Source organism: Delphinapterus leucas, chromosome 2 (genome assembly GCF_059928025.1).
Source record: "Delphinapterus leucas isolate spDelLeu-1000000601 "Yukka" chromosome 2, BTC_Dleu_Yukka2, whole genome shotgun sequence".
NCBI classification, from domain to species: Eukaryota; Metazoa; Chordata; class Mammalia; order Artiodactyla; family Monodontidae; genus Delphinapterus; species Delphinapterus leucas.
Window position 1 is genome coordinate 90027097 of NC_143130.1, and position 576716 is coordinate 90603812.

At 39.5% G+C, this 576716-nt stretch overlaps 6 protein-coding genes and 1 long non-coding RNA gene across 13 annotated transcripts in view; 3 read left to right on the plus strand and 4 right to left on the minus strand.

The window, feature by feature from the left end:
• Nucleotides 1–1130: 1130 nt before the first annotated feature.
• Nucleotides 1131–254330, plus strand: FBN1 (fibrillin 1). Its single transcript, XM_022587160.3, has 66 exons — nucleotides 1131–1306; nucleotides 1936–2280; nucleotides 36433–36515; nucleotides 38549–38647; nucleotides 48244–48339; nucleotides 52164–52259; nucleotides 114920–115117; nucleotides 118496–118621; nucleotides 126991–127116; nucleotides 132607–132765; nucleotides 136812–136991; nucleotides 137626–137766; nucleotides 139479–139598; nucleotides 142614–142739; nucleotides 144370–144492; nucleotides 147710–147832; nucleotides 148922–149074; nucleotides 152682–152735; nucleotides 154328–154453; nucleotides 156836–156961; nucleotides 157526–157645; nucleotides 157868–158005; nucleotides 158846–158896; nucleotides 160538–160663; nucleotides 162665–162892; nucleotides 164593–164718; nucleotides 164838–164966; nucleotides 165785–165910; nucleotides 166014–166139; nucleotides 167305–167427; nucleotides 168712–168837; nucleotides 170828–170953; nucleotides 178901–179023; nucleotides 179175–179297; nucleotides 180751–180876; nucleotides 182665–182787; nucleotides 184535–184657; nucleotides 184955–185119; nucleotides 187422–187490; nucleotides 187576–187701; nucleotides 188926–189048; nucleotides 189704–189862; nucleotides 192645–192716; nucleotides 196190–196315; nucleotides 199182–199304; nucleotides 203000–203125; nucleotides 205081–205197; nucleotides 206016–206144; nucleotides 206738–206857; nucleotides 209463–209588; nucleotides 213607–213756; nucleotides 214102–214167; nucleotides 214447–214563; nucleotides 216302–216421; nucleotides 218381–218503; nucleotides 219827–219958; nucleotides 221875–222000; nucleotides 222561–222767; nucleotides 224596–224721; nucleotides 224982–225104; nucleotides 235519–235635; nucleotides 235904–236032; nucleotides 236802–236921; nucleotides 248332–248563; nucleotides 251109–251283; nucleotides 253035–254330. The coding sequence occupies exons 2-66, from the start codon at nucleotides 2117–2119 to the stop codon at nucleotides 253422–253424; spliced, it is 8616 nt and encodes a 2871-aa protein (XP_022442868.1). The 5' UTR covers nucleotides 1131–1306; nucleotides 1936–2116; the 3' UTR covers nucleotides 253425–254330.
• Nucleotides 254331–359133: 104803 nt separating this feature from the next.
• Nucleotides 359134–370749, minus strand: DUT (deoxyuridine triphosphatase). Of its 2 annotated transcripts, none has more exons than XM_022587172.3 (7): nucleotides 370628–370749; nucleotides 369483–369621; nucleotides 367411–367502; nucleotides 365716–365760; nucleotides 360389–360463; nucleotides 360160–360230; nucleotides 359134–359259 (listed from the first exon to the last, which is right to left on the minus strand). In XM_022587172.3, the coding sequence occupies exons 1-7, from the start codon at nucleotides 370704–370706 to the stop codon at nucleotides 359203–359205; spliced, it is 558 nt and encodes a 185-aa protein (XP_022442880.1). In that variant the 5' UTR covers nucleotides 370707–370749; the 3' UTR covers nucleotides 359134–359202. The 2 variants fall into 2 exon arrangements, with proteins under 2 accessions (XP_022442880.1, XP_022442879.1); XM_022587171.3 differs by lacking the exon at nucleotides 370628–370749 and adding an exon at nucleotides 370255–370621.
• LOC149750203 (uncharacterized) lies at nucleotides 369735–519647 on the plus strand. 3 transcript variants are annotated; one of them, XR_016392107.1, is made up of 10 exons: nucleotides 369735–370369; nucleotides 388475–388563; nucleotides 389556–389634; nucleotides 451798–451962; nucleotides 462863–463013; nucleotides 468338–468453; nucleotides 474641–474703; nucleotides 477670–490672; nucleotides 490887–491019; nucleotides 514176–519647. It is a non-coding gene; the product is annotated as an uncharacterized LOC149750203 (long non-coding RNA). The 3 variants fall into 3 exon arrangements; XR_016392108.1 differs by lacking the exons at nucleotides 462863–463013; nucleotides 468338–468453; nucleotides 474641–474703; ... (1 more) ...; nucleotides 490887–491019; nucleotides 514176–519647 and adding an exon at nucleotides 454327–455730 and having other exon boundaries at nucleotides 369797–370369; XR_016392106.1 differs by lacking the exons at nucleotides 462863–463013; nucleotides 468338–468453; nucleotides 474641–474703; ... (1 more) ...; nucleotides 490887–491019; nucleotides 514176–519647 and adding an exon at nucleotides 454683–455724 and having other exon boundaries at nucleotides 369807–370369.
• On the minus strand, nucleotides 397797–488877 carry SLC12A1 (solute carrier family 12 member 1). 2 transcript variants are annotated; one of them, XM_089907266.1, is made up of 27 exons: nucleotides 488315–488877; nucleotides 477608–477739; nucleotides 477377–477452; nucleotides 472005–472100; nucleotides 471383–471478; nucleotides 469470–469609; nucleotides 468315–468425; nucleotides 466342–466453; nucleotides 464015–464142; nucleotides 450609–450693; nucleotides 447162–447313; nucleotides 445879–445986; nucleotides 445436–445559; nucleotides 443556–443657; nucleotides 441441–441596; nucleotides 437896–437995; nucleotides 437007–437118; nucleotides 428863–429003; nucleotides 426262–426368; nucleotides 422181–422263; nucleotides 412166–412309; nucleotides 408556–408687; nucleotides 408210–408321; nucleotides 406400–406486; nucleotides 400489–400624; nucleotides 399058–399125; nucleotides 397797–398031 (listed from the first exon to the last, which is right to left on the minus strand). In XM_089907266.1, exons 1-27 carry the CDS (start codon nucleotides 488732–488734, stop codon nucleotides 397896–397898), a joined length of 3396 nt encoding a protein of 1131 aa, XP_089763392.1. In that variant the 5' UTR covers nucleotides 488735–488877; the 3' UTR covers nucleotides 397797–397895. The 2 variants fall into 2 exon arrangements, with proteins under 2 accessions (XP_089763392.1, XP_089763393.1); XM_089907267.1 differs by lacking the exons at nucleotides 471383–471478; nucleotides 472005–472100 and adding an exon at nucleotides 472637–472732.
• CTXN2 (cortexin 2) lies at nucleotides 494403–496006 on the minus strand. The gene has a single exon (XM_089907265.1). It carries the CDS (start codon nucleotides 495069–495071, stop codon nucleotides 494826–494828), a length of 246 nt encoding a protein of 81 aa, XP_089763391.1. The 5' UTR covers nucleotides 495072–496006; the 3' UTR covers nucleotides 494403–494825.
• Nucleotides 519648–519895: 248 nt separating the features above from the next.
• The window catches only part of MYEF2 (myelin expression factor 2), a 74958-nt gene continuing 18137 nt past the window's right edge, over nucleotides 519896–576716 (plus strand). The window contains exons 1-17 of one of the 3 annotated variants that reach the window (XM_022587162.3): nucleotides 519897–520157; nucleotides 525273–525481; nucleotides 526718–526770; nucleotides 527991–527998; nucleotides 528102–528195; nucleotides 532209–532400; nucleotides 533099–533252; nucleotides 533791–533840; nucleotides 533960–534023; nucleotides 538994–539095; nucleotides 540616–540666; nucleotides 540962–541030; nucleotides 541325–541423; nucleotides 541728–541799; nucleotides 543554–543762; nucleotides 543842–543893; nucleotides 551205–559437. In XM_022587162.3, the coding sequence (XP_022442870.1) occupies nucleotides 519997–520157; nucleotides 525273–525481; nucleotides 526718–526770; nucleotides 527991–527998; nucleotides 528102–528195; nucleotides 532209–532400; nucleotides 533099–533252; nucleotides 533791–533840; nucleotides 533960–534023; nucleotides 538994–539095; nucleotides 540616–540666; nucleotides 540962–541030; nucleotides 541325–541423; nucleotides 541728–541799; nucleotides 543554–543762; nucleotides 543842–543893; nucleotides 551205–551368 (1803 nt within the window). In that variant the 5' untranslated portion in view covers nucleotides 519897–519996 and the 3' untranslated portion in view covers nucleotides 551369–559437. Of the gene's footprint in view, nucleotides 520158–525272; nucleotides 525482–526717; nucleotides 526771–526811; nucleotides 528196–532208; nucleotides 532401–533098; nucleotides 533253–533790; nucleotides 533841–533959; nucleotides 534024–538993; nucleotides 539096–540615; nucleotides 540667–540961; nucleotides 541031–541324; nucleotides 541424–541727; nucleotides 541800–543553; nucleotides 543763–543841; nucleotides 543894–551204; nucleotides 559438–560497; nucleotides 560769–562263; nucleotides 562444–569982; nucleotides 570233–576716 lie in introns of those variants that run through there. The other 2 variants (XM_022587165.2, XR_016392105.1) reach the window with 2 other exon arrangements.
• On the minus strand, nucleotides 551214–570588 carry SLC24A5 (solute carrier family 24 member 5). Its single transcript, XM_022587176.3, has 9 exons — nucleotides 570321–570588; nucleotides 569453–569632; nucleotides 559716–559799; nucleotides 559524–559627; nucleotides 559078–559178; nucleotides 557093–557376; nucleotides 554780–554986; nucleotides 552747–552848; nucleotides 551214–552256 (listed from the first exon to the last, which is right to left on the minus strand). The coding sequence occupies exons 1-9, from the start codon at nucleotides 570439–570441 to the stop codon at nucleotides 551934–551936; spliced, it is 1506 nt and encodes a 501-aa protein (XP_022442884.1). The 5' UTR covers nucleotides 570442–570588; the 3' UTR covers nucleotides 551214–551933.

Here is a 576716-nt window from a genome sequence, read left to right on the forward strand (position 1 = left end):
CCAACACCGTTATAGGGTGCAGGCAACACGGGGCCTTATCTATATAAGGATACCATAAATACTATATTCTTCCAAGTCACTGTGCCCTGCTTGTCCTGGAGAGGCAGCCGTGTGTGTGTGTGTGTGTGTGTGTGTGTGTGTGTGTGTGTGTGTGTGTGAGAGAGAGAGAGAGAGAGAGAGAGAGAGAGAGAGGGAGAGGGAGAGGGAGAGGGAGAGGGGGAGGGGGAGGGAGAGGGAGAGGGAGAGGGGGAGGGGGAGGGAGAGGGAGAGGGAGAGAGAGAATATGAATGTTTGGGGAGGTGAAATAGGGTCTAGGGTCTAGGGTCGTCCAGGAGAAGCCCAATCTTAGCTGTGGGCTGGGGAAAAGGACCGCCCCTTCACTGCCTCCATCCCAAACGCCAGGTTCCAATATTCACAGGCCTCTGGGTCGGAATCCCACTCAGACTCTTGGAGCATCTTGGGTTCAGCCTGGGTGACTTGAACCAAGGCTCAGAACCGCGCCTCGAGCGGGCTCTCGACGCCGGTGGCAGCGGCGGAGCCCCCTCCCCCGTTCGCACAGCAGCCCCGGCCGCCGCTGCGCCCCCGCCGCGCCCTGCCCCGGCCTCCGGGCCTCGGGCCTCCGGCCTCCGCTCTGTGCCCAGCCCGAGAGACGCAGTGAGGCGGCGCCGGGGAGACGCGGGCAACCGGGACGCGTCTCCTCTCTCGCCGGGGCCGCTGGGGACTCCGAGCCGCCGTCTCCAGCGCGCGTTCTAGGTACAGGTGGCACAGCCTTCCGCGCCCGCAGGGCTTCCCAGATCGCGGGGGAGGCTAATCTCGGGTCTAGACCTCCCAGCCGCACTGCGGGTGAAACCGCTACTCGACTTCTTCCCTCAACTCCTCACCCTAAAACGCGAAATCCCAGGCCGGGCAGGACCCGATCACCTCTGCCTCCTCCCACTGCGCTAATCCTGCGAGCGAGGGAGGCCCCCGCGCCGAGGCGGTGGCTGGCAAAGGGGAGTGGAAAGGAAGGATGGATGGGGCCGAGGGGTGGGGTGGTGATGAGGGGGATGTAGGAGGGGGTGTCATTTTCTTTTTCCTTTCTTTTTTTAAAAAAAGTATTTCTCTCGCGAGAAACCGCTGCGCAGACGATACTTGAAGAGGTGGGGAAAGGAGGGGGCCGCGGGAGCCGCGGCAGAGACTGTGGGTGCCGCAGGCGGACAGGCGACCACAGCTGGGACAGCTGCGGACAGAGCGGGGCAAGGGCTGCCGCGGCCAGGACCGAGGAACAGCTGCCGCCGCCTCGGGAGCCGGAGCCGCCACTTCTCCAGTGGGTGCAGCTGGGGTCCCGACTGGGGTCGGGCGGCCACCGCGGCTGGAGCTTCAGCCACGGAGGCTTTTGCGTTTGCGCCGCGCTGAGGGCAGGGACAGGGACTGGGGTGAGGGGCTGTCCCGGAACGTCCAGAGCTGGCGCTGGCCCTCCCCTGCCTGACAGCTTCCTGGCCCGGGGCTCCCGGTGCCGGGCTCGGCGTCAGATGCTCGGGGGGCGGTGGCAGTGCCCGGAGCCGGCCGGGGACGGCGCGGCGGGCTTCCAGCCCCGCGGCTTGGCGGAGAGGACAGGCTGGGGAGCTGGGGTGTCAGAGCGCGCATCGCGCGCAATTCGTGCTAGTAAAAAATAAACCCAGCGAGCTTGCCCCAGGGTTTAGAACTGCTCGGGACATGGGTACTTTGCGGCGCTTTTTTCAGGCGGCGCCCGGGAGGCCGAGGGGCTGGCTGGAGCCGCTGCCGCCGGGGGCCTGGGCTTTTCAGCCAGCTGTGGACCAAACGGTCTTCACTTACCCAAAGTAACTGCGCCACGCGCAGGCGGCGCGCGGGTTGGGCTCGGGAATGGGGACCCCGAGGCTTCAGCATCCCGAAGCCCTGAATGTCTCCCCCGCTTCGGCGATTTGTCTGTTGCAGCTAGCAGGGGCCGCCCGAAGTGGGAGCAGCGCCTGGAGAAGGCGGGAGGAGCCCGGCCCAGGGGACGGGCGGCGGGAGAGCGGGACCCCGGCGGCGCGGCGCGCTCCAGGGCGCAGCGGCGGCCCCGGACCGAGCCCGGGGCGCGGCGAGAGGCGGCGGGAGCCGGCGGCCGCTCGACATCATGCGGCGAGGGGGGCTGCTGGAGGTCGCCCTGGGATTTACCGTGCTCTTAGCTTCCTACACGAGCCATGGGGCGGACGCCAATTTGGAGGCTGGGAACGTGAAGGAAACCAGAGCCAGCCGGGCCAAGAGAAGAGGCGGTGGAGGACACGACGCGCTTAAAGGGTAATGGAACGGGCCAGCTCCTTTGGTGTGGGTGTCCCCTCCCTCTTCTCCCGAGTATCAAGATCCAGAGGAACTGACAGGGTCGATTCTCGACAGTAGAAGGATCCTTGACAAGACCTCCTGGGGGCACCTTAGAGATGCAAGCGTTATCCAGTTCTCGCCGCGTTTGTGGCTAAACCACCTTGCCTCTACGCTTTAAGGATTTCTGCCCCAGAGGAGAGGTCATGGCTAAAAGGAATCTTGGGCCATTGTCGAGGCTGATTTTGGGAGGCGAGAAGGGTTCTTTGAGGAAGAAGGGGAGGAGCTGCGACTGAGAAGAGGAGCAGCCCATCCTTTCTCTTCATACCAATTCCGGTTGTGTTTAGGGAAAGTACTTGCCTTGTGGGCATCTTTGTAGATGCTCTGTTTGTAAGGGAGCAAGGAAAGAAAGGGATTTCAGGGACAGACAGTCAGAGAAGACAAATAGTTAATGGTTGGTTCTCCTCTAAGTTATGCTTATTAAAATTAGGGACTGAATTTTCCTTTCAGATGTCTACACTGGAAGCAGAGCAGGGCAAGTGTTTCTGAGAAGTTGTTTTGCGGTTGTTAGAAGCTCTTTATTTCATCCGGGCAGTAATGCTGCTGTGGCTGGCCTTGAAGGAGTGTTTTTAACCTGTCGTGTGTGTTACTCAGATGCAACTGAGCATTTCACCACCTTCTTATGCCCCTAGTACAGAAAATGTTTTAGCAGAAAATATTTAAATCAGGCAGGTTGACTCTATAAGGATTGCCAGTTCCCTGAATTGAAGAAGAGTGGGAGTACACTTCCCTTAAAATTGTTCAAATTGAAAATGAAGTATCTCGTTCTGAGAGTGTTTAAGTTCAAGCCTCCGGAGAAGCAGCAGGATGGATTATAAATGATCCATTTTGTCTCCTTGGAGGATCCTGTAATGAGCCTAGACAGTAAATACACAGAGCTTTCTATGACGTTCTTATGATTCTCATTGCTGCTCTTTTTTGAGTAGCGGTGTAGTTTGATTATATGACCCTGAGTGACCAAGTGATGGTGTCCACTTGCATATGTGGCTGGACATTTCATGTATTCTTTTTTGTTATGGGCTGGTTTTATTATATATATGTAGTGAAATTTGTGTTTGTATGGCCCAGGTATGGGAAGGAAAAAGTACAGTAAACTGAACGGACCAGTTTTTGAGTCCAGCTCTAGATCTGGGACGACATGGTTTTCAGAGCCAAGCACTTAGGCCGTGGTGGAATATGCATGATTTTCTGACCCTAGGAAATAGTTATGATTAACTTAGTTCCATCTTGGCCTTTGTGGAAAATAAATCACAGATTCCAACAGTTCTGGAAAGGAAATTTGCTTATCATGTTAAGCCTGATACTGATCAGGCAGCAGACATGTCTTGCCCTGTGTGCACGGCCCATGGCCAGTGCAGTAGATGGACTGAAACTGATTTTCACCCTTTCTCAAAAGGACCTGATTTAGCCTAGCATTTTAACTTCAAAAAATATATTTCTGCCATATATATTAGCTTAACAGCTAAGCCTGATGGCATTGCTCCCATAGAGAGAGAGGAAGTAGGGGTTTAATTCTGTGGATGAAGGTCTGCAGGGAGACATTAGGCCTAGCCAGACATTTGTCTCGTCTCTATGTGCTATCACCAACCAGCGTGTTTCCTCGGGAGGCCCTAACTCAATGTGAAAACAGAAACTAAGCCTTACTTTGTTGCTTAGCAGGCTGTCCCATGCTTTTACTCACACCAGCACTTAGTTCTTCTGGGTTTTACATTTTTTTAAGATTATAAAGAAACACTTCTCTGTGTTATAGTATTTGGTCACTAACGTGGACGTTACCTTATTGCAGACTCTTCACAAAGCCTTCCCCCAAACATGGTATTAATAGATCAGTAATTATGAGTGTTCCTAATTCTCATGTTATCTATGAGATTTTGCATACATATGAAAAGTTTAACAAATAATTATAATTAACCTTTATAGCATAACAATATATATTAATATGCTATAATAATGAACCTTTATAATATAAAGGTTTTTATTTTTATAGTTCTTATGTTATCTAAAATGTTATATGTATATATGTATTATATACATATACTTGGGGTAAAAAATAAAAATTTAAAAGGATATACAATTAAAAATATTTAATTGTAAATACCTCTCAGATACCATTGTCTTATGTATTTTTCTAGAAATAGTATAATACATATCCAAATATATATATATATAATATATATGTATATATACACACACAGATAGATATGTGTGTGTATCCTTTTTAATGCATAGAATATACCATACATACTGTTCGAACCTTGCTTACTTTTATATATCTTTAGTGCATCCATCGATCAACTCATAGGGATCTACTTCGTGCATTCTCTTGGCGTATAGAATCCCATAATGTGGCTGGAACATTTCCCTAATGATGGCTCTTTAGATTATATGAAATTTTTTGCTGTTACCAACATTCTTCTACTTGCATGTTTGTGTACATGTGAATATTTATATGTAATATAAATTAATAAAGGAAAATAGAATTGCTGGATCAAAGGTTTACCCATAAGTTTTAAACAAATGCCAATTTTGACCTTAAATCTGAGTAGCATTTGAGATGTATTCTCTCTGCTTATTGCTATTACAGTCTCACATGAATAAGTCTTTTAACCACACCATGCTGTATAAATCATCAGGAAGAGCAGTTGTGTGTTCCATTTTTCCAGTTATTGCTTAAAACTTCTATTTTTGCGAGTTAAAATATTACCAGCTTCAGAACTAACCTCTCTGACTACAGTAAAACCTGTTTACCATTTTGATGCACAGTTTATGAAGTGAAAGTGATTTGTAATCCCTAAGTCCGCCTGATGCCCAGTTGGTGGCAGCAACTTTCAGCACCTCACTAATATTTCCTCTAGGTAAAAGGTGCTTTAAACTCATCAGTGTCTTCCATGCACTGATCTGGGCTCTCCTACAAATTACTGCCTTCTTCTCTTTCTCTGATGTGACAGGTGACCACAGAATTTGTCTGGGTATTCTTCTTTGGATATGTATTCCTTTCCTGTCAGCTCCTTTGCGTCCCAGACAGGGACCTGCGTGGTTTTTCCCTCTTTGGGTGTGTAGTCCTAGCCTGTCTTTCTCTCCTCCCATCCTGTTGCAGGTGTTCTTTTTTTTTTTCCCTTCTCACTGGGCAGCAGAAGTTGTTCCACAGTGGAAATTTAAGCATCCTCAAGTTTCTTCCCAGCTTTCGCTGTGTTTTCTTAGAGTAAATCGCCAATTTCTGTTTTTACAGGAAATCCTTCTTTTAATGGAATGAGTGTGGTCCCCAGTCACTCTGAAAAAATTACATTTCTCTGTGTTTTGAAATGAGACTTTTGCAAGTTTCAAAAACGTTTTCAAGTAATGAATGTATAGTAGTTTTTGTTTGCCTGGGCACTGCTTAACATGTGTGAAATGACTTTATGAGAAATAATAAAATCCTAGCTTGTTTGAATTTTAGTTCAGAAGAATTTTTCTCAGCTAAATTCTTAACTTCTGTGATTAGGCAAAAAGTGTGGGAGACAATCTAATTTAAAAAAAACACATAACTCTACTTGAATAGCAGTACTTATGCACCATTTATTTATGTTTGCCTTATTGCTTTAGCTCCCAAATAAGGAAATATTACAGTTTCCCATCAAAGGGAAAAATTCTTTAGAGTGAAACCTCCTTTTCCCAAATCTCTGATAAGATGGACTGAGAACTTCTATGCTTATTGCCTGGCTTATAAGTGTATGAGACTGGTTGTATTTCACACAATTTGTCCCCTTGTGCATGATTCCTTTTGGTCTTTGTTTATTTGTTTATTTTTTTCCAGGGGTCTTGTTACCAGAAAAATATACATGGAACAGTTCATACACAGGATAGATTATGTGATGACAAACTCAGAGGGATTAATTACACAGACGTCTGTTATTAAAATAAAGACCTTTAGCAGGGCACACAGAAAAAGTTCTGTAGACTTCATAAAGTCCATTTTACTTTATAAAGAAGACTTTAAGACTTCATCTGAAGTCAGATAGGCTAATAATTAAATATGGGGAAAAACTCCTGCAGTGGTATGGTTTGTCATTTCATTTACTAAATAGATTAAGCTAAAATATTGCGACAGCATTAAAAAAAGATATTCTTAAATAAAAGGTTTCAGCAATTCCACATTTTAAACAAGAAGATGGAGACAAAATATTATTTATGGGATTTATTTTGTAACATTTAAGACATAGAGATTATTTATAAAAATGCATAAGTTGTTGGTATCACAAATTAATTTAAACATATTGATACATCAAGTTATAGTGAAATGAGGTTAGGGATGATGGAAACGGCAGCACAGACATCCCTACAAGCTTATTTGGAATTTTTTAAAAAAATAGTGAAACATTCCTCCGTCTTCTTGTATAGCAGGTACTTTAAAAGATTATAGTATTATGCTACTGACTCTAATCAGGCCAAATGCTGGACAAATTATTAGGATACTCACACATAATTTGTTTGTTTTTTCCTGCAATAAACCAAACACTAAGCCTAACCAATTTCTGAATTTTAGCCTTAATTTTCAAGGTGAAAATAAGATTTAAAAACTGTTTTCTTGAAAGAGAAATAAACTGTATTAACAATTTCTTTGTGTCTAGAAACTAACCCAACAAATAGGCCTTTTCTAGAAACTTAGAATTTTGTTCCATGAAATTTTTAAAGAAAACTGAAATCAGTAACGTATCAGGCCTGAGTTATATGGCAGGCATATGTTCAAGTTTGTTAAGCTTGATTTTCCCATTAGATTGTAAAATCATCAAAAGCAAGAATCCTGTCCTAAGCATTTTAACACTAACTTGTGGAAGCTGGGATTCAAAGAATTCATTAATTCAAGAAGCCTTGATTGAATGCTACCTTGCTTTGTGGAATGCCAGAGACATAGCACCCACAGCCTGGAGAGGCTTAATATTTGGTAGGAGAATCAGATGCATTACAAAAATCAGGAAGCAGCAGAAAGGTAGGAAAGGGCATGGGGTATAGGAGTAAGTAAAAAATAAATAATAATAACATTCGTAGCAGTGGTAGGTGACGATTAGATGACATTTAGGTACCAGGCACTTGTCTTAGTGTTTTACATGTTATAGCTCATTCTGTGCTCATAACATCTCTATAGGGTGAGTCCTTTTATTACCTTCCCTTTACAGCTGTGAGAGCTGAGATATGCAAAGGTTAAGTTTTAAAGACAAATTCTTAATATTAAATTTTCTTTCTCCATTAATTTTAGTTATGGTTTTGGTTTTCATTCCTCTGGACAAAAATGCAGTACTAAGACTTTGGTAAAATTCCACTTAAAATTCCTAATATTCCTTCATGCTAGTTCACAAATCCCAGGTATAGTTAATAATGTAGTAATATAATATTTTGTCAAACAAGAAACTTTGATATTTCTGCAAAGACACTAATAAAACACAGAAGGACTTACAGAATGTCTGAGCTGTGGGGTCTTTGGGTAGCACGTGTATTTTTGTATTATACCTTGAACTTCTATTGAGTGTGGTAGGTAACCATCACAGGCACCCTCCGTCTGCATTGCCCATGGTTCCGAGCTGGAGACATTCCTCATTATGTCATTCAGAATCTCTTGCTCTCATGTTCCACGTGAGGAACTTCTTTCAGAATAGAGTTGCAAGAGGTGTTTCTCTTTCCAGGGGAAACTGGTATGTGTCTTAAGTTCTCATCAATATGATGAACTATTTAATTCTTTCTGTATCATTTTTCACCTTGGTTGTATCCTGTGGGAAAGAATAGCAAGCTCTGGTATATCACTCACTATTGCACTGTACATATATTATTCATTTAATACACAGCTCCTTTATGAGGAACATTTTACCTACTTGCCCATTTAACAGATGAGGAAACTGAGGGATGCAGTTTTTCAGTAATTTTAGTTATTCCTCCAGGGACATAAACTAGTAAGAGATAGAGTTGAGGAATCTGGCTTCCTAGTGAGTGCTCTTAACCAATATATTTTAATGATTCTCAATTACAATAAATCCTATATGTGGTAACTTTCTTTCTTGCACATTCCTGATACCTTCATTTCGCCAGCATGTTCTACCATTGCTGTGGAGAAAGACTCAATGTTTATCGAAGGCAGATGCAGTCCTATGACTAGGGACGCATCATTGTGGGAATGGGATTTTTCAGAAAAGACTTCACAGTGAAAGTCTGTCAGGGGTTAGCAAACCGTGGACCAGACTGCCTGTTTTGTAAGTAAAATTGTATTGAAACAAAGCCATGCCCATTTGTTTATGCTTTATCTATGTCTGCTTTCACACAAAGTGGCAGAGTGAGAGTAGTTGTGACAGACAGTAGGGCACCGCAAAACTGAATTATTTGCTGCTTGGCCCTTTACAGAAAAGGTTTGCTAATCTCTGGTCTATGTGATAAATAAGTGACTATTTAGTAGTACTGAGAACTTCCCGAAGGCTCAGTTTTTGTCTGTTTTATCACTAGGTATACCTAGGAACTGGGCACATGGTAAGAATTCAGTAGACAATTTTTGAATGTCTGACCAATTTGATTGATTGACTGGGTAAGGTAAATTATATATATATTAGAGCTTGGAGGAAGCATAGGAGAGAAATAAGGAAAAATTTGAGTGAAAAAGGCATGAAACAAAAAGGATATAAGATATTTGGGATTGAGGGACATTGAGTATGATGGGCAGGGTTTGCACTGCATGGCTTTGGGGGGCACGATTCATAGTGTAGCCTATGCAAGTAGTGCCCCCTGAAGGTGTGCAGCATGCAACCGTGTGTGTCTGTCCATAGGTTGGGGTGGGAGAGGGACTAAAGGACACATGATGCTACTATCTGATTGTTGTGAAAGCTGAGGATGGTGAGCTAGTAAAGGATTCTAAGATGGGAACATGATCCGATCTCTGCCACTCTGGCCAAAGTGTCAAAGGAATATGGTTTAGTGAGTAGGGAGACTAGAGGCAGGGAGATTTGCGAGGCTAATATAGGAGTCGAGTCATGGTGAGAGTGGGTGATGGCCAGAGCAACAGCAGTGGAGGGGGTGAAGAGGAGGCTCGAGTGGCAGCATGAGCAGTACTTGACCACTTGGTTGTGAGAGGCAAAGGCGAGGAGGCACCTGGGTACTCCCACGTCCATCTACATTGAAACTTATTTTATGTAAAAGCATTATAGCATCATTAATGAGAAACTGAAGAGAGACAAAGTCATTCCTAGTCCCTCTACTACAAGGAAACAAGCTATTTTTGTTTGAGTGTTTTGGTTATCTTATTTCTATGTAACAAATTACCCCAAATTTAGTGGCTTAAAGCAACAATAATTTTATTATTTCTTATGATTCTGGAGGGCAGGAATTTGGACAGGACACAGTGGGGAACCTTGTCTCTGCTTTCCACAATGTCTGTTGGGTCCAGAATGAGTAAGATGGACTTGTGTTTCTGTTTCTTGTCCACTTGTGTTTCTTGTTCTGTTTCTTGTTCTGTGATCATGGACTGGCACCTGCAGCCCTGTTTACTTTGGTGTGGTTGATCCAAATGGATGGACAGAGGAAGGGACTAAAGGAAGCAAAGAGCCACTTGTCTGGCTCTGCTGGGGGCCTTACAGGTTTTAAAGCTATCTCCTATGTGATCTCCTGCCTAGGCCTGCCCCTGGGGATGGGGCCACTGAGTGTGTTTTTGCAAATGGGGAAACTGAGCCCCAGGTGCAGCTACCAGGCCTTGTTCAGGGTAAGTGTCTGTTAGGGCTGGATCTTGAACAATAGCCTCTTCATCTCTGGTCACATGTTTTAACCCCATCTGTTGTCCACAGACTGAGTTGAATGGCTAAGAGCTGGCTGGAAGGGCTTAAGTGGGTTCACATGTTATCAGGGTTGGCTGGGTTTCTTGGTTCTCCTGCATATAGTCTCAGATTGTCTCCCTTTCCATATGGACCATCCAGCAGCATAGCCAGACTTTTTACAAGGCAGCTCAGGATACCAAGAAAACAAAAGTGGAAACTACCAGACTTTCTTCAGACAGCCTGGTCCGAAATTCCATGCAAGTCACAGACCTTGCTCAGGTTCAAGGGCATGGACTAATGAGCTCTGCCTCTTGATGCAGGTGAGGAGTAGCCTATGTCTGCAGGGAGGGGAGGAATTTGGGGCAGCCTCTTTGGAGATCAGCTACCACAGTGAGGCAGCGGGTGTTTGAGAAGGATAATAAGATGTTTCAATTCTAACTTGATCGAGTCTGATTGACTTAGTTTCCCATTGAAGAGGCTTCATTGTATTTTGCTTACTGCAACCTCAGAATGCAAAACGCTACATGAATAATGTATCTCTGTGATCTTTTAGATTAATGTTAGGGGCATTGTCCTTAGTTTGCATTTAAAGAACTCACAAACCCCAGGAATAAAATCATAGTTCCTAAAAAACTGGCAAATTTTGTTTTTCCAAATAAAAGAATTATAAAACTCCTAACTTTCCGCCCATTTCCTTTAGCCTCTAAGAAACTCAGGGACAAATTTAATGCACAGTCACTTAATTTTATTAATTTAGGTATCTGATATGTTTTACATTCCTTCTACGTGGGATTTTACTTTCAATTTCTATTAATAGCCCCATTTCTATATATCTGTTGGTATAATATACCTCAGAAACATTTTTTTTCTGGAATCAGGGATTATAATTAGTAAATAAAGATAGATGTGCAATTGTCAATAGAACTGGTATTGTAGTGAGCTGAACAAGATTATTTTTTGCGTAAATGGAGTAGCCACATTGTTAATAGAATAAAATTGGATTAGGAATACAGTCGTTTGGATTGTAGATCCAAAGCTCTATTATATCAAATCCTAGTTTTAAGTTCTTGTGACTTACCACTTTCTCAAGTGGCTTTTTTTTTGTTGAAGTTATCACTGAGTCTATTTATTCAGCCTCCTCAGAGCGGAAGGGAGAGAGGAAAATTCACTATCTCCACCATTCCCAGCCAAAGATGTATTCCAGACGGCAAGCAGGCTCAGAGTGGGGGAACTGTGCCGTTAGACAAGTGATTTGGTTCAGTGTTTTGAAGGGTTGTGAATTCCTAGACCATCAGTCATACTTACATTCAAATATAAGTATCCAAACACATCTAAGTCCAAATATAGTACAACCATTCTATGTTGTTGGTGTTGGGAGGCAAGATTTATGTCGGCTCTATGGACGCATTATGTCTGCTGTTAAGTTCATGGTTTTGAACTGAAGTGTAGTAAAATCTCTGTTAATAAAGAGATGTATTCCAGAGACAGGCTTATGTTTTGTTTTGTTTTGTTTTGTTTTTCTGTTTCTTCTCCTTTTCCTTCGTCCTCTTCCTCTTTTTCTTCTTCTTTCTCGTTGCCATTTTCCCCTCCTTTTTCTTTTCCGTCATTGTCATCTCATCTTCTTTTTCTTCTTCTTCTTTAACTTCCTAAGCTGAGCTACAAATAAAATAGGGATAATAAGAATATCAAATAAGGGTTAAACATTAAGAAAAAGAAATTCTAAATAAAATGTTCATTTTTACTTGGGGGTCTTGGGGTGTTCAAAAAGGAAACCAGAGGTAAGGTTTTTGTTAGGGGAGGGAAGGAGAAAGATTGAGGGAGGCAGGAGGAGAGAGTTTGGAGAAAGTTCTAGAGTGGAGTCCCATCAGCCAGTGGACCTGGGCTGGACAGAGAAGATGCTGGTGTCTGATAGATACTGATGAAAACCACCTCATTCCTGGCCACATTGGTACCAGGCTCTTCAGGAGACCAGGGGCTTATGGAGGAGAGGCAGGACATGAAAGAAAGATGCTTGGATGTCAGAAAAGATTCCTGTAAAAACATTTAGAGGAATATAATGGAAAAGCAGGTTAATCCATCATTTATTATGAACCTGTGTATATGGTGCCATGTTGTTGGGTGCATCCCCTCTCCTCATGGATAATGGTTTTTTGCCTACCATTTCCCCTGTCCATTTGGTGCCAATTTATGAGATCGTGTAGTCAGACCCTCATAGGTTGGTGCCTTTGATGAGTAACTTTTAAAGACGCTTCTTGTTTGTAGATGTTGTTTTTTCATGACTCCAATCTACCTCCATAGTCAGGCCATCCATCTTTATAAAAATATTACAAAATGGTTATAGTGGCAAAGACTTTAGAAATTTATAGATGCTGAAACTGAGGCCCAGAGAAAGTTCGTTACAAAGTGCTCAGGGTTCTTATTTTCTTCTCGACTTCATAGGTGTGGGAGCTGAGCCACACGGTGGCAAAGGCAGATTTAAGTAGAAGTGTGTTATTGGGTAGGAGGTCATGCCTCCTAGTTGTCTTCTTCCCCTAGAAAGGGTGACTGATATCTGCAAGTCCTCAACTGTGCTGCAAATAAGCAAACTCCCTACATCATGTGGGCATGAACATTTTTCTTCTTGTTTATCTGGCCTTAGGCCGTGTGATCAGTCTCTCAGTGGGCAACCCTGATGGCAGGCTGCGCACTGGAGTTTTAGCTCCACAGTTCTACCTTGCTGTCAGTGGAAGCCTCCAGATTAGGTGGGGTTGAGTGGGATGGGGCTTTTTAAGGGAGGTGATTGCTAGGGAGGGGGGTAGGGAGGGGGTGGGAGAAAGAGAAGTGGGAGTCTTCTCTGGGAGTCTTATGGGTAACTCCCTCCATCCCCACACTCACACTAATAATTAGCAATTAAAGCATCAGATGTCCTAGGATGAACCATGGCAGTTCTAGGTCTGTAAGCTCAGACTCTTTATCTTATAAGTTGCTGACTCAGCTGTCTGCACTACCAATTTATAAATTTAGATTCCAAGCAAGAAGCATGCCAGTGAAGAAAAAAAATCTTAAATTCTTGTCTTCTGTATCATCTATCCCACCAATTTTATAGAACACTTGCCTACTTCAAGTGACAACTATTTATTGAACATCAGCTATGTTTGAATTGGACCTAATGCTGAATTCTCAGAATGAACACCCTGTCTCAAGCCTGTTGATATTATTATCTTCTTCCACGGATTCTAGGCAGAACTACATGTGGACTGTCTTTCTCTCCCTTTACTGATGGGGTTAATGTCTGAGCTGATGTGAACAAGTGCCTTTCAGGGAAGGACTTGATATACAACCTTCAAGTCAACACCTAGTTTTTAGTCTTTCATGGACTGCTGCTGCTTCACACCCCAGAGTTTAGGCCACTGACCTCAAGTTTGCAAATTTTATATCCCATTACCACCCTGTGAGCTCTGTATCCCCCAGGGCCACATAGTTGATGTTTTAGCTGGAATCTGAGAAAGTGTCTGCACATTTCCTGAAGAGTTGGCTAGGAGTGATTTGGCAGTTCAGTCATAAAAACCCAGAGCTAGTGGCTGGGGTATATGTTATAATTACCTCACACTGTTTCCTATTTGAGCCTGGTTGTGGGTAGCTGGGTAGAGTGGTATTGCTTGTGGGATTATATTTGAAAGGACCAAGGAGTCATTTTCAGTGAACACTAATAACCATTGGCTGTGTTTTCAGGGAGGCTTGGAAGTGTGGATACAGAAATGCCTGGGGTCAAATCCTGGCTCCACCACCTACTAGGAAGGAATCTCAGACAAGTGCCTTGACCTGTCTGAGCCTCAGTTTCCTCAGCTGTAAAATGAGATTATAATACTCACCCCTCTGAGTTGTCCCAAGATTTAATGAGATAATACATTTCAAGTTCCTGGTACAGGGCCTGATGCATTTATCTAAAGTTAGATGATCATTAATATCTGGATACCACAGTCTCCACTTTCTCATCTTGGAGCTAATTACTTTCAGAAGCATAGGAAGCGAACTTGAACTTCAAAAATTTTAAAATTATAATCTTAATGGAAACTTCCTTTGTCTGTGGAGATCTGGTTATACATACCTAAAGGCGACGTATGGATAAGGTTTTTATTTTTTCAATTTCCCCTTCCCCCAAATTATTCCTTATTAATATTGCCCCCCCCACTGCCCCGCCAATGCTCTCAAAGAAGTTTGCATTTTTTTACTGGCAGATTTGGCAAACGGTCTTGTCTCCTTCCTGTTGAACACTTTTTTTTCAAGAACCTTTGTGAAAGGAATTTAGATTTTAGGAAATGGAAGCACTGGCCTGAAAACCACTTTCTTTGGCAGTATTGCAAAGAGATGCCCTGAGAGTTGGGACTGTTTTGTGGTCACATGGTTGGCCGTTTTGGAAATGTGCTTTAATTGCCTTATCAGAGTAAAGATTTGGTTATGATTGGGTAGACAAGATGACGACTGGTAATTCCAAGTCATACTACCTTTCAGCTTATGATCTCAGAGGTAAAGAGAGAAACCCTTTCCCAGCGTTCACACATCAGATCTCACTGAGAACTCTGGCACTGCTCCTGTCACGTGCCCATCACTGTGACCAAAGAAATTGGGCACTTGGGCTGTCCAGGACTGAGGGATGTGGAATGGGTTCCTCTTAGGAAAGAGGAATTCAGGTAGCAAAAAAGAGGAAGGATGCTGAGTGGGAAACATAACACATCTGCCTCTGGACCAAGAAAGCTCCCTTTTCCACAGACCCAGTACTCCATCTCACTCCGTCATTGCTGTTCTCTCTAGGCGCCTTGTGGACAGGCCTTGCTTGTGTGATTTGGGGCCAGGCTGACTCAGATTAGCCGCCCCTGAGAAGAGCCACGGCCTTCACTTTCCAACTGAGCATTCCCTTCCTTTGGCTTCATGCCTTGTAGCAACGTAATGCTCAGTCAGTACAAAGGGATTCTTATTTGTTGTTTTTCTTCTGTGCCCTATTTCTTTTGAGAAATTGAAGATCTTTTTAGTTTTTTCATTTTCTTTTAATGATTCCCATTTTGATTTTAATGAGAGTTGGCTTTGAAGAGATCTTAAACTATTGAACATCTGGGAAAGTGGACCAAAACATACATATCTTAATTTAGACAAAGCTTTGATAGAATTCCTATACCCTGCACCCTTATACACCAACCTCTGTTTAACTGATTGGCAATAAACTCTAAGAAGTTGCGGTTGCTTCATATTTATTCACAGCCTATAAAAATAAGACTGCTTTAAATAAGGAATAGTTTAAACAGATAATAGTTATTTTTCTGCTTGTCATTAAACATGTTCAAATTACCTAATATCTCTCATTCCCTTGGGGTAAATCACACAACCACCAATACCATCGAAGTTTATAAAAAAGCAAAAATATAGATACAAACAAACAAACAAATACCAGGCACTTTCTCTACTCTGCCAACTTCCCAGGAAATAAATAAACCTCAAATAACAAAGTAAGCTTTCCTTTTTAAACTTTTGAAAACCTTTTAAGAATTTTACAAGAATATGCACGCCAGGTTTTCCTACTTCTTCCTCTTCTTTTTTTTTTTTTTGTCAGCAATTCTGACTTATTATATTGTTGAACATTTGGCAGAATTCTAGACAACATGTCTAATTTGACCTTGGATTGACCCAACTGCTCATATGCATTTGGGCCCCTCCTTGAAAATAAGTTGACACATTGTCACACATCGAAGAATCAGAAAACATAACAGGCTTCCTTGCTAAATTATTTCCTCCTTTTGTTTCCTATTTCCCATGACTATAAGAATTCTTGCATTTGTGAACATGTCAGCCCTTTTATGGACCGGATACAAATCAGTACCTTTCCCCTCAAACTCTTTTATTAACTGATAGATGTATGTTTGTCATAAAGAAAGATACGGTGTCCTTATGAAAATGAATCATGTCAGAAAGCAGTTCAATGCCCAAGGGAACCCATTTCCTGGGCTGATATGCTTAACTATTTGCACAAGGGTGATTAAGTCATTTGTTCTTGGATTCCTCGTCTAATGAACATTAACCTTATTTGAGTAGCCGCATATGTGAGATTCACAGAAGCATTTTGGTTAGTTCTTGCCACTTGCTTAAGATGGTAAACATGGTGGGATTGGACTGTTATTATATCTAAATGGGTATCCCCATCCTGCTCAAGAATGTTGAGTTGCATAGCAGATAGAAACGGTTGTTATATGAATGAAAAAAAAAAAAAAGCAGAAGTGTGGTGTCATGATATGTAGGAGAGTATGGCTATAGGATGAACTAGGCCAGATGCTGCTGCAAAGTTGTTGTTTTCTAACTTTTTAATATGGAAAATTTCAAATATATACAAAACTAGAGAGAGTACTACAATGAAGCTCCAACTTCAGCAGTTATCAGTGAATGGTCAATCTTATTTTACCTACTTCTCTTCCCTGCCACAGATTATTTTAAAGTAAATCCCTGAAAAATAATTTAATTAGCAAACATTTCATTATGCATCTGTAAATGGCAAGGACTCTTTAAGAAACAAATATAATGATAACTAATAAGAACCTGCTGTATAAAAAAGTAAATAAAATAAAATTCAAAAAAAAGAAAAAAACAATACTATCACATTTAAAATTAGCATTACTTTAAAAAATATCAAATATCTAGTGAGTATTTGATAATATTATTTTGATATTTGCTAATATATAAATTTGATTAGTATTATCAGATTTCTCTGATTAGGTTATAAATTTTATTTTTTTATAGTTCATTCAAATCAGGATCCAAATTAAGTCCATATTTTGTAATTGGTTGATAAATCTCCTAAACATTTTAAAATATATAGATTGTCCCTCTGTCATTTTTTTCCTTATAATTTATTTATTGAAGAAATTGGTTCATGCTGTATATCACTTCTATGCGGAATGTAAAAAAGCTGAACTTAGAAACAAAGAGTAGAGTGGTGGTTTCCAGGGTCTGGAGGGTGGGGGAAATGGGGAGAGATTGGTCAGAGGGTTACAAACTTATAGTTATAAGATGAAAAAGCTTTGAGCATCTAAGGTGCAGCATGTTGAGTATAGCTAGCAATATTGTATTAAATACTTGGAAGTTTCTAAGAGAGGAGATCTTAAATGGTCTCACCACACACACACTAGTAATTATGTAACCAAGTGCAGGTGTTAGCTAATGCTTTGGTGGTAATCATTTTGCAATATATAAATGTATCAAATTGTCATGTTGTATACTTTAAACTTATACAATATTATGTGTCAATTATATCTAATAAAGCTGGGGAAAAAAATAAAAAGAAATTGGTTCATGACCTGAAGAGCAGTGTTACTTAAAATGCCAGTCCATTAGATGCTTGTTTTCAGTCTGCGATGAGATGAGGAGCATGTGCCAGAAGATAAATGCAGTATGTCACTAAGCAACACTATTTAGCTGAGCTGATATTTTTTCATAGCAAGACTTTCTAGATGAAGGAAGCAGTGAGATGACTTACATTCAAGCTTAAGCTCCTTATCTCTTTATAGATTAGTAATATATAGTGTGTGGACCGGCACTGGCCAGTCCTTGGACCATACTTGGGGTACACAGCTGCAGGGTTTCTTACAGTCTATTGATAACTGCTTCCCAGTGGTGGTGGTGCTTATTGTGTTCCTCTGTTCCCTGTATTTGCTGTGACTTGCTAGCCAGAGCTAGAAGCTTGATTCAATTCAGGATCAACTTTTTGGCAAGAAGACTTTATAAGTGGTGTTTGTACTTCCGTTCGGAGGCATATCATGTCTGCTAGTCTCTCTTTTTGTGACGTTAGCAGCCATTGAGGATCATTGTCGAGGTCCATTAATTTATTAGGGTAGCAGAATGGGAATATTTGAATTCTGTCATTTCTTATTGGTTTATTAGTACTGGAAAGTTTTACATCTAGTTTTAAACTTATGCTCGATGCCTCACAGCCAGCAATGTCTGCAATGCTGTCAGACATGCTTTTTCTGCACGTGTCTAAACTGACCCATGACTTTGACAGTTGTGGAAGGATTATTCAATATCTAATGCTAGGCATAGCAATTATGAGGTGTAACACTGGGGAAAATTTACACAGAAGGAGTCAGGCACTTGAGAGGGCGGACAAGGAAGGATATAATTCTGCAAGGGTTCATTCCTCTCCTGTCAGCCCATGACCTTTTGTGCGAGTCAAGACGGAGACACTCAATGCATTGAGTAGGAGTTTCAGGCAAGGGGTTATAAAAAGTTGGTGAGATTTTGGACAATGAGTGAAAAGAAGATGTTTGCAGATATTTTAACATTCAGAAGGGAATGTTTGTACCCTCATTTCAGCATTGTTTTCTCAGGGAAGCTCTTTTTATTTAAGAAATAGGAGCTTTTAACTATACTTATTGTGGTAATCATTTTATAATATATGTAAGTCAGATAATTATACTATATACTTTAAGCTTATGCAGTGCCGTATGTCAATTATATCTCAATAAAACTGGAAAAAACAATCAAAAAGAGATAGGAACTAATAAGCTTTAGTGATTCAAATGAAAGATTCTGAAAAACACTGGTATATCCAGATCCCCTTGGGAAAGGTATAAAGGGATTAGAGCTGCTCCAGTAGCTTCACTCTGAGTGTTTGTGGGGGATAGTGTGTGTGTGTGTGTGTGTGTGTGTGTGTGCGCGCGCATGTGCGCGCACACGTGCGCGTGCTTGCACTAGCATACAAGCTGCACTTCCTGTGTGTTTCATGTCAGTGAAAGATGTATGCCATTCTTTGGGGCCTCACATATTTCTACTACCTGGTGTCAAACTCCCTGGGAAACTGATTTTAAAACAGAAGCTTTGTCTTTGGGAGCTGCTATAGAGAAGACCTGGAAACCTTTTAGCTATGTTAGGAGGTAGAATGGGATGGATGTGCCAGCAGCAGCTCCTTCTCAGAGGTTGTCACTATGTGCAAGTGTTGGCTAGTATTTAGCACCCACTCTGCTTGATGATGAAACACCAATACTGTCACACCTTCTCCAGAGCCCAAAAGGTATTGAGAAGACACTGCTGGCATCACTCAGGCTGAGAGGGATATCTTTTAGATTGGATTTCAGGGAGGAGCTGTGCTGGTGTTTGGGATGAGAGTTGCCACTTTCTCCATGTAATGGACAGCGTGCCAGCAGCCTCTGAATTAAGTCATAGAGATGTGAATCTGGAGAGTTTTTTAGAACATCACCTGGGTCACCCTGGCCTTTGTGCCGCTTATTGTCTTCCTAAGCCAGGTCAGATAGTGCCTGCATGACCTGATGGTTTTGCTTGAAGCTACTTTTCAAAAGACAAGATGTAGCTGTGTTCAAGTGTATACACAGAACACGTTCCAGTAGCAGCTATGAGTAAGTGTTGAATTATCCACATTTTGAATCTCTACATTGCTCCCCATCCACAACTCCCCCAAACACTGAACATGTTAAGAGCTGAGAGAGATTTTTTACCAGAGGGAACAGGGCAGGATATTCACCAGGTAGAAACTTTCAGAAACAGAAGTACCAGTCTGTAGGAGTGAATTAACCTAAAAATGTATTCCTGGGCTTCCCTGGTGGCGCAGTGGTTGAGAGTCCGCCTGCCGATGCAGGGGACACGGGTTCGTGCCCCGGTCCGGGAAGATCCCACATGCCGCGGAGTGGCTGGGCCCATGAGCCATGACTGCTGGGCCTGCGTGTCCAGGACCTGTGCTCCGCAACAGGAGAGGCCACAACAGTGAGAGGCCACAACAGTGAGGGGCCCGTGTACCGCAAAAAAAAAAAATGTATTCCTTTTACCATTGCTTTCCTTTTCCAATATACTTTGTGAGATCTGCTTAAAATTTTTGTTTTTGCAGACTTAAGAAAAGAAAACCAGAGCACAAAAAATTATGCACAAATGAGTTTATATAAAGGAACACATTCTCTTTGGGGTATTTATGGAAACATCTTTTCCAATCTCTAAAAATCTTTAGTACTAGCCTTGGAATGTTTTATTAATAAATTCTTTTGGTTTTTAATTAGTGATTTATGACATGTTTCCATTGTGTAGCCTTTGAATAATTACTTCACTTCCCTGACTTTCAGGTTCCTCATCTGAAAATGAGCACAGCAATGCACATTCTTGATAGGATTTTGGGGAAGAGTCACACAATCATTTTGTAAATTATAAAGCTCTCTAAACATTGCTAATTATTATTTTTATTCCACATGGTGATTTCATATGGACTAGATAAATTCCTGATTGAGTCAGATTCCCTCAAATTTAAATTAGACTGTTTTTATTAAAATTGTTCCAATATCCAAAAGTTTAAAAATAAATGCTTACAGCCTTACCTCAATTGAAAAGCTTAAAAAAAAAATACTTCGTCAAGTTCTTAATTCCTAATATTGTGAATTGTTAATTTCTATGAAATAATCTCAACTATGGCATGCCATTAACTAGCTTCCTCTGCCTTTTTAGAAACTTAAACTCTATCAATGATTTATTTTCCTTTTTTTTGTTGTTCCTTAGCAACAATGTTGCCTCTGTTCTGATGACAAGGTTTCCTAGAGAAATGTTTTTAAAAGACCCATTGCCGGTTGACACTTGTGAAGTAAGAGTTTGAGATACAAGATCTCCAAAGCTTTTGAAGCTGTAAAATATTTCTAAATGATCCATCAGAAGCATGGAAAAATTTTACTGTCATACCCCATGAATTCCATTTATGTGTGTCTTTTGTTATGTATTTGATTTTTCATTTTAATTTTTTAAACTTAAAAACGTGGATGAAATGACATTGATTTCTTATTAGAAATTATCTTTTTCATCCCTTTATTTTATTTAATTTCTTATAAACATATTTATCTTTTTGTTAAATGAAATCCTCACCACTCTGACAGAATTCTCTCTAACTTAGGTTGTCTTAATTGGAAGTACATTTGAAATCCTAAACCTTCATTTACCATTTAAGATGCAGGTATTGTGTGAGGTGCTGGGCTTGTAAAGATAAATCTGAACTTTCTGTCTTTAAAGAGCTCACATTCTAAAAGAGAGGGTAATTACTCAGTTCCAGGGGATCTGAAAAGCTCACATAACTTGAATACAAGAGTGAAGCCACTAAATACAGTTCAAAACTGACCTGCTCCCTTGCTTCATTTGGAAGCTACTCTTTTTGGAAATGGCTCATTGAACCCTTTGGTCTGTGAACTAGTCCTGGGTCCTGATTTTATATCATAGTTCCTGGTGAGGTAGGATCTTCTGGTTTGTAAAATAATTCAGGTACGTTGAAGATTAGAATATCCAATTACTCCCCGTTTCTTAAGTTCCTGACTTATAGACTTAGGGCTATCCCATATTGGCCCTAATGGGCTCCTGCTGGGGGTGGGGGATGGCACTGGGCCTGGGGCTGGGAAGGCTTCCATTCTGGCTGTCCTCTAAGGACTGTGTGGAGTGGCCTGAGTTGAAGGTGGTTGATTCTCACAGCTCACCGGGCAGCTTGCTGTAGCTGCAGGGACCATGGGTTTGAGTGGCCAATTTTTCCTCTGGTTGCCTGCCGTGGAATGTGTTTTCCCATAAAAACAGCATTTTAAGTCTGTGGTCAGGTTCCCAGACCAGCCTACAATAGCCTATTTAGCTGATAATGTAGCTGAGAGGCTGCTATTTGGCTAGACTGGGGACCAAACCACCACCTATTAACATTGTTTCTATTGGAAAAGCCATTCCAAGTTCTAAATACCAGTATAGAAGTGACATTTTGGAGCCCTACCTGTTTGTCAGTTGGGAGCTGCCAGTACTTGGAACTGGAGAGTTGAATCACCCTGCACTCCCGACTCCTGAAGGATGCCATTCTTTTGCCTAAGCCTGACCCCGTTGGCCCGTTTTCCTGTCTCTTACTGGCGCTGCCAGTACATTCAGAAGATACTATCTCCCTGGACAGAGCTCTTGGTCTGAGAACTTCTGGGAAGTGGTGAGAGTCATGGTTTCAATTCCCTTTTTCTTCTGTGGGTGGTAAAGAGGTGGAAAGGGACCAGTTGGAACTTGGGAGCAGTGAATTCCATAGACACCATCCTGGGCCTGCCTGTTCTGGATCACCTGCTTACTTTACTTGTTTGTATTTCAATCATCTCTAGAATTTTGCCCACCCTTTACAAAAGTACAGTATAGCTTTGACTTGAGTAAATGGAGCAAATATCCCAGTCTAAGACAATATCGTTGCTAGTCTTGAACTCATAGGTAAATCCAAGGGATTGCAGAGTTCTGGGAAGCAGTTCTTTAGAGGCATCATGTGTTTATGTGATACCACTGGTTAAATCCTCGTAGAGGCTGGAGAGATGCAATTTTGAGACACACTTTTTTTTTTTTTTTTGTCTGTCTTGAGGAAATCCCTCCTCATCCTTATAGAATCAAATAGTAAAGTTTCAACTTCATAAACAAATAACACCTCTCCCCATGTTTAGATGGGAGTCCCTTTTGTACACCCAACTGGGGGTATGATGCCAGAGGGCCAGACAAAGATCCCTTGCTTTAGAGAGAAGTAGGTCTAGTGCAAGTTTACTACGACAGCAAGTTAGTCAAACCATTGCCTTTAGAAGCTTACGAGGCCGCACAGGTTATTTAGTAGTCTGTGCAGACTTTTGTGTTCTCAGTATTGTGCAATCCACAGTACCAGAGGCGGAAAGTGCCCCACGTATCAGTGGAATTAGGACTTGCTTCACACATCCATGTGCTTCTGGTCTTCATGGTTCAATCTCTAGTTTCCTGTTCCAGTGCACCCTGTGGCTTTAAATTCTTCCTTTTTTATTTCAAAGAAAAGCACACACATGCACATGCTCCAGTCACCTACAAAAGATTCCAACCGGATTTAAGTTGGCCGCCACTCCAAAATGACCTCCCGAATTTGGGGAACTGCCTTGGCAGCTCTCTGTTTCCTTAGCTAAGAAAGGCTGAGGGTGTGTGTGTGTGTGTGTGTGTGTGTGTGTGTGTGTGTGTGTGTCCTCGATATGGTGACCTAAATTCTTTGGCTCTTAAGTTCTTGAGCTGTTTCTTCTGATCAACACAAAATTCCCACAAAAAACACAACTTAGGGTATACAGCAAATGAAACTGTGGAGGCCACACCCTCTCTGTGCTGTCCGGGGCTGAGTTACCCTGATCACCGTGGGAAAAGCCTCCGTTCAAGCAGCACATCTGGAGGAACGTCTCAAGGCTGCCTGGTGAGCTTTGTGATGGTTGTCTTTTGGAATTGGCCACACATCACATTCTGGCTCCATCGATGACTTTGATCAGTCACAACAACCTGCCCTAAGAAAATACACTTAAAACTTTTGTTGAGTTGAGTTGCCTTTGGGATTTTTGATTTTCTTTTGCTAAATAAATAAGTAGAATCAGATATTTATATATGAGTGTTTTCTCTACATTGGTTTTGTATTTTCTCGAAGGAAATATATTGATCCCTGAGTTATAAACATTGATAACTTCACTGTTTAGAATAAATTAATGATCAGAATATCAGCAAAATAATCAAGGCATGAAACCATTATGCATTACTGTTTAACTGTCTATAACCTTTCAAATAAGCAGGAAATATTCTTCCCTTAAATAGGTTCACTTATAACAAATAGTTCTATTAGTTCTCCATGTTGGTGGCATTTACAGATGGCCTATTTATGACACCAAAGTTCATCTTTGTTAATTGTGCTTTGTACTTACTAAGGCATTTAGTCAGTGTTATCTTGTGTGCTTCTAAATGGACTCCAAGATATTCTAGGCCTAACAAGCATGGTTTCTCTGCTTCAAAAACTGTTAGCCTGGGATCAGAGGGGCTGGGGGCAGGTTTCACAGATGAGACTCTAGACATAAAATTATTCAAAGTATATAATTGTAATATAGCATGTGTAGGTTTATGAGAAGTGTGTCTGGAATTGTGTTGGTAGGTTGAAACATGGTGGGATTAATCAGGGAGGAGGGATTAACACTCTGCGGGGGGAGGGGGAATGGAATTATACATTAAAAGGGAAAGATAGAAGAGCTAGTATAAAGATGGAAGAAGAGTTTAGATTTCGTGTGTGTGTGTTGGAGGAGGGGGCTTGTGCCTGACAGGCCACTGAGTCGGTGAAGAGAAGAAGCAGGGCAGGAGAGTGGAAGTTGATGGTGATGAGAGTGGGCAGGTAAGACAGGCCTACCTGGTGGGGATCTGAAGCCAATAGTGAGATGTTTAACATTTTACAGAGAGTAAAGATCCATCTCTGGATCGGAGGAGAACAGAATTAAGCATGGTGAACATGAAAACATGCTTAGCTCCATTGTCCTAACGGAGAAGAGAGGAACTAGGAAGCCAGGAAAAGCAGAATGTAGTGTTAGTCCAACAGTGAAACACCAGGATTTGGACAAGGGATTTGCTTACGGAGGTAGAGAATTTAAGAGTAGTTTCAGCAGTGGGATGAAATAAAACTAGTGACCCCTCTTAGCGACTGGGAAACATCAAGTTATAATTCAGAGAGTCCCCTTCCATGCTTACCCTGGATGATGAGGCTAAGCACCCTTGTTCTGGGCTCCGTTAGCTCCCCAGGCAGACCTTGTTGTCAGTGTTTTACCTGTCATATTGACAGGCTTTGCGTACGGGTCCATCTTCTTTCGAGAGCAAAGACTATGTCTTAGTCAGTTTTGGGGGAATGTAACAGTTTGTTTATAATTGCATAGTAAAAATATTATTGTTATTTTACTTTTTAATAAACTTTTAATTTTAGAACAGTTTTAGATTTACAGAAAAATCACGAGGATAATACGCAGAGTTCCCATATATCCTGGACACAAATTCCTCTGCTGTTAGCCTCTTATACTAGTTTGATACATTTATTACAGTTAATGAACCAATACTGATATATTTTTGTTAACTAAAGTCCATTCTTTATTCAGCTTAACTGATTTTTTAACTGAATGTCCTTTTTTATGTTCAGGATACCACATTACATTTAGTTATCATATCTTCTTAGGCTATGACAGTTTCTCAGACTTACCCTATTTGTGATGACCTTGACAGTTTTGAGGACTGTCGGTCAGGAATTTTGTAGATTATCCCTTAATTGGGATTCTTTTGGAAGGAAGTCACTATGCACAGCTCACACTTAAGGCGTAGGGAGTTATGCATCACCTTGTTGAAGGCAGAGTATCTACATAAATGATTTGGAATTTGCCAGCACAAGAGATTTCTCTCTTTTCTACCATTTATTTATTTATTCAATTATCTATTTATCAGTCTGGACTCATGGACATTTATTTTATACTTTGGATTATAATCCAATACTACTTTTGTTATTTTGTTACTTAAATGGTTCTAGCTTTGGCCACTGGGAGCTCTTGATTTGGCTCCTGTATCCCTGACATGTCCCCATCATGGTGGGTATTTGTTTCTTTGTTTGGCACTTTCTTACTTTCTTTACTTTCTGTCGCTACAAGATGCTCCACGCTCACCTTGTACATTTCTTGCCCAGTCCTGGAGTCAGCCATGTTTCCCAGGAGCCCTGGTTCCTTTTATTGGAGAATGGTATTAGAAACCAAGTGTTAGGTCTGGGTGTTAGGTATACTCGTCTTAGTCACTTTTATTTATCTAACACACTGCCTAACACATAATAGATTCTCACTAAATAGATTCTCACTAAATATTGTTGAGCGGCTTTGTGTTGGTGGACAAGATGATGATTCATGTGCCCTGTTGTGTGCTCAGCAGTGAACTTACTGACTACACAGGAAGATAAGTTATGTGATTTTGGATACCTTGAGTTTGAGGTAGTCACAGAACATTTGATTCTAGATGTCCTGATAGTAGGAAGTGAAGAGAGAAAGAGAGGGGGAGGAAGAAAGGGAAGGAAGGAGGAAAGAGAAGAGGAGGGAGGGAGGGAAGGAAGTCTTGAGAAACAGACAGACATGGACTTTGGAGGAAAGGATGATGGAGTCACCAATCTACCAGAGACGGGAGAGAGCAAGAAGGGGATAAAGCTCCTGCAAACCACAATACGAATGGTTCTTCTTCTTGTTCCTTTGGAGATCATTTTAATTAAGAAACACTGCATGAGGTAGGTTAGAGAGGTTGGCCGGCTGGCTTGAGTCTTCAAAGGAGAAAACCAGGATTGTCTGTGTCCCAGCCAGTGTTGACTCAGACAATCCAGAAATGAGTCCCTGGGTCTGGAGAGCCTGGCTGAAGCTTGAGGAGGCCCTGGAAGCTGTCTTCACTACCGGGGTTTGAAGTTTCACTACTTGACTTGTTGTGAGTGGCAGATGGGCTGGAACAGTCACATGTGATGTTCAGATCACTGCTGGGAGATGTGACCTCTGCCTTTGGCTGTGAAGAGGGCCAGAATACAGGAAATAAAATAAGGGGGTAGTGTTTGCAAAGTTTATTGAAGCAGTGGATCCCTTTATCAGATAGCACTCATGGTTTTTCTTTTTACCTTGATAAAACTTGTCAAAGAACTAATAAAATAACGATGTGTGGTTCACAGTATATGTAGCTCATTTGTGTTTTTTCATTATGTATCTCATTTTTGACAGTGAAAGTTATGATTATTTTTAAACTCTGAAACTGTGGGATATTAGGATGTTTACCTTGAGACATGTTACATGGGCATTTGGGCACCCATCATTATGTGGGAGGCATATGCTTTTTGATACCCCTCCACGCTTATACTCAAGAGGGCTAAATCGTAACTTTTCTGCCTAAAGGTCAAAAAAGCAGGCAACTCACAGAGCAGGGTCCATCTCATTAACCTTTACCTAATGCTTGTTATTCTCCTTGCCCAAGGTTTTATCACTTCACAAGCTGAGAAACTCATGCATATGAAATAAGAGCCCCTTGAATTTGTCTTTATTACCCTGGTCGTGTTTGAAAAGGAGTTTGCACTTGGGATAGGAAGCAGAAAGGCTCCCTTGCTGAAAGACAGGCCAGACTCGCAGAAGTGGGTTGGCTAAGGAATGTGGACACACTGCAGACATCTTGCACTGAGGCTAATTCTTGCAATGATGTGGTCATACGTGGTAGAGCCCAGCTGTTTGCTCCATTGAGAGGGGCTTTAGCTAGCCCACACAATCTCTGAGTGCTGTGTCTGAACTGGATCCAAATATCCAGCCTGCTGAGGCTCACCCAGCCCCCAGAGTGATTGGAGTTGGCTTATTACAGAGCACAACATTCAAAGCAACTGGTAAGAAAAGTTACAGACAAAGACTTAGTAATTGAAAAAAATGTGACGTATAGCAGTAAAGTGGAATCTAAACATATTTTCTCCCTCCCCCCATAAACTATTAAGATACAGGTAAAAACCGTTTATGCTTAATCTTTGGTCCGTTGATGGACATTTTGTGATTTTTGTTATCCATGCCACCAGGAATGCTACTGGGTGAATATCATCATCTCCCCTAAATACATCTTTGCCTTAACGTAGGGATTAAGACAGTGTACTCTAGAATAAGACTTCCTGAGTTCAAACTCCATTCTCTACTTCCAAGCTATGGGACCTTGGCTAATTTGTTAAACCTTACTTTTAAAACGGTAATAGTAAGGTTTAGCTCAAAGAGTTTCTATGAAGATGAAATAACGTATCTTTAGCACTTACTATATCTTTTCCCTTTGAATTTTACCTTTAATTTGTAGAATGCCACTGCCACTTGCATGGAGCTTTATCTCTGACTTTTTTTTGGTGGTGGGTTGGTAGGTATGGCGGATGAAGTGAAAAGGAAGAAGAAGAGGTATGATTGCTACACTTTGATTTACACAAAAAAGTAACTCCATTAATGATTTGTCTTCTTTGTTAATGATTTTCATGCTGAAACCTTAGAGTAAAATCTTTTAGAATGGAAATCATCCAACTCGTCTACTTTAGACTTTACATAGCTTAGAACTTTCCAACTTAAATAAGACATTCATTTATTTCTAGAATTAAAGGTGTTTTTTTCTGTGTGTAAGTAGAACAAATGCTACCCAGCTTGTTTGAACATGTTCTGTTAGTTTGCAGTTCTCAAAACCAAAGTCAGCAGAGGAGAAATCTTACATCTTTCTAATACTTTGCATTAAGCCACAAGACGTAGTAGTATTTAGTGTTGTTGAAGAATGAATGGAAACGAGATTAAAGCAATTGTCATTTGACGATGTTGGTTGAAATTAAATAATATATTAGGCTTTCCCTGGTGGCGCAGTGGTCAAGAATCCACCTGCCAGTGCAGGGGACTCGGGTTCGAGCCCTGGTCTGGGAAGATCCCACATGCCTCAGAGCAACTAAGCCCTTGCGCCACAACTACTGAGCCTGCACTCTAGAGCCTGCGAGCCACAACTACGGAAGCCTGTGTGCCAGAAGCCCGTGCTCCGCAACAGGAGAAGCCACCTCAAAGAGAACTCCGTGCACCGCAGTGAAGAGTAGCCCCCGCTCACCGCAACTGGAGAAAACCCTCACACAGCAACGAAGACCCAACGCAGCCGAAAATAAAATTAATTAATTTAAAAAATATATATATATTACTTATTAAAAAGGGAATAGTTATTAAACTCAAAAAAGTCAGAGCATGCAAACAAAATAAATCATAATTCAACATTATATAGAATTTTAAGAAATTCAGTGAAATGAAAATGTGATAACTAATGAAAGGGAGCTGTGAATGCCTCATTCTAATGAAGCAGAAAGCACCTGTTTATGAGATAAGAAGTTCATACTTTTAAAGTAAAATTGTTGCTTTAAATAAAAGATGATGATTCATTCAATGAATGAATCCAGAATCTACTGTGTATCAGGAGACAGAGATGTAAAAATAAAATGCCTGCTCCCAAAGCACTAAAAATCTACAGGAAACTTAACTAAAAATTACAGTGTACTATGAAAAGTGATGATAGAGGGTGTTTTAGAAACTCAGAAGAGGAGCTCCCAAAGGTGAAGGTAAGATTGGAAAATCTTCCTAGAAAAGAAGGTGCGAGGATTAGGAAACAAGATGGCGGAGTAGAAGGACGTGCTCTCTCTCTTGTGAGAACACCAGAATCACAACTAGCTGCTGGACAATCATCGACAGGAAGACACTGGAACTCACCAAAAAGATACCCCACATCCAAAGACAAAGGAGAAGCCGCAATGAGACGGTAGGAGGGCTGCAATCACAGTAAAAGCAAATCCCATAACTGCTGGGTGGGTGACTCACAGACTGGAGAACACTTATACCACAGAAGTCCACCCACTGGAGTGAAGGTTCTGAGCCCCACATCAGGTCTGGCAGGTCTGGCAATGGGAGGAGGAATTCCTAGAGAATCAGACTTTGAAGGCTAGTGGGATTTGATTGCAGGACTTTGACAGGACTGGGGGAAACAGAGACTCCAATCTTGGAGGGCACACACAAGGTAGTGTGCGCTTCGGGACCCGGGGGAGGGAGCAGTGACCCCAGGGGAAACTGAACCAGACCTACCTACTAGTGTTGGAGGATCTCCTGCAGAGGCGGGCGGTGGCTGTGGCTCACCCTGGGGACAAGGACACTGGCAGCAGAAGTTCAGGGAAGTATTCCTTGGCGTGAGCCCTCCCAGAGTCCACCATTAGCCCCACCAAAGAGCCCAGGTAGGCTCCAGTGTTGGGTTGCCTCAGGCCAAACAACCAACAGGGAGGGAACCCAGCCCCACCCATCAGCAGTCAAGCAGATTAAAGTTTTACTGAGCTCTGCTCACCAGAGCAACAGTCAGCTGTACCCACCACCAGTCCCTCCCATCAGGAAACTTGCACAAGCCTCTTAGATGGCCTCATCCACCAGAGGGCAGACAACAGAAGCAAGAAAAACTACAGTCCTACAGCCTGTGGAACAAAAACCACATTCACAGAAAGATAGACAAAAGGCAGAGGGCTATGTACCAGATGAAGGAACAAGATAAAACCCCAGAAAAACAACTAAATGAAGTGGAGATAGGCAACCTTCCAGAAAAAGAATTCAGAATAATGATAGTGAAGATGATCCAGGACCTTGGAAAAAGAATGGAGGCAAAGATCGAGAAAACGCAAGAACAGAGACCTAGAAGAATTAAAGAACAAACAAACAGAGATGAACAATACAATAACTGAAGTGAAAACTACACTAGAAGGAATCAATAGCAGAATAACTGAGGCAGAAAAATGGATAAGTGACCTGGAAGACAGAATGGTGGAATTCACTGCTGTGGAACAGACTAAAGGAAAAGGAATGAAAAGAAATGAAGACAGCCCAAGAGACCTCTGGGACAACATTAAACGCAACAACATGTGCATTATAGGGGTCCCAGAAGGAGAAGAGAGAGAGAAAGGACCCAAGAAAATATTTGAAGAGATTATAGTCAAAAACTTCCCTAACATGGGAAAGGAAATAGCCACCAAAGTCCAGGAAGTGCAGAGAGTCCCATACAGGATACACCCAAGGAGAAACACGCCGAGACACAGTAATCAAACTGGCAAAAATTAAAGACAAAGAAAAATTATTGAAAGAAGTAAGGGAAAAACGACAAATAACATACAAGGGAACTCCCATAAGGTTAACAGCTGATTTCTCAGCAGAAACTCTACAAGCCAGAAGGGAGTGGCACGATATACTTAAAATGATGAAAGGGAAGAACCTACAACCAAGATTACTCTACCTGGCAAGGATCTCATTCATATTCGATGGAGAAATCAAAAGCTTTACAGACAAGCAAAAGCTAAGAGAATTCAGAACAACCAAATCAGCTCTACAACAAATGCTAAAGGAACTTCTCTAAGTGGGAAACACAAGAGAAGAAAAGGACCTACAAAAATAAACCCAAAACAATTAAGAAAATGGTCATTGGAACATACATATCGATAATTACCTTAAACATGAATGGATTAAATGCTCCAACCAAAAGACACAGGCTTGCAGAGTGGATACAAACACAAGACCCATCTATATGCTGTCTACAAGAGACCCACATCAGACCTAGGGACACATATACACTGAAAGTGAGGTGATGGAAAAAGATACTCCATGAAAATGGAAATCAAAGCAAAGCTTTAGTAGCAATACTGATATCAGATAAAATAGACTTTAAAATAAAGAATTTTACAAGAGACAAGGAAGGACACTACATAATGATCAAGGGATCAATCCAAGAAGAAGATATAACAATTATAAATATATATGTACCCAACAGAGGAGCACCTCAATACATAAGGCAAAAAAATTGCAGAGGAAGGAACACTCCCAAAATCATTCTATGAGGCCACCATCACCCTGATACCAAAACCAGACAAAGATACTACAAAAAAAGAAACAGACAAATATCACTGATGAATATAGCTGCAAAAATCCTCAACAAAATACTAGCAAACAGAATCCAACAACACATTAAAAGGATCATACACCATGATCAAGTGGGATTTATCCCAGGGATGCAAGGATTCTTCAATATACGTTAATCAATCAATGTGATAAACCATATTAACAGATTGAAGAATAAAAACCATATGATCATCCCAACAGATGCAGAAAAAGCTTTTTACAAAATTCAACACTCATTTATGATAAAAACTCTCCAGAAAGCATAGAGGGAACCTACCTCAACATAATAAAGGCCATATATGACAAACCCACAGCAAACATCATTCTCAATGGTGAAAAACTGAAAGCATTTCCTCTAAGATCAGGAACGAGACAAGGATGTCCACTCTCACCACTATTATTCAACATAGTTTTGGAAGTCCTAGCTACAGCAATCAGAGAAGAAAAAGAAATAAAGGGAATGCAAATTGGAAAAGAAGTAAAACTGTCACTGTTTGCAGGTGACATGATACTATACATAGAGAATCCTAAAGATGACACCAAAAAACTACTAGAGCTAATCTATGAATTTGGTAAAGTTGCAGGATACAAAATTAATGCACAGAAATCTCTTGCATTCCTATACACTAATGATGAAAAATCTGAAAGAGAAATTAAGGAAACACTCCTACTTACCATTGCAACAAAAAGAATAAAATACCTAGGAATAAACCTACCTAGGGAGACAAAAGACCTCTATGCAGAAAACTATAAGCCATTGATGAAAGAAATTAAAGATGATACCAACAGATGGAGAGATATACCATGTTCTTCGATTGGAGGAATCAAGAATGTGAAAATGACGGTACTACCCAAAGCAACGTACAGATTCAACGCAATCCCTATCACATTACCAATGGCATTTTTTACGGAACTAAAACAGAAAATCTTAAAATTTGTATGGAGACACAAAAGACCCTGAATAGCCAAAGTAGTCTTGAGGGAAAAAAACGGAGCTGGAGGAATCAGACTCCCTGACTTCAGACTGTACTACAAAACTACAGTAATCAAGACAATATGGTACTGGCACAAAAACAGAAACATAGATCAATGGAACAAGATAGAAAGCCCAGAGATAAACCCACGGACCTATAGTGAACTAATCTATGACAAAGGAGGCAAGGATATACAATGGAGAAAAGACAGTCTCTTCAATAAGTGGTGCTGGGAACACTGGACAGCTACATGTAAAAGAATGAAATTAGAACACTCCCTAACACCATACACAAAAATAAACTCAAGATGGATTCGAGACCTAAATGTAAGACCAGACACTATAAAACTCTTAGAGGAAAACATAGGAAGAACGCTCTTTGACATAAATCACAACAAGATCCTTTTTGATCCACCTCCTAGAGTAATGGAAATAAAAACAAAAATAAACAAATGGGACCTAATGAAACTTCAGAGCTCTTGCACAGCAAAGGAAACCATAAACAAGATGAAAAGACAACACTCAGAATGGGAGAAAATATTTACAAACAAATCAATGGACAAAGGATTAATCTGCAAAATATATAAACAGCTCATGGAGCTCAGTATTAGAAAAACAAACAACCCTGTCCAAAATTGGGCAGAAGACCTAAATAGACATTTCTCCAAAGAAGAGATACAGATGGCCAAGAAGCACATGAAAAGCTGCTCAACATCACTAATTATTAGAGAAATGCAAATCAAAACTACAATGAGGTATCGCCTCACACCAGTCCGAATGGGCATCATCAGAAAATCTGTAAAACAACAAATGCTGGAGAGGGTGTGGAGAAAAGGGAACCATCTTGCACTGTTGATGGGAATGTAAATTGATACAGCCACTATGGAGCACAGTATGGAGGTTCCATTAAAAACTAAAAATAGAATTAGCATATTACCCAGCAATCCAACTACTTCGCATATACCCAGAGAAAACCATAATTCAAAAAGACACATCCACCCGAATGTTCATTGCAGTACTATTTACAATAGCTAGGACATGGAAGCAACCTAAATGCTATCGACAGACGAATGGATAAAGAAGATGTACATATATACAATGGAATATTACTCAGCCATAAAAAAGAATGAAATCTGGTAATCTGTAGAGACGTGGATGGATCTAGAGACTGTCATACAGAGTGAAGTTAAGTCAGAAAGAGAAAAACGAATATCATATATTAACACATACATGTGGAACCTAGAAGAATGGTACAGATGAACCGGTTTGCAGGGCAGAAATTGAGACACAGATGTAGGGAACAAACGTATGGACACCAAGGGGGGAAAACCGCGGTGGGGTGGGGATGGTGGTGTGCTGCATTGGGCGATTGGGATTGACATGTATACACTGATGTGTATAAAACTGATGACTAATAAGGATCTCCCGTATAAAAAAAACCGGTAAAATAAAATTAAAGAAAAAAAATAAATAAAGGATGATGATCAAAGTATAACAGCACATATTTAAGAAATTAACAGTTATAGATGAGCATTAATTGAGAAAGCAAAAGAACTCTCTACTTCCCCAGATCCTCATCTCTTAAGGCAACCAGTTTTAACCATCTCTGTTTTTAGTTCTTCTCACATTTATCCCCATGACACCATGTTCTGTGTTTGTGCTTCTATGTCTAGATTTAAATAGTACCTATTGGCTTCTTGCCATGAAAGATGGGGACATAGCTCACTTAGATCTATACCTTTTACTCTCTCTTCTCCTTCTAATTTTTAAAATAATTATAGAATGACTTTTAGCCATTCTATAATCATTTCGTACTTATAAACATTATATATCTAAACCTCTATTTCTTGGATCAATTGCTTTATTTCTCTCCACACCTTTCCTTCCAACTCGTTTCTTGATTTATGATACATAAAGGTTTAAAATATTTACATTTTGTTTTGTAACCATTGTAAATTGTAACATCTTTCATGTTTTGTCTGTAGGTTGATTCTAAAGGTTGAGGAAACAATAAAGCATGTCTATATTATTGTGATTTTTCATGTACCTTGGAAAATCTTTTGAATATCTTGCTTTGCAGGACTGTTAGGACTGATCCTGGACTCTTTTTCTTAGCTTTTTTACCCTGCTGTATGTGTTGTTACTCCATAAATACACTCCTTGTCAGACAATATATCCTGATTTTTGTCTGAAAAACATAGTTACTCCAACAGCAGACACCCTACAAAGGCTTAGGGATCCTCTGAAGTTATTCCAGGGTTTGATTTGGGGTTGGACTGAATCCAGTGGAGTTGTTGTAATGGGCTGTTGGTGGGGAAGGTTTGAGGTGGTTGACTTTGGCCTGGATTGTCATTTTAGATTGAGGGAACTTTTATGAAGCTTGGGTGTCCTCCTGCCCCAGCCTTCTACCCTATCTTTTCCTCTCACTCCCCTTTCTAAGATTCTGAGTTGCCCTAGGAAGTTCTGGGCACTCTGAACTGAAGCTTGGGGCACTGCTTTGTCACAGGAGGGAAAAAGAATTGAGAGCCTTTGGCTTAGAATTCCTAATAAAGTCTTTCTCTCTTCCTTAATCTCTTATGGTTCCTTTGGCTGAGTAGCTAATTTAGGTCAGAAGATGATTCCACGATGCTGCTGTGTGGTTTCATTGTCCTTTTCATATGTAAGCTTTTCATGTTCATTATTTCATCTGATACACACACACACACACACACACACACACACACACACACAATGTGGACAAGGCAGACATTTCATTATCCCAGTTGTAGAGAAATAAAATAAGGCTCAGAGAGGTCCTAACGTCATGCACATATTAAGCCTCTATCCAATCATTTTCTGTCTAGCCTTGGAGAAGCCTTGGGCTGTTGGGTATGGATTTGGGGCCCTCTCCCTGGCTTCTCCATCCTTCTTCCTATTTCTTTTTCTGACCTCAGCATCAGTTGGTCTGAAGTGTACATTTTTCCCTGCAGAGTATTCCAGGTTCTCTGGGGCTGTAAAGAGAGTACAGGACAGGGCAAAGACTTTACCTCACTTCCCAATCCTGCATTTGGTTAAAGTAGTGAGTTCAGAGGAAATGCAGGAGGGTTCTGTGCATATACAGGTATGCATTTTAGCTCTGCAGTTGTTCTTAAAGGCTTATACTTATGGGACTACAGTATTTATACCAGCAAGCCTTGGAATAGCTCCTAGTTTGTGAAATTGATTGCAAAACCTTTGACCTGCCTTATCAGCCCCTGAACTCGAGGAACTGGCATCAAGGTTTAGGCCCTCAGACGTGGCAAAATGAAATGAATGAATGGTTTCTTTTGGGTCTCTGTGTGTTATACCCTCTGCCTTTAGTTTCCAGTGTAAAATTTGTTAGATCTTTACCCAGTTGCTCCCTTAAATTGTTAAATAGGATCATTTGGATCCTGAATGTATCATGAATGGAGGCTTTGCTCCAAGACACGTGATGAACTGTAAGCAGGGAAGCCAGAGTGACATTGGCTTTATTTTCCTGTAACTGCTGGTATCAACTATGTTTCCAAATTTTGGCTAAAGAAATATTTACATGTTTTGGCTTTTTTTTTTTTTTCTGACTAATGTCAGAGTGTACATTCCTGTAATTCTGGTGAAAGGAAGAATGTGGTCACATTTTACAGGGTAGCTGGGCCATAGGAAAAAATATACACAACTTCAATGAATAGAAATATAAAACCTTACATTCAGTAGATTTTATGATGACTTTTCTTAACTAGATTGGTACATTTATTGTTTAAACTAGTCTCATATGGCTCCATAACTTTTTATACCTGTGCATTGTGATAGAAAGCGCTGCATTTTTTTTCCTGTGGTTTTTATTTTCCTGATGTGCTGTATGCATAGGTGATATTAAGCATATCCGTATTGGTATCATTGTGTTAAAATGTCCCAAACTACTAAGCCAGCATTGAGTCCCATGAGTTTACTTTTCTTGTCTGCAAAGGTTCATACTGTTCTAATAACTCAGGAATTTTTTCCTTTTATTTGGTCATATATTCTTTTTTTTAAAAAAAAGTATGCAGTTCTCGTGATTGAATTTTTTTTGTTTTTGTTTCAGACCTAATGTCTGTGGATCACGTTATAATGCTTACTGTTGCCCTGGATGGAAGACCTTACCTGGTGGAAATCAGTGTATTGTCCGTAAGTAAATAGTCTGTCATTTTTCATGTTCTTGTTTTGTTGTTTTGGTTGCATGGTGATTCTTTGTATTCAGTCTTTTGTGACTGCATACCATTAATATGTCTATAGCAGAGCCTTCCAGCTCTAAGATTTTCCTACTTTCTCTGAATCCAGCTTGGGAAATATATTAACTTGGTCAAACCACTGTTATACTTTAACTCAATGACTTCCTTTAGAATGTTTCTGAGATAGAGGGAATAGAGCCACAGGGATACTTTGATCAAGGTTTCATGTCATGGCATACCTTGTGCCTGGCTGCATAGACTATGTAATCACTTTGATGGGGTTTTGAAAAACAGTTTATCATTGCTGCTTTCCTTACTGTAATTTCTAACTGTGTTGGCCACCCACAAGCCCACCCAAACCTTGTATGTTGAATTTCGGTGATCGAGGCTAAAAGCAGACCTAACTCTTAGACAAAGGGGAGAGAAAGCAGATAGAGCATCATATGAGGATGAGTGAAAAGACTAGGGGAAGAACTCAGATGGTACCAGAGATTCCTCTACCGACTCTGCTTCTGTGGCAAAGCCCCAGATTCTCATCATACCCCACAAATGTTGAGCGACAAATTACATGCAAGACAAGGTGCTATTTAATGGCGATACTAAGTCAAGTTAGTTATGGCATCTGTCCTCCATGAACTTTTACAGTTATCATACCTGTGAAATAATTTTTGTTTTTAGAAAACTCCATTTGTATAATGGGAAATTTAGAACTGAAAGGACACTTAAGGAATTACTTCACCCCCCCTTCTTTTTGGCCAAGAGTGGTCTGTGGAGAAGAAGAGATTATTTCAAACAGCATTCTCTTGGTGACCTGAAAAAGTTAATCCCTTTCTCAATTCTTGATTTTAACTGAAAGCAATTTATTCATTTGGCACATTGTGGTTTACTTCAAGATCAAAACTGACTCACTAAGAGAGGGATATAATGGTATTTGGAGTTTTCTAAATGAACTTGACAACAAAACTCTTTCCCTAGTGTTCTATAGAATCTCTGAGAAATGCTGACTTCAGGTATTAAGTAAATGTTTGTAGGATCCTTTGACAGCTTATTTCTTAATAGTTTTCAACCTCCATCCTAGGCTCTTCTGATGTTTCAATGCACTGTCTATCAAGGGTATTATTTTTGGCCTTGTACATTTCATTTGCCCTTGCAAGTTTGTTCAGGAGTTTGAAGGAAAGGATCAAGCCTTATGAGTATAAAAAGTAGTGACCAAATCTTGGTCTTCTGTTAAATATAAATCATTTACCATTTGAACTTATTCTTTAGTCCAATAGCAGAGCATTTGGTACAAGTATGATATTAGTCTCTGGGTGGCATGAAAATGTTAATAATTCTCTAAAAGATGAATGGCTTCCTGACTGTAGGATCAGTACTACCGAAGTGGATTCACACGTCTTCTCTCAGACTTTGGATGTAATTCACAACAGGACTAAATGTAGGATACAAGTTGCTCCATAGATCATATGTTCTCGACTGGCAGGGTCTTATCTAGGGAAGTAGTCTTAGCAGGGCACAGTACTTTTATAAAAATTAGTAAACTTTAAGCATTTATAATAAAATAGGCTCCCAAGAATACTGCTACAATTTTTATATTATTACATCTTAAAGTTAGCATAAAAACAATGTGTGTGTGTGTGTACACACACACACACACACACACACACACACACACAGGATTTTTGTTTATTTTATTTTCCCTTTATAGGATATCTTGGGTTTTTGACAGATTGAGAGCTGTGGAATAAGCAAAGAGAGGATGGAGAACCACTGATACGGATAAGGGAGTTGCCGAATCTTATAGCCAGAGTTTATTTAGTCCAACAGATTTGTTTTATAAATGAATAAATCTGAAGCCTAAGGTCACATAGGTCATGATGACAAAGTTAACAAGGAACCTGATAGGCCGGGTTTCCTCACTGGAGGATTGGGGCCCTGTAAATCACCATGCTCTGAAGCCATGTGCTAACAGACCTCTGGTTTTGTTCACAGCCATTTGCCGGCATTCCTGTGGGGATGGATTTTGTTCTAGGCCAAATATGTGCACTTGCCCATCTGGTCAGATAGCTCCTTCCTGTGGTTCCAGATCCAGTGAGTATAACATGTCATTATATATAATATTATTTTATGTGGTTATGCCCTATTTTCTCCTAAATTTGCTTTTGGCTTTTCTCTTGCCTGCAATACATTTTTTTTCACTAGAACATCTGCCTTCTCTGTTCTGCCCAAAATACTTGGAATGGCTTTCCTCAATCTGGGCTCTCATTTCCCTTCACTTTTTATAGGGAAATTACCTATGGGAAATAGTTACTATGAGTAATATAAAGATTATGGTTTCCTTCTGTGTAGGTAGCACCTTATTCATTTTTGTATCTCCAGTGTAAACACCATAAAAGATGCTCAATGAAATGATTGTTTAATGAACATTTTTTTGGCTCAAGAAAACTAAGCATTCTTCCTTGTGGTACTGAAATATGAATGTGATTAAACACTTTTTACAACTTGAGACCACTGCTTTTGCAAGAAGAAAATGGAAGGAGTCATCATGGCAGTTTATTGGGGATGATTTATCATGAAGCACAAACATATTTTCCCTTTCAGAATTTTACCACTTTGTTCATTCTGTTTATTATTCAGAGACTTTGCTTGCTTGTTCTGTTGGTTTTTGTTTTGAAATGCAGGGTGCTCAGCAGTGAGTTAGGGCTTGGGAAGGAGGTGAGTCATTGGTTGTTTAAAAAGTTGAAGTTCATGTCTCTATAAATAGCCCCTCAACACCTTGACCATCACCAAGGCAAAAACTTAGGTTCCTTTTCCATTTCCCATTTCTGATGGGAAAATACACTCCTCTTACAGTGTGTTCTGGTTTTGACAAGGTTTTAAGGAGAGTATTGTGGAATAAGCGCATTCTCTTTCATCGATTGCAAGTAGAGACTTCCGCGGGGTCAAGATACATTACCTGTTAAGAGTCCTCACATTTAACCGTGGCTCTCATGAACCAATTAACAGGACGGGGCAAGTAGTGCAGGGTAGCAGACCCTCTTGGTGCCCACTCACATCCCTTGGCATTCATAGGTGACACAAGTGACTCTGCCTGGGAGCTCTGTAACATTTTTCTGGCCACAGAGCATGTAGGACAAGCTGGAAGGCTGAGGGGATTAATTAGAAGCACCTTTTAACCAATGACAAACGGAGAGTGTTGGATAAGTGCCCATGCTTCCTTGCCTCTCCTTTTGCAGAACTGCGAAGTGTGTTATGCACTGTCTTCTGAAGTTCCCTAGTGGGATTGAGCCCTAGTTGCTCACAGTAGGAATAGGCTTGATAATGTACTTCATAGGCTTTCTTTCACTTTCCCAGTCTCTTACCAGTGTTTCCTGAAATTACTTCTAAAATAAACTACTCACATTTGAATTATTGTCTCAGAATTTGCTTCTGGTGGAAACCAAACAGAGATAGTCTAGCACTAAATACAGACAGCTGTAGGTTGGGATAGAAACTCCCCCTTGGGCTGGGACTCATTTACTTATTGCAATGGGTGTAGCATGTTCTTACTTGATCTCAGCTTGGTTTTCAATGTGTGTCCTCCAAGCAAGGGTAGGTTAGTTCTACATATCAGGAGCACTTGAGCTGGAGGAATATCAAGAGGTAGAGAGCTCAGCTGGCAGTACTTTGGGGAACATGTCGGATGTCTCCATCTCCATCAGGATGACCTCCAGGCTGCCTCTGAGGAGTGAGAGCCTCAGGGTGGGGAAGGAGTCTACATATCAAGTTGGGAATAGAACCATCTCTCAGATTGGTTCTTGAACCAGCCAACAACACTGCTCTCCACTGGGGGAAGAAAATATTGCCAGATGGCAAAACCGGGTATCCAGCTGGAAAGGTCTTCAATGATAGTGTGAGCTGCTAATGATTTAATCAAGTAAAAATCATGAGATGTGGAGAAAGGATGTTAACAAGATCAGAGGGAAAAGCTGTGGTCCTAGTAGACTTTAAGCTAGCAGTGACGTGGGAGGAATATAGTGGTATGGTCTTGTGGGCCAGGTTAGGGTAGAGGCTGAAGTTCAAGACCTGTGGGTGGTGCTCTCTGAGATGGTTTGGGTTCATCTACGGTACTTGGACATTGGACAAAGCCCCCAAGTAGCTGGTGGATGAGAGTGGTGTGAGAGGGAAGATATGGTTTCATCAGGGTTTTTGAGGCATTTGGAGCCTTTAAAATCGTTGGCTTGGACTCTACCTGAACTAATAATGTCCAGACAGCTTGCACAACTAAAGATGGCAGAGTGTTTTAAATGAAGGGTAGCTGGGGATGTTCAGAATTCATTTCTGATCTTTTTAAGAGATGTTCTAGGGAACAGCTCTGCCGTCCTATAGAACTTCCTGCCCGTGGTGTGGTAGACAAATTTGGATAGAACCCTTTGCTAACTGCCCTGCTAACAGAAGAATAATCCAACTCAGTGAAATGTTTGCATTCACTACCTGTGGTTCTGTTAAGAGGGAGTCAATATCATTTTATCAGTATTTCCTATAAGAAACTTTATATTTGTTATGTGATGGAGTCAAGGAGGTCTGGGCAAGTTGTAGGACCTCTGAGGCCATAGCCTTCTCATTTGAAAATATAAAGAATGAAAGGAGGGTTTTTCTTTCAGGTTATTTTCAACTTGTGTCCTGTGACTTGTAAAATAGGAAATGATCTCTTAGTGGCCTGAATGAGAGATTGCATTTCCAGAAAGTCCAAATTGCCAGCCAGCAATTCCTTTGGACACCCGGAAGTCGTGGCTTCCCTTAACCTATCAGGAGTCTTGCTGCCAGTCATTGAGGCACCAGGGCAAAAAGAGGATTGGCTAGACAGGGTCGGAGCGAGTTTTCTAGACTTTAACTCCAGGTCTATTAGGACTGCTCTCTACTCTCTCAGTCTCTGAGGCCAGAGATAGATCCTGAGCAACCCTAATTCTCATAAAGACCTGTCATGGGTGATCCATGAATTCACTCAAACTCTCCTTAAATATATAGAAACATACAATAGATTATCTTCTTAAATAATATACAGTATGTTGTTATAAAAGGTGCTCCCTAAATTTCACATTTTAGACTTTGGAGATCAATTTTATGCTCATCCTGTTTTATTTTTTATGTTCTTAAAAAGGATTTAAAAATTAAACTTGTTATTTTGAGATAATTGTAGATTCACATTCAATCGTAAGAAGTGCTGTGTAGAGATCCTGGGTACCTTCTATCCAGTTGTCCCCATGTTAACATCTTGTGAGACTATCGTGCAATATCACAGCCAGGATATTGACACGGATACAGTCTAGATACAGAACATTACCATCACCACCAGATCCTTCATGTTACTCTCATATTCATTTCCTCCTACTTCTCCTTAATCCTGACCACCACTAACCTGTTGTCTATTTCTATAATTTTGTCATTTCAAGAATGTTGTATAAATGGAATCACACAGTACGTAACCTTTCAGGACTGGCTTTTTTCACTCAGCATAATCCTCTGGAAATTCATCCTATTGTTGTTGTTGTATATATCAGCAGTTTGTTCCCTTTTATTGCTGAGTAGTATTACACACTATGGATGTAACACAGTTTGTTTAGCCACTCACCCATTGAAAGACATATGAGCTCTTTCTAGTTTTTTCGATTTTCAAACAAAGCTGCTATGAACATTTATGTACAGGTCTTTGTGTGAACGTAAGTCTTTATTTCTCTGGGATAAACGTCCAGAACCGCAATTGCTGGGTTGTACTGTAGTTGCATATTTAGCTTTTCTAGAAACTGCAGCTGTTTTTGGAGTGGCTGTACCATTTTACATTCTCACCAGCAATACATGCATGACCCAGTTTCTCTGCATTTTTACCAGCTTTTGGGGTTGCCACTGTTTTAAATTTTAGCTATTCTGATAGATATATAGTAATTACATCATTGTAGTTTTAATTTGCATTTTTCTACTGGCTTATGATGTTTAACATCTTTTCCTGTGTTTATTTGTCACCTGTATATATCTTCTTTTTGTTGTTGTTTTGAATTTTATTTTATTTTTTTATACAGCAGGCTCTTATTAGTTATCTATTTTATACATACTAGTGTATACATGTCAATCCCAATCTCCCAGTTCATCCCACCACCACCCCCCTCCTGCCACTTTCCCCCCTTGGTGTCCATACGTTTGTTCTCTACATCTGTGTCTCTATTTCTGCCCTGCAAACCAGTTCATCTGTACCATTTTTTCACCTGTATATATCTTCTTAAGTGAAATGTCTCTTCACATCTTTTGCCTAATTGGATTCTTAACTATTTTACTGTTTATATAATTTAAATACTAGCTCTTTGTCAGATATGTGATTTGCAAACATTTTCTCCCACTCTGTAGCTTGCCTTCTCATCTTCTAACAGAGCAAAACTTTTAAAATTTAAGTCCAATTTATCAATTTTTCCTTTAATGGAAAAAAATCACGCTTTTGGTTTCAAGTCCAGGAACTCTTTGCCTAGCCCTAGATCCTGAACATTTTCTCCATTTTTTTCTAAAAGTTATAGAGTTTTACATTTACATCTGTGATCCATGTTGAGGTACTTTTTTTATGAGGTGTGAGGTTGAGGTCTAGGTGTAGTTGATACCTGTGGATGTCTAATTGCTCCAACACCATTTATTTCTGAAAAGGCTATCCTTTGTCCATTGAATTACTTCTGCATTTTTGTCAAAAATCAGTTGGGCATATTTGTGTAGATCTACTTCTGGGTTCTCTGTTCTATTCCATTGATCCATTTGTCTGTCCCTTCTCCTATACAATACAGTCTTGATTACTGCAGCTATGTGGTAAGTTTTGAAAATTGAGTAGACTAATTTCCTCCCACTTTATTCTTCTTTTCAAAAATTGTGATTCTAGTTCCTTTGCCTTTCCATATAAATTTTAGACTCATCTTGTCTGTACCTACAAAAAAAATCTTTCTAGGATTTGGATAGGAATTGCTTTAAACCTGTGTGTCAGTTTGGTGAGTATTGGCATCTTTACAATTTGGAACCCCTTTTAGTTGGATAAAATTTTATCATTTTTAATTCACTTCAGTTTAGTTAGAATTTGGGGTGCTGCTACTCCCAACATGAATCCAAGCTCTAAGTGTGTAAGAAGGCCAGGGGAACAATTGTAGAGCAGTGTGTTAGTGAGTTTGAGTGAGTGTGCTGCAACCACATGCTGAAAGTGTGAGAACGCTCAAAGGATGGGAAGGTGGTACTGTAGCTAGTCTGGAAGAAGTGACCTTGGAAAGATTTTTCAGGGTGGTGTGGGATTTCTATGAACAGGAAGAAGAGGAATGAGCTCTTTGCTTTCTAGTTAGCCCTCTATGGAAGTGCCTTTATCACTGCTATCATATAACTTGTCTTTCTCTGGACCATTTGCAGCTCTGCTAGGTTTTTTGTTTTGTTTTGAGACACTTTAGTGAAGTTGCTCTTCTAAGGCACCATAGATTATTTATGCACTTAAGGAAAATGTCATTCCTGTTATCTCTCCCAGTGAAAATTATTTCTGTCCTGCAGTGACTCTGGTTGCCCCTATGGACTGTTGTCTCAGGTGTCAAGTACAGAAGTTAGTCTAGCTGTTTAATTTGCCTTGTACTTTTCCTAGTGCCTACATTAAAATCACATGTTGCCATACAGATACTTATTTGCAAATTGTTCCCAGTGTTCTTTCTTCCCCTTGTGTCTGCCAAGATAATGGAAGTTTTTAGAATCAGTCCCAAGCTAATGCATCCCAAAGAAAATCATTACCTGAGAGGTATTTAGACCCAAGTGCCAGCCCTGCATCTCTCTTGTTCCAGTAGCGTGTTTACGTCACTCTCTTTTGGTTGGTTATTTTAAGAATTAACTTGTGCCGGGCTATAATCTAAAGAAAGTTTCTTCTACTCTTTCTGATACCTGGCAAATGGAGGGCATTCAGTAAATATTTGTTGAATGATTGAAATGACTGACTGACATCTTCTGGAATGAACATAAAATTTGTTTGGGACTCTATGTGGATACAGGTTAATGGCAACATTTTCTGTTACTTCTAGGATGTTGAGCCTTCTCGAAACCCTTTGAGGCTGTCTGCCCATCTTGGAGGGGAAGTTCTTCTCTGGGCCAGCTGCACGTGGTAGCATAGACCTGTACACTGACACTTAAACTCCCCTAGTATTTTCAGTTTCTGGTAAAATCTTAACACAGATTGAGTTTAGGAATATATTCTAACTTGAGTTATTTAGAGCATCATATGGGTTCAAGTGAAGCCCTTATTTTTTCAGTTGGCTTTTTCTAGCGACATAGAACATGGTCTCCTAATTGCCAGACATCTGGAATTCTTTGTCACATCAGAGTAAATTTAGAATATGCATCAATGGCAGGACTCAATCAACAATAAAACCAGTGTGTATATATATACTCTCTAAACTGTTTCTGCTGTGTAGTGAAGCTACAGATCTAGTTCCTTTATTTCCCCACAGAAATCCTGAGTGATCACTCCCACCTTTAAGGAAATACTCTTTCCCCTGCAGATCTAAGACTCACAAAGAATGTGAATTTGGTAAACATGATCGTGGCAAAGCAGGAGATTAAGATGCTGTTATCTGCCGATGAGCTTTCCACCTCTGGCCCAAGGAGACATGGTACATTGGTTTATTTCGACCACTGGACTAACCATGCCTTACTGTTTCACAAGTCTGACCAAGTGCTTTTATTTTCTAAAGGAGAAAGAATAGTTTATGCTGGAAAAAGTTCACCTGAAAGACAGTGTAGGAAAAAGCGTAACAGCATATCAGGGAGGTTTTTATGATATTACATTTAAATGTAAGCTTACCATTCTTCCCAGAAAGAAGAATTCATTCTCTTTTTCAATTTGAACAAGTAATGTAAAGTCACTATTTAAACTACTGTTAGCTTTTTTATCTCAAAGTAGCTAAATGGCTTTGTTGCTCATGTGGGAATGGAAATTAGCTCTTGGCCTGAACCACTTTAATTGAAATCAGTTTGTGGGTTGAGTTCCTATGCTGCTTGACAGATGACATCATTTCCTGTGCTTTTCCCAACCCTCACTGTTTTGCTAAGATAGGATGAAGCTAAGTTTAACTTCAGATTTTAAAGCAACTGTACACCTTTTCCTGACCTACTTAGAATATTATCCAAATTTTTCATCAAATCATTTCTTTTGTATACTTGTAAATAGTTTTTTAGTTAAGAAAGCATTTTGGCTGAGAGGTTTTAATAGAAACCATAGGAGCCTAAAATAACTGTTTTAATCAGTTTTCTGGGTTGGTTGATTTTTTTTTTTTACATCTTTATTGGAGTATAATTGCTCTACAATGGTGTGTTAGTTTCTGCTTTATAACAAAGGAGTTATTTCTGCTTTTATATGTGGGGAAACAAAGATAAATATATATATATATATATATATTTTTTGTTTTTGTTTTTGCGGTACGTGGGCCTCTCACTGTTGTGGCCTCTCCCGTTGCGGAGCACAGGCTCTGGACGCACAGGCTCAGCGGCCATGGCTCACAGGCCCAGCCGCTTCGTGGCACATGGGATCTTCCCGGACCGGGGCACGAACCTGTGTCCCCTGTATCGGCAGGTGGACTCTCAACCACTGCGCCACCAGGGAAGCCCTGTGATAAAAATATTTTTAATAGCAACCTATTGAGTGCTGTGTAAGTGCTTAGGCAACTACACAGTCTCAGTGTTTGAGCATAGCTTTTGGTGTCATTATCATGGAGCATGAATTAAGGAAACAGAAATTAATTTAGCAAAGTTTTATACAGCACCTGTATACAGGCAAGGGATGCTCTGAGCACTTATGGGGATATAATTAATAATCATGATTCTTCCCACTCCCCACTCTCATGATGCCTTTAGACAAATGTGCTGGGGATAGGAGAAATAACTTAAAAAAAAAAAGTTTGATTATATAACATATATTTCCAGAGAGAATTATTAAGTACTCTGGAGTCAGAACAAAGAGGGCTAGTATCTAGTGGGGGAGGGAGGAGAGAACAGAAATCAGAAAAGATCAAAGGAAAGAACAGACGTTTGCAGTGGGTCTAGGAGATAGGTAGGATTTCAGTACTTGGTGAGAATTGTGTGTGTGTTATATGTTAGGGGTTGGGGCAAAGGGACAAAGTGGCAGTTTAAAGAGGAGATTCGTGAAGAGACTAGCACAAAGTACCAGGCATTTGGTACGGCACTCAGAAATATTTGTTGAGTGAGTGACTGACTGATAAAGTGCATTGGGGACTGAGTCACAGAATGTATTAGGAGTAGGCAAAGCAGCCCTGATAGGCTCACGGGAGGGCTTTGCATGTGAGATGGAGGGGTTCTTAATAGAGCGGACGTAGGGAGTCTTGGATGGTGTTTCAGGAAGTATGTGACATGTTCTCGAAAAGGTGCCTCACTTTCAACCTGGCACCTTCCTTCTCCCTGTTGTCATGCTGAGATTTGTGTAGCACTTGACGCAAATGGCCCTTTCTCCTGAAGTCAGCAGCCTCTTTGGGATTCTGAACTGAGCATCCTACCAAGGGGTGCTGAAGAAGGTGGCTGCTGGGAGGAGTCTCCTCTCTGCTCTTGGGAGAAGATGTGGACCCTGTGCTCCAAGAAGGCTTTGCATAAGAGCCAGCATAAGCAGCTGATTTCTGCTCTTACACAGAAGAAGGACTTTTCGTCCCCTGATGTGAAATTGTTGAGCCTTTTTCTCTAGGGATTTACTCCCCCAGCTTGGAGGACAGGGAGGAGTGAGCCAAATTTCCATGCCCAATCCTGGCCTCCTCGTATAGGGATGTGTCAACAATGATTAATTCGATCAAGCCTTTCGTCTTCTCCAAGTAAGGTAGTTGACTGTTTCTAGAGGACTAAGGAGCAGCCTGGGATTTTGAGAGTGCCTGAATTACTGAAGCAGAGGCAGCAGAGCCCTGAAGGTGCCGGAGCCCACACCACGCTGTCATTCTCTCTCCGAGGCGTCTTTCACTCCAGCTCCTTCTAGCGCCTCATCGTCTCAGTCTAAGTCAGCCCGCCTGCCCGTGGTCTTCCTGCTCTGGGTGCTGAAGCTCTCACACTTCTGTAGGTGACAGTGTGATAAAGAGTGGGTTTCAAATACTGTGGGTCTTAGTTGGTTTAACGTTACAGTTTAAACCAGCAGCTCTTTCTGAGCCGAGTCCAGCTGTCTCCGTTATCAAGCAGTCTTGTTATTAAATGCCGTTGTAGGTATTTTTTTCCCTTCTTTTTGCTGCCTCCAAATTTTCTTTTACCAATATTTCTTGGAATTTGTCACCCTGAATGTTTTCCTGCCCACCTACCTGGGACTCCGCATCTTTTAACAAGAAAATTATTGCCGTAGTAATCTTGTCTCGTCTGGTCCCTCAAGGCACTATTTTCTTGTTGGTGTAAATTACAGAAATGACATTGAGTGATAAGTTCTGCTAAATTAGAGAAGTCATTGAGCATTATTAAAGTAATTATCGAAGAAACAATTACGTTGCATTGTAAATGATTTTATGCACACAAAATGACATGTTTAGCATTGTCAATTAGGTTATTTCTGCATAAATATATGAATCTTGATAAACCATTTTATTTTCTCTTCACTGCAGATCAACTCGTGTGAACTGTTGCTATCTATGTGCTTAAATTGCAAAAATAAATCAGTCTTTTTTCTTTTCCTTTTCAAGTCCAACACTGTAACATTCGCTGCATGAATGGAGGTAGCTGCAGTGATGATCACTGTCTGTGCCAGAAAGGATACATAGGGACTCACTGTGGACAACGTAAGTAAACCATAGTTATAAATATTCTAGATGTTAATCTATAGAGGCAAAGAGAATACAGAGATAAGTGCTGGTGGATTTTCTTTGATTTCCTGGGACATGGCATTTTTAGAGATGTGCAGTGACTCTTACAGATGAACAGATCACTTACCCAACACACATAGTACCAAATTTCTGACTGGAACCTTGGAAATGGGTGGTTTGATTCATTTTTCTTTCATTTACCTCCACTACCCTGCTTACCTCATCTCTGATTTACACACCCAAGAATTCTTGTTCACTCCAGATGTATGCCTTCCATTTGATTGCTCAACATCTCCACCATCTCTTGGATTTTCAATAAGCATCTCCAATAAAGTATTTCAAAACGCAACTTCATCTTTCTCCCCAAACATGTTCTTTTCTCTTGACTATTGATGTCTGTATCTCTCTAGTTTCCCAATCTAGATTCTGCTCTTACAGTATTTATCACACTGCTGGCCAGTGTGTTTGTTCATTCATGAACACTGTTGATTGTGTGTCTACTCTGTATCAGCCCCTGTGCTTTGCAGAGATGAAAATTCCTCTGAAAGAGCTCACTTTTTATTACACTAAGAAGAATATATATACCGTGCAGAAAATTTAGAAAAGTTTAAAAATATAAAAAATAAAGTTTTCTACAATCCTGCCATTCCAGATATTACCTTTTAGTCTTTTAATGCATATTTGGTACGTGAGATCCATTGTATGCATAATTTTTCATATAACTTTTTTACTTAATATTTTATTAGAAGTATATTTCATTTCTTGAACATTTAAAAATACATTTTAATAGTTGCATAATACTCCATTATATATAGGTTTTACTGTTTATTTAGTGAATTGTTAATGATCAGCATTTATTCATGTTGTTTCCAATTTTTGCCATTGTATATGTATTTGCTATGATGAATAATGGTATTATAAGTAAATCAAAGTTTATGTAATACCCTCCTGACTGTCTATACACTGCACTATAGTAAGAATGACGATTGAGTCTTTGGCAGCCCACAGCAGTAGCATGGAGGGAGGAGAGGTAGGACAGCCTCCCCAGTGTGGGAGACCCTTGAGCTGAGTCTTAAGGGGTGGGTAGGAGTTCCCTTGTCAGATGATGGAAGGTGGGCCTTTTAGGCAGCCGGCACAGCATAAGCCAAAGCAGCAGAACATGACGTACATAGCATGGGAGGTCAGGCTTTGGCGTTGCTAGGACTTAAGTGCTGAGGGAGGTGATGGGAAGGAAGCTAAGGTCAGAATGGAAGTCATGGGCTATTGGAGTGCCTTTACGCATACCGTTTTTTCACTCAAAGTAGAGCCAGGGAAGGGGAGTGAGAAGACAACGACCAACAACATTCATCTGTTGAGTATTTACTCTGTTTACTATATGCTAGGCACATGTTCAAACTCTTTACACGTATTAACTCATAACTCATAACAACAGCCCTTTGAGGTAGAGGCCTTTTTTACCCTCTACGAAATGAAAAACCTGGGGCAGTAACTTGTCTAAGGCTGTACAGGGAGTAATCAGCAGAGTTGGGATTTGAACCCAAGCAGTCTAACTTCACAGCCCATGCATTTAATGCTATGAAATACTGGCCTATACACTTCACGTACAGTGGTTTACAATGAGAAAGACCACTGTGGCCAGAGTAGAGGGGAAGAAACAGAAGCAGGAAGAATAGTACTAAGGCTATGGCTAGAGAGATGGTGGGATGGGGATGGATTCAAAGGCATTTTCAGAAAGGGAATCAGAAGGAGCTGCTGTGCATCTTCTGTTTCCTTTGATGCTTCCAGAGGGAGTAGAGCCCAAAGCCCAGTGCACGACAGGCACTCAGGTAACACCAGTAGAATTAGAAGACCTTTCCTAGACTTCAGTTTCCTAATCTGTAAAATGGAAGAGTTGGCTTAGGCAATCTCAAAATTTCTTTTCTGCTTAAACCTCTTCATTCTCTCCTAACTGTAAATTAAGAAGCAAATTAGAACAATGAATATACATAAACTTCTCTAATTTTGTGATGATCAATGGACTACTGCTATAATTTTTGGCTATAAGGGGTTGTCTTAGTTCAAGTGCACTGATCCCAGTGGATGCTGAGACAGAATTAGATGCACAAGAGATTTATTGGGGAAAAAGCCTATGAAGAATCAAAGGGGGGCTTCCCTGGTGGCGCAGTGGTTGAGAGTCTGCCTGCTGATGCAGGGGACACAGGTTCGTGCCCCGGTCCGGGAAGATCCCACATGCCGCGGAGCGGCTAGGCCCGTGAGCCATGGCCGCTGAGGCTGTGCATCCGGAGCCTGTGCTCTGCAACGGGAGAGGCCACAACAGTGAGACGCCCGCGTACCACAAAAAAAAAAAGAATCAAAGGGAAAGAAAGCAGGAGTCAGGACAGAGGACCTTCAGACCATGATGCAGGTCACACCCCTGGGCAAGGAGAGAGGGAAGGAAACGCTATCACGATTTAGTCTGGAGCCTCAGACTATAGTGCAACTTCATGAAAGCCTTGGTCAGGCTGATAGGGAGCCTAGAATAAAGATTGCCCCTCAGAATAGTTTCATGATGGGCAGAAATGTCCAGTCTCCACCATGCTTAGTCATTGGGTGGTAGGAGCCAGGAGAGTGTGCCCTTGGCATGAACATAGTAGCGGATCTGAAGGTGTAGCAGCTTCAGGCTGTCGGCCAACTAAGCTCCACACTGTAGGTTTTCTTGGAGGGAGATCTGAATGGCTCAACTCCATGACTGCCACAGGGGTACAGGAAAAATGTGTGGGAAATATATGAAGGAGGAATTAATTTAAATGGAGGTGTTAGGGAAGCCTCATGGAGGAGTGAGGTTTGAGCTGGGCTTTGAAGAGTGGGAGGGACTGGCAAATTTGGCAGGGGCAGCCTACCACCTGTGGATTAAGATGCCTAGAAAGAGGCCATGCATAAGTGAGTTGCAGGAAGTTGTACGGAGAAGAGTTGTTCAGGGCATGAGCTGTCAGATCTTATTTTAATGCCTTTCTTTTTTTCTTTTTTTTGCGGTACACGGGCCTCTCACTGTTGTGGCCTCTCCCGTTGTGGAGCACAGGCTCCGGACGCATAGGCTCAGCAGCCATGGCTCACGGGCCTAGCCGCTCCACGGCATGTGGGATCTTCCCGGACCGGGGCACGAACCCATGTCCCCTGTATCGGCAGGCGGACTCTCAAGCACTGTGCCACCAGGGAAGCCCTTAATGCCTTTCTTGACAAGTAAAAAGTCCCTCCCTCAAGGATCTCTGGACTTATCTTACCAATATTTTCCAGAGATTCTCTTATAACATTCAATTGGGTCTTTATTATGGTGCATAAATTACTGAATGTCAGTATTCATGTTTTGTCATTGGCAATTAATAGAGTGATTTAACATGCTGCATTTCTGTAAGGATGAAAGTAGAGAGGCCAATGTTCCCTCATGAGAACCCTCTGGAAATTAAACATAAATCATAAGAAGAGAGTCAGGTTGCCAAAATGCAGTTCTTATCAATCAGGGGTATCTCTTATAAACCACCATTTTAGGTGCGGAACTGAAAGCATTGCTCACATGCTTCCCAGGATGAAACTGTCAGCATTAACACAGGTACATACTCACCTATTCCAGGTAGTTTTACCTGAGTTGACTGAGGAACATCCGGGGAACTGGAACTGTACAGTAACTGTTTAAAACAAATACCAGGGTGATTATTTAGTGTTTTTATTGTTGTCCTTTCAGGGGACAGTAAATGTTACTTTATTAGCATCTACTATCAGGTGAAGCCCGTCAGCCTCTCAGCTCCTGTCTCCTTATTTTACAGCTGTCTGTGAAAGTGGCTGTCTCAACGGAGGCAGGTGCGTGGCCCCAAATCGATGTGCATGCACTTACGGCTTTACTGGACCCCAGTGTGAAAGAGGTAATTTTTTTTAATGTATCGGTGTAAAGATGTTCTAGTGGCTAAAGCTATGATTGATGTCAACATGCATTGGGTTCTTGCGGCTGCTTCGTAAATTTTGCTGAGCTTTGAGGGGGTTTCTGAATTGTCACTGGGAAGGTTCCTAGGATGACAAGACAATGGCCCTAAGTCTATGCGTGTTATTCAGTAATTCTTGCCAGTGGACTGCGGGACTCAGTAGTGAGCCTATGCATAAGTACCAGTTGGCATCAAGATAAAAAGAGGAAAATTTTCCATAGAGTAAGGATTGAGCTCATTATTATCCTAGTAAATTAGGGAGGTGGCTCCAAATCAAACATCTGTATGGCAAGGGGAAAAATCCAGAATGAGACAAAAATTGCACCTAAAGGTCTATTAGGACCTATTGGCTGTAGTGGTATACAAGCTCGGCATTTAAAGTTCACTAGAAATACTGATTGCTGAGAAACAGTGCTTTCACACCTGTAGTTTATTCAGAACTCACTGCTGCCCACTGACATGTGTATAATCATTATCACTTTTCCGTCTGAGAAGATCAAGGCTCGGGGAGGTCAGGGGAGCTGCCTAAGGCCACACACATAATAAGCAGCTTTAATTTGAATGTGGGTTTTCAGTTTTCAAGTCTAATGTATACTGCTGCTCTTAATTAAAAGAGATTTCTACCTGATTTGCCTATGCATACAAATAGGATATTGAGATATATGTAAATGTGCAGTATTCTTAAATACCCACCGCCCTGACCTTTGCTTTGTTGATCATCTTGTCTTTACATTCATAGCCATGTTTTCATCGTTCCTAGTTTTATAGTGAAGATTTTATCGTGAAGATTTAGGAGGTTCCTTTCATACAAAACTGCAAAAATTCTCATGAAAAATACCCACTGAAAAATATTCATGAACTTTTTAAACTTCAGTCGTCACCTTTATCCAAAGTTGTATAGAGATCATTTTATTCTAAGATGGAAAGTAAAGATTCAGTAGCAAGTGTTGAATATATGTTATTTAAAAGCAAAGAGCACAGAGTGGTATGTGAGAAATTGTCTTCTGTTTGTAGTTTTATGAGTTCGTCTAAATTCAGTTCTTTGCTGATAAAGCAACAATAACTATTTTAGCAAGTAACTCTATTATTACTGGATAGATTATATTGTATCTCTGTTCACAAGGCCACTGCATGGTATGGATATGTGACGCATCATGGACTCTTGGCCGTTACATTGTACTTGGCATCATTTTGGAGTCCCTCTTTAAAACTGTTTCTCTTTACAACTTGATGTATTTTTATCGACTTGGAGCTAATATATATCTAATGGTCTCAAGAGTAATAAAGACAACTGTTTTGATTAGGTAGTATCATTCTGTGGCCTTATTATTTACTCAGTGATGATGATATAGGATTTAAATTGTTGAGATTAAAGTTGTTAACATGTAACTTGAACAGTGTGAAAATAATTCTGGAAGTGATAATAGTGGGCTTAATTTGTTTTAGAAAAATCACTAATAGAATGAAGTTATAGAGCATTTTACCTCTAAGAATCTGGTTAATAATTTGCTGCAAAGAATATTGATACCCATAGTTACAAATACTGATAAAACAGTCTAAAATAAAGAGGGCATGATATTTAACCATTCCACACTTATTTCTTCAAAGACTTGATCTTTGACCAAGATTAAGAAATGATGTGAATGGGTTAAGTTACTAAACTGCTAATCAAAACTGGCATATTACTTAGGGATTTCTCCAAATTTTGGAGTGTCTTTAACTGCTTTCCTCCGTGGTAAGGGTATCCTAAAATTTGCACTTAGGTGTAAATATATTTTGGCCCCATAGAATCTTCACAATAGTGATTATCTAAATAAAATTAATCCCTAAATGGCAGGTTTTCAGGCATTTGTGGTTGTGGAGAGTCGGGAGGAAGCAGGCTCTCTTTAATCATTGCCCTTTGCCTCTTCTACCTGGGAATACAGAACCAAACCTTCAGTGGGAGAACGGAAACATGAGTGTGATTTCTCTCACCACACGGGAGAGGGGAGGCTCTTTGATTCCAGGATTGTATTTCCATTTTTAGTCTTCACTGTTTTCTGCTCTTGTGGAAGTCATCTGCTTACCTCTTTAAAGAATTAGAGGCAAGATATCCTATTACTCAGACGAATGCTTGTGATTTCAAGAGTGATTAATAAAAATATAGAACTGAGTCAGGACAAATCCATCCTGAAGCATAGGGAAGTATTCAGTGTCACTTCTGATGGTGGGTTAGTATACTTACTAAGTTGTTCAACTATGTAGGCCAGTTGCATTATGTTTTAAACGGAATGTGACTTTTTATTTATTTATTTTTTTAAATAAATTTATTTATTTATTTTTGGCTGCGTTGGGTCTTCGTTGCTGCGTGCGGGCTTTCTCTAGTTGCGGCGAGCGGGGGCTACTCTTCGTTGCGGTACGCAGGCTTCTCGTTGAGGTGGCTTCTCTGGTTGTGGAGCGCGGGCTTTAGGCACGTGGGCTTCAGTAGTTGTGGCTCACAGGCTCAGTAGTTGTGGCACGCAGGCTCAGTGGTTGCTCCGCAGCATGTGGGATCTTCCCGGACCAGGGATTGAACCCATGTCCCCTGCATTGGCAGGTAGATTCTTAACCACTGCGCCACCACGGAAGCCCTGGCTTTTTATTTTTAAAAATGAACTTCCAGGAAGTCTTTACTAATTTTCTTTCCTTCTTCTAGGAGGCTGAGCCCAGGGCCTCTTCTGCATTCTCTCTGAGCACTCTCTCCACATATCTTTTGATAGCACCTACCACATTGTATTGAAATAGCAGGTTTCCATGTGCATCTCCCCCATTAGAGTGTAAGCTCCTCACCAGCAACTGTGGTTCCATCATCTTTTAAACTCCTAAGCCAAGCTTAATGCGTGATGCACAGCGTATGGCCAATAAATGTTGGACTGAATTTATTTTGAAGCACCGGAAAATCTTGAGATATGATTATCAGATGACGAAAAAGTATCTCCTGGAAGTAACTGCTGCTTACCTACTTGTGGACAATTCTGGATATTTCTCATTGTTTCATTTTAAACAGAGCTTGCAGTGTTGAGTCCTAATTGAATTTGGCCCCATCTTTCAGGGCCACATGACTGGCATTTTTCATTTGGCAAGGATGCAGAAAAGAAGGTATGTTTTGACCTAAGCCAGGTGACAATAAACAAACAAACAAACAACCTCCTATCACGATGTAAGACACATGGAAGGGGACATTTCAAATGTGTTACAAGTACCTCTCAGGATAATCATCTTTGTCCCTGAGAGGTCTTGCAACTATATGTCTGCAGCTACATCAGAGAGCCAGTACAAGTGTAGACTATCCTTTGGGGGGTGATACTGGCAGGATTTGGATCACTTTAAGCTAGTAAGTGAATCTTAATAACCCATGAACATAGTGTTTTGGTTTGTGATGGAGACAAGCAGTGGATCCATGGTTGAATTACGAATCATAACTTTCATTCAACAAATGCAGTCAGACTATGAAGCAAATTTGTCTCGCTTGTAGCTTTTAGCCAGTAAAATATGTTTTAAAAAAATTTTTTGGCTAGTCAGCCTCATTGGGCAGGTGACAATGGTACTATTGCCTGCTATGTTCAGAGGAAGAAAAGAAGAGGCCTGTGACTTGTTTGGCCTGTAATGTTTACTTTTTAAAAACTGAATGTGAGTACCTTTAGTTATAGTCTCTAGCTTGCCACAATCCCTACTACTCCCTATTGTCTTACATCCTGCTCCCTTTATTCATTAAGCTTACTTTTTAGCCCCTGTGGGCACTTGAGTTTGCCACCTCCTGCTACATTCTGTATCAAAGATTGCATCTCTTTGTGTTTTGTTTCACATGCCAAGTTTCTTTCATTGTTCTTCCTCTTATATTTTTTTTTCCTGTAAATTTACATTTATGGTTTTCCTGATTGCCCCCTCCCCCTCACTTTTGCCTTCTCTCTGCTTGGGTCTTGAGCAACCAGTAAAACTTATCACTGCCTAAGCTCAGTGGTATGGTATTTTCGCATTTGTTATTAGAATATTGAAATGAGGTCAGTGCCTGCTTTGGCAATGATAACATAAGCTAGTTGGGTATTGCCATAGTTACTGCCAACGAGACTATTGGAAGCACACTTTCTCTTGCCATCTTGCCTCAGAATGCAGACTATTTAAAATCTTGTTAAATGCTCTTATATTAAACACAGTGAATCATGTGAGTGGATGAGACTTCTCAAGGTAATGAAAAAAGAGAGAAGAATGATGGAGATAGACCTGAACTTGGAGACGGGGTGGGGTTACTGATGAACAGGCCTGAGGAAGAAGAGAACAAAAGATAGACACTGAGAAAACATGGAGAGAGGCAAGAGAACTAGGGGAGCACTGAGCCAAAGAAACTAAAAGCAAGAAGGACTTCAAGAAATAGCTTGGCAGTTGTTAGACTCTTCAAGGATCAAGAAAGAATGAGAATAACAAAAGGCCCTTTGATGTGATAACAGGTGACATGGACTGGGTACTTAGAGGGGGCCAGACAGTATGCGGAACACTTGACTTTGGTGATTTGCAACAACCTTATGAGAAAAGTCCTTTAATGAGTCCCATTTTATAGAGGAGCGAACAGAGGCAAAGAGAGGTCAAAGAGCTTGCCCAAGGTCAGATAGCTTGTAAGTGGTACAATCAACAACTGAACCCAGCCGGTCTGGCTCATAAGCCTGTGTACATGACCACTGTGCCATACTTGGGTTTCACTCGGAAAGAGGTCATTAGTAACTATAGAAAATTTTCTGAGAAATTATAAGAAGAAATCTAGAACTAAGAGTTTTAGAGTGAAAGTTATGGAGTGGGGGGAAAAATCCTTTCAAGAAATTTGGCAAGGTAGGTAGTTTTCCTCTCTGGAGGAAGAGTTGAGCTAAGTTGCTTTTAAATCATTTTAAAAGCCAAGAGAAAGGAGTCTTGAGTATTTCTTGGGTGTATGTAATGCAGGGTTTGGGGATATTTCTCTGTTTGATTGATTCTGATATTTTAAATATAATAATCCATTCTTGGAGAGAGGATGATTCCTGTCTGTCTGCAGTACATATAAATTGACTCCAAATGACTGAACCAACATTCTAAAATGTAGCCATAGAAAATGAATATTGTCGTTTAGTGCAGTTACCATGGAAGGTTATATAGTTTTCCTACAATATTACAACTCTTCGAGCCATATTTGGAAACTCTTTTTTGTAATTACCTTTACAGTCAGCAATTCATTCAAATGAGCATGTGACCATTTTTTTCCCTTTATGGGAGTCATTTGGGTTTTTAGAAACAGCCTAAAATAGTGTTGGTTCTAGTGACGACAGTCAATAATCAAACACATTAGTCGTTTGGGGTCGAAAATTGACTTAGATTAAAAAGCAGTGAAAAGAATTGTCTTGCATGGTTCTTAAAACACATGGAATTAGATTAATATTTTAACGTCAAACTTTATGTGAGCCAGAGTATGAAGCCTTTTGGAAGCATAAGTGCTAATAACAAGAAGTTTTCTATCATTACTCCATCTGGAGGTCTTCATTATGTACCGTCTGAATGTAAGCATGGACACGAATTCTTCAAAATCCTGAATCATTTGTTCAATGTTAAATTCCTACCCAAGTCTAAACTGTGAAGACAATACTTGGATTTCTCCCAAATCAAGAAAGTCTGTTGGCTGTTCTGCTGGCTATTATAAAAAGTATAGGGGAAAGCATTACTGAACTGATAGCTTTAAGAAAAAGGAACAATGGGGGGCAAATATGGAGTAGAATAAAAATCAAAGAACAGCAATAATTCATAGTCCATCAGAGAAGCATGACAATGATGAACTAAGCCTGGTCATCATACTTGCCCTCTTAAGGGATTCCAGTATTAATGGAGCTGGAAAAGGCATTTAGTTTTTTGTTTTTCTCCAGCAATTGAAGAATAGAACAGAGGACAGGTAGGTTGGTTGTAATTCTCCTTCATTCTCTTATGTGCAGTTGATATATGAGCAACTCTGTTATCTTCATAACTTAGCTTCCCTGATGATTCACGAATGATGGTTTTGCACAGGGATCTTTTTTTAATGATTTCATAGAAGAGAGTTCAAAAAGCTATCCTGAAAGCAGTTGATAAGCATTTATTTTGTAGAGCCAAAAAAGCAGTGTCTGCATTGTGTCTAATGAATGGAAAAGACTAACATATAATGATCCAAATATATAAATAACCAGGTGGTGCATTTCAGATACATTTGCCTCATTAAAAGAAAGTAGAATCATGGCCTGCTCTCAAAGGGCTGTTTAGAAAGCTTCATGGAATCAAGTGCTGATTTTCTTGTGCTTTTTTCCTTGCCGTTTTTCTGGAAGGTGTTAATGAAATGTTTGGAAATAAATTTTACAGCGCTGCATTTATGATGCTAATTTAACATAATTTTATACTTTAGGCAGCTATTATTAAAGTTCCCAGAGTAAATGCCGTAGGCTAACTCCCATTCTCACAGTGTCTTTGGAAGGCAGCGCTCTGAGAACTATGCTTATTTTCTTTTTTTTTTTTTTTTTTTGGTATGCGGGCCTCTCACTGCTGTGGCCTCTCCCGTTGCGGAGCACAGGCTCTGAACCCACGGGCTCACGGGCCCAGCCGCACCACGGCATGTGGGATCCCCCCGGACCGGGGCACAAACCCGTGTCCCCTGCATTAGCAGGCGGACTCTCAGCCACTGCGCCACCAGGGAAGCCCAATGCTTATTTTCTTTTCTCTAAAAAGGTAACAAGTAATAAACTGTTGTTTCTAAAAAAATGTTGAAGCCCTCTGTGAGCCTAGCTTTTGGTATTTAGTCTAAATGGAAAGTAAATACTAATGTGTAGATAGCAGAGGCAGAATGCCTTAAGTGTTACTATGCATCTAAAGTGGTATTGCAACATTTCTCAGTTGGTGGATCATTGAGTAAACTTGATTTTCCTAAAATAGTTCGAGGAAATACATCTGTTGATATAGTCGTTCAGTTTCTGTGGTTGAGGAGCTGTGTGCAAGCAGGGAACGTATGCTACCATACCATGCACACCAGCAGGACTGGTGGGATGCAATCATAAAGCAGTTTAATTTTTGTCTCACACTCACTGTCTCTCTCAGTCCACTCAGTGGGCTACTTTTTCCGCTGCTGGGGGATGAAATTTTCTAGTCCTTTTCAGACTTTCTCCCCTGCGGGTCTCTCACATGAGCAAAGGCATCTATAGTTGACTTACAATGTTGTGTTAATTTCTTCTGTACAGCAAAGTGACTCAGTTGTGTGTATATATATATATATATATATATATACACACACACACTTTTTTTTTTTTTTTTTTGGGGTACGCGGGCCTCTCACTGTGTGGCCTGTCCCGTTGTGGAACACAGGCTCCGGATGCGCAGGCTCAGCGGCCATGGCTCACGGGCCCAGCCGCTCCGTGACATGTGGGATCTTCCCGGACCGGGGCACGAACCCGTGTCCCCTGCATCGGCAGGCGGACTCTCAACCACTGCGCCACCAGGGAAGCCCTATACACTTTTTCATATTCTTTTCCATTATGGTTTGTCACAGGATATTGACTATAGTTCCCTGTGCTATACAGTAGGACCTTGTTGTTTATCCATCCTACATGTAACAGTTTGCATCTACTAATCCCAAACTCCCATTCCTTCCCTCTCCTCCCCTCCCTCCCACAAGTCTGTTCTCTATATCTGTGAGTCTGTTTTTGTTTCATAAATATGTTGATTTGTATCGTATTTCAGATTCCACATATGGCATCTATGTTCCTATTGGTTGCTTACATTTCCTTCCTCAACCCGGGGTGACCCCTGGTACCTCCAGCCATCTGAGGCCTCTGCTGCTCTCGGAGCCCTCTGAGAAAGGATCTAAGCTCACTCCACATCCGCTTTCTCCTGCAGTGGCCCACAACTAGTTAGCAGGAAACACTCATACATTTTTTTTGGCCACAATAAATGGCCAGAGTGCAAACCAACTTTGACGTGGTAACAGCCTCTCCCATGAACCATGTCTGAGCATCTGGCCAGCCAGTTTCCAAGCGTGAGACCCTCTGCAGTCCACAGCGTCCTCCAACCTGTTGTGGATACATAACACACATCGTGCAGTCTGAGCATTCTCCTTGAAGCCCCTTTCATGACTTGTCATCACAATGTGGTCTTCCACCGGTTTCCTACAGAGAGCTCGTGACATTTCAGCCCTCTCCCAAGTAACTCCCGTCCCATCTCTTATTACCTCGGATGTTTTGATATTCTTGATATGCATGAGTGTTTAAGAGCCCTGTGACCAGATCGTCATCACATCCTTCGCAAATTCTGCATCATAGTGTCACACTTGACTTAGAATATGGCGTCTGTTGTCTTGTGCTCCAGTTCAAGTATCCATTTTAACATCCTCTAATATTATCAAAGTGAATAATTGAAAAAGCTATTAAATTTGGTGTTAAATTTGGTATCATGGTTTAATCTTCAGGGACAGTGTTTTAACTTTATTGGGTTTTTTTCTTTTCTTTTTGCTCTTATGAACTTTAAAAAAAGATGAAACTAGTTTTTATCAGTAGCCACATGTAATATTTGGACCACTTTTCCATTTTTGGATACTCAGAACACTAGAGCAGCACTGACTAATAGAAATATAATGTGAGCCACATATGTAATTTTAACTTTTCTAGTAGCCACATGAAAAAGTAAAGGGAAACAGGTAAAATTAATTTTAATAATATATCTTATTTAACCCAGTATATCCAAAAGTTTTATTTTAATAGGTACCCAATATTAAAAAATTACTGAGATATTTTGCATTCTTTTTTCCGTACTAAGTCTTTGAACTCTAATGCCTGTATTATGCCACATCTCAATTTAGGCCAGCTAATGGCCACATGTGGCTAGTGGCTACCATATTGGATAGCACAGTTCTAGAGCTTTGTGTCTAGTCACATCATCACTCACCTAAGGTCTCTATCAGGTCTCTTCCTGCTGCTGTTTATTTCACTTTTAAGAAAGCAGCATCTTAGAGAATCATAAGCCTATGTTGATATGTAAAAGTAAACCAGTTTTAAAAAAACCACAGAGCTAGGGACCTCAGATTAGAGTCTAATTTCTCGGGATATTTGTCTAAGTGGAGTTTTGTTCAAATATAAGTGATAAATGAAATCTCTTGTAGTCATGTCAATTAGATATAACAACTGTAGCAAATATTTCATAAAGGCTCAGCCCTAAGCTAGGCACTAAGATGGAATCAGAAGGGAGTATATAATTCTTGTCATCAGGGACTTAAAATTATTTTTTGGAAATATAGAAATACATCTTTGATTTCAGAGTTTAAAAAGCAGGGCCAAGATTTATTTAGTTAGGCAGAGTAGATGAGGGAAAGTGCTACAGATGAAGGGAAGAGACAGTACAAATATGCAGAGGCTGGAATTGACCAGGGGAAAAGGGAGGAAACAGTCACCCTTAGGAAGTCCCTGCTATGCCAGACTCTCAGTGTTTGGAGACCTCCTAGGAGAGAAGAGGAGGGGGGCATGATGTCAACTTGCTTAACTCCAAAGAAGGAAAGGCCTATTTCAAGTCTCTCTGTGGTGCCCTTCTATTCTACTAAACTGTGCTTCTGCACAATTTCTATATGAGGCATGGTACTGGGATTTAAAAAAATTCTCCTTTGTATATATAACTTAGTGGGTGGACTGGTCTATTTCTGAAACTGTTTTAGCTTAATCCTATGGATAGGAGTCTGGAGACCCTACCAGTTTTATATGCTCAGTTGAGAGTCCTATGCTTAGTGTTTACGTTCCTTAGCAGTTATAGCCTCTAGAGAACCTGTGCTGCTTTTGGTTTATAAATGTATATTAAACAAATATATGGGACTTTGTGGTCCAGATGATGTGCCAAAGTACTTTTTGCAGAACAGTAGTCCCATGGGGGTTCCGTGAAATGAAGTTTCCATGGTCAGAAGGATTTTGGAAACTATATACCATGTCCTCTTCTTGAAGAGGCACTGGATGTGTTAGCATATTAGCTCTTGGGAGTCCTGTAAGAAGGTAACTCTTTTTACATAGTTTAACCCACACTTTCAAATCTATTAATTTTAGAATTAATTAATTTAATTTATAAATTAAATGTAATCCCTGGGGTTTGGTTCTTAAATATTCTAAAGTATGATGTTGAATAGATAAGATGTGGTATATCAATACAATGGAATATTACTCAGCCATAAAAGAATGAAATTATGCCATTTGCAACAACAGCGATGGACCTAGAGAGTATCATGCTCAGTGAAATAAGTCACACAGAGAAAGACAAATACTCTATGTTATCACTTATATGTGAAATCTAAAAAATAAAGTAAATAAATGTGTATAACAAAACAGAAACAGGCTCACAGATATAGAGAACAAATGAGTGGTTATCACTGGGGAGAGGGAAGGGGGTGAGGGATGAGATAGGGGTGTGGGATTAAGAGGTACAAACTACTATGTATAAAAGAGTTAAGCAACAAGGATATATATCGTACAGCACGGGGGAATATAACTGTTATTTTATAATAGCTTTAAATGGAGTATAATCTATAAAAGTATTGAATCACTATGTTGTACACCTGAAACTAATATAATATTGTAAATCAACTATACTTCAGTTTAAAAAAATACAGTATGACTTAGGCAAAGTGAACTCTTCCATTAAATAGTGATAAGTTCCTGGTTCTAAAAGGTTTGATGCGGTTGGCATGCATACCATCTGGTTCTTTGCAGTCCTTGGGAGTACTACTTACCAGAACTAGCAGTGTCAGATATTCTTGTAGCTAGAGCTTCCTTTTATAGATTGGTTAACTTCTCTTCTTTCAAAGTCAAGATTAAGATGTATTCCTTCCCCAATCCTTTCCTGACCATAGGGAGCTCCACCACCAACCCCATCTATGTCGTTGCAACTTGACTGACATCACCACCTCTGTCTGCCTGGACCCCATTCACTTTTCTATTTGATAGTTAATGCATATATTAAACTTTTGGTATTTGTCATACACTTTAAGCTAAATCAGCCACATTAGTATTTTTACTTCTCTAATTAATTCTTGTTTTTCTTGCATTTTATTACATTTTTAAATAATTGGGTGATCTAGTCCTTATCTTTGGGGTTATATACTGATGGGTTTCAGTGTTGTTCACTAAGAGGAGAGGAATGAGTGTATTCATCTTGTCAAAAAACTTTTTTCCGTGACATTGATTTTTGTGTTGAAATACTTACATCAGCATAAAAATATCTAGAATCCTATTTCATGGCTTTTAAGAAGGCTCATAAGCAAGTTAAAAATATTTTCTTCACTAAATGAAACACAAATGATATTAACTTAAAATATAGAAATATGTATATACAGAAAGATGAATATATGTGAATATTTTATATATATTCAGTATTTTCTTTAAAAGTTAAATTCAGCCTATTAGACCCCACAATTTGGGAATTACAAAATTTGCTAATCTAGTTCTAGTTTGGGAGCTAATAATATGCTGATTTATATATAGTCTTCCAGCCAGGCTATGATCCTTCCCATAGACCAAAGAACAAAAACTGTATCTGATACTTCTTGCTACCTCATTGAGTACCAAGCCCAGTACTATGAAGAGAGTAGGTGTTAATTTACTTAATTTAACTGTGGGATCTCAAGGTTGATGAGAGAGAGTATTTAAATGTGAAATATACTTTAATACAATTTTATATCTGCTTAATACAACATTTTAAAAGAAGTACTCTGAAAACAGTACCTACAAATACATCTGTATCCTATGGGAATATTAGTATAGCTATTGATAATTGAAGTATGTGGGAAGTGAATTCTGTGGGACACATGAAAGGAAATGTTTTCCAACTTTCCTACCATATTCCCTCTGCAGCAATTCCTTTCCTCTGAACTGTTTCAGAAGAGCTTTATAAGTAAACAAGAGGTTGGAATATTTATTTCCTCTGGAAATAAAGAACGTTCTAAAGGTGCACTTCATAAAATAGGCCCATTTCTATCTCTCTCCCTGGAGAGCCCTTATCCTCCTGCCTGCCTTAGGAGACATTGTTGACTTTCACTGTTGGACACTCAACTAGGTGAAAAGAGAAGACTTGCTGGTTTGGGGGCAGATTTTACCTACATTGAAAATGTTCTTTTAAATATGTATTAGCTCTTAAGGATCATTTCTTTCCTAACATCCCAATGGAAAAGCTTATATTCTGTTAGGGATTCTGGTGAAGTAGGCTTTAAATGAAAACTAGTGAACTTTAAAAGACAAAGGCAAAGCCATGACCCTCCAGAAACAAATTTTGATTCATTCTCTGTATAATGGTTTGTAAGCTTCACTTGTAGAGTGGGGAATATTTTAGAACTTTCTTGTTGCTCTGAGAAACATAAAAGAGCAGAGGCATACATCCATCTTAATCATATAAAGCTGGCTTTGGAAAGCAGTGTGTAACAGAAGTTAGAATTGCCCTCTTTGAGGAAAACAACCTTTAAATACTGTAGAATAGTCTCTAATTTAAAAAAAATAGCATTATGTGGAATTGGATAGAGTATCTCTTTTCACACCTTATTTAGTATTTACTTCTTTCTACATTTTTCCACAGTGCCAAACAGAGCGAGCTATCACAAAACCAAACAGAAGGTGATGACTCTGAGAAGTCATTGCAGCCCTTTACTGAGTCAGCCTGAAGTGTGCACAGGCCTCCTCTGTTCTCATGTCTCCTGAATTGTTATTCTTTTTTTTTTTTTTTTCCTGAATGAGAAGAAATGATAGGGAAATTGTTTTCAAAACTAAATTTTATTCCAAAGGAGTCCTCATTCCAACTTGTCAATATCACATGACAATAATTTTTAATGTCTTTAAGATACCTAATTAGGAGACATTGTGCTTTATAAATTACCCCACCATTCCTGGAAAACTGGTTAAGAACTCAGAGTCTGAAGAAAATCCTGCCATTTCTTGGCTGTGAAGTCTTGTCTCTCAGCCACGGTTTCCTAATCTGTATCATGGGAATAATAATAGTACCTATCTCATGAGATTGTTAGGAAGATTAAATGAGATAATATACAAAGTACTTAGCATGGGGCCTGGCACATACTTAATACATGTTTAATAGGTATTTGCTATTAACATTCTCATTCTCATGAAAGTGAGAGTAATCTTTGTTGAAAATGTTGTTTTAGAAAAGGTACCATGAAACTTTCAGCTGCTACTACAGTTAACCTAAATGTAGAGGCCCCAATGTAACTATGTTTTCCACTTAGAAGTTTTGTTTTCTTGCTGGAACAGCATGTTTTTTGGATCTTCTATACAGGTGAAGCCCAACATTCTTATTTTGATATCATATCAACCATATGCTTTTTGTTGTAGCAAAGGCTAAGACCCCAATTGTTGCAGTTGTAGCAAAGGCTAAGACCCCAATAGTGCAAATATTAACAAAGGGAGGTGAAAGCGAAGGGGTGAGTGACAACCATTTCCATGAAATGTAATGGTGACTGCAGCCCTGAAAAACATCAGTTTTCACAACAAGGGTTACTAAAGGGTTACTAAAAGATTTTGCTTACTTATATGCACAGATACAGAAGGAGAATGAACTTGTCTCTTTGTAAAAGGCCAGCCGTGAAATATAAGAGATACTTAGCTATTTTAGAAACGTGGCGTTGTAAAGTCAGTGAGAGGTAATAGAAAATTATCCATCACCAAATAAACTGAACACCCATGTAAAGTATATATTCAGCTGTCTAGGTGGATATGAGCACTTGAGTCTATAAATATGGCATAGTCAGTTTAAGTGTGTGGCGAGGTGCTTTTACTTGTAGAACCCACATGCCATTCTTCTTTAGTTGCAGACGACTAAAAGTGTTAGTCCCAGAGGACTAAAGCTGGAAAAGCCAAAACACTGGGATATTTTAAACCTATAAATTTCAAACCTCACTCATTAGAGTTCAGTTTTGTCAAATGTATCCATAAAAAGATATGATAGTAATCTAAAAAGAAAATGTTCTAAGAAGAAGAGATGTGAGTTTATTCATCATGTAGCAATTATATCCCAGGCACTATGCTAATGGCTGGAGATGTATAATAGTACATGAAACACACTTACCCCCCGTCCTCTGGAGTTACATTCAGGTGGAGGAAGCAGAGATTAAACAAACACAGAAGCACCTAAGTATCAGTGTGGTGAAGGCCATGCAGGAATATAGAGGGGATGAGAGCAGAGAATAGTGACGCGTATGGACTGGTTGTCAGGGAGGCCTCTCTGAAGGATGAGAAGTCTCCAGCCATGTGCAGAGTGAAGGGAAGCTTTCTAGATAGAAGGAAGAATATATGTAAAGGTCCTAAGATGGCAAACATCTGTGTGTTTGAGGAGGTGAAAGAAAGCTTTATGGACAGAGTCCAGACAGTGAGAGTGAATGATGGGAGATGAGAGGGGAACGTTGTAGGGGAGCACCTCACACAGCACATTAAGACAAGTGCAGTGGTGCTGTGACACCGTGCTCAGGAATAATAAGAGCACTGTAGACTTTTCTACAGACACTAGAAGCCTGATGTTCAGGTTGTCCACGAGAATCTGCCCTAAAGAGCCCCCCAGTACTGACTCAGGGCCGGGAGAGTTCTTGTAGATTTCCTATGCCTTTCAAGACAGGGATCTTGAGTTTTGTGTTACTTGTATTGCTTTTCCTATTATCCTTGTGCTTTTATAGAGACTCTGACCCCTAGCTTTCCCCCAGGGAAGTAATTAAACTGGAACTCAGATGCCCTTAAAATACATAAAACAAGTACATCATGAAAACGGCTTGTTCAGGCATCAAGTATTTTGAGATAATGCATGCTTTTGAGTGGACGCATGCAGACTTGTCCCCAGGGTATGCCTTTGGATGTCATAATAGCGATTCTGGTATCAATAAATCATTCACTATTTGGACAAGTCATGGCCACCACCGCAGTCACTAGATACATTTGTAATGGTTTCTGTGAACAATAACAACAACCACCTAGCAACATACTGTTTTGGTCATGTCATTTTTATATGACTTGTGGGCTTTGGATGGATAAACTGTGTCTAATATATCTTGAAAATTGAACAGCAAATATTGGTGGAGGCCCACTGTACACAATACATGAAATCATGCTGCATGGTGTGTGACTTTATATAAGAATAACATGTGGGTGGTTTTTGCTAGCTTTTTTAGTACTTTTCTGTTCCATGAGGGAAGGGCTGTATCTATCTTGTTTACCATTTTATCTCTAATTTTGGTCACCTAGTAGCTTGATAAGTATTTGTTGAATAGATGAATGGATAAGTGAATAGTTTTTAGGAAAAGTTTATTTCTTGAATTCCTTAGAACTCAACTTAAGAAATGAGTGATCTAACATCTCTGCTTTTAATGGATGGTTTTCGCCTTGCCATTTTTAAGCCATGAGGAGTGTCAAATATAGCCAAGTGAATTCTGCAAAGAGTTAATATTTCAGAGAAGCCAAAGTTAGGTGATCCCTTCCATCTACGCTGTGCTTTATAGATGTACATACAACCTCATTTCGTCCTTGGAGCAATCTTGCAAGACTGTTCATGTTGTACAGTAAAGGAAACACATTGTGTCTCGTCTAAGGCAGGTGTGTAGGAATGAGAGCTCTGTTTTCTAACTCAGCCCATACTGTGTGCATCCATATTCTCCAACAAATATTTGCCTGGCTCTTAGACCTACAATAATCTCTAGGATTGCTTTTAGCTATCATTAATTATCTTTTTATCTTAGCTCTATCTTTCTTCTTTCCTCTCCATTTCATGCACCTCTTTGGTTTTTATTTTATTTTATTATTTTATTTTATTGAGGTATAGTTGACTTACAATATTATATTAGTTTCAGGTGTACAGCATAGTGATATGAAATTTTTATAGACTATATTTCATTTATAGTTAATGTAAAATATTGGCTATATTCCCTGTGCTCTACAGTATATCCTTGTAGCTTATTTGTTTTATACATAGTAGTTTGTACCTCTTAATCCCCTATCCCTATCTTGCCCGTTCCCCCTTCCCTCTCCCTACTGGTAACCACTTGTTTGTTCTCTATATCTGTGAGTCTGTTTCTGTTTTTTATATTCCTGAGTTTGTTTTATTTTTTAGATTCCACATATAAGTGATAACATAGAGTATTTGTCTTTCTCTGTCTGATATATTTTACTAAGCATAATCCCCTCCAGGTCCATCCATATCGTTGCAAATGGCAAAATTTCATTCTTTTTTATGGCTGAGTAGTATTCCATTGTGTGTGTGTGTGTGTGTGTGTGTGTGTGTGTGTGTGTGTGTATCACATCTTCTTTATCCATTCATCTGTCGATAGACATTTAAATTGCTTCCATATCTTGGCTATTGTACAAATTGCTACTATGAACATTGGGGTGCATGTATCTTTTTGAATTAGTGTTTTCATTTTCTTTGGATATATACCCAAGAGTGGAATTGCTGGATCATATGGTAGTTCTATTTTTAGTTTTTTGAGCAATCTTCATACTGTTTTCCACAGTGGCTACACCAATTTACATTCCTACCAACAGTGTACAAAGGTTTCCTGTTCTTCACATTCTCACCAGCATTTGTTATTTGTGGTCTTTTTGATGGTAGCCATTCTGACAGGTGTTAGGTCATATCTCATTGTGGTTTTGATTTGCATTTCTCTTTCAATTAGCGATGTTGAGCATCTTTTCATGTGCCTGTTGGCCTTATGTATGTCTTCTTTGGAAAAATGTCTATTCACGTCTTCTACCCATTTTTAAATCTGGTTGTTTGTTTTCTGGATATTGAGTTGTATGAACAGTTTATATAATTTGGATATTAACTCCTTATTGGTTGTATCATTTGCAAGTATTTTCTCCCATTTGGTAGGCTTGGTTTTTTTTTCATTTTGTCATTGGTTTCCTTTGCTGTACAAAAGCTTTTAAGTTTAATTAGGTCCCATTTGTTTATTTCTGCTTTTGTTTCCTGGTCTTAGTAGACAGAGCCAAAAAAATACTGCACGATTTATGTCAAAGAATGTTCTGCCTGTGTTTTCTTCTAGGAGTTTTAGGGTTTACAGTCTTACATTTAGGTCTTTAATCCATTTTGAGTTAATTTTTGTATATGGTGTGAGAAAATGTTCTAATTTCATTCTTTTACATATAGCTGTCCAGTTTTCCCAGCACCACTCATTGAAGAGACAGTAGTTTTTCCGTTGTATATTCTTTCTTCCTTTGCTGTAGATTAATTGACCATAAGTGCATGGGTTTATTTCTGGGCTCTCTATTCTGTTCCATTGATCTTTGTGTCTGTTTTTGTGTCAGTACTGTGCTGTTTTGATTGCTGTAGCTTTATAGTACAGTCTGAAGTCAGGGCACATGATACCTCCAGCTTTGTTCTTTATTCTCAAGATTATTTTTGCTATTTAAGGTCTTTTGTCACACACCTCTTTGGGTTGCTGATACTTGGTTATTTCCATTCTCTCAGTCTCTAGACGAAGTTTTAAAATAATTTTAGGTGACTAGGCAAGTCTCTTGGATTGAATTGGTTGGGAAGAGCTTGGTTTTAATGTAAGTAGATGTTGTATGATGAAAACACTTTTCCCTAGGCAAAAGACGAATATAGTGATGGATGTGGGAGTTTAGCTGAAATTGAACTGTGAATAGAATAAGAGAATGTAGTCCCAGTGGAACCTGAATACACACAGGCATGGAGAGTCTAGCTGTGTGAATGAATGTACTGCTGCTGTGTCACTCTGCTCTGGTATAATTTCCATAAGCATGAAGTTAGACCAGCTATATTGGAGTCTGTGTTCAGTGAAGGGCTTGGTTTCTTTTTATGATGAGTTTGTTTACTTGATGCACATGCCAGGAGGTTTGCAGTTTTGTTCTTCTAAAAATGACTGGGAATTTAGAGTAGCAGAATAGTCTCATCTAGAGCACGAGTTCCACGAGAACAGGGATTTTTGCCTGTTTTGTCACAGCACCTAGAATAATGCCTAATGCATAGTTGATGCTCAGTAAGTACTGAATAAAAGAATAGACCTGACATACACCCAGCCTGTCACTTTTAGCAACAGGACTGGGTTCAGAGTGGACCAAATAATTTATGTGTGACTATAATGATGTGTTTGACTATAATGATGTATGAGCTAACTCTGCCTCACTTACTCAAAGACAGTCAGCTCAGGCCGAGTTGGAGTTGGTGTTTGATTCTTGTCTGCCCCTCTGTACCAGTGCATGCAGTTCTATTCACTGTTTCAATGGGTAGCTTCCTACCCCTCTGACTTACTCTACTTGATTATGAAGTTATAATTAGCTTTAATTTAACCCTGTAGGACAGAATAGTAACTATAGCTAATCTGTGGCTGAAAATAGGGGGATATGAATGAAAAGAATTAAAATTAATTGCTTTGGGTAGCCTGAAGTGACAAGGATTAATATGCTATGAATTTTCTTCTCCTGAGAAACATGTGGTCACAAGGATGTCCTTCTTTCAGAGGACATTCAAATTTGGGTGTGTGGCTTTTGGTATAGTCTAGCACCACTGGAATGGTTGAAGTAGATTTTGTTTCTTTTTTTCCCATGCCCTTACCATGGTTGCTCAAAAAGACGCAATCTAATCTCTTGACCGTAAAGTTATCTGTCATCTATAAGCTGAGCACTATCTTGCCAAGTCCCATTGAAAAGCCAACTTATGAAGTGTACTTGGGGCAGTATATAATACTATGTGAAGCATCTCAGAAAGCCTAAAAAGGTAATATCAGAGGGGATATAATGTGGAATTTCCAAGGAGAGGCTGAGAGAGAGAGACCGATTGATGGATTGATTGATTGATCTCCAAAGGGCAGGGAATATATTTCATATTTCGTAGTGCTAGGAAACTGAAGATTTTTAACAGATGCTTTTTAGTTGCCCCAAGAAATACAAATGTCACATTTGTTAGATTTTCAGGAACTAATGGTCCAAAAGACCCTGTGTTTTCTTTTAGCCATGGTGTGTGCATAGTGGCCGTATGTTCTTTGATAGTGTCACAGTCTGGGTAGGTACGAAGATCTGTCAGCTGAAAAGCAACTGGGAAAACTGGAGAGGAAGAAAAAGAAAATTAAAATAAGATGTTGGATTGAGAAATAAGAAGGGCAGATATTTCAGGCTTTCTTTTTTAACTTCAGTAACAGCAAAAAAAAAAAAAAAGAAGCACAAATGTTTTCATCTATCCCTTCACTTTCAACATTTACATTTTGTAGCTATCCACTGACTCCTATTTCTTCTTTAAACTCTAATTATACAATATTAAATGTACTTCAGAAACTTCTTCACTAAGTAAGTATAAAATGTTAACATGAGGTTATGCTATCACAGCAAGTATTCTCATCCAAAATATTTCAAACTACAGGCAAGGCCAATTACTGTCTTGAGAAACAAGGAAGAACTTGTTCCTTTATCCATCACAAATTTATTCTTAGACTCATTGTTTGGGCTCTTTTCCCGTGTTATCTTTCATTAATTTGTTCCATCTTAAGATAACATTCGTATTAATATAGGATTAACTGATTTTGGAATAAATAAGTTGTTTAATGGACTCCCTTTCTAACTTCAGGAAGTTAATACTAATGATAACTCTATTAGTCCTAATGGTTGCTAAAAAGGATATGCGCCCTACCACATTTAGGGGAATTTGGACAAATCAAATCTAAGTATGCCTGGGTTTGATTAAATATGGAAGAGGTATTTGCACTTCCTAGGACATGGCGCCTGAAAGTCCCTGATTTATAACTTAATTTTTCTTTCCTTAACACTTTGTGAAGGGATAGGACATAGAATGCTCTTTTCTTACGTAGTTCTTCTCTGGATCAATGTGGACTGAGGTGAGACTTATAGATTAGTTCAAAGAACTTGACCTCAAAGTGAGAAGATTGCCCCAAGTTTTCTCCTCATTGTTCTTCAGAGTCCTGAGCTATTCCAAACATCCATAGGTTTCAGAAGGTTAGCTTCTGGGAAGTTGAGACTTTATATATATAAAGTTGGTACGCAGTATGCGGGTCTCTCACTGTTGTGGCCTCTCCCGTTGTGGAGCACAGGCTCCGGACGCGCAGGCTCAGCGGCCATGGCTTACGGGCCCAGCCGCTCCGCGGCATGTGGGATCCTCCCAGACCAGGGCACGAACCCGTGTCCCCTGCATCGGCAGGCGGACTCTCAACCACTGCACCACCAGGGAAGCCCGAGACTTTATAGAAGATAAAAAATGAAAGTAACAATTCTCTTTCTTCCCTGCTTTTTTGAGAGGGTGGTAGAGATATATGTTCAACTGTATGTAGTTGAAACCACATTGCAAAAAGAAAAAAGAAGGGCCATTATCAAAACTAAGCCACAGACATACCGGTACTCATGTAACTATTTTGTTTCATACTTGAAATTAGTCCTAAATTCAATTAGAACATTTTTAAGAATTGATTTTTGCCAGGGAATTATCCATTACAAGCACATAAAGAATAACTTCTTATCATTCTCTACGATAATTGCTACATTCAGACATTTATCATGTCATCCCATAAGATGTTTCATTGCTCCTGGTAGCATCTCTGGTCCTCACATTGCATTTGCACTGCCTGCCCTCCTTTCAAAGCTGTATTCACCACTTGGGTATATGGTCACTGAAAGTGTCTACAAGCTTCACCAAGTTGGAGATGTGTTTTTCAGGCTGACATTTTTTACTTAAAAATTAATCACAGGATGCACTTTGGAGAGCACAGGTCTAGAAATGGAACATTAACAGAGGATAGTCAAACCACAAACATGTCTAGTCAGTCAAGTTCACAGTGTTGCCACACAGACTGAAAAAATAACATTATCGGCAGCAAAAGTATTGTCTTGTCTATAACATTCAGTCACTATCCCTGCAAACATACTTTTTGAACATACATGTGGAGGGAGGTACCCTGTGCTTCTTACCGTGGAGATTTGAATCCTCTTCCTTATTTTTCTCTTTAAATGAATGAGCTAAAAATGAATCTGAACCATTTGCCAACTTTACTTTTTTCTTCTCAAATATTTGAACAAAAATACATATTCAAACCTTCAACTTCTTCTTGTGGACAGCCTATTCCAAGATTGTTTGTTGGTATAAAAAGCAACATTATTTTAGCAACAACTAAGTAATAACAGCTTAATTTCTTTTTGAATTGAATTGTTAAGCTGCACAAAGCAATCATTTTTTTGTGCCAACTGAAGATTGCTTTTACAACAAAATATATATTGTAAATATGCTAATCTTAATTTGTATGCCATCTCAGACCTTATGGGAAGGGGTTGCAAATAGGATGATCATGTTGTATTAGCTAGCTCACTTCCTAACTTTCACTAATTAATTCATGCATTATGGAGAATCACCAACACACGAAATAGAAAAGTAAAAATGACACTGTTGAGTAATCACAAGCTGTTGACTATAGAATCTTCAGGGAAGGAGGGGCAGTGAGCATTCTTTGGACAACTTAATTCCAGAATGAACAGGCTTTGTTTATATAAGAGGCTCATTTGTCTGTTTCCTGATTGCATTCTTATTGTGCAAATGCCAGAGTGTATTACAATGGATAAAATGGGGAAAAAATAAAGTATAATTTAAGTGGGCCAGGAAAGAGTGGTAGTAGATGTTTGAATGTTCCCTTGGAGTTAATCAGTGGTTCATAAACCTGAAATACTTTATCTCGAGAACTGAGTTTCTGACTCAAGATACATAGGAGAAAATATTAGTTGGCTTGAGAAAGGAAGAACCTTGGTTCACATAAATTTATGCACAGATTCCTTTATCATGGGAGAATTGTAATTAGGGATCGAGAATCTTGAGAACATGATTGTGACCTAGTTATTCCTGTACTGCAAGTGCTCATGGGAGGTACTGGCTAGACCTGCAAATAATGAATTAAGAGATTCCAGCTGGGATATGATGAAAGCATTTTTGGGAATCTCTGTATCTTGGCTGGACCACATGGGTTATAACTTGGAGAGGCCTAAACTAGTAGTAGTATATGACAGATTTATAGCCCAATTGATGCTGGGCATCAGAAAAAAAGGCTGAGGTTAAAAAAAAATGACTGGAGAATTATGAGCTTTAAAAGAATTGCCATTGGAAGGGAGGCTGAAGAAGGAAAGCATGAATTCCTTATATGAAGGGAAATAAAAATAATAAAGATTGATGGTGAGACATTGAATGGGAAGCATAGTAGTTTGTTTTTCACAGCATCCCTCTCCTCTAAGACACCTTATCCACCTCTGTGCTTCGTAGTTCTCCCTGCCACGTCTTCCACCTAACACACTGTATAGCTTATTGATGATCTAGCTCTTCCACTACATTATTAAACTTTCTGAGGACAGGGGTTACGTTTTTGACCACCACCCTCAGCTACTTTTCTGTATCCTCACTGCCAGAGTAGTGTTTGACACATAGTTGGCTCTCAATGAAAGTTTGCTGAATGAATGAAAGAATGATCCAGAAATTCATTTTAGTCTTTCTTCTTGATCACTTCCTCCCTCCCTCCTGCCCTTCCTTCCTCTAGCAAGTACTTACCAGGATATACCAGGCCACAAAGTCCAATAAAATAAGATTCCTGTACTCCTGGAGCTTGCAGTCCGTTGGGCCAAATCTAATCATGTAAATGAGGGAGTCCAGGGCAGGGTGATAGTGCTGGGATAGACATGTGCACAGGAGCCATGGGAATCTAGAAACAAAAGCATTTAAATCAGACTGAGAGGTCAAGGAAGATTTTTCTTGGAGGAATGGAGAATTAAGGGTTTATGGAACCTAGAAGGATTTGTATGAGCTGATGAAGAAAAAGACCTGGCCTGGAAGAACAAAACAGCATTATCAGGGAAACTGTAGGTAGCTCATTGTGAATGGAGAGATGCCAGAGCAAATGGAGTTTGTAGATAAGCAAAATGGAGAGTAATTTAAAAATCATTGACTTTACAAGGTGTTTCAGTGTTTTCATTGGGTGAGTCAAATATACTAAGACTCCATAATGCCTTAGACAAATAGGCAAGACTGCTCACTCTGATCATCCAGCCTTTTCACTTCCCAGCTCCCTAGTTGCTGATTCCCAGCTTGATATCCTAGGCTAAGGTTTAAGCAGAGCTCTAAAGCAGGGCTGCCATTTCCCTGCCACCACATTATTTGCAATGTGGAGACGTTCGTTTTAGCTTATGGTAATTGATTGCAAGGCTATAGAGGCTATGTTAGGAGAGTCCTTTCAGCCTAATTTTGTCGTCTGTGACTGTGGGCAGGGGTTATCTCTGAGAGAATACTCTTGCCTTCCATGTTATTTGCACATGAACTGTTTCCAATCTGTAATCTGCAAATGTTCTCTTCCGGACCCTGTGTTTATGTTTAGCCGGTAGGAATGCCCAGCTGTTGGGTAGAGTGGTAGTTCTGTGTTAATTGGATCTAATATAACCTCCAAGTTTTAGTATGATTATCTTTTTATATGATGGATTTGTCATCCATATTTGTTCATTTAAATTGATATTTAAAATTAAATGGGAAAAGAGTTTGAAAAAGAATAGAGACATATATGTATAACTGAATCACTTTGCTGAACATCTGTCACTAACACAACATTGTTAACTGTACTCCAATATGAAATAAAAATTAAAAAAAAATAAAATAGCATCCCATCTCCAACCAAAAAAATTAAATTAAAGGAACAAAGCAACAGTGATTTTCATAAAATTGGGTGCTGTTTTGTGTCTTGAGTTTCCAAACGGGAGACTCCTAGCTGTCCTGATCTCATGTCATCTGCAAGCCACTGCATACTCTTGACCTTTCCCGTGTTTTTGATCATTTTAACAGTTCTTGGATTATTTTCTAGCTCATTACATTTATATTTTTCTTTTTTTATAATGATAAGAAGAATGGGAGGTGTTTAGGGTGTGGATGTATCTGTACATGATGCCTGCACAAAGTAGATGCTTAGTACGTATTTGTTGAATGGGATGATATGAGATATTTTAAAAACATACACCTCATTCATCTGCACCATTTTTCTAGATTCCATACATATGCATTAATATACAATATTTGTTTTTCTGTTTCTGACTTACTTCACTCTGTATGACAGCAAAAACTAACACAACATTGCAAAGCAATTATACTCCAATTTAAAAAAAAAATGTGGTGCCTATAATTCCATTTATTTTTAGAAAAATTCCCCAAACCAAATCCTAGAGTCTTAACGCCTATCATGTAGATAGTGCCTGAGCCCTACAGGTTTATAATGGCTAAGCAAAGCAAAAACAAAACAAACAAACAGAAAACATACACTTGAGCATTAGCAGCTTCCCATTGTCTTTAGGAGAAAGTCCAGACTCCTTTGCAAGAGCCACCAGACCATTTGCAGTCTGAAACTTATAAACCTTTCTGTTCTTGTCTCTTGTTTTCACAACCAACAATTCACATTCTGCAATACATGTTCACAGCTCCATGCTTTTACCCATCTGTCTGGCAAATTCTTACTGACCTGCCAGATGTGAAAGCTTCTTCCCCCTTAGCCCTACTGCGGAAGAATGACTTCTTCACTATTTCTAAAACATCTTGTATGTACGTCCATGATAATGTTAGCCCATCTCATCATTTCACTTTATGTACCTATCTCCTCATCTAGGTTGTACACCCAAGACAGAGGTTCTGTCTTATTTACCTTTGTGTGTTAGGGTCTGATATTGTGCTTCTGACCAGAGCTAGGACTCAGCAACGTGTTTTGAATGAATAAATGAAGTGACTAGGCCAGTGCCAGGGCCTGAAGATCACCCAGTCTTATGGCCCCTGCTCTACGTCATAAGGACAGGAGCCCTAAACTCAGGACAAGCAGACAGGATGAGCAGGCCAAAGATGCCAGGGCATCTGCAGGGAGGAGTGACCATGGCCAGCTTCTAGAAATCCATGGGGACCTGGCCTGTCTGCCCAGCTGGCCCTCTTCAGAGAAGAGTCCTTGAATGGTGCCGCCCTTGGTTTCTTGCCAACAAAGTCTGTCCCGAGAGATCAGGCTCAGTCCAAGGCCTGAAGTCTCATTTGCAGCGTTTCTTTAGTTGTTTGCCAGGCATCTGGTTAAAGGAAATATGACAGGCTTCAAGGGACTGATGAGAATCCGAGGTCTCCTTGCCGGGCCACAAATTGTAATTGAGAGCCATGTTTTAGGAGCGTAATAGAGATTATTCTCCTTAGAACTATGATTTTATGTTTGCTGAAGCTTATTTAATACCCAACTGCCCATCCAGTTAGCTTTGTAAAAGCTTACTATTTTATAATAATAGGCATTGTGCTTTATATTTTTATTATATAATAAGCCACATTGTTTAATTCATGATTTATTAGATTCTGTTAGGGTATAATGAGTAATGGTGGTGTTTAGTACAGCAATGTGATTAGATGTCATTCATTGTGCCATGTGAGATAAATGTGCTTCATCACACGAGCTACAGATATGCCAGTTCCAACGTATAATTTGAATTTTGTGTTGTGTATTCTGGGCCATTATTGTCACGTAATTCAGACTATGTAGATATAAATATATGTGCAAAAATACAAACTTTCAAAAATTATTTGAGACAATTCCAAAAGATAGATCTCAAAGAAAGATTTCTTTCCTAATTGAAATGCTTTATTACCTTCCTATTTTCAGATAATGTTCAAACTCCTAAGCTTGGCAAACAAGACCTCTTATGATCTGGTCCTTGCCTACCTCCCCAGCTCCTCCTCCAGGGCTCCCTGCCAGCAGGTACCTTTCATTTGTCTGAGGAACCACACCCACTTCTTCTTTTTGTTCTGCTGTTTCACACTTACAGGTTTTTCCCAGCACTGGTTGGCTTTGTCTACTTTCAATGCCCTTTGCCTATTGTTTTAAAATTTTTTTTGAAACATAGAAAAATACAGAGAATAATAGGACAGCTGTATGTAAACTTTCCACCTGGGATTAACAGATGTTAGCATTTTATGTATTTGCCTCTATGTGAAATAAACAAACCGTAACATATCAAAGAAAGCTGGTGTCTTTCCCTTTTTTTTTCCTTCCTAGTTCCTTTGCCTTTTTCTCTCCTGAGGCAACTATTTCTTTTTACAGAAATCATATTATCATTTCATGAACGTGGTAGCTGTAGCAGTGAGAACCTTTCATTTATAATGTTCAGAGTTTTTTCTTGAAGCCCTTTTAAAATTTCAGCTTTTTACTTTAAAAATATCCTGATATCAAAGTAATACATGTTTACAATAGACAATGTGAAAAGTATTTTTAAAAAGTCAGAAAAGTGCAAAGCAGTTGGAAGAAATGCTCACAGGCTCCTGGACAACTACTATTAATATTTAATATGTTCATTTGAGACAATTTGGAAAAGGGGCAAAAACTACCTAACATACTACTATAATCACAGTTAATATTTCCTTGCCTTTATTTACTTTTAGTTTTTACTTATCTTTACATAGTCATTTACTTTGCAATCAGGACATAAATGTAGTTTGTATTATATGTTTATCCACACATACACGTTTAAAAATATTACATAACCCCTTGTTCCCATTTTGTTGCACATTTGGGCTGTACCTTTCATTTTTATTTTTTCCTGTTATATCACCATATATGTGTAACATCTTTGTACATAGAGCTTTTTCTATATTCACAATAAAGTGAAATTATCGGGGCATGACTATGGGCACCTTAAAGCTCTTGATACATACTGCCGGTGTGGCTATATGTGCTTCTGAGTCTTGGTTTCCTCTTTGTTACCAACATATGAATTTTTTAAGTAATCAAAAGAAAATAAATCTTTGCTCATTCCTGTTAATAGCCATCATCTCTTTATAGAATTAAGTTCTTAAATCTTTATCTTATTAACTTCAAATATTTTTTCAAGATGTTTTTGTTTTTATTGGTATATAGATATTTTTGTTAATGTTACATATGCATCTTTTCCTTATGATTTCATCTATGGCTTTTGAGATTTAAAGAGTTCTCCTGCCTCCAAAGATTTGACAATTATTTTGATTTATTTTCTTTCAGATTTTTTTTTTGCGGTTTGATTTTTAAATATATTTGATGCTTTAGTCCAGTTTGAATTTGTTGTGGTCTTGAGACAGTACTAAAGTACCATTGTCTTGCCACACCTAGTTTAAACCAGTGATGTATATGGTGGTGGGTAGATCAATTCCAGGATTTATCTTACATTTCTTTGTACCTGACTCGTATACGAAGTGTTATTTAAATCAGACGGATGGATGTTACTAAAATGTTGGGCTAACCTAGGACCTCCCATACTCATGACGCCCCTCTGTGGCTCAGTGGGAATCTGACATTTGTCCCTGAAGGGTGTATTGCTGTTGTTTTCTGGTTGTCCTCCAGCTAATTCACGCTGGTCTTTGGCCTTTCTCTTGGAATTATGATCTCTGCCTTCCAGCAGACAATTCACACTCAGCATTAGTCAACAAACCCATTTTCCTTAGGCTCTGGAAGGTCTAAAACACAGGGTCATTCATCTGCAGGCAGGATGCCTTCCAATCACCTTTCCTCTGGGACCTGCTTACCCATCTCCTGCGGCCTGGCCAGCAGAGGCCAGTTCGCCTGGCTTGGCCAGCACATCCAGGCCAGCTCTCCCTCCTTAGCTGGCTGAAAACCTTTTTTTCCTAGCTCCCCTGCTCCAGAATAAACAAAAATTCTGTTTATAGCAACAACATTGTTTTTCTGTTTTAAAGGAATGAGTATGGGGCAAGTGATTCAATAACTGATCAAGAATTGACTTTAAAATAAGCAAGACTTTGTAGTTAAAACAGCTTTTAGAACTACCCAGTTTAAATGTAGTGAGCTCCCTTTCACCCAAAGCATTCAACAGAGATGGGAAAACATTTTAAGAAATGGTGTACAGGGGAGTCATTTCATGAGGATAACCTCTTCACTCTAAGGTTCTAATGTTATATGAACCTCTCACTTCCTACCTCCTTTGTTTTTCTCAAAGTTGTTCCAACATTTATAGTAGCAGAGGTCCCAAACAAATTTTTAACTTCTAGGGTCAGTTTGGAAAAAATGAATTCTAAAAAATATAGGAAAAATACGATTGGAAAATGGGTTAGTTATCTGCCCCAAGTAGTTAGAAATACAAAGCTTACTCATCCAATGAGTGAAACACACAAAACAAAAAGAGTAGTAAGTCTTTGTAGCTAAGATAGAACTAGGACGTCTAACTTCAGACTTGTAGGGTTTAGTGTATGGCTCTATCAGTTGACAATATGTGCATCTTTTAGGTAAATATAAGAATTGATGAGCCAATTGATTTTTTAAGACAGATTTATGGAAGTTTAATTTGTATACCATAAAATTGGCCCATTCTTAGTGTACAATTCAATACTTTTCAGTAATTTTAGAGTTTTGCACCATTGCCATAATCCAGTTTTCAAACCCCCCAAAAGATCCCTTTTGCCTATTTGCAAACAGTCCCTGCCCCCAGCCCCAGCCCAGCAACCACTAAGCTACTTTGTGTCTCTATAGATTTGCCTTTTCTGGACCTTCCATACAAATGGAATCTTATAATATATAGTCTTGTATCTGGCTTCTTTATTTTGCATAACATTGTAGTATGTGTAATATGTATCAGTAGTTTGTTCCTTTTTATTGCTGAATAATATTCCATTGTATGAATATATCACATTTTGTTCATCCATTCACCAATTGATAGACATTTGGATTGTTCCAGTTTGGGGCTAATACCCTGCTGTGAACATTCATGTACAAATCTTGGCGATATGTATTAATTTCTCCTGGGTAGATACCTAGGTATGGAATTGCTGAATTATATGCTAAATTTATGTTTAACTTTTTAAGAAACTGCCAAATTGTTTTCCAAGGTAGTTGTACCGTTTTGCACTCCCCTTAGCAATGTGAGGATTCTAGTTTCTCCATATCCTCACCACCACTTGTCTGTCATTCACATTGTAGCCATTCTAGGGGGTGTGAAATGGTGTCTCATGGTTTTAATTTATATTTTCCTCATGACTGAGGATGTTGAGCATCTTTTCACTTGCTTTTCAATATACCTTATTTGGTAAAATGCCTATTCAGATCTTTTGCCACTTTTAAAATTGGGTTATTTTTCGTCTTATTGAGTTATAAGAGTGCCTTATGGTTTTTGATGCCAGTTCTTTATCAGATATTGCAAATATTTTCTCCCAGTTTGTTACCTGTCTTTATTTTTTAATGGTGTCTTTTGAAGTATAAAAGCTTTTGACTTTGACTATGTCCAGTTTATGTCTTTTTTTTAATGAATTATGCTTTTTGGAATCGTACCTAAGAACTCCTTGCCTAACGCAAGGTCTTATAAATTTCTCTTTTATGTTTTCTTCTAGGAGTTGTATAGTTTTAGATTTTGTATATGATCCATTTTGAATTAATTTTTGTCAAGGGGGTGAAGTAAGGGTCATTTTTCTTTTTTTGCATGTGGATATCCATATTTTTTGGTACAATTTGTTGAAAAAAAACTCTTGTTGAATTTCCTGGACAATTTTATTGAAATTAACTGGTCATGATTGGAAGGGTTTATTTCTGGCCTCTCTATGCTGTTCCATATATCTCTATCTCTCCCCCTACTCCAGTACCATAGTCTATTGATTACTGTAGCTTTATAGTAAGTTTTGAAGTCTTCCAGCTTCTTTTACAAATTGTTTTGGCTATTCTGGGTCCTTTGTATTTCCATATACATTTTAGCTTCAGCTTGTCAATTTCTTCAAAAAATCCCACTGGGACTTCAATAGTTGCATTGAATCTACAGGTCAGCCCGTTGGGGAATGTTATATCAACAATATGGAGTTTTCCATTCCATGGACATGGAATGTCTCTCCAGTTACTTAGTTTCTTCAGTTTTCTCAGAAATGTTTTGTAGTTTTCAGTGTGCAGATTTTACACTTATGTTGTTAAATTTATTCTTATAAATTTTACTCTTTTTGATGTACTTGTGAATGGAATTGCTTTTTTTTTTTTTATATATATTTTTTATTGTGTTTATTCAACTCCCTCTCTTTTTGCGGTACGCGGGCCTCTCACTGTTGTGGCCTCTCCCGTTGTGGAGCACAGGCTCTGGACGCGCAGGCTCAGCGGCCATGGCTCACGGACCCAGCCGCCCTGCGGCATGTGGGATCTTCCCGGACCCCTGCATCGGCAGGCGGACTCTCAACCACTGCGCCACCAGGGAAGCCCCCTGGAATTGCTTTTTAAGTTTCATTTTCAGAGTGTTCATTTGTTAGTATATAGAAATACAATTGCTCTTTATATACTGATATTATATTCTATGACCTTTTTGAACTTTTTTATTAGTTATAGTCATTTTTTTTGTAGATTCCTTAGGATTTCCTATGTACAAGATTGTGTTGTCTGTGAATAAAGATAGTTTTCTTTCTTTCTTTCCAAAGTGTATGCTTTTAATTTCTCTTCTTTGCGTTATTGCACTGGCTAGAACCCCCGATACAATGTTCAAGAGAAGAGGCAAGAGCAGACATCCTTGCCTTGTTTCTAATCGTTTCTTTTTTTTAACATCTTTACTGGAGTATAATTGCTTTACAATGGTGTGTTATTTTCTGCTTTATAACAAAGTGAATCAGTTATACATATACATATGTTCCCATAACTCTTCCCTCTTGCATCTCCCTCCCTCCCACCCTCCCTATCCCTCCCTTCTAGGTGGTCACAAACCACCGAGCTGATCTCCCTTTGCTATGCAGCTGCTTCCCACTAGCTATCTATTTTATGTTTGGTAGTGTATATATGTCCATGCCCTCTCTCACTTTGTCCCAGCTTACCCTTCCCCCTCCCCATATCCTCAAGTCCATTCTCTAGTAGGTCTGTGCCTTTATTCCCATCTTACCCCTAGGTTCTTCATGACCTTTTTTTTTTTTTTCTTAGATTCCATATATATGTGTTAGCATACAGTATTTTTCTCTTTCTGACTTACTTCACTCTGTATAACAGACTCTAGGTCCATCCACCTCACTACAAATAACTCAATTTCGTTTCTTTTTATGGCTGAGTAATATTCCATTGTATATATGTGCCACATCTTCTTTATCCATTCATCCGATGATGGACACTTAGGTTACTTCCATGTCCTGGCTATTGTAAATAGAGCTGCAATGAACATTTTGGTACATGACTCTTTTTGAATTATGGTTTTCTCTGTGTATATGCCCAGTAGTGGGTTTGCTGGGTCATATGGTAGTTCTATTTTTAGTTTTTTAAGGAACCTCCATACTGTTCTCCATAGTGGCTGTACCAATTCACATTCCCACCAGCAGTGCAAGAGTGTTCCCTTTTCTCCACACCCTCTCCAGCATTTATTGTTTCTAGATTTTTTGATGATGGCCATTCTGACTGGTGTGAGATGATATCTCATTGTAGTTTTGATTTGCATTTCTCTAATGATTAGTGATGTTGAGCATGCTTTCATGTGTTTGTTGGCAGTCTGTATATCTTCTTTGGAGAAATGTCTATTTAGGTCTTCTGCCCATTTTTGTGTTGGGTTGTTTGTTTTTTTGTTATTGAGCTGCATGAGCTTGTTTCTAATCTTGGAAAGAAAGTATTTATTATTTCACTATTATTTTTGATGTTGGCTGTAGGTTGAGGAAGTTCATTTATACTTATATTTATATTTTGTTGAGAGTTTTATCATGAATGGGTGTAGAATTTTGTCACATGCTTTTCCTGAATTTATTGAGATGATCATGTGGTTTTTGTCCTTCATTTTACTAGTATGGGGTACTATATTTGTTGATTTTCAGATGTTAAGCCAACTTTGCATTCCTGGGATAAATCCTACTTGGTCATGGTGGATAATCTTTTTTCTAGATGTTGGATTCAGTTTTCTAGTATTGTGTTGAAGGTTTTTGTGTCTCTGTTCATAAGGGATGTTGGTCTGTAGTGTTCTTGTGATTTTTTTGTCTGGCTCTGGTATCAGGTTAATACTGGTTCATGGAATAAGTTGAGAAGAGAGCCAGTTGATTTTTTTTTTTCAATTAGTAGAGAGGAGGGAAGGATGTTGTAGAACAGTGTTTCTTTATGGTGAAATTCCATTTAAAACTCATTTTTAATCAATTGTAAACAATAAATCAGTAGAAAAATTATACAAAAACATACAAATACAAGCTTCATTTATAAAATAGATTCACTTATATAAAATTACTCTGTCAAATTAATACAAAAGTTTCTAGAGGCTTATTACTCTTTTAAAAATTGTGATACAGTTGGCATAATATTATATTAGTTTCAGGTGTACAACATAATGATTGGTGTCTGTATATACTGTGAGATGATCACCATAATAAGTCTAGTTAACGTCCCTCCCTAAACACAGTTCCAACTTTTTTTTTCTTGTGATGAGAACTTTTAAAATTTACTCTCTTAGTAGCTTTTGAAAGGCTTATCACTCTTAGTCTCTGTACTTACCTCATCAGAGACTGGATACAAACAGTCCTCACAGATCTTCATGAGAACCGACTTTGAGTAGTGCTGGTGTAGACTCATGCTTCTCAACCTTTAGGGTGCGTAGAAGTCACCTGGGGATTCTGTTCAAATGGATTTTGATATAGTAAGTCTGGGGAGCTTCCCTGGTGGCGCAGTGGTTGAGAGTCCGCCTGCCGATGCAGGGGATGCCGGTTCGTGCCCCGGTCCGGGAAGATCCCACATGCCGCGGAGCGGCTGGGCCCGTGAGCCATGGCCGCTGAGCCTGCGCGTCTGGAGCCTGTGCTCCGCAACGGGAGAGGCCACAACAGTGAGAGGCCCGCGTACCGCAAAAAAAAAAAAACCTCTGGGACGGGGACTGAGGTTCTGCATTTCCGTCAAGCTCCTGGGTAATGCTGATGATGCTGGTCCACAGACCATACTTTGAGCACTAAGACTATGAAATATAATGCAGATAATAAAATAAATGTGATATTTTTTATAACCCTGTCATAAATTGCTTTGGGACATATTTTGGTTTTTCAAAGATTGTTGGGTTGTTGCTCAACAGTCACGATTGTCTAGATACCAGTTGTTTTTCTTGGCCTCCAACCTTCCTGGGCCTCCAACTGCTCATCCGTAAACAGAGGGCGCTGGACTAGGAGATCTCTGAAGTCTCTTCCAGATCTCACAGTCTGTGATTTTAAGCATCCGTGTCAAAGGAGAATTACGGCTGCATCTGCATTTTCTTTTTATATAAACCTAAGAAAACAAGAACCCATAGTCTGTGTTACAACAGTTCTTAACAAGATGTTAAAAATGAACAATAAACACGCTTTACTAAATTTTGGATGATACAGAAAGATTAATATCAATGTTCAAGGATTTTTCCATGTTGAAGTCTTAAAAAAGTGGGTGGGCGTCTTGTTTAAACTTATAGTTGGAAATCTAATTAAAAAATAATTGACTTGCCTAAACTGTGGAGAGACAAGTAAAATAGGTGTTTATATTATGAAATTCAAGTTGACACAAAATAGCTGAAAGGCTTTCATTTCAGCCAAGTTGAAATGATCTCATTTTCCTTTATATTTCATTTTATTTACTGAGATACTTAAAACGTTTTCCCCCGTTACTTAAAACGTTTTCCCCCGTTGCTTCAAAGCAAATGAAAAGGGTGGTAAATCAGTGGTAGAAATGTGTTGTCGAAACCTCCAGGGGCCATATCCTCAGTCTTCAGTGTATATTAGCGTGATTCTGCTATTCTTACTACAGATGATTACCGCACACCCTGCAATGCAGGGTGGAGGCCGTTGGTTAGCCTCCAAAGAAAGTGACTAATAATTGACCTAATGTACAGAGCACATGAATAACATATTCTCTGGGTAAGAAAAAATATGGTTTACAGGGTGTGTGAGAGTTCATATCCCTCTTTTCAGTTCTTCCAGAAGATTTAAGATAGTCAGCTGCTTTATTAAATCTTTAATTCTTCAGTCTCAAATTCAGATCATGCATTCGATGCCACTATGCAATTCAAGACCAGACTCCTGCTTCCAGGATTTTCTTAAATGAATTGTTTAGAATTTTTGAAGAGAAGTAGTATCAGTTTTGTTACATTTACATTTGCAGTGGCCTCACACAGTAAAACAACTTTATTTTAGTTTTATATATCGTTAAGCAATTGTTTCCCTTGGTGAAGAGATTTGAAGTCTCCAAAATATATATGAGTTTTAATTTGCTGAGGAGATTAGTGGAAAGTTAGAATTGTCTTCTTCTTTCTTCATTTAACGCGTTGAACATCACTTGAATCATACACTTACTGTATTTCTGTTATTCTTGGCTCTTCTGCAAGATATTTGGTGGATTTCCTTTTATTCATTTAGTAATAATAGGGTCAGCTCGGCAGACCTTTTATTTTTAATTGACTAGCTCTTTATTATGTTATGTGCTAAGATACATCCATTAATGTTAGGAGGACATGGATCAAAACATTTTACAGTGGTTCTTTCTGGGTGAGATTACAGTTGAACGTTATGTTCCGTTTTGTAATTTTTTTGTATTTTTTGAATATTCTATAAAGGCCATATTTTTTTTAAATTAGAACAACCACAACTATAAAAATTAACAAAATCTAGGAATTTCTAACTTTATTTCTGTAGTAAGAGAACTTTCCATGTATGTATTTAACATATATGATACACCTACTATATGCCAGGCATTTTGGTGGGTCTGGGGTGATTAAGACAGGTTAGACTCAGCTGTTATCCTGGATGAGCTCAGCCTCTAGTGATCATCTCACCAAAGTATGGTCGGTGGGGACCAATAAATGGTACCCCCAATGAATTATTATTACCTGTGAACTGATAATTTCATGCCTCTGCCATGGGGGCTTAAAGAGGATTAACTGAGATTGTGTATGAAAAGTGCTTGGTCTAATAGTGGACACATAGGAAACTTTGTTCGTTATTATTGCGCTTTGAACATTCATGGTGATGGGGAGTCATTACCTCCAGAGGCAGCCCAATCTAGGCCTGGCCAGCTCTGGGAGAGAGTGAGACCATATTCCTCAGGTGATTTAGGTCTCTGAGGCACCTCCCTCATTCCTGCGGTTGCTCTTGCACACGGCATCACTTTAAATACCACTCCTAGCACTCTGGGCTATTACCTTAGTTACTCCTAAGCCAAGTTGCAGTCGGGATTTTTCTGAGAATGCATCCCTATTTGCATCAGGAGGGATAGCGATGCATCCCTGTTTGTATTAGGAGGGATAGTGATGCTGTAGATTGATGAGGGCCACCTGGGGTTTTGGCCTTGTAATTAACTAAATTGGTTTTATGTTATTAACAGAAAATAAGCATTTGAGAAGGCAAAGATATAACAAGGAGAAAATATGTGCTGGGTCATCTAAAGCAGTTCAGATGAAGACACTGAGTCCAGGAACTTCAATTCAATTCCCTCCAGAACGTCTTTTCTCTGACCTCACAGCAAAGCACACGTAAAACCCCACTGGCTTTATATCACAGAAATGCTTCCCTGTCCCAGCAGATGATTCTAATACATGCGCTTTATTGATCTGGTTGCTGGGGGCACTGTCCAACAAATAATCCTATACAATCAAAAGCCTTCTTGGGGGATCATTTCATAGTCAGGGTGATGTTGGTGTCTGTGTGAGGACGAGGACAATGGGTGAGCAAAGGTCAGCTAATCACAGGCTTATTGTTGTACAGTTAAGCTGCCACAGCGTCACTCTCGAGCTTTCCGAATGCCTGCCTCCCATACCAAGCATTACAGCCTTCCCCTAAAATGTCCAGACCACCCACTGTAACAATATAGTATATAAAAGGATCCAGATGCTCGGAAAGAGAACGGGTGAAGTGCAGAGCACGCGTGATACCTTCTCATTTGTCCTTCTCGATTTTGAGCACGGTTTTTACATAGCTGGCTCACTAGAGAGGTCAGACTTCATCTCCAAGTCTCCTTTCCAGAGTGTTTAAAATGTATACCAGGATTAAATTTACCACCAAAAATATGCATTTTAAGACTGTACTTGATTCAAGGGTCTCCTTGCCTTTCCAACTTTGCACGTCTCTTCACTATTCCCTAGAGGACAGAGGAGAAACAGATTGTGGGATGTGCACACACACTGAGCTCTAAAGATAGGTTGGACATGCAGAGTGGAGAGTATGCGTACGAGAGTGATAACCATGAGAAAAGAGTACCAGATATGTGTGGGGTATCCATTTGCAAAATGGGAGAAGAGAACTGGCTAAATACAGATGACTTACTATAGTTTAATGCCTAATTGCTTGCAAGTTTTAAAAATGCTTCATTTTATACACGTTTTGGGAATGAGTGTATATTTGGAACTTAGGCCACTTGGCAGCTTTGCAGTGGTTCGACTTGTGGTCTATGGCTTTGCAATAGTTTGTTCAAAGTAGATTTAATGGATGTGACCCCTCCCAAACACTCCATTCGGGACAGGTGATTATAAGAAGGAATCTTTTCCTATGAGAATCATTAATTAATTTACTTATACTAACCCCTGTATTTTATCTCATCATCCAAATGTTTCCCCAGTCCCTGTTTATCATGTTACTATATTAAAAATTCTTTTTACCTAAAATGATATCTCACCCTCTAGAGAGTCAGCATCAGGAAAGTAGGAGCTGGCTGCCTGTTTTCTGCTATGTCTTCAGTGCCTAAAACGGTGCCTGGCATACAGTAGATTTTCAGTACGTATTGATGATAAAACTTGGTCCTTCAAGGAACACCAGCCAGGATTATGAGGAAAACATCATCTTGGTTCGTTTGTTCACTTATTTGTTCTTTCATTCATTCCTCAAGCATTTATTGAGGACTTGGTATTTGCCAAGGACTGTAGTGCCAGTTACTAGGTAAATCTTGCTCTAAAGGAACTTATAAATAGATACAAACACATCTAACTATAATGCAGTACAGCCTCTTCATTAAAGAAAGGACAGAGTAATGAACACTGGGTTTAAAATGTTTCATTAAAAGTTTTAGTCTTTCAAAATATTTATTAAAACAACAACAGAATTTTCCCTTCTAACTTAAGGGCTGTGGTCAAAGAGATTATGAGCAAAGGGTTTGTGTGGGCTGCTCTCTTTGCCTGATTTAGCCTGGGGGCCCACACTTGTAGGGAAGGTGCTTTCCCCATACCATGGGCAGAGCTTTTCTGCCTGTTTGCAAGTCAGCATGTCAGTGTTTGAGTGGTGATCCACCAGTGGTCCATCACTAAGTGCTATCTCTAAAAATAGCAGAGCTTTATCCTCGAAAATGAAAATGCTTTGGTTTTAAAAATATGTTTCTGTTTCTAATGAATCCAAGGCTTGGATTTGTTTAAAGGCATGCATATTTCCCTTTGCTGATGGCAGAAAACAAAACTTTCATGCCCATGCATGAAGGGCTGTTCCATTTACAGTCTCCTGACATTGACTCAATTCCCCATTTGTAATACACAACCTGGCCACCATTTGGCAAAAAAAAAAAAAAAAAAAAGTTTATGAAAGCAAAGAAAAACCATAAGTTACTATGTTGTTTTAGAATATGTAAAGTTTCTCTGAAGTAGACACATCATAGTAACCCATGGTCTCTTTGGAGCCTACTGTGCATCAAAGTTGTCGAAGATGTCACAGCTTCACAGCATGGACCTCCAGAGAGGAACCTTACAACCATCTGGCCAATCTCTGCCTTTTTTAGAGGATGCTATGAAGATCCAGTGAACTGAAGTTACTAACCAGGGATCACAGAGCTAATTGATGGGAGTCCCGACTCGAATCCGTTCTCCTAACTTCCAGCCTGATGTCTCCTAAAATGTGGTCTGTCGACCACTTGCATCCTAATTGCCAAGGCTGCTCAGTAAAAATGTGATTCCTATTCCTCACAAGAATCAGAACTGTTGGGAGTCCAGTCTAGAAATTTGCATTTTAATAAGCCCCTCAGTTTTTCTTATGTACATATTACTCTAGTCTGAGAGGTAAAGCCCCTAGTTGAGAGAGAGATTATTTTTCCATCCATAGTGTAACAGTAGGAAATTTTTCATTTGAAGCTTGTTGATTCATTGGCTTAACTGGAAATTGTTGATAAAGTCTGAAAAGATAAGTGTGATTCTTTAAAAGTTTGAACTGAGTCTAATGAAGCTTGAGTTGGCATTTAATATATTCACATCTGCTTGTGTTTTCATAAATACCTTTATGGATGAATATTGAGGGCACTAATAAAGTGGTTACCTGTTTGGTGAGAGGAACTGGGAAGAGGGTAAATGAGGGGGGAAGAGATTTTTCAGTGAATACTTTCTATGCTTCTTGAGTTTTGAACCCTGTGAGTGTATTGCCCATGTTGAATTTTAGAATCATATAAAGGTTTAAAGTGTTGACATTCACTATAGGACCTTAGCAGGTGATTGCTCTGCCTCTGCCCAGGCTACATGAACACATGCTCTGGAATCTAGATCTCTCCGTAGCAGAAGGCAATGAACATTTCCGAAGGTCAAGGCCAGGAAGGGAAAGATTGCCAATTCAGTTAGTTTTAAGGAAATCAGTAATTGGCTTGAAAAGATAAGTCACTGTGATTGTGCACATACACCCATGATCTTAAAGCCCTCCCTGACAGACCACTCATCACTGGGAATTCAGGTGACCTTGGGCAAATCACTCAACCCTCTTGAGACGTAGTTTTCTAGTCTGTAATAATAATGATGAAAGCTCACTCCTTTTCAATTTGCCATTATTTTATTTAACCTTCACAATAACCCTGAGGGGGCGAATAGTATGGTACCATCTCTATTGTTCAGATGAGGAAGTTATGGCCCAGAGAGCTTAGTCTGTTTAGGAAGGGTCACATAGGTGTGGGGTGTCTAACTTCCACAACCAGATTCTTTCCACTGTGACATGAAGTGGCATGGATTGGACAATTTCCAAGGCTCCTTCCAGAATTAAAGTCCTTGAGTGTATGAGCTATGCAGCGCTCAGTCAACTTTTGTTAGTCTTTGGAGAAGTCCAAAAGAAATTGAAGCCACGGGTCCTTAATTTTAGGAGCTCGCATTGTAATTATAGTATCAGAACATGCGTATATGAAGAAGACCAAGGAGAATGTACAAGTTCAGTACATTCCAAATGCACATTATAAATATACTAGAAGTTCTTGTATTGCATAGCACAAACCATGCACCTAACTACCAAGAGGGTGGGGAATTCCAATTCCCAGAGAATAACATTCTCCTCCATAAATAATAATAGGGACTCTCTTTGAGCACCCACTGGGGTAAGCACTTGTTATGCATTATCTCACTTAAAGCTCACCACACCCCTCTGAGAAAAATACTATCCCGCTTTTATAGATAAGGAAACAGAAGCTTAGAGATCAAGTGATTTGAATAATTGTATTGTAGGTGGTGGAGCCAGGTTACTAACCAGAATCCAATACTGGTTTTCGATGTGTGAGCTTCACCACAGGCCTGTTTTGTCTTCATGTTTAAGAATGCATAGGATGGTTTTAGATAAGGGTGTGTTGTCAAGAAAATTTAACCAATCCCTGCCAACACCAAGGGCAAGTTTGGTTTCAATTTAAGTCACCTTTACTGTGTTCATTAGTAAAAGATGGGCCTATGAATTCTGCATTCGTGCCTCAAAACTGTTTATTCTATCAGCCTGGCTTCTCCTGTGTTACCTCATTTTGTAATCCGTTACCTCATTTTGCCTCCCTCATATATGAAGTAGAAACAGACAAACTCCCCCTTGCAGATAACTGATGACTGACAGCAAATGATGGGCGCACTCAACAATTTGCCAGGCTTTGTCTCTGTGAAAAAAGGGTTTTGCAGATAAAGTACTTTTAGTCTTTCTCTTCAGTATAATTTGTTCATTGCTCTTCTGCTACCAGATAGGAAAACTTTGCTCTATCACCCTCATCTTTTTATATGCCACCATCTCTTTCAATCTTTTCCCCACTGCCAGAGTGAATCCATTCTGCAATTGAATGCTGCGGAAACCTCTCGACAGTTCAAAGTCTTAGCGTTTACCCAGTCATTCTGGGAATTGAGGACAGTTTACATTGTTTCCTTAGTTCACATGGACACAGGCAAGGTTCATAGCTTGCCTGGGTTGGCAGACAGTTTTTGAGGATTGTAAAAACTGTGCTTTGCTCGGGTCCCTGGCTCCTTGACGAGGTCTGCCTGCCTATCCTTGGTCTGTGTCCTCGGCAGGCCTTTTGCTTGAGTCAGACACCTCTAATGAGAGAGTTCTTGGGTTTCAGTCTGGGGGAACCCAGCCTCCACCCACCAGACTTCCTGGAGAGCTCTCTGCCGATGCTGGAAGTGCCTGGAGCCTTGAGGATTGGATCGAGCTGCCTTTCGAAGGGGTCTCAAAATTCCTTAGACATAATATATTTGTGGCTACAATTTGTTAAGAAAGGAACCAGGCTGTTCTAGCCAATAAATTGTCGAAGGAACACATACCTAAGATAGAGAAAATGGTTTGCAGTGCACAGTCCTCTTACTCCCTTTTCTGGTGTTCTGCATTCAATATTTCCAGTAACTTTAAGTAAAGCTTATTTCTAAGCAGACCCCTGGTTTCTGCTCTGCATTTACCAAAGCCCTTGGGGCATATGTTGAGTGAGGGCAGGGCTTTTTATTCACCTGCTTCTTAGTCTGAATAATAGCACTTCTTGTTCCCCGTGTGAATTCTAAGGGCTCTAAAACAGCTTTCTTTGTGGAAAATCAGGTAAGCAGGGCTCCACTATAAGGATGTGTATATGACTGTGTATGCAGTGCTCCATAGCTCCCTGAGTAAGCTCTAACAACAAAGTTGGAGCTATATAGCCCCTATAGCTACTCTTACATGACTTCAGAGATCACGTGGCTTTATAAAAATTAGCTATCAGAAAAACAGACCCAGCCGTATCACCCCAAAGAGGCTTTGCTTCTTTGAAAACACATTTGAGGGCTTCCCTGGTGGCGCAGTGGTTGAGAATCTGCCTGCCAATGCAGGGGACACGGGTTCGAGCCCTGGTCTGGGAAGATCCCACATGCCACGGAGCAGCTGGGCCCGTGAGCCACAACTACTGAGCCTGCGCGTCTGGAGCCTGTGTTCCACAACAAGGGAGGCCACGATAGTGAGAGGCCCGCGTACCGCGATGAAGAGTGGCCCCCGCTTGCCGCAACTAGAGAAAGCCCTCGCACAGAAACGAAGACCCAACACAGCCAAAAAATAAATAAATTAATTACTTTAAAAAAAAAAAAAAGAAAACACATTTGATGTCCATTCCCACTTAATTTTCTCTCTGAATCTGAGCTCTCTGCTTTTCATTTATCTCTGTTTTTGTATCAGTACATACTGTAGCCAGATATTTTATATGATTTTTTGGGCCTTTTCATAATTCTGCCGAACTTCATATGTGTAGAATTTCCAAAGCTAGTTGTCAGTGTGCCAAAATGGCCTTTACTTTAGCAAAATAACTTCCTGCTTTGCTTGACTGGGCTATACGATGACTTAGATAATTTATGCTTCTCTTTACCACACTTTAGGGAGTACCTGCTTAGAAAGAGTTTTATATCCTGGCTTGGAATAGCTCTAATAATTTAAACCCTCCCTTCTGAAATTACCAAGATATCAAAAAACTAAGCCTCATGGTAATAATGTTGAAATGTTGTTCAAAATGATACCCAAGTATTTATAATTCTTTATATCGTGAACTATACTACTTAAATAAACTGGGGGAAGGTATTCTGGGATGGGGAATAGTTGAAGGAAACAAATGTATATGCCTAGAAATTTATAAAATTTGTTATAGGATCAAAGATTGAGCAGTTTAGATGGAGTAAAGAGAATTCAAGTAGGGAGATGGAAAATGGGGTTGGGTGGTAGCTTGGCTTGACTAAGAGGACGTGGGGTGTGAATTGTTATTTATGACCAGCCTGTGTGGGTTGTTCTTTTACAGGAAAACATATTTGAGTGGAGAATAAAGCCACTCTAACTTGTGACTTAGCCACCAAAGGGAAGCCTAGTTATTCAGACCTCAAAGCCTTAATCCCAGCAAATTCATCTCCTGGTGGTACCTTAATTATATTTTAGGCATAGTGTTTAAGGTGAGTGTTAAGTTTATTATTTATTTATTTATTTATTTATTTATTTATTTATGTGAAGTGTAGTTGATTTACAATGTTGTGTTAAGTGAGAACCTTGCAAATGCAAACGTATCAAGTGATGGCCAACGTCATAGGTCCCCTCCGCAAACAGCTAAGTATGCTCAGAGCAGCCCCAGTGGAGGAAAGATGCCATAGAGAAAAACCCCATAGTTGCCTAGTACCTTTCCTGAAACCTTCACCTCATCCCTTTCTTTTCCCTTCCCCAACCTGGACGCATCTTGCCTAGCCTTCTCAATGAATACTTGGCTTGAACTTAGTTCACTCAACTTTGTCGCTGACACACCCGTCGTACTGATGGAATCCTGGCTTAAATGGAGCTTGCTCAGCTGTGCTTTAGACAAACCCTTCTGGCTGACCTGGTTTAAACCTGGCTTTCTTGACGCCATCTCTGGCATGTTGCAAGGTTAAAAAGGACTCTGCTGCCCCTTCCATCACTCCCCTGGAGGGGAAACCAATTGCCACTTGGAACCGGAGTTTATCAGGCTCACATCCAGAGTAGTAACATGATTTAGTGAGAATAGTACTGGACTAGGAGGCAGGAAACAAGTTCTAGTGCTGGCTCTGCTTTTCAATAGCCATGTGATCTTGGGCAAGTCATTTCTCTGCCCTCATCGGTTTTTTCATCTGTAATGAAAAGTTAGGACCTTTTTGATCCTAGAAGCCAGGGATTCACATAACGTTAACAAACTCTTGAATAAATGGAGATTTTGATTCTAAGTGCTCATCTTTCCACCTGCCACACTGCTTCTTTCCACAAAGCACAGACTCTTTCTGTTGCAGCTTTGTAGTGTGCACTCAACAGTCCTCTTAGTCTTGAGCTGGGGAACCTTAGATCCCTTCCTACACCGATACAGTCTGCCACAAAGAAGGGCATCCTAAAAATCTGTGAGTTGGGGCAGGTGGTTCTGCTTATTAACGTATCTTTAAGAAGCTTTTTCTTAAGTTAAATCACTGTGTTATCAGCCCCTTTCTGGGTGATGATTTCAAAAGTATTACTAATAAAAACTATGTATTTGGGACCCTTCTAGGTATTTGATGTATAATATTTCACCTAAACCTTAACAACCATATAAGGAGCTGTCCTTATCTCCACTTGTTGCATGATGAAGGAATTGAGTGGCACAGTGGACATGGCTGGAATTCGAATCAGACTCCCTGTGTGGACAGCCACTATCTTCGCTGTGAGATGTACCTGCCGCTGACATAAAAAGTACCACCTGGCATTTTGTGCAAGAAATTGCAGGGAGACTCTGTTGTTAAGGTCTCAAAGAAAATGATTGTTAACTGCATTTCAGATGCTTGGAATTTATGCTGTGCCAAGCACTTTTCCACTTAATTTTAAATCCATGGGTATTTCAAGGGGAATTTAACCCATATGTTTCTGATTCACTTGTACTTAACTCATCAGAGAGGATTGTTTTGTAAAACCTTGCCTCTTCTTATGAGCACTTTCAAGCTCATACTTGGCTGGCATTGGCTGGATTTAGAATCTGCCATGGATGAAGCTTGATTTTAAATCTTTCTTTCCAACCCCTATTTCATGGTGGTTTTATTCCGTGAGTAGATGGAAATTGAAGGTGAGTCATAAAGACTCTTCCAAAACTGTGCCAAGATTCCACTGATACAGAAAGAGAGCCACTAACCTTTGAGGTTTGTTGTACTCACCTAAAACCTTACCCCCATTAAGCTGTTAACCTATGCATGGTTATAATCTGTGAGGGTAAAAATTAAATTCATAGATGTCGCATTTTCTCCTGAAATGATGTAGAGCAAAATTGTCTTTGAGAGATAAGGTATTTGTGGTGATTAGGTACATTACTACCTTTAAAAAACCCTTTCGCTTAAATCCTCTATTTGGGAGAGACTTGAGTTATACAGCTGGTGGAAAGATTCTTTCAGAGACCACCATTAGAAATTTAGCAGGCAAAAACTTGTTTATTATCTTACCGTGTAGATGAGCTGGGTACATTCAGTTCTGATAACCTGCTGAGTTGGAGAATTAATTAACTTCACATGAGCTCATCTAAGGAATGTGTATAATTGCTAGTAGTTGTGCATGACCCAAAGGAAAGCAAGAACAATTTTTGTATCCGGTTAACAGCTTGGTTCAACAAACATATATTTTAAGCATCTTCTGTTCCTGGCATTTGGGGATAGAGGATGAGAAGTCAGAGACACACGAGAGACTATCCCTCCTCCTAGGGAATTTACCATTCAGTAGGCTATACCTGTATGCTTCTATCTATGCCACAAGGCCAAATGGTGTGAATGCCAAATAGGCAGTGTAAAGGCAAGGCACCAGGAGAGCTCAGAAGATGAAGATGTTCATTTCGATTGAAACAGGGATTGTGTGTGTTCCTTGGGCTTCTCCCCAAATGAAATGTTTAAGTTTAGGCTTGAAAGATGAGAAGGCTTTTGAAGGGGGGAAGGGCATTCTGGGATGAGACAACCAGACATGTTCTTGGATAATACAGACCATGCCAAATAGTTTTCCCAGGTCTCTGTGCTGTGTGTAGATGTGGGGTGGGGTGAGTCTGCACAGGTGGATCAGAGCTCTGAAGCTCAAGCTGGGTTAACAGGTATTGTGTACATTCCTCAGTAACGAGTAGCTGGGATCAGCCTGACAGCCTTTAACTGGGCACAGATTCTCAGTGCTGGGAACCTTTAGCCTTGGGTCAAGGAGAACAAGGAAGGAAACAAGACACAAAGGAACAGTGTGTGAAATTTACATAGATATGGACATACATAACATATATATATGAAATTAATGCACATTATACATGGTCTTATGTTTGAATAGCGCACAAATGAGGGTCAGTTCTATCTGATGCAGAAGAAACCTATCTAAAGATGCATCTTATGTGAAAAAGAAACCAATCAAATGAGGCATCACAGTATCATTGTCATAGAATAAAAAGAGCTAATACTATACAAGATTAATTATTTTACATCCTTTATCTCATATTATTCTTACAAGCACGCTGGCTATTGTTATCCTTATTTATAATTAAGAAAAGTGAAGATGAGAGAGTAAATAATTTGCCCAGGGTCACATAGCTGTATTAGTCACTTATACCTTAGTTTGCAGATACAATGTGTATGTGGCTTAACCTTCTCTCTTTCTCATACTTTTTCAATGTAACATATGACACATTTAAAAATAATATGTCATATATATGTTAGCAGTTAGCACCCAACATAAGCAGTCGGACAATGCCAATACCTAGTTGAGCTTCCCCATCCCATTGATGGCTTCATTCCACAGAGATAACTACCTCTGTTATCAATTTTAATGCATATATTTTTCAACTGACACCAAAATTGCTTCTGTGCTATCCTGGTTTAAGGTGAAAATGTTAATAAAAACAAAATTGGAATAATTTGCATTTCATGCAAACACCTCAACACCACCCTGAGGGTTTAAATATAACTCAAGATTTAAGAGTATGGGAAGTGGGATACAGACACTGATACAAACACTGCTTTAATCTCAAGGGTTGTGATTTAATCCTGGGGTACATGAAGACAAAAAAAAAAAATGAGACCTAAGAGGAGGTATGAAGTAACAGACAGGGCCTGATCTAAGATATGAGAGATCGAAGTTCTAATTCCAAATGACATCAATTTATTTTATGACATTGAAAAATTACTTCACCTCTCTGAGTTTTAATTTACCCTTGTATAAATTATATTATCTCTTTGAGAAAGGCAAAGTGGTATAGTGAGAAAAGCACAGATTTTAGAATCAGAAATACCAAAATTAGGATTTTCATTCTGCCACTTAACATTTGTATAGCCTTGGGCAATTTTCTTTACTCTGAGCCTCAGTTTCCTCTTCTATAAAATGGGGCAGGAATCTCTTTCAGAGACTTGTGAGAATTGGGTGAGACCGCATGTAAAAGTAGCCAGCACAATGCTCTTTAAATGTTTGATTTCTTTTCCTTCTTCTATGAGTTTCTTTCCAATTCTAAAATGAGAGGTTCCAGTACTCATCTTATACATAAATTTTTGAAGCACACAAGCTCATAATTATGGAATTTCCTGTGTTAAAGGGCTAAGCATTTCTCTCAAATCAGACTTGTCATTAGGAAGTTTTCCAAGGTCTGGATAAATCTTTTCAAATTAACAACCGGGATTAAGAACAAACAAACAAACAAACAGACAAAAACCAGTTCTACTCACAAAGGAATGAGGGGAGGGGAGTGGAAAAGAAAGTGTGATAAAAGTTTATGTACCACCCTTTCCCTTCCCCTACTCTGAGACAAAACAACAGATTATGAAGCTAAGAATTCGTTTTTATTGGTTGTATAGGCCATCTGTGTCTGCGTAAAGTATTAGCACTGTTACCCTATTTCAAGGCTAGTTCCCCGTGTTAATACAAAGGCAATAACTACCTTCCAGCCTCTCTGGACCCACAAACCTCCTCGGCATTTACATAGTTCCTTGCTTTCTGTTCAGTACATTCTTATTGACATATAGTTTGAAATTGCCACTGTTTGGGAATAGCTCCAGAATTCCATTCGTTCCAGATGTCCACTGTATTTGTTTATGATTGTTATGGTAACAAATTGAATACATATATCAATTGGGAACCTGGGGGAGGGGATAGTGGTCTTTATTTCCAGTTAAGGGATGTATATGGGGGACATCACTTTAAAAATACCTCAACTGTTAGGAAAATAGGATAGAGAATCATGGTCTATTCAAACAGAGGTATCAGTGAGCTTATATAAAAAAAATGGAATGTATTTTACCAATGAGAGTTGCCAGTAACTCTTGTGATGGTGATGATACATATGACCATTTCTCTGTTGATTAATTTAAAATGTGTGTACATCAGAGAGCAGAGTATTAAGGTGGGTTAGCAGAGGCTACTCATGTCCCAACGCTAGACACTATATCCAGTTCCCAGGAAGGAAAATTAAGTTGATTTTTAGAATATGAGCTCATGAAGGAATAATATCTGGAATTCTCTTTTGAATTTGGGTGAAATTTATTTACACACTTGACCTGCTTTGCTTAGTCGTTTTTGCTCTCAATCTTTAAAATACGTGCTACATAAAAATTCGAGGAATGCAATATCTTATTCTTGGATCATTCGCTTATATATATGTTGAATGACAACAAAATTTATGTACTTGGTGTCTCAGTTAGAAATGAGTTTGTATGAAGTAATAGAAAACCTAACCAAGGTGGCTTAAACAAATTAGGGGTTAATTTTTCTTATGTCACAAATGGATTTGGAGGTATCAAAAATGTCATCAAAGGCTCTTTTTTTCTCTCTGCTTTACCACCCTTAGTGCATGGACTTTTGTCCTCATGATTGCAAGCTGGCTGATGGACTTAAGGCATCACATCTTTCTAAAAGGGTGAAAAGGATAAGGGACAAGGGGGCAGTCCAGATGAGTGTGTCTCATTTTATCAGAGAATGAAAAGCTTTCTTTGACACTCCACCCTGTAGGTCTCCTCTTGCATCTTCTTGACCAGACCTGGGCACGTGTCCACTACTAGCTGGAAGGTGGCTAAGGAGAAAGCGATTGTGGATGGGGCTGGATCAGCTGTCCACTTGTGCCTTTTAACATGCACAGGGCAGGGCTTCACGAATCCAGGCTTGGACCTGATCTGCACGTCAGCCTTTCCTTTTGCTCTATTTTGCAAATCCCAGCAATTGTTCAAGAGAGGGGGCCAAGCAAGAGAGTAGAGATGACTTAAAACAAATCTATCAGCTCTTCAAAACAGAAACAGATTAAAAGGTATATGTCCTGTCATTTGTGCATCAGCGGCATTATTTTTTTTTTTTTGGCTGTACGTGGGCCTCTCACTGAGGCTCCGGACGCGCAGGCTCAGTGGCCATGGCTCACGGGCCCAGCCGCTCCGTGGCATGTGGGATCTTCCCAGATCGGGGCACGAACCTGTGTCCCCTGCATCGGCAGGCGGACTCGCAACCACTGCGCCACAAGGGAAGCCCTCATTATCTGTTTTTAAGAGTAGCTGAAGAGATCAGCAGTCTACAGACTGCTGCTCCACACACATGTTCCGTGTGGGAGAAAGGGAAAAGTAGAAGAACTAGGACCTCTGGTAGGTATTTTGTGTACATGGTTTGATTTATTACTCATGCAACCCCAGGCGGTAGAAGAAACTGATCTAAAGGCTGACTATCTATTGATAATTTGAGACTTAGGGTACAAATCAAATATGATAGATTCAGGGAATCACACGTAGCAAATTATAGCTTGGGCAAAGGGGATGAAAGTGTAAATGATTATGGATTCGGAATAACTTGGAAGATATGGAATTTTCCATATTTATCCATTTAAAAGTACTCGCCTGCTTGTTACGTACCCAGAAACTAGTCTAGGCCCTGCGGATGCAAAGTTTAACGAGATAAAATACTTGTCCTTAAGGCTCACAGTCTGATAAGAGGTAGTTATATAAGTCAGCAATTACTATGGAGTTTAATTAGTGCCACAGAGGGAGGAAGAGGAAAGTGGTCAGGGAAGACTTCCAGAAGGGCAGTTAGCTGGAAAAATAGGGGAGGCAGGGCATTCCAGGCAGAGGGAACAGCATTTGCAAAGGCATGTGTATTGGAAACAGCACCATGCGTTGAGGAACTACATTTCGCTCAGTGTCACTAGAGAGGGACTGCACATAGGGGAGTGGCAAGAGACAAAACTGGGTAGGGACCGTTTTGCAAAGCACCTTAGGTTCCAACTTCAGTTAAGTTCACTCCTGTAGGTTAGAAGAAAAGGGGATCTAGAGCAAGGCAGTGACAGCTGGGCTACAGAGGAGGGGCAAATTCAGAAGCTGTTGGGATGGTAAAGTCTGCAGGGTTTGTGGGGATGGTTGAGTACGGGGTACGAGGGCTTCTGTGACACCCCCACCCCCAGGTTTGTGGACTGGGTGATCTGGGCTATGATGACACCCTTCACCAAAATAACAGGTATAGGAGGAGCAAGTCTGGTAGAAGAATGAGTTCCTGTCAGACACATCTTTTTACTCAACACTCTGCTCTTCTTGGGTGATGGAAACAATCTTCCCTCCCCAACCTGGTTGCTGCCGTCCTGACTCAGGCCAGCTGAAAGGCCACCAGGGCATCTGAATGGTCCATGGCTCAGCCACTTGAAGTCCATCAGACAGGTGGAGTGTCTGACTCAAGATCCACAGGAAATTAGTTGCTGAGCTGAGACTGAAAGGCAGGCCTCCTGACTGTTGAGGCTTACTGCCTTTTCAGTTCTACCCCCGTGTTGTAGTCTGCCTAAACAGGTGAGATAAAATCACTCTTGCGCTGCTGGTGGGAATGTGAATTGGTACAGCCACTATGGAGAACAGTATGGAGGTTCCTTAAAAAACTACGAATAGAACTACCATATGACCCAGCAATCCCACTACTGGGCATATACCCTGAGAAAACCATATTTCAGAAAGAGTCATGTACCAAAATGTTCATTGCAGCTCTATTTACAATAGCCCGGAGATGGAAACAACCTAAGTGTCCATCATCGGATGAATGGATAAAGAAGATGTGGCACATATATACAATGGAATATTACTCGGCCATAAAAAGAAACGAAACTGAGCTATTTGTGATGAGGTGGATAGACCTAGAGTCTGTCATACAGAGTGAAGTAAGTCAGAAAGAGAAAGACAAATACCGTATGCTAACACATATATATGGAATTTAAGAAAAAAAAATGTCATGAAGACCCTAGGGGTAAGACAGGAATAAAGACACTGACCTACTAGAGAATGGACTTGAGGATATGGGGAGGGGCAAGGGTGAGCCGTGACAAAGCGAGAGAGAGACATGGACATATATACACTACCAAACAAACGTAAGGTAGATAGCTAGTGGGAAGCAGCCGCATAGCACAGGGAGATCAGCTCCGTGCTTTGTGACCGCCTGGAGGGGTGGGAGGGAGACACAAGAGGGAAGAGATATGGGAACATATGTATATGTATAGCTGATTCACTTTGTTATAAAGCAGAAACTAACACATCATTGTAAAGCAATTATACCCCAATAAAGATGTAAAAAAAAATCATCAACAGTTGCCTGCTGCCGTTTGGGGATAGTCAGCTAGAGCTTCGTGTGTTACGAGGAGTTAGCTACCGATTTATGTATGTCTGTGATAATTTTCCTGCAAGTTTATCTGTTTCTCTGTGGCCCCCTCTTGAGTTACAACTGAGATAAGAGGACAGCTTGCTGAAGTGGTTTTGGTTTGGGCTTGTGTTGGGAGGGGTTTTGTATTTTCACTTTTCTTTGAGAATGTAAAGTTATATATTTTATAAAACTCAGATAAATCTGGACAAGTTATCAAAGTAGTGGCACACTCTTATGAATGCCTTTTTATTAAATAGTGCAGAGGCTTATTACCTTTTTTGATACTTTTAAGAATCTGATGAAAAAGGTACAAATGCACACACTGTGTTGGGTGAAGTCGGTTGGTGAAGCAACAAAACTAGCTTACGATGCAGAAAGGGAGATTTGTTATGAGGAACCAGGGTGTCCCAGGAACTCAAGGGCAGTGGTGCAGCAGGGCTTTTTTGAGGGCTGGGAGCAGGGGCCAAATCCTCTCTCACTTCTCCCTGGTGCCACGTGGTCTCTGTCCTTGGTCCTCCCTGCAGACCTGGTCCCTACTCCATGTAAATGGTCTGCTGTGTGCTGCTTCCAGTACATACTGGCCCACAGCTCTCGAGTAGCATCACCTGAGGTTCCAGCCACTGTAAAGATTAAGACCAGCGCTCTTCCATCCCATTTCCAAATTTCTGGAAGAGAACATATGATTGGCCTACTTGGACCTGGCACTCAGATACCAGGTTCACTTTGCCATGTCTCCAGGTCTACCATGTTGCTACGTGTGATTTACATCCAACTTCAGGGCACCTTTGGGTCTCCTGAGTCCCAAGTGTGATCTTCAAGTTAAGAACCCCAGACTAAGGAAATTCGAATGCTAACAGCCCAGCAGCACTACGTTTTAGCTGTAAAACTATTGTCGGAAGTGGAACATGCATTGGAGTAGAAGGTATTTGCACAGGCATAGAGCTTAAGAGCACTTGCTGTGTGCAGGAGTTGTGAATTTTGAATATCAGTAGTTAAATCCCAGGATGGTGAATATGATGTAGATTGAATTATAACACTCTCCAAGGTCGTGGATATTATATCCCTAACTTTTACCCTGAAAGGTTTGGAAATTCAATTTTAATTATTGTTAACATGCTTCGTAAATATCCAGGGGAATACAATATAGACCTGTTCATACATCCAGAGAGCCAAATTCTGGCTCAAGTTGTTTTTTCTTCCACAGTTGGAGAAAATTGTGGTGTTCGGCTTGCCTCTTGGGGCATGTTAAACCACTTTTAATGCTGTCTCTTATTATTTTCTAACCATATGCACTTTCCACACGTATCTAGCTAACAGCCTGAGATGAAACCCCAGTGTCTGGCCAAGCTGATGTAAATCTTTAGTAAGTGGTAAGAGAGCAGAGTAACACAGTGCCTCTTTAATGTTCAGACAGGACACGATTGAGTAGTTGTAGACTTCGCAGTCTCGGGCACAACTTTAGATTTTTGTACCAGTTCTATAGAGTGGAAATTTCTGAGCCATACAGCATTCTCCCACTGGCTGCACTAGGCAAAACTTAGCTACAACTAGATTGGCCTATCTGCCTATATATTATAGTATTAATATTCAGCTCTTCAGATCATGAACCTGGGATGTCTGGGACATAATTATTATAATACTTCCAAAGAGCATGATGCATATTTGTAGAATTGCTATCCTGTGCTGTAAAAACAGTTATCATGTACAAACATATAAATGTCCCAGAACATCAAAACTTGTACGTTACCAGTGAAGCTGCCAAGGGGCCACCATGATCGTCCAGTTAGTGACACATTCTCAGTCCGTGGGATAGATCTTAAAAATGGATGACTGTAAAGTAACAGCAAAAATGCAGTTCTGAGGCTCTAATGCTTTTAAGTCTTTGGTCTCTGCCATATTTTGATATCTGAGCACTCACAGATTTTCGTCAGGAATCTCCTTTTGTTGGTTAATTAAACCTACTGATTGGGTTTTGGTACTGCGGCCCCGTCCATCCTCTCAGCTTCGGTGCCTGTCTTCTACACGGTTCACTCACGTGTTCTGAGTAATGCTTGTTCTTTCTTCCAACTTGTCTGTCTTCAGCTGAGTTCAGCGCCAGACCCCGGGCTGGAAACAGTCTCAGGAATTTTTCATTCATCAGACATTTTCTTCCAAAGAAAAATTCTGAGAATAGGAGGGTCACCTTGAGAACTACTTGATAGTATTGTATATTAGCATAGTTCAGTGCTGTGTGTGTGTGTGTGTGTGTGTGTGTGAGTGTAGGGGTGCGAGAGGGAGAGAAGCAACCTATGTATCACATACCCATAAGCAAATGAACATTTGGTAAAAAGCCAATTTAGAAATAACACTTCCCAACCAGTATATCTAAACTATCTCACTGTCGTTTATCTGTCTTGGTATTACAGAAAGCCCATATTTATATGAGGCACTTCTCAGTTGTGGTTAAGTGGCTGAACTTTTGTCCTTGCTTTAAGTTTTTCACCAGATCTCTGAGAATTGATAATATCACTGGAATGTGGTATGTATCTGTTTCCTGTAGAATGAACTTAGGGCTGGCAGCTAGAATGCTAGTGGTCTTGGATTCCCTTGCCCTGTCATTTCATAGAAGCAGCAGTGAAGTTCCCCTGGAGGAAATCCCACCCACCACGCCAGGATTCCGTCACATATTGTTGGTCTGAGCCGTGTGTACTTTACACTCAGGTTTCTGTGAGACTTGGCCAAACGTGTTCAAAGTATGAATTTCAACCATAAAATTTATATATATAACTATCTGAATGTGATACGACTAAATGCTTGCTCACAAAGAGGAAGAAAAGGATGAGAAATTTCACGAAAAAGCTAAAATACACAGACCAAGACATAATTTCATTATACATAGGTTTTGTTTTGATAGCATTAAGATTGACAGAGAATACAGTTTTATGCAGAGCCAGCCTCATCGATTCAAATCACCTGTCCTTCACTGGGGACTTGATTGTGAAAATGTGAAGAACTTTTATACTAGTTATTGGTAGTTAGAGCCTAGTCTTCCCTCAGATTCTCCATTTCAGTAAGTGACTGGCCGTATATCCAGCTACTGAAGCCAGAAACCCAGGAAACATCCTTGTCTTTTCAGTTTCCCTCACCCTTCACATCCAATCCATCTTTCAGTTCTGTTGGTCCTGCCCCCGCCTCTCCCCCGCCACCCCCGCGGGGTGACTAAAGGACATCCCCCACCTGTTGGCTTCTCTCCATTTCTACACCACCACCTTCCTTTAGCCACTACTACGTTTCTTCTCATTTCCACTCTTGAACCTTCTAATCAGAGTTCTTTAAAACTAACACATTGTGTTTTCAGTGGCTTCCTGTTGAGTTTAGAGCCAAATCCAAACTCCTTACCGTGGCCTAGACTGTGCTGTGTAATCCAGTCCCTGCCTAATGTTCCGGTTTCACCGTGTGCCCCTTTCCCCTTCCTCTCTCAGCTCTGTGCACAGCGGCCTTCTCTCATTTCTAGAGAAGCCAGGCTACCTCCCAGCTGTCTCTGAAACCTGGAAAGCGCTTACTCTCATTTTCACAGCTTGTCTGCTCTCAGCCTTTAGGCCTCAGTTTAAATGTCACCTCCTCCAAGAAGTCTTCCCTGATAACCTTACCAAGTCAGGTATCCGCAATTGCTTTTTATCATGGCAGCATGCTTATTTCATTTGTAGACTAAATCACAACCTGAAATCTATAATTCTTTTTAATGTATTTACCTGTATTTGTTGACTTCCTCCCCCAAGCAGGTTTTAAACTCCATGTGGTCAGGGACTTTATCCCATGCTGCCAACTGATACAGCACAATTAATATTTGTTGAATGAATAAAGGATCCCTGATTACATGTTACAGTTGTAAAGTTTACTCATTGAACCTGATCATTGAACTCAGAATGTCTGATTTTATTTTATGCAGTGGGATATTTTTTTTTATGGTGGTGAAATACAGATACATAAAGTTTGCTCTTTTAGCCATTTTTAGGTGTGTGGTTCAGCGGCATTTTAAGTACATTCACACTGTGTGTAGCCATCACCACCATCCATCTCCAGAACGTTTTCATCTTCCCAAAGTGAAACTCTGAACCCATTAAACAATAACTCCTCACTCTTACCTCCTCCAGCCCCTGGCAACCACCATTCTACTTTTTCTCTATGAATTTGACTATTCTCGGTACTTAATATAAATGGAACTTGCAGTGGAATATTTCTAATCAATTTGTTTTTATTATCCCTGTACTAACATAGGCCTTTACCTTCCAAATATGAAAATCTCATTTATCATAAAAATCTTCCAATTTTAATGATAAAACATTCCATTAGGTTACTTCGGAAATTTAATTCATTGTTCGTAGAACTTATATTTGGAACTTAAGCAGTATTACAGGGCACTTTTGAGATATATGAGTTGATCTAAGAAGATGTTGGTCCTGGAAATTTTTATATTGAATATCATTGATCATAGGGCCCTTTACTCTTATGTTGTTAATCTTGCTTTTGGATGGTGGAGAATGTTTTGTACTTCGTGGCTTTGAAGAAAATATAAAAGAACAAATAAATCAAATTGTTATATAATACTATTGTTTTTGTCTTGCTGTTCACTAGCTGATGCTCTGTGGTGAAACTGCAGTTTGGTTTAATGTGGCACTCATACAAGCCATTTTAAAAGCGAATAAATCAGAGCCAGCTGGTTCTTTCAAGTTGAATTTGCAGACCATTAAAAATGAAGATACTCTCTGTGATTTTATTATCTTGATGGTAAATATATCGCCTAAACCAGAATGTGACTTTTATCCACCCCCTAACTATTTTGTTTTTTTCTAGTAAAAGTAGTTTAGAGATAACTCTGGGGGAAAATGGCAATCAGCAATGACTTGTAGGATGTACAGTGAGGGGATGAATAATGTCAGGTAAGTGATTATTTGGAAATGAGATATTCTCTTCCCTGAGCAAGATTGCTTACTGTTTTCTTCATCATGGAGCAGAATAAAATGTGGTAATAATTTTCTGTAGTTGAATTGCTGACACACAAAATCGGGTCCGCAGAACTATGGCTTGGATTTTGGTGAATTGCTTAGTCTGTGTCTATTAGTCTATTAGATTAAATGCTATACAAAAAATCACCTTGTTTCTGCAGTTTTTTAAAAAAATTAATTAATTAATTTATCGATTGATTGATTTTTGGCTGCATTTTGTCTTTGTTGCCACGCACAGGCTTTCTCTAGTTACAGTGAGCGGGGGCCACTCTTCGTTGCAGTGTGTGGGCTTCTCATTGCGGTGGCTTCTCTTGTGGAGCACGGGCTCTAGGCGCGCGGGCTTTAGTAGTTGTGGCACGTAGGCTCTAGAGTGTAGGCTCAGTAGTTGTGGCTCATGGGCTTAGCTGCCCTGTGGCACGTGGGATCTTCCCCGACCAGGGCTAGAACCCATGTCCCCTGCATTGGCAGGTGGATTCCTAACTACCGCGCCACCAGGGAAGTCCCTGTTTCTGCAGTTTTGAATGATATTTATATTAAAGTTTGTATGGCAGTACTTTTAACTTATGAATTAAAGAAGTTGAAAGACAGAGGAAAACATTAACACAGAAATAGTGTTGTGCTTATTCCTATGCTTTATTTCTAAAGTGCTTTAAAATAATTAGTTACATACAATTAAGCTGTACCACAGATACAGTTGCTTAAAGTAAACATTTTGCATAGTGTAGTTTAGAAAAATTTGCCAAAAGGTCATATTCTTTAAATAACATTGTGTAGACCATGTTTAACAGGCAGTCTTGCATGCAGTATTTCATAGAAACATATGGATTGGAAATTAGATTCAAAATTTATTGTGTCATTTAAAAAAAAAAACAGCTTGAATGAAATAGGAGATGCACTATTGCATAGTACAAGTAGCCCTGAAAGGAATTCCCATCCCTCCCCAAGAACTTTTACTACGAAAAATTTCAAACCTACATTAAAGTTGAAATAATAATATAAAGTATACCCACATACCTTCTACCTATGCTAAATATTTAACATTTTCCCACTTTTATACACATAATGCTCTGTATGTATATATGTGTATATATATATTTGTGTATAATATACTAATATATGTATATATTATATGTCTAGTTATCTACATGTTATATATTATATATAATTTATATTTAATTTGTATATATTTAATATACATTATATATTTTATATATATTTATGGTCTGTTTCGCTAAATGATTTGAAAATTAACTTGAATACATCATGGCACTTCACCTCTAAACAATAAGGCTATCTCGTATATAACTGTAATACCATGATCATGTCTAAGAGAACAATAATTCCACAATATCGTCTAATATCCAGCCCATATAAAATTTCCCCAGTTGTCTCTTTTTGAAACAGTGTCCAACTGAGTTTTGGTTATTATATCTTTTTAATCTAAAATAATAACTCTACCTTCTTTTCCTGTGTGTGAGGGGTCATTTACTTTTGGAAAAGTTCAGGCCAGTTGCCTTTGAAAATCACACAGGCTGAGTTTTCTGATTGCTTCCTTGTGGTGTTATTTATCTTGTTCTTCTATCCCTGTATGCCCTCTTGACTGGAAGCTTGGTCAAGAAGCTTGATATAAGTTTTGACTATTTTTGGCCTAAACTTCTTAGATAATGTTTAGTACTGTGTATTTCATCATATCAGTGGCTGTGTGGAAAGATTTCAGCGTGGTCTGCAGTAGTGCAATTCTGTAGGAAATTAAGAGTTAACTTTTGGTGTTACTGATGGTAAGTTTGATCAATGTCTTTGGATTCTGCTTGGAGAATCCCCCTGGAATTTTACTCAAGTACCAGCTCCCACACTGGACAGGGAAGCTGGAAGTGGGAGATCATGGTAGTGGAGTGATGTCATGTATGTAAATGTGCTTTGTGACACTGGGAAGGGAGAGCTTGGAAATGTGAATTCCGTTGACTATTAGGACAGTGGAGTAGTTGGTGTTTAACCTTCTTAAATTTTGATTCGTTGTTTGGTTTAGTGAGCTTGTGGTCAAAATAATAAAGAATATGATAAAGTGCCTCATAGTCAATCAACCCTATGGAAATGAATACTACTTTGTTGTGATTAGAATGGCTATCCTGGTTGAAAGATACTGAGTTATGTTGAGTGGCAATGATCCCAGCTTATGGGCTGTCTCACATTTCTAAGGTTAGACTTTCAGGTGAGCATTCAGCTATCTTGCAAACACTTTGCAAACTCACTTTGGGGGCTTTTACGAAATATGGATGCCCAGCCACCATGCCACATCTACTGAATCACATTCCAAGAGGGAGGCATATGGGAGGACGGGGGTGAGACCCAGGCATCAGTATTTTGCACAACATCCCTAGGTGATTTGGTTATGTCTTAAGGGTAAGAATGATTGGAGTAAGAAGAAACAGCAGCAATTATGAGACTGATTACGATCATGGAACTTCTTTGCTTTCATTTTGCTCAGACCAAAAGTTCTCTGACCTCCTTCCTTCAAAAGGTTGTATTGAAATTCCACACGTTAGGAGCTTAATGTGTCCCAGGCTAAACTACCTGGAAGGAAGAAGCATGCTGTGACCCTCTCTATCATGGATAAGTTGATATCTCATTGTTTTGTTTGTAATTTTTATGAAAAGATGGATTTAAAATAATTGGAGCCTAATGCCCAAAATTATATCCTTGTGCCTTCCCTGCAGTTTGTGGTTTAGTGACTGGGTAGGAGTGACAAGAATTCATTGTACTACAGTTCTTTTTCTGTGAATGATGCATTTGCTTCAGGGGGAAGTCTGATTGCAAATGAAAGTGAAGTAACGCCACAGGTCACAGCATTCTGAGCTGCAGGGCTGGGAAGGAGCTGAGGATTATAGGCTGCAGATATACATTGGTTAGATCCCAAGCCTTGAGGCCAAATCTGTTGGGACTGGGGAACAATCCTTGAGCCTAACCACTCATAATGGGAACATGTAGATGCAGAATTTCCCATGAACCAGCCACACTAGAGTAAGCCAGTTAAAAACAATTAAAATTGCATTTTAATGTTAGAAAGTCTTGGCCTATTGCCCTTGTTCATGGAGGTCTTATAAGGAAGTGATTGTAGAGCAACTTGTGAACAAAAAGTGTTTTTAATACGATATTTTATTTGCATGAGGAATAATGATTTACGTTGAGGGAATGAGTCAGATATTATCCAAGCATTGAATTAAGCACATTCCCTGTCTAGAGCTGGGACTGTCTGAAAAAGAGTATGTAAATTTAGCCTAGTATCACGTAAGTGCTATGGGAATAATTGTAAATAATTGGATTATTAGTAAGGAATTGGGAGTGTGGGCAGATTTTTTCTGTGGTTGGAGTATTGGACTAAAAACAGCATAACTTTGGCAATCTAAATGAAGCACAGGACAAAAAGCACATGCTGCCAAATCGGAATGACATTTGAAAACCACGTTAAAACAGCATTTACCTTCCAAAACATTTTTAGATCCAATTCTGTTTCATCCAGATTATGCCTCTCCCTCTGCAATCAGCCATTTTCGTTGAAAATTTGACTCTACAAATCCACTTATGTCCACTTCCTAAGCTGCATGATCAAATGAGCTGGTTCTTCTCTTTGTCTGTAGTGATAAGGATCTAGTGTGGAAATGTGTTAAGTCCATAGATTCTGTTACACATACTCAAACTATTTGCCAGATATTTAGTGTATGTAGTAAAGATGGATCCCTATGGGCTCCAGAGATGCCTAATGAATATTGTCAGAATTAACAAGTGCTGTTTCTATTCCATGTGTTTCATATTGAAATGAGGGCAAAAAGTTGTTGACCCTGGAAAAGTCTTAAGGGTTATTTTTTCTTCTGATGCAAACCTTCCGATGAGGAATTCATGTCTGAAGTCATGAACCAGTGTTAGATAGGACTGACTCAGATTTTCCTAGTGTTTTCTAGTGGACCTTGATTTTGCTGGTATCACTCACAAAACGCTGTATTTGCATGTACCTGGAATCTTTGCAATCCTCGTATGTAAGATAATTCCATGGAGTATCTTGGCAAAATGAAGAGGAAGAACAAATCCAAGCAGTGTTGAAAGCTGCAAACTAAAATTCATGTTCCATTATGTTTTTTAAAGATTGAAAAATGGCATACCAACAAGAGTCTATTTGATTAAAGTATTTGCATTTGTCTCAGTAAGTCAAGAGGAAAATAGGAAATAAACCTAAATTTCCTTCCTCGTTACCTAACATGGAAGGTTTTATTTATTTTTTGAATGAAAGATTATGTTGCTGTGATCTTTCTAGTCTCAAATATAAGATATATATAGTCATAAAAATCTTGATGGCTGTTGCATGAGATTAAATGATTGAATAATTTATGATATAACTTGATGGAAAATTATGCAGCAATTAAAGCCGTGTGTTAGAATAGTATTTACATGGGAAAATGCTTTCGGCAATGTTAAGTAAAAAAAACAGCAGGATTCAAAATTGAATATTTGATATAATTCCCATTTAGTGATAAAAAATAAAGCACACATGTAAAATTATGTAGGGTAATATAACTGATATGTTATCAGACTTTCTTTAAGTGCAATTACATGTGATTTTTATTTTCTTATTTATATGGTACTGCCTTTTCCTAATTGTCTGAAATAGCTATTTTCCAATCAGAGAGAGGGGTGGGATAGGGAGGGTGGGAGGGAGACGCAAGAGGGAGGAGATATGGGGATATATGTATAGGTATAGCTGATTCACTTTGTTTTAAAGCAGAAACTGACACACCATTGTAAAGCAATTATACTCCGATAAAGATGTTAAAAAAATTATAATATGAAAGAAACCATCTATGAGAGAAGTATTTAATAAATGCCCCTTGGTACTATTTGGAAGAACTGAGCCAAAGAAAGAATGATGGCTACATCATTTGACTTTGTTCAGGCAGTTACTGTGTTTAGGAGCGACTTGGTTGCACACCACCATGGTGCTGAGTGACTTTTTCTTTATTGACAGACTGAAATGAGGGCAGAGATTTTACTCAACAGCTCAAGCATTTAATTTTTGTATTCTTGTTTGAATACAGTAACTATGGAAGACGATAGCAGATTTTGAATAGATCTGGCATATTATGAAGAATATTAAAATACACTTAGAATTTGATAATATAAAAGTAAAATGCAATCAGCGTAAAAAAAAATGCAGAAACAAAGTAAAAAGACAATAATAAACTAAAGAAGTATCAGGAGATAGGGCTGGAAAATTGGGCCAGAGAATGTGGCGACACCAGGAGAACAAAGGTCTAGGGTTGGTTTTCTGGAAAGATAATGCTGTTTGTGTTTCTGTACCGGTTACACAATTTTTGGCCTATTTACATATTCTGTACTAGTATTTACTTAATATTTTTCTTTTTTTTGCGGTGCACGGGCCTCTCACTGTTGTGGCCTCTCCCGTTGCGGAGCACAGGCTCCGGACGCGCAGGCTCAGCGGCCATGGCTCACGGGCCCAGCCGCTCCAAGGCATGTGGGATCTTCCCGGACCGGGGCATGAACCCGTGTCCCCTGCATCGGCAGGAGGACTCTCAACCACTGTGCCACCAGGGAAGCCCTATTTTTCTTTAAATTGAATTAAAAGGTTTTTTTAATTCATTCTCATCATAGCAAACATATCTATGAAATTATGAGTCTGGCAGGTTTGTACTTTTTAATAATAATTCAAATTGAAATTAATACATGACTATTAAAAGAAGACAATCTAAGGTCGTCTTGCATCCCATCATAGCACACTTTGGTAAGCACTGACATGGAGAGAGGGAGATGTGGAGATGAGGCCTTCACGTTTGGACCATTGTGTCCATCTCTCAAGTGCTGCCGTAATTTGGGCCTAATCCTCTTGCTGTGCTTGACTGGGTGAAGCTTTGTCTTTGGAATTTCTTGGAAGGCTCATCTTCCAGCACAGGCATTAGGGCAGTGCCATTGACCACAGGTGGCTGACTCATTCCAGCAAGGAAGAAGGGAGAGTGAGGAAGAACATTTAGTGATGGGGAGCAGATGGGATCATAATTGCAACAGAGAGACAGGAGGAGGGGATAGTGGGACACAAGCTGGGAAGAGTCAGCTATTGCCCAAATGTTGTCATGGTTCAGCCTGTTCACTCTTGTGGGTACTGTGATAAAGAGTTGTCCTTAGCGAATTGCATATCATGACTCATGAGGTACTTGGAGAAAGAAAGAAGAACATCAAAATGAAAGTATAGCCCGGTGGTTTCATTAGCACACCCAGTGATTTTCGTAAACCTGTAGAATTCAGTGGTGAAAGGAACTTACCGGGGTCATTTAGTCCATCCCTAGACTCATAGGAAGCACTCTATCTGTGCACTTCCAGAAATGACACGAGGAAGCATGCGATGCTGGTGGTGGATAGGAGCCCACGAGTCTTGCCAGGGCCCAGCCTCCCTTATCAGCCAAGGAGGCCGCTGTAGAACAGAAAGGGTTATTATGGCCCAGATTTCTCCCACGGGGAGGCTGGGGACAGCTTGGCTTTGGTCCTCACTACATCTTAATCTTTCTTGTTTTCTGGCTGCCGAATCCAGATTGACTTTCTCCCTTTACAAAAAAAAAAAAAGGAGACAGATTTTGTACTGGTGAGACTACTTGGAAATGGAACTTCTCCGGTGGTCTTAGCTTATCCCTGTTTGCTTTAAGATGATCCTTTTGCCCAAGGGATACAGTGATTTCAGATCAGTGCCCTTACTCTTTAAATACCTGATGTCTTTTGCATATCTAACTTTTCTGCTTGTTGTTTTTTGTTTTGAATGGGGTTTGTTTGTTTTTGGTTTGCTTGGTTTGTTGTATTTGAAATAAGGTGGACCCAATCCAAAAGAAACAAGTAACCATTTCCCTTTTTCAAGAAACTGCAGAGAAGAAGGTGCCATGACTTGCCTCGTTGCAAGTTTTGAAATTCTTTGCTTTCTCCAACCTAAATAATAGTAGACTGTAAACTCTATGAGGGCAGGGATTTGGGATCTTTGAATCACTGAAGCACCTATATCAAGCATAGGGGCTGATTCATAATCGTCACTGATACAGTTTCTTAAGTGAATGAATGTGTAAATAATATTATGATGTCATGTTTGGATAGCATGTCACGGTTGTAAAGTATTTTCCATTAGCTCATCTGATCCTGACAACAGTATCTTCAAAGTGGATAGGAACTAGTGTTTTTATCCTCATTTCGTCGGTGAGGTAAATGGGGCTCAGAGGCGGAAGGGTCTGCCCAAGGCTTCACACGGAGTCAGTGATGTGCGGTTCTATTCGTGAAGACCGTTGTGCAACTTGGAGTCCAAGAAGACAGGCCCAGCTGCTCTTCTGCATGATAGTTCCTGCTTTTCTGGACTCTCATGGAATTCTCCTTCTTTATTTTCAGATTACAGGACAGGCCCGTGTTTTACTGTGATCAGCAACCAGATGTGCCAGGGACAGCTCAGCGGGATTGTCTGTACAAAAACACTCTGCTGTGCCACGGTGGGCCGCGCCTGGGGCCACCCCTGTGAGATGTGCCCAGCCCAGCCCCACCCCTGTCGGCGCGGCTTCATTCCAAATATCCGCACAGGAGCTTGTCAAGGTAAACCCCGGGCCGTTGGAGTTATTAATGGATTCATCTTATTCGCTCTGGAGAGCCATTCTCCAGTGAAGTTGGAGAGAATGGAAAAGCAGTGTCAGAGGCATAGCTTCACGATTTCGCTGACGGCATGATATCCAACTTAGGCATTAGGAGCGTGGCTCCAGAGACAGCAGCTGGTCCCCCTGGATTTTTCCTTGCCAGTGGTTTCCCCCTCCGTCCCCAAACGTGTTTCCCAGGGGTGGTATGATTCTGTTTAGAGCAATGCTCTATGTTATAGCAATGCTGTGTACAAACACAAAGCAAAATTTGTGAATAAGGTAGTTTGTTTTTCTTAATTTTTTCCCCCTTCATTTGAAATTGCTGGAGTTCCTCTGTCCCATAGATTGTACTTAGTTGACCTGAGGAAAATTGTTCCTCTCTCCATTTTACATGCTACATTATGGAGTTTTTTCTGTTTTTTTTTTTTTACAAGTCAGAAATAAATTAGGATTTGTTTCACAGTTTTAAATATCCCCAGATGTTGCCTGCTTGCTTCTTCTCCTGCCTCCCATGGAAGCCCTTACTCTGTTTTTGGCTTTTACTCCTGTCCTTCCAGCTGTACAAATTCTTTTATTGTCTGGATGTCTGGCAGGAAATAGGAGGAAGTGAACAGAGGCAGCTCCACACTAAACTGATGGGACTGAAAACTCCCAGGCTGTATCTGTTTCCTTTAGACATCTTCAGTGCTTTTTTAGCAAGTTGCAGTGTTTAGAGAAAATTCAAGGTATGCTTTTCTGAGGCAAATAGATACTAGTTCGATTTTGTTCTGTATGTTAATTCTAAGGATAATATGCAATAAAGCAGAACTTGAGCTTAATCACCCAGTTCTGTGGATCTCCATTAAATTATACTTCAATAAATTTCATATCTGATAAACACTGGTTGATCCTGGTCCCTGGCTTCTATGTACAACATGCAGCTCTTTTGTATGCCCTTGAACGTGTCTTTCTGAATGTTAGGAGCAGCAAGAAGTCACTTTGAAATCCTAGAATTACAAAAGGGTAAACGGTACAATTTCATAAAATAAAGAGTAAGTTTTGTCCCCCGTTTTCTTTGGTGCCTTCTTATTTTTCTCATCCTTGGAAAGTCTCAAGGAGTTTTGAAAAAATTCTTAGCCATGGTGTTTTGAAGTCAGCTAATACCCATGAACTCACAGAGAGTGACCAGAAAGACAGATTTTGGGTACTCCACTGCTGCCCATGAGTCCTAGTCAGAGGCTGAGATGCTGAGAGAATTCAGGGGAAGAGATGAAGAGGGAGAGAGGGAAGAGCTCCTTCTCTTTAGCTTTGATATTCATTTCATACAACCTGGACTTTTCCAGCATTTTCTTCCTGTTCCTTCCTGACTCTTCAACATCCAATGGAAAAAAGAGTTTTTTTATAAGAAGAAAATTTGTGAAAACCCATGGAATCAAAGTGGCAGTTATATTGCCACTGTGAGAATGAAATTCTTCATGTTTGGTTGGTTTTTTTCAGAGAAGGTCTGTTATCAGCTTGGGGTGCTCTCTCCTTGCTGGTGTTTTCAGTCTTTCGGCCACATGTGAGGGGCTGTGAGCAATGGGTTCAAAAAGGAACTTAGTCTGTCTTCAGCCTTGGAATGTATGACCAGTGGAGAAGTGCCCTCGTGTATATTTCCTGTTGGCCAAAAATCATGATCAAGACTGTCTAGTTTTGCTTCTATGTCCAATTGTAATTTCAAATAACATTTTAATAAACATATTCAACATAGCAAGAATGGAAAATTCTGGTGTAAGACAAAATAGAGATCAGCTGTAAAACATAATCTAATTATACTCACATATTATCGTTCATCTGTGAGCCGGGACATTTTATGTAAAACAGTAAGTGATACTTTTGTACCAAAGTATCAAAAGTGATACTTTTTGTTGTTAAATTAGTACCCCTTTTCCTGCATGGCAACTTGTTTCAAAAACACAGATTATTAGAGATTTTACAGTTGGCAATTGCTCTCTCACTTCACACAATGAAGAGTAAAACTAAAGGGTACGATTTCTAAAAACTACCCAGAGGAAGAAAAGTTAGACTGCCTCCCTGGGGTTTCTTATTAAACCAGAATTTTGTGTGTTATGGATGAAGAGATGGAGAGAATACATGTACTTTTATAAACATCTTTCTAATGAGCCTGGAATGTTTACTTTTGTTCCTGGAAGGTTAATATTTGGGGTTCCATGTAGGACCATAGTTATTTCCTAGGTGCTGGGGATTCAGCAGTGAACAAAACAGACGAAGAACCTGCTCCCTGGAATCTTGTATTGAAAACATTTGATTTATAGAACAAAGCAAAGCAAACAGATATTTATTAGGTCAGCTAGTGATTGGTCCTATGGGGCAAAATGAGCAGAGTAAAGAAGGGTGGGGGGCGAGGGGGGCGTTGCTATTAGACTGGCATTGGGAGGGTCCCCTGCTGCAGTGGAGCAGAGATCTGATGGGTAGGACAGCATGAACCATGAGCTCTACAAAGAGTAGTCCAGGCAGGGGGCCATCACTGCAAAACCCTGAGGCAGGAGCGACCTTGTTGTATTTGAGGAATGGCAAGGAAGCTATTGTGGATGGAGAGGAGTGAGAGAGGGCGGAGGATAGGAGATGAGTTCAGAGAGTAGAGGGGTCAGGTAGACTCCTCTAGGACTTAGCATGGCCTTAAGTGTTAAGCTGAGCTGGAACAGGATCCGACTTACCTTTAAAAATCTTCCCTCTGGCGGCTGCTCTGCTCTCACTTCTTGGCCTAATTTCCTGTGTTGTTTAATTTTTATTGTGCAAGACAATTCTCCAGAATCTATGGTGAACATTTTCCATCTCATTTGTGTAAAAGCATTAGCTGTCTCGTGTAGTCTGAGTGATCTCATTCAAATAAATTCTGTTTGAACTGAATCACTCCATACAACTCTTCAAGACAGTGTTATTATAGAAATGTGTTACGTTTTGATTGTAAGCATTTCTTGAATACCTCTAGTTATTACTGTCAGTCATTTTATCATAGTAACCTTGTACTTTGCAGCATGCATAATAAAACTCACAAAAGTTAGTACCAACATTCTCCTCTGCATGAGGGAAGATGGAAGGTAGGAAAATAAAGAATACTTGTGACTTCCAATAGAACACTATTGACCAAGTTATGTTACTCAGTTTATTTCGCATAATGTAATTGTGAGAAACGGTGTCTCTCATCATGTTCCAAATATTGTGATGGACAAATAGCTCATTGATATAAATGTGATAATATAATTGTGGGCAAACTATCATGTTTTCTTCTGCAATGAATTTCATATTAATCTCTCCTCCCCCACCCCCTGCCCCATCCCTTGCTTCTGAAATCTAACAGATGTGGATGAATGCCAGGCCATCCCTGGGCTCTGTCAAGGAGGAAATTGCATTAATACTGTTGGGTCTTTTGAGTGCAAATGCCCTGCTGGACACAAATTTAATGAAGTGTCACAAAAATGTGAAGGTAAGAAATATCATGCTTTGCAGTTAAGGGTGGAGGGGCGGGCAAAACCCAAATCAGTGACAAGCTTTTTTGCAAATTGTTCCTAAATCCTTCTGTCTTTGTCATTCCTGTGAATGTGTACGTATAATATCCTTACCGGGAATAATATGCCTTTCTGCTATTGAACCAGAAAAAGCCTGCAGCTTTTTCCATTTTTATAGACCCAAAATAAGAGATCCATCTGAATCAAATTAAATATTAAAACATGAAATATTTTTGAACCAATATTTGGGTTAAGATGTTCAAGATACGTGTTTTTGTATAGTTCTAGAGACACGAATTTAAATTTGATCATTACATATCATTCAGAATGACATATCTTCTGTTGTTTTTCTAGTCAAAATGTATGTTTGATTTTTTTTTTCCTTTGGAGAGATCTATTAACCCTTATATTTATGCTCCTAGTACAAGCTTAGGATTTCCTTTTCTGCCTATCAAATGGAAACCTTTTAATGTTAATCAAACAGAAAAATAACTTGAGGTAAATTTATATATTTGCATTTAGTTTATAGATTGAGCTTCTAAAAATGTGTGTACAGAGAATGTGTTCATATTCACCACTTCTGCTATTTGCCAAAAAGAGCCCTGGCTTCCAAGTGTAATAAATATTGGTTTCATGAGAGGGAAACATCCAGGAAGTAACTAGGCAGCATTGAATTCTTTTCTTTAGTGAGTTCATGTACCTTATATGTGTAATGTCTGAAAATAATGTAACAGCATTCTTAAGGCAACATCCCTCATCAAGCTTAGCAGAGAAAACTTTTTCCTTCATTCTCAACTCATTGTCTTTGGGGTGATATAAGATTTCATTTAGATGCAAGAACTTTTGTTGAAAGCAGTTGCTGTTGTATCTATATTCCTAAACCCTAGCACTGAGGAATACTTCACTCTAAGTTATTTGTCAGGAATTGGATCATTAATCTTCTTTGTTGATCTCCAGGGTATATCATACATGCAAAAGGCAGCTTTAAATCTGAATTACATTTAAGAAGTTTAACATCTACTTGCCCTGAAACTGAATAACTGTGTTAAAATTATCTTTGTGGGTTAGAGTTGTTTTTAAGTTATTAATCATCCTATAATTTATAATGATATGTTCTTGAACATGTTATAAACAGTTGAGGTAGCTGTGAAAAATACTTAAGTTCTTTCTAAGGATGTAGGGCTTCTTAAGTTTCAATGAACAATAAAATTGACTCTCTATAGGCCAGTGTAATTTAGAAGTTATACTGTGGATTAAGTTAGAAGTAGAGAATGTTGATACTGTAAGGGCAAAGAACTTACCTGGTTTCACCCTTTTACGTTATATATTAAGGAACTGTCTTGGGTGTGTTAAGCGCCCTGACCGAGGTCATCAGACAGTGCTAAAATTTACTTCTTTTTTTTAAATTAATTTTTATTGGAGTATAGTTGATTTACAATATTGTGTTAGTTTATGCTGTACAGCAAAGTGAATCAGTTATACATATACATATATCCACTCTTTTAGATTCTTTTCCCGTATAGGTCATTACAGAGTATTGAGTGGAGTTCCCTGTGCTATACAGTAGGTCCCCATTAGTTATCTATCTTATATATAGTAGTACGTATATGTCAATCCCAATCTCCCAATTTATCCCTCCCCCCTTCCCCCTTGGTAACCATATTTGTTTTCTTTATCTGTGACTCTATTTCCGTTTTGTAAATAAGGTCATTTGTATCCTTTTTTTAGGTTCCACCTGTAAGCAATATCATACGACATAAAATTTACTTCTTTTGATTCACACTCTGGTGCTTGTTGTACCATATTATATTGGCTGCTTTCCTGGATGCAAGCCATTACCTCTACTTTAATAACTCTATTTCCTAATATTTTGAAATATTTAAAATATTATGGTATAGATTTCCAGGTATTATCATACATATCTTTTATGACATTAATAAGCTCTTAAGGTTTATTGCATCAACAATGGGTCATTTTGAGGCTTTCTCAGCTTACTATATTCAGTTTTAAGAGATGTAGTCAGCTTCAAGATTTAGGGCAATATACTTCCTATGGCTTGTCCAGTCTGTGTTGTGTTTTCTGGAATTATGATAGCTTCTAGTTTCAACTAGAGGTGTTTTCCTGTGACACTTTCTTTCACTCAGACCAGTCAATTAATAGCAGTCAGGATTTCTCACCTTCTCTCGTTGTGGACTAGATAGAAGATGCACAGAATTAATGCTCGGACTGAAAGAAAAGTGATTCAAAACCCTTTTATTAGTGCTAAGAAACCTATTATAGTAGTATGACCAATGGACCAGAAATTCAGGCTGAAAATTACTTAATCCTTTTCCACAATTTTTTTTTTTTTCCGGCTACATATTGAAGTCAGTAGCAAGATAAAAACAGAATACTTTTGGCTAGACCTTTTTTTTTTTCTCTTTCCCATCTTCTGTTATATTAAATTCAGATGATGGGTTTTTCCCCTTCCCTTTAATTTTTCTATGCAAAATTGATATTGGAAGAGAATGTCTTGTTAGTACTGCATTTATTCTGGCCTGGAGACTGGTTTGGGCATTGTTGCCCTGCCTTACTCTGGTAGGAAAGCAGTCGGAAAGTCCCCTGAGAATGCTTGGTGAGTGGGTCCCCTCCTTCGACTTCCTGGCCCGTCTCCAGTTCCACCACCGCACCATGGGAATGGCATGACTTTGGGCCTGGGGTGATCTCCAGGCGGTCAATAGAAGGAATTCCAGAAAATCTGACCCCCACCACAGAGAAGATCAAGAGCCCATATATGCCCTAGGAAGATGGTCAGGCCACGGTGGGGTTCTGTGCCCTTGGGAAAGTGGTTCTGGCACCCTTGCCATTACTTTGAGTGGCTTTATTTTTTCTTATTTATTTTTTTTTTTGCGGTACGCGGGCCTCTCACTGCCGTGGCCTCTCCCGTTGCGGAGCACAGGCTCCGGACGCGCAGGCTCAGTGGCCATGGCTCAGGAGCCCAGCCGCTCCGCGGCACGTGGGATCCTCCCGGACCGGGGCACGAACCCGTGTCCCCTGCATCGGCAGGCGGACTCTCAACCACTGCGCCACCAGGGAAGCCTGAGTGGCTTTATTTTTAACTTGAAATAGACTATTTTATTTTGTTTGGTGATTTACAATTGTTTTGAAATTTTTATTAGAGTATAGTTGCTTTACAGTGTTGTGTTAGTTTCTGCTGTACAGCAAAGTGAATCAGCTATACGTATACATATATCCCCTCTTTTTTAGATTTCCTTCTCATTTAGGTCACCACAGAGCCTTGAGTACAGTTCCCTGTGCTATACAGTAGGTTCTTATTAGTTGTCTATTTTATACATAGCAGTGTATATATGTCAATCCCAATCTCCCAGTTCATTGAATGGCTTTTTAAATGTATCTTCCTCTTGACTTGGAGAGGAAGGAACTGGGTAGCTGGAAGCCCAGAATAATTTTTAAAAATTCAATCAAAAATTGGTTTCAGCCAATTTACAAGATGCTTACCTTCTCGCCGTCAGTGATGGTGAAAGCAGCTTTGTGTGAGATCTTCCTTTTGCAGAATTCTCCCTTACTTCTTAAAATGTCCCCCTTTTCCCAAAACTTTTTGAAAATATCATGTACCTAGTTTTATATCAACACATGCAATTTAGGTACCTTTGAAATGTAAATTAGCGAGCTGAAGCGATTAAATAAAAATTATTAAATTTTCATAAATTTAAGAAGAAAAAGATTGAGATTTATAGTTGTGACTTGAGAAAAAGGGAAGCAGAGTTCATGCCCGCCTTCGTTGTTGATTTTCCCAGTGACTCTGGAGTGTGCCCCCTGGAAGAACACACGAGCCTTTTCTTTTTGGAAACCAAGTCCATATTTGCATAGGTTACTGTGGAAGGAAATTAACAAATAAAACGTGTAATTAAAGGATTAAGTTTTATTTCTGGAAGAAGTCCCTTGGATTCCTAATTAACCACTAATATTTTGGGATTTAGATTAACACCAGCCCAGCCTTTGGCAATTACAATACTGTGTGATGCAAAGGACTTTTTAAAAATGTAACTCTTAAATCTAATCTCTCCCTCCTATGTAAGCCAAAAAACTTTAAGGCTTCCCTTTTCTAAAATAATGGCCTATTTATCTGATGGCTACTTGCTATCAGGGACGCTTATCCTGCCAGACACCAAGGAGAATTCCTGGGGCTACTTAACCCATTGCTATCTTGGGGCTCCATCCTCTGCAGGTTTGGTGCAGGCCCTGATTCACTGTTCAAGGTCACCGGCTCCTATCCAACTGCTGAACAGAATCTCTGTGGTATAGGCACAAGAGCCCTGGGAATCAGGTAGACCTGGGCTGAATCCTGGCAATGTCCCTCATCCTCTGTGTGATCTTGGATAAGTCAGTTACCAGCTCTGAGTTACATCAACTTTCAGATGAGGAGATTGAACACGATTGTATCTGGGAGTTCTTTCCAGTTCTGCAATCAGGCCTCCAACTCCACATTTCTCACTGTTTCTCAGTCGGGATGGGACAGCTGGGGCTACATGAATAAGAAACCATGCAAACTGGCATGCGTGGTGTGACTATAAATTGTTAATAAGGCTGATTTTTTTTCAACCTGACTTGAAGTATCAGCTTGTTTGTTTTTTAGTCACATATTTTACATTGGATTTCAGGTGTCTAATAAAGCAATAATAATAGTCTCACAGGCTCGGTGGCATTTATAATTATTAGTATCACATATTGCTTTTTAACAGCTGCCACAATTTTTAGTTGATTTTTTTCTCACTTTGTTAGCGATCTAGACAGTCAGTTTAACTGGTTTCCCCCGTCTCTCAGTCATGTCAACATCCATGATCTTGGATGGAGCTCCTGGAGAGCTGGGTGTCCCAGGGATGCCTGTCCCAGAACTGGGACCCAGCTCTATCCCATCGGCCCTCCACAGTCCTTCCTCCCCTCCTGCTAGAGGAGCCCCAGGTTAGGGAAGAGGCCAAGGGATGGGAAGAATGCCTGGAGAGAGCAGATGAGACAGAGGGACAAGAAGGAAGAAGAAGAACAAAGGACAGGGCAGCAAATCAGGAGGGAAGGGACCTACCATTTGTGTATCTGCTTAGGTCCACAGCAAGAAGCCAGTGAGGCCATGGGCATAGCTACTTCCAGCAGCTCTGTCCTGCCCCAAGGAAACAGGGGGAAGTGTTCAGAGCACAAAAGTAGCTCTTCCCAGCCAAGTTCTACTCCCCACCAGGCTCCTCAAACGGATTTACTTTGACAGTGGCATTTGATACAGACTGACTTACAGAAACGCTGAGAAATCCACTGATCTCAAATTCTCTCCTGTGTAGGATCCCTGACATTCTATTAAAAGGTGACAAACACAGTGTGCTAAGAGCCTGGAAAAATAATAGATTAGTATGAATGTGTTTCAGAGTGTAAGTGATTTTGTGATTGAAATGCTTTATTCCAGACTTTTATTGTCAGGGACTCCCACCATGGCCTGCTCGTGCAATCAGAACTCACTTCCCTTGCTAGGAAGTGATGGGACTGAGAAGCAGGGTGGTTCAGGAAACTAGAAAGGCCCTAGACATGGAAAGGGAAAGGGTGTGTCACTGAGGAGACAACATTGAAGGGGCCATTTAATAAGTTCCTTCAAATTGAACAATTTGGCCTGGTGCTTTTAGCTTTATCTGTGTGACAAGTAGGGACGTACACTCTACGTTGTGTTTCCTGACCTGCTGACCTTTGAAGGTGTGCACCCTAAGTGGAAACCCTGCCCCTTCCTCCTGCCCAGCCTGTGGTAGTTGAAGACTTGGATTTAACATCACTTTATACACGAACCTCTTTGCTCTTGTTTCAGGTTTTACATGTGCCAGTTTTCTGAAGGCCTCAGTGGAATGCAAGAGCTGTGCCTAGGCACCAGAATTATAGAAATCAGGTTCTATGATCGTAGCTACAGTGTGAGGGTTAGATGAGTTGACACCCATAAAGCATTTAGACAATGCCTGGCACTCAGTACATATTAATTCTTCTTCTTCTCCTTATCCTCAGTAAAGGGTCCAAATCTAACGTAGCCAGCATGTGAAAGAAGATGTTTCCTCCACCCTGCCCAAGTTAATCCTTGTTTTTATTTTTATTTTTTTTAAATTAATTATTTTTGGCTGTGTTGGGTCTTTGTTGTTATGTGCGGGATTTCTCTAGTTGCGGCGAGCAGGGGCTACTCTTTGTGGTGGTGTGCGTGCTTCTCATTGTGGTGGCTTCTCTTGTTGCGGAGCACGGGCTCTATGTGCACAGTTGTGGCTCGCAGGCTTAGTTGCTCCGTGGCATGTGGGATCCTCCTGGACCAGGGCACCAACTCCGTGTCCCCTGCATTGGCAGGCGGATTCTTAACCACTGCGCCACCAGGGAAGTCCCAGATTCTTGTTTTTAAATAACTTTTTTTTCTGATATATGCTGTCACTTAAATAACCTCTTTGGATATTGATGTCTACTAAGTGTCCTTAAAAAGGATGACAGCAGTCATTTATACAAACAAGTAGAAAAATGTTTCTTTCAGTAGACTCTATCTGCTCACATGATTTTTGATAGGCATCATGTGACTTAGACATCAATTTTTAGGGACATTTTGAGAAAGGTACATTTGTGTTAATACCTTTGTGTTATGGTTATAACCTCCTCTCTTGTTAGATGAGGTTGTCAGGTCCTCTAGGCTCTTTGATATACTTGTTTGGCTTTTTGTTGGTTTTAGGTAGTAGTGTGGCTGGTAAATACAGAAGGATCGATGTTAAAGAACTGCCTTAAAATGAGCCTTGAGAGTATGGTTAGATTAAGTTCTAGACCCTGAGGCTCTCTCCTTAGCTGTTTCTCTGCCTGACTTTCACTGACTCCACAGTGACGTTTATATCTGTCGGAGTAGAATATGCACCTTTCCCTTATACAAATTCACAAGGACGATCTGTCTGGGTTAGCACTGACCCTAACATAAGCTGTGACATATTGCTTGGTTTAGCCTCTAGCCTAGCCTAGAAGAATGGGGGTTTTGCTTTTAAAAAGGTTAAACTGCATAGAAACAGTGTCACTGCTGCCTTTTTGACTAACAGGGTGAACTTGAGTCAGAAGACACTTGAACTCTATTTTGGTCCACTTAGAACTCTATTTTGTTTTACCAGTGAAGAGCAGTACTTTAACTAGAGAAGAAAAGTTCTTATTTTTAAACTACCCACACTGGCAGTCTGGCCATTGCAATGGTTCCAGGAGGCTTGGGTCAGACTGTCCCTCTCCCTAGGTCAGTGCAGAAAGCCCCACTTGTCTTAGGGAAGAGGCCACGTAGATACCTTGGGCCCTGAGTTCACTTTTAACCTAAGCAGGACATTCTCAGTTTCTTCTCTCCCCACACTGGTGCCACATCTGTCGACAACTGCCAGTGTCTGATTGTGGCTCTTGAAAAGCTCTCCTTGAAGGAAATGGTCTGAGTTGTCTAAGTGACTTTGACTTCTTCCTTAAGGAGACCCAGTGGCCTCAGACCCTGAGGGCTAACCACAACTCTGACCTCAGCCGACCCCACAGGGAATTGGGGAATTGGAGTGGTTTTCAGAGTTGTACCCTTTGGGGCGAGATGACCAGACCATTGTCCTTCCTCCACAAACCGTCGGTGGATGTGGGCGCCTGGGAAGGTTGTAACCCCGGGTGAGGTTGCTCAGGCTGCTCAAGGGGTCCCTGAAGGAGCTGAGAGCTGGAGGCCATCTCCTGACAGCACTCCCAGATCTGGGACAGCAAGTCATTTCCTGACAGAGGATTCGGATGAAGCATCTCAGCGTCCACCACAATTCACTCTCTGAACCCAGAGAAAACCATTGTAGTGGCAGTTTGGGAGCCCCTGAGAATACCAAGTTAGCCACGTCTTGGTCAGCAGTCAGACCACATGGTCTCCTCTGTAGGATTTCAGTATCTGTGGAAAATCAGATCAAAAACAAATGCAGGAGGTGATGCAGAATATACAGTGGATAGAAAGGGAGCTTAACTGAATGTGCAGAACACGAAGAGAAAAGGGAAAACAAAATTTTAAACAAAATATTTGGAATATTAGCATGCTGTAGGGACTTGAAACAACAGTACAGTTTTAGATTTTAAAGGCAGAATTTCTTTCATTTTGCTCTAATCTTTCAAATTTGGTAAATTCCTTGGGTAAACCTGTCTTGAGAGAAGAAACACCCATTCTTTGAATTAACTATTTTATAGGCAGCTTTTATTCTCTAAAGATTGCTGTTTCTGGGAACATGATTTGATGAGTGTTACCTCTGAATTCTTGTAATGATGAACGGTTTTATACTGTGTTCTACAAATACTGAAACTATTCTTTTCATTCCAGATATTGATGAATGCAGCACTATTCCTGGAATCTGTGACGGGGGCGAATGTACAAACACAGTCAGCAGTTACTTTTGCAAATGTCCCCCCGGTTTTTACACCTCTCCCGATGGTACCAGATGCATAGGTAGGTGTAATTATAAACATCATGCACAGTTTATGTAAATCAGTTCCATAATAGACATCATTCTAAGGGAGACAAAATTTGTTAAGGGAGACATATAATTTCTCACTTGAGGTAAAATGTGCTTTTATGGAAGTCTGTTAAATAGTTGACCACCCTCTTGAAGAACAGAGGTAACTGTGGTCTTGTTTTGGGATTTTTGCCTCCCATAAAGAGATGATCCAGGAGACCCTACAGATAAACTCAGTCTAAAATTAACTTTGCAGTTATGTGACCGTCAGACCTTGAAGCCATCTTTGACTCTTCTCTCTCTTTACCCCCACCTTCAGTCATTTCCCAGGACCTATGTTAATTTAGATCTGAAATTTTGCAATAATCTTTTAATTGCTCTCCCTGCTTCCTGGCTTCCCTACATTCCGTCTTGTCAGATTTATCTTCCTAAAATGGTGCTTTGATTAAATAACTCTCTTGCTCAAAAACCTCTGGTAGTTTTCCATTAGGATTTGGAAATTAGTGGTTTTCAGTCTATATCCCATGGAATCTTCAGGTGCTGCAAAGCCCTCTAGGGATGCTAGGGTTGGAGAGGGGGACAGGGCAAACGGGGAGGCTGAGTGGAAAGGGTTCCTGCCTTCCCCTCCCACTTCATACACACATGCCAGGCAATTTTGCTTTTATCTGGGTGGGTGTTAGGCTTGCATCTGGGTGGGTGTTAGGCTATCCATATTTTGCTATTACAAAATATCAATTAAATAAATGGTTCTGTTGTTCAAAGATATAGATCTGACAATAGCTGGATTTAATGGTTGCTAAGAGTTCCTTCAAAGTCCAGTGTTCTAGAATAAAGTTCAAGTTCAAAAATGGACAGCCCGATAGAGAAGGAGCTTCACTCTGTGACCCCTCCCAACCTTGCTGACTTAGCACAGTCACTGCTTCTCACCCCCGAACAGGCCATTCACAGCAATTGCTTCATTCACGTTGCACCACTCAGAACACGTTCCCCAGTGCAAGCCTCCTTTCACACTCTTACTCAGGTTCTCTATCTTTGAAGGTGTCCCAGATCAGCTTACCTGAAAGCAGTTTCCCCCCCGAACCTAAGGATATCTTATTAGAAATGGTTTTGTAGGGAAATTCTGTGTTTCTGTATGTTTTTATCTCCCTAATTAAGTTGTAATTCTCCTTAGAGAACAATAACTGCTAGCCTTATATTCCTGGTGGTTCTCAGCACAATTCCTTGCATGTAGTAGGCACTCAGTAAGCATGTGTTGACTATCAAAATAACTAATCCCTTATTAATAGGGCCAAGCTGAGGAGCCTATGGCAGAAGGCCTCAGAGGAAAGTGAAGGCTATCTTTTGATGTTTGTTTCTGGCCCATAGTTTCAAAGACATGCCAGCTTCACATCCTCACCACAGGCCATGAATTTCAGACCAAAACAGAATTGCACTTGAAATTCTGAATTCCTTTTTAGTTAGTCACACGTAATAAAAGCTGAGGGCAGTCTCTCCGTTGACATTTGAATAAGTACAACTCATGAGGGAAACGTATCTGGACTTTTCCTTAGAAGCAATGGTCGGTGGCGCCCGGATTGCCTGATTTTCCAGAATCTATCCATAGATCTTGGAACTGCAGTGAAAGGATGGCAAGTGCAGTTCATGTAGCTCCTTTTTCTCCCCAAACTGTCCCAATTAACACATGACCTCCAGTGGATACGCCTAGCAGAAGTCCTTTCCTGGCCAGATAATAGGTAGATTTTTTTTTAACCTTCAAAGAGAGCCCCAAACAGCATCAAAATGATTAATCCTTTTAACACATTTACATATCAGAAAGTTGACATTTTTAAAGTTCTTTCCTTTTTACCTAATATACCCACGCTAACTTTTTACAAAAGAAGGGAACTAAGATTCCTGGGTCACCTCCTCGGTGTGAGGTAGTTTATGGAAATTATCTGACTTAAGGTTCAAAACAGTACTGTAGATGGGAAGAAGCTGAGGTTTGGGAAGTTTAGATAAATAATTTGCTCCAGCTGTTTAAGCAGTTAATAAGTGAGGGAGCTGGGATTCCAACTTGGGCTGAGTCTACAGTCCGGACTCTGCCCATTGCTTCCTCCCAGTGACCGTCGGATGCAGTAAACGTTTGCTTGCCATACCCCTAGGCAAGCACTGTTCCTCCTTCCTTGGAACTTTATGAGACCCATAATTAGCAACTTACATAAAGTGATCCCAATGACATTTCTGCCTTCCCTACTGCCTGCCATGGTAAACCACAGAGACCCCCAAAATTATCCCCAGTGGCAAGAAAATATGTATAGTCTCCAACTTTTAAACAAATCCAAGGTTTGTTGGCAAGTTGGTTATTTGGAATTAGTGAATCTAACCAATGGGAAACCCCGCGTGTAGATAGTGGTATGTGGTATCTTCCTTATACATCTCTTTTAACCATGATATTCAAACTGTTACCTTCTGTTACCGCATTCTGCGACTCTCAGATCTCACCAGTTCTAACACTGCCTTTGTCGTGTAAGCGCTGGTAGAATTATGCACTTTATTTTTGGTTTTGTGATCTTCGTTTGGCACTTTATAATACTTTGTGTAAGGCTGTCTTTTCATATTAGTGTGTTCTGTCTCATCAATTCCCAGGACTCTTAGAGATGTCTGGTACCTAGATTGGGCCTCACAGCTCCTAGCTGCTGGTTGGCCCCAACAATGTTAGTGATTGGTTAGGGGAGACCTGCTGACAGGCTAGGATGACCTGCAAACACCTATTGATATTTAATCCATCATATATTTGTTTTGATGTGATGTGATTTCTGGGTCCTGAGAGTAAGGCCAAGTGATTCAGAAGTGGAGAAAGGAAGAAAGTTTCTTACTCCTTTTCTGCCAGATGTCTTGGTCAGGGCAGATTTAAAATAGATGAAGGTGTCTAAGGTTTCTCCAACCTTCATTTACCTCCTCTAAGTCTTACCATGCTTCTCCCTCAGCTCCCATAGATCTTCAGATTACTTTAAAGCCACCCCTTACCCTCTATGCAAAGCGATCCAGCACCAGATGATTTCCTTTCCACTCCCTTTGGCACTACCGTCTGATGACATGGAAGACTTCAGGCTGGCATGACCAAGGGTCAATTCCCCTGAATGGTTCCTGCTTTTCACAACTCTTCCCACTGGTTTTCTTTACAATTATAAGTTGTGTAAATGTGTGTATTCTTAACAAAAGCTCTCCTGCAAAAAAAAAAAAAAATTGTAAAATGATTATTGTATATGCAGGTGCCATTTATAAATCAGGAACTGCCAGCAGCCCAGATGTGGCTGGTGATTCTTCCAGTCCCACCACTCACCATTTTGTTCCAGCGTCTCCGACCCATTGATTTATCATATAAGTCAGCCAGCTGGGCAGTAAAATAATATCATCGATAATTTGCAAAATAATAGATATAAGCCCATTAGGAGCTTGCTGTTGGCAGCTGTGGGTCCCAGTTTTGCTCTGAAAGATGGCCCACACTGAAAATTGTACATACAAATTTTGGTCAAGTGTTTATACTGGGTTTTGACCACCAAATTCATTTGAAGCTGGGATATAAGCCAGTTTTGAACATCTCTTCCCATTCTGTTTTTTTTTTTTTTGTGGTACGTGGGCCTCTCACTGATGTGGCCTCTCCCGCTGCAGAGCACAGGCTCCGGACGCGCAGGCCCAGCAGCCATGGCTCACGGGCCCAGCCGCTCCGCGGCATGTGGGATCCTCCCGGACCGGGGCACGAACCCGTGTCCCCTGCATCGGCAGGCGGACTCTCAACCACTGCGCCACCAGGGAAGCCCCCTCTTCCCATTCTTAACGGCCTTTGGTTTCCATGCCCCAATATTAATCTTGGGGTATATGAAGTATTAGTGTCTTTAAGGCAAAGCAAATTAGGAAGCAGGAAGTTCTGTTTCTCCCCCTTGTGCACAGGGGAGGTGCCACCCATGTCTCCACAGAGCATTCTTTGTCTGCACTCCCCTCTCCAGCCATTTACCCTGGACCAGGCTGGAGTAAAACTTGTTCTGCCTCTTTGCTGAGGCTATTAGTCTGACCAGAGGTGCAGGAACTGGGACCACAGAAAATTTCTGGAAAGCACACTTACACTTGCTAGTGGTTTAAAGTACTTTTTAGAAATAATCTCGTATCCTTTAAAGCTGACCCATAATTTTCTTTTATGGTTTGTCTAGGTTTGATGTAGCCATCTTCACTCGACATTAACAATTTAAATGTTTCTCAGTCAGCCTTGGTTTTTTCATTTTATTAATTTATTGCAACCTTCAAGATTTTAAGGCTTTGTGTTTTTGAGAATGATGTAGATGAAAACAATGATAGGGATGACCCTCTCTGATCAAATGTTGGTTAATATGCAGACTTACAGGAAACATGAGGACAGATTTTTGACTACAAACAAATTCTTCACCTTACAAAAGGGTATCCCAGTTATATTCCTTCAAATGACAAGCATATTCAAAATACTAGTTTCAAAACTTATTTTATAGGAACTGTACAGAAATACATTTTACTTAAAGAGAGATACACCCGTAACATATGATAGTTAGATCAAGGGGTTCTGCACTTGGCTACCTACCTCCTCTATTCCACCGCATGACCTCAAAGGCTCATGAAACAGTTAGCTTTCTCCTTTGTCATGGGCTCTTTTCTGGTAACCCAGAGGTGTACTTCAGTGTGTCAATGTTGTCACGTCAGTCAGACATGATGTAACCCAATAAAAGTGATATATAGAAATGTCTTCCCCTGTTGCTTTGAGAAGATACCGTTCTGCCACGAAAACAAAGTTCCTTCAAGAAGTATTGTATCCTATAGCACTAAGAACTTGCAATCATGTACATTTTGAACTTGTAAATAATTAGTGCCTTATCAAATCTGTTGGGGCCCCAGGACAAAAGGAAACCTCGATTAACGAGCAGTGGATCTGACTGCAAAATGGCTCGTTCCTTTAAAAAAAAAAAAAAATCTCACACGTCTGACTCACGGTTTCAGACTGAAAAATAAGAAAGGTCTTTTAGAGATGTAACCTGCGGTGCAGACTTCATGTTGTTTTAAAATAGATTTATATCAGTATTTGCCTAAAGTGGCTCAAATTAAGTCGTTTGAAACCAAGGACAACACAGTCTCCCTTCAGTATAGAGACATGTCTCTATACCTAATTAACCGTCACTGCCAGTGATTTTCTTCTTCTCTCTTTTCCTATGACCCATATGGTTGTAATCATTTGTTCCCACCTTGCGGATGGAATGTGGGACTTGGGCCAAGTGTACCAGCTCACAGGGGCAAAAGGTGTGAGATGGAGGGATCTCTGACTGAGGGCTGTTCCCAAGTGGCACTCACAGTTTACCTTCTAGGGCTGAGTGTCAGCTCATCCTGCCCGAGCCCCACTGGGAAATGTGGAGGTGCTGGGGCAAAAGAGAGTCGTTTTACGTTTGATCTCAGTGATGTGTATGGGGGTTTCTTTGTCCTCTCAGATGTTCGCCCAGGATACTGTTACACGGCTCTGGCAAACGGGCGCTGTTCTAACCAGCTGCCGCAGTCTATCACCAAGATGCAGTGCTGCTGTGACGTCGGCCGGTGCTGGTCTCCGGGGGTCACTGTCGCCCCCGAAATGTGTCCCATCAGAGCAACGGGTAAGAGCCCTTCCATTTATCCACAGAGTATCTCTGCTCAACCCCTGCGAGCCCAGGGGCAATGTACGTGCTGCAGATTTAGTGGAAACCGGGGTAAGTGAATAACATTCCAGAAAACAAAAGAGATGGCCTTCAGGGAAATTTCCCCAGGTAATGAACAGGGGAAATACAGAGGTCCATACAAATGACACTGTTCGCAGGTACTGTATCTTACTTAGCTTGCGTATTAACACTGGGTAGCAACCTGACCAGTCAGAAGAGCTGGTTCCTTCCCAGTCTCCTGTATTTCTTTTGTATCCTCAAAAGCTCAGCAGAATAAAACTCAACTCCCTCAGAGCCTTTCAGGTGAGTTATTCGGGATACACATTTCCTCCTTCCCTAACGTTTGACACTCTCCTCTTCTTGGCTGCCAAGTCCTGTTGATGTTTTTTTCTTTTCAATTTCTCTTTTCTGTCATATTCATTTCCACATAAAGCTCATTTTCTCTCATCTGCACTATTGCAGTAGCCTCCTAACTGGTCTTTGTGAAATCCACAGCTGCCATGTAACATTTCCCAAAGCCTAACTCATCTGAAATTCAGTTTTAAAAAATTGTGTCTGGGGAAAAAGTAGAGAAAGGTGTCCAGAAATTTTTTCGCAGGATGAACTCAGGCAATATCCAGTGGTCCAAGTCACTCCATTTCTTGAAAATAAAATTTTACTACTTAGCAGGGCATTTAGAGTCCCCAAATCTGATTCCCGTTCATCTTTTAATTCTTATTCTTTATAGTAGCTTTATTTTCTAATTAAATGATGCAATCCAGCTTTCCTTGAACCCAGTCTGAGCACTTCTAAACTCAAATATTCTTTTTTCTCCAAACTTCTCCCCAGTTCAGGCCCTTACTCCCTACTCCCCACCCCTGCTACCTCTGCCTGTTATACACCCTCTTGTTGGTTGAGATTCCTCTCAGATATGACCTAATCCCTGCACATCCCAAGACCACCACTGCTGAAAATGCTCAGTGCTCTAGGTTTGTACTGTTGCTGTGATACAGATCCCATCTGCTCAGGTCTGTGCCTGTGTGTGTTCATATATAGCTTTTTTACTAGTTAATAAATCTCATTAGGGGGTTTCAGTCATCGTTATAATGCCTTAGTCCTTCTAATTTTTTAACGCTTCTCTGGTACTTGGCGAGAACTTGCTGATGGGAGGCATTCACGTAGAGTGTACAACTTGCTAGGTGACGTCTTTCCCACCAGTTCTAAGTAAAAATTGGGGTAATAACTTCTTCTCAATCTGGTTCCTGAAAAGTATGTTTAAATCAGGAAATTTTAGGGGAGAAAATCAGGATGCGGATGGATGAATGTAGAGCTAATGAAATACTTCAGAGTGTGCTACTCACAGAATATGAATGCCCCATTATCATGGGTTATAGACCTGCTCACAGATGTTATTTTTAAATTTCTATTTATTACTGAGAATTACGTGTGTGGACTAAAGAAGCAAGAAAATCGTTCAATAAATTTTAACATATAACAGGTCATATATTTTGCCATATATTTTGACTGTCTCTGGCCTAAAAATATAAGGCACCCTTCTTAGTTCACTAGGGGGACCATTTAGTAGGTCACTGTTTAGAAGCACATGACTTTCTGCTAAGACCTACTGCTTGGATACCAGAAGAATCACTTTTTAAATGTATATGTTAACTTAGGAATCAGCAGCATTGATGTGGATTCTTTCCTATGTTGAGACCTTGAATAGAAGAGGGAGGACTAGAGTAGGCTTAGTTGCTGAAGACCTACTTTGGGGCTCATGGAGCAGAAGGCCCGGTCCCCCTATGTAACTTTGCAGGGAGCTGCTCTCCCAAAGGGTACCACTGAAAGATGCACAACCCTGAGACAGGCCCAGAGCAGAGCAGATGGATAGAGCAAACTAATTTGCAGGTAGGTGTGTTTGTTTGTTCAAATGTTCCAGTACCAGTACTACAGAGCTCTGGGTTCTTAACTTATGGAGAGTGATGACGTAGGAAGAATTATTTCAGATTGGTCAGCTTTTCACTTTAAAAAAAAATCAGTGTCATCTCTGGGTTAAATGGAGATAGGAAAGTTGGACATCAGTTGAACAAAGTCAGCCCCAGGTTGCTGATTCTGAATGTAAAGGGGCTCAACGGAAAGTTATTAAGCCGAAGAAAGTAGGAAAAAGCACAGAACCCAGCCTGATACACTTTCATGGAGAGGTTGAGATGAATTTAATGGCATGCTTAAAATACCCACCTAGTTAGCAGAAATGCTGATAAGCTATCCAACTTCTTTTATAGAAATCCTAAAAGACTAAAAAAAAAAAAGGTTGATTGGTGCTTGGAAGCTAATAAGTACAATTGCCATTCAATTAAATCCAACATAGTTAATAAATTCCTCTTCTGTGCAGTTTTCCGGGTGAGGCTGAGAGTGGGATTTCGTCATGGGTTAGACACGATCCTTGACTTCAGAGACTGCACAGTCTTAGTGGTAGAGAGTTGGTAGAAAGCAGGTAGCCAGGAAATGTTGGGTATGGCACGTCCAGGTGATAATTCTATAAGGAAGATCACTGTGGTTTGACAACAGGGATTGTAGCATCCTGATTCAGGGAAGCAGAAACAATATATAAATCCTTTCCAAATACAGTCAAGTACTACAGAACCTTTGTGGGTTGAAATTCCAGATAAACAATGCAGTAGTAGAATTCTCTGAAAACATAAACTTAACCTGAGTTGGAAATGTCAAGTATGATTGAAAAAGTTTTAGTAATGGACCAGAAAAAAACAACAAGGTACGTGGTAGCTAGGTATGTTTAGCCAAATGTAAATGGACAGAAGGTCCCATGAGGTTGAAATATGAATACATTTCAGTACGACATATCACTGTGTCATAGAATAAGTCAGATTCTAGTCCACAAGGAAAATAAAATACTAGCCTAATTTCTATTAATGGATGAAGCTAGTATAGAAAGTACCTATGGGAGAATCCCTGTGTGACAGAGGTAATAAAATAATCAACATTCTGGAAAGAGGGAAAAAAGAAATTTTTAAAATTATATAGTTTACTTATAGAAGGGAACTGTGACAAAATATGGCTATTTGTAGGAAACATGAAAATGAGTGGCTTTAAATGATGCCTATCTACTGATAACTCCAAAACTTAGCAACAGCCCTGACTTCTTCTCTAGGCTTCAAACTCTCTTTTAAAACTGCTTTGTGACATCTCCATGTGGATGTCTGATATCTCAAAATTCATATGCTCAACGTATAGCTTTTACCCACCAAACCTGCTCACATCACAGTTTTTCCCATCTCAGCAAACGGCACCAATGTCTACCCTGTTGCTCAACTGGAAAACCAGAAGTCATTCTTGATTTCCTATTCCCTCAGCTCTGACATTTACTCCTTCCCCAAACACAGCCCATTCATCTCTAAAATAATCTTCAAATGTGTTTACTTCTGTCCAGTTCCATCACTGGCTCCCTTGTCCAGCCATCTTTGTCTTGCCCTTGGTCTTCTGCAGCAGTCTTACCTCCCTCCAGTACAGTCTCCAAATGCCAGTGAGAATGATCTTCTGAAAATGTTCATCTGATCATGTCCCACCCCTGCAGAAGACTACCAGTGACTTCCCAAGGCATATAAAATAAAATCCAAGCACTAAAAAGTGTGCTCTTTAGTGTCCTGTGGGATCCACAGGTGGGAAGACTGGGTGGAGATCATGGCATTTTATTCTATTCTTCCTTGAGGTGAATTTTGACATAGGTAAAGACTTCCTAGGTTTTAGGAGGGACATGTGGTACACACTCTGGGGAGTTTGTTTCCAGTTTTGAATTATTGTTCCAGTCTGGTTGCTGCTGTAGGTTTTAGGAATGCTGACTGAGGAAAAAAAGCCAAGTCAGTTGGCTTTTTTCCTTTTCTCCAATTGACCTACGTGGTTTGATGATCAGTTGTATTCAAAATTTCTTTACAAAGTAAGGATGACTTCCATGGGCCTATGGCATATGCTACCCCTCAGCTGTTGTGTTGTGTTTTTTTTTTTTTTTCCAGAGGATTTCAACAAGCTGTGCTCTGTCCCTATCGTAATTCCCGAGAGGCCAGGATATCCTTCCCCACCCCTTGGCCCCATTCCTCCAATTCACCCTGTTCCTCCTGGCTTTCCTCCTGGACCTCAAATTACAGTCCCTCGACCACCAGTGGAATATCCATATCCATCTCGGGAACCACCAAGTAAGAGCTCAAAAGTCATCTAATTACGTTTCTTGCATTAATCAGGTTAACTTTTTTGTTGTTGTTTATGCTGTTTAAGTCATTAAGTAAGTTTAACCAATCCTTAAAGATTTCATTTACAGAGTGTAGTATATAACTTTCTCAACTGGCCTATTGCATAAAGGAAAACGGGCAGTTTCATATTCTCCAGAGATTAATGTCCTTTTGCTATTGATGTTGTGGGAGAAATTTAAATCTGATTCACAGGATGAATTCATAGAGGAGGCATTAGATTACTCTTTGGGTTATATATCATGCAAAGCAGTTTTGCAAATAGTTAAATGCCAGTAACTCACTGCCTTTGTTGCTTCCCTGCGCTCGAGGCCTGAGAGTGAGGCGGAGGGAGCGGTGGAGAGAAGCAGGCAGAGGAGCAGGCTACAGCGAGGCCGCGGTACCTGGCAGCGTGCGCCACGGTGCACAGGTGCTCTCTGTAGGCGAGAATGGAAACATGCTCTGTTGACGCCAGGCGACCTTTGCCCAGAGTGTCCTCCTTCCTTTATGATTCAGCATCTTGCCCATTATTACTGGATTCAGTGCTGGTGGAAGATGCCCTAGTTAGACATAATTTTAATGGGGTTTCGTGTTATTCCTTCAGGGGTGTTGCCAGTCAACGTCACTGATTACTGCCAGCTGTTTCGCTATCTCTGTCAAAATGGACGCTGCATCCCAACTCCTGGGAGCTACCGGTGTGAGTGCAACAAAGGATTCCAGCTGGACCTCCGTGGGGAGTGCATTGGTACGTGATAGACCACTAGCTTGGCACCAAGAGGCTACTGCAGTGCTGTTTCATGACTGTATAGGTTTTCTATGGCTGCTATAACAAATTGTCTCAAACTTAGTGGCTTAAAACAACACAGATTTATTATCTTATATTTCTATAGGTTAAAAGTCCGACACAGGTCTTTCTGGGCTAAAATCAAGGTGTCGGCAGGGCTGCGTTCCTCTCCGAGGCTCTTGGAGAGAATCCATTTCTTTGCCTTTTCCGGCATCTAGAAGCCGTGTGTATTCCTTGGCTGAGGGCCTGTTTCTTCATCTTCAAAGCCAGCAGTGTAGCATCTTCAAATCTCTAACTCTCTGGTTCTCTCTTTGCATTCCTTCTAACACATTTAAGGATCTTTGTGATTACATTGGGCCCATCTGTATATAATCCAGGAGGGATGGATTCCACTGATTAGCAACTTAATTGCCCTTGCCATGTAGCATGTTCACAGGTTCTGGTGGTTAGGACATGAACATATTGGGGGAGGGGCATTATTATGCCTACTGTAGTGACTTTTAACTTTCATTGTAAAACACATTCAAGGCATTGCTGGTAACTCTAACTTAAGCCATCCTATCGAAGCCTGACCATTAAAATAAAGCATTAGAAATATCCCCAACTTATGAAACTTTGCATGGTTTACTAATTTGAGTGGATAACTTACCAACAATCTCTAGTTAGCAAGGAACTAAAGCAAGGAACTTTAAGTTGTTGATAAGGCAGCTAAGCTAGTGAAGGAAGGAAATGTAACACGAGGATAATTTGTTGGATTGGATAAGAACACCCAGTTGCCATCTAATTTTTTAAAAATAAACTGCTCTCTTAGGTCTATTATAAATCCCAATTCCAGTTATGAATCAGGCAGAAATAAGTAGTTCTTGGTTTCTCATGCTATATAGTTTCCTGGTGATATGAAAGCCCCTTCAAGTAGCTTGTTAAGAGAGAGTCCTTCAATCCTGAGAAGTCATCCAGAGCTGGGTAGGAAAGGCAAAGGGAACGTCTAGCTCAGGGTTGTGAGATCAGACTTGCATCTGCCACAAGAAGCATGTGACTTCGGACAAGTGGGTTATCTTCCATAAGCTTTAGCCTCTTCATCTTCACAAACAGAGGAATAAAAACCAGTTTACCTGTAAGTAAACTGATAGCTCTAAATGAGTGTAAAACTAGTGGGAGCCTGTCTAGGGGCGGGGTGGAGGTGGTAGCAGCCTTGATGGTGGGTGAGAATTGCCCTTTAAACAACAACAGCTTCATGGTTTGTTGTAATATTCATAGCGGAACTGAGAAAGGAATGCTTAGATATGGTTAGGTCTTCTTTTCATTGAAAAATTGAGCTTCAAGAGACACTCAGAATTCTGTCCAGAAGCCGCTTCTGAAATATTAGTCTGTTTGATTCCCTTACGTCAGACCCAAGGAAGAGAAAATGTTTATTGGCTTGGAGCATTGAGTTGCTGCGTATTTGGCATTTTTCTCTGAAAAATGACACAGGAGAATAATACATTCTAACTGCTCAACGAGTTAAAGTGGCCGGTGACACGGTTATTGTAGCGGAAAGAAAAAAGATCTTTGCATTACGCTATCTGTTTCTTAAAAGGGAAGTGTTTTAGTGAGTAAAGGAAACCAGTAAAATGGTCTTGGAGTACGAGTGACTGCGGTCTAGTGTCTTTACTGAAATATACTGTGTTTTGCAGATGTTGACGAATGTGAGAAAAACCCTTGCGCTGGTGGCGAGTGTATTAATACCCAGGGCTCCTACACCTGTCAGTGCCGACCTGGCTATCAGAGCACACTCACCCGGACAGAATGCCGAGGTACGTGTGGTCCTAGCTTGGCACGTCGGACATGTATGCTAAGTAAGGAGTTAGCTCTGAAGGAATTCCGTGGAGTCTGAATAACCCTTGTCGGGAGAGGCTAATATGCTCCCATTGCTTTTTTGCACTTAATTCCAGAAATTGTTACTCTGAAGGATAACATCATAAAATCTGGCAAACATTCAAGTTATTTTAAAAGATGTTTCTGTGCCTGTGGGAATATCTTCTTTTCACCTCCTTTTTTTTTTTTTTTTTTTTTTGCCTCATCACGATATCGTCTTAACTTTTAATCTGAGAGCTAGGGAATGGGGTTGTCGACAACTTTGTTGACACAGAAACTGAGAAAGGTTTCAGGTGAAATTTTACGCAATTAATTGCTTCATGGAAAGGCCTGAAGGATAAGAAGTGCCTGTAAGTTCTTGCTGCTTATTTCGTGTAGTCAGCGGCAGCATCACCTGGGAGCCAGTTGGAAATGCAGCATCTCAGGTCCCACTTGAGACCTGCTGAATCAAAATCAGCATTTTAACAAGATCTTCCAGGGACCCTTACGCATGTTAAAGTTTGAGAAGCACTGCTGTAAAGTTTCCTCACAAAAATTTCCCTTCAGATTTGTTTATTAATTGACTTATTAAGCCACCCAATATACCTCTTATTGGATGACTTTGATGTACTGAGTTTCTGAGATAGAAAGAATTAAGATATGTGCCCCACCTCAGGGCACTCAAATATCTATATCTCTGTAAGTTGGGCACAGAATGATCTGTTATAATTGATCAGTAAAGCCAGATAAAAGCAACAGAACTCTGTTGAAATTAAATACAAGGGAAGATAAGGGAGGTTTGTATCACTTTAAAAATTTGTCAGCCATTAATGAGTTAATTTTATTTGCCTCTTTTAGCAAAAGTTCTTCATATTAGTTGAAGGCATACAGATGTTTTTATTTTTTATTAGTGACTGTTTTCAAAATCTTTGAATTTGGTTCTGACTTAGGGATTTCTTGCCATCAGTGTATTTTAGTACACCGCTTATAAATGGCAATTTTGAGCAGAAAAACCTGGAGCACCGCGTTTCAATCTGTTAATATTTCTATTAATGGCCTACTTACTGAATTACAAATATAGTTTGAATTTTTAACTGAGTTTAGAACCTTCTTTATAACTATTGTTTAAAATAATCAGCACGTACAAACAGTATACGAGGCATTTTGCAATCGTGGAAGATAAACCGAAACCAGTGTTTCAGAAGACAGCACTACTAAATAAGCAAATAGAAGACATTCTTGAGAGTACTCAGCTGCGGCAGGGGCCAATCAGTGTAGGTGCATGTTATTGTCATCACTCTGAGACTTAGTTTATTAGCGACTGAAGGTTACCTAAAAGCCTCAAGCACTGTCTTCTTTAAGAGCTAGTGCGAAGCTTAGCCCAAGCACAAGAAGTTGATAACGTGATCACATTTGTGGGTAGATGAACGTCGCCACAGAATGGTCGGAAAGGCTGTATACTTAGCTGAGAAGGACACGAGGAACTGAACAGAGGGGACAGAAGAAACATACAGAAACACGGTAGAGACGTTGAATGGCAAGCTTTTCATTTATTTTTGTAAGGCAGCAGGAGCCCGAATGGCATTTTCAAATTAGTGAGGAGAGAAAAAGCTGAACTCTTTATCCTGTTGATTTTATCCTTGGGCCTCCATAGATTATAGAATCCTAAAAAAAAAAAAAAGTAGATTATAAAATCTTAAAAAAAAAAAGTCTGCTGAAGAATATGCGGCTTTTACTATTTTTTGGAGTGTGGAGCAGGTCAGATTTTAGTAAGGATTAAGAAATAAATGAGAGAGAAAAAGATTGTAGGTTGTTGGCACAAAGATCAGACAGAAGAAAAGCCCAGACTGCTTCAGCTAGTCCAATGACTCGTGTGGAAACCACTGCTGGATCTGCCCAGAAAGAAAGTGCGTCTGAGGGTCAACCACAAGACACCGTGCAGACACAGGGTAGACAGAATAACCAGTATGCCATGAATGCACATTCTTGTCGTCCAAAAGATGTTTAGGGCTCTTATACCCAGGCACATGGCCTCAACTCTGCATGGGTAGGTCTGCTCCCATCCAACTCTGCTCAGTGCCCTGGCCTCTATCTCTTGGGGAATAAGCCCTGGCAAAGGTTGTACGCTCTGTAGACAAGGTGGTTTGTGTTCATCCTTTTTGATGTTCATCCAGGCATGTAGCCTAGAAACTGAGGGGAATAGATAATCCAGGGTGACTCGTTGTGCACTTTAGGTTAATTACTAATCTTTAAATGAGAGATCAGATGCGGGTTATTTGAGTTATTGTCATTTTTAACACTTCCATATCATGCTCTGTTGTTTACTTTGGCATAATATTAAACATGAAAGAAAAAAGGGGAAATGCCCCCATAGTACCAATATTTTGTTTGTTGGATAGAATACTCACAAAGTTATAAAAGAGACTAAGAATATATAAACAAATAAAACTGTATTTGGACCAGAACTGCCATAAGGAAGGTAGACATTTCAGAGTCAAAATGATTGACGGTTTTCAGATGGAATTAGGTTTTTAAATTGTTTTTTTTTTTAATGGCATTTCTGTTTAACTGTTCTGATACAGCGAACATCAGATCTGCCTTTTGAACATGTCTTAAAAGACACCAGCCAAAGTTCATTGTAAATAATGATATATACTGGCTCATTGAATTACCTAGGAAAATGGTGAAAAAGAACCTATTTTGTTTACAGAACTGAGATTTAGGGAGTCTTCTTAGAAAGTAAAGTTAAACTGAATGCTATTATGTTGGCATTTTTTTCTTTCATATGTCTTTCAAACTTTTATTAGTAACCCTAAATTTTATATTATTTAATACTGAGTTTATGTTGAAGAATATTATTTAGTAATCAAAACCCAAGACTAAGATCATGAGTTTGGAGATGGTGAGAGGAAGAAATAAAATAATTTAAAATCCCCTAAATAAAGCTATTTCTTCCTTTTTGACTTCGATTTTAGACATTGATGAATGTTTACAGAATGGCCGTATCTGCAATAACGGACGTTGCATCAACACAGATGGCAGTTTCCATTGTGTGTGTAATGCAGGATTTCATGTTACGCGTGATGGGAAGAACTGTGAAGGTAATATGGTGTAATAATAATTACAGTATAATCATGTCATTCCCCTATTCCATTGCAGTTTCAGTATCAAAAGTCTTTAACAAGGCCAAGTCAAACATTGAGTTAAAGGTCAAAGTATCAAATGTATATTCACCTATTGTTATCTGGGAGGATGCCTAACTTTCAACAGTATTAGTTCCTTTAATTCACATTTGTGTGAGTCAAATAGCATTGTAAATATAGGAGCAGAGCTTGCTATTTAAATATTCCTGGTGACGAAACTTTTGTAGCATAAATCATTACTTCCAAATTTTATACAGTCAGAATTTGTACATTAAAAAAAATAGGACACACCTAATCTCATATATTCTTCAGTCACTTATAATCCTTTTGTTTAAAGTGTCTATGTAGTAATGAAATATTACTAAGGAGTATCTGAAAATGTAAAATTGGAGAGAAATGTTGGTGAGAGTCAGCCCTTTATATTGCCTCTTGAATTAATCACCTCACTTTGAATTGGGCTGTTTCATTTTGTCTTTTTCCCTGCCTTTTCTCCCCTAAATTGAAAATGTGACAATTATTGATGAGTTTCCACTTCTTAGACCTTTAGCAAAAAATGAAGAATGCCCCTTATCATCTTTCCCAAAGTCTTCGGGAAAGATCCCAAGAATCTATTCATACATTAAAGGAATTTCAAAATTGTTCTTAGAAACATTTTTGGCAGAATATTATCTCAGTGATTCAATTCAAAGACTTAATGCCAAAATTCTCAGTTGGGATAGAGTCTTGTTTAAAAAAGAAAAAATCATAAATTACTTCGGTCTGACTAAAGCCTGTAAGTGAAAACACACTGTGTCTAGAAGAGCAAGTGCCTCCTAAGACAGCTGTAATATTAAATAAAATAGCATACTGATGAATTTAAAGAAATATCTGTATGCTCAAGGGATCCTAAAGGTTAGCTGTCATGGCTATACTCTATAGTCAAGTCTTGCATTTTACAAATACATTTTTCCTATCCCTATTTAAAATTGCTTCAAACTGCAAGCAGTTCTCTGGTTTCTACTTTTTAAAGAATCAAGAAGTAGCCTAAATACATTTCATCATTCTTAGTTTCGATTTTGTTTTTATTTTCAGTATATTAGAAGTAATGTGGATCTGTAAATATAACCATCAGGCTGTTTACACACCTTTCAGTTTGTAAACTGCTGTTCCTAAAAAGAGCCTTGGTAGCTCTTATTGAGTTAAATTTCATATATATATTTATATGAAAAATATATTTATATGAAATTTCATAGATATATATTATGAGTCTAATACATATACATGTGTATATACATATATACGTGCATATACATATTATATATATACGTATATGCTTGTGTAAGTATATATGTATATATATACACACATGTCCTAAAATAAATTTAGCCCTATAGTTTGCATGCACATGTCAGAAATTGAGAACTTGAGATACGTATTTCATATGGCCACTCTTCTCTTTGTAAGCTATAATTTGGATGAAAATTAACCTTAGACAATAATAACAAAAAGTAAAGAAATGTGACGAAACAGAATTATATTGATCCAGGTTGGCTTCCTTTGTAAGCTTACTCATCTGGCCATAAGAAAATATATCCTTTGTATTTTTCAGATATGGATGAATGCAGCATAAGGAATATGTGCCTTAATGGAATGTGTATCAATGAAGATGGCAGTTTTAAATGTATTTGCAAACCTGGATTTCAGCTGGCATCAGATGGGCGTTATTGTAAAGGTTTGTGCTATAAAACTCTAAATCATATTCTTCACCCGTTTTTTCTCCTCTCTACATTGCTTAGAGCTACCACCTTTCCCTATTGATTCTCCCTATTTAAAGTACCCCTAACTCTGTACTAAGAAACCTGACTGGAACTCCTTCTTAAGTCCAGCCATCCAGAGAGCTACGATTTATGCCCAGAAGGCTGTTCTTACTTCAGAAAGGGTGTTTGGTGTCTTCTCAAAGGAGCCTGATAGGCTCCATAGCAAATGAATGAGAAGCTGAACTACCATTTGGACTACCAACAGCTGTGAGCATCTTTTTAAATAAGCTGAGTTCTGCCTCTTCCTTACAGTTGAGGAATAATGACAGTTGGCTTCTTGATGGCTGTCATTTGCCACCTCTTACATCTTCACTGGACAAAATATTGTAGACTCTTATTGTGGTGATCTCTTCTTCATAATTTCCTCCAGATACCTTAAGAAACACAATTTATTTAAGCTTTATCAAATCACAGAAGCAAAAAAGGGAAACAGGGTTAAGCAGAAGAAATAAAGGAACCAGGAGCCAGTATTTAGCTTTGTAACTTTTGAAATAATCTTATTGCTCCAAGTAGTGAAGCAAAATGAAGATTTTTATTTGTGCTGTTGAAAATTGGGGTCCTGAGAAGAATTATCAGGAGATAACTGGAGTTATCAGGAGAAGAAGTTAAATTTGTGCTTAGTTTCTCTGCCTCATGCGGTCAAGGATGAGTAATTATCGCCCTTGTGTCCAAGATCTGAGCTGCAACCAGACCTCTCAAGGAACCTCATACTCAAAATAGATCCAGGGAATCTGCTAAAATATGACACTCAAAACCATAGTTTCAGATGTAGAAGGTAGAGAGAGCATCAGGCTATTCAAGATGGAGAAGGCAAGAAAAAGTCCTATGGTGCCTCTTCTCTAGGTGCCCTTATATTAAGTCCTTGTATTAAGTCTTCAGCATGATGTGTATTTTCTCTAGGCTTAAAAGAGCTCCTAGCCCTTGGTTGTTTACCTACATTCTCTATGACCTTCACATAAATAGCTCTTAATATCATGGAAATCTGCCTTCACAGCAAGAGAAAGGTGTTTTTGTTTGTTTGTTTTCAAATTTGAAGTAGGAAATTGGTTTCCATGCTTTTGAGCTATGTGTTGGGAGGAACTTATAGTTGGGGAGACAAGATTAACGCATGGAAATATTAAGACAGCATACAACAAAGCACCAAATTGTGCAGATTAAGTGCTGTACAAGTGAAAAAGAAAGGGGAAGGGAATGATTGCTGGAATATTTGGAACTAGGCTTCCAAACAAAATAACAGAAGGAAATGTGAAAGTCCCTTTGTGAACAGAACTTTTCTGAGAACACACGCTCCTCTCTCTTACCTATGCACAGAGCATGCTAAGATTCACTTTCAGTACCTATAGGCTGCCAGTGACCCAGGCCACAGACTCTTAAGGGTGGCCAATAGATAATGCTGTTGTAACTATTTCAGAAGATATTGTGACCTCATAGGTGAAGCCCGGTTTTGCAACTGTTTGCAATCAGTGAACTAGTATCTTATTGATAAATGGATTGTTCCAGTCTTTTGAAAGTGCCTGATGATTAAAAGTCTGCTCTGACTTTAACATTCTGGCTTAAGAATCAGAGCTAGAGAGAAAGAGAGGGGGAAAATGCTCCATATTCTTACCTGTGTCGTCTTTATTCTGATGTATAGAGAAGATGGAATACACACACTTGTAGTAAGAATAAAAATAAAGGAAGGAAAAAGAAAAAAATTTCTTGTATGCTGAATTTCTTTTCCATCACCTTTTTCTTGATATCATGGGATAAGATTTTCTCTTAATGCTGAACACTTGGTTCTGATCCCACAAAGATGTAACTGTTCAAAGCTGAATGAACAATGCTAATTTAATCGCTACAGTTAACTAATCTGATGAACAGCCTGGTCTCCCTGATCACTCTCTGAAGGTGGAGGCCACTCACTTTGAGCAACGCCCTCTGGATCTATGTTCCATCGCTGTCCCCAGTAAAAAAACCTTTGGATTACATTTCAGGCTGTAGTCACCACTGTTTTACTGTAGATCTCAATTTGAACAAAAAGGTGACCTGAATAACTGAACCAGTTTGAGTTCACGTATTTAAATATAACTGCTGTTTTAAAATACAATCTGTACACGGAATCTTGGACCATCTGAATATATTTTGTGCCAAATAACACAAGCTATGTAAAACGCAGAGGTGTTTCAGTCTCAATTTGCCTTTTTAAGGTCAGAAGAAAGGAAATATTCACCTACACCAGTTGTATATTATAAAAGGAGTTGTTATAAAATGACTTGTTTCTAAGTGTTATATGTTTTCCAAAACACAGTTTTGGTACCATTTCTGTTTCCATGTTGGAAATAGAACATGTTTGGTACCATGTTCAGGGGGAAAAGTATCCGCTATTATTAGTATGTGCCCAATAAAATCTTTTACCAGGCCTCCCTAAGGATACACATACGATACTATAAAATATTTGTAATGCTTAAGAGAGATTTTTCTTTGCTGGGTTCCAATTGGCTAGGAGTTGTCATCAAAATCATCTATATTCATTTTCTGTTCCTTTTGTATGGTGTTCCATCCAGGCTTTAGTTCTGTGTCTCCTCATGCCATTCTAATTTTCCCAGAGAGTTAAGGCATGAGTGATACTGGAATGGACACCAGTCTGGGTGTTGGATGCCAAAAAGAGAAGCTTCCTGCCTAGGCCAAAGATGTAGTTTATTATCAAGCTAGATTTCTGACAGTCCTGGAAAAATTGCCATGTGAAACATTACACAAGACCCTTTGTCTTTTAGCTGTCACTTTCCTTCTTCCAATTCTGTTTTTGCCTTTGTGATTCTTACTTTGGATAAAAAAAAAAAAAAAATCTCAGGAGAATGTTATTGAAATAGATTTCTATAGAAAAGAAATAAACTCAGTTTATCTCTCTCAATTTTTGTTCCTTTTCTCTCAGAGGAAAATGAAATGCATCTCACTGAGCTTTTATTGTTGACGCTGCGTATTATTGTAAATCTTCCCCATTTTCAAGTCTTAGAACTGTAAATATGTTATGTCTTTAGATAAAGTCACTTTATTTTTTTTTCTCTTTTTTTTAACATCTTTATTGGAGTATAATTTCTTTACAATGTTGTGTGAAGTGGCTTTATTTTTAATAAGTGCTTTTCCCCACCACAGATATTAACGAGTGTGAAACACCTGGGATCTGCATGAATGGGCGTTGTGTCAACACTGACGGCTCCTATCGATGTGAATGCTTTCCTGGACTGGCCGTGGGTCTGGATGGACGTGTGTGTGTTGGTAAGGTTAAAGCCGTAACTAGATGTACGATAGAGATCCATCCTCTGTCAGTCAATAAGATCCGCCAATAATAAATGTACTTGACTGTAGCAGATATGATACAATTAATATTTGTGGGGCAACAAACCAACAGGGTCAGTTCTTTTCTTGTATGACATGGATATTAGTTTAAGGCATAGAAAGACGAGCTGAGATAAATGAAAACCAAGGGAATCCCCACCTCTCCTTCTCCCTTGTCTTTCCTAATCACCTAACTGTCCCCAATTTTCTCCAACCCTCCTTCGTTGATAATGGTCTTTGAAATTGACCTGTATGTGCCCATTATCTCATGGTGAACATTTCATTTTCATCTAGGGAATTAAATGTCCCAAGGGAGGTATAGAATGCAGAGGAGGATATGGATAAGTAAGAAACTTATATGATAATAGTTTTATGTGGCTTTATAAAGAGTTTGAGATTTGTTGATAAATAGATACAAAGTTTTTCCAAATTATTTTTAAGAAAGGTAGTCGGTAGACCCTTTGAATTGGGAGAGGATTGGACATAGCTGGAAATCCCCTCCTGGTGGTAAAGATGATACTGCTTAGTTAGACCAATATCTGCAGATTTGTATAAATGAACCTTTTACAGATTAAACATCCTCCTTTTGGAAAGTACATCTAATTCAGATATTCACTAATTGCATGTTTATTTTGAGGTCGTCTGTATTTCTAATAAAGATCTTATTTATCATAAGGTGAGATTGAATGGTCATCATTCATTCAACATTTATTAAGTGCCTTCTCTGTACACTCCTGGGGAAGAAAAAAATGAGTGAGGTATAATCCTAGCCCTTAAGGACCTCACAGTTGGGTAAACCATAATAGTCCCTAGAGAGCTGGAAGAGTCTAGTAATTGGTTTCCAGTGCTTGGAAGCTGAATGCAGAATGATTTGTTGCGTTTTGTTTTCTATTGGGACCTAATACCAGAGGCATTCTCTGTGAGTTAGAACAGGGACAATGGCTACATAAAACCAGCTTCAACTTTGACCTGGGGGGTTCCCATCCGTTTGAAGCGATAGTATGATGACAGATGCTTCTTCCTGTGTAGACACACACATGCGGAGCACGTGCTACGGTGGATACAAGAGAGGCCAGTGTGTCAAACCCTTGTTTGGTGCTGTTACCAAATCTGAGTGCTGTTGTGCCAGCACCGAGTATGCTTTTGGGGAACCTTGCCAACCGTGTCCTTCACAGAATTCAGGTATGTGGTGTCATGGGGATGCCCTAGTACTCCCAGCCTTCCGCCACCATCTGCAGTCTTTGCATTTTTGGAAATCACGGGGAAAGATTGCGTCTGCTCTCCAGGTGCATCATGTACCTTGCTGGGGTCTTGGCAGGGGCTGCTCAGCCTCTGCTCAGATGTTCCTCACAGGCCCAGCCATCACTTGGATTAGGCAGCACATTCATGCCTCCCATCTGAACTCCTCCACCTCAGTAATAGTCATGCTTTCTAGGGTGTGTGCGCCTTGCCTTGTTTTCTAAAGTAGCTTCACAGTGTTTACATTTTGTAGGAACTATTATAAAAGCAGAATTCTACCGAGTGTAAAAGTACATAATTTTCAGGTTACCTGAATGTTTCCAACTTTTTTCCAAAAGGCCATTTGTGAATTTTGTTCAAATCCTTCAGGCTGCTTTAGGTGTCCTTTTCCTAAATGATTTTATTCAACTCTAGGGAAAAAGTGTTTTTCTCAATTTGAGTGACATGGCATAGTGAAAAGAAAACTTGTCAGTGAGTCAGAATTCTGCTCCCCAGCCACAGGCAGACAAATTACTTAATTGGAGGTTCAGTTTTTTGTGGATTTTTGTTTATTTAGGAATTTTTCTCACCTAATTTCAAAAGGATTTGAGATGGCTTACATTAGTAAACAATTATGAAATAGAATAATATGGAAAAGGGATCTTCATTTTTTTCATCTACAAAATGAATTGTCTTAGGTAATCCAGAAGATCCTCTCCAGTTGTAAATTATTTCTGTTTGTAAGGCAAAAATAGTTTATTGAAATGAAAGCAATAGACTGTCAACATTTGAATGTAATTTTAAGGTAGCTTGGTAGTTGACTTCTAATGTCCTAAAGTAGAATAAGTCCTAATATTGAAAACGTGTAGCTCTGATTGGTTGGTTTACCTCTAAGATTCAGTTAGTTCATTTCTGGCCTAGATACTATCTATTAAAGACGAACTCACAATTTTTAAATATTTGCCATTTTGAAAATGATAATATTTGAAATCAGACAGAAATTAAAATGTATTATGAGAAGTTAGAGAAAGTTAAGTAGAAGACTTTAAAAGTCTTTAAAATGGGGGAATGCCAGTTAAAGAAAGAAAGCTTTATTCTGGATGACTGCTTCACCCAGTCATTTCATATATGATTACTAACAATTAAATACATGTTTGCAATAATACTTCGATTATATAGTATACAAATATAATTCTATCTAAAAAGATACTTCCATACAACTTTATAGTTGTATATTATCAATATCATCCTTTTAAAGTAAAGTTTGCTACTTTAATTTTTCAAAGTACTTTCCTTGCATACTTTGAATTTACAAGATAGATGGGTATCCTAAAAACTGGTACAAGGATATAGGTGATTTGTCCATGTCTTGAATGAGTAGAATAGCCAAAACTTAGAATCCAGGATCCTTGGCGCATATAGTTTTTTGTTTTTACCTTTTCCTCTGGACCCCAATTACATCTCCAGAGAATTCTTATGCTACATAGGAAAATGAAATTAAAAAGATGACCCAAAGAAACCAAATTTCTTTAAGCAGTAAAGCTTAAAGAGAGTTACATTTTGAAGCTCAGTTCCACTACCTTCTCTTTTATATTTGAATCAGTTTACACAAAAGTGGTCCACATGTGGAAATAGTTCCATCCCGTTTGGTTTCTCCACCTCTTTGATAGATGAAAATGCCAAATCATGAAGGATTGAAATGTAGGATGTCCCTTATTTCAGGAGAGAGGAGGGATTTTAAAGGGGACTGGAAATATCCAGAAGGAATATCTTTAGTCAATTTAATGAGAAATTCTAACCACTTAACATCTAAAGTTCATCTTTGTGCTCTGGAAGTCAAATAAACTATATTTTCAGATACATCTCACTGGCTGCTGAGCATTTACTCCTTGTAGAAATCCGTCAGTTAAAGCCACAGAAGAGTAATGATTAGGAATTTTCTCTTCTGTCCTCATTCCACTGTCTCCATGGCACAACACTGAGTTAGCTTAGCAACACCTACCATTTATTAAGTGCTTGAGTTGTGCTGAGCACTTTACATGTTCTCTCAGTAAATCTACAGCACTACCATGTGAGTTGGGTATCATTTTCTACACTTATATAAGAGGGAACTAGAAGAGGGAAAGGGCTTGCTCCCAGGACCCTCAGCAATAAGCATTGTCATCAGCATTCAAACCCATGCTGATCTGAATTCACTACAGAGTCTAGTACCAGATCCTGCCCAAATGGAAAAGAATAATGACAATAATTTGCTTCCATGTAGGCTAAGCATCAGCTAATTTAACACTAATTATAAAATTGCTTTCAGCAAAACTGGCATGATTTTGTTTTTCCTGTTTTATTACTTACACTATTTCACAAGTGCTTTAATTTATTGCTGATGTGAGAGAATAAAGCGGATGTATTTCTTTCTGCTGCCAGTCCCTGGCTTTCAAACACAATGGCAGCCACCTTCCCATTTTTTCCCTTTTTGGATCCTTTTAAGATGATTTAAAAATTAAGGGATTTCACCACTTTTCTCAAATTTATGTTTGGTAGAAGACAGAGGCTCTGAAGGAGTCAACCTTCATTTTTTAATCTATAAAAAATTATAACTCCTTTGCATCCCCTGTCATCAGGAATGCAATTTTCTAGAATGTGGAGGTATAGGAACTATTTGCTTCAGCACCGAGGTACAGGTGGCCTATGTAAAAAAGCCACATCCCTAATATTCACTTCTCCTGCCACCTAAGCACAACTGATCTGCATTTGACCATGAGATTCTGTAGTTGCCAGAAACCATGGGCAACTAAGGGAAACTTCGTTTCTTTTCCTTGGATTAAGTGTGGTTCCTATTAGTTCTCCATTTCCATCATTCACTCTTAGGTTTATCTAAATATTGTTGGAATTGTGTATAAAGCATTGCATCAATTTTAAGAAATAGAAATCTGATTCCATCACAAATTTGGGAACATATTCTATATACCTCCATTTCTTCAGTAAGATCCAGTTTTAACATTATGCAATACATTTCCTATGGATTTATATAATAGAATGAATCTGGCATCCTGATAAATATTAACTTTAAAAATACACGTAAATGCAAGTGTAGATACCGTGTTATTCTTGTCAGGGGAGGCTAGAGAATTTGCAGAGAGAAATGAGAAAATGTTAAGAACTTGATTGTACTGAAAAAAATAGCTCGAACTAAGAAAAAAATTTATTTCCAAGATGGTGGGAGAGAGTTTTATTAACAGTTAAGAAACCACATTTTAACAGACACATTTCACTGTAAGTGTAAAGTGTTCCCTGGTGAAAAAAATCAAGCCATAGGAAAAACACCTTTTCCGAAAGTGCTCGCACAAGGAATTGCTGGAACTCGCCTATATCCTTATTAAGTCGTTTTCCACGGTGATTGCGGAGCCTTTAAAATAGGAGCCTGGTGTGACTCCCCTAGGAGATGCCTCCTTTTCCTTTACCACTTTATTTCAGTTCCACTCACTTTGGAGGAAATGATGTGTGCAAAGCCAAGGGCAGGATCGACCTGTTCTGCAAACAAGGGAATCATTTACTGTCTGTTAATTTATTGCAGCGGAATATCAGGCGCTCTGCAGCAGTGGGCCAGGAATGACGTCAGCAGGCAGTGGTAAGGACTTAGGACTTGTTTTGAATTTTACTAAGCATGTGCAGAGGCAGCACTGGGCCTTCCTGTGGGTTTCCACTTGGTCCCTTTACACCAATCTGGTCCGACCCCCCTCTCTGGCCATCACCGCGTTGATCTACCTGGGACACTTAGAAGCCCCCAGTGGCAGAACAGCTATGGCACAGCGGGTCCTGGGATTGCTGGGTGTGGGTGTGGCACTCATTACTGAAGGGTTGGGTGCTCTCCCAGGGTCACTGATGTGAACGAGATACAGTGACCATGGTGGCTCGTTCATGAGAAGGGGCAGCCTGGCCCTCCTTTGGATCTACCACTATCAAGTACAATTCAGGGTTATGAGCTCAATTGAACCTATGCACATTTTGAACACCTTCTTAATGGTCAAGTGCTCAGTCATTCTCAGATGGCAGTAGGGAGCCATCTTGTGTTTTGTAGCAGGTGGTGATAGCAATTAACTGAGTTGGGAGAAAATGAAATGTTTAAGTGTAGAAGTTAGAAGTAGAGAAATACTGGTGCCATAAAAGAAATTAAACGGGAGAATTGGAACAAGTGTAAAAATGGGTGACAAGTAAGAGGAAGGGATTACTTTACTAATAAAAAACTAAATGATTTGATTCAAGAGAGTTCTGGGAAAAAATAGACTGACTCGATTGTCAGTTCATTCTCTTGATTGATTTCATTATTATGTGTGGATAAAGAAAGGGCGAGGTGGATATTTGGAGGAGAAAAGAGGACAAGTAAGGAAATGTATAATGAATGAGTTAGTGGGGAATAAATAAGTTGTGATAGGTACCTGGATAAGGAAAAAAAAAAAAAGGTCAACCTTGATTTATAGAAGAGTCGGGCAACAAGATTTGAGACTAGCCACTCACTGACTGTCACTCGGCATCACCCTTGACTATTAGAGCTCTCCTCAGGCTGTCAGCAAACGGAAGAGGAGGACCCAGCCTCATCTGGACAGAGTAGCAGAGGCTTTTCCAGAGCAGGTGGTGGTTGAGCAAGCTTCGGACCAACGTGTAGGTTTGCTCCAGACATTCCCCACGCAGAGTGAAGAGGGCATGATGTGTTTATGGCAGAGTAAGAGATTTAAAGTGAATAAAGAGTTCATATTTTAATTTAATCTTGAGAATACTGTCGAACCTACGAAAGTCTGAACCATGAGAATGACACAGTCACCTTGTTTTGAGGCCGTTAAGTCTGGTGGCAGTGTAGAATGTAGACTGAAGAAGGACAGGCTGATGGCAGGGAGAGCAGTTGTAGGAACCTGGGCTCTGTATTTGATCAACCTTTTCACCTTGATGTTTGTACAAGAAGAAGTCCAGGAGTTCTTCTCTTGATTAAGGATTGGTAATCTTGTAGTTCTAGCTCAGATGCCAAGTTCCTCTCAGGGACTGGTGGAAGGAAGACTTGAGTCAGAATACCTTGTAGTGAGAAAAAGGGATCAACTTTCTCATCAAGGAGAAACTTTATTTTCATGAGGTCCTAAGGTCTCTACAGTTATTGTAATGTTAGTTTTTGATAGTTCATTTGATGTTTACTTTAGAATGTTAATGATTTTGAATTTTTTTGTGGTGTAGATATAAATGAATGTGCATTAGACCCTGATATCTGCCCAAATGGAATTTGTGAAAATCTCCGTGGGACCTACAAATGTATTTGCAATTCAGGATATGAAGTGGATTCATCTGGGAAAAATTGTGTTGGTAAGACGTTTCACCTGTTTTCTAAGACACTTCATGCATCATGCATTCTTTCTTTTGTTGCTTGAGGGAAACTGCTCTTGAGTAGCTTAAAGGACTGGACAAATGGATGCTCTACACTTTGGGTGTCAGCATAGCTGAATCCTGACAAGTTATATCTTTTGTTTAACTATGTAAAGGATGGAACATGGCAACTGTCCCTCTCATACAACGTGCAGTTCTCTAATTGCGCAGGTTGAAGCCGAGTGCTGCCCCTACTAGATGCCTTTGTTATTAGGGCGCTGCTAATTGTCATTATACACAAAGTAGATGTAGCAGTTATTTTCAAAACAGCAGAAATCTTACTTTGAGCATTTTCACCTGCTTTCCTTCTAACTATGTGGCATTTGTACTCACATAAAAAGAACTCACAGTAAATCAAAGTATCTTCTCTCCCTCCCCCCTATTTAAATCAGTTTTCACCTGAGTTTCAGGCTAAGCAAGTACCTAAAAAAATGGAGGATAGAAGCAGGTCATGGGAGCCCACAGGTTTATCACAAAACCCTCTTCTTTCGACTGCAGGTTTCTTTTTCTCTCCCTAACTTTTATTGCCGGCCTAAACCTGGCCCTTCCTTCTTTATGGCCTACAGTTGAATTTTGAAAAATGATTTCTTTCTCTCTCACACCCTTAATTTTAGGGCCCCTTTTTTGGGGTTACAGTTGTTATATGAGCATACATGGTACTTTCAAACTAGACTCAACTCAAAAAAAAGTTTTACTATTTCATTTTCCTGTAGGAGCCTCTCTACATTGGCAGACATGAAAAATCATTATTTATTTGGGCAGGCCAGAAAGGCACAGAGATGTTTTAGCTTCATCCAAAAATCACGCAAAAGGGAGAGTTTGGGAGGCAGAAGGGATTCTTCCTTCAGTGCTTTACTGTCTACTCCAAAGTTGGACCCATTATCATCAGGTCAGAAGTATGTTCATATTTCAGATTATGTTCAGAGGTGTGAAGCTAGGAATCAAAGATCCGCTCCAGCCACTTCCCACAGAGTTCCAGGCACTGACTATTTTATATCTTAATCTTCAGTTCCTCAAATTAAAGTTCCAGATTCTTCTGACATCATCAAAGTTTAAGAATTGCAATATTGACCTTTTTGGGAAGTATTAGCAATGCTTATATGATTTTGACAGAATTCTCAGCATGCTATTTGCTCAGACAATACATAACTTTATACTTGATTTTCCCATATTTTAAGAACTGTGTAAACACAGCCCTCCATATCTGTGAGTTTTGCATTCACGTATCTAATGAACCTCAGATTGAAAATATTTGAAAAAAAATTCCAGAAAGTTCCCAAAAGCAAAACTTGAATTTGCCATACACCAGCAACTATTTACATAGCATTTACATTGTGTTAGGTATTATAAGTAATCTAGAGATGATTTAAAGTATATGGAAGGATGTGCATAGGTTATCTGCCAGTACTATGCCATTTTATATAAGGGGCTTGAGCATCCACAGATTTTGGTAACCTGGTGCGGGGGGTGCCCTGGAACCAATCCCCTGCAGATACCAAGGAACAACTGTTAGTTGCTGATTTAAGTATATTTACTGCTGTGAACCCACCAGTGCTGAATTTATGTATCCTTTATGTAAGGGCTACTAGCTTGTCAAATGGTAATCTAAGCAGAATCTCTCAATGTATAAAATGTCTCTTGTGAATATGTAGTCTGTTTTGTGGGCTGAGTGATGTACTTTAGCTCAAAGAGGTATAACAAACTGTTTAAGTTCTACATTTCCTAAATTATCTAAGTTATACATATCGAAAGTTTGGTTTTGCATCAGACTTGCCTGTTATTCAGCTGAAAGCAAGGAATTTTCCTCAGCTCTCTGAATCTCAAGTCTAAATTCCTCATGACAATTACAAACTCTACAGATTGCTTCATACTTTATAAACATAACTGGAGACCACTTAAATTATTCTAAAGAAGAGACACCCATCCTGGAACTAATACTTATCAAAAATGGACCGTACTCTCTAAATATTTATTTAGTTCCTTAAAACAATAGGATTAGTCCTTTTAATTCTGGCACAGTGAAACAATTATATAAATATTAATGATTTCCAGCAAATCTAGGTTTTCTTCCTGCTAAAGAAAGAAGAGAATTCAGTAGTGTCTGGTGACTTTAGACTTTGTAGATACCTAGTATAGATAATCAGCTCAAGCCCCTATTTTCCTAAAATAGGTAATTTCAGCAAAGATCAATGGTAGAGGAGCTTTGCCTCTTTCCTTGAATTAGTCATATCATTATGACCTTAAAAACTTAGCCTAAAAATGCAAAGAAATTGCATGCAAAGGATGGGATCTTTTAAAAGTTTATGTTTTTTGGTTTTCCAGATATTAATGAATGTGTATTGAATAGTCTACTCTGTGACAATGGACAATGTAGAAATACTCCTGGAAGTTTTGTCTGTACCTGCCCCAAGGGATTTATATACAAACCTGACCTAAAAACTTGTGAAGGTAAGATGTATTTTTGTTCTTATACCATGTACTTTGCTGCCTTTTGGAATGCCACTGGAAAACCACGAAGGTAAATTAGAGCCACTTCTATTTTAGACAGTTGTGTCACTTCGTTGAGATTCTGTGATCCTAAATGACACTCCTATGCACTTTGTAAGCTACTGATGGTACTTACCTGCAATTGGTATTTTATTTGCCATTTATTTTGCATCCAAATGCCATTTAAAAGTATTCACTTTGTATTTGCCTACAATTGGCATTTTATTTGCCATCATTTAATAGATGAAGAAAATATTAGATATGTGCTATTTGAGTTAGTAATTCAGAAATCACACTTACATTTGCTCCAGGTTTTCCGAATAAAAAGATTCAGCCATGTGCTGAACATAGAGATGTGCTCAGTTATTATTTTTGGCATTCCATCTGGCCTAGAAAAAGAAATCTATCTAGGTCAGCTTTACTATCTAATGAAGAATATGTGGTAGCAAATGAGACCAAAGTTTAAATATTCATTTGTGCCCAAGACTAGTTTTTAGCAGTAATGTAGACCTGTTTTTGTTTCAGACATCGATGAATGTGAATCAAGTCCTTGCATTAATGGAGTCTGCAAGAATAGCCCAGGCTCTTTTATTTGCGAATGTTCTTCCGAAAGTACTTTGGATCCAACAAAAACCATCTGCATAGGTATTTGTCTTTCTGAGAATGATTTTCCTATGTTTATCAGTGCTGCTGTATTTAATGTCTGCTTTTATTGCAAAAGGGTTTCAGTATGGAAGAACAAAGTTTTAAACGATCATTATTCCTTGTTTCATGATGCTATTCTTGCTGTAATTCCAATGTACATGTTTGAATTTTTGATATAGATTCTATTGTCTATTAAATATCATCACCCCCTTGCCCCTGCAGAAACCATCAAGGGCACTTGTTGGCAGACTGTCATTGATGGGCGATGTGAGATCAACATCAATGGAGCAACGCTAAAGTCCCAGTGTTGTTCGTCCCTTGGTGCTGCCTGGGGGAGTCCGTGCACCCCATGCCAAGTTGGTAAGAGAAGCAGGTGCTGCAGCTCCTGTGCCCACTGGGCACTTTGCTCGGAAAGGGGAAGCCGAGAACTTTGTTCATTTAGGTTCACACGAGAATTTTAGAAGATTTCATTCTGATGACCTCAATGAAACATGTGGCTGAATAGGAAACTAAGAGAAGTGTCAAGGACAATAAGTTTATGTGATTTGGTTAATTTATTGTTTTCCATCACCACACTGTAATGTAGTTATCTGGAGTTGCTTTCCTAGATCAGCAATTCCTATTGGCTCTCTCAGGAACCTCATGATTAGGGGTCCTGAACTTTTTACAGGCTCAGGTTTTCTTCCCCGCAAAATGATTGATGTAAATGCACCACTGTTCATCACTAAACTAAAGTTGTTGCAAAGCTGAGGTTTGAGAGCCTTGCTGATTCAATGTTTAGATATATAAATGTGTGCATTTATATAGTGTGAATGCTGCAGGGCATGAGATCTTCCAGTTCTAAACTTTGTTTTCCACATCCATGTTACAGTAATCCTGTAGTGTGATTCATATTTTAGGGCTAATAGCAAGAGAGAAATCGAGTCAATTTCCTTCTTAGTCATCACCTTAGTTTGATCTTTAGGGTACCTTTGGGTCTTTTAGGATATCTCAGATGAATTGAGCTTTATTCAAGGAGACATTTCATTCTTCTCCTTCACCTATGCAATCTCAGAGACACTTTGTCGTCTCAGACTTATTCATGACAGTAAAATCGATTTCATGTTAAAGGTCCTCTTTCGTGTTTCTTATACCATGTCATACAAAGTCTGGATATGATCTCAAATTTGTTTTTTGCTTTTTGTTTGTTTTTTGGTACAGATCCCATATGTGGTAAAGGCTATTCAAGAATTAAAGGAACACAGTGTGAAGGTATTTATGATTATTTATAAATCATAAATTTCTGTGTGCATGAAGAATGCTTGTGTTAACTTGGACTGGATAAAGCTGTCATATAACTTCCCAGTGAGAAATGTGTAGCAGGGGAAAAAAAATAATGAGAACTGCCGAACATAACAGACGTGAGTTTCACAAGCATATATGCTATTAGCGTCAGATCACTGTGGCCAAAGGGCAGGGCGGCTGAAAATGCTTTAGGTTGACCGTAGTTTTGAGTGACTACAACTTCAAACTGCTACCTATGAGGAAGACAGAAAAGGAAGTTTTTGATGAGGCTATAAAATTTGCAATTTTCTTGGTTTGTCCTGGTTTTTCGTTGTTGTTGTTTGTTTGTTTCATGGTCACAGATGATGAGAAGGACACACTCTATTGCCTCGTTTTTGAAAGTCTACATGGATTCTCTCCAGTTTCCTGTGATTTTTTTTCTCATGGAGTCCCAGATAGACATAGGTCAGGGTGACTAACACAACCTGACATGACACAGCAGCTGAAAAATTTTTAAAACAGCAATTAGTCCCATATGTGGAATGAAATGAACTTTTTTTCTCAGTTAAAATAAAGAGGAACACTACATCCCCCACCCAAGGTCTTGCTTTCCAAATGATGACTGAATCCTTTGGCCTCTCTCTGGTCCAGACCCACTGTTAATAAGTTATCTGACCTCAGCAGCACATTTTGGTACACAAGTGGTCAGAACAAAACAAAACAAAACAATCCAAAGAAGGTAAATTTCCCCCTCCCAATTTATTTCTCTTATGAGGCAAGATTTAGAATATCTTTTTCAACATCCCTGGCTTGGAAAGTTATTTCTTCTAAATAGAGACACAGTGTGTGTGAGTTTCTTGACTAACGCTCCCCTTTTTTGGCATCGGCAAGTAAGTGCCTTTCTTTGGGTTAACATGATGGTGAATATTTTTCCCAAAAAAATGTGCAGAGAACATAATGCTCTCCATTAAGCAAACTGGGAAGGACTAGTACATTTGAGACAGATGCAATGAATGATGAATGAATGAACATGAGCATCTTCCACCACTCAAGCTGGGACCGCCAAGGCTTTGACAGAACAGCCTGAGACCATTGCTGAGTTAGAACTAGATACACACTTTCTTGGGATGTCTCAGCACTTCTCAAAGGAGACTCTTTTGACTGGCCCCACATATTCCTCGATGAAGGATTTTTTTTTTCTATGCTCATCTTCAAGCTACTTCTTCTTTGCTAGTTTGGAAGACCAGGCTTCTCTTTCTCTACTCACTTGCAGCCCTCTGGTCTCATAAAGCTAATTGTACGGCCCCTGGGAGCCTTACCTGAGACGTCTATAGTACCCAGACCTGTCCCCAAGAACTCCCACCAGCTCTGTGTCTTTACAACTCAAAAATTACTCCCTGAGACTGATGGAGAAACTGTTATATCTTTGGTAATAGGTGGGTTCAGTCTGGTTGCTTTTCAAACATCCCAGAAATTCTACATGAATTATTTGGAGGCAAACTAGTTTTGTAAACTTATCAGGTTTAAAATGATATTTTCAGTTGTGGTAATAATATGACTCCATGAATGGAATGAAGTAGAATGATGTTATACAGATATATTAACTTCATGCTTTTTTTTCCTTCATAGATATAGATGAATGTGAAGTGTTCCCAGGAGTATGCAAAAATGGCTTATGTGTTAACTCTAAGGGATCATTTAAGTGTCAGTGTCCCAGTGGGATGACTTTGGATGCCACAGGGAGGATTTGCCTAGGTAAATACTGTTCATTATTTTTCTAATGAATATTTCTTAATGATTATTAAAAACTCAGTTAACAAGATAGAGCTGAATATTTGGTTCTAAGTACGGACACACACACCTCCCAAATTCAGCATTTCTATTAGGATGCATTGTGGTTTCCTTGACAAATAGCCTTCCTGACTCAGCTCTTTATTAATTCTTTATAAAAAGAGTAGGGAACATGTCAGTGAAGAGGAACTTTAGTTCTTTAGAATAATAACTGTGATGGATAACAATAGAGCTCTTAAATCTGCCCTCCATGGGCCATGGACAGAGAATTCTAGGTGACTGGTAAGTAGAACACTTTTGCTTAATTGGAAACTGACTGTAGCCTTAGCCTGCTAGGCAGGGCTGCTGTAAGCCAGAAGGACAGGTCTTTGCAGGAAACTCTTGTGGGTATCAGGAGTGAAGAGTGTAACAGCCTGAGGAGTGAACCTGAGGGAACGAAGGCTGTTGTCAATATCAGCCATGATGAGATTCTCCATGACAACTGCTAGAACCCAAGTGACAATGATGTGGAAGAGACTGTACACCAAACCCTGAATTCTTAGAAAGCTGCCCTGTGGACTCATAGTGGCAGCAGATTTGAGATCCCAGAGTCATGCTTGTGGGGTCTTAGGCTTATTCTGGTGTTACTACTATGGCTTCTGACTGCCAGGAATATGTCCTTTGGATCACTGGTTTCAGAGTCCATGACTCTGGAAGTGATGCTCAGCTATGTTGTATATCTGAAACCACTCTGAAGAGCATCTTTAGTGAAGGACCACTGTAGGTGGTTGAAAGAGTGGCATGCAGTTAAGGGATTTGCATCCTTTATGAATTAGGATTAATCAGCCTTTAAATATAAAACTTTATGGTTTATAATGTAAGCAATACAGAATAGAAAAGCTGGAATTCAGAGGCTAGGGTCTTTTCATAACTATGGATGTCCGTTAATCCTATTCTGAGTCTCAGCTTCTTTGTTTAGGAGGTATCAGCATGTAATGAGAACGCTTTTCCAGGTTCTTCAGTTGAAACATGCTTCAGTGTTTAGTTTAGGATTCATTTTGAAATTAACCATCTTAATTAATAGAGGCAACCCAGATGTGAAGTTGCTCAGAAGGCTTCAGTAGCTTTCTAACATTAAAGGAAGCTCACACTCCCGCAAGTATCCAGAAGAATGTGCACAAAAGCACATGTTGAGGTGAAAGAAATACTTGAGAAGAGGAGTGGATGGCTTTTCTTTGCTGTTTTTTCCTCTTCAATCACAAGTAGGGCAGTCCTCATTTCAGAGTTTACTATTCCACCTCTCCAGAAATGAAGTGGATCTGAGAAAAAGGTGCTGGTGCTAGCTGAGATGTTCTCCAACAATAAAGACTGCAGTTGGCTTTCAGCTAGAGAGATGTCAAGACATCATGAAGTGCATGCACTGGTAATAGGCATGGTCTGTACAGGGAGAAAACATCTCCCAAAAGAGCATTGTAGGATTTCTTTGAATACTGCTCCTTATGTAGAATTATCAGAAAATAACTAGAGTTCAAAGGATACTTGCCACAAGAAGAGGTGCACATAAATAAGAGCTGCCAGCTAAGAGTCTTTATTAAGAAGGAAAACCGGGCTTCCCTGGTGGCGCAGTGGTTGAGAGTCCGCCTGCCGATTCAGGGACGCGGGTTCGTGCCCTGGTCCGGGAAGATCCCACGTGCCACGGAGCGGCTGGGCCCGTGAGCCGTGGCCGCTGAGCCTGCGCGTCCGGAGCCTGTGCTCCGCAACGGGAGAGGCCACAACAGTGAGAGGCCCGCGTACCGTAAAAAAAAAAAAGAAGGAAAACCCACCACCAAGCCTAGGTTCCTTGGAGGGAAAAAAATTAATTTCAGTCAATAAGTTTGTAGTAAATCGTTATGTGTCCTGTACTTTGCCTAACACAACGCTGGCAGTTTGCGGCAGTGAGAACAGAGCAGCTCTCCTCAGCTTCCCTCCGTTCGTTCCCTCTGGCAGATATCCGCCTGGAAACCTGCTTCCTGGGGTACGAGGATGAGGAGTGCACCTTGCCCGTGGTTGGCCGCCACCGCATGGACGCCTGCTGCTGCTCCGTCGGGGCAGCCTGGGGGACCGAGGAGTGCGAGGAGTGTCCCCTGAGGAACACACCTGAGTACGAGGAACTCTGTCCCAGAGGACCCGGATTCGCCACAAAAGAAATTACAAATGGAAAGCCTTTCTTCAAAGGTACAGTGGTTTCAGTGGTTGATTACTCTTCTGTTAGGTCAAAAGGATGCATTTTCAGGAGCACAGAGTTCTACTGACAGAATTACAATGAATGTCATCAATGCGGTCATCTCTGGATCATTTCAGCGTGCCTTCTTTGATTCCTGAATTTTATACGGCAAAATGTTCACTCTGTCATGGATTTTCTTTTTCTACATCTCAGGACTTCCTGAGTCACTTGCCTCTCCCATGTAGTCACTGTTAAGCGTTAAATAGATTTTAATACTGTCCTAAAGCTGAGCATAAACGAAAGAAAAATCTTCTTGGGAGATGTTTATGCCATCTACTAAAGCCCTAGAGGTAACCTTTATCTGCTGATTTGAAGCATCCAAGTCACTGTGGTCCACCTGACTATAGATAATGGTGTGAGAGACCCAGTGACAGGTCCTCTTTGTCCAAATACAGCAAAATTCATTCCTATGGCAAACGCTCCAGTGACTTATATTTCAAATTTTATTTTCTTATGTTATAATATAAAACCCATGTAAAAAAAAAAAGGAAGTTACAGATTTAATCTAATTCCAAAATTGAGTTAACTTCTTATGCACAATGATACAGACCTTGTTTACTTCAGCATATGGAAAAATCATAATTGGTTTCTCAGAATTCCGATTATTCAGGGAGGCCCAGCTTATGTTCTCAGTATAGAGTTTTGTGTCGGTTGCCCATTGTGTCTGGACCTACTTATTATACTTCATAGCTAAATGAATTTCTAAAAATGGGAAATGAGTATATAAGTATCACTTAATTATCCTTATATTAAAAAGTGTAGACTTTTTTTCTACTGAGCATTTGGTTCAAGAAGTCCTGGGGTTAAAATTGTACTGTCTAGAGAGACAGTTTCTAGACAGCCCTCTAAAATGTCTCTTAAGTAAATTCAAAGGAACTTGGATGATTTGCTTACAAAAGCTGTGGCAATCCATTACCACAGAAGGACTAGATGTTCTTGAGATTTAATCTGCCAGTTCTGTATCTCGTGACATTAGGTAGAAATGAACTTGTATTTCTTGAGCTCTAGGTCTTGCTTTAGAAAGGCCCCTAAAAGGGGAAACTCAGATTACTCAAATTACATGTTACATATGCAGTCTTCAAGAAACTCTTGTACGTATTAATTATATTAACGCAAGCTTCATATTAATTGAGAAAATATTTTAAATTAGTACACATTATTTGATAACATGTTTTAAATAGTATACGTCATTTGTAAGGAGTTAAAATTATAAATGGCATCTCCTTTGAAATTCTTATTTTTAGGTATTAAAAAAAAGCATCAGAAAGCGTAAGTGAATATCTCATTCCACAACATACTCAATTGCTTGCTGTAGGACAATATATTTGAAAATCTTCCACATGCCTTACATATAGACACTAGTGGTTTAGAATTTCTTATTCTTTCATTCGGAAAATAGTTCAGCGTTTGGTGTGTGCTGGGCTTTTAGAAGTCCAAATAAACCCACTCTTTACTTCTTCAATAATACTTTCTAAAATGTAGAAGTTTAAAAGTCTAGATCTGTTTACAAAGTCCTATTTCTCATGGATCATCCCACATTTTTTAAAACGAGTATGACCAAGACCCTCTAACTTCCTGGGTTTAAAATGGGGTGTTGAGCTCTCCTCATTGGTCACTTATGGACTTTTCCCACATTTAATTTTCCTTGAAGACATCAATGAGTGCAAGATGATTCCCACGCTCTGCACCCATGGCAAGTGCAGAAACACCATCGGCAGCTTCAAGTGCAGGTGTGACAGTGGCTTTGCTCTGGATTCTGAAGAAAGGAACTGCACAGGTCAGTGAAGGGGCTCACCCTGGAGGGATACCCTTTGGAACTCTTGGTCTTAAACATGTTGCCACAAGGAGTAAAGCTATCCTGAGGCTCATCTGCTGCCACTTGCTGCTTTTGTGCAGACATCGATGAATGCCGCATATCTCCCGACCTCTGTGGCCGAGGCCAGTGCGTGAACACCCCCGGGGACTTCGAGTGCAAGTGTGATGAAGGCTACGAAAGTGGATTCATGATGATGAAGAACTGCATGGGTGAGTGCGTGACCATTTGATCAGCCCAGGGAAGAAACATTCCAAGAAGCTTTGGTGACTCATCGCCTATGTCGGTTCTTCCTGCTCCCCCAGTGCGCTGGTCTCCTGACCAGTGAGTCACGCATTGGACTGTGGCAGAGGGAGACTGACATGTGGAAGGAATGAGGGAATTCATGCTCTGGGGCAGCGGGTGGCCTCGGACACCAGGTATGGGTCCCTGAGAAGTGAGTTTAACACCTGGAATAGACACCCCAGGGAAGAGAGAACAATTCAAACGTAAGCTATATTAGGGGTCACGTTCTAGGGTTTCTGTTCATCAGTTTTAGCAAAGGAGATTGATTAAGATAGTTTCATTAGATCAGGTTCCCTAGCAACAGGACTGAGATGGGGGTATTTTTTGAGGGGGTGCTCTTAGGAGGAACCTGTAAGGAAGTGAGGGAAGCAGCTTAGGGCAGGGGAAGAAGAGAAGCAAGTTGTTCGACTGGATTTTAGCTTTAACCTGATCCCACAGGGGCCTTGGAGTGTGAATAGTACCCGAGGGCTGTCCCACCTCGAGGCCAGGAGGCTGAGATTTTATACTCCCACGTCAGTTCAAGCAGTTATTGGCCATGGGCAGCCCCCAGCATGGGAGCAGGGTGTAATTTCTCACCTCCCAGACATTTCTGAGTGAGGTGGATAGCGGTTCTCCAACAAGGACACCTGTGAGCCATTAGCAGCTAGAACTCCCAGCAACTGGGCAATGAGGGCACTGGTCTGGTCGTGGGGCCCTGGCAGGACGACCACCCACAGCTTCAACAGGGGTCATTTCTACTTTGCAGATGTTGACGAGTGTCAGAGAGACCCTCTGCTGTGCCGAGGGGGCGTGTGCCTAAACACTGAGGGAAGCTACCGCTGTGAATGTCCTCCTGGCCATCAGCTGTCCCCCAACATCTCAGCATGTATAGGTAAGAAGGAAGACCACCTACCTGCCGGCAGTCGTTCGGCCCACACCCCTGCCAGAGTCCGAGGCTTACGGCTGGGTGCTTGGTATTCTCATCTTCTATACAGACATCAACGAGTGTGAACTGAGTGCGCACCTCTGCCCCCACGGCCGCTGCGTGAACCTCATAGGGAAGTACCAGTGTGCCTGCAACCCCGGCTACCACTCCACCCCCGACAGGCTGTTTTGTGTTGGTAAGTTCTGTATGGTATGTTATTTATTTTCTTTAGTCTCTTTCGAGTTCTGTTTCCATCGCTAGTTACTTTTACTTAATCTTTCCCATTTTTCTGGAGGGAAAGGTCTTCTCATGGTGGCTCACGATCTTTAGATCTCACCTCCCCCATCTGTTTAAAGAACCAATTCAATGAAGGCTGTACAGTGTTTTAGCTCTAGCAAGTATAATTTGACCCATGCTGCTTTGACTAGTGAACGGTAGCACACGCTTTGTTTCTGCCTATGCACACCCAGGCACATCAGCCAGTGATTACTAAGTACCGCCTGAAATAAACGCAGCCTGGTGAGTGCCGGGAGGAAGACAGAAAGCTTAGGGTGTGATCTCCACCCTTAGGTGGTTTGGAGCAGCTCAGAGATTCCAAAGAATAATTATTGGGAAGAAGACCATAGCATGTTTATAGCTTACAATGCAATAGAGGCCAAGTCTGGCAGTCCTTAAAAATGAGGTTTTGTGGGACAAGCGTTTTGCTTTGTGGCTGGCCCTTGGGAGGTTTAGTTGTGCTGGGAAGAGCGGCACAGAAAGTCCCATGGCTTTAGAGTCAAAGTGAAACTTTGTAGAAACAGCCAGTTTTTGCCTGGTTTGAGGTATACCCCATGTGGAACTGCCAAGTCTCACATGGTTTCTACCCAGAATCATAAATCAGCCCAAATTCTTCTGAAACATGGCCCAGGACAACTCAGAACTCCAGCTCAGGTCCTTGAAAAGGACTGGAACCTCAGCCAAACTGAATGTCAAGTTTGTAACGGAATCTGTGACCCAGAGAATTTCACCCACGTGCCCATTGTTGTCACTGAGATATGTTCTAGCGCCCAGCACTTCTCCTGCATTGTGTGTGGCACACCATATGTTGTGTTCATCTAACTCCCCAACTGCAGTATAAATATTATGAAGGCAGGGAGAGTGTCCATCTCATTCACTGTTAGATTCTCATCTGTAGCACATAGTAGGTGTAGTTAATATTTGTGGAAGGAACCAAACAATGCAGTGACTTGCAGTTGCCCTGGGATGCTTTTATAATTTTGTATTTTGTTTTGTTTTCTTTGACCCATACATACCTGGAAACTTCAAACATGTGCCATCATCACAAACACAGAGGAAGGTGATATTATTTTCCTTTTTCTTAGACATCGATGAATGCAGCATAATGAACGGTGGCTGTGAGACCTTCTGCACAAACTCTGAAGGTAGCTATGAATGTAGCTGTCAGCCAGGATTCGCACTAATGCCTGACCAGAGGTCCTGCACTGGTAAGTCAGTTTTAACTTCCTGGGAACTCTCTCACTAACAGATCCCTATGTAGAGTGGTTCAGGGCCTGGGCTTTGGAGTCAGACAGTCCTGAATTCAAATCTTTGTTTTGTCACTCTTTTGGCTGTGCGTCCTCGATGAAGATCCTTGGCATCTGATCTCTCATCTATAAAATGGGGTTCAGATTGCCTGTGTGGAGGAGTATGTACAGCACTCAGCACAGTACCTGGCGCATGCTCAATAAGTGGAATATAAAATACATTTTCTTGATTGATCAGAGTTTTGAAGAATCTGATCTCATGGCCTATTTCAGTGCTACTCAGGGTGTGTTCCTCGGACGGGCAGCCTCAGTACCACCTGAGAAAGTGTTAGAAATGTAAAATCTCAGGCCCCACCCCAGACCTGCTGAATCAGAAATTCCTGCGGGGGCATCTCAGTAGTCTGTTTTCACAAGCCTTCCAAGTGATTTTGGATTTGTGCTAAAATTTGAGAACTGCTGGTCTGATTTACACTGCCTGTTGTATCACATGGGCTAGAAGAGCCATGTAATCAGCCGGAGGTGGGAAATGAAGTGGGTAATGTAGATTTTAATTTTGGCTCAGGTTAAGAAGACAACTTAGGTTTGGGAACCAAAGTTATTTTATTGGACCTAGTAAAATCTACGTTAAAAGCCCTAGATATAAATTTAGCTATAAAAATTAAATTTTGAAAATCTAAGCAGATACACTTATTTCAAGCATTTTTTACCTTAAAATATCTGTAAAACAGCAAATAATGGACATTAGGCATTTAAATTTGACAATTGGAAAAATAAGATTCATAGTCATTTTTGCATGATAAATCTGTATCAGAGATAAAAGTGCCAATTAAATGGTGGTCTTTTTTTTTTTTTCTTGAGTTTGGACTTTACCTAAATGGTTATTACATTTTATTAAAATTTTATTACATATGTAGTACTAGTAGTAGCTAATTTATTGAACACTTAGTATGTGTTCAAGTACTTGTGTTCACAAGTACTGATGTGCATTTTTTTTTTAATGATGGTGTTTTAAGTGCATGTGGGCCTCCATCCTGAACTGTATGTTATAAATCTTGAAAATGGTTCTCCCCTTGTTTACCCAAGATTACCTGATGGGATAATTTATGTAAAGTGTCATTTGGATTTCGGAGCTAACAGTCTTATGCGAGCAGGCTGAGTTTACTTGACTTGGGTCACTTAACTTTTTCATCAGTGATTAATGGAACCCTATCAACAACATGCCATCGTTGGTTTTATTCTCTGCAGACATTGATGAGTGTGAAGATAACCCCAATATCTGTGATGGTGGTCAGTGTACAAACATACCTGGAGAGTACAGGTGCTTGTGTTATGATGGATTCATGGCATCTGAAGACATGAAGACTTGTGTAGGTAAGCAAAAAAAGACAGAATTTTCCAATTTGCTAGTTATTCACAAGCACTGTTAAATTACATAAAGATTTGTTTGGGTAGTGAATAGAGCCTAAGGGAAAAGTAAGAATATTTAGGAGCATAGTACGAATAATAATCCAAAGCTAGCACTCCAAAAAGCAACTTTCTTGTGACTGTGATATGATGCTCTTGTCAGATATGTTGTATGGACTGAGCTAACCATTGGTCAACTCCAGTGACCAAAAGACATTTCTTTTATGTCTATGCATTATTTCTGTCCACTTAACCCTCCTTTTGCTGTGACTAGAGTTTAGGCTTTTAAATTGTTTGCTTAAGGCAAGCAAAACTTATTTCTGACAAGAATGCAATAAATTCTAGAATGGATTGTTTTGGAGAGTTTCTATTGCTGTCTTCAAATCTGTCAGACTTTTTAATGTAATATCTAATCTGCCTTTAATCCCGTTTAGTATATTTTTAATCTCAGACATTGCAGTTTTCACCTCTAAAAGTTTGATTTGGGTCTTTTTTTTTTTGATATCTTCTGTGTCTCTACTTAATATGGCCAATCATTTCTCTAGCTTTTTAAATACAGGAATACAGTTATAATAACCGTTTTAATGTCCTTGTCTACTAATTCTATCACCTGTGTCAATTCTGGATCATTTCAATAAATTGACTTTCCTCTTCATTATGGGCCATATTTTCCTCCATCATTGAATTTTCCTCCATCATTTTGCTTGGATGCCAGACATTATAAATTTTGCCTTACTAGGTTCTGAATATTTTTGTATTCCTAAGCTTTATTTTGGAACATAGATATTTGGAAACAGATCGGTTCTTTCAAAGTCTTGCTTTGAAGCTTTTAAGCAGCAGTTAGGGTAGGGCTAATTTTCTCTATTGCTGAGGCAAGATCCTTCTGGACACTCTACTCACTTCCCTGTGAATTACAAGGTTTTCCAGTCTGGCTGGTAGGAGAAGGCACAATTCTACGCCTTCTGGGAACTCTGATGATTGTTCCCTCTAATTCTTTTGGATGGTGCTTCCTCCAGATTCGAGAGTTTCTTTACACGAATATACTGATCACTACTCATCTGGGTGCTTGACTGGGACCCTCTGCAGATCTCTGGAGTTCTCTCTCCATCTCTCTCTCTGTACATCTCTTTTCTGTCCTTTACTCAGCCCTATGAACTCTAGCTACCTTGGCATTCCCCCTCACCTCTTCGACTCATGGACATTTCCTGGTTCCATCTGTCATCCCCCTCCCTATGCCATTGCCTTAAAACTCTCCCTACACAGTAATCTGGGGCATTTGTAGAACCCACCTAGTTTGTTTTTTCTCTCAGGGATCATTGTTTTTTGTTGCCTATATCGTCCTTTCTTGTTGTTGGTATTTTAGGTGAGAAGGTAAATTTGGTTCCTATTACTCCATCTTGGCCAGAAGCAAGAGTCTAGAAGTGAAATTTTAAAATCACATCCCATTTGTGTCTTTCAAAAACGCTTACCGAATATTTGTGAAGTCCTAGAAATTAAAGTGAATGTCATAAAAAAAGATAATTTTTAATTTGGGAAAGAAGTGAAGTTTGTAACTCCCTGCACTAAGACTACTAGTTTATCTATCTTTTAAGATATGGAACTAAAATGTTGGCATCATGCAGTCTGAATTAAAATTTTCATCTTGCAACAGAATATGCTGTTTGAAAAAGTTTTCTAGACTGTCACATAAACAGGCTCTATCCCCAACCTCGAGTCAGTCAGTTTATTTGATTACTTGACCTCCTGCTTGTGGCCCAGATAAAAAGCAGGTCTGCAGGGTTAGCCTTCAATGTAGGACGCAAATGTGAATTGGGCTATGTAAATATACTTTTTTTTTTTTTGAGTGAAAACATTTCATCTTTTCTATTTGTTTGTCATAGTTGCTTTATCTCAGGGGAAAATTTTCAGTGATATCAAACAAATGGTTATATGTATTAATAATATCTGTATCTTACAGATGTCAATGAATGTGATCTGAATCCAAATATCTGCCTAAGTGGAACCTGTGAAAACACTAAAGGCTCATTTATCTGCCACTGTGATATGGGATATTCAGGCAAGAAAGGAAAAACTGGCTGTACAGGTATGTTTTTTCAAATTGAACAATAAAACCATAAGTGGCTAAGAGATTGCTCCCATAATTATAGATTAACATAAGTTTTAAAACTATTAATATTTTAATTGCATTATAAAGCATTTTGTATAGTATCTTTTCATTAACTTAGCCTGCACTTCTCTGAAATTTGTCATACTTTAGATTGGATCTAAGGTGAGGTTTTTTTCCCTTTACCTGTGAAAAAAAGGCGTATGAGATAAATTACCACCATAAATAACACTATAACTATCAACATTTTATGAGGTTAAAGTAACATTTTTATATCAAAGTAGTGAACGTGCTAACTACCAAACATATCCCTTTATTAAAGCAGACCTTTCCCAATAGCCTCCATTGCCACCCCTTTCATTTAAGGTTTTATAAGTGAAATTAATTTTTAAAGAAACACATCCTATTGTAAAGCAATTATACACCAATAAAGATGTGGAAAAACCAACCCAACACATCCTACAATTCATATATTTCATCAAGTCTCATCAGTCTTCTAGTTTCTTAAGTTAGTGTGCTTTTGTTCAATTAAGTTGCTTTAGCCCTAATTAGTCTTTATTCGTGGGACTTAGCAAATCTCACGAAGTGAGAATTAAACCATTAATTTTGCTTGTTTAATACCAATAGCACATAAGAAGGTCTTTTCACAGTATTTGTAGGAGATTGTTCTGTTAAACATCAAATGGAAGCAGTCACTCTGAGTGAATGTTGTTCTTTCTAAGTGTTTAATTGATGTTTCCGTGCTTGAGGCAGTGATGCTTAGTACGTGGAGCAATAAAGTTTTACTGTAGTTACCTGTAGTAATAAAACAGATTATGGCCTATAACATAATTTAAAACATAATGGAGACCATGGTGGGCTTGAATTAGGTAACTGCATCATTTCTTTACAAATAATAGACTTTAATTTCAAAAGCCAGTTTGGCAAGCCATCGTGACTTAAAACGAACGTTAAAATATTTGAAGATTGGCAGTGCGGTACAGGTACAGATCCTTTTCTTAATTATATCAGCATTTTTCAAGAAAGTTCCCAATATATGCGTTATCATTTTAAACTGTTCAGTTATGCAAAGTTTCAAATACAGATATATACATCACCAATAAATTACTATTAGTTCAAAAATGACAGATTCTAGCCAAATCGTAAAAAGCATGTGGCTAGAATGCTTTCATGCTCACTATATTAGTCTTCATATGAAGCATGTCTAGGGGTCCATTCTGATAAATGGCACAGAGTTTAAAATCTCTAGTCCTCATGTGGTCTCTGGGGTACAAATGATGCTTATATCAGCATATCTGTGGTTCAAGATTTATTTTTAGCTTTCATTAAAAATATAGGACTTAGGGTAAGGGGTGTTGGTCTGGTAGTAATGCAGGGGAAAGTAGGACAGTTCTATATTGCATTTTACCTAGTAGAGGCTAATACCGTTGTTTGGCAAGGTTGAACTCACTGCAAGTCAACCCAGAGAACCGTGATTCTTATGAAGGGAGAAGTTAATCTAATGGGACAGTCTTCATTCCCCATAAGAAAAAGATCTCTAGAATTTCATGCTCCAGATTCCCGCTAACAGAGGCATGTGCAGAGGCTGACTGTTTTAGGCCTCTTATCATGAAGAAAGCTTAAATTTTCATGCAACATTAATATCATTTTAGGTACATGAGGAATAGTGCATGTAATGCCCTTGGCACAGTGCTTGGCATACAGTAGCTGGTCAGTAAATAGTAGCTATTGTTGTCCTTATAAAATGAGACACATAGACACAGTGTCTAGAAGCCATTTTAATTAAAACCATAACTTCTAGTCTAGCAAAATTCTGTACTTCTATTTACTGATATGCTTGAAATCAGTTTAGAGAAGGAAAATCTTACTCTGTATATTAAAAGGCTTGTTTTTCATAATTGAGTTTGCACAGATACTAAGACTATAGTGACGAGAGCTGTGTACTCCACATTAGATGAGATGACACCAGTTTTACATTAAGAACAGCAGTCTTTTAGTAAATTACATGAACAGTAACATGGATTTGAAGTCCAAGAAATATTCTGTAGCTTTCCCCAAGGGCCAACATCCCCCTTCCCACTTTTAAATTATAGCCTAAAATGATTTTTCAGTTGCATAAAGTTCAGCTAGTACTGTAGGGAGAAGAATTGAATTTCATGGTCCTTTCGATATCATAGTAGCATGGTATGTGATATTCTCATGTAAAGGAGTAGACCTCTGGATTTTATTCCTAGTTCTTTTACTGGTTCATGAGCTTGAAGAAATCACCAGGGTGCTCCACAGTTATGCAAGTGTTCCCCTTGGGTAAGCAGCCCTGCAGTGAAGTATGGAAGGAGAGGGTGTATTAGGGCAGGAAGAAAAAGAGGTTCTCTGTAAATCCTGCTATTAACAACCAAGGGTATCACATTTGATTGGAAATGACTTACACAAACAGGAATTGGCAGCAAGTTTGGTATACTCAAAAACAAGTTTTAAAAAATCTGAGCCAAAATGTTTTTTGAATCCCATGTAACTAGGGCTCTTTTAGCCTGCTTTTTGTTTAAAATTTGTGTCACTCACAACTTAGAATACCATCAGGTTACCTTGGTGATAGTATGTTAAAGACAAGTGTTTATAATGTCCCAGGCAACTAATGTAAATAGAGATATGTATCTTGCTTAATGGGATAAGCAAGCCTTACAACAAATAACAGTGAAGAACAGACCTGGAAATATGTTTTAATGACAGACAAGAGAAATATATCTACTTCTATTTCCGTACATATATAATATGTATACATACATATCATATGTACACATATATTTTAATGAGTACCTTGTAAAGGAATTATAAAAATATGTATGCTATTTCATAGGGAGGAACTTTGTTTCACAAGAACTTAAAAAATGTCCTCTGGGTTCCATTACAGCTTTGTCTAAATATTTCAGCTCCCTTGTCATTACTGATTGTTTCCATTTTAACAAATAAACATGTTTTTTTCCCCCCAATCACTTTAGCAGTGTTCAGAATCCACCCACCGACTTACATCCCCAGCCCACACAGATGTTAAGTGTTTCTTTTTTCTCCTTAAGCTTTGTTCAAATCGTGGATATGGCTGAGGGGAACGATCAGTTTAATGAAGGGAGAATGGACATTTTCCTGTAACCTAGAACACATCTCTTCTATCCTTGGCTTAAGGGGGCTGGATTACAGTTTTTCTGTGGCCCACACATACAAGGCTTCTGATGCCCATTCTACATAATTGTAATCAGACAACAAATTGAAAGAAGAACAACTAGGTTGCTGCTAGGTGCCATCCTTGGTGCGTCCTGGCTTTCTCATGCTAATCTGTAAGAATGCACCTACCATCACATGCTCACTCGCTCAGTCAGTGAGTAAGGCATACAATTAAAATCAGGATTGTTTTCATTTAAAATAGCAGGATTGCTGGGCAACTCCATTTCTCAATCGTTCAGCTTTTCATACAAGACGTGTTGCTGTGGGTATAGTCCGTGAAAGAGAATCACGTACTTCAAAACCACCAGCACTCAGTGAAAATTTGCCCTCATTTCCTTCCAGCCCCTTATCATTGCTAATTGTTCTCCACTGGCTGTTAGCCTGTGAAAACTCTGTGGGTGTTCAGTTAAATAGTCGTGGCTCAAATTTGGGTCCAAACTGAAAAATCCAAGTAGCCTTCACGTTTGGCCTCTCCATTCACCCTAACGCCCTCTTCCCCAACGCCTCACCAAGGAGATTCCACAGTGTGCCAGCCCTGCTGGACTAAGGTTCTCGTGACTGGTGCCCAGATGGCAGGAAGGCAGGCGTTTGTGTGGGTGACACAGCCTCTCCCGCCATGACTGTCAGAGGAAGCCAGAGCAGCTCAGAGCACAATCTCTTTCTCAAATGTCATATTCAAGTGGAACACACCCAGAACCTGTGCATGGGGTCTGCTCAGACCACACCCTTACCCTTCACGAGAGCCATGCAAGTAGGACCTTTGAGTCTCTGTGAGGGAGCTTTGGTGGGGTGAAGGAGGTTGCAGTGTCAGCCCTAAATTTGAATTTCTTTGCTTTTCTTGGCGTGTGCTTAATCTTAAAAAGGAATTTTCTGTCTGGAGCAAACTTGTGGGGGAAAGAGAACATTTGTACAGAGAGAGATGTTCTTGGCAAGCGTGTGCTATGTTTCCCTCACATTATTGAAGAGTGGAGTGTTTGAATATGGTGTTTTTGTTTGGTCGTTTCCCTTATGGCTTAGTTTCCCCTTCTGTTTGCTTTTATAACGAAGTACAGTCTTAGGCCCAAGTCTGCCGTGGAAACAATTAATGAATAATGGTGTGTACACGCACACACACACGTGAAGAAACCTTTTATTCAGAGATGCCTTTAGACATTATGACCAAGTCTTTCTAATTCACTTGTGACATACCGGTAGTGTAAGCCATTGAGATAATGACTTATACAAAGATTCACAAAATGGAAAATTGAATATGGGCACCTGAGTTACTCTTCCCTCCTATTCCAAAGCCCACGATACACGGCCTCTTGCAAATATAACTTATTTTCACCCTGAAAACATTGTGGTAAAACGGCAAATATTTTCTTGAATTAGAAATTTATGTTCATATATTATTCATGATAACAAAAAGGAGGGAGACTCTCCTTTTAAAAAACAATAGTTATTTTCTTAATTGCGAGATTAAATATGGAAGGTAAAAAACGCACATGAAAATAAGAGTATCTTTGGACATTAGAAAATTGAAAAGAAAAAGATGACAGGATTACTAGATTGACAGGCTACGATCACCTCTGAAAATTGTACTTAGTAGAAAAGATTAGTGAATATTTCTATAAGTCTGTTAATACCGCCAAGATTTTGAAAGCAGACCTTTAATCAGGACTTAGAATAAAGTCCTAATGTGACTAAAGAAATCAGTTTGATTAGGCAGCTGTGGCTCAAGACAAAGACCACCAAACAGGATGGGAAACTGGGTTCCAGGTGCTTCCGGCTCTTCCCCTCACTGACCTGGGGGCCCTGACAAGTTCCCATGCCTTTGGGGACCTCTGTTTGCTTCTCTGAGAAACCGAAGGTTAGGAAAGTCAAATTCTAAGGTCTTTGCACTTAGAAAATTCCTTGATTCTTTAACATCTAGAGGTTTCATCACTTAGGCAATCGAAAGTCATTGTTTCTACCTAACTCAGAGATCAGGACAAATAAAGGAGGGACGTTATGGCAGCACACTGCAAGAGTGGTGCTTTGCATCATTAACTCTGAGGGGAGTGATTATCTGAGGAAGAAAGAAGTGTCTGTGGCCCTGCCTGGGAGCCCTTAGGTCAGGCTTCCTTTCTTGAATTCCCTGCCTATTTACCACTATTATCCCTGGGCTGGCCTTCCTCCTCATTTCCTTGGAATGTGCCGTGCTCAATTAGTCCGTTGATTAAAGCTCCCAGTCACAAGTTTAAAGCTGCCTGGTATGTGCTTCCCTTGACCTGCCTTAATAACTCAGTAGGTTCATGTGGCTGCCAAGGTTACATTAAAATTCACCTACACAATACGTTTGTAACTGTAAGAACATTCTTCTAGGCGTGTTTTCATTTTATACTTATTAGTGATATTGCAAAATATTCTCGTAGGAAAAATAACATTATTTTATTTTGTGTTTGCTCTAGAAGTTATAACAAAGCCAAAGATCTCAGGACCATTTCAGAACTTCAGATGGAACATTTGGCCAACAGCATGTTTCCAAACACTTTCAAATCAGTTAATTGGGCTTCTTAAGTAAACAAAAGTGTAAACATAAGTTGCTTGCCCAGTTTAGTTTTCATGTCACTATTCAAGCGATCACTGAAAATTCTTGCAACATTTCATATGCCAAGATTTACCTTCTTAACCTAAGTTTTATGTTAGACATTGGTTTCCATACAGAATCATCGTATCCATACTTGGGAGTTCTTGTTCTTAGTTAATGAAAAAGTTGGTTATGAGGTTAAGTGCCTGTCTTTCATTATGAAATAGATCAATTTCGGGAAATAAGATTCTGGTACCAGTTCCAATAATGATCACCAACTCCCTGTCTTACAGTTCAACTCAATTCTGACAACCACCTACCTGAAGATAGTGTCAGATTCCACAGGTTAAGGACTCAGTCCCATAAAATTGTCCACACTTCAGATGCCAGTGGCAAGTCTAGGTTGTCTGTTATGAGTGCTTCTGACCAGTTGGCTATAAATCAAAGGTTCCCACCACCACCTTGAATTTGATTAATTTGCTAGAGTGGCTCACAGAACTCAAGAAACCAGTTTACTCGTTAGATGTATCAGTTTACTATAAAAGAGTATAACTCAGAGAACAGCCAGATGGAAGAGATGCATAGGGCAAGGTATGGGGAGATGGCACAGAGCTTCCATGCCATCTCTGAGCAAGCCATTCTCCCCAGATCCTCACTGTTCACCAACCTGGAAGCTGTCCAAACCCTATCTTTTGGGGTTTTTCTAGAGGCTTTATGACAGAGGCACGATTGATTAAATCATTGACCTTTGGTGACTGATTCAACCTATAGCCCCTCTGCTCTCCCTAGAGGTAGGGGGTGGGACTGAAAATTCACCTTCTCTAATCATGCCTTTGGTTCTCTTGGCAACCAGCCCCCATCCTTAAGTGCTTTCCAAACGTCACCTCATTAACATAACAAAAGACACCTTTTTCGCTCTTAGCACTTAGGAAATTCCAAGGGTTTTAGGAGTTCTGTGCCAGAAACAGGACAAAGACCAAATATACACTTCTTGTTATAAATCACAATATCACAGGAAACAAAACATATTTTACTTTATAATTTATAGTCTCTTTTTTTTTATTAAATTTTATTGGAGTATAGTTGCTTCACAGCGTTGTGTTAGCTTCTACTACACAGCAAAATGAATCAGCCATACATATATCCCCTCCCTTTTGGATTTCCCTCCCATTTAGGACACCACAGTGCATTAAGTAGAGTTCCCTGTGCTATACAGTATATTCCCCTCAGGTACCTATTTTATACATAGTATCAGTAGTGTATATGTGTCAATCCCAATCTCCCAATTTCCTCCAACCCTGCCCCTTTCCCCCTTGGTATCCATAACATTTGTTCTCTACATACATTCTCTTCTATAATGCTTTTATATTATAGAATCTATCTTGGCTAAATTTGGAAATGGAATTTCGAAGAATGGAGAATTTTTGAGAATTTGAAGTCTTTTAGCAATGTGGCCCTAATCTGGTTCTCCCTTTACTGAAAAATCTCTCTTGAATTGACTTGAGTTTTACAGGATATATGCAAGAAGGCTTGGGTCCCAAAGTGCTGGCTAGAGAAAAGATGGTTCTCACACACTGCCTTAAGGAATATTCTCTGCAAATGCTTGAATTAGCAATACCTAAAGTAAAACTTCTATAGAAATAAAGCGTGATTAAATAATACGGTGTTTTACATTTAAGAATAAAATATATTTAGTGTATAGAATATGATTGAAAAAGTTTTCTAACATGCCAACAACATTGTATTCCTTTATATGAGATATGAAAGCAATGTGCATCATTTCTCTATAGTTGATTTAATAAAAATATTGGGAATAGAAACAAATGACCATGAGCATTAATAGGATAGAATGTTAGGCAACTCACTTTTTAAGATCTTCAGCTGGAAGGAGCTTCATTTTGTTTTGCAGTGGCTGGACACTTACATTAAAATAATGGAAAATAATTAGAGTTAACAACAACAAGTAGCAGTATGTTGTTCTTTATAAATTGAAATTTAAATCTGTTCAATTTATGTAGCTTATACATGTGGATGCTAAACCAATCTATGTTATGCTGTGAGAAATGTGAAAGCAAGTCAACTTTTGAATATTGCTAAGTTATTTAAAAGACCCAAAAGGCATCTTTGCTAAACTTTGTCTAAACCACTGGTTATTTTTCCAGACATCAATGAATGTGAAATTGGAGCACACAACTGCGACAGACATGCTGTATGTACCAACACGGCAGGAAGCTTCAAATGTAGCTGCAGCCCCGGGTGGATTGGAGATGGCATTAAGTGCACTGGTGGGTTGGAAAATAACAAACTGCTTCTCATGAACTGCATGGATTATAAATATGAAAATATCAGCTCTGTAAAGAAAAATTTAATTTGTGTTTTACTGATTTTAAATGTCACATTTTCTGTTCATAATGATGTGTGACCTCTTTCCTTAAGATCTGGACGAATGCTCCAATGGAACCCACATGTGCAGCCAACATGCAGACTGCAAGAATACCATGGGCTCTTACCGCTGCCTCTGCAAGGAAGGATACACAGGCGATGGCTTCACTTGTACAGGTAGGCTCGTGTTGGAAGCAGCTGTGTAAACGGCAGTCAGAAAAGCAAGGTGCTCGACGTCTTTCAAACCATCAATTCTCTTCTGAAGGCTGGGTCAGTTATAGACAACTTGGAACAGAATATATTGGTTATTTGAAACGACATTCCTGTGGAATGGAAATTTGTAGCCGACGCAATTAGGGAGACCTCAGAAACTAAATATATATATTTACATAGATGTATATATAGTTATATAGCTGATATATGTGTCACTGTATGTAATGATGTCATGAGTTTAAAATAAGTCACACTTCCTTTCATAACCCTTAGCCTTTATATTTTTGTGCCTGTTTCTCACTGCTGACTTGTTTTCCATATTAAAACCAAGTGTGAACTTGCTGGAGGAACCTATGTGAGGAAAAGAAATTAGACATTCTGGATCAGATCAACAGCATATATTTTTCTTCCACTTGCCATTGTTGTTATCATTCCACATTAGTATAAGTAAGAATTTCATAACTGCTTTGAAAGGAATTCATTCACTTCCAGTTTTACAATATATTAATGACATTTTCTTCTCAGTGCTAATGAATAGTCATAGAATTAATGTGAACTATTACATACATTTAAATATGTATGATTAGAAACATGATTATAAAAAAATGATATATGCACTTATCATGACCATGTATATACAGACAGCACTTTTTAAGTCAGGGCATTGGTATTAAATAAGATATTGAGGTACATTTTTCATTGGCCGTTAGGTAGCATAGAAGCTCATAGGACCTGAAGCATCAGTTTATCCTGAGTACTCTGCTCACAAGAAGTCATTTAAACGTAAAAGGGGCTGAGGGCCAGTAAGTGATTTATCTGGATTTTGTTTTAGCTCACTAAAAGTTTTATCATACTTGAAATTGTTTTTGCTTAACCCAGTGAAGTTCTGTCATCATGAACTTCCCATTGCTTTTTAGAAAATATTCCAAGTTTCATGTACCAGGCATGTGTGGTTCATGTGTTTGATATTTAACACCTGTGCTTAGTAGCAAAACTCAGAAGAGATTAAGCAGGAATTTTTGGTCTCCTCTACAGTTGCTATTCTAGGTCTTTTGCTGCCCATCTGAGCAGAGCCTGAAGCTTGAGAATCAGGCACAACCATGACGTGTTATTTCCTGTCAATGGATGTGTCCTCACGTTGATGATCCTGCTTGCAAAAGTCTTAGTGTGAATGATCTGTGTGACTTACTACCCATTAGAGATAATTTAGCATTCAGGATTCTGTATCTGAACCCCATGTTGACTATATATTCAATATTAGTATTCAAAAGAGAAAATTGAGTTTAATGTGTCAAGTAGAAATTATGATGAAATACCGCTACCCTCAGGAAGCTGACAATTATGAAAGTTGTTGGACCTGAGGAATCAGAAAACTCCTAACTAAGGAAGAGTAACTTGTGTTTCTTTCTGGCTGTAGATCTTGATGAGTGCTCTGAGAATCTGAATCTGTGTGGCAATGGCCAGTGCCTAAACGCCCCGGGAGGATATCGCTGTGAATGTGACATGGGCTTTGTGCCCAGTGCTGACGGGAAAGCCTGTGAAGGTAAGTGATGGGCAAGCTGCCGGGGGGCCTTGCAGGGCCTGATGAGATCAGGTTATTTAAACATTCCTGATGCCTTTCATTTGTTTGGTTTTTACACCAAGTTGTGTTTTGGCTTCCCATCTAACCTGGTCAGTTCGGTTTGTGGAGAGATTGGGTCTCCAGCTGGACCATTGCTCTTTGTGTAGAGAAAATCTCAGCTGTTTGGCCATGAGCTGCACATCCAGCCTTGGCCAGATGATTTGCAAGAGTACACCCATCAGTCATAGGAGAATGGGGATAACCAAGTCAATGCAACATATTCATCCCCATTGCTGGTGGAAAGAGCTCAAAGCGCTGGTGCCCTGATAGTGAAGAATTCTTTTCAAATATGGAAACACAGTTTTTAATTTCTGCTATGGTTTTGTTTGTAGAAATAAAGGCTTTCAAATAACAGCAGAGTGGATAGTCTTGTCTGTAGGTAGAACAATGTCCTGGCTGTGTCTCACATGGTCTCCAAATATCTAATACATATGAACATGGAACAGTCTTTCGCAAATCCACTTAGTAAGGAACCCCTAGGGATGATACCATATGTCAAGATGTCTCTCAGCGTAAGCCTCCATCTTCCTGAGACGTGTTGGTCAGACAGGAAGAGTCCTGAGAGCCTGTTGGCTGAGGATGGATCCCACTAAGAAACACAAGATTCTTCTCTTTACCCACACTTGTCAAATTTAAGCACATTATCCCTCATTGAGAAGAATTAGTGACCACAGTGAACTGAAAAAATTTCAGTAGAAATAAACACATGGTAACGATTGACAGTAGAGGTTTAGACAAGACCCTGATTAATGTCTTAACTAATCGTTGTTGCTTGTTACTAGGACATTAACTCAAAGTCAGTCTTGAGCTGTGACATGTATACTAATTCCCTCATATAGTTCTATGTAAATACTTTTCTTTGTTATGGAACCATTGGATGTTCTTTATACAGTTTATATGAAATAGGCAGAGTTTGATATAAAATTCCTCTGAGGCAAGAAACTAATTATGCTCTTGATCATGTGCCTAATGCCTTGTTTACTTCTGTTACTGTGAACATCCAAGGAAAACAGGTACTGTGCCACCTCTGGGAGCAGAAATAGGCACAGTGAAAGTTTTGCTTCCCCTAATGCTATAAGGGAATGTTTTGTTTGTTTGTTTGTTCTTAATATAAATCATCACTGGCAGAGTGTTCATGGCTATTAAAAGCCAGTCTCAAGGCTGCAGACGTGCCTGCCTGCCAATTACACAAGCAGCGTGTTAATGTGAGGCAGGGACAGAGGCCTGGAAAAAGCCTCCGCAGTTTTTAGATCTCCATCAACAACTGCAAACACACACCATGGTGCTAGGAACACAGAGGACTGTAAAAGCTGATGATAAAAGTTACCACAAAGCCTTTGTGGTTCTTAAAATGTTAACTCACAACAAAAACAGTGAATGTAGAGATAAGAACAACCAAAGAATTTAGTCTGAGTTGGCCTGTTTGGCTCTGACCGAGGGGGAGCTACGTAAAACACCATAATGAGGTACGTATACAGAAAATGCCTAGCCCACTGCTTGGCATGTAATAGGGGCTGAGAAAAGGGAAGTTCTCACCTAGGAGACTTCCTTACAGATGACAGATATCTGAAAGTCTACAGGAGAAGGACCTAGGTCGATGTCAGAGAGTCTTCATTTTCTCAATAGTAACATCATTTGCCTAATTACATTAGGCAGTTTCTTTAGCAAAAAAAATAATTTAATTTCTCCCCCCTTTCCTCCTTTCCCAAGATATTGACGAGTGCTCTCTTCCAAACATTTGTGTTTTTGGAACCTGCCACAACCTCCCTGGCCTGTTCCGCTGTGAGTGTGAGATTGGCTACGAACTGGACAGAAGCGGGGGGAACTGCACAGGTAAGGCATCCATTTGCATGGAAATCTGCTCCCAGGCGTCCCAGGGGACCCAGCTGTTGGGGCCTTGCAGGATGGCACAGGGATATTCGCAGAGTCACAAAAGAAAAGCAGGGATGAAGAAGCATTAGGAATCACAGAATAAATTCCTTCAGACCTGGAACTGATTAGATGTGAGCATGCAGAGGAAAAAGTTGAAGAGAGCTGAAGGTGCAGAGTTAGTAGCCTAGAATCAAGCTCATGGTTACAGAGGCATGTTCCGGGCTTGCCGTTCCTTTTCTCCTTGGGCACATTTTTGGAGAGTTTCCTTTTGAAGGCTGTGCCCTGGGATCATGGGTTTTGCCTTGAACTTCTCTGCTGAGACACCCACTCCTTCCAAGCCCTGGCCTGTTGGTGGTCACCAGAGAACGCGGTACCTAGAAGTCAACCGCCCATTTCTAGTGTGTCGATCATTTTCTTGTAGGGCAAAGAACTCTTCAGGAACATTAAAAAAAAAAAATTAGAAAAGCCGTAGCGGGCACTCTGTAGATCCTCATTGGTTGATCTCGGCACTGAGTTAAGACTTTGAGAGCCATTTTCAGTTCTCCACCCTAGCGTCCCCTTCGATTCAAGGATACTAAGGAAGTAAGTTCCATTCTGTACGGGTTCAGGATTTCAAGAAAACCCTCATTTTTCCAGCTGCCTAAACAAGCCGTGACTCAGTGGTTCTCCAGTTATGACCACCTCCCTGAAATTGCTCAGGACTAAGGTATTCTTGCCCAAGCACACCTACTTCTCTTGGTTTTTCAAAAAAACTATTATGACACCAAGCCGGCCTCTAGCACACAGCAGGAAGTCACCTCTCCACTGCCATGCCTCCTCCTCAGTTCTCCAAATCACCACCAGCATCATTCTACCTACCCTGATTCCTGTTAGTCTATCCTGTCCCTCTAAGGTCACATGCGATTTGAGCAAAAGAATTTTCCACAGTGGAACCTCCAAGGGGGTTACCAGGTCCGAACAGGAGGACCGGAGCAGAAAGTATCATCCTCATTTCCCAGTCTCTTCTCTCTGAATCAGCGTGTCTGTTCTTGAATACTTTACAAGTATTCAAAATAGACAAAAGGATTGCACAGGGGTGGAATTCGCCAAAACCCATGTCTTAAATATCTGGAATTCTGTACATGTTTTTGGAACAGAAACTGAAAGGGAAATATTCAACCCAGCATCAGTGATGGGAGAGAGACTCTTAGCAGGCCTGCAGAAACACGCTAAGCCCTGTGTGTGTGTTTGTGCTTGCGCTCAGCTGCACCGAGGCAAGCACGCCCAGCGGGGGAGGCAGCAGAAGTCGCCTGCAACTGACGGTTCCCGGGGACATCTTGCTCTCATTTGATAAAATAACAAGCTGCACATATTAAATATATTTTCTTAAAACCTGTGTCTGAAGTTTTGGTTGACCGAGGTCACAGTAGTGTTTTGCTTTCAGTTACCTTCACTGAAATATTTTTCCTAGTTCCAAAGTTATATTTTCTCCTGATGACAAATTTGAATGCTAAATGTGTTCCAGGGGAAAAAGACCAAAGACTATGACATATTTCCTTCCTGAGGGGTTTTATTTCAGAAGTGGAAGACTATATTTCTAGGGGTAATTACAACTGGAAACTCTTAAAAATTCTAGTTGCGAGCCCTAGATTTGGTGCTACCGTTTTATGGTGATGCTTTCCCTGCGTTGGCTCGGGTGATAACTCTGCCCCTTGCTGTTTGGTTTTAGACGTTAATGAATGTCTGGATCCAACCACGTGTATCAGTGGGAACTGTGTCAACACCCCAGGCAGCTATACCTGTGATTGTCCACCCGATTTTGAGCTGAATCCAACTCGAGTTGGCTGTGTTGGTAAGAGCTTAAAAACTTTTCAGAGAAACATACTGTTTGCTATTTTTAAAGCAACATTGAACGTTGCGTTCTCAAATTTTAAAAAAGTAATCGTATAAGAATTTAAACATTTCCTAAATATGGTTTATACTTTCAGGTCCTTTTCTCTAGGTAAATTCCCAGTAGATGTGTTTGGGCACTTTTTAGTTTCTTAGTAAATTACGGTTATTAAACAGTTTTTTGGAAGTGGGTTTGAATTTTCAACCCTTACGTAGAAAGAATTTGCCTGACGCTTTTTTGTTTGTATATGGTAAATAGATACCCGCTCTGGAAATTGCTATTTGGATGTTCGACCTCGAGGAGACAATGGAGATACAGCCTGTAGCAATGAAATTGGAGTTGGTGTTTCCAAGGCTTCCTGCTGCTGTTCTCTGGGTAAAGCCTGGGGTACTCCTTGTGAGCTGTGCCCTGCTGTGAACACATGTAAGTGGACATCCTCCTATTTATTATTATTATTCCAGCTCAGTCCAGTTCTCCTTTCTAGCTCCAGAGAATAGAAGCCACAGAGGGAGGGAGCTGCCACTGGTCTCTACTCTTTAATCAGGGAGGGGAGATCAGTCCTTCCAGCCCTGTTGAAGAATCCCACTCCCAATTTGGAAGTCAGAACATGTCCCCAGTTGGCTTGCACTAAAAGGTCAAGTAGGGCAGGCAACATCTCATTTCTGTCTGAGTGAACAGAAGATAGCAGTATTTTAAAGAAGATTTTCCAGGCTAGGTTACTTATATTAGGACACATTGATCTCTCCTCTTGTCATCTGTTGGCTAGTCTTAGAAGCTCTAGGACAGATGGGAGTTTCCCTGGGTGAAAAAGAAGCAATTAACTAAGCAAATATGAAATGGAAAATCATTCCATTCTTATGGTATGACTTGAAAGAAAGCTTTAGAGTGTGACTTTAAGGACATAATGTCTTCTAAAAACATAAAAGGCTTTCCTTTTTCTAAGTGGATGCTGTATTACGATTTAGAGTCAGATGTAGCTTCTGGGGCAAAGGTCACTGGCTGCTGCTTACAGGGTATATTGGGATAGGTATTGATTCTTTCCTTGCTGAAGGGTCACTTATTTACTTTTTCTGAAATTATTTGTTGAGTACCTAGAGGACGTACTTTGTGTGTGCAGAGGTGATAATTTATGGATAATTGGATGGCTAATTCTAGTCTAATGGGTAGTTCCTGCCTTCCAGGAGTGTACGGTCTAGCAAAATATGACCTAAACATAAGAGCTGTAATTCAACGTAGACCTCAGTAAGGGAAGAAAGAAGAGCAGACTCAGTGCCGTGAGTGGGAGAAAGAGCACACCTGGTTCCAGTTAGGACTGCTGTGTCACTCGCCACCCATGTAACTTTGGAGTCAGCAAGCCTGTTTCCTCATTCATAATATGCCTCATAGGATTAAATGAAATCACTCATGTAAAACACTCAGCACAAGGATGGATGCTTGGCAGGCACCTCCTTCTCTCCTTTATTCAGAAAGGGAAGTCAGTTGTGATTGGCAGTGTGTGGTGATAACTTGGTGCATTTTTTAATTGGGGCGTGAAGGAAGGGTGTGTGACATGAAAGAGGGGACTTAAAAAGAGTGGATGATTGCAGGAAGGGGAGAGAAAAATAAAAGAGGAGGGAGGATAGTTTATTTCACTGATGTTGAAAGAATCAAAGCAAGATGGTTAGGTGGGGTGCAGGGGGAGTCAGTTCTATTGAGTAACAATGATTAGCCAAGCAATAGAGGTCCACCCCACCTCAAACTGGATCAGAGCTAGAACTGGAATACATACACATATACACTTATGCATATATACATATAATTTCAGAAACCGAAGAGGGGGATTATCAGATTTGGAAAGACCATGATCATTATGAAAGAACTGATTCTTACAGATGCTTGCCAGGATGACACAGCAGATTCAGGTCATTCGTATCCATGTGTTCCTGTATGGATCACACTGCCGGTGCATGGCACTGAAAGAAATGTTTTCGAGTGAAATACTTGGATGACAGCATTCATGGAGGGAATCAAAGGACACTGTAAAAAGTTGGTTTTGGAAACCAGGGGAATTAGTGTTGCCATCAGTAGAAACTGAGGGGCAAGAAAACTCTCTAGTCATTAAGGAGAGAAGTGGGATGGGAACCAAGAAAGAACAGCTTTTCCTAAGGCTCTGTTTGGAAAGGGTTTTGGAGACAAGCTGATTAACAATATTAAGGGAGGAAGTTGTGATTCCCAGGAAATAAGACTGAACAAAACATAAAAATGGAGGAGATGGTTGCAAAATAAAAAGGGAAAGAAAAATCTTTAAAAAGAAATAATGATGGAGATAGAGAATAAAACAGTTCATAAGAACATAAGAGATAGAGAATAAAACAGTTCATAAGAACATAAGAGATAGAGAATAAAACAGTTCATAAGAACATAAGAGATAGAGAATAAAACAGTTCATAAGAACATAAGAGATAGAGAATAAAACAGTTCATAAGAACATAAGACCAGAGAGTGGGCGGAAGGTTCAGAGACTGAGGACAGTAGCCTTACATTTGGCACACATAGAAAAAGCCATTTGAAAGGAGAAGTATATACAAAGATGTTAACCTGCTTCAGCTGAGTGGGGTAACTGCCCAAGATGCCTGAAAATGAATATTTTAAGACGGATGTGTCCGTTTTTCTCTTGAGGATACTATTTCTAGAAATTTTAGATTCAGAAGAACTCAGTCTGATCTTTTTGTTGTTGTTTCCATAGCTGAGTACAAAATTCTTTGTCCTGGAGGAGAAGGTTTTCGACCCAACCCTATCACAGTTATATTGGAAGGTAATTCTGTTTCGCTTATCTGAAAGTGCGCACCTCTGGAACTTCCTCGGTTTTCTTTACAATGCTGTCGTTGTCATTTTGATAGATATCGACGAGTGCCAGGAGCTCCCAGGGCTGTGCCAAGGCGGGAAATGTATCAACACCTTTGGCAGTTTCCAGTGCCGCTGTCCGACGGGCTACTACCTGAATGAAGACACCCGAGTGTGTGATGGTAAGTGGCCCTTTTAGGATGACAGGTTCTTTCGGACATTAAGAACTGACCTCAAAACACGGCATGCAGTTAGTCGCCAGGGAAACTGAGACTCTAGCAATGCAGCACAGTAGTCGAAGTGCGAACGTGGCCAGGAAACGATGCCACACGTGGCAGCTCGCGCTCATGTTAGTGACAGAACATCATGTCCAATGCACCCTAAATCGCCCTCTTTTTTTTTTTTTTTTTTTTTTTTTTGAGAGAAATGGTGTTTTGTTATCTTGAGCCATAGTCCTGTTTATGCCTGCAGAGTTTTCCATGCTTTTCAGAAAAGCCATTTTTATTGGAGTAGCACAGGTCTCATTTCAGTGGCTTCTATATTCTGGACAGCTCTGGGCTCTTTTTCTTGTCCTTTACCACTTATCATTTGTACTAAGCATTTAAATGAGCTTCTCTTTGGAGGCAGCCCCTTTGGTTTTATGATGCAAGTGATGACTCCTGTTCATCCTGTGTTACTGGGAAGGTGGAGACTATCGACCACTGTTAGCTTTCAGAGCACGTGGACCGTTGACCAGCGTGGGGAAATGGTTTTCATCTATATACAGGGGTCACACAACGGATTTGGGAGGAGAAGACCTCCCTGTGTCCTGGAGGGGAAATATTCCTCTGCTCCTCCAAAAGGCTTATTAGGTGATCTCGGCAGTGACAACCTTGTTGAGTATTAGTCAGTACACATGACACATCTTAAGACCCATGGAGTTAACAAAAATTAGAATCAGCCCCTGTGTTTGAAAATGGGGGAGGAGGCGTGACATACCTACTTCTGTGCTGTCTTACCAGTGCAGATTCATGAAGCCAGTTTTTGATGGCTTCAGGATATATCATATCCTTCCTGAGATTTTGTGAACATATGAAGTACCTAGCTATCTTCCTGAAAGATACTTGAGAATTATAATTTCTCCACATTACCATCACTGCACGTGTTTGAGGATGTTTTGGACTCGTTTATTAAGAACTCATGTCAGAAGGTAAAATTTCCTTTTCTAAAACTCCTCTCCTGAAAATGCACACATTAGCACAGACTAAGGACACTGATGAATGAAACATCCATGTTCCTTATCCAGGTTGCGAAGTGCCCTGTGGATTTTCTCCAAGACCATCAACATTTATATTGACCCTGAGTACCAGACCATTCCAAAGAGTGAAATTTCCATATTCACATACCACTTTCTCTTTGGATTATAGATGTGAATGAATGTGAAACTCCCGGAATCTGTGGTCCAGGGACATGTTATAACACCGTGGGCAACTACACCTGTATTTGCCCTCCAGACTACATGCAAGTGAATGGGGGGAATAATTGCATGGGTAAGTCCTAGCTTTTCATTATCGTGCATGTTTGGTCCTCATCTGCAGAGAGAAAAAGAGCTTCCGAGCCAGCAGTTAGTCCTCAGCATTACGTTACTCGTAAGAGCGAGTACTGCCACCCTTTCACTGAGAGAGCCTCCTCTCCTGTAAAGCGTAAGCTGGGCCTTTTCTCACCACCTCGTGTGGGTGGTTGGGAGTTTTCTTTAAAATGTAATGTTGGAAAATCCCAAACAAAGGTTTAATAGTACTTCTTTTGTTTGACTTTGGGTGTATCTTTATACAACTATATTTACAGCACTGACCTACAGTATTAAAACATCATGAGTCGGAAATGAGAAAATCACTGCCAAATAGCAGTGGAGAATTGTTACTAGGAGACTGGGTGGAGAGTCACGTAAAGTTTATTAACACCGCAGCTACATAATGACTAAGTTCTGTGGCACAAAACAACAGGGAATATATTTCTCAAAGTCCTTTTTCTTGTAGCAGCATAGGACGACGGAGAGCTGTGTGAGAACAGGCTTTTCCTGCCCTGATTGAAGTCAAGTTACAGTACACTTCAAAAGAGATTCACTCCTTAAGTATCCCCTTAGAATCCCCCTGTCGTGATTTCCCCATGCCATCACCAGTCCCTTAACTTCCTCCTTTCTTCTAGATATGAGGAGAAGCTTGTGCTACAGGAACTATTACGCTGACAACCAGACCTGCGACGGAGAACTGTTGTTCAATATGACCAAGAAGATGTGCTGTTGTTCCTACAACATTGGCCGGGCCTGGAATAAGCCCTGTGAACAGTGTCCCATCCCAAGCACAGGTGAGTTTTAGTTTCACCGTTACCAGAAAGATAGCTCGGTACATTACCCACAAATTGTTGGGGAAATGAATCTCAGCAAGGGAAGAAAAGGGTGCATCGTTGATCTTCATAAGAAAAGATTAGCTCACAAGGGCAAATAGTTAAATTCACAGTTGATCTTAGTACTTGCAGGTGAAAACTGAGTCACAGAATATGCTTTCTAATTTATACCCAGGTTCATTCACCAGACGCATAGACTCAGTATATCACAAAAATATAAACGTTGTTACCATTGTTATGGAGTCTGCCATATAACTAAAAGTCTGGAAACATTGGGCAAAGCAGTATGACAAATAAGTAAACCATAGTCCTATCAATTTTACTTATTTATAACTAATCTTGTTCCAGAAAGAATTCAAGGTGGCCCACAAAGATGCAAATGTAAAATAAGAAGGCCTAATGCAAATGGAAAGCAAGGGTAAGAAACTCAGAGCAAGGAACATGGGTAATACACAAGATCCAAGCTGGGAATTCCTACACACTTGCCAGCAACGAGCAATAACTTGGGCTGTAAACCTTCTAGCAGCTCATATAGAGAGAGAGATGTGATCGAATCTAAGAGTCTCAATGACCACAAAGTAAAATCAACACTAAAGAAAAGCAGAAAAGATCAACTCCTTGATATTGAGATCTTAGAGAAATTTCTTCTTATATCCTCATACAGAAAAATCCAAATAATGTTACCTGTTTGGAAAAAAAAAGTCTAACTTACATCTTAGCAGTAAATGAAGCAAAAACTTTGGTGCAGTGTTCTTATACGGTAGATGATATATGTCCTATATATCGTGATGACATCATTTACTAATGATGATCTAGATTATCTTCATGATTTAGATTGAATGAACTACCATGCAGAGTATTGATCTGAGAATTGTGTGGGACCTACTCCATTCCCCACAGTGATATGTAAAATCCTAAACCTATTGTCTGATGCTACCTGACAGTGCATAAAACAGAAGATTCTTTTTTAGTAAAATATACCATTTCATCCATTGTTTACTCTGGAAATAGTGTAATAACCATTGCTTAGAATTACGAGTTGTCTCCACTATGCAAGATGTTGTTAGACCAGGGGTTGGCAAACAAGAGCCCATATAGGCCAAATCCAGCCCTCCTCCTATTTTTGTATGGCCCACAAGCTAAAAATAATTTTGACATTTTTAAATGGTTGGAAAAAAAGTCAAAGGAATGATATATCATGACCTGAAAATTTTATGAACTTCAAATTTTAGTAAATAAAATTTTACTAGAATTCAGCCCCACTAATTTATTTACATATTATCTATGGTTGCTTTGGTGAAATAGTTGAGTAGTTTTAACAGAGACTGCACAGCTTGCAAAACCTAAAATATTTACTTTTTAGCCCTCTAAGAAAAAATTTGCTGACCCCTGATCTTGACCAGTGGCCTTCAAATCTTTTGATCGTACATACCTATCGTTAAAAAACCTGGAGGTTACACGCACTTGCTGTGTGTATTTACAAGTAAATGTGTATATGTCTCTATATATTTGTTTTCAATTATATTGAGAAATGCATTGATTATTTTCACAAACTGTTCTATTATAAAATATACACAAAATTAATTTTAAAATTGGATTTTACAAAGATAGACATCCTAGTATTTTCTTTTTTATTACCTTGATGGATCATTGTACATTCCCCTGCAGACCACTTTGGAGATCTCTGATAAAGACTATCATTTACTTTCAGAAATATCTGTCTGAGTTTTAAGAGTCTGCATACTCTTAATATAACATGCAAGGTTTCGTCTTCATGTTGAATATTGGCCAAATCCAGGCACGGCTGTTCATTAGCTATGCAGTCTGCACACAGTTTAGGAGTCCCTGAAATTTGTCCGGATGGTCAGTGGAGCTGGCGTGACACTTGTTGGAAGTGGACCCTAACTCCTTTTTTTATAAGGAAATAAAAGCACTACGAAAAGAACATGTTACATTTTGATTAAAATACTTTTGGAAACCTTTTAGTAATTTTCAGTAGGTTTGACCCATAAGGCAATGGCCTTCTTGAGCTTAAATTGATACCATGCTATACTGGTTACACTCATGATCTGCGATTACAGAATCGCAGAGTTAAACGGGACCACAGACGACATTTAGTGCATCCTTTATTATCAACTTTGATGAATTCAGGTGAAGGAGAGAAAGATAAAGGGTCGGGGGGGAGGGAGTGAGAGAGAACAAGAGAGCTGCATCAAAAGAAATCCAGCTCCAAAACTTGAAGTAATGAGGTAAGTTGGTTGTTTGACGTGAATTAGTCATTAATAGACCTCCTATCAAGAACTTAGCTAGATTTGCCATAGTCTCCCCCAGTCTGTCGAGGAAATGGCTTTTGTATACATTCATTAAATCCTAGATCCCTTAATGCAGAGTGGAAAGAGGCACTCATGCCAGTCCCTGGGTTCAGAGCTGAACAACATCCTTATATAGAAACCCAGATTCCTACAGGCAGGATCATACAAATGAGTGGCATATGATATAGAGACCTCTGCTTCTGCCTCATTATTACATCAACATGAGGTCACTTTTCCTTCAGTGCTTGTCTTAAGGAGAAGTTTACACCATCTGTAGGAATTTTCAGGTTAATTTTTTATTTTAAATTTTTCAAAATACAGGTAAATACCTTTCAAGAATGTATACAAAGTAATTTTGTTCAGCCTAATTATTGCTCTCTGCTGACCCCTATTCCCACCCCGCTCACCCCACCTTCGTTCAATCACTGCAGATGAATTTGCTACACTCTGTGGAAGTCAAAGGCCAGGCTTCGTCATCGACATTTACACTGGTTTACCTGTTGGTGAGTTATGATGCCTTTGTTGGAACTTTTTGTCTCTGCCTTTGTGTTAAGAAAAGGAAGTACACACTGTTATTTTCTCAGTTTGCTTTTTCTTTCTTAGAAGGAACAAATTAAACAGTGCCATTTAGCTTTATTGAGACTCTGATTCTTAGTTTGAAACAAACAGTACAGACACCCTGTGTAGCTCCACCTAATTGGCAGCAGCATTTGTCGGTCATGATTAAGGGGACTGGAAAGCTTTTCACAGAATTACAATCAAGCTTAGTTAAACCAACCCTAGGCATCAACAAAGAGAGATTCTGGGAGTAGGGCCAGTTGACGTTTGATTTGACTATAATTCCCAATCCTTCCATCTGACTGAGACCTGAGTTTAATATGACTGTTCATACCAATACTTATGTGTAGGTGGATCAATTTTATCTCACATAGAATCTCCTCAGGTCATCTGCTTTGGGATTTTTAGATGTGAAGTTAAAAAAAAAAAAAAAAAATCTTTCCAATCTGAGGCCCTGTCTGGTAACTGGAGCAGAGACCCCTGCAGTGCTAGTGAAGCTTACGCAAGATTCAGAAGTATTGCACGGCGTTCAGCCAATGGAAGTGATGCCCTTGTGGTTTAAAACCAAATAACATAAAAGGAGATGGAAAGCTATTGCATTCTCAGAGTCTTTCCCCAGTGTGATTTCTATGGATCCTTAGATGCCCCTCTTAATTCTGAGCAGTTGTGTCTAGTAGCAAACATCACCACTTTGTCTGTTCCACCTTATTCCTAATAAGTAAAGTGAAATCCACATCAGCCTTTCCAATGACCTTGTTTAAGAAAACAAGGGTCTGGTCCAGCAATCAGCCTGGCTCTCTTAGTGCCAAATACATATGGCTCCGTAGTCAACGTCCAAAGAAACTTCATGATTTGGAAAGAAAACCTGTTAAATGGCATTGGCCTGAAACGCCCGGCTCTAGCTGCTTTGTTTTTCCCCTTCCCAAAACAGATCTTTTCATCTCCTTAGAATCTCTGATCTGAGGATAAGTGGTCTTTAATAGTAGAATCCATCGTTCTCTGTGGATGGACCAGGCGTGTACCCCAGCAAGGCCTACCTTCTAATGTTGGTAGCAGGCAGAGACTCAAAACAGCATTAACATCATCCACTAATAAAACTGGAAAGGCTTCAGACATCATCTAGTCCACATCAGCTAGGCCTTGCCTTACAGTTGAGGGGACAGAGGCCTAGACAGGGGAGGGGACTCAGCTGAGGTCACCTGGCTAATTAGTAACAGAGCTGAGACCAGAATCCAGTCCCGACTCACAGCTTGCTTTGCCTCTAGCTCTTGAAAACTGGAAATGTGATAGTTAGCAGTATACTTATTGTTAGCAAATTCCAGCATGACAAAATATTTAGATGACTGAGAAACTTTGTTTTATTTAAGCTTTATACTCTTCTTCTGAAAGGTCTGAAGATTGTTGGCATATAGAACCCATTCGTGTGGGGTTAAAACTATAGCAAGTTTATTAATCTTGTCTTTAAACATAAACTTTTCCAAGTTGAAGTTCCAATGGAATCCAGACAGGAAAAGAAAATATAATTTTTAATATATGCTTTTGCTCTTTTATGCCTAACAATGGCTAGAAATTTGACCCAGCCTGTTATTGTTAAACTTGAAAATACATCTCTTATATTTAAAACAAGTGAATGTGAACATAACATTTCATGTTTTAACCCGTACGTGGTTCAAGGATGTCTGAATTTTTTTTCTTTTTGCTGCTACTGCATAGTTGTGATATATCTTTGCCTACCTTTTTAAGAACATGAATGACAAATGTGTGAAAAATATAAAACATAATGACTTGTTGTATTCAAAATGGAAATATACCCCTTGATATTCTAAGCTGGTTTTTTTCCATTAAAGAGATCAATTTGTCTTCACACAAAATCAGGCCCTTTAGAAAAAGGTCCAACATAAATCCATGTCCTGTCGAATTTCTCCTTTAAAACAGATTGGCTTTAGGGTGTGATTCTTCTGAAAGCTCTTGTGAGTTCCACTTAAGTCTATAGCCATCTTCTTACAACTTATGCAAACAAAGTATCTTGCAGAGGCTCCGGACTATGATATGTAAAGGCAAGTATCTCGACAACAATAACAGAAACCTAATGGATTGGAAAGACCAAAACTTTACATTCCCTCCCTGCTTCTGAAGTGTTTTGTGAAACTCTGCCAGAGGGCTGGTAGAGGGGCCCTCTGGGATAACAAGCACTTCGCTAATGGTTTTGAGAAGACTGTTTGACTGTGGAAAAGCCTACGGGAGACAGGACAGCCTGTTGGCGGATTCCTGGTATCGAATCCCAACTCTGCCTCCTGTTGGCTGTACGGTCTTTGGCAAGTTCCACGCTCTGACTTCCTTAGTTCCATCGTCTGCATCATGGTGACGGTCAGAGCACCCAGAGGCCATCTCATAGGGTGGCCCTGATGATTTGGTAACTGAATTCAGGTTAAATGCTTGAGAAATATACCAGGCACATAGCAAGGGAGACACTACTGTCGCTGTTACCGTTATTATCCTAGAGGACGCTGAATGGTCAGGAGTTCAGAGCGGGTCAAACAGCAAGTGGACCCACCAGGCTGGTGAGGAGACCAGACTTGCCCACATGGCTCCCTCTCCAGCTGGCCAGCCGGCTTTAGCAGCCTGGGTCCTGGCTCTGCTCTCACTCCTACTTTGGTCCTGTTTTAATGCTCACCAACCCCACGTCCAGGTACTGGTTCTTAATTGAATACATTTTAATTGGCACTTAACATTTGTCGGACCGTGTACCAGGGGCCGGTAACACCGTAGCGTAGAAGCCAGCCCCGGTGCCTGGGCTTGGGAAGCCACAGTCTACTGTGACAGTCCTTCCTTGGTGCCTGCTCTCTCTCCATGGTCAGCTCAGGCCCAGCTTACATCCCCAGACCTGACTTACCTCCATTCAAAAGCCACGTGAAGGAGAAAGGGGGTGTTGAAGTGGAATTTGGAAGATCAGAGCTGGCCGTGACCATGGGCTCCTCCTCTGTTCCTCACCAGCTCTCCTCTCCCGTTCTAGACGAACACCACCACACACTTGGGGTAGAGAGACCACATTCTCTTGGCAGTCACTTTTATTCCGCTCATCTGGTGCACAGGGCCCGGTGGGTACAAAGACGGCTCCTACCTGGACAAAGCCGATGTTATAAAACAAAACCAGAAAAACAGTCAGTCAGACACATGAGCGTCTGACAAGCAGTCTAGTTATCTCAGTTTGCTCTTCACTGACGTCCCCGCTTCCATCACCACCCCAGCACACATGCACACACGCAAGCACATACACACACATACACACGCACTTTCTCTTCTTTGGCTTTAGACCTTACATAGAATGAATTAGAAGCAGCTGACTCTCCATTCCAGTTTACCCTGCAGAGGGACCACATGCCGTTCCGTCACTCATACGTACCTGCTCTGTTTCTAGATATCGATGAATGTCGGGAGATCCCAGGGGTCTGTGAAAATGGCGTGTGTATCAACATGGTTGGCAGCTTCCGATGTGAATGTCCAGTGGGCTTCTTCTATAATGACAAGTTGCTGGTTTGTGAAGGTAAGAGAGGCTGTCGCTATGTCACATCCAGAAATGAGCCAACCGATGAGCTGCATACCCACACACACACACATGTGGCCAAGTTCACAACGTTGGAATTTCAGAAATCCATCTAACTCCAGCAGTACTGAAGGGCAACATGTGGATCGACAGACATTTCATGTAAAAATTCCCTAACACGCAGCGGGAAAAGCAGGATGTCCATTCCCCAGCCCTCTCTCCCCACACACACAATGTATTAGATTTCCCAGCTGATACGGAAAAGCCTTGAGATCCCGGGTGTGTCCAATAGATGGCTATTGTTTCACATTGCTTGAAAGTGAGCATGAGTGGTGGGCAGTCGTCTTGAGCTGAACCTCAAAATCAGTGTTCTCTTCCAAACGGAGCCTTTGCTCCTCCCAAGTGAAAACAAGGTTAATGCAAATATTTCAAATGCATGAGAGAATCCCAAATGGCAAGAACAGCAAATTCGATTTTATATGAAGAATGTTGGCATGAGTGCAAATGGTACTTTTTTCATTTTCAAATTACCTCCGCTTGCCATGTGTTTGTGCTGTGATTCTGCACATTCCTTACCGCACTTCATATTTTTCCGACATCTGGGGAAGATAGTGTTCTTTTACATTTTAGTAAAAGGGACGTTACTGGTTATTAAATATACCATGGGACCTAGGACAGCTAGAATAATTTTCTATTTAATACTTAGAGTCTCTAGCAGAGTTTTTGTTCATGTTAGAGCATGTATTAGCGCACATAGCTCAACATTTTAATATTTAAAAATCTTTTTCTCCTAAACTGGGGACAACTTATAGACCATGAGTCAAGTTACAGCCCCAAGCGCATGCTTGTTAAATTCTCCTCACCAGGCTTTCTGTTCCTGTGGCCAAGTTGGCCCACGTCCCTTCCTCTGCCTGCTCTGCGGGGGAGTGGGAACAGGGTGACAGCCATTCCTAACCTTCCTAAGGAGACAGTCATTTCGGGCTTTGGTTCGGGCCCTGGGCTTCAGGTCATCAAGGATCAGGTGTGGGGAGGAGGCATGATGTGGGAATGGAGAAGAAAGCCCACAGCAGGTGACTTTATAGTGCGAGAGGTGGCTGCCTGCTCATAGCCACCGTATTCCACCTGTCGTACGTGCGTCAGGATGTCTGCCGCCTTCTGTGGCATCTCCCCTTCTCTTCCATTCAGAGCTGGTTACTTGACCCAGGTGCCTCTTTGGCACTTATATCTGCTGAAGCAGCAGCCGTTGGCCAGAAACCAGAGGTAGGGCCATCCAGGACCACCACGTCAACCTAGACCTTGCTACACACATGAGACTGAAAACCTACAGCTGCACCAGTGTAAGGCACTTTGCTGTCAGGGTAGCATTCAGTGGATATGGAGATTACAAAGCACTCCAGCTTTTGGTTTCCGTTTCGTAGGATATCCATCTTCAGGGTGAATGTTTAATCCAGGGCCCGCTGCTTCCCAGCACACTCTTAGCTCGCAGAATCAGAAAAGGAAGGTTGGTTTAGTACGTGCCTCAGCCAGACTGAAATTGGAATGGATTCCAGAAGTGATTTAGGGAGCATCCCTGCGTCTGCCCTCCCCAAGTATGTATATCATCAGATGGTAGGCATCTGATGCATTACAGAAATGCTTGTCTGTGACACCGACTGGCTTCTCCAACTACGCAAGGTACCCTCTGTGTTTCTGTACACCCTTAATTAAGAGCAGGGCAGGCCTGGTGGTGAGGTGCTGCTGGGTCCTGGGTCCACTGTAACCCAAGGCAGGCAAATTCTGCTTCTGTATCTGTTGTACAGAGAGGCACACCCCGGATGAGACGGAAACTCCCACTGACTGCCAATAGCACTGAGGTTTTCCCACCACAAAAGCACACACCTAGGAGGCCTTGGTTGATGTATTTGCCGCCCCCTTGTGGGAACTTCTTTGGCTGAGCCGACTTCTGCATGAAACCCCGGTACTGGTGCTGAGCTGACTCCCCACCTGTGTTACAGGCTATTCCCTTTACTGGATTTAGACTGAATTAGAATGTTTCATAAGAGCAGGGGAAGGGAATATGTATTTTGCCCCACGCTATAGCCTGGACTGTGCAGTAACTTTTGCAATGCCATGAATTTGAACTGTATTAGGTAGCTGTTAAATTTTTTAAAAGATAGACAAACAACTCCCTGAGCATAGTCAAAGCCCTGGAGCACACAATATCCATTTTATTCTTTCCTTTGATCGTGAGCGTTTGGTTATTATCAGTGGTTTTATGTGCAGTCTCTCATGTTAAGTCTCCTTGACTTGACTGCCATGTGGCAGAAATTTAAGCAAGAGCCTGTGCAGCCCTGCAGTTCAAAGCACTGTCTGTAGACCAGGAGTACCAGCATCACTTGGGAGCTTAATGGAAGCACAGAATCTCAAGCCTCTCCCCAGACACGCTGAATCAGATATGCCTTTCAAAAAAATCCTAAGTGATTCATATGCTCATTCAGGTTTGAGATGCTCTGATCTGCAGACCTCACAACCTTCCAGACAAAAGCAACCCAACTGAATCCTAAAACCCCCAGGCTTTGAGCAAATACAAGATTTCCTAGGATATTGGTCTATACCCGTATCAGGTCCTGGCCCTTGAAGCTGAGTTTCACAACTTTTTCTAGACATTAGCAGCGTTAGAACCCATATGTGGTGATAAATCAAGTATTTGCATTTCTGAAAAATATTTGTAAAACAGAAAAATTAGAAAACAAAATTTCCATCTTCCGTGGTTTGTTCAGTAGAACCGATCAAAACAAGAAAATATAAATCCATGTTGTGTGAGAGGCTTCATCAACTTGACACCAGATTCTGCCCTCCCTGTAATTCAGTTCTCTCCTGCTTGTAGATATCGACGAGTGTCAGAACGGCCCGGTGTGCCAGCGCAACGCGGAGTGCATCAACACTGCGGGCAGCTACCGCTGCGACTGCAAGCCCGGCTACCGCTTCACCTCCACAGGGCAGTGCAATGGCAAGTAGTCCCCACCGCCCAGCGCCCACCCGACGGGCCAGCCCCATTGAGCTGCAGATACCTGGATTTCTTTGAGATGGTTAGGTTGAAGAATACATGACTTCTGAGTTGTAGTAACTAAACTGGGAAAAGGGAAAACTGTTGAAATGTCTTCACACTTAGCTCTTTTCTCCCTTTGGAGATGTGACGTTTCCAAATTTGCCTCTCTGCTGCCCTGCTGCAAACACCCACTCCCACAAATGCGCGCGCGTGCGCGCACACACACACACACACACACACGCACGCACACACACGCACACACACACACACTCCCTAACTGGTATTCAGGACCAAATAACCAAATACTTTTTTGTCCTTTCACATAATCCCCTTGGAGTGGGTGAGGTTGTCACCATTCTGGCCACATACCCCAAGTCTAGATGGCAAAGTTCCCCTGAGCTGGGCCAGATTAAACTGCACAAACCAAGGAAAAAGAACCAACAGTATCACTTTTTCTCCTAAACAGCTTACACAGCTGAGGGCCGCAAACGTTGAAAGCCTTTTATTTGCTATGTCACCTACAGTAAAATGAGAAACTATTCGCTAGAGGTTAAATTTTTTTGTTGTTCCCGTTTGTCAGGGATGTGGTAGAAATAAGAAGGATGAGCGTGTTACCATCTTAAATTGATGGTAAAATTATTAGGTGTCTGATGGTATCTTGTAGCCAGTGGTATCAAAATAAAAACACTGGTGTTTCAGCCCAGAAGGAAAGTAATACCTCAGAATGATTTTCATCTGAGTTTTTTAGTAATTATAAATCACTGTATATTTAGCAAGGAGGTCAGGAAGAATGTGTTATTTTGCTTCTGGCTCATTTCACAAGGAATTTCCTGGATATTTTATGCATTTGTGAATGAAACAACACCAAGGAACGTGGTCAGATTTTCCTTGGGTTTCCTTGCCCACCAGTGATTAAGTGGTGGGAAGTGCACTGCTTTCCGTAGGGTATTTTGCATTGTTTTATGAGACTTTGGTGGGAAGAGGGTGTAATACCAGAACAAAAACTCATTTTGAGAATCAAGACTTGTTTTTTGGGGGTTTAAAGGAACATGTGCAAGTATTTAGCATTTTGTCAGCAGAGCAGTTGTTATCCACGTACTGAAAAAAAAAAACAAAACAGGACAGGAAAAGTGAGGACGTCTCTGATATGAGTCACAATGCTCTCATGAAACTTGGCATTCATACCACTTCCCTGCATTTTGCTTGTAATTTATATTTAATTGAAACTGCGTGAAATAATTCCAATCAAAATAAGGAATTGCTGATAATATAGAACATGTCATTTCACACCATTTCATGCTCAGGCAAGATGGAGGGAAGAACTATTTTATACATCAAGACAAGACGTCCAACCAGGGCCTGCTGGGGCTTAAGCCCTGTCATGTTTTCTTGTAGAATATTAACACAAATAAAGCTCATCCGGCGTTAACCAGCGATAAGTACTGTGAAGGAGTGTTGTCTGTAGCCAAATCTTCATTTCCCTCATTCATCGAAATCCTCACAAGAAAGGGAATGTACTTGAATTTGAGTTTTGCAGCTATTCAGCCTCTAGGGCTGAAGACTTCACTCTGGAAACGTCTTCACTTGTATCTTACTTTTAAAATCTTTTTAAATGTCTTTAAATACTGTCCTATACATGGCATTTTTTCAGACATGTTGTAAAATACTCCTGTCTTCCTGTGTTTAAGATGAAAAGAACTAAAATTTCCTTATCATAATAAGATTTTTATTTGAATCCATAAGTACATCATTTCAACAGCCGGCCATAATACCCGCATTGTTGCTGAGAGATTTTTAGAGAACAGTTAGGTATCGAAGCCGAGGATGCTGGTCTCACCTGAGGAGCTGTGGCATTAGAGCAAATGCAGCGCCCTTCTGAAATGGATTGCCGAGCTAAAGACATATTCTTCCCAGCCATTTCCTCATGGTCTCCTCTCTTTCTGCTGACTGTGTGGGTGTTTTCCCCCAGTACCCTGTTTAAATCTCCTATCTCAACCTCAGGCAGCACCTTCTCGGAGTTTAAATCTTGGTGCTTGTAGAAACCTAGTTTTCTGGTCTCAGTACAAAGTGAACTTCACAATTAAGTCCTCTAGAATTGTAACTTTCTGTTTCACCAGTAGAACTGCAAAGTAATCCATGTTTCATTTTTTAAAAATCATCATGAAATAGGCAACGTAGGAAAGAAAATTCCTAACTGAGGATCCCTTTCTAATAAGATTCTTAATGCTCTCCATTTTCTGTGGGTCCCAGAGATAAGACAGACCTGGTCGTTGCATTCTCCCAGATCCATATTACCAGAGGTTACCCAAGGTTTGGGCCAACCCTTCTCAAAATCAGCTCCCTCCACAGAGCTTGGCAGTGGAAATCAATTTCCTCTGCCTATCTCAGGGAGAAGGTTGCTCACTTTAAATCCGTTTTCTCTGATGGGAACAATCATAATTTGTTCACTAGCATTTCTGCATAGGCTAGCTGTAGCTCCTAAGCTACTCTATCCCAATTTCCCCTCTTTATGATATACTCAACCCCACCTGAGACTTTTAAAGGATACGGTGATTCATCAACTCTAAATGTTTTGCGTATTGGAAGGAAGTAGTTCTAAAAATGGCAGCCTGAGCACGTGAAATGGAGGGAATATACTCTCTCCTGGCGTGGGCACAGCTGCTCTGTGCAACAAAAAGTGCCTGTTCCCAGTTGCTGTCTTCTCAGTAGATAGGGCAGGCAAACAGCAAGTCTGGATTATTCAGCTGAGAGCAGGGTGCTGCGGTGCTCTACAACATCTACACCCAAGGCGGCATTCTGCTATTTGCTTTCTTTTGTGACAATAGGAAAATCAGGATAACGCAGTGCCTTTTGAGTTACATTTTCCCTAAACGTAGAATCTTGAGAGCTTTAGAAAATTAGAGACATAAGTAGGCATGTAATTATGTCATCTGTGGATTCCTGCAACAAATTTGGCCCCTCAGATAATCAGATTTCAGGAGAGCATCACTTGATGACAAATACAATTTAAAGCCTAAAGACTGGCAGAAGCAAGATGAGAGGGCTTCCTTTTGAAAGAATATGGATAAAAAAGAAACAAACATCATTAGGATTGTCAAGTGCTGAAAGGAGCCATGTGTAGACAGGAAGACTTGGTTCAGATGGAACAAAAGGTTACAGGAGTGAGACAAAATAATGACGTGTAAGTGGAACAAGGGACGATGCAGGCTGTCCATCATGAAAACCTATCTTAGCAATGGGATTTGTTTGATTTAAATTTCTAGAGGAAGCCATGAAGCTTCCATGATTTGAGGCACCAAATCTTGAGTAGACAAATACAATTACACAGTCTAGGATACTGCTTAGGCAGATAATCAAGTGGATTATCTACCAGTTTGGATTTTTCTTCCCCATTCTACTTCTAAGTTTTCTCTTCTTTTAGAAGATTTTTTTTGGATACCGCCCCTGTTTTTCATTGCTTGTGTATTGTTAATATGGTCTGAATGTGCCCAGTAAGTCAGAGTAAGTTTTAACCAATTTTGAGTCAAAAATAAATATGTCAGCATCTGTTTTACTGGCTCAGTTTAGAGCTAGGATTAATCCTGAGAGCAATACCTAGAAGTAAGTTATTTGATTTGATTTTGTCTTCTAAGTTTTCACTTAATTTTTATCTACAGATCGCAATGAATGTCAAGAAATCCCCAATATATGCAGCCACGGACAGTGTATTGACACAGTTGGAAGCTTTTATTGTCTTTGCCACACTGGTTTTAAAACAAACGCTGATCAAACCATGTGTTTGGGTGAGTATGTGACTATCATTTCATTTTTTTCTTCATAACCTACTGAAAAATTCATTTGTATCTGAATATATTTAAAGTTAACACTAAACCTTTCAGTAGTTGTTTTGTTATTTATAAAATAAAAACAGAAGCACGTGTGTAGCATTAATATCCTTTGGCATTTAATCTTTGGTAATCTTAACATCATAAACCTCTTTCTTGATAATCATTTGGCTGTCAGTTCAGAAAAACTTTTGACTAAGAGATAAATTGAGAAAGATATTACGACAAAAAATTACTATTTATTAATGTTAAAAGCCTATTATTCTTTTATAGTATTTATGTGAGTTTGCCTTACTGGAAAGGGTGCAGCTTTTGATTGTTTGAGTATGAGCATTTTTTGAGACGTGTCTGTAGTTTGTATCAGATCCTTAAAGACAAATTTACAGATCATTTTCCCAGGGGAAAAGAGCTCAAGATTTTAAATGTCTTCCTTGGTCTTAGTACTGAATCAGAATGTTGATTTAGAATAAACTTCAAACGTGTAATCAGTCAATTTCTCTCTTTCCCTCCTTTCTGTTTCTACTTTAAAGCAACATCCATTAAGTCTTCTGGGGACTTCAATCAGTTTCACAGCTGGAAAAAGAACAATCTATAGAGTCATGTTTAAAGTGCTTGCCTTTGGCTGTAATTGGATTTATCCATTAGGGAACATTCTCATAAAATCTGGTCATCTTCAGAGCAGATAAGTTTTAAGTTAAAGATTATAATAGGCCCTGCTCATCACTGGCCAGATAATCCCTACATACTAATGAAGCCCTGCCCAACTTTCATTCTCCCTCTTCCGTCTGAATTATGTAGAACCCTCTACCAAAGGACCTGCCCAACTAAAGAACTTCACTTGCTTGGCTAAAAATGAATCAAGGCAGAAGTTTCTGACTGCTGGCAGGGTGACTCATCTGGATGCAGTCGTCAACCACAGACACACATGTTGGAGTCACACTGGGCTCAGCAATAGCTTCTTGATTTAAGATCACAGATAACTTATCTTTATGTCCAAAATTTGAAAGGAAAGGAAATCCTAACTCTAAACACTACATTTTGCTAATCTGAGGTGTTGCCTTCCACTCCTTCCCCATCTCTTTGTCCTTGCCCTCCTCATTCTGCCTGTTGATATAACAAGCCAACAATATCAACGTTTTAATTTCTCATTTCCTCCTTAATATAATGTACACCTACTCTTTATGAGAAAGGTGATGGCCGCTGTCACAAGATGCAAAGACACATAAGATGCCAAGACAGCTTTACAGATAGTCAGAGTGAAAAGTCATAGACCAATAGAAAGACAGAATACACTGCAAGAGAGCAGACCCACATTAGGGGCCATCACATTGGGATAGTTTAGAAGGGAGATAAGTCACCATTTCATGGGAGTGGTCGTGGGTTTTTAGGGGTGGATTGGGAAAAAGAAACATGTCTAAAATTCCAGGTGAGTTAGAAAGCTAATTTATTTTGTTGCTGATTTTGGGGTAATGTCAGGTGACTCACTGCCTTTTGGTAAACTGGAGTGAGAATCTTAAAGGCTGAAGTTTGCCAAAGGTGGCAGTGAATCATGACCCAGATGTGCACAGAATTTTCCATTTCCAAGTGAAAGTATTTGAGAAAAGTGGCAAGGGTGGAGGATTCTAGAAGTAAATAGAATAAAATAGTTCTTGTCCAGTTCTCATGTCCTTAGCTTGCCTCCTTTCACATGCCAACCAAGGAAAGGATTTTCTCCCAAGGCTTAGAACCTTGCCTTTTGCTGGTTTCTCACAGGGAGCTGCCGCTGCTGGAACTAATACCAACGTCGAATCTAGAAGTTCTCAGCCTACGTACGACATTTTGTGAACTCTTAAAATGCCTTTTAACTGCAGGTAACCATATACCCTCCTCTTCTGTTAATAATCATGTTTTTCTATGTCCTTTGTTCCTGCTAGACATAAATGAGTGTGAAAGAGATGCCTGTGGGAATGGAACTTGCCGAAACACAATTGGTTCCTTCAACTGCCGCTGCAATCACGGTTTCATCCTTTCCCACAACAATGACTGCATAGGTGCGTGTGCAAAACAGTCAGCCACCAAAGGAAGGCAGTTCTATGTGTGTTCTTTGTAATTAGCATCATCTCCAGCGTGCTGGCAATCTTTTTTAATATATGCCATCTTATGCGTGACAAGTGGTTAAAAAGAGTTGTTAAATACAATGTGCTAATTAAGTGTCAAATATAGTTACTACATCTATTACTTTTATTAATATACTCATTAGCAGCTATAATTTTTATGTCTACTATGCTGCAAATTAAATGCATTTCAAAATAAATCGAATATGTTTTAAAACATACAAAAGCTATCCTTTGTATAGAAATTACGTAGTTCAGGAGCAGTGTGGACCTGCTTGTCTAGATGTTTCACTATAGCCTCCCTTCAAAGAAGTTAAAATTCTTCTTATAAAATATGCTACATTATTCACAAGCAAGGGTAAGGAACCAGATTTTGTAGTGTGCTAGAGGCTACTCTTGTATACTTCTGATTACAAGAATACTTAACAATACCCTCAGCTGTACTGTGTATTAGTCATTCAGTTTTCACCTTTGAAAATGAAACCTAAAGGATGATCAAGGTGAAACTCATATAAAATCCTGATATAAATGATCAATCTCTAATTAGTAGAATTATGTCATCGTGTTAGGTTCTGATAGGTGAATAAAGCCAGGTCTGTTGTTATAAACTAGATCACATTGGAATTTCTTAAGCCTGCCTGAGCCAGCAAAGGCCACTGAAATTCAGTATAAGTATTTTTCCCTTTAAAAGTTTTGGCCATTGATGGGATTATGGCATTTTCTTTGGAACATATCAAAGGATATTTTTCTGGCAGATGTTGATGAATGTGCAACTGGAAATGGGAACCTTTGCAGAAACGGCCAATGCATCAATACAGTGGGGTCCTTCCAGTGTCAGTGCAATGAAGGCTATGAGGTGGCTCCAGATGGAAGAACCTGTGTGGGTGAGTGCTGCTTCAGAAACACCCTCCAAAGGTCATCCCAGAGGCCACTCCAGGAATCATGCAGTCTCTATCACAATCCTTCCTTCAGAAGCCTGGAGGAAAAAGATCAGAGTAGAAGTACACTAATCCTGCCTGTATGTGTGTATGGTATATATACCACTCTTCCCCTTTATCTTTTAAAATTAAGTGTTTGTAATTACAGAAACAGTTACAACGTTCAGTGTAACTGTTAAATTGTTCTATAAACAACTGTAATTCCCTTTCTTTTATTCTTTTTCTTCAACATAGCTTTGTGGTAAGCTCTTATACAGTCCTTTGGGTGTCCTCAAAGATCTTCATACCCATTGACTTTTCACGTGCTATGCTTTCCTGGAAAGTAGATCAAATAAAATATGGTTGTTAAATACACTGCACACTTCTGAAAGCTAATAAAGCTGATTTTTATTGAGCTGTTAGTTTTTCTCCAGGGTAGAGTTTGTGGACTTTAGATTTATGTATTTCTTAGATTTTATTCCAGTTTCTTTCAATTTTAGTTGCTTGATGGAAATCATGCCAGTGGGAACCTCTTTCTTCTTTTTCCCTTTTCTTTGCAGATATCAACGAATGTCTCCTAGAACCTGGAAAATGTGCACCAGGCACCTGTCAGAACTTGGATGGGTCCTACAGATGTATTTGTCCACCTGGATACAGTCTCCAGAACGACAAGTGTGAAGGTAGGAGGGCTGTCAATATTTGGAAATTAGCAGTATTGGTTACTGCATTGACATTATCCAATTTTTGAGATGGTGTGATGGTGTCTTCATTTTGGAATACTTTATCAGAAACAAATCCAAGGGTAGGGTGTGACTTATGGGCTCAAAATTAGAGGGTGAGACAGGAACATCAATTCTCACGCTAATCTCTGATGAAGCTATTTTGCTCTGTGTATATGGGTGGTCACATAACCCTGACACCTTCCCAATGTACTTTTATGCAGCTGGTAGAAAGTTCTGGATTACATGTTTTTAAGTGCCAATGGGTTGCAACTAAACATAGCTTCCTGATTCCAGTTAAAATCTTTAAATGACCACAGTCAAGGTTGGAGGAATGTGGCTATAGAATTTGTCTATGTTATTTTGACTTGTAGAATGGTAGAAATGTGTAACTACAAATAAATTCTCAGCAAATTTTATAGTACCGTATTCCTCAATATGTACGTATATCATTGCATTAAATGAAGGACGTTAATTGCCAGAACTTCATCAATGAACAGGGTGGAAAGGACTTTTAAGAAGTCACCTAGTCCATGCTCCCACCTTTAAACAAGTCTGCACCTAATCCATGATGAGTAAGAACTGTCCACTTTTAATAGCATCAATGACAAATGTTTATTATATATCTAATTTAACTCTCAGTCAAGAGATAATATTCTACATGAAAACACTTTATCAAAATTAGACCTAAATGCAAATTATTACGTGTTATTTTACTTCTATTAGAGATCAGCTTTATTCACTCTACGATTAATGCAAAATTACCCTAAAATGAACAGAATGAAAATGTATAGAAAGAAAAATGACTTCCAGAATAGTTCATAAACGCGTCCATTCTAAATCTTTGTCCCTACCCTTATGAAGTTGGCACCTACAGTTTGATTTCTACCGTAACAACAACAAAAAGGAGACATCCGAGCATTTTTACAAAAGTTGACTTCTAAGCAAAGGTTGGGTGTCGGGGTGGAGGGAGTGTAGGAATGGAGCAATTCAATCAGCAGCAGCAGTTCAGATAACAAGCCACAGGAAACATGATGCAACTGTAAGTGCAACGTAAGAACATGAAATGATGAAGAAGCTAGTTTTGCATTGTACAGGAAGATACTTTGCACTCTGCACATTTCTAGAAACTCTATTATGTGGTATTTACAAAATTAAGTCAAGATAACGAAGTTAACATCCTAACTTCCCTTTAGTTGGACCTCGTGGGAATAAAGCTGTGTAACGCGAATACATTTTGGTGTGGGTAGAACTCGTTGCACAAACCTGAAAATAAAGAGTTGCAAGATACAAGGGATATCTGTTTCGTTGAAAAAAATGTTCCATAAAAATAGCATGGCTCAGAATCAAGACTTACCTCTTTTTCACTACAAATTCCTGCTGAAAGTCAGGGGAAAGGATGGGTACATCTCTTGGAAAGAGTGGTCATACCTTTTCCACAAGTAGGGTCATCATGTACTTTACTGACCAAACCAAGACAGTTTTGAGGAGGGCACTATTAATAACAAGTCCAGGTCAACAGGCATAAACTAGTACTCTCCCAGGCAAACTAGAACATACTCAAGCCACTGAAACTTCCCTGCAAACCATCCTTAATTACCCCTTTACAGTAGATCAGGTATATTAATATGCTAAAGGAAACATGTCACAGTTATGTGCGTCAAATTCCTATCATCTGTATGATAAAGGAAAAACTATAGTCTATACACAGAAGATATTTTTGTGTCTTCAGACAAATTAAACTGCAAATGAGAGATAGGAGCCTCATCTCTTGTGGTATATTTAGTTTGTATTGCATAGGATTATTTTCATGAGTACTGGTGTCCTTGTAAAAGTCATAAGTTTTAGGATATTGTAGCATGGGATATTGGGGAAAGCACTGTGGACAGATGGGTGGAGGGGAACAAATTTGGTTCAAAGGCCTACATCTCTCACGGGGTAACTCATTGGCAACACAATTAAAATTTCAGAGCGTCTGTTTACTGTGTAGTGGTGAAGTCAGACTCTAGAGTTTCTTGCTTCTTTCCTAGTTTAGGGTGGTATGAAATTACTCCAACTTTTCTAATTATCCAAGAAATTCAGTCTGGGTAAAACATGTTTCTCACTGCATCCCTAAGAAGGCACTTGCAGAGTCCATTTTTACAATAAGAACCATCAAAACTAGTTTTTTTAAAAGTCATCACAGGGACTTCCCTGGCGGTCCAGTGGTTAAGACTTCACCTTCCAATGCAGGGGGTGCAGGTTCGATCCCTGGTCGGGGAGCTAAGATCCCAACATCCTCGTGGCCAGAAAACCAAAACGTAAAACAGAAGTAGTATTGAAACAAATTCAGTAAAGACTTTAAAAAAATGGTCCACATCAAAAAAATCTTTAAAAAAAAAAGAAAAAATAAATAAAAGTCATCACAGCCTAGAAGTCCACTCACAGCATCATGATACAGGAAAAATCTTCATTGTCAGAAGAGTTTTGAAACTCAGTTACACTTTGTACTTTTACATTGTGCATTTAGTATCCGACGGTGTCTCCGTCATGTTTTGACCTTGTTTGACACATGTACTTCTTTTAGATATTGATGAATGTGTTGAAGAACCAGAAATTTGTGCCTTGGGCACGTGCAGCAACACTGAAGGCAGCTTCAAATGTCTGTGTCCAGACGGGTTTTCCTTGTCCTCCACTGGAAGAAGGTGCCAAGGTAAGTGCTTTTGACTTTTGGCTTTAGACTTTCATTACTCTGTGTTTATTTGTTGTGGTTTTATTTTCTAAACATGGCGAAGTTTTGATTCTTTGTGAAAGAGAAGATGGAGTGTTTTCATTCATCCAGACGTCTAATGATTACCATATGTCAGAAAGTTCATTTTTACTTTTAAGGTTAAAAACTCATCCATCAAATTATGGTTGCTTGTACAACAACTGTCCTGGCACTTTAAACCTGTCTCTCCCCCTGAGAACACAGATGCTCATAGGTCAGTCAGCAGGGGATCAGCCATGAGCCACTGAACATGGCAAAGCCTGGGGCAAGTTCAGTTACAAGTTCTCTGCCTCTGAAAAGGTAACCTCTGTAAATATGGGCCAAAACCTAGACTTTCAGACAGAAAAGTGCAGATTAACTCATGTGCTCCCGGGTTATAATGCCTATCTCTTACATCACAAGTTTTCTAAGAAAACAGAGAAATAAATGTGAACTGACCAGGATTCTTGCTGGCCCACAGTCTGTTTTCAGGAATGATACTTGTGAGCTTAAAAAAAAAAAAAATCCAAAGGGGAGCCTGAACTTAAGCATAACACAGTTTATTATGTCTCAGCAAACTATTCAGATTTTACTAAACAATCAATTGTGTGTGTCTGTCTACTTATACAGACTAGTTTAGTGAATTCAGGACAAAAAAACACATGCAAACAGACATATCCTCCCCCCACCCCCGTCCCACCCCCTTCCGGTGGTTTTTTTGTTGTTTGTTGTTGTTATATTTTTTTGTTCAGTTTTTTTTCTCCTTGGTTGTTTTGTTTTGTCTTTTGCTTCCATATTACCAAGTAAGAGGCAATGAATATCAAATATTTAAGATTCCAAATATTGGGCTTAGGGGTCTCAGCCTTGCCATTTACAGCCTAGGGCAAGTCATTTAATCTTTTGGAAGCTCAATTTTCATATTTCGTATTTTTAAACAACAATAAGAATACCCGCCCAACCAGTCTTGCTGAATACGTGAAAAAGCTTTGTTCATTTCTGAGTCCTTCATAGGTTCTTGCTACTGGTGTTCAAATTGATTAAACTTTTTACTTTTCAACGGGTCATTTGGTCACCTAATATTTAGGGGTGTGAAGGGGGAGAGTTGAGAATTCTCTGTTGGTTTGATCCTGTAGGTAGCTATCCAGAGGCCCATGTGGATTTCTGGGTTATGGGTGGGATGGTGCTTGATTCAAGCAAATATTCTGTCTGTATGGTACAGACCAGCCAGATAAATTCTTACTCCTACTCCCTTGTCTTTGTGTGCCTTTGGCTTGGCCGGAGTTTGGAAAGAAAGCAGTGAGAAACCAGGTGTGAATCTGCCGATGTGGCAGGCCAGAGGAAATTCATAGGCTATTAATTCAATTTGCACTGGCCTGTCACAGAGCAAGCTAACGCTGCAGGAAGAATCAGCCCAGCTGTGAGCAGCCCTGCCACATGCTCAGCTCCAAGAGGCAGAGCCAGAATTGAGGAATGCAAGCAGGGAAAGTGACTTTTGTAGCTCTGATGAAATTTCAAAGGTCATTAAGGCTCTCTGCAGATAGACCGGTAAACAGGCGTCCTAGCAAGCCCCCGTTAAAGGATGTGGGCGTACACAACTCTCTTTCCTGATGCAAGGCACCTTTAATTAAAAAACAAAACCAATTCTAGAGGATCATCACAAGCAAATGTAAATCTCCCAAAGAGCACAGATTTTGCTAGAGCCAGGGCATTAAGAGCTGGGTTTTTACTGTAAGATGACAAATTAGGAGTCAGGCTTCTGTTGTCCATAAAATGAGAAAATTCCACAGAACCACAGATAATGTTTTTGAAGGAACAAATGTGATATAGGACTCAGGTGAACAGACCCTGGCACCTAAAGGCCACAGATGTATGAGCCACTCCCACTTACAAAGTTCAGTGAAGGGAATTTGTCACTTAGGCTCACTCTAAACTTCATACCTAGATTTTTTTTTCCCCTGGGGTGAGGTGATAGAGCGATGTTGGGGAGCTGGGCTGGGGTATGGAATAGGGTCAGTAATGAAAGGAGAAGAGAATGAGAAAATTAACAGACCAATATTAGCACACGCATGTATCTACGTTTAAAAGAAACATTACAAGCTGAAAGACAAAGGAGAGAATTGAGTTTTGATATAATTGTTGAGACATTTTTGTGAGTGGTCATTAAATTATATCTTAAGACAGTTGTAGGCATAAATAATAAAAACTGGACCAATAGGGCTTCGCTGGTGGCGCAGTGGTTGAGAGTCCGCCTGCCAATGCAGGGGACACGGGTTCGTGCCCCGGTCCAGGGGGATCCCACGTGCTGCGGAGCGGCTGGGCCCGTGAGCCATGGCCGCTGAGCCTGCGCGTCCAGAGCCTGTGCTCCGCGGAGGGAGAGACCACAACAGTGAGAGGCCCGTGTACCGCAAAAAAAAAAAAAAAAAAAAAAAAACTGGACCAATAAACACAAAACACTGTATGTGACGATGAACTTGAAGAACAAAGCACATCAAAAGGTGTCCTTCAAGAAACTACAATTTGTTAAATCTTGACACTTCTCAGCAAAGCAACCATTTAAATAGCAGAGATGCTGCAGGACAAGGATAGGCTTTTATTGCTCTTCACCTTCAGAAGAGTAGTTTGCTGAAAGGTGCCTTTTAGGTCCCAGCCATAATGGATGTGAAAATGGAGTAGAAACTAGAGAGACAGTTTCTCTCAAAGAGTTGGTAGCCATGAAGAGTTCAACAAGTTCATTGGAGAGGTCAACAGAATTTGACTTACTGGAGCCTGGTAAATGTGGTTGACTGATTGACTGATATTTTTACTTTAATTCATAAAAATTTTTCTGCTATGATCTTTGGCAGCTCAGTTATTCTTACCTTGTCTCCTTTTCGTTGAAGTAAAAGATGGTGAAATTGTCTTAACTGAAATCATAAATGGCTATAATAATATGCTACCTGGAATTGAAAACAGTGACAGGAGAGAGCAGACCTGGTCATACATAAAGAAAGGGGGATTGTGCAAAATGGATATGAAAGCATTTCCTTAAACCCTGCAGATTTTAGCCTCTGTGTAACTCAGAGGAGTTTGCAAAGCTTTGGAGGTCAAATTTGAGGGAAAACATACTCCAGGCTCTTGGATGAGCTCACTTTTTAGAGTCACCCAGTTTGCTCTATAAGAAATGGAAAAGTCAGTTACCAAAACTGTCAAGCAATTTTGGAGAATTCTGTAGGAACTAGATCCCAGCCCCATGTTCCGTGTTGGAGTTACCAAGAAATAACTGATATTAAAGAAATATATTCTTTGGAAGAACAATTATTCTCCTTCACATCCACCCATCTCCCCGTCCTCCTCTTTACCTTCCCTCTCTCTGTGGAGCTAAATAAGCTTCTGTGTGTGTGCAAGTGTGTACACACACGTGTGTAAAATCTGCAGAAAACCTCACATATATTTTGTAGACAGAAGCTGCGTGAGTAGCTGCTTCAGTGAAATACCATTGAGTTGTATTTTCGCCAGTCCACAAAACTGCCACATCTTTATTTGCTCTATGCCTGGAATCTGGGGTTTTATTTTGGCTCCAGGGCTTAGGGGACACAGAATACACAGCATAGTGTGGTATCACAGTGAGTACTAGAGCTGGGAGGTCTACCTTAACTACCTTAACTTAGCGTGCTTGCTAAATGTTATACCATCTCAACGTCTCCGTCCTGAAGTCACTGACGACGTCAGCATTGAAATGTGGCAGTGTTGGTTTTTATTATTCACATCAGGTTATTTTGGAACACTGGATAAAATGAGAAATAATAAGGTAAGAGCCACACAGATTCGTTCATCAGCTCTCACTACAAAAGTTACTTACCACTTTAAAGATCTCAGCTCAATTACTATTATAATCACTTAAAAAGTGTGACTTTAGTAATGAGAAGAGATCACATTTAACAGGGTGGATTGTTTCTTACTCAGTAGCAAAGCAACTGAGGGGTCTCTTGAATTTGTGCTGCAGATTTGCGCATGAGCTACTGTTACGCGAAGTTTGAAGGAGGAAAGTGTTCGTCACCCAAATCCAGAAATCACTCCAAACAGGAATGCTGCTGTGCCTTGAAGGGAGAAGGTTGGGGCGATCCCTGTGAGCTGTGCCCCACTGAACCCGATGGTATGTCTGCTATCTGCATTTCTCTTTGGCCATTCAAGGTACAGGCTGTAAGATTGTAGACCTTCAAAACGTGAGGCAACTTAATTTTAAGTCCAACTAAAATGTTCACTAAAATTATTTTATCTCAGGAGCTAGGTAGTTATTTTCTTCTGAACCATGTTATGACTCAAAGCTGCCCAAGTAGTAGGTACACCAGCTCTGGGAGCCTTGTTATCTTTCTCTGGTTTCTGGGCTTGGCTTGTTCATCGTGTTCCAATATGTGCAGCTTCCACACCATACTTGGGGAGGAGCCTGTAGTTAATTGCCTTTGGCCCACCTATTAACGAGAGTGCATCTCCACCACAGAGGCCTTCCGCCAGATCTGTCCCTATGGAAGTGGAATCATTGTGGGACCCGATGATTCAGCGGTTGGTGAGTGGCTTGTGCTGCATTCTCAGCATTTCTTAATATTTTCAACCAGCCTCTTCTTTGTCCTTTCTCTAGCTGTTATTTCTCCACATTTATCTTGGAAAATTAAGCTCTTTTTTTTTTTTTTTGGTCTTTTCATTTAGATACCAATTGTATTATGGTATTGCATGTTAATATTGTAATACTAGATATTTCATCGATTAGGCACCGAAATGATCATAATTTACCTTTGTGTTTCCAAAAATACATTGTTATTCACTGTTTTTTCCTCCTCTGCTTAAGATATGGATGAGTGCAAAGAACCTGATGTCTGTAAACACGGGCAGTGCATCAATACCGATGGCTCCTATCGCTGCGAGTGTCCCTTTGGCTACATTCTGGAAGGGAATGAATGTGTGGGTGAGTAATAAAGCGGTTTCTGTTATTGGGATTTTACAAATCAGAAATTAAGCTATTCAGCATTCACACTAGGAAGAATAAGTACCAAGATGGGACAGAAATAAGTTTTATACCCTTGTTCACGTATCATTCATCTAGCAATACTAGCTGAGTCCCCACCATGCACCAGGCACTGTGCTAGGTTCTATGGCTACAGTAGTGAACCAAGCCAACATGGTCCGTCCTTGCATGGACCTTACAGTCTGATGAGGAGGACACTGAACACGTGTGAAGAGATAGTAGAAAGGACAGCATATATCACGAAAGCCTTTGTGAAATTTAAAGGTAAAAAATTGTTCATGGTCATAATCTTATTCTCTTAGTATGTAAAGCACAAAATTCAGCCAGATTTTGTTACAGTTAGTACTATGAAAGGCTGTGTACCCAGTGTACATTCCTCTTGTTTTAACCCCCTTATTAAAATGTCAAAGAATGGTTCCTACGGCTGATCTTTGACCTCTTTTATCTAAGAGATCCAAAGCCATTCAATGTAACCTAAATTAATAATGGCATAAATGCTGAGGGTTTGTCTGTGTCCATTAAAAGATGTTCTTTCCATATAGGGAATCAGGGTATGAGGTTTTAACTGCCTTTCTAAGCCTCAGAATGTAATATCATGCAGATGGATTAAAATATTTCTAATTACCTTACAGCTCTAAAAACCAATGATACTGTGATTTTTATGAACTTGAAAGAGATGTAATATTCTTGAGAGCGAAATGCAATTTCACAGCAGAACAAAAGCAAAGTTGTCAACGTTTTCTATTCAGTATCTTCAGTTAGTGCTACGATGAATGTGAGAAATAAGCATCCTCACCCAGGGTCTCTCTGCCGTACCCTCCTGCCCTCACTTGCTGATTTCAGAACCTAACCTGAGACATAGTCCTTGATAATAACCCATCACTCTTCTGTGCTCTAGACAGCTGAGATAGCAATGTTATTTCTCTGGAATGTTCCTTTCCCAAAGGAAGGCCCTCTCCCCCAAGAGCTGTGTCAGAATAAGAACAGTCAGTATTCTAGGTGGATGGGTTAGGAGACATACATATTTTTTGGACTTCCTTGGTAAGATTTGTTCTCTCTCCACAGTTGTTTAGAGAGATCATACCCTAAACACATTTTTTTCTAGCCTTTCTTCTGCCTCATGTAAACCATCTGGTTTCAACAAAATCAACAAAACCTACTTGCACTTGACTTTATCTTGTGTATTAATTTTTAACCTCTGGTCTCTTATTTTGCGTATGTTTAGTCTTCTATTTTATATCTGGCAAAAATGCATCGTGTTTAAGACTTCTTGGAGAATGATGTAATGTAAGGCCAAACTGGAGATGTATTTCTAGCTTTAAGTAAGTGAAAACTTTTGACTTGTGAGAGACGCCTTGTTTTAACCCTTTGAGTATCTATTCCCAGTAGATGTACTTCATCATGCAGGAGGCTGGGGACACTCATGGTGAAGAGCACCGTAAGGGCTAAGAAGCCCAGGTACCATAACTGTCCCTGCCACTGCCACTTAGCAAGTCACATTTCACAGCTGTACATCTGTGGTAATAAGACACATGCACTCCTTTCTCAAGGACAGAAGGAGAATAAAACAAGATGTTAGAGATCAAAATATTCCGATAGAAAGAAAGGTATTCTCTGAGTCCAAGTCCATTTTTCTCCCAATGCGTCACGTTTTGACTACGCTTCTGATCACCTGCAGATACTGATGAGTGTTCGGTGGGCAATCCTTGCGGAAATGGAACCTGCAAGAACGTGATTGGAGGTTTTGAATGCACCTGTGAGGAGGGATTTGAGCCTGGTCCAATGATGACTTGTGAAGGTAAGCCTCTTAAACACAGAATAGTTGGTTACGTGTTCTGATCACAGGGACAGTACTCGGTTGATTACAATTCTGGATGTTAAATACCACTCAGGGTATATAAAATAAGGAAAATCTGGGCCTGGTGGGCCATGCTATCATTTCTTCTCTATGTGGCCTCCTATCTGCAGAGAGTATCTGAAAAAGATGTAAGTGCTTCATGGCACAAGTTATGCCGCATCTCATGCAGAGTTCTTGTTGGTGTCTCTACTACTAATATTTATTTTTTATTTTATTAAATTTATTTATTTTTGGCTGTGTTGGGTCTTCGTTGCTGCACACAGACTTTCCCTAGTTGCGGCGAGCGGGGGCTACTCTTCATTGCGGTGCACAGGCTTCTCATTGCGGTTGCAGTGGCTTCTCTTTGTTGCCGAGCATGGGCTCTAAGCATGTGGGCTTCAGTAGTTGTGGCACATGGGCTCAGTAGTTGTGGCTCGTAGGCTCAGTAGTTGTGGCTCGTGGGCTCTAGAGCTCAGGCTCAGTAGTTGTGGCGCACAGGCTTAGTTGCTCCACGGCATGTGGGACCTTCCCGGACCAGGGCTCGAACCCGTGTCCCCTGCATTGGCAGGGGGATTCTTAACCACTGTGCCACCAGGGAAGTCCTCTACTACTACTATTAGATACAACACCTGCCTTGTCTACTACCCTCTTTCTTATTTTCCATTCCCCCCCTCCGCAACCTTTTTTCTTTGTATCCCGTGCACGCTTTCTTTTTCTTTTTCTTTTCTACTCATAGAAACATCTACACACTGAGATAACCACCAATATCCTTTAACCGTCTGGGAGCAATCACAGCAAAAGAGGCTGTCCATACTCTCTAAGCAACTGTCAGTATGCCAGGTAGGATATAAGGAAAGAAAGAGGGATGTAAGGAAAGGGAGGGAGTGTCTAGAATAGTGGTTCTCAAAGGGTGGTCCCTGGATCAGCCACATCAGCATCACCTGGGAACTTGCTAGAAATGCAGATTTTCAGGCCTCGTCCCAGACCTCCTGAATCAGAAACTCTAAGAGTGGGGCCTAGCAGCCCTCCAGGTAATTCTGATGCACTCTCAAGTTGAGAACCACTGGTTTAATAAAAGAATGAAGGGGAGGAGACAGTAAAGTGGGTATTAAAGTGAGCTCTTCATTAGAAATATGACCCATCAATACTCATAGTCAAAGTTGTTGGTGAATTTTTAAATCATGATCTAGGGTCTCACTGATATTCTCAGTCAGGATCATTGGCCTTAGGGAGAAACATGATAATCAAGATGGTCTGTTTTAACCCTGCTTTTCTAAAACATATTCTGATGGTTCCAGACTATGCAATCTACAGAAACCACTTCTATCTATTAATCTATCATTATTATTATTCCTAGCTATTTAAGGCTATAACTTGGGCATCGGTGTGAAATTATTCAGAACACCATTTTCTTGGGCATAAGAATCACTGTTACTTCACAGGAGCGTCTCTTATTTGGGGAAGGGGAGGTGGTTAATGATATTGGATGGGTTGCTTCTTTTCTGACTGACAGCAGTTGACTTGGCAGTTGTTTTGGCTGAATGAGGTGAAACTGATCCCCACTCCATGTGACTTTAGGGAGAGGCAACTGGTCAACTTGAGACTTCAAAGCCAGGATTTCAGAAAAGCTCCCTATATGTAGGGTGACCTGTAATTTCTCTTCCACCTAAATAACAGTTAATAGTTATACCAGCACAATAGGCATAAACTGAGTTTGTACTGGAAGAAGCAAGATGTATGATCACCCTACTTATACCAATTATAAAATAGCCAACTCAATTTTATAATTCTTTGAACAGCAGAGACTGCTTGGCCTATCCATGTTTATGACAATGAAGCATTACCACTTTTGCTAAAAGTATATTCCTTTTTTTGGTTGGTGCCTATGATCCATTATTCTCTTACTACATTCTGCCACAGATATAAACGAGTGTGCCCAGAATCCTCTGCTCTGTGCTTTCCGATGTGTGAACACTTACGGCTCATATGAATGCAAATGTCCCACTGGATATGTTCTGAGAGAAGACAGAAGAATGTGCAGAGGTGAGACACTCATGTTCAAGGTCATCTAAGCCAGGGAGCCCTAACTTTGTCTGTGATGGGAGGTGTCCCTCCAAAGCTTCCAATTAGTAGAGGAAGGCTGGGAATTGGGGAGCACTGCTGTAGTCCATGGATAATATTGGGGTTGTCATTGCTACCTTTTCTCCTAAATTGTAGCTTAAAGCTGAGTCGAGGGCTGCACTACAGATCCTTTTTAGTTCACCATGCATTGCATGCCTGTGACATGCCAGCCATTCTGCAAGGTGTGAAGATATAAAGGAAAAAAAAGACATTTCCCCACATGCAAGAAGCTCAGTATGAAGAGGTTGAGACAGATATAATCATATCCCAGTATGATAAATGAGAACACAAAAGAAGGAATATGAATATTAAAAAATAATCCCCATCACTAAGGGATATTATAGTCCAAGAATGGGGTAACACATGGAATCTACTGGAATCTACTTTAAACAGTGCTTACTGAACACCTGCAATTTCCAAAGCACTGGACTAAGCTCTGTTATACAAAGATGGGTAAATCCTGGGGATCCTTGAAGAGCTCTGATTTGCTCCTCCCAAAGTCTTAAATGAGCAGATATCTGTTCTCCTCAAATGGCTTAAACAGATTTTTTCTTAAAGGTAGGAAAACTCCCTAAGTGAGAGCTCCATGTCACATGCAGGCTAAAGTCCAAATTTTTCAGCTCAGATAATATAACGGGGAAAGATAAAGAGAGGGAAATGCCATAGGACAGAAAGTAATGAATGAAGAAGAGCCGCACTTCCAGAAAAAAAGGAAATGGAGGGAAGAACCGGTAGAGAAGAAGATATTTGTGGATGCTTGTCCTTTCCTCAAAGTATAAAAACCAAAACTTTCATTATTATATTTCACAATGATTCTAATATATTATTTTGATATTAAGATATAACCTATTATATTGTTATAAGTATTGTATAATGGAAGCTTTGGTTTATTATTACATTTATTATTACATTATTACAGCATTACAGCATTATTACATAATGCTGTTGTTATAATTATCATATTATGAAAGACTTTTATAAGGCCTTTTTAGTTCAATTCGTCAAAAAGAATTGGAAATCACACTTCTTGCCTTTGAAGAATTTATCAGAGAAATTTCTTCAGTTCAAAGGGGGTTAGAAGACTCCTTCCCATCTTAAGAGACCACTTCCCAACAGTGCAAAAGGAAGTAGGTTAACGCTGAAATAGTGTCAATGAAAATTAGTTACTGAACACCATTTTGTGTTTAAAAGGCAGGAAATTAAGGCAGCTCCTTTTATGAATTTGTGGTTGTACATTCTTTCCAGATGAGGATGAATGTGAAGAGGGTAAACATGATTGTGCAGAAAAACAGATGGAATGCAAGAACCTCATTGGCACATACATCTGCATCTGTGGACCTGGGTATCAGCGAAGACCCGATGGAGAAGGCTGCGTAGGTAAGGGCGTCCCCACCAGAGGAGCTTTGAATGAGTGGGAAAGGACAAAGGACAGAAGAGACGTGGGCTCTGAGTCTTTGTGGACACTGTGTTCTTCTTGCCTCTCTTACCTCATCTCATGACTTCCTGTAGAGGTCCCCTTGCCTCTCGATTATCTATGAATTCCACCAGCAACATCATTCTCTTCCTCTGAGCTGGCCTTTGCCTGCTTTCTAGGCCCATTTTGCTGCCAGGATTAGAAGACCAGGTATTTCCTCTAGCCCCTTCCTTTACTGTTTTTATACTCCTTTGTTGTTTTGGGGTCAGTTCTTTCCACCACATTGGAATACCTCTCTATTGACTTAACTTTCTACCACCACCCTGACACTGAGTCCAGATGCCTGGTCCCTGTGGCCCGGGAGCATCACTAGACCACGGGGATCTACATCCAGAGAAACTGGTCTTGTCTAGATTGAGGCCCAGGCGCTGGTATTTTTTTAAAGCTCCCCAGGTGATTCTAATGTGGCTTCAGCCTTGAAAACCATAGTAGACCAGGGATTGGCAAACCACAGCTCTAGGGCCGAATTCAGCCTGGCAGTCCGCCAGCTGTCTTTGTAAATAGACTCATATTGGAACCCAGCTGTAACCATTCATTATTTTCCATGGCTGTCTTCATGCCACAATAGCAGAGCAGAGTGGAGCAGTTGTAACAAGAGATCACATGGCCTGCAAAGCCTAAACTGTTGACTGTATATTATATGGTAATACTATAACATTACTGTTACTTACAGAAAAAGTTTCCTGACCTCTGCTTTAGTCAGTAAATATAGGAAAAAAATACTAGAAAATTCCCACATGTATCCTTTTCAATATTCAATCACATCAGGAAAGTATATTTTATGTTGGTCAAGAAGCTTAAGAACCTCATTGTCCTCTTACTCTGTAAGATACAGAATTAAACGGAAGTTGAAGAGCAGACTTCCAAAGCACAGAAAAAGCATGTGGATTTATGATCATACACTGGAGCTTCTGGGATCAGTGGTTTTCAGCCTCAGGTGCACGCTGGAATTACTCGGAGAGCTCAGGTTCCACCTCACATATCCTGATTTAATTGGTATCAGGGTGGCCTTGGCATTGGGAATCTTGAGCTGTTTTAACGCTGTTCTGAATGTCACCTTCCAAGCCTCTGCCTCTCCTAAGGAGATCTCTGCCTCAGGGGCTTGAAACTATTCTCAGTTGGAAGCGCCTAGGCAAATTACTTTACAGTCTTTCTAAACAATTGTAAGACTCTCCAGCTATTTTAAGGCTTTTTTTAAACCTGGGAGACTGAATTATGATTCCTTAATATTATTGAAGTATTATAATAAGCATAATCTACCCTGAATCAGAAGATTAGTATAGATAAACTCCCTCAGGTCAAAACTGACCATCACAGACATTATTCTAGTGAAGTACTGTAATATTTCTTTAACAGATTGATCTTAAGGTTCTTTTTCCTTCATTTAAAATAATCCTTTGAGAATCCTCTACATATACAGATATGGGAAGTTTTAAATTTTATTAAGTGAAAAATGTAAATGTACCTAAAATGCTACCATCTGTTTAAGTATATAAAAATGCTATCAATTATGTTTTTAAAAGGGTAGAGGTACATGCATGAATGGTTGTATTTGTTTGTATGGGCATAATTCATCTCTAGAAGGATACTTTAGAAACTGGCAGTAGCACTGGTTGCTTCCCAGGAGGGGAGTTTGGTGGCTGGGGAAAGGGGAGGGAGGGGCACATTTGCTGACTATTCTTTTGTACCTTTTGGATTTGGAACAATGTGAATAGGTTACCTATTCACAAACTAAATTTTTAAAAGAAAAAGAATCCATCTTTGTACAAAGCAGACAGATGACTCCTCTTGTGTTTGGCCCTTCAATTAAACCACACAGATGAGAATGAATGTCAGACCAAGCCTGGGATCTGTGAGAACGGGCGCTGCCTCAACACCAGGGGGAGCTATACCTGCGAGTGCAATGATGGCTTCACAGCCAGCCCCACCCAGGATGAGTGCCTTGGTGAGTACAGATGACAGGATGCTTTTGTAACCCCCCCACTGGGACACTTGAAACCAGATCTCTTATTTGAAATGATAGAAACTGTTAAAAATGTTCATATTTTGGAGATGACTCAATGACCGTGATTGTCCACTGGGTTTAGCACCACCCTGCCGCTAACTTCTTCCTTTGCTAACTGTATCATTGAATCACTTGCTTGGAATTTCTTTCTCAGCTCCCTTTTTAAGCCCTTGATGCTCAGGATCAGTTTCCAAGTGTTCCTCTGCCCCTCTCTAGAGAATGACTATTCCCCCATATTTCTGGGAGCAGATAGAGTGATAATCTTGTCGAGGCCAAGGCCTTTCTGCCCGCTTACTGAATTTCTTGTCTTTCTTGTTTTCCCCAGATGTCATCCTTTCTCTCTTACTGCCGCTTCCAGCTTTCCCTTCTTGCTCCTTCTCACCCAGGGTAAAGTGTTTGTTAACATCCTTCTTGGGTTTTATATCTGACCAAATTCTGAATACCTTGTTATGCTCCTAAAATTCCCCCCAATTCTCTTTGCAATATCATGTCCCATCCAGACAACCGGGAAGGGTACTGCTTCACAGAGGTGCTCCAAAACATGTGTCAGATCGGCTCAAGCAACAGGAACCCAGTCACCAAGTCTGAATGCTGCTGCGACGGAGGGAGAGGCTGGGGTCCCCACTGTGAGATCTGCCCTTTCCAGGGCACTGTGGCTTTCAAAAAACTCTGCCCCCATGGCCGAGGGTTTATGACCAACGGAGCAGGTACTTTATTTTGTTCTGATTTTTGACCAACAGAGCAGGTACTTTACTTTGTTTATGGTCCAAAAATACTTTCAGGGTATTTGTTTCATGAAGAACAGATGAGAATACAGAATCTATAATATGGGCCTAGGCTGAGTTGCATAGTATAGGTTGACAAAAAGAGGCTTCATTGTGGTATTTTAGATATTCAAGTTCATGTTGCCGAAGTGTCCTTGGTCTGATTAAATTGTGTGTGCTTGAGTCCCTGCCTCTGCATTACAAGTCCTCAACTTTTCAAGCCAAAGTTTGTTATAAGTCAGTTACTGGTTACTCAGAATATAATTTTTTAGATAAACTTTGGAATAAATGATCACTAAGCTCCTAAACTAGTCCGCCAATGTATATCTTATCATCTCATAAAATTGGCTGAAATATACTGCATGAAAGAAGTATAAACAACGCTGATACACAGTCAGCCTTCCATATCTGTAGGTTCCACATCCGTAGATCCAACCAACCCTAGACTGATATCGATTCGAGGCTGATTGATTGAACCTACAGTGCCAGCTATACTATGCCATTTTATACAAGGGACTTGAGCGTCCGTGGATTTTGGTATCAGTGAGGGTCCTGGAACCAATGCCCTGGATATGGAGGGGCGATTGTATTGGCAATTAAGACAATTGCCTCTGGGACACTGCAAGTCGCTTGACCTTGCGAGGGATGAGGAGGCTGTTGAGGTGTCTGAGGCAACTCTGAAAAAAAATTTCAGGATTATGTTTATCAACTGAAATTGTTTTTAGTCTCATGAAAGAGAAAGGAGAAAGACTTTTTGAGCTCCTTGGGAGGAAATTAGAAGTGAGAGGAGAAGAGATTAAAGAAGATTTGTGTTCATGTTAGAAAGATGTGGCTAACGGTGGAATAACTAACAGAACTGGATGTGGTAAGAGACAGAATAGATAAGATGGAATGACCAAAAGCAGTTTATGATTCTTTGGAGGATATGAAAATGAGATGGTGGAAAGACTTTTCTTGAGACCAATGTGGGTATGCTAAATTGCATTTCAGAGTAAACTTGAAAAAATCAGGAAAAATAAGAGCTGTTGATTGATAGAAAATGGTTACTTGGCAATCAATCAAAGGCTAAGCACTCACTTGGTATTGGCATCCCGCCAAGCAGTAAGGAAAGAGATGGGTCAAGATATGGGGGACAGTGTCTTTAATGCCCAATAGTACATATTGACCAACAAATCTTTCTCCCTGTGGTGGAGCTGTGAATAAGGGTCTCTCTTCCCTAGCAGGCTGCAAAAACTCAGCCCAGTGAGCCACTGATGCCTCCCTCAACCAAAGGAGGGAAGTTTGGTCCCATTTCCCCAGAAGTATGCAATCTGTTATTTTTCAGCATTAACTTTAAACACAACAAAAAGAATAGAAAGAAAACTTTCCTTATTTTGGACATACACTATTAGAAGAAAATGGGATTTCCTTATCAAAAGGATCTTCTGCTGTGATTCATTTATGAGATGTCTGGAGGAGGCAAGCGCGATGGCATGAGATGGAGCATGGAGTTAAATATGTCTAGATGTTGTTCTCTGGACCCAATGGAGAAAAACAATATAAATTTAGAAGAGCAATTATTAAGTTTTCCCCTATAGTCTAATAAAGTTATTCATTTCCCTTTCAATACAGCTACCATTACATATGAAACGTATGCTGTCATCCCTTTGGTTTAATTCCTTAGGTCCATAATATAGTCACACAGTTTTAGTATTTATAGTGAAGTGACCCCTATGTATGAATGTTGTCCATTTTATAATGTCTTTCTCATTTTACTTTCTACTCATTATAGATATTGATGAGTGCAAGGTTATTCATGATGTTTGCCGGAATGGGGAATGCGTCAATGACAGAGGATCATATCACTGCATTTGTAAAACTGGCTATACTCCAGATATAACTGGAACTGCCTGCGTAGGTAAGTGCTCTATTTCTGATGCTCAGGTTTATTCCCAGGTGGAAATTGTACATTATGGTGAAAAAAAAAAAAAAACCCCTCAAACTAAAAATCTAAAAAGACTGTGTAATTTCTTAAGGAAATGTAAGACAGTGATCAAAGACTACACAGAATTTACTTTTTCCTTCCTCAAAACTAGGATTCTTTGTTAGATGCTGTGGGTATTGAGCATTTAGGCATCTTTTTAGATGGGCAGTCACATTGTATCTCTTTGATTGTAGATCTGAATGAGTGCAACCAGGCCCCCAAACCCTGCAACTTTATCTGCAAGAACACAGAAGGGAGTTACCAGTGTTCATGCCCGAAAGGCTACATTCTGCAGGAGGATGGAAGGAGCTGCAAAGGTAAAGTAGAATTTGCCTCCACCCACTCATCTGTCTCCTGGGCACATGGTCGCATTCCTTGTGCCTTTGAGGGATCCAAAGCTGAAAGACCCTCTCTGCAGGCAAGAAGTGCTTCCCTGGGGTAAGTGCCTCCCTGTGACCCACCTCCTCTATTCTGGTTGGAGGGAGGCTGAGGCCAGGGAGATTGCAGAGGAACAGTGGCAGCAGCCATCCTCACTGCCTGTCCCATGGGCATCCATGGGGGACGTCCATGAGCATCTCAGACAGCAGGGCCAGCTCTCCAAGGCTCAAGTGAATCAGATACCTGATCACATTAATGCAATAAATAGAAAGGATTTTTTTTAAAAGGATTTAATCAATCAGTCTATTCAGTAACTATATAGCCCAGTATGGTCCTGCCTACCTCAGGTTAATCAGTGCCATGATCCTAGAGAACACTATGCCTAATTAAGTAAACACTTTGTCTAGGTTTTTGTTCTGCAAAATAGGGCCATTCCTGACCCCCAGCAGCTTATTTGAGACACAGATATTACAAAGAATTAAGATACATCAAACTCTCTGCAGAAATTCCTGATCAACCAGAAGTTATCCTTTGCAAAATTATATTGGTATAAATTTGTTCTTGTAATAAGAACTTCACATATTGAGTGAACAGCACAAGTGAGTCAGACTCAAGGATAATTTGAAGAAGGAAAGGTAGACCAGATGGCAGAATAAGAGTTAGTGTGTTCTGCCATGAAGACTGGGAGGAAGTAAAGGAAGTTAAATGGTAGGATGGAGTGGAAGAGGAGAGCAAAGAGAAGAGAAGTAGAGCCATCAACCCTTTTCCTCTGTCTGCTGAAAGGGGGAGAGTTAAGAGGCAGGTAATACAGGATAACATATGGACAATGCTTGAAATTTTCCTGTGCAGCACAAGTCCTATACAATCCTGCAGTATGGGGAGAGGAAGTTGAGAGCTACTCAAAAATTCTGCCTTAAAACATAGAACTTATTCTACATCTGTGGATCACAGTGAGTTCTGGGCAGCGTGAGGCTACAGCTCACAGCCACAAACTTATTTGTGTAAATGAAAAACCAACTTCAGGGGGAAAATGTCTCTCAGTGTGTATACTAACTGTACGAATCAAAACAAATTTACAGCATCTTTCTAACTTGTGGGGGCAGAAAATCCTAAAAATTTCTAGCAATTAAGAGATGGAAAATGAAAATAAATGTATAGTAGTAGTTATGTTCTTTTACAATGTATTAATATGAAAAACATCTGTAATACTCTGATTTTAGGAATACAAAAAAATTTTACACATCTACTTACAATATAAGACTCTTTCTCCTATTTTTCTCATAAGGTCTAAATTCTTCTACATACTTGGCATATATGACTAAATATCAAAATGAGTGGTGCAGATGCATGTATTATTGAAACGGAGGAAAGAGGCTAGAAGGATGACCCCAGGGGAAATGAAGGACCAGCACTTACCCCATGAGAGATGGGTAGGAACCCAGTAAGAGGAAAGAAGGGGATTCTTGGATGTGAAAACAGCAAGTGCATTGCTGTTCTTAATGGTGTAGCTAAAGATAGTATTGTAAGGTTGGAGGCAGAGACAAGATGGCGGGTTAGAAGGATGTGACCTCACCTCTTCTTAGGAAAACACCAAAATCACAACTGCCTGCTGAACAACTATTCACAAAAAGAAACCCACTGGAACCTACCAAAAAATACACAGTAAGTCCCCTACATATGAATGGTTTCCATTCCGAGAGTGCGTTCGTAAGTCTGATTTGTCCATAAGTCCAACAAAGTTAGCCTAGGTACACAACTGACACAATCAGCTATATAGTACTGTACTGTAATAGTTTTATAATACTTTGCACACAAATAATACATAAGAAAACAAACACAAAAAATAAAAGCCTACAGTATAGAACCTTGAAAAGTACAGTAGTACCAGCTCTATCACAGCTGTTTTTACACTTGCTTCCAGACATCCTGGTCTTGAAATAAAGATACTGTACAGTACTGTATTCTATACAGTACTGTAAAGTACACAAAAGCACAACCACTTGTAGGGGATGCACACACGACAACGTACACCAGACACGTGAACTAACTTACATGATTGATTGGGCATGTGAATGCACATTTGCATCTTTGAAAGTTCGCAACTTGAAGGTTCATATGTAGGGGACTTACTGTATCCTACATCCAAAGACAAAGAAGAAGCCAGAATGAGATGGTAGGAGGAGCGCAATCGCAATGAAATCAAATCACACACACACTGGGTAGGTGACCCACAAACTGGAAAATAATTATACCACAGAAGTTCTCCCACAGGAGTGAAAGTTCTGAGCCCGACACTGGCTCCCCAGCCTGGGGGTCTGGCAATGCAAAGAGGATCCCCAGAGAAACTGGCTTTAAAGGCCAGTGGGGTTTGACTGCAGGAATTCTACAGGACTGGGGAAAACAGAAAATCTGCTCTTGGAGGTGCACACAAGATCTCATGTGCACCAGGACCCAGGGAAAAAAGCAGTGACCTCATAAAAGCCTGGGCCAGACCTACCTGCTGGTAACTGGAGGGGTCTCCTGCAGAGGTAGGGGTGACTGTGGTTCACAGTGGGGACAAACACTGGAGGTGGTGGTTCTGAAGAGTACTGATTGGCATGAGCCCTCCTGGACACTGCCTTTATCTCACCAAGACCTGGCCCCACCCAACAGCCTGTAGACTCCAGTGCTGGGACACCTCAGGCCAAACAACCAACAGGGCAGAAACACAGCCCCAGCCATCAACAGACAGGCTGCATAAAGTCTTCCTGAGTAACTGCCCACTAAACACACCCCCTGACACAGCACTGCCCACCAGAGGGATAAGACACACCTCCACCCACCAGTGGGCAGGAACCAGTCCCTCCCATCAGGAAGCCTGCACAAGCCTCTTAGGTCTCATCCACCAGGGGGGCAGACAGCAGCAGAAGAACTACAACCCTGCAGCCTGCAGAATGGAAACCACAATCAATCACAAAAAGTTAGACAAAATGAGACAGCAGAGGAATATGTCCCAGATGAAGGAACAAGATAAAATCCCAGCAGAACTAAATGAAGTGGAGATAGGCAATTACTCTGAAAAAGAATTCAGAGTAATGATAGTAAAGATGATCTAAGATCTTGGAAAGAGTGGAGGCATATATTGTGAAGATACAAGAAATGTTTAACAAAGACCTGGAAGAACTAAAGAACAAGCAGAGATGAACAATACAATAACTGAAATAAAAAATACACTAGAAGGGATCAATAGCAGAATAAGCGAGGCAGAAGAACGGATGAGTGACCTGGAAGACAGAATGGTGGAAATCACTGCCATGGAACACAATAAAGAAAAAAGAATGAAAAGAAATGAAGACAGTCTAAGAGACCTCTGGGACAACATTAAATGCACCAACATTTGCATTATAGGGGTCCTAGAAGGATAAAAGAGAGAGAAAGGACCTGAGAAAATATTTGAGGAGATAAATAGCTGAAAACTTCCCTAACATGGGAAAAGAAACAGTCACCCAAGTCCAGGAAGCACAGAGAGTCCCAGGCAGGATAAACCCAAGGAGGAACACACCAAGACACATAGTAATCAAACTGACAAAAATTAAACACAAAGAAAAAATATTAAAAGCAAGAAGAGAGAAGAAACAACATACAAGGAAACTCTCAGCTAATTTCTCAGCAGAAACTCTGCAGGCCAGAAGGGAGTGGCACAATATATTTAAAGTGATCAAAGGGAAGAACCTACAACTAAGAACACTCTACCCAGCAAGGCTGCCATTCATATTCAGAGAAATCAGAAGCTTTACAGACAAGCAAAAGTTAAGAGAATTCAGCACCACCAAACCAGCTTTGCAAAAAATGCAAAAGGAACTTCTCTAGGCTGAAAAGAAAAGGCCACAACTAGAAACAAGAAAATTATGAATGGAAAAGCTCACTGGTAAAGGCAAACATAAAGGTAGGAAATCACCCACACCCAAAGAGGATATCAAAACGAGCAATGGTGAGAAGAGGAGAGTACAAATGCAGGATATTGGAAATGCATTTGAAATTAAAAGACCAGCAACTTAAAACAATCTTGTTTATATATAGACTGCTATATGAAAACCTCATGGTAACCGCAAACTGAAAATCTGCAATAGATACACACACAAAAAAGAAAGAGGAATCCAAGAGAACAGAAGAGGAAGAGAAGACAAAAGACCCTCAAAAACAAAGCCAAAACAGTTTTTAAAACAGCAATAAGAACATACATATCGATAATTACCTTAAGTGTAAATGGATTAAATTCTCCAACTGAAAGATGTAAACTGGCTGAATGGCTAGAAAAACAAGACCCGTATATACGCTGTCCACAAGACACCCATTTCATATCTAGGGACACATACAGACTGAAAATGAGGGGTTGGAAAAGGTATTCCATGCAAATGGAAATCAAAAGAAAGCTGGTAGTAATACTCATTTCAGACAAGATACACTTTAAAATAAAGACTGTTACAAGAGACAAAGACAAAGGAGGACACTACATAATGATCAAGGGATCAATCAAAGAAGATATAACAGTTTTAAATATATATGCACCCAACATAGGAGCACCTCAGTATATAAGGCAAATACTTACAGCCATAAAAGGAGAAATTGACAGTAACACAATACTAGTGGGGGACTTTAACACCCCATTTTCATCAATGGAGAGATAATCCAGACAGGAAATCAGTAAGAAAACATAGGTCTTAAATGACACATTAGACCAGATGGACTTAATTGATAGTTACAAAGCATTTCATCTGAAAGCATTCTTCTCAAGTGCACATGGAACATTCTCCAGGATAGATCACATGCTGGGCCACAAAGTGAGCCTTAGTAAATTTAAGAAAATTGAAATCATGTAAAACATCTTTTCCAACCACAACACTATGAGATTAGAAATCAACTAAAAGAATGTGGAGGCTAAACAATATGCTACTAGGGACTTTCCTGGTAGTCCAGTGGCTAAGGCTCTGCACTCCCAATGCAGGGGGCCCGGGTTCAATCCCTGGTCAGGGAACTAGATCCCACATGGTGCAACTAAAGATCCTGCATGCCACAACTAAAAGATCCCGCAAGTAGCAACAAAGATCCCATGTGCCACAACTAAGACGCGGCACACCCAGATAAATATTTAACAATATGCTACTGAAAAACCTATGGATCATTGAAGAAATCAAAGAGAAAATCAAAAAATACCTAGAGACGAATGAAAATGAAAACACGACAGTCCAACACCTACGGGATGCAGCAAAAGCACTTCTACGAGGGAAGTTTATAGCAATACAGTCTTAACCTCAGGAAACAAGAAAAATCTCAAGTAAACAACCTAACCTTACACCTAACGCAACTAGAGAAAGATGAACAAACAAAACCCAAAGTTAGTAGAAGGAAAGAAATCAAAAAGATCAGAGCAGAAATTAATGAACCAGAGATGAAGAAACAATAGAAAAGATCAATGAAACTAAAAGCTGGTTCTTTGAAAAGTTAAACAAAACTGATAAACCTTTAGCCAGACTCATCAAGAAAAAAAAGGGAGAGGGCTCAAATCAATAAAATTAGAAACGAAAATGGAGAAGTTACAACTGACACCACAGAAATACAAAGTATCCTAAGAGACTGCTACAAGCAACTGTATGCCAATAAAATGGACAACCTAGAAGAAACAGACAAATTCTTAGAAAGGTACAATCTCTAAAGACAGAACCAGGAAGAAACAGAAAATATGAACAGACCAATCACAAGTACTGAAATTGAAACTGATTAAAAAAACCCCAACAAACAAAAGTTCAGGACCAAATGGCTTCACAGGCAAATTCTATCAAACATTTAGAGAAGAGTTAACACCTATTCTGAAACTGTTAGAAAAAAACTGCAGAGGAAGGAACACTCCCAAACTCATTCTATGAGGCCACCATCACCCTGGTACCAAAACCAGACAAAGAGACCTCCAAAAAAGAAAATTACAGGCCAATATCACTGATGAACTTAGATGTAAACATCCTTAACAAAATACTAGCAAACCAAATCCAACAATACATTAAAAGGATCATACACCATGATCAAGTGGGATTTATCCCAGGGATGCAAGGATTTTTCAATATCTGCAAATCAATCAGTGTGATACACCATATTAACAAACTGAAGAATAAAAATCATATAATCATCTCAATAGATTTGCATAAAAATCTTTGGACAAAATTCAAAACCCATTTATGATTTAAAAAAAAAGAACTCTCCAGGAATTGGGCATAGAGGGAACATACCTCAACATAATAAAGCCCATATATGATGAACCTACAGCTAACATCATATTCAATGGTGAAAAGCTGAAAGCATTTCCTCTAAGATTAGGAACCAAACAAGAATGTCCACTCTCGCCACTTCTATTCAATATAGTTGTGGAAGTCCTAGCCGTAACAATCAGAGAAAAAAAAGAAAGAAAAGGAATCCAAATTGGAAAAGAAGTAAAACTGTCACTGTTTGCAGATGACATGATGCTATACATAGAAAATCCTAAAGATGCTTCCAGAAAACTACTAGAGCACATCAGTGAATCTGTTAATGTTGCAGGATACAAAATTAATACACAGAAATCTGTTGCATTTCTATACATCAACAACAAAAGATCAGAAAGAGAAATAAAAGAAACAATCCCATTTATCATCGCATCAAAAAGAATAATACACCCAGGAATAAACCTACCTAAAGAGGCAAAAGAACTGTACTCCAAAAACTAAAAGACACTGATGAAAGAAATCGAAGATGACACACACAGATGGAAAGATATACCATGTTCTTGGATTGGAAGAATCATCAACAACAAAAGATCAGAAAGAGAAATAAAAGAAACAATCCCATTTATCATCGCATCAAAAAGAATAATACACCCAGGAATAAACCTACCTAAAGAGGCAAAAGAACTGTACTCCAAAAACTAAAAGACACTGATGAAAGAAATCGAAGATGACACACACAGATGGAAAGATATACCATGTTCTTGGATTGGAAGAATCAATATTGTCAAAATGACTGTACTACCCAAGGCAATCTACAGATTCATTGCAATCCCTATCAAATTACCAATGGCATTTTTCACAACTACAACAAAATATTTTAACATTTGTATGGAGACACAAAAGATCCCAAATAGACAAAGCAATCTTGAGAAAGAAAAACAGAGCTGGAGGAATCAAGTATAGTCTCACTTCAGACTATACTACAATGCTACAGTCATCAAAACAGTATAGTACTGGCACAAAAACAGAACTATAGATCAATGGAACAGGATAGAAAGCCCAGAAATAAACCCATGCACTGATGGTCAATTAATCTATGATAAAAGAGGCAAGGCTATACAATGGAGAAAAGACAGTCTCTTCAATAAATGGTACCTGGAAAACTGGACAGCTACATGTAAACGAATGAAATTAGAACAGTCTTGAACACCATACACAAAAATAAATTCAAAATGGATTAAACACCTAAATGTAAGACTTGATACCTTAAAGCTCTTAAGGGAAACCATAGGCAGAACACTTTGACATAAATTGAAGCAACATCTTTTTCAATCCATCTCCTAGAGTAATGGAAGTAAAAATAAAAATAAACAAATGGGACCTAATTACACTCAAAAGCTCTTGCACAGCAAAGGAAAAACCATAAACAAAACGAAAAGACAACCCACAGAAGGGGAGAAAATATTTGCAAATGATGTGACCAACAGGGGATTAATCTCCAAAATCTACAAACACCTCATGCAGTTCTCTATCAAACAAACAAACTACCCAATCAAAATATGGACAAAAGATCTAAATAGACATTTCTCCAAAGAGAAATGGAGAAATGTGCCCCTTGGCCACACACATGGCCAAGAGGCACACGAAAAGATGCTCAACATCACTAATTATTAGAGAAATGCAAATCAAAACTACAGTGAGATATCATCTCACACCAGTCAGAATGGCCATCATCAAAAAGTCTACAAATAGTAAATGCTGGAGAGGGTGTGGAGAAAAGTAACCCTCCTATACTGTTGGTGGGAATGTAAATTGGTACAGCCATTATGGAGAACAGTAGGGAGGTTCCTTAAAAAACTAAAAACAGAGCTACCATATGATCCAGCGATCCCACTCCTGGGCATATATCTGGAGAAAACCATGGTTCAAAAGGATACATGCAGCCCAATGTTCACTGCAACGCTGTTTACAATAGCCAAGACATGGAAACAACTAAATGTCCGTCAATAGAGGAATGGATAAAGAAGATGTGGTACATATATACAATGTAATATTACTTAGCCATTAACAAGAATGAAATAATGCCATTTGCTGCAACATGGATAGACCTGGAGATTATCATACTAAGTGAAGTAAGTCAGACAGAAAAAGACAAATATTTCAATATGATCAATTGCTTATCAATATAAGCAATATGATATTGCTTATATGTGGAATCTAAAACAAAACATACAAATGAACTTATTTACAAAACAGAAACAGACAAACTTAGAAAACAAACTTATGGTTACCAAAGGGGAAAGGTGGGGGGGAGGGACAAATTGGGAGTTTGGGATCGATATTGGGAGTTTGGGATTGATATATATATACACTACTGTATTTAAAATAGACAACCAACAAGGACTTACTCTATAGCACAGGGAACTCTGCTCAATATTCCACAATAACTTAAATGGGAAAAGAATTTGAAAAAGGATACATGTATATGTATAACTGAATCACTCTGCTGTACACCTGAAAGTAACACAACGTTGTTAATCAACTATACCCCAATATGAAATAAAAAATTTTTTTAAATCACTGAATTGTCCCCCTCACATGTTTGCAGGTAAGCTTCAGTAACCGTGTGATGGTGCTCTAGCAAGTCCCCTGGGGTCACAGAGAGGGGAGGCCACCTGCTGGCAGGAGACATACAGCTGCCAATCATGCAGAAACCAGAAAAGCAGAAACAGCAACTCCCCAGCAATGGAAAGAGCACAGGATTGGCTCCTTTTTAAGAGATGTCAGCACTGGGAGAAATATGGGCAGTTCTTTAGTTCAGGTCCACTCCAGATATTAGTCTAGCCAGGAACTGGCACTGATTTGCAGCTCCAAGTACAGCTCTGTATACAGTGATAAAAGAAGATCACAAGAAAGGGAGGGAGGCAGGCAGAGAGCCAGGCAGGAAGGAAGGTAGGCCGATAGATTTCTGAATTCTCTGCAGTTTCTTTTTTTTTTAATTAAAATTCAACTAAAAGCTGGAACACACTTTGTATCTCTTAAAGGCTTAAAATAGCTGTGGAGTTCAGAAAGAGCCAGAAGCTCTGGCAGTGAGGAAAGAGGCCTGGTCAAAGCAGAGGATTTTATTGAGAAGTGGAAAATAATGTTGGATAAATACTGTAGGCAGTCTTTAAAAAAATGCTATTGGCTTATCAGAATGATTTTTTTTTCTTTCCTTTGTTTCCTTCCTGATTACTCAATTTTGTTTTATCCAAAGGAGAATCTAAACAAAAAAGTTAGTTTTGTTTGGTTTGACCTGGTTGACCAGCTCATTTGAGAAGATTAAAAACAGCAAACAGGAAAGAACCAAGCAGAGAAATTCATTTCCACCCTCAACATTTCTTTTTTAATTAATTAATTTATTTATTTATTTTTGGCTGTGTTGGGTCTTCATTGCTGCAGGCGGGTTTTCTCTAGTTGCAGCGAGCGGGGGCTACTCTTTGTTGCGGTGTGCAGGCTTCTCATTGTGGTGGCTTCTCTTGTTGTGGAGCACAGGCTCTAGGCACGCGGGCTTCAGTAGTTGTGGCTTGTGGGCTCAGTAGTTGTGGCTCACGGGCTTCAGTAGTTGTGGTACACAGGCTTAGTTGCTCCGTTGCATGTGGGATCTTCCCGGACCAGGGCTCAAACCCTGGTGTCCCAATGTCCCCTGCACTGGCAGGCAGATTCTTAACCACTGTGCCACCATGGAAGCCCAACATTTCTTTTTATATTTTAACTTGAATAGATCTTTTCAGTGCTTTGGAAATTTTTGAGAATCCTTAATCTTTTATTTCATTTTGTAACTCATTTAAATTTTATAATTTATTGGACATTTCTTTGCTGAGAAATTTCTGCATTCCTATAACTAAAGGGAATGGGTTTTTCTTGGATCCCCAAAGAAATGCATTTTTGGTCTGAACTGAAACCATGCTTTATCTTTCAAACCCTTATCTCCTGGGTTCCTCCTAGCCATTTGCTGTGGCTCTCTTCTGACCAGGTCATTTGCGATGTAGAAAAGAAAACTCAGAGCTGCTCCCTAGGGCAGCTTCTAGGTACCTGGGCTTCAGCTCAATTCCAATGCCCATCTTGCATTTTCTTATAGATCTTGATGAGTGTGCAACTAAGCAGCACAACTGCCAGTTCCTGTGTGTTAACACCATTGGCAGCTTCACATGTAAATGTCCTCCTGGATTTACCCAACACCATACTGCCTGCATTGGTAAGTGGGAGGGGAAAAATCCTATATGGAGTGCAGCTATTCCTCTAAGGGATTGTTTTCGAGCCCTTCTGCTGTTGGAATAAGAAGATAAAACTCAAAAAAGTATGTGAGTACATGTATGTGTGTCTCTGCGTGTGTGCATGCGTGTATGTGAAAAGTTATTGGCCTTTTCTGAGCAAATCACCCTTCTTTCTTTCTTTCTTTTAAACAACACAAAGACAGCTTCGGGGAAGTTTCACCCTCTCCTTTCCCCCGCTGCTTCTTACAGATAACAATGAATGCACCTCTGACATCAACCTGTGTGGGTCTAAGGGCATTTGCCAGAATACTCCTGGAAGCTTCACCTGTGAATGCCAGCGGGGATTCTCACTTGATCAGAGCGGTGCCAGCTGTGAAGGTGAGTGGAGCCCTTAGCTTGATCCAGCTGGTCGGTCCTTGTGGAGGTGGCCTCTAAACACCTGCAGCATCATCCTCTATGAGACATCAGAACTGAGCACAGGGGAGATAGCCAGCTGAAGATGGGAAATGTATTCTCTAGTTTGCACGGGTCCCGTATCTTAGAGATCCATCTTTTGTCTCATGCTTGACTGTGTCCATAACACATGCTTCTCCTGAATATAACAAGACTTTTTCTGCTCAGTTGTTAATTTAGTCTAATAGGGAATGACCCAGTCAAGAAAAATAGCTAGATTCCTGAATTTGACTAATTTTCTAGTCACTGGATCCAGAGTCTTAGAAGGATTCCCTCAATGTGGATTAAATATATGAGGAATAGCTCTTCTGCTAATATAGGATTAAATGTTTTACTTATATTTTTTAGGATTTTGTTTCTGTACTGACATTTTGGTTTCTAATTCTGGCACAAATAAGGAAATATAAATAATTTACACGGCTGTCTCATAGAGTGCTCATGTACCTTGCATTAGTTTCTTCATCATTTTTATTTGTGGACTTTACCAGGGATAGATGAATGTTTTTTTCCTTGGACTTATCAAAAGCTCCAGAGTAGATATTCTTGAAGTTTTGGGTGGTAGAATAATTTTTTAAGGATCAGATTTCTTACTAAGATTGCCTTTCACTTTCATATGCTTATAAATGTCGCTTCAGAGAACACCTCTGAGACAAGCATTGATGTGACTTAAAGGCGACTCTGCCTTCCTTTTCAGATGTGGACGAGTGCGAAGGAAACCATCGCTGCCAGCATGGCTGCCAGAACATCATCGGGGGCTACAGGTGCAGCTGCCCCCAGGGCTATCTCCAGCACTACCAATGGAACCAGTGTGTCGGCAAGTAGTTTTCCCTTGTTCACAAGATGAATTGCTATCAGCTCCTATGAGTCAGAAAACTGCTTTCATTCTGAAAACTTTCAACTTGTCATTGAACAAATACTCATTTCAAATTGTCCGTACCTGTTGAATCCAGAAGGAAGTCACAGCCTTTGCAAAGTAGCAAACTAAGAAAAAAAGAATAATGATAAAGGGTATTTTGAGGGCGTTTGAAATGAAATGTCCCCAGAATTCCTTGACTCCCAATATCCCCTTGCTCTCCTGCTTCATTGCTAGTCATCAGCCCACACGGAGTTCTCTTCACCTTAGAGGCCAACAAAATCCTGCTTCTGACTGTAGCTTATCAGCCAGCGAGAGGCTGTTATGAGCAACTTTTGGCCAGAAGACGCAGAAGTGGTTCCATTGAGTGCTGTACATCTTTGGTGTAGAGTGCAAGCAGCAAACACAGAAAGTTTTTTTCAGGATTGCTAATTTGTTTTGAATAATAAGGGAGTCCCCTAGAATCTCCCATTAAATTGAAGCTGTCATTTTTGATTCCACAGTATCATAGGAAAATAGCTCTTAATGCACATCAGAGTATCCCAACATTGTAAATTTAGAGGGACCCCAAGCCATCTAGCCCAAGCCCTTTGTTTTACTGATGAAGGCTTAGAAGCCCAGGAAGGAAAGGTAGTCTGTCCTTACCGGTTCTTTGGTAGCAGGACCAGGGCTAGAACCCAAGGCTCTTAACTTCATGTTTTAGGGCTGTCTTTCTAGTGTCACCTTCACTTGTTTGCTTGTTTTTTTCATTCAGCAAGTAGCACTGCAAGCTTTGTGCTCTGGTGACCTGTTTTGGCTGCCACTCTCTTGGCTACAGAGCCCTACTTAGCAAAAACAAAGAGCAACTGCCTTCTGGGTGGCTGCTCCACATTGCAACGCTTGACTTTACTCCAAATGAAGACACATTTGGTACATGTTCACTTATCAAACGTGTGTCTCTCTCATCTGGTTTGATTCTTTACAAGATGCAGTTTTGCAGAGGTGAGTAGTGTTGGCTAAAATGACCACAGTGCTAGAGTTTAGGCTGCACAGCTTGCTGATTAGCTGTCTGGTTTTAATAAAAAGCCCTTTGTCATCAGCTCAGGAAGGTCTTGGATTTTAATCACCAGTTTCTGACACTGTTCACAGAACTTCCAGCATGAGCTTTGTTGATTCAATACCCAGCATATGAGCCTATCTGCCCTTATTACGTAGGTCCCTTGAATGAAACTGGAACTGTGGAGAAGAGTATAAAAGAGGTGAGGTCTGTCACTGCTGGGCCTTAACCCTCCTCTTCCTACACTCAGTCCAGAAATAGTAGAGATAGCCAGGTCATGCCCTCATTGCCTGGAGATTCTATTTTGGCCCCATGAAGATCATCTCCTGCCTGGGACTTGTAGAAGAATGAGTCTATTAGGAAGTGGGAAGAGATGGGAGGATGAAGATGGCAGAATAGGAGGACGTGGAGCTCACCTCCCCCCCACAAACACATCAAAAATACGTCTACATGTGGAGCAACTCTCACGGAAAACCAACTGGAAACTGGCAGAAGACTTCTTATTCGACCAAAGTGGCAGGAAAGATCTCCATGAAGCTGGGTAGGGTGGAAAAAATAAAATAAAAAAGAAGGCATTGGGATGCGACTGGAACCCCTGGGACGATCTGTAAAGGAGGGAAGGTCCACGTGGACGGCCCTCACCCTGAGGAGCTTCCTTGCCTGCTGGGAGGTCTGCTGGGACAGATGGAGGGAACTGGACTCTACTTGTGAGGAGTGCACACGTGCCGGCTTGCTAGCAGTCAGGGTGGAGAGAGACCAGCACTGACAGCTGCCAGCTTGCCACACTTCTCAGTCTGAAACTCAGTGTGGGGCTGGGCTGCCAGTATAAGCAGTGACTAAGTGCTGAATCTCAGGCAGGGGAGGGTCTGGCCACGGTGGATTTTGTCAGCACACACACCAGGTGGTGCCACAGAAACGCGTGACTTGGGTGGACAGGCCCTGGAAAGGAGTATGCAGAGGTTGTTTACTGGCAAGAGCACTCATCTCCACCCATTCCACCCCACAGCTTGGAGCCAGATCTGGGGTGGGCAGATCCTCAGAGTGGCCTGTCACAGAGGCAGTCCAGGTTCCACACAGTAGCACAACCACCTCGATTCCTGCAGCCACAGCACCCTGGCCTCCAGCAGCAGCCCACTCCACACCACAGCCTAGCACTAGGTCTGGGATGAACACAACAGAAAGGGACACAGCCTTGGGCTGCTTCTCAGCAGAACCATGGACACCTGCATGGGTGGCACTTAGGTTTGCTGTGACCACACGGGCCTTACTTGCTTCAGCAGTCACCTCCTCTGGGACAGAGCACACACTCAAGGGCAATGGAGCCTGACCACACCTGACCCTCAGGGCTTCTACTCCAACAGCTGTGGAGCAGACACCACCCTGACAGGGCTGTGACAGCCACAGAGCAAAAAGGAGGCCCCATCCAACATCCAGTGCAGGCTATGGATGCACAACACCAATCACATCCTCTATCTTAAGGAAGAATGGCCAGCACACTCTGAGGAAAGACATGGCTGGCATCCATACCATAAATAGCCTTCTCACCAAAGGGATGCTCCCACAGAAAACACCCCTTCAAGACCAGAGTAGATAACTTTCTCTGTCTCTATGAATTTAGGAGAAACAGTTAAGTAAAATGAAAAAGCATAGGAACTATTCCCAGTTTAAAGAATAAGAGAAACCCCCTGAAAAAACAGGTAATGAAATAGACCTCACCAGTCTACTAAACCCAAGTTCAAAAAGGAGGTAAGAAAAATGCTAAAGAATTAATAAAGATTATCAATAGAAATGAAGATTAAACAATGAACTAGAAACTACAAAGAGGAACCAGTCAAAATTAGACAACTCAACGGCTGAGATAAAAACCAATCTAGAAGCAATGAATAGCACAGTAAATAACATAGAAGAACAAATAAGTGATCTGGAAGACAGAATAATGGAAATAACCCAATCACAACAGCAGACAGAAAGAAAAGTGAAAAAAATGAAAGCAACATATGGGGCCTATGAGATAATACAAAGTGTGCCAATCTACACATAACAGGGGTTCCAGAAGGAGAAGAGAGAGGGAAGGGGATCTAAAGTGTATTTGAAGAAATTATGGCTGAAAACTTTCCAAACCTAAAGAAGAAAACAGATATCCAGGTACGGGAAGCACAAAGGGTCCCAAACAAGATGAAACTAAACAGACCCACACTAAGACATATCATAATTAAAATGGCAAAAGTTAAAGAGAGGATTCTAAAGGTAGCAAGAGAAAGATTCAGCTTATTTCTCTGCAGAAACTTTGCAGGCCAGAGGGAGTGTCATGATATAATCAAAGTCTTGAAAGGGAAAAGCCTGCAACCTAAGATACTCTACACTTGGCAACATTATCATTTAGAATACAAGGAGAGAGAAAAAATTTCTCAGATAAACAAAAACTAAAAGAATTCAGCAATACTAAACCTACCTTAAAAGAAATATTGAGGGAATTCCCTGGTAGTCCAGTTATTGGACTCCACGCTTCCACTGCAGAGGGCATGAGTGTTATCCCTGGTCAGGGAACTAAGCTCCTGCATGCCATGTGGTGCAGCCAGGAAAAAAAAAAGAAAAAAAAAATATTGAAAGGTCTTCTCTAAATAGAAAAGCAAGAATCTATAGGAAAGGGATAATCCCAATAGGAAAGGCAAATATATAAAAGGATTGAAGATCACTTAAGCCAGTACATAGATTAAAAAACAATCAAAAAATTGTTGTAAAGGTGATTATATCTACAATTAATAGCAAAAGCAAACATGAAGATGTAAAATAGGACATCAAAATCACAAAATTTGGAGGAGGGGACTAAAAATTGTAGATTGTTTAGAATGTGTTTGAGCTTATATGACTATCAGTTTAAAGCAAGTAGATATAGTTATGGGTCAACATACTTGAAAACCAGGGTAACCACAAATCAAAAACATAAAATAGATTCACAAAAACCAAAAAGAAGGAAACTCAAACATAATATTTAAAAAACCATCAAACCACAAAAGGAAAAACAAAAAAGAAGACATGAACAAAGAAGAACTACAAAATCAACTGGAGAACAAGGTTTAAAATGACAATAAGTACATACCTCTCAATAATTACTTTAAATGTCAATGGACTAAATGCTCTGATCGAAAGACACAGTGGCAGATTGGATAAAAAACAAGAACCTAGGGCTTCCCTGGTGGCGCAGTGGTTGAGAGTCCACCTGCCAATGCAGGGGACACAGGTTCGTGCCCCGGTCCGGGAAGATCCCACATGCCGCGGAGCGGCTGGGCCCGTGAGCCATGGCCACGGAGCCTGTGCGTCCAGAGCCTGTGCTCCGCAATGGGAGAGGCCACAACAGTGAGAGGCCCACATACCACAAAAAAAAACAAAACAAGAACCTATAATAAGCAGCCTACAAGACACTCACTTCAGGGAGAAAGACACACAGATTGAAAGTGAGGGGATGGAAAAAGATATTTCATGCAAATGGAAATGACAAGAAAACAGGGGTAGGAATACTCATATCAGGCAAAATAGACTTTAAAACAAAGTCCATAAAGAAAAAGGACATTATATAATGATAAAGGGATCACTACAAGAAGAGGATATTACACCCAATAATACATGCACCCAATATAGGAGCACCTAAGTATATAAAACAAATACTAACAGACACAAAGGGAGAAATTGACAGGAATACAATGATAGTAGGAGACTTACACCCTACTGACACCAATGGACAGATCTTCCTCAGTGAGGCAGCAGAGGTCCTAAATGACACAGCAGACCAGTTGGACTTAATTGATATCTACAGGACACTACATCCAAAATAAAAACACCAGAATACACCTTCTTTTCAAACGCACATGGAACATTCTCTAGGATAGACCACTTCCCAGGTTACAAAACAAGCATCAAGAACTTTAAGAGAATATAAATTATTTCAATCATCTTTTCTGACCACAATAGTATGAAATGAGAAATCAACCACAGAAAGAAAAATGGGGAAAAAAATGAACACATGGAGACTAAACAACACGCTACTAAAAAACCCAATGGGTTAACAATGAAATCAAAGAAGAAATCAGAAAATACCTCGAGACAAATAACAATGGAAACACAAACTTACACAATCTATGGGATGCAGCAAAAACAGTTTCAAGAGGGAAGTTCACAGCAATACAGGCCTTCCTCAAAAACAAGAAAAATCTCAAACAACCTAACCTACCACCTAAAAGAATTAGAAAAACAACAAGCAAAACCTAAAGTCAGCAGAAGGAAATAAGAAAGATTAGAGAGGGAATAGAGATTTTTTAAAAACCCAGAAAAGATCAATAAAACCAAGAACCAGTTTTTTGAAAAGATAACCCAAATTGACAAACCACTAGCCAGGCTCACCAAGAAGAAAAGAGAGGACCCAAAGAAACAAAATAAGAAATGAAAGAGGAGAAATAACAGCTGATACCGCAGAAATACAAAAAATCATAAGAGAATACTATGAACAGTTATATGCCAACAAATTGGACAACGTAGAAGAAATGCACAAGTTTTTAGAAACATACAGCCTGCCAAAACTGAATCAAGAAGAAACAGATAATTTGAACAGACCAATCACTAGAAGTAAAATAGAATCTGTAATGAAAAAAACTCCCTGCAAACAAAAGTCCAGAGCCGGACTGCTTCACTGGGGAATTCTACCAAACATACAAAGAAGAACTTATACTAGCCTTCTCAAACTATTCCAAAAGATTTAAGAGGAGGTAACACTCCCAAAGTCATTATACGAAGCCACCATCATCCTGATGCCAAAACCAGACAAAGACATTACACAAAAAGAAAATTACAGGCCAATATCTTTGATGAATATAGATGCAAAAATCCTCAATAAAATGTTAGCAAACTGAATCCAACAATACATAAAAAGGATCATACACCATGATCAAGCTGGATTCATTCCTAGGTCACAAAGGTGGCTCACATGCAAAATCAATGTGTTACACCACATCAACAAAGGGAAAGACAAAAACCACATGATCATCTCAACAGATGCAGAAGAAGCATTTGATAAAATTCAACATCCATTCATGATAAAAACTCTCATCAAAGTGGGTATAGAGGGAACATATCCCAACATTATAAAAGCCATTATGACAAACCAACAGCCAATATAATGTTAAATGGTGAAAAGCTGAAAGCCTTCCCACTAAAATCTGGAAAAAGACAAGGATGCCCACTCTCTCACCATTTCTATTCAACATAGTATTGGAAGTCCTAGCCACAGCAATCATAGAAGAAATAAAAGGTATCCAAATTGGAAGCAAAGAGGTAAAACTGTCACTATTTGTAGATGACGATACTCTATATGGAGAACCCTGAAGACTCCAGACAAAAACTGTTGGAACTAATAAATGAATTCAGCAAGGTAGCAGGATACAAGATTAATATATAGAAATCTGTTCCATTTCCTTACACCAACAATATAAGTAAAAAAAAAAAATCCTGTTTAAAATCACATCAATAAAATGAAATACCTAGGAATAAACTTTACCAAGGAAGTGAAAAACCTATATGCTGAAAACTATAAAACATTAATAAAGGATTAATAAAGGATGATTCAAAGAAATGGAAAGATATCTCATGCTCTTGGATTAGAAAAATTAATGTTGTTAAAATGGACATACTACCCAAAGCAATGTATAGATTTAATGTGATCCCTATCAAATTTCCTGCGACATTTTTCACAGAACTAGAAAAAAATCCCAAAATTTATATGGAACCACCGAAGACCCAGAATTTTCAAAGCAATTCCAAGGAAAAAGAACAAAGCTGCAGGCATAAACCTTCCAGAATTCAGACTATAATACAAAGCTGAAATAATCAAAACAGCATGGTACTGGCACAAAAACATACATATAGATCAGTGGAACAGATAGAGAGCCCAGAAATAAACCCACGCACCTACAGTCAATTAATCTGCAACAAAGGAAGCAAGAATATACAATGGAGAAAAGACAATCTCTTCAGCAAATGGTTCTGGGAAAACTGGACAGCCACATGTAAATCAGTGCAGTTAGAACACTCCGTCACACCATATACAAAAATAAACTCAAGATGCTTTAAAGACCTAAAATATAAGACACGACACCATGAAATTCCTAGAAGAGAACATAGGCAAAACATTCTTGGACATAAATCATAGCAATATTTTCTTAGATCAGTCTCCCAAAGCAAACGAAATAAAAGCAAAAGTAAACAAATGGTATCTAATCAAACTTAAAAGCTTTTGTACAGCAAAGGAAACCATCAACAAAATGAAAAGACAACTTATGGAATGGGAGAAAATATTTGCAAATGATGAAACCGACAAGGGGTTAATATCCAAAATACACAAACAGCTCATACAACTCAGTATCAAAAAAAACAAACAACCCAATCAAAAAGTGGACAGAAGACCTAAATAGTCATTTCTCCAAAGAAGACAAACAGATGACCAATCAGAACATGAAGAGAGGCTCAACATTGTTAATTATTAAAGAAATGCAAATCAATACCACTATGAGGTATCATCACCTTACACTGGTCAGAAAGTCTACTATCATCAAAAAGTCTCCATCTGGAGAATGTGTGGAGAAAAGGAACCCTCCTGCACTGTTGGTAGGAATGTAAATTGGTGTAGCCACTATGGAGAACAGTGTGGAGGTTATTTAATAAACTAAAAATAGAGCTACCATATGATCCAGCAATCCCACTCCTGGGTATATATCCCCAAAAGATGAAAACTCTAATTCGGAAAGATACATGCACCCCAGTGTTCATAACAGCACTATTTACAATAGCCAAAATGTGGAAACAACCCAAGTGCCCATCAACAGATGATTGGTTTAGGAAGATACACACACACACACACACACACACACACACACACACACAATGGAATATTACTCAGCCATAAAAAATGAAATATTGCCATTTGCAGCAACATGGATGGACCTATATAATATATATAAGTGAATCACTTTGCTGTACACGTGAAACTAACACTATTGGAAATCAACTAAATTTCAGTTCTTAAAAAGTGGGAAGAGGTTTGGGGGTTTTGATGCCCAGAAGATACCAGTTCAAACTGGTCTCATAATTCTTGGGAATTATACTTACCCAGAAGGAGCACTGTATTGCCTTGGGCCAGAATGGCTTCCCCAGAGCCATGCAGAGCAGATTTCTTGGACCAGCCCTCCCTGGATCCTTGCTCCTAGGCAGCCAGAAGTTCACTCTTGGAAGATGGATGGGTTTATAGGGTAAAGGGCCACGGATATCATTGCTTTCTAGAAAATATCAAACTTGCAGCTTGAAGTTGGAGCTGACCCATCATGACCTATAGGAAATTAGTAAAGGAAAGGCTGTTCTACATTTGGAGTTCTCCCAGTGGCTCTCCCTTAACACCACAGCTAAGACACACTATGCGAGCCTGATGCTGGAAACTTTGAGTTTAGAGGACAGAGTAAGTAGGTTTCCATCTGCTTTTAAGGAGTGTCTTTCAGAGACTCTAATGCTATTTCATTCAAATTAGAATTGTCTCTTTTTATGAAAAGAGCAAAACCCTCACCAATTTAAGTAACAACTGAAAGAATAAAAACAAAGACTTGGGCGTGTAGAAAAATTCCTTGTGGAGCCATTTGCTCCAGGGTGCACACACAGGATGAAAAAGGTCAGGAAAAGTGCAAAACATGTTAAACAAATCATGGTATTTGTATATTGATAGAAAGGGTGAGTGCACAAACAGATTGTTTTCAAGCTGTAAACATTGAACATTTGCCAATTTCTTATCTTAATCCGTGCTCCACTCTACCCCATCTCTCCAACCCAGATAAGCAAGTTTAATTTAAACTTATTAGATTCTCAGGGAGGAAAAAATGTAAAATAAAGTAGAAAAGAATGTGAAAAGGGGACAGGGAGAGTTCTTGACAGGAATAGATACTCCAAGTTAAAAAGAGAGATACTCAAATTTAGAAAGAACCTTAGCAATGATCTAGTCTGATCTGTTTCCTAACATATCAATCCCTCTCCAACCTAGAAAGGTACTCACCTTCTCCCAAGATAGCCCAATCTATGCATAGAAAACTTTAATTTTTAGAAATATCTTTTTCATAAAGGATGAAGCTCTTCTCCCGCTAACTCCTAACCACTGGTCCTATCTCTGCTCCTTGGAACAAAACAGAATAAATCTAAGCTCTGTATTAACAGGTCTTCCCCACATATACCCATGCCTTACCTTAGAGGTTTTATCAGCCAGAGTCCCAGCAGGTAACAGATGGCTGAGCCCAACCAAAAGCTCAGGATACAGGAGAGGAGCTTGTGGATGCTCCATTCCGATCAGCCTTGTAGAGCTGAGGGCAGGTGAGAAGCCTGGAGGTGGATAAGCAAGGCAAGGAGAAGACATTCAGCCCAGAGATATTCCCTTCACCAAAGCAACTACCCTCGGTTCTTCATTCATCCTGGATGCCCATGGTCTCCATTAGTTTCTATCACACAGCTCACCTCTAATTTAAAACAAGGGAAAAAAGAACACAGATGATGGCATATTGAATCATTTTGTTTTAGGAACCTTAGAACCTAAGTGACCTTGGGTGGGTACTTGAGAGTCCTTGGATATAAAGGATCTCAAACAGATGCATAGCTAGGCACTGAGCCATAGCAGGCAGCTCTACCAATAGCTTTCTTACTGTATATCTACTCCTTCTTCTCTCTGTAACTACATACAGGCAAGAAGTGGTGGCGGGGGGGGGGCAGGTCGAGAAAGGAAGGGGGAGGAAGAGAAGGAAGAGAGGAAGGAAGGGTGGAAGGCAATCTGAATTGTGTGTGTGTGTGTGTATGTATATATATGCAAGTATCCTGCCCTCACCGTTTTTACCCACCTGTTCTCCTAATTTAAAAAAAAAAAAAAGATATTTTCTTAGAAACAATTTTGTTCTTGAAAAATGAATCTACCTCAGCAAATGAAAAAGTAAAAGAGAAAGGACCAGTTTAAATGTGGGTGAGTCTTTTGAGAGACACTGTGATATAAAGGAAAGCATGTGATTTTTGTAGTCAGACAGACCTGGGTGTGCATCTCTGCCCTGCGGCTGCTGCTGGGAGATCTTGGTGGGGCTTTCTGAGTCTCGCTTTCTTCACCTGGAAAATAGGGATTTTAATACCTACCTCTGTGACTGTTAGGCAGGTTAAGTAAATGGAGTGAAGTACCTAGTATCCCAACTGTCATACAGTAGGCATCTAATAAGTGTTAGTTGCCTTTCTCCTCCTCTCTTCCATTGGAAGTAGGTATTTGCTAAGTGAGGAGAAGGTCAATCACATGCATTCACATGAACATATGCCTGAAAATGGGCTCTAGCAGTTAAGAAATGTCTTAACAGCAAACCTCCGTGCTGCCCTACAAAGGCAGGTCTACAAAAATATATTGGAGATTTCAAAAAAGTATACATCAGACATGATGAGAAACTTGAGGGGTTTCTTCCCTTTGAATTGATTTGTTAAAGTTAGATTTCTTTTTCCTACTTATTGCCATCAGACTTGGCCGGTCCCTATCTGTAGCTAGTTCTGCAGCATCTGTGTCTCTTGTAGGTTTTCCCCAATTATTGCCTGTGAAGTCTGCACTGAATCTGTTCCAGCCATACTTAGCTTTAGACATGGCCCAGACTCTGGGCAGGAGGTGGTTTGGATAAAGGGGCCCATTCAGAGATGGGAGCAGACATACCAGAAGACACTACTCATCCCCAGGGCAAGCACCTGGAGGCTTTTATGGACTTTTGAAAAGGAAGTCCTAGTGGGCCGACACTTCCTGCAGGATGTCAGCCCTTGCCAGCCCTACTCATCCTGAAAAAGGAAGACTGAGAAAGCAGGAGATAATCATCCTATTAGTGGGCACTTGTGAAGCAAAGGTGCAAAGAACTGATTCCTGCCCTCCCGCCCTGAACCCTGAACCTTAGCCATGAACCATCCCCACGTTCTACACGGGATGCTCCCGTAGAGCAGAACATACAAGTATTGGCTTCAGATGAGAACTGGAGTCTGCTGGTCCTCAGAATGCCACTCCCTAATGTATTCTGCCTGGTGCACTTGACCTCAGAAACCACGTTCGCTCACCATATGGCAAGAGACCACACCTGTTTCCACATCTTTCTCTCTTGTTCCCTTTCCCACCGCAGCCACCTCTGCCTGTGTTACCTTCCCAAGAGCCTAGGGGAGGGCCAGCTGGCCGGCAGCAAGTGGCCTGATCCAGACACCTCCGTAGCAATCTCTGGCTGGTATCACATATGCGGTGTCTTCTGGTTTTTCCTCCAGATGAAAATGAATGCCTCAGCGCTCACATTTGCGGAGGAGCCTCCTGCCACAACACGCTGGGGAGCTACAAGTGCATGTGTCCTGCTGGCTTCCAGTACGAACAGTTCAGTGGTGGGTGCCAAGACATCAACGAATGTGGCTCTTCTCAGGCCCCCTGCAGTTACGGCTGTTCCAATACCGAGGGCGGCTATCTCTGTGCCTGTCCACCTGGCTACTTCCGAATAGGCCAAGGGTAAGCACTGCTAGCCATGGTCGTGGTTGGAGGCTTTCTCATTCATAACATAATTAAGTATATTTAATTCAAAATGACCTGTCCTAGTAGAGTAGAACCATACTTTTTATGATTCTTGAGTTAAATCCAATTAGTGCTGCAAAGGTTTTAGGTTATTTTATTTGAAAGGGGACATCTAGGTTTCTGGAAATTCATAGAATGTCAAACAAAATAATGAAATGACATTGTAAATACCTCGCTCTATGGCTTACCTGTCTCATTCTCTTGATCTTCACATATTGTTGGAAAGCGATTCATCTCTCAGGAAATACAGGGGCTGCGACCCGTGACAGAACTGGACTCAGGCTGCCCTTTGCTGATGCAGCCTTCTCCTGGGGCAAGCAGGATTCTGTCTCGACTTAAAACGCCTTCTCATCTAGCTCCTGTTAGGATAAACCAAAAAGATACCTTTTGTGGAGTCCTTTACAGTTTTAAAGTGTATTTTACATTTCAGACTTAAATTTACATTCAAAATTGCCAAAATAGCATTACATATAAGAGTTAAGAGAATTACTGTATTTTCCAGGTAGAATACTTCACCACATTGTATGTGTGAGAGCTGGGGCAGGAAAGATGCGTTTTTATTCTACTCAGTAATTTAAGAGTTAGTGTTAAGTTTTCAAAGTTTAGGTCTTCTTCCCCACTGAATTCATCTGGACTTGGTTGTCTTGGTTCTGGCTACTCTGTGAAGGAGCTCAAATTTTAACTTTCTAATTAGGAACACAGACATTAAATATACATACACATATATATATACACACCAACACACACACTTATATATACTCCCCCACACACAAAGTCACATATTCCACAACACACACTTACATGTATATATCAAATTGTTAATTTTGTGTTCTTTGATTTCTTGACACACAAACATCAAGTGATTCATTCTGGGGTGTGTAGAAGGTAAAAGAATGTTTCATGGGAAGCACACAGAATGCCAGCAATAGGACTCAAATTTCCAGATGTTTGTGTCTGGCTCTCAGTAGACTCATTCTTTATAAGTTTAATGCCAGAACCATTTTCCCAGCAAAAACTGTGACACTCCAAACTGGCTTCTGGCCAGTGGGACTTTATAGTCACACTTCTTGTAAGTGCTGTTCCAGGGATATGAAAATACTGGAAGGGAGTTCTGAGAAAGGAGCCAAAAGCCTGTGAATTTGGGGTTTGCCTTCCAATAATTTAATCATTATGTGAATGCACACACATACAGGATGAGCATTTATCATTTCATCCATTTTATTGTTTCTACACGTTTCATGGTGCAAGATTAAAGGACAAGGAAATGTGTCGGGCTCAGCAGGATTACAGAAAATATTAGAAACCTGGAAATTGCTGCAAAATACAAAGCGTTCTTCTTATTGGCATTATATTTTGAATCTTAAAGGCGTAAAGGAAAATGAGTTATAAAGATAGATCAACTAATACAGAAAGAGAAAACAGTATTTGTTCTACATTATGGACCCAGTAGTAGAGATCTACCCATTTATAACAGTTTGGGCTCCTCCGTGAGTCACTAGAGTGGACCCTACCCCAATGTAAAGATTCTTTTAGGATCATTCAAATATTTCAACACATTTTGAAAGAGGAGCCTGGTAAATACATTCCAAGTGGCCTATGAAATAGTAAGCAGAATAACAAAACAAGGTACTTGTGAAACATGCAAGCCTCCCTCCATAACTTGGCTTTAAAAACTGAAAGGCAAAGAAAAACAGCTGAACTAGTTTTCTCTTGGGCATGGGTTTGTTTATCCAGCCTCACATGAGTCAGAGGCAGTGGACCTAGTGGTTTTGAATGATTTGAAGCAATTTCCCACAGTTGGGCAAGCTTTGATACATGTATTTTATACATTGCATATCCTCACAATTTATATCTAAATCAACCTCAGTTGTCACCTAGAGCTTTCTTCTTATTTCCAGGAGGAGCTTCAGCCAAAGTGAGAGGTCTCATAAGTGAGAGGATAAGTGAGAGGAGAGACTGCTCAGGAGCTGGAGTGGTGAAGGCTGGTGACAGTGGTGGTGGTGGAAGTGGAGGTGGCAGTGATAGTATCAGTTAAGCAGCAAGAGGGCAAGGAACTGAACAGTGATGTCTCATCCCTTTCTCACTCATGTGGAGCCTGTTTCATAAAAAGAAGGCATTTTTATTGAACCTCCTGAGTCACATGGTCTCCCTCATCCTCTGTTCTTCTCTTGTTTCCACTCCCCGTTTCCTCCCCAGCAGTACAGCAAAACACCTGCCACATTGCATTTGGGAAGTGAAGGGACAAATAAATATGCAAAACGGGGCCTTGAGAGACAGTAAAAAGAAATCAGGTCAACCCAGGGAACTGAGAATTTGAGGCCAAACACCGAGGGCTTCAGTGTTGTTCTCAGAACCGCCGATCATCCAGTGGACAAATAATCAAGGACTGAATGTCACTAGGGAGGGGTCCAGGCTTCACCAGAACTCTCCCTCCTCCATCTCCCAATTCTAACGAAAAACATCTGTTTCCCTTCTACCATAGGCACTGTGTTTCTGGAATGGGCATGGGCCGAGGAAACCCAGAGCTACCTGCCAGTGCTGAAATGGATGACAATTCCCTCTCCCCAGAGGCGTGTTATGAGTGTAAGATCAACGGCTACCCCAAACGGGGCAGGAAGCGGAGAAGCGCAAATGAAACAGATGCCTCCAACATTGAGGTAGGTCAGAAGGTGGTTTCTCCTGATGTCTCCTATTGCAGAAAGGTCCTCCAGATTCCTATGGTTTCCTCCAAGGATGCCCCAAAGTGGGAAAAATCTCCCTGAGGAGAAAATCCAGACATTCCCTGAGCGCTAGGCTGTATTTTACAAGGGTCTGTGGGGCTCTCTGGAGTTTCTTGCTGCTTTTAGGGAGTGGCCGTTCGAAGGTTTTCACATACTTGCTCATTTCCTCTGTCTCGCCGAAAAGAAAGTCAAACACCCACCCAAAGTCTGCTGAAAGGACAAGGTCTGAGATCCAGGACAGCAAGTGGGCAGAATAGTGAAGTGACATAGTTCTCCCTACACAGGGATGACAAGTTCTGAAAGCTAGAGACTCCTCTACTGAAAACAGCCATGTGGAGTGTGAGGGAACTTGGATTCTAGACAAAAACAACATGGAGCTCAAGCAGCATGGTTTTCTTTGCCTACGGCTGCTGCAGCCTTTCCGTCAACTCAGAAATGCAGATACTCACCCAGACCTCTGGCTGCAGGCCCGGAGAATCCAGCACATGTGGTCCCAGAGAGGCAAGCAAGAAGCCAGTGAAAAGCATTGAATATTAGCAGATCATCAGAGCCAGGAAGTAGGTTCATAGGTGTGTCTTTCGGTGGGGATGGTTTTGCGTCACTGAATAAAATTGAAATAAACTGGTTCTTTCTTAGCATCAGTGCTGCAACGCATCTGCTGTGGTTCGGGAAATGATGGACTTGAGGATATGGGGAGGGGGAAGGGTAAGCTGTGACAAAGTGAGAGAGTGGCATGGACATATATACACTACCAAATGTAAAATAGCTAGCTAGTGGGAAGCAGCCGCGTAGCACAGGGAGATCAGCTCGGTGGTTTGTGACCACCTGGAGGGGTGGGATAGGGAGTGTGGGAGGGAGGGAGACGCAAGAGGGAAGAGATATGGGAACATACGTATATGTATAACTGATTCACTTTGTTATAAAGCAGAAACTAACACACCATTGTAAAGCAATTATACTGCAATAAAGATGTTAAAAAAAAAAAAAAAAGCAAGCAGATCATGTGCAGCTATCCAGGAAGAAAAAAAAAAAACAAAACTCGAGTATGCATCTGAATCATCTGGAAGGCTTGTTAAAATGGATTTCTGGGGCTTCCCTGGTGGCGCAGTGGTTGGGAGTCCGCCTGCCGATGAAGGGGACATGGGTTCGTGTCCCGATCCAGGAAGATCCCACAGAACGCGGAGCGGCTGGGCCCGTGAGCCATGGCAGCTAAGCCTGCGCGTCCGGAGCCTGTGCTCCGCAACGGCAGAGGCCCCAACAGTGAGAGGCCCGCGTACCGCAAAAAAAACAAACATACAAAAGAAAAGAAAAAAAAACGGATTTCTGGAAAACATCCGAAGGGTTTCTGATTCACTAGGTCTCAGGTGACACCAAGAGCTTGCATTTCTAACAGATGCCCAGGTGATACTGATGCTGTTGGTAGGGGACCATACTTTGAGACCCACTGCAATAGAAGACCGCCAAATACAAGTGGTTTCAACTTTCTCCTTGACATGTTTATTTTTTAATATTATAAAAATGTGCCAATTTAACATTGGCGGTTTAAGCAGTATTTTCCGAATACTCACTTTCAATACAGTATATACCTCATGAGAAGAAAGTTGGGTTACTGTGAGATTTGAGTCACTTTTTCTTTAGTAAGTGGCATATTTACCTTTTATTTAACACATTGCCATATGTCTTTCCAGGATCACCCTGAGATAGAAGCCAACGTGAGTCTTGCAAGCTGGGATGTTGAGAAGACAGCCGTGTTTGCTTTCAATATTTCCCACATCAATAACAAGGTCCGAATCCTAGAACTCCTTCCAGCCCTTACGACTCTGACGAATCACAACAGATACTTGATTGAATCTGGAAATGAAAACGGCTTCTTTAAAATCAACCAAAAGGAAGGGATCAGCTACCTCCACTTCACAAAGAAGAAGCCAGTGGTTGGAACCTATTCATTACAAATCAGTAGTAGTCCACTTTATAAAAAGAAAGAACTTAATCAGCTAGAAGATAAATATGACAAAGACTACCTCAGTGGTGAACTGGGTGATAATCTGAAGATGAAAATTCAGATTTTGCTTCATTAATTCACCATCCAGAGACCAAATAATTAAAAAACAAAGATAGATAGGTAGAACTGAATTTTTCCCCCAATCAGAATCTTCATATTATAGGTACAGTCTTTCACCACGTAAATTGCTATAAATAAGCACTATTCTTGTATTACAAAAGCAAGGTACAGGTGACTACCCTAGTTCAAAACAACCACTTTCTCAGGCTTCTCATGTATGTAGCTAAGCTACCTTGTCATATGTGTTCATTTTTGAAAACTGGGACATGTATTTCCACTGGGGGTTGGCCATTCATGCTGACGTGCCATCCTTCTAGCAGACGTACAGGAATGTGCTTTCAATTTATGGACTGTTCTATTTTTTCAAATTGTAAAACTTTGCTTCTCCAAATACAAGTATTAGGTTGGCCATTTATAATATCTATTTGGTGCTAGTAAATTCTCAAACTAGATTTATAAATGCACTGTAATATTTACACAACTTAGAAACCAAATTACAAGTATTCAGTTCAAATACTTCATTAATTTCAATCAACCAAAGTTAGTTCAGTAGCTTATCTCAGTTATGAGTATAATACATTACATGTAAATTAAGTGTGTGTATACTGTAATCGTGCTATTTTTTATCATTGAAACATTTATAAACTAGAATAATAATGCCCTTAATGTGAGGGTTTGTAATGGTGCTTATTAAGACCAAAGACTTGTTAAATGTATACACCAAGTGGTAATGAAATTTCTGTGACTGGCCCACACATGCATGGAGGTCTGGGAGGACCAGGAAACAGCCTCAGCAGCCAGAGGATCACCAGTGCATCCTTCATCACACCTGTGCAATATGCCAAGATTACCCTCGGCCATTCCTGTCAAAAAGGGGTCCATGTCATAAATGACACAATAAAACAGTCTCTTTTTTAGTGTACCCCTTGGCTTTGTGTTCTTGCATGGATGTGGGACTGGAGGGGCCATTCTGGAGACTAAATAAAGTCTCCTGAAATTAAACTATCCTGGATCTGTGAGTTACAGCATCTAAAGGTGCCAAATATATAACCACTAGAAGAAAATTTAACATATTTGAGTCAGTCCTTTGTTTTATTCATTCAAGACAGCGGAGTTATTTCTCACCAACAAGATATGTAAGACTGGAGCATTATTTCTACAACGTGACCTAATTAATCCTGTGACTTTTAAACTACTAGATTTCAGTACTTAAAAACATCAAGTTCATTGTCTTAGAGCACATGCGTTCCATTATAAAAATTTATCATGCCCCCTCCCCTCAAATATACACAGCGCTGGCAAGCTGAGGCGTTCCATCCTTTTTTTCTCCCCTAAACATCTGTTAGTCAGTGCTAGCCTAATTACAAAGGGATAATCCCAAATTGAATCCAATTGAATGCTACAACTCTTGTTTTCTGAATGTCATAATTTGAAAATGCTGTTTTATTTTAAGAGCAATATTGAATATTTAACTGTTAAGCTTGTTCAATTGATAATGAATTTTTAAAAGCCCTTAGGGCATTTAAGGCTAGTGAAAATAAAAGTGAAATGAGGTTGCCGCACGGAGAAGAAACCATACAGTACACAGAATAGTCCTCTCAAAAATCTTCAGAGGGCTTCCCTGGTGGCGCAGTGGTTGAGAGTCCGCCTGCCAATGCAGGGGACACGGGTTCGTGCCCCGGTCCGGGAAGATCCCACATGCCGCAGAGCGGCTGGGCCCGTGAGCCATGGCCGCTGAGCCTGCGCGTCCGGAGCCTGTGCTCCGCAACGGGAGAGGCCACAACGGTGAGAGGCCCACGTACAGAAAAAAAATCTTCAGAAAACTAGGCTAATGAAGATGGAGTAGGTATATTCTAGAAGACAAAACCAGGGTCAGTTGGTGTAAAGCTCAGTTTAGCACTTAACCTTCCTAATTGTCAAGCTACCCATTGAGAGAATGTGTTTCCTTGCAATGTGGTGAGCTCCCTTGTCACTAGAGTGTTTCAGTCTAGGCAGCCAGTGGACAAGGATGCTTTCTTCCACTAACAGGCCATGAACATCTCAAAGTATTTTTTTTTAAATCTATTATTTTGCCACCCAAAAAATTTTCATCTCTATTGAGCATCAGTTATGAGCGAGTCGAATGACTAGTTTGGAAGGGATTTGTACCTTGGTTAGGAAGTTAAAATGACTCAAAATTTCCTTTTATCTCTGCGCCTGTGGTTCTCTGATGGAGGTGTACTAAAATTGTTAGAGAAGAATATATAGCATATGGTAAACAACAGCTTGCAAATGGAAAATGTCTTTGATAATTTAACCTGAACTGCATTATATTCAATAATGGATTTTCTTTATAACAACAGAACAAAATAGAGTTGGCACAGAGTAGATCACTTTGATACTTTTAATAGTCTCAGTGTGGATTTTATTTATTTAAGAGCCAACAATTCTCAACAGCATATTTTCCGTGTTTCTGACTGTAACAAAACATTTTCCTCACTGTTCCATTGTAAATATTCCTCTTGCCGGAATTTTTTTTAATTCTGAGATTTAAACCTGTACCTTTCAATTGTCTGTGACCTTTTGATTTTACTTTCAATGGTTGAAGAATTTGGTTTTATAAATCTCAGAAGCTTGAAAAGTCTTGTCTCTACCCCTCAAGCCCATTTCACTTGCCAATAATTATTTTGTAAGTAGGGTTGAAATGAACTCAGCTGGCCTTATGAAATATTTAAACTTGCACAAACAACGACATTTTTATTCAACAAATAGCACTTCACTCAGCCAAAATTGCTTTGGACATTGCCATTACAAATACTGTTCAACTTCAGAAATCATGTTTGTAAATTAGATAAGCCAAAATAAAGGACAATTAGGTTGATATTATATTAGCATACTTAAAAATTATATACCTGTAAATTGTTAGTTTTTTTTTTTAAAAGTCAGCATTGTCCACAGAATGTACTATATTCTGACTTTAACTGTAGTTCCTAGAGATAGGTTACCAACATAATTATTAAATGGTTTAAAGACATTGTTTTTAATGCTAGCAGATTACCGGGAGAAAGATTAGTTTTCACATACATTGATGAAGACAAAATTATTTCCCCCTTACCAATTTTAAACACTTTGTCAAAAAAAAAAAAAAAAAAGGCAAACCAATTTACTTCTTTAAGCATTTTGATACCCAGTATGAGCCTAACATTATGTACTGTTAGAAAAGGATCCTCAGTATTACGAGTTTAGGGTTAGAGAGAAACAAGGTGTCTCTGAATTTGATTTTGCAAATTCCCACGTGTATCCAAGACTGGGTTCACTTACAAGATTGGGTCTCAATGAAAGGTTCTAACATTCTCACAAATGTCTTTATAAACATAAGGGTCTTGTACATTTGACACCTGACATACATTTGACAGGACCTGGCAATGTCACCAAATCTGTTATTTCAACTAACTGCTAATGAATCCAAAATGTTTTTCTGGCAACGTCATAACCTCTTTTCAGGACATAGGCTGTTTTGCATCCTTGATGTAAGCTGGAATTACGACCTCTACAAATAGAGGTCGGTTTCATTTTTATTATTGGACAGTGGAAGGTGCCTTCTTTTTAACTGAACGAAGTCATAGCAGGTAAGTGGCTGTGATTTCCCACTAGCTCAACTCTCTGCTCTCTATCCATTCCACACAAATATTCACTGTCATTTTTGGTCTTTGCAGCTACTCCCATTTCATAAATCAATGCAGCACTACCCTCTCTAGTTCCCTTTTGCCCCTCAAGGGTTGGTTGTAGTGTCAGCTATAAGGCATCACATTCAGTATATTTCTAGAATCCTTAGCTCGAGTTCAAAGTTAAGCAACACTGTGGTAGAGATGGTTAGCAGAAAGCAGCTGCTCCATTCAGCAGTTTCTGGGTAACTTTCATACCCCACATGATGTGTTTTTTGCAGCTGTACTGAGACTTGGAGAAATCAGAAGAGGTCTGTTCCCTTTTTAATGTAAAATTCTCTCTGGTGGAGAATTAAATCAAACCTGAATGATTTAGCTTTTTCTTTTCCTGGAAATGGAGACGTGAAAAAATCCCGATGATAAACACACATCCCATCAACCCCACCAGCCATTTACATAAAAAGGTCACAGTCCTGTATAGTTGTATCTGCATGGCAAGCTCTGTTCTGGGTTTCCCCAACAGCTCTGCTATGACCAGACCTATCAGGAAAGATTAACAGGACCCTGATATATCAGAATTTCAAAAGCATGACAGGCTGGATTGGGTTTGTGTCCATGTATTTTTGTTGCTACATGAAATCAACATGATATGCTATTCAGTCTTTCTGCCTCCAGCTGCACCAAGATTATCCCCCTTCAGTGTGTTCACTGCACCTGTCTACAGCAGTTCTGTGATCCAACTCCAGTGATCCTGTGTCTCAGGAAGGTTGCAAGTTCCTCTGAGGCCTACTGCTTCCTACACACTTGTAAACTGACCACAGCAGGCTCTCTTGTGGGTCATTCACCACAAGCATTGAGCCCAGGAGTCAGTCTACTGTAGAACCAGCTCCCTAGGAGAAAACTGCTCTTGATCATGCCCACTCATCCACACCCACTCTCACAGGCCTCTCACCCACCAGGAGAGGGCATGGAAGCTGGGACACCATTCCTAAGGACTCTCCATCTCAAGGTTTCTTTCCCTCAGGGTCTGCGATTCTTAATTCACAGAGTTCTGACCTTTCCTTATCATATCAAGAAAGTTTGCTGACAGTTCAGTTCAGTCCTGAGGTCCTCGGGAGCACCGGATCCAGAGTCCTGACACTGTAGGCAATCTGGGGTCAGAAAACTGTGTTCAGGAGATTGGCCAAGATGGCCAAGTAGAAAGACCCTGAGCTCACCTCCTCTCACTGACACACCAAAATCACAACAATCTCCAGAACAACCATTGATGAAAAAGACCAGAACCTGCCAAAAAAGGTCTACAAAAAAAGACATAAAGAAGAGACAGGTAGGAGGGGCAATTTCACAATACAGTCAAGTCCCATGCCCCTGGGTGGGAGACCCACAAACTGGAGAATTACATGGCAGAGGTTCCCCCAAAGGAGAGGTTCAAGCCCCTTGTCAGGCTCCCCAGTCCAGGGGTCCTGAACCAGGAAGACAAGCCCACAGAGCATATAGCTTTGAAGGCCAGCAGGGCTTTCTTCTGGGAGTCACAGAGGGCTGAGAGAAATACAGATTTCACTGTTAAGGGGTGTACACAAAATCTCACATGCTCTAGGACCCAGGGAAGAAGCAGTAATTTGAGAGGAGCCTGGGTCGGACATACCTGCTGATTTTGGAGAGTCTCCAGGAGAGGCAGGAGGTAACTACAGTTCACCCCGGAAATATGGACACTGGCAGGAGCCATTTTGGGGAGCTCCTTCTACCATGTGGACACTGCTACTTCCAGTGCCACTGGGGAGTCCTCCCTCTAGCTCATTAGTGCTAAGACCTGGTCCCACCCAACAGCCTGTAGGAGCCAGTGCTGAGATGCCTCAAGCCAAGGAACTAACTGGGTAGGGACACAGCCCCACTCATGAGCAGACACGCTGCCCTAAGACCCCCCTGAGCCCATAGCCACTTCAGGACATGGCCCTGCCCACCAGAGGGCCCAGGACCCAGTTCTACCCACCAGTGGGCAGGTACCAGTCCCAGAATGCCCTGGGGCCTAGCCCTGCCCACCACAGAGCCTGCTCTAGCCTCTGGACCAGCCTCATCCACCAAAGGGCAGGTACTAGATTCATGAAAACCACCATCCCATAGCCCATCAGCAGGCCACACCCTGCCTTGTGACCAGCTGGACCCAGCCCTGCACGCTAGCAGGCTCACACAAGCTTTGAGACACCCTGGGCCCCATACCCAACCAAGTCAGGAACTACCTCCCACCACCAGAGATCCAACACCAGCTCTGCGACCTCTGAGTCTTACAACCAGACTCCAGGAACTGGCTCTACCCACCAGTAGGCTGATCCTAACTCCAGGACCTGGCTTCACCCACCAGTGGGCAGGCAATAGCCTGAGTCTTCTGGACCGTGACTCCACCCACCAGTGAGCCAGCATAAGGCCTGGGGCCCCCTGGGGTTCTGCAGTCAGCCACCTCATGGCCCACTCCCGCCAACCAGCGGCCAGCAGCCTCTACAGAAGGCGGGGCCTGGCAACCAACCAGACCAGGGTCCGACCAAGCCTACCAGATTGCCCACAGAGTCAGTCTACCACAACAGAAGGACCCACACAGTCCTCATAGGGGAGCCTCTAAAGCATACAGCCCGGTAACAAGAGGGGAGTGTGCTGCTGAAACACATATGACCTCTCCAACAAAAGGCCACTTCTTCAAGCCTGGGAAACCTAACCAACCTACCAGACACAAAAATAGAAACAGCAACTTATGCAAAATGAGGCAACAGAGGAACATATTCCAGACGAATGAACAAGAGAAAACCCCAGAAGAACTAAGTGAAATGGAGAGAGGCAATCTACCCGATAAAGAGTTCAAAGAACTCAGGAGAAGAATGAATGCATAGAGCGAGAAGTTAGAAGTTTTTAAGAGAGTTAGAAAATATAAAGAACCACCATATAAAGGATACAATAATTGAAATGAAAAATACACTAAATGATACAAAGGAATGGGTCAACAAGCTGAAATGATACAAAGGAATGGGTCACAAGTGGAAATCACTGATGCTGAACAGGAGAAAATGAAAAGAAATGAGGACCATTTAAGAGACCTCTGGGACAACAATAAGCACACTAATGTTTGCATTCTAGAAGTCCCAGAAGGAGAAGAGAGAAAGAAAGGTGTTGAGAACATGTTTGAAGACAGTAGCTGAACACTTCCTTAACCTGGGAAAGGGAACAGATATCCAAATTCAGGAAGCACACAGAGTCCCATACAGGTTAACACAAAAAGGAACACACCGAGACACATGACAATTAAAAGGGCAAAAATTAAATATAGAGAGAATATTAAAAGCAGCAAGGGAAAAGAAATAAGTTATATACAAGGGAATTCCCAAAAGGCTATCAGATGACTTTTCAGGAGAAACTGCAGGCCGGAAGGGAGTGGCATGATGTATTAAAAATGGTGAAAGGGAAAAACCTACAACAATGAATACTCAGCAAGGCTCTTGCTTAAATTTGATGAAGAGATCAAAAGATTTACAGACAAGCAAAAGATAAGAGTTTAGCACCACCAAAACAGCTTTGCAAGAAATATTACAGGAACTTCTCTACATAAAAAAAGTCAACAACTAAGAAGATGAAAATTACAAAATGAAAAAGCTCATCAATAAAGGCAAACATACAGTAAAGGGAGAAAATCATCCACATACATAGCTAGTAGGAAGGAGAAAAGAGTAGTAAAATCATCTATATCCACAATAAGCAGTTAAGGGATAGAGAAAACAATTAGCTGCAAAATACATTGTCGAAAACAGTTATAGAGAGGGGAGGAGTGTACAAATGCAGGATTGCGAAAATGCATTTGAAAGTATAAAAGCAACTTAAATCAAATATGAATATTTCTAAATATATCAAACCTTCATGGTAACCAAAAACTAAAAATTTATAATAGAAATTTAAAATGTGGATGCCACATATATAAAATGGAATATTACTCACCCAAAAAAAGAAACAAAATTGAGTTCTTTGTAGTGAACTGGATGGACCTGAAGACTGTCATACAGAGTGAAGTAAGTCAGAAAGAGAAAAACAAATACCATATGCTAACACATATATATGGACTCTAAAAAAAAATGATACTGAAGTTACTAGGGGCAGGACAGGAATAAAGACACAGACATAGAGAATGGATGTGAGGACATGGGGAGGGGAAAGGGTAAGCTAGGACGATGTGAGACAGAGCGGCATGGACATATATACACTACCAAATGTAAAACAGATAGATAGGAGGAAGCAGCCGCATAGCACAGGGAGATCAGCTGGGTGTTTTGTGACCACGTAGAGGGGTGGGATAGGGAGGGGGGAGGGAGACGCAAGAGGGAGGAGATATGGGGATATATGTATATGTACAGCTGACTCACTTTGTTATAAAGCAGAAACTAACACACCATTTTAAAGCAACTATACTCCAATAAACATGTTAAATAAATAATAAAACGTGGATGCCAGGCGTGGGACACAAGATGGCGGAGTAGAAGGACTTGAGCTCACCTCCTCTCACAAAAACACCAAAAATCACAACTAACTGCTGAATAACCATCAACAAAGAGACTCAGAGCTACCAAAAAAGATAATCTACACCCGAAAACAAAGAAGCCACAGTGAGACAGCAGGAGGGGGGCTTTCAAGATATAATTAAATCCCATACCCATCAGGTGGGCATAAATTACTTGAAAATAATTTATCACAGACGTTCTCCCACAGGAGAGAGAATTCTGAGCCCTACATCAGGCTCCCCAGCCAGGGGGTCTGGCATCAGGAGGAGGAGACCCCAGAGCATTTGGCTTTGAAGGCCAGTGGGTCTTGAGTGCAGGACCTCCACAGAACTGGGAGAAACAGAGACTCCACTCTTGGAGGGCACACACAAGTTTTCATGTGCACTGGGACCCACAGCAAAGCAGTGACTCCATAGGAGCCTGAGCCAGACATAACTGTGGGTCTCAGAGAGCCTCCTAGGGAGTCAGTGGGTCAGCTGTGGCTCACTGTGGGGGCAAAGACACTGGCAGCAGACATCCCACGAAATACTCATCTGCATGAGCCTTCCTGGAGGTTGCCATTTTGGCAACAAGACCTAGCCCCACCCAAAAGCCTGCAGGCTCTGATGCTGGGATGCCTCAGGCCACAAAACCAACAGGGTGGGAACACAGCCCCACCCATAAGCAGACAAGCTGCCTAAAGTCCTCCTGAGCCAACAGCCGCCTGTTAAATACACCACTTGAGATGACCCTGTCCACCAGAGGGACAAGACCCAGCTCCACCCATCGGTGGGCAAGGCACCAGACCCTCACACCAGGCAGCCTGCACAAACACCTGGACCAACTTCAACCACCAAGGGGAAGACACCAGAACCAAGAGGAAATACAAACCTGCAGCCTGAGGAATCGAGACCACAAACACAGAAAGTTAGACAAAATGAGACGGCAGAGAAATATGTTCCAGGCAAAGGAAAAAGACAAAACCCCAGAAGAACAACTAAGGGAAGTGAAGACAGACTATCTACCTGAAAACTAATTTAAAGTAATGATGGTAAAAGATGATCCAAGATCTCGAAAAAAGAATGAAGGCACAGAACAGAAGGATAAAAGAAATGTTTAATAAAGAGCTACAAGCAAGTAAACAATACAATAACTGAAATGAAAAATATACTAGAAGGAGTCCATAGCAGAATAACTGAGGCACAAGAACGAATAAGTGAGCTGGTAGACAAGTTGGTGGAAAACACTGCTGCGGAACAGAATAAAGAAAGAAATGAAAAAAAAATGAGTACAGTCTCAGAGACTTCTAGGACAACATTAAAAACACTGACATTTGCATTATACAGGTCCCAGAAGGAGAAGAGAGAGAGAAAGGGCCTGAGAATATATTTGAAGATATAATAGCTGGAAAATTCCCTAACATGGGAAAGGAAACACTCACTCAAGTCCACGGAGCACAGAGAATCACATACATGATAAACCCATGGAGGAACACACTGAAACACATTAATCAAATTGACAAAAATTAAAGACAAAAGGAAGATATTAAAAGCAACAAAGCAAAGCAACACACAACATACAAGTGAATCCCCATAAGGTTATCACCTGATTTTTCATCAGAAACTCTGCAGGCCAGAAGGGAGGGGCACAATATATTTAAAGTGATGAAAGGCAAAAACCTATGACCAAGAATACTCCACCCAGCAAGGCTCTTGTTCAGATTCAACAGAGAAATCAAAAGCTTTACAGACAAGCAAAAGCTAAGAGAATTCAGCATATCCAAACCAGATTTACAGCAAATGCTAAAGGAACACTGCTCTTCGCGAAAAAGAAAAGGCCACAACTAGAAACAAGAAAATTATGAATGGGACAGCTCATTGGTAAACACAAACATACAGCAAAGGTTGGAAATCATCCACATACAAATGCGATATCAAAACCAATAATGGTGAGGAGACTACAAATGCAGGATACTGGAACTGCATTTGAAATTAAGAGACCAGCAACTTAAAACAGTCATGTATATATAGAGACTACTGTATGAAAACCTCATGGTATCTGCAAACCAAAACTCTACACTAGATACACACACAAAAAAGAAATCAAAACAACACTTAAAGATAGTCATCAAATCACAAGAAAATAGAACAGAAGAGGAAGGCAGGAAAAGAGACATACAAAAACAAATCCAAAACAATTAACAAGATGGCAATAAGAACATACATATTGATAATTACCTTAAGTGTAAATGGATTAAATGCTCCAACCAAAAGACATAGACTGGCTGAATGGATACAAAAACAAGACCCATAGATATGCTCTGTACAAGACACCCTCTTCAGCTCTAGGGGACAAATAAAGACTGAAAGTGAGGGGTTGGGAAAAGGTATTCCATGCAAATGTAAAATCAACAGAAAGCTGGGGTAGAAATACTCATATCAGACAAAATACAGACTGTCACAAGAGACAAAGACAAAGGAGGACACTACTTAATGATTAAGGGACCAATCCAAGAAAAATATGTAACAATTGTAAATATATATGCACACAAGAAAGGAGCACCTCGATACATAAGGCACATGTTAACTGCCGTAAGGGGAGAAATTGACAGTAACGCGATAATAGTGGAGGCCTTTAACACCCCACTTTCCTCAACGGAGAGGCTGTTGAGACAGAAAATCAATAAGGAAACACAGGCTTTAAATGAAACATTGGACAAGATGGACTTAATTGATATTTATAGAACATTTGCCAAAAGCAGAATACACATTCTTCTTATGTGCACATGGAACATTCTCCACAATTGATCATGTGCTGGGCCACAAAGCAAGCCTCAGTAAACTTAAGAACACTGAAGTCATATCAAGCGTCTTCTCCAAGAACAACACTATGAGATTAGAAATCAACTACTAGGAAAAAAAAACTGTAAAAATCACAAACACATGGAAGCTAAGTAATATGCTAATAAATAACCAACGGATCACTGAAGAAATCAAAGAGGAAATCAAAAAATACCTAGAGACAAATGAAGATGAAAACACGATGATCCACCACCTACGGGGCACAGCAAAAACTTTTCTAAGAGGGAAGTACACAGCAATAAAATCTTATATCAGGAAGCAAGAAAAGTCTCAACTAAATAACCTAACCTTACACCTAAAGAAACTAGAGAAAGAAGAACAAAGAAAACCCAAAGTTAGTAGAAGGAAAGAAATCATAAAGGTCAGAGGAATAATAAATGAATAGAGACAAAGAAAATGATAGAAAAGATCAATGAAACTAAAAGCTGGTTCTCTGAAAAGATAAACAAAATTGATAAACTTTAACCAGAATCATCAATAAAAAAGGGAGAGGACTCAAATCAATAAAATTAGAAATGGAAAAGGAAAAGGTACAACAGACACCACAGAAAGACAAAGGATCATAACAGACAACTACAAACAACTATAGGCCAATAAAATGGACAACCCAGGGCTTCCGTGGTGGCGCAGTGGTTGAGAGTCCGCCTGCCGATGCAGGGGACCGGGAAGATCCCGCATGCCGCGGAGCGGCTAGGATTGTGAGCCATGGCCACTGAGCCTGCGCGTCCGGAGCCTGTGCTCTGCAACGGGAGAGGCCACAGAAGTGAGAGACCCGCGTACCGCAAAAAAAAAAAAACAAAACACGACAACCCAGAAAAAATGGACAAATTCTTTGAAAGGTACAATCTCCCAAGACTGAAGCAGAAGAAATATTGATAGAAAATATGAACAGGCCTATCACAAGTACTGAAATTGACACTGAGATTTAAAAACCCCCAACAAACAAAAGTCCAGGACCAAATGGCTTCGCAAATGAATTCTATCAAACATTTAGAGAAGAGTTAACACCTAACCTTCTGAAACTGTTACAAAAAAATTGCAGAGGAAGGAACACTCCCAAACTCATTCTATGAGGCAACAATCACCCTGTCACCAAAACCAAAGATACTCCCAAAAAAGAATATTAAAGGCCAATATCACTGATGAACATAGATGCAAAAGTTCTCAACAAAATACTAGCAAACTGAATCCCATAATACATTAAAAGGATCATAGACCATGATCACATGGGATTTATCCCAGGGATGCAAGGATTTGGCAATCTCTGCAAGTCAATCACTGTGACACACCACATTAACAAACTGAATAGAAACCATACGATCATCTCGGTAGATGCAGGAAAAGCTTTAGCCAAAATTCAGCACACATTTATGATAAAACCTCTCCAGAAAGTGGGTACAGAGCGAAACTACCTCAACATCATAAAAGCCACATATGACAAAGCCACAGCTAACATCACACTTATAGGAGAAAAGCTGAAAGCTTTTCATGTAAGATCAGGAACAAGACAAGGATGTTCACTCTTGCCACTTTTATTCAATGTAGTTGTAAAAGTCCTAGCCATGGAGGAGAAAAAAAGAAATCCAAATTGGAAAAGAAGTAAAACTGTCATTGTTTGCAGATGACATGATACTCTACATAAAAAATCCTAAAGATGCTACCAGAAAACTACTAGAGCACATCAATGAATTTGGTAATGTTGCAAGATACAAAATTAATACACCAAAATCTGTTGCGTTTCTATACACTAACGATGAAAGACCAGAAAGAGAAATTAAGGGAACAACCCATTTACCATCACATCAAAAAGAATAAAATACTTAGAAATAAACCTACCTAAGGAGGCATAAGACCTGTACTCTAAAAACTGTAAGACGCTGATGAAAGAAATCAAAGATGACACACACAGATGGAAAGATATACCATGTTCTTGGATTGGAAGAATCAATATTGTCAAAATGACTATACTACCCAAGGCAATCTACAGACTCAATGCAATCCCTATCCAATTACCAATGTCATTTTTCACAGAACTAGAACAAAAATTTTTTTAATTTGTATGGAAACACAAAAGACTCCATATAGCCAAAACAATCCTGAGAAAGGAAAACAGAGCTGGAAGAATCAGACCCCCTGAATTCAGATTACACTACAAAGCTACAGTCATCCAAACAGTATGCTACTGGCATTAAAAAAGGACATATATCAATGGAAGACGGTAGAAAGCCCAGAAATAAACCCACACACCTATGGTCAATTAATCCATGGCAAAGGAGGAAAGACTGTACAAGGAAGAAAGGACAGTCTCTTCAATAAGTGGTGCTGGGAAAACTGGATAACTACATGTAAAGAAATGAAACTACAATATTCTGTAACACCACACACAAAACTAAACTCAAAAGGATTAAAGAACTAAATGTAAGACTGGATTCTGTAAAACTCCTAGAGGAAAACATATGCATAACACTCTTTGACATAAATGGCAGCAGTATCTTTTTGGATCAGTCTCCTAGAATAATGGAAATAAAATCAAAAATTAAAAAACAGGACCAAATTATACTCAAACTCTTTTGCACAACAAAGGAAACCATAAACAAAATGAAGAGACAACCCATAGAATGGGAGGAAATATTTGCAAATGATGTGCCCAACAAGGGATTAATCTCCAAAATATACAAAAAGCTCATACTGCTGAATATCAAAAAAAAAAAAAAAACCCAAAACAACCCAATACAAAAATGGGCAGAAGATCTAAATAGACATTTCTCCAACGAAGAGATACAGATGGCCCAGAGGCATATGAAAAGATGCTCAACATCACATATTATTAGAGAAATCTAAGTCAAAACTACAGTGAGGTATCACTTCATGCCAGTCAGAATGGCCATCATTAAAAAGTCTACAAACAATAAATGCTGGAGAGTGTGTGCAGAAAAGAGAACCCTCTTCCTACACTGTTGTTGAGAATGTAAATTGGTACAACCATTGTGGACAACAGGATGGAGGTCTCTTAAAAAAAACTAAAAATAGAACTACCATATGATCCAGCAATCCCACTCCTGGGCATCTATCCAGAGGAAACCATAATTCTAAAAGATACATGAACCTCAATGTTCAATGCAGCACTCTTTACAATAGCCAAGACATGGAAGCAACCTAAATGTCCATCAACAGAGGAATGGATAAAGAAGATGTGGTACATATATACAAGGAATATTATTAAGCCATTAAAAAGAATAAAATAATGCCATTTGCTGCAACATGGGTGGACCTAGAGATCATCATACAAGTTGAAGTCACACACAAAACAGACAAACATCATATGATATCACTTACATGTGGAATCTAAAAAATGATACAAATGAACTTATTTACAAAACAGAAACAGACTCAGACTTCAAAAACATCTTTATGGTTATCAAAGGGGAAAGGTGGGGGAGGGATAAATTAGGAATTTGGGATTTACATATACACACTACTATATATAAAATACATAATCACTAAGGACCTCCTGTATATCACAGGGAACTCTATTCAATATTCTGTAATAACCTATATGGGAAAATAATCTGAAAAACCATGCATGTATGTATATTACAACTGAATCACTTTGCTGTACACCTGAAAGTAACACAACATGGTACATCAATGGTATTCTAATATAAAAAAGAATTATTTAAAACAAAAACAAAAATCTATAATAGATACATGCAAAACAGCAAAAGGAGTCCAAAGACAACAAATCACAAAAGAACAAGAGATACCTATGAAAAAACAACCCCCAAACAATTAATAAAATGACAAAAGAACATAAGTATCAATAACTACCATAAACATAAATGGCTTAAATGCTCCAACCAAAAGACAGGGTGGCTGAATGGATTCAAAAACAAGACCCATATATATGCTGCCTAAAAGAGACTCACTTCAGATCTAAAAACACACACAGACTGAAAGTGAGGGAATGTAAAAAGGTATTCCACGCAAATGGGAAATCCAGGGTAGCAGTACTTAGACAAAATAGACTTTAAAGACTGTTACAAGAGACAAAGGAGGACATTATATAATGATCAGGGGATCAATCCAAGAACCTATAACAATTTTAAGTATATATATGCCCAACACAGGGGAGGCTAAATACATAAAGCAAGTATTAATAGACAAAAAAAGGAGAAATTGATAGTAACAACAGTAAGGGATTTTAACACCCTACGTACATCAACGGAGAGATAATCCCGATATAATCAATAAGGAAACACTGGCCTTAAATGACACATTAGGTCAAATTGACTTAATTCATATATAGAACGTTCCACCTGAAAGCAACAGAATACACATTCTTCTCAAGTGCACATAGAACATTCTCCAGGATAGATCACATTCTAGGCCCAAAAAACAAGCCTCAGTAAGGTTAAGAAAACTGAAATCATATCAAGCGTCTTTTCCAAGCACAACACTCTGAGAGTAGAAATCAACTGCAAGGAAAAGACTTACAAAAACACATGGAAGCTAAACAATATGCTACTAAATCAATCAATGGATCACTGAAGAAATCAAAGAGGAAACTAAAAAATAAATGGAGGGAGGACTTCCCTGGTGGTGCAGTGGTTAAGAGTCTGCCTGCTAATGCAAGGGACATGGGTTTGAGCCCTGGTCTGGGAAGATCCCACATGCCACGGAGCAACTAAGCCCATGTGCCACAACTACTGAGCCCGTGTGCCACAACTACTGAAGCCCACTTGCCCAGAGCCCGTGCTCTACAACAAGAGAAGCCACGCAATGAGAAGCCCGCGCATTGCAACGAAGAGTAGCCCCTGCTCACCGCAACTGGGGAAAGCCTGCCGCAACAATGAAGACCCAACACAGCCAAAACTAAATTAATTAACTTTAAAAAAATTAAACGGACAGAAGTGAAAATGAAAACACGTTGATCCCAAATCTTGGGGACCCAGCAAAAGCAGTTCTAAGAGGGAATTTTATAGCTAGTGATACAAGCTTACCACAGGAAACAAGAAAAATCTCAAACAACCTAACCTTACACCTAAAAGGAACTAGAAAGAGAACAACCAAAGGAAAGAAATCATAAAGATCACAGCAAAGTAAATGACATAGTTTCCTTGATCTTTTCTACTTTTTTTCGTCTAAGAGTTGGTTCTTTGAAAAGATAAAGAAAACTGATAAACCTTTAGCCAGACTCATCAAACAGGAGAGGGCCCAAATCAATAAAATCAGAAGTGAACATATGATCAAGGGATCAATCCAAGAAGAAGATATAACAATTGTAAATATTTATGCACCCAACACAGGAGCACCTCAATACACAAGGCTAATGCTAACAGCCATAAGAGGGGAAAGCGACAGTAACACAATCATAGTAGAGGACTTTAACACCCCACTTTCACCAATGGACCGATGACCCAAAATGAAAATAAATAAGGAAACACAAGCTTTAAATGATACATTAAGATGGACTTAATTGATATTTATATGATATTCCATCCAAAAACAACAGAATACACTTTCTTCTCAAGTGCTCACGGAACATTCTCCAAGATAGATCATATCTTGGGTCACAAATCAAGCCTTGGTAAATTTAAGAAAATTGAAATCATATCAAATTCCTTTTCCAACCACAATGCTATGAGACGAGATGTCAATTACACGAAAAAAATCTGTAAAAAATAAACACATGGAGGCTAAGCAATATGCTACTAAATAACCAAGAGATGACTGAAGAAATCAAGGAAATTTAAAATTACCTAGACACAAATGACAATGAAAACACGATGACCCAAAACCTATGGGATGAAGCAAAAGCAGTTCTAAGAGGGAAGTTTACAGCAATAAAATCGTACCTCAAGAAACAAGAAATGTCCCAAATAACCTAATCTTGCACCAAAAGCAACTAGAGAAAGAAGAACAAAATATCCCCAAAGCAAGCAGAAGGAAAGAAATCATAAAGATCAGATCAGAAATAAATGAAAAGGAAATGACGGAAACGATAGCAAAGATCAAGAAAACCAAAAGCTGGTTCTTTGAGAAGGTAAACAAAATTGATAAACCATTAGCCAGACTAATCAAAAAAAGGGAGAAGACTTAAATCAATAGAATTAGAAATGAAAAAGGAGAAGTAACAACTGACACTGCAGAAATACAAAGGATCATGAGAGATTACTACAAGCAATTCTATGCCAATAATTACGGACAACCTGGGAGAAATGGACAAGTTCTTAGAAAACTACAACGTTCGGAGACTGAACCAGGAAGAAAGAGAAAGTATGAACAGACCAATCAAGAGCACTGAAATTGAAACTGTGATTAAAAATCTTCTAACAAACAAAAGCCAAGGACCACATGGCTTCACAGGCAAATTCCATCAAACATTTACAGAAGAGCTAACACCTAATCATCTCAAACTCTTCCAAACTACAGCAGAGGGAGGAACACTCCCAAACTCATTCTATGAGACCACCATTGCCCTGACACCAAGACCAGACAAAGATGTCACAAAGAAAGAAAACTAAAGGCAATATCACTGATGAACATAGATGCAAAAATCCTCAACAAGATATTAGCAAACAGAATCCAACAGCACGGCAAAAGGATCATACACCATGGTCAAGTGGGGTTTATCCTAGGAATGCAAGGATTCTTCAATATATGAAAATCAATCAATGTGATACACCATATTAAAAAATGGAGGGATGAAAATCATATGATCATCTCAATAGATGCAGAAAAAGCTTTCAACAAAATTCAACACCTATTTATGATAAAAGCCCTCCAGAAAGTAGGCATAGTGGGAACTTACCTCAACATAATAAAGGCCATATATGACAAACACACAGCCAACATCATTCTCAATGGTGAAAAACAAACCATTTCCTCTATGATCAGGAACAAGACAAGGTTGTCCACTCTCACCACTATTATTCAACATAGTTTTGGAAGGCGTAGCTACAGCAATCAGAGAAGAAGAGTAAATAAAAGGAATCCAAATCAGAAAAAAAGAAGTAAAGATGTCACTGTTTGCAGATGACAAGATACTATACATAGAGAATCCTAAAGATGTTACCAGAAAACTACTAGAGCTAATCAATGAATTTGGTAAAGTAGCTGGATACATAATTAATGCACAGTAATCTCCTGCATTCCTATACACTAATGATGAAAAATCTGAAAGGGAAATTAAGGACACATTCCCATTTACCACTGCAACAAAAAGAATAAAATACCTAGGAATAAACCTACCTAAGGAGACAAAAGACATGTATGCAGAAAACTATAAGACACTGATGAAAAAAATTAAAGATACAAACAGATGGAGAGACATACCATGTTCTTGGACTGGAAGAACCAACATTGTGAAAATGACTATACTACCCAAAGCAATCTACAGATTCAAGGCAATCCCAATCAAACTACCAATAGCATTTTTCACAGAACTAGAATAAAAAGTTTCACAATTTGTATGGAAACACAAAAGACCCCAAATAGCCAAAGCAATCTTGAGAAAGAAAAATGGAGCTGGAGGAATCAGGCTCCCTGACTTCAGACTATACTACAAAGCTACTGTACTCAAGACAGTATGGTACTGGCACAAAAACAGAAATACCATAAAACAGAACAAGATAGAAAGCCTTGAGATAATCCCACGCACATATGGTCACCTTATCTTTCATAAAGGAGGCAAGAATGTACAGTGGAGAAGAGACAGCCTCTTCAATAATTGGTGCTGGGATAACTGGACAGCTACATGTGAAAGAATAAAATTAGAACACTCCCTAAGACCGTACTCAAAAATAAACTCCAAATGGATTAAAGACCTAAATTTAAGGCCAGACACTATAAAACTCTTAGAGGCAAACATAGGCAGAGCACTCTATGACATACATCACAGCAAGATCCTTTTTGACTCACCTCCTAGAGAAATGTAAATAAAAACAAAAATAAACAAATGAGACCCAATGAAACTTAAAAGCTTTTGCACAGCAAAGGAAACCATAATCAAGACAAAAAGACATCCCTCAGAATGGGGGAAAATATTTGCAAATGAAGCAACTGACAAAGGATTAATCTCCAAAATTTACAAGCAGCTCATGCAGCTCAATATCAAAAAAACAAACAACCCAATCCAAAAATGGGCAGAAGACCCAAAAAGATATTTCTCCAAAGAAGATATACAGATTGCCAACAAACACATGAAAGAATGCTCAACATCATTAAACATTAGAGAAATGCAAATCAAAACTACAATGAGGTATCACCTTACACCAGTCACAATGGCCATCATCCAAAAAATCTACAAACAATAAATGCTGGAGAGGGTGTGGAGAAAAGGGAACGCTCTTGCACTGTTGGTGGGAATGTAAATTGATACAGCCACTATGGAGAACAGTATGGAGGTTCCTTAAAAAACTAAAAATAGAACGACCATACAACCCAGCAATCCCACTACTGGGCATATACCCTGACAAAACCATAACTCAAAAAGAGTCATGTACCACAATGTTCACTGAAGCTCCATTTACAATAGCCAGGACATGGAAGCAACCTAAGTGTCCATCAACAGAGGAATGGATAAAGAAGATGTGGCACATATATACAATGGAATATTACTGAGCCATATAAAGAAACGAAATTGAGTTATTTGTAGTGAGGTGGATGGACGTAGAGTCTGTCATTCAGCGTGAAGTAAGTCAGAACGAGAAAAACAAGTACCGTATGCTAACACATATATACGGACTCTAAAAAAAAAAATGGTCATGAAGGACCTCGGGGCAGGATGGGAGTAAAGATGCAGACCTACTAGATAATGGACTTGAGGACACGGGGAGGAGGAAGGGTAAGCAGGGACAAAGTGAGAAGTTGGCATGTACATGTATACATTACCAAATGTGAAACTGATAGCTAGTGGGAAGCAGCTGCATAGCACAGGGAGATCAGCTCAGTGCTATGTGACCACCTAGAGGGGTGGGATAGGGAGGGTGGGAGGGAGACACAAGAGGGAGGAGATATGGGGATATATGTATATGTATATCTGATTCACTTTGTTATAAAGCAGAAACTAACACAACAGTGTAAAGCAATTATACTCCAATAAAGATGTTAAAAAAAAAAGAACTGAGTTATTTGTAGTGAAGTGGATGGACCTAGTCTTTCCTACAGAGTGAAGTAAGTCAGAAAGAGAAAAACAAATTCTGTATGCTAACACATATATGTGGAATATAAAAAAAAAATGGTTCTTAAGAACCTAGGGGCAGGACAGGAATAGAGATGCAGACATAGAGAATGGACTTGAGGACACGGAGAGGGGGACAGTTAAGTGGGACGAAGTGAGAGTGGCACGGACATATATACACTACCAAATGTAAATTAGCTAGCTAGTTGGAAGCAGCCACATAGCATAGGGAGATCAACCTGGTGCTTTGTGACCACCTAGAGGAGTGGGATAGGAAGGGTGGGAGGGAGATGCAAGAGGGAGGAGATATGGGGATATATGTATAGCTGACTCACTTTGTTATAAAGGAGAAACTAACACACCATTGTAAAGCAGTTATACTCCAATAAAGATGTTAAAAAAAAAAAGCAATGAAAACAGAAAAGTTACACCTGATACCACAGAAATACAAAGGATCATAAGAGACTACTACAAACTACTGTATGCCAATAAAATGGACAACCTGGAAGAAATGGATAGATTCTTAGAAAGGTACTATATCCCAAAACTGAACAAAGAAGAAACAAGGAATACAGAGAATAATTTACCAGGAAACTACTAGAGCTCAATGCATTTGGTAAAGTTTCAGGATACAAAACTAATACACAGAAATTGGTTGCATTTCTAAACACTAACAACAACTATCATAAAGAGAAATTAAGGAAACAATCTCATTTACCATTGCATCAAAACGAGTAAGATACCTAGTAATAAATCTACCTAAGGAGGTAAAAGACATCATACTTGGAAAGCTATAAGACACTGAGGAAAGAAATTGATGACAACACAGGTGGAAAGATATACTGTGTTCTTGGATTGCCAGATTTAATATTGTTAAAATGACCATACTACCCAAGGCAATCTACAGATTCAATGCAATCAAAATACCGATGACAATTTTCACAGAAAAATTTTTCAATTTGTATGGAGACACAAAGACCCCAAAGAGCCAAAATAACCTTGAGAAAGAAGAACAGAGCTGTAGGAATCATGCTTCCTCACTTCAGACTATACTATAAAGCTACAGTCATTTTAAAAGAGTATAGTACTGGCACAAAAACAGACACAGAGATCGATGGAATAGAGAGCCCAGAAATAAACCCACACACTTATGTTCAATTAATCTCTGACAAAGGAGTCAAGAGTATATAATGGGGAAAAAACAGTCTCTTCAATAAGTGGTGCTGGTAAAACTGGACCGCTACATGTGAAAGGATGAAATTAGAACATTATCTACAAGGAAAAGTAAACTCAAAATAGATTAAAGACCTAAATATAATAGTGGAAACCATAAAACCTTTAGATGAAAACATAGGCACAGCAGTCTTTGACATAAATTATAGCAATATGGTTTTAGATTTGTCTCCTAAACCAAAGGAAATAAAAGCAAAATAAATAGAACCTAATTCAACTTAAAAACTTTTGCACAATAAAGGAAACCAGTGACAAAATGAAAAGAAACCTATTGAATGGGAGAACATTTGCTAATGATATGACCAATAAGGGGTGAGAAATGGAATATTTCCTGCCATATCAGTAAACAAAGGATGTCAGGGTCATCAACAATTGCAGCCCTCTAACGTGAGCCCTGAGGGAACTCAGGAAGGAAAAGAATACCTGCCATCTAGCAGCTATCAGACTGCAGCCATTCCCTATGGTGAGCCCTGAGGAAACTCAGGATGTGAAAATACAGGATACTGGCCCCATAAAGCTGAGGTGCGTATCAAAGGAATGAGTTCAGTGAGCCCAGACTCTTGCATTTTCCCATACATAGAAAAGCACTAAATTCCTTAAAGAAAACCAGATATCCGAAGTTCGCAATAATCTCTTGATGTTCCTGACTACCTGCCCTTTGTTGCAAAACTTCTGTATAACCTGGTTCCCCGCCCTCACCTCCCTAAAGCAGTTCTCTCAGGGTTACTTGAGATGCTGCCTCCCAGGCTTGAAGCCCTAAAAATTCCCACTGAATAAAACATAACTCTCAACTTTTAGGTTGTGAATAATGTTTTAAAGTCAACAGGGGTTAATATGCAACATGTATAAACAGTTCATACAGCTCAACATAAAAAAAAAAGCCTAACTTTTAAAACGGGCAGAAGACCTGAGTAGACATTTTTTCCAAAGAAGACATACAGATGGTCAACAGGCACATGAAAAGTGCTGAACATTGCTAATCAGAGAAATACAAATTAAAACCACAATGAGGTATCACATCACACCTGTTAGAATGGCTATCATCAAAAAGAACACAACAAATGTTTACATGGATGTTGAAAAAAAGGAACCCTGGTACACTGTTGGTAGGAACGTAAATTGGTGCATCCACTGTGGAAAACAAAAAAGTAAAAACAGAACCACAATATGACCCAGCAGTTCCACTCCCGTGTACATATCCAAAAAAACCCCCACCAATGTGAAGAGATACACGTACCCCAATGTTCACAGCAGCATTGTTTGCAATTGCCAAGATATGGAAGCAACCCAATTATCCATCCACAGAGGAACGGATAAAGATGATGTGTACAATAGAATACTACTCAGCCACACACAAAAAATGAAATTTTGCCATTGCAACAACATGGATGGACCTGGAGTATATTATGCTGAGTGAAATAAATTAGAGGCATACACTCTGCTATCACTTATACGTGGAATGTAAAAAATAAAATGAATATAATGAGACAGAAACAGACATGCAGATAGAACAAGTAGTGGTTACCAGTGGGAAGAGGGAACGAGAGAGGGGCAATAAGAGGGTAGGGGATTAAGAGGTACAAACTATTACATGTAAGATAAGCAAGCTACAAGGATTTGTTGTACAGCACAGGGAATATAACCAATATCTTATAATACTTATAAATGTGTAGCTCTTAAAAATTGCAAATCACTATGTTGTACACCTGTAACATATAATATTTACATCAACCATATCGCAATGAAAAAAGTTAAAACAAAACTGTGTTCAGGTCTTAGTTCCCTTTCTAAGTTATTTAGCCAGGGCAACTCAGTGTCTGAGTTTTGTTTCCCTCATCAATATTTGGGGGTTAATAACAACACCTTCCCTATGCCCTCACAGAATCAGTATTGCCCTATATATATATTTTTTTCTTTTTCTTTTTAATCTAACACCCCTAGCTTAAGAAGCACTTGTGAACAGTGTACCTCTGAACCTCATCCCAATCCTCAGAAATTATTCTCATTGTGCAGGACTAAAGGTGTCTCGCCAAAGGTCTCTCACCTTAGAGAGGTAGAACTGAGATTAAAACCCCATACCTTCTGACAACAAAGACTGTACTCAGGGCTTCCCTGGTGGCGCAGTGGTTGGGAGTCTGCCTGCCGATGCAGGAGACACGGGTTCGTGCCCCGGTCCGGGAAGATCCCACATGCCACGGAGCGGCTGGGCCCATGAGCCATGGCCGCCGAGCCTGCGCGTCCAGAGCCTGTGCTCCGCAACGGGAGAGGCCACAACAGTGAGAGGCCCACGTACTGGGAAAAAAAAAAAAAAAAAAAAAAAGGATTGTACTCAACTCTTTGTATATGCCGAAAGAAGAATGAACAGAATATGTGAAAGCAAAACGGGGACCTGCAAAGCTACAAATTACATTTGTGATTCAAGATCTAGCCTCCTGTCTTCTCTCTCAGCAACTAACTGAAGACCAAAAGAATGAGACACCCTTTGCTCAACCCTCCTGCTCCCCCTTCCCCGACCTCCCTCCACCCTCAGTAAATGTTCATCATGACCCTGTAACCCACTGCTGCCTCCCCTGTGTCATGTGAGATGTCTGATGGCAAAGAGTCTGCCTTGTCTTTGGAGCTCCACTGCCCAGCTCAGTACTTTGCTGCTGGGCTGTACCACACAGGCCTGCAAGCCTTGTGGTTGCTCAGCCTTGAGACTGAGGACTCCAGAAACAGCAACAGAGACATCAAGGGTTTATCGTAAGATTCCCTGTCCAAGTCGGAAGCAAAAGGTCCTAGAGCGACACCCCCCAGTGTTAAGGCTGTCGACAAGCAGAACCTGGCAATCTTCGCCACTCAGGGGAGATGGAGGCTACAATTTAGAGGGGGAATTGACGTCAGGTTGGCTCATCAGTTACCACGGAAACCAGGACTGGGGCATGAACCTCACAGCCCCTCAGGTTAACGACCATCACGTGGGCAGATGTTTCCCTTTAATAGACTAGCAGGTAGAGCCATTCTGGCCTAAGGATTAGAATAATCAGGAGCTGGGGCAGAGGGCAAGCACCTTCATGTGAGCAGGGTGTAGGTGAAGCAGGGACTGGTCCAGCAGGGGATGAACAGAGAGCAAGAGAACAGCCATCCTGAGTAGCCTGACCCTACACTCCACCCCTACATGCTCTGCATGACCCTTACCATCTTGGTCCACCCTCTTCTGCGATATCCCTGTGTTGAGTATGTACAGGTACACTGCAACCAGATACCACAAAGGCAATACAGAAACAGCTGCTAAAGAGTATCAAAAGAAAGCCAGGCACTTATTGGGTCAACTTTTCATGGAAGCCCAGAGGAGGACGACAATGGCACTTCACTGTAGACCCAGGTATCAGGCTCATTTTACAATGAGGCCCCCATTGTCACCCGGTCCAAGAACAGATTCCCTCCACTCAGACTCAGTACAAAGTAAAAGACGTTTAATACGCACAATACAGGGAAAATCATGACCACTAAGCAAAATACAAGCAGTAACAGTATTGTGAGATAATACCACCCCTGCCTGTGGGTTTTGCCCTGGCGTGCAGTACCGTCCTGCCTGTCCATCCTCAGTCCCCATAGCTGTGCTGGTATCTGGTGAGGCAGTGTGACAACAGACAACACAGTTAATATAATGGTGCCTTTCTCCAACTGGGGGCCCGGATTAACGACCTTAGTGGTCTTAGGTGGGGCTGGGTAAAAGACAGGTAAAATCTGTTAGTCCCTTTCTAATCCTGTTCCCCACAGGGCAGCAAACCCACACCACTGGGGACTTACCTGCCAGTCCCAGGGTCATTTTACAATGTGTTCCCCTGGGGGTAGATCCTTTTGCCCTTTGGCAAGGGCAAAAGTGAGTTATTGTCCTGACCAATAGTTGGCAATGGTCCTTCCACGGTCAACAGCTGAACTCAGATGGAGTTGACTAGTTGCTTCTGGGTGAACATGGCGTAGGCACTGAGACGATTGCTCCTGGGATGTTCAGCTATGGTTCTTAGGGCTTGAGTTAGCCTCTGATCCACAAAGGACAGAGTGGCTTTCTGACTCAGTTGTTTAAACACTCCATTCATCCTTTCCATTAGCCCAGCAGCAGCGGGGTTGTAGGGCAGGTGGAAATGCTAGCATGTGTCATTTTTGTCAGCTCATTCCTGAACTGCACGTCTGGTAACGTGGATTCCTTGGTGGGTTCTGTAAATCACACACAACTGTTCTAGACCCTGGATAGTGGGGGGTTTTTGCATTGCTCAATGATTCAGGTAGGCCTTTTTTAATGCGTTCTACCTGCTGTAATGCACCGTCAGCTGCATATAGCCATTGTTCCACCACACTGTATCGTTGCTCTGCCGGCTTGCGTAGCTGGAGCCAGAAGCCCATGGGTACTTTGATTATTTTGCCCTTCCCGCAGGCCCCAAGCAAACCCTTCCAGGTAACTAGCCACATTCAATTCACAAGCCTGTACACGAGTTAACATCCCTAAAGCCTGTTTCTGTAATTGGTTAGGGGTGGTGGCTTGGGAGTATGCTTGTATTTTGTAGATAATCCAGGTCCTTGCATTTTGTCTGTATTCACCAGCCATACCTATGCAGTCCAAAGAGTACGGGATGGCTACTTTTAAACTGGAAAGAGACTCTGAGGTTAGCAGGATAGCAGCAATATAATGGACGAGAAAGATGCTTCTCATGGGAGTCAGCTGCTACGGGGCCCCAAATGCTAGCGGACAGCCACCTCGGGATTATCACCAACTTTCCATTTGCCGACATCTCACTCATGGGAGTTTCCTCGGCCTCTTAGCTGTCTTGCCAATTGTTGTGCTGTACCCAGAAGCCTGCAATCCTTATATAGTTGCCCAGCCTCAAGCCTGAAGAAAGAGCCCAGAAACAGCGAGAGACATTGTAACCACGTAGGACCCTATAGGGTCTGCCTGGGAAAGACCCCTCCCCCATATCCTCTGCTTTAGCTCCTCTCTGAAGTACCCAGCTAAAAGTATCTCAGGCATATTTCCTGAGTTTTTCAGGTGCTGTAAACCACCAACAAATGATAGAAATTAACTACTTGATGATCATGAACATGTAGCCCCTAGACCTACAGGCGCCTAAGGATTAATAAAGTTAACTGCCCTATTACCTCAACATCAACCAATCAGCATTGTGCAGGAGCTGATCACATGCCCTCCACTCCCCCTCCACCTCACCTGGCCTTTAAAAATGCTTTGCTGAAACCCTTTGGGGAGTTTGGGGTTTTAGGGGGCATAAGACACCTGTCCCCTCGCATGGCCCTGCAGTGAAAATCTCTCTGCTCCAAGCTCCTACATTTTGGTATTGTTTGGCCTCACTGTGCGTCTTGCATGGGAACTTGCGTTCAATCACAACATGAACAGTTTACTGGATAGGGGATCTTACAGGTCCACAACAAAATGTCCTGGAGTGACTCCCCACCGCATATGGCTGATGGATGGATGGTTTGCTACTCAGGGGAGAAGGAGGCTACCATTTATAGGGGGAATTGATGTCAGGTTGGCTCATTAGTTACCATGGAAACCAGGACTGGGACACGAACCTCACAGCCCCTCAGGTTAACAACCATCACCTGGGCAGCTGTTTCTCTTTAATTCTGGCCTAAGGACTAGAACAATCACGAGCTGGGGCAGCGAGCAAGCACATCCATGTGAGCAGGGTGTAGGTGAAGCAGGGACTGGTCGAGCAGGGGAGGTACAGAGAGCAAGAGAACAGCCATCTTGAGTGCCCTGACCATACACTTGCACACAGTAGGCACTTAACATGCATTGAATAGATCAATGACAGAGTAGAAGAAGTAAAAGTACAAGCGAGAACAGGAAACACCCATGTAGAATATTAATCCACTTCCTGTCTCTCCTCCTCTTCCTCTCCTTCCTTTTGCGTTTCTCAGCAAATATTTTTTGAGCACTTGCCTTTTGCCACCTGCATGAAGCACTAGGGACAAAGATGAACGAAGCCAGGTTTCCAGACAGAGCAGCTCTTTCCCAGTTGTATCTTTGGTGAAGACATGGTTAGACTTTGCAGGCTCCCGAAGGAAGTAACAGGGTGTAGGGGTCCTCACTTCTCACAGTCCTAGGAGACAGAGGACAAGATATGGGTCTATAGTAAATTCACCTTTGACATCTACAAGGCCCATGCCTAGATCTTTATGATCTGGATTAGATCATAAAGAAACACCATTAGAAATCAGAAACAACATTCTAACATATCTCCCCCTCGTAATGCTGAAAAGTAGTGATTTTCAGTGGCGAGTTCACTTTTAGAGTCTTAAGTTTAAATGAAACTTACCCTGAAATCTAACACATAAAATATAGGCAGAGCTGCTTGGGTTAAAACAGAGTTAGAAAGCCTGGGGTCTCTCTACTCACTGCCTCCAAGATAATTCTTATTGAAACTTATAACTGAAAGGTCCTTTAGAGTCTTATTGACTCTACAAATGTAAGACAAATATAAAGTTAACTTTAAATGTTGATGCTTAAGCTCTAAGCCCATTGTTCTTTAATAAGGGCATTATAAACATTTTTATAGTATTTACATATGGCAGAAACTGACTAGATGCTTACCAACTCTGATTTTCCCTCCTGGGCCCTCAGAATGGCTGCATCTCCTAACTTCCTCTGCAGTTAGGTGAGGTCGGATGATGGATTCTAACCGCTGAGATGTCAGGAGAAGTACTATATGCCAGTTCCAGGTCAAGGCTAAAACACAATCGTACGTACACAATCCTCCACACTCAAAAGAAATAAACTTTATTGCATTCAACTACTGATATTTTGGGATTATCAGTTACATGTTTTTTATATTTATAAACATGTATATTTGTACATACGTATATTTGTCTAGGCTGTCTAGAGTTGTATATACATATTTATAAATATATACATGTAATTACATTAGTCAGGATAATTTATGTTTTATTAGTCATGGTAATTTATTTTCTATATTTTTAAATATATATCTCCACTTTTTTCCCTACAAAGAATCCACATCAGCGGTTCTTAACCTTAGCTGCATGTTAGAATGACTCAAGTAGTTCTTAAACTACTTAAACACAAACTTCCTTGTGTCCAGGAAGCATCCCAGATCCATCAATTCAGAATCCCTGGAGCTGAGATCCAGCCATTATCAGTTTTAAAACTCCAGGTGATGCCAATTTGCAATCAAGACTGAGAACCAGTGCTCTAAATCATTAGGCTCATTGGGAAAGCCAGGCAACTTGGGAAAATCCACCAGGTAATTTTGATATGCATCCCATCCACTGTTAACAGAACATCTTGAAGGCCAGCAGTGTCATCACCTAATAATGTTAACCTTAACACCTCCTGATTCTGCAAACTGCATCTTTCCCCTGGAGTTTGGGGTGCAGCCTCAGAAGGGAACAATCAAGTGGCAGTGAGGTGTGGGTGTCACACAGTGGTTGCCTGGACTCATTAACCTACCCCATGATAGCCACCTGACCTAGCCTTGCTGCAAGATTGCAATTGTTGCCTCCATACTGGGTAGTTCCCAGGGAGTCAACATCTCCAATGTGAAGTATGTTCATAGCAAAATGTCAAGGAAACCCCTAAAAATATCTAAATCAGAAACATGGTCCAGTTAGCTCAAGTTTCCTCATCTGGTCTTTACAAAACTGGAAAATACAAATTAGTTCTTTTGAAGCAGACAGTTAACTGGTAGTGAAAATGGAAATTCATTTCAAGAAACAATTTTCTACTAAGAGCATGCAAGTTACATGGTGGAATATGGGACCAGGCCACCGCCAAGCCAGCTGACCTGCCTCCAGGCTCACACCACTCAACTCTGAAATGCTGAAATGACAACATGGTGCCACTTACCGGGAATGGGTGATGCGTTCTGTTACCTAAACTATAAACCTCTAATATGCCTCCCAAGAAGTTTTCTGGTTCAGAAAACCACAAAAGAAAAACTAAAGACAAAAGAACTACAGAAAAAAATGGGATGTGATTGCCAATATGAGTCAGAAAAAGGAAGTTTAAAATGTTTTGAATAAGAATTCTCAGGTATATTCCCATGTACTTCACGTGAAGGATGATCCAATTTATATTCCCATGTACTTCACGTGTGAAGGATGATCCAATTATAGATGACAGAAAAGATGTGAAATAACAAATCATTCCAAATAAGTTTAAATGTTATGTTACATTTGATGCATGTAATAAATTCTGTTCATTGAATATGAAGAGATCCATTTTAATTTTAAAAAATCAATTTCTTCCTGTCTCTACTAAGTAAATATTAAGAAATACTTAAACAACATCTACTTGAAAGCACCAAATTATTAGCCTGCCTAGAGCAGCCACAGGCCTGTTTTAGCCTTCCTTGAAAACTCTAACACAGTTTTCCTCTAGAGCAGTTCAGACTTTAATGAACACACACATTAGCCACAGATCTTATTACAATGCACATTATGAGTTCAAAGTTCTGGGGTGGGGCCTGAGATTCTGCATTTCTATCAAACACCCATATGATGCGAATAATGCTCCAATAAAACCTTATTTACGGGCTTCCCTGGTGGCGCAGCGGTTGGGGGTCCGCCTGCCGATGCAGGGGGCTCGGGTTCGTGCCCCGGTCCGGGAAGATCCCACATGCCGCGGAGCGGCTAGGCCCGTGAGCCATGGCCGCTGAGCCTGCGCGTCCGGAGCCTGTGCTCCGCAACAGGAGCGGCCACAACAGTGAGAGGCCTGCGTACCGCAAAAACAAAACACACAAAAAAAACAAAAAAAAACACTTATTTACAAAAACAGGTAGCCAGCCCACAGTTTACAGTTTTGTTACCAACCCTCCTGCGTCAGATTCCAGCAAGAGTCCTTCTGCCCCGGGGTCACTTACGCCAATAGAAGGAGACCAAGATCGGTTCAGAAGCCAAAGAAAGCTTTGTTCTTCGTCAAAAGATGGCGAGGCGCGAGCTCTCACCGTAAAGCACAAGCTCTCTGGAAGGGCCCTGGGCGGCGGCCTGCTGCAGGGAGGCTTTATAGGGTCCTCGTCAGCGGGAAGGGGGCGGGTCCGCGCAGCTGCGCGCTGCTAGCGCTGCTCAAGGTTCCAGATCACAGCCCCAGGCGCAGCGTCTCTGCGCACGGCCTCGCTGAGCCAAGGTGTCATGCGCAGAGCTTCTGCACGCAGCCCACCAAGCTCAAGTATCAGGTGCAGCCAATTCACGCTAGGAACTCGTCTAAATTGCTAGGAAGGCCACTGAACGCGGTACCCTATGAGCAAGTGAAACTACACTAAGCATGAAGGAAAAAAGGCTAGATTTTACTACCCAGGTTCTATTTCCCAGGAACTGTTAATGGGCTTTGCTGGTGCCAAACTCTTCCTCGGGCTTTTGTCTTGCTCTTCATTCTTGGGGGCCGATTAGAAGTGAAGGTCCATCTTCTGTAACATTCCTGCTGGTTTGGGTCATCATCATAATCCCAGGTGGAGGAGCAGAGCTCCTCCCCAGCTGCCTTTAGATGTGTTTGATTGTCACCAGGATTTAGCCCTAACTGTTCATATCCCTGAGTGACCACCATTTAGAATTTTATAAATTCTAACCTTTTGGAGACAAAGGACACAAGACAATTTAGGAGGCATGGCCCAAGCATTAGCAAGAGAATGACAGTCACATGTCAAATTTTTCCTAAAAATTAAGGTATCTAGGTCTTTTGCCTATAGCAAAGGTGTGCCCTGATATCGAGGCTCAATGCTGTGGCCTGAATATCCCTGGTCACACTATTGTTTTTTGGAAGAGAAACTTCTGGTCAGAGAGACGTTCACAGAGTAGTCCAGGTGGTCCATTGTCCCAGGGCAGAATGTGTAGTTAGAGTCCCCAAGTGGGGTCTGTTCCACTTAGGAGTAAGCTGATCTTGTGGGCTGCCAGTTTTCCAGGTTTTTAGATACACTCAGTCTCCTGTCAGGAAGGTGTGGAGGGCCAGATCGGTGGGTGCAGGCAGCACCTGGTTACTGTGTTCCATGAGGGCTTTCATGGTTTCTCCTATCTGGAGGGCATACTTCAGCTGTTCCATTTCAAAGGGGTTAAGGTATCCCTTTGCTTGGGCTTGCAGAATGGGGCTACCATACATAAGTTCAAATGCATTTAACTTTATCTCTTGAGGCTAACAGCATGCAGACCAGGGCAACTGGGATAATGTAATCCAATTTTCTTGAGTCTCCTGGCATAGCTTGGCTAAGGTTCATTTTAAGTGATTGGATCTCTCTACTTTCCCTGATGATTGGGGTCTCTCTAGGCTGAGTGCACGGTCCATTTTTTTTTTTTTTTTTTTTGCGGTACGCGGGCCTCTCACTGTTGTGGCCTCTCCCGTTGCGGAGCACAGGCTCCGGACGCGCAGGCTCAGAGGCCATGGCTCACGGGGCCCAGCCACTCCGCGGCGTGTGGGATCTACCGGGCCGGGGCACGAACCCGTGTCCCCTGCATCGGCAGGCGGACTCTCAACCACTGCGTCACCAGGGAAGCCCTGCACGGTCCATTTTATGCCCAGCGTACTTGTTATCCCTTTTGTCATTTGAGACATGAATGCTGGGCCATTATCACTTTATAGGGATCCTGGGATCCCAAACCTGGGGATTACCTCTTTTAGGAATAGTTTAACCACTCTGGCTGGATGCCATTTTGGTTCTAGCAGGAAATTCTTCTACCTGCCCTGAAAATATGTCCACTAGCACCAAGAGGTGCCTGAAGTTGCCCAGTGCTCTTGGCATCACAGTGAATCTGACAATCTTCTCCAAGATATGTCCCTCTGGTCTGAATGGGCCTTATCTCGGGCCCTCTGGGGGTCTGGTGTTAGGGGGGTTCATTGTGCTGGTGGGGCATATCTCAACTATCTGACTGATTATATTTTTCATGCCATGAGTTACCATGACCTCAACTAACATAACCAATTATATAGGGCTTCTCTCCCATAGTGAGTTCCTTGATGGACCTCCCGGATGGCTTGACAAGCTGCAGTTTGGGAAAGAAGTATTGCCCATGTTTATTAACTAGCCACTCATTTCTGGGCTTTGTCTAATTCTTACTTTGTGTAGATTCAGGAGTATTTGGATGGATCCGGCCTCTTAGGTATGAGGCCTAGTTGACAAATTACTGGTTCTAGGGTTGCCATTTTGGCAGTTGTGTCCTCTTTGTCGTTTATTACCTCCGCATTCCCTTTTTGATGACCCCTATAGTGAATCACTGCCACTCTTTTTGGAAGCTACACTGCTTCTAGGAGTCTCAATATGTTTAAGCCACGTTTTACCTGCTTATTCTTTGCAGTAAGCTTACCCCCTTTCTTTCCAAATAGCCCTGTGTGCATGTAGGATGGCATACGCATACTGAGAGAGTCTCTGTAAACTTTCAAGACCTTCCCTGTCCCAAGCTCTGAGGCTCGGGTAAGGGCTATCAGTTCCGCCTTTTGGGCTGAAGTCCCTAGGGGTGGGCTTTGTGCCTCTATGACTTAGGTCTGTGAGATCACTGCATATCCCAGCCTTTTTCCCTCTTTCATAAAACTTTCCCATCCGTGAACCACTCCTCCTAGGTGTTTGGGAGAGGCTTACTTCCTAGGTCAAAGTGACTAGAATAGATCTTGTCTATGCTTTCTATACAGTCATGCTCCAAGAACCCCATTTCTGTGGGTAGCCGGGTGGCAGGATTTAGCATGTGACAGGTTTTTATGGTAGCCACTGGGTCTGAAAGCGTAGCCTGAACCTGAGTCAACTTTCTGGGGGATAGCCATTCTGTTCCTTTAGAACTTACTAAAGTCTGAAACTGGTGTGGATTCCATACAGTGATTGGCTGACCAAATGTTAACTTTTCAGCCTCCTTTAGTGGGGTTGTAGTAGCTGCTACCGCCCATAGGCAAGGAGGCCACCCCTTAGCAGTTTGATCTAAGTGTTTAGAGAAACAAACAGCCACCTGAATAAGGGGTCCCAGTTTTTGAGCTAATACCCCAAGGGTGATTCCCCTTCTCTCATGAATGTGGAGGTATCCAGATATGGCAAAACTTGGCCATCCCCAGGAAACCCCTAAGCTGTCTGCAAATGGCTTCTTTTCTTTCCTGGGGTAGGCTTCTCTGACCTTCTGTGAGAATGAAACCTAGGTCAGTCACCCTAGTTTGTGATATTTGAGCCTTTTTCTTGGACACCTTATATCCTTTATCATCTAGGTGGTTCAGGGTGGTTACAGTATTTTTGTCAGAGGCATCCTTAGTAGGGTTGGCAATCAGAATGTCATCCACATACTGGAGGAGGGTGGATCTTTTAGGTCTTTAGCTAAAGTTTCCCCAAAGATGGTGGGGAAATTTTTGAACACTTGGGCAGGCCTGTTTAGCAGTATTGTTTTTGTTGTGTGTTTGGGTCCTGCCATGCAAAAGCAAAAATTTCTTGTGACTCTGGGGCTAATGGATACAGAAAAAGGCATCTTTTACATCTAATACAGAATACCAGGTCCTGGTGGATGGTAGAGTGGCCAGCAGGGTGTAGGGATTAGAGACTCCTCATGTATATCTTCAGTGGCTTCATTGACTGCCGCGAGGTCCTGTACCATCCGGTATTCCCCGTTAGGTTTCTTTATTGGGAGAATGGGAGTATTACAGGCTGATTGGCATGATCTAAAAAGGCCCTCATCAATTGGGCCCTGTGTAACAGGAGCAGTGCCCAACAAGGCCTCCTGACAGAGAGCGTACATTTTCTACTGGGCCATGTATGTCTGGGCTTTAGGTAGACTATCACGGGAATGGCTCCTGCAGCTTGTCCTACCCGTCCCTGGGCCCAGACCTTGGGATCTGCTCCAGGGAGGTTGACTGGCCCTGTCTGGGGAGGTTTGTCCTCAGCCATTACCATTATTACCTTGTGCCCCCTGTCTAGGGGAACCCCAGTCTCCAGTTTGTATCCCATTAGGTGGATAGTAGCTCCCAATTTATGTAAGATATCCCTTCCTAGCAGGGGTATAGGGCATTTGGGAACGTATAGGAGGGAATGGGTAAGAGTATGTTTCTTCAATTTGCATTCTAATGACTATGAATGCTCATTCTTGGGCCTTCCCTGATACCCCCATTATTTTACAACTCTTGTGACTGAGTTTGCCTGATCTGGTGTTCGGAAGTGAATAAGTGGCATCAGTGTTGCCTAAGAATTCGACAGGATTTCCCCCTATGTCCAGTGTCAGCCAGGGCTCCTTCAGGGTCAGTTGGAGTGCCAGCTTAGGAGCCCCTTGGCCCCATAATTCAACAGCTGTTCAAACCATGTGCCCTGGAGGGTAGTGGCCAGGATCTGTCATTTCCATCCACCTGTGGGGACTGTGAGGGATTCTCCCTTCCAGTGTCCCTTTTGTTTGGGGTAGCCCATCAGGGCTCATTCTGCAGGACTGGAAGTTTCCTGGGTATCATCCCCAACCCGAAAATATTTAATCTTCCTATGTAATACACCCTGGCCCCAATACCAGCTGGGAGATGGAGAAATTTGGCCCATCAATGGGTCTCTAAATTACAACATCATTATTTTATTACCCAGATTCTGTTTTTATTTCCGGGGAATTGTTAATGGGCTTTGCTGGTGACAATTTGCAGTTTGAATTTTTAAAATATTACTTATCTTGTTACTGAGTGTTTTTGGTGCATTCAAGTAGAGTGCCTCATTTGCCTTCCCCTGGTCCTGGCTCCCTTTGCAGCCTGCAGACCACACTTCCAGTAGTGACGTCCTGGTGGACTGCCTCTTTGTTTATTGTTCCTGGCCTGAGACCGATTCACGTGCACTTCACTTTCAAATCCATCTGTTATGCCATCCAGCCTGCCTCCACTTCACCCCACCAGTGCTCATCTCATGTAAAATATGTTCAAAAGCCCAACTTTTCAAGAAGGTACTGGAATGTGTTCTAATTATTTATGTCTATCTATATCTATATCTATATCTATATATCTATAGCTATATCTGTATAGTTTCTGAAATTTTATCTTTCCCTAGATGAAATTCCTATTTCAGGGAAATAATTTTTAAAATGCTTTACTACAGTTGTAGATGCTACATTTCCTGATGGTGTGTGTATGAGCACATGTGTATGTGTGTATATATATACTCTTTTTAAAATGAAGTCCAAACATTTAAAAATTTTTCTTGAATGGGGCCTCACGAAAAGTTTGCCTCCACTGGTTGGGCATTTGTTCTCTATCTAATATGATCAGAATACTCTGGAGTTACTCTCCTTTTCTTATAGAGCTTTCATCAGAAGAGTAGGAAATATGTTCACATGTAAAAAGCATGTCAAACATGGGGAGACTTAAAAGGAGCTTTAATTGCCTCTTCAACAGTGGGGGACAGAGTTAAGATAAGCTAAACTATGTTGGCTTAAAATGAGTTCAGATAATCCATCATTTCTTCATTGCTCTTATTCTTTAAATATGTGTCCTCCTTTCAAAAACACATTGACACAATTTCCAAAGTCTCAACACACCAGTCTGACGAGATGGTTGTTCTTCATCAAGTTGATATTTTATACTGAGCAGAAGTGTTTAGCAACATCTTCCAACTCAGAGGTTTCATCATAAAACTTGTGTCTACAGCTCATTTATAAAACTATGAAAAAAGGTCACCTCCAGCGAGGTTTCCACACCATCTGTTTCCAAAGAGCTCAATAATCGGCCTCTCCCTTCCCTGTCTGGCTTCTGCTGCATTGGTCACAAACCACAAAAACACTTTATCCAAATAGATACACCCATTAACTCACATACTGAGCAACAAGTTTACACAAAAATACACTTTAGAGGTTGTGGGTTGGTGGGAAGTCAAGGGAACTGGACCAGTGGGAGGGGGTCGTAGGTGGAAGAGAATAAAGGAACCTGCGTGATGGGTGGCCTAGGAGGGGAGATGATCAGAGAGGCAGCACAGGAGGATAGTTTTGCCTATGCTTTAAACCAAGATAGTTTTTGCCTCTTAGTAAATATTTATTGAGATCTTCTATGGACTTTGCCCTGGGCTGGACTTTATGGCAAACTCAGAGGGAGTCTACATCGTTGAACCACTACTCAAGGGATTTACAATCTAGGGTTAAGATTAACACATATGAAGCCACTGCATGAGAGCACGTACACAAACACAAAGATACAGAAAATATTTGATTTCTTCAGTATCTCAAGTACTTCAGAAATATCTTATTTATTCCTCATAATAATCCTGCAAAGTTAGGAACTACTGATCCCCTCTTATTGATGGAGAATCTGAGGCCCAGGAAGGGTAAATAATCTCCCCAACATCACACAGCTATCAAGAGGCAGAGATAGGATTCAGTCCTAGATTTATCAAACTTTGTTTTGATCTCAGTGGTTTAACCTAATAAGAGATTTTTTTGGCCCAGAGTCTGAAGATATTCCTGGTTGGTTGAGCTTTTCTGGAAGGTTATTCTCCAGATGGTGACTCAGGAATCTAGCCCCTTCCATCCTGAAGCCCTGCTATTTCCAACTTCTGGCATCCAGAATTGTCCATGAAGAGGAAGAGTGAGCAATGAATGGCACATGAGATACTGTAACAACCCTCGCCCAAAACCAATATAAATCACTTTTATTTCATTGACCATAATAAGTTTCAAAGCCCCAGTAAGATGTAAAAGGGTTGGGAAATGGAGTGGCTGGGTAGCTGTGTCCCAGATACAACTTGACCTAATGGAAGGATAGCACATATCTTTGGCAGTCAGCTAGCTCTCCCTGCTACAAACTCCAAAGCCACTAAACGTCACACTTCTGAACCATATGAGGAAGAGCTAAATTATTTGTTGCTAAATTACAAGTTCCTGAAAGAAGTTCAAAGCAGTGGGAGATCACAGGGTTGGAGCAGAAAGAAAGGAACCTGAGTAGGGTGCTGAAAAGTGGGTATGAGGAAGACCTTTCTGTCTGAGAAGAAACAGAGTGAACATGCAAAGTAGGAAAGATAATGGTGCTCACAGTCATGTTACAAAATATATTTATGAGGTGTATCACAGGCAGTGATATGTAATCACAGGCTAAGCTCCCAGGCGAGGGCAGCTCTCTGAAAAAATAGGGCTTAGTAAATGCTTTTCAGCTGATGCAGACTGCAGCCTTCCCAGGGACTTCTCAAAATGTAAACTCAGAGGCCAGGGACCATGGTTTTTTGTTTTTGTTTTTGTTTTTCATGTTGTATTTTGCTATTCAGCACCCAGAACTTGGCAATGGTTCAGAAAAGATGAATTGTGAATGTTCCATGGACAAGGGTAGTCTTTCAAAATGTGTGCTGAGAGATGGGTAATCCAAGGTCTTCCATTTTCATTGTCCACTATTGGGCTTTTCATTACCTAAGAGAAGTTGTAAATTCCTGGAATCTTGTATTATGTATCTTTTCCACAAAAGAAGTCCTAAGAATTGGTAAGGGAGCATACAGTGGAGGTGGTGAAAGATCATTTCCATCAGAGGTGCTGGTGAAAGCTTCCTGGAGATGTGGCAGCCAAGCTGGGCTTTTGCATAGAGAGAATACCCTGAGTACAGGCACTGAAGTGGGCAAGGACAGGGTGGGCAGCAATACCAGCTGGCACGGACAGTGTGTAAGGAAGTAGAGCCCTGAGGTTGTGGTCTGGAAGGGCTAGAATGCTCATCTAGAGTAACTTGGAATACAGTGGGTTGTTTTGGGAATATTCGGAATATTAATCCAGCAGGATTGCATAGGATCGTTGAGAAGTTGAAAGACTGAGGTGGTGGAATAAATCAGGAAGCCTCTGACTTCCCTTTTCTCATTGCTCATTTACGATCATTTGGCTAATGCCCCCCTATCTCACTGGGCATTTAGGCATGAGGGCAAGGGCTTCTGTCTCAGTCATTTGTTGAAAGAATGAAATTCTGTTGGAGTCCAGGCAGGAGGCCTCAGTAAGGTAATTATTTGGGGAGTGGAAGGGAGGGAATGGATTCAAGAGCACCAGTGAGGTGAGAGGTCCTTCCCCTTGCTCTGCTGTTCTGTTGAATGACCTAGGGAGAGTCAACTCTCTCCTCGTCTCTGTTTTTTCACCTTTACCTGGTTCCCTACACGTGAACACTGAGGAGATAGGATTATAGAAGAGGTTATGGATGACTGAAAGTAAAAGGGCTTGTATAAGAGCTTGTTAAAAGAAAAGTGAAGCAAGCGTGACCGGGATCTCAAAGTTTTGGGGCTGGGCGACATCTTCAGGTGGTGGGTGCTGTGGCGGCTGTGGAATGCAGAGCCCTGTGGGGAAGCGGGAGACGTGAAAACAAATACCCGAGTCCATCATGTATATTGGAAGTGAGTGACTATAGAAGGTGGTTTTGCTTTGGTGACTGGAAAAAACAGTTACATATAAGAAATAAAACAGTTTTAAGCTTATAAAAGGCCACCAGGGCAAAAGGACATAGGGGATCCAGTGCAGCAAGAGGAGGCAGCAGCTTCAGTGGTGGATCTGGGTGAATAGGTGAGCCCTTCTATGCTTTAGCTGGTACATCTGTAAAAGGAAATTATATGGTTCTTCCTGAAAGCTGCCCTGATGACTTCCCACACCCACCTACTTCCCTATCTCCCTCCTCTGAGCCAACGCTCTGTGCTCCCAGCTCTCAGGTGCCATAAGAATTGTTGCCTGGAATGGCCCAGCCCAAGTCTCTGTCTAGTTTTCTTATTTCTTTAGAGATACAGAAAGGGTCCAGGCAAAAATATGGATCCCAAGTCTTGCAAACTGCAGTGACTAATGTGGTACCTCCACCCCAATGTGACTTAAGTGATGCGAATTCCCTTTTGAGAGCATTGACACAGGATCCTGTGCTCCAAGGTTTGAAAAGTCCTACAGCTGAATCCCAGGCCGAGGTCTTGTACATCTGGAAAGTACTCTCCAACTCGCAAAGTCCTGTCATGTGGGCATGATATCTCCCAGACTGAGGAAGGTAAACAACCCTATGAGCCCATGTTCTGGCTGCTGTGTGCTCCAAGGGAGGGGAGGCCTTCCTGACCACATGAGGTGCCCCACACCCTCTCTACTCCCTTTCCCACAGCCTTTCAACCCCCAGAGAGTGCTGGAGGAGATGAGCTAGTGCTCAAGGCTCCCAAATCCGGGTGAGCTCTGGTTCACCCACTCTGTCTCCCAACCACAGCCAGCTAAGAGGAAGGATGCTCCCAGCTCGGATCTGTGACTGGAACCAGAGAGTCTCTGGAGGCCAAGAAAATTGGGTCAGACTTCTGTGCTGGGATGGGAGATTCCTTGGAGTGACTGGGTATGTGTCAGCCGCTAAATGATTCCACTCTCTTCTCTCAGCTCCTAAGCCACCGCCCTCCCCTTAGGGAGCTCCAGTTGCCAAGGAGCACTGCCTTGCCCTGTGGCTGCTGCAGCACGCATGCTTAATAATAATGAACATCATTTATGGGGCCCTTAAAATGTGCAGGCAGCATGCTCACCACTTTACAGATGTGACCAGTTTGCCAGCTTGGGACATGAAATGAAATCACATTCTCTCAAACTCGAACATTAAATGCCCCTGCATCCGCATTGTGTCTGTGCAGGAGCTCCAAGGCCCTGAGAAGAATCCTTCTGTCCAAAGGTCAGTCCAGATTAGTATGGCCTGTAAGTAAGGCATTAAACCCAAACCTCGCCTAGTCTGCCAAGGAACCTCATTCTTTTTGGCTGTGGTTGCCACTGCTAGCGGCCACTGTTGAGATTCCACAAAATTCCCTCAGATCAATGACCCGGCATCTGAGGTGGCCACTTCCCATTTCAGGGGCCAGACCCCTTCAAACAGGCATTTCCAGCAATGGTAACAAGTCCAAAATCACTGTGCATGTTAGAACATGCACCTGCTAAGGTCCACTGTCCTTTGTCTATGTCACCTCAACTTAGGAAATATTAGGCATCAAACAACAAGTGCCAGGGCACAGCTCCGAGTTTTATACACAGCATTCTGAGCTCACACACAGTTATTCTTCCCAACTCAGCTTCCCATCATACTTCCTATTAAGCTATTGATATCATCCCTTAAATATTGAAGAAGGGACCACCTCTCCATATGTAACATCAACCCTATTTCCTGTCCAGTAGGACTAGCATATTTTTCAGGGAATCACCAACCTTATTATTTGTGGGTTATCTTTTTATAAATTCCCACACCCCCTTTGCATCATTAGCTCCATTTTACAAATGAGGAGACAGGTAGATTGATGTGAAGGAACTTTTGCAAGGCCACACAGCTAATAAGGGGTAGAACTGGGATTTAAACTCACCCCTGGTTCACAACACAGCACTGTTCCATCTTACTAACATGTTCTTGGTTGGGACGTCCATCCAGCTCAAAGTCAAGAGAAAAGGCTCCTTAAGTAGGTAAATGTGTTTCTCTGTGGAGCCCCTGGACCTGGGGGAAATCATGTGGAGGTAGCCCAGCTGAAAGCCCTTATCTGAACTCCACTGGAGGAGGCGGACACTCCAGTGGCTTGTGAGTAGCCAGAACATGTCATGCTGCACGTGGGGTGTGGTGGTTGAGCACACATGTTGATGTTGAACTGTGGCCTGGCCCGGCACTTTTATTAGACCAACGACCTAGGCTCAGAAGACCCGGGAGGGTAAATGTGAGAGAATCTAAAGGCATTTGTGCCAGCTATGAGCCTCAGTCCGTTCCTAGGCTGGCTTTTGGCCTCAAACTCAGCACTAGCCTCCTTGGCCATAATTGTCTCTGCACTGAGCCTGAGGATTTTTGGACAGAAACCATGGGAAGAAGGGCTTTATTTGGTCTCACTTACAGTTATTTGGATATATAAACTTGACTTTTCAAGTATCACACCTGATCACCCTCTTCTATCCCAATAAAGGCCCACAGTGAAACATAATGTGCTCCAAACAAGAAGTTCAGATGGAAAATATTTGAACAGAAGTTATATTTGAGTCCCAGACAAGAGCCAAGTAGCTGACGGTGAAATCAGAGATCGAGACTATGGATGGGTACAGAGGAGAGAAGGAGCAGGTGCCTCTGAGAGAGACCCATATTCTAGGGTGAGGGTGGAGGAATGTTAACCGGAAGTAAGTGGCGAACCGCCAAGCCAAAGCAAGTACAGGATCCAAAGCTGCCTGTATGGCCTGTCCATAAGGAATGTTGCCAAGAATGAGCCCAGCAGGGAAGAGAGGAGTTGAAGACTCACCAGCATCTTGCTTAGCAGCCAACAACTGGGGGTGAAGTGGCGCCAGCAGTGCATTCTGGGCTCTACCTCTTGAGTAATTCAGATGGGGGTGCTTCTGTCCCTTAGATCTGGGAACAAGAGGCTTGAATCCTATCCCCACCCTCACCCCTACTTAGATTTTGGAAATTCAACACTCTCCCTCGGATTTCTATGAATTCCTGAGGACTTATATTATCACTGTATCCTCTGCTACTTAAGCTTCTACTTTCCAGAATGTTGCGTCTGTTGTGCATCATATTGACCCAGATATCAAACACAGTGACCTCCCTCCAATTTCTGCACACCTGTGCCCTCTCCCCTACTTCCAAAGTAGACTTTAAAGGATTTTGGTTTGAGGGGAAATGGAGGAGAGGATTCATCGTGGTGATGTACAGCAATTGTTATAGATGACAGTGTTTTATTCTTATTATATCTGCTTGCTTTGCACTTTTTCATGGAGTGAACACTTTATTACTACATGTGCCAAAATATGATATCTCTTTCATGACCTTGGGTGAATGGATTTCATAGTATAAGCATCAGATAATAACCATGAGTACAGCTTACATTTATTGAGAATGTACCATGTGCCAGGCACTATTAAGAAATTTATAAGGAATAATTCATTTTATCCAAAAAACCATCATCATTTTAGAGGATAGGAAACTCTCTATTAACAGACTGAGTGGTAAAGTAACTTCTCCAAGGGTACACAGCTAGTAAATAACAGGAGTGGGATTTAAGCTCAGGCATTCTGACTCCAGACCTTCACTTCCCACTAGTGCCTGCCTTGATCCCCTATCTGGAGCCCAACATCACTAGAGAGAGTGAAGAAGAGCTACATGAGTACCTGGACTATCTGTGTGAGAAGCAGAAGGTGGAGGAAGGGGAGAGGAGATGAGAGAGACTGAGAGGTTATTAAATGGTCAACAGAATCTGGGTACTGAGAGAGAATGATCTATTTCATGAAGAGGCTAATTTTCTCCTAGAGTCATAGACTCTGGACCTGGATCAGAGCAAAGCTCAGAAAAGAAAAGCTCTAGTAGACAGGGAAGGTACCCTCAGCCCAAACCTGGAGAAACAGGGCATGAGAACTTAGCTGAGGACTCAGGTTTCCTGGAGGCTGTGCAGGAGGTTCTGTCTCTGTTCCATACTGCAGATATAAGAAGGTTCTTGGTTATTTGCCACTGATAATAGAATAGTGGCAAATAGGCAGGAAAAGCAGCAAAAGAGAGGTCTTCCTCTGGAGTCTGAAGATCTCTAAGTGTCCTTTGCTATTGATCTTTAGCTTCTAATCTTTTTAATTAAAAAAAAAACTTTTAATTTTATTCTCTAGAAACTTTTTTTTCCAATTGTGTAAATGATACATTCTCACTGTGGAAAATTTGAAAAAAGGTATAAAGAAGAAAATGGTAATCTCTCTGAGACTCATCTCTAGGGGAATTAATCTTATAATAAAGGTCACACTGTAGATCAACAGAGAAAAACATATTTTTCCATAAATGGTAATGGGATAATCAGATGTCCATTTGGCAAGAGAAATGGAATCTTTTCTTTTGAAAGATCTCTACCTTTCACCATCATCATCATCAAAAAATTTCTGGGTGGCCTAAAGATCTAAATCTAAGCTACAAAAGTCATAGAAAGAAAAATATATATATATACACACACATATGAAATATATGTAAGAAATGTATATATATACATATATACGAAATTTATATGAAATATCCAGAATAGGAAAATCTATAGAGATAGAAAATAGATTATATAGTAGTTGACTTGGGCTGGGGGAATGTGGGGGAACTGGGAGTGACAGCTAAGTGCTGCAGTGTTTCTTTTTAGGGTAGTGAAAATATTCTAAAATTGATTGTGGTAATGGATGCACAATTATGGGACTATATTGAAAGCCATTGAATTGTATACCTTAAATGGGAGGAATGACATGGCATGCTCAGAAAGTTCTGAATGAAGAGAGTTTAACACAGGATTGTTTACAGAGGTGTGAGCAGGGTTAAAGGAACCACTAGGATGGCAAACCACTGGGGACTAACAATGGGAGGTCTTTACACTGCTGGGCCTGAAATAGCAGCAGGAGGAAAGAGTCTTACCAGAGCCTTGTGAGAGCTAGAACTGAAGAAATGCAGTGCAGCTGCTTCCAGAACGGTGGGAAAGCAGAGAGGAAGTCAGGGGAATTCATACTCCAAGCATTGACCTTCTCACCCTCCAGGCTCATGCTGCTGCCTCCCATTGGCCAAATGTTAATAAAAGCTGGAGGCCAGGCAGTCTGGTGATATAGTTCTTTTTTTTTTAATGCGGTACGCGGGCCTCTCACTGTTGGTGGCCTCTCCCATTGTGGAGCGCAGGCTCCGGACGCGCAGGCTCAGCGGCCATGGCTCACGGGCCCAGCCGCTCCACAGCATGTGGGGTCTTCCTGGACTGGGGCACGAACCCGTGTCCCCTGCATCGGCAGGCGGACTCTCAACCACTGCGCCACCAGGGAAGCCCGATATAGTCCTTAAAAAGACACAGAGCAAGGCAGAGAAAAATGAAGAATGGATCAGGATGGGAGGGTAGAGACGGAATAAAACCAGCACCTCCCACGACCAGCAAGTGCACTCAGAGGTTTTAAACAATAAAGAAGCTCAATACACTGTGTACAGCATGCGTGTACAAGAATGGTGGTAGCACCATTGTGTGTCGTAGACCCAAACTGGAGATGACCCAAATGCCCATCCATGCTAAAATGGACAAGTGAGTTGTGCTGTGTCCATTCACACAAAGGAACACTGAAGCAATGAAGTGATGAGCTCCACATACATAACGTGGAGCAAAAGAAACACGAAAAGTATGATTCCATGTATAGAGAGTTCAAAATTGTCAAAGCTAATTTATATTGCTTGGGAATACAAACAGGACATATATGTAATGATTATCATAAAGGTCAGGATAGTGTTTTTTTCTAGGGAAGAGAGAGGATTATTTATGATAAATGCTGTACAAGGGGAGGAGGTTGGGGAGAGGAGGTCCTTTGGGTGCTGTCAGTGTTCTAGTCCTTGATCTGGCTGTGGTTGCACAGATGTTTGCTTGATACATATTCACTAAAAATATATTTTATCTGCATAGTTATAATTCAGTTAACAAAAAGGAAAACACTGTGGTATAATTTTCACATATTTTCTGGGCATATACAAATATATACACACACATATATAAAATATTTAACATTTCTGCACTTGCAACTTTTCTCACTAAACAACAATAGAGCATAAAGCTTTTATGAAATCCATAAAAACTCTTTTCCAAGTTAATTTTAAGGCTTGGAATATAATATTGCCAAATAGTATATATTATAAATACCTAACTATTCCTGATTGAGAACATCTACATTGTATCAGTACTCTCATTTATGACACTTCTTACCTCTTCTAATGAGTAGCTATTTTAAGAAATTCTAACCCATACTTTCATACCTTGGCTTCATTTATGCAATGGGAGAAAAATGAAAAGAGTCTTAATTAAAGCTCCAACTGACCCCCAGTCTGGGTATGTCTCCCTAGATTAGCCCTTGTCACCCTTTCCACTTGTCCTTTATGCCATTTATCATCATTGTAAATATTGTAATTAGTTATCTGTTTACTTAGTTTTTAATGTCTATCTCCCCTACTGGAAACTCCATGAGGGCAGAGACCACATCTACTCTGTTGATGTCTGTCCTTAGAGCCAGCATAGAACCTGCCTGACATAAATAAGATGTTCAATAAATATTTGTCAAAAGAACGAGTGAATATATGAATGACCAAATTACTTTGTATCCAGTCTATCTGTCCTGTCCATCTTTGAAAATGAGTCCATTTCCTCCAGATAATAGCCTCACAAAATAGAGATACCACTGGGTGTCCAGCAGAGGCCACATGACCAATTGGGAAAGATGAGGGTGTGGACAGAATCCCTTCACTGTTTGTGATTTGGAATAGAGGTCTCTAAGATCCTTTGCCAAATCCTGGTATCTAAGGTCCTTTCCCAAATCCTGGGATCAGTCACCTGGCTCTGACAAAGAGCCAGGACTCAAGACGGGAAGAGTGGAACTTTGTATCTGAACAGAAAGCATTTGTTTAAAAGTAACTGATGAGTTACTGGAAGCCATTTTCTTACTGAAAAAAAAAAAAAAAGAAAAACAAAAAAGGAATTTTTTGGAAACTAATTGCATAAGTAAATGAGCTTCAAGGGAATGACAAAAAATGGAATCTAAATGTCTTAGAGGCAAAAAAAAAGTATTACTAAAATTTGGCAATGCTTAAATAAAAGATGCTTTTTTTTTTTTTTTTTGCGGTACGCATGCCTCTCACTGTTGTGGCCTCTCCCGTTGCGGAGCACAGGCTCCTGACGCGCAGGCTCTGCAGCCATGGCTCATGGGCCCAGCCGCTCCGCGGCATGTGGGATCTTCCTGGACCGGGGCACAAACCCGTGTCCCCTGCATCGGCAGGCGGACTCTCAACCACTGCACCCCCAGGGAAGCCCAAGATGCATTTTTTAAATCATTTGTCTCATAAAACTAGGCCAGTAACTGTCCATGGCTCATGCTCTTCTTACACTCTGAGTTGAGAAGTATTCAAAAAACTGAGTTTTTCCCCATTTATTGGAATTAGGGACAACTGACATTTCTTATTAGAATGTAAAACAGTGAAACATAGTTCACATATGTTACATAAAATTGTCTTTTTAAAGAGATTTCCTCTGGAAAGAGACAGAATGGAATTTTCAATAGAAAATTGAAAATTCCCCAATATCAAGATGAGTCAGCAAATAACTTCCTGACAGCAACCTGGGAACCCTGCTGAACAGACAGACCTACTTTAATGGGAAATCAGCTCTATTTCCTGGCTTGCAGGAACTATTGTTATTTGCAGACATTTTAGGTGATATGTCTATGTCTTTGCCTGCTGAAATTTATTAGGAACAGAGCATGATATTCCCAGGACAATATTTACCCACAGCAAAGTGATTACATCAGTCCTCTTCATCCCACCCAACCTTTCGGTCCTTGCATTCCCACAGGGTGCAAGCTGTTTGGTGCAGCTTCCAGCTTTTAATTAGAAATTCTCACATTTGCAGAGAAGTCATCAATACCTGGCTTCCTGCTTACACCTCCCCTAATACTGCCCCCGGAAAAAATATTAATTTCCCTCTTGCTCTAAAGGAAAATGCTTTTGCCAAGCATTCTTAATCTTTAGTGATGTGTTTACTCAAAGGGAGGTGGGGAAGGCAAAGAGGAGAAAATAGAGGAGAAGCAATCGTGAGTTCTCTCCTTTTATTCCCAATGGGATGGGCCTAAGAGACTGAATACTTGAGTTTCTAGGTCCTCAGGCAATGACACCAATCTGTTTAGTAGGTCCTTATGTTCCTCCTAACTCTGAATCCATGTGGTTGTCTCAAATTTCATTCAGCTAAAAATTAAGTTTTCCTACAAAAATGACATAAATGGGGGGCAATACCTAGTTCTCTGCAGTGAGAACAGGACCAGATGGAGTTGAAAAGATGACTGTTTTCCCCTCTCACAAGCCCAGGCTTAACCAGCCACAGACACACTTTCAAATGTATTGGTCACCTTTCATCTGTTTGCCCTCTCTTTTTCTGGGAATAGCAATGCCCTCTCTCTGGGAAACAACCTCAACACTTCTCTAACCAAGTAGATCTTACTGGGGCAGAAAGGCTTGCTCCACCTGAGAGTCTGCCCAAGGTTCTTATACCCTGAGAAGTTGTCATATTTCTCTAGCAGGATGTCCAGTGAAGCATAACTTAAAAACATTTTTATGTATTTGAAATCTTATGTAAGCTGAATACATTTTACTGTATTTACATGCATACAGCTTTTGTGCCTAGGTTGATGCAGAAAATCACTCTGGGAAAGATTATCTTTGATATTTCCCTGTAATACTTGAGTGGTCTCAGCTGAGCAGTCTTGGATGCTCTCCAGGGAGAAGGGTATGGTTATACACTCCAGTCTCAGAACCACTGGGATGTTTGTGGAGTTCAGCAGGATTAAAACCCTTCCAATGCATCAAGATGGCCCTGATGGAGACTCACTGGGGTATGAAGAGCCCCAAAGAGGACCTCCTTATGCAGGAAGGAGGAGTCTGGATCAGTGCACAGGGATACTGTTTGGTGGGAAAAGCTAGTTCCAGGAGCACAGCTGATGTTACAGTCTTACTTGTTCATCTCAGAGCAGCCAAGCTGGTGAGGTTGCTGTGTTTGGGAAGCAATAGCTGATCCTTGGCATATAACCAAAGACAGCCTAAACCTTGGAGCCCAGTGGTGAGGTGTATTCAGAGCCAGTACAGGGCTCACGAGTTCTCACCACAGTGGACAAGAATGCAATGGATTCTACCATCTACACCAGGACATTAGCAGCACAAATGTTCTGGAGCTTATAAGCTGGATCCACTATTTAGACTGAACAAGACCCTCGGGTTTCTGTACAATTCAAGTTGTGGGCAAAGTCTTCAAGAGGAAACACCAAATTTCCTGCTGATATGGGCAGGTGGAAAAGGTTGTCCAACAATTAACTGGAACAAATAAAAATGTTCCTATTAGGGGCCAGATATGTACCGAAATTGGTTAAATGAGTCATGTTAGTGACATTTTTCATACTTACCTCTGTACCCAACTATTCACTCAAAAGATCCTTAAAAAAAACAACAGCTTACTCTCTGTCAATGGTATAAGAATTAGAAAAGAGAGGGTGCCTTTATATGAATGTTTATCAGTTGCGAGGTACTTGCAGCAGAACACTGAATACACATAACTTGAAAGTGTTTATACAGCCCCCTCCACCACCACGTGATCAGGTATTTAACTGTGTCTGTTACTTCGGGGTTAAGACTGAGTCAGCTCCATTTCTATGTCAGTGGAGACATATTCTATATATGAACAACCAAGACCTAAGAGAACAAACACCTGAAATCAAAACTTAACACTTCATGCATGGTTTTAGCAGAGTGGTTTATGAGCATAAACCCTAAAACTAAACTGTTTTGGTTCAAATCCCAGCTTGACCACTTACTAGCTGTGTGGCTTTGGGAGAGTTACTTAAATTTTCAGTGCCTCTCCTACTCATAAAATAGAAATAATAATAGTACCCATTTCATAGGCATGTAGAAAAATTAAATGAATGAAACATATAAGATTCTCAGAACAGTGCCTGACACAGAGCAAACACTCAATAAAGATTAGCCAGTATTATGACTATCAAACATACTTGCTGACACAAGATAAATAATTGTATTGTGGTTAGTAATAATAGCAAGAGCAGACATCTATCATGTTTGCTGTCCCCCCCCCCCAAACAAAATCCTCCTTATTCTGGTAATAACGCTTTTTTTTCTTTTGTGGAAAATATTAGTTAAGGAAAGGACACTTAGCCAAGTCCATCTAATGAGATTCAGCCCAGTGAGTTTGTTGTCATTTTTGGGATAGGGAGGGTCTCTATTAGAATTATTAGCTGGGAGGATGGTATAAGACAGACTGCAAAGAGCTGCATCTGAGAGGCCTACCTACAAGTGAAGGTATCAGTGTATTTGGTATCTAACATCAGTTGCATCAGGTATCTCTTGCTGCCTTAAAAATTAAAACTCAGAACTTAGCAGCTTAACACAACACATTATCTTACACAGTTTCTGAGGATCAGGCATGCAGGAGTGGCTTAGCTGGGCAGCTCTGGCTCAGGATCTCTCATGCAGTTAAATTGTCGCTAGGGGCTGCAGTCAACCAAAGGCTTGGCTGGGGCTGGAGGATCCACTTCCAGAATGGCACACTCATGTGGCTGTTGTCAGAAGACTTCAATTCATTACCAGGTGGGGCTCTCCACAATGCTGTCCACAACATGGCAGCTGGCTTCCCCTAGCGTGAATGGTTGGAGAAAGGGGGAGAAAGAGACAGACAGACAGAAAGACAAAGATACTAAGAGGGAAACCACTTATGTGTCTTTTATGACCTATATTTGGAAGCAACATACTATCTCTTCTGCCATATTCTATTGGTCACACAGACCAACTTTGGTACAGTGTGGGAGGGAAACACACAAGCATATAACCAGAAGGCAGAGATCACTGGGGGCCATCTGAGAGACTAGCTACCACAATAACAGAATCAAGAGAGGGAAGGGGAGACTGAGTCTTATTGACACTGCTTGAGTCCCTAGAATATCCATGCCTTTTATGAATCAATAAATATCTTTTTGTACTTGAGTTCTGGGCTGTTTTTTGTTTTGTTTTGTTTTGTTTTTTTTGGTTCATTGCTACCAAAATGTTCTTGACTAGTACAGTTGCTAACTTTTATTGATCACATTCTCAATGACATGGAGTGCCTCTCCGTGGATTACTTCATTTAACCCTCATGACAACTCTGTGAGATAGGGACTATTATTATCTTATTGAGGTATATTTGACATACGATATTAGGTTAGCTTCAGGTGAACAACATAGTTTTCTGACAATCAAACACATTATGAAATGATCACTATGACAAATAGGGAGTATTATTTTTAATCTTCTTATCCCAGATGACAAAAGGGAGACTGAGAGAAGTTACATGGTTTGGCAAAAAGTCATGCGGCTGGTAAGTGGTAGATGCAAGTTTCAAATCCAGATGATTCTACTCTCAAACCTGCTCCTTTGCCACATAAAAGATTACTCTTCGTGCATTTCTCCTCTTGATTCAGTTTGAGATCTTTTCCCTGTGAGATGAGCTCTGAGCTTGGTTTCTGCTGTGGAGTGGCTCACACACAAGCTTGAGACTGGGCTCACACCCACTGAGAACGGGGTCCATTGCCCAGGACAAAAGCTGTCTGGATCACAGGAGAGAAAATGTTACTCTGCTAAACCATTCCCACTGTGGCAACCGTGGTGCATATTCAACAGAGAGCAGGGCCAGCCAGTCATCCATCACCAACCCAAAAGTTGCCTTCAGTTTCTGATCTCAGTAATTGAGGACATGTGTTACTCTGCAAACAGTACTGATGGGAAATGGCTGATAGTTCTTCCCCTCTGAGCTTGGGAAATGAGAGGGAAGAGGAGGAGGGAAGGAAGGAGGCTGTACATTTTCATTTTCTTATGTTAACAACTCTAAAAGATTAAGGGTAGGAAGGGAATGGCAATAGAATATAAAAATGCTTTGTGTAAGGTTCACATTGACTCGCACTGTTAACTCCACTGTGGTTTATTAGTTCATGGGAAAAAATGACAGAAAGGAATAAAAACCTGACTATGAATCCAGTATCAACAATTTGCAGCCATAGTAACAAAGAAAGTGCAACTCATGAATTGAAAAAAGAAAAAGCAAGTGTGTGTATGAGTGTGTCATCGGGAGGATGTCAGGAAATGGTTACTGAGTGAAGAAAGCAGTTAACCCCTGGTGGCTAAGAGGGCAGCTCTGGATCGGCCGAGTACACACTGTGGCTGACATGTACATCAGGAGTTGGCAGAGAAGTTCTAATTCCTATTTGATAGACTTTCCAACTCAGCTGTAAAAATTCACTCAAGGATAAAATGACGTAAAGAAGGCTCTGCCTAACAAGAATTTCTTGGGTTTTTTTTTTTTGGTTTAAATCAAATTTGGTTTGCATTAGTTCAGCCCAGCTTCATTACAGGAAGACAATAGGGTGTGCGGCTTTTCATGTGTTTCCACAGCTAGCTCTGGAATGACTTGGAGCTGCCTTGTGAATACAATTGTGGATAAAGTACAGCATCTCAGAGTTCAGAACCACACCCCATCCTCTTCACCTTTGGGATATGTCATCCGTTTCTTATTTGGGTAGCCAGATGCCAGCAATGCATTGCTCCAGGACCCTGAAAGGGAGTCAAGCAAGTGCTAGTGGTTTTGGAGGTCTGGGAGCAATCACCCACATGGGAGTTGTGGGCAACTTAGGAACCATCCAATTATCAAATTTGGGGCTGGAAGCATCTCATTGGTCATCTAGTCCAATGAGCCATATGATGCTTGAATTTTCCTTTTCCCCCAAACTTTGTGCCATGCTCAGACCCCATCCTTGGGAAGGAACTCTTCTCACCTTGGGGCAATCCGTATAGTTTTGACTGCAAAAGACTCAAATTGAGTAGACACCTTTCTCCCTGTAAATTACCACTCACAGCCCCGTAAAGCAAGTCAAATATTCATACATTTGAGGATGAATGGATATTTTTTCCTCAGAGGACTTCTCCAGTCTAACCATAAAGATTTCTTGATCATCCTGCATTTAACTCTTCTGAACACCTCCAGGGGACCTCCTAAAGTATAGTCCCTCAAATGAGCACAATACCCAATGAATAGTCAGACTGTCCAGGGAAGGGGAGTAACACCATTATTAGCTCCATCATTCTGAGATTTTACTTTTGTTTACGTAACCTCATATTTAAATGTTTCTAACAGCTTTATGGTATTCTGGACTCAATGAATTTACTTCCCACTAAAATGTATGTGATAGGCAAATTAATAATACTTCTGATCATTAATCACCAATTCTGCTGTACTCCCCAGGCACATGGGAGAAGCACGTGTCCCAACGCCTTGAAATTACCTGTGGTCCTGCGACCAGCTTTGGCCAATGAAAAATGAGCAAAGGTCTCATATGTCAATTCAGGGTGGAGGCATTTAAGTACTCATTCTCAACTTTCCAGCCCACTTTTCCCCATCACAGCAACTGTCAATGCTTGTGTTGATTAGGAAGTGTCACAGATTGAATCAAGCTGGAATGTTGAGCCAACACATGGAGGACAGATGCACTGGTGCACTGCCTGGACATGCCATATACTTTGCTTGAGTAAAAAAACTTTTGTTGCATTTTGTGCAAGATTTGGGGATTATTTGTTGTTGCAGTATAAACTAAACTTTCCTGACTCAATGTATAAGTTTTTTTCATAAGTAGAATCAGATTTCCCACTCTACACATCTCTCTATACCACCTTTTTATATTTTAATATCAATATATTAATAGTGATATATTAATATTCTGATTCAGGCACTTATATTTGTTTTTCTCATAAAAATTAGTTTTAATCATGTTAGTCCAATGGACAGTTCTATTAAAAAGTTTTTTTGTATTCGATTCCATCAAACAAGGGTATTCACTCTTCCTACTACCTCCCTTGCATCTGAAACTCTGATAATAAATACTTCAGGACTGGAAAGAAGACATTTATGATGACTTACTTTTCTTAGCTCTCTATTCTCACAGTAATGTTCAGCCTTAATAAAGACAGTTCCAGGCTTTCTTAACTCAGCATAGAGGTTAAAAAAAAAAAAGTCCCTGGGGGACCAGTAATCACTGGAGTCTTAGTTTATTAGCTTGATAAGATCTCAGTAATGTAGGCAAGACATAACTATGGGAAAAGTATATAAATGATTCACTTCATTCAACTACAAAATCATTCTATTTTGAGTACTTTTGGGGGAATCTAATGATAAATAAGACTTTTACTGTTCTCAAGGAGTCTAAAGCATAGACTTGTGAAAAATTCAGGCTGAAATCAGGTTGCTTACATTGAGAAACAGCTCCAGCAATATCATTGTGGCTGACACTGCTGGTTGTGCACCCAATGGCCATCCCCCCAATTCCTTCCTCCTTTGGTTAACTCCAAGGTTAACCAAACCTTAACTTTGTTCAGGTATCAGGAGTACACAGGCTTTAGGAAATATAGGCCCCTTCCCCCCAGAGCAGTTATGGGAACTGTATTTTCTTTTGCCAGTCATTGGTTTGGGAATGGTCATGTAATACAATTTTGGCCACTGAGATGAAGGTGAAGCCTGCAGAGAAGTATCTGAGAATTTTTTTTAATTTTTCTTAAAAAGGGACAGAGAGAAATAGTGTTCTCTCTTCCAGCCTTAAATATGAGTGTGTGAGAACATGGTTCCTTGAGCTGCCCCAGGCATCTCTCATCATTAGAGGATAAGCATGAGGGTAAAAACGAACAGAGTTAGCCAAGCAAGTCAGAAAAGGTGGAAAGAACTAGGTTCTTTATGACATGGCTGAGGTGCTGAATTAACAAGTTCAGGAACTGCCTCACCAATAGATTTCTTATGTGAGATAATACATCTCTTTATTACTTAAGCCATTTTGAGTCGGTTAGGTCTTTTGTTACTTGCTGTCAAAAGCATCCTGATTGATATTATCATTAAGATGTATTTTATTATAACATCATTATGCTGTTTTATAAAAAGTAGAATCATAATAGGAGGATGAGGAAAGCAGCAGTAGTAGTAGCAGTAATAGTAGAAATGATAATACTCTTTTACAGTTATGAGAACCTACTTTGTATGAGGCACTATGAGAATCATTTTAGACAGTTTTTTCCTTTACTCTTCTAATTCAGGACCATATCTCATACATTCTGGATTACCATGTTACTCTGCTCTGTCTCCTGTGCTCTTTTTTACCTAGACCCTGACATTCAAAGAAACCAGGACATTGGGTTGTAGTTACCATGGTGGTCTCAGTCCATTCACAGAGAGGGTACAATGCCGCCCTTTCTGCATTCCACTGGTGCTGTCATTGGGTTGTCGCCACACTGGGATCTGCTACTTCTGGTGCTTGATGGAGAAAGATGGGGTACAACAGCAATACAGGTTCTTAATGGCCTTAATGGTTTCTGGCCAGTGTGAGAGTTTTAACTCACACCTTCCTAAGTTGGTCCCTGGTAGTAAGAGGGAACCCAACACTGCTGCTTCCTGTATTCCCCTCCAGGCACACAGGGCTACCAGGGAACTATGGCACATAAAAACACGAGTAAACAGGATGAAAATTTATGTTTACAGTTTTCCTTCCACATTTCAGCAAGGAGGCCATCTGTAAAAACAGAACATTCTCAGTGTCATCACCCAAGAAAAGAAAACAAAGGCATGTGGGCATTTGGGATGATGCTTCCTGGCCCTCTTGTCCAATTCCAGCTGCACTAGATCCAATAAATAAATTGCTCTTCTAATTGGTCATAAAATCCCAGCTTGGAAACAGTCACGTTTGTTTTCTAAGAAAAGATATTCTAGTGCCAGAAGTCACCACCTCAGCCATTTTATTCTGAGGGAAGTGGGGGTTAGAGAAAGGAAAATGAACATGTAGTGTGTGGTAAATGTAAACAAAAAAATTAATCCCTGGTGGTTGCTGAATATGCTCTGTCATAAATAGACACAAAAACATAAAGTAGGGCCTGATTTAATTTTAATTTTATATTTAATTAAAGTAAGAATAAATATGGTTTAAAAAACATAGGGAAGAGCTTTAAAGTGATAGTTTTTCCTTGTACCCTTCCCATCCTACCCCCATGTCATGCCCCAGAGGCAAGTACTCTGACATCCATAATCCTGGATAATAAGCATAAATTTCTATTTCTTGATCTATCAACTCTAAATGATACCAATTTTCTCTTAAAGTGATGATTTAGCTCCTTTATATTATCCTTCACCTTCCCTCCCCCTTATCCTCGTGATCTTTAATAATTACATTACTGCTTTCAGTTTTTCCATTGGCTACCTTTATGCCTTTAAATAACACATTTATTTCACTATTTCAACCTCCATAAACCTTAGTCAATGTTTCAGTCCCTTTTTATCATAGGATAAACTATGACTATACACATAATCTTTGCGTTACCAAAGCTGTTAACATTTCTTTATGCTCCAGTGCCAGGCATGTGTGCTGTGTATTTATTAATTTTAAAAGATAAAAGTGAATACACACATCTTGAGTTGAGTGTCCTGTGAGGAGCTTCAGCACACATCCCGAGCTGAGGTGTTGGCTCAGCCGTTTCACGAGCAACTCTGGTCTGAAGGGCAGGGGGCAAGGCCTCTGCATGGAGCCCACTATGAGCAAGCAAAACAGACTAAGCACAAAGGGAAAAAAGGTGGATGGGCTAGGCCTGCAGTGAGATTGCCAGATATATGACCTTTTCAGATGAAATGTGGATCCTCTAGCAACAGGAGGAATGGATGATATCCCTAAATCTGCCCTCAAGCTTTTCATTGATTGATCTGTGAGTATGGAACGCTTCAAAACTGAATAGTGTAAAAAGAGATGACCTTCAAGATGGTGGAGGAGTAAGATGTCGAGATCACCTTCCTCCCCACAAATACATCAAAAATACATCTACACGTGGAACACCTCCTATAGAACACCTACTGAACGCTGGCAGAAGACCTCAGACTTCCCAAAAGCCATGTGGCTGAAAGGGTCTTGGTGCTCTGGCCAGCTGTCAGGCATGAGCCTCTGAGGTCGGAGAGCCAAGTTCAGGACATTGGACCACCAGAGACCTCCTAGCCCCACATAATATCAATCAGCAAGAGCTCTCCCAGAGACCTCTGTCTCAATGCTAAGCTCTCCCAGAGGTCTCTGTCTCACTCAATGACCAGCAAGGTCCAGAGCTGGGCACCCCGCCCCAAACAACTAGCAAGACAGGAACACAACCCCACCCATTAGCAGAGGGGCTGCCTAAAATCATAATAAGTGCACAGACACCCCAAAACACACCACTGGACAAAGTCCAGCCCATCAGAAAGACAAGATCCGGCCTCATCCACCAGAACACAGGCACCAGTCCCCTCCACCAGGAAGCCTACACAACCCAATGAACCAAACTTACCCACTGGGGGCAGACACCAAAAACAACGGAACTACAAATGTGCAGTCTGCAAAAAGGAGACCCCAAACACAGTAACTTAAGCAAAATGAGAAGACAGAGAAATAGGCAGCAGATGAAGGAGCAAGGCAAAAACCCACCAGACCAAACAATGAAGAGGAAATAGGCAGTCTACCTGAAAAAGAATTCAGAGTAATGATAGTAAAGATGATCCAAAATCTTGGAAATAGAATGGAGAAAATACAAGAAATGTTTAACAAGGACCTAGAAGAGCTAGAGCAAACAAATAATGATGAACAACACAATAAATGAAATTAAAAACTCTCTAGGAGGAATCAATAGCAGAATAACTGAGGAAGAAGAACAGAACGGATTAGTGACCTGGAAGATAAAAGAGAGGAAATAACTACCACAGAGCAGAATAAAGAAAAAAGAATGAAAAGAATTGAGGACAGTCTCAGAGACCTCTGGGACAACATTAAATGCACCAACATTCGAATTATAGGGGTCCCGAAGAAGAAGAGAAAAAGAAAGGGACTGAGAAAATATTTAAAGAGATTATAGTTGAAAACTTCCCTAATATGGGAAAGGAAATAGTCAATCAAGTCCAGGAAGTGCAGACTCCCATACAGGATAAATCCAAGGAGAAACATGCCAAGACACATACTAATCAAACTATCAAAAATTAAACACAAGGAAAAAATATTAAAGGCAGCAAGGGGAAAACAACAAATAACACATAAGGGAATCCCCATAAGGTTAACAGCCGATCTTTCAGCAGATATTCTGCAAGCCAGAAGGGAGTGGCAGGACATTTAAAGTGATGAAAGGGAAAAACCTACAACCAAGATTACTCTACTCAGCAAGGATCTCATTCAGATGCGACGGAGAAATTAAAACATTTACAGACAAGCAAAAGCTAAGAGAATTCAGCACCACCAAACCAGCTTTACAACAAATGCTAAAGGAACTTCTCTGGGCAGGAAACACAAGAGAAGGAAAAGACCTACAATAACAAACCCAAAACAATTAAGAAAATGGTAATAGGAACATACATAGCGATAATTAGCTTAAATGTAAATGGATTAAATGCTCCCACCAAAAGACATAGACTGGCTGAATGGATACAAAAACAAGACCCGTATATATGCTGTGTACAAGAGACACACTTCAGACCTAGGGACACATACAGACTGAAAGTGAGGGGAGGGAAAAAGATATTCCATGCAAATGGAAATCAAAGCAAAGCTGGAGTAGCAATTCTTATATCAGACAAAATAGACCTTAAAATAAAGACTATTACAAGAGACAAAGAAGGACACTACATAATGATCAAAGGATCAATCCAAGAAGAAGATATAACAATTGTAAATATTTATGCACCCAACATAGGAGCACCTCAATACATAAGGCAAATGCTAACAGCCACAAAAGGGGAAAGCGACAGTAACACAGGCATAGTAGGGGACTTTAACACCCCACTTTCACTACTGGACAGATCAACCAAAATAAAAATAAATAAGGAAAAACAAGCTTTAAATGACACATTAAAAAAAGATGGATTTAATTAATATTTATAGGACATTCCATCCAAAAACAACAGAATACACTTGCTTCTCAAGTGCTCATGGAACATTCTCCAGGATAGATCGTATCTTGGGTCACAAATCAAGCCTTGGTAAATTTAAGAAAATTGAAGTTGTATGAAGTATCTTTTCCGACCACAACACTATGAGACTAGATATCAATTACAGGAAAAAATCTGTAAAAAAATACAAACACATGGGGGCTAAACAATATGCTACTAAATAACCAAGAGATCACTGAAGAAATCAGAGGAAATAAAAAAAAACATAGAAACAAATGACAATGAAAACACAACGACCCAAAACCTATGGGATGCAGCAAAAGCAGTTCTAAGACAGAAGTATATAGTAATACAGTCCTACCTCAAGAAACAAGAAACATCTCAAACAACCTAACCTTACACCTAAAGCAATTAGAGAAAGAATAACAAAAAACACCAAAGCTAGCAGAAGGAAAGAAAAAATAGAGATCAGAAATAAATGAAAAAGAAATGAAGGAAATGATAGCAAAGATCAATAAAACTAAAAGCTGGTTCTTTGAGAAGATAAACAAAATTGATAAATCATTAGCCAGACTCATAAAGGAAACAGGGAGAAGACAAAATCAGTAGAATTAGAAATGAAAAAGGAGAAGTAACAACTGACACTGCAGAAATACAAAGGACCATGAGAGATTGCTGCAAGCAACTCTATGCCAATAAAATGGACAACGTGGAAGAAATGAACAATTTCTTAGAAAAGCACAACCTTCCGAAACTGAACCAGGAAGAAATAGAAAATATAAACAGACCCATCACAAGCACTGAAATTGAAACTGTGATTAAAAATCATCCAACAAACAAAACCCCAGACCAGATGGATTCACAGGTGAGTTCTATCAAACATTTAGAGAAGAGTTAACACCTATCCTTCTCAAACTCTTCCGAAGTATACCAGAGGGAGGAACACTCCCAAACTCATTCTATGAGGCCAACATCACCCTGATACCAAAATCAGACAACGATGTCACAAAAAAGAAAACTACAGGCCAATATCACTGATGAACATAGATGCAAAAATCCTCAACAAAATACTAGCAAACAGAATCCAACAGCACATTAAAAGGATCATACACCATGATCAAGTGGGGTTTATCCCAGGAATGCAAGGATTCTTCAATATACGAAAATCAATCAATGCGATACACCATATTAAAAAATTGAAGGATGAAAACCATATGATCATCTCAATAGATGCAGAAAAAGCTTTCAACAAAATTCAACACCCATTTATGATAAAAACCCTCCAGAAAGTAGGCATAGTGGGAACTTGCCTCAACATAATAATGGCCATATATGACAAATCCACAGCCAACATCATTCTCAATGGTGAAAAACTGAAAACATTTCCTCTAAGATCAGGAACAAGACAAGGTTGTTCACTCTCACCACTATTATTCAACATAGTTTTCGAAGTTTTAGCCACAGCAATCATAGAAGGAAAAGAAATAAAAGGAATCCAAATCGGAAAAGAAGAAATAAAGCTGTCACTGTAAGCAGTTGACATGATACTATACATAGAGAATCCTAAAGATGCTACCAGAAAACTACTAGAGCTAATCAATGAATTTGGTAAAGTAGCAGGACACAAAATTAGTGCACAGAAATCTCTTGCATTCCTATACACTAATGATGAAAAATCTGAAAGAGAAATTAAGGAAACACTCCCCTTTACCATTGCAACAAAAAGAATAAAATACCTAGGAATAAACCTACCTAGGGAGACAAAAGACCTCTATGCTGAAAACTATAAGATACTGATGAAAGCAATTAAAGATGATACAAACAGATGGAGAGATATACCATGTTTTTGGGTTGGAAGAATCAACATTGTGAAAATGACTACACTACCCAAAGCAATCTACAGATTCAATGCAATCCCTATCAAACTACCAATGGCATTCTTCACAGAACTAGAACAAAAAATTTCACAATTTGTATGGAAACACAAAAGACCCCGAATAGCCAAAGCAATCTTGAGAAAGTAAAAAGGAGCTGGTGGAATCAGGCTCCCTGACTTCAGACAATACTACAAAGTTACAGTAATCAAGACAGTATGGTACTGGCACAAAAACAGAAATATAGTTAAATGGAACAAGATAGAAAGCCTTGAGATAAACCCACACACATACGGTCACCTTATCTTTGATAAAGGAGGCAACAATACACAATGGAGAAAAGACAGCCTCTTCAATGAGTGGTGCTGGGAAAACTGGACAGCTACACGTAAAAGAATGAAATTAGAACACTCCCTAACACCATACACAAAAATAAACTCCAGATGGATTAAAGACCTAAATGTAAGGTCAGACACTATAAAACTCTTAGAGGCAAATATAGGCAGAACACTCTATGACATACATCACAGCAAGATCCTTTTTGACCCACCTCCCAGAGAAATGGAAATAAAAACAAAAATAAACAAATGGGACCTAATGAAACTGAGTAGCTTTTGCACAGAAAAAGAAACCATACACAGGATGAAAAGACAACCCTTAGAATGGGAGAAAATATTTGCCAACGAAGCAAATGACAAAGGATTAATCTCCAAAATTTATAGGCAGCTCATGCAGCTCAATATCAATTTTCTCCAAAAATGGGCAGAAGACCTAAATAGACATTTTTCCAAAGAAGATATAGAGATTGCCAACGCACACATGAAAGGATGCTCAGCATCACTTATCATTAGAGAAATGCGAATCAAATCTACAATGAGGTATCACCTCACACTGGTCAGAATGGCCATCATCAAAAAGTCTACAAACTATAAATGCTGGAGAGGGTGTGGAGAAAAGGGAACCCTCCTACACTGTTGGTGGGAATGTAAATTGATACAGCCACTATGGAGAACAGTATGGATGTTCCTTAAAAAACTAAAAATAGAACTACCATATGACCCAGCAATCCCACTACTGGGCATAAACCCTGAGAAAACCATAAGTCAAAAAGAGTCATGTACCACAGTGTTCACTGAAGCTCTGTTTACAACAGCTAGGTCATGGAAGCAATCTGAGTGTCCATCGACAGACGAATGGATAAAGAAGATGTGGCACATACGTACAATGAATATTACTCATCCACAAAAGAAACAAAATTGAGTTATTTTTAGTGAGGTAGATGGACCTAGAGTCTGTCATACATAGTGAAGTAAGTTAGAAAGAGAAAAACAAATACCGTATGCTAACACATATATATGGAATCTAAAAAAACAAACAAAAATGGTTCTGAAGAACCTAGGGGCAGGAGAGGAATAAAGACGCAGATGTAGAGAGTGGACTTAAGGAGACGGGGAGGGGGAAGGGTAACCTGGGACGAAGTGAGAGAGTGGCATGGACATATATACACTACCAAATGTAAAACAGATAGCTAGTGGGAAGCAGCTGCATAGCACAGGGAGATCAGCTCGGTGCTTTGCGCACACCTAGAGGGGTGGGATAGGGAGGGTGGGAGGGAGATGCAAGAAGGAGGAGATATGGGGATATATGTATATGTATAGCTGATTCACCTCGTTATACAGCAGAAACTAACACAACAATTTAAAGCAATTATACTCCAATAAAGATGTTAAAAAATAATAATAAAAGATGTGAAGAGTGAAAAAAAAGTGAATACACAGCAATTATATTGTGAGTGAGTAAATATTGCTCACTGCTGAACCACGTAGCATACTAAGATTATTTTATTTTCAACAGATCTCCTGGGCTGTGTAGGGGGAAATAGTTTTAGTATGAAGGCCAAAAGGATTCTTTCTTACACATTATTAATTGTTTAAGATCATACTTCTTTATTACTTTTGTCATGTTTGGGCACGACTCTCTTGTGTAGGTTTTTGTTTTCCCTAGATTTTCTAATGGCTTTTGCCTTTTTTCTATTGACAAAAGAATAATGTGCTTTTACACTTTCCTCAAGGTTTTTCATCCATCAGTCATGCTTGCAAGGCTGCCTCTCCAAGCAAAGCACTCTCTGGATTCATGACTGACCTCTGAGACATCCCTTTACTGCACTCTTGGGTTGGACCTACGTTTCCTTGACCCCATGTTTTGTCTTCCTTAGTTTTCTTTCTCATTTTTTTTCTAACATGCATCCTTAAGTAAATTCAAGCCAGGATGCCCTTGCTTGTCTGGAGAGATCTTTATTTTGACCTCACACTTGCTGAATAGTTTGTCTGAATTCAAGACTCAAAATCCTTAGCCTCACGCTAAAGCCTCAGAACAATTTTCATAGGCTGAGTTATGAGTACACTTCCATAAACATATTTTCCCAAAGTTTCATCAAAAATGAAAAAAGTGGGCTTCCCTGGTGGCGCAGTGGTTGAGAATCTGCCTGCTAATGCAGGGGACACGGGTTCGAGTCGTGGTCTGGGAAGATCCCACATGCCGCGGGGCAACTAGGCCCGTGAGCCACAACTACCGAGCCTGCGCATCCGGAGCCTGTGCTCCGCAACAAGAGAGGCCGCGATAGTGAGAGGCCCGCGCACCGCGATGAAGAGTGGCCCCCGCTCGCCACAACTAGAGAAAGCCCTCGCACAGAAACGAAGACCCAGCACAGCAAAAATAAATAAATTAATAAACTCCTACCAACAAAAATTTAAAAATGAAAAAAGTGCAGGGAATTACCCAGCGATCCATTGGTTAGGACTCCGCGCTTCCATTTCTGGGGGCCTGGTTTGCATCCCTGGTTGGGGAACTAGGATCCCACGTGCCGTGCGGCGCAGCCAAAAAAGAAAAAAGAAAGAAAAAGTGCAATTTCAAAAATATCTCCTTGCGTTTCTGACTCTGCTCCTGACCATCCATGGAAACAGATTGCTCAAAGATCACAGGTAACTGCCCCATCTAACAAGCTAGTTTCCGCCTTCAGGCCTAGTGGTGGTGACCGTCCCTGAACCTGCTCCTTGACCTGGAATGCAAGTAATTTTGACAGGCAGGAACTGCAAGCACTTGGGAATTGAGGATTCTGACTGAGATGGGAGAGGAGAGGGAGAGCAAGAGAACAAGAGCCAAGAGCCCAGTGCGGGTCAGAGGAGGGGCAGTAGCACTGGGTGTGTGAAAGGAGAGAGGGAAGAAGTGAGCGGAGGACGAGGGGAAGTATTCAGAAAGAATATTTTCTTTCCCTCCCCCTTACCCTCCAGATCTGTAATAGCTAGATTACTACTTTTGGCTCTTCCACCGGCTACCTTTGTGACTTAAGTAACGTATTTACATCCCTATTCAGAGAGAGAATCACATCAATATTCAGAGAGAAAAGCAGAGGGTTTGGCCTATCTGTGAGTTGATTGGGCTAATCTTTTTTTTTAATTATTTATTTATTTATTTTTTGCAGTACGCAGGCCTCTCACTGTTGTGGCCTCTCCCGTTGCGGAGCACAGGCTCCGGACGCGCAGGCTCAGCAGCCATGGCTCACGGGCCCAGCCGCTCCACGGCATGTGGGATCTTCCCGGACCAGGGCACGAACCCACGTCCCCGGCATCGGCAGGCGGACTCTCAACTACTGCACCCCCAGGGAAGCCCTGGGCTAATATTTTTTAAATCACTTTATTGAAGTATGATTAATATGTAAAAAGCTGTACATATTTAATGTGCACAGTCTGATGTGTTTGGGGATAAATATACACCCATGAAACCTTGACGACCATCAGGGCCATAAACATGCTGATTTTCAGAAGGAGGGTGTGGGTGAGAGGGGAAGGGAACACTCAAAAGAGCACACCCACCGTCTGTGCGAGGGTGCCTGAGGGCAGGCCAAGGGAATTGAGATCTTGAGGGGCTTCAGTTCTCTGTGCTCCATAGAGAGGCTTCTGGGCCTGTATGACAGATGTGACAGGTACCAGAACCTTCTACCTACCTACAGGGAACAGAAAATGCCCCAGTGCAGCCAGGATCCAGAGGAGCCTGCTGTCACGTTAGCACCTTCAGGGTTCCAGCTTTGGGAGCACCAGGAAATAGCACCGTGGAGAGGGAACTGACCCCCTATAGAGGGCTTCTCACAGGGGCCAGGGATGTGGCAAGTTCACCCATCCAGTGAGTGAGGAGGCTGGAATGGATGGCTGACCGTCAGAACTAGGTGTGAGCACAGGTGAGGGCCCCCTGGAGATGCCCAGGAAAACCTGGGGGAGGCTGAGGTCCCGCTTCACGCACAGGGGGCACAGACCCTTGAAATATAAGTCATGACGGTTAGCTCCGCTCTGTACCTGCAGCTTGGTGACAACTATGGATTTGTGAAGTCAAGTTGACAAGGCAGAGAAAACAAACTGTCACTTTATAATTTTTAAAGGGCCCTCCCCACTAACAAGTTGTATGCCACCAAGAAACCCAATCCAACTCAGTCTTTGGAAACCAGATTAAGCTGGTCCGACTTTCATATTTCAGCTTCCAACTCCTCCTTTTGCAGATTGGTAGAAGAGGGAGGGAGGGGAGGAGAGAGAGAGAGAGAATACTATTTCTTCTCTTTTTAACCCCACCCCTTTACTTCCTCTAACGTCATCAACAAATAGCAATTTGCCCAAGATTTTCATTAGGGAAACTACTCTCTCCCTACTCCAAAACAGGTTTTCTATACGTAAAGGAGTAAGTACATTCTTAGAAATAATGTGGAGAGACACGAATTCAAATGGTGAATTAAATTGCCCCTCCAGAACTGCAGAGCTCATGGGGATGATACAGATCATCCAGTAAAACACTTTCTAGATCCATGTGCTACATGATATTGAAGAAAGTCTATCAGTGGACAAAAGCGATTGAGTGTTGTTGGACTGTGGATCATGATGACAAATGCCAACCCCTTGAGAAGATCTGCTCTGAAGAGCAGTATACGAAAAAAAAGACACCTTCCTTTGTTTAAACCTCAGCATTGTGATATTTAAAAAGAGAAAAGTGGCTGGAGAAATAAATAAATAAAATGAGAACTGGGATATCTATGGAAGGGTGGAACTCAGGAAATGAAGAGTAGGAGAATGGAAAGCAAAGGATTACTATGGAAAAGGGAGGTGGGAGCGAGAGCAGAGAGCCCTGTGAAGGGACGTGCTGTGTGGGGAGGGGAAGAGATGCCCAAAGGGCGGTCCAGACAGATAATGGCAGCCTGGGGGAAGCTGAAGCAATCACAGGAGAGAAGACAGGCTGGGCGGGAGCAGACCAAGCCAAGGGACTTTACAGCCTATCTGGGGAGAGGCTGGGAGGAAGAGAGAGGTTGAGGAGAGGAGGAAGGATGGCCCCGGTCCAGACAGCCTCACACGGGGGATTCTGAGCACTGACTCACAGCTGTTGCACAGGAGACGGGCTGCACAGCCCCTGGGTTGTACAACCACTTGAAATCATCAAGAAGCTTAGCACATTAAGAAGTTATCAAAAACCATTAAGGGGAGAGCCAGCTATTGTTGTAACTGTCACCTTTCAGCCCTGTGAAGTCCATCTTGTCGTTGACAACTCAGTCTCTTAAGCCATGCTTTGCTTCTTCCCTTTTAATGCCCTGTGGCTTCCTTTCCTTAACATTTCTCTCTGTGGAACTGGAGCCTCCCTTCACCTCATCTCTTAGTAATTTGACTAAGTGGTCAGTGACATTAGCACGAAGGGCTGGAGTTTACCAAAATCTTAGAAGACGGTATCTCTGCCTTTAAAGGACTATTTAAAAGGGAGGTGAGATGCTATACGGTAATGCCCTGGAAAGTAGATGTCATCATTGTGTCCAGCTGTGACAAGTCTGCGATGGCACCACAGTTCAGGGGACAGGCAGCGTCTCCCTGTCCCTCAGTTCCAGGGTCATAAGCACAGAATGACGGTGGGGTAAGGATGGGAGTCAGGGTTGAACTAGATCAGAAATGGCTCATAAGTTTCTTCTTGCACCTTGGAAGTATTTTCCTATGATGCTGTGGCGAAAGGGATTCTGAGACTGTATCACGGCTAGGTGGGAAAGGGCTATTAAGGCTCAGCAGAAATGATAGCAGTTTTCTGAGTATTCTGTGAAAGTCACTGTTCTAAGTGATTTAAACTAATTACCTCATTACGGTCCCATTTTACAGATAGGGACAATTGTAGAGAAACTTGATTAGCGGTGTCTGCCACGATCTTGAGAAAGATAAGAGGCAGGATGGATGCTATGCAGTTTTGACTTCTGCACCAAATAATCTCTAAAATTTCCTTTTTCTTTGAGTACTCGAATAATGGATGAGTGATTACAGCAGTGGTCTGTCTTAGATCACTGTCCTAACAGGTATCCCTCTTTGCCACTGCCTGTCCTCATCACCCTTCTTTCCAGGATCCTAAGAGCTTCCGCTTTAATTCATTGAAGCAGTCACGGGCTCCATGGCAACTTTCACACAGCAGACCCAGGAGAGACGCTGAAACTTGCCTTGCTCTTTCTTCGGCCTCACATAGGTGCTCAGTCAAACGTGTTCTACTGGTTGTTCAGAAATTCACTGTTTTCCCAGTGTTGTCCAAGACCTGAGTTTGGTGACCATCCTCTGCTCTGTGGCACATTACTGATGGAGATGTCCATCTTCCTTAAAGTTCCTTCCGGCGCATACTGAGATTCACGACCATAGATTATAGGTCAACTCTGTATCCATAGCACTGGGAGGATGCTGAAAAAAGGCAGGTCATTTTCCTCCTAAATTTTTTTTTTTTTTTTTCGGTACGCGGGCCTCTCACTGTTGTGGCCTCTCCCGTTGCAGAGCACAGGCTCCGGACGCGCAGGCTCAGCGGCCATGGCTCACGGGCCCAGCCGCTCCGCGGCATGTGGGATCTTCCCAGACCGGGGCACGAACCCGTGTCCCCTGCATCAGCAGGCGGACTCTCAACCACTGCGCCACCAGGGAAGCCCCCTCCTAAATTTTTATCTTTCATGTGTGCCTTCAGAGCCATCAAAGTTTTAGGAATGATGATTACTTCTTGTCTACAGCACTCTAGCGCATATATTAATGATAACTTTGAAAGTATATAAGATGCATGGTTTACACAGTTCTTGTATACAATTAGCTTATTTTTATTGGGTTGGCCAAAAGGTTCATTCTGGTTTTTCCATAAGATGTTACAGAAAAACCCGAACGAACCTTTTGGCCAACTCAAAATTTTCATCCTTGCAACAAAGTGGGTATAATTATCTCTATCAACCCAGGAAGAAATCAAGTCTTAGGGAGTCCTCACACACAGCTAGAAAGAAGCAGAACTGAACTGGAATCTAGATCCTTTGACTAGAGGCCCATAGAATTTACAGGAGCAAGAAAGTTGGTGAAAAACTTGGAGAATAAATTGAGTAAGGGGATGGGCAGCTAGTTTCACTCACTATAGGTCACCCCCACCCCTGGCTCTGAATAGGATCCAGGAAGCTTGGGTTCAGAGGCAGGTCATGGGAACAAAGCTATAATTAAGTGAAAGAGCTGTTGAAATGAGCAGCAAACATTTTGGCTTCCCCTTCCCTTTCAGAGCCTGTAAGTGGTTTCCAATCCATGTCCTAAGGAGCCTTGGAGCTTGTGAAGGTTCCTCAGGGTTAACACGACAGCATGGTGGAACAACTCTGCAGTGCCACTTTCATCTGTTTTGGATACTGGGTATCTGCATACGATTCAATTTGAAGACAAAAAGCATTCCTCTACTTAGGAAAAATCTTTGAAAATCATCATGAATATTTAATCTCTTGTCCATTTAGTTCTCCGGGACATCTAGATAATTTTCAGCCAAGAAGCTTGCCAGTAAAAGAGGTAAACCATGACCTATACTGACACAGAGGGAGCTAAGGTCTGAAGTAATCATCGGGCTTAAGACATAGGATTTAGAAGCCACAGGGACTTGGTCATCCAGGGTCAGAGGAGGTGGCCCACCAAGTCCATGATGGTGGGTACTATGAGTTGAGCAGGACCTCATCCAGGAAAGTGTGGTGCTAATAGGAACTGAAAATGGATGTAGGGGATCACATTTCAGGTTTTTCTCATACCTACACCAGAGTTCTACTCATTTCTGGTGATCCAGGTTGGGCTTCACTCCCAAGAGCCTTGACGCACTAAGTTCAACTGGAAACACCACCAACGACATTAAATAGAACTGGGTCTTGTCTTCTATTTTTACCTGCCACTTGCATAAATGTATAAAATCAATATTCAACCCTGTCACCTGGCTAGACCTGCTGAACTCCATAAATTCTACTAGCAAGCCTGACTCATTTCAGGTCAGGATTTAGGACTGGGTAAAGAATTAGGAGTTAGAATGGATACAGGTTGAAATTTGATCACAAGCCATCAGCAGCAGCATCCTGAACCTGTTACAGAAAGTCAACAAACATTTTTTTTTTTACTGCAAAGGAAAAATCAGGGATCTTGTCAGAAATCATTTTGGGGACTCTGAAATAAAGACATTTCAGAGGCATGAAAACAAGACTAACAGTGCAATGAAATCCTATCCTTTCCTTGACCCCTTGTATCATAGAAACCATAGCTGATATACAATATTACTTTGGAGAGGAGGAAAAGACATTGGAAAGTTTAATCCTTGATATCCTTGGCCTGGGGTTAAATATCAAGGTGGAGCACTGGTCTGCCCATGAGTCGTGCATATTAATTCCTGAGTACTGCAGCCACTCAGCCTAAGTCATCCCTGGTAATTACACCTCCCCAAGGCAGTGCCCCGAAAGCACTGTTGCATTAGGCAATTGTGGCAAGCTGGTAACCTGATAGCAGCACATTATGTAGTTATGTGGGAACTCTGGTTTCTGGAACAGATTGAGGTTCCCAAGCTCTGGTCTTGTGCTGTTTGGGTGTGTCTTTCACGAACACTCTTTATGTAGAAAACAGACTAAAACACTAACACCATCTTTAGGATGTTTTTTAATAACAGCATCAAGTTAATCCATCTCTTTCAAAAGATCTTGTCAAAAAGGAAAAGGTTGCTAAAATCAATAAATAACTTCCTCCTCTGTCTGACATTACCTAGTTTCTTTAAATACTGTCCTTTTGGGTAAGTCCGTGTAACATTTCAGATTTAATAAATGAAAATGTGTGGGGAAAAGTAATGAGGGTTCAAGTCCCAGTTTTCATACTTATAAATAAGAACCAAATTCCCTGTGCCTAGTCATCCACCCCTTACAAAAGCTGCCTTCAAGAAAATAGGAAAACAAGGAGAAGAAGCAAAGTAGAGCATCTTCATTATTCAACCTGAGGGACTTGAGTTAGGTACTTAGGAAAAGAAGAAAAAGGGAAATTGGATGTCGCGTTCCAGTGGCAGCAACCACTGGTCAATGTGAGCCGTACAAGCTGTACTCCCATGTCTCGGAGTGGAGATTCGGATGACTTACGGGGATTTGGCTCCGCTAATCAGATATCCTGAAAGCTTCCTTCTAGAGCCACGTTGGGGGACCTGGAGGACATGGATTTACCATGAGCAGGTGGAAGTGGGAGCTCAGGGAAGAGGAGGAAAGGAGGGTGGAGAGATGGAGAGAGAAGATTGCTGAGAGGACTATAGGAGAGGAGGGGAAGAACTCAGCAAAGCTTATGAGATTTCACCACATCTCTCTGATATATGAAGGAGAACTTTAGGCATGCTGTGAAACTTAGACATGCAATCTGAGAAAAGAGAATTTTGGACAATATGTTTAACGTTTGTGTCAACAATTTGGCTTGGTCACACACATGAGTAAGTGCCAGGTTCCTGGCATAGTGGGCAAGGAAGGCCCTTTTTGGCCTACTTCCCTTGGGAGCTCCCTTGTCAAGCATGATTGCACCTGTGTGTAGGATGGTTGCTGGTGACACACCTGAAGGCTTGTTTCCCATCAAACACTATAGACAGATAAGCTAGCTCAGCTGTGACATGTGCCCTTTGGCACTCCCTCTTAAATGAGCTAGGGAAACAACCATATGATGTGTGATAAGTGATGCCATATCTTAGGTGCTTCCAGAGGTAAGATTTTAATGTTTGGGATGATAGCAGTTCAGAATTATTTGCTAACAGCTTTCACATAAAGGAAAATTTCCAAAGGAAGGAGAACAATCACTCAGGTATCTAAAATTTTACTAGAGGAAATTCCCCAGAACACTTTATATCAGAGCATGTTGTCTTTTTATGACGTTAGTTGGATTTAAAAAATTTTCTCATTTAAGATCAGCATCCCAATACTTATGTTTTTAATCAAATCCAGTGCCCTGCTATGCTTAGAGCTGTAAATCGTGGCCCCACTGTGTCCTAAGAGACTTCTTTCAGCTGGAAGGGGCAGGCCCAGGAAGCCACAGAAGTTCCAAGTTGTGCTGTACTTCCTGACATTGTCCAGTTTGACCAGAGTGGACTCCCATTAAGGACAGCTCAACCATAGGAAGGCCAGTGACCTATGGTCTGGTGAGAAAAGAGGAACTGACCCAATTAGATTCCTTTCTTGAAAATGTTTGGATTTGGGAAACTGAGATATTGACTTAGCTGTAAGAAGGTCATGTAGACTTGGGGGCTGGGATGGCCATCATGGGACATGCTAAATGAGAAGAGAATAGAACAGATACAGAGAAAGAGAAGGGGAGGGGAAAGAGAGGAGTAGAGAATTCCCCTAAAAAGAGTGGTTTTGATTCCCGGCAACATTCCAGGTCCCAGGAGTTTCCGTGGTGCTTCATTTCTTGTTTTTGCATCCCTGTGACTCTTCTTGGCTTCCTAACCATCACACTCCCTACCATCACTCCCAATAACAACTCCCATTCCCAACTCCCACCACCTCTACAAGTGGGCTTGCCTGGTTCTTTATTCCTTCCAACCATGAAGATGAATGCCTGCAAAAAATCTCTCAAACTCTATCTGGGATTTCCTTTAAAGCCACCAAACCAAGAGAAATACAAAGTGCCAAAAAAGAAGAAAGCAAGTAGAAGTAAAAAAAGAAGGAAGTAATCACAAACTGGATATGAGATCTGACCAAAATTTAACTAAATTTTGTTCAATTTAAACTTTTAAAGTTACATTTAAGCTAAAAAAATGTACACCATGATAAAAAGGAAGAATGAAAGAAGACAACATTGAGTAGAACAGGAAAAGACTGAAACTTTTAAAAAAGAGCAAACAGTAAAAGAAAAAACTAGAGAGCACTCTGACATTCTTTCTGAAAGGAGAAATGCCAGAAGGGGATACCTACTATGTGCTAATGGCTTTACACATTATCTTGTTGGATTCTCACAACCAGCTCTATTTTACAGAAACACAAACAACTCAAAATAGTTAACCTGCCAAATTTAGAAAGCAAAAAAGAGCAAAATTCCATGTCTGGATGGCTCTAGAGCTGACGTTGTAAAGGAACAATCTGAAGGAAAAACATGTTTGTCCCAGAGGCTCTGATCAGGCAGCTGTCAGAAAAGGCTCACTGGTGCTGAGATGAAGTGCTCTGAGAGGGACTAATCTTCAGCAGGTTTTCCCACCTGAAAGCCTCAGCGGCAAAGCACTGAAGCTTCTGTTCTATCAAGTGTTTGCAATGGTTGGGATTTTCTGTACAAATGGATCTTTTACAAAACAAATCCTGGCCTGAGACATGATTACTGAGAGAGACAGCTGTAGGGTGGGACTTGTGTGTAGGCTCATCTGAGGTCAGTACTGGGCAAACAAGATTAGGCAAAAAGGGTGCATCTTGTAAAAAGCCTTGGTGTTATTTACTGAAGGAGGAAACTGCCAATGAGGACAGCACAGCGTCGGTGGTGGATAGTTTATAGTGTCTAGATGTAGGACATTTACCATTGAGGGTATCCTTGCTTTCCAGGCACTGGAAGGAAAGACCTTATTTGGAACAATTAAAAAAATAACTCGGCTACAGCGTTTGAAACCGACGTGTCCATGACTTTATTATAGCTGTCTCAAGAGGCTTTGAACTCAAAGCAGTTTTTTAACCCCCTCTCCAAAATATGACATTCTGTGAGATATCCCTATTCTATAAGGAAGCACATTTAAGAGCAGAAAGACAGGAATGAATTATACTAGATTATATACTGCAAGCTAAGTCAGGCAAAAATTGGGACATGGAAATTCTGACTCCCAGGTGCAGGTTTTGCACTTTGGTGCCACTGTTTTGTAACACCCAAGGAGCCTTGCGTTATCTCTTGCTTATTTATTCATTGGTCATATATATATATTGAGATATATGTCTGAGATATGAAAGTCACTTTGCCAAGAGCTAGAAAATTCAAAGAAGACAAAATCTTAGCACTTGAGGTCTGATATGTGGACCAGTCCTCCATCATGGGACTGAGAAATATTACATCTAAATTCTCCATTGTAGGATTGGGAAAATAGAAATGATTTTATACAAGTATATTAAGTACTATGTGAACACATAGGGAGAGAATTACTTTGGTCTGGAGGAGTCAAAGAATGCTTCACAGGGGAAGCAAAGAATAAGTAGATGTTTCATGAGAAGAAGAAAAGTAACAGAAACACTCTATGCGTGGCTTTGAAAACAAGAAAGAGCAAGCATGTTTGGAAAATAGCAAATAACCCCGTATGCTGATTGATTTGTGAGTAAAGATTAGAAAAGTTACCAAGAGTTAAATCATGAAAAATATTGTGTGCTAACATAAGGTTAGAATTAATGCGGTAGGTGTCGCAATTCTATAAAGAGGTTTTAGAAAGGGGAGTGCTATTATTATAGCTTTAGAAAATAATCGTGATTCAAATTAAACATGAAAAATTAAAAATAAGCATTTATATAAACTCTCCCTACAACTGATGGTGAAGGAATTAATAAAGGTGTAAACTCCAAGGATCTGTAGAGGAGACATCAGACAAGAATTGTCAACTGCATTTTGAATGATGGTTAGCCAAAAGAGGAGGGGCAGCTGATTGAACAGAGTAGAGAAAGCTAATAAAAGCTAAAAGCAATATTGAATATTTAACAGTTAAGCTTGTTCAATTGATAATGAATTTTTAAAATCCCTTAGGGCATTTAAGGCTAGTGAAAATAAAAGTAAAATGAGTTGCCGCATGGAGAAGAAACCATACAGTACACAGAATAGTCCTCTCAAAAATCTTCAGAGGGCTTCCCTGGTGGCGCAGTGGTTGAGAGTCCGCCTGCCGATGCAGGGGACACGGGTTCGTGCCCCGGTCTGGGAAGATCCCACATGCCGCGGAGCGGCTGGGCCCGTGAGCCATGGCCGCTGAGCCTGCGCGTTCGGAGCCTGAGCTCCGCAACGGGAGAGGCCACAACAGTGAGAGGCCCGCGTATTGAAAAAAAAAAAAAAAAAAAAAAATCTAAAGCAACTATACATGAATGGGAAAAAAATAAACCATGGAGAAAAGAGAGGCAGTGCAAGAGAAAAAAACTTTTATTAACAGTTATTACATCTGTGAAACAACAGGATGAAATAAAAAGGGAATAATGAGTGAACAAGAAAAACCTCTTGAAAATTACAAATATAAAAGAACTATTTTTTAAAATCAATAAAAGAATTGGAAGATAAAGTTGAGAAAATATTCTAGAAAGTAATAGAAAAAGGTAATGATGAAATATAAGAAAGTGAAACACTCACACCAAGGCATATCATTGTGAAATGTCTGAATACTAGGGATAAAGAGAAAACCCTAAAAACTTCCAAAGAGAAAAACAGTTCCTACATAAAGAATCACAATGGCATTGGATTTCTTAAAAGTAATACCAGAAGCTAAAAGATAATGGAGAAATGACTTCATGATTCCAAGGAAAATAATTACTTTCTACCTAGACTTTAACACCTGGCCAAACTTTTTGTTTCAGTATAACGTTAGAACAGAGGTATTGTCAGATATGTGAAGTGTGGCACACATTTATGGTCACCTATATTTGTTTCTCCTTTCCTTCCTGGTACACAGAAAACTATACTTCCCAAATCTCTCCAAGTTAGGCAGGGCCATGTGCTCTGATCAAGTGGCTGTGAGCTGAAGTGACATGTGCCACTTCTTGGACAAAGGATTGAAGAAAGAGGTATGAGCTCCATCATGTTGATATGGTGGGCCCACAAGATTGAAGCAGTTTGGAACACTGAATCACCACATGAAAGACAGCTGCCCTGGAGAGTTACCTGACCTCCAGCAGACGTTTGTAAGCCAGAAGGGGCATAATATATTAAAGCGTTAAGATGCGAGTCTTATTTGTTTCTACAACATAGTCTAGCCTAACCTAACACACAACCTACCAAAAATATTTCTAAATGCACCATATCTCAAGAAATTAATGGCTACCCTACAACCCAGCAATTCCACTCCTAGGTGATAAAGCAAAAAGAAATGAGTACATACATACTACATACCATAGCAAAAAACAAAAGAATAAACTACTGGTACATGAAACAACATGGATGACTCTCCCAAGCATAATGAAAAGTAAAAGAAAGTGAGATATAAACGTATATACTTGGGCTTCCCTGGTGGTGCAGTGGTTAAGAATCGGCCTGCCAATGCAGGGGACACGGGTTCGAGCCCTGGTCCAGGAAGATCCCACATGCCGTGGAGCAACTAAGCCCGTGCACCACAACTACTGAGCCTGGGCTCTAGAGCCTGCAAGCCACAACTACTGAGCCTGTGTGCCACAACTACTGAAGCCCGCGTGCCTAGAGCATGTGCTCCGCAACAAGAGAAGCCACCGCAATGAGAAGCCCATGCACCACAATGAGGAGTTGGCCCCACTCTTCACAACCAGAGAAAAGCCCACGTGCAGCAACGAAGCCCCAACATGGCCAAAAATAAAATAAATAAAATAAAATAAATAAATTTTTAAAATAAAAAAAGAGTATATACTTGATGATTCTTTTACATGAAGTTCAAGAACAGGTAAAATTGATAGATGGTGATAGAAGTCAGAATAGCAATTACCTTGTTGGGGATGGAGTGATGGTGGAGGACATTGGGAAGAGGCATGAGGGAGCCCTGAAAGCACTGGAGATATTCAATATCATGATCTGGATGGTGGTTACGTGCATGTGTGTATGTATATATATATGTATATATATATATATATATATATATACACACACACATACACACAGATTTATTGGGCTGGACATTTTTAAGTTTAGTACACTTTACTATATGTTTGTTGTACCTCAATGAAAAAAATTTTTTAAAGAAACTAGTGGAAACTGTGACTCACCCAAATGAGGACATAAGCCAAAAGTAGGAAAGTATGGGATCCAGGCAATAGGAAATCCCCCAGAGGATAGAGATGAAGGGAATTCCTAAGAAGATGGCAAGTCATAGGATGGAAATAGGCTGGAGAGTCACGGTTGGAGCCAGAGGCAGAGGGATCAAAAAGAAGCATCTAGAGAAAAGGAGAGAAAAAAAAAAAGAAACTGTAGACTATCTTAGCGCTCAGCTCTATTCAAGGGAATGTTACTATTCTATCAAAGAATTTGGGGAGGAATTAATGATAAACACATGAAAAACTAAGCAAAAACACAAAAAAACGCTATTATTAATGAAAAATGTTACATACATAAACATGTTACCGTATTAACTATGGCTTAGCTGTAAACTGAACCAAAATGTTGTTATACAATCACATTGGGAGGATGGAAAGAAGGAAAGTAGGGTGGGAGGAGTATGCAGCGAGGGGGTATGGTAAGAAAGCTGAGTTCTCATCAGGTGCAGAGGAAAACCAGAAGAGAGTGCCTAAATCAGAAAAAAAAAAAAAAAGGAAATAGCTGCACATGCATATTATTTAGCAAATTGAAAGCAAAGAAAATAAAAAACAGTTGAAAATATTTTGACTCAAGATGGAGAAGGGTAGGCAGAGGATTGCTATTTTTCATTATATACCTTGTTATATCATTGACTTTTAAAGCTACAATATAAAGTATTTCCGCACCATGCTGAAGCAATTAAAAGACATCTCTGAAAACTCTAAGAAATCTAAAATAAAAGAAAGTAACTCATTTCAAAGCATATTTTGATCTAATTAACGTTGTTTAAAGACACGTTTATAGTACCTAGTAATTTTTATTGGTAGAGGAGGTTTGTGAGATGATGTAAAATCATGCTGTAATCCTCTGGGGGATCCAAAAAGCTGGGACATCAAACCTTGTGAACCTTGTCAACCTCAGGGGCTTACTTCAAAGAAAACAGTGTCATGAGGAAAAAAAATTCTATCAGCTATCAATTCTATCACAGCTAATAGCATGATAATATTGTACCAGAATTTTTAGGTGTAATCATTTTTTGTCACTATTTTAAGTCCTGATTGTGTGATTTAAATGTGCTTTTAAAAAGTTAGGTTCTGTTAAAGAGAGCATGGTCCCATTAAAACAAGGCAATCTGTACCTACAAGGGCCTAGTCCTGCAACTTAAGAGCCACCAGTGTAGGCAAAAATAATAGCTACAGTGCTAGTTAAGATGCTAAGAGTAGCAAGTAACCAAAACACTCAACTCAAAGTGGTTTAAACAATTAAAAAGAAAGCGGCGGGGGGGAATTCACTCATCCAAAAATGCTCAGAGGTAGAGAGATACCAGGCAAGGTTACATCAAGGATGTCACCAAGTGTCTAGTTTCCTTCTGTTGCTTTCTGCTTCACATGCGATGGTGTCAGCTCTATCCTAAGGCTGGCACCTCTTTTGGTTTTAAGATTGCTGCTACTCTTTGCCAGCACTAATGTTTCCTCATTCAAGTCCTTTGGGAAACAGTTGGCATCTGTGACAGATAATGCCAAGCAAAAGTCTCAAATTTGTTTGCAATGGACAGGCTTAGGTCACATGCCTACCGTTGAACTAGTTGTTGGCCAGGAGATGAAATGCACTGGAGCATTTCAAGTGGGTTCAACCTCTCTAGAACCACATTGATACTTACATGGAAAGCAAAAAGCTATTGGGAAAGGAGGAGTTGAGACAGACGGAGAAACATCTTTTGTTCAAAGGAAGCTCAGAATGTGTTGGCAGTTGCAAATGGACCATCTTAAGATTGTCACACAGTCCATATATGGGACCTGAAAATACTTATTTCCTTAATTCCTGTTGAAACTTGAAGAGAGAAAGGAAGTCAAGAAGAGCAGAATATTTGGAAGAACAAATGGGGACTTTTCCATAAGTTATATGTAGGAAAAAGCATGTCCCTCCTGCTAGAATAATGACTAGGGTAACATACATAAATGTATGGTGAAACAAAGGCTTTAGGTTTTCTGACTAAATCAAGTGATCTCAGAATAATAGGCAAACCCTGAGAAAGTCCCTAAGTCGACTCCAGCCTGGGGGAAAACCATAGCATATCAAGCTGTAACTTAAAAGGGTTTGTCCAAAAGATCAAAAGATGTAGGATTGGATTCTCCTGAGATTCCTAGGTTGAATCATTTATATTAAAAAAGGGACAATAATGTCCCTCTTACACAGTGGTCATAAGGATTAAAACAAATATTTAAGTATCTGTGAGACGTAAGTATGAGACAGTTTGAGGAGAATATGAATAACTGTAAAAGATTGAAAAAGCAGCCTCAGTTCATAATTTAAGATCTTTCTCTATTTCTAAATGAACCATTTCTCAAGAAATTAACGGCTACCCTATGATCCAGCAATTCCACTCCTAGGTGATAAACGAAAAAGAAATGAGTGCATACATACTACATACCATAGCAAAACACAAAAGACTAAAAACTACTGCTACATGCAACAACATGGATGACTCTCCCAAGCATAATGAAGAGTAAAAGAAAGTGAGATATAAAAGAGTATATACTTGGGCTTCCCTGGTGGCGCAGTGGTTGAGAGTCCGCCTGCTGATGCAGGGGACACGGGTTCATGCCCCGGTCTGGGAAGATCCCACATGCCGCAGAGCGGCTGGGCCCGTGAGCCATGGCCACTGAGCTTGCGCGTCCGGAGCCTGTGCTCCGCGACGGGAGAGGCCACAACGGTGAGAGGCCCCCGTACTGCAAAAAAAAAAAAAAAAAGTATACACTTGATGATTCTTTTACATGAAGTTCAACAACAGGTAATACTAACTGATGGTGATAGAAGTCAGAAGAGTGATTACCTTATTGGGGATGGAGTGATGGTGGTGGACACTGGGAAGAGGTATGAGGGAGCCCTGAAAGCACGGCAGATATTCAATATCTTGATCTGGATGGTGGTTATATGAATGTGTATATATATATATATAGAGAGAGAGAGAGAGAGAGAGAGAGAGGGAAAGAGAGAGAGAGAGACAAAAATGTATTGGGCTGGACATTTAAGTTTAGTACACTTTACTATATGTTTGTTCCTCAGCTAAAAAAAAAATTTAAACTACTGGAGACCATAATTCACTGAAATGAGGACATAAGCCAAAAGTAGGAAAGCATGGGATCCAAGCAAGAGGAAATCCCCCAGAGGACAGAGATGAAGGGAATTCCTAAGATGATGAGTCCTAGGAAGGCCGCTGTACAATAGGCTGGAGAGTCATGGTTGGAGACAGAGGAAGGCTGATAAATGTTACACTTAGCTGTACGTATAAGGCACTTAAAATGGAAAATTGTATAGTTGGGTGGAAAATTACATTACCTGTGACTTCTTTTATCACTTGTGAGGCAGGGCTGCCTGTGGGGACACTGTCATGCTATTTTAAGGGGCACCATCGCATCTATCGGAGGCCCATTGGAATTGCAACCCTAGTCCCAGGAGGGAATAAAGTCACATGTATAACGCTGGCCATGTAATCTAAAAGTGGGTGATGGAAAATGTCACACAGTGGCAGAAAAACACAGAAAGATTCCATTTCCACACATGAGAAAAACACTGTTCTGGTGTGCATATGAATCCAAGAGAGATTGAGTGATCATTTTAAGATATCTGAATTTCATCACTTTTATTCTGTTCTCATTACATTGGTCAATATGTTTGTTGTGAATGCTGCTACAGAATATTTGATGAGAACTCTTGTTGTTTAGGCTAGACTGCTGCCACAGTAGAACCATAGTACTTAATTTTCTCTACCATTATTCAGATTATTTATATTAATCATGTGATCTTTTAGCCTATTGGCATTAAGACCACTAAACAAGCTCAAAGGTGGTAGTAATGAACAAGACTGTTCTGTGAGTATGGATTGTATTTACACTAGTTAATATTTATAAAATATTGGGGATATTCTAGACTGATTTTTAAAAAGACAATAAATGGCAAGCGAATATATTTCATTTTGCCTAATATCTCATTGTGTTCTCTCTTAAATGAGCAAATATTTAACAATTGTTTTGCAAAATAGCCTTTAATAGATATCCCAAAGCAATTTTTAAATATATATTTTTTACCTATTAGAGATATGAAAAATTTATAACAAGCAAGTTCATTGGCTTTTTTTTTTAACATCTTTATTGGAGTATAATTGCTTTAGAATGGTGTGTTAGTTTCTGCTTTATAACAAAGTGAATCAGCTATACATATACATATATCCCCATATCTCCTCCCACCCTCCCTATCCCACCGCTCTAGGTGGTCACAAAACACCCAGTTGATCTCCCTGTGCTATGCGGATGCTTCCCACTAGCTATCTATTTTATATTTGGTAGTGTATATATGTCCATGCTATTCTCTCACTTCGTCCCAGCCTACCCTTCCCCCTCCCCATGTCCTCAAGTCCATTATGTCTACATCTTTTATTTTTCGGTACGTGGGCCTCACTGTTGTGGCCTCTCCCGTTGCAGAGCACAGGCTCTGGACGCGCAGGCTCAGCGGCCATGGCTCACAGGCCCAGTCACTCCGCGGCATGTGGGATCTTCCCAGACCGGGGCACGAACCCACGTCCCCTGCACCGGCAGGCGGACTCTCAACCACTGCACCACCACGGAAGCCCCTCTATGTCTACATCTTTATTCCTGTCCTGTCCCTAGGTTCTTCAGAACCGTTATTTATTTATTTATTTATTTAGATGCCATATATATATGTGTTAGCATACAGTATTTGTTTTTCTCTTTCTGACTTACTTCACTCTGTATGACCGACTCTAGGTCCATCCACATCACTACAAATAACACAATTTCGTTTCTTTTTATGGCTCAGTAATATTCCATTGTATATATGTGCCACATCTTCTTTATCCATTCATCTGTCGATGGACACTTAGGTTGCTTCCATGACCTAGCTAATGTAAATAGAGCTTCAATGAACATTGTGGTACATGACTTTTTTTGAGTTATGGTTTTCTCAGGGTATATGCCCAGTAGTGGGATTGCTGGGTCATATGGTAGTTCTACTTTTAGTTTTTTAAGGAACCTCCATACTGTTCTCCATAGTGGCTGTATCAATTTACATTCCCACCAACAGTGTAGGGGGGTTCCCTTTTCTCCACACCCTCTCCAGCATTTATAGTTTGTAGATTTTTTGATGATGGCCGTTCTGACCAGTGTGAGGTGATACCTCATTGTAGTTTTGATTTGCATTTCTCTAATGATTAGTGATGTTGAGCATCCTTTCATGTGTTTGTTGGAAATCTGTATATCTTCTTTGGAGAAATGTCTATTTAGGTCTTCTGCCCATTTTTGGATTGGGTTGTTTGTTTTTTTGATATTGAGGTGTATGAGCTGCTTGTAAATTTTGGAGATTAATCCTTTGTCAGTTGCTTCATTTGCAAATATTTTCTCCCATTCTGAGGGTTGTCTTTTCATCCTGTGTATGGTTTCCTTTGCTGTGCAAAAGCTACTAAGTTTCATTAGGTCCCATTTGTTTATTTTTGTTTTTATTTCCATTTCTCTAGGCGGTGGGTCTAAAAGGATCTTGCTGTGATGTATGTCATAGAGTGTTCTGCCTATGTTTTTCTTTAAGAGTTTTATAGTCTCTGGCCGTACATTTAGGTCTCTAATCCATTTTGAGCTTATTTTTGTGTATGGTGTTAGGGACTGTTCTAATTTCATTCTTTTACATGTAGCTGTCCAGTCTTCCCAGTACCACTTATTGAAGAAGCTGTCTTTTCTCCATTGTATATTGTTGCCTCCTTTATCAAAGATAAGGTGACCATATGTATGAGGGTTTATCTCTGTGCTTTGTATCCTGTTCCACTGATCTATATTTCTGTTTTTGTGCCAGTACCATACTGTCTTGATGATTGTAGCTTTGTAGTATAGTCTAAAGTCAGGGAGCCTGATTCCTCCAGTTCCCTTTTTCTTTCTCAAGGTTGCTTTGGCTATGCAGGGTCTTATGTGTTTCCATACAAATTTTGAAATTTTTGGTTCTACTTCTGTAACAAATGCCATTGGTAGTTTGATAGGGATTGCACTGAATCTGTAGATTGCTTTGGGTAGTATAGTCATTTTAACAGTGTTGGTTCTTCCCACCCAAGAACACGGTATATATCTCCATCTGTTTATATCATCTTTAATTTCTTTCATCAGTGTCTTATAGTTTTCTGTATGCATGTCTTTTGTCCACTTAGGTAGGTTTATTCCTAGGTATTTTATTCTTTTTGTTGCAATGGTAAAGGGGAGTGTTTCCTTAATTTCTGTTCCAGATTTTTCATCATTAGTGTATAGGAATGCAAGAGGTTTCTGTGCATTAATTTTGTATCCTCCTACTTTACCAAATTCATTGATTAGCTCTAGTAGTTTTCTGGTAATGTCTTTAGGATCCTCTATGTATAGTATCATGTCATCTGCAAACAGTGACAGCTTTATTTCTTCTTTTCAGATTTGGATTCCTTTTATTTCTTTTTCTTTTCTGATTGCTGTGGCTAAAACTTCAAAAACTCTGTTGAATAATAATGGTGAGAGTGGACAACCTTGTCTTGTTCCTGATCTTAGAGGAAATGGTTTCAGTTTTCCACCATTGAGAACGATTTTGGCTGCAGGTTTGTCATATATGCCCTTTATCATGCTGAGGTAAGTTCCCTCTATGCCTACTTTCTGGAGGGTTTTTATCATAAATGGGTGTTGAATTTTGTTGAAAGCTTTTTCTGCATCTATTGAGATGATCATATGGTTTTTATCCTTCAATTTGTTAATATGGTGTATCACATTGATTGATTTGCATATATTGAAGAAGCCTTGCATTCCTGGGATAAACCTCACTTGACCGTGGTGTATGATCCTTTTGCTGTGCTGTTGGATTCTGTTTGCTAGTATTTTGTTGAGGATTTTTGCATCTATGTTCATCAGTGATATTGGCCTGTAGTTTTCTATCTTTGTGACATCTTTGTCAGGTTTTGGTATCAGAGCGATGGTGGCCTCATAGAATGAGTTTGGAGGTGTTCCTCCCTCTGCTATATTTTGGAAGAGTTTGAGAAGGATAGGTATTAGCTCTTCTCTAAATGTTTGATAGAATTCGCCTGTGAAGCCATCTGGTCCTGGGCTTTTGTTGTTGGAAGATTTTTAATCACAGTCTCAACATCAGTGCTTGTGATTGGTCTGTTTATATTTTCTATTTTTTCCTGGTTCAGTCTCAGAACTTTGTGCTTTTCTAAGAATTTGTCCGTTACTTCCAAATTGTCCATTTTATTGGCATACAGTTGCCTGTAGTAATCTTTTATGATCCTTTGTATTTCTGCAGTGTCACTGGTTACTTCTCCTTTTTCATTTCTAATTCTATTGATTTGAGTCTTCTCCCATTTTTTCTTGATGAGTCTGGCTAATGGTTTATCAATTTTGTTTATCTTCTCAAAGAACAAGCTTTTAGTTTTCTTGATCTTTGCTATCGTTTCCTTATTTCTTTTTCATTTATTTCTGATCTGATCTTTATGATAGCTTTCCTTCTGCTAACTTTGGGTTCTTCTGTTCTTCTTTCTCTAATTGCTTTAGGTGTAAGGTGAGGTTGTTTATTTGAGATTTTTCTTGTTTCTTGACGTAGGATTGTATTGCTATAAGCTTCCCACTTAGAACTGCTTTTCCTGCATCCCATAGGATTTCGGTCATCAAGTTTTCATTGTCAATTGTTTCTAGATATTTTTTGATTTCCTCTTTGATTTCTTCAGTCATCTCTTGGTTACTAAGTAGTGTATTGTTTAGCCTCTATGTGTTTGTATTTTTTACCAATTTCTTTCCTGTAATTGATATCTAGTCTCAAACCGTTGTTTTCGGAAAAGATACTTGATACGATTTCAAGTTTTTAAAATTTACCAAGGCTTGATTTGTGACCCAAGATATGATTTATCCTGGAGAATGTTCCATGAGCACTTGAGAACAAAGTGTATTCTGTTGCTTTTGGATGGAATGTCCTATAAATATCAATTAAGTCCATCTTGTTTAATGTATCATTTAAAGCTTGTGTTTCCTTATTTATTTTCATTTTGGATGATCTGTCCATTGGTGAAAGTGGGGTGTTAAAGTCCCCTACTATGATTGTGTTACTGTTGATTTCCACTTTTATGGCTGTTAGCATTTGCCTTATGTATTGAGGTGCTCCTATGTTGGGTGCATAAATATTTACAATTGTTATATCTTCTTCTTGGATTGATCCCTTGATCATTATGTAGTGTCCTTCTTTGTCTCTTGTAATAGTCTTTATTTTAAAGTCTATTTTGTCTGATATGAGAATTGCTACTCCAGCTTTGTTTTGATTTCCATTTGCATGGAGTATCTTTTTCCATCCCCTCACTTTCAGTCTGTATGTGTCCCTAGGTCTGAAGTGGGTCTCTTGTACACACCATATATACGGGTGTTGTTTTTGTATCCATTTAGCCAGTCTATGTCTTTTGGTGGGAGCATTTAATCAGTTTACATTTAAGGTAGTTATCACTATGTATATTCCACAATTTTCTTAATTGTTTTGGGTTTGTTATTGTAGGTTTTTTCCTTCTCTTGTGTTTCCTGCCTAGAGAAGTTCCTTTAGCATTTGTTGTAAAGCTGGTTTGGTGGTGCTGAATTCTCTTGGCTTTTGCTTGTCTGTAAATGTTTTAATTTCTCTGTCGAAACTGAATGAGATCCTTGCTGGGTAGAGTAATCTTGGTTGTAGGTTCTTCCCTTTCATCACTTTAAATATGTCCTGCCACTCCCTTCTGGCTTGCAGAGTTTCTGCTGAAAGATTGGCTGTTAACTTTATGGGGATTCCCTTGTATGTTATTTGTTGTTTTCCCCTTGCTGCTTTTTCTTTGTATTTAAGTTTTGATAGTTTGATAAATATGTGTCTTGGCATGCTTCTCCTTAAATTAATCCTGTATGGGAGTCTCTGCACTTCCTGGACTTGATTGACTATTTCCTTTCCCATATTAGGGAAGTTTTCAACTATAATCTCTTCAAATATTTTCTCAGTCCCTTTCTTTTTCTGTTTTTCTTCTGGGAGCCATATAATTCAAATGTTGGTGCGTTTAATGTCCTAGAGGTCTCTGAGACTGTCCTCAATTCTTTTCATTCTTTTTTCTTTATTCTGCTCTGCAGTAGTTATTTCCACTATTTTATCTTTCAGGTCACTTATCTGTTCTTCTCCCTCAGTTATCTGCTATTGACTCCTTCTAGAGAATTTTAAATTTCATTTATTGTGTTGTTCATCATTGTTCGTTTGCTCTTTAGTTCTTCTAGGTCCTTGTTAAACGTTTCTTGTATTTTCTCCATTCTATTTCCAAGATTTTGGATCATCTTTAGTATCATTACTCTGAATTCTTTTTCAGGTAGACTGCCTATTTCCTCTTCATTTGTTTGGTCTGGTGGGTTTTTACCTTGCTCCTTCACGTGCTATGTTTGTCTGTTTTCTCATTTTGCTTAACTTATTGTGTTTGGGGTCTCCTTTTCGCAGGCTGCAGGTTCATAGTTCCCGTTGTTTTGGGTGTCTGCCCCCAGTGGGTAAGGTTGGTTCAGTGGGTTTTGTAGGCTTCCTGGTGGAGGGGACAGGTGCTGTGTTCTGTTGCTGTGTCCTGAGGCTGCTGGGAGAGATTTCCCTTTCTCTTCTTTGTTCGCACAGCTCCTGGGGTTCAGCTTTGGATTTGGCCTCGCCTCTGCGTGTAGGTCGCCTGAGGGCGTCTCTTCTTCACCCAGAGAGGACGGGGTTAAAGTAGGAGCTGATTAGCAGGCTGTGGCTCACTCAGAATGCAGGGAGGGAGGGGTACAGAATGCAGGGCAAGGCAGCGGCAGCAGAGGCCAGAGTGACGTTGCACCAGCCTGAGGCCGCTGTGTGTTCTCTCGGGGAAGAGAGAGTGTGTTGTCCCTGGATCACCGGACCCTGGCAGTGGTGGGCTGCACAGGCTCCTGGGAGAGGAGGTGTGGATAGTGACCTGTTCTTGCACATGGGCTTCTTGGTGGCTGCAGCAGCAGCCTTAGCATTTCATGCCCATTTCTGGTGTCCGCGCTGATACCTGCGGCTCACGCCCATCTCTGGAGCTCGTTTAGGCGGTGCTCCAAATCCCCTCTCCTCGTGCACCCCGAAACAATGGTCTCTTGCCTCTTAGGCAGTTCCAGACTTTTTCCCTGACTCCTTCCCAGCTAGCTGTGGTGCACTAGCCCCCTTCAGGCTGTGTTCACACAGCCAACCCCAGTGCTCTCCCTGGGAGCTGACCTCCGAAGCCCGAGCCTCAGCTCCCAGCCCCCGCCCGCCCCGGCGCGTGAGCAGACAAGCCTCTCGGACTGGTGAGTGCCGGTCGGCACCGATCCTCTGTGCGGGAATCTCTCCGCTTTGCCCTCCGCACCCCTGTTGCTGCGCTCTCCTCCGTGGCTCTGAAGCTTTTCCCCTCCACCACCCGCAGTCTCCACTCACGAAGGGGCTTCTAGTGTGTGGAAACCTTTCCTCCTTCACAGCTGCCTCCCAGTGGTGCAGGTCCCGTCCCTATTCTTTTGTCTCTGTTTTTTCTTTTTTCTTTTGCCCTACCCAGGTATGTGGGGAGTTTCTTGCCTTTTGGGAAGTCTGAGGTCTTCTGCCAGCGTTCAGTAGGTGTTCTGTAAGAGTTGTTCCACATGTAGCTTACTTCTGATGTATTTGTAGGGAGGAAGGTGATCTCCATGTCTTACTCTTCCGCCATCTTGAACGTCTCCCCCAAGTTCATTGACTTTTGTGTTTGTATTTAAAATGATAGAACTAATCGGAAACCAAATTCAAGATGTATTTTCAGGTGCTTCAGTGGCATAGCAAATTTGACCTTGAACACTCCATTCTTTACAAGGTTCTCATCAGACAAATATGACAGATGACATAAAAATGGCCAAAGTGGGCTTCCCTGGTGGCGCAGTGGTTGAGAGTCCGCCTACCGATGCAGGGGACAAGGGTTCGTGCCCCGGTCCGGGAGGATCCCACATGCCGTGGAGCGGCTGGGCCCGTGAGCCATGGCCGCAGAGCCTGCACGTCCGGAGCCTGTGCTCTGCGGCAGGAGAGGCCACGGCAGTGAGAGGCCCGCGTACCGCAAAAAAACAAAAACAAAAACAAAAATGGCCAAAGTTTGTAAAGACATAATTGTCTGGCTCCATAATAATGATTATGATAATAGATCCTATTAAACACTTACTAGGGACTAGGTCCTATCTAAGCATTTTGCCAATAGGGTTTATTTACTCTTCCACAAAAATGTAACATAGGCAGTATAATTTCCCCCATTTTACCAGAAGAGGATACTGAAGCACAGAGAGGCTAATTAACTTGCCGAAATCCACAGCTAGTAAGTGGTGGAGCTAAGGTTTGAACCCAGGTAGTTTGGTTTCAAAGCCCATAGCCACAACTACTTTCCAGTAGAGCTAAGAACTTATGGGTTTATTCTAGATTTTCATCTTTTTTACTTGAAGGATGTTTCTTTAAAACATGCTGGTTTTTAATTTTTTAAATACTTTTCATTTTATGTCATATTAAAGCTTTATATTAAAAAGTGGAAAAGATGATAAATCAATTTCTAGTACTGTACTTTTTTATTTCTATAAAAGGAAGACAATAAAATAGTGTTTTGGACTACAGTATAGGAAAGCATATGTGTGTGGTATAAATGCAATAAATCTTGATAATACTATTTAAATCTCTTTAGATTCAGCTCTGGAAAAAAAGGAATGCCTAATGACAGTGAACAATAGAGGGAAGTTTGATGACAAGTTTAAGACAATCTTAAATTGAGTTTATAGCTCTGTGTCTCAGACCTTTAAAGTATTCCAGATCAGGATGATGCATGTGTCTTTTCAGTCCTCAGTTTTTTCTTTGTTACTGCCTACCTCAGGCTCTTTATTAGAACAACATTTCTATACTAAAGATGAAAAACAGAACTGCTTGATGGCAGTATTTTTATCAAATTCCGTCTACTTCAGATATTTAGGAAAATTTTTTTAGCTAAGACTTTCAGAAAATAACCAGAATTACTGCCATATGATTATAAAAACTTATTTTATGACATTTTCAAATCAACCCAATCTACTATCTTCATGTTCCAATTACTTCTCAATGTTTCAAGACAAATATTTAGCAGTTGTCAGTCTTTAAAACTAGGAGATGTTCACCATGGTTTTTATTCTCATAATATGTACATTATTGAAAAATAAAAGATAAGCTAAAAGACAGAGAAAATGCTATCAAATAGCCACCCTTAAAAAAAAGGTGGGGGAGACCTTTGGTTGAGACTTTTGATTTTGGTGGTTCTTATGTTATAGAATCCATTGGACAGCCATTCCTTCTCTTTTATTACTTGGAATAGCAATACCTCCTCCGCCATTTAATGTATGTTGGTTTGAAAAAATGTTTTTAAAAGTATGAATTATTTAGACAGAACACAGTAAATAAAATCACTACGTATTTGTATATCCAGGTCAATTTGAGGAACTGTGTAAGTTTAGTAGCAGCAAAATGTTCACCAAGTATTCACTGGTTTAATAATTTTAGTAATTTAGTAAAAAATCTCCTCTTAATTATTATTTTTGAAATTTGGGGAATAAATATGCTGATAATTCTTTTTCAACTCTGACATGTAGCAGCAGGACCGTTTTTAAGATTGGGACCCTATGAGGTACTAAAGCAAGCATTCACTTCTCTCACACTTGAGGTCACAAATTTTTGCAAGTCAAAAATGTTGAGCATGCCAAAAATATCATGCTGCACACTACCAAATAAAAGAACACTGTTATTCTTACAAGGAAAGGTTTGACAAGACAGGAAATAGGCAGGGTCAGAGAAGTTTACTTAATACCGAGTCTTATTTAACCATCATGAAGCCAAAATACAATGACAGTTTAAAAAAAATAAACAAATAGCTGTTACACAAAACAAAACCCCAGGATACATGGTCTCTACTGGAACTGATTATTAGATTTTTAGCAAATACAGGAAGTGGATAACCCCAGAGAACCCTCACAAGATTTCTAGAGGTCTTCCCCATTTACTTTTGTCACATGCGCTTCACTGAGACAATGTGGATTAAAGTAGTTTTAATTTGTGGGTAGAAATTTGAACAAAGAAAAATTGATCTTAACATGCTGCAAAATAACTTCATTAAAGGGCAATCATTTTAAAAGTTGCATTCTCCTAAAAATGGGGAGGGGAAGAGAAAGAAAAAAGAAAATGGAAGATAGGAAAAATCTAGCTGTTCATTACAATTTTCCATTTTTTGTTTAAACACAGCAGGAGGGCAAAGCTGCTGGCTTCTCTTCATCCTTGCAAATGCCAGGAGGGATTATGCAAACCCTACAACCACCCAAATCTTATTTAAAGTTATAATCATTGTTCTCATTTAATGACTTTCGCCTGCTTTCACTCAAATATTGCTGCATCTTGTTTTCTGCCAGTTTGGACCCACTGGGAGTCGTTGATTCGTAATTGCAGATAAACCTTTTTTTAAAAAAGAAACATGCTACCTTTACAAAAAGCAAACATCAAGTGACATCTAGTGGATGTTTGAATATCATTTTCTAAGGACTCTGAATAGCAATATTCTCAACAATATATTGTCTTAATATTGCTTATAATTTATGTTTCTCAGCTAGAGCCTCTGTCTTTTCCTAAGACAGAAAGACAAGTTATCAGATAGAAAAGTTGTCATTTTCTTTTCTCAAAGAAAATTTCTCTTTCCATTAGTATGTGAATAATAATTCTCAGCATAAAGCACCCTGGAAATAACTCATCTGTAACTCATGCTATAAGTGTGAAAAAAAGGTTACAGTATATCCAACATTGGACATTTTTGAGCACTTATCAACTGTGTAGATGGTTCTTAAGAGAAGATGGCACTTCGAGTCTCAAATTCCTCTTTTTATCTATAATCTTAAAGAGCACTATAAATCTAGCAATTCTATATTTAGTCCAAATATTGTCCCTATTTTCCTTGAGAATGCTGTGGGAGAATTATTCAACTATTTAGGTCCACTTTCCATAACCTTTGGTAATTTTTGCTGGTTCACCACAAGTTACTGAAAACAGTGACTTAATCAGAGTCACACACAAAGCTGTTGAAAACTTAATTGATTGGGATTGCTGAACAGTTCCTCTCCAGAGATTTCATGTGTCTGAAAGGCTTCATGGAGAATAAATCCCTTGCATTGATGTCTAGAGACTGCATTTGTAAAAGAGACAGAAAGGGAAATTATTGACTGAGAAATTGAAAGATGGTGTTTAAATTTAGTATTTTCTTTCCTTTCAATGAAAGGAAACTTGGAATATGCAACTGTAACCCAAATGCCAGCTATCTGGTTGTCCCCAAGTCTTCCAGTCTTCTAGAGTTGCTCTTCATTTTAATAATAAAACACACACGCACACACACACACAGCCCTGCGTGAAGCCCTTCTCTGACTTCCTGCAGGAAATCTATCATCCTTCCCCCCCCCATTCCCCCAATAATTTCAAGAATTCTTGGGAGCTCTGCTTATTCTTAATCTCAGCTCTGCATCAAGCTTAATACTACTGTCTTATTCTTTATCCACTTCAGCCCAAATGCAAACTATTTTTTGCTTTTTGCCCCCGCTCCAAAGTGACACTTAAGCAATGTGTGTAGTCAACTTTATTGAAGTTTGGGTAATAGGAGGGAAGCTAAAGCACAGACGGCTCAGTAAACAGATTAAAAGTAATCTATGCAATGATACTATGTCTGGGTTTTGTTTCAAAATAATTCATTGGGGTTGGGGATGGGGGAATAGGTGGAGACACAGAAGAAACAAAATCAGCTAAGAGCTGATAATTGTTGAAGCTGAGTGATGAGTACCTGGGATTCCTCATACTACAAATTCTACTTTTGTACATGATTGAAATTTGTTTAATAGCTATTTGAGAGAGTAAGTTCCTTGGTCATCCCTGATGCAGGAAATTTCTCTGGCTTCCAGTCTCTTCTCCAATTAGCCTCATACCACATTTTGGGACCCCCTCCCAGAACTTCTGAGTCTCACTGCCTCTCCTCCTTCTCAGGCTGCCCAAGCAAGCCTTGAGCTCTGGACACACTCTAATACTGGGGGAGCCCAGCAGAATGGTTTGCTGACTCCCTAAAAATTCAAGAAACCAGTTTTTACCCTAAGAGGAATTTTGCCCTAGCTTTACAAAATGACATCAGGTAAAACTAGCATAACACCTGGAGTGTATAGAATTTTTTAAAAAGTTACTTCTCCTCCTCTTACTATTTGTATTTTAATTGAAGTCCTGACAATTGATTCTAACAAAAGTTAATATAGATAGTATATCAGGACAAAGCAGCTAAAAGATGATATTCTATACCTGCAAACAAGTCTTGGGGAGAAATAAGTAAACTGTGGCAAAAGGGTAATTATTTTTGCCTTTTAACAAAAGATGTTCAGTGCAGACGTTGTGTCATACATAAATAAAACTATCTTTAAAAATAAATTTTTTTTTTTTTGCTACTCAATTATACTGCAGTAGCCAAGTGCTAGGCAGCTATCACAGTAGGCTCATCAGAGGTGCATGGGAGGCCTGAGGAGTCTGAACCCTGCCCCCAACCATGAACTTGGTGAGGCGGAGAGAGAGGTGCACCACTGGCTCCCGGTTCCTGATGGTGATTAACCCAGTCTCTCTCCTATCGTAGCATCAATTAGCAACTGCTCCTTTCGCTTTGTCTACTTTGGCCTAGAAAATGAAAGCTTTGCTTAGTGCAGGTCTGAAGTCAGCTGAGATTAATGTTCAAACCCCCCCCAAAACGTGTGCTAACAAAAAGAGGAAATGAAGTCATGTAAGGAAAAAGACTTTTCACACTTTTCACAAAATATATGTACAGGAAGAATAAGAGAATTCACTCTGGATGATTATGCTAATAATGCAAAGGTGGAAACTGTGCCTGTTGTCCCCTTTTAATATTCCCAAGAGGAAGGAAAGGGATTCAGAGATGTGGGGACGGGGAGGGAGCCACTTGCCAAAGGCCTCTGAGCAAGGGACTCAAAAAAAAATGGACGTGTTACCATTGGCATGTGCCATTGTCCCCAAACATATGCGAGACAATGTCAGCGCTCACTTCTGGCTCTAAATTGAAAAAACACTTCCTCTCCTTCTGCCAGCACCATTTTCCCTCCTCCGCACCCCTGGAGTCTGACACAGTTTCCATTCCGAGGAGACCCCGTAATGACTCCAAGGAGACTGGGTAACATATTCCAGTGAAAGAGCTGGCAGACAGTGTGAGACAGCACGGGGATAAGTTTAGGCTGACATGAATTAGGAAGCATTTCTAAGTTACCCTTTGAAGTTTTTATTGCCTTATCATCAAACGGCTTCTCTTCTTTGGCTGTATATTGATTTTTCTGACTATGAAAAAGCGTTTCATCTCTTCTATGAGAATCAAACACAGTCTCAGCCAACGGGCACCTTCTTTTTTCTGAACCGTATTATTGCACATATCATGGAATTATCCTACACTCCCTATCTGACAGGACCCCCATACAGCATTAGTCTCTTTCTAATGTTATTTTCCTTGTCATGCCCAACAATATAATGTTTACATTCCAAACATATAGCTGCAGGGATCATATTATTTGCCTTTGCTCTAGTCAAGGTCTATTTTATGAGAGCTTCCTGTCATTTGTCCTGATCTATGCTACTGTTTGTCAAAACATCACCTCTGAAATTGCCTGCTTCCCTAAGATGCCAGAAAAAAAATATTTCATGTCAACTAAAAATTAAGTCATTATAAATCCCACAGAAGTTTCTAAATGGGGCCACCCTTGGAATTTTATTTTTCTTTAAGTATAATGCGCTTTCTAATAGTCAAAGTGATTGGACTGGAAGAGTATTTTTGTCATATTTCCCCTCTAGCCCCTGGCACATCAGAAAATAGTCACAAAAAGGTTGCTTCTTTTTTATCTACTTGTACAATGTGTGATGGCAGGGCCAACCTCATATGTGGTTCAGTGTTCATACCTGAGTGGAAAGTTGGGTTAACGTCTTTCCTGAATGGAGAAGGGGTATGAGACCCTTGATCAGGAACTTGGAAACTAGCCCTACAACTGCTGTGGTTTGGTTGGTTTCATGACCCCAAACACATAGCCTCCTTTAGGCTCAGGCAATTCATGTGTTATCTAACAATGTCTTAGGTCAGCTTGAAAGATGCAGTCCCTATTTTGTTCTTACAGTTTCTCACTGTCATTTCCATCCTCTGTGCTCATTAGCTGGCTATTTTGGTGATGGCTTCTTAACCTCATTGTCACAGACATCAGATTAATATCAATTCCTGAAGCTCAGCTCTGGTGATGTCACTCTTTGCCCCAAACTCTTCCATGGCTGGCCACTGCTTCCCTGGTGTTTAGGACCCTCCAGAGTGAACCTGCAACCTACAATTCCAGGATGCTTACCAGCGATTTTCTATATGTCCTTTACACTCCAGTCTATCTGAACTTTCATTTTGCCATTTTATGAATATGCCTTGTGTCTTCTTTGTATTTTCAAGGTATATCGCTTACTGCAGAGATTTCTATATTTATCTTACTTCCCCTGCTAGATGGTAACATTCCTGAAGATAATTGTGACCATTTATTGACCAAATATTCTTTGCTATGGACTGTGTGAGATAGTTTACATCCATCAACTCTAGATTTTCTAATAATGTAAGGTGGATATTACTATCTTGATTTTTCAGATGGGAAGATAGTGGTTAGATGATGTCCTCAAGGTCATGTAGCTAGCATGTGACAGCTCATGTCTTAGTTGTTTCACGTATATCATCTAGAAAAACACTAAATTGAATGAATGATGATGCCGGCACTCGTTCAGCACACAGATGCTAGGCAATTACAAATGTGAATAAATGAATGAACGACGGGATTTTATACCTTAAATTAGCCCCCTAACTTTAGATAATTGCCACCAGGTGGCAGTAGTTCGCCACAGCCATACAGACTGGTCGCAAGATTCACTAAATGGAATAAGAGAGCTGGAAGGGACCCTGGAGATTATCTGACACGTTCGCCCTATTTTATGCTAAGAAAATTGAGAATCCGTAAAGTTATTTTATTTACTCAACATCTTTTAGTTAGTGAAAGAGCGGACTTAAACTTAGGTCTAAAATTCCCAAAGCCACTGTTTTACCATTAGACCAACTTGTATATTTTTTCTTCAAAACTTATAATTTATAGTAATAATTTTCCCATTGAGTATTAAAATATTCAGTAAAATAGTAAATGTAATCAAAACTAAACAAATATATTTTATCATAAAATTTTAAGTGTTTCCCTTAACCAAGTAATATAGTTTTCATGTTAAAAGATGTTATGATATAGATAATGCAAAAAGGAAAAATACCACCAATTCCAAAAGCCAGAGATAATCATTATTTTAGAATATATTCTCCCAGAGGATTCTTACTCATCTGTAAAACCCACTTTTGAAAATTAGGATCAAACCAAGACATAATTTAGTAATTTGTTAACTTTAATTTCTCTCTATAATCTGACTTTCATAAATAGTTACTTGACATTATCTTTAGGAGACCTCCTGGATCTTAAAAATTCTCCCAAATTAACCACGTTTAGTTGCTAGTAAAGGGAGACCATTTTTATATTTATTTATATTTATGTATTTATGAATTTATTTATTTAACATCTTTATTGGAGTATAACTGCTTTACAGTGGTGTGTTAGTTTCAGCTTTATAACAAAGTGAATCAGCTTTACATATACATATATCCCCATATCTCCTCCCTCTTGCATCTCCCTCCCACCCTCCCTATCCCACCACTCTAATTGGTCACAAAAACACCCAGCTGATCTCCCTGTGCTATGCGGCTGCTTCCCACTAGCTATCTATTTTACATTTGGTAGTGTATATATGTCCATGCCACTCTCTCACTTCCTCCCAGCTTACCCTTCCCCCTCCCCGTGTCCTCAAGTCCATTCTCTATGTCTGTGTCTTTATTCTTGTCCTGCCCGGAGGTTCTTCAGAACCATTATTTTTTTTCTTTAGATTCCATATATATGTGTTAGCATACGGTATTTATTTTTCTCCTTCTGACTTAACTTCACTCTGTATGACAGACTCTAGGTCCATCCACCTCACTAGAAATAACTCAGATGCATGTCTTTTTATGGCTGGGCAATATTCCATTGTATATAAGTGCCACATCTTCTTTATCCATTCGTCTGTTGATGGACACTTAGGTTGCTTCCATGTCCTGGCTATTGTAAATAGAGCTGCAATGAACATTGTGGTATATGACTCTTTTTGAATTATGGATTGCTCAGGGTATATGGCCAATAGTGGGATTGCTGGGTTGTGTGGTAGTTCTATTTTTAGTTTTTTAAGGAACCTCCATACTGTTCTCCATAGTGGCTGTATCAATTTACATTCCCACCAACAGTGTAGGAGGGTTCCCTTTTCTCCACACCCTCTCCAGCATTTATTGTTTGTAGATATTTTGATGATGGCCATTCTGACCAGTGTGAGGTGATACCTCATTGTAGTTTTGATTTGCATTTCTCTAATGATTAGTAATGTTGAGCATCCTTTCATGTGTTTGTTGGCAGTCTGTATATCTGCTTTGGTGAAATGTCTATTTAGTCTTCTGCCCATTTTTGGATTGGGTTGTTTGTTTTTCTGATATTGAGGTGTATGAGCTGCTTGTAAATTTTGGAGATTAATCCTTTGTCAGTGGCTTCGTTTGCTAATAATTTCTCCCATTCTGAGGGTTGTCTTTTTATCTTGATTATGGTTTCCTTTGCTGCGCAAAAGCTTTTAAGTTTCATTAGGTCCCATTTGTTTATTTTTGTTTTTATTTCCATTTCTCTGGGAGGTGGGTCAAAAAGGATCTTGCTGTGATGTATGTCATAGAGTGTTCTGCCTATGTTTTCCTCTTCCTAAGAGTTTAATAGTGTCTGACCTTACATTTAGGTCTTTAATCCATCTGGAGTTTATTTTTGTGTATGGTGTTAGGGAGTGTTCTAATTTCATTGTTTTCCATGTAGCTGTCTACTTTTCCCAGCACCACTTATTGAAGAGGCTGTCTTTTCTCCATTGTATATTCTTGCCTCCTTTATCAACGATAAGGTGACCATAAGTGCATGGGTTTCTCTCTGGCCTTTCTATCCTGTTCCATTAAACTATATTTCTGTTTTTGTGCCAGTACCATACTGCCTTGATGACTGTAGCTTTGTAGTATAGTCTGAAATCCGGGAGCCAAATTCATCCAGCTCCATTTTTCTTTCTCAAGATTGCTTTGGCTATTCGGGGTGTTTTGTGTTTCCATACAAATTGTGAAGTTTTTTGTTCCAGTTCTGTAAAAAATGCAAATGGTAGTTTGATAGGGATTGCATTGAATCTGTAGATTGCTTTGGGTAGTATAATTTTCACAATGTTGATTCTTCCAACCCAAGACCATGGTATATCTCTCCATCTGTTGGTATCATCTTTAATTTCTTTCATCAGTGTCTTATAGTTTTCTGCATACAGGTCTTTTGTCTCCTTAGGTAGGTTTATTCCTAGGTATTTTATTCTTTTTGTTGCAGTGGTAAATGGGAGTGTTTCCTAAATTTCTCTTTCAGATTTTTCATCATTAGTGTATAGGAATGCCGGAGATTTCTGTGCATTAATTTTGTATCCTGCTACTTTACCAAATTCATTGATAAGCTCTAGTAGTTTTCTGGTAGCATCTTTAGGATTCTCTATGTATAGTATCATGTCATCTGCAAACAGTGACAGCTTTATTTCTTCTTTTCAGATTTGGATTCCTTTTATTTCTATTTCTTCTCTGCTTGCTGTGGCTAAAACTTCGAAAACTATGTTGAATAACAGTGGTGAGAGTGGACAACCTTGTCTTGTTCCTGATCTTAGAGGAAATGGTTTCAGTTTTTCACCATTGAGAACGATGTTGGCTCTGGGTTTGTCATATATGCCCTTTATTATGTTGAGGTAAGTTCCCTCTATGCCTATTCTCTGTAGGGTTTTTATCATAAATGGGTGTTGAATTTTGTTGAAAGCTTTTCCGCATCTATTGAGATGATCATATGGTTTTTATCCTTCAATTTGTTAATATGGCGTATCACATTGGTTGATTTCCGTATATTGAAGAATCCTTGCATTCCTGGGATAAACCCCACTTGATCATGGTGTATGATCCTTTTAATGTGCTGTTGGATTCTGTTTGCTACTATTTTGTTGAGGATTTTTGCATCTATGTTCATCAGTGATATTGGCCTGTAGTTTTCTTTCTTTGTGACATCTTTGTCTGGTTTTGGTATCAGGGTGATGGTGGCGTCATAGAATGAGTTTCCGAGTGTTCCTCCCTCTGCTATATTTTGAAGGATTTTAAGGAGGATAGGTGTTAGCTCTTCTCTGAACGCTTGATAGAATTCACCTGTGAAGCCATCTGGTCCTGGGCTTTTGTTGTTGGAAGATTTTTAATCACAGTTTCAATTTCAGTGCTTGTGATTGGTCTGTTTATATTTTTTATTTCTTCCTGGTTCAGTCTTGGAAGGTTGTGCTTTTCTAAGAATTTGTCCATTTCTTCCAGGTTGTCCATTTCATTGGCATATTGTTGTTTGTAGTAATCTCTCATGATCCTTTGTATTTCTGCAGTGTCAGTTGTTACTTCTTTTTCATTTCTAATTCTATTGATTTGAGTCTTCTCACTTTTTTTCTTGAGGAGTCTGGCTAATGGTTTATCAATTTTACCTTCTCAAAGAACTAGCTTTTGGTTATCTTGATCTTTGCTAACGTTTCCTTCATTTCTTTTTCATTTATTTCTGATATGATCTTTATGATTTCTTTCCCTCTGCTAACTTTGGGGTTTCTTTTGTTCTCCTTTTTCTAATTGCTATAGGTGTAAGGTTAGGTTGTTTACTTGAGATGTTTCTTGTTTCTTGAGGTAGGATTTTATTGCTGTAAACTTCCCTCTTAGAAGTGCTTTTGCTGCATCCCATCCGTTTTGGGTCATCGTGGTTTTTTTTGTCATTTGTTTCTAGGTATTTTTTGATTTCCTCTCTGATTTCTTCAGCGATCTCTTGGTTATTAAGTAGTGTATTGTTTAGCCTCCATGTATTTGTATTTTTTACAGATTTTTTTCCTATAATTGATATCTTGTCTCATAGCATTGTGGTTGGAAAAGATACTTGATACGATTTCAATTTTCTTAAATTTACCAGTGCTTGATTTGTGACCCTAGATATGATCTATCCTGGAGAATGTTCCATGAGCACTTGAGAAGAAAGTGTATTCTGTTGTTTTTGGATGGAATGTCCTATAAATATCAATTAAGTCCATCTTGTTTAATGTATCATTTAAAGCTTGTGTTTCCTTATTTATTTTCATTTTGGATGATCTGTCCATTGGTGAAAGTAGGGTGTTAAAGTCCCCTACTATGGTCGTGTTACTGTTGATTTCCACTTTTATGGCTGTTAGCATTTGCTGTATGTATTGAGGTGCTCCTATGTTGGGTGCATACTTATTTACAATTGTTATATCTTCTTGGATTGATCCCTTGATCATTATGTAGTGTCCTTCTTTGTCTCTTGTAATAGTCTTTATTTTAAAGTCTATTTTGTCTGATATGAGAATTGCTACTCCAGCTTTGTTTTGATTTCTATTTGCATGAAATATCTTTTTCCATCCCCTCACTTTCAGTCTGTATGTGTCCCTAGGTCTGAAGTGAGTCTCTTGTAGACAGCATATATATGGGTCTTGTTTTTGTATCCATTCAGCCAGTCTGTATTTTGGTGGGAGCATTTAAGCCGTCTACACTTAAGGTAGTTGTCGATATGTATGTTCCTATTACCATTTTTAAAATTGTTTTGGGTTTGTTATTGTAGGTCTTTTCCTTCTCTTATGTTTCCTGCCTAGAGAAGTTCCTTTAGCATTTGTTTTAAAGCTGGTTTGGTGGTGCTGAATTCTCTTAGCTTTTGCTTGTCTGTAAATGTTTTAATTTCTCCATCGAATCTGCATGAGATCCTTGATGGGTAGAGTAATCTTGGTTGTAGGTTTTTCCCTTTCATCACTTTAAATATGTCCTGCCACTCCTTTCTGGCTTGCAGAATGTCTGCTGAAAGATCAGCTGTTAACCTTATGGGGATTCCCTTGTATGTTATTTGTTGTTTTTCCCTTTCTGCTTTTAATATTTTTTCTTTGTATTTAATTTTTGATAGTTTGGTTAATATGTGTCTTCGTGTGTTTCTCTTTGGAATTATCCTGTATGGGACTTTCTGCGCTTCCTGGACTTGATTAACCATTTCCTTTCCCACATTAGGGAAGTTTTCAACTATAATCTCTTCAAATATTTTCTCAGCCCCTTTCCTTTTTTCTTCTTCTGGGACCCCTATACTTCGAATGTTGGTGTGTTTAATGTTCTCCAGAGGTCTCTGAGACTGTCCTCAATTCTTCCATTCTTTTTCCTCATTCTGCTCTGCAATGGTTATTTCCAGTATTTTATCTTCCAGGTTACTTTTCCGTTCTTCTGCCTCAGTCATTGTGCTATTGATTCCTTGTAGAGAATTTTCAATTTCATTTATGGTGTTGTAAAAATACTCACAAAATACACACTCACAAAAAGGGAAAATGGAGAAAAAATATATATATCATTGCTCCCAAGTCCACCGCCTCAATTTTGGGATGGTTCATTGTCTACTCATGTATTCCACAGATGCAGGGTACATCAGGTTGATTGTGGAGATTTAATCTGCTGCTCCTGAGGCTGCTGGGAGAGATTTCCCTTTCTCTTCTTTGTTTGCACAGCTCCCGGGGTTCAGCTTTGGATTTGGCCCCGCCGCTGCGTGTAGGTCACCTGAGGGCGTCTGTTCTTCGCTCAGACAGGACGGGGTTAAAGTAACAGCTGATTAGGGGGCTCTGGCTCACTCAGGCCGGGGGGAGGGAGGGGCATGGAATGCACGGCGAGCCTGCGGCGGCAGAGGCCGGCGTGACATTGCAACAGCCTGAGGTGTGCCGTGTGTTCTCCCGGGGAAGTTGTCCCTGCATCACGGGACCCTGGCTGTGGCAGGCTGCACAGGCTTCTGGGGCGGGAGGTGTGGACAGTGACCTGTGCTTGCACACAGGCTTCTTGGTGGCTGCAGCAGCAGCCTTAACGTTTCATGCCCGTCTCTGGTGTCCACACTGATAGCCATGGCTCGCACTTATCTCTGGAGCTCGTTTAGGCAGTGCTCTGAATTCCCTCTCCTCACGCACCCCGAAACAGTGGTCTCTTGCCTCTTAGGCAGTTCCAGACTTTTTCCCGGATTCCCTCCTGACTAGCTGTGTCGCACTAGCCCCCTTCAGGCTGTGTTCACGCACCCAACCCCAGTCCTCTCCCTGAGATCCCACCGAAGCTCAAGCCTCCGCCCGCCCCGGCAGGTGAGCAGATGAGCCTCTCAGGCTGGTGAGTGCTGGTTGGCACCGATCCTCTGTGTGTGAGTCTCTCCACCTTGCCCTGTGCACCCCTGTTGCCATGCTCTCCTCCATGGCTCTGAAGCTTCCCCCCGGCTACCACTGTCTCCTCCAGTGAAGGGGCTTCCTAGTATGTGGAAACTTTTCCTCCTTCACAGCTCCCTCCCAGAGGTGCAGGTCTTGTCCCTATTATTTTGTCTTTTTTTTTCTTTTGCCTTACCCAGGTATGTGGGGAGTTTCTTGCCTTCTGGGAAGTCAGGTCTTCTGCCAGCGTTCAGTAGGTGTTCTGTAGTTGTTCCACATGTATATGTATTTTTGATGTATTTGTGGGGAGGAAGGTGATCTCCACGTCTTACTCTTCCGCCATCTTGACGGTCCAACCATTTTTAATATATTTTTCTTCATATACTTCTTGAGAAGATTCTCTCAGTGAAAATTTCAGTTTCATTTATATTTTTCCCTTTTCTCATTCTCTTTTCAGTAAGTAAAAGAGCAATGCCAGGGCTTCCCTGGTGGCGCAGTAGTTGAGAATCCTCCTGCAGATGCAGGGGACACGGGTTTCCTCCCTGGTCTGGAAGATCCCACATGCCACGGAGCAACTAAGCCCTGTGCGCTCCAACTACTGAGCCTGTGCTCTAGAGCCTGTGAGCCACAACTACGATCTCGTGTGCTGCAACTACTGAAGCCCACGTGCTTAGAGCCAGTGCTCCACAAAAAGTGAAGCCACCGCAATGAGAAGCCCATGCATCGCAACAAAGAGTAGCCCTTGCTCACCGCAACTAGGGAAACCCTGTGTGCAGCAATGAAGACCCAACACAGCCAAACATAAATAAATTTTTTTAAAAAAGAGCAATGTCAAAACGCTGTGTACACAATCCATCCAAATGGAGATGTCTTTTCAGCAAAAGGCATTTTACTTTCACTTTTGAGAAATTGTTCCTCCCCACCTCACCTCTCTTCTCAGGATGATGATACAATACTAGAGGGTATTTCTCAGCTAAAAGGATCCAGTCAGTTACAAAAATAGTATATTTTACACTAATGAACAGAAGATAAAATGGCTCCAAATGCCTAATCAAAGATCACAGTATTACCTTTACTTGAGTGATTACATGCCTCTTAGCATGGATTTTGCATGTAAAGCTTTCTCTACATCCAGGGATGCTCTCTGAATCTATAAATATTACTACAAAAATTATCGTTGAATTTTGGCCCAGATGATTTCTGTCCTCTGTAATCGTCAATTCCTGTAACTGTCAATCTATCACCATTACCTTAAGGGTATATGCAGTAGAGGTTAGCAGTAGGAAAAGAAAGTTGTGAGGGGTGGGGTCGGGGTGTGTGTGTGTTGGTGCTTTCCTAACAAGGACCACTGCTGGAGTTGAAGTGGGGAAAGAAGAGCAAATGAGAAGTTGCATCAAGTGTGATTTGGGGATGTTCAGAGCAAGAGGATCGGGGTAGGTAGGAGCCCTGCTGAGAATGGTCTATATGACAACTTGGACTCAGTACTCATGTAATTATGTTAATATGTCCAAGGTCCATTAACCCCAAACACAAAACTCCAAGTACCTACATATCTCAGCCCTCTAGTCTTCTACCATTCTTTCACTGATAAGATGGAAAATGAATTTGAGGAAGTAATCATTTGACATCTCCTGCCAGGTGGGATGGAGATGGTCATGTGGCAAGAAATACAGTACGTTCCCTACATATGCATGAGTTCTGTTCTGAGAGCGCGTTTGTAAGTCCAATTTGTTCCTATGTCCAACAAAGTTAGCCTAGATACCCAACTAACTAACAATCAGCTATATAGCACAGGATTGTAATAGGTTTATAATACTTTTCACACAAATAATACATAAAAAACAAACACAAAAAATAAAACATTTTTAATCTTACAGTACAGTACCTTGAAAAATACAGTAGTATAGCACAACACCTGGCATACAGGGGCTGGCATCGAGTGAACAGGCAAGAGGAGTTACTGATTGGAGGAGGGAGAGGAGGTGGAAGATGGTAGAGCAGAAGGATCGTCAGCAATAGGAGACGGAGGGCAAGATGCAATTTCACTCATGCCTGACGTTGATGGCACAGGTTCTGGTTCCTTGCTGGATTCAATTCTATCTACCCTCTTTAAAAAACGATCCAGTGATGTCTGGGTAGCAGCTTTTTTTTTCTCGTCATAGATGACACGGCAGCACTGGATGGCATTCTGAACGGCTGCTGCAACCTTTGTGTACCATTCTGTGTTCAGGTCCTGTGTCTCAAAAACTAACAGTGACTCCTCAAATAAAGAAAATCCCCTGCCATTTCCTGCGTCATGAATCTCTTCAGTTCTACAGTTACTTCTTCCTCTTGTCTCTCTTCATGCTTTCTCTGGGCCTCCAATACCTGGCACTTCTTAGCAGTACCAGCTACATCACCGCTGCTTTTATGCTTGTTTCCAGACATCCTGGGCTTGAAATAAAGATACTGTACTACTGTACTCTATACAGTAAAGTACACAAGCAAACCACTTGTAGCGGATGCACATACGTGACAACGTACGCCAGACACATGAACTAACTTACGTGACTGGACATACAAACGCATGTTTGCATCTTTGAAAGCTCGCAACTTGAAGGTTCATATGTAGGGGACTTACTGTACTGTGTAGGGAAGGTGCTTTGAAATCCAAATCTTGGGCCTTCCCCCACCTCCATCCCCCCATTCATTTAGGCTCCCTGTTTAAATACTAGTATGTAGCTCCCTCTACAGATAGCCACCAAAGGAAATTAACTGAAGGAGCATCAGATTAGTTTGTAGGAGTCTCCCTGATTATTTCTCTTCTGATGTATACAGCACCAAGGACAGGAGTGGATAGTGGGCATCATTAGTGAGGTAGAACTGTCAAGGGAGAGGAAAACTGCCTGGAAAGAAACTGAATGGTAATTGCTATGCAATTTGTAGTTAATTGATAATCAAAGTGCAGCCCTACATGTGAAAATGATGCTTCTCTTTGGTCATCAGTAAAAAACTGGTTTCCTTTGTAGCAGAAAGGAAGACTTGCCCTAATAAAGTGCTGCTTCCTGGTTTTCCTTTGCTACCAACTGAATCTAGCTGATTGAAATAAGGCAAAGATGAAATGAGCTCAGGAACCAAGCCTTATTAACATAGGGTTTCACTTCCTAGAAAACTGGTCCAGACCACTATTTAGGTGTTCCTATTCTGCAGTTATTCACTATTCCATCCACTTTTGTTTCATAGTCTTTTCTAAATGTTGTATTTCATAATAAAACAGAGTAAAAATATTATAAAATATTTGAACTTCACATACATAAGAGAAAATGTCTCCAATAACCCCAACCCAACAGATTGTATTGTACTCTTTCACATGGCATTTCCTTTTCTTGCTTTTTCCATATGGCATTTGCACTTTCTTTGCTTTTTTCACTGTTTTAGGCAAGTTCCATGAGTCTGCCCTATGCCACTGTTAAGGAAAAACAGCTTTTTTCCTTCCTGTGTAGGGAAAAACTTAGTTCTTTCCTAACATGTCTTCCCTCCCTGTGAGTCTCCTTTACTACTCACAGAAAACACTTCACTTCTGGGCACCAAACGTGTGCAAGCTTTTTCCCACAACAAGCAATTCTGTGACACCAGCTGCATGTTCTACAATTTCTCAATTCTGACACTGTGTACTTGGAGATAGCCTCAGATACTGCAGGTTAAGGGCTCAGTCCCATAAGACTGACCACTCTCCCCCAGCCATCCCTCCCACCACCACTTCAGACACCAGCTGCAAGCTCAGGTTTTCACCTGTGCTTCTGACCAGCTATAGAAGTTCCAAAGACCTCCTCTCCTTGGGGTTGATTAATTTCCTAGAGCAGTTCACAGAACTCAGGAAAACACTTATGTTTACTAGTTTATTATAAAAGGACATGATAAAAGATACAGGTGAAAATACAGATGGGAGAGGTGCAGAGGGCAAGATACGTGGGAAAGGGCACGGAGCTTCCATAACCTGTCCAGGCGCATCACTCTCCCAGCCCAACCTGTGAGCTCTCTGAGCCCTGTTCTTTTTGGGATTTTATGGAGGCTTCATCACATAGGAACGATCCATGATTACTTCCAATTTCAGCCCTTCTCCCTTCACGAGAAGGGAGGGGGGAACGGGGGGGGGCACTGAAAATTCTAAGCTTCTGATCATGTCTCAGTCCATCTTTCCAGTGACCAGCCCTCATTCAGGAGCCATCCAGGAGCCCACCCAGAGTCACCCCATTAGAACAAGACACTACTACCACCCACAAAATTACAAGGGTTTCAGGAGCTCCGTGTCAGGAACACAGGTCAAAGACCAATACAGAACAAGAGATGTTCCCAGTGTTCTTATCACCAGGGGGTCAGAGACCAATATCTATTTTCTATTATCTCACAGCCACTCTCTTCTATAGATTAAATTCACTGATCCTAGCTTCAGTCCCTCAGGTCACATATGACAAGCCTAATTCCCTGAGTCTTTAGACTATAAGAACATCTATTATATCCCTGGGACCTTCGGCCACCCCCCACCCCATTCCTCCCATCCCAACAAATACACTTCTCCAGACAAAAACCAAAACTTAAGACAAAAAAACCTCCATACCAGGTCTCTCATCTATCCCCCATGGATATCATTCTGGTCTCTAACTTTAGAGTAGCTTCAGATCTGAGCATCTTCCTTTAAATATGGTACCAAGATGGAAACATATTCCAGGTATGAACAAACTAGAGGAAGATTTTCATCAACCATCTCTTCCATTCTATATTCTCTTTACCACTTGAAAGACTGAAGATACTGCAAAGAACATGAGCTTTGAAGCCACAGGACCTGAATTTTAATAGTGGTCATCATTAGCTGAAATGTCTGAGCCGAATTTTGTTATCTATTTTTGTTTCATCTGTTCTCCCACAGGCATGTTATGAGAAAGAAATGAGCAGTTTGTAAGTGCTTAATATGGTGGACTTAATGTTAACAGTGTAAGCTAAGACCATATCTCTTGGTAGTCACATCATGCTCTTTGTTCTTACTCAACTGTTACTCCGTATTGGTCAGGGTTCAGAGAACCTGACTGGTTAGTTTAGCAGAAAAGAATTTATTTAAATTTTACTGACTTCAGAAATAATTTATACCATGACCCAGTACACACATGCACACATAAATATATAATTCAAATAATCTTCACAATATTTACCCATCTGACATGTTGTCCTCTGCTGTTTTTCTATTTTTTTTTTTAATGCTAGTTATGACCCACTGAGTTGATTTCATGACTCACTAATGAATCGTGACCCATAGTTACATTTCCAAAGTAATGGAAAACACTACACTGCAGGGTATTAAATGGCCTAGAGAATCACTAGAAGGACAGAGAAAAAAACTCTAACCTGTGTTTCCAGGAACTGGGTGGCCAAGAGAGCTGCCAGCTCCAGAAGCATTCCATCTGTATGACCCACACCTGCAAAATGATGCCTTTTGAGTCTCACACTAGTGCATCTGATTGAAAAAGTCCTGGTGTAAAGGGGTTTGGGAAATGCAGAAAAGGAAAGCACACCAAGAAGGCTGCAATAGATGTTAATCAAGCTAATTCATGCTGCCGAGACTTACTCAAAGGTACTTGGTTTGGACAAACCCAGTGGCCTAAGCATACCTCTTTACATCTATTTATCCCTATTAAATTGTATATTTTCTTGGATGCAGCCTATTACTGCTACTTCAGTGAGGGAAGGTCACATAACTACAGTTTACTTGACAGAATGAAATTCAGAAGAACAAACCAACTGGAAATTCCCAAGTTACATTTCCTTTCACAAACACACCTCTACCAAGTTAACCTGGGGTCTACAAAAAAGGGAGGTTAAAAAAAAAGGATAAACCTAAAAATAAAAAAAATAAACTGAGGATTCTCTTCTTGCCACCCTCACAAAGAATCTTAAGTTTAAAAAGACATTTTTTAGATCACTGAAGAGAAGGGACGAATTAGGAATAATTTTAACTTCTTTATATTGTCCTTCAATTTAGTTTATACAGTAATTTGTATCTGTGAAAGAATTCAAATTTATTGAATGAAAGGCATTGCTTTAATTGCTTTATAAGCAATTAAAAAATAAGTTACTGAAGGGGTAATATATAGCAAATTAAATAATACAGGTTTTGGGGTAATTGATGTGCATTTAATTTAAAAGAAACTGTGTGAGGTCACCACACAGATTTATATAACAGTTAAATGCAGAAAAACACAAGAAAGTAAGTTTCTATGTGATCCCAACAGAGGTATCCTTTCCTTGATCATAAGAGAACCCAGAGAACCCAAGTATTTTTAGAAGCTAAAACTGTTTACAGAAGTGCAAAACACCAAAACACTTTAAGCAAAGCCTTTATTTTCAAGGAAAAAGTATATTTTCTCATTTTCTGTTCTTGTCATAAATTTTAATTATTTCCAGTGGAACCAAAACCTCCTGAACCCCTTTCAGTGTCATCTAAAACCTGAAAAGACATAAAGGTAGTAAGCCATGTAGTTAATTTCAGATGCTCTTTCAGTTCTCTCCAGCTCCAAATTTGTAAGACTTTTATTCTTGCTATAGCATTGTTTCAGAAAGGAGATTACAGAAAATTAAATTTTTAAAGTTTCATAAATTAAAATATTGAATAAGTTCCAAAAAAGCTAAGGGAACAGTAGAATTTCAGACTATTTAAGTGGTTTATTATCCAAAGTAATGCTGTATAATAGCTATGGAAAACAATTTCAAGAAGTTCTAAGATTTAAATTTTGCCTAAAATAGGACTAGTCACATATTCTACCTCAGATGGTCCCCAACTTAGGATGGTTTGACTTATGATTTTTTGACTTTATGATGGTGCTAAAGTGATTTGCATTCGGTAAAAACTGTGTCCCAAATATTGAATTCTGACCTTTTCATGGACTAGTGATATACAGTGTGATATTCTCGTGATGCTGGGCAATGGCAGCAAGCTGCAGCCACCAGTCAGCCACGCCATCACAAGGGTGAACCACTGATAACACAACTGTTCTGTACTCATACAACCATGCTATTTTTCACTTTCAGCATGGTAGTCAATAAATTACATGAGATATTCAACATTTCCTTATAAAACACGCTTTGTGTTAGATGCTTTTGTCCAACTGTAGGTTAATGTAACAATTCTGAGCATGTTTAAGTTAGGCTAGGCTAAGCTATGATGTTCGGTAGGTTAGACGTATTAAGTGCATTTTCAACTTAAGATATTTTCAACTTATGATGGATTTATTGGGATGTAGTCCCATTGTTAAGTCGAGGAAGATCTGTATTTAGTTACAAACTTTTATTTTTCCTTCACTGAAGGTGTTACATCATGTATTCCCTATTCAGCTTTTAGGATACTTACTTGAACTTCCTCTATTTCTGGGTAAAATATCCGTTCACAAATGAGCTGTGCAATTCGATCACCCTTTTTGACTTCAAAGGAAAAAACAAAACAATTTATTACTGATATTGATGCATTCTCTGTATCCTGCCTTGTACAGTACAATGAGATTTAGAGGAGTATGTGTTACTTAGACATACATAACTTGGAAAACTCACTGCACTTATGTGACTGCACATATTTGACATACCTTCGAACTTTTCTTTGCCAAAATTAAACAGTACAACACCAACATTTCCTCTATAATCTTCATCTATGACACCAGCTGGAAAAAAGAAAAAAAATATTAGCTTGGTTTATGGTACCAAAAGATTAAGGGTATATGATTACCTCAGAATCATTCCTAAGTAGCTCTGAGAGTTTTATCCTTACAACGAATATGTGAATCTTGCTCTGGTACTATGTAAAGCCTCAAAACTAAGAAATTACTAAAATGCAAAGAAGAATTAAGAAAGGGGTCCTAATTTTCCAACCTATCATCCTTACAAATGGTGACCACTAACTACTCTAAATTGGGAGTAGGCACTTAGCATCTCAAACAAGTCATCCTGAATTGCTCTCTCCAATCCTACTGTCTATCTGTGGCACACCTGCCCAAAAGACTAAGAGAAAATTATGATTTGGGTTTTAAAGACTTCTCCTGGTAGCAGCTTCCCACTAACATCCAGATTGAAATATGATTGAGTCATAAATAAAAATGTCAAAAAGCCTAAAGATCTGCAGTAGAATAAGTCAATGTTAAGCAGCAGTCTAGCAAATATTAGAACATTCCATTTTTATAATGAAAATGGAGCTGAATCGTTCAGTTCACATTCTTCTTCTTTTAATTTAAGCTACCAGCCTTTCTCAGAGCATCATCTCTCAGAAGACATTAGCACATAAGCTTAATAATGAGTACACTTTTACACAGAACCGTGTGTAATTAGTACCTGTTTGAGATTATAAACACAAAGGCAGCAAATCTTTGCAGGAGAGAAACTTGAGCCAGAGAAGTACATTTACCAGACTTGCTAGCATTTATCTTTGGGCCAAGAATCCAAAACATTTCCATAAACACAAGCACAGACAATATAGGTGCACCAGGCCTTCTCATTTCCTTTTTTAATATTGAGAAATAATTCACAATTCAATGGTTCTTAGCGTATTCAAAGTTGTGCAAACACGACCACAATCAATTTTAGAACATTTTTATTACCGCAAAAAGAAACCCCCTGTCTGTTAGCAGTCACTCTCCTACCCGCTTCATCCCCCTCAGTGCCTGTCTCCTTTTATACATGATAATTCTTTCCCCCCAGTTTGTAAAATGCTGGATAGGATTCATGTGAATCTAATTAAACGTAGCTCCATGTCACATCTTACAGCTTCTCATTAACACCTCACTTCTTTAAGAAACAAAACAAAACAAAACTCTTATCAAAGAAGAAAAAAGAAAATAAAAAGAATCAGGAATTTAGCTCAATGGGTACTAATGCTGGTTGGTCAGACTCGTAATTATTTGAAGGTCAACTGAAAAAAATTTTTTTTTCTTTTTTAGAACAAGGGTAAGCATCCCCTTTCAATTTTCTCATGTAGGGGGAAAAAAAAGCAAAATTTTAAAAAGTTCCACCATGGGGAAAAATATTCAGAAAACCAACATTTTAGATTTTTCCAGTGGATTAGAGTAGTTTAAATGAACCCCTGTGGTTTATGCATGAATTACTAGGGGTAAGTGAAACTGAACTTAAGCACTTCTTAAAAGGTTCCTGATACAACACTTTTAAGAGTTTAAATTAAAGATAAACATATTTTTAACAGTGAGAAGGGTGAGTATAAAAGTGGCTGAAAGTGGTTCATATCATGTCTAGACTGAAGGAAACAGTATTCTTTTCTGGTTCCACAGCAATAAAACTTTGACCAATTCAAAAAATACTGAAGTCTGGCATCTTTCCCCACTGCCAGTTGATCATTAAATTAGTCCTTGATATTTATTGAAAGAATGGATATAAAAATGAGACCAGCTGTTTTCTATATTATCTAGATGTAGAAAGTTTCAGCTGCAGGAACAGTTTAGATCAGAGTTAATGAAGGAACCCCTCAGTAGCAAGTCATTCCATGCCTCCCATGCCGGAACAAATGACCACACGAGGCCTTGGCATCTCCATGTGGGAGTGCTGAAGTACAGGCTAGCACTCATTCACCTAGAATGCATTAGATGAAGGCAGTGTGGGCTGACTTCTGAACTCTTGTTTCATTACCCAAATAGTACAAATACATATGAAGTAAAGGCCAATAATGTTCCCCAACCCTCCCTCAGGTAGTCAAAGTTACAATAATACATTTTACACATTTTCTTTCACCTAAAATATTATTGATATCCTTGGGGAGTAATATATCTAAAAGTCATTGTTTTAGATCCAAGATATGGAAATACAGCACCATTATTTCTATGTAACTATTCTCTTACGTAACATCAGATATTCAGGTCGTTTTCACATTTTCCCCATAATAATCAAGGCAGTTCTTTACATACGTTCTTGAGTATTAGTGTTTTTTATTCTCATCAAATAGTTTCAAAAAAGCACTTTCCTGGGCTGAAGGGTGTGTATATTTAAAATTTTAATGGATATCGCTAGATAACTTTGCAAAAAAGGTATAGCAATTCAAATTTCTATCAGTGACATTTAAGAATGCCCATTTCCAAACTCCCTGACAGTACCAGATAGTAGCAATCTTTTAAATTCTGGCCAACGTGGTGAGTAAAAACTGGTATCTCGTGGCTTTATTACATTTCCCTGATGACTAGTGAGGCTCGGCTTTTTTCCTCCTTACGTGCATCGCACATTTGCTCATCCTCTTGTACATTTTATGATCAGTTTTGTTTTTTTCTTATCTGTTTGGGTATTTAACTCTTTCTCATATGACTTGCAAGTATTTATTTGTTTACTTTATGGTATCTTCTACAATACAAAAACACTCCTTTTTGTAAAGGCCTTTGCTGTGTATCTGTAAAGTAGTCCTATCACACTTATATGTTTGGGTGTCTTGAATTCTGCAAAGCCAGATTATCTACCTAGATTTTATGCTTGGCACACAGAAGTTTGAAAAGTCCTTAACTAAAAGAAATGAAGTAATTTGAAGTCAATTAAAATGTATAACCAAAAAAAGGCCCTTCTTTTTTTTTAAGTATGAATGCCAATAGTATAAAAAAAAAATCTAATAGTTCTAAGTTCATTTATTACTTATTACTCAAAGGCAAACTGACCTTCAAGAAAAACACAAGACTTATTCCTTTTCTACATAAGGGACATAAACATCAGGGATATTTCTCTTCATGAGAAAGCAGAAAGTATTTTGAAGTTATCACTGGAAAAATCATGCATTGGAACTGGCAGAGTGATTAACTGACTTCAGGCAAAAGTTTTACTGTGTCAAGATTTTGGCATGTCATTTGTTGGAAACCCTCTTTAGTGAAAACTATCCCCACCTACCAGATGTGAATTCTGAACGGAATCCTGCATACTCAACTTTTCCCTTTGACCCTTATTTACAGCCTGGGAATTCTAACAACATCCCTCTTCTGAAATAAAAACTGTGGCCAACTATGATAAACTTGTGCCTAAGAGACATTTCTAAGATACTATGCATCCAAGAACACACCACAATGTGATTGTGTGAATAATACCACACCAACCACCAGGCAAACTAACTTTCCACTGCTTTTACATGAAATTTTTTCAGAGGATTGTTTTAAACAGAGCAAAAATTAATAACAAAGTCGGAAAAAGTTTCCATTTAAAAAAAAAAGGTCTGATAAGTCCCTAAGGGACAGGAAATATCAGATACATTATCATTCAATCTTCCCATCCTTCAGGGACAAGCACACTAATTTTCATTGTTACAGATAAGGAAACTGAGGCTCAGAAAAGTTAAGTAATAACTAGCTTGTTAGCGACAAAGCTGGGGCCCAAATCCTGTTGTTATTCCAAAGCCCATGTTCCTTTCACAACCCTTTGAAATTTATTTAAAAATATATACAATCTTTTACATCCTTAAGTTATAGGCCTAAGTGACCATACTGACCTTGTAAAAGTAGTTTTGAAAGTCAAGCATAACTGAACCCAGGCAATCCTCAGCCCCTGAGGTCTGTCTGTCTCAGTCAAACTCTGCTCCTCTTCAGTCCCTAAGACCTACTTTTAGGCTCCCGATTTGCCCCACAGCACCATCTAGTGACGCCATAGGGAGACAGCCCAGGGACAGGCCTTAGCCACATGTTAACCCCTGAAGTGCAGGTAACAGTGAGCTAATTCAGGGCAGGGCTCGGCTGGTGGAGGGAAGGGGCAGGGTGATTCACAGTATTTAACTGCAGTGGAAAGAACAAGGGGACTGGAATAATATGGATGGATTCCAGTTTTTAACGTATCAACTTGGGCTCATTTTTTTAAAATAAATTTTTCCATTTATTTATTTTTGGCTGTGCTGGGTCATCGTTGGTGCGTGCAGGCTTTTCTCTAGCTGCAGTGAGTGGGGGTTACTCTTCATTGCGGTGTGCGGGCTTCTCATTGTGGTGGCTTCTCTTGTTGCAGAGCATGGGCCCTAGAGCGCATGGGCTTCAGTAGTTGTGGCATGCGGGCTCAGCAGTTGTGGCTCACAGTCTCTAGAGTACAGGCTCAGTAGTTGTGGCGCACGGGCTTAGTTGCTCTGCGGCATCTTCCCGGACCAGGGCTCGAACCCCTATCCCCTGCATTGGCAGGCGGATTCTTAACCACTGTGCCACCAGGGAAGTCCCAATTTGGGCTCATTTCTGAGCCAGTTTCCTGGTCTGTTAAAAAGTAGCTTTGTAGGGCTTCCCTGGTGGCGCAGTGGTTGAGAGTCCACCTGCCGATGCAGGGGACACGGGTTCGTGCCCCGGTCCGGGAAGATCCCACATGCCGCAGAGCGGCTAGGCCCGTGAGCCATGGCCGCTGAGCCTGCGCGTCCGGAGCCTGTGCTCCGCAAGGGGAGAGGCCACAACAGTGAGAGGCCACAACAGTGAGAGGCCCGCGTAACGCAAAAAAAAAAAAAAAAAAAAAGTAGCTTTGTAAAAACGGCAAGAGGTGGAGAATTTAGCATACCCACTTATCCGAGGGCCAGGATGTCTTGTTAGAGAAGCACTCACTACAGTTGCTTAAATAATGATATAAAAGCTTTTCCTTTCCTTATAATAACAAACTTCCTTCTATGAATAGAGTCATTTTTGGACTAAATGCAGATTATCACTAAACCAAGGCAAAATCCTATCTGTCAGATAGTGTCTAGCTTATTAGGAAAATAACATGCATTTCACATAATGGTCATTAAAAAATTAGACATTCTCAAATAGCATTTAAAACTATATCATAGTTGTAACTTCAGAGATAGAAATTTCTAAAAGGCAAGACACAACAAAAATCATTTTCTTTTCTTGATAAAAATAAAATTTGTCATTTGATTACTGCCTCTTAAGCAAAGACAAAGTAAACACTTGCAAATATTTACAGAATAAAAATGTAAATATATTACCTCCTACATCTATGAAGTGTTTTGCAGCCAAGCCAGAACGTGGAGCTACAAAACAAAAAAGGAGAAATTGACTGTCTTAAGAGGGAAGGGCAATACTGAATATAACTGACACAATTTAAGCATGTCACTCTCATCTCCTATAACATCCGTATCTTAATCTTAACCTTAGCAGATGGCTCTGAATTAAAAATGTATTTATCATATTGTATTACCAAAGTAGAAAAGAACAGTTTAGAAAATGTTGACAAGGTTTAATTCAAAACCAAGTTAAACCACTCCAGCATGTCTTTAGGCAACTGAGGATCTATGGTGGTGAAGCTGTGGACTGCTGGAATGAACTGGGAGGTGAACAAGTGGGGAAAACTGTAGACAACTCTGTCCAGACGTCTGGTCACAAAGGGAGGATGGTAGCTGGCAGGGACATGGGGCAGAGGAAGAGGACTTTTATTTTAAGGTAGGAAATCAGAGCATGTTGCAGTATGGGAACAGACATACATGGGAACATGCAGGATGGGAACATCATACTGGAAAGAAGGCAGAGAGAGAGAGAGGCATAAACGCAACCAGAGTAACAGAGCTTAGCCTAGAACTTGGAACTCCTACTCATAATTCAGATGCCAAAAGACATGTTTGTATGAAACAAATGAACCAGAGTAAGAAGCTAAGTTTATACCTTATTCTTGCTGACTTGAGCATCAGGCCTACCATTAATTACCCTAACTTCTAGTATTTTATTCCAGAATAACCTGTATCAGGCACTTTGTCAATAAATGCTACACCTTCCTGCCTTCACTGTTATTTCACCCCATCTCCTAACTGCCCCCCCAAAATACACTAAAAATGCAGTCAGTGCTGGCAAAAAGAGATGAAGAGAGCGCTCATCTCATTTTTCTTTTAAAGGCTGAAGTATTAGCAGTTCTCTGACTCGTGGCTAACAAGACTCCCCCAGGGATCACAGTTCCATTTGCTCCTTTATGTTTACTCTGAACTTAGTCAGCAAGTAATTATGCTCTTCAAAAGAAGTTTTAAACTCTTTCTATAGTGACAACTGACTCGGGGCAGAAAAGTCAAACCTGTCGACTTGACCTGCATTTTGTCCTCTCTCCTCCCACTGTGAGGCATTTCCCTCTAGTGCACTGAAGCGCATCCCTTACCTAGCACACCCCATGAGAGGATACCCAAAGGGGGAAAGGCTAAGGGGCCTGATGTTTTCAGGGGTTAGAAACTTTACTCTCATAAGATGCCATGTGCCATTATCCTGAACCTGCCTCTTTTTTCTTATAAAACAAACACCACCTTCACAAAGAAATCTGACTTCATATGCAATCTGATCCTTGAAGGGGGAGTTGGTATAAGACTGGAAAAAGCACCAGTTAAAAATCACCTATACTTTCAGTTTTTCTCACAGTGAGTAGTTGTGAAAACAACCTCCTGGGCCAATGTGAGTGTCCTAAAAGCTTAAGTAAGGAATTGAAAGAAAAAAAAAAAAAAAAGCAAAGCGATAGAGGCAAAAGTAGATACGTAAAGGGAAGTTTTCAAATGACTGCAGTTGCCATCACAGGTGGCATGTCTTTATTTTAGGACACAGGCTGAGCAATATCCCTTCCCTCATTTATACCCCAAATGAAACTAAGATAAAAGAACATATCACAAAGGAAGAGCCTGACAAAGTTACCTGTGTCTCAAATCACTTACCTACTCTCCCATAGCACCCAGAAGGAAGAGCTATCTGAATGTCTGTTTTCACAAGGGCTTTCTCCATAGGTGGTACTGTGTAATCATAGGCACTAGGAAAATAATGAAAGATAACTGGTATTTAGATATAGTAATTCTCTGTGCATTTTTTGGTGAAAGAGGTGACATGTAAATGTATTCTCCCCTGAACAAAATTTTGTTGGCAAATTGAGGTAATTATTTAGCAGGAGGGGGCTGAAAGGCAGACTTTAAAAGGTATATGCTTCACTAACATGGTATGAAAAGGGGAAAATAAAGAACCAAGAAAGAAGGGTAGATAATAGCAAATAATAGCTAACATTTATTAAGCCCTTACTGTGTGCCAGGCACAGTTCTAATTGCTTTGTATAACTCATTTTATTCTCACAACAATCCTCTAATCGTTGGGGAAAACATGTAGAAGGAAAGGAGAAAATAGATGGCCAACATAAATGGTGGGGCGGGGGGTGTTGGTTCAGCTGTGTTGCATCTGTTCTGGTCTTGGTAGTTTACCAAGCTTACCAAGCGGTGGCCATGAACTTCACTGGCTGAGGGAGAGAGCTGACCACTGTGAACAGGCCCTGGAGATGGACACTACTGAGGAACTGATTCTCTAAGGTCCACCCACCAAATACTGCTACTTTGTTATTACTGTAGCCCTCTCCTTGATAGAAATTTAAGAGATTTTACAATAAGCAGAACTGGAAGTTACTTTTGAGCCCTTAATTAAGACTGGTAAAGTGGTGCTATATTTTTACTTCTTTCATTGGAATTTCCTCTCTTGAAATAGTTAAAACTCTAATTTATCGAAGAGATATTTCCATGTCTATTTCAGTATACAGAAAGTCACCTGTGTTAGGAGGATGCTTACAAAGTATCTTAAATCGAAGTCTCTCCTAAGACTCACAACAGCGCCCAGATATGGTGTAGTCAATGTATATCACTCTACTTTTATTCATGAAAATAAAGGACTACAGCTTTCAGCCACAACAGTCTATACCTCACTTTTCTTTTTCCTTCTTTTCTCCCACTATCATCACATACTCCTTTCTTCCCTTCTGTGGTACGTATGACTTAGACCAGTGGTTCTCACATTAGAATTATCTGGGATGCTTTAAAATAAATCCTAAGGCTTGGGATTTAGTCATGTAATCAACACCCCCTCCTCCCCAATATCACTTTTGACCTACCTTAATGGTTCTAAGAACTGGGGACAGTAGTCAAGTGGAAAAAAAAAAAGCACTGAATTCAGGGTCCAAAATTCTATTACATTCAAGCCCTTGGGCAATTAATTCATCTCTTCACAAACTCCCACATCTGTAAAAAGTACCACTCATCTACTTCAGGATTGTTGTTGAGTATTAAATACAATAGCACATGTGGCAGTTTTTAGTACAGGTAAAAAGTGCTGTACAAGAGAGAAGATGGTAGTATTACCAACATCCCTGCTTTTCATATTTGGACCCTTTTGGAAATTTCCAGTCCTTGGAGTGAACCTAAATATGGACATATAGAGAAATGTTACTAACCCTTAAAGGTAGAAGCAACTTTCATTAATCTTTCTTAGCTACCTTATTACCTAAGAACCTAGGCTCCTACCGTGGCTTTTCTTTCTACTGAGCACAGCATCATTCTCAGGCCACTCCCTGAAGGCCAAAGTGGGCCTTCTTCATCTCTACTTTCCACTTAGAAAGGGCGCAATAAATGTTGCAAAATAAATAACACCTGGGCGGACATTCACTGGTATTTACCACTCCACACTCTGCCCAAATCCGTATTTAATTTATGCTAAAGAGGAAAGCTAAAATTTTCAACATTAAAAAAAGGCAGAAACCCTATATAATGCAAAAAGCGTTTGTTTCTGTACTTTTAAGCGGCTGTTTCGAGCTTTGGCAGCAGCGGGCTGGAATGTAAGCTAAGCTGAGAGCGCTATACCTCAGGAACTGGGACTTCTCCGCAAAAGGTAAGGATGACGGGACAGAAGGCGGCCCTCTCAGCCTCTTCGCCCGGGCCGGCCTTCGTCGGGTACGCGGGCGGACAGAGTGCCCACTCACCTGTATAGGTCATAGCCCGCGGCGCGCTCGGACCCCTTGGTCGGAGCGGTGGCGTGCTCCGAAAGCCGGACAAAGCGGAGCCGCATGCCGCCCTCCTCCGCAGGCCGGGCCCGTTTGCTGGGGGAGATGATTTGCGCCTCTTGAGAGCAGGGCATGGCAGGGCAGAACGTGAGCACAAAGGACCAGGCGGAACAAGAGACAGCAGGGTGAGCGCAGCGCGCCAGTTCTAAACTTCCCGCCAACAACTCCCCGCCCCGCCCTCCCTACCCCCCCCCGGACGAGCCCACGGTTCTGGCTGAGAGGGGAGATGGGTCTCAAATTTGGGGCTGGAAATCCTCCTCGAAAAAGATCTGGGAACAGAAAGTACTAAGCCTTTTCAAGCTTTCCAAACTCAACGCATGGATCCAAAGTTAGTGGCAGCTTCTCTGGCCTTGCCCTCACCCTAAAATAGAAAACCACTTCGCTTCCCCATGAGGGGACGCGAATGAACTCGCTCCCGCGCCGCTGGGGCTGCGGTCCCTCCCACTCCCCCCCAACGCCCAAAGCCCAAGGGCTTCCTCGGGCCCTGCCTGTTGGCCCGCCCCATCTGCGGCCAGGGGACGGGCGCGGGGTCAGCCGGCCTGCACCCAGCCTCTCTACGCCGTGTCCTTCCAGCCTGGGCCCCGACATTACTGGCGCTGCGGCAACCTCGGCTCAGACTGCGGGCGCTGGTCAGCGGCCGGAGCGCCGGGAGCTACACGTCCCCCCCGCGGGGTGGGATCGAGGGACGAACCTGGCCAGGAGGGCCCTGCGGCCTCCGTTCTCGGTCTTGCCTGGCGCGCGCCGTTAAACACAGAGCGGAGCAAAGACGGAAGGAAATGGTAGCCGAGCACTGGGCGAGGGCAGAGGTAAGTCATTTGCCCGAGTTTGGGCGCAGGTTGGTGCCGCTACTGCAGGCGCGCGCCAAGTCTGCACCGAAAGACGCGTCCCAGTCAAATGACCTCGGAAGCAGTAACCGCCGCCGTTTGACGAGGGGCGCACGGAGGCGGCGCATCAACAGTCCTCGGGCGGGCGTAGGCCCGGGTCCTCCCGGAAAGCTGTGCACTCGGCGTCCTGAATCTCGCTGCTGCCTCCGTCTGCCTCTGCCTCCCTCTGTCGACTCTCACCTTTCATCTGGCGCTGGTTTTCCGAGGTCCGGGCCCAGCGCTCTGTCGATTTACCTGGGACGGTGCAGCCCGCGGCCATGACTCGCTGGCTTCTAATCTCAGGGGCCCCAAAAGCGACGCAACCGCATCACGATGCCCGTGACGGTCACCGCTCAGTGCTGCGCCCTAGGCGGTGGGCAAGGCAGCGAGTTCGATTTCCTTCCAACACTGAAGAGTGCAAGCTGGAGTGTTGTGGAGTGTTGTTTATTCTCAAAGGGGGCGGGGGACACAGTCTTGATAAACCACGGGGACATCTCGGTTGAAATCCTAGCACTCTTTCGGATGACCCCACAAGAGCAGAGAGGAGGACCCCTGTAACTGATTCGAACAAAGGTTCCGGGCCACACTGGTATAATTTACAGTGGGGATGAGTAAATAACTTTTCAGGTAATTGTAAATTGATTTTTCTAGGATACGAGTATCTCCACATACCTCTGGAACTGACGCTAAAATCTCAAAACTAAATTGTAATGCATTTTGTCAACAGAAATGCAAACTATAGGGCAGTTTTAGGAAAATGACAAATAAAAATGTTAGGGAATTGTTGGGGAAGTTTTCAGACTTCCTGGCTGTGCCTTTCCTTACAGACCCCACCTTTTCGGTCTCCTTTACTGGCTCTTCCTCTTAAATGCTGGAATTCCTCTGGGCGAGGAATGCTCTATTTACACTCTTCACCCATGGCTTTAAATATCTGTACTCTGAGGACTCCCCAAATTTATACCTATAGCAAGGTGATCTGGGCCCTCCTCTTCAACCTTCTTTAGAGCCTTCTGGCTCACCCCTGTTGCTCCTGGCCACAGTGGCATTCTAACAGTTTCTAGACCCACCAGCCTTTCCTGCCTGGGAGTCTATACACATCCTTCCTTGATTTATGCTCCATGTGTTTCAAGTCTCGCTCATCTCTGAAAGACCTTCCCTGACAAACAACTGAAGTAGCTGCCCTTTGTTTTCCTCACCACCATTTTCTAGCACACAATCAGTTTTTTTCTATTCACACCACTTGTTACTCCAGTCTGTATCTCTTCTATATATTTATTTTCTTGTTCATTGTCTATTTGCTCTAGTAGACAGAAGCTCCATGAGGAGCTTGACAGAAGCTCTCATTGCTATTCCATTGGGACCCTGCATATAATCTCAAAGTCTTCTGATTTTTCCGTCCATTCCTTTAATTTTTAATCAGAAGTTTGTTCCATATAATGCTTTTTCAAGGTCTACACTGAAAAACATCAATCCCTTCCTAACCCCTCCACACCCTCCCTCAACTCTCACTCCTCAGGGGCAATACTTCCAACTTCTTTTGGCTCTTTCTATTGGAATCTACCTCCCTGTTTCTAAATTATATGTTGCTATTTATTTTTTTAATGGCATAGAAATGACCTTCTGAATTAGAGTAGTTGAGGATTAAGTCTCTTAACCCCCTCTCCACCCCATTCTGCCAATAGTTTTGTAACAATTTTTTGTGTAAGTCAGCAGTTAGTATTTACTTTATCATGGCTGTTAAATAGTGACTTCAGAGACGAGTAATATGATAGGAGTATTTCGGTTTTTTACACCTGTCCCCCTCAAGTTTATAACTGCCTTATTTTCCTATTTTTACTGGTGATGGTGTTTTTCTTTCACCCATTGCTTGTTTTCTCCAAATGTTCCAGGGATCCTATACCTTAAACATCTGTCACATCAAATGAAACACTGAAACTTAAATCCCCTATCAGTTCAGATTTTCCGTCCCTCACTCCTCTATTCTTTTGCTCTGTTCTGTGCAAGTGACCCTCTAGTCCTGCTGAATAACTGTTATCCTGGGACTTCCCTTTGCCCCTATCTTATGTTGGATCCCTGGTTTTTTGGATCTAGTATCTTCCTTTTAGTTTACTTCCTCATTTTGCTGAAGTACTTTCTCTAGTAATTTCCTAAGGAAGTTTGCATTAAAGATAGTTTGAGTCCTTGCATATCCTAAAATGTAGTGACTGTAATGACTCCTTTACCCAGACCCACGAATGAAGTGAGCTTCATTCATGAAACTTCTTAGAACCAGTAGTGAGATCTGCCTTATCTTTTATAACACTTACCATATCATTCATTAGCTATATACTCCCCTTGTGTAATCATCTCAACTACATGCATTTATCTTTCACATTAGTAAAAGTCATAAACTTTTATGAATGCTTTGAAGCACCTACTTCAGTATTTTACACCGGAAATGTTTTGTTTGGCTCCTTACAATAGCTAACACCAAGAAAGTATTAAGCTATTCTATTAATGTGGAGACAGAAAATTATATTGTTGTCACTTTTCATCTGAGTTTATTTTAGATTAAAAAGAGAAGAGGGAATAATCCAGCTGGAAAAGAGTAACAGGTTAGGGGTCTGAACCACTAAGCGTTTAAAGAATATTCCTTATGACACTGAAATATAATTTTATATGAAAATACACCTTAAATTCAAGATACTACAGTAAGGAAGAACCAGACATGTTTATTTCGTGCTGTATATTGATCAGAATATAATTATCCTATCAGTCATGCTGATAATTTAATTACTTAAATCTTGTGCCAGAGTGAACCTACTGAGAATACAAGTCTGTACTTTCAAGCAAAGTTGTCCTTCCTATCTTTGCCATTTTAGGGATTTTTCTCTTTTTAACAAGGACATACATGGTGATTACTTTATATTCCAGGTATATTCTAAGTGCTTTATAAATATTAACTCATTTAATCACAACAAACAGAGAAAACAAGTGCTATTACTATTCCCATCATACAGATGGGGAAACCAAAGCACAGAGAGGTCAAATAATTTGCCTAAGACCACACAGCTCACAACCAGAAACAGATGGAGCCAAGAGTCAACTTCAGGTAGTCTGGCTTCAGAGTCCTTGCACTTAGCCACTCTCTGGGTTTATATATGCCTAATGAGACTATGACAACTCTTCTTAATACTGAGCCTGGCCCTTGTTCTCCAGGTCTGCGAAAGATGTGTGTAGAAAATTAACCAAACATTCTTCGTTTCACAGTTGACCGTGGCCTCCTTGTTCAAACGTTTCTTCACCGGGACATACTCTGGTTTTCCTCCCACATCACCTGTCTCTTCTCAGTCTCTTTTCTGTCTCCTCTTCTCTTTTCAACCTTTTCTCTTGCTCAAGATAAAAAGCCTTAGAATCTTGCTTCCTCCCCTCTTCTCTCAGATCTTCCCTTATCTAAAAATAGTCTTCTTCTAAGCACCACCTAATGCTTTACCCTATTTGATTTTTCTTCATAGCACAATACTACATGAAATTATGTACATATTTATTCATTTCACTTGTATGTTTCTTCCACTAGCATGTAAACTCCATACTGGATTTAAATCTATCCTAATTTGGGCTCCTTTCATATGTTCTCTGTTTGTTTGTACCCCTTGTGCCTTTTAAATTCTATTATTAATTTCATTTAAATTAATTTAATTATTTTATTTTTTCCCTCTATTACTTTAAAAGTTTTACTCTCTGATTCTGTTGTTTCAGATAAATTAAAACACACATGCTTAATTCATGAGTTTCAAAGATCTAAAACAAAATTATTATCTTTCTTCTGGATAACATAAGGACCTTAGAATGCTTTGACTCCATTAATTTTTCTTTTGGCATATATACTATTATTGTCTGGTATTTTAAACTTTTTTTTTTTTTTTAGTTATTTCTGACATATACATTTTAAAATAATAACTACAATTATGACTTATAACATTATACCAGAACATATAAGATTTTTAGAAATTTCATGTAATGTCTGAAACATTTATATTAACATATTTCCATACAAATAACCCAAAGAAAATTTAGTACTACTTGTTTTTTTTTGTTTGTTTGTTTTATACTGCAGGCTCTTATTAGTCATCAATTTTATACACATCAGTGTATACATGTCAATCCCAGTTGCCCAGTGCAGCATACCACCATCCCCACCCCACCGCGGTTTTCCCCCCTTGGTGTCCATACATTTGTTTTCTACATCTGTGTCTCAGCTTCTGCCCTGCAAACCGGTTCATCTGTACCATTTTTCTAGGTTCCACATACATGCGTTAATGTACGATATTTGTTTTTCTCTTTCTGACTTACTTCGCTCTGTATGACAGTCTGTAGATCCATCCACGTCTCAACAAATGACTCAATTTCGTTCCTTTTTTATGGCTGAGTAATATTCCATTGTATATATGTACCTCAACTTCTTTATCCATTCGTCTGTTGATGGGCATTTAGGTTGTTTCCATGACCTGGCTATTGTCAATACTGCTGCAATGAACATTGGGGTGCATGTGTCTTTTTGAATTATGGTTTTCTCTGGGTATATGCCCAGTAATGGGATTGCTGGATCATATGGTAATTCTATTTGTAGATTTTTAAGGAACCTCCATACTGTTCTCCATAGTGGCTGTATCAATTTACATTCCCACCAACAGTGCAAGAGGGTTCCCTTTTCTCCACACTCTCTCCAGCATTTGTTGTTTGTAGATTTTCTGATGATGCCCATTCTAACTGGTGTGAGGTGATACCTCATTGTAGTTTTGATTTGCATTTCTCTAATAATTAGTGATGTTGAGCAGCTTTTCATGTGCTTCTTGGCCATCTGTATGTCTTCTTTGGAGAAATGTCTATTTAGATCTTCTGCCCACTTTTGGATTGGGTTGTTTGTTTCTTTAATATTGAGCTGCATGAGCTGTTTATATATTTTGGAGATTAATCCTTTGTCCGTTGATTCATTTGCAAATATTTTCTCCCATTCTGAGGATGGTCTTTTCGTCTTGTTTATGGTTTCCTTTGCTGTGCAAAAGCTTTGAAGTTTCATTAGGTCCCATTTGTTTATTTTTGTTTTTATTTCCATTACTCTAGGAAGTGGATCAAAAAAGATCTTGCTGTGATTTATGTCAAAGAGTGTTCTGCCTATGTTTTCCTCTAAGAGTTTTATAGTGCCCAGTCTTACATTTAGGTCTCTAACCCATATTGAGTTTATTTTTGTGTAAGGTGTTAGGGAGTGTTCTAATTTCATTCTTTTACATGTAGCTGTCCAGTTTTCCCAGCACCACTTATAGAAGAGACTCTCTTTTCTCCATGGTATATCTTTGCCTCCTTTGTCATAGATTAGTTGACCATAGGTATGTGCGTTTCCATCTGGGCTTTCTATCTTGTTCCATTGATCTCTGTTTCTGTTTTGTTCCAGTACCATATTGTCCTGATTACTGTAGCTTTGTAGTATAGTCTGAAGTCAGGGAATCTGATTCCTCCAACTCCATTTTCTTCCCTCAAGACTGCTTTGGCTATCCGGGGTCTTTTGTGTCTCCATACAAATTTTAAGATGATTTGTTCTAGTTCCGTAAAAACTGCCATTGGTAACTTGATAGGGATTGCATTGAATCTGTAGGTTGCTTTGGGTAGTAGAGTCATTTTCACAATATTGATTCTTCCAATCCAAGAACATGGTATATCTCTCCATCTGTTGGTATCATCTTTAATTTCTTTCATCAGTGTCTTATAGTTTTCTGCATACAGGTCTTTTGTCTCCCTAGGTAGGTTTATTCCTAGGTGTTTTATTCTTTTTGTTGCAGTGGTAAATGGGAGTGTTTCCATAATTTCTCTTTCAGGTTTTTCATCGTTACTGTATAGGAATGCAAGAGATTTCTGTGCATTAATTTTGTATCCTGCAACTTTGCCAAATTCATTGATTAGCTCTAGTAATTTTTTGGTGGCATTTTTAGGATTCTGTATGTATAGTATCATGTCATCTGCAAACAGTGACAGTTTTACTTCTTATTTTCCAATTTGTATTCCTTTTATTTCTTTTTCTTCTCTGATTGCCATGGCTAGGACTTCCAAAACTATGTTGAATAATAGTGGTGAGAGTGGACATCCTTGTCTCATTCCTGATCTTAGAGGAAATGCTTTCAGTTTTTCACCATTGAGAATGATGTTTGCTGTGGGTTTGTCGTATATGACCTTTATTATGTTGAGGTAGATTCCCTCTATGCCAACTTTCTGGAGAGTTTTTATCATAAATGGGCATTGAATTTTGTCAGAAGCTTTTTCTGCATCTGTTGAGATGATCATATGGTTTTATTCTTCTGTTTGTAAATATGGTGTATCACATTGATTGATTTACGTATATTGAAGAATCCTTGCATCCCTGGGATAAATCCCACTTGATCGTGGTGTATGATCCTTTTAATGTGTTGTTGGATTCTGTTTGCTAGTATTTTGTTGAGGATTTTTGCATCTATATTCATCAGTGATATAGGTCTGTAATTTTCTTTTTTTGTAGTATCTTTTTTTGGTTTCGGTATCAGGGTGATGGTGGCCTCATAGAATGAGTTTGGGAGTGTTCCTTCCTCTGCAATTTTTTGGAAGAGTTTGAGAATAATGGGTGTTAGCTCTTCTCTAAATGTTTGATAGAATTCACCTGTGAAGCCATCTGGTCCTCAACTTCTGTTTCTTGGAAGACTTTTAATCACAGTTCCAATTTCATTACTTGTGATTGGTCTGTTCATACTTTCTGTTTCTGTTTCAGTCTTGGAAGGTTATACCTTTCTAAGAATTTGTCCATTTCTTCCAGTTTGTCCATTTTATTGGCATAGAGTTGCTTGTAGTAGTCTCTTAGGATGCTTTGTATTTCTGCGGTGTCTGTTGTAACTTCTCCTTTTTCATTTCTAATTTTATTGATTTGAGTCCTCTCCCTCTTTTTCTTGATGAGTCTGGCTAATGGTTTATCAATTGTTTATCTTCTTAAAGAACCAGCTTTTAGTTTTATTGATCTTTGCTACTGTTTTGTTTCTATTTCACTTATTTCTGCTCTTATCTTTATGATTTCTTTCCTTCTGCTAACTTTTGCGTTTGTTTGTTCTTCTTTAGTTCCTTTAGGTGTAATGTTGGATTGTTTACTTGAGATTTTTCTTGTTTCTTGAGGTGGGCTTGTGTGTATAGCTAAAAACTTCCCTCTTAGAACTGCTTTTGCTGCATCCCATTGGTTTTGGGTCGTCGTGTTTTCATTGTAATTTGTCTCTAGGTATGTTTTGATTTCCTCTTTGATTTCTTCACTGATCTTTTGGTTATTTAGTAATGTATTGTTTAGCCTCCATGTGTTTGTGTTTTTTACGGTTTTTTTTCCTGTAATTCATTTCTAATATCATAGCTTTGTGGTCAGAAAAGATGCCTGATATGACTTCAGTTTTCTTAAACTTACTGAGGCTTGATTTGTGATCTATCCTGATAGATCCAAGATGTGATCTATCGTGGAGAATGTTCTGTGCGCACTTGAGAAGAAAGTGTAATCTGCTGTTTTTGGATGGAATGTCCTATAAATATCAATTAAATCTATCTGGTCTATTGTGTCATTTAAAGCTTATCTTTCCTTATTTATTTTCATTTTGCATGATCTGTCCATTGGTGTAAGTGAGGTGTTAAAGTCCCCACTATTATTGTGTTACTGTCGATTTCCTCTTTTATAGCTGTTAGCAGTTGCCTTATATATTGAGGTGCTCCTCTGTTGGGTGCATATATATTTATAATTGTTATATCTTCTTCTTGGATTGATCCCTTGATCATTATGTAGTGTCCTTCCTTGTCTCTCGTCACATCCTTTATTTTAAAGTCTATTTTATCTGATATGAGTATAGCTACTCCAGCTTTGTTTTGATTTCCATTTTCATGGAATATCTTTTTCCATCCCCTCACTCTCAGTCTGTATGTGTCCCTAGGTCTGAAGTGGGTATCTTGTAGACAGCATGTATATGCGTCTGGTTTTGTGTCCATTCAGCAAGCCTGTGTCTTTTGGTTGGAGCATTTATTAATCCATTCACGTTTAAGGTAATTATTGATATGTACGTTCCTATGACCACTTTCTTAATTGTTTTGGGTTTGTTTTTGTAGGTCCTCTTTCTTTTGTGTTTCTCATTTAGAGAAGTTCCTTTAGCATTTGTTGTAGAGCTGTTTGGTGGTGCTGAATTCTCTTAGCTTATGCTTGTCTGTAAAGCTTTTGATTTCTCCATCAAATCTGAATGAGATCCTTGCCAGGTAGAGTAATCTTGGTTGTAGGTTCTTCCCTTTCATCACTTTTAAGTATATCATGCTTCTCCCTTCTGGCTTTTAGTTTCTGCTGAGAAATCAGCTGTTAACCTTATGGGAGTTCCCTTGTATGTTATTTGTTGTTTTTCCCTTGCTGCTTTCAATAATTTTTCTTTGTGTTTAATTTTTGCCAGTTTGATTATCATGTGTCTTGGTGTGTTTCTCCTTGGGTTTATCCTGTATGGGACTCTCTGCGCTTCCTGGACTTGGGTGGCTATTTCCTTTCCCATGTTAGGGAAGTTTTCAACTATAATCTCTTCAAATATTTTCTCTGGTCCTTTTTCTCTCTCTTCTCCTTCTGAGACCCCTATAATGCGAACGTTGTTGCATTTAATGTTGTACCAGAGGTCTCTCTTAGGCTGTCTTCATTTCTTTTCATTCTTTTGTCTTTAGTCTGTTCCGCAGCAGTGAATTTCACCATTCTGTCTTCCAGGTCACTTATCCGTTCTGCCTCAGTTATTCTGCTATTGATTCCTTGTTTTGTAGTTTTCATTTCAGGTATTGTATTGTTCATCTCTGTTTGTTTGTTCTTTAATTCTTCTAGGTCTTTGTTAAACATTTCTTGCATCTTCTCGATCTCTGCCTCCGTTCTTTTTCCGAGGTCCTGGATCATCTTCACTATCATTATTCTGAATTCTTTTTCTGGAAGGTTGCCTATCTCCACTTCATGTACTTGTTTATCTGGGGTTTTATCTTTTCCTTCATATAGTATATAGCCCTCTGCCTTTTCATCGTGTCTATCTTTCTATGAATGTGGTTTTTGTTCCACAGGCTGCAGGATTGTAGTTCTTCTTGCTTCTGCTGTCTGCCCTCTGGTGGATGAGGCTGTCTAAGAGGCTTGATGGGTGGGACTGGTGGTGGGTAGAGCTGACTGTTACTCTGGTGGGCAGAGCTCAGTAAAAGTTTAATCCACTAGACTGTTGATGGGTGGGGCTGGGTTCCCTCTCTTTTGGTTGTTTGGCCTGAGGCAACCCAACACTGAAGCCTACCTGGGCTCTTTGGTGGGGCTAATGACAGAGTCTGGGAGGGCTCATGCCAAGGAGTACTTCCAAGAACTTGTGCTGCCAGTGTCCTTGTCCTCACGGTGAGACAGAGCTACCCCCCGCCTCTGCAGGAGACCCTCCAACACTAGCCGGTAGGTCTGGTTCAGTCTCCCCTGGGGTCACTGCTCCTTCCCCTGGGTCCCGATGCGCACACTACTTTGTGTGTGTCCTCCAAGAGTGGAGTCTCTGTTTCCCCCAGTCCTGTCGAAGTCCTGCAATCAATTCCCACTAGGCTTCAAAGTCTGACTCTCTAGGAATTCCTCCTCCTGTTGCTGGACCCGCAGGTTGGGAAGCCTGATGTAGGGCTCAGAACCTTCACTCCAGTGGGTGGACTTCTGTGGTATGAGTGTTCTCCAGTCTGTGAGTCACCCACCCACCAGTTATGGGATTTGATTTTGCTGTGATTGTGCCCCTCCTTCCATCTCATTGTGGCTTCACCTTTGTCTTTGGATGTGGGGTATCTTTTTGGTGAGTTCCAGTGTCTTCCTGTCGATGATTGTCCAGCAGCTAGTTGTGATTCTGGTGCTCTCACAAGAGGGAGTGAGAGCACGTCCTTCTACTCCGCCATCTTGGTTCCTCCTCCTGGTATTTTAAACATATTTTTTCTTAAATCCTAATAAGCATTATTATTACTATTTTTTTTCAGTCATTTAAAAAAATGTTTGCCCAGACTTTTATCATTTTCTTTGTTTTTCTTTCTGCACCTCAAACCTCCATCTCAGACGGAGAGGTTCTTCAGTAGGTGAACTTTCTTAGTTTTTGTCAGTTTAAACTAGGGGTCCCCAACCCCCAGGCCACAGACTGTTATCTGTCTGTGGCCTGTTAGGAACTGGGCCGCACAGCAGGAGGTGAGCAGCGGGCGAGTGAGCGAAGCTTCATCTGTATTTACAGCCGCTCCCCATCACTCCTGTCAGATCAGCGGTGGCTTTAGATTCTTAGATTCTTATAGGAGCATGAACCCTACTGTGAACTGCTCATGCAAGGGATCTAGGCTGCGCACTCCTATGAGAATCTAATGCCTGATGATCTGAGGTGGAGCTGAGGCAGTGATGCTAGGGCTGGGGAGTGGCTGCAAATACAGATTAGCAGAGACGTTTGACTGCACAGAGACCATAATAAATCAATTGCTTGCAGGCTCACAGCAAAACCCTATCAGTGAGTGGCAAGTGAAAACAAACTCAGGGCTCCCACTGATTCTGCATTATAGTGATTTGTATAATTATTTCATTATATATTACAATGTACTAAGAATACAAATAAAGTGCACAATAAATGTAGTGCGCTTGAATCATCCCAAAACAATCCCTCCCCCCATCCCGGTCTGTGGAAAAATTGTCTTCCATGAAACTGGTCCCTTTTGCCAAAAAGGTTGGGGACCGCTGGTTTAAACAAAACTCTTGAACTCTTCTTCAGGGGTAGTTCATTCTTTGACAATCATTCAGGAATGGAAGCAGTGAGAATATTAATGGGAAAATATCATAATTCCCCATAACTGCACAATCCTGTAGCTGAATTTAGAACATCCCAACATGGGCAAAAATAACTCATTTATCATTGCCACACTTCATGTTGGCTAGAAATATGTGCAAACCCCAAAATGACAGAAGCTATACTTTGGGTTCTGGTACCAAAAATTTAGAAGTCCTCCTTTGTTTCAAGGCCAGAGTTTTTTACACCAAGGAAAAGCACCAGTTAGCCTGAAGTTGGTGAGTCATATGCCTAGCTTTTGTAAAAGGGCAATTATGATAAAGGAGATGGGAAAGAACTAGTATATAGGCAGATCAATTTCAGTATAAAGTACATATGTATTACTATCTAGAAGTTCATTCTTTTAAAACTGTTTTGTCCAGAATGCCATCAAGATACCTCCTGGGATGTCTTTTGTTCCCCCAGGAGTATCTATAGCCCAATTTTAAAACACTAAACTAGCATATGACTTGTGAAATCCACAAGAATGTTCCTACAAGGCTCTTGGGAAGAACACAGAGATCAGATAAATATATGTAGCCTTTCAATTTCATAAAATCAGCACGTGGATCTTAACCATATAAGTAGCTCAGAAGGTTGACACTAAGGTGAGCAGCTGTTAAAAAACAAGGAACTAGCTGATAGTCAACAAAACAGGTATTTATTGCTACAAAACTACTTTCGACTAACTCACAATTACTGCCAGAAAAGTTCAAGGGGATCAGAATAATTAACATACAAACTCAGAACTATAGTTCTCACTATGCACTGAGTACCCAGTCTCTTAACATAATCATGAAAAGCTGACTCTGATTATGCCATTCTGTATAGGAGTACCAGAAAGTGAAAGTTCTGTAAATAACAGCCCAGAGAAGGACTATTGTTATTTCATTTTAAAACATCATCAACTTTTCAGGAAGAAAATAAAAGCAGATGGCTTAAGAGCAGGGTACACGTGAGAATCATGTAGAAAGACTGGTCAAATGCACATGTCCAAACCGTACTACAAACTGACTACTCTTGATCTACAGGGTGATTCTTGTTGCCCACACTTAGTTAAGGACCACCGCTTTAGGGAATTTATTTCTAGAGAATCTGCTGGGATCAAGACTTGTTAGAAAGAATTTCTTCACATTTAACCAATATTATGAATTTTACCAAAATCACTGTACTCAGGATCATTTTGATAGAGATTCCATTACCTTAAAAATAGAGGCAGGTCCAAGGCCTTTGTTCTTAACAATAAATTTGCAGCTATAATTTTACCAAGAATAATCGCAGACCAAGCATCATTCAGAATATCTGCTAGTTTCTTGGTTAAGCCAAAGGGAGGCCATCAAAGCAGGTCACAAAAGGTGCTCTACCAAAAGTTAAATAGGACTAAGAGGCTGAAATTTACCATAGAATGTAAAGTGAAAGTTTGAGCAATAAGAAATGATATATTTGACAATTTTAATTGCAAGACTAGGAAAAGAGGAAAGGGTTAGGGGAAGGAGGATTATATGGATTAAACTGGAAAGTTGTCTGAGAACTAAGGCAGCTCTCTACTTCTACTGTCTTTCTTGGCTCACATGATCTCTTTCAAATCATGTCTCCCTCTTTCACCTTCGAAGAGCATCTGATTGGACTGGAAAATTAGCTGTATAATATATTGTCATGTAACCATCCCTACTGACTAGCCCCCGGTTCAAGATTAGTTGCATTGTCCACTCTGGCCAGAGTAGTAGAAATGGTTTCACCCCAGCACACTGACTGATTTTATCAGTAGGGCTGTGTAACTGGTAAACGCTGCAAGACTTTATAAACCAACCAGTGTATTCCTATTGTTCAACATGTTTGGTGATGAAGCCCCTGGAAAATCCTGTTGACCGGTCTCTCCAAGGACTCTTTTCAGGGCATTTTCAGCAGTATTCATTAACCTTCCACTTTGAACTTTGGCAGGTCCAGAATAGGCACTTCAGACCTTCTGATATTTATGGGAGCTCAGTTTGAATTCAGACCTTCTGATATTTACGGGAGCTCAGTTTGAAAACATTGCCATTTGTAGGCTCTTGAACAGGGAAGTCGAATGAGTAGTGTGATAGTGGACAAGAGTTTGGTGAGTAACCGTTTCTAAGATGACCTAGAGACTTGAGAGCCCGGAGAAATTAAAATTTTTCTATTGTTACTAATCCAAGCTTGAGGTGAGGAAGACTGTATAAGTTTTTACATTGCTGCTGTAACAAATGACCACAGCAAATAACCTTAGTGGCTTAAACAATACAAATTTATTATCTTCAGTTCTTTAGGTCAGAAGTCTAAAATCAAGGTGTTGGCAAGGCTGCAATCCTTTCTAGAAGCTCTAAGAGGGAACCGATTTCCTTGCCTTTTCTAGCTTCCAGAAGCTGACCACATTCCCTGCCTTGTGACCACCATCCTCTGTCTGCAGAAGCAGCAACAGCAGATTGAGTCCTTATGCTGCCATCTTTCTGGTTCTCTGATCATAGCTGGGAAAGTTTCTCCACTTTTAAGGAATCATGTTATTAGATTTGGCCCACCCAGATAATCCAGGATAATCCCTCTATCTCAAGGTCAGTAATCTTACTGACATCTGCAAAGTCCCTTTTGCCATATAAAGTAGCATAATCACATTTTCCAGGGATCAAAGTGTAGATATCTTTGGGTGCCATTACTATGTGTACCATAAAACACCTAGAACAGGTATTTTAGGCAATCAAAAGGCCTTCTCTTTTAGCTGGGTTGATGGCCCATAGTCAATTTGGTATGGAAATGGGGTAGAAGAGGTAAAGGAAGATATTGAGATCAAGCCTAGTCATTTGGGTAATTTCACCCCTTTCAACCATTCTAAGATGGGTGAAAGTCTGTCTGCCTACTGCCTCTAAGAGGGACAGCCTGGTTCTCACGAAAGCACGGTGTCTAGGGGAAGCTTCCAGATTTGTAACCAATAAGCCTTAAAAAAGCAGGCCTGGTTTTTCTCCCAAATGTTCCCAGGGATGGGCTTATTTTCTCACATTCCCTGAGAGCACTGGTGCCTCTCCTGTTGGCTCCCAGTTGCTGGAAACCATCTGCCTTCTTCTCCTCCTCTTCGCTCATATGGGCCCCATCTCAGTCAGGCTTACTTTTTGGAGGGAGCAAACGGGACCAGGGAGCAGGATGTGGAGAAAGACTGTGGAAGCAGAAGTCAGTGTTGGGGCGGGGCCACACTGGAACTGGTATGCTAGTGGAGACCCACTGGGTAGTTGATTTGGGTGCAGGCAAATGTGTGGCAGTCATTCTGAGCAGAATGTGAGCACCAGAGCCTTTCTGTACCCCAGGGAGTGGCTCCAGGAAAAAGGATGCCTAGCTAAGACACTACCTCTGAGAGTTTTGATATCTTTATTTCTCAGTCTCATTGGTTGCGCCTGATTTCCTCCATGACATTAAACAACTGTTGTATGATTTTTCTGTTGGTAGCACACAATTTTTCCAAATTAAAAAAAAAAAAGGAACAAAAAGGTTATGCTTTTCATCTGTGTCTGTGTAAACAAACCCAGTAATTACCATAACTCAAATTGCTGCTGAAGCTCTCCATATTTTAATGTGCACTTGCTACTAAATCTCTGCCTATATCCTGGGAAGTTAATCCTGAATTAGGAAACAGAAAAACTGATTCAAATAACATTGGGCCAAGTCCATGATTTTTATATTCATAAGATTCAAAATTTCTGTGAGGAAATGCACAATGCAAATTGAATTATCTTCCAGAGTAATAAAAAAAAAAGAAGGAAACCAAAACAATGGTAAGATATGGGTATCCATGCAGAGAGATGTATGAATTAGGCTTTCTGTGGCTTGGTTTGATGGTGATTCAATATTCCACTCCTCTGAAACAACCTTGACTTACCAGGCTGCATAAACTCAATTCTCTTCTGTATAAAGTGAATATTATCCAGTTTTCAAGTAGCAGCATTTCCTTAAGTTCTACACTTTTATCAAAAGAGGTTTTTCACTGAACTTTGAAGATAACATTATTAGTCCTTGCAAGTGTTCTAATCACGGTCTTTCTTGATTGCCTTTAGGACAAAAGAGCAGTTGTAAATGTTCAAAGAAAAATCAGGAAGGTGAAAGCCATTGTTTTTGTGCCTATCGGCATGGGGTAGGTGAAACTGAGTATTAAGGAAATAGTGTAGAAAATTCAGGTCTCCACATTTTCTTTTAATAAATTGGGCTAATTTAAACTCTCTACCACCTATCTTTCTTTTTTCCCTCCATATCCACTCTTGTCCCTTTCTACCCTGTTTCCTGCCTGGGAAGGCTGACCTGTAGGGACTTAACCAATGAGCTCTCTTGCTCTCTGGCTTGCGTTTGGGTTTGGCAATAGAGAGCCCCAGCAAGAGGTCAGAGGGAGAGGGGAGGGTAAGGTCAGAGTTCCCTCCGGATGGCTGTGTCTCTCCGCTGAAGACCACCGCTCTTGTCATGGTTGCCCTTTCTTCCAGGCTCTGGAAACTGCTTTCTCCCCCTTTCCCTTCAGGCTTGGCACTGTTTGTTATAAGCTTCAGGGTACTGTACTCTCCTTTGTTGTTTTGGTTTCCCATACCTTGCCAAACCTTTATAAATACCCTCTTTAGTAAACACTCCTCTAATTATTCTAATTTGACTGAGCTCTGTTTCATATTTCAACCCTTACAGAGACAGAATCTGCCTCATCCAGCCCTATATCTAAATTCTTCCCACATCCTGGGGCCACCATCATTGCTTACCGAGACGACTAACTGACCATTCTACTTCTACTCTTTATGGCTCGAAATCTTCTAAAAGTTTCTCATCACAAATATAATAAAGTCCAAATTCCCTACCATGGCCCAGGGCCCTGTCAGACTGTTAACATTCAACTTCATCTTGAGTCACGCTCATCTCCCAGGTTCTAGAACCCACCAACTTCTCTTTTGCCTGAGGACCTCTGTCCATGTTGGTCACTCTGCCTGGAGTGTTCTGCTCCCTGTTCGTCGTATGGTTAGCACTGTCAAAGACAAAAGCATGAGTAAGTGAGGAGATGGATTTTATTCAGGCTATTGCAATAGGGAAACACCTCAGATCTGAAGATTAGAGTACGTATTAAGTTTCCTATGGTTGGTGTAACAAATCATTGCAAATTAGCGGCTTTAAACAATAGAAAGTTATCCTATTATTGTTGTGTGGGCCAGAAATCCAAAATGAATCTTACGTGGCTAAAATCGGGGTGTTGGCAGGGCCGTGCTGCCTCTGGAGGGTCCAGGGCAGAATATGTTCCCTTTCTTCTTCCCACATCTAGAGCTGAATTCCTTGTCTCCTGGTCCCTTCCTCTATCTTCAAAACCAGTGATGGAGCATCTTTTCTCTGACTCTGCTTCTCTCTGCTTCCATCACATGGCTGTCTTCTCTTTTATCTGTGGTCGAGTCTCCTGCTCCCCTCTTACAAGGATACTTGTGATTCTGTTTAGGGTCCAACCAGATAATCCAGGATAATTGTCCCGACTCAAGCTCATTAATCACATCTGCAAAAGCTCTTTTTCCGCATAAGGTATGATATTCATAGATTCCAGGGATTAGGACCTGGGTATCTTGGAGGGCCATTTTCCAGCCTACTACAGCGTGTCTCAGCAGAGGGGGCTTGCCTTAGATTTTTATGGGGAGGAGTAGACAAGTTACAGGTGGGGTTATTTCTAGTTGGGATTGTTTTTTCAATCAGAGGAAGTTTCAGTGGAACAGGAAATGCTTAGCTGGTTTCAGGGGAACAAACAATTCTAATCTTGGCTAATTATTCATGAGACAAAGAAGAAAGAGGGTCTCTGTCTGACCATGTCAACAGATTCAGGCAAAAGAGGAATGGTCTGGGTCTAACCTTGTCACCAGTAAAAATGGGAGCCATCTACAAATCTTGTGGGAGTCATGAGAAAGAGTGGATAGCAAGTCTTATCTAAGCCATGTGGGGAATGGTGGCTCATTGCAGTTAGTCATTTTCTAGAACACAAAGGGGTGGGGGATTTGGGGAAAAAAAGACTGGGGAGATTTCTTAACCATCACCGTTTTCTGGGAGCATAGAAGTCAGGTAAAGTTCAACACTGTCATCACTCTCTCATCCTGCAATATATTTTCATAGATGCCCTCCCTGAACACCCTGTGTAAGTACTGCCCTCCGCATTATTCTGTGTCATAGTTTCCTCTTTATTTCCTTCACCGTATTTTTCACAATCCATAATTATTTTGTATACTTCTTTGCTTGTCTCTCTAGACCATAAACTTTTTGAGGACAGGGAAAATGGTTGTCTTATCAAGAGCTTAGAACAATGTATCTTTATATCTTTACAGCCTGGCACATTTTTGTTGAATTGACAAAAGAAGCAATCCCAGATGGCCAATAAACTCATGATAAACTGTCTAGTGATTACCTCATTGGTAGTGAAATAAATAAGGATAGAAATAACAGTGAGGTAAACAAAAGAGAGTCAGACATCGTAGGCAGCAGGACCCACATGTTCAGAGACACACAGTGGTGTGTGTGGAATGTGGGGCATGGCTGGTGTGAGATGGGACCTGAGCCTGGCAGGCTGAGGCTCCACAGTGAGTCAAAGACCAAACCTCAAAGGAGGTGGGGCTCTATACTTCCTATTCCCCTCAGTGCCTGCATTCATTCATCCTTTCAACAAATATTTTTGAATGTGTTCAGTTTGCCAGGCACTGGTCTAGACTTTGGGGACATAACAGAGAACAGACCAGACAAAAATTAGCCTGACAGTAAATAGAAGAAGTGATTAAAATAAATAGTGCTGAATGTTAAAGAGAGAAGCAGAGCAGAAAAGTGAAATGTGGAATGTAGGCTTGCAATTTAGGGAGAGTGGCCAGGGAAGGCCTCAGTGAGAATATGCTATCTGCCAGGTGTGGGATTGGGGGTGGAGGGCATGTAACCAAACTTGAAAGAAGTGATATTTGGGAGAAAGGCATTCCACGCAGAGGGCACAGCAAGCACTCAGGTCCTGAGGTGCACACTCACCTGTAAGAAGGCTGGTGTGGTCTAAACAGAGTGACAGAGAGGGGTGCACAGTTGTAGGAGATGCGGCCACAGAGGCAAGGGGTGACGGTTGCAGCTGTAGGGCCTTATAAGCTTCTGTAAGGACAGTGGTTTTTCCACTGAGTGAAATGGGAAACCATTGGAATATTTTGATAAGAGGATTGACATGCTCTATTTCATTTAACAGGATTGCTTGGGCTGCTATTTTGAAATGAGACAGAAGAGGATCAAGGCCCAATGCAGGAAGACCCTCTAGGAGGCTACTCCGTGATCCAGGTGAGAGATGATGGAAGTAGCACGTATCAGGGAGGTAGCAGTGGAAATGATGAGAAATGGTTAGATTCTGGATGTACTCTGAAGCCACTGGAATTTGCTGATGGGTCAGATGAGAAGTGAGGGAGAGAAGTCAAGGATGACTGCAAGATTTACGGCAAGGATGGGGTTGCCATTTACTGAGATTTGGAAGAATACTAAAAGAGCAGCTTTGGGAAGGAAGATCAAGAGCTCAGTTTGGGACACATTAACTCCAAGGTGCACAAGTTCTATTTTAAAATAGAACTCATTTTGAAAATGTTCCTGTGAACATTAGGAAATTACTTCTCTGAACTTCTCACCTTCCCGGAGAATATTTCTACCACGGTTTTGTTGGGAGAAGCACAACAGGAAAATTAGAAAATCTAAGTATATAACTGCTTTGGAAATAACAACAGAAAAGTCTGTATGTGAAGTATCTCCTTTTCCTGATCTCTTGGGCACCCAAAAGAGCAGATGAATTGAATTTGGAAGTTGAAGAAAGCCACCAGCTTTGGGGAAACAGCTGCATCAGAACAGAGGCCCAGCTTTGGCCCCCAGGGCTCTGCAGCTGAGTCCACAGCTTGGCAGTTACCGTGCCTTTCTCTAAAAAGCTGACTGCCTAGCTTTGGCCTCAGGCAACCCTGTGCTGAGAGATCTTCCAGGCAGAGAAAGAGAGCCCAGGCTCCTTGCTCCAGTTGTCATTGCTTGTCACCTGCTCTGAAGTGATGACACTCATAACCTAGATCTTGGCCTTAACCTCTGAGTTCTCCTGCATCCCTCATCTTGAACTGCCCAACCTGAAAATACACTCTTAAAGTCCCACACAAGAGCTCCATACACTCTGCTTCACTGCAGGGTCATTCCCTGTAAATTAATTTTCCAGGTAACTGAAGCTTAGCTGTCCTTTGATGTCAACCATATGAAGGAAAATTTTTCTGAGGCTGAACTGTAAACATTCTTGCTTTCTTAACCAGGGCACCTAGAACAAAATTGAACCTTTCTGACGTTAGGCTGTCTCCTCACAACTTGATGATGCCCTCAGGCTCTAGTGAGGTATGTAGAGTCTGTGCCTACTACACTTACAACCTCAAACTGCTGTGTATTCGAGGCTTGTATTTTCTTTTTAAAAATGTTTTTGTTGTTTTGCTGCATCATCCCTGCGGTCATTGCTAGTTACTGCTTGATTATTTGGGTGCTTCACAGGCCATTTTTAACTTATTATCTGATTCCAAGCTTGGGTCTTGGTAGCTAAAATATGATCTTCAGAAATGCAAGATAGCATTTGTGGTGGACAGAATTGTAAGGTGGCCGCTTCATGTTCACACCCTGTGTAATCTCCTCCCCTTGAATCTGATCAGGACTTATGAGTATGATGGGATGGCCACTCCAGTGATTAGGTTACCTATATGTTTGGCAAAGGTGAAGGGACTTTGATTATGTAAAGTCCCATAATCATTTGACTTTAAGTTAATCAGAAGGAAGATTGATCCAGGTGGGCCTGACGTAAGCAGGCAAGCCCTTTAAAAGATGATCTAGAGGTTCAGAGGTTTTCTCTCCTGTTGGCTTTGAAGAAGTAAACTACCATGGATGCTATAGCAGCAAGAAGATTAATTTGGCCAAAAACCACATGAGCTTGGAAGAGGACCCTGAGCCTCAGATAAGAACACAGGCCTGAGCAACACCTTGACTGCAGTGCTGTGAAACCCTGAGCAGAAAATCCAGCTTAAGCTATGTCTATATCCTCAACCCATGGAAATTGTGAGATAATAAATGGGTATTGTTTTATGCTGATACGTTTGTGATAATTTATTATGAAGCAATAGAAAATTAATACAGTATCCTATTTGGATTTTGTATTTAAAAGGGTAAAAGCATACTGCACTTGCAATGCATGGGTTCATACAAACTAAATCACATTATTATAATTACCCCATCCTACTATGCATAATAGCAATTCTGAGTTTCATTCAGCTCAGGAAATAAAACTCCAGAACCTATTAAGGTTATGCTTGTCCATTCCTGAGCTTCAGCAAATAAAATATGCAGGGCTGTAGTGGAAATCCAACTCAATATTTCTCTTCTCTACTAATTTTTCTACCCAGGAGAGAATCATAAATTAGAAAAAAAAAAGATCTCATGTTTAAAAAAAAACTCAAATGGAACAAAACTAAACTTATCAGTGGCTGTGTGGTGGGGTCAACTTTTTCTACATGATATTTTAGTTACCTATGTTATAAGTAAGTGCAAAAAAATATCATGATGGTATAATGTCTTATATTTTTGAGCATTTTATAAAACTTTAAAAAGTTTATTTCATATGACCTTCACAATATGTCACTTCAAACACGAATTAAGAACTAAACACAGCCAAGCAGGCTAGTAATTTATTTATATATTCAATTTTCTAAATATTGTTTTTGAGTAATTATTATTGGTGCATAGTAAAAATCAAATCTCTCTTTCACAGCCACCTTCATTAATCTTGTTTTCCTCTCCAGAGTCAACTCTTACTGGTTTCTTGTGCATTTTTCTAGAGGTATTCTCTGCAGTTACAAATAAATATTCAAACATGATGTGTTAATTTTAGTAATTTATATTTTACTAGAAATTGATGTATGTCACTGGAATTTAATAATTTACCGGAATAAAGTTTTAAAGGGTGTTCTTCTCCGTAGTTGTACTCATAGTTCCTTGCTCATTTGTAAATTTGGATATTTATATTTTATCCTTCGACATTCCTTTTTTTTATTAAGCAATAGCAACAAACAGCACTTGAGCTTACCAGTTGTACTGTTTTTGTCTGTCCTGGTCTAACATTTAGTTAAGTACTCACCACAAAGTGCTCAGCAAGGTACTGTGCTCTGCTTTTAATACACACGATCTCTCAGGGCTTCCCTGGTGGTGCAGTGGTTGAGAGTCCGCCTGCCGATGCAGGGGACACGGGTTCGTGCCCCGGTCCGGGAAGATCCCTCATGCCGCGGAGCGGCTGGGCCCGTGAGCCATGGCCGCTGAGCCTGCGCGTCCGGAGCCTGTGCTCCGCAACGGGAGAGGCCGCAACAGTGAGAGGCCTGCGTACCGAGAAAAAAAAAACAAAAAAACCACGATCTCATTTCCCTGCAATAACCCTCCAGGGTAGATCTTTTAATAATGCTCATTTTACGTATGAGAAAATGGATTCTGCAGGAGGCCAGGTAATGAGCCTTCCACTAGTAAGGGGGAAAACTGAGACTCAGCCCCTCTCTTTCTGACTCCAGAACCTCAGCTTTTAATTTTACTTCCCTGCTTTTCTTCCTTAATGTCTTCTTCATGCTTTCCTTTAGTTATCTTGCACAGTTTCTAACTTCTTGAGTTGACCATTAACTTTCATTTTTCGTATTTATTAATTAATCCATTTATAGATATAAATCTACCTCTGAGCCTGCTTTATCAGCATAAACTATGTTTTGTTATGTGGAATTCTCAATGTCATTTTTGCTAAATAGTCAAAATGTGTTATTTCTTTCTCTTTTGACATGAGATATTTAGAATTTTATTTTCCCAGTAAGATTTCTCATGTTGTTGTTTATATATTTGTAAATAATATTAGTTTTATTGTATTGTAATAAAAGTGTAATATTTCCTATTTCTACATTTTAGAATTTACTGAGTTATCTAATATACAATTTGTTTTCAAAAACATTCTATAGATCTCTAAAAGACAGTGTAGTGTTTGTGAGCACTACGGTACCTATTAAATCCGTTTTTTTAAAAATGTAGTTTGAATTCTCCTATACTTGATCTGTCAAAGTTAGAGATACAGGTGAGCTGTTTCCTAAGAAAATTGACTTTCTTAGTGACTCTCTCCTCGCTTCCAACGATTCTTGTGTTATTTATGTCAATATGATGTTATTTATTTAGATAAAGCTCCATTATTACCATAGCTATATTATGGCTATATATCTCTTATAAACATAAAAAATGATGCTCTCTTATCCCTCCTAATTCTTTTAATCTTAAACTTTGAAATTAAAATTGCCAACTCTATTCTTTTTGTTTGAATGTTTCTATATATTTTTTTATTCTTTTGTTTTTAGCCTTTTGGATATATAATTTAGAATATTATGCTAGCAGATCAGATAGAGTTTGATTTTATCTATTTTTTATTAAATTTGAGAGTCTGTTAAAAAAGATAAACACATTTATATTTTCTGTTTATTTCTTGTATGTTTGATCTGTCTTCTATTGTATGATTTCTCTTTTTTTAAATGATAATTTTTTTCTGACTTTTTAGGATTATTTTTTCCTTGTTTTTATGTCCTTTATGCATCAGAATTTACATACAATGTTTTAAATTCTTTAGGAGACAAATTTAAGCTATTAAAAAACTACTCAAACCTAGAATTATCAAAATTATTAAAGCCAATGACAAAATAGTGTCCACTGGCTTTCTCTTGTGAGAAATGCTGAGCCACTAGTGCTCCTCCTGGCACTGAGGATCTGTCCTGTGAAAAAACAGACATAAAAAGAGTGGAAAGGTGAAAAGGAGAGTGGGACTTTGAAGTGGAACCAAATTTATTTCACTTATCTTTTCCTTTTTTTACATGCACAAGAATGGTATGTGATTTAAAATTCTATACCTACATAAGCCTAAAAAAAGGCATCTCAATTAATATAACAAAATGCCAAGTGATAGGACATTATGTCATAATTTAAATAGCAGAAATTTTTCTTCCTTAGTGGGACCTAAAATAGTGTGTTTAGAATGGTGTCATAGATGAGAGATGAAATATTATATATTCTTTTTGAAAACGCTTTTCTGCATTAAAAAAAGGGAGACTGAGATGGTTCTTTTCAGCATCAGAAATCCTAAAGAGGTAAGACTGACCAACATACCTTCTCTGGAGAGGAGATTTTGCCTGTAGACCAGGGCTGCCATGCTCTGGGGCAGCTGGTGGCCCCGTGGGAATGCCTGGGTCAGATGCTGGGCCCTGAGCACTCTTGGCTTGACCTCTTGGCTCTTACTGCAACTCATGGGGATGCCCTGATCTGTCAGCAACTGGGACATCTGAGTCACACCCAAAGAGGAATTTCTCCTGTTCTCCCCCTGGGAGTCCAGACAGATTTCATCCTTATGTCAACACGTCCCCTACATCTCTGTGGAGGAAAACATTAGAAATATCTAGGTGGACTGGCTCCAGGTGACCTGTGTAGCAATATCCAGCCAGCAAGGATCCTGTGGATGCTAAGTTTGACAACCAGCAGATGTGCTGATCTTCTGTGAATGACACAGGGACCTTCACCACATCACCTGGTTATCGTTACAATCCTCCTATTTAATTTAATTAATAAGGCCTGGTTGATATCAACTTGCAGTGCCAGTTTAGGAACCCAGCAGCCTAAGAACAGTGAGACCCAGGGACAAGATCGTCCATCTCTGAGTTTTCTTCTCTGTACAGTATTAGGAGAATTGTGCATCAAGGGCTGATTTTCTCTTTGGCTCAGCCTGTATTGATGGCACATATCTTTCTGGTGCCTTTCAAGGACACCTATGAGATGCTCCACTGCAATACCCATGTCTGCTTTGAGTGTTCACCAAGCATACCATTTGGCCTCTCCGGGCAGCCATTTCTGAATATTCTCAGTATCCAACAAAAGGGATCCCACCCAATGCTGCACTCTGTCTGTCGTACCTTCAGCTTCTAACCTTCACCTGCACACTTGGGGGAGGAGTTAGTGGACTTCTCCCAGGGTCTCTTGCCACTATTTCCTGTGACATGTTGGATTTTTCTCAGGAGCATTTGTTGCAAGCTGACCTTTTCTAGCTTTCATCAATCTCATCCCATGTAAACTCCAGCTTGATTGTATTTCTAAAAATGTTATCATGTGAATGGCATCCTTCCTTAGTTTCCTGCCATGATGCAGAACTTTCCTATTTGTATGTCTTTTTGGTCGTTTCAGAAAGGATCTGATAGGCAATGGAGAAAGGCAATGCTCTAGTTGTGTGTTTGTTTTTAACAGAAATCTGGTCATCTTGCATTTAGAGTGTCTGCAGGATATACAAAGAGAAACACCATGAAAATTAGTGATTGAATATATGGATCTGAGACTTAGGGGAGCTCTGTGTTAGAAATATAAATTTGGGAGGCATCAGCCCATGGTGGGAGTCAAGTCACAGAAACAGGGAAGACTGCCTAAAGCAGGAGTTCCAAAATCTTGCGGATCGTCAGAATATACAGATTCCTTGGTCCTTCTCCCGTAGAGTCTAATTTGGTAGGCTTATGATTGTCCTCAAGAATCTATAATCTTTTTTTTTAAAGCTTCCATTGAAAGAGCTCTAAACTTGAGTATTGAGGGAAGAAATTGTAAGGCAACGCTCCCAGTGTGGTCTTCCTTACATAAGAAAGTTTTACATCTCTATGTACCTGGCTATGTTGTAGGGATGGTGCCAGGGTCATCAACTGAAAAAGTGATGAAGATTTTGAAAAGTCATTGTGAGAAAAGGGTAGGGATGCTGATGAGACCCATGTACAAAGTGAGGGGACAGAGAAAGCTGGACATCAATGAACATGAATGTGTAACCTTCTTCTTGCTCAGCAACCTGAGTATAGACATGGGGATAGTGGGAGGTTGGGTTAATAGAGTTGGGTAAATCAAAGGACAAGGACAGGACACTGAGGACTACAAAAATCTGTTGGCATTTGACCATAGCCCCCATCCTTTCAATTTTCTGCTACCCTAACCTATTCCCAATACAGCTGCTCTTGACCTCAGGATCACCAGTCCCTTACTACCACCCATCCCCGTTTTTCTCGGTCCATGTTCTCCTCAATTTCTTAACCTGGAACCCAAGGGACATCCCTTCAGTCACTCTTTTGCCAGTAACCCTCAAAATATTAAATAACTAGTTTAAGGTAATACCACTAATAAATGGTGAGACTTGAACTTAGGCCAGTGTGAGTGTTTGTTTGTTTTTTGACCAGTACTTTATATGACCCCTGCAGTTGGCCTGGTGATACCCCACCCACACCCTGTTTAATGAAGGACTTTTTGCCGCAGCATCTGGGAGTGCTGTCAGCAGACAGACTTGAGCTGTCAGGCCCTTTGGCATGCCTTACCTGCAGAGAGTTGCCTCATCCAAGTTCACACTCCTACCTGGGCCACCCCACCTCCAATGACTGATAAATGCGGCGGTATAAAGTCCTGGCCCTCTCAGCCCTTCTTGGGACTATTCTGAAGGGACATTCTATCTCCAGAGCTCCCTGTGAGGTCACTGAGACTGTCCTTGGGACTGCATCACACCTCACCTTTCCCTCACCCTTCCACAGGTGTTGATCCCAAGGGCACTCCTTAATAAACAGGCTCCACGCTAAACTCTCTCCAAGTCTGTTTCCTAAGGGACCTAACATAACAGCTTCTTCAAGAAACGAGAGCCAGAATTTCATGTAATAGAAGTCATAGGACTTTTCACCTTTTCCAGAGACCCTATCAAGTGTTTTAGGGAAGTGTCAGATCCAGATGAAGCCGGGTGCTCCTTGCTCTGGTCACCAGGATGGCATCTAGCCATTTGGATTTCAGGTACATAGGGCTCAAGAGAGAGGGCTAATCCAGGCCTGAGTTAAGTCCAATGGTGTCAGATTTGGAATAGGGATATGCTGCTTCTTAAGCTTTGCTATTTCCCTTTTCCCTCCCTAGTCATCCTTCTGAGGCCAGAGTCTGGCCTGGAAGACTAATCTTGAATCCCATCTTTAAACAACCTGCAGATGAGGCAACCGATTGAAAATTTCAGGCTCCAATCTGATACACCATTGCACTGTGATTTTTAAAGAAGATGTTGGGGGTAGGAGTTTATTAGTTAATTTATTTATTTTTGCTGTGTTGGGTCTTCGTTTCTGTGCGAGGGCTTTCTCTAGTTGTGGCAAGCAGGGGCCACTCTTCATCGCGGTGTGCGGGCCTCTCATTATCGTGGCCTCCCGTTGCGGAGCACAGGCTCCAGACGCACAGACTCAGTAGTTGTGGCTCACGGGCCCAGTCGCTCCGCGGCATGTGGGATATTCCCAGACCAGGGCTCTAACCCGTGTCCCCCGCATTAGCAGGCAGATTCTCAACCACTGCGCCACCAGGGAAGCCCTGCACTGTGATTTTAGTGACTGAAAGGTAAAAACATGACCTAGGCCAGAGCAAACGAATTTGAGTGGTTTTATTTCAGGTTGATTTTTTTCCCCTCACATTTTATCAGTTAGAATAAACAGTCATAATATGTCAAGAAAAAAAATAAGCAAGTCATCCATCAGAAAAAAATTTTTGGTTGTTTTTTAATATGATTAAGTATTATAGGAACACTAACAAATGAAACAAAATCGATACTTGCATATTCCAAATTTGCAAGTTTCTCCACTTCACGTTTTAATTATTCTTTTAAATCTATACAATCACTGTATAAAGTAACTAAATATATGATTCAGGATATACTTCTTTATAACAGTTAGAAAATATGTGGTATTTGGTTTTCAATTAAACATCTATGAAGACTTCATCTGTGCTACCCACTTAATTAGAAAAAAAATATGCAAAGTAATATCATGCTGGAAATGTCTAAATAGGGAAAGCAACTGAAATTTATATATTAAGGATGGAATATATTTCACTTAATTGGAATATATGTTGCCTCCTAATCCAGCTAATATATTTTTCAATCAGCCCCAAATTGAAGCCATATGTTATCAGCGATCGCTCAGATCACTCTAAGTATATGATCTGTGTTATATTAAATAACCTCATTTAGGTAACTGCTTTAAACACTGTGTAGAAGCAAGTACTCCTTAAAGGTTTCAGTTACTGATTTTCAAATCTTCTTTGTAGGTATAAGCTTCTCAGAAGGCTAAGCATAATCATGTTTCCTGCCCAGTTGGTCCTTTCCTTTGATAACCACCCATGGTTACTATACCAGCCTGTCAATAGGAATTTAATGAGAAACTGCTGGGGGCTGAAGCCTCTACCAGGGCCTAGAAGCACACAGAAGATTAGGTGTGCCTGGAAAAGCTTACAATAAGTTGGTGGTTTTCATGGGCATAAGCCAGCATGGGTTTGCTTAATTTTCTTGTTTTTCAACAGCAATGACAAGATGTTTTTCTAGGGGTAGCATTGGCTTTGACACCCCCTTAAGCTGATAGAAAAAAAAAAATAGCTCCTATTAAGTAATAATTTAAAAAATGACAAAGTTTACTTGGTCTCCAGAGGTTTGCATATCCACAGATCAGATTTATAACATGAAGTACTGGAACATGTCTCCTACTTATTCATACATTAAGGTAAAATGTGTTCTAATCCTTTATCTTTTAAGAATAAAACGTCAGGACATTTTTGTGATTTCCTCTAACTAGTAAGACAGGAGGGAGGTTCTTCGTGAGGATTTCCAACCAAGCCATGTACAACCAATCTGATATAGATCCTTTTCTTGCCACTGGAAGGCTCCTGACAGCATGGAAGAAAAATAAAGAACAAACGTGACAATTAGTACAGGCAGTAACATCACTAGTTATCTGAGCTATGTAATAACAAGTGGCCTGAACCTTTTATGTGCCTCCCCGACAAAATGAAAGCATGGAAATTATTTTGAATATAGATATTAAATTGATATACTTCTCAGATAATATAAATACCTACAAACCAGAAAAATAGGCTTGGGCATTGTAGGGTAGAGGCAAAGCATAAATATAATAAATTTTCACTCTTTAAATAGAAAATGTGATCAACCAATACCTCTCCCCATTTTTGGAAAAAATGACTTTTCCTAATGGTTTAAAGCTCTTATATTTGGGAGAAACAGCTGTTTGAGTCCTACCACCCAATTCAGGAGAACAATCTATGTCTTAAATGGATAGTCCTCCAGTGTAGACCTTGTTTGAAGACATACTTAACTTTGTACATAGGAGTCAGTTCATGAGGTATAAATGTGAAATTGTTGGTTTTCATGTTTAGCAATGAATCTTTGGGTAAACATTCATATTTTCAGCAGGTACACCCCTAACATTTGTGGAGTGGAGGGCAAAGAGTGGAAATGGAAAAGCCCACTCCTTTTTCTCCTGCCCTGGCCTCTTCCCCCATGGTAAAGAGTCTTGCAAACCTGCTATGGACTCCATACCTCAGGAGCAGCTATCTAGGGAAGGGGCCTGGGAACCTTGGTAGCCAGCTTGGGGCTAATTAGGCAGGGAATTCCAGGGTCAGGTTCCCTGGAACCTGGGAGGAGCCAGGGTTCTAGATGGGCATGCACTATGCCCCTGGCCCTTTGAGTGGGGAACACCTGGTGGAAAGTCCAAATGGAGCCCTCTAAAGCCCATGGGCCTCAATTGTCAGTGTCTCAGGGTGGCCTTTATTTTCCCTCGCTGCCTAAAATCCCACATGTTCCAAATTTAACTTTCCACCTGAATAGTTGTGAGCTTTTAAATTCACAACTAAGGTTTCTCTGTAACAATCTTAAGTGTCTGCAATGATACTTACAGGACTATGAGATTAGCAGCTCTTGAGTGCTCCTGTAAGAGTTCGTTCAGTCGAACTTGGCGGTAACTCTGTGGACAACATTCAGATTTTGTTGAGGGCAGTTTTCCCAGAATTATGAATGAGAATTTATCTTCTTACCTCAAATTATGGACAAGTAGAAAAACCTCATTTTAAAAAATTACAGTTATTTCATTCAGGTTTGGAAACTTAACAGTGTTTTTAAAACTCATGGGAAATTTTAGAAACATAAAGAATAAGACCATTGTGCTATAGTGGCTTATTAAATTCTAGAAGAAAAAAAACAAGCAAGCCACATGGATAACGGTAAAAAGAAGATAAGAATGGCCAGTGCTGGGGAACAGGTTTGCAGCTGAAGAAAACTAACCTAATCTTGATACTAATTTGATATCCTAAGAACATAGGTTATACCCTAGTCTATCTTTATTTAAGCTCTTTGATTTTTACCGGCACAAGGGGACTGGTTTCAATGAAAGAGTTACCAAAAGACACATTTGGAAAAATAACTACATTAACTATTTTGCAGTGATGAGAGTAATATTTATTATTACATTTCACTGGTTCAGAAAACAAAGTATAGATAAGTGATTTGCTCAATTATATGAAAACTTTTTGTTAGAACTGGGAAGTTTATCACACACAGAGCTTATGATTCTTAGCTCAGTATTTTCCCACTAAATTTGAAAGGCTTTTAGTATCTCCTGCTCTAATTTGTACCAACTTCAGCTCCTAATATAATTTATTTAAATTTTGTAGTTTAGAGGTTCTTGTGGTCCTTTTCCTTGAATGTCTAATCCAATTCAGATGTCAATTCTTCTGCCTTATTTTTATGTCCCTGCCCTTTTCATCATCCTCACTATTGCAACTTCATTCAGCTCAGGCCATTAGGGTAACTCCCATTTTATTTGGTTCTCTAGAAGAGCCCACCATTTTACATCTGTCCTACAAGATGTGCTGGATCCAACTTTCATATTCATTGCTCCAATTACATATTTTCTCAGATCCCTATGTTAGTTTTTATAGATAACTTTACCAGGTTAAAATTCTTTGTTATTGTCTCAAACTGTGAGTCAGTCTGTATTTACTTTTCATATGTATTGACTTAAATTATTTTAGACTGATGGGTCTGTCTCCTGTTCTATAAAATTAAATTGGAAAGAAGACTTCACAATATGTATCAATAACCTGTTCTTAACTTAAAAATTGATTTTATACTAAAAAATGAAAACAGTTTTCTAAATCCTCATATTCAATAATATGATTGAAAGAGCACTTGAAATATGGAGAAACCCTGGATCTTGAATAATGAAATTCTATAATAGATACATTACTTCTTGATCTTTAAATCAACCACTGTTTTCTTTTTCAGCTAGTCAGATAGCAAAGTAAAGATTAAGCGAGACAAGTTCTTACCTTTTCCTTGACTGCTTCCAGTTCTGCATCTGTAATTTTCCACGGAGTTTCTCTCTTCAATTTCTCAGCAGTTGTTAAATCTTTGCAGCTTTCATGGAGACGATATGGTTCAATCATTTCTTCAAAGAATTTCCAGCTGAAATTGGAATTATAAAAGAGGCCTCGCAGTGGGAAACCAACTCATTATTTCACAGATTCTCTAGGTATGACTAGCCCTGCTGGCTACAGAATCAGAGCTGAATGTCATGCAAATCTTTTAAGAATTATCTTTGCAGGGGACTTTCTGTGAGTAAAACCATGGCTCTAGTAGTGCCTCCCTATCCAGAGAGAGGCCTTAACGTGTGTGAGGCCTTGATAGCCTACTAGGCATTAGATCCTCAATATAAATACACAAACACACAGATAATAATTATTCTGCAAATACATGTTCTACATAATAGAGTCAAAGACACAGTTGTAACGTAGACACTTTCAGCCCATAAATGAGTTTCCTTCTGCTTATTTTATAGATTCTATGGGAGACATTCATGAATTAATGTAGGAGATGAACTAGCATCCCTGAGAGTTGGATAGGGTTGCCCTCCTCACCTTTAGTCCACATGGCAACTCGCACTCATGGCAGGAGGCTGCAGGCAGGTAGGAGAATAGTAACTAAGAGGAGCAAGGAAGTGAGTTCAATGGCTATAGAACAATTTGAATGTTTGCTGTAAATAATGTAGCCTTTGTCCTTCTGGTATCTGATGTTGCTGCCTGAGATTTTCAAATGGCTATTGTTCAGGTGCATGTTAGAGGAAAGAACAAAAATCAATAATATTTTAAAGTCTGAGGGCATTTTAGAGCGATTAAGAATAAATCATTGAATAGAAAAGGAGGAGCAGTATCTCAGAGCTGCGGAACATCTTAAAAATTGCTGAAAAATCTCATTCTTGTCTTTCATAAGAATCTCATAAGACTTTCTTTTTTTTAATAAATTTATTTAATTTATTTATTTTTGGTTGTGTTGGGTCTTCGTTGCTGTGCACGGGCTTTTCTCGAGTTGTGGTGAGTGGGGGCTACTCTTCATTGTGGTGCGTGGTCTTCTTACTGCGGTGGCTTCTCCTGTTGTGGAGCACGAGCTCTAGGCACGCGGGCTTCAGTAGTTGTGGCACGCAGGCTCACGGCTGTGGCGCATGGGCTTAGCTGCTCCGCGGCATGTGGGATCTTCCTGGACCAGGGCTCGAACCCGTGTCCCCTGCATTGGCAGGCGGATTCTCAACCACTGCACCACCAGGAAAGCCACAAGACTTATTTTTAAAATAGCACAAAACAAAGTTTCTAATTTGTAGGAGTAGTTGTCTTTACTATGCTACTGTAAGATGATCTCAAATATAAAGTTTTCTTTGGTTTTATATAATGTGGCTTACTTATAATTTAGTAATTTTGGAATGAGTGATAATTAGAATCAATGTGATGTTAGGTTAAGAAATTAAAATATGGAGCAATGAGTTCAGTGATCTCATCAGTTGTCCTGATTTAGGATTTGTACGAAGTACAGAGATTACAAAGGAGTAGGTTGTCCCTACCAGTGTGCTTTTTTTAAGGGATTGAAGAGATACTTAATGCAGTAGATTTCTGATGCTTTGACTTATTTAGAATGGTAGACAGTGACAGGGAAGGAATAAGACTGATATGCCCTATTATTCTTGCAGCCACACAATACTTTTATTTGCTCTTCCTCCCAACAGTGCTGTGCTTTCAGAGACCTTGGCAGTGATCAGCGCAAAGTTGCTGGCCTAGGAGAAAAGAGCCTGGGTTCTTGCTCCAGCTCTTCCATTGTCCTCCTTGACCTGGATAACCTTGCCTATAATAGGGGGTAATAATGGCTGCTCAAAGCTGGCACGTGGTTGTTGTGAGTGTTAATATGATGATTTGGGTGACAGTGCTCTGCAAAGTATGAAGTGCCCTGTAAAAGCAAGGCATTCATTTTACTCAGCAGCCATAGGACTGAGGTTAGCAATTGACAGTTTCTCTGTTTAAGCTCTACATATAATTATTTTGATCAGGATAAGAGTTTTCTTCGCATCTCAGCCCAGGTGCTTATTAGAAAGAGCAGTTCAAAAATAGTTTCCTAAGAAATGGAAAGTGGAAAGGAGATTGCTGGTTGTCCCCCCAGCATGCATACTATGTTTCTCCATTGTAGTTTGGGTGGGAATGACTCTATCCCCAGCATCAGACAGTCAATACAATTCTATTCCTTCTGCCAGACTGATTGGCCAGGGTGAGCACATAACCCAGGAAATCTTGACCAATAGGCACCTTGCATTTTACTGACCACAACAAGTGGCTCAGTGGCTTGGGTTGGTGCTACCTGAATGCAGCCAATGACCTGAGTTCAACAACTGGGGAAGAGACAAACTTTTTCTCCCACTGAACACAAATGAGCAAATATGTAGTTCTGGCTGCGATGGGCATTCATCTTGGTTTTATAAGCTAAATCAACTTTGATTGATGATTTCATAATACAAGGTAGAGTAGAGAGAATGAAGGAGAATTAGTCCTTAATTGTAAAATTAACCTAGATCAAGCTTCACCTGAAAGCCAAAATACCCTTGGATTTTTTCAGTTAAGTTTGATAATAGTTGGCCATTTTCCATTCTCCTAGCTTGGTGATCCAAAGGTAGCTCAGGATTTCTATTTGATTCTTATTAAATCTGATCTTTCTTATAATTATTTTTTAATTGATTCTAGAATAGGTCGAGTATTACATACTATTAAATATAAGTGAGAATTAATTTAATTTAAAAAATTAACTTATAGCTGCCCTGCCTTCCCCATCCTTGTTCCTCATAATAACAAAGTTAAAAACATTTTTTGACTGCATAAACATTTCCGCCTAAGTTCATATAAGATTTCTTCTCACAAATTAATGTATTTATTGCTTTTGTGATCACACTAGCATCTTTCAACTAAATTATCTAGTTAATTGCTTCTAGTTTCTCTCTGATTTCTGTTTAAAGATTGCTGTTCTATTGGCCTATTACTTTTAATTCAGTCTGTACAATAAAAAATGAAATTTAGCCACAAGAGCTTTTCAGTTTTCCCAATTATTTTCTCATTAACTTTGCTTTTGTACTCCCTTTCACCCTTGCACTACCATATTTATAGATAATATTTTTATGATAGAATGTCTCCATCAAGACTTGCTCATGTTTTATGGGTAGTTGAAAGATCTATTAAAGGTAATTGAAGGACAGTTAACATTAGCCTCCAACACGGAAATCACTGACAAACTATTTTCAACATTGTGTGAAAATAGTGACCAAGAAAGAACAGTGATCAGGAGATAGCTGTTAATGGTAGACGAGGGCTGCCTGACCAACAAGGCCCATGTGAAAGCTGAAGTTGAGACAGTGCTGTAAGCTTTGGGCCCCGGGCCTGGGGCTGCATCAGCCCAGAGGAAGAGTTCTCTTTCTCTTATTAAACCACTCAGAGGAGTTGCCTTTTAAAAATTATCACAAAGGTGCTAGGTGTGCTACCAGTGGCCATTTGTGAGATTTACTGAATGACCATTCTCTGTTCTAAAATTTACCTTCAAATATTGGAAAAGGCATTGCCAGCATTGGACATGTGGTTGTTTTATAAAGTAATACGGCATCAGTTATAGCTGAAGACTGAAGAGAGAAGGATGGCACTTCCAGCACACCTCTTCTTGGTGGCCTTTTGTCTTCACACCAGGGTACATTCACTGCAGTTATTCTAGTAAGAATGGACTTTTTTTTCCTGCATCTTCCTCAAGACCTTGAAATATCACATAGAGAATCTCCACAATTGTGAAAACTAATTCTTTTTTTTTTTTCCTGAGAAAGGGGAATAGAACTCTTCACTGCAGGATGTGGAGGATATGTAAGAAACACCAAATCAGAATGGTGTCTAAAGTCAAATTTAGGTAACAGGACAAAAGCACAAATGCCTGGGTCCTTTGTTTCTTACGACTGTGCATAGAGTTTCCTCCTTGAGAAGAGGAAACCATGGAACAAAGGTCAGGGGTAGGAAGATGAAGAGTGTCTAGCCTGTGATGGACACTCAAAGAAGGAAGAGACATGGTTAGTAAAAGAGATACATCAACATCCTCAGTGATAGGACAGAAAGGATGGGTATGCAGCAGGTGACCATGGCAGCTGGGCAGAGACTAGCACAAAAGAGAGGGAAGGAAACAGGAGTTGGGTAGAGAAAACCATATTGATGGGTAAAGAGGCAAAGGATATAGAAACGAATTAATCAGCAAGCACAGACAGTCCTTAGCTGCTGATAAGACAAACAACAGCAAGAAGAATTCACCTACGAGAAGTAGGTGACTGATCTGTGCCCAGCATTGAGCCAGGGCTTATAGAAAATCCAAAGTCAGTAGGGGACACTGTGACTGCTCTAGACAACAGTAAATGGTCCTGTACTTGCAGAGCGCTGGCAGGCTCTGGCCTGTTGCTAAGTGGCACATACTAGGGAATCACTGGACCTGCTGTGTTATGAAAGAGAATGCATTCCCACCAATTAGAGCTATAAGATGAGCCCGTTTGATCACATCACTGCAAAAGCCAAGAGGCAGCGACTTAGGAATTAAAATTCTTCAAGTGAAATGTGGAAGGCTACCAGAGGTTACCACATGACAGTTCACTTCATATCAGAATGTTAATTCCATTTACCAAGGAGGATGATAAATCTGTTCTTAATTTTTTTTAACTGTTTATAACTGTAGAAATACAGGAATGAAAGGCATTAGTGGTATATATGATATAAGGAAATACTACATAGTAATAATCCAGGTTAACCCTGTCAATTATAGCTTTCTTATCACAGTTAAGATGTTTCGTAAAGCTGTTTTAACTGACCCATAACATTGGAGGAATCATGAACACCCTCAAACTATATGAAGTTCGAGGTTGCCATTTGGTCAATAAGAATGCGTCGTAAATCTGGATGATTTTCAGTTAGTTATTAAGCTCATCTGGGATAACAGTGAATCAAAAGAAGGTAAGAGCAAGAAGACTCAAGGAATATGGAATTGCAATCCATCAAGAACTGCAGGAGGAAGGAGAAATGATGGTCAACAGAAATGAGAAGAGGTCCAAGAGTCCAGCAAGGACCTAAGCCATACTGAGACCTTCGTGTCTCCCTCTACTCTAACCCTTGGAGACCCTATTCCACACCAAATCAAATGTATTAAACTGCATCTAGATGCAACAGTAAATATGATTTTGGACTGTAAACAATTGAAAATATTTTATAATTGCTAAGTCATTGCTCTAAGTACTTTAATTTATAATTGGCTATGATTTTCAGACAATCTTCTTACACCTCTGGGAACTCCTTTTAAGATCTACCTACAAATTGTTTTCAAATATCATGGACTTGACAAACTTAACAATCAAGGAAATTAAAATGATGTTGTTTTGAAGACATTTAAACAATTATTTCAATGTTTTTCATTTAAAAATTTTGGAAGCAATACATTTTCTTGCCAGGCTTCAGATAGAGACCGCCTTTAGGGGCTCTCATAGGCTTCCCATTCAGGATGCCCCACCAGTAATGTTCAATAATGAAAACTTACCCTGACTGCTCAGGTCAGAATTGTCTGAGCTTGTGCTTCCTGTTAATCTTGCCACCATAGAAACCAATAACATGAAGGGCAATTTTAAAATGTTAACTAAATGGTGTTTCAACAATTCTTCCTCTCAAGTTCATCTTCACCTTAAAACCTTTTCCTTCCATTAGAACATGATAGCTCTGTGTCATGATTATTTGAAATCCCTTTTTATTATACCCTATCAGGAGTCACTGCAGTAAATCCATAACATTTTTACCTTCTGATAATTAACACAGAAGAGAAGGCGAGAGTACCACGAATAAACAGTGGATCTTGTTCAATGTTTCATACCTTTCTTTGTTTGGCTTAATGTTGATGTCACCAATGACATGGATGTCTGCAAATTTTATCCTAAATTTGCTCAGGAGGGAAGCCATTCTGAAAATATAAGAGAGAAACACTTCATCATTGCATATTTAGCTATTTTCAATCAAAGAGTTTTGATTTCATGTCTTATTTCAGCTTAGATTTTGGACAAAGGCTTTGGTTAGTGTTTGATTTTCATTACAGTACTTGATGAATACAGATAAATGTGGACCAAGTTATTCCATTGAAGGCAAGGAGAAATTTCTGTAGGTGCAGTCACTGGAAACAGCAAACCCAGCTCTGCCTTCATGTTTCAGGGAAGATATTGTGGAGCTGTCCACTCTTATCATTTGGAAAAAAGAGAGCAAGTTCCAGTACTTATTGACTATTATGGATAATTTTTATAGAGTTACTGACAAACTACTGACAAACTAATAATTATTATATATTATTACATCATTATAGATTAAAAGGTTTTTTCCCCTAGAAACTGAAAATTTTGATATAATTTCAAAGTTACAAAAAAGTTACAAGAATAGTGCAAAGAAAGCTCAGATTCACCAACTGTTTATATTTTGCCCCATTTGATCTGTCATTCTCCTTTTCTCTTTTTCTATCTACATCTGTCTATCTATATATTTTTTGCTTGCTGGCTTTCTACCTCCTACCTATTTTCCATTTTAAAGTAAGTTGCAGATATCAGGCCCCTTTACCTGTAAATAATTTAGTGGGTATTTCCTAAGAACAAGGACATTCTCTTTTATAAACAGAGTACAGTTTTTGACATCAGGAAATTTAACACTGATGCCCTACTACCATCTAATCCACCACCATTTTCAGATTTTATCACTTGTCCCAATAAGGTACTAGAGGCTTTAAGAAAATATAAATTATTGTAGACCTCATGTTAGTTTCCATTTTAGTATGACTCTCTTTACGAGGAATTAAATATTTATAATATCTTTCTAAGAGGGGGGAGAAAATGTGAAAAACTACTGAATAAGAGCCAGTCATTATTTTGTGATTTCTGGAAGTAGCAGTTCCAGGAAGGACTAGGACTTAGGCATGTCATGAGGGACCAAATGCCGCCAAATGGCATTCTCCAGATTCCCACCCGAGACCTTTGGATACACCACACTCTCGGCATGCTTGTTGCTCTCAAAACTACAGATCAACTCTCCATGACTAAAGTAATAAGAGAGACACAGACTTAACACCGTGGGACTTACTTATGTTTTTAATTAGAAGAGCCATCAACAGTCATCCATTTAAACACTTTCACACTACAAGTGAAAAACTGGAGACCCAGATATGTGCAGTGACTGTTGCAAAGTCCTGCAGCTTGTTGGTGGCAGAGCTGTGGCTCGGACCAGATGTAGTCTCTCTGTTCTCTTCTAAGTGTGCTGTGCTAGAGTGACTGCTGTGAATTAACAGGTTTGAATCTCCCAGAAGAAACTATTGGACACAAATGCCTTCAGGCTCTTCCTTTCTTGGATGCATTTACCAGTCAGAACAAAATAAACATTATACAAGATAATGATACTCTCATTCAAGACCTGAGATGAGGCTTCTGTGCCACATGCTTGTTGGAAGCATTTGTGGAAGGGGATAAAAGGACTGAAGACAATGATTAGAAAAATTACACAGATAATTTACTGACCAGAGACAAGTAAGCTTGAGGCCTATCATGGTGACTTTGTCTTTAAATTTATTGTGCCTCAAAGATGCTTACAGTTCTTAAAATTAAAGCATTAAAACAGCAAACATACAAACACAGGAGTGATAAATTACTTACGTAATCTTTTCTTCTTCAATGCGATTGATCTTCCCTCCGACATAGATTCTTAATTTACAGTCTTTCCATTTTTTTCTGAGAGTCAAGATATAGGGGATAAGGAGTGTTAACCCTAACAACAAAAAGAGAGTAGATTATGACAAAAGAATGAGCATATCCAACTGAAATGAGTAGCTTCATATCTTTATTCTTTCCCACATTCATAGCTCCTACCTAATTTAAATCTTTGGAGAACACGGAAATGTTATTCTTTAACTGATATCGTTTCATATACGTTCCCATGCAGTTTGTTAAATTTATCAACATAGAAATTCTGCTCCCTAGTGTATATTCTGGAATTTTTTACCTCCATCATCAAACAACCACCAAACATCAATTGTGCCTTTTCCTTGCTTCTTTTTAAATTGGGTGCTGGCTTCCACCAGTTTCTGGTTGATCTCCCCCACATGCATCGACTGGATTGTGTTAATGCTGTTCTCTGTAATGAAAGAGAAAGTAGTACATCCATTTGTCTTTTTTTTTTTTTTTTTTTTTTTTTTTTTTTTTTATGGTACACGGGCCTCTCACTTTTGTGGCCTCTCCCATTGCGGAGCACAGGCTCCGGACGCGCAGGCTCAACGGCCATGGCTCACGGGCCCAGCCGCTCCGCGGCATGTGGGATCTTCCCAGACGGGGGCGTGAACCCGCGTCCCCTGCATCGGCAGGCGGACTCTCAACCACTGCGCCACCAGGGAAGCCCTCCATTTGTCTTTTGAGGAAAGAAGCAAAATAACTTCCTAATAAATCTCTTCAGGAAAATAGAGGAAGGGTCATGAATTTGTAAGTGTTTTTTATATTTATGGGTAACTAGTGAGTCCTATTCTCCGGAAGAGGAGAGATAAAGGTCAAATTCCACAATAATTTAGATCACCTTCAACAGTTCAGAAAAACTTGATATTGATCTTATGATTACAGTTTTCATTATAAAGCAGCAGGTTTTTGTTTCAGATCCTTAGTAATCTCTCTCAGAGCAGAACTGTTATTTAGGCAGGTACCAATGCTAAATTATCTGATACAAAAGCCAAAATATCCCGATTTTTCCAAATTTCAGGTATAACTCAACTTATATTTTCAGATGTACCTAAAAGTAGAACATGTGGTTATTGGTTTTCTAGAGATAAGCAGAAGAATCAGAAGTACTCCTTCACTAGACAGTTTGTTCATTTGAGCGCAATTTTGGTGTAAATTCCATCAATGTCTGGATTATAAACGTTGCCAGGGACCATGACCATCTTGACTCTCTATGACCCTTTGGTCCTAATGTGGACCTGGCTTACTCTTTTGTTTTCTCTTCAAGGAATCTGTGAATCTAAGGTAAAGCCATTTGAGCTATTTGAATCTCTGTGAATGAGATGAAAAAGCCAGGAAATATGATTAAAAACACCTTTTCTTGAGTTATAGTTAAGAGTGTACATAAAGTACTTTCAAAAAAAATTTAATGCAATTTCCACCCTAACATGGACACAGCAAAAGTGTACCAGGGAACTAGGGCAGTGTTTGCTCAGAACCGTTGTTCCTATTTCCCAGTAGGGGTTTCCTTCCTACTCCATATATGTTATTTCTCATTTCCACATCTTTGAAAGTTGTGACTTCATTGCTCTATTTCAAAGCGATGGTGTCAGCATAGTGCTTAGAGTAGAGCTGACAGCCTCTGCAGAGCTTCCTCTCTGATCTAAGAGGCTCTGAGGATGCTTTGTTCTGTCTTTTGTTGTTTTCATGTTTGGGCCTGTTGGTTCTGAAGCAATTATCTCATATAGTTTGTATCTCCCTAGGACCGCTAAGGGAGAAAGTTAAGTATCTTTACAAAACGGACCAAACTCTGCCCCCACTTACATGCAAATCAAAGCATCCAGAGGACCGTGTATGAGTGCCTGGAGGCGGAGTTGGTCCTAAGTCAGAAGAGTGGTCAGCTAACAAAGGCCTGGAGCAGTGAAGGGGCCTACTTCAGAGCTGTGTTTGAAAATTTAGGTGTTGGAAACAAAACATAACATAATCTTGCTTTTCTGAACAATGAGACATGTTGACTTTCAGAGGTGTACATTTTTGCCAAAAGTATTGCGATGCAGAAACAGCGTTCCAAAATAACTAAGTCCCACTTTCACTAATAAGGACCTTAATGCTTCCCTCCTCCCCATCAGCTAGAGAGCAGTATGGGTTATGACTTCTGAATTTTCCATTGCTTTTCAGATTGCACCATTGCATAGTGCAGATTCAATGGATAGTTAATTCTTCTCATGGGTACACGAAATAATTGAAAAGGAAAGAAGATAGTTAGTATCCAGGTGGTCTTATTCTAATATTTACACCCTGAAAGACCTGATGTAACTCCAACTTTAGATTCCCACACATCATTTTTCTAGAAAATGTCCTTTTAAGGGGACAAAGGCACAGTAGGTTCTCCCCTAGCCCATGGAATGTTCCTGGCACCCAAGGGTACCTCTAGTGTTTGAAGAAGGTAAATGTTTGGATTTCCTATAATTCTGTGTAAATATATAAAAATGTTGTAGGGCTTCCCTGGTGGCTCAGTGGTTGAGAGTCTGCCTGCCAATGCAGGGGACACGGGTTCGTGCCCCGGTCCGGGAAGATCCCACATGCCGCAGAGCGGCTGGGACCATGAGCCATGGCTGCTGAGCCTGCGAGTCCAGAGCCTGTGCTCCGCAACGGGAGAGGCCACAACAGTGAGAGGCCCGCGTACCGCAAAAAAAAAAAAAAAAAGTATTACAGGTTAAATTTAGTCCCTGGGTCACAGTAGGAAAATAAGCAAACAGAACCAAACCTTTTCCAGGGTAGGAGACAACCTCTTTGAAGGGCCTCTTTGAAAGGTTGGCTCTTATTAACCTAGACCAGCAGCTAAGTCTCAGTTTGGATCTTGCTACTTGACTTGGAGACCCTGCCAGAGAAATGATCTTTCCTGGGCGCAACACCAGTGAATGACTTCAGTAACTATATAGGATTATTTGTGCATGAAAGAAAGAAATGTTAACATTCTAATTTTCTACCAGCAGAGGTCGCTGTGGACCTCATTAAACTCAAACCGGCAGTGTTTCTGGAAAGAAAGCAATTTTCAAAAAAATCAGTTATTTGAATCACCTGTTTATTAAACTTATAACAAGGTCTCATTCTGTGGTCCTCCATTTCTGGGATGTATACTGAACATTCAGAGATAAGTGTACCATTCAGCCAAAATCTGCAGGTAATTAGTGTCAATGAAGTTCCAAGTCCGGAATTCTGGTTTGTGATAGAGATGCATTTTTGAAATTAGAATTCTATCTGGATCCCTTATTTACCTGTACCAGTCGACTTTCAATCTCCTGAAATGTCTGCAAGGTGTGTGTGAGGTGTGTGGGTGTAGATAAACCAGTTTGGGGGCTGGGTCACAAATTTCTATCCCCTTTACATCTTAACTAAGAATTTTCTGTTTTATGACGTTCCATCTGCTTAAGCACTGTATGACTCCCAAACCAAATATTATTTTAAAACAAAGTTTTTACAGTAAGATGGTACAAAGGGGTGAATGTTGTTGATAAGTTACAGTAGCTTCTACCTTTTAGCCATACTACCTTATCTTTTTTTTTTGCGGTACGCGGGCCTCTCACTATTGTGGCCTCTCCCATTGCGGAGCACAGGCTCCGGACGCGCAGGCTCAGCGGCCATGGCTCACGGGCCCAGCCGCTCCGCGGCATGTGGGATCTTCCTGGACCGGGGCACGAACCCGTGTCCCCTGCATCGGCAGGCGGACTTGCAACCACTGTGCCACCAGGGAAGCCCAGCCATACTATCTTCTCTTACGGAAATATCTTTCAGTCCTTACCTACACTCAATGTCCCCAACGTTTTAGATGCTCACTACTGACACCCATATACACGCAAGTCGTGGCTCGTCTTGTAATCTTTCCTGTAAATTTTAAAAGCACTTACCTTTTTTGGGAGTTGGCTTAGTAATGTTCAGCTTGCCAGCTTTTTTAAACAAGCCTCGGAGGCCTCCACTTTCTTCTTCGCATTCATTATCTTTGATAGTGGCTTCCAAAGCCAGTCTCTCCTGTTCTAATTTCTCTAATTCATCTGATGAAAGAAGACAAAATCACTTACTCTGCTCAGAGCAGGAAAGTTTCTAGGAAAAATCTTATTAACGATTTTAATATTAAAAATGGTGTCTATGCAATTAAATGATTATTTATACATATATGATTTTTCTGAATGATTATTAAAATAACATATCACTAAATTGTATTCAGAAAGTAACGACTAGCTCAGAAAAATGACTCTATGTGTTGTTATAATACATGAAGACACTGGGTTTTTTATGTGTGAGGGCAAAGGGGGCTGTTTAATGCCATCTTTATTTACTACTGGCAACACAAAATACCAGATACACTGTAATAAGATCTTGTACACTGAAAGCTACTGATTTACTGACCTAAGCTACTGGGCTAGATATTTTACAACTGGGAGTGACAAAAATTACAGAAGTATACTGGGTGTATATCAGGCACAGAGCAATGCCTCCTGAATTGAAACATAAAACTAGAGAACAAGAATTAAGGAAAGAGAACCATATCTAATAATAAACCCTGTGGGCTCCAAATACAAATTACAGTGAAAAATATCCACCACCAACAGTTCTTTCCAAGAAGCAAAGATACTTTCTGGAGTGAGTGACCAAAGCAAAAGAAAGAAAAGCTGAGGTTTCTGTGTGCCTGTCGGAGTCCACATTGCTAAAAAGGGCCTCATGACACTGGAGTCTGTAATAAGAGTCAAGCTGTGTAAAATGTCCTGTCCAGGGTTTAGACCTACTATCCAAGCTTTTATGTTGCATGTAGCTGCCTTTTATCTTTTTTGGAGTCTGATTATGACGGAAAATTCCTAGCTGCTATGTAATCATTGCATCCCTCTCTGACCTTAACCTGCACTGAATCAGGGTAAATAAATAAGACTTTAAAGGCAATCATATGGCTGTGTTAAAGAATGATGGGCATTCTTGCTTACAGTCGTAAGGTGGCACTCTTGTCAGATTCCCTCATCTTCTTGCCTACTAAAGACAGAGCCTTAGAAAATGAGCCAGGTTCCGAGGAAGAGAGTAGAAAACCTAGATTCAGTGTTACGAAACACTGGTAGGGCTGCTGTAAATGTCAACCCTCGGAGCCTGTTGCCTTATCTATCTGGGAAGTGAAGCTATACAAACTCTAGATTTATCAATTTTGTACTAACTAAATCTGTCAGGACAGTCACATCCCTAGATGGTGCTGTTATTCAGCTACACAGAATTGTCTGGCCCCTTTCCAGTTGCTAGCAATTAATCTTTTGCCAGTGGCATAAGACTTAAGGTCAAATCACCCATGTGATTTCCCCAAAGCTTCAAAGGTTCTCAAGACCAGCAAGCAGCTATAGAAAATCTAAGAAATCAGATAGATGGTATTAAAGCTTAGAGTTGCTTACCCCTGACTTTCAAAAGGTGAACACAAGCTGCTTTGCACTGGGGGTCATAACCAATTACAGCTCTGCTCCTGGCTTTATGTGACATTGGGCAAGTCATTTACTTTTCCTATGCCTCTGATTTCCTATCTGTGAAATGGATTCTGTGAAATTTCTGTAATACTCCATATTTCCATAATATTCTTCCTCAACCTTTATTCCACTAACTATAACTATGTGACATAGAATAGAGTGCCTTGCCTTTCCCACCCTCCTAGCTTTGCAAAAAGAATAAACAGCTCCTGAACAGTACTTTGTTGCTCCTTAGAGAACAAAGCAATGAGTACATTTCTATAGGCAGTGTATTGATGCAACTTCTGGAAATCGGCTTAGTCATGCAAAGCAGATCAAGTATTTTGAGAAGGCTGGGAGTTATTTTAGAATTTAATATTTATTTTACACTCTTGGGTGCCAGGGACTGTGCTGCATATTATTCATTCCCAAAAAACTCTGAGAAAGTTACTATTATTATCCTCATTTTGTAGATGAAGAAACTGAGGCTCAGAAAGTTTACGTAATTTGTCTGATGTCGCCCAGCAAATAACAGGGTTCCAGTGCAAAGAAGTCTGCTTGACTCCAAGTTCTGTACGCTCTCCTCTATAAAGACCTTCTGCTGTTGGCTTATTGCTATTATTTCAGGGTTGTTTTTATTAACTTCCAACTCTTTATCCTCAGATGAACCTAAACACTCAGGCACATGGTGTAATGCCAAGTTAATTCCCCAAAACTATGGTCCCCTCAAAATTGTCATTTTAAAGAGAAGACTCTAAGGATATGGGTACATATGACAGGCTGCCCCAGAAAAGCAGCATCACTGTCCTGGGTGATGGGTCACTAGCTATTACCCATTCTGTGGGTTGTTGCAGGGGTCAGCTATGGGGTAACCTGTTCTCTGCAGTCATCTGGAAGGCACGTATCTGTGAGCTGCTTTGGGGGCAACTGCAAGGGTTACACTGGGGAGGGGGTTCTCTTACTTTTCTTTTTGTAGCAGGCTCCAGCATACCCTGCGATTAGCCACTACTTGCCATGTTCTTTGTCCTCTAATTTGGACAAAGGAGGAAAAGTAAATAAATCCTCCTTTGTAAGGATTCAGCTGGCTGAGTGAACCGGGAGCTGCTCCAATAATTTGCTCAAAGGTATATACAAAGCCTATCCTGGACAGAGCAAACTGCGAAATCCCAGGCCTGAGAGACAAAACTAGACTTTGTGTGAATGAGTCAGATTCAGCAGTTCCCTCAAAGACGACAGAGACAGAGGGTGACAGAGTCAATTCTAAAGGCTAAAATCTGCCTGCTTGGACATCTTGGACTTTCAGATCCACACAGTGGTATGACCACTCACAGTGATTTTGCAAATTCTTATTAAAGTTAATTCTTAATTATTCACTTTGTAGATGATCTAAGGCCTCCTTCTGTGCACTCCCTCCTTTTCTCTTTTCAGTGCTAGGTAGAAGTGACATTTTGATTATCTGTTCTCCTGAATTAATCTGTCTGGCCTACTGTTTGCCTCTGTTTGCATGCGAAATCACGAGTAGACTTTGTCCAAACATTTCTTTCAACTGGAGTACTGGCTAGCTGACTTGCGAAAGTGTACCATTAATCACAGGAGACATAAAGCAAGGGAGTAGGAATAGATAGATGTAAACCGATTTCCACGAGGCTGACTGAAAACTACTCATTTCTTTACTGTTTCCACCACCACCACCATACACTGTGATGTTCAGGATTCACAGTGCCCTTTCCAATAGTATTTTATTTCATCCCAGCACCAATACTGGGATGCAGGCAGAGCTAGTAGCATTCTCCTCATTCTCCCCATTTTGCTGTGAAGGAAACTTGGGTTCACACTATTCAAGCGATTTGTCCAAGGTTGCATAGCTAGTGGCTCAGGTCTTCTGTTTCCAATTCTAGTGTTCTTCCTTCTACCGTCGTTCATCAGTGATATGCTCTGACTGCCAATATCTGTCTATTGAAAAAATACCCAGTATGCATTTTTTTGAAAAAACCATCCTCAAATTTCTGTCAGAGAAATTTCTGTAATACTCCATATTTCCATAATATTCTTCCTCAACCTTTATTCCACTAACTATAACTATGTGACATAGAATAGAGTTTTAAGATACACGTCTATTATAACCCCACTAGTCTGCAAACTCCTGGAGGGTAGCTTATGTCATATTTCATTACCACCATTTACTGAAAGTTTATTTTGTGGGAAGTACAATTCCAGATACTTTGCAGCCATCATATCCTTTAATCCAAGCAACAAATCTGTGAGGTAGGTACTATAATTATTCCCATTTGGATAGCTGAGTCTGAACCCAGGCCTGTCTGACTCCAAAACCCATGCTTAGGCTTCCCAGACTCCCTCTCACATTCTTAGTTGTGCCCCTGCCTTGCTAGTGCTCACCGCCATAATCACTCAAGAATAGTTTGTTGGAATAAAAGAACAGCTCAGTTCTGTTCAGTACAGTTCAAAACATTTGACGGCATTATCTCTATAAAGGAAGAAAAACATGTGAACTGTTGTCGGGGTGGGAGTGTGTACAGTATGTGTGTATGTAAGGGGGGTTGGTACAAAAGACAACGTTTGAAAGAAGTAGAGTTAACGCTATATACAGAGTTATAAAAAGAGGGGCCGGTAGCAGCTGATGGTACAAACCAGGCTGGAATGGGACAGAAGGTAGGACAGGTGGGATTAATCTGAAGAATGAGCAGCAAGGAAAGGGCTCCTTACCCTGGAAAGGGCCACCACCTGGGCATCTGGTGGGACTCTGAATCTTGCATATTAGTTTCATGTTATATCACATTTACAAAGCCACATAGCTAGGGAGAGAGAGTAAAAGCCTGCCCTTCTCTCATGCCAAGACTAGGAGGATCCCAGAGGTTCTAATGATGGAAGGAAAAAGCTTAGACTTTTACGATCTATCAGTTGAGAGTGAGTTTCTGAGTCTTCATACGTTCCCCAAAACAGTTCTCATAGGAAAAACAAAGAGTGAATCCCAAGCTGTATCCTCATGCAAATGCCAAAACCACTTGAACAGTAGTTTACTTTCTAGTCCTTTATAAACTGATTGCATGGTAACCAACTGGAGTGAGTATTTTGAAATTCAGTTTAGTTGTCAAGATTGCCTCAAATGGTCTATTTCCAGTCTTTTTTTTTTTTCTTTTTTTAGCAATGTCTTTTAGAAATAGGCAGGAGTCTACACATTGCAGTTCAGTCTGAATCTGAAAGATAGAGAATAGTCAAATATCTGACAACAAAAGAGAGAGCAGGGGAACCCACTGAGGAATCGCGTATCCTCCAACTTCACAGCATCCTTTTTCTTTATTAATTATGAAATTATGATTCTTTCTTGATCAATGAGCTCAAAGCTGTAAATGCTTACATGAATCAATGTGCTGTACCCCAGGTGAAGTCTAGTTGAATTGAAGGCAGGAAGGAATCCTGCAGTGGTTGCCTTCCAATCAAGTAATTATTTACTACACTGCCATCTGTCTTTATTTTGCTAAGCCACTCTGTCAGACACAGCAGAACCCTCCTGCTCTGAGATGGTCATAAATCGTGCAGTACTTACATGGAACACTTGACCGCAGTATATTGCAAATCACGTTTCATCACGTTATTTCCTACCAGTACAATTTGGACTCTATGTTGTAGTTGGCAAACTTGCTAAATACCCGTGGGAAGTGAACAATATGAAATACTGCATTTTTTTCGTGTTGTCAGGCGATAAATTGATTTCTTAAGAGAAACTATCAGCCATCAGTACTGGATGAGTTGCTGCACTATACAAGTAATAATGCTATGAGCATCAATCTTATTTACATAAAAAGTTATTCTCCTCACATAAGCCTGAGACACAGTATAGAAATAATTGTCATTAGCTGGTAAATTACCTATAAAGTTGATTTCTATTCACTGCTTTATTAACTACAGTATATGGGCACTCTGAATTGCTAATATTTCCTTTAAATTATAATCTGTGATGACACTGTGGTGTCTGTTTTGGAAAAGCTATGATGATTATCATTAACATATTGTAATGCAATACTTAAGATTTATCAGGCTCTTATTAAGCCCTATATTACAGCATAATACAATGAAATGCAAGCTTATTTCTTCCAATTCAAAATCTAACATGAGGGTTGTGTCATAAATTACGTAACTTCACTTCAAAACAATGCATGGAAATGTGGGGTAAAGTTAATTTCTATCATTATGCTGTTGTTTTTCTGCATGTTCATGTATTTGTGTAACGCTGTTTTTTCATTTACTCTAGATAATTGGTACTTATAATTATTTTATTAGCATCCTACTGCATTTTCCTTTGTTGACTAAGAAGCAAAAATATTTCAAACATCAAAGTTGATATAAATTAGATACATCCCTTGGGAAATTAGAAGGGGATGCAGTTCACTGCCAGGATTCTTTCAGAAACATGCAGAATTTGCTTGCTGTATTGCTTTATAGAACTAAATTGACGGTGCATTTTGGCAGATGGAGCAGCGAGGGGTGGGAGCTACATCACATCTGTCAGCTTGAAGAGATCAACATACAAAACAAATGCAAATGTATAATTTAATACAAATTGTATTTTGCATTCTCATTTTTTTAGATGGAAAAACAGTGCAGCACAAAAGGCCGAAAAATTAAAGTAAAATGTAGAAGGTTAACAGAACAGGTCTCTTCCTATTAGGTTCTTGTGATTGTCCTCAACATCATGTCTGTCTTACCACAGTCAGGCAGCCTGTATGCTGCGTTTTTGAAGGAATAGCCTTGTTCCATTCCCATCTCTCAGATTTTACCACTGCTTCTCATTATGTAAGTCATTTCCTCTCTAGCTCTCCTTTTAGAAAGGTAGAATAGAGGCTTCAAATAGACATAGGTTTGAATATTAGCTCTACTAATTACTAGCACTGTGAATCTTAGGGAAGCCTCAATTTTATTAGCTGTAAAATGGGGACGATTGTATTTTCCTTATAGGGCAGTTGGGATGATAACTGTTACATGTGAACATGAAGCATAACACATGGCACATAATAAGTGCTCAAAAATTTGAGCTACTGTTGCTACAGTGTATGAAGTTCTACTAGGAAGGAGTATAAATGAATCATGAACACCATGTAGAATTAGTATATCTGACCTGGAGATATAAAGGGTCCATGAAAAAGAAAAGGGGCATAAGAAAGGAAGGCTGAAGGCACCAAAGATAACCTTTATATTGCAATTTTGCATAGGATGGACTCTACTCTCAGTTTTATTTTTTAAAGCTCTTCATACAAAATCATAGAGCATACATATCAGATAGTGGTTCTCCATCGTTTACAAGTGCTTGATTTCTAATTTCTTCTTCTTTCTTCTCTTCCCTTGCAAGAAAAGAATTGTTGCATCAAAAAATTCACCTAATTCACTCATGTTCCCTTCTGTTAGGATGGAGACAATCGTGAAATGCCCAAATAGAATCTGAACCCATTAGGCACCTGCACTCTCAAATCTCTTGCAGGCTTTTCCTTTCTGTGAACCTATCTGGCGAAACCCTGGTCCTCTTTACCCTGGAGACCAAGTGTCGCTAGAGAAAAAGTGGACAGCTAGCAAAATTGCTCCAGCTACATAGAATTGAAACTATTGTGCATGATCTTCCTCAATTTACCACTCTTACAAATCCACATACCTCTTCATCAGTCCTCCCCTCTCTACTCTAATTTTAGAAGATGAAGTATTTTTCTTCTGTGTTAGGCCAACTCTTGCATTCATGCCCTTCCCTGGATTCTTCCTGTTCCTCCAGGACCTTACTCCATAGTCATCTTTCTTTACCCTCATCTTCAATCCCTCCTACTCTTGAGCCCATCTTTTTCAGCCTGGAAACAAGCCTTTCTCCCATTCTAAGGTCTATAGGTCTCCCTGTAGTAACCCTCCTCAAACTCATTCCTCTCCTCAACTTCCAGACTTCTCATATGGTGGGCCACATCCACATTCTCTGCCTCATCATCGCATATTCTCTCCTTAACCTGCTGCATTCAGGATTCTGTCAACACTGCTCTACAGAAATTGTTCTAAGATTATCTGTGCCATGTCAATTATATTTCATTTGCACTTTTACTGGTATTTTTTGCTGTATTTGACAATGCTGATGATTCTTGTCATTCTGAGCACTCTGCTCCCAAGACTTCCATGACAACACAGACTCCTGGTTCCTTTACTTTTCTGGCCACCCCTTCCCTGCTCCTCCTTGGGGACCCTTTTCCTGTGCCTTGGGGCTCTTGACTATACACACTTTGGGGGTTATATTTTCCAGTGTCACAGTTTCAATTTTCACCTTAATTATGATGTCTCTTGTATTAATTTTGGTGGGGCTGTCATAACACATACCATAGACTGGACAGAACACAACCGAAATTTATTTTCTTGCAGTTCTGGAGACTAGAAGTCCAATGTCAAGGTGTTGGCAGGGTTGGTTTCATTCTGAGGCCTCTCTCCTTGGTTTGTAGATAGCCATCTTCTCCCTTTGTCTTCACATGATCTTTCCTCTGTGCTTGTCTGTGTCCTGTCTCCTCTTTTCATAAGGACTCCATTCATATGGGATTAGGACCAAACCTACTGATCTCATTTTACCTTACTTACTTCTTTAAAGGCCCTGTCTCTAAATACAGTCACATTCTGAGGTTAGGACCACAACATACGAATTCTGGAGGACACAGTTTGACCCAAAACATCTAAATCGACATCTCCAGCTCAGATTTCTCCTTCAAGACCAGGACTGTCTAAATGCCTATTGGACAGTTCTGGTAGGATTTCCCACAGGACCTTGTTTAAAACTGAACCAGACATCTCTTCATTAAACCTGCTCTTCCTCTTGTGTTTCTCATTTCCATTGGTAGCACCACCGTTCATTGTCAGCCAAGGAATATTTTTTCACTCCTCCCTCTCCCATATCCCACACATCCTATCAAACCTAAAATGCTGCTCTTTGTACCTCCAAAGTACTCTGTCCTTTTTTCTCCATCCCCTGAGAGAGGCTGCTCTAGTCCAGGCTGTCACCTTCTCTGGCTTTGATTATTACAAAAATCTTTTTGGCTTGTGTTTCTGTCTCTATTCTAGTCCTCTTCACGTCCGTGCCTCATGTAACTGAACGAGTATGAGCTCTAAAACTCAAATTTCACCATATTATTCCCTCACTTAAATCTCTTCAGCAGTTCCTCATTGTCTATAGAATATGGCCCACAATTTTTAATATGACAGATGAGCCTTTTTCAGGATCTTATATCAGCAGCTTCGTTTCACTATTGTCTGCTTCATACTTTTTTTTTTTTTTTAAGGGGGCTTCCCGGACCAGGGCTGGAACCTGTGTCCCCTGCATTGGCAGGCGGATTCTTAACCACTGCGCCACCAGGGAAGCCCCATACTTTTCACTTCAGTTACACAAATCTGCTTTCGGTTGCCCATATACCCCATTCCTCCATATTCCTGTGTCTTCACATTTTTGCTAATGCTCTCCTCTTTGCCAGGAATGCTGTTGATCAAACTCTCATTTTTTTCTCTCCCAACATTGCCTGGTTAACTCCTTCTCATCCACTAGATCTAAAATCAAAGGTAATTTCCTCCAGGAAGCCTTTTGGAGTTAAGTGCCCCTTTTCTCTTTCCCATAATACCCTATTATCACACTAACAGTACACCCATTTTCATCACGGGGCTGTGAGTGTCTTGAGATTACAGACTCTTATTAGTCTTAGTCTACCCAGCACTGACATATACACCATGCCTGGTACACAAGAGGTACCTTCTGTTTTAGTGTCCTGTTGTCAGTGGACTCTATTGTGAAGTTTAGCTAAAGAGATAAGTAATGGATTAGAGTTCTATCTTAATATTTTAGCGACTCTTTAGGTGTGTCCTTCACTCCATACACGAGAGGATGTGTTTAAACTCTAAGACTAAACAAGTAATATATGGAATCCTCTACAGGGAAAAAAGCAGAATCACTAAACTGAATTAGCGTTTCGGCCTCTGACTTAGATTGGTGATTCACAGCATGATACATTCAGGCTCATTTCCATGTTAGCTACAAACCAGATCATAGACTCTTAAAAACAAAATACATGGTTTTCTGAGGAAAGAATCTTCATTTTCTGAAACATCTTGCAAAAATCAATTTGGCAGTTTATTTTACCAAAGGTATTTATTTTTAGTGATGCTAGCTTTGTGGTTTTGTGACGAGAAGATTAAATGATATCTTCCCTGAATTATTCTGTATTTTTGGTTAGCAGGACAAAGGCCACTTGCATTAGCAATGAGGAAAACACGGGGAAAGTGTACACACCTCGTGTCAGCACAAGAACGTGAGCTGCACTGTTGGGGGTTTTGTCTGTATTGGGTACTGTGCTATCCCCAGAACCTAGAACAATGCCAGGCAGGGAGTAGGTGCTGAATGAATACCTATTGGTTGAATAAAGAAAATACATACCTTGCACCTGAAGAACCTGGGAGATGTCAAACCCTTGGCTGATTCTGACTATGACAACACCAATCTCAAAATCAAACGCATCACTGAAAGTGGAAGCAAAATGGTTAGTGATTTAAATGACTCCTTTAATCCTCAAGATTTGGGCTAATACTGAACTTGCTTCTAGGATTTTAGTGTAATTAAACTCCAAAAATTCACCTTCAAACATAGCCAGGAGCTGATAGCCTTTTCTGTTTGTTTTCCCTTGATGTCTTTTAAAAATGTATTTTGAGTAAAGATAACTAACTCTTATTCAAACAATACTGTCAACTAGAATTTTGATTAAGATTAGAATTTTGATTATTTAAAATACTTGATTCTTTTCTAATGTAAACAAAACCATAGCTGAAATATTTAGAACAGAAGTTTCAAGGCTGCACAGAGCCTTTGAAATTATCAGTCAAACCTCTTACCCATTGAGGAGGAATCCTCCAACGTTTTGGACATCAAGTTCCCAGTTAAAAATGTCTCCAGTTCCTCTAGGGAACTATTATCATTGACTTTGGAGAGACCATTTAAAGCAACTCTTTTTCATGGCAACTCTATCCTGTTGAAATGGGCAGTTGTGCCTTCTCTAAACCCAACCCAATGGAATTAGATTATCTAGGAGGGAAAGAAAGCCTTGCTCTTTTAACTGTGTTCTCGCAGAACATTTTTTCTTTGCCCTTAAGTATTGGGCAAACTGATTAGTACTTTGAGTTCATTTGAAATATTCTCCTTGGGAGTTCCTTTGTTCAATCGTTTATGGATTGAACGAAGCCCAAGGAACCCTTCCATTTGGTTGTCCTTTCCCAGAAACAGTGCAGTTTGTGATTGCCTCACGATATGCAAACAAGTCTCTAGCCAAAGTAGACCTGAATTTTCAAATAGTGATATAAGTTCAGTATAGTATGAATATCCATTCAAAAATTGAACCGTAAGTGAACTTCACTTAAAAAAATAGATCCCTTCTAGCAAAAGTGCCACAAGGTAAATTTTAGATAAATCTTGTTTGAGGTGTCCTTGATTATAAAAAATAGTGTGTTCCACAAAAAATATCTGGGTTCTGCGTTAGGCAGAATAATTGTGGATCCCCAAAGGCATCCACATTCTAATCCCTGGAACCTATGAATATGTTACTTTACATGGCAAAAAGGACTTTGCAGGTGTGATTAGGTTAGGGACCATGAGATGGGGAGACTATCCTGGATAATGTGGATGGGCCCAGTGTAATCACAAGGGTCCTTAAAAGTGAAATTGGGAGGCAGAAGAGGAGGTCAGAATAATGTGGTGTGAGAAGGACTTGACCCGTCAAGAGCTTTGCAGATGGAGGCAGGGGCCATGAGCAGTGGGCAGCCTCTAGAACCTAGAAAAGGCAAGCCCAGGAATTCTCTCTTAGAGCCTCCAGAAGGGAAAACAGCTCAGCCCACACCTTGATTCCAGCTCAGGAAGTTAGTGTCTGAGCTTTTTTTTAAAATTGAAGTATAGTTGATTTACGATGCTTTATTTGTTTCTGGTGTACAGCAAAGTGATTCAGTTATATATATATATATATTCTTTTTCATATTCTTTTCTATTATGGTTTATTAGCGGATACTGAATATAGTTCCCTGTGCTATCCAGCAGGACCTTGTTGTTTATCTATTTTATAGATAGTAGTTTGTATCTACTAGTACCAAACTCCTAATTTATCCCTCCCTCACCCCCTTTCCCCTTTGGTAAACCTAAGTTTGTTTTCTAAGTCCATGAGTCTGTCTGTTTTGTAAATACATTCATTTGTATCATATTTTAGATTCCACATATAGGTGATATCATATGGTATTTGTCTTTCTCTTTCTGAGTCTCAGACTTTTAACCTATGTATTTGTAAGCTAACACATTTGTGTTTTAAGTCATTAAGTTTGAGGTAATTTTTAATGGCAGCCCATGGAAACTAATACAATTATTTTAATTAAAATTAAACCATACTTAATATTACAGAAATTTAAAATCTTTTAGTCAAAGAAAAATGGTAAAATATTGTACTATTGTAGTGCTACCCCTTTATGTTAATACTAATGCTGTGCTTTCCATCATAAAACAGAACAGAACGAAAAAGTTAGAAAGGGAAATACAACATGGATGTCTGATTGTCTTCCTTCTGTACTGACCCCAGTGCTGTCGTAATAAAGTCATTTAGCTTCACCAAACCAGCTAAGTTTTATACTATTACAAATTTGAGCCACCTTAACACTGAACTTTATTACCAAGAAGACCAATCATTAATTTGGTACAAACGCCAGAAGTCTCCTCAGCTTGATATTACTGGGTTTGATTATTTTGGTCCTTTGAATTTTTAGAATGTTTTGGATGGTAGGGAGTTTGGAAGACGAACTCAAATAATTTTGTATCAACTGATGGACTCTTTGACTGAAGATTCACGTATTTCTTCCTATTTGCTCCACCCTTTTTTTGTTCCCAAAGGTGAGGACAACATTTTACTGAAGAATCTGGATGACAGAGTGTGGATCTAATCCATTTCTAAGAATGTCTAGTCGGCAACTGACTGTGATTTAAAATATGTCAAAATGCTGTTTGCTAAGCCTGGCAAAATTCTGTCCCTGATCACCTGGTTTAGCCTTAACCTACTGAACTTAGAGCACCAGCAGGAGCCAGATAGCAGCACGTGGCATCCAGCCTTTATATGTTTAGGGAACACAATTCAGGAGGATACATTTAATACATGGGTTCCCCAGGTTAAGAGGACTGTTAAGTGAATGTTTGTTTGGTCAGTAATGCATATAATTTCAGAAGATGAAAATTATTTTCTTATGCTTCTTTTTGATAGGACTAATATTAGAATACTTTTGTTATGTTCCCTAAATCTCCCCCAAATAATGGTAAATGTGATGCTCATTCTAGCAGGGGCCGGAGGACAGATCCTAGTATAAGGAGCACTGTGTATATGCTCGCTTTGCAGGGATGAGGATTTCTTTCCTGTGTATTATGGACTTTTAAGTGCAGCCAGACCTCTCAGCACGTTCTCCGCCCTGTGGTATGAAATCAGAGCGAAGTCAGAACCCAGACAGAGGAAATCTTCCATTTTCAGAGCTGTTGACACAAAAGACGGCTGTTAGGGGTAGCTAACATTGCCCCCCTTGAGACAAAGCTGGTTAAGTATGTTCAGGCCTGGAAGAAAGGCTCAATTTTCTAGAATGGTCACTGAGGACACCCTGAGCTTCTCTGTATGTGTAGAATTTGTTTTCTCTTACTCAAAAGAAGGAACCAAGCCAGGTAATACTTTGTGTATTTATATACTTTTGGAGGTCGCATAGCATTGGGATCATTAGTTTAAACTTTGAATTCAGTTGGTCCTGGGTCAGAATTCCAGCTTTGTCACTTATAAAACTCTGTCATTTTCTGCATTTTACTTAATTTTTAATGTCTACTTTAAAAATGGGAACAGTACTTCCCATTTGAAGTACTTACTTCAAACGCTTCTTGTGAGAATTTAGTGGGATAATTCACGTTAAGGACATTAGCCTGGCACTGGCTAGTCTTTTAAGGATTCTCATTATTATCCCTTTCCCAAGACTTCTTCAATTTTTAGATATTAGATGTCACATACCTTTTAAAACTCACTTTTTGTCTATAAACCAACACTGCTACGTCAGCGAAGGGAGAGCTGAGGCTCTGGGGTAGTGAACTCATTATCCAAGGCTCAGGATAAGACAACGACTGAATTGAGCACACCAGTCAACCAAAGATCCAAGTGTTTTGAAAGAACAGTTCCTTCCTTACCTAGCTGTCCTTTGCTTTTGCTCTTATAAATAGGTTTTAAGATTGTAACTCTTAATATTTACCTTTTTCTTTGACACCAAATTTCCCCAACCCTGCCTCCTCTGATGCTGTGATCCCCTCAAGTTCTATTATATTGGCAGTGTTTTCTCACTTTGGTAAAGAATTCAGAGTACCAGGGGAATGTCTTCTTCTCAGGCAATTTATTCTGTACAACAGTGTCAGTTATGTACTGCCCTGGTTAGTGCTTTATAAACAAGAGCACGTCTTGAAAGCCATCACTTACTGTATGATTCCCACGTAGTTTTCAATCTCTGTCAGGGGAGCCTTCCTCCAGTTTTTTTTGTATCCAATCACCAGAGTGTTTGGTTTCATTCTTCCTAAGCCTGAGGCCTAAACAGAGGAGATAAACACATGGGCAATCCTTACCAGGCCAGGAAACTACCACTGCAAGTGAAAAAGAATGTCCAAAAGAGCACTGAAGTAATGTTCTGAAGATTAGATTACATTTTAGTGCATGTCCTTCATGCCTGTACTCAAGCATAAAATAGAAAGATTAGTTCTAAATCATCTCAGCCATAAATGGATTTTAGATGACAGAAATGAAGCTTTTCTAAATTAGCAGTCATTTGCATTTCTTCTGATACACTCATTAAAATGGTTCAATAATTTAAAGTCAGGTGAGGATCGGCTTATCTGTTGGCATGCGTGTTGTAACTTCGTGGTTCAAAGCTCATTTCCACCTGCTATATCCATAATGTCATTAGCAATAAAATCCATGTTTGGAAAATTCTTATACAGAAGGATCGCTGAAACTTCTACTTACATTATTTATTGAAGAATAACTGAACTATGTTTCCAGAACCTAAATCTCTTACATGACGGTATCATGAATAGCCATCTTCCATATCAGAAGTTTCATTCCCCCCATTAGATGACAGAATACGGCTTCCAGTTAATTAAATTTAATCTGGCAATATTACTGAACACCTATTAATTGCAAAGTGCTGTGTTAGGTGCTGTGAGAGAGTAGTGAGGCATATTCTTGGGCCTGAAGGAGCTTAGAATAAGGTTGAGGTGATGAGATATATAATAATTATAATTCAAGTGCAAATGCAGTAGGAAATCATATGGAAGCATAAAGGAAGAAAATTTAAATTCCAGCTAAGGATTCATGAATGGTTTCATGGGAGAGGTGGCATTTGTTTTGGATCTTGCAGGTTGGTTAGATGTTGACAAGTAAAGGTAAGGAGAGCAGTGGAAGTGAAGGAAGGATATTCTGGGTTATGGGAAGAGTGAAACAAATGATCGGGGGGGGTATTTTAGAGGGGACAGTAGCAAGTGGAAAGAGATTGGCATTGATGGAGGGTTCCTGAAATAAACTTTGCCTCCACCACATTTGGTGTATTGCCCTTAGAAATGTACAGGTAGCAGAACAGCTCCTCTTAGAGCTGTCATCTGGCCCCTGGCTGGTGCACGGCAGTATAGATGTAGTCTTTTCCATGACTGCAGTTTGGGGATGTGGTCATTCATGCCATAATTTCTTTATTCAAAATGCTGTAGTTGTCGGTGCTTCCCTTTAATGCCACTCTGTCCTGCCCTTTCTGTCATGACCCCTCTGTGCTCCGCCATTTTTCTTTGAAGAAATTCAGGTGAACAAGCTTTATGCACTGTCGAAATTTTTTACAGTTTCTTCTGGATTAGCACATGAATTGTTTTCCATACCAATGTCCTTTCACTCCCTCTTCTTATTTTGTGTCTGTCCTCTCATTCCTAGTTGAAATTTATTATTTTACTAATCTTACATGATAATTTTACATTAAATGTGTAACCTTCCCAACGTATTTAACCAAAGAGCTACTGAAAAGTAACTCACTACTGAAAGAAAAATCAGCATCTTGCAATGACACCTATTTCTGTGGTTTATCAAATTAAAAACAGATGAAAAGAGACTCATGGGGGTACTGGATCTTTCAGAAATGGTTTCTCTGCAGACAGAAATGCATCAAACACTCTTACTCTCCAAAATATTACAATTTAATCAACATGTTTTCTCTCTTGCCTGTATAAGCCATCAGAGTTACCTGGAAGCAATCCTGAATTTTGACACTCCTGTAGGTGGCAATTCTAAAACCTAAATACATCATTTAGTATATGTAGAATCAGGTTTTTCCAACCATACTAAAGCCCAAATTATTAGAAAGCCAAGCCCTATAATTTTGAGTTTCTCTTGGATTGTTTTAGGATTCCCTGGCATTCTAAATTATGAAAATCGGAACTAGGGAAAGACTCTATATATTTATTATAGAAGGTGAGGAAAAAAGGGAAGAATAAGGGAGAAAAGATGGAAGGACTGTGGGCTTTAGTGTTGAACCACAGATATTATTACATTTTATTTAACATTCTGGAAATAATTTAGGAGGAGAGGGAGATTTTATGCCTGGGATCACCAGGAATTTATTTAGTCCAGTCTTGCAGCTGCCCTCACACCATTTGCAAAAGAAAAAAGGAAAAGAATGCCTGACTTGAGCATTGCTATATTCAGTATGAGATGTAAAAATAGTTTGAAGTTTTAATAGGATCTTGAATGTCAACGATCAGAACAAATTTGCATTTCAATAAGTATGGGGACAGAATATATGCTGTTGGCCAAAGGCAACCTCATTTTCCATTTCCAGTGAATCACTCCTAGTTCATTGTAATAGAACCTCTCTGCTTCTGTTTTAGCTTTGCCTATCCCCAGGAATTCAAAATGAATTCCTTAACCATCTGCATTGATCTCTGATGCTAGTCTGCCTAACTGGAGCCATTCCATTTGGGAGCTTCATTAAAACAGAGTGCTAATTGTCTTTTGCCTCTGTACTCATTCCCTCAATGCCAGCCTTACCTGAAGGAGACTTCGGACACCGTCCCTGAAACAATATGCTGCCACTGCTGCATAAAAAGCCTTGATTTTGTTTTTTATAAGCCAGGCCTGCTTTTTTGCCATGCCACTGTTCATCTCTTTAACACACAGCTTGCGCGGTCCCTGCATGACACAATCAAACATTGGTTAGAAGCCCTGGTATTATACATCACGCTGCTGTTCTTTTCTAAAGGACAGAAATAGCCAGCAATGCCCCCATTGACTTAAGAAATGGGAAAGAGGGGGAAACACCTCACTAAACAGGATTCACAGAAACTCAGCCTTCTGGAGAGGACCTGGGTTGCTCACAGTTTTCAGTTTCCATGCAGAATGTCTAGATGTATTAGCACCTACTTAATTAACTGCCTCATGTCAAAAGAAAGAGCTGAGAGCATCATGGCACGTGAGAAAAATACTGAAAACGTGATTGAAGAAGTTCAGGATAAATTCACAATCAACCTTCGACTCAAAAGCGAGAGCCACATTTAGGAACACCAAGGAAATCTCAGCTAGAGCCCAGTTTCAAGAAATGCGACAGCACTCTTGGGAGCCAAAATATGGTGAGCTGCAAATCCTGGCAGGAACTACCACATCTTGACAATTCTGTTAGGCCCATTCATTGCTTTTCGTGTATGGTGAAGACGCCTTTGTACCACTTTTCCCTGTGTAATGTTGACATACTCCTATTCGAATTAACATTTCCCACTACTCAATGAAGTTGGTGGGATTAGAAATTCACATACCTATGGCATAGGAAGAACAGATTAATAGAGAAGGAGGCAGGTGTTGCGGCGGTAGGTGAAGCATTTTATAATTCCAAGATTTGAGTTCTGGAAACTCATTTTAATTAAAATTTCTGTTCCTGTTTCTTCTTCCTTAAATGTCCAAGCTAGCGCTATTCTTTGCATGTTTCAAATCAATCCCAAAGGTATTTCTGATTATCTACCATGTGCCTGACAAAGGTACAAATGTACTATTTTTCTGGGAAGTTCTTTCAATTCATAGAGAGATTTGGTATTTTACTGAATTGTCTTAGATTTCTTACTAACCACCTCAGATCTTGGTGAAAGGCAGTGAGCAGGACTGGAATGGGGCTTAAGATTCTGCATTTCTAACAGACTCCCAGATGACACAGGTGCTGCTCGTCCTCAGATCATGCTTGGAGTTGTAGTCTTAGAGGGTCTTGGACTGGAGAGAAAGGGCGTGGTGTGTATGAAAAAGATATCAGGTTCTGTGGTCAGACAGAACTGGCTTCTAAGTTTGGCCACTTTGGAGGTAGTTAATGATGTCTGAGCTTTGATAAGTTATTCCGGAAACAGGGATCAAATAGCTATCCTGCAAGGTCATCTCAAGCAGTCATGATAAACTACCTAGTATGATGTCTGGAATATAGTAAGTGCTCATCCAAAGTTGATTTTTATTATAATAAAAGAGTTTTCACAATCTTGTTGAAGTCCCAGACCTTATTCCACCACTGTGTCTGTTCTACAACAGAGCTGAAAGAGTGCTCAACTGGGAGCTGGAGGGTAGGGTTTAGATCTGGCTCTTGGCACTGTCTAGCTGATACCCTGGGTATGCCATTTGTTTTCTCTCAATGTGGGCTCTACATTTATAACAATAAGAAAATTATCTAGGCCATCACTGTCCAGTATGATTAGCCCTTATGCACATGTTGATATTGAGCATTTGAAATGTGGCTAGTCCATACAGAGAGGTACTAGAAATGTAAAACATACACTGGACTTTGAAGCCTTAGTATGAAAAAAAGAATGTGAAATATCTCATTAATACTTTTATACTGATTGTATATTGAAATGATAATAATCTGGATGCATTGCATTTACCTGTTTTTACTTTTTTTAATTGGCTACTAGAAAATTTTTAATTACACTTGTGGCACATATTATATGTCTATTATACAACACTAGTATTCTCTGGGGTCACTTCCATTTTAACATTTTGTTTAAATTGGGTCAGATTCTTTTTTGTGCTCCGGACGCGCAGGCTCAGCGGCCATGGCTCACGGGCCCAGCCGCTCCGTGTCATGTGGGATCTTCCCGGACCGGGGCACGAACCTGTGTCCCCTGCATCGGCAGGTGGACTCTCAAGCACTGCGCCACCAGGGAAGCCCTTTTGTACTTATTTTTACCAGAATATTTTCTAGAACTTACCAACATATCGAAACAGTTTGGATAACTTACATTACAGTTAAAAAATAAGAATCTCCAATGAAGATGGAGAAGGTAAAGTCATAGGAAGGATAGTTATTAAACCAGAAGACCTAGCCTGAGGAAACATGTCATTATAGATCAAATTTTGCTCAGGGTTCTAACTGTCAATGCATTTCAACCACTAGTCCTTCTTGGTCATCCTAGACACTATCAACTGCAAAGGAAAGAAGAAATATTTTATTCAACGAAGCTGAATGGTAACAACAACCATGACATAGAAGAATAACCAACAGCTAGGAAAGGTATCAGACTATGAGTATATTGAGTTGTACCACAATGACTTTGAACCCCTGGGGAAACTGGCATTTATTTCAATAAATATAGTCTAATATATATCTATTAGTATTACAAAAATCCAAATTAAACATTAATTGTGACAGAGAGATTTACTTTAATGCCTAAATTTGCCATATTGAGACGTCATAAAAATATTTCACGTAGAATCTCTCTTGGCTAAAAGCAATTATAATATCCTTGTAGCACACTTATTAATGTGAGGCAAGGCTACAATACAAATGTAGTATGGAAAAAGCAAACTAACAGAAAGGGAAGACACGCTGGAATATAATTATTGAACATTCAAATACGTCATAGTCACAAAAATGAATTTAACCACCCAATTAAAATATTATAGAGATTAGCTCAGTTAGGATCCAAAATATGAGTATATAAATTAATTCAGGATTTGAACAAAGAAGCTCTAAAACTTTTGTATGTATTATAACTTTGACATCGATTGAGAAAGGGGTAAAGGAATTCTAATTATTTAGTCTGGAGAAGAAACTGACGTGACACTACTTCAAATAAATGAATATTATGAAAAAGAATTTGCAAAGGATTTCCAATATTATTGGGATCAAATAGAGGAATTTGGGCCAAATGCAGTGTTCCTTCCAACTCTTATATTTTAAAACGTTAAGAGTCTTATTGCTCTGTCTTTGCTTTCCTTGCCTCTCTGGCTGGAACTGTGGGAAAAAAAATTTTTCCTTTTCTGATTTGGCGCATATTTTATCTCACCATGCATCCTAGTGCCCAGTCATAGGTCACCTCATTCTTCCCATGTTTTGTCATGTCATTATTTTGTTAACATCATGACAGAGACTTAATGACTATAAGAGAATAAATTCATCTAAAAAAAGCATTTTCTTCTAGATGGAGGTGAAAGTTGAGATTAAAAGAAGGATGACAATAGAAAAAAAAATGAAAATTTTTATTTTCCCTGGGTTATCTATGCTTGAACTGCCCTCCATAAGCCGTAGAGTTAAAAGTTGGTTGTCTTACCTGAATTTTCTAATTTTCTTAAGAGATTCTCCAAATTCAAAGAGAGTTTTAGGTTTTATTAAGATATTTTGTAAATTTTCCAACAAAAAAAAAGAGAGAGAGAGAGAGAAAGGGTAACAGGATGATATCTTGTTAAAAGGGGATCTATATGAGGAAGCTGGTCAAAGGTTATTCAAGGTTATTGAATAGTTTTTCAAAAGTTATTCAGGACAATCAAGGTTTAAAGAATATTAATGAGTAGGAAAACATTAATCAAAATAGATCTACATCTTGGTACACATAGGTGAAATGACTAGAAGAAAATCAGTCAAACTCAGATAACATTGCCTTTGGAGACAGATCCCTGGGGCTGAGCAGCTATAAAGGGGACTTTAGCTTGATGTGCAGTGGTTTATTTCATTTAAAAAGTGAGTGGAAACATCTAAGAAAAATGCTAACTGTTGTTAATTAGGAGAAGTAGAATATGGGTGTTGTTTTATTGACTATAGTTTCGTCATATGAAATTGCCAATATTCAACAGCTTTTGACATCCAAAAATGTAAATTTCACATGATTCAATCTAATATTTTTCTTAACGCTTCAAAATAAAAAATAGAAGCAATCTAAAAAACAAATCTTTATTTTTCAGCCAACACAACACAATGTACTTAATAAAACATGCCACTGTAAACATGAAAGCCTTTTGCAGTTTTAAGACAAAATTTAGAAAAGAAGTAAGTGTTGCATTTTCTGGCAATAACGACTTTATCTGATTGGCATTTTAAATCCCAGATCAATTGGGCCACCTTTCCGCCTTTAAAGTATATTTGTTTTAATTAAAAAAAAAAACAAAACCTTCCTTTAAATGCAAAACTGAGAAGTATATGAGTGAGTGACTGCTGAAGCACGATGCCTTTTCACTTGATGAGCTGACAGTGTAATATTTTTAGAACTGAATGTAGTGTACCCAAAGAATTAAGGGTACATAAGTCCAAACTAAGTAATCTGCAATGATTGGTTTTATTATCTCTCCAGCTACTATGAATAAGTGAGGAAACTAACTGACAAAGAAAGACAGTGTTTTTTAAGCCATGGTACACAGGGTAGAATTGGTGGAGATCACAACCCTTGACTTAATATTCGCCTGTTGCTGAACCCACTGAACTTGGCTATACTCAGAAATGCGAAGGGGTGCTAGAAGGTGGAATCCTATTCGTAGTCTTCATATGGTGAGAGGAGTGAGGCACACAAGAAAAAGAAAATTATGTGTTGACTATAAAGGCTTCTGGGATATAAGTGTATCACTGACTTATTATAAGGTAATTTACAGGAGAAGAATAGACATTATTTTAAGTTACCAAGCTGGATTCCTTAAAAAGTATCCCCCAATTTGCCCTGATGAGGGGTCCCTCATTTGAAATCTTTAGGCTTAGTAGAGTAAGGCAAGAGGTAGGAAGAGGCTCTGATGGGTGAGTGTAAGAGTTAGTTGAATAGTTGGAAGGCTACAGTGCGGGCTTGGGGCCCAGCAAAAGAATAATTCTTAATTTCAACTTCAGCAGCTTCCAGGGCTACAATGTCTAGTCCTTTAAAAATGCCTTTTTGCAGGAAATGGCAGCTGGGGGCATATGTTTTCTGTCTACCCACCAGCATCGAAATGCCAGTGAGCTCTGAGTCTTGCTTCTTCCTTGTAGTGTATGGCACTTCATGTCAGCACTTCACGTAACTGGAGTTCACCAGAGGGATGGAGCACAGAGCCTGCTGTCCGGTGATTATTTGGGTGGGAGTGCGTATCTCACTATTCTGTCCTGATCAAGCCATTGGATACCTAAGAGTCCAAGATCCAAAGTTTTGACCTGGTTTCTCTAAGAGAGGGTGTTTTAGGTTTCTGTTGAAGGGGATATATTTTCAGAATGAAAATGTTAACCGTGGTATATCGAAAATATACCATAATAATAACTATCAACAGTAGCAACTAAAATTAATTGAGCATTTACTATTTGACAGACACTGAGCTGACTACTAGAAAGCTTATCTTACAGATTTCTCACAACTCTGTAACAAACGTAGGTGCTATCATCATATCATCATCATCATTATTATTATGCCCATTTTATACCTGAGAAAACTGAGGCATAGGGAGAATAAATTATGGGCCCAAGGGACTCACAGCTAATAGGTGGCAAAACAGTGATTCAGAACTTGACTGTGTGTCTCAAAAGTCCATAAGCATGAGCTTCCTAGAGTTAAAAATTAAATTGTTATCTCTCAACATCATTGTTACCGTTTAACCTTTGCCACAAGGTTGGCCTAACCACCAACCACTATGCTTTTGGGAAAAAAAATTTAATGGTAGGTCAACTTCCACTACATCCCCTTCCATCTGTTTCTTTGCAAAGATGATTGACAACTGAGCATGGAGTTGAAAAATGCTGACAGCATCTGCAGCCCCAGGAGCTCACAGAGAGTAGAGGAAAGTCTACTGGAAAGTCATTAACTGATACAGTAACTATTTTCTGTCCCCAAGAGAACCTCAGCACCTGGGAGCAAGGCTCTTGGGCCTTACTCAGAGGGACCAGCACAGTGATGTATAAAGTGGTCCAATATACATGTCCAACAACCAGGGCCATTAGAGATACAGACCTAAGTACCTATTTCACATGAAATGATATTCCAGAATCATACTGTTTTTTATTACAGTTAAAGCAGCAAAGGGTTAATTTAAAGTAATATCTCATCTCTATAAAAAGACCTTTTCTCCCTTGCTAATATATGACTGTTTATACTCCAAGTTCATTTCTCCTGTCCTAAAGATATTTTATTGCCTGCTAAACTAAGTTTTCTCTAAATTGCTAGAGAAGAAAAACCCCCCAAACTGCTTATTCCATCAAAACTGGCTCCTGTATTTTATTGGCCAAAATGAAATCCATTAATCCAGGGCACCAAAGATAAGAGAAGGGTGCTTGATAAGATTTTTAAAAATCCTCTGGAGTCACTGTTGGTCATTACTTAACCTGTCAATCTTATGTAGTCAGTAGGATTCCCTCTACCGCCTACGGGATTATTACATTGAGTTATATTGTTTGAGTTACTATCACATAAGCACTTAGAGGAAAGAGAATATGACCATCTTGCTTCATATTGCATTTAGAGTATTGCCAAGTGTAAAAAGATGTTTAAGTGCTGGTCATGATGACATGTGGTGAATTAACCCCTGCATCATTGCACAGTCGTCTGGCCCCAGGGTTACGTAGCCTCCTGACAGCCCTATTCCCTGGCAAGTATTGGAAGTTTAGGGAGTGGTATCTGATTCTAACAGCACCCTCAGGGATACAAGTCTGCTAAGGCTTTCTCCTCATGCTGTAACACAGAGCACAATTGGTTGACTTGGACCGATATGCTGGCTCTGTCACTTTCTTGTCATGTGACCCTGTGCATAATTTAATTTTCCTGAATCTCGCTTTTCTAATCAGTATAGTGAGAACAGGGCTTCTTTTCCTCTCTGCCTCACTAGACTGTTATGTAGATTGAAATAAGAAAAACTGTAGGAAAACACTTTGAAGAATAGGTAAGTACAATAATAATACACTGGCACTGTTGAGGATTTTGAGTGGTATGTGAGCATGAGAGAGAGAGAGAAACAGGGAGACATACACACAGAGAGAGAGCACGTGAGAGCACACTGTGCGAATACAAGTAGAAGTAGCTGGTTTGGAGAATTTAGACTTATTATTTTGTTATAATTTTAATGCTTTCTCCTCACTTTATAGATTGATGATTGGTCAATAATTATGGTTAAATGTCTAGCATCTACTTTGAATACCTCCTGGGAAAACCATGAATAAGTTATCATTAGTCTACCACATACTTCCTGAACAAAAAAGGAACTCATTCAGCTCTGAATATTTATCTAAGGCATGGAAAACTTGGTTTAACTCCCTAGATATCTGTAGTGTCGTCAAGTTTATCCAAATATTTAATCTTTTTTTTTTTTTTTTTTTTTTTTTTTTTTTTGCGGTACGCGGGCCTCTCACTGTTGTGGCCTCTCCCGCTGCGGAGCACAGGCTCCGGACGCGCAGGCTCAGCGGCCATGGCTCACGGGCCCAGCCGCTCCGCGGCATGTGCGATCTTCCTGGACCGGGGCATGAACCCGTGTCCCCTGCATCGGCAGGCGGACTCTCAACCACTGCGCCACCAGGGAAGCCCCAAATATTTAATCTAAATTCTACTTGCTTTCATTTAAGGCCATTCTGTCTGGCTCTCTCCTCATCAGTTAATCTATATAATAGTGCTCTCTGGCTCATTCTATCCTTTCATATTTCTGGGGACAGTTATCACCCCAAATCTTTTCATTTTATTTCTGAGCCAATTCTCTTTTTCTTGACTCAAAGGCCATCATTTAGAAATATTTATCACTTTTAGTTGGTCTCTTGTGAAATCTGAAACACATTTTATCCACTCATTTAAATTCAGGATCATGGGCCCTTGCTAGTCCTTGCTATATGAATCAAGGAAAAGCGTCCTTGTCCAAACTGCCTTGCCATTCTCCTATCACTGTGTGTATGTGTTAGGCTCATGTAAAAGAACACAAGTGAGCAGGGAGGAAAAAGCACCTTCAGGGGATGAAGTGGCTCTTACCACAAAGACTTCACAGCAGATGCAAAGGCCACTGTTCTTGGTGAAGGCGTGAGTTATATCCAAGAGAGCAGGTCTTGTCATGGGTCCCCCTGTTAAGACAATGCACTGGGGCCTGGAAGTGGAGAAGAGAAGATGTGAGAACTGGCCATGGCAAGAAGCCTGTGAGCCCAGAACCACCCCAATGGAATGGGCTGGTACAGAAGCCTTGGCAAAATGGGACACCTGCTCTCCTGTTTCTTGGGTTTCTCACTAGAAGTCTTGAATCATCATGACTTCCTGCGAATCTTGCCATCTTTGTATTCTTAGTTTAGTTAGTGACAGTAAAAATGTAAAGTAAGGAAAAGGTAGTCTTGGGTTCCCCCTGCCTTTTTCCTCTGGACAATACCCTATCCCAAATCCCCAATACAACCAGTCCTTCTCCAACCAGTATTTTCATGTTATTTTCCTTCACCCTCCTTTCAAAGCTTGTGGTTTGAGGTTCCATTCAAAATAAGATATAACTAATGAAGAACTTAGAGTGTAACTTCTCCTAAGGGAATTCAGTAAGCCACAAAGCCGTAAGCTGAATGGAGACAGCAACAATGATTAATGTGTGTAGGGATTTGGGGACATCTCTCTGAAATCATGTCACTGAGATCCCCTCTCTATCTGTTCATGGAAGATGACAGCCAGCACTATGAGAGATTATAGCTGGGGGTGGGCACAGCTCAGAGTAGAAGAAAAGAAGCACTCATTCATAGGAGGTACTGTCATGAAAATGTGGCAGTTCTGTAAGACTGCCTATCTTAGAATATATCCATAAAGCGTGTGACTAGTGCATTGGTCTCCCATAGAGGAAAGCTACTTCTAATGTGAAATGACACCAGGATGCCTGAGAAGCCAGTTTTACCTGAAATTTTTCACATGGTCTTCCACTGTAGTTAGTTCCAGAGCATTGTCTAAAGCACTCACGTAGGAAAGAGCCTGCGTGGAGGAGCCCCAGTTCACATCTGTGGACGAAGGAGAAATCTGGCATAAAAGCACCCACCTTCCCTCTGTATACTGTGAATATTTTTGTAAGCCATTCCCTTCTATGATTTTCCTTGGCTATGTCAGCAGTGACGAACGCCCAAATAAGAGAAAACATAATGTAGTATTTCCTAGAAAGAGCAGTGTGTCCTTCCATGAACACATTGTGAATTCTTAGAAGTGAGACCTCTCTTTCCAGCTAAGGATCAGACTTTAGAGCTGCAGCCTAAGAAACCTTACTTGGTGGGGTAGGCTGTGTTATAACTACATTGCAGGCAGATAGATTTGGGAAAATGGTCAGCCCCTGAATAAATTCAAGAGGTCTTCACAAATTCTTAAACTGAAAAGAAAAGAGGCATTTCTGCATACATAGACAGTGTGCAGCAATCTTTATATTTGAATAATAAAACTGAATAGCTTGGGAATTCTTACTTCCAGATGTCCATGAAGAGGGTCAGTCTTTAGCAAGCATTTTAATTTGATTTTTTAGGACCTAATCTTCATAATAAGGGAGGTAAGCACTGCCATGTCCTGACTTAAATTTAAAAAATTAAATATTAGATGGATCCTCTAAATTTTATAAGAAGTCCCTGATGGGAATGTACAGATTCATCCCAGATGGCAGACAGAGCCATCTCCCCAGTCTTGCTCAGAATAGCCAGGAAAATGATGAGATATAATTATCTGGAGATAAAGAAGATTAATATTGATTGTGTTGACTATGCACTGGGCATTTAGCATACCTTAGGTTATTTCATTCTTTTAAAAACCATATTAATCAATTGGATATTTATATGCAAAAAAATCAGCCTTGAGCCATTCCTCACATCATATACAAAAATTAACTCAAAATGGTTGAGACATAAACTAAAAATTTAAAGCGTTAAAACTTTCAGAAGAAGTTTGTAACCTTGGATTAGGGAAAGATAGATTAGAAGCAAAAAGCCCAACCATAAAAGAAAAACATGATAAATTAGACTTTATAAGTATTAAGAATGTCTGCTCTTCAAAAAAAACTGTAAGGAAAATGAAAAAACAAGCCACAGACCTGCAGAAAACATTTGCAAAACATGTACTGCTAAAGGATTTGCATCTAGAATATATAAAGAGGTCTTACAACTGAATAATAAGAAAACAAACAACTCAAAAAATGGGCAAAAGATTTAAACAGACGCTTGACAAAAGAAGATATGTGGATGGCAAATAAGATGTTTGACATCATTAGTCATCGGGAAAATGCAGACCAAACCACACCAATTAGAATGTTTTTTTAAAAAAATCAACTGACATTAATAAGTGCTGCCAAGGATGCAGAGCAACTAGGACTTCCATTCACTGCTGTTAGGAATGGAAAATGATACTGCTACTTTGGAAAACAGTTTGGCAGTTTCTTACAAAGTTATGTGTACACTTATTATATAATCATAAATCCCACTCCTAGAGAAATGAAAACATATGCCCACATAAAGCCCTGTGTGTTTATAGCAGTTTTAGATATAATCACCCCGAGCTGGAAACAACCCAAAGGTCCATCAAAGGTGAATTCATTTTTTAAAAATTTGAGATATAGTCATACAATGGAATACTGCTCAACAACAAAAAGGAACAAACTACTTTTACCTGCAACAACATGGATGAATCTAAAAACCTCATGTTAAGTGAAAGAAAGCATACACAAAGGCTACACACTATTTTATATGGTTCTGCATAATACTCTGGAAAAGACAAAGCTATAGGAACAGAAATCAGAAAAGTTGTTGCCAGGGGCTAAGTTGGGGGGAAGAGATTGCACAGAATCTTTTAGCGATGACGGAAATGTCCTCTGTCTTGATTGTGGTGTTGGTTACAAGACTGGGTAAGTTTGTTACAACTTACAGACTGTACATCTAAAGGGGGTTAATATTACCATACGTAAATTATACCTGATGTTAAAAATGGATAAAGTGATAAAGAAAAGCAACAAAAGCACACCCTCCAAAGTAGTTACTACCTTCTCTATCTTACTTGTGGAGTAATGGTAAGGTGAGTGTGAGGATGGCTCAGGGCCTGTCTGGCCCCTGAGACTGGACCTCTGAGTACTGCACTCCTTAATCTCTAGCCTCTCCCAGCTTCAATCCATCCTTCTCACTGGTTCTAGAGGTAACATCCAAAGTTCAGATACAACTGAATGATCTGTGGCAGCTTCTTGCTGCTCCAGATTCTTTAGCACGACACTTAAGCTTGTTCATCTGGCCCAACCTACCCTTCCAGGCTCACCTTCAGGCCCCTTCTCCTCAGCACCCAAGGACTCCATCGTGCTAAAGGCCTTGGGGCTTCCTAAATACGCCACATACTTGCATGCTTCCTAACTTCACTCACACTTTTTCTTCTGCCTAGAATAACCTTCCCTGGCTCTATCTGATTAACCAATCCTAGTCTCTTGCCTTTTTTTTTTTTTTAAAGTAGCTTATGTGTTCATTCAACAAATATTTATAAGTACCTACTGAGTGCTTGACCCTGGGAACAAAAGCCATGAACCAGGGAAGTTTTCTTTTCTTTTATAAATTTATTTTCTTTCTTTTTTTTTTTTTTTGGCTATGTTGGGTCTTCGTTGCTGCACGTGGGCTTTCTCTAGTTGTGGCGAGCGGGGGCTGCTCTTTGTTGCAGTGCGCAGGCTTCTCATTGTGGTGGCTTCTCTTGTTGCGGAGCACGGGCTCTAGGTGCTCGGGGCTCCTAGTTGTGGGTCACGGGCTCAGTAGTTGTGGCTCGTGGGCTCTAGAGTGTAGGCTCAGTAGTTGTAGTATACGGGCTTAGTTGCTCCACGGCCTGTGGGATCTTCCCGGACCAGGGCTGGAACCCGTGTCACCTGCATTGGCAGGCGGATTCTTAACCGCTGCACCACCGGGGAAGCCCAGGGAGGTTTTCTTGTACATCTCTACTCACACTTAGTCATTTCTTCTCCTTTTCTCAGTAACTTGTTCATGTCACTCTCACGGTGCTTGCTATATTGTAGTATAGTTAAGTGCTTATGTGTAACACTGTGCTTCTTGAGGACAGGGACTATATCTCGTTTATCAGGACTTTAGAAGGTGATACAGTGGACAGCTTGTGGGGCTTGGTATCATACACGCTCTAGTTAAAATATCAGCTCCATCCCATCCTGACGGTTACCTCAGCGAGTGGTCATCTCTTTGAACTCCAGTTTCTTCATCTGTAAAATGGAACTAATAGTACCTAATATACAGCACTATTGTGAGGATTAAATGAGTACATTTAAGGTGCTCAACGAGCTTAACTATTGTATCATATTACATTATATTATTAATATCCACCATACACATGGCACACCTAGACACATAGAGGCTGCCAAATAAACATCTGTTGAGTGAATGGATAGTTAGAGAGTTCTTAGGAAACCCCCTGCAATACAAATCCATCTTATCTTACCTGGCTTCTTGTAAGTCACATAGATATAGAGGAAGAACTCAATGACATAGGTGATGACAGCTGCCCACCAGTTGATGACAAACATGACTGCACAGCACAGAATAGCTCCAAAAAGAGATACCCACATGTTGTAAATACCGTATGCAGGTCTCCATCCTGAAATTAAAAAAAAAAAAAATCTATGTGCCCAAGAAAACCTTCCACACTATCACCATCATACCACTGTGTATTATTAGACTGTAGGTAACATGTGTTCTTTCCTAGCATAAAAATCAGAACTTTTAGGTCAAGTTCCTAACTCTATTATTTGCTTTCTGTGATCTTGGTCCCTGGCCTATGAAGGTGTAATTACACCAAATAAGAAAGCTGTGAAATGTAGAAAATGTGTCAGTCATAACCCCTCCGCACTTCCTGCATGCCAGGATGTCTTCCCAAACAACGAATCCCTAAGCATCTGATATCTATGCCGTCAAGAGTTGAAAGGAGGCAGGAGAGATGGAAAGAGTGGGGAGTAGTGGGGTGGGGGGGGTGCTTGGGGGGTGAACACCTTGGTGGCTCAAGAAAGAGAAGGTTAAGACAATAGGCTTATTGTTCCCATGGGGAAGGCAGAGCAGTCATCAAAAGTCAATCCACTGACTTCGTGCTAGCTCTGCTTTTACTCTAAGAGGATCGTGCCTGCCCTTTCAGAAATAATAATCTATGGCAAAAGAGGGAGAAATTTTTCTGTAATGGCTTCTTAAACCTGATGCATTAATTTATCATGCATTTTGCAAAGAAAATATTTCTCACCATTCATATATGCATGAGGGTTTCCGTGTTCTATTAGTTCCCTGAAATGAAAGAAGCTGGGAGACAGTATGGTCAGGATAAAGAAGCTCCGATTTGAACGGCACATTTGGTCTATGGGTAAAGCATATTTTAAATTTGGAGTTGCCAAAACACAACAGAACTTTCCGTCTTCAAGAGCAATTTCCAAATTGGCCACAAGATGGAAATAGCACTTCAAGAACATCACTGGAAATGCCTTTATTTTTCTCAGTCTGACTCTGTGTGTGTGTGTGTGTGTGTGTGTGTGTGTGTGTGTGTGTGTGTGTGTGTGTATGTTTCTGTGCTTTTCTATTCCTCTTTTTCTCTCTTACTCTTTTCCTCCTTCCTTTCCACTCTTACCCCTGCCAACCTCAGTTACTTCACTTTGTTTTTTAAAAATGAACACAACATGGTATGGCAGCACACATTTCTATGATCTGCTGTATTCACTGACCAGAACCTTTTGCTCTCTATTTAAGACAAGGCAACAAAACAGAAACAAAAATTCTTCAGTTATCTTCTGGAGCCTAGTGGCCTTGAGTGGATGAGGCTCTCCTTCCATCTATACTTTGTCATATTTGCAGCAGGTTTTCCAAAGGAGGTTTGAGTTCCTGGTAGACCCTAATAAAGTGAAGATGTGTTTATATCCTTGATAAAAGTCCTTGTAGTGAAGAACTTTCTGAGGGTTGATAAAGACAAGTCTCTATTCTGGTGGAAAGGCAGAAGAAAATGAGAATTTCTTCTAACTGGCCGGTGGAAGCAAAGAAGAGGTGAGGGGTGAGAAAGATAGGGGAAGGTTCTTTGGTGTGAAATTTTGCACCACTTTAAACACCAGTGTGAGGAGTGCAGGGATGTCACCAGCTTCGGTGTGAATCTCCACTGACTGCCCTCAGCAGGTAATTGTGGGAACTACTCATCCTTCTCTTCTGCACCATGGGCAGGAAACAAATTGATAGTAAGGAAGTTGCAAATATATACATTCATTCCACTTCTGTGGTCACTTTCACCCTGGAAATAAATAGTGGTGTTTTTCTATTGCTGAAATAAATGTGGTTTCTCTTGCAATGAATAATTTATTGCTGCAGGAGAAAATTGACTTTATGGTTGGTCAAAAAGGCCATTGCTCAAATGATTCTTTTTCTGTTTCAGAAGTCATCCCCCAACTTACCAAAATAAAGTGAATTACACCACCCACTAGGATATAAGGAAACATATAAACACAGATCAGGCACTTTTCACTGACTTATTTCATTTTATTGAGACAAACTGTTTGCTCAGGTTTATTTTAGTTTTGAAAAGTCAGCTTACCTGGAGATTTGGCATAAGAGGCATGAAAGCAGGAGAAATTAATAAGTGCATATGAGGCCAGGAAAAAGTTGGAGATGATGGGAGCAATGGTATTCAGTTCCGCTGTGAACGAAGCAGAATTGAGTATGTGTCCATATGAGTGATGAGATCAGGGGCTGAACAGCTGTTATAGCCTGGAAGCCTGACTTTATTTGGAAATTGAAAGCATAGCTAGCATCTGTCAAAGTTTAAGAAGCTAGTGATTTTTCTTTGGGACTGCACTCATTTACAAATATATTTTCAGCCAGGGTTTCTATAAAGTAAGAAACGAGAAAACTCACCAATCAAAAAATATAGACAATCAAGACCTCTACCTACAGAAGATTGGAGTGGAAGTGGATAGAGTATTTGGAGACCAGGCAGATGACAAACTCCCCTGTAGCTATTTCAGAGGTACCAAACATAGTGTTCTTTATCTGCTTTGTATACAATCAAAAGGCTCCGTAGGGTGACAGGTTAGTTAAATACCGGTGCACCAGAACCATCTAATTGGATACATCTCTGCATATACCCAGCTTGCTCTCTCTGACTTTCAGAATTTTTGTTAGTCATTTGTACTTTTCTACATCTCTAGAGAATTCTACCTCTCAAGGTTTGCCAAAAAAAGTTTTACCTCAGTATCTAAATGTCCAATATGTTTGAATCCTAGCTGGGTTGTTTACTGTATGATATAAAAATAATTTAGAGACATTCTCATGCATCTGAAGATCAGACAGCTATCAACCTCAGTGATGCAAACGTAGGTGGCAGCTGGGTGTGACTCTAGAACACGGATGCCAGCAAGAAAGTAGGCAAAAGTAGCTGCCACGAAGCTGGCGCCACGAAGCTAATTTACAGCGTTCTGAAAGAGTGACCTTTGAGAGTATTGTTTGATTTATACGATTTTTAAAACTTTGGGCTATTTGATCACTTAAATGCAGTCTAGGACAATAATTTGAAGTCTTAAAGTTTAAATTACACAATTGAAACATATCTACACATCATCACTTTTTTACTTAAGTTTTACAAATGTAACAAACATAGATTTTTAAAAAATAAACAAAAGACTGATTATGTATAGATACAGAGAGTCACTTCCTGAGTTTATGTGATGAGGCGGAGCCCCCATCGTTTGGCACCACTGCTGTCTATGCATAGTTACCATCGTCCTTGCCTTTTGCCTCTTTTCCTCTAATATGCTCACCCACAATCGTGGCACCCTAGGGAGGAGTGAGGAATGTGCAGGCTAACCATGACGCATGTGCCTCTCCAAGATTGTGTAGCTGTTTCTATATTGCTTAGGGAGAAGGAGCCGAGATTATTGCTTAAGGAGAAAGAGCTGAGGTAAGTGGTTCTCAAACCTTAGTGGTCTGTGAACTTCAGGAACTTGTAAGAATCAGATTCCTCGTCACCAGAGATTCTAACTCTGGCCTTGGGCCTAACGAATCTGCACTTTAACAAACCCACAGGTGATTTTCATTCTGACACAGGTGGTCAACAGACCACATTTTGAGAGCAGACACTTCAACTCTCCTGCTGGCTGTCAGGAGATGTAAAGACAGGTGGCAGCTGGGGGACACAGTGGGATTAGACAGTATTGGGTGGGTTGGAGGAAGGCTTCGGTTGCATTTGGTTGGATGGATTTCCCACATTCAGATTCAAAGAAGAGATTAAAGTCCAAAGCCCACCTCAAGTCCTCAAAGGCCCTCCACACACAGGATTTCTCATTTCCTTCTTAGACAGACTCCAGTATTCCCAAATGGGGTATTAAACATAAAACAGGTAATGTCTCAAGCTCAAAGGAAAACCCTATGAGTAATCAGAATTCTTTGGCTTTCAGTAAGAACAAGAAAACTACAAACCAATAAGAATGAACGCCATGGCTATAACAAAAGTGAGAAAGTATCCTCTCAGGGGCTCATTGTTTTTCCCATATCCCTTTGCAAAGAACTGCAGGGCTTTGTAGATGTTGTCCTTGCACAGAGCCTAATGGAAAAGAAGAGGAGAAATTCGTCATTTATATCTATGCACAGTCATTTTCCCTGGGTGATTCTAACAAGATTTGGGGAAAGACGAAGTGATACATAATATGAAGCACAAGTTAACACTGCAGTTTATCATTCTTTATATTATTTGTATTGATCTTGACTATGTGGCAGACACAGCGTTGGAGCCAGATGCAAACATTAAACTGCTTCAGAAAGCGATAGAAAATGATTGCCGGTGAGAATGGATATTTCAGCTTGATCCGTGTTCAGTGGCAACAGAAGGAGGGGAGAAGCACATGCTCTTGTGTCTTTGTCACCTGGAAAACTTTGGGTGCGCTGACGAGGGAGGCCAGGGCTGAGGAGAGTGTTGCAGAAAAGATGCCAGCAGTGATGAGGGGGCCAAACCCTGACACCATGCTCATGACCTTGAGGAGAGAGGTTCAAGTAAGGAGACTCATCCAACAGAGAGTTAAAAAAAAAAAAAAAAAAATTTAAGCCAAAATTTTATGCAGATGCTTCCCTTTCCACTTTCTGTGATTTGGAATCTCTTTAATAAGCTAATTGCTTCTAATCATATATTTTTTTTCCCCTGCTTCATTCTCAAGTTCTTAATAATTGTTTTTTTCAAAATGGAAATGGCTTTGTTATTGTTTGTTCTGTTTTTTTAAATAAAAATAATAAATGCTCACCACAATACATCCAGAAGATACTGTAAAGAATAAACAGGGAAATGATTTCAAGGATTTTGACAACATTTTCCCCCTCTGTCCTTTCTGGGCATCTGTTTCTTGGACAATGGGAAATTCTATTCAGCAGAAAGTGGTATTTTAATAAGGTTTGAGGAGGGACCCAGCTGTTTACCAACCTTTTTAAAGGCATTAGCCTTTCTTGTTCTTCCTGCACATAGAGGCTTTTCAAACCTTTGCTTTTTCTGTGCTCATTAAACATAATTTTAGATCTGAGACATATGAGATTCTATCAATTTAAGTTATATTTTGGAATAATGACTTCAGCTGAGTTAATTTCTCTTTGTTGGTTGTTAAACTAGATGAATGAAGCCTTCACGACAAATTTGCTTCTCCCTCTGCTCACCAATCATTCGGACAAATTAATATGTTTTAAGTTCCACAGTTTCCCCAACTTCCCTTGTTCCTTCCCCCTCCCTTACCTCCCCACAACTGCCACTCACAATTTCCCTCTTGGCTTTGTCCTCCACACACTCCAGGACCACAGCAGAGGCTTTTCCTGAGCTGAAGCCCAGGCATGAAATGCATTCCTAGTGCTAGCTAATCAAAGTCTCAAATTCTCTCCATCTCCCCACCAGGAAATTTTACACAATTGATTGGAAGATGCATAATGGCGGTGGTAATCTTTCCCTGGTGACGCAATTCATACAACTGTCTGTTCTCTCCCCACCACAGTGAGTGTAACCACATAATGAATGCCTGTATGACTCCCTTTCCTCCCACACGAATTGTTCCTTGCTGAATTCGAAACAGTCAATAACCAATGTGTTGCGGGAGTCAGAAGTTTCATTATACATGATGTTCTAAAAATGGAAGCAGTAGCAATAAACATTATTATTTTTTGAGGTTCGAACCTGGAAATTGTTCATCAGCCCATACTGACATGGTTCATGTCGACATCTTGAGAAGTCGTAGCCTAACCCACAGGCTGCTGAACCATTGCAGTTCATCCCAGAAATGATGGTGTCATTCACGCTCCCGGTGGCATCTCGGACCACACAGGCCCCTGGGAAAACAACGAAGCCTTGTCATTTCTTTATATGAAGGGCTCTGCTCCCTTAAGGTTTTTCTTCTGAAAACATACTTAGTTTACTTTGACCTATCCTGTCTTCATTGTCAACACTTCCTCTGACTAGTATGTGGAAGTTCCCATCCTCTGAGGCCTGGGAATGACCCCTATCTCTAAGAGGTTGCCGCTTCCACTGCCTTGGGTAGTTTAAGTCCTAGCTTTTTGCCTGCCTCTGGAAGACACTTGGGATTGAGACTCCCTTCCTTTCAGCAGTGCTTTGCACATAATATTGATTCAATTCAAATTTCTGGGTTAGTGCTACTGATTGGGAGTTTTTCAGATAGAAGAACTTATTTTCTCATCTGTGAGAGACCCAAGGGTTGACATTACTGAATTCTAGTGATTAGGAGAACTGAGCTCTTATTTTCAACTAATGATTTTCCTTGCATAACTTTTTTTTTTTTTTTTTTTTTTTTTTTGCGGTACGCGGGCCTCTCACTGCTGTGGCCTCTCCCGTTGCGGAGCACAGGCTCCGGACGCGCAGGCTCAGCAGTCATGACTCAAGGGCCCAGCCGCTCCGTGGCATGTGGGATCTTCCTGGACCGCGGCACGAACCCATGTCCCCTGCATCGGCAGGCGGACTCTCAACCACTGCGCCACCAGGGAAGCCCTTTGCATAACTTTTTTAAACCATTATAATTTTACTTATACAATTTTAATGGTTTAAATGATACAGAAAATATTTTGAGATAAAATATTAAGATTTCCTAGGTAATATTCATGGTCAAATAACATCCTATCAAATATTTATCTCAGTCTATTCTATTATTTTTATACATTTGGGTATTTCTGTTATTTTCCATTACAAACAATCCTATGAACATCTTTGCACATAAAATCTTTCTTCTGTAAATCAAAGCATTTCTCTAGGATAGATTCCCTAAAATGAGTTATGAACTTTTTAAAGATTCTTGATATATATTTTAATCACTGACTGTTATTATTAATTTTTCTGTTATCTCGCCATTATGTATTTGATAGGATTATTGAAAGGTATGAATATAGGTGTGAGATAGATAGATAGATAGATAGATAGATAGATATAAACTTTTCTGAACTACCTGAAGGATAAATACTTTGCAAACTAAATGCCAGTCAATGAAACTGTTCATTTTGCTTTTCAGTCTCCAGGCAGGGTGAGTTCTCATTCCTTGCTAATTATTTTAAGAGACGTCCCAGCAACAGATACTAATGGGAACCCTCAATTATAATCATGGAATTCCTGCTCTTTGAACCTGGGAAAGACTTAAAGTTTGTAGAATCTTTTAGTTGAAAGAGCCATTTAAAATAATCAGTGCAGGAATCCTTTTTATATAGCCCTGAGAAGTGGCCTGCCAGCCTCTGCTTAAATACTTGAAAGTATGGATGTTGGTTACCAAGCAAAACTATCCATTTCAGATTTTACCTTTTTGCATTGTTCATTTAGTTGAGCTGACTTTTTAAAATCATGTGTTTTAACTTCTGCATAGTAGAACTCCCCAAATTCCTATGAAGCCAAGCCATGAACCATTATTTGCTCTAATGACAGGCCCAGGACCCCATGACTATCCTTTTCTTACCCTGGAAAAAGTATAGGAACACAGATTTTTCTACCCATAAGAAGCAATAAAGGAGAAGAATCTCTGAAGTCAGGTCTATTCCTTTACTCATTTCTTCCTCCTTACTTTGTGTGAGAAAGAAAAACCATTTGGGAAATTTAGGTGATTTCAAGGTCATTAAAAAATGTGTTGATTTCCTAAAGCACTGGAATAAAATCTCTTTGCATGTAACTAAATTTGGAAATGTCACAACAATACAATTAACAATATTATCCAATTTCTTGAAATAAGAGACAGTGAGAAAAGAAAGAACCTAAGTTAATTGTTTTGTTTTTTTCTGAAGAATCCAACTCCAGATATATGTACTTTATCAATTTCCTTTATAGTAAGCAGAGGACAATTAGGATGTGCCCTTTTAAATGGCCATCTGGGCTTCCATAGTGGTCCAGCCTGGAGCTGTATTCCTGAGTGTGCACAGAAAAGTTTTCTTCTCTGAATGTTCCACATTCCTTCCTCTCCAATAATGGCATAAGCTTGAGGTGACCCCCAACCAGGAGGAGGTGTGGCTGCAGGCAGCACGTGGAACAAAAGTCAGCTTAAGAAGAGGAGGCATGACAGCCTCTAGGTCCATCCACCTGACTACAAATAACTCAATTTTGTTTCTTTTTATGGCTGAGTAATAAGACTGTCATACAGAGTGAAGTGAGTCAGAAAGAGAAAAACAAATACTGTATACTAACACATATATATGGAACATAAAAAAGGTTCTGAAGAACCTAGGGGCAGGACAGGAGTAAAGATGAAGACGTAGAGAATGGACTTAAGGACACGGGGAGGGAGAAGGGTAAGCTGGGACCAAGTGAGAGAGTGGCATGGACATATATACACTACCAAATGTAAAATAGATAGCTAGTGGGAAGCAGCTGCATATAGCACAGGGAGATCAGCTCGGTGCTTTGTGACGACCTAGAGGGGTGGGATAGGGAGGGTGGGAGGGAGACGCAAGAGGGAGGGGATATGGGGATATATGTATATGTATAGCTGATTCACTTTGTTATACAGCAGAAACTAACACACCATTGTAAAGCAGTTATACTTCAATAAAGATGTTTAAAATAAATAAATTTAAAAAAAAGAACAGCAGGCAAATCCACATATTTTATGCTCACTGAGCGATGTGGGGGCTGGCTGCCCACACTGCTGGCAGCTGGGTCTAGTCTGATTGCCTGCCAATTGGTGACAGTGACATTTCCATATTAGGGACAGCAGTGCAAGGAGGAGACACAGTCATCAATTCTGTATCTTGTGTACTTTCCTAAGGCTTTTGTCATTGTTGTTTTGTATTTTGGGCTTCTTTTCTCTTACTCTGTTCCTCACCTGCCTCCTAAAGGCAAGGGAGGAGGATGCTGGAGATGGTGGCTTCCTTGGCAGTGGAAACATCACCTAGAGCAGCAAAATGGGATCCTTTCTGTGTTCGGGTAGAATGACAATCTGATTACCTCTACTCTATCCCTGACCGACACCTGTGTTACAGCTTAATTGCATTCAAACTCCTAGAGCATCCAAGAAGGGAATCAAAATTGTTGCCTATTTAAAAATTTTCAACTTACGTTCCATGGAAAGCCCACATGACATGAAAAACAAGTGGACCTCTTGTAATTCTGGCGTTCTGACACCAGAGACACACAACTTACCAACACAAATAGCAACTCCTATGTAGGCGACAGTGGTGATGAAGATGGCCAGCATGGTCCCTCTGGGGATAGCATCTTGGGGATCCTTTGAAAAAATAACGTGGAGGAATGAGGAGATAGAGTGGAATAAGAAACAGACATCACTTGGAGTTAGTTCTGTATTTTGAAAATTTTAGGCTACCCTTCCTGAGGCGAGGTCTAAAGAAAAAATCAAGCAAATGGCAAAGTGGTGAGCTCCAGTTCTTTTTGGACAAAGGCAGGGTGTTTAGAGAGAATAAAGAAATCTGTATAACTTTGTGCTGAACAGAAGAGATTTATAACTGTCCAGGAGGGAGTTTCCATAGAAAAGTGGACTGGTTGGTTCACCACTGCCTTCCCCTCCCCTTTATCTCCTGTGAATTTCATGCAGATGTATCAGACCTTAAAGTATTAGGGGGGGACACACAAACATACCCGGCACATTGACGATATCTGTGTGTGTATTTGTTTTGTACTAAGCTTAGGCTTACTTTAAAAAAAATTACTTTTGACTGAGCAAAAAGGTGATCTGCTAAATTCTCCAATCCCTCAAATCTCCCATTTGGAATCTAGTTCAGGAATAACTACAATGGGAGATATTAATTTCCATAAGCAGGCATAAAGAAAGAGGCAAATTTAAGCTTATACCAGAAAATGGGCTTTTCTCTTGCCCATAAATATATATAAATTCACTGAGCTGAGCTCACATCATATATAATATACCACTTTATATCCTATTTTGGGGGCTAAATCATATAATGATCAATTTCCAAGCAGCATAACTTCTAAATAATAGAATTCAACTTAACAGGGGTTATTAAGTAGAGATTTCAGTGTATTCATTGCTTATAAAAGACAGTGCTGGCATATAGTAGGAGTCAATAAATACCAAATTGAAGAAAGCACAATCTCAGTAGACATCAGTTCCCCCAACAGAGGACATGAGACTCATCGATACAAGTGAGCAATCAATGCAGTCAAAGTCTGAGTTTTGTGTTTTGTTAACTTAAATCTGCTGATCAAATCCATCAGAAAAATCAACTCATGGTGAATGCAGACACAACCTGACAGCTGGAAATGTTAACTAAACCAAGCAAATCTACCCCCACAGGGGAGTAAGCCAGCCCTATGGAGCCACTCTGTAATTACTCATTCCTTCCCATCCTTGTAGGAATATCTGCACACATGGTTTGTTCTGATACAGACATATCCAACCTCTTCGTTCCAAACTACTGTCTCAAAAAGAGAATGTGGCAAGTGTGTGTAACTGAGTAGCACATAGAAGGAAGAAGAAGGCAACCATGGCTGAAAGCGACTCCACTCAGTCTCATTCACGGTATGTTCAATTTTTATTTTATTGATTAAGGATTTCTTGGGATCTGAGTGAAATGGGAAGAATTGATGTTAAGTGGGAAGAAGGGAAAAGAGGTATGAAGATGGACAGCAGTCTTATACCTAAAATACGAACACTTAGTTTATGTTTAGAGCTATCTGCTACAAGCTCTAAATTTACTTATTTAGAACTTAACACGAGGGTCAAACTTGACCTGATATAAATCGGGATGCCGATATCTTAATGTCTGGTCATATACTCACGTTGTCTGCTCTGGATACATTTCCCCTAGACAGGGCTCAGGACATAGATTCTTAGTTTTCACTCTAAATGTTAATTTTCGTCCCTCAAGCAGTAACCCAAAAGCTCACCTTCCTTCACCTTTCTTTATTAAATATTTTATTTTTTTCCCTAGGACAGAGTGCAGCTATTAGATTGCTGCTGGTTGAGTGTCAACCATATCCTAGTCTTATATCTCTGAAATTGCATCTTAACTGTCCTGATTAGACCTGGGTACCTCCCAAATCCTCTCCCAGGCACATATTTACAGATCATCAATACTGTGTTAACAAATAGAAGGTTCAGGATGGGAACCTTGTAGCATCCCCTTGTGCTAATGCTTGTTAACTGTCACTGGCAGCCTGAAGAGCCATCTTGAGAAGGATTCTGAGGCTGTGGGCAGAGGTAGAGTCTTGCATACCTTCATAGTGTATAAACAATACATGTTTACTAAGCTGAACTGAATCTAATATGTTCTAGTTTCACTCTCAGAAAGAAATATTATCTATAAGTTCTGAAGTTTCCTTGCCACTTCCCAACACGTGGTCACCTCTCAGTCCTTAACATACTTGACCACTCTGGCTTTTGATCATGTTAATTATTACTTCTCATAGCATTCTCCTCTCTTGACTTTCTCTTGAGTTCACCTACCTCTTAGCTCTTTCTTTTTCTTCTCTGTGGACTCCTTTTCTACCATTTATATTTTGAATATCCCCTGGGTGCTACCTTGGTCTGCTTCTCTCCTCCTTCTTACCCAGATCTGGATGGACTCATCCATGCCGTGGCTTCCAGTCCTGGCCTAGTTTCTTTCCAGAGCTCTAGACTCGTAAATGTAGCTACCCATTAGACATCTCACCTCTGCTGTCCTTCCGCCATTTCAACCCCAATGGCCAAGTCAGAGCTTCTATTCACCATGGAATCAATTCACTAGGTTACAGCCAGCATGAAAAGAATACAGTAGAAAGGAACTGATGTGAAAATATCAGGAGACATCATTTGTAATAAAGTATTGAACTGTTTGGAGAAATTTTTGCATGTAGGCACTTGGTTGTGATATATAATGTTTTCCTGCAGCAGATCATAGTAAAAAAAAAACAACATCCTTTCCATTTCCTCTCCTAACTCTAACCAAAGCTGACCACTTTGATCCATTTTCCCTGCCATGGCCTTAATTCAGGCTCATGTCATCTCTTCTCCAGACTACTGTGATATCCTCTAACTGATCTTCTGCCTCTGGTCTCCCTACCTATCACCCCCCACCCTCTAATCCATCCCTCACAAGCTGCTAGCAAACTCTTTAAAATGAGTATCTAATCATGGTACTCTCTGATCTAACTTCCTTAGTGTCTCTAGCTAGTTGTGGGATAATATCCAAACTCCACTGTCAGTAGTTTAAAGGATTTCTGAGTTCTACATGACAGTATACAGTAATGTATGTGCTAAAAGTTAAACTTAATTGTAAAATCACCAAAGTATTTTTAAATAGAAAAAATGCAACTTTTTACAACAATATTATGACCACATGTGCCCTAAAAATCATGATAGGACATCTTTATATGTAAACTCATTTTCTTTACAATGTAAACTCAAAATCAGAGGTTTCTCAGTACAGATTGATAGATAAATAAAATTCTTTACTAATACAGCAATCCTAAATCAAGTTAACACTTATCTTGGGATAAAGGAATTCTAAGCCTTGCCTTTTTTTAGATTGGGATATCCTCTAGTTCTTTGCTTGCTCCCAGAGTGCCTAGGACACATAGAAGTTCCTTTATAAATATGTTTATTAATATATTGATGAAAAGATTTTACTTGCATCCCCCACTCCACACATAAAATCATTTCCATCAGCAGCATCTTTTTTGAGCCTTTTTACGGTCCTTGTTTACTGTTCCAAATGTCCCTCCCTTCTTTGTCCTATTGATGAACTCCTATTCATCCCTTCAAATCTGAATTGAGTGTCCCCTCCTCTGAAAGACTTCCCTTACTTCTTTGGGGACAGGCAGTTACTGTTTCATCTTTCCCTTGCACAAGATTTTGTTCTTGTTTTTTTATGACCCATATAGAGTTAATCTGTCTCTCTCTTAGACCATGAGCTCCTTGAGAGAAGGATCAAGCAAGCTCTTCTTCGCTTCTCTGGTGCCTGGTATAAGTAATACGTGTTGGTTGAGCTGAACTGACTACTAAGCATCTAATAATAAAAACTTGTTTCTGAGGCGTCTAAAGAAAGCACGATATTTTTTCATTTAAATGTGGTCTTACAGTTTAGAGAAATGTATATCAGTGACCTCTGATACTTTTCCAAATCGGAGAAACCAGAAGCTCAACGTCCAGAGCTAAATTTGGCTAAGCAGTACTGCTTACAACTTGAATCATTTTGAACAAGTTACTTAATTTTTCTGAGCCTTAGCATACTATTTTTTTATGCCATATCTCTGCTCAAGAATTTCCCATGGAGAGACCTTCAAGATGGCGGAGGAGTAAGACATGGAGATCACCTTCCTCCCCACAAATACATCAGAAATACATCTACATGCGGAACAGCTCCTACAGAACACCTACGGAACGCTGGCAGAAGACCTCAGACCTGACCACCTAGAGGGGTGGGATAGGGAGGGTGGGAGGGAGGGAGACGCAAGAGGGAAAAGATATGGGAACATATGTATATGTGTAACTGATTCACTTTGTTATAAAGCAGAAACTAAGACACCATTGTAAAGCAATTATACTCCAATAAAGATGTTAAAAAAAAAAAAGAAAGAAACTCCCCACGTACCTGGGTAGGCCAAAAGAAAAAACAGAGACAAAAGAATAGGGACAGGACCTGCACCTCGGGGACGGAGCTGTGAAGGAGGAAAAGTTTCCACACACTAGGAAGTCCCTTCACTGGGGGTGGGGTGGGAGGGAAGCTTCGGAGCCACGGAGGAGAGCACAGCAACAGGGGTGCAGAGGAGAGATTCCCGTCCAGAGGATTGGTGCCGACCAGCACTCAGCAGCCCGAGAGGCTTCTCTGCTCCCTCGCCGGGGTGGGCAGGGGCTGGGAGCTGAGGCTCGGGCTTTGGTAGGATCCCAGGGAAAGGACTGGGGTTGGCTGTGTGAACACAGCCTGAAGGGGGTTAGTGCGCCACAGCTAGCTGGGAGGGAGTCCGGGGAAAAGTGTGGAGCTGCTGAAGAGGCAAGAGACCATTGTTTCGGGGTGCGGGAGGAGAGGGGATTCAGAGCACCGCCTAAACGAACTCCAGAGACGGGCGCGAACCGCGGCTATCAGCACGGACACCAGAGATGCGTGTGAGACGCTAAGGCTGCTGCTGCAGCCACCAAGAGGCCTGTGTGCAAGCACAGGTCACTCTCCACACCTCCCCTCCTGGGAGCCTGTACAGCTCGCCACTTCCAGGGTCCCGTGATCCAGGGACAACTTCCCCGGGAGAACGCACGGCATTCCTCACGCTGTTGCAACGTCACACTGGCCTCTGCCGCTGCAGGCTCACCCTGCATTCCATACCCACCCCCCTCCCCCCCACACACACACACCCACCCCTGGCCTGAGTGAGCCAGAGCCCCCTAATCAGCGGCTCCTTTAACCCCGTCCTCTCTGGGTGAAAAACAGACACTCTCAGGTGACCTACACACAGAGGCAGGTTCAAATCCAAAGCTGAACCCCAGGAGCTGTGGGAACAAAGAAGAGAAAGGGAAATCTCTCCCAGCAGCCTCAGGAGCAGCAGATTAAATCTCCACAATCAACTTGATGTACCCTGCATCTATGGAATACCTGAATAAACAATGAATCATCCCAAAATTGAAGCGTTGGACATTGGGAGCAACTGTACACGTGGGGTTTGCTTTCTGTACCTAATTTGTTTCTGGTTTTATGTTTATCTTAGTTTAGTATTTAGAGTTTATTATCATTGGTAGATTTGTTTATTGATTTGGTTGCTCCCTCCCCTTTTTTTATATATATATAGATTTTTTTTTCCTTTTTCTCTTTTTGTGAGTGTGTATGTGTATGCTTCTTTGTGTGAGTTTGTCTGTACAGCTTTGCTTTTACCACTTGTCCTAGGATTCTGTCTGTCCATTTCTTTTTTTCTTTATTACTTAAAAAAATTTTTTATTTTTAATTTTTAAAATTTTTTATTTCAATAACTTTATTTTCCTTCCTTTCTTCCTTCCTTCCTTCTTTCTTTCCTTCTTTCTTTTCCTTCTTTCCTTTCCTTCTTTCCTTCTTTCCTTCTCACCTTCTCTCCTTCTCTCTTCCTTCCTTCCTTCCTTCCTTTCTTTTTCTCTCCCTTATCTTCTGAGCGGTGTGGCTGACAGGGACTTGGTGCTCCAGCCGGGTGCTCCAGCCGGGTGCCTCTGAGGTGGGAGAGCCGAGTTCAGGACATTGGTCCACCAGAGACCTCCTGGCTCCATGTAATATCAAACGGCGAAAGCTCTCGCAGAGATCTCCATCTCAATGCTAAGGCCCAGCTCCACTGAACAACCAGCAAGTTATAGTGCTGGACACCCTATTCCAAACAACTAGCAAGACAGGAATACAACCCCACCCATTAACATAGAGGCTGCCTAAAATCATAATAAGTCCACAGACATGCCAGAAAGTGGCCAGACGTGGGTCCGCCAGACGTGGACCTGCCCACCAGAAAGACAAGATCCAGCCTCATCCACCAGAACACAGGCACTAGTCCCCTCCACCAGGAAGCCTACACAACCCACTGAAGCAACTTTAGCCACTGGGGACAGACACCAAAAACAACGGGAATTATGAACCTGCAGCCTACAAAAAGGAGACCCCAAACACAGTAAGATAAGCAAAATAAGAAGACAGAAAAACACACAGCAGATGAAGGAGCAAGATAAAAATGCACCAGACCTAACAAATGAAGAGGAAATAGGCAGTCTACCTGAAAAAGAATTCAGAATAATGATAGTAAGGATGATCCGAAATCTTGGAAGTAGAATGGACAAAATGCAAGAAACAGTTAACAAGGACCTAGAAGAAATAAAGATGAAACAAGTAACGATGAACAACGCAATAAATGAAATTAAAAGTACTCTAGATGGGATCAATAGCAGAATAACTGAGGCAGAAGAACGGATAAGTGACCTGGAAGATAAAATAGTGGAAATAACTACCGCAGAGCAGAATAAAGAAGAAAGAATGAAAAGAATTGAGGACAGTCTCAGAGACTTCTGAGACAACATTAAATGCACCAGCATTCGAATTATAGGACTCCCAGAAGAAGAAGAGATAAAGAAAGGGACTGAGAAAATATTTGAAGAGATTATAGATGAAAACTTCCCTAATGTGGGAAAGGAAATGGTTAATCAACTCCAGGAAGCAAAGAGAGTCTCATATAGGATAAATCCAAAGAGAAACACACGAGGACACATATTAACCAAACTATCAAAAATTAAATACAAAGAAAAAATATTAAAAGCAGAAAAGGGAAAAACTACAAATAACATACAAGGGAATCCCCATAAGGTTAACAGCTGATCTTTCAGCAGAAATTCTGCAAGCCAGAAGGGAGTGGCAGGACATATTTAAAGTGATGAAAGGAAAAATCCTACAACCAAGATTTCTCTACCCAGCAAGGATCTCATTCAGATTCAACAGAGAAATTAAAACCTTTACAGACAAGCAAAAGCTAAGAGAATTCAGCACCACCAAACCAGACTTACAACGAATGCTAAAGGAACTTCTCTAGGCAGGAAACACAAGAGAAGGAAAAGACCTACAATAACAAACCCAAACCAATTAAGAAAATGGTAATAGGAACATACATATTGATAATTAGCCTAAAAGTAAATGGATTACATGCTTCAACCAAAAGACATAGATGGGCTGAATGGATAGAAAAACAAGACCCATATATATGCTACCTACAAGAGACCCACTTCAGACCTAGGGACACATGCAGACTGAAAGTGAGGGGATGGAAAAAGATATTCCATGCAAAAGGAAATCAAAAGTAAGCTGGAGTAGCAATTCTCATATCAGACAAAATAGACTTTAAAATAAATAGTATTACAAGAGACAAAGACGGACACAACATAATGATCAAGGGATCAATCCAAGTAGAAGATATAACAATTGTAAATATTTATGCATCCAACATAGGAGCACCTCAATACATAAGGCAAATGCAAACAGCCATAAAAGGGAAAATCGACATTAACACAGCCATAGTAGGGGACTTTAACACCCCACTTTCACCATTGGACAGATCATCCAAAATGAAAATAAATAAGGAAACACAAGCTTTAAATGATACATTAAACAATATGGACTTAATTGATATTTATAGGACATTCCATCCAAAAACAACAGAATACACTTTCTTCTCAACTGCTTAAGGAACACTCTCCAGGTTAGATCATATCTTGGGTCATAAATCAAGCCTGGGTAAATTTAAGAAAATTGAAATCATATCAAGTATCTTTTCTGGCCACAACGCTATGAGACTAGATATCAATTACAGGAAAAAATCTGTAAAAAAATACAAACACATAGAGTCTACACAATATGCTACTAAATAACCAAGAGATCACTGAAGAAATCAAAGAGGAAATCAAAAACTACCCAGAAACAAATGACAATGAAAACACGATGACCCAAACCTATGGGATGCAGCAAAAGCAGTTCCAAGAGTGAAGTTTATAGCAATACAATCCAACCTCAAGAAGCAAGAAACATCTCAAATAAACAACCTAAACTTACACCTAAAGCAATTGGAGACAGAACCAAAAAACCCCAAAGTTAGCAGAAGGAAAGAAATCATAAAGATCAGATCAGAAATAAATGAAAAAGAGATGAAGGAAACGATAGCAAAGATCAATAAAACTAAAAGCTGGTTCTTTGAGAAGATAAACAAAATTTATAAACCATTAGCCAGACTCAAGATAAAAAGGGAGAATACTCAAATCAATGGAATTAGAAATGAAAAAGGAGAAGTAACAACTGACACTGCAGAAATACAAAGGAGCATGAGAGATTACTACAAGCAACTCTATGCCAATTAAATGGACAACCTGGAAGAAATGGACACATTCTTAGAAAAGCACGACCTTCCAAGACTGAACCAGGAAGAAGTAGAATATATAAACAGACCAATCACAAGCTCTGAAATTGAGACTGTGATTAAAAATCTTCCAACAAACAAAAGCCCAGGACCAGATGGCTTCACAGGCGAATTCTATCAAACATTTAGAGAAGAACTAACAGCTATCCTTCTCAAACTCTTCCAAAATATAGCAGAGGGAGGAACACTCCCAAACTCATTCTACGAGGCAAACATCACCCTGATACCAAAACCAGACAAAGGTGTCACAAAGAAAGAAAACTACAGGCCAATATCACTGATGAACATAGATGCAAAAATCCTCAACAAAATGTTAGCAAACAGAATCCAGCAGCACATTAAAAGGATCATACACCATGATCAAGTGGGATTTATCCCAGGGATGCAAGGATTCTTCAATATACACAAATCAATCAATGTGAAGCAGGAAAACCACATGATCATCTCAATAGATGCAGAAAAAGCTTTTGACAAAATTCAACACCCATTCATGATAGAAACCCTCCAGAAAGTAGGCATAGAGGGAATTTACCTCAACATAATAAAGGCCATCTGTGACAAACCCACAGCCAACATCGTTCTCAATGCTGAAAAACTGAAAGCATTTCCTCTAAGATCAGGAACAAGACAAAGTTGTCCACTCTCACCACTATTATTCAACATAGTTTTCGAAGTTTTAACTACAGCAATCAGAGAAGAAAAAGAAATAAAAGGAATCAAATCAGAAAAGAAGAAGTAAAGCTGTCACTGTTTGCAGATGACATGATACTATACATAGAGAATCCTAAAGATGCTTCCAGAAAACTACTAGAGTTAATCAATGAATTTGGTAAAGTAGCAGGATACAAAATTAATGCACAGAAATCTCTTGCATTCCCATACACTAATGATGAAAAATCTGAAAGAGAAATGAAGGAAAAACTCCCATTTACCGTTGTAACAAAAAGAATAAAATACATAGGAATAAACCTACCAAGGAGACAAAAGATCTGTATGCAGAAAACTATAAGACACATGAAAAAAGTTAAAGATGATACAAACAGATGAAGAGATATGCCATGTTCTTGGATTGGAAGAATCAACATTGTGAAAATGACTATACCACCCAAAGCAATCTACAGATTCAATGCAATCCCTATCAAACTACCACTGGCATTTTTCACAGAACTAGAAGAAAAAATTTCACAATTAGTATGGAAACCAGAAGACCCCAAATAGCCAAAGTGATCTTGAGAAAGAAAAACGAAGCTGGAGGAATCAGGCTTCCGGACTTCCGACTCTTATAAAGCTACAGTCATCAAGACAGTATGGTATTAGCACAAAAACAAAAATATAGATCAATGGAACAGGATAGAAAGCCCAGAGATAAACCCACGCACATATGGTCACCTTATCTTTGATAAAGGAGGCAAGAATATACGGTGGAGAAAAGACAGCCTCTTCAATAAGTGGTGCTGGGAAAACTGGACAGCTATATGCAAAAGAATGAAAGTAGATCACTCCTTAACACCATACACAAAAAATAAACTCAAAATGGATTAAAGACCTAAATGTAAGGCCAGACACTATAAAACTCTTAGAGGAAAACATAGGCAGAATAGTCTATGACATAAATCACATTAAGATCCTTTTTGACCTACCTCCTAGAGAAATGGAAATAGAAACAAAAATAAACAAATGGGACCTAATGAAACTGAAAAGCTTTGCACAGCAAGGGAAACCATAAACAAGACGAAAAGACAACCCTGAAAATGGGAGAAAATATTTGCAAATGAAGCAACTGAAAAAGGATTAATCTCCAAAATTTACAAGCAGCTCATGCAGCTCAATATCAAAAAAACAAACAACCCAATCCAAAAAATGGGCCGAAGACCTAAATAGACATTTCTCCAAAGAAGTTATACAGATTGCCAACAAACACATGAAAGAATGCTCAACATCACTAATCATTAGAGAAATGCAAATCAAAATTACAATGAGGTATCACCTCACTCCAGTCTGAATGGCCATCATCAAAAGATCTACAAACAATAAATGCTGGAGAGGATGTGGAGAACAGGGAACCCTCTTGCACTGTTGGTGGGAGTGTATATTGAGACAGCCACTATGGAGAACAGTATGGAGGTTCCTTAGGAAACTAAAAATAGAACTACCATATGACCCAGCAATCCCACTAATGGGCATATACCCTGAGAAAACCATAATTCAAAGAGTCATGTACCACAATGTTCATTGCAGCTCTATTTACAATACCCAGGACATGGAAGCAACGTAAGTGTCCGTTGACAGATGAATGGATGAAGAAGATGTGGCACATATATACAATGGAATATTACCTAGCCATAAAAAGAAACGAAATTGAGTTATTTGTAGTGAGGTGGATGGACCTAGAGTCTGTCATACAGAGTGAAGTTAATTCAGAAATAGAAAAACAAATACTGTATGCTAACACATATATATGGAATCTAAAAAAATAATAATAATAATGGTTCTGAAGAACCTAGGGGCAGGACAAGAATAAAGACGCAGACATAGAGAATGTACTTGAGGACACGGGGAGGGGGAAGGGTAAGCTGGGATGAAGTGAGAGAGTGGCATGGACATATATACACTACCAAATGTAAAATAGATAGCTAGTGGAAAGCAGCCGCATAGCACAGGGAGATCAGCTGGGTGTTTTGTGACCACATAGAGGGGTGGGATAGGGAGGGTGGGAGGGAGACGCAAGAGGGAGGAGATATGGAGATATATGTATATGTATAGCTGATTCACTTTGTTATAAAGCAGAAACTAACACTGTTGTAAAGCAATTATGCTGTAATAAAGATGTTAAAAAAAACAAAAAGAATTTACCATGGCACTGCGGTCCTTAATATAACAAGTCTAAATGCCTTTATTCATTCACTCAATAAATATTTTTTGAAGCTTTCCTAGCTCTAAGGACACAGCAGTGCACAAATCCAAAGGCAAAGTCCCCACTTTCATGGGATTGTATTCTAGGGTAAGCCTCTCTCGCTCAGGTCCCTTCAACAGCCTTTCTCCTTACCTTATAAGGTTACCCAGCCCGTCAAGGCTTCTTCAGTTGAATTGTGAGAGACTCCTTACTGTCCCACAGTTTTCCCATTCCTGTCTGTTCTTTTGTTTTTTCTTCCTGGAATACCCTTATATTTTCTGACCGGTTGTCAGTATCCAGCCTTTGCTTTTAGTTCCTGCTCAAAAGTTACTTTGTTGAGAAAATCATCCCTAATGTAATTATTTCTTCATTATTTTTATTTCATAATGAATTTGGACAATGCATTCAGTTTTCATTTATACCTGTCTCCTGATGACTCTTGCAAATATTTCTTGTCTTCCAAAGTTGATTATAAACTTATTGAGGTAAAACCTGTGTCTTCTACTTTTTTTCACATGTGGTAGAGACTATTTATTGTCCTCTAATATACATTTTCACCTTCCTCCCTTTAATACTAGAACCCCCTAAAATTTTATCTGGTGACATAGTTGTCCAACTAGAGATTACATTTCCCGGTCTTCTTTGCAACTAGGTAAGGTCACAGAGACTAAATTCCGGTCAATGGAATGTCAACAGAAGTGATTTTTTGCTCTCTACTTCCTTAACCCCCTTCCTATGGACTGGAATGTGATCTTGGAAGTGATCAGTCATCTTGGACCTTGAAGATGAGGGCAAACCCCAAGGTAATGGTAATACAAGAGAAGTCATCTGGGTTTTCTGGGCTACCTTTGGGAGCAGACCTTTCTTATTCCAGTAGATGGCGTATGGCCTTGAATTTTTACGCACTAGGAAAACAAACTTCTGTCTTATTTAGGTCACTGTTCTTGGCCTTTTATAATACATTGAAACTAATATCCTAACTAATACAATGCTCCTTACAGTACTTAACATAGAATATTATGAGTAGACTGCTAAATAAATACCTATTAAATGAGTGAATGTACCTCTGAATTTAACGACATAAGTATTCAGTAATAAAGTGATTTGGTTTTGTTTTTGTTTTTTCTTGAATATTCCATTCATTATGTGTTTAAAAGAGAAAGGGTGGTTCTGATATATTTTAAAAATAAATTTATTTATTTTTGGCTGCATTGGGTCTTTGTTACTGTGCGAGGGCTTTCTCTAGTTGCAGCGAGCGGGGGCTACTCTTCGTTGCGGTGCGCAGGTGTCTCTTTGCAGTGGCTTCTCTTGTTGCTGAGCACGGGCTCTAGGCACGTGGGCTTCAGTAGTTGTGGCTCATGGGCTCTAGAGCACAGGCTCAGTAGTTGTGGCGCACAGGCTTAGTTGCTCCGTGGCATGTGGATCTCCCGGACCAGTGCTCGAACCCGTATCCCCTACATTGGCAGGAGGATTCTTAACCACTGTGCCACCAGGGAAGCCCGGTTCTGATATTTTTTTTTCACTGAATTATATTCATTTTGTTGGAAATATGACACACTGTCAATATACTCTGTCCTTCTGATATCACTGAATAAGACTTTTGGAAGAACTATCTGGAATAGTATAGTTTGGCAGTAAAATGTGTCATTGAAGAGAGAACTTTTAAATAAATAGGAAACCTTGCAGAAATCTTACAGTTTTGAAATCTATAGAGAGACATGGTCACTGTTGATGTCTGTAGCTCCTTGTCCTGCCCAAGTGCACCATGACCTCGCAGAATTACAAAGCAGAGGAAACAACATACCTCCAAATCTCCCGAGATATTGGCACCAGCAAGAATCCCAGTTGCTGCTGGGAAAAAAATGGCAAAGACAGAGAAGAAGCCTTCACCTTTTGTGAAGCTTGGCCCAAAGTTTTCTGCAAATATTGATGCTGCAACACAAATAATGAGAAAATTATCATGTAGACTTTCTTCACAGGTAGGAGATAAAGTTACATTTGGCTTCTATAGCCCTAAATGCAAAGGGTCCCTATAATCTAAACGGAATGAGCTTGAAGATATTGGTGTACTGCTGATGAGCCTCATGTGAATATTTGCCAAGAGTCAAAATACATGTCAGAAGGTTTTAGATCTCTAGGACATACCCTGAAAAATCAATAATTTTCATGCAAACAGAGACCCATGCTGTCTACCTTCTTTGAATCTAGAAGATTGAAAAAGAAGGAAATGGAAAATTCTCTCATGACCCTACTGGCATACTCACAAATATACCGCACAACATTGCCCTACACACATACAGCTACATTCTCACATATATATGCACCTTAATCAGCACACTGCTTTTCTATGCCTTTTTAAAAAGCATTGTAGGAGAAACTTGTGGGTGAGGCTATCTTAGAGGTTTTTGTTGTTGTTGTTTGTTTTCTTTTGTTTGTTTGTTTTTTGCGGTACGTGGGCCTCTCCCTGCCGTGGCCTCTCCCGTTGTGGAGCACAGGCTCCGGACACGCAGGCTTAGCGGCCATGGCTCACAGGCCCAGCCACTCCACGGCATGTGGCATCTTCCCGGGCCGGGGCACGAACCTGTGTCCCCTGCATCGGCAGGCGGACTCTCAACCACTGCGCCACCAGGGAAGTCCTTAGAGTTTTTTTTTACTAATGTACTAACCTCCCTGCCCCTGTATCTAGAGTTGGATCTTAGATCCTTATACCAAATTCGCATGCATAGGTGACTATATATATATATTCTCTCTTTATATATAATACATATATATGGAGAGAGAGAGCGAGAGAGAGAGAGAGGGAGGAGCTTTAGTCATAAAATAATAATATCCCACAGGTTGTCACCAAATTATTTAAATGAAAAGGAAACGGGGACTTCCCTGGTGGCACAGTGGTTAAGAATCCGCCTGCCAATTCAGGGGACACAGGTTCGAGCCCTGGTCTGGGAAGATCCCACATGCCGCGGAGCAACTAAGCTCGTGCACCACAAGCACTACTGGGCCTGTGCTCTAGAGCCTGCAAGCCACAACTACTGAGCCCACACACCACAACTACTGAAGGCCGTGCGCTCTAGGGCCTGTGCTCAGCAACAAGAGAAGCCACCGCAGTGAGAAGCCTGCACACTGCAATGAAGAGTAGCTCCTGCTTGCTGCAACTAGAGAAAGCCCACGTGCAGCAACAATGACCCAATGCAGCCCAAAAAATTACTTAGTTTAAAAAAAAAGAAAAAACTTTAAAAAAAAGAAAAGGAACAATGTAGAAGAAAAACAAAGAAAGAAATGGAAGAAAAATATGAACAAAAGAATCTAGGATGATGCAAAAATAAGGAAAGAAAATTTAAAACAAAAATTACAGCAGGAGCTGGAAGAAGGGAAAAGAATCAAAAGGAAAAGGATTTGCAAAGCAAACAAGAAAATTTTACAAAGAAAAAGAATCAGGAAGAAAGAAGTGATGTGATATAAAAAGGGAACAAATACTGACAACTGAGTAAATAATGAAGGGAAATGTAAAAAGCCCTCAGCAGTGGATTCTTGAGTAAACTAGAGTGGGAAGATAGGAAAGAGTGGATAGGCAGAGTAGAATAGAAGAGAGAAGTCAAAACTTATGCCCAGTGCCATGCCATTATCACAGATGCTATATTAATAACTCCTACAATCTTTTATGCTTGAAAACCTGACAGTGATGCTCAACTAGGTAATGCTATAAGAAAGCAAGGTACAAAATTCTAGCAGGAAGAAAAAGTGACTGTGTTTGACTTCAGTGCTCTCAGTGGTTGGACACATTGTCTGAGCTATGTTCTCTTTCTTGTACATGCACTCTACTTCTATTTCTACTCTTTGACAGAGACAACGATGTGTCCAAAGCACTTTAACATCTGCTATCTTACTTGCTTTTCAAAATCCCTTTAGGAAGTTGTTATCATTACCCCCACCTTGGCAGGAAAATCTGAGAAGCAATCATGTCAGTTTGCAGCAGGATTGAGACTCACTCTGGTTCTCCTGACTCCAACCCCAGGCTCTTCCCTGGATCACACTGGGATTCCAGTGGCCGGGGTAGGAATCATGGGGATGGTGATGGGGGCAGTCAATGGAGAACCATTTATTGCAGAGCAAGTTATTTGTTGTATGTACCTTGGTAATTAAAGAAACCTCTGGACTTTTTCTCATTGTTGGATGGAATGACAGTTCCAATGAAGAAGTTTGCAATAGCAATGAGAAGAATGATCAGAAGAATCACCTGAGCCTGGAATGACAAAGTAACAGGAGGTCAAATTAGAATTATTCAATGACTTTTTACATAATTATAAAAGTTATAAGTGCCCACTGAAGAAAGACCCTATCTAATAATTCCAGTTAAGATTCTACGATCCAAAGTAGGTAATAAGTGTGTTCTCATAAAATGGCATCTTAATGAGCCTTATTTGGCCTGAGTATAGATGTTACATTTTCAGTGGGTGCATGTGCTTGGGCACTTGAAGGTGACATTTCAAGAGCATTTCAAGTACTAACTGGGTAACTTAGTGCAGTGTTCCTAAGAATATAGATGGAGCCAAAAGATTGAACACTGATAGAGTTGGTTTCTTTCCTAGGCAGAGCACCTATGGATTCCAGTAATAACTGCAGAAGGAGTATGAGAACACAGAATGATGCATAGAATTCCCATGATGCCTAGTGCACTTGACGTTGGGCTACCATACCAGTGTGTGCCCAGCATAAGCGGTCTGCAAGGTTGACCAGCCAAATCACTGTTCTTTAGTCCATCTGACATTTCATAGAGGTTATTGGCTTGGCATTCCCATATGCTGTTCCCTCTGCTGGAAACACACTTTTCCCTATACTTTGCAAAACTGTATCTTTCCTCTCATCCATTATGTGTTAGTTACCTCCTCAGAGAGGCCTTTCTTGATCACTGAATCTAAACAATAACAGCTAATGTTCACAGAGGGCTTACAATACAACAGATGCACATCTAACTTTACCAATATTCTTTCAGGTAAATAATTCCACCCACAACTGTATGAAGTAGGTAATACTGCTATCATCATTTTAAAGATAAAGAAGCTGAGAAACAGAGAGGTGAAGTAATTTACTAAAGGTCATATGGACATAAACCAGGTTCAACTCCACTCTAACTACAGAGCTGGAGCTCTGAATTCTACCTTCTACTGTCATGAAACTACATTGCCTCCCTCAGGGAATAATCTGACGTATGTTCCCCCTGTTACGTTCTATCTCAGTGCCCTGTTTATTTACTTTATAGCACTTTCACAATTTACCATTCTATATTTCCTTGTTTATGTGCTTGTTTATTACTCAGCTCCCCGTAGACCATATGCTCAACTATGGCAGGGATTGTGCCTGTGTGGGTCACAACTGAATATACAGTGCCTAGCAGAATGCCCAGCACATGATAAACACTTCGTCAATTTTTGTTTAATGTATGAACGCATAATCTGGAAATTAATGCCAGGTGGGAATGTTTCCTATTGCCTTATGTAAGTGGGAGGCTTTGGCTATCTTTCCATTTCTGGTGACCACTTGATGTCTCGTTATTGCACCTCCAGGCACATAGGAACATAGGAGTTTCAATTGTACTAGTCACTGTTGAGAGTTACAAAGCAAGCAAAAGACATGCTCTCCATCATTCAGAAGTTTACTAACTGATTTACTAATAGTTAAATCCAGATATTCTCTAGTTCCAGGGCTTCTGATGCCCTCAAATTTGCTGCTGGAGTACTGGATTTCAGAGGGGAATGATAGTTTCTGCCTGTTATTTTCTCCCAACACACTTGCCATTTCTTGTGGGCTTCAGCACTCACAGCCAGCTTGGAAGGGGATACCAGGGTGTGAAGATGGCAGTAATCTTGTTGGCTCCGTTACTGTTACTATAGCATCAAGGGCAAAGCACAGGCCTGATCACATGAGCTGGACTGCCTGGACTTTGTGCTTTGAGGGCTTGGTGTTCCACCGAGCACTGACCTGGCTCCTTTTATCATAGAAAGTAATAATAGCAATTCTTTTTGAATATGGAGTTCCTTCTATTCCTGCAATTTGTTCGGGAAGCTGACTAGCAGTTGTTGGTAATATCATTTTGAGAAATTCACCTTTGCTTCCCATTCCATTCCAGCTACTGAAATTCCCAAAAGAATCACCACTGTGATGGAGCCTATTATCCGGATGTCATTGGTTGGATCCACCATCATCGAATCACTCTCCTGGAACAAAAAAAAAATCACTAAAATGGTTAGAAGCTTTTTTTGCCTATATGTCTTATCGTAGAATTTAACAGTAAGAAGAGATACCATGCACTAATGTTTGGGGCTACACAGGATAATGGAAAAATGAAATGCTCATAAATTGGAGAAGATGAAGAATCTAAATTTATTTTTTCCTGTGATAATAGGCCTTTGATAGCCAAGGTTAGGAGTTACAAATTTTAGGGATTCATTCTAGGCACAGATTTTAAATCTGTAGCACTAAGTAAAAATATGGGTACATACAGATATCATGTTTTTTTTCAGAAGAATGACTAGTTATTTTTATGTGTCAAGGGGAATCTTAGAAGAATAAAAATGAGTGGTTTCCAATGTGAATATCAAAAAAAATAAATGCTACTCAATTAAAGAACAAACTATGAACTATAATCCACTCATTTATTCATCTAATTTTCAAGTAGAGGTACCAATTGAATTCAGTGTCTGCTATCATTACCATGAAAGGAGGACTAGAAGTTAGCTCATATACTAGCTAATTAATGTGTTCACATATATACCATCCAGATGGGGCACCTAAACTAAAAAAGGCCCAGTTTCCTGCAGTGAGTTCTTCTAATGTTTGAACTTTCTTCCCCTTTGGAAATCTATAACCATAATAGTAATATTGCTGCTGACAATAATTCCCATTATCTTTTCTTTCATATTTTACACTGTATTTCATGTACATTATTTCATTTGATCTGTACCACATTTCTGTGAAAGACATAAACAATATTATTAGCCCATACTATAGATTTGAAAAACAAGGTTCAGATGAACAGAGGGACTGGTCCAAAATCTCTCAGCTGGTAAGTGTGAGAGCCAGGACTCTGAGCCAGTTCTGATGCCAAGCCTAGGGATCCTTCAACTATATTCAGCTTCCACATTCTGCAGAATAAATCTGTTTGCTCTCATCTTGCCATAATGATATCCCCTAGTGCCCTGAAAAAGCAAAATAAACCAAATTATCTTGCTTGGGTGAAGAAAAGAAAAGCTTTTAATTACCTTAAGAAGATCTACCACAGTCTCAGCAAATCCCACCACATACATAGCAACAGCCACTGCATTGGCAAAAGCAAAGATCAAGCCTATAGACCCACCAAACTCGGGCCCTAAGCTTCTGGAAATAAGGTAGTAGGCCCCACCTGAAACAAGAAATGAACATGCTTTACATTGAGGAACTTTTAGAGGATTTAGTTTGTATGACCAAATGATTTTGAATGTCTGAGAACATTTAAAATACTAATTATTCTAATAAAAATATTATAAATCCTAGTAATTTTAGAAATCTTGTTCACTGTAATGAATAACTTAGCCCTGCCTTATATTCTGTATATAATCTACAATAGAACTACTCTGACTAAATAAAATCCAATTTATTGAAACCTATAATACACAAATGCTACTAATAAGAATACAGCAAACTTTACCCCACAAATTCTTTGTCTTTTAAAAAACTTCATTGGCGAGTTCAAGTTAATAATGTAACTGAAGTAAAATTTCATATCTGAAATTTCCAGGAACAGGCAGGCCCAGGCGGAGAATGAAGTGGATAAAGTTTATCATTGTCGTTCTAACTCGCTTTCTGGTATAATTACTGGTACACATTTACTACATTAAAAAGGTACCTGTATAGTGCTATGGATTATCCGCTCTATAAATCAGACTTAGTTTTGATGGTTTTAGCTCAAGAAGGCATGGTTATTGCCAAATACCCATATGTGTATGGGTGTGGCAAATGGGAAGTAAGGTAGGGAGGGCCTGGAACGATTGCTTCTCCCTTGGACCTTGAAAAGAAGGTTCTGCTCATGGCTGTATACTTCTGGGCACAGGAAAGACTGAGCCAGAATAGTTAACTACCTCAAGAGTTCTGAGAGCATGTTACTGAAGGTTAAAATGACTAGATGTTGAAAGGCCTAGATAACTAGGTGTTATCACAGACCATAGTGAATCAATGACTTCCTATACTGAGCTAGCCTTAGAAGTAGACAGAATTGGTAAAGGAATGACACTGGACACACATATCTACAGCCAAAATTATCCTTCACTGAAAAGTTTTCACTGTTTCCTCCACCATGACTCCTTTGGGTTAAGACGACAACATCCTCTCTAAAAATGTAAACTTTTATTTGGGTGGGGCAAATCCCCATGACTTTCTTTGTCCTGATTACATTAAATAAGTTAGCAGCAAGTTACTAGGCTTGGTCAAAATGAGAGACAGGCAGGAGCTGTGAGAGGAGCTGTTTTGTAGGTAGGATGGTGTTTTAGAAGGCCCTGGGTAGGGAGATCTGGATAAGGTACCCAAGTAGAGACCCCAGGAGCCAAAACAGAATTGGAGGGGGAAGAAAGGAAGCTGGAAGAACAATAAGACAAGCTTCAACCCCTCATTCTCTGCCCAGGCCTGCTTGTTCCTGGATGATTTGAAAGTAACTCTTTGTTTTATTTGTTTTTATTTTCTTTTTAAGAATCTTCTCAAGCTTATTGGCCATTAGGAGCATAGTGTTGGGGTGAACTCTGAAGGCTCACTGAGTGGGAAGTGTCAGTGGTGTCAGCTGGGGTGCTGGAGAAGACCCCTTCTGAGGGGCCCTGGGAGAGAGCCATTGGGGTCCGTCCAAGGCACAAAGAAACTGTTTATTTCACTCTAATACTCTATGCTTTCTTTCTAGACACCTGGTCATTCTCTACTTTATAAACATGTTTAATCACAGGAAGTGGGCCAAAAAAATCTTTTCTGGAGATCTCTTAATTTTAGTGGAAAAGAATCATGCCTTGCTGTTTAAATTTTGGATTATTTTGTTTTGTTTTAGGGCTTCTGGGGACTAAGTATCAATGTACAAATTTTACTTCCAACATTAAACCAACTCTAGACACTACTACATAATCAAAGCTTATAGCCATAAGTACATGAATTGGCTTACCTCCTCTTACTACTCCATTTGTGCAAATAGCGGACATAGAAATACCTGTGAGCGTTGTCACTACCACACTTAGGCCAATGATGATGACTCCAAGACCTGAAAAATCCCCCAAGAAAGGTGTTTGGCTCCAGTACTTCAAGAAGTCACCAGTACTTCAGGAGGCAGCAGTCTGAATCTTGTCAAGGAAGGAACAGTCTCCCTATGAAAAACCTGAAACGTTCTAAAAGATCCCATTCCATCTAGGTCTAGGAAGCACCTGAAATGTACTAAACTTTAAAACTGAAGCTGTGTCGAGAAGTCATTTCCCAAGAAACACCGGCAAGAGGTGTGCAGTAGCCTGAAAAAGAAAGCATTTACCCAAGGAATTTGAGCATCTGGAAATCATGACCTGCAACGTGCCAGAGAGGACCATTAGAAAAGAGACCACAGCTGACGAGAGTAGACCAGGACTATACGCACAGTACCTTGTGTTTCCTTCTGTGTCCAGCTCATCCACATAGTTAGCCAGACTTCAAGAACATTGGGCTGCTTTCTTGTTCCCACCAAAAAGAAGTATAATGAAAAGTTTTCGCCTACCCGTAGCAAGTGTGATGAGAGCATTTAGATATCTTAGAAATTTTACCTCCACGAACAAACCCGTTAGTTGCTATTGCAGAAGTTGACAACCCAGTAATAGAAGTTACCATGGTGGAAAGAAGAATTATGAGAACTCCAAGACCTGTTAGCAATGAAAGACAGAAGATATTACATTTTACTTTTCTTCCTTTGATTCCCTATTGCTGCAAACTATACTGCTTTGAATTTAAGTGTTCACATCCAAGCCTTGGGCCCCAGTGGAGTTCCTTCGTGCTAAGGAGAAACGGGTTTGCCTGGCGTAAAGACCAAGTTGGAGAACTGCTCATTATGATGAAGGATGGTTTCCAAAAGCAAACACAATCTAAAATGCAGCCCTGGAAAGGAAAAGCTGACTTACGCTGGTGTCCTGGGAGAGAAACTACCCTGGCTGCGAAAAGAGAAAACATAACATTTGACCTTCTCTCTTGCTGGAGAGGAACCTGAATGAGAAAGTTGGGAGTTTGACAAAGGTTAAATCCTTCTCCATTTTTCTTGCATCTCTTTTGTCTGGCAGGGGGTAAAAAAAATGAACCAACTTGGATTACCTTTGAAAACACTCCAGAAAGGTCAGTGGTGAACTATTTGAGCCTGTGTTGCCTTTACCTTACAAATGATCATGCGGGTCACAGGTTTAATTACCTCCTCTGACATATCCATTTGTAGCAATAGCAGAGGTGGATAAACCAGTGATAGCAGTCACTGTCACGGCTAAGCCGATGATAATCACACCAAGACCTCAGTTGAGAGAGGAAAAATAAAGGCAATTAAATGGTGGAATAATCCATTAGATCACTTACATAAAAGCCAGCAAGTCTAGAGTAATCACCAAAGGACCACATTTGAGTTTAACAAGTTGGTCTGGAAATCACCACAGAGGAAATGCCCAGCATTGAAGTTTTCTGCCTGAAGTAGCACAGATCCAAGAAACTCAAGACCTAAGCTGTGCAGTGCAAAGTTTCACATAACCAAACAACTATGGCTGGTCAAAATTCAACATGAACCTCACTGTTTATGAAGTTCCAGACACCCATAAACATAATAATTGGTCTGAACAATCCCAAGCTGTTAATATTACTAGAGTGTAGATATTCATCCTTCCAGGGAAGTATCTTTTTATGCATATTCGATTGTGTAGGAGTGGAAGATTACATATAGTCTAGAAGATTGTTCATCTGGCAGATGAGTGAAGTAGAAAGAATCAAATCAAACTACACTTACTTACTGGCTATGTGAACTCTGGCAAGTTACCTATTTTCTGAGCCAAAAATGACAATGAAACTAGAAAGAATGCGTGTGTAAAGTGGCCGTGTATAAAGAAAGTAGTGGCGTGTATAAAGACAGAATGCATGTGTAAAGTAAAGTAGCATAGTGCATAGAACACAGCACATAATCAATGGCACTGCTTTTTGATCAAATCCACAATAGTCATAACAGCTATTGTTTATTAAAAGCCAACTATATATCCAGCTGTGCTAGGCGGTATGTGAAATGCAAGGAAAAATAAAAATGAAAAAAGCTGCCCTCAAGGATCTTATGGTTCAGAATCATTTATTATGAGAGGGAGAAAGTAGACCAGAATTCAGAGGAAGGCAAGGCTGCTTTCAGTTTCAGGAAATACACAGCTAGGAGGACACTGAAGGGTAGCAGAATATGCTGTCCCAAAATTTGCCACTTTAGCATAAGGATTATTTTGAGCTAAAGACAGTTGAAAAGAAGAAGATACTGCTTATTTGCCTAAAGGCAGGACATAGCTTTGTAATGGCGTCTCCTCTTTCCTCTATACTGGGGACAGTTATCAGCTAGAGACTGGAGACAGCTGGAGATGGTACTAGAGGAATCTATATAGACTTTACTAACTAGCCCTTATCTTCCATTAGTTCCCCCATGTATTTGCCTTCCCACAATGTGCCACTCTAGAAACTCAGTCTTTTCCTTTGTCTTGTTACTTCTCTAAAAATGTGTTTTCCTGTTCAGATGCTTGTATAAGCCCAAGTTCTAACCACCCCTTTGAGTTACTCAGTGCTGAAGATTCCCATGTACATGCACGATGCACATATTAATAAATTTCTGATTGTTCTCTTGTTAATCTGTGTGTTGTCAGTCTACTTTACAGGGCCCTAAGCAATGAGCCTAAGATGAGTAGAGGGAAAACAGTTCTTCCTCCCCTACATTACCCTCCTCAGTGGAGATCAACCTTAAATTCAGGGAGAACTTGTAGGCACTGAAATCACCCTGGCTCCAGCCATAATGTGCTTGCCTAGGTCTGTTTGGTGTGTTCCTTGACATAAAGTGAATGCTTCATAATTGTTGTTGATAGCCTCGCTTGTTCCAAGGATGATAAAAAGGGCAGTTAGCCAGGAGAGGCTGCGATCTCTCTGGCCATGCCCTAGAAAAAGGGGAAGTGGAAGGAAGTTAAGCACAGAAATGGGAATGAGGTATTGGAAGCTGGCTCTTTTGATGCCTCCAGTTATATCCTGGCTCTAGCAGAAGTTTCTAGGCTATTTTACAGTTAAAGTGCAGTAGGAAGAGGCTAACCATGGGTATGAGATGCAAACTTAGACTATATTGGTTTGGCCCCTATAGATTCTTGCACATTTGGTGTTATAAGAAATGCTTGCACTAAATTCTTTGTATCTTTTGCAGGGATCCTGGGGTGAGCGTCGCCTCTACATCACTGTGCAACTTCAAGTCTGTGTGCCAGTAAAGGTGACTTCTTTTTTTTTTTTCACTTTATTTTAACTCAACTTTATCTTGAGGAAGTTTGATACCAAATGTTTAGCTCACCCCAGCAACAGTAGAGAGCCAAATAGTTTGCATTTCATGACATTAAACCTACTCTGACTTTTATTATTTCCCTACCCCTTATATTCCCTTTGCTTTATTTTCCACACAATTCTTAATTTATCCTTTGGCATCATATATATTTCTGTAAACCATCTAAAATCCTGGAACAAAGTTGTATGCATTTAAACAGCAAGGGATTTGCTTCCCTCTCACAATCAAACATAAAATCCCAGGGCAAAAGCAGCTTAGAAAGCATTCAGTTCATAGTTTTCTCAAACTTCAGTCCTTGAACCACCTGCTTCAGGAAATGCCTGGGGTGCTTATTAAAAATGCCCAGACTTACTGACTTTGGATCTTTCCAAGTGAATCCCAGGATTCTGCAGTTTTGTAACTATCTCCCCAGGTAATGGTTATGCACCCCATAGTCTGAAGATTATTGTTGAGCTACCCTCAGCCAATCGCAATTTGTGTCTGCCTGTTCAGCAACGTTCTTCAAAGAGTTGATTGGGAAACAATTAATCCAGCTCCCTAATTTTCAGATGAGACAGTGAAACACACCAAATATAAATGACTTGCTTCAGGTCGTACTTGCTTTTCATGCCCTTCTTCCTTGCTTGATGTTTAAGTTTATTGGATACCATCATGCCCCAGCCAAGATGGTCAAGACAGAGAACAACTAGATGGCATTATCAGCTCATTCTACCAATTGCTTTTGGGGACAAGGCAGCCAGAACTTATAGCCCCAGATGGTTACCCAAGGACTGTAGCTACCATTACTCCTGGCTACAGCTTCCTTCTGGCTTTTTCCCCAGGGTCTGAGCTTGAAAGTATATTCAGGTTTCTTCCCCAGGCTACCCCCAAAGCCAGAAGGGGGTACTGCTTGTACTTGTTTGTCTTCTTTCCCAGTAAAGGGGACCCAGTTTGGACCCAGATGGTGACTTAATCAACTCCTTCAGCTTTAAGTTCGTGACAAAGTCCAGTAAAACTGAGTAAGGGTGATAGTAAGTTTCTACTACTCACTAAAGTCTATTTTCTCGGAATAAAAAAAAACCAAAAAAACCTCCATTCAAAGGAAAACCCACTGGACACCCATTTAGGTAGAACTCTACTCTCTTCTGAAGTTGGATTTGACTACTTAAATAAAAGATCCTTATTAAAACAATACTGATGTCTGAAAGTATAATAAACAGTTTAGCAGAAGATAGAATTCTTCATATTCTACAATTTTGCAATAAACATGAAACTGGGTTGACTGTGAAGAATAATGTAAGATCTGATTAAAGTTCAGATTATTACCCAAACGTACGGATTTTAAATAAGTTGCATTAAAAAGAATCACTTCTGCCCTGGGCTACACTCACACCTCCAAACAAAGTAATGTTTCCTGATGATCTCAATAAGTTACTAAACTGCCCTTAAAAAACTAATTTTGCATGAAACCCTGGAGCAACAGTTTGGCAATATTAAGATGCAGATTTTCCATGGAATAGCATATACTTATTTTGGACCCTGAGGCTGTAAGTGTTCATTTGATATGCATCATAAAGCCAGCAAGAAGCCCTTTGTCAGGAGCCCAGCAGTTGCCAAACACACAAAGAGGAAAAACTATGGGAACTGGTTCCAGCTCTTTTTCGCATTAAGTCTTCTGGTGATTCTGAATCTGTTTTGAGGAGCGAAGGCAATAAATAATGACCAAGTACCTTTTAAATGTGAATTGAGACACACTTTGGAGTAGAATCTGAAAGCACATCTGAACTTCTGTGTTCTTGATACTAATGATTTATAGGTGTGCCCCCCACAAAGTGAACCTATAATGTGTTTTTCATATAGAGAGTAGAACATCATTAATTTTTATCACATTGAATCAGAAACTTTTATATAATTCAAATAAATTTTTATATAAATTTTAGTGGTATACTCACAATAAAAATATTTGCCACAGGAAACAATACTTTAAATAAAATACAATATTTAAAAACATTAAATAAGCACTCAAAATAATTTCAACCTCATCCATTTCCATTTAGCAAAATTACCGATAGTTATATACATTATCTTGGTCTTTTTGCCTATCTTTTTAAGCTTCTATCTGGCAATAGTTTATTAACCTTTGTTTTCTTACTACTTGTACCTGCAAGTAACACTGTTTTCTCTGGAAAATGTTCAACAATTCAGCATTTTTATTAGTCAAGTCACAGTTTCACCAGTTTTCCCACAAGTTATTTTTGTTCAGTGATGTTTTGCTAATAATCGTAAGGGGGATATTCTGATGAATGTCAGTATATCCCAAAATATGAATACTATTATTTAAGATGAATGTATCTCTGTATACTTGTACACCTAAAACTCTATGAAAAGATGAAATATTTACTTGAGCATTTATCTGGTTGGCAGGCTGGAAAATTCCAGTCTCCCAGGAGTTAACACTTTACCTGTCTTCTCTGACAGACATTGTCAAAGAGGCAAAGTAAAAGAGCCCAAGTGCAGATTAATTCTGCGATCTTCATCTCACATTCAGTGTTAATGGTGAAAACAAGTTGCTTATTGAGTTTTTAATTTACACTGAAAACTGCATAGGAGGGAAAAAGTGCTTACCGATCCCAGCTTCTCCAACAATCCAGGAGAGGCGAATGAAGAGCATGACACCCCAGATATTCAGCATACATCTTACCTGTGGGTTGAGGGAGCATGGAAAAGGACATGAGAAGTGACAGTGGGGCAGCACCCAGCCATCTTTGTAACTCTGGTGTTCAGGCCTTATTAACACTTAGTCCACTAGGACATTGAACAGATAGTTTTCATTTGTAAACACAGAAGCTTTCTCACCAGCACACCTTTCACCCATCCAAACTTGACGACACCGGCTTGGTCTTCTTCCTTGTTTTCAGCTTGTTCATCGCCAGGCATCCCATCCCCGTTGGCAACCACGTCAGCTGAACCCGGGGCCACTGATACGTTCTGCATTTTTACAGAGAGCAAAACATGGTATTTGGTCAACACATGGTTCCATAAAACTTCCAGAGGCAAATAAAAACAATTGACATGAAACTTGAGAAAAAAAACAAACGTATTCCAGTCATTTTAATAAGACGATTATTTTTTGCCCTGGGAGTTTATGCGTTCATTTTGTGGGTGATTTTAGGCACCACTGAGACTGCAAGGGTGGTAAAGGAAACGGGGCAGTTCTTCTACTGGTAAGAATATTATCTTAGGGGAAAACGATGGAATTTGGATAAATTTAGAATACAAAAAGATCAAAAGAGAGAAGGGGGAATGCAAGGTGGGGAGGAAAGCTTATCAAGAGTGAATGAGGGGGCTTCCCTGGGGGCACAGTGGTTGAGAATCCGCCTGCCGATGCAGGGGACACGGGTTCGTGCCCCGGTCCGGGAAGATCCCACGTGCCGCGGAGCGGCTGGGCTCGTGAACCATGGCCGCTGAGCCTGCGCGCCCGGAGCCTGTGCTCCGCAACAGGAGAGGCCACAGCAGTGAGAGGCCCGCGTACCGAAAAATAAAAATAAAAAAAAAAGAGTGAATGAGGGTCTTCTAGAAGGCAAGGTACGAGGGCCAGAAAGTTAACCTTCCTCACTAATGCAGTGTTTGGCCTTCTTTCCATTCACCTCCCTGGGCTTCATTTTATCCATCTAGAAAAAAATGATAACCAAACTTCTCCACTCACGTCAGAGTATCTTTAAGAAGATTCAATAGAAGTAACACACAGAAGTTTTCTTTAAAAAAAAAAAGTTTAGAGTATTCTTAAAATACTCTAAAGTTGTAAAGGCTCTGTGTGGCTACAAGAATGATACTCCTGTAGGGGAATTTTCTTTCAGATTTGATATACGTTGCCTGAGAATTGTTGGATGTGCAATAGTATTGTACGGAAGGTAAGAAGCCTTCATACTGACGACTAGAAAGGTAAGCTGAGTAGAAATAAGAAGTAAGTACTATAGAAAATGTCGAAACCTTTACTGAGGTTTTTTTTTTTTTTCCTGTGGCCTTATTTTGAAAACGATCTTCCTTGTCAGTAGGATAGTCTCTGAATTTAATGGGGAAGGAAATAGCTATGTTTCTGTCAAGTTAAGAACAAACAACTCTCTAGCTTTTCTTTTAGGTTTGACTGAATAATTTCAGATGCCGTCGACTTACTTTAGCCTATCTAGCACTTACCTGACTCTTTAATGGTTAGACTACACTCTGTTACGCTCCCCGAAAGCAACCTTCTCCAGTAAAAGGATTTTGAAATTATTAGGAAATTTTTTTAGATTCAGCAGTTGATTATCATTATTAAAGCACAACTTTATCTTGTTTAAGTGGTCTAAACTGGTGTAAGCCTAGGATGACGTGTTCTGACATTACTAGCTAAGAGGCCTTAGACACAGGCGTATTTTCCCTCTAAAATGGGACTGGTATGATGTAAATATTCAGTGTTTATTATAAGGACTTTATTCGGGGACGACTGAAGTTCTTGCTCTTGCCATGATCAAGAGTTCTTGCTTCTTTGGGCTTTGATGTACCACTCGTCTGCCACTGTAAGATGACCCTAATCTGGGCTGTTTACTCCAAGGTGATTTTGATTCCTTGTCTCCTTCTTCCAGCAAGTCCTCTAAGCAAGGATTTCTCCCAGTTTTGTTCTCCCATAAGACTTTTTTCACGATACTAGTGTGACACTTGGGTAACCAATGTAATATAATGTGATGAGAATTATTGTATGTGAACTGAATTGGAGGAAGGTGGTGGTATGGGTTACTTCTCAATACCAACCAAGGGCCTGCCATTCATCAGGCCATCGATAAACAGTATTGAATTGAAGGCCACCCGATCTCTACCACCTAAAAGCAGATGACCTAGCTTCTTTTTATCCATTCTTGCCTCCTATTTCTTTTTCTTCCTTCCCTCTCGGGTATTCCATTTCTCACTGTTTCCTCTGTGCAGGCCACATTAAATAAGAGACAGAAAGTGAATGAATCCCAAGTCAGATCATCTTACTAGTTTCTGACAGCATTAGGAAAAATTTGAATGGCATGGGAAACTGAAATTAAAGGTTAAAATTTAGTTTTGAATTACCTGAGAAATATCTTAATCAAGCATCCTCAGTCCCTATTTACACAGATAGTTGAAAGCTGACATCATATAGTCACACCAATGTAAGACATGGATAAACAAAGTCCATAGAAACTGAGGCTGAACTGGGCAGAAACTGGTGATTTATAGCAGCCACAAATGCAAGTCACGCATGTAATTCAAAATTTTTCAGTAGGTACTTCAAAAACAGTGAAAAGAAATTAGTGAAATAACTTGGGGTCAGGTATGGATCCTTACATTAAAAAATACATTTCATTTTTGCAGACTATCGTACTTCCCATATTTGTAATATAAATATTCATTAGCAGTAGGGGCACCCCACCTTGTAGGAGGGACCGGAATTACAGACTATTTTAATAATATACTTTACTTAATAGATCTGTGTAAAATATTATGTCAGCATATGGTCATTATAAAAATATCGATGAGATATTGTACATTCTTTTTTTCCATAGTATGTCTTTGGAATCCAGTGTGTGTTTTACACTGATAGTACATCTCAATTTGTACTGACCATATTTCAAGCGCTCAATAGCCACACGTGGCTAGAGTTATCATATTGGATCCTCACGTGTCTATACAATACAGTCGATAACAGATGGATGAAATATTTGAGGTTGTTCTCCAGTCAATTAAAAATTATATTTTTCTCTGAAAGGATTCTGTATTCATAAGGCAGCTGAGTAGTTCAAATGTAACTTTTATTTTGCATAACTGGAAAAATCAATGGGAGCAAGGAATTGAGGAATGTGTTAAAATACTCATGAATGTTAAAGAGATTACTTGGTCAGGAGATTCATTTATTTGATTTGATTTCAGAAAAACTTTTTAAATTGTCAATATTCTAGTTAATCAAGATCCCATGGCCAGGGCTTCCCTGGTGGCGTAGTGGTTAAGAATCCGCCTGCCAGTCCAGAGGACACGGGTTCGAGCCCTGGTCCGGGAAGATCCCACATGTCGCGGAGCAGCTAAGCCCATGCACCACAACTACTGAAACCTGCGTGTCTAGAGCCCGTGCTCTGTAACAAGAGAAGCCACTGCAATGAGAATCCCACGCACCACAACCAAGAGTAGGCCCCGCTCGCCGCAACTACAGAAAGCCCGCGTGCAGCAACGAAGACCCAACACAGCCAAAAATAAATAAATTAGATAAATTAAAAAAAAAAAAAAAAAAGATCCCATGGCCAGACCATCAGCGGTTACTCAGTCAAGGAGAAGGCAATTTCCTCTTTCTGGGTTAATTGGGGAGTCCATGAGACAGAACTTTAGTCACTCACTTTTTAAAGGCAATCTTGGCAATAAAACCCATGTTTCCTGATTAAACCTGAACTTGAGGGTTTGGTTCAGGAAACTGCTCTGCTCTCTTACGAATTCTGATGGTAACTTTGACCCTTAGATCTGGATTGATGAGAATACCAATGATTGTAAAAACAAACAAACAAACAAACAAAACAATATCTTACAATGTAGGCTAAAGAATAAATGGGATATTTTAAATTTCTCCTTAAGTGAACATTTCTATCTGATGGATACCCTTCTGGTTACAGTTTAACAGTTCTTCAGTTTATCACTGGGACATCACAATGTGAAGCAAAAATAATATTCTATGAGGGCGTGTCAAGGAAATCATTATATATAGAAATTAGTAAGGCAATAATTTTCTAAATTATTAAAAAACAGAGTCACTGTAGGATCTTCAACTCTCTCGTAGGTAAGTATGTTCAACCTGCTAGAGTTTCAAAGTTTTAAATATATTTATAACACAGAGGGGAATAATCCCTCGAATGTATATTTCTTCCGTTGACAATAAAGGTCTGATGGTAAATTTATAAGTACAGAATCCATTCCCATTCCTTGCTCTCATGTGGGAGCTGAAAAATCCCTGCACCATATAGACTAGGAGACTTGGAATCTAGTTTTGGCAATGCGATTAATTCAGTGCTTGTCCTCCAGCAAGTTACTTCACCTTTCCTGGATACTGCCAGTGAGGATAAATCCAGTGGGTTTTCTGAAAATCTTACTTTGAAGTAGTTTACTCTAAGGCAAAATCATTTCTCTATGCTTGCCATCTCCCTCTTCTAACATGTCGAAGCAAAACTTGGTTTCACTCTTTAATAAATGTCTCCTTTGTAAACCCAAACAGCAATTATAAAGTTAGCTTATCATCGAAGTACGGAGAGAGACTTCAGGTCGAGGGTTTGTGGGGACTTCATGGCTGTGAGCTGTAACTGGTGGCTGGCAGACTCCTGGCTGGTGCATGTTCTTGGGACCAAAGTCATAAAGACTAAAAGTTTTATGACTGCTACCTGAAACCAGTTCTTTCCTTCATACTTTGAATTAATTTGTTTGTTCACACTCCATTACCATATATGATGACCCACAACCTTTCATAAATGCATTTTAAATTGCATAGCTGTAGGGACTGATTATTTATTTACCAAGAGTTTTACCTGTGCATTAAGTATTCAGAGAAAGTAAAATAAAGTATGTTAGAAAGAAAGAAAAGTTTGACAAAGGACTTTCCCCCCTCCAGTATTGTTAAACTAGTAAAGATTCAATCACGTGCAGTTTAAGTAAATTCCTAATGGATTTTTCTAGAAGATGAAAGATTAAATTATTTTATTTAGTATAAAATATGTGATTTTTCAGACCCCAGAAAAATAACAAATGCATTTCTAGCTATTATCAAAGAAGAAAAATATACATATCTTTTTCTTTAAGTTCTAAAGAGATAATATTTGCTATGATATATGTTTTCAACTTTTCAGCCTTTAATCTCAGGATGGTGGAAATCTTAGACCATCAAAGAGGAATAGTTCCATAAATATTTAGGCCTAGGTGATTCCCTCCCCATTGTTTTAAAGTTTCTTTTACTATTGAAGTATTTAAACATATGCAATAGTAGGGAGAATAATATTATCTCATGTATCCATCATTCAGCTTCAACAATTATTGACATATTGCCAATATTATTCCACTTAAACTTCTCACACCCCTGCCACTGAATAATTTTAAAACCAATCCCAGTAAGGACCAGATAATTCCTAAGGTTCATTTCAGAATGAAAAATATGTAATTCTAATCATATTTCTATATCTTATTGATCAATATTATTGTGTTTATACATTGCTATCCCTTTGTGGTAAAGGGGAGTATTTTAAATTATGAAAATGAGAGGGATTTTTTTTCTTGTTTTTAAAGTTACTATACACCATGCCACCAGTGGTCACACTTTATAATCACAGTATTTTTATTATATCTGAAAACACATAGCTCACACACAAATTGACTTGTATTTTTGAAAACTTAAGCCAAAAGGTAGCTATGTATAATAAAACAGCATGAGAAAGTAGAATTAAAATATTCTTAACATTTTCCAAGTGTACCTTTAAGGGAACTCCCATTCTATTCACCACCTACCACTGAACTAGTTATAATGTGAAATTAATCATTTTTTGTTTTTTGTTTTGTTTCCAAAGATTAGTTTAATAGTGCAAGCTCCCAGGGAAACTGGTCTTGGGTACTAAGAAACTCTAACAAGTATTAAAATGAATCTTTAGTTGCAGAGTTTCATTCTAACAAATATTTTAAGGGTGCCTTCTGGTCTTCACTGGCCTTCAGAGCATTTATTGCCTATTTTATCTGGCTGTCATTAAATTAGTGATTATTTATAAATTTGGATATCCCCAATTTTAATGCAAAAGTTCCAAATTTGAACTTTGAATCGCTTTAGAAAAGATTATTTTCTAGAGAAAGCATTTGTAGATTTTTGTTTGTTCTTTTACAGAAGATAAGCACTTATACATTGATTTATGTGGTTTAATGTTTGTTAACTTGATTATATGTCCTTTACTTCTATCCATAACTATGGCTTTTGACTTATAAAATAAAATTCTAGAGAGTAGAGATGAAACCTCTTTAACTCATTTTATAGAGTAGCTCTTGTAAATAAGTGGCTAGTAAATGCTTTTGATAATGACAATGAAAATGACTGAGACCTACAATTAATTCTGTGAGAGAAGCAGCATGGTCTCTTGCCACAGTGCCTCCAACAGGGAAGAAATTAGGATCTCCTGCCCAGCCCATCATGACTGAGTTGAGATTTCTTCCTTGTGCATGAGTTCCACTATTTTCTATAGCTGTCGAATGAGCTGAGGCAAAGTGCTGTGGGAGAGTAGACTGGGGATGGAAAATAGTGACAAAAAGCTTGGACTCTGGAGTCATGCAGCCATGGGTTCACCTTATTACCCATGTGACCTTGGCTTCCTGACCTTGGAAATTTACTGACTTCTTTAAGTCTTTATTTTCTCTTCTTAAAGATCCTTAGGATTTTATAAAACCTTCCCCAACTTTAAAATAGCAATAATAATAGTACTACCTTGAAGGCTTGTCATGGGATTGAGTGAGAATTCGTCAAGAGTACAATGTTTGACACATAAAAATTTCTCAATAAAATTTTTGTTATTATTATACCGAGTCACTCTTTTTTTTTTTTTTTTGGCCTCACAGATTGTGGGTTATTAGTTCCGCAACCAGGGATTGAACCGGAGGCAGTGAAACTGCTGAGTCCTAACCACTGGACCACCAGGGAATTCCCCGAGTCACTCTTAATGCTTTTATTTACAAATTATTTTTAGTTGCTAAGGGCCTAAAGACCCAAATGTGAAGTCATTCCTTTGTTTTTGTTTTAATTCAGTTTTATGCAATTGGCTTATTAAAAATAATAATATTTACATCTTAATTTTCATAGTATTTTATACTTTTCATAGACAGTTTATTTCAATGACATGAGAACAATGACTTTAATTGAAAGGCTTTATATTTTCCTCAATCCTTTATAATTGTATTTTTCTGAAATGCCAGCAACAATGGTGGTAGTAAGACTTAAAAACAGTTCCCTTTTGGTTAGCCCTGTAGTTACGAATTGTGTATAAGAAGGTGGGCACAAGAATTAGGTTGGATACTAAAAGAATTATTTTTACAAAGTAGAAATACTAGATTTTTTTTTGCCAGATGTCTAATAATCTTTATGCATGTTTTGATGTGGAACGATCTCCAAAGCCTGTGGTATAATGAAAACAGCAGAGTGCAGGACAATATTGTAAAATATGTCCCAATACTTGTTTGAAAAAAATACAGACAGAAAGTTAGACAGATAGGCCTATACGCTTGTATAGGCATAGAAAATTTCTGGAAGGATTTATAAGAAGCTCTCAGTAATAATTGCCTTTGAGAGAAGGTTTACTTTAGATAAGAGACATTTCAGTATATATTTTTTAGTACTTGTTAAATATTTTTTCAGTGTGTATTTTCCTTTATAAATAAAATTTAAAATAAAAATTATCTGGTATAAAAATTACCATGACCATCATCAATAATCATTTATTGAGTTTCTACCCATTATAGGCAACGTGCTAGACTTCGTCTGCATATAAACTAATATTCACAAGCATCCTGCAAGATCAGTCAAAGTTATGTAGCTTGTACAGTACTGCAAGTAAGGGATGGAGTCATTTTTTTCTGATTTTAACCAGTTTCCAGAAATCTGTAATTCATGGCCACCAGTATAGGCATTTAGCTCTTTACTACATAGAAAATGAAAAGGATTTCTCCACTATGATCTCAAATCATTGAGATTACAAATTCTGTCAGTATCTATCACTCCTAGAGTTTTATTTAAGGTAGAGACTTAAAATAATGTCTTTCAAACCGAGTTTTCATTTTACCTATTAGGACAAACTTATCATATAATTTTTTTTCCAACTTGGAAGCTATAACCAGGATTTTCACAAAATTCAACTGATTTCTGACTAAATTTGTTCTGCCATTTAGTATGAATGTACCATTCCTACATGGCTTTTAAAGCATTATAATTAGGGATACAAAAAAATATCTCCTAACTTATACTATGTCAATTTTTTCCTACTCTTACATTATTTAAGTAAACACTATCATGTTTTTGTATACAAAATCAGTGACATGTCTGAGTATTATTGTACAATGTTTGTTCTATTGATCATTTCCAGTTGTGTTTTGAGGAACTACCATAAAATTGTCAAGGGCCACAAGGAGGTGGCAGCATAGCTACATTATACTGCAGGTCTTCATCTTTTATTTGGGAGATGGGGGGAAAGCAGGGAGAATAGCAGAATCAAATTCACTAGCAAGGAAGAAATGAATTGAAGAAGGCCCAGACTGTTAATGTCTGAAGGAGAGTACAGAAGTAGAACATGTGGAATAAGTGCTCACAGGCTCAGCGACACTAGAATGGTCCTGGCTGTGGGAATGTGCCCATTGCAGATTCCATGGTTATATACTGATTCTGCTCCCAATTTGGTTATGTGGATAGTTCTGCATGATTTAATCAAGGTGAACTACACAGAAAGAATAACTATACTTGTTCAGAATTACTTGTTCAGAATAACTATACTTGTTCAAACTATACTTGTTCTCAATTCAGGGCATTGAGACTAAACCTAATCTTTAATGTATTTAATTTGCCATTCCTTCATATCTGAGAGAAAAGAAAATACTGTAAGTTAATGTTAAGTCCTTGGTCTCATTTTATCTTTTCAAAAATAATATGATATCCCAAACAGCCATCAAAACTGTCAAACGCAGCTATTGCATTCCTCCCGTCTAGTCATTCAGATGGTTTTCTAACAGCAGTGTCCTCAGAGCTTTTCTCCCCTTATATAAAGATTTACATAAACCGTGGCTTTAGAAATTATAAATCAGCTACTTTCCTCTCTCTAGAATATCAGTCCTAACAACAATGTGAGTTGACACCATTTCCTTTTTAATAGAATTAAAATTTTATTTTCTTTTGTTGTAAATTGGGGAAGGAAGTGAGAATATTTAAATTTTGATTGCAATTTTAACAAACGATGCAGCTTTAAAAATTAATGAGGTAGGGTACAGTGGAATAAAATTTCAGGTCTATGAAGACTTTGGCTCATTTCACTTCTTCAGAATAAATTGAAGTCTCTTCATAATGTAAATTTCTCTTTTTGCCCTTCCCATATCTTGATATCTTGGAAACTCCTTGTGCCTTCTTCTCTTAACCTTCTTTTCCCTCTTTTCCTCCTCCCTTCCCCTTTTCTCATGTAGAAAAATAAAGTGACACTTTAACTCCAGGAACTTCAAATTGCCCCAATCTTCCTGGGGGCTGGCCTTTTTGTCTGAAATCACTACATTGCTAACTTCTTTTGATTAAAGCAGCAGGTATCCCAGATAAAATCTAAATCTTACGTCTCTAAAGAAAGCAGCCATTTGGCAGAGCGCTGCTAATACAGCACACGGCACAAATAAGTCTTGGTGGTAAAGAAAGAGAGGGGTAAAGAAACAGGGCATGGCTCCCTCTCTGGAAGTCGCTTAGTCTTCAGTGGTAGGACCCAGAGTCAGGGACCCTGAGCAGCCAAGGGGAACAGGTTATGGAGAGAAGTTTTCTTGTGGAAAGAAGGATGAGCAGAAACTAAAGGGAGCTTTTCACCTTTATTAGCATCTTTCATGAGAGGAGTATTCTGAGAATTCCCAGAGTGGGCAAGCATTTAATTAAAAAATTGTTGAATGAATGAATAAATATGAAAGGAATTGTTCCACTCATTTTTTTTTCCTTACCTTAAAACCTGGCCAAGAGTAGACTGCATTTAGATATGAGACAACTAATTATTCTTCTTAGCAAGTAATTATGTTCCATAAAGAATGCTATTCATTCCAAAGTGCGGTCCAGAAGAGCAGGAAAATAAAGTGCATCAACATATTTTAGAGCAAGTAACCGAAGAAGAAATCTACTAAGCTTATAAATGATTTGCTACAAGATTAGAAAAAGTGCTGCCTCATGCTTCTAGCAGATTGGGAACCCTGGCTATATTCCTTAAACAATGAAAAGTTTAGCCGCTTCTGCTGCTTCTGTACTTTAATTTAGTTACTTTTATATGCTTAAGTGCCTTCAGGAGCCTCAGGCAAGGTTTTGAAGAAGAAGGGATAAAATGCTGAATCTTATAAATCTCTTCTCTCTCTTTAAAGAGTATAAAAAAATACCCACGTGCACTAAAGGCTGGTACAACAGTGTTAACTACAGCAAACACTAGTGACTTTTTTTTTTTTTAACAAGTGTTGTGGAGGCATTAAGACTAAGGTGAAACCAGCTTAGTATTCCGTTTGACGTGTTTAACCAAGTGTGAATTGAATAGCCTATAATTGTAAACAAGATACCACATATTGCCTGACTTTCAGAATTAAGTTTGTAGTTCTCTGTCCTCAGTCAGTAAACATTTGTGAAGCACTTTTGTATATCTTCTGTTTATTGGGAACTAGGGACAGCTGTGTAAGTAAGATGGATGGTTTGCAATAGACCTCTTCACTGGACACTTCTATGTTTATAGTGATCGTAAGAAGCAGGAGACCACCTGAGGGAGTAAGGAGGATACTTTCCCGTACCTTTAAGCTTACCTTTGCCAGTTGCTCGTGAATCTCAAGCAGGCTGGGTCGGTTGACCTTGGGCCCACTAATGCTGCCAGTGTTGCGATAGTACTCGATCTTGGGAACAGCATCCATGGTGTTGTGGCCAAAGGTTTGTAGGTAGTATGTGTTTGTGTGAGAATCATAAGCATGAAAGCTGGCATCTGTTTTAGCAGTTTCTCCAGTTTGGAGGAAGTTGTCATAGCGGTCCTGATTCCCAGGTCTGAAGCTGATTCTGAATCTGTTCTGGCCTTCATCCCCAAAAGAGGTTTCCTCATAATGTGGAGGGTCGGTGTTGTCATTCACAGCCACACTGCTCTCATGGCTCTCATTTATGACATTAACTTGAAAGCGATTGGCATTACTGGGTGCGGAATCCAGAAATACATTGGAAGAGTTGTTCAGTGACATCTTCCGAAACGGATTTTTTGAACTAAGCTGTCTGCTTTATGGTTGCTTAAAAAAAGTCTATAGATTTCCTCCTCAAAACAAACACTAATGTGTTTACATTAGGGAGCTCCTGGCTTTTGTTCTAGAAGAACTCAATAAATAGATTCTTGATATATTGTCTCCTATACGAGCTTCAGAATGTTCTTCAAAGCTGTCATTGGAAAAGAAAATTAGACTTGTTCCAGATAATATAAATATGTTTAAGTAGGGTTGGAGGTATGAGGGAACAGTTTTCTTTCATAAGACATACGATTTTAAATTCATTTCCTTAAGAATTACCTGTCCAGGAACTTCAGTTACCTGGGCAATTAAATCCCATAATAAATAACTGGGGACCTGCTTCGGCAAACAGAATTTCCAATGGAGTCATTAAAATGTTACCTGCGTTTGTAGTATTTGCTTGTACTCGGTGCGATTGGATTCAATATGACTTTAGAAAAGATATAACTCTACCAACTGAATAGAGTAAGAGCTGATGAGAGTATTCTCAGCCTGAAACAGAGTTCATTGACAGTACTAAATGTGGAAACCGCCAAGTATTTTGTGATTGATATTAATATACATTATATAATGAATACATTTAAAAAATATTTTTAAAACTTCTAAAAAATACATTCTTGTCAGGTTATAAATATACATCCTGTCAAGATGTCTCTGTGAATTCTTGGGTCTTTTACTAGCCTTCAAAATGTTTCATTTGTTCATACATTTGTTTGTTTAACAAATGCTATTATGGAACCTTTAAAAGAAATAGGAGTATTCAGGGTAAGGAAATAAATCTCAGTCCTTAATAAAGTTGTATGCTATATTTAGGTAGAATAATTATGTTCTACTGATTCCCTTTAAAGAAATATTCTAGTCTTCAAGAGGTTTTTATTTGACTGTGAGATAGACTACATAATCATTTTCACAATCCACGATATAAGCCCATCTTAGAACATTCTTTCATCAGAATAATATCTCTTTATTGATACCTTAAAATTTGGCTTTTCAAAGAAAGTTCTACAAAGATAGGTAAATACAAAAAATTAACAAAAAACCCCAGAAAACCTTGCTTCTCACCAGCAGTTATTAAAGCTATTTCTTTGAATTAAAAACAAAAAAATCTCAACTTCAACTCTCAAATAATCATTCCTGGAGAAATTATAAGTGAAACTATTACCTCTTTAGTTTTTATGGAACCTCTCACTTCTCTTCATTACCCTTGACATCCTCACCTTTACTCCACTCCTCAGAATCTACTTTATGACATAATGTTAAGTATGATTTTTACCCTGCCCAGAAATGTTTAACTTACCACCCAGGAGCCTTCTCAGGAAGCATAACCTACTTCAGCATCACCCAGGCATATATGCAGCACTTAGCTTTCACCCCCAAACCTTAGGCTTCTTCTTATTGGTTAAAATCTTCCTTGAAAAAGATGACAAGAAATGATTGGCCTGGATTAATGCTGTAGGCCCCACCCAGCCATTAGCGCAGAAGAACCTTAAGTACTACATCAGCTAGTAACCAGGAGTAAACCATTAATCCTTCTAGACAGGAAGACAAAGTTTCTTTAATGCATGAGGGGAGTTGGATTGCTCAACAGCCATCATCCAAGAAAGTATGAGCAGCGCTTCAGTCTGAGGCTAAATAAATTGAATCTTGCCATCTCATTGCACACGATTCCTAGTGACCTCCTATTGTTCAGGGTATGCAGCAAAATATAGGCCTCCAGAGAAGATTTCTATACTTTGTAACTAGACAGTGGTATTTGAGATTATTTTATCTTGCTTATAGCAGATATTATCTTGATTCTTCTCTGCACAGGAAGTGAGCAGATTGAGAGTATGATCAATGATGTATTGGAAATATTTCTACTTAATGGGAAACCTCTTTCAAGCAGAAATCAAACTATGGGTAAGTTTTCCAGCGGCACTGCTAAATGACCTTTTTGCCTCCACCCGGCAAAACGTTTTCATCAAAACTGGTTTTTGAGTTTTGTTGAGGGTAAGGTTTGGCTCAAATCTGTGAGGTGGTGATTATTAAGACAGCACAAACAATTCCTCTGTGCAGGTTCTGTCATTGGTTTTCAATCGGGATGACTGAAAGAGTCCTCCTCGTGTTTTATTAGAAACTATTCAAGTGACTTCCAGTTGCCCGAGCAGCAGAGTTGTGGTGTAACACAGAGATGAGGAACAAGTCTCGGGGGTCGGCATGCTTGATTCACATCCTGGCCCTGCCACTTCCTATCTGTGTGAACACTGGTAAGTTACTCAGTCTCTTTGTGCCTTTAACTTTCTCATCTGTAAAATCAGTTGTGAATAACGCTGTGCTGTAGACTCATTGTGAGGGTTAAATGAGTTAATTTGTATAAAGGGTTAATGTGCTAATTTTAGAAAGCACTAGTTTGTACTTAGTGCTTGCTTTTACTATATCGGCAATATTGACAAGTTACTGATAACTTTTGCATCCAAGATTCTGGGGTGAATCGTTAGCGATTGGGATAGGTACTATGCCTATTAAAACAGGGGGAAAGGTAGGTTGGTGAACAGATAGCAGATTATAGAAAGGAGTCTGGAGATACCTCAGTAAAACCCCTTAGAGGCTCTTAGTCAGGTAACTGTCATGCTAATCAGTCAGGCTAATGTCATGAGGCTGTATCAGAAATTGAGACAGAATTACAGGTACCTATAACTCATTTTGCTCTTAAAGGCCACTGGTGCAAGGCATTTATCTGTTCAACAAAGGGTTCTGCCTTTCCATATGGTAGGTGTAGGGAGTAGTCTCATTTCAGACTCAGCTGGGTGGTGCTGGTTATTTAGATCAGCTAAGATGAGGCTGGGACTCAAAACAAGTCTTATGCACCGGCCTTGTAGAGGAACTGTGAACTTACTTGCAGTTATTTCTGCCACTTCTGGTCTCCCTTTCCTTCAACTGTTCCCTCAACTCTGGTCCTCTTTCAGGAGCCCATCTATTTATTCCTCAACCTTTTCCCTTTCCCAGAGACTGTGAATGCCTCTGATAGCCATCAATTTCCTCTTTCCTTGCTGACTGACTGCTTGACTACAATGTAGGGTGAATTGGTTTTGGTCTTAGTCTTATATCAACTAGACATTTTCTCCCTAAGCTTTTTATCTCTAACTGTGAAGTGAAAGTCTTTGTTCTCTATTAAGGGGATTCAGACATTCTGGAGCAGATGGGAGGTCGTTTGGGGTATATGGATGAAATTACACTATCCATAAACCAACCCTGAAAGGCCTTTCAGACAGGTGGGTAAGGTAACAGGGGGAAACTGTCTGGAGGTACTGTCTATCTTTTCTCTTGTCCTCCTTGACAGGGCTCTTGGGAAAAGGCAGCTAGGGGATAATCTGGCTATGACATCGGACATCTATTCCTAGAAAGGGTTAGCATTTCATGAAATTTCCATGTTCTCCATGCTATAACTATCCTTTATATCTCACATTTTTTCTAGCTCTAAAAATACCGATTCTAACCTCTCTGTCCCCTCCCCTTTCCCCCAGAAAGTCTAAGGTACACAATAGGCCATGAATAAATGCCATGAATGGAGACACTTTTGGTTAAAAGAATTTCTCTTTAGTAGGATTAGAAATAATACTAAGGTGGAGTTGATGATATCTGAAAAGCTTATGGGTGTTGAACTTTCAGAAACAATGCTCATACTTCACAAAGTTTTCTTATCTTTGGTTTTTGGGGTCTTTTTTTCTTTTTGAGATAAAGATGGGGCCTTGTTAACATCACAGGTCTAGTCACCAAAATGGAAGGTCTTGTTGGGTGTCTTCCTTGGGAGACAAATGGGAGCATCTGGTACCTGGGCATATATCTTAGTGAGTACTTCAAAAGCCTGGGTCACAAAGGAGATGACTAGCATCATGGACATTTACAGCTTTCAGTGTGTCCCGTTGACTTGGTTCAATGAGCTGTTCTTGGACCAAATTATGAACTGGCTACAAGGTATCCCAGGCTGACACTCCAGTACCTACTGGGGTTCAAAGAGTCTCCTTAAGGTGTGAGTTTGGTCCAGAAGATCCATAGCCAACACAGATGTGTTCTAGATCTACTACGAGATGAAAAGTGTCAGGGACTCTCACTGAGACAGCTGGCTGTGGAGTGCCTTAGACCTGAGCAATAATCATATTTGTAAGATATGTAGAAATGTTGTGGACAGTGTGTGGGAGTATAGCATGATATTTACAAACAATGACTATGATTTTGATGAGAGTGTAATTTCTAATACAATCATGCCCTAATTTGGTGACCTTGGGAAGTTACTTAATCTCTCTCAGCTTCAGTTCCTTATCTGTGAAATTGAGCTAATAGAATGGAAATAGTACCAAACTCAAAGGATTGATAAGAGTATCAAATTTCATAATAAATGGAAAGCACCTAATTTAATGCTAACTCTCAGTACATTTTAATCCTTTTTTTTTTTTTTTTTGGTGTGTTAGGCAGTTCTGTGTTCTCAAGTGACACAAATATTTTTGTATTTATTTATCTCCTGGTATATTCCTCCATTCAGTTACAGAGAGTCAGAATTTTGTAGTTGGAAAAAATTTTTAAATTATGTAATTCTATTTTTTTAAATGTATCAAATGAAGAGAATGAAAACTGGAGAGGCTGAATAACTTACATTGAGCCATTACTTCTTAGGGTTTGATAATCTCTTTAACAATTACCAACAAGGATAATAAATAATGATAGCAAGTTATGTTTAAACAGTGTTTTCTTTTTTTTTTTTTTTTTTAATATATATTTATTTATTTTTGGCTACATTGGGTCTTCGTTGCTGCGTGTGGGCTTTCTCTAGTTGCAGCGAGCGGGGGCTACTCTTGGTTGCGGTGCACAGTATTCTCATTGCGGTGGCTTCTCCTGTTGTGGAGCACAGGCTGTAGGTGCATGGGCTTCAGTAGTTGTGGCGCACAGGCTTAGCTGCTCCGTGGCATGTGGGATCTTCCCAGACCAGGGCTCGAACCCGTGTCCCCCGCATCGGCAGGCAGATTCCCAACCACTGCGCCACCAGGGAAATCCCTAAACAGTGTTTTCTGGTTTTCAAATTACTTTCCCACTCATTATATGTAACTTGGTCCTCCCAACATTTTTGTAAAACATGTAGGATAGGTTTCTTTATCCTTGTTTTGCAGATATGGAACTTAAGTTCCCATTAGGTAACTTTCTAGGTCTTATTGCTTGTTCTTGGCTAGGCAACATTAGAATTCAAATCTCAGAGTTTAGGCTCCTAAACTGAAAAACTTTTCATGACGTCTTAAAAATCCTCATTCATCTCAGATCCCTGGGTTTCCAGGTATATTTGTAGAGCTCATAGGGCACTAGAATTAAAAGGGGTGTTGTTAAAAATCCTCTGGTTAGCTTCCTCAATGAAGTCTACAGAGATAAGATGACTTGGCCAAGGTTGATAGCTCTATTGGTGGCAGAGTGGAGACTGGACTTCTTGTTTCCACCAGGTCATGATGAAAACTCCCTTTTTAATGCTATTTATAAAAGGGGAAGAGGAGGGAGTATCAGTATGATCCCAAGCTAGGGGATTTTATTGCAAGAGATCCTAGAAGGAGAAGAAATAGAAGGGTCAAATTGTGACATGTGGGGAACTTTATGGCCTATGGTTGCTTGTAGGGTTTGTATGAACATCGTGGACCTATGGCTCTTATTAGGAAAATCATATTCTATTTATTCTTTGGACTGAGGGGTCCTTATCTTTGACACCTAATTCTCTAGAGCAAGGGGGGCAGAGTCAGGAATATGGAGAGAGTGTCTGGGTATTGCATAGGGGCAGATGCAGGAAGAATAAAGATATTATATGTGGCTGGAGTTATCCTTATGCTCTATTCATTAGAAACCTCAATGTGAGGACAGAGGAAAGTGAGGAACCCCAACAATGGTCTATCACTTACACAGCATGGTGGATAAATTAACCATACACCTTTATTGAATTCAGTGAATGAAATGATCTTCCTCCAGCACACTGAAGGCAATTACAGTTGTGTCCACCATGTGCCCCCGTGGTATAACCCTAAAAACTATAAAGCTGAAACACTCAGGCAAGTGCATATTCAAACGTCCCTTTATCAAACTCTTCAATTTCACCTTCCCACGTAGAGGAAGGCATGCTACGATACGGGTCTAACAGGACTTTGAAGCATCTGATGATAAGAATTCCCAAGAAGATGCACAAGATCCCAACAAAAGCGAAGCCAGTTTTTTGCTCCAGAGTCAACGAGAAAGCTGACACTTCGTTGACACTCATCTTAGCTGAAGAGTTGCCACAGTAGGTACTACTCATTATTCACTGTCACATCATTCTGGCTCTTCAGAATTCCTGCTGGAGTCACCTCTTGGCCTAGATACAAAATTGGACTCAGTTTAGTTTTATCCATACATGGTATTAGGTAGGTAACTGTTTTGTAAAATCTGGCATTTTTCAAACTCTCTTGACTTAACTCACAAAAGATATATGAAAACATTATCAGATATGGATCAGGATTGAATTAGTATTGGAGATGCTACTTCTATTGTAGTAATTACAGAATTGCCTTTGTGGACACACAAAACTATGCCTCTGTACACTAAATATAAAATCAAGTACGAAGGGGAATAGTCATATAATTAACCCTAAAAGCATTTGATTCATTAAGTTAAGTCATTGAGCTGATTCATTAAGTTAAGTGATTCATTTGATTCATTAAGTCATTGCTTCTTTGACCCAAGTTGTCATCTAATTTTCATTTCATTTTTGCATGTATCAAAAAAACCATAAATAATTATAGGGTGTAAGCTGGTCAAGCTCTCTAAAGTCTATGTTTTAAGGTCTATCTCCAATGCCATTTTGTCTGATAGGTTCTGATCCTTTTAAATAGGTGTAATACCTTCTTTCATTTTCACCCCCCTCCTTAGCTTTTAGACTTATGTTCTTGTATTTTCTTTTCCACTACCACTTCATACACTAAATGCTAATTTCTTAAAAAGAGAAACTGTGTTTTTAAAATTATGTTAAAAAGAGCAGTACCCAACATAGTAGCTTGCAAGTAACAAGCCGCGGTAGCTGTGGACCATTAACCATCTCACCACCGTCTCCACTGGCTCTCACACCCTAAATAGACATAAAATCCAAGTTAAACAGCATGTTTTCTATGAAATTCAGCTGCAAGTCATGCTCCCCAGACCCCTTGCCAACCAGATTCCCACTATCTCTAAGCTCCTACTATGTTGAGAGTCTAAAACTACAGCAAAAGTGTTCAAAAAGTGTGTGTTGAATTGAAGCAAAATAGATTTTTCCACTTGCTGTCTTAAAGTTAATTAAATTAACTAATGAAAAATCAAGATTAGTTAATTAAATCAAATGGTTACTAACCCACAGCTGCCCTTCTTGAGAGGACTGTCACCAAAAAGCTTCTCATCTAATAACTGAGAATAATAGACTGCTGGAGTTTTTGTCTTTGTTGTTGCTTCTTTTGATAATTTTAAGAATTGTGTTTATTAAAATGACTGACCCTTCAGGTTCTTTGGGGTTCAATTTTCAGAAAACAACTGAGACAGAACAAGGAATGGGAGGTAAGGAGTGGAGAAAGGGAGTGATTAATAAGAACAAGCCTTGTAGCTTTCAAAATTGTTCACCAACTTATACACGAGTTAATATCAAACAATATTTATTTTATACTGGCTTGGATTACAAAAGAGCTCTGTCTTCAAACCTTAAGTGTTAGAAATATTCAATACATTGTGGGATATGCTGGTTATTTGACTTTTTTGTTTAATAGAAGGAAAAAATGTTGTTTCAAGCCGATTTGTTGAATTTCTTTACACCAAATCATTTTTCTACCGTAATAAGTATGGTATACTGAATATATTTTAATTTTTAAAAATGTCAGATCACTTAAATGTTTCAGAGTGATTTTTCTGAAGATTGAGCTCTTGTTGTACAATTTTATCCTGTAGAAAGTAGGGGAGACTGGACTGAATAATGACCTTGGGACTTAACTAGAACTTTTTTTTCTGACCAAATCTTTAATTTTATTGCTTTGTCATTTAAAGGTCTTTTGTTGAGATTCATACACCCTCTGGTTCATTTTTTTAATGGGTGGACAAACTGAAAAGAAGGATGTTTCTACATGGAGATGCTGGATCAACCATTTGACTGATTCAGCCACGTAACTTGTTGAATTTTTTTTTTTCACAAGAGCCATGACCTTGCTAGGCTATACCATTTGACTATTTCCTCGGACATGTAGGTAAGAAGAGGCAATAATCCTGGTTTACTGGTGGACACAGTAAACAAACTCCCTTCAGTGAAGGACTTGTTGCCCAGCACATGGGAGGGCTACCAGCAGATAATCTTCAGCTGCTAGCTCCTTCCATGGATTGCCTCAATAGCAGAGAGCTGCCTCTCTGTAACCCAAGGTTACTTCGCTTCCAACAGCAGACAGTTTTCAATGACTGATTAATGTGAAAATAAAAAGGCCTGGCCATCTTGAACTCTGAAGAACCATTCTAGGGAGGGAGATGCAAGAGGGAGGAGATATGGGGATATATATGTGTAGGTATAACTGATTCACTTTGTTATAAAGCAGAAACTAACACACCATTGTAAAGCAATTATACTCCAATAAAGATGTTAAAAATAAATAAATATGTAAAAAAAAAAAAAAAAAAAAAAGAACCACTCTAGCTCTAGAGTTCATCACGGGGAAAACCAAGGCTGTTCTTTCATCACAGTTCAAATTCTGCCCACTCCCGCTTAACTCCCCACTCTTCCACAGGTGTTGAGCCCAAGGGCACTACTCAGTAAACATCCTGCACACTACTCTTTGTCTCAGAGTCTGGTTTCTGAGGAACCTAACCTGCAACAATTGGTATCACTATAATTAAAACATCTGGGCAGTTTTAATGATCTGTGCATTTTTCAGCTAGTTCATCTTGCCACCATGCAGAAATAGCCTAAACTGAGTATAGTTATGACGTTAGCTAAATTTATTTACATGTTTTTAAAAATCATGAAGTAGACATGTACACAGGGTCATAACTGATCATTAGAAGACTTAAGTCAGTTGGCTCTTAGCTCGTGATTAATCCACTAGACTCTGTTATTCTTATAAAAACCCACCAACTGACCAAACAAACCAAAAGAGACATTTTCTAGCCGTGGCAATAAAACACGCAACTCATTTTTCACCATTAAATTCAAACAAGGTATTTTCCTAGTTAGAGATACAAAATCCCTTAAATTTTTTATTACTATTTGTCTAACGTATGGCAGACATACGTTATATGTCTGTCATACGTTAAAACACAGCATAATGTTTTGTTCTTAGAGTCTTAGGCAATCTGTGAATTGAATTACTTATTTTAATGGAAAAATAACTACTTCTCAAGCAGTTACCACCGTTTCTGGCATGTTGTAGGTATTTAATAAATATTTGAACTGAATTAAACTAAATGTATTGAAAAATATAATTTTTGATGAATAAAGTTCTGGTTTTAAAAAATCTAATTTTTAAATTCAGAAAACATATTTTAAAGAAATGAACAAGAAAACTTTGATTTAAAAAATATCAGCTTTGGGCTTCCCTGGTGGCGCAGAGGTTGAGAGTCCGCCTGCTAATGCACGGGACACGGGTTCGTGCCCCGGTCCGGGAAGATCTCACATGCCGCGGAGCGGCTAGGCCCGTGAGCCATGGCCGCTGAGCCTGCGCGTCCGGAGCCTGTGCTCCTCAATGGGAGAGGCCACAGCAGTGAGAGGCCCGCGTACCGCCAAAAAAAAAAAAAAAAAATCAGCTTTGAAAATACACATTAAAATTCAGCAGCTCATTCAGAGTTCAATGTTTCTGGTTTTTTAAAATAATTGATTAATATAGCATTCCCAGAAAGACTCACATGATTTGTAATATTCAAAGGTAGGGAAAGTAGATCTTTTCTATCAGCCTTGTTAGTTCCCTTTCATTATCTATGGAAAGGTATGTCGCCATCATATTATTTTGGCGTTAACTACCAGGAAGTAGATAGTTAAATTTTGTACTCAGTCAGAATGCCTTTGTTAGCTTAAGACTTCTGGTATAATTACCCCTTCTTCCCCTGACTTTGCCTTCTTTACTACTTGGCTGCTCTGGTTACCCTTAGCTGAGAAGGGTAAGATACTTCAAGGATACTTAGCTAAGATACTTCAAGAGCTTTTGGAATTGGGTAGGAGTACAAACAATGAATGGATATATAGAGCCACTGTTAGTAAATGAATAAAGTCACCATGTTTTATACTGTCTTGGAAGAACAGATAAATGGTTGTCTCATGGCTTTATACATAGTTTATAAGCCCTCTTTGGCTATCTATTGTTGGTACCAATATAAATGAAATGCAGGACAAAAACTGGGAGCTGAATGAGGTTAAGGTATTATATAATAATGAATATGGCAATTACATTTTAGTTATTCATTCAACCATTATATATATTGAATATCTGCTCCATGCCAGCACTGTTTTTGGTCCTGGATTATAATGATGAACTACAGAACAATGTGTGCCTGCCATGAGTGGAGGAGGAGACAGACTCAGTTATTTTTAAAATTGTCTATCTATCTGTCTATCTCTTATATATCAGGTAGTCATAAATGCTACAAAAGAAAGCAAGCAAGTTAAGAGGAAAGAGAATGATAATGAATAAAGGGCACTTCTTTAATTGAAGGAATCAGCAAAGGCTTTCCTAGGGAGATGACATTTGACCTGAAGTCTGAATGATGTCAAGAAGGGAGCTGTGAAAATATCTGGAGGAAGAGCATTGAAGTTTGAGGAAACAGTCATTGCAAAGGCTTTGAGGTGAGAGGATTTCATACACAATATGTTCAGATAAAGAAATTGACCAATAACACATTAAACTCCCTACTGGTACAGGATGGTTTAATGGTTATCAGTTGACAAAGAAAAGGCAGAAGTACTTTATATACTTCTGTCTTTTTAACCCATGTAGAATGCTCTTTAGAAATGACCCCAAAATCAAACAATAAAAGGAGACAAGAAAGTAGTAGAATAATGTTTAGCTGCATTAGATGAGTTAAAACTCCCAGGATAAGATGATTTATAACTTGATGAGCAAAAACCTTTGAGAAATACCTGACCATGAGAGTGCTGCCAGAAGTATGGACTTGGACAGACAAATGTCTCAATTTTCAGAAAGAGCAATGGGAAATTGTGAAAATTATATATTGGTAACTTGGAATTAATCTTTGTTACAAATCCGTAATTAATTATTTTAATTAATTAAAATTAATTTAAATGCTAATTTGTTAGCACTCACTAAAAGTTAAGATTAGGTTAATAAGAAGTAATGCCAAATTCACTTCTTTTTTGGAAAGTTTACTACTAACATGGAATATCAGGGAAATAACATCGACATGGTTTAGTCGATGCAAATAGCACAGCAATGCATTTAACCATCTCCCATGATATCTTTTTTGGGGAAGATGGTAAGATATGCCTGGATAATATTATTTTTATGTAGAGTCATAGTTCACTGAAGTATCCTAATGAAAATTGGGCTCTGTAATCATAGAGACAGCTCTCTAATGTAGTATCACAAAGGTCTAACTCTATCTACATCCTCTTCAGTGTTTTTGAACAGTAACTAGGTTGAAGACATTGAAGTGATGATTATTAAATTTGACACAAGGCGGGGCTGAAAACTATAAGTTAGCTCACAGAACCAAGATTCAAGACAATTCTGATGACTGGAATTCTGGATTGAAACCTGAACATAAAATTTAATTTAAAAAAATTTAATAGAAACACTTCTCAAGTCCCATATTTAAGGGGGAGGGAGGGAGATACACCAAACTTGGATGGGGGACACTTGACCTGGAAGTTCATGTGAACAGATGTTTTATTAATATCTTAAAAGGAAGAACTTTGACTTTTATATTCATCTTAAAATTCTACCTTACACCAAAGGTGAAAACAAAATACAAGCCAAGGAGAGCACCTGAAAGGGTCGTACTCAAATGTTGAAAAAAAAAAAGTTTGGCCATTGCTGCAGGCATTGTGTCCACACAAGCAAATAAGTGAAAAGCTAAGCAATTGCCTACCAACATGTTCAGAAAATAGATACCCTTGGGAATTTAAGCCATATATGCAGTGGTTAAAATACCAGTATTTTCAGGCCTAAATTTTTCAAATATTTGCTCGAACTTTCCATTTTGCTTGCTCTATTAAATGAATGACTTGTCTCATTTCAACCCCAAGTCTAATGTTTTTGAGAATATACTGCTAAGTGTGCTGAGCTCTGTACCTTTCAATTAATATAGAGAGCATAATATGATATAAGAGTAATAACAAAATATTAAGAATCAGTAGAGGTCTTCAGAGGCAACACTGATTTCTTCATTAATTAATAAGGTATCCAAAATTACTGGACAACTATGGATAAAAGATACATTTCTTTCACTTTCTCTAGTCTCTGGAACAGAAGCAAAAAAAAAAATTAGCAGTTTGTGCAAAACAGACATTTTAATGCCTACCTCAAAGGGAAAATATCTTAATATCCTCTTTATAGGGAAATAGAAAATGAAAGAAATATGTGAGAATTTAGACCATGAAGTTACAAAACTAAATAAATAAACCCTTATGAGAAAAAAAATTGAGAATAAAGAAATGAATTTTCAAAATAAGAGTAGAGTGTAAAATTATGTGGTAAAAGTTATTTTTAATATGCGCTGCCACAAAAAATGGGTAAAATTATCAACATTGTGCAGTTTAAATATCAGTCTCTATGTGTTTTATGATTAAAGTATTTAAGTATATTTCTGTAGTACTACTGCAAATGATAAAATATTGCCTCAAGCCGCGTTAACTGGAATCAATGTTTAAGTATTCTAGAAATGAGAAAATGAGTTGAAAGCCCATTATTTCCTTCATGGCAATTGTCAGGAACTGGGATTTCTAAGTTCTGATGAGTCATAGGATTGGGCCAAGGGTATACCTGTAGACACCAGTAGGCCCAGATCTCACGGAGCTGCTTTGTAGTTAGTAACCAATAAATAAGCAAACACAGTCTTTCTATGACCAGTCATACAAATCATACTATTGTAAGTAGTCAAGCAAAGATAACAGTATTTTTACACCTGATTTATAGACTTTCATATACATGAATGTTATGTGCGGTTTTTTTTTCTGTGAAATAAGTTCATTGATTGGAGATATAAAAATTCAGTTTTGAGAAACATATAGTCATTTAATCATGCAACAATGTGTAACTGCAGAAACCAATATTGAAAAGTATGTGCCTATTAAAAAAGAAATTCCTGTATTTTATTTTAATCAACAGGTTTTTTTCTCCTGTTTATTCATCTATTAATAATATTCCAAACAATATATCTAAAATAACTATTATAGTGGAATATGGTGTTCTAGATGAAAACTATTATGATACTTGTCATTAGATATAATAATCTCTAATGCTAATGATATGAACATTCATAATTTAATGAAATGAGACATATAGGAAAATCCAAGCTTAAAAAATAATGAATTCTCCCATATACACACCCCTTCAAATATCAAGATTATTAAATCCCATTAAAAGAGGGAAAAGAAGCATTATTGAGGCCACATCTGCACAGAGCTAGTTAGTAATTTGGAATGGAATATGTTGTAATCAAAGGAAAACCTTAAATAACAAACCCAGATGTCTTCATCATGATGAAGTGCATAAATTTCAGGCCTCCCCAGGAATCCAAAACCTTGAGATATGTCAAAATCAACCTCCCCCGCAACCTTTCAGATTTCAACCTTTAGAGAATTTCCCTCTTAAGAGAATCTTTGAATGGCTCCTCAAGGACTCTGACATTCCTTTTTTTTTTCCAGAAGCACTGGAAACCTGGTCTGAAAATTCTCAAAATGTCTCACTAGAGAAACCTGGACTGTCATTATCATTCTGCCTTGTTTGTCTCCAGTTCTCTTTGGACATATTAAACTTAAGAAGCATAGAAATCACCTACCAAACATTATGGAAGAAACATCAGCAAGCACACAACAAATCCACTTTTTTTTTTTTCCTTTTGTCAGCAGCATCAGCAGAAACATTAGGGCTCTTTCTTCTTTAGAATTTGAACTCAGCAGCCCTACAGACTCCTTCCCCCTCTCCTCCCTCCCCACCTCCTTTCCAGCTCCCTAGCTTCAGAAATACCAGAAAAGGAGACATGCTTTTCATCTGGACCTGCATTAGAATCCTGTCAGTTAATGCGAAGGGTAAGGGGAGAAAGTTACTCCGCAGGGAGAGACGTCTCACCTTCCATGCTTGTTGCCATGGAGATGAAATCCAGCCAGTAGATTTAAGTGTTGGCAGGTTTGTCTGTGTTCGCTGATCGGTTCGGTAGCAATGTAAAAGACGTGTCCTGGGAACCTGCGTGGAGTCCCAGTACCGCGGTTATCGCTTTACTGGCCTACGTGTGTAAATGTCTGTATCTGTCGGTGAGGGGCAGAAGACGTGTGCGCGCGCGAGTATATTTGCAGGAAAATGTGCACGGATTTCTTCCATGTGGCAGTGTGTAAATATTTGCGCGCGCGTGTGCGTATGTGAGGGCGTCTGACCGTGTGTGTCTGTGAGAGAAAAGCGGTGGGCAGTGAGAGGGGGTAGGGAATCGGCCACGGCAGCAACAGGCTTCATATAGTCCTCAGCTCTGAAAAAAAAATAAGAAGGCTCATTTTCACTCATATCACACTTGGAGGTTAGCAATCGGAGTTCATCACCAATTTGTCTTTCTAAGGCAGGGGAGGTGTTAATTAATGTATTGTTAAAATACTTGTTTTCCTCTTCTGTCTGCATCAGTAGCTGTGCCGTGGGCATTTTGTTGTGCTCGGTGACTGCAGTCTCAGTCGAGGAGTAGGCAATCAATTCCTATGTCTTCTCATCCTGTAAAGGAAAGACGTGGGTGACGGGTGTATTGGTTAAACTGGGGACCGCATGCGTCATTTGGAGTTATTTTCCCCTACCCTTCGCCTTGCCTATGCAAACCCAACAGGATCCCCTCCTCTTCTTAGGAGTAGGTGCCTAGGCGCTGTCCGTAGTGCTGAAATGTTGCGTAATATGACCTACCTCCCACAGACGAGCTACAAGACAGCAAGCGAGGAACGCTCCGATAAAGCCTACAGGAAGTTGTGAGACACGTTTTCTGAACGGTGTTGAATATATAGAAACCAAACCTAAACCGCATTGAAAGCAAAACAAAACAAAACAAAGACAGGCAAACAAACTCAGTTGTAAGGTTCCAGTTCTCCTCATCTTTGGATACTATATCCAGAACCTATGAGTTGCAAACACTTGTAGATTCCTTTAAAACTTAATTATTGACTTTATGAATTATTAACTATTCAGAGATTGGGAAAAGTGTAGATGTGGAATTAGGTCATTATTCATGTAAAAAAATGCTGAAAACAAGTAAAAGTGTGTTATCGTTCAATAATAAAGTGAAGACAAACTTTATGTTCATTTAGAGTATTTACTAAATTAGGAAATTTCATGGTCTTACAAAAAATGCGCAATGTATGACTGTGAGTTCATACAAGACTATACTCAAAAACAGTTATTCTTTTTCATTTAAAACTATTAAACACCCTATAATATAGGCCCACCAAAGAGAGTGGAAGAAGTGTCTTCTTCTGGGAACATGTTCATTGCCATGGTTTTATTGACTCTTTTTTAAGCTTGCTAAGGGCCACATCCATTTTTGGTACTATATACTAGGGCAGTGCTTCTTGAAATTGAATGTGGATCCCCTGGGGATCTTGTTAACATGCAGGTTCTCATTCAGTAAGTGTGCGATTAGGTCTCAGATTCTGAATTTCTAACAACATCTCAGGTGATTCCAGAGGTTGCTAGTCTCAGGACTAAACTTAAAATAACAAGGTTCTAGAGATACTGTGTTCTGGCCATGCAGTCACCCACAGAGTATGCAAAAGGCAGTCATTATCTTTCATCTATTCTCTATATGTTTCTAGACTGTTGCAAAAATATTCTATTCAAATAAGTTCAGAAATTAACCATTTTATTTGCACAATATTAACAAACTGTTTATGAATTTATCGTTTGATTGATTTTGACATTGTCTAGACACATGCTACAGTCTGCTTCACTCTATATTTCCATACTATGATCTGCAATCACCCATTCTCTTTGCAAGCCAAGCTTAAGAAAGCAGAACCAAGTTACGTGATTCTACTACTGGTATATGGGCCCCACTCCAAGAATTTGTTATCATGATTGAAGACTTAAACTTGTCATTTTATGACTTTAAATATGGTTCTGTAGTAAATGCTCATGATACTGATTTTTAAAATTTAGACATTATAGATCTAATTCTCACCCAGTTTAGAAAGTGGAAGAGGACCATTGTTTCACAGACCTTTTGAATGAAATCTGATCTGTCATATCATTGACATAATACATTTATACTTAGATTTTGAAGAAATCATCCTCTGGATGATTTTCTGATTTTTAAAAAAATCCATACCTACATCAGTTGTACAGTGCTTTCAGTTAATGCTTTTGAGCTGATGCCAAAGGAAAGTTTTGACTATAAATTAGGTTCCTTGGTGTTAGTTGGTGCATGACCTTGACCTTTTTCAAGCTATATGAACAGTGGTGATGTTCTGAAAAGTCTGCAAAGTGGTTCATTCAAGAAAGTGTAATGGATTAAACATCAGTTATGTTCCACTGCCTTTGTTATATGCTGGGATACAAAGATGAATGAGATTTGGTCTCTGCCCTTGATGAGGTATTTTGCAAAACAACATGGCAGATTCTATAAAGTTCTATAGAAGCACAGAGATTAATAATGTATGTTTTATTCTCCATTGCCAAAGAAGTGATGAAGAATAGCAAAATAGAAAAACCCAGGTGTATTTAAAATACAGGTGTATTTCCGGTCATTGCCAATGTCTGCTGCCCAACTTTTAATTACAAATTGTTGAAAGATATGATATATATGAACACTTTTCTAAAGCACACATGGTTAACCTGTACTTCTGGATTGTCTATGATTTATTTTCAGAGGAATCCAAATTATTAGAAAGGTAAATATATGGGTGGCATTGTTTAGACCTCCTCCAAATTAATTGCCTTTACTATGCATTGACTTTACACTTTCAGCTTATATGCAAGTATTTTATATAAAGCAATCCTTAACTTACACAGCCTGCTCTATGTCTGCTACGGGATTGTTACTAAAGACTTGCCCAACACATCCTTTACTATTCCTAATATGACATCCCTCAAGAAACATTTTTTTCCATACCAATTTCATGAAATGAACTTTCATACCCCTCCTCTTCACTTAAATCATCCCAAGGTAAGTGGTGTGTTCTCCTCTTATATACAATATATATCCTGTAGCTGATCACATGTGCCTTTTCTTTTAGTTACCAGGGATGTCAGGGTCAAATTAACAGCTAAAAATTAGTAACTATATAAGATCTTCAGGCCTCTATATGTGTGTTCTTTCTTTATTGCCTTGAATACTGCAATTTTGTTTGCTCAGGTATTGGTGTATTATTTTCTTTTAATTATCTGTTTTAATGTGTGTCCTCATATAAATGTCCTCATGGAATTAGAAATGGAGTAAATAAATAAAAAATAAGTAAATAAGTAAATTTTTTCTCCACTTTTTGGCAAAAAAAATGTTGACTACTGGGGGAATATATATGGTTGTTTTATAAATTTGTTTTTAACAAGATATTAAGTATAGAAGAAATGATTAGTTAGCTATGAAGATAAAAATCTAACTTATTGTGACTAAATAATAAATGTTAAGCTAGTAGAAGAAAATTTCACTTTATATAACTACAGATCAACTTTATTTCAAAACACATCGTTTCCCTGTTTCTCCTTCTATACACTAAATAGTGTCCCTTGTATGACTAGGACTTTTTCTTATGTCAGCGAGCAGAAGTATTACTTATCTACCTTGTTAGAAGATGTGGTAACTATAGAAATTTAAAGAACATGACATCCCCATTCTAATGAATATACTATAGTATAAGGGTGTCACAAAGGAACCGAAAGCAAGAATTTCCTCCAACAAGTCAGCTCAGGATTCCTTTCAGAGGAAAATTTTGCTTGCTATGAATTCTACTCACCTTGATTCCAGCTGACTTCTTGCTCTCAAGTTTTCTATAGTGGGATCCTCTCTTGAACTTATTAGGCCAACATGTTACCTCCAGCTTTTCATGGAAATCTACATCTTGTCTGGCTTAAGTTTGTTTATTCTTTCTGAGCTAAAATGTTTGAGAGTAGCTCTGCTTTTCTATTTGAAAAATATTGTTATTTACTCAAATATTGGATACTACAACTTTCAAATGCACAACTTAAAAAATATATTAAAGACAAATTTGAATTGCTTTTGTTATAAACATTAAAAAATTAATCCAATGCTTATTTAGCTTTAAGTGGTATTAGATAATTAGCTATGTCCAAAAGTCACCTGTTTGCTTTCTAAAAATACATTCCTGTTTTGGAATTTTTAGGTACTTATGCCTTATTTTCTACATAAATGGTTTTAATCGTTTTGAAGGATTAAGAATGATTTTGAAATTTCAATAGGAAATATATGCCCTCTCCCTAAAAATATACACATGCAGATAATTTCACTCACAATTCAGAGCATTCATGGCCACTTGGATGTCCATTTTTGTAATCCCAGAGTAATCCAAGGAATGCTTTAAAAATTTCTGCTGTAAATGAATGGTCCATGGTCTCATTCTCAGTTTCACAACTAAGTATTGACTGTCTCAAAGTCCTGTATTTTTTTTTAACATCTTTATTGGAGTATAATTGCTTTACAGTGGTGTGTTAGTTTCTGCTTTACAACAAAGTGAATCAGTTATACATATACATATGTTCCCATATCTCTTCCCTCTTGCACCTCCCTCCCTCCCACCCTCCCTATCCCACCCCTCTAGGTGGTCAGAAAGCACCGAGCTGATCTCCCTGTGCTATGCGGCTGCTTCCCACTAGCTATCCACCCTACGTTTCGTAGTGTATATATGTCCATGCCACTCTCTCACTTTGTCACAGCTTACCCTTCCCCTTCCCCATATCCTCAAGTCCATTCTCTAGTAGGTCTGTGTCTTTATTCCCGTCCTACCCCTAGGCTCTTCATGACATTTTTTTTTCTTAGATTCCATATATATGTGTTAGCATACGGTATTTGTTTTTCTCTTTCTGACTTACTTCGCTCTGTATGACAGACGCCAGGTCCATCCATCTCACTACAAATAACTCAATTTTGTTTCTTTTTATGGCTGAGTAATATTCCATTGTATATATGTGCCACATCTTTATCCATTCATCTGTTGATGGACACTTAGGTTGCTTCCATGTCCTGGCTATTGTAAACAGAGCTGCAATAAGCATTTTGGTACATGACTTTTTTTTTTTTTTTTTACATCTTTATTAGAGTTTAATTGCTTTACAATGGTGTGTTAGTTTCTGCTGTATAACAAAGTGAATCAGTTATACATATACATATGTTCCCATATCTCTTCCCTCTTGTGTCTCCCTCCCTATCCCACCCCTCCAGGCGGTCACAAAGCACCGAGCTGATCTCCCTGTGCTATGCAGCTGCTTCCCACTAGCTATCTACCTTACATTTGGTAGTGTATATATGTCCATGCCTCTCTCTCGCTTTGTCACAGCTTACCCTTCCCCCTCCCCATATCCTCAAGTCCATTCTCTAGTAGGTCTGTGTCTTTATTCCTGTCTTACCCCTAGGTTCTTCATGACATTTTTTTTTCTTAAATTCCATATATATGTGTTAGCATACAGTATTTGTCTTTCTCTTTCTGACTTACTTCACTCTGTATGACAGAATCTAGGTCTATCCACCTCATTACAAATAGCTCAATTTCGTTTCTTTTTATGACTCAGTAATATTCCATTGTATATATGTGCCACATCTTCTTTATCCATTCATCCGATGACGGACACTTAGGTTGTTTCCATCTCTGCGCTATTGTAAATAGAGCTGCAATGAACATTTTGGTACATGACTCTTTTTGAATTATGGTTTTCTCAGGGTATATGCCCAAGTGGGATTGCTGGGTCATATGGTAGTTCTATTTGTAGTTTTTTAAGGAACCTCCATACTGTTCTCCATAGTGGCTGTACCAATTCACATTCCCACCAGCAGTGCAAGAGTGTTCCCTTTTCTCCACACCCTCTCCAGCATTTATTGTTTCTAGATTTTTTGATGATGGCCATTCTGACCGGTGTGAGATGATATCTCATTGTAGTTTTGATTGGCATTTCTCTAATGATTAGTGATGTTGAGCATTCTTTCATGTGTTTGTTGGCAGTCTGTATATCTTCTTTGGAGAAATGCCTATTTAGGTCTTCTGCCCATTTTTGGATTGGGTTGTTTGTTTTTTTGTTATTGAGCTGCATGAGCTGCTTATAAATTTTGGAGATTAATCCTTTGTCAGCTGCTTCATTTGCAAATATTTTGTCCCATTCTGAGGGTTGTCTTTTCGTCTTGTTTATGGTCTCCTTTGCTGTGCAAAAGCTTTGAACTTTCATTAGGTCCCATTGGTTTATTTTTGTTTTTATTTCCATTTCTCTAGGAGGTGGGTCAAAAAGGATCTTGCTGTGATTTATGTCATAGAGTGTTCTGCCTATGTCTTCCTCTAAGAGTTTTATAGTGTCAGGCCTTACATTTAGGTCTTTAATCCATTTTGAGCTTATTTTTGTGTATGGTGTTAGGGAGTGTTCTAGTTTCATACTTTTACGTGTACCTGTCCAGTTTTCCCAGCACTACTTATTGAAGAGGCTGTCTTTTCTCCACCGTATATTCTTGCCTCCTTTATCAAAGATAAGGTGACCATATGTGCGTGGGTTTATCTCTGGGCTTTCTGTCCTGTTCCATTGATCTATATTTCTGTTTTTGTGCCAGCACCATACTGTCTTGATTACTGTAGCTTTGTAGTATAGTCTGAAGTCAAGGAGCCTGATTCCTCCAGCTCCATTTTTCGTTCTCAAGATTGCTTTGGCTATTTGGGGTCTTTGTGTTTCCATACAAATTGTGAAATTTTTTGTTCTAGTTCTGTAAAAAATGCCAGTGGTAGTTTGATAGGGATTGCATTGAATCTGTAGATTGCTTTGGGTAGTAGAGTCATTTTCACAATGTTGATTCTTGGATTGGAAGAAAGTTCTGTATTTTTTAAACCACCCTATTAGTTTTCTATTTTCTTTCCTTGGACCTCTTCCTCTAGGTTATTTTACCATCTCTAGAGAGTAGCCAATGCTGAATATGCTGAAATAGGATTAGGGAGTACTGTAATAAGATGATCAAATTTGATTATGAAATAACGGTGGGATTTTTGCCAACAGTGAAGAAATTATCTAAGGGGACTCATAAGTGAATTGAGCATATGACACTTCAGTGTAGATAATGATCTAATGCAAGTCTATTTGATGAGTCCCATTGAAAATGAGATGTTATGTTTTGGTGGTAAACTTTTCTGCAAAGAAAAATGCACTAAATGTGTCAGTTCAGAGTGAACTATTTAAATGAAGTTTCATTTAATTGATTTTAATTTTACTGCCCATAAGCCTTTCAATTAGACTGTACTTCAAGTCCTCTCTATATTTACTGTTGAGTATAATGAGTATGATAGGGTACCGTGGGCACAATCTCCATGAATGTGTGAGCCATAACCACAGTATAATATTTAATTGGCGTAAGTTATTTTGCTGGGTTAAAGAAACAGAGAAATAGAATCAGTTTATTCTGCTACAGTGTATGTTTCTGTAATATGAATCAGTTAATATGTAATTGACAGAAGAATGGGGATGTCAAAAGAATGTGAAAATTGGTTGGTTTATACACGACTTTCCCCAATACATTAGGGTTTTGACTACCAAATAAAAGCAGTTTAACTCTAAGTCCACTAACAAAGCTGAATGCAGCAAGTTGTGGAGGAAAGCAGTCCTATACACACTGCTCGTTCACTCCTCCTTCTTCCTCTTGGCTCAATTTGGCCATATGCTCTGTCTTGAAAATGCATATTGAGTAATTGTTCCTGATCTTTGTGCATTTGCCCTTGTTTTCATAATTCACCCTTTACTTACACTTTTTCATCATTCTCTCTTAATTAAAAAAAATTTTGTGGAGTTCTAGATATATTGTAATGTATATTTTAACTTGTATTTTCATTAGGTTTATAAATATTTTTGTAGTGTTTTTGTGAAGTTTCATGGGTTTTACATTGGTTTTTCCCCAACATGAATTTTTCCCTAAATATTGCCAGTTGTTTTTTAAATTGAATGAACTTTATTTTTTAGATAGTTTTAGGATTATATAAAAATCAAGCAGAAAGTACAGAAAGTCCGGTAACTTTCCTTCACCATTGGTGGGAATGTAAATTGGTACAGCCACTATGGAGAACAATATGAAGGTTCCTTAAAAAACTAAAAATAGAGCTACCATATGACCCAGCAATCCCACCCCTGGGCAGAGATCCAGAGAAAACCATAATTCGAAAGGATGCATGTACACCAATGTTCCCTGCAGCACTATTTACAATAGCCAGGACATGGAAGCAACCTAAATGTCCATCAAAAAAGGAATGGATAAAGAAGATGTAGTACATATATACAATGGAATATTATTCAGCCATAAAAAGGAATGAAATAATGCCATTTGCAGCAAGATGGATGGACCTGGAGATTGTCATGCAGAGTGAAGTAAGTCAGAAAGAGAAAGACAAATGTCATATAATATTGCTTATATGTGGGATCTAGAAAAATTGTTCAGATGAACTTATTTGCAAAGCAAAAATAGAGTCACAGATTAGAAAACAAACTTATGGTTACTGGGGGGTGGGAGGCGGAATTGGGAGATTGGGATTGACATATATATACTATATATAAAATAGATAACTAATGAGAACTTACTGTATAGCACAGAGAACTCTACTCAGTGCTCTGTGGTTGCCTAAATGGGAAGGAAATCTAAAAAATAGTGTATATATGTATATATATAACTGATTACATTGCTGTACAGCAGAAACGAACACAGCATTGTAAAGCAACTATACTCCAATAAAAAAATAAGTTAAAAAAAATCACCTGACATATCATAAGTAAAAAAAAAAAAAGAAAGTACAGAAAGTTCCCATGTATCTCTTTCCCCCTTACCCAACAGTTTCATCTGTTATTAACATCTTGCATTAGTGTGGTACATTTGTTACAATTGATGAACCAATATTGATATATTATTACTAACTAAGGTCCACAGTTTACATTAGGGTTAACTCTTTGTGTTTTACAGTTCTATATGTTTTGCCAAATGCATGTCATGTATCCAGCATTATAGTATAGTTTCACTTCTCTAAGTATTCCTTGTGCTCCACTTACTCATTCCTCCCCTTCCCCCTAACCCACCATGTTAACCCCTGGAAGCCATTGTCTCTATTATTTGTCTTTTCCAGAATGTATGTATGGAGTCATACAGACTCTTACCTTTTTCAGACTGGCTTTTTTTCATTTAACAATAAGCATTTAAGTTTCCTCCATGATGTTTCATGGCTTGATAGCTCATTTCTTTTTATCACTTAATAACATTCCATTGCATGGATATACCATAGTTCGTTTAGCCCTTCACCTATTGAAGGACATCTTAGTTGCTTTGAATTTGGGGGAATTAAAAATAAAGATGTTATAAACATCACATGCAGGTTTTTGTATGAACATAAGTTTTCAACTCATTTTGGTAAATAAGTAAGGGTATATTTGTCTTTGTAAGAAGCTACCATGCTGACTTTCAAAGTAGCTATACCATTTTGTATTACCGCCAGCAATAAATTAGAGTTCCTGTTGCTTCACATTCCTCATCAGCATTTGGTGTTGTCAGTGTTTCGGATTTCAGCCATTTTAATAGGTATGCAATGGTATCTAACTGCCATTTTCATTTTCGATTCTCTCATGGCAAAAGATGTTGAATATCTCATGCTGATTTTTCATCTGTATATCTTCTCTGATGAGGTGTCTGTTCAGATGGTTTCCCACTTTTTAATTGGGTGGCTTGTTTTCTTATCGTTGAGTTTTAAGAGTTCTTTGTATAGTTTGGAAATATGGCCTTTATCAGATACATGTTTTGCAAAGATTTTATCCCAGTCTGAGTTTGTCTATTCATTTTCTTAAGTTGCCAGATATTTTTAGGGAATGGTTTTGTAGGACATGAGTTTTTGTTTTCGTTTTCAGAAATGCATGCATTGTTAAAGAAGAAACACTTGTATACTTGATATCAGATTTCTAAAACTAAACCAGCTAAACTGAGCTCACACCTCTCATAAGTAAAGCTAAGATGAGTGAGTATTTAGTGAGATTGGAAAGAGTCTACAAAGGGACCTTATCTCAATACTACATAAAAGTTGGTATAAAATAAGTTGAAGCTAGTGGCTATTGTATAAAACAGTACTTAAAACTATGAAGATTTTAAGGACAGATTATAAACCTGATATTTTGAGGGCTGATTAATTTCAATATTTTTTACATAGTATTCTGTATACACAGTAATTCTTATATGGCTGCCCCTAAGACTTTAGATGATGCTCAAAGCAATAAACAGTTGGGAAGAGTAAGATATGATTTTTCAGAAATGTTTTTGGCACTAGTTTCCAGAAATACTAGGAGTCCAGATGCAGAAATCAAGGTTGAAGTAAATGGACACTTATGCAAGCCTATATTTCCTTAATGACTTTGGGACTGTCTGACAGAAATACCATGCATAATCTGAAGGATACTTTGGGAAATTCACAATTGAGATTTGTTAATGGACTCAAAAGAATAATATAAATTGCAAATGTTTTTACATATTTAACCTTATTTAGAGATGCAGGGATTCCTGCGTCTAACAGACACAATAAATGAATGGACGGATGAACAAATAAATATAGTTATTCTCTCCTTTGTTTTGGGATACCTCCCTCAGAATATATACCAAATGGCTTAGACACTGTACCAAATATTACTTACTGATACTCAGCATCATCCTCACGCTTCTAATCTCTCCCTTGTATGACATTTCTCAGACTCTGTTGCCAGCAGTATTCCAACCTAAATTCTACTAATGAGAGGCACTGGTATAAAATTTAAGGGGAGGGAGAGGAGAAACCACCAATCTCAGCAGAAGCAACCTTGTACGCATCAGCAAATGGCAGATGAGATTTATGCCAGCAGCTTCTGGGCATAAGGAAGTTCTGAAACTTATCTGCTGCCACGTGAAACAAAGATAATTGGTGATGGTTCCCATGATTCCTTCCCTTCCTAATTTTTCAAACCCTAGCAATAGCTCCTAGACCTTTGCTCCATCAATCCTACTAATTATTGTGTAAACCTCTGTCTTTGTGCATTAGCTCCTACATGAAATATCTACGGCTGGATCGAAAGCTTTAATTCTTTTCCTGACTGACTACCGAATAAAGCAAGAAATGAAAATCAGGAAAATATACCCAGTCAACTTTGTTTATATACATCTGTATGTTTATAGTTGTGTGTATATACGTATATATTTTTAGCATGTTTAAACAGTTTGTGAATTGAAATATAATGACATGAAATCACTTCAGCCTACCATTCTACAATACACCATGAAAAAAATATATCACATTTGTATACTACTGAAAAAATATTGTTTCCAACAAAGTAGGCTCATACGCAGCCATCAGGAATGGTGTAACCCTTGTTTTAAAGGGTTGCAAAAGGGTAGAATTTTTGGATTCTGTTCAGTTTCATGAAACTGAGGTAACAGAAATCAAATGCAATGCCTAAAGGCAATGGAGGTTCTTTCTCTCCTCAAACAAGAAGTTTGGATATAGGCAGTCTAGGGCTTACACAATGGCTCTGTGAGGTCATCAGTGTTTCAGACTCCTATTTTTCTAATTTGTCATCCTTAGCTTGTGGCTCTTGTCCTCAAACCTGTTACCTCATGGATTCAGAGGGATACTTCACCCTCTAGCCTCACAGGAAACAAGGAATGCAAAGAACTTATTAGGAAAGATCCTTCTAGAATCCAAGTGTATTTATCCTTACAACTTCTTAGATAGAGTTGTGTCCTATGGCCACTCCCAGTATTTTAGCTGGGCATATTGCTACTAGACAAAATTGTGATTCTGTCAGTAAGAAAAAAAAGGGAGAATGGATACCAGGCAGGAAACTTGTAGTGTTCTACAGCATACAGGAAAGGAACAAATAAAAACAAATGTAAATGATGTCCTCAGAGAAAATAAATTGAAAGCAGTATTTGTGTGACCACACTGTAGAGGCAACTATTCAAGCAAATTGGTTATTACAATAAAAAATTATGACCATCAGGATTAAGTTCAACTGTGCATAATAGAAAGACTCCAAATAATAGCAAATTAATCAGAATAGAAATTTTCCTCCTATTGAAAACAAGTTTGAGGTAGGAATGTGAGAGTTGCTACTGTGGCTTCAAGGTGTCATCGGAGACCCTAATTCTATTTTCCTGTTCTGCCATCCTCAGTACTTAGCTTTCAGTCATAAGGTCACTTCATGGTCCATCACGGTTGCTATTGGTGCAGACATCATTTCTCCATTCCAAGCCAGCAGCAGAAGGAAGCAAGAGAGGACAAAGAGGCCATTCTTCCAGTTAAGTCAGTTCCTTCTAAGGAACCTCCTCCTCAGTCCTCACAACATTTCTGCTCATACCTTAATGGCCAGAACATAGTCACGTGGCCATGCACAGTGGCAAGTGAGGCTAGGAAATGTGGACTTTTGGCAGTATTCACAGTCATCTAAAATAAATTTCTATTATCAAATAAAAAGAGGAATTGGATTATGTTAGTTATGAAGTCTGCCATCACCATTTATAGGATTATATTCAAATATGCAGGACAGTGTGTGGATTGAACTTTATTATTCAACACTCCAAGAAATGTATTTTCCCTTCTAAATGTTGTCATTGAAAATTGAGAATGATATTGCTAAAAGGGGCAATTATTTAAGTTAAAAACAATATTTGCTATAAAGTAACCATTTTCATTAATACTCTTTGAGTTAGGATACCAAATTTGGAATAGTTAAAAATATTACCATACGATATCCATGGCTTTGGGCAGATGAAGCCTAATTCATGGAATTACTCAAGAGGAGGGAGTAACTATGCCTATAGGAAGGGAGGTAGGGCAGAGCTGTTGGAAATTTGCTCTTCTGATCTTCCTTTTAATGGAGTTACTGGGGTGAGACTGATGAAAAGGCAGGGTGATTTAAGTTAAGAAATTAGAACGTGAATAAAAATTGAGACTCAAGTAAGTTACCAGGAATTACAGCAGTCTTCAGTCTCCAAAGAAAAGAACTGTCCCAATATTGCTTACAAAAATCAGTAGTAAATCTGTTAATGGGCAATGACCCTAGCATTGTAAAGTGGAAAAATTATCTAAGGAATTCAAGCAAAACTCTTGGTATTATCTGAATTATTTGAATAATTGAGGTGAAAGTGGAATTTCTGCCTGGATTATTCAGATAATTGCTTAATTCTAAACTTCTCTTGGCTAGTAGAGAACTTTCTTCAGTATGTAATTTTCGAATGGTAAATGCTAAAAAATAGACTCCTAAGTTAAGCAGAGTAATAGAAGGAGGGAGAAGGAGAGAGAGAGAGAAAGGGAAAGGAAGAGAGAGACAATAAGTAGTTAATTGTCAGGATAAAACTGTTCTTTCCAGTGACAATAACCAACATCCACTTTTTCACCATAGAATTCTATGGTGAAAAAGTAAACTATATATGGATTTCAGTATAACCTGTTGTATTTTTTAAAGTTATAAATTCCTTTCTAAGTTCCAATTCTCTAAAGTTTGGAAACAGTGGCTTCAAATCCAGCCATTTCATTTTGTAAAGCCAAGTAAACTGACTTAAAAATCATAGCATACTTTTTCTTTGACTTCATATTATTGGTCTTTGCCTTCAGTTCTTTAAGGCAAATTAAAAGGATGTTAGTTGCTACTCTGTTCTCTTCTTTGGTAGCAGAACCCTAGGCAGTGAGCCCAGCTGAAAAATTATTTGCCCACCTCCCTTACAGCTGGGTGTGTCGTGTCACCAAGTTCTAACCCGTGAGTCGAAGTGTTGGGTGAGATTTCTGGATAGAATTCTTCCTTTCTGAACTGCTTCTGGTCTCCAATGTGACAAGATGCCTAGATCTCCTGTAGCCATCTTGGGCCATAGGGTGACCTTAAAAATGTTAGCCACACACTAGGATGGTGAAAGGTTAAGTTGGAAGAAACCTGAGTTCATGGTCATTGTGGAGCTACTGTATCTGCTCTGGAATGCCTCCCTCTGCACTGTTTTTACTTAAAAGGGTAATAAGTTCTATCTTGTTTAAGACACTGTTATTTCTAGGCTCTGTTACCAGCAGGTGAACACAATTCCTAAATGACACACATATCAAAGTATTATTTGAAAATATTTTGGAATTTTAGGGTTAAGTTTCCAGATATGTATAATGGTTCTCCCTCTCTCTCCTTTCCGTCTTCCTTCTGCTACTCTATTACAAACAACTGTAAACACACACATTTCAATTTGTGAGATAAAACTATGTGAGGTTGTATCGGTAATACATTTTGTGCAATTGCAAAGGAAAGATTTTGCAGTAGGAATTCTGAGAAGATAAAAGCTAAAGCATTAGCTCGAGGATTTTTCAGTATGTGTATATGGACTAAAAAAAAGTAAATAAGGAAGGAAGGAAAATATAGAAATGGAATGTAGCAATAGGATGTTAGTAAATTTTTTATTTTTTTCAGGTTTAAGGTAAGTACAATATTAATAGCAAGCGAGGGAGGTGAGATCAATCTACAGAGCACTCAGACGGAATAGTAGGTATTAATCATTTTCTCTTCAGAAGCTGCCCCAATTCTCTTCATCTTTTGAGATTCAGCTCTTCTATGAAGTTCTCACGGCCCGCCTATAGAAATTAACCTCTGCTGTTTATGCATTTATCAGGACTAGGGCTAAAGTACAGTGAGGGAGGTGTTTGTCTTAGGCACACCATTTAAGGGGTGCCAGAAAGCTCAGTAATCAAGATAAATATTTTAATGAAATATTTTAATTACCACACTACAGCATGCAAGCCAGTTTCCTCTTTTTCTAAATAAATTTTTAATTACACTTCACATTTATCTCTATTACAGCACTCAAACAGTGCTTTTTATAAATGTTCTCTCCCAACAGAATAGGCTGCACTCATTTTTGTATTCCTCATGTGCCTACAACTCTATTTTAAGCATAAAGACCTCCTAAAAATATTAAATTGAACCTACTGAAGGATTTTGCAAGAATATACTATATTAGAGACTGCAGGGTTAAGTTTTTATCTTAATTCAACAATAGCCAAAGAATAACGAGTGATAAATGTTTTCAAAGTACCTACAATTCAGTTCTATGAATATCACCTGACTTCTCTTTGACTAAAACCCTGCTCAGCCTGGAGAAAGGGAATTGTAATACTACTTTATATTCATATAGCACTCTGCCCTACATAAAGTGTTTTCTTTTAATCCTCATCTTAATCTTGCTAAATAGGTATTATAATCCTTATTTATTATGGAAAGATTGAGAAGTTAAGTGATTTGCCCAAGGAGTTACAGGCAAAAAGTGTCAGAGCTGGGGTTCTAACCCAGGTTTTTTGTGTCAAAATCCAATGCCCTTTCTGTACTCGGAATGCTAAATCTTAGGGGATTGACTGAGGAGAAACAATTCATTCAGCAACTATAATAGCCTGTGTTGTATGTATGAAACAATGTCAGTAGCACCCTAAACAGCAGTATTTTACCAATTGTACTCATCATGATTAAAATTGTCCTGATTCTTACGTGTGTGTGTTTGATGAAGTAGCTCAACTCTTCTGGCATAGTGTTGGCTGTTTTATGGCATTTTTTAGTCCAGGGAAAAAACCTACACATTGAAATGTCAAAGAATGGGGGAAAGTGAAGAAATTATGTATTACCTGAGTGTTAGTTTCTAATACAGCTTTACTGCTAATGTGTGCATGATATTCTGCAAAGCATGTAAATCATACATGTTTGTCTCTTTATGAAAAGGAAGATTTGGTAAAGTCTTTGAACTTTTCAGCTGAAAACGTTTATTTCAACATGAAATATTATGATAGTACTCCCAAGTTAGGAATTAAGTTTAATGGGTTTCTTTTTCATACTTAGAGGAAAAACTCTATGACTATATTTTAAAATTCCATACGGTAATTAAATTTGAGAACCTATAACTGCTTCAAATATAATTTCCATCAGTATATAATAAACACAACCCAAAACCAAAATGTCCATTATTGGCCAATCTAGTAGAAGATTTCTTATGAAAAGTATAGTTTCTCCTCATTGATTGCTACTTGGAGAATTAAAAACTTTAGTCTTTTTGTAAGCTCATGGCGTCATTCTCAAGAACAACCAGAACTCAAAGAAATTCAAAGCCATTCATTTGGTGAATTGCAACCTGTCATCAATAACTATTTATTGAATGTCCACAGGGTGCATAGGCATTGAAGTGGCAAGTGATTTATTTGCATGATTCAAAGGATTTCTAAGGGAAGTCCGAAGATTTGAAGACGTTTTTAAAGATGCAAAGCTGTGTGTGCTACTCTAATTTAAACTGCCCCTACACGGAATGGTTAGAATAGTCTGGGTTTGAGAACTCTAGGGATTTCAAACACCCAGAGCCGACTTTTTTAAGCGAAGACCCCATTGGGTGCCAAACGACAGATGGGGCTGGTGGTGAGAACACGGCCCCACCAGGGGCTTCTGGACAAATCAAGCCCTCCCCGGGCTGAAGCAGGGCCGATTGCGGCCGCGTCGGTCATGACCCGCCACCCCATCCCATCCCATCCCTCCCCTCCCCTCCCCTCCCCTCCCCTCCCCTCCCCTCCCCTCCCCTCCCTCCCCTCCCTCCCCTCCCCCCCCTCCCCTCCCCCCCCTCCCCTCCCCCCCCTCCCCTCCCCCCCCTCCCCTCCCCTCCCCTCCCCTCCCCTCCCCTCCCCCCCATCAGCTCACACCATCTCCCAGTCTCCAAGCCCCGACCGGTTCTCGCGAGATCTGGGCAACTGAGCGCTCGGGGCCTTTTCAAATCGGGATCCGTTACCGCTTTCCCGGCCGCCGCCATTGTGGCGCTCGGAGCCCCTCAACGCAGGCGGCGCAGGGGGAGGCCGTGGCGGCGGAATGGCCGACGCCGACAAGCCCGAGGTGCTTAGGGCAGCTGGCGACGACAGCCCGCATCGGCAGCCCGCGGAGCCGCCGGGCGAGCCCCGGCGAGAACCTCACCCGCCCGAGCAGGAGAAGCAGCCGCCGCAGCACAGCAGCAGCTCCAATGGCGTTAAAATGTATTGTCTTTTCCTCCGGGGACTGGGATGAGGTGGGGGGCGGCGGGAAGTCGACCGGGGGGGCCCCACGCAGGGCTGAGCCTTGGGCCGTGGGCGGCGGGAGGTGCAGGTGCAGCCGGCCCTCCCCGTCCGCCCCGAAGCGGGGGATCCCGGGTGTGGGCCTGGGGTCTGGCGCCCCTCCCCTGCTTCTGGCCCAAGACCGTGAGTCACCCCTTCTAACCTGACTTCGGCTGGAAAACCTTTCAGCAGAGCTCGGCGGCCGCCACAGTTTGCAGAAAAATGGTCCCCCTTTTAAAGGCCAGTAGTTAGTGTTCATCACTAGGGAGTAACTAGGGATGACATCATCGGACATTTTCTCTTAACAACCGAAGACGTTTGTAAAAGGAATATCCCCCCATCTCCCCGTCCTCATTCTGAGCTTTATAAGTTCACTGTTGTTTTCTAAAGTATGTATTCATTTCTTAACTGATATATAGCAAGAGGAAGTTTAGTAATATGCTGTGAGACTGAATCCATTGTTACCCTTGAATTGGTAAGAGGTACTTTAAAAAGGGAACTGTGCGTGGTGCCTTGCTCCGCCCCCCCTCAACTCCCTCCCCCTGTTTGTCAGCCACGCAGGCTATTTAAAAAAAAAAAACTCAGTGCGGGATGGTAGGATATTAATTTTGGTAAAATGGTAAAAATAAGATCTTTCCTAGTTGAAAAAACCCACTACTTTTAAGATTGCAGCTGTCATCAGTACCGATAAAGAATGTAGTCGATTCGAATCCATAATAATGCTGTGCTCCCCTTTGTTCTTGTTATATAGGGGGAATATGAAGTCAGGCATTTGATTTGCACATGCCCAGCTCTTTAAACCTGAAGTTGAAAGTATGTTAATAATTTAGTGAAAACACTAAATTTAGTAGAAAGTGAAAGTGAACATAAGGTTCACACAGAAATAGGAAAGGTAAATATTCTGACTTTTCTTTTGTATAAGAACCTGTGTAAGAACAGACCTGGACCAGTCTGTTTAAGGGTTGACTGCAGATAGATAAGGTAGGTCTCCCAGCTCTGTTATGTACTCTTGCTCTCAACTGGATTTGAATAGGATAGGCAGTATCTTCTAGGCAAAATAGAGGTGGAACCTGGTGCACTTAGTAACTGAAGACCCAGAAAGTGAATGAAGCACTTTCTACCCTGCCTGCCAAAATGTGGGCTTTCAGGGATTTGGCATCATAAATACAAATGAAAACTAGTAGAATGATAAAAGCATTTTGTTTTTACCTAAATATGGGCCTGCCACCTCCTGAACAAAAAGTACAGCCTTGAATTATGGAGAGAAGCCGTGCTATACTTGGGTATGATTAGTTAATAGTCTTGGTACAGATAAAGCTGGTATCTAAACCTCCATTAGATCTAAAAGGCTCTAATCCCTTTTAAAGTCTCACTGGGGTTTAGCTAGACAGAAGAGGACAGAGGTGGGAAAAGAATCCCTTTCACTTCTGATTGAGGAAGAGGAAAACATAAGGTGAAGCAATGTTACCAGTAAATACAAATGCAGATTCTTTTCATATTGCTTATAATTCATCTCTCTCCCTCTTTTCCCAGTTGAGTAAAGAAGCCAATTTACTATCAGAGGTTTCTTGTACTGCTTATTCCTTAAGAACATATAATGGTCTATCATGGGTCACTCACACTGAATAACTAGGGACATTTACCTGCATCAGTCTAACAGCCTTTTTTTGTTTTGACCCTGGGCACCAACTGCAGTAGTTTACAACCCAACACATAAACCTTGAGTTGATTCACCATATATTTTTAATGATAAGAATTCGTAGAGGTGATTAAAAATTACCAAATATTGCCTTAAAATATATGTTGCTTAGAAGTGGACAGAATGCTGTTTGTCATCAAGACTGAAATGATTTTTACAGAGGTTAATTCATAGTAATTAAGGATGGAGGCAGCTATGTCAGAGACAGCTATGTCTTACTCCTGTTTGTATTTCCCAAGTCCTTATATTTAAAAAGGTGCAATAAACATTTAAGAAATGCAGAAGTGAACTTATATGATCATGAAACTCATGTACAGAGGATTTATTAGGCATGTTCACATCTTTTGACAAGAAATTAAAGATGTTTCCCTAGGTCTCGTCTTTTTCTTTATGCCAAAATGGTATACTAGCTCTCCTTAAGTGAATGGAAAGAAAAATAGCAGTATTGTTATAACTCTTTATTATTCATGTGTGACTAAGTAACACCTTGGAGCATATGGAGATTCAGAGTTACATTACAGTGGTTGTATAAAATATTAAGTATTGGTGCAAGGTGTAGTGTTTGAAGTAGAGTAGTATTTTTTATTATATTAGGAGTAAAGAATGGAACCGGGCTTGATTTTGGATCTCATAGCATTACGCTTTTTAAGTCACATATTGAAACTGTGTGTCCTCATTTGATGTTGGATACTGATTTTTCAGAAATTGATGTTAATTCGGGTAGACATAATTTAGTCTTAAGAGTAGATAATGTTTTTGTGACTTAGAATCATCACAGTCTTTATTTCAAGTACATTACAGGGGAGATTGCTTAGATGAATAGTTCTGGAATTATTACATGGAATTCTGGATATAGTGCCAATATTTTGATATTATGTAGTATCATTTTCCTACGAGTTTTCACATATATCTTTACTGTCTTTCCCATAGTGTATTTATGACTTAGAAATGAGTTCAGAAATTGAGTAATTACAGTTCACTTTCTTAATAATCAGACTACACCTCTAGCAGCTAAACTGATCTACCTTCCATAGTAATCTTAATTTATGCATTGTAGATGAGCAGTTTAACAGTATCTTTAAGATGCCACTAATTGGGGAAAGCTTGAAGAAGTCTCTCCCTCTGGTCATCCCTTGAGTAATAAAGAACATATCCTATATAATAACTTTACCGCTTAATGGAATTGTTAGATTGTTGTAAGCTTACAACATCCATGTAAGAATAAAAGAACATAGCGAGTGATTCAGAACTTTTTTCAGTTTTCACAGTTGGTTTCATCTAGGAATAAAATAGGCAGGGGAAGGTGTACTTGGATAGGGACTATATAGATGTCTGCTCACCTGAACAGAGACTTAGTTTATTTTAAAAAACCTTCATTGAATTCAGCCTGTTATGTAAATAGGTTCTTTGGGGGATTAAAAAGAAGGGTTTGTTCTTGTATTCACTGTACTCAGAAACCAGAGAAAAGTGCTCTGTGGCTTTTTGACTGCTTGCTGCCATTTATAGGAGTGCCACTCTGTTCAGACAGGTAGGTACTTGCTAGAGTTGGACAGTTGAGAAGACCGCTTCCAGGCATGCTGTTTCTGATGAGGGAAGATGTTTGATAGTGAAGGTGTCCCTGTCAAGGTCTAAAGAGGTAGCAAAGCATGTTTGGCCCTAATGTGTCTTCCTTGATTTTAGCAGTTTTTCTGGCAGACAGTAGCATCATCTATGGGTTTTTAATTGACTATTCATTCAAAAATTAATATTTATCAAACACATGTTACCACGCTAGATGCTGCTGACACCAATGCAGATAGTTTTTGTTCTCATAGAGTTTTACATACTATATTTATGGCTGCGTTGTTACCTGCTCAGAAAAACAGTGTCTGAAAACTTCACTATATTGTGGAACAAATGACTACAGTAAGAGGTGTGTGTGGAGCACTGCAATGTATAGATTCCCATAGTCGCTTGGCTTAGAAGATAATATAGAGCCTGGATTATGAAACCTGATTGGTTGTCAGAATAATCCAGAAAGCTTTAAAAGATTTACATTCCTGGATGTCATTCCCAGAGATTTTTCTTAGTATATGTTTGTGAAAAATTGCTTTAAAATCGAAGTTTTAATTAAATAGTTTTAAATTCACTAGGGTAATTAGTGACTTAAAAGAAATATATTGTTCCTTCTGTAAAAAAAAAAATTACTTTTGAGAAGTAAATTGCATTTTTAAAATATATCTCCAGATTTTTATCTTTAGGGTTTGCTTTAAGTGTATACTTAACACGTTACAGGTGCTTGGTGGATAGCATCATACTGTTGTAATGTGATTGCAATCTTATAAATTAAATATTTTTCCAGTTAGGACCTCATTAAAAAGTAGATTTGTAGGGCTTGCCTGGTGGCGCAGTGGTTGAGAGTCCTCCTGCCGATGCAGGGGACACGGGTTCGTGCCCCGGTCCGGGAAGATCCCACATGCCGCGGAGCGGCTGGGCCCGTGAGCCATGGCTGCTGGGCCTGCGCGTCCGGAGCCTGTGCTCCGCAACGCGAGAGGCCGCAACAGTGAGAGAGACCCGCGTACCGCTAAAAAAAAAAAAAAAAAAAAAAGTAGATTTATAAAATTCTGGTTCATGTTGCATTTAAGTACTGCTTCCCTTCTCCATCCCATCCCACCATTTTAGGTGATACTAATAAAAATGGCATGATTCTATGAAGTACGCTATCCTAGTTTATAGGTTAAAACACAGAAAATATTGGGCATGAAAATAGGATACCTTATCATTTTTCTATGTTGACCAATTTGGGAAGAGACAAAAATTATGAGAGTCGTATGGGAGTATATAGATAAAATTATGTTTTAATTATGTTCTTAAAGCAGTGGAAGAGGAAAGTTCTGGGAGGAAACCATTAACCTTTAAGAGAGAAACTTTTTCTGGGTCTCATTTTGTAAATTAATTTTTGTAGAGTTCTGAATGAGGCCCAGGAAGTTAATTCTCCATTAAAGGTGGAAGTTTTAATATACTCTAGGAATAAAATCACCCATTTTACCCTCTTGTCAGGTTCTAACAACGTTATCAAGTAGTATGATGGGAAAAACTAGGTTTGTTTGAATGCTGCAGCTATTTAATACAGAATAAAAGGAGGGTTGTTAAATGAGAACTTTGGTAATATGCCCAAATCATTGCTTTGAAAAGACACTGAGTAATTTCAAAGCCAGTAGGCTGAGTCTCCAGCTGCTTTGCTGAGGTCTAACTTGGGAGAATTTTGTGAAGTGAAGTGATAAATATGAAATATTTATTTAACGTAGACTTACATTATGGAAGCCCCGCTGAGGTTTTCTTTTTGTTGTTCTGTTTTTTGTTTTATTTTTAATTCACAGGGAGAATGATGAATCGGTCAAAGAAGAGAAATCTGAATTAAAAGAAAAATCTACAGGAAATAAGAAAGCCAACAGATTTCATCCTTATTCAAAAGATAAGAACTCAGGCACTGGAGAAAAGAAGGGTCCAAATCGTAACAGAGTTTTTATTAGCAACATCCCATATGACATGAAATGGCAAGCCATTAAAGATCTAATGAGAGAAAAAGGTAACTATTTTTGAGAAACCCATTGTTGGATAATTTTCATATAGAATGAGAGGGAGCTAAGCAAACTTTTTTTTATTCCTCTTAGCCACACAGACTCAAAAAATTGATTTTTTTGACACATAAATTAATCTTTTCCTCTTCTTTCACTTGACACAATTTCATTACAAGGTAGTACGGATAAATGAAGTTTTTTTTTTTGTTTTTTTTTTTTTGCCATTTTAGTGGGGTAGTAGCGAACCAGCATATGCATGCCACCAAGAATTTTGTTAAAGTGATTGCTTTGTCTAGTTGAAGTTTTTATAGATTTTTAAAGGCCTATTGCATTAGGTAAGCAATATATTTAGCGTGTTAACGTATGAATAATAAGGTCTGATTATTTTTTTTTCCAAAAGCTGTTTTGTTATTATCTTGGTGGAGTCTGGAATCTGGCTGTGGAATTCATTTTGTTTGCATTGTCATGAATGCCATGATGCTGTCTCTGCAGTTCTATATTAAAATTGTGTTACTGCTGTTGCAGTTTTGTTTTCAGAATAACCTGAAAACCTTCATTTTATATACATGGTTGATTTTGGGGAAAAATATTTTTAATACTTGATCTTGTAAAAGTTAGTTCTGTTATCTCTTGAAAAATTGAGTTTCAACAGTCCTGCAAACTACTTACTTGGTTTTGAGGCTGATCTCTTCTAATAAATAAAAAAAAATTTGCATTGGTGTATCTGTTGTAAGGTGACAACTATTTGATTGGTTTTATTCATTGACTTTATTTAGAAAGTGTGTGGCTTGCTGTGAAGCATGACTTGTAAATTTAGTTTACTGACGGCAAACAAGATTGAAGACATTCAGGTAGAAAGTCACCTTAAAACAGCTGTTGTGTGTAGGCGACCAAAGTTATTTGAAAAGTGCTAATGTTGATGTTTTTAATATGATAGGCTAAGGGACCATTTGTATGTATATGTGCATTTGTTCACCAACTATATCATGCTGGCCAAAATATGATCTGTAGCATGAATTAGGTTAATATGGTTGTTAGCTTTTTTAGAGAATGTGGATGATGTACATTTCTGAAAATTAGTTAAATTTACATAGCCATTGACAGGAGGTATGTTGGTCTGGTTTTGATTGTTGGTGAATAATAGGTGCTTTTCTGTAGAGTTGTGCACAGGTGTGCAGTAAAGCAAGATATTGGTGTTTAAATGTATTGTTTCTTGGTATCTTCCTTTTGTATGTCTTATGTAGTTGGTGAGGTTACATACGTGGAGCTCTTTAAGGATGCGGAAGGAAAATCAAGGGTAAGTGCTGTGGGCAATCATCTGCTTGAGGTTTAAAAGTTCCTCAGCAGTTTACTTTTTGTATAATACTTGTACCAGTTTTTGGAAACTTAAGTTTCATTTTGTTTTACTTTATTATGAAAGATTTGAGGCTTTGTACTAGCAAGTCTGACACTTATACAAACCAAACTAGCTGCCTTGAAGGGATGGGTTTTGTAAATGCTCATAAAGGGCGTTCACTTTTCTAATGCTCTAAGGTAATGCTTCTTAGCCAATAGATTTTAATATAGGATATTTTTTGTTGTGTTTTGATGTCTTTAAGGATATTTTAAAAATCACTGAATTGATAATATTTCCTAAGAGTTCTATGAGAGGCCTATAGCTTAAAGGTGTTAATTCAGAATGTACATTTGAAACTTGCACTGAAGAGCCTAATTTGGTAGCCTGCAGGACTACATAAAAGGCAGTGCTCTGACCAATTGGTATGAATAACATTGATGATTAAATTGACATAGAAGGAATTGGTTGATAGTAGATTTTGAATTTTAACAAGAAAGCAATATATTGAAGAATATAATGGAAAGCTTTTTAACAATGTTTAATTATACTAGCAAAAACCAGTTGGGTGCATGAGAAATAAAAACTTTGTCATCACATTCAAATGGCACTTTGAACAGTAATATTGACAAGGAATTATATAAAAAATGATTCTACTAATTTGTTTCTTTAGCATAGTTTTTTTTTAAATATACTTACAACTGGATGCTATTAAATTGTGTGCAGCCAGTTTTGAGAACTTTAACATTAGATTAATATTTCCTATTTTGATTTTAATAAAATTGAAAAATTTACATTAAAAATTATTTGTGTACCATATATCTTTCAAAAATATTCATAACAATGTAAAGATAGGTATTTGAGAGCCTTCAGTTACTTCCTTGAGTTACTTTTGATTGAATTTGTGGGATGACATTACTTTAGTTTTAAAGAAGAATCATCTAAAAGTAAAAATGTGCTCCAAACTTGTTAGATGCTAGATTCTACAATCTTAAATAGATAGATCTGAAAATTTACAGAAAATTTGTGGTCACGTGCCTGTTACATTCTGGAGGTCTAAAAGACAAAGAATGATTGTATTATTGATTTTTAATGATTTAAATGTTAGAATCTGCCATTAACTTCGTCTACTGATCCAGAACTTTTTTTCTTTTGCATATATTGACAAATCTACCTGGATATAGGGTTGTGGGTAAGAATTTTCTTTTTTTAAGTATCTTAAGTCAAATTTAAACTTACGATTGGAAAAAAATCTTACTACATAAACATTTCCTATAAATTTTTTCCCCCTTAAGTGTGGTTGAATTCAAAGATGAAGAATTTGTCAAGAAAGCACTAGAAACTATGAACAAATATGATCTTAGCGGAAGACCCTTGAATATCAAAGAGGTAAGATTTCTTATATTTGGAATAATTTAAACATTTGAATTATAAGGACATGTCTTGTTTGGATTTTCATCTAGTAAGGTTATTTATCTGATTACAGCATTTTTTTTAAAGGGTAGATGCTTACTAAAGCATTATATAATTGATGATAGTTTTGCTTGTACATGATTTTCCTATTTGCCCTTAAGCAGTATCCTATGTATATGATTTGTTCCAAGTTATTATAAGCAGGGGTGTATGATTTTAAAAAATTACAGGACACAGAAATTTAAAGATGACAAACTTAAGGTGCTGACTTTTTTATACCAAGTTTATACTTGGTATAAACATTTTCAGTTTTTAGACTGTGTTATTAGATTTAAGAAATATTGTAGATATTCTAGTTGATAATTAAAGTTTGCTTATTAATGCAAATACCTTATGGATTTGAATAAAATTGATATTCACTTTTAATAAAATTAACCTGAAACTATGCCAGATTAAAATTTAAGAAAAGTTATAAATCGGTTAGTGAAATTTATAACTGGAACTTGGAAACCCCTAAAGTGGAGATGTTCCCGTTGTATGAAACAGTGTATAAATATGTTGACAAAAGAATGATTGGAAGATACATGAAAAACTGTTTACAGTTAGGTGTAATTTACCTTGGAAATGATTAGCTTGAATAGAAGTCATTTTCATGTCTTTCTTTAGTTCATATTGTTGATCTTACTGAATAGTTGATCACAGACCACATATGTATATATCCTTGCTAAAGTCTATAGTAAAAAATGATAGAGGATGTAACTTTGGGTCCCTGAAGAGTTTCCACCAACATGGATGCAAATCATTGTAGAGCAGTACTGTCAGTCACAATTTAATTTAGTATGGTATTGGTTTGAGTCCCAGCTCTATCACTTTCTAGCTGTGTACTTAGTTGAGTTATTCTCTAAACCTTAGTAATTATAATAGTATACAGATAATACTTACCTAGTTAGGGTTTTTATGAGGATTAAATGGAGATACATTTATGAGGTTTAAAAAAACTCAGGCTCTGGCATCAGAGACTCTGACCCAGGGCAAATTACTTAACTTCTCTGTTTTCTTATCACTAAAATGGGTATGATACTAGAATCTATCTGATAGTGTTATGAGGACTCAAAGAGTTAATATATGTAAAACAATAAATGTTACATATTTGTTATAATTATATAAAGCACTTAGCACAGTGCTGAAAATATTGTAACTACATAATGTTAGCTGTAATAATAATTTTTTTTAACTTAAAAAAATTAATTTATTTTGGCTGCATTGGGTTTTTGTTGCTTTGCGTGGGCTTTCTCTAGTTGCGGCTAGCGGGGGGTTCTCTTCATTGCAGTGCACGGGCTTCTTATTGCAGAGGCTTCTCTTGTTGTGGAGCACAGGCTCTAGGTGCACAGGCTTCAGTTGTTGTGGCACTTGGGCTCAGTAGTTGTGGCTCGTGGGCTCTAGTGCACAGGCTCAGTAGTTGTGGCGCACCGGCTTAGTTGCTCTGCGGCATGTGGGATCTTCCTGGACCAGGGCTCAAACCTGTGTCCCCTGCATTAGCAGATGGATTCTTAACCACTGTGCCACCAGGGAAGTCCCTGTAATAATAATTTTGATTGTTGTTATTCCTGCCCAGGGTGGGAGTGTTACTGGTCCTTGGTCTCTTGTTCCTGGATATGAGGTGATAATAGCTTAAAATTAAAGGCCATGCTGCCAACAAATACAGGTATCCCATATCCCTTTATTGGAGTCAGCTTCTGAATTTCTCTAATTCTATTTGAGTCTAGGGGCTTATTCTTTCCTTTCTTTTTTTTTTTCTTTTTAAATATTTTGACTGAGATGTAGAAAATTGGTAGAGAAAGTTTAGACTGTTGTAATCTGTGCCAGCCATTTATTTGGTAATTTTTATGCGTAAGCCAGGACCAGTTTTCCAGAAATGTGCTGATACCCTAATAATTTCCCATAACGGTGACATTTGTAGAATAGCCACCATTTGGGAAATTATTATTTTGAGAATTATGACTTGCTTTTTTATGATGTTTCCTATTCCTCTTCAAATGACCAGTGTTATATGGAATTTCGTGGCAGTCCAGTGGTTAGGACTCTGTGGTGTCACTGCCGAGGGCTGGGGTTCAGTTCCTGGTCGGGGAACTAAGATCCCTCGAGGCTCACAGTGTGGCCAAAAAAAAAAAAAAAAAGACAAGTATTATAGATTCTGTGTCTTTTTTTAACTGGAAAAAAAGTTTATTGGCTGCTAAAGGCCAAGCCCATATCGTTTGTGTTCTTTTAAGTTTTAACACATTGTAGATCCTCAGTAATATTTCAGAGACCCTAAAATAGAGTTATGTGATCCAAGTTGATTTAGGATACTCCCAGTTTTTACTTCCCAAAGAGAAAAATGGTTGAGTTTGGCCTGGCTAAATGATGGTGTTCTTTATTCAGTTAACTTTTTCGGATTAATATCTCTAAAGGTCCCTTTCTTGGAATTATCTGATTTTCACGTGGGTGGCTGGGGTCAGTGCTGAGAAATACTAGTTCGAGTCTAGGGAAAACTATATTTCCGATGTTCATTAACAGATATTAGAATTGCATTTTTAAATTTAATTAAGTGAGGTTTAGTAGCAGTTGTAAACTTATTAGAGGCCCTCTCATAGCAGTAGCAGGCAGTGACTGGGGCAGGCTGACATCTAAGGAGAAAAGAGGAATGAAAATCATGCTACATAGTAGGTGGTTTTACATAATTTGTATTTTATATATGTTTTATATGTGTGTTTATATTTTTGTGTGTATATATGTTTATATATATATCATACCTAAAAAATCAAAATATAACAATGTTTTATTAATGTTAAGATGTGAAGGACAAACAATCTGACTATCTTAATGGTTCATGAAGCATCTCCCCTGCTATGTCCTCCTCCTTCCCCCATAGGGAACCACTATTCTAAGTTTTGTATTTGTGCAAGATTTTGAAACCTTAGACCTGAAGCGTTTATTTATTGACTTAAAAGAGTTTTATAGCATTCTTCAAAACATTAATTTCTTTGCTTTTGTATTTCTTTTTATTTCTTCATGGTGATGGAATACATTGGATGCCAGAATACCTTTATTCTTACATTCACTTCACCTTCTATTTTCCAGCCTTCCTAGAAAATTTATTAAAGTCATCCAACTTTCTTTTTATTAGCATTCCCAGATGGAGGCCAGCAGAGTAGAGTTGATGGTTACATATATCATAATCATTTGGTATTGCAGATGATAGTCTATCTGTGTGTTTATTTGGTTTTTGTTTGTTTTTTGTACTCTACTTACTGAGATGAGTGAGAAGTATGTTCAGGCTTGCCTTTTTTGCTTTGTTTAAAGGCAGCATATTTCTCTTAAAAGTCAACGAACTTAAGAAAACAAAAACCAAACAATGTTTAGTACCATTCTTCATGCCTTTCTTTATGTCCCTTCTCCCTCCATCTCAGATCGTAATCATTGTTGAGGATGGAAAGAGGTTGGAAAGTGGATAATTGTATTTTGTTCGGGAATGAAATTTCCACATTATAACAGTTCCCCTCTACCCCAGTATTCCTGGGTTTTATAACAGGCTGTTCTTCTGTTGAAAGCTTTGAGTTAGTATGAATTTGTCATTACATTGGGCATATAGTGGTGGGAATAAGAGTCACAGTAAGTATTTTGTTCCTCTTTGAGTTATGTGGATTTATGTGTGTGTGCCATATACTTGTATACCTGTATGAGGGCAAAATTAAACTAATTTCAAGTTCTTAAGTGACTTTAGTGATTGGAAAGAGGTATTTAATTGACATCCCTGGAGACTGAAATCTCTTGTCTATCCACAGGTTTTTATGGGACTGAATTCTCTGGATGAGAAAAAAGCTCACTCTTCAAGAGGGCCACTAATTTGAGCCAGTTGGGATAGCTGCTGTAGAATTTGAAGTTGTTATTTTAGTGATATAGACTTACTGATGTATCTGGTGGCATTTAACATTCACTGTGTGTTATAGGATCCTGATGGAGAAAATGCTCGTAGGGCACTGCAACGAACAGGAGGATCATTTCCAGGAGGACATGTACCCGACATGGGATCGGGATTGATGAATTTACCACCTTCCATTCTCAATAATCCAAACATTCCTCCTGAGGTTATCAGTAATTTGCAGGCTGGTAGACTTGGTTCCACAATTTTTGTTGCTAATGTAAGTTTAAGCTTTGCTCTAAAAATTTGCCATTCAGATATTTAGTTCTAATCATGAGATTATTTAATTAGATGAATGGGTCATAGGTTTATAGAACATTTTGCTTGTTTTTAACTAAGCAAAACAGTAATTATTGTAAACTCAAACCCAATTTAAGTCCATAAATATAAGGTCAGAGTGTAAATACAAGTATTTAGGATTTTTTAAAACGGAACTGTGGAATTTATAAACACTTAAGCAGTTCTTGAAATTATGTACTTACATTATATGTGATTTTTGTTCATATTGGTAAATGGATTTCTTTCTTTAGCTTTGATACTTGATATTTGTGAATGTGCATGTTGTAGTTGGTTTGTCATTTGTTCTAAGCTTTTGGAAGTCAGTGATATCAACCATACTTTCCAAAATCTGAATTTCTGTCAGTAAAAATAGATATGAAAGTTTCAAATGTACAAAACAGGATTGAGCAGCTCTGAGAGACTGTTTTGGGAATTAAAAAAAATAAGGGTAAGGAACAATGTAGATGTAGCTTAACCGATCTTTAATAATTTAAGATGTTTCTACGTGAATACTATTGATATACTGTTTAACAAGAATTATAGTTCTTTATATTTTTGAGAGTTTAGAAAAGACTTGTGTTATTTATAAGTGGGGAGAGGAGTTAATAGGCGTGTAACTTTATATAATTTTATATTAAGCTTGACTTCAAAGTTGGTTGGAAGAAGCTAAAGGAAGTGTTCAGCATAGCTGGAACTGTAAAGCGGGCAGATATTAAAGAAGACAAAGATGGCAAGAGCAGAGGAATGGGCACAGTCACTTTTGAACAAGCAATTGAAGCAGTTCAAGCAATTTGTATCCTAATTTACACTTTAGCATTATTTAATAAGGTTGAAGAAGTTTGATACCGTTTTGTGGGGATTATGGAATTTAAGGTTGCCTGGCTTAGAAATATGTATTAGAATTTGGTCTCCAGCACATAAAACCTTTACTATGTCCAAGTACTAAAGTCACTCTTAAAACTTGAATTAGCCATATTGTATAGGCCTGGTATGAACTTTTGTCTACTTTCTCTTCCTACCACAACTAATTGTATACATGCTGTTGACAGTAATGTAATTCATTGTACGTTAATACAGTTGCTTTAAATGAAGCCTTGTTAATTTTCTTTTTGCAGTAGTTGAATTAAAGATATTTATAAAATAAAACTATAAAGCAAAGAACTGAAGATTTTTGAGTATGCGGAAGAGACTAATACAAATAAGTAAAATACTAAGGATGTTTTTTAAAATATTAGAGATAGTCTGATGCTAAATATGATTATTAAAAATGTGTTTGTGTTCAAGTATAATTTCATAGTTGCCTAACTGGCTTTCCTTGACTGAACCAACAGCTATGTTCAATGGGCAGTTTTTGTTTGATAGACCTATGCATGTGAAAATGGTGAGTTCCTGTATATCACTTCAACTCTCCAACCTCTTCAAATGTTTTATCTACTCTCTTCTATGTTAAAGATCTTTTTAATTATATATTAACCATATAATAAACTTTTTTGCAATTAGGATGACAAGTCTGTCCCTCATGAAGACTACCGTTCACATGATAGTAAAACACCACAATTACCACGTAAGTAAAAGCTATTATTAGAAGTAATACAGACTATTCTTTTTCAATTTCATGATATGCTAAGCAAAACTTTATTTTTGTGCCTACTTCCCAAGTTGCCCACAGTTTGGTGTTTGGAGTTATGGAGCTAGTTTGGCATAATTGATTACATGTGACAGACACTTTTCTTTCTTTTTGTAGTTTTTCCTGATTATAAAAGCAATATATACTAAAAAATTTGTTGAGGTCATATGTGAGGGGGGAAAAAAATTGTTGTGATTTTACCACCCATAAGTAACCTCCATTATAACATTTTTGTGCATTTCCTTCCAGTCTTTCCTTCTAGGTGTATTTTTTTACACAGTTGATAACTACCATATAAATAATTTTCTATTTTTTTGTTTAACAAAAACATTATTCTATGTTAAAACTTCTTTCCAAAATTTATTGGCTATTGATAATCTATCATATGGATGCTCCATAACTATTTCACTGTTATGTATATTGTAGGTATTTTAACATTTTCCCTTTACTCACCAATAGAGTTTTTTCTTTTTCTTTCTTTTTGTATACAAATCTTTGGTATGTTTTTGGTTATTTCCTTAAGATAGATATCTTGATGTAGATTTACAGGTTTTCAGGTATGCTTATTGATCAGTATTATCAAATTGTTTTCCAAAGGATTATAAAACAGCAATATGATGTACTTAACATCTGTGTCTCAATACCCCATGTTCAAAATGAGGATGCTTGATAGTACCTACTTCATGGGGTTGGCATGAGTATTACATGAATTAATATATAGTATATGTAAAGCACTTAGAACAGTTCTGGCATAATGTAAGCACTCAGTAAATACTACCTCGTGTTCTTACTTTTTGTTGTATTTTCTCTGGTTATTATTAAAGTTTTTTTTCCATAAAATATTTAAAATATACAGACAAATATAAAATCACTCGTGTAGCTGTGTAGACCATATTTGTTATAGGTGATTTTTCTTTAAAATAAAATTTTACAGATAAAGATTCTTCTCCCCTACCACCTCCCACTAGATACCTTATCTAGAGGAAACAACTTATGAATACAGTGTTTATCATTTAGGTTTTAATAATTTGATCACACATTTATACATCCATAAACATTATATGAAATTGTTTTGCTGGATTTAAAATTTGGTGTGAGTGAAATTATATTGTGCCTATTATTCTGCAACTTGCTGGTTTTGGTTTAACATTGTTTCTGAGATTCATTTATGTTTGATAGATTGTAGCTCTAGTTCCTTTATTTTAACTGCTAATACCACATTTTACATATATATTTTTTAGGTTATTCTAATTTTCTGTTATTAGAGACAATACTAAGTTGAGGAGTGTTTTGTTCTTTTTCTCTTAGAATAATACGTTCTCAGTGTTTGCTAGAAATTATTTGTAAAACTGTCTGGCCTTGTTTTATTGTTTGTGGGAAGATTTTTAACTATTTATTGTTCATATTTCCTATTGCTTCTTGACTCAATTGTGGTAATTTCTACTTTTCTGAGAATTTTACCATTTTTCCTCATCTTCAGATTTATTGGCATAAAATAGTCTCTCTAAATTTTTGCCACATCCATAGTTCTTTTTTAAATTCCAGTGGTTTGCAATTTCTCTTTTTTTTTAAAATTTATTTTATTCATTTATATTTTTTTTTTGCTGCGTTGGGTCTTCACTGCTGCGCATGGGCTTTCTCTAGTTGCGGTGAGCGGGGGGGCTACTCTTCGTTGCAGTGCGTGGGCTTCTCATTGCCGTGTCTTCTCTTGTTGCAGAGCACAGGCTATAGGCGCGCAGACTTCAGTAGTTGTGGTGCGTGGGCTCAGTAGTTGTGGCTCACGGGCTCTAGAGCACAGGCCCAGTAGTTGTGGTGCATGGACTTCGTTGCTCCGCAGCACGTGGGATCTTCCCGGACCAGGGCTCGAGGCCGTGTCCCCTACATTGGCAGGCGGATTCTTAACCACTGTGCCACCAGGGAAGCCCCCTTAGTCAGTTTTTCTTAGAGATTTGTCAGTTTTATTAGTGCTTTCAAAGAAGTGAATTCCATCTTTTATATTTTAATTTATTCTCTTAGTTTTATTTCCTTCTCTATTTCTTTGGGTTTAGTCTCTTATTTTTGTCCTAACTCCTTAAGTTGAATGTGTACTTCACTAATTTGCAGCCTCTTTTTTAATACAAGTAGTTATGACTATAAATTTGGCCACTATAAACAAGTTTTGCTATAGAGTGTCTTTATTGTGATTTAATTTTTATTAAATTGCCATTATGATTTCTTCCTAAGTCATATATTTTTGAATTTCCAAATGTATACTTTTTTTCTTACTAACTTCTGACTTAACAGTGTGGTCATAGAAGATGGTCTCTGTGATTCCTTGGAATCAATTAATTAATTTGGACTTTGCATTGTGGCCTAATATATGATACATTTTAATAAATACTTCAGGTGTGCAGTATACTGTTCTGTATATGTCTATTAAACCAAGTTTGTTAATCATTTAAATTATATCTCTGCTAGTAATTTTGTCTGCTTGTGCTATCAATTACTGAGATAAGTTTATGGTAAAATCCCCTGCTATAATGGTGAATTTGCATATTTTTTCTTGTTTTTACTTGAACTATTTTGAAACTAATTCAGTAGGTGCATGCAGGTTTAGAACTGATATATTTTGTTAGTGAATTAAGATTTTATCATTATAGAGTGATTTCATACTTAGTAACTACCTTTAAGTCATTTGTCTAATAGTAATGGAGATACAACAGCTTTGTTTTGTTTATTCACATTTGTAGATTTATTTGGATTAATTCCCGTTATCTTATTATGTGTTTTATTTTTCTGTGTTTTACAAATGTTTATATTTATTTTTCTCCTATCTTTCTCTTTTGGTGGTTATCCTGGATATTTTAATATGCCTATATAAAGTCTGAAGTTAATATAGTTATTCTCAATAGTAGAATGACCTTTGAATGCTCTAATTCTAATCACTTTCCTACCGAATTATATGCTATTATTGCTCAGTGTTTTAGTTATATATTGCTTTGCTTCCAGTCCCACAAATTAGGCATTATTATTACTTATCATCTGCTTTCACAGACCCTGGCACTATTTTTTCCCCCTGAAGCATATATTTTAAAAGCTCTTTCAATGAGTATCTGTTGTTAGTAAATTCTCTTAATTTTGGTTTGTCTATAAATGTCTTCAAAGATAGTTTCACTCGTTATATAGTTTAAGGTACTTATTTTCTCTCAACACTTTAAAAATATTCCAGTCTACTGGCTTCTATATTTGCTATCGAGTCAGCTATCAGTTGAGCTGTCCTTTCTTTATAGATAAGCTGTGCTCTTCATGTAGCTGATTTTAAGATCTTTATCTTTGGCATGCAGTTTTACTACAGTGTGGATGTGGATTACTGTTTATTGGGCTTTCACAATTAAGAATTCAGTTTTTTAAAATAAATTCTCAGCTGACATGTCTTTGAATATTACCTGTTCTCCCTTTGTAGGGCAGCCCTTTCCTGCCCTTCCTTATCACTCAGGGTGTCATGTTTTAATATCCTGGTTTTATAAAGTAGGGGCTTTCGATTTATTTTCCACTGTTAGTACTTTTCAATTTATTTAGATTTAAAAATTACATTCATACTTTTATATCTGTTCTTTTTAAGATTTATGGTTTTATGTACTCTTTTCTATTGAGATATAATATGAACTCATAGACTTTAACAGAATCAGTTTGTTGTTTTAGTTAAGTTAATCATTATTAACCTCCCTATTTTCTGCCTTTCTCCCCAACCCCCCCCCCACTTCTTTTTCTCAAATTATTATAACTTGGCAAGAGGGGACCTCTCATTTCCTATGCCTCTGCTATTACTTTCTGGTGAGAATGGGATTTCCCAGATCCATGAAGATTTTTCTTGTTCAAAGACATGAGATTGGCCTACTTTCAAAGAGGCCTGGTTCCTTTTAGTGAAGAATGATATCAGAGAAGAAAATAAGAGTTTTAGGTGTAGACATGAGCATTGTTGATAGTAAAGTGTGCTATTGCTTTGAACCATTTTTAGGGACTGAGCTAAAAAGATATTTCTTTTACCAGGTCACATTGATCTTTCTCCAATTTAACACGACATGCTTCTGTACTCTTTTTAAAAATATATATATAGTATATGGTTTTCTCAGCCCTTACCACTTACTAATTGCTACATTGACTAGCAAGAACTTTTAAGTCAAACTCAGATTTAGTAGAATAAAACAGTTCCCACTGTCTTTAAGTCATCAGATTGTCTTCTTACAGTCTCTTTTCAGTGAACTTAGTTTAAGAGAGAAAGTAAAAAGAATACTGGATTTAGAGACAGAAAACTTGAATTCTAGTCTTAGCTTAATCACGTAGTTAAATGGCATTGTACAAGTAACTTAATGGTCTCAGAAATTACCTCAACTGTGGATAATAGATGTGAAAACACTGTATACCATAGCATATAAATAAATTAAAATACCATATAAATAAATATATTTGTTTATATAAATATTTATGTCAGTGATAAAACTAGGTAATGTTTGCTTTATTCAATGTTTTCATGTTTGTTGACTTTTTAGTTTGATTTGAACCATCTGAAAAGTAATTCCTAGGTTTTAAGAGGGTCTACAGATTCAAGCAAGATTCTTATTTTCAGATATGTATGTCATTTATAAGGTGGTTCAAAATCCTCTTGGTATTTCATTACTCTTTTTCAGTATGCCTTTAACTGGGATATAAGATGGATCTGCTTCATAAAACACTTCTCATTAGTAAATGATATTATAGTGAGGCTTCAATGTGCTGCATTCCAATGAAAACAAGAACTGTGGTGCTCTTATTTACAAATTTGCAATATTTTAGAAATACTACTACAGGCATATAGCTTTAAAAATTTCTTCAGTGCCAGTTAGTTGATCATATATGAGTTGGTAATAATATTCTTATTTGTGTTTTAGGTGGTCTTGGAGGCATTGGAATGGGACTTGGTCCAGGTGGACAACCTATTAGTGCCAGCCAGTTGAACATAGGTGGTGTAATGGGAAATTTAGGTCCAAGTGGTGAGTATTCTAACTTTATTGTTTCTTTTTAAATGATACATTTGCTACATTGTAAAGCTTATATTTACTAGTTTGTAATAATATTTAAAGGACTGTAGTTTATAGTTGAATATTTAAGATGTTACTTTAGTCTGAAAAAGGAATGAAACCTTTGAGAGCAGAGAACGTGAAAGAGGTTGAACAGAAGGTCAGGAGGGTTCCTCTGAGGGCAGCCACATTACAGCTAGCCTTTTAGCACTTTTAGCTAGCCTTTAGCCTTTTAGATTTTGAATTGTCTTTAAGGTAGAAGGAGAATATTCAACATAATCTATGCCTTGTGTATCATGGATATACAGTATTTGTGGAATGGCTAAAATACTACCATATAAGCAATTTAAATTTGAATATCTAGTTGGGAGGGTAGCTTTTCAGATAGCTGTTTGGCTATTCACGTAGAATAACCTACAGTTTATGTTTGAAGATTGATTTTTAAACTTTTTGGTTTCAGAACCCTTTTATACTCTTAAAATTTGTTGAGGACCCCAAAGTGCTTTTGTTTATGTGGTTATATTTGTCAATATTTACTGTATTTGAAATTAAAACTTAGAAATTTAAAAAAATTTACATATTTATTTAAGATAACAATGATAAACACATTATGTGTTTAAATTAATGTAATTTTTAAGAAAATAAATTGTATTTTCCAATACAAAAATTAGTGAGAAGAGTGATATTAGTTCACCTTTTTGTACATCTCTTTAATGTTTGGCTTAATGCAAGACAGTCATGTTCTTGTATCTGCTTTTGCATTCAATTTGTTACAGTGTCATCTATCATGTAGTTTCTGGAAAATTCCACCTTATACTCATGAGAAAATGAGAGTAAAACAGTCAATATCTTAGTGTTATTTGGATAATGAAGGAGTTTTGACCTATTGAACCCTCAAAGGTCCTTAGACCATATTTTGAGAATTGCTGTTTAAATTGATGGACTAATTAATGCTATCTGGTTTCTATTTTTGTTGAGATGCTATAGTTACATTTTAAATTGTGAGGGTAGTTATGGTAATCATTATGGTCTAAACAGATGGAAATCTTCTCCCTTACTCTTAGGCCCTCTACCCTCCTAAACACATACTATTTTTATTCTTTCATTTTTTACTGCTCCCTTAGCTGCCATGTTTAAAGGAGTCCTTACTTTCTGACCTGATCTCTCAATCTGCTGTAGTGATATTTGTGTGTCTGAGCTGAAAAAAAAAATGAACGATTACCTAGTCCTAGATATTCTCTAACTGAATGTGAGTATGACCAGTGAATTTTGTTTTCTTGTCTAATAAATATTCAAAGAGGCCTTTCTGAATACTCATGATTAGACACCTGCTGTGGCATAGCACTTTAAACCATCCCATCTGTGCCCTGCTGCTTCTCTAGTATTCCACTGTGACTAGACCATTGGTATCTATTTTGCTGTGTTGCATTATGTCATTCTTTAGTCATTAAAATAAGATTTACTGAAAGTACATACTGTGTATTTTATTTGAGGTATGGGAATGGATGGTCCAGGTTTTGGAGGAATGAATAGAATTGGAGGAGGTATGTATAAGCATTTGTTTTCTTGTATGTACCCATCACCATGTTTAGTAAGTTAGAAACTATGTTGAGAATTCCAAGGGAAACAAAAGTCATGGTTTATTGTTGGCTCACGTCCTAAAGGCTGCTAGCAGAAATTGAGCCTGGTACATACTTAAGGGATGTGGAAGGTGATGTGTTAAGAAGCAGTTGCACAAGGTAGGGTGGATGAAGAGCTTACTGATGAGACTTAATATTTACAAAATATACCTTTCAGCTATATAACTGACAGATCTCAAACTTAACCTTTATTCCATAGGAATTGGGTTTGGTGGTCTGGAAGCAATGAGTAGCATGGGAGGATTTGGAGGAGTTGGTCGAATGGGAGGTAGGTAAATGTATATAGTGGGATGTGTATACTACATTTCATTTTCTCCATTATTAAAAATGTCCCCCCTTTACTTAGGAATGGATACTGTAGATGTTTTCAGAGGATGTATGGGCACCAGGGGTAGGGACAGGCAGAGCGGAACTGGGATATCTGTGGCATGTGAAGTAGGTTGGGTAAATCGTGGACTTCTTGTATTGTGGCTTTTGCTGTCATTACAGTTTAGTTCCTAAATGGATTACTGTTTATTGATAATACTTGAAAAAGGGTTAATTTGTTGCATAATCTTTTCAGAGCTATACCGTGGTGCGATGACTAGTAGCATGGAGAGAGATTTTGGACGTGGTGATATTGGAATAAATCGAGGCTTTGGAGATTCCTTTGGTAGACTTGGTAGGGCTGGCTGTTTACTTCTTTTCTTTTTGCAGGTTGTATTTTTTCAAAGTTTGGCTGTCTTTTTTTTGTATGAAAAATTAGAAATTTATAATGTTTTGTGCAATTTATTACTTGAAGAAAAATACTTCAGAGGTTTTAATGTACTAGCTCTCTTTTTCAGTGTCTTACATATTTGAACCCTATTTGTAGAAGACTTTATACTTTTCAGTTATTGTACATCTTCTGAGAGCATAATACCTTGGGAATTTTAAAGTATGATTATTTAAATTAATTAGTATATTATCTTTCCATCCTTGTTTAGGCAGTGCAATGATTGGAGGGTTTGCAGGAAGAATAGGAGCTTCTAACATGGGTCCAGTAGGATCTGGAATAAGTAGGTTTAAATTTTACTAGAATTTTACAGTAATATTTGAATACTTGCAAAAAACTTTGCAAGAGTAGTTACTGTAGTATTGTAATACTTTGTTCTTATATGTTGATATGACTTGTCATAATTTAGAGAAACTTTGATATTTATTGAGCTTTACTGTTTTATTGCTGTTGGAAATTTCTTAACTAACTTTGAATTTTACTTCTTTGACATTTCTAAACTAACACCAGAATATGTGTTAACTGTCACCCAATTCAAGAACCTTTATTCCAACTAAAGAATTGGCGCTTTTTCTGATCATATGTCACGAACAACATTAGCTTTAGCACCAACTCTGTTTCTTTGCTTATTCTCTATAACTGCTGTTGGAGACTAGCTTATTTCATCTGTGAAAAAAAATTGTGTCTTTTGGTAAACGCAGGTGAATCGCCTCAGATCTAACACTTCTGGAGACCTCCTGAGGTTGAGGGCAAGGTTAAAAGAAATGCTTATTTCCTTGCTTCTTAAACCTTTTCTTTGATAGAATCAAGAGTACTATTGTTGCAAAACTGGGGAATGCCAAATTTCTTCCCTCTGTTTCCACTAGTACATTTTAGGCCTTATATTAACCCTTAACACAAGGCTTAGTTTTTGACCCATGTTGCTTACTGAACCATGTCTATGTGAGCTCTCCATAGTTACCGACTTCCTTTAATTGATTGAAATCTCACAAATAGGAAACAAAGTCTACTTGAACTCTTCTAAGAGTGAGTTAAAAAAATCTTGTCAGCTGAAGATACTTACTTCCATTGTACCTTGCTTCTCATTTTATTCCTTCTTTTCATCATCTTTTCAGCCTTGGCCATTTTCCTGTTAATCATAACTTCCCTACCTTCCTTTTTCACCTCAGTGTTTATACTTCTGTTCCCCTAATTTTATATTTGTTATTCACAGAAAGCCAATTTGAGGGTGATGTTAATTTTTAGAGTGGGGATATTAGGTACGAGAAAAAAGGATACGATTGAGAAAGAGTAGGATTGGAATAGTTAAAGGGGACTCAGTGTATAAGAATCAAGTGGGTACGAGCTACAAGCTAGATTTTTAAGCTCTGGCTAAAGGAGTGTGATTCCAGTTTTTGTTGTTATCTCCACAAGCTCTGTATAACATAGAGACTAAAAGTTAGCTTTTTCTCTGGTTATTGAAAATTGAATTGATATGAAAAGAGCAATTGTATACAAAACAAGATACTGAGGTGAAAGGTAAGCTAGGAAAAGAATATTATGTAGGACAGTATGAGAGCAACAGTTGATATGTTGTAGTTGTAATTATTTGAATTTACCCCATATGTCTTTGTTCTAACAATTACTAAGCTTGGTATTATTAAAACATAAAAGTGAGGATACAAACTACTATAACATTAATGAATAAAGTCATTGATAGAAAATTTATATAACTTACGTTTTATGATCAGAATATAATTTTTTAGAAATGTATATGTATAATAGTATGAACAGATTCAGTTAGCCATTAACATTCAACTAACTAAATATATACAAAATTAAAATCTGTTCCTTGGAAGATTGTTATATTGTGTGTATGAAAATAATTTTATTTATATATTGTCTAATTACATAAATGAATTAATTTTTCTCTCTTTCTCAAAAATGATTCTCTCCCCCCTTTTTCTCTCCTTCTTCCTCTTCCTTCTCCTTTTCCTTCTGTTCTTAAAACAAAAACACCAAACTCCCAAATCCTCCCTTCCCTTCTTGAAAATCCAGGTGGTGGAATGGGTGGCATGAACAGTGTGACTGGAGGAATGGGGATGGGACTGGATCGGATGAGTTCCAGCTTTGATAGAATGGGACCAGGTATAGGAGCTATACTGGAAAGGAGCATCGATATGGATCGAGGATTTTTATCAGGTCCTATGGGAAGCGGAATGAGAGACAGAATAGGCTCCAAAGGCAACCAGATATTTGTCAGAAATGTAAGCAACTAAATGTAAAGTATACTTAAAATTATTTTTTTCCTTGTATATCTGTTACTAATACCTTTTTTCATTCTAGCTGCCTTTTGACTTGACTTGGCAGAAACTAAAAGAGAAATTCAGTCAGTGTGGTAAGTATGCCAATGACTGTAGATATATTGATATTGATTATGGAGGAAAAATTGATTTTAAACTTTTAAATACTGCTTAGACCTTTACCTGTCCAGATGCTTATTCCTGGGTAGTATGACAGGTTTAATTCCACTTCAAAGAAATGAATTATTTTGCTATCCTCTGACATACAGCAGTGCAAATTACTACTAAATAACAAGATTTAGAGTAGAGTCTCATTGTCTCCTGTGGATAAAGAAAGGGCTTATTTTATTACCTGATGTTTAAATGGTTACTATATCATCATTGCTTGAATTTAAAAGGATGTTTTTTATGTGGGAAATACTAACGAATGGTATATGTATTTCTTTGTTTATAATGTAGTACAGCGCTTTGTCAACATGACTCAATGAAATGCTGACATCCAAGTGATATGGAGTTAATAGATGAGACCCGTTCTGCGCACTCTGTCACCTATGCAATAAAGGAAACTTAGCTGATAGCGTAGAACCCACTGCCTAGAATGCCTTAGACAGGTACATTCTGGTGGCCCTTCTGTTCCTTTTATAAACGGTTCTTGGCTATAATGATACTACCTATACGACCGTAATATGTTCATTAGGTCTGTAGATGATTAGGTGGTTTATTACTTTTAAAAGAGGGCCTTTTTTTTGTAATGATGAGAGATTTAGTGTGAGTAGAACAAAGTAACAGATTTCCTGCTAGTATTTTTTTGCTATTACATGGTAACCCAGAGAGTATTAATAGTACAACTATGTCGGTGGGATATAATGATGAAAAATAGCTAAGTAAAAGTGGTATATTCAACCTTTGAGAGTTAATGGAAAGTTAAGAGTATTTGGAATATATCTTTAATTTCTGGAGATCATGAAGGGGATAAGTTTAGTGTTCTCCCACAAAAGTAACCTTTGTAGCCACTGTCACAAGGGATCAAAGTGATCCTTCTGGAAACTGTTCTCTAATGTGTTCTCAGAGTACTTTATACCTAACTTTTCTTGTGGTAATCTGTTCACATGTTTTCTTCCCTCCCAGATGAAGGCTCTTGAGGGCAAGAACCATCATCTATTTATTCTAGTACATTTCGTTGCCTCTGCACGTATAGTAGGAGTTTATTAAATGTTATGAATGAGTTAAGCATTCTGTAAAGATCTTCATTCATTTATTTGGTTATTTATTAAGTAAATCTACAAATATTGTATTTTTGGTAGTCTGCTCATCATTAGAAAGGGGAAGAAAGTAAGATATTACCCCTGCCCTCAAAGAACATACAGTGTGGATCTGTCTACAGTGTTCTAGTGGCTCCTTTTTGTTGATCATCTTTTAATTTATATTTATTTACATTTTATTCAAAGAAGAGAAAGATAATTTTTATTGATAAAAAAGTTGTTGTAAACAAGTCAACTAGTAAATAGTTGCTACTAAGAGAAAGCAGAATTATCAAGTTGTTTTGAGGTGTTGGTAGTCTTTGTAGGAGTAAGGAGATCTACCAGGATGAGTAAGCAGCATCTACCCGTGAATCCCATAGGCTACAGGGGAAATGAGCATATTACGGCCTTAGTGAGATCCATCAAATGAGGAGCGGTGGCAGCAAGTATAGATAATCCCTGCTATTGTAGTTTCAATGAAGAAGAATCTCCAGATGACATATGACTTTATTTTTAAAAGTAGAAATGAAACAACATAAAGAACAAAGTGGGGCAAACAAATGACATTAGTGAAAATGTGACCAAAACTGAGTTGACTGTTTCCTTGTACGTAGGCAGATTTCCTTTCAAGATTAGATATGAGCAAGGCTTGCAGCAAATTTGAGGTCTTTTGGTGGGCTTCTATACTTGTTGCTGCCATTGTTTTGACGGAAGGACATCAACAATTCAAAAACATTTTTTAAAAGGAAAAACTAGTCCCCAAATCTACATTTAAAAAATCTGTACAACATTTTAGCCAATAAAATAAAGTGCTTAACTCTGTTATTTTAGCTCTATTTTTATGTCCCTTTTTGATCAGTCTGTATTATATCATGAGAGTAATGCTTTTTGGTTTTGTTTTCTCAATTCTAATTGTAAAAGCTTTTGACTTTCAGATTTATATTAACGTAATACCATAGTAAATAATTTCCTACCATCTTCCTGTTTTTAACCTTGAACTTACATTGATGGAAAGGAAGATAAGTTACAGTAATAATTTATAGAATTAAGTGTCCAGCTATTGACAACTATGGAAATTATCTGGCTTGTATGAACTGAACCATCTGTTTTTCTGCCACACATCACTTTATTTATTTTCAAATCTTAGCTTTTCTTTCTTAGAATGGAAAGTTTCTTTTTAACCTGCTCCAAGCCAGTAGTGCCCCTTTTCACAGTAGAAGTCAGTTTTTTGCTATTTTTTTAACCCCCTGAGCCTAAGGTGAGTAAGTATATTCTCTTGATTACTTCTTAGTAGGAGTCTAGTGGTACTCCATGCTCTCCTCTAGACAGTAACTGCTAGTAAATGGCCCATCAGCAAGCCCTCTGATTATTAGATGTCTAGAGTGGTTAATTGTCCTTGGTGGGGCAATTACAAAGATCGAGAAAATGTTGGAGTATGAGTTAAATAACCCTCAATACAACATTTCCTTAGCGGGTATAATTCAGGAAAAAATGTATTCATATATCCCCAAATATAACAAGATGAGAAGGAAGTGAGTATAGTAAAGTAGATCTTCTTTTATTTTGCTATATGTAATTCCTCAATACACATTTTTAAGAAGACTGAGTATAAATAACTAACCCATTCAGAGTTGGACCCCGCATTAGTTCAGGTTGTGTTAATGAAGTCAAATAGGTGTAGTTTTTCAAACTTCCATATTGTCTATACACTTTAACTATACTCTGGCTTAGTGTGTTTTAGAACTGCAGAGCAAGGAAAGCCCATTCTTAATTATTCCTGCTATAAACCATACCAAATATAACGTTGTTCCACAGGTTTCCATTATTTTCATTTTTTACATCAGTATGCTACCTGTTACCTGCATAGAAAATGGAGACTTGTGGTGGATTTTATTTACTAAAACACATAGTGCTTCAAGCACGGCTAGTGGACTCTAGATTAAAATAACAGTAAAAATAATGCAGTAAGAGTAAAAACAATATATGAAGAATATTCATAGATAGTCACTTTCTTTTGTTTGTAAAGAAACACTCAAACTTTGTTTTTTGTCCCCCGTATCGTAATTATAGTTTCTTGTAGAATATCTGATTTTGCTTTCTTGTCCTGTGGTTATGTTACAGCTGTACTTTGGAAGTAGGTTTTATTAAACCATTTATTTATTTATTTATGCTTTAATTTGGTCAGTTTTTAGATATGCTTTTACATCATCATTTTCCAGAGTATACCCCACAAGATTACTTAATAGGCTGAGTTAAATAAAGCAGAAAGGTTTCTTTTATTGCAGGAGAGTCATTTTTTGTAGTTAGTATATGTAACAGCAGTATTTTTGATTACTGTAATACTGATTTCTCATTGCATACTCTTTATACTGTTGCTAAAATAGCAGCCCCATTTTGTTTTTCTTGGAATCACACAAGATCAGTAGATATTTCAGTAATTTAAGAGTCCTCGGAGCATGTACAAAACCAGAGAAGTCTGATTTTAATTAATTAAAACTAAATTTTTTTCTCCTCAATTATTTATCTTTAGAAAAGAATATATCTCGGTGTTTTTATGGGATTAAAAGAAAGTTAGAAAACAGAACTTTCTAGTTCTATACCTAGGGGTTTTTGGGGGCAATCTAACCGTGAAACAAGTATCTATAAGTTACTTTCTCTATAAACCTGAGTGTCCAAACTGTAAGAAGTTTCAAGTATCTTAGCTGATAGACCTTGTCAGCTAGAAAAGCCTTGAGATCATTGTGAGGTCAGGAATTTGGGAGTTTGAGTCATGATTCCTAAAAAGAGAGGAAATTTAAGAGAAAAAAAGAGAAACTTGTCCTGGGAGATTAACGGATTTTGCAAGAGATTATTACACATTTTCCTTTGAAGTTTTGAAGATTTCTTGCTTGAGTGAACCTTAGTATTGCTAATAAACCTATGGTGGGATACTTATGTTAAGAAAAACAGATAAATTTAGGATAATGAAGAACATTTAACCTTAAAAGCTCTTGAAAATTCTCCACAGTCCTCTTCAAAATCACTGTAAAGTGCTCCCATTTACCAAGGTATGCTTCTTTAATTAAACTTGCTTTTTTTTCAGGTCCCAGCATTTGAGATACTAAGAGGACTGTGACTCTGGGAATTGCTCTGCATTTGTCTTTAAAGCTTTGAAAATATATATATATAGTCTCCAGTTTCATTTTATGATGTTAGAAAATGTGATTTCTCTATTTTTTTTTAATTTTTTTCTTCCAGTTTCATTGAGATATAATCAACATATAGCACTGTATAAGTTTAAGGTGTACAGCATAATGATTTGACTTACCATATAAAATGGTTATCACAAGAAGTTCAGTGAACGTCCATCATCCCATAGATACAAAATTAAAGACATAGAAAAAAAGATTTTCCTTGTGATGAGAGCTCTTAGGATTTACTCTCTTAACAACTTTAATATGTAACACTCAGCACTTATCATGTTGTACATTACATCCCTAGTACTTATTTATCTTATAACTCAAAGTTTGTACCTTTTGACTCCCTTCCTCCAATTTCCCCTCTCCACTCCACCTGCCGCCTCTGGTAACTACAAAATGATCTCTTTTTTTTTTCTATGAGTTTGTTTCTTTGCTTTTGAAGTATAATTGACCTACAACCCTATGTTAGTTCCTGTTACACAATATAGTGATTCGATATTTCCGTACTTTTCAAATGATCACGATAAGTCCAGTTACAATATATCACCATAAAAAGTTATTACATAGTTACTGACTATATTCCTCACATTGTACATTTCATACCCGTGACTCATTTATTTTGTAATTGGAAGTTTGTACCTCTTAATCTTCCTTTACTATTTCTTTCTTCTCTCCAGCCCCCTCCACTCAGACAGCCACCTGTTTGTTCTCTGTATAACTGTTTCTGTTTTGCTACGTTCATTTCTTTTGGTTTTTAGAGTCCACATATAAGTGAAATTATACAGTATTTATCTTTCTGTGACTTATTTACTTAGCATATAATACCCTCTGGGTTCATCCATGTTGTTGCAAACGGCAAGATTTCATTCTTTTTTATGGCTGAGTAGTGCATGCTTGGGTGGCTTCCATATCTTGGCTGTTGTAAATAGTGCTGCAGTGAACAAACATAGGGGTGCATGTATCTTTTTTTAATTAGTGTTTTTATTTTCTTCAGATAAGTACCCAGGAGGGGAATTGCTGGATCTTATGGTAGTTCTATTTTTAATTTCTTGAGGAATTGCCATACAGTTTTCTATAGTGGCAATACCAGTTTACATTCCCACTAATGGTGCACAGGGGTGTGTTTGGTTTTTTACCTGTTGTAGGTTAAAAAGTTTTTGGATCTACTTTAACCATTATAATAATTTCTCTTGGAATTAGTCTGTTTTATAACTTTTAGAACACAGTTAAAGACTGCCTGGCTTGGGTTACAGATCATGGTTTTGGTTCAGTGTGATATTTATTAACTTGAACCATTTAATTAGTATTGAGTGGGTGAGTGATTACCTATCAGTTGGTTTTTTAAAAACGCAGTAATGGGGCAGGGCGGGGATGGATGAATAAACAAAAGAAGAAAAGTAGCCTAGGATGTTGTAGAAGTCATTCAGATCAAAATTTAAACAGGAAAAAAAAATCTTACTCATGCATTGGGATTAAAAGTTCATCCCATCGCCTGGAAAGGGCTTATGCAATTTTTTTATAAGCCCTTTTTTAAATTAATTTATTTATTATTTTGGGTTGCATTGGGTCTTTGCGCGTGGGCTTTCTCTAGTTGCGGCAAGCGGGGGCTACTCTTCGTTGCAGTGCGCAGGCTTCTCATTGCAGTGGCTTCTCTTGTTGCAGAGCACAGGCTCTAGGCGTGCAGGCTTCAGTAGTTGTGGCACGTGGGCTTAGTAGTTGTGGCTCGTGGTCTCTAGAGCGCAGGCTCAGTAGTTGTGGTGCACGAGCTTAGTTGCTCCGCGGACTGTGGGATCTTCCTAGACCAGGGCTCGAACCTGTGTCCCCTGTATTAGCAGGCGGGTTCTTAACCACTGCGCCACTAGGGAAGCCCAAGCCTTTTTCTTTTACCTTCCCCCCTTTTCCTTTTTTTGTCCCTTTATAGAACTAAATATGTCGGACTCTTTGATTTTATTGCCAGACTAAAATTAGCCCATAGTGATCTGGCAACTATAATATTCAACGGGAGGGAAACATTATGGCAAGTAGTCACCTCACATCTAAATCTGTGTGAACTGGGTTATCATACATCCTTGTATGCCTGGGGATAGTCTCAATGTTTACATCTGTTATTTGTGTGTAATTATTATTAACTCTCCCTTTTACTCTCTGAAGTTTCTGGTTTGGATGATGGATTTTTATGGCTACGGATTTTGATAAATGATATTCATTTATTTCAAATACCAGTCTGTATAGAGTCAGTAATGATATTACCTATAAACAGAACCATTGTCTGGTTTTCCTCCTCCTGGAAGTTTCTCTAAGGTTCTTCTTTGTGCTCTTATCATCACTGTTTTAAATCTACAGTATCTCGTCCATGCCTGTTTCTGTAATATACTTGGTGCCACTCTTACATGTGGAGTTCAAATTGTCATATTGAATAAATGACTTTGGCACTGTGGTTGAAAAGCAGAATTAGCGGAGCTCTTTGTGGCCTGGTAAAAATTAAATTTCTGGGCAGTTGCTACTGTTTTCAGGGATAAAAGAGTGAAATGGAGGATAAAAGGGAAGGAAGAGAGATTAGGAGATTGGGCATAAATGAGCAATCGTTTTTCTGAAAATAATTTTGTTTGAATTTGTAAGTTTGTTATTAGGCATGGTGACTTGGTGTCATTTTGTGCTAGCTTACCTTATCTTGCTATAAAATTCACTTTAGAAGTAAGGATTTAACATTAAAAATTTTTATTTTAATAAAATATTAAATCCTAAGCAAATTTATTTTGATTTCAATTTTGTATATTATAACCTGTATATATTCATTACTTTATATGAATTGCATTATATTCAGAATATAAAATGATGAGAATAAGGCTTATATGATGTGCTATTTTAAAATCATTGATGTTTTTAGCCAAGTTATCATTTCATTGGCTACGAGAAATTTCAAACCTGTGTAGTGAAATGGAACCTGTTTAAACAGACTAGTAATTCTATAATTTTTATTTTATAGGTCATGTAATGTTTGCAGAAATAAAAATGGAGAATGGAAAGTCAAAAGGCTGTGGAACGGTCAGATTTGACTCCCCAGAATCAGCTGAAAAAGCCTGCAGAATAATGAATGGCATAAAAATCAGTGGCAGAGAAATTGATGTTCGCTTGGATCGTAATGCATAATTTGAAACCACGGTTGGAACATTCTTACATCTGTTTTGCTGAATCTCCTAGTAAAAGTCATTTTTTTAAGTAATACTGTATGCTTACAAAAGTTGTAAAGATGAACTTTTAAAACTCCCACCAGCTTTTAACAGTATAGTGTTAATATACTGTGATTTTTGTTAATCTCAAGTTTGGATTTTTAAAGACAGCAAGTCTGGTCATTCAGTTTAAATGAATGGTTATACTATTTTTAATGAAATAAGCCATTTTCTTGTTATTTTCAGCTCTGCATAGTGGGATTTGTTTGTTCAAGTGTCCCCAGCTTTTATCAACTTATTGTAAGGTAAAACATAGATGGTTTTTTCAAAACTTCTGTTTAATATATGTAATTGTCCTTGAAAAGAAAGGGCTCAGACAAATTAGGATATGATTTTAGTTGGTTTTAAATTTTTTCTTGGTGATAAAGAATTACTGTAAGTAAGTTTTAGATTCTAAAGTTCAGAATATTTTTTATTTGACTTAAATGGAGAAATGGAGTTTTCCTTCTCTGCCCTTCCCCATCATTCACATTTTCCACATAACATTAACCGCCACAGCCCCTTATTTTATTATTTCCAATAATTCCAAGTTCATACAGAACTGATAATGTTGCAAGCCCCAAGTATAATAATAGGCAGACTAGTCCCAACTTTCTGTCTAGTTTCCAGCCATTAAGGTGAACTGCTAAGAGAAGAAAAATAATTGAAATGTTGAGAAAGATGGTTATGTAAGTTAGTCCTCTACTGTTCACTTCTACAGGAGCAGATGCATTTATAAATGCAGTTTTAATAAACCATGGAACGCCTAGGCACAACATATCGAACACATTGGATCCCACGATGTTAGACATAGCCATATCTCCTTTGCCTGTAAAAAAAAAAAAAAGCATGTTGTTAAAATATGCACACCAATACTGTATTTTATTAATAAGCTTCATAAGAGAAAACACTGGATACTTTCTCTGTTTGTTTTGGAAAATTGTTGTATTAGAGGAAAAGTCTTAATGAATTTGTATTTTTAAATTTTGGGGGGTTAGTATTTAAAGTCTTAACATTTATTTATCTAATAATAATTATCTTTATTTATTAAACCATTTTCAATAAGGTATGTAGATTACTTGTTGCCTTTCATTCTAACATGGTCATGATTTAATGCACATTTCAGATGAATATTACTTGGGCAATTAGATTTAGTGAAATTAATCTGCTATTAAATAGTAAATCCTTCCTCTGAGTCACTCTTTTTTTTCCTTCAAAGTATGTTACTGAGGAAATAAATATTTTAAAGTTACCTTGCTCAGTGTATTTCAGCTAGGCTTTTAAGAAGGGCACTGCAGCTTGAGGGACCTACTTCTTACCTTTTCTTGCAACCAACACACTTGCAATCGTGTCTGGTATGCTTGTTCCTGCTGCTAATAAAGTAAGGCCCATTACTGTATCTGGAATTTCTAATGTTTCCCCTGAAATAAACATAGATATTACAAGTTACAAATCTTATAGATTCGCTAACTGTTCTCTGCAGATATTTCAGATATTTCTTTCCTGAAAAAGAAAATAGGCATATTTAGATTTCAGAACCAATATGTATTTACTTAGATTTTAGCTACCAAAATATTTGAATAATATTGGTGAATTGGTAACCCAGGTAGCACAGATTTTTAATGACAGATATCGATATTTAATACACAAAATTCTACCAAGGAGTAATTTCCTTGCCTGGTATGCTTACAGAAGTTTTGGCTGTCCACTGTTGTCAAGGCTGTTGCTTAAAATATGCTAACGAGATTGGTCATTTTCTCTTTTCCCTTTTAAAGACATTTGCTAAAGAGGTCAGATTTAAGCAAATTATTTGTAGCTGTTTTTAAGCTGTACATATGTTAACACGGTATGCGTTTTTAAATTCCTACTTTCGTGACAGACCTTAGTTTAGTGTTTTCTTTGGGAAATCATACATCTGAGGAAAACAAAATAGGATTCGGCTTGAGTCTTTCTAACTTTATGGTCCCAGTTTAATACTTGTGTTAAGTCTGATGTCAGTTCAACATTTTTCATAAATGTATTCATTTTGGGAAGCAGAACTAGAGGGAAGTTTAAAAAAAAAAAGTAATTGTAACTGCTCTTAATATTGTAATTGAAAACTTACTTTAGAATTTTTTTTTCTTAAAATGTTAATTAGAAGAACTTCAAGTAGCATATTTATTGCATGCTTATATATTGATACTGAAATTGTAATTGGTTGTTAATTTTGTTACTGGTTTGCCAGAGTTCATATGTACATAAATAACACTAATATTTATCATCTTGGGGACTGTTCTATGATCTAGTACTTCATTTTGTTCTTTTCTTGCTTTCCTAATGTCAAATGTGATCTGTCTGAGAAAATTTAGAGTTTTAATATGCAAGCTATTGGACTTTTTCATCTTACTCGTAAAAAAAAGTAAAAGAAAAAGAAATAGAATAGCATACTATTCTAAGTCATATATTAATTTGAGAAAAGTCAGAGGTCAGCAAATTTTTTTCGAAAGGGTGAGATAGTAATTATTTTAGGCTTTGCAGGCTATATGATCTCCGTTGCAGTTATTCAGCTCTGCCAGTGTAATGTGAAAGCATCCATAGATAATATATAAATTGATGGGCATGACTGTGTCCAGTAAAACTTAACTCTCAAAAGGAGACTCAGTGATTTGGGCACACAGGTGGTGGTTTGCTCACCTATGATATAAGTCCATTCAGCTTAACCTTTCTGGGAGAAATTCCTGATATTTTTGTTCATTGTTTATATTCAGTTTTTCCTTCTGGACTAGGAGTTCTGTGGGACTAGAGCTGCTTATGACCAAGCAGTAATAGTTAAATCTTAATCATGAAGGTAGTAGAAACCTAAAATGAAACTTTATTTTGTACCCTTTTTATTCATTTCATACTACGTTTATATTCCCATATTAAAAAGCAAAATAAAATGTAATCCAGTTAAACAGTGAGTACCCATCGTTTTCTCAAAACACTGGCACCTTGCTATATTTTTTATTATGGAATGGAATTCAATATAAAGACTATATTGTGCACCCATGCAATGTGATTTAATTATTAGCATAATAGAAAGACATTCTGTGCATTTGATTTCATTTATAACATGTACATTCCTTTGACTTGTACCCCTGGGCTGTATATAACAGTGAGAATATAGTTGACATGTGATATACAACTCACAAAACCTGAATGAGCTTGTTGGTGTATTAATATTTAATCTTTCTGTAAATAGCACTAATCTTTAGTCTTTACTGAAAAAAAATTTGCTCTTTAACTAGACTACACTTAGTGAATATATTCTTAGTTCTTATATAAAACTGATTATTTTATTTTTAAATTGTGCTCTTATACTTAAGATACATACCAGTTATTGTGACCATCCAAACCAGGATATATGTAAATGCAGATATCCACAGTGCTGACATGAAAAAGGTTATCACAAAGTAATTTTTCCAAAACTTTCTTCTACAATCTGGTGTGGTTAGAAAAAGTAGTATAATAATGGGAAGGGATAGTACCCAAAAAATTCTTTTCAAGTCTGCTTCAGGCATGTTGAAAACACTTGGTGGATCTGTTAAGGAAAAATTAAACGATTTTGAGTTTTCTCAAGTGGCCAATTAAGTTAGAAATGTTCATTTAGAGAGCTGTATTGAAATAAATTAGCTGTATCAGTTTTTAAGAGGCTATTTAAAACATTCGAATACCTCATTACTGATATTGCTGGCAAAGAAACTAATTGAGACTTCAGGGCTGACGGTGTAAAATGTGATACTCAGCGTTTCTTGATTTGGGGCCTTAAATCCATCAAAATGTCTTGGATCATTCACTAAGTATGTTAGAGACATAATGTTTATGAAGTGTCAGTTCACCATCTCTTGGTTTTCTACAGTGTGGATGGTCTTTAGTAACTTTTGCTTATGGGATTAACTGGCTGTCTTACCTTAGCTATCCCCGTTGTTTCCATTTCCCAATATTGATGGTACCTCCAGCCTGCCCTATGTATCACATAATGTATACTTAGGGAGTATAAGATAATTATAGCATAATCTTTTTATTAAGTTGAATATTTCTAATTCTCATCGTAAGTGACTTTAGGGGACTTGTTTCATTATTTTCTTTGATTAATTTACCAAACACAGAATTGACCACAATTCTTAGAAAGAACCTTAAGAAAATAGGCACTAGTATAGAATCTACAGTGTAACTTATAAGACTTGAGTATGTTTTTTAAATTCAATACTTAGTGGAAGACAATAATATATTCCATAAAAAGGAGAATTCACTTTAAAATTGTTTAAAATTTGTATGGCATTTATAAAATACTATACCCATGTATTAGGTCACATTACAATGAATGCTAGTAAAATAACTCATAAAAAATTTTTTGCCAAGCCTCAGCCAATGGGCCAGAAAGTAACAGATATAATTTTAGTGTAATAAGAAATGTTTGGACTGGTTCTTTTGAGTTTCTTGTTACAAAATTTAACTTAGACGTGTGTACCTCTTGCGCCTGAAAGACTAGAAACTATAATTTTTGTAAGAAGGGGAAAAGTCATACTTTAACTTTTTAAGGTAATAAAATAGAATAAGTTCACTGTCTACTAAATAAAATTTAGAATCTGTTTCTTACAACCACTTTATAAAAAAAATAACCACCAAATTTGTATTTCTGGCCATAGCTGAATTCGACTTCCTACTAAATATATTTACTTAAGTGTTTTGCTACTGCTTCAAATGACATGTTTAAAATTCAACTGTTTCCTTCCTACTTTCTTTTTTCCCACACCAGCTTTTCTTCCTTAATTCCTAGTTTTTGTAAGTGGTGTTCTCATCTTCTTAATCAGCCATGATCAAAAGCCTCAGAATTATCACTGCTCCCAAGTAGACCTTCAGTGGCCTGGTCTTGGTGATGCTCCCTTTGCAATGTCTCACATCTGTTCTCTTGTATCCGCCCTGCCTTCACTTTGTCTAGACATCTGTTAAACACATCAGTTGGTTTTGTAGCCTCTTAAAGACCTCCATGTCTTTTATCCCATATTTCAGTTCTGATAATTTCTCTGCTCACAAACCTGCAAACACTCTTAATTTAGCATTTAAGACTCTATCCTCTTCCTTTTTATCCACCTTTCTTCTGCTTCCATTCTGCACATGCAGCGCTCCAGTTATGTTAGTACTTGAGCAGGCCTTTTGCTCATGTTATTTACTTGTCAGTCCATGGAATACTCTTTACTCTTATCTCTACATCATTTACTTATGACTAATAAGTAACAGCTATTGAAGTCTAGACTTCAATAGCTGTTACTTATTAGTCATAAATCAGGTTGTTAGTTAAAATCTTACTATTCTACAAGGCTTAGTTTTAATGCTCCCTTCTCCGTGATAATCTTTCCTATCTAACCATCCTCATCAAATTTTATACCATCTGTCCCGTTTAGGAACCACAGTTATGCGTTATTTGTTTCTCTTTACAGTACTTAAATGTTCACATTTTAGCTATTTGGGTTTTTTTTTCCCCCCTGTAGTATTGGAAGCTTCTTTAGGGATAGGTCTGCCTCTTGATCATCCCTTAATCCCCGTAGTGTTTTTTACATAGTAAGTATATAGTACTTAATGAATTGAAATGAAATTAAGTTTTGCTAGTGAATAGACTTAATAGTGGCCAGGATGTGGTTATTACCTTCAGAAACCTGACTAAGACCATGTAAACTTATAGAAAGCTGGGAGTAGCCAGAATCTTCATGAAATACTCCACTGTCAGTTCTTGATTGCCTACGGATGAATGGTTGATCCTCATCTTCCCATCCCATCAGTGGCTGCTGTTCACTTCTCTCTTCCATTGCTTTGGCAAGGCAGGTGCAGCAAGGACTGCATTTCTTTATAATATATTGGTTAATTTTAATGTCAAAACACAGCACCAAAACATATAATCCGTATATCAAAAGCAGTGAAGCTCCTTCATACCTATAAATTAGAGAAATTTGTGTGTTTTTCAATTAAAAATGTGAAAGTTATTTTAGAGTTAGTAGCTTTGGGGCAGTATCTGCTTAATTTTCTAATGCAGCAATAGAACAGAAATGTTCTACATATATTTTGGTTTTGCAGATGTGTCCACCTTTGGTTACAGCATTATTAAAAATGTATTGATGAAAACTTGACACTGTCCTTTCTGTATTTCAGAAACAAAGATTATAAATTCATTGTCTTAACCTGTAGAATCCTTCCTAATGGCAGGCATTAAAAGTTCTTTAAACATACTAGTAATTATAGACTTTCAAAATAAAAGTGAAACTAATGAATAGTGATGGGCATTCTCCACCTCAGGTCATTGGAAGAATATAATAATTGTAAGAACATATAGTATCTGTTCATTTCAATTGTTCAGGTATAGGAATTTTGTGTAAAATATTCAGAATATGTTAGACTTTGGCTGGAGCCTTTCAGCTTGCTATACAGAGATTTTTCGAAGATTTTAATGTAAATGAGTTTGGATTGCATTCACAAGAAAGCAAGGATGTTCTCAAAAATAAAATTATACCTAAGGCACTGAGAACCGTTTTCCTGTACTCTGGTTTGCTGTTTAAAGGATTTTCATTAGCTAATACCATCACATTTGAACCTTGCATTTACCTTTTATTTTATAGCCATTGAGTCTCTGCTACAGCTTGAAAGCACAGAGTTCTTGATTTCCCTAATGGGGGGGGGGGAGCATTAGCTTGGATGCTCTCACAGTCATTGTCCCCTTACAGACAACTGCTAAGTCCCAGAAGCATCCCCATTGTAACCAACAGTCTTTCCTTGGGAGACAGGCTAGATTTCAGGATGATTCATCTAAAAAATTTGCTCCCTGCGAGGTTTAAAGTTTTTTGATAGCAGGTATTGATGCAGCACTGCCAAATTGTAGTATTCCAGAGGGGTGCCATTTACAGTGTTTTCTATTTTTCTGGTGATCTCTGGCATTGGGCAATGTACAATCCGTATGGCTGTGTTTTACATTTCTTTATCCGTTAAGATTCCTAGTGTAGTGATAAACACCTACTCGTTAGCTGAAACGATTACTATCTGTTCACTAAGTCGCCCCCTTTTTCATTTTCTTGGGACAGCAAGGCATGGGGAGATTATAAAGCAAATAGTTTTTAATATTGAAACCTAAACGTTTTTGATTTTTAGAGGAAGAAGGCTATATAGTTCCTCTTACTAAATGAACATCAGGGAGAAAGTTGGAGGAATTTAAAGGAACTTCTTTTACTTCCTTTGTCATCTTCTCCAATCTTGTGACAATGGTCACTTTTAACGGAGGCAAGGTAAACCACCCAATAGATGAAGAAGCCACCTGTTGGGGCTTTAACGGACAACAAAAGTTGGGAGATCTTCTCAACAGAAAGTCAGTGGAGAGAAAGAAAGGTGGTAACATCCAGTGGTTAGATAGAAAAAAGACTGCCTTGACTAAAGAATTGCAAAGAAGGGAGAAGGACCCAACTAGCAATCGTGGTGAGGAGGTTAGCTCAGAGACCTACAGGGAAAATGTACGGAAGTGGCGGATAATTGAGAAGTGATTGAAATAACATTTTTGAAAAAAAAAGAAATGTTACTAAACCATCAGAATTTTATAAAACTCCTCTCTGTAACTGTTTTACATTAAGAATAATGATTATTCAAGCTTACCAGTAAACTTGGTTGTCAAATATTATGGCAAGCACTGCTGCTACACTAATCATGTATGCTGCACAGTCTCTGAATAGGGGCCAACATGATAGCGTTGAAACCTATAAAAATAATTAATGTTTTCCATTACACTGTAACTTCTTCAAGCACTTGCTTAGTGCAATAATAAAATTGTTTGTATATTTGTAGCTAAATATTGTTGCCTTTTGCATATTGCATAGAGAAAGGAATTTTAAGATAAATTGTGTTTCTAAACGTAGTCTGATTTTCATAAATTTGACCAAGAGGTATTTGTGGGTTAACTTAAAATTGAATACATGTTGTTTTTCTACCGATTAATAAATTTAATTGAACGCATTACTAGTGCCTTGTTTGTTCTAGACTGTGAACGGTTCTTATAATTTGTCAAGGCAATAAATTTTGTTGAATAAAGTTGTTTTACATACCACGTTAGATAGTAAGCCACAGGCTGCACAGATGCCAAGGAGATTATAAATTGCAGATCCAAGAATGGTGCTAATGCCAATATCACCCTCTGTGATAAATACACCTATAAGCATGATAGTAGCTCAGTTAGTATTGACTTGGAGAAGATCAAATCACATGGAGTAAGAAAAAATATAAGGAGCAATATTTACCTAGGAAAGCAGTAACCAATTCAGGAGCTGAACTACCGGCTGCCATAAAAGTTGCACCTGCAACATTCTGGGACAATCCAAAGGCTGAAGACAAATGAAATTATGTTATGTCTGGTTAAAGTGACAAATGAAAGTATGTCTTTATAACTAAATAGATATATATATCAAAGCTACATCTTCACAGAAAATCACTAATACTAACTTTAGCTGGAAAATAGACAATAGAGGCAGCATGCTAGGCATTATTTACCCTAGGTCAGAAAGTTAGTGTCAAAGTTAGAACTAAAACTCAGGTTTCCAAGGCTTTGCTAGAAATCCTTTGTTGATGTTTATTGTTTGCTATATCTACTGATATTTGACACACAGTCTTTCCAGACTCTCAAACTCTGGTGTGCTTTGCTGAGTCCCGTTCACCTGTGGTCAATATTTCCTTATTCTTGCCTGTGGGGACCGTTACCTGTCACTCACTCTCAGGTCCACATCAGGTTCTACTTCTCTGCTGAGACATCTACCTTTGACATTATTGATTCCTTCTGTTGTTGGTGGTGTGACAACAAAACAAAAATAGCTACGATATTTCTGCCCACATGATTTTCCAGAACTTCTCCATTCCCTATCAAAAAACCAAAAACAAAACAAAAAATAAGGTGGAGTTTATGTTTACGTCATCTGAGCCTAGATGAGCCTTTGTGACTGCTTTGACTAACAGTATGGCGGAGCCATAATATTTCTGAAGCTAGGACATAAAAGGTGACAAAACTCTCATGATTTTCTCTCTCTAGGAACATTTGCTTCAGAGCCCTAAGTGATCGCATAAAAACCCTGACTACCATACTGGAAAGACCTTGTGAAGAGCCCACATAGAAATAGAGATCCCTGAGGAACCCCGGCTGGTTCAGCCCCCCAGTTTTGAATCTTCCCATCCCAGGCACCAGACATGTGAAGGAGGGAGTTTTCAGATAATTCTAGTCCTCTCTTCTTACTATAACTGCATGAGAGACCTCAAGCAAGAACCACTCAGCTGAGGCCAGTAAACCCCCAAAGCTGTGAGAGGTATGAAATGATTGTTCTTTTAAGCTAATAGTTTTGGGGTGATTTGTTAAGCGGCCGTAGATAACTGGAACACCTGACTATTGTTCATTTATTTGTTATTTGTTGACTACCTAGTATGCCAGATGCTTTTTTTATGTGATAGGAATGTGGCAGTAACAAAACAGACAAATGTTTCTCATCTTCTGGAATTTAATTATAGTGAGAACAGACAGGATAAGAAAACTATGTATTATGTTAGGAGCAAAAGCAGGGTGGGGGGATATAAAATGTCATGGAGAAAAGATTGTAATTTTAGATTGGGTAACCAGAAAGGACTTCACTGAGATGGTAACTTAACAAAGACTTCAAAGTGAGGGAGCTAACCTCACATAGACCCAGGAGTATTCTAGGCAGATGGAGTGAGTGCAAAGGATTTGAGGTAGAAGCTAGCCTGCGTGTTCAAGAAACAGAAAAAGACTGGAGTGTCTGGAATAAAGTGTGTGAAGGAGAGCTGTAGATGATGAGGTCAAAGGTAATAGGTGGCTAGATCATGTAAGGCCTTGTGGATCCTAGCAAGGACTTGGGCTTTTATTGTGAAGAATATGGGAAGTGCTTGGAAAGACATCCACAATATTGCTTGCTGGTAATACCAGCCGCAGTCATCTTTTTTATCCCCATGAGACTACCTGGTCTCAGAGGCCCAACCAGCTTGTTGGGCCACCTGTTAAGCCTCCATTGTGAAAAATCCTCTCAGGATAGTCGGAATTATCTAATCCAGGCTCTCTATTCTATTCCTTACTATTTTCCTTTGGTCATCTTGCTTGATGAACATCTACTTGTGGTGACTAATGAAGGGAGAGAAGTAATAATTTATGTAAGTGACATTTCATAGCATTTCTTTTACTGGTTAGAGTAATTTTACATATAAATATGTAGTATATATATAGTATATCGTCTTTATACTCTTACTACAACTCTGATACGTAGTAGGACCAATTGGCCATGAAACTTAAAATGAAGCATATTGTTCTTAACTTTTTCATTTTATGTATAAAGTAAATAATATCTTACATTCATGGTATACAGTTCACTACCATGTACATAATTTAATCATCTCAGCTATCCTCAGATGTGAGTGGTGGTATTTCCATTTTACAGATGAAGAAACAGGTCCAGAAGGTTAAGTAACTAAAAGTTACATGGAGAGCAAGGATCTTAAATGTGAGGAATTAGGGCATAAACCACAAGTCTATTGCTTCTAAACCCAGTGCTATTTCTGTTTCATCACAGAAACTCAATATAATATAAGAATGGCACTTAGGCCAATTATGGGGGACAATTGAGTCATTTTCTTTCCTGCCTCATGGCACTGGTACATAACTACCACTGTTCCATTCCTTGCCAGGGGAAAAATAGCTAATGGGAGTCAGGAATAATTTGGATGTTTTCCAGCATATTCCAGAGAATGTATAAATTTAGTGATATTACCATGAATTCTCTTCTCAAATCAAACCAGGGCTCGATAATATGTGGAGGAAATTGAAAAAGAACAAAGTGCTTTATCTTGAAGTAACTGCCTAAACTCAGGGCAGCTGAAGTGTGAATGGCCAATCTTCATTTAATGCTGGCTGAAGAATGCTTCATTAGAAAAATTCAGTCTTGAGAGAGAAAGGGTGATCCATCCGGCTGTTGCAAGGTAGGAAAATAGGTGACCCTTTTGAGCGCTTTCACTCTCAAAAGGCAGTAACAATAAAGCTTGTTGCTATTCACTGGGCTCTATTTGAGTTATGAAAAGAAAGGTTCTGTACAGATGGATGTGTAAAACTTCAAAGATATTTTAACAAGTTATATCTTAAGGTTCTGAGCATATTTTATAAAATGGTTTATACCTTTGAACTTTAGAATCGACTGGCTTTGTCTTCACTGACCCTTGGGTAGCATTTCTCTCTGCTGTAGTTTATTATTAAAGATAAATTGTTCTGGTTTCCCCCCTCTCCCAAGAGCTATTACTTTTTTCCCTTTCTATTACTCTAAAGGAATAATCATATTTCCTTCAGGATATACTAGAAATGTTCAAGGTGAGTTTTCTTTATAGGTTTAGATATTACATTGTTTATATAAAGTGCAACTTTCTGATAATGAACTGATTACTGGAACTCATCAGACTTTTTCTTAAGCATGTTCTCTTCTCTGATACCATGTTGGAAAGTTTATAACGGTTTTTGAAAATCCTCTTCTGGAAATATAGTAGAAAGAGTTTTAAACTAAAATGGGGACCTGGCTTCTGGCCTTGCCACTACCTTGATGTGAGACTTTAGATAAGTCATTCAGACAAGTCTTGTATTTTGCCATCTGTAAAATGGAGGGTTGGACTACACAATATTTAGGTATCTTCTAATATTATCAATTTTTACAAAAAATATAAAATATGAATTCTATGCCTTAAGCCTCTGTACTGCTTCTTACTGTTAAATCAATTCCTTTTATAAATAAAAATCCCCTTTGCTGCTGAAAATTTAGAAAATGGAGGAGAAAACAATGGGGAGGATCATTTATAATTTTAACATTGTATTTTAACCACTGCTACCGTTCTTTATGTATTTCCAGTTCTTTTCACAATGTGCGTTTAATAGAGTTACAAGAGAAGGCTATAAGCAATTTGGTGTCTTCTGGCACAATTTTGTAAAGTCCTCAGTGATAGCAAATTTTCATGCCTTGTGAATGGATTTGAATTTTGGAAGCAATTACAAGTCATTCAGACCCAACTCTAGTGACTAGGGTGGGTAGTCATGCTGAGTAATTCTATTCAAAATGAAGTATGACAGCAAACCAATGTCTTTTATGATTTGCAAAATTGGTTCTGATACTAATTCCAAATATATTCTAGAAATGTTTTGAGTGACATCATTGAAATAAATGCCTAGCCCCTCAACGTACAACTGCACGTATATCTCTGTGGTGCTTTTAACAGTAAATAAAAACATTTGAAGTACTTTAGAGTTATCATCTCATATTGTGTCTGAGCTATAACGGAATAAATTCTGAAACTCTGTATAATGTTTTGAAAGGCCTGATTCCGCTGAAAAAGAAAGACTCCCCCATGGCCTAATCTAACAGCTTTAATATTAATTAATTTCCACTTGCCCTAAGTCTATCATATAAAGCATATGTAAGACATTTTATCTCCAAAGCTCACAATTACCTGAGTTTTGTCTCCATAACTTGCCCAAAGTCACATAGGTTAGTAGTTGCAGAGATGGGATGGGCAGCTAGACCTTTTTGAATTTAAAAAGCTGCTCTTTCTGTTACCCATGTAAGTGAAGAGATTAATACGTAGCTTTATCATCATCATCATCATCATTGCCTGCCTGAATAGCATCTTGGTAATATCCAGACCACTTAGCACTTATTTAGATCCATATACCTGGGGTAGATTTAGATGCAGTCCAAGGTGACCACAATGTATTTATTTATATTTTAAATTTAGATTAGTTTAGATCAGAGGGAGAAGAAAAACAAAGAGGATGAAAATGCTCTTAAGAGGAGAATGAGTGCCTGTGTGGCAGGGAGGAAGTGCTATTCTTAGATTCTTTGTTCTTTGGAAAGGCTTTGCCTCTGTAAATTTCATAAGGATTAAGAATCAAACAATCCCCTGAAACTGTCCGCTATCCAAATGCCATACTCACAGAATTATTCCACTCCCTTTCAATTTTATCAATTTAGAATGAATTCTACCTGGAATTAAAACTTGCCTTTCTTTCTTATTGTCTATTTCTGAAACATAAAGTAGAACATGGGCAAATATTAGCTCAAAGCAGAGTGAATAAGAATAATTTTTTAATAAAAAAGTAAATATTTTAAGTATGTTTCTGAAAACCTTACTAAGATCATTTTCACTTAAGACATGTTATACTTCAAAGGATCAACATGGTGGAGGGATTAGAACTACTAACTGAATAGCGTATTAGTGTAACATTTAAAAAGAAAAGTTTCATAACTAGCTCATTGTGGACTTTGGGCTATATCAAGTGACCAGTCACTAGGGGTTCTCATGTTTCTCTCTAGTTAGCTTAGGAAAAGTTAAAGAAAGGCGATTTAAACAGTGGTTAAATAACTCTAGGAGATCCCCATTACATGTTAAAACAATACATAAAAAGGATTTGTTTTGACTTTATACTGAACTTTTGTGTTTCTAAAAATGAACTGCTTATAAAGATGAGAGGTAATAGTCCTACTATTTGGGCTACAAGTTAATATAGTTTATATTATATATAAATGTGTTCAAAGAATCATCTCTAGTCTCTTTTCCTTTAGAACTTAAATGGATAAAAGAGAAAATAGGATTAGAGGAAGGGGGTATAGCAACAACATTTTCTTGTATTGGTTCTACATAGTTACGATGACATCGAAATGTCTCAGGGTATGTGCTTGCTTTTCCAGTTTTGAGGTGGGGAGGAGAGGTTGTGTGACTTTGATGGTCATGAGTTGAGCAAGAAAGGGAAAGATCCTTGTTGAAAGCCTCAAGTGGTGGTGGTTCTAATGGTAATTGACAGACCAGCATATATAGCTACAGACAGAGACAGCTACACTTGCCTGAGTTCTCAGGGCCTGGCCAGGGCATCAGCAAGAGGCTCTGCCCTCCACCACTTCCAACTTATCCCCTGCATGGAGACTCCAGTCCTGAGCCTTTTCTAGGCTTCACCTTGCTGAGGACCCTTGTGCTAACCAAATGAACCACCGTTAGTGATTGGAGGAGGGGTTCCTGGGGTGATGGGGCTGGGGTGGGCCGGGGGTGTGCCAATTCAACCATTGTATCCTAGGTTGGGACTCAGACATGTACTCCATAGAAAGTCATTGCGTTATACATGATGGTTCGGTTCCACAGTACCGCACTTCTGATTTCATGTACATCATAGACAAAATGCTCAGTTCTCAGAGTCTCATTATTGCAGGTTACCATTTATAACATTAATTTACAGCCCCCAGTAGGTTGCTAAAATTCTTAACTGATTTTTTTAAGTGACTTGGTGGATTCTCATTATTTTGTAGTATACTTCCTCTGTAGTTACAATGAGCATTTGATGTATTTTTGTGGTCAAAATTTTCAGTGCCCTTGGGAGAAAAAAAAAATACCTTTTAAAATTGTTCAGAAAGAACAGTTCTTCTGAAACAACCATATTACGGCAGCTAATCTCAAACAAGGACGTGTAAAATTATACCACACAGCAATTGAAAACATTCTTGGGTTTTGGCATTAGAGAAACCAGGGCTCTCCTGTGTACTGGCTGTGTAGTCTTGAGAAATTATATATTCTCTCAGCCTCAGTTTTTTCATTAGTAAAACCAATCTAATAGTCCCTACTTTATAGGGTTTATGTGAAGACTAAATATAATCATATATGTTTAATTTAGAACCATGCTTGGTCTTCTATAATTGTTTTATGATAAATATAAGTATATAAATAGTTAATAGCATTCCAGTACATTGTAGAATGCTCTGTAAATTGTTTGGAGGATTATATTAATACTTATTAGTTGGGTGGGACTATTATAGCTTGTCAAAGAACTATGGGGAAATGTAAAGCGTTTGCAGACTTTCTGAAGTTAGTTTCTGTGGATGTAAAGAAATTCCAGAGAAATTGTTTTTTATTGCTGATGTCCTAATTTGGACAAGACCATACTAAGACCTTGGAAAGAGAAACGACAGAATTAATTTAGGGGCATTTAAAAATGAATCCAGCTAGCACTATTTCAATTTCATTTCATTGCCAGCATTTTCAATGCTGAAGACCGGGATCAGTTCTTAGCAGCTGAAGATTTGGCAGTGATGCGGGCATGCATCAATCACACATCCATAATAGCTACTGTGTTACACTTCAGAGCAAAGAGCGATTCACTTGAGAAATGAATGTTTGCTGATGATGTTCCAAAGTAATTCCACAAATGGCATGGTGGAAGTCATTATTATAGATATTTTATGAAGTTGCTTAATGAAGATTATTTTGAAGTAGCAATCTAAATTTTAATGCAGTAGTTTCTTCTGCAGGGCTAGAAAGTTATCTGTTTATTTACCACTCCCAAGACAGGTTTCTATTTAAAAAATTCTTGATGGATTTATTCTTTCAGTCAAGTCATTGTTTGGAAATGTGAAAATGAAAAACAAGCAAAACAAAAGTGATTTTTTTGTTTGTTTGCTTTCCAGGAAGAGAAGGATTCTAAGTGGGGATATGGTACCTTGAATTTTTAATTTCTTAATTTTATATAATTAATATGATTTAGTTTTTCTAATGAGAAGTGTGGTACTGGCACAAACATGAACAAATAGATCATTAGAATAGAGTATAGAGTTGAGAGTATAGAAAATGGATCAACTTTTGGAAAAAATAGCATTGTATCCTATAGCAAAACAAATTCTTGGTGGAAGAAATAAAAATATTAAATATAAATAAATAAATAAATGTAAAAAAAAAAAAGAAACTATAAGTAGAAGAAAAGATGACAATTTTTCTGACCTAGGGATAAAAAGGTATTTCTAGGTATAAAACCAAAAGGAGAGTCATAAGGAAAATATTTGTAAATTTACTTAAAAATATGTACACTTCAATGTGATAAACACATAAAATACAAAACCAAACAAACCATAAAAAGTATATCATATAAAAATTATATTAGAAAGAGTTAATACCCTTATATTAAAAAAAATCTTGGAAATCAGTAAGTAAAAACAAATACTCCCGTATTAGAACATGGGCAAAAAACACAAAAGCAAAACCAGAAATTTTAATACACATATAAAATTTTCAACCTCATAAATACAAATTTTATAAAATAACTTCCATTTGAAAGCAATTAACAAAGACATTTAAAATGATCCCAATAAGAATTATTTTAAAAAAAGGTATTATTCATGGTTTTCTGGAATGGAAGCTACCACACATTGTGGAGGTTTTCGTTGGCACACCCTTTGTGAAACGCTTTTGGAAATGTATAATATAAAGCTTAAAATATGCATAGCTCTGTATCTTTATCAGGAAATGATCAGAGAAGTTTGCAAAGATGTGATACAAGTATGGGCATAACATCATTTAGAACAAAAAATTAAAACTCAAATGTCTAGTAAGATTAATAATTTTAAAAATTGTGATAAATTTCTACTGGGTGCTGATTATGTATAAAAACCAGTGTTAGGTGCTCATATCGTTTCCAGAATCAGGAACTATTGTGCTGCCATGAAAAGTCATGTTTTTGAAGGGTATTCAATAATATAGGGAAATGCACGTGATTAAATATTATCTTAGTAAAAGGAAACGACCTCAAATTGTATATGTAGCAAGATCTAAAAGACTGAAAGGAAGTACACCAAATGATAACTGTGGGGGTCTCTGGGTGATAGAAATGTAGAGGAATTTGTTTTTTCTTCTATTCTGCTTGCATTTCATCAGTCTAAGTAAAAGTATTATGTTAAAGTAATTTACTTTCTATTAAGGAAAACTATCAATGTCAATGTCAAGTGTAGTATCAATGTGAAACTATATGTATAAGTTAAATAATAATTATAATAAACTTATGCTGACCTGTTCTATAATTATTTTTCATTAGAGAAATAGGTGTTGAGTGCCTCTGCTATTGCCAGATCCTGTTTTAAGTCCTAAGGATACTGCTGTACTGCACTGTTACAAGAGAGAAAATGACTTGTATTTCAGCAGGGGTGGGGGATGGGACCATGAGAAAAGGGAGGAAGGGAGAGTTTACATTCATGCTCTTTCCCTGTGAAGAAATGCTAGCAGAGTGTGTGTGTGTGTGTGTGTGTGTGTGTGTGTGTGTGTGTGGCCGGGGGATGCTATTTCTGTGCAGTCCTGGGAGTACGCAGTGGGAAATCTAACCCTTAACTTTGACCTTCCCTGAAGTGAGCATGCTCAACCAATTAAACTAATTAAGCAGGAGACACAGACTGGAAACGCTGGCACTTTTGCTTATTTGCCATAAAACATCACTGATATCCTGATTTTAGGGACCAGTGTGCTAATGTAAGGTCTGTGCTCAGAATTCTGGGCGATATACATGATTGAAGGGGTAGAACTGAGGGGCTTGGCAGATCCTATTTCCAGAAACCAGTAACTGAGCTTAATGTTTAATTACCTGATGCCAAAGGGCACTTTACATAAAATGCAGGACTTATTTATTTATTTATTGGTTCATAAACATGAATTAGTTTCCTTACTGGTAGGAGGCTGGGAAAGGAAGAGGGAGGAGGGCGGTCCTTAAAGGTATTTGTTTATCACCTACCTTTAAAAAAGGTACAGAGATTTTAGAGTAAAAATGAAAAAAATTTTTTGAAGTATTTGATGGCAAGTATTAGAAGTCCAGTGTATTAGGGGTATATACCAAGTGCATGTATATGAAACGTGGAACAGCTTACTAAAAAACAGCTAGGCAGTACGATAGACAAACTGCAAGTTTCTGGAGATAGGCAGTATAACAATAGTTGCTTTGTACTCATTTAAAGATGTTCTGCTGCACATTAACTACCAAGAAAAACCATACTCACGCCAGTCCCTCAAGGTACAGGACACCACGATGCAGAAGTCAGTGTTCTGCAGCCAGTTGAGATGGACAGGATTGCTGCGGAGCTACTCCAAAGACAGCTGTATATGTGTGTGGCACTACTGTTCTGGAAAGTTGTAGAGAAGATTTCCAGCTACTTACATTCACTGATGATTTCCAAGGAGGGTAGGAAGTACTCATCACAGACAATAGACATGGCCATGAACATGTAAAGGATAATTAGGAAGTAGATTATGATGCCTCCATCTGCACGCTCCTGTTTTGTGAAAAACCCTTCAGGAAACTCCGAAGATGGGGACATAACACATTGGGTGCTATTTCCTGGTAAGGAAAAGGAGGTGAAAATTTGAAGGATGTTCGAGTCACACATTCCAAGCCCACAAAGAGAAATTCCTTAAAAAAACAGGAAGTGTGGGATTAAATCACTTTTGAATATGATGTAATTGTAGATCCTTAAAAAGAAAATTAGTCTTTGGGACCTGAAAGAGGTCCTTTAAATGAAATAAGATAATGATAGCAGGTGAATTAAAAAGAGGAAATAACGAAATCAGTCTTCCTTGCCTGCTTCATTAATAAAAGGGAATTCTGAACCCCTTTTCCTCCTCAATTAGAAACTGTGTTTTGAAGATAGAGATTCCTAATATCTGTACAATTTCATTTTCCCATTTCAGAGCCCAAGTTGTCCGCAAAGCCCAAGGCCCACAAAGAATCATCCACTGTTGCAGAGAGAATTTCTAGGATGAAAGATTTCTTTTTCCATGATGAAGTCTCCAACAATAAAAACTGAAGACTCTCCTGCTTCATGACGTCTGTGAATGATTTCAGAGCTATCTTTGAGAACTTATTCGAAGGATCAAAAGTGTTTGATAGCCTACCAAATGCTAAAACTCAGAGCAAATACAGCAGGAAGCATAAGCAAAAGTGAGTCAAGTAAGAATTTCCCTCTCTTTGTCTGTTTATCCACATGTGGTAGCAGCAGCAGGGGTAGCTGACCCCAGCGTCCACCTACCTGTAGCCCTTGGGAGACGTTGGGGCAGGGAGGCACCTGGGGGAGGCAAGCGTGCAGTAGCCCAGAGGATGCCGAGAAGCAGGGCCCTTCTTGCCCACCGTGGGCCCCCTTTGGTCTGCATTGCTGCAGCGGTCTTTCTGCAACGTGCAGCCTTGGGAAGGGAGAAGAGGAGGATTAAGCTGGATCATGTGAGGAGTCTCCTTCCTGCCCAGTGCCCTGCCCAGGGCACATCAAAGCAAGTCCAGTGGACAAGGGAGGGTGATTGGAGCCAGCCAAGCTACTCTGATCAGGAGCCCTAAGCCCCAGAGAGGCTGGAGGAGGTAGGGAGGAAGCAGACAGTCCCGTGGCCCACAGTCCCCGAGGGCAGATCCAGGCAGCTTGCTCTTTACAGAGTGATTTTATTTATTGTCTTCATACTGGCTCTGCTTTTGACTCTCTCTAGATTTTTAAGGACCTGAGTTTATAACTGCTTCCACCTCTCTCTGCAGCCCTTGCTTCTAGAATTTGCTGGAGCTCGTGTATGTGCATTCTTTGGCTAGGCTGTCACCCTTTTATATTTCTGTTTTGGCCTCTCGTCCTCTCTCCAATTAGGAGGCTCTTGCAATAATCTAGTGGAGAAATGGTGGCTTGAACCAGAGCAGTGGCAATGGGGATGGAGAGAAGTGGGCAGCTTCAAGAACTAGTAAGAGTCGTAGTGGATGGAGGCTATTTGATCATTGGTTAGCTGTGCTCTCTGCCAGAGGTTCTAAAATGCAAATTGGACAAGCCAGGGAGTGTTCAAATATAAACTACTATCCTCCCTACCCTAGCATTTACTGGGCTTGCCAAGATGTTAAGAACTTCTGGCAGTACAGAAACATGTGGCGAATAGCACAGGCTCTGTAGCCAGACCACGTGGCTTGAGTCCTAGCATTGCTGTTTAGTACCTATATGACCTTGGGCACGTTATTTAACCTCTCTGCTCCTCTGTTTCACTCTCTGTAAAATGGGAAGGTTTTAGTGCCCTCTATTTGGGTTGTGTGAAGATTACATAAATGAATGCATGCAATCTGCTTAAAACAGCCTCTGCCCCATGGTCAATGTTACCTATCTATTGTCTATCATCTATATTATTATTATTAATGTATTACTTTTGATTAAGATAGAAGCTTCTTGGCCATAGAGGAATTTTTTAGTTTTGCAACTCTCATGGTTCCTTTGCAGAAAAAACATAAAAATTGATGTGCTTGCTAAGTTTTAAATTTAGAAACTGCGTTTTTCTGGTGGAAAGGAGTCAGTTTGTGATCTTGAGTTGGTAAAAATTCTCAAACACTCTTTTGCTTTGCTGGGAATTGCTACCCATTATAAGCCTCTCTGAAACCGTCATTTCCAGGAACTGACTATCCAGATACGTGGTGTGGTTGTGAGGCTGGGATGATGAGTCACCAAAGTGTAGCCCAGTAACAGAGCAGATTCCCAGCAAGCAGAGTTCTGGCTGCTGACACCTGCAGGAAGTGGTGCCCTGGACCACTGGCCTTTGGCCTCAATGCCAGCAGTGCTAAGCCCCAGGGAAGAGTCCACTTACCTTTGTGTAAGTGGAAATGTCTCGTGAACCTTTCCTCTCCAAAATGCAGTAGTTCAATCAATTAATAGAACTAAACATTATAAACAAACAAAATGACAGGAAAACTCAAACCCACAGTGAAAGTGAATACTTATGCAATGTATGTTGTTAATCCAGGAAACAGAGCAAGTATCTGAATATATAAGCCAATTACAATGAAACAATTCCAGTGGAATCTTGCTCATAGTAGGTACTTAATAAACATTTGTTGATTAGACTGTAATGATTCTTGAAAACACATTCTCAGAACACACAGTATACTTGTTCTGAACAAACTGTCCAATAAAATATAGGTTTACCAAGAAAAGAGAATTTAGGAGGCTAATTAGATTTGCTTTATACATTTATTCTTCATTTTGCAAAAGAATCTGAAAAAGCTTTATTGTAAAATAAAACATTAAAAAAGCCACATAAAATAAATGTATAGTTATTATATTACTATTGTTGTTATTTATTTTTATAAGATGGACTTCCTTATAAACTCCCCAAGTCAAGAAATAAAATCTTGCCAGCCATCCCAGAAATCCTTTCACTTGCTCCAATCCCAACTTATCCTTTTCTCTGGGAGTAACCAGTCTCCTGGCTTCTATAGCAGTCACCTCCTTGTGTGTATATTTCTAATAGTTTATCGCTCATCCCTAATTGGGGGCATGCTAAGGATACTATAGCTTAGCCGTAAAAGAAGTCGTTTAAGTCTCTTTTAGTTTATAGGTTCCCCCTACTTCTTTTTCTTTTCCCTATAATTTGTCTGTTGGAAAACCCCAGGGCATTTGATCTGTAGAGTTTCCCACAGTCCTGATTTATTGATTACGTCCTGTGGTATAGCTCAATGTGTTCCTCCGTTTTCTATATTTTTGTTGATTGGCAGCTGGATGCAGAAGTTGTTCAGACTCAGTACTGCCCCTTTGGCAAGACTAGCTCTGCATGCTCAGAATCTGCTCTGCTACTGGGCTACCCTTTGGCACCACTAAGGTGGTGGTGAGGTCTTTCCCTCATAAAGCACACGGTATCTGCTTCTCTCTTTTGTGGTGATTTTAGCAGCAGTTCATGCTCATTACCTAAATCTGTTACTAATTCTTTAGAGCTTGCAAAAGAATGGCATTCTTATTCTATAATTTCTTCTTCATTTATTACTTGGAATATTTTACAAGAAGGTGATTTCTATCACCCACTTTGCGGGTACCCAGGGGTACTCAGTTTAGGTAGCAATGACAATGTATATGCTTGACTCTTCTTTATTTATCACTTCTCAAGATGTTTGGCGCTCTCTTTTCCTTCCCAAATAACCAATTCTATTTAAACAATTATTATGAATTAGGGTATTTAAATATATTTGATGGGTTCCAATTGTAATTATTATCCTTTCTGAAGTTCAAATTGTCTCATCTTTAGCCAGTGGGAGCCTCTTCAGATTGACTTCTGAGAGCCTTTGACATGATCTTAATAGTTTTGGTAGCTTTCTTACTACCTGATATAAAAAGATGTTCTAGGCTCATCTTATACCTCAAACCAGCCATTTCTCCAAAATGCCTCTTTATTTTTTTAAATGCAAAGTACATCAAGACCATGACCTAAGAATCTGGGTTGCTAGGCATGGTCATTGTCTCTCTCTGTCTCTGTCTCACAGACACACACACACACACACACACATGCACACACACGCACACACACACACCTCTTGATAGAATACGTCATGAGTTCATACTGGTACTTCTCATTCAAGGGTCCCAGTTCTCAAGGGTCCCAGTACTTAGGGGACAATAGAATATCCAGTGCTTCATAATTACTCATTTACTGGTGCTATTTACATATATGAGTCTCAAAATAATGGTATTGATACCACCACTACTCATATAATTACTGAGAAGAGTTTTAAGATTTTGCATATGCTCTTTCCATTCGCTTTCTATTCTAAGAGCTATAGCCTATCTGCATTGCCTGAGCATATAGTCATTAAATATATTCTTTCTCCCTTTAACCCTCATCTAGTCTTGGTACTACAAGTAACTACATTTTTAATGCTTGCCAGCACTCTTAGGTTGATGTTTCTCTAGCTATTTTGATGCCCAAATCTTATATTCTAGTAGATTCTTTGGAAGGGTTCATGGGAACAATATTCCCTGAGTTCTTTCATGTTGATAACATTATTAAACTCTGAACTGTGGTTTGTTCTCACAATGACAATTAAAATAAAGAAACAAATAAAGAAGCCCAGAACAAGCCATCTGTTGAAATAGCCAAGTAAGCTAACCTGTTAAAATCAGTGCAGAGATGGTTATTGAGTTGAGGTCAAGGTATAGACTGGTAGTCGGTTTTTTCTTTTGAGGAGTAAAACTGTCAAAATCATCTTGTTCAGGTCTTCCTTGCACACTGACCAGCTTCACCTTCACAGTCTTCTCCCAGATACGTGGACCTCTGCTGAGTTAGCTTCTTCTATGTTTGGAATCAAAGCTAACAGTAAAGTTATGTTTACTAAGCATGAGGTATTCATGTGCACTATTCAGTGTAATTCTCCCACTAACCCTAAAGGATAGAGGAGTAGTTTTCACTGGCTGCTCAGTAGAAGTATCTGTGGCTTTTAAAATTATTGATGATTTGACGCTTACCCAGATCAATTGAATCAAAATCTAGGGAGTGGCTTAGGCAGGGATATTTTTAAAAATTTCCCAGGTGATTCTAGGATTGTTGAGAACTACTGGGATGGATACTTCTACCCCTGTTTTATGGATGATAGATTGAGTCAATTGCCTAAGATCTAAGGTTACATAGTTCCAACTAAATGTCAGAGCCAGCATGCAGACAAAGGTCTGTCTAATGCTAAAGTGCAGGAACGTCCTTACCTGCTAAGCTAAAGCCAGTTCTTCAGAATGTAATTGCCATGAGGGCGAAACTGTGCCTATCTAATTTCGTCCTGCATTTCCAGTGTTCAACACAGTGTTGGGCATGTGATGGGCATCTACTAACTATTGTTGAATGAATGAATGAATGAATGAATGAATGAAATAAGGAATTCCACAATGATTTTTCCTTGACAACGTCCACAGGATAAGAATACACAGCATCTTCTATAAGTTGATCCTTTTGTCCCATCCAAGTGCTATCTGCTCAGTTCCCCAAGCATTTGTCTAAAGTGTCCCCTAACCAAGGGGGCTCAGTCAGCTCTCCAGCTCCACCTGCTGGTGCTCCAAACACGGTTGCGCTTTCCAACTTCCTGTTGGAGGGAATATGGAAAATCTACAATGAGGAACCCTGTGAAATCAGTCATTTGAAAAGAGATTTCGACTTTCCTTCATGGGATGAGAGCTAGGAATGGTGGTCAGCCCCTGCCTTTTATTATCTGCACCCCAACCCTGAAATGAAGGTTTTTGTAGGCTGCCCCAACTACTGTGAAGACAGGAAGGGAAAGGAAGCAGGTGGCTAAGGCTAGTCCCAGGCTCTGACTCCAGCTTGTCATTATTACCTTTTTATTTTTTAACTTTTTGTTAAAATATATAATATACCTAGAGAAGAGGGCACATACTTTGCCATTGCTTTTTCCTATTTAAACAGGCAGGGCTCAAGCCCCATGGGCGCCCCTTAATGAGATGAGTGATTGATTGTCACCATGTTAAGCACAGCCTGAGAGAGCTGGGGTGCAGTGAGTGTTGCCTGTAAGTGCATGGTCATAGGGAGCCCTCTGTGCCTCAGCTGCTGCTGGCCCATGAGTGGCTCTCCCTCAGGCTGCTTTCCTAAGAGAGTAGCCTGGGAATCCTCGTGACAGGGAGCTTTCAGCTCAGTCTGCTGAGCGCCCTCATTTTTTATCTCTAACCATCATAGAAGTTGCTAGCTGGGGCCATAGCCATGGCTGTGAGTGAGCAGCAGCCTGCTCAATGGTTCACATATTCCAGAGGTACCTGCCAGTTTTCTCACATCCTCATCCTTAGTGAGTTTATCAGCAAAAGCCCAGGGTCAAGCACTGGCTGAGAGTATGACTGAACAGTTCCAGTTTCCAACCCAGTTCAGATTGGTCTCATTCACTGCTGTGTGGGTCCAACTCGGTGAAAGTTATTTAAAACATTTTGAATTCCTAGAAGGCCTTCAAAGTTTTCTCAAAAATTGTATTTTTTTTTCTTTTCCTGGAGGGCGTATTCCAATTCTCTGAATACTAATGGGGGGGGGGGGCTTCGCGTTTTGCAGATCAAATATGATTTAAAATAAAAAACGTTTTAGAGTGGAAATAATTTTAGAATTAGCTAAACCTGGGTTAAAGCTCCCTCCTCCATTCTTTTTGAAACTCAATAAATGGGGATGATACCACATGCTTTTTAGGCTGTGGGATTACAGACATAGAACATAAATATTCATCCCCTTTCCCTCTGCACTGTAACTCCATGAGAGCATGTTCTATGTCACCAGAACTTGGCAGAGTGTTTAGTGCTCAGTGAAATTGAATGCACTGGGCAGGCCATGAGCTGCGGAAAAAATAAATAGATAAGGGATTTTCATTAGCTATATTTACCAAAAAATGGAATTTTGCTTTTAGCCTGCATTTTGATCCTTGTTCCACCCACTTCATTTGTGCTGGCCTTACTCTGTCTTTGTTCTCAGAGTTTAGATAGAAAAGCCTTCCGAAGTGTTTCAGTACTTGGTGGTTTAATGAGTGATCTGGAAAAGGGCCTGCCTCAACCGGCTTTGTCGTTTTCTCTTCTAGCTCTATTTCATTGGGGTGTTCTGATGGGGTGGCAAGTGAGACAAGAGGAGGGGGGACCCTGACTCAAACGTGCTGGAGTGAGGAGCTTTAGTTTCTTCACTTT

Bases quoted from the DNA above. Each gene is read 5' to 3' on its own strand.
- FBN1 (XM_022587160.3), top strand. From the start codon at position 2,117: ATGCGGCGAGGGGGGCTGCTGGAGGTCGCCCTGGGATTTACCGTGCTC. The intron at 142,740-144,369 runs GTAATATGGTGT...TGTATTTTTCAG, and splicing joins TGATGGGAAGAACTGTGAAG to ATATGGATGAATGCAGCATA. The intron at 205,198-206,015 runs GTGCGTGTGCAA...TTTTTCTGGCAG, and splicing joins CCACAACAATGACTGCATAG to ATGTTGATGAATGTGCAACT.
- DUT (XM_022587171.3), bottom strand. From the start codon at position 370,378: ATGACTTACCTCTGCCCTCGCCCAGTGCTCGGCTACCATTTCCTTCCG. The intron at 367,503-369,482 runs GTGAGTGGGCAC...TTATTTTCCTAG, and splicing joins GCGGGCTATGACCTATACAG to TGCCTATGATTACACAGTAC. The intron at 365,761-367,410 runs GTAAGTGATTTG...TTTGTTTTGTAG, and splicing joins TGGGTGCTATGGGAGAGTAG to CTCCACGTTCTGGCTTGGCT.
- SLC12A1 (XM_089907266.1), bottom strand. From the start codon at position 488,734: ATGTCACTGAACAACTCTTCCAATGTATTTCTGGATTCCGCACCCAGT. The intron at 472,101-477,376 runs GTAAGCACTTTT...CATTGCTAACAG, and splicing joins TGTTGGAGAAGCTGGGATCG to GTCTTGGAGTTCTCATAATT. The intron at 445,987-447,161 runs GTTCGAACCTCA...TCTCTCCTCAAG, and splicing joins GGCTGATGAACAATTTCCAG to GTCATGAGCATGGTGTCAGG.
- CTXN2 (XM_089907265.1), bottom strand. From the start codon at position 495,071: ATGAGTAGTACCTACTGTGGCAACTCTTCAGCTAAGATGAGTGTCAAC.
- SLC24A5 (XM_022587176.3), bottom strand. From the start codon at position 570,441: ATGCAGACCAAAGGGGGCCCACGGTGGGCAAGAAGGGCCCTGCTTCTC. The intron at 559,800-569,452 runs GTAAGTAGCTGG...ATTTGTCTTCAG, and splicing joins CTTGGAAATCATCAGTGAAT to CCTTTGGATTGTCCCAGAAT. The intron at 559,628-559,715 runs GTAAATATTGCT...TCATGCTTATAG, and splicing joins ATTGGTTACTGCTTTCCTAG to GTGTATTTATCACAGAGGGT.